Raw genomic sequence first — 506116 nt, 5'->3', positions numbered from 1 at the left:
TCACTTGTAGAAACTTTTGAATTTACAGAGAACTTCCAAGTTAATTGTCACATTTACATCAATACCCCTGTGAAGTAGGTATCATTCAAGATTTGGAGAAGTTACAAAATGTACCCAGGTTCAAATGACCGATGTGGCAGATGTGCAGTGGTGACTTTCTGCGGAGGGGTGGGTAGGGGGATCCTACAACACTGACTTTTAATTTGCCAATTTCTGTGGTGTTCACATTCCAATAACGACCAGTTTCAAGGCATCAACCTGACTCACTGAACATGGAGTCGGGAAGAGAGAGAGAGATATTGGCTCTCATGAGTCAGCTTCAGCACCTCACTGCATTGAACATGAATTCAAGTCTTCTGATTCCAATTTTTAAGTTCATCGTATTTTTTCTGTTTCAGATGTTTGGTGGGAAGAAATCCATTCTGAATTGTGCTCTCTGAACAATGGCAGCTGTGCCCCAGGGCCAGCGGTGCTACAGGCCTTCAAAGGAGATTTCCCCAGAGCACAGCTGCCATGGCCAACCCAGTTCAGACCTTGTGCTTCCCACCTCTGGGTCTTTCGCATTTGCTCTGCTCCCTACTTGAATGCGGCTACGTCTCTGCCCCTCCTTCCCCCTGCTCTGCTTCTGCTCATCCTGCAGCTGGTTTAGGTGCCTTATCCAGGCCCTCTGTGCTGCCTCCAGGACCCCCAGGTGGACTAGAGGCAGTAATATAGAAGGGTACTGTCTGTCTCCCTTTCCCCTGTGAGAAGCTGAAGCTTTGGGATGCTCTTTGTCCTGGAGTCCAACGAGTCTCAGTGACAGCAATGATCTATTTTATTCTCTGATGAGGGCTATTAGACCCAAGTCCCCACTGGGAAGGGGACACTTTCAAAGCCCGTTCACATTCATACTCACATTTGAAGCAATGGGCTGGCTTGTGTGGCAAATGCTTTGCTTCAGCAGAGCTTGGAGAGGAGTTGAGTCATGTGAAAACCCTGGTGGCAGCAACCTAATTTCCAGTCCTGGGGCTTAGGGGAAATTAGCCAGGATTTATAGGACTTGCTTTCCAAGCTCAAACCTACTGATGGTGAGCAAACGCCAGAGTAACGTTAATTGTCAAAAATCATGGAGCCATTGAAGCGCATGGTAAAAGTAATTTTGTATCTTGGACACCCAGAATATGTAAAAAGTGAGAATAAGAAGGTCTTCTAGTAACAGTACAACTCAAATATTTATAGACCACTTTTTAATTGGGGCATCTACTTTCTCCCTGTGATGTAGGGAGGAGGGGAGTAGTGATAACACCATGGTATTGACAATGGCTAATTCTACCATGGTGAGTCCTTAATTGTCCACGCTCAGAAGGATAACTTAAACTATCATTTAGGCTTCACTTTTGAATGGGATTTTATACTTCAAAATGGGCATGTCAGAACATCTGAGCATCCTCTTAGAACAACTTAATGAAGCAAGTTTATGAAGAACTGGGAGGCTGTCCTCTCTCTTCAGCCTGCTCTTCCGCAATGGCAATTCCTGGGAAAATAAAAGTCCTTTTCCAGAATAATTCAAAGGTTTGTGCCCCTCTAGCTTTTCCTGCAGAAGAAGTGGTGGTGACCATGCTTCACATTGCTTTTCCACGTGCAAAGGAAATAGAGTTGAAGTGGATCAACCAAAACATTTTTTTGTGTATCAGGATGAATGCTCAGGCAAGATGCATGCAGCACAAAGTCATAGTAAAGGCCATGATCCCAGTTCCATTTCAAAGTTGGTGATTTGGTTCAGGGGCTGACCTGAATAGCAGGAAGCAATCCATTACAGTTTACACTAAAAGTTAAGTTGGTATGAATGGCTAAGGCTGTAAAGGTTCAGAAGAACTGGGGACCAGATAGAACTGGAAAAGTCAGAAGAATTCAGAGAAAAGGGGGACTTAATCTGGGCCTTGGGAGCTTGACAAGGCAAGGAGGACATTCAGTTCACAGAACGAGAACATCATGGGACACAGAGGCATGAATGTCTGGGAAGGGGTGGGGGAGTGTCTATGCATGAGCACCATTAAGCAGCTAAGGTTTTCCCATAGAAAGTAGGTGACATGTTTACAACGCAAGCTTCTCAATAGAAGAGGTGTTAAAAGTGCATAAAGTTAAGAATGAGCAGGCCCTGCAATGAAAGATAATGTGGCAAATCCAGCCACCGTTAACTGGGAATCAACCATAGAAACATGTATCAGACTGTGGCTCAGAATTATCCTTCTTGGAATATCCAGCATCCATGCATATTCAGGTTGAAAAGTCCTTCTGATATGTTCAGCTGATGAGCAAATTGGATTATGCACACAACTTGTATGATTTTCTGTACAGTCAAAGTTGTCCTTAAGATGACCCCAAAAGAAACTAGACATCCAAAAATTCATGAATTATTTAAATATAGGCTCTATGTGGCAGGTATTTGGCCCAAATAACACAAAAGGAATGAAAATGAGGAGCATTACATATTCCTAGTGGCTTAAGTATCTGCATATTTCTTAAAGTTTGAGGTGACTCTGATAAATGAAGGACAATGACTAACATGGCAGAACCGCTATGGGATCTACATTTCCATCAAGCTAATCACCAGTCTTCCCTTGTCGGAGATGGAGTGACAAAAAGTTCTGGATCTTTCTATAGCACAATATATAAGTTTGACTATGTTTAAAGTTTAAAAAGGTTCAGCTTCTGATGGACCACTCCCGTTCACCCCAAATAGGCCTCTGGTATAGGGAACTGGGCCATAGGGAAGGAAACAACTCACCCAAGAATGGGTTAAGAGGAGCCCAGGGGCACGTATGAGAGAAGTCAAGTCAAAAAGTCAGATATTCTACCCAGAGCAACTAGAAAAAGAGGAGAAAACCCCAGTATGTGCAAATATCAGATAGTGGGGCCTCTTGGCAGATGAGTTCTGTCTACTATTTATGAGAAAATTGAGCAAGCCATTGGAGGAAGTTAGGGAATCTTCTCCCACAAATATTTAGGATTTTTAAATACAGTATTTATTTGAAGATAAGTAAATGGGTCTAATTAGCTCTTTCTGTTTGGTTTCTGTGAAAGTTCTGCTCTCAGAGATCTTTCTATGAGACAATAATTTTTAAATCTTACTGGGAAAATGGAAAAGCTCAAAGTAATCAAGTATAAACTTTGTAACTGAGTGAAAACAGGAAGAAAAGAAATGCTTTGACACATGTCGAGACTCTTGGCTGTAAACAACAAAGGCTCAGTCAAGTTTTCTTGGAAATCGGGAGGTTTACCAGGAGGATGCATGTGGACTGGAAGCAGGCGCGGAAACTTCTAGGAAGAGCAGCAGCTCTGGGTCCAGCTGTTCTCCCAGCTGTGTCTGTGGGCCATCCTGACTCATTCTCTTCTCTCTCCTGCCCAGTTTCTTGACTTCAGCATAGTTTCTGCTCCCTCAAACCTAGCTCGGCATTATGGTCTCTTAGGCTCCTCTCTAATCAAGATTCTTCAGTTTCAGCTTCCTCACACTAACTAGCGCATTCTAGCTGCACTTTAATTTCTCAGGAGTCTAAATCTGATTGGCTCAGATCACCTGTTGGTGCCAGGTCACATTACAGGCCATCATCTGGCCAGTGCAACGGTCAGATGCCTGCCACTGGTCAATGCCTTAGAGCAAATGAGGGGTGGGAGGAGAAAGGATGTGGTCAGGGTATTTCTCATCAGAAAGGGCTGAAGCATGGCCAGGCTCTGTTGTCTCTATTAAAATGTAATGATAACCAGCTGTTCTTCAGAACTAGCCAAAGTGTTCTTAAACTGTAGCTTGAGGACATGCCTTATTATTTTATTTATTCAATCATTTACTCATTCTGGCCTATATCACAAAATATTTGAGGTGTCTTACAAACTATATCCAATATACAAGGATCAAATAGTTGAAAAAAGCAGGCAAATCACCATGTAGTGTATAACACTCAACACTGGAAAACTGCTAACGGTGGGCCTTGAATTTGTTTCTAAATCTGAAACCTGTGCCAAACTTAATAGCAAGTGGCTAGATGCCAGGGGAAAATCGTGGCAGAAAATCTTACTAGCCAAGCATGTGGAAGCCCATACCTCCCAATAAACATATTATCTTCCTTTTTAAAAAATAATTTCAGGACCACCTTGTTCTCCCACCCCAGAGCTATGCTGGCCCTGTAAGTCTATAGCTAGCCATGGACATGGGTCTCTCTTCCATAGGATGGAGTTTGTTAAAGTTGTCAAGAATAAGGCCTACTTCAAGAGATACCAAGTAAAATGTAGAAAACAACGAGAGGGTAAAATTGATTATTATGCCCAGAAACGCATGGTAATCCAGGGTAAAAATTCATACAACACACCCAAATACAGGATGATAGTTTGTGTAAGCAACAAAAATAGCATTTGTCAGATTCCTTATGCCCGTATAGAAGGAGATAAGATAGTTTGTGTAGCTTATGCTCATGGACCCAAAGTATGGGGTGCAGGTTGGCCTGACAAGTTATGCTGCAGCACATTGTACTGGCCTGCTGCTGGCCCGCAGGCTTCTAAACAGATTTGGCATGGACAAGGTGAATGAAGGCCAAGTGGAGGTGACTGAAGATGAATACAATGTGGAAAGCACGGATAGTCAACCCGGTGCCTTTACCTGCTATTTGGTTGCAGGGTTTGCCAGAACTACTACTGGAAGTAAAGCTTTTGGGGTCCTGAAGGGAGCTGTGGACAGAGTCTTATCTACCCTTCACAGTACCAAACTATTCTCTAGTGCAGTGGTTTCCAAACTTATTGGGCCTACCGCCCCCTTTCCAGAAAAAATGTTACTCAGCCCCTGGAAATTAATTTTTTTTAAATTTTAATAGCAGTTACTCATCGCCCCCAAATGCACCTGTGGCCATCACCACCCCCCTGGATCGCTGCAGCGCCCACCGGGGGGCGGTAGCGCCGACTTTGGTAATCACTGCTCTAGTGATATTAAAAAACAAGGAATTCAAGGCAGAAGTACAGCGGGAGTACATCATGGGTCAGAACATTGCAGATCATGTGCATTACCTACTGGAACAAGATAACACTTACAAGACACAATTCTCTCAATACATAAAGAGCAATGTAACTCTAGACATGATGGAGGAGATGTACAAGAAAGCTCATGCTGCTATATGAGAAAATTTAGTCTATAAGAGGCCTAAGAAAGAAGTTAAAAAAAAAAGAGGTGGGACCATCCCAAAATATCTCTTTCCCAGAAAAAAGATCAGATAGCTCAGAAGAAGGCAAGCTTCCTCAGAGCTCAGAAATGGACTGCTAAGAGTTAATAAACCACGCCACAATTTTCTAGGAAGATTTTTTTCATATAAAGACAATTATAAACTTGACCAGTCAGCTAACAAAAATAATTGGTGTGTCACCTTGATGAGAAGGAGGCTCTAGATTATGTCTTAAGGTTTCTTCTGGTCCTGATTTCATAACAATGGTTGAGATTTCATTGATTAAGCAAGAGAAATAATTAAGAAGGCAAGATTTTATGTAGTTGCAACCAACCTCCAATACAACTTCATTCCTTTGAAGCCTTAGCCCCAGTCCCCTTAAAATTGGAGACATAGTTTGAAAGCTTAAAAAAAAAAGATCATGCATTTCTCTTTTTTTTTTTTATTGTGCGTAAGGCAAGAAATATATAGGAAGGCTGGCTCAGTGATTTTTCCACTCTCCAGTTTTTCTGCCTGTAGCAGTTCTAACAATCTCAGGTCTTCTAGGGCTCTTTATTTACTATTTTTTCTTCTTTTGATTAGAGAATAGCAAGCTTGGTGCTGGTGCATGACAATGGAAGAGCTCTACCCTAGAGTACTGGGCCTGCCATGCTAGAGGAGTTGCACTGTGGGAGCTCTGGAAGCGAAATCGGATGTTCTCTCTTAGACTGGAACTGGGAATCATTCTATGTAAAAGGACAGCTGTCATTTAATATTCATTGAGCAGCCACCATGTTCCAAGTGCCATATGAAGTATGCATGTGATGTGACATTTAAAAAAGAAGGGACTAGTTTTAGTAGGAATCAGTTACTGCCAGTATTTGATTTGATGACTATATAGAAAAGGGTAGAAGGGATTCTTAGTGCTGTTAACTTTGCTAAGTGAGGAAAATGCTAGGTGAATTGCCAAGATGGCTATCCTGAAAAACCATTTACAATATTCAATTAACAATAATTAAGGCACTCAGTGGGACGCTCCTCACTGACTTGCTAAATAGCAAAAAAAAATGGTACTTGGCATTCCCAGTGGATTAGAGAAAAGATAATAAGTACCCAAAATGTAAAGACAATCAAAATGAAACCAATTATGATCAAATTATATTGCTCAAACAGAAACACAAGTTGAATCAGGAATATTTAAGTCTTTGACAAGAAATATTTAAAAGAGACATAATAACATTTTAGCCATTAATTGATCATGTCATCTACTTTAGTTCTGGAAAGAGAGGTGGTTTATATGCCTTCAAGTTTTTCATATGTTGATAAGGGACCACAGTCTATTATAACAACCTCATGTTTTTAGAAGCTAGCAAAGGCTAATTTTCTGTTAATATAGTTAATAATGAACCATAATTGATTCTATTACCAATAGTCTTACAAAGACAGCTAGTCATTAAGTCCATTATTTCACAATCACATACTCACAAATATTAATACCAGTTTGATTTACTGTATTAAACTTAAGTAATTTAAAATTATTCTCCCTCAACTAATTTTCTATAGCTTTAAAACAAAGATTCTTTCTTTAAACTTCTTTATACAGTAGTCCCCCTTATCCTTTGGGGATACATCCCAAGACCCCAGTAGATGCCTGAAACCACAGATAGCACCAAACCTTAAATATATTATGTTTTTTTCCTGTACATGCATACATACCTATGATAAAGTTTAATTTACAAATTAGGCACATTAAGAGACTAACAACAATAACTAATGATAAAATAGAACAATTATAACAATATTCTGAAATAAAAGGCAAATGTGGTCTCAAAATCCGTGTATTATTGCACTGTACTCATCCTTCTTCTTCTTATGACAAGGTGACACTAGCGTTAGGCTAATTACTTGACCCAGTGTTAGGCCACTATTGACTTTCAGACAATAGGTAACAAGCACTTAACGGCTTCTCTTTGGCATATCCAAATTGCCCGCATCATTATTCCTAGGCTTTGGCGCTGTTATTAAGTAAAATAAGGTTTCTTGAACTCAAGCACCGAAACACCACAACAGTCAATCTGATAACCAAGGTGGCTTCTAAGTGACTAACAGGCAGGGAGTACATACAACATGGAAACATGATTCACGTCCCGGATGGGACTGAGCAGGACTCCCGAGATTTCATCATGCTACTCAGAATGGCAAGCAATTTAAAATGAATGAATTGTTTTTTTCTGGAATTTTCCATTTAATACTTTCAGACTGAGGTTGACTGCAAGTAACTGAAGCTGAGGAAAGGGAAACAGCAGATAAGGGGCACTCTGCAGTTTTTTTCTCACGTACTTACACATTACCCTTCACATCCCCATTCATTTTCCCTCATCCATATATTTGAAATCAGATGTGAAGGATAATAACAGTAGGTGAGAAAAAAACTAAAATAGTACCCCCCTTATCCATTTTGAAGATTGATAAGAATTTTGTCAATTTTTCAGACAGTTTATAAATGGCTGTGATTTTCAGTGTGGATTCTGGAATATAGACCCTCTCTTTGCAGTTCTTGCATTCATTGAGTGCCTCCATGTGAAAGCATGAAGCCAGCCATTGTGGGCTTCTAGGGTATTTACACTGACCCCTGTCCTCACATCTATGCAAAACAAACAAAGCAACAGCACACAGTTGAATGTGAGTGCCTGTAAGAGGATGGGATAGCAGCAGCTTTGGGGTTCAGAGTCTGCAAAAGTGGTTATCGAGTGGAACTTGTGGGAAGAGGTGCAGATGTTGATGAGCCTGCTGCCGGTTTCAGTGGCATGACTGCTTTAATTTGGGGATTAGCTGAATGTGCCACTTTCAGTTACATCCTGTGTCTCCTTCAGGATATTTATCTGTTATGATCCAGTAATGAACTCTCCTTTGGAGCAGAATACCGACGCGGTCCTATTAATTCGGGCCATCAAGATATTTTTTTCATTTAAATAAAAGCAATGACCTGATCTCACGTACTTTACTAGGGAGAACGTCTGCCGACCTCTAAGATTTCCATCAAAATCATAGTTTGCCAAGGTGTAAGCTGACCACATCCTTTATAGGCGTGCGGATCAGCCAGCTGGCAAGCCCTGGGCACCACTCTCCCCAGGCAATCAGCCAACAACCCAGCACTCCGAGCAAGATTCATTCCCACTGCAGCATTCATTTTTTTTTTTTTTTTTTGAGGTGTTAGCTGCATTCTGTTAATTGGGACCTTTTGCAAAGTCTTCCAGGCACTTTGCAGTGCCCGTCCTCCCATCAATTTCTGGTGAAAATTTATAGTCCTGTCACATGTGTCTTCAGCAGGAAATCTGTAAAAAGACTGAAGTCGATTTTTAATTTTATTTTACCTAACTCAATGTTGCAGAAACGAGGCAGAGGAACTGTCAGTCATTTCTAAGGATGACAATTTTCACTGCTTGACAAACTTAAATATAAAATTCCAGCTATTTGATGCTGTGCCTGTGTATGGCCCATCCCCCAGATCCGATGATAAGTGCTGAACAGCAGGTTTAGGGCCCCTTGCTTAGGCATGATAATTTAGGGAAATAGTTAGCTCATCAAAATTGGCTGGGCGCCCTGTTTTCATATTACCCAGACAGAAGTCACTGAACCACAACTTTGCTGCTTAGAAACAGGCACTTAAAAGGGAGGGAGAGAGGGAACTATGAATAGTTAGCCAGTTACCATATTCAATGTTGAAGTGTACTTTATACTCAAGGATAAACTGATACATGTTAAATTATGCCTGAGAAATGTCTGGAGGAGCCCTCAGGAGACCTGCTGGCTGTACTCTGGTCTTCCCCAGCCAGGTTACCTTACACACGACACTAAGACTCTCCTGAGCCCAACGTTCTTCACGTGGGAAAGAGAGTCTGAATTGATGGCCTCTGAATTCTAAAACTCCATGTTTTAGGGACTCGATTGAAGAGCAACATTAATCATTTATATGTTCAGGTATACCCCACTTTTAAAAAGTCGTTCTTTCAAACTATACATTTACCATTCATTAAGCAATTACTATCTTTTACTACAAATACTTGGTTTAGCAGAGTATACCCAGTCTCTTAAAAAGTTCACATGCTCAAAACAGGTGAATAAAGTCAAGGCACAAATACCCACCAGGTAAGCTAGTGCAGGCCCAGAGTACGGTGGGGTTTGGAAAACCAGATATGATCCTTTGCAGATCCTTTGTGCTAAGACTCTGACTCCGTATCTGGTTGGAGACTGCAAGCTGGGTTTCATGGAACAATTGGCATTTGATGAGAACTTTGAGTGAATGTAAGCTTTCCAAAGAGAGATGGAGTGGAGGAAATTCTAGGAAGAGAGAATAGAGTAAACATAGATGCAAATACATGACAGTTCACACAATATTTAAAGAATTCCTGGACCCAAACGCCTAGAGAAAACAAATCCAATTTGTTTGCAATCCAAATTAACGTATTAAAATACCTTTTCCACAAATACTTATTGAATACCCATTCTGTAGGACACACCATTCTTGGTGCTATAGGACATCTAAAGATGACTCTGGAAGTTCAAATATAGATTTAAACTAGCCTTTAAAAAATAACAAATATATATATATTTTGCATAAAATATGGCAGACAGAAGAAGACAAAGAGCTTAATTAAAAATCACCTACCTTATTTAAGTTTATAGACTTTGAAGGTAATGTCTCATCTAGCACACAGAATCAAAGACATAAATTTAGATAAATACAGAAGCAATCACTGATTAGCTCAAAGCAACATTTAAACCGATCTTTCCAGTGAAAAGCCATTAGAAAAAGCAATCTAAAGAACACCTGTTTCGAGGCACTAGAATCAACAAGTAGATTCTTTAGGGAAGGAGGAGTTTTCAGCTGCCTTCACTCCAATGAGAAGCAGTAGAGCTTAACATTTTTATTACTGTAATCAAGAACATTTAAGGGGGCCAGAGAAAAACATTCACACCCACTTTTTAATGTTGAAGAGGAGGCCAATCCCTTAAGCCACTCACTTAATTATCGTGGGCTGGGACTGGAGGAGGGATACTCTGTAGGATTCCCTCCTTGACACTACTCTTTAAGAAATCTGGGCTTTAGACTTTAGAGTGAAAAGAAGAAAAAAAATTCCATCTCAAAAATGTGACCCAAGAAGGCCCAGGCAGCGACTCTGATTGGCTCAGAGCTGGAAAAGGCAAGCTTGTGCTTCCGCAGGGCCTCTATTCCAGAGTGGCTGGTGCTGTTCCCACAGGGTCAGTTTGAAGCCAATAAAGCTGGCTCTGCACAACTCCAGGCGGTGTCATTCAGAGACCGTGATGGGAATGTCAAATAGGAAAGCTTAGCTTCACTGCCTCCCTAATTATAATAATAATAATAGCAACAGCTAACATCTATTGAGTGCTTATTATGTGCCAGATGCCATACATTTTATGTGCAAAATCCCATCGATTCCTTGCAACCATACCGTGAGCAGGTAATACTAATATCCTCATTTTGTAAAGAGAAGAGTGACCAGACTTGATTATCCCAACCGGGGCCCTTCTGAAAGAGAAAGAGGTGCTATTACTAATGACACTGGGACAACAGGTGTAAACCAGGAGTGACTCAGGCGAACCGGAGCCTGTGGTTTTACCCTGCAGATAAGGGTGCTCAGGTGCAGAGTGCTAGCTTGCACAAGATCAAGGACACCTTGCAGCGTCAGCCTCAGCATGTTTCCATTGCACAGCTTTCATCTTTGCACCAGGCCTGCCTGAACCTCAGTGTTTTTATCTGTAAAATAGGGGTAATGAAACCTACTTCATATAGTTAAGTAAGGATTTAATTCGGGCAAAGTACCTAAACGATGGGTAGGAGCTCAAAGTGCTAGTCAATCAGCCTCCGTTTTCTTCTCTACAGTCAGGCCTCTGTATGACCTTGGCAAGCCCCTTCACTTCTCTGGCCCTCAGTTGCCTCATTCATACAAGAATGGGATTAGATGAAGGATAAAACATCCCTTTGACATTCTTTCTGCTCTGGTTCTTTGGCAATTCATCTACATTCACTCAACTACAGCAAGAGGAATGGCCCTCTCTCCTCTGCCTACAGTTCAGAGGAAAGGCTCCTTTAGGTTTACTTTCATTTCCGAGTGCTTTCTCCAGGAGGTTGAACATGGTGGCTGTAGGAAGACTTTTCTCTACCCTATTCCCATCTTTCCATTGTCTTTTGCTTGTACTGGAGCATCTTATACAGTTCACTCGTCAGTAGGGGGCGTAAGTACCAGGGAAAAGCAGACACATTGCACAAGGAATCCCATTTGGTTCTGGCTGGAATGTTTCCCTTGCAACATCACACCTATCTTGGGACCACAAAATGTCTGTACAAGGAAAAATATGCCACAAGCCGCGTTCAGAGGTTACACTATAATACCAGTGTAAGAACCGTTTTCCCTAAGAATCAACACTGGAATTGAGTTGAGAATTTAACACCGTAATGAATCAAAGGCAGTGGGAGGTGGGAGAGCACACAAGGCTTGTGGTCTGAGATGGTCCTTGGTGATCACAGATACTTATGGAAGCATGTCCTCCAGAACAGGCAAGGATGCCCTGGCATACCTTTTTCTTTCTTTCCACCCTCCCTCTCTCCCTTCCTTCTTTCAAAGATATTGAGTATCAACCATGTTATATATCAGGAACTATACTAGGCTCTAAGGCAGTGGTTCTCAACCTTCTGGCCCTTTAAATACAGTTCCTCATGTTGTAACCCAACCATAAAATTATTTTCGTTGCTACTTCATAACTGTAATGTTGCTACTGTTATGAATCGTAATGTAAATATCTGATATGCAGGATGGTCTTAGGCGACCCCTGTGAAAGGGTCGTTCGACCGCCAAAGGGGTCGCAGCCCACAGGTTGAGAACCGCTGCTCTAAGGGGTGGAATAAATTAAAAAAACAGACATTGCCTCTGCCTTCATAGAGTTTCTCACTGCATGCAGCCATAGAGAGATGTTATTCTAATGACCACCGAGATTAGGACTCGGAGGAGCGCCGTGGAGGAGAATGCCTGGTGCCACAGAGAAGCCTGACCTAGTTAGGGAGGCTGGGCAAGGTCTCCCCGAGGAAATGACGAGGCTCAGGGCCCAGACGGAAAGGATGAGTCGGCGTTCCGGGCAGAGGAAGCAGCTTGTGTAAAAGCCCTGAGGTGAGAGGAAGCTCAGTGGGTTTGAAGAACTGAAAGAAGATCAGAATGTCTGGAGCCCTGAGAATAAAGGGGGGAAGGGTATAGGATGGGGGGTGGAGATGGAGGAGAGCCCAGACCAAGCCTGGCCCTACAGGCCTGTGTAAGCATTTAGGCTTCTCCTAAAAGCCACAGAGAACTTCAACAAGTATTTTCATGAGGAAGGGGAAGGCTCAGGGTTTAATGAAAATGACCATTCCAGAAAAATGGATTTAAAGGAGGCAAGAAAGGAAGGCAATAATAAGGAATAATGGTAGCTCACGTTTATGGAGTACATTACTGTGGACCAAATATTGTCCTATGACGTTCATCTCATTTGATCCTCACACAGCTCGAGGGGCCAAAACGCTATTGTCCCCCTCTTTGCACAGAAGAGGAGATTGAGACCCAGAATAGCTGGGCCAACCTTGGTTGGCTAGTAAGTGCTGGGACCAGGCTGTGAGCTGGACCATCCATCTCTCCAGAGCCCTCTGCCCACAGCACAGAGGCTTCTTCCTGCCCGTGGCCAGGCAGGACACGGGGTAGGGGCTTGCTCCTGCTAACGGCTGTGGACAGGACTGACAAGAAGTAAGAAGTGACAAGGCTTGGGCCAGCAGCTGGGGTGCAGGAGGGTGCCAGGTTTCTATGTGGGCAAGAAGCGGGGAGGGAGTGCAGCTCAGGATGCTAGAGGGCCAGGGAGGGACCAGGTTGTGGTGGAGAGCACAGTTTGGTTGTGGGTACTGCTTTACAGCACTGGATCTAAGGAACAGAAAACAGCTTTGATAATCCAGTGTGAGCACTCTTTTTTTTCTTCTTTTTTTTGCTTTCTTTCCTTCTTTCTGGGAATTCTATGAGATCTGCTAAGAACTAACCACTTTAGTTCTATACTTTTAAAAACTAAACCTGTGCTATTTCTTTTCTTGCTTTATTTATTTATACAACTTGATGTTTTATTCTTTTAGTTTCTTAAAGTCTTACTTTCACTCTGACTGCATTCCTAGAAATTCTGTCTGAAGGTTGCTTGGACTCAGATGCTCATTGATTCCCCCCCCCCCCCCCCCCCCCCGCCCCTTCTCAGTAATCTGAGCAAATAGCTTTCCAGCTTCCAAACACTTTGTCTTCTGCCAACAACTGACATTCTTAATTCTGACACTGGTCAGCTTTGAGCCTTGGAAAGTATATATCGCTTCATTTCAACAGTGCATTTTAGGTATCCACATGTTAAAATTTCTTATGCAATACAGACTGTACTTGTCTATAGCAGCCACTAAAATACATTTTTAAATACACAGTTACTACATTCTTGCCTTAAAATAGTTTTTGGAAAACTTGCTAAAGAGCAATCTTCTCACAAATTTCTAGTTCAAACCACTGAACTTCAAAGACCAATCTGGCAGAGCTGTTCTTTGACACACACACACACACACACACACACACACAGTTTTTAAAAGGAAGATGAAGGCATGTACTACTGCAAAATTTACTTAAATTCTGAAGTATATCACCTGAGGGACAGCTCTCATAAATTACTCAGAAGAAAGTGAACAGGATGGGTGTAGTGCAGGCATGAGTATAGGCTTGGCTTCAGGGATGAGTTCTGACTCTGTAGAGTACCTCGGCTAAGCTATTTCCCCCTAATGATCCCACTAAAGCAGCGAAGACTCCACGTATGCTTCTTTATCAAATGCGTTTTGAAATGGGGCTTGGCCATGCCTTCATCAAATTGTGCCATGATTATTTGGCCCTTACTTTGTGCCAGAGGCTGTGGCAGAGGGCACAGTGATGTTCTAGGAGGGCATAAGCTCCATCTTAACTATCAGTCTTGGGAAGGAATCAGAACTAGAAGTAGGTATATGACAGAGTTTCTGGAGCAAGAGAGCATAAAGCTGAAATGTGAAGGATGAGTAGAAGTTATCCGGGAGAAGAGAAGAAGAAAAGAGAGTTCCAGGCAGAGGGAGTAGCATCTTTAATGACTCAGACATGAGCAAGAACATAGGGAATTAAAAACTGCAAGTTTGGGAGAGCTGGATTTTAGAATGTAAGGGGTGGCTGGCGCATAGACAAGGTCAAGAAGGGTCTTGTTACCATGGTAAGGAATTTGGAATTTACCCTGAGGGTAGGGGGAAGCCATTGAAAGGGAGTATGGAGAATTGATTGAGAGAAGCTGATCTATCAACACAGAGAAATTTTGCCAACCTGATCGGCAAAAAATGAAATCTCTTGTTTACTGTGGATTTTTCAAATTGTGAGGAAGAGACTTATTTCATATATTTAAAAGCCAATTTAGTCTCTTTTCCTGTGAATTGCCTGTTCATGTCTGTGATGGTTCATTTTACAGGTCAACTTGACTGGCCACAGGTGTCCAGATTAAGTATTATTCTGGGTGTGTCTGTGAGGGTGTTTCTAGATGAGACTAGCATTTGAATAGGTGGACTCAGTAAAGTAGATGGCTTCCACCGTGCAGGTGGGATCGTTTCATTCACTGAGGGTTTGACTAGAACAAAAGGCAGAGGAAGGAGGAATTCGCCTTTTTCTTGCGTCACTGCTTGATCTGAGACACCTCACCTCATCTTCTGAGATTTACACCATGTTCTCAAGCCATCAGATTTGAACTGAATTACATCACCAGCTTCTCTAGATCTCCAGCGTGCGGATGACAGATCTAGTCACTTCCCAGTCTCCATAATCATGTGAGTCAATACCTCATAATGAATCTCTTTCTATGTGGCCATACACATCCTATTGGTTTGGTGTCTCTGGAGAACCACAACTGATACAGTGTCTTTGTCCATTTTTCCATGGGGTTGTTGGTCTTTTTCCTATTGATCTTTAGTGGAGAAGGTTTGAAGTGGGCTTCATGGAAAAGAGGAAAGGGCTGAAGAGGGCTGGTGGCAGGGAAGCTGCCAGGCTTTGTCTCTGCAGCAGGAGCGAGGAACACAGCTCTGTAGCATTCTTTGAATTAAATAGATTTTTTCTGAGTTGTCTGTTTGCAGCCCTGGCCTGTGATTTCTTTCTCCAAAAGGTTTATAATTCCCTGAGGCCACTGCTGACCATCAAGTCTGCAGTTAGAGAAGGAAGGAAGGAAGGCCCCATTCTTTGAGTTCCCATTGTGGCCTGCGAGTGGGTGTGGGAGAAGCTGCCTGAATCCCTGAGTCAGCCCCGGGGAAGGGACTCGGGGGCCTCCTTGCTGGGTCTTGGTGTTTACTCTGGGCGCCAGTTCCTGAACTTGAGCTACAGGGTGTGGTCTTTCAGACCTGGAGTGACCAACCCATGTCAGCCGTCCTGCCCACCCCCAGCCGGGTGCCTTCACACACAGCCTGTCACCACAGCTGCCAGCCGCCCTCCTGGTCCACACACACAGCCCTAGACCCGCGAGCCGGAGGGCAGGCGGCTGAGGAGGCTGAAGATTCAGCGTGGGGCTGGGGCTTCCTTGTCCTCAGCAGGTAGCTGGCTCCCTCCCGCCCATTTGCATTTCCTCGAGTCCCACAGTTGAGGTGCAGGGCCTGGACGGCGTGGGAGGCCACGTTATCCCCTAAACGCCTCAATGGGCAGCCAAGAAAGTACCTATCCCAGGGCAGAACTTGGAGCTGCCTGCTACCCATGAAACCTCAAAGTGGTGTGAGTTTTTTTGTAAACTGTCTTATCACAACATACAAATCACACAGTTTAAAATGACTTAAGTCGTAAAAATAATTGTTTTCAGCTCAAAAGAATCTGCGTGCCAGAGTGGCACATCTTGAGGCAGCCTGCCCTAAACTTCGTCACACATTTCAATCATTTTTTAGCACATGTGATGTGCCAGGCGCTTAGCAAAAGGCTTTCCATGCTTTGGCTCTTACAACAACCCTATATGGAAGCGACAAAAAGTGAGTCTTAGGGCACTTAAGTAATTTTCCCTAAAATCATAGGGCCAGTGTCAAGGCAGGCATTCAAACTTAGCGATGTGTAATGCGGACACTTATTGTAACACAGCATTAGACGGCTGCTTTGTGGCCCCCTGTGAGCCCTCCACCACCGTAGCTGTGGCCAGGGAGGCCCTTACTGATTTCTAAGTACTTCGGTTTCTCAATGCTCTTCAGATTCCTCTTTTCCTAAAGAAGAGGCCTGCCTACTTCTGCCCAGGATACGTAGGTTCATCACAGGTTGTTAAACAGACACTGTATTTGAGTGCAGCTGAGCCACAGTCCAGCGACTAGATGAAGGACTTATGCTGCATGGACTATTGCTTAAACTCCTGAACTATGTGTGAAAAGGGGCCTTCACATTACGACTCCTAATATGCAAATGCATTGGTCCGTCTAGCATTTTGCAGCTAAACTTTCATAACCATTTCTTTTAGATTCCACGCCTTTTACTAAAAACAGTTTCTTGTCCCCAAGCCCTTCGCCTGCCAGTAGAGTTTAGCTTGGAAGCCTGGCATCGTGGAGCTCTGACTTTGAGTTAACAGGTGCTGGGCGCAGACCCCCAACCAGAACCCACAGGGACCAGTTATTTTTTTTCAACTCTTTTGATGGCTGAAGGTGCTAAACATGTCACTCTGTAACAGCTGAAAAGGAAATTGAACACAAAGAAAAAAGTGACACACACCGTAACCCACTATTTAAAAGGACAGACATTCAAATCATGTGGACCGTGGAAGCCTTTTAAAAAAAACTTTCTATTTTATAAAAGTTATTAATGAGAGGTCTCACTGAAATAAAAAAAAAGTTTTAACTATATTGTTTAGGTCAATGCTGACCTGAAAGTACTACCTTTCTTTTTAACACACACTTGTACCAGGGGCATTGACAAGGAGAGAGCCACATGGAAATGAGGACATGCTTCTATGGGTAGAAATTACTACAGTCTGTTAAATCCTCCAAAAAATAAGCAATTGTTGGTAAATTGTTTCCAATATCGGTTTCCCTTTTGTCTCTAGAACCCAACATTTAGAGAATTTTTTTTTAAAAATTCTCAAACTACAAGTAGTGCATGGGTTCTGAAATGCAAAAAGTGCCAAAATAGTACTTTGATATTCAATGCTCTTTCTCTACAGTCAGTTCCTCAGTCGTTACCATGAAGGTCTTTGGGGTAGAGAGAAAGTGGCACCTTTTTTCACAGGCAGAGGAGGTGACCACAATTATAATGTTTAGTTCCTAATAAAGAAAAGTACAGCCAATAAAAATGGCCCCAAATAAATTAGTGTTGAAACCAGCTTTTTGAATTGGTATCATTGGACTCTGAAAGGGTGAGTCCAAATGGCGAGTCATAGAGGAAGTTAAAATAGGCTAGCCTTCCAGGTTGGCATTGAGGAGCACTGAGTGGCACCCCCTTGTTGGCCCCTCTTTGAGCAAAACATCAGTGACTGCCCATGAATGGTTCCTAAGTTTGAGGGATATACTTCCTAACGTCTTATTTATTTACTAGAGGCCCAGTGCACAAATTTTTGTGCACTCGGCGGGGCGGGAGGGGGGGGGCGTGTGTGGAGGGGGTCCCTCAGCCCGGCCTGTGCCCTCTCACAGTCTGGGACCCCTCGGGAGATAATGACCTGCTGGCTTAGGCCTGCTCCCGGGTGGCAGAGGGCAGGCCCAATCCCTAGGTGCAGCCCCTGGTCGGGCTCAGATCAGGGCCCATCAGGGGGGTTGGGGCTCCGTACCCTGTCACGCACAGAGCAGGGCCCATCGGGGGGTTGGGGAGCTCCCCCCTGTCACTCACAGAGTAGGGCCGATAGGGGAGTTGGGGCACCTCCCCCTGTCACACACAGAGCAGGGCAGATCAGGGGGTTGGGGCGCCGCCCTCTATCACCCACAGAGCAGGGCCAATCAGGGGGTGGGGTGCCGCCACTGTCACACTCAGGGCAGGGCCAATGAGGAGGTTATGGCTCTACCCCATCACACACAGAGCAGGGCCTGTGGTGGGGGGTTGGGGCGCCGCACCCTGTCACACACAGAGCAGGGCCGATCAGGGGGTTGGGGTGCCGCACCCTGTCACACACAGAACCACAGGGCGATCAGGGGATTGGGGAGCTCCCCCCTATCAGGCACAGAGCAGGGCTGATCAGGGGGTTGGGGCGCCTTCCCCTGTCACGAACAGAGCAGGGCGAATAGGTAGGTTGTGGCCCCACCCCCTGTCACACACAGAGCCACAGGGCGATCAGGGGGTTTGGTCGCTGCCCCCTGTCACGCTGATCCTGGTGCCGGGAGGCCTCGCGGCTCTACTGATCCCGGTGCTGGGAGGCATATTACCCTTTTACTATATAGGATAGAGGCCTGGTGCACGGGTGCGGGCTGGCTGGTTTGCCCTGAAGGGTGTCCTGGATCAGCGTGGGGGTTCCCACTGGGGTGCCTGGCCAGCCTGGATGACGGGATGATGGCTGTTTGCAACTGGTCACACCCCCTTCAGGGTGGGGGTCCCCACTGGGGTGCCTGGCCAGTCTGGGTGAGGGGCTGAGGGCTGTTTTCAGGCTGGCGGATGACTGAAGCTCCCAACCTGTCCTTTTTTTCTTTTTTTTAATTCTGGGCCAGCTTTAGCTCTGAGGCTTGGCTCAAGCTCTGAGGCCTCGGCTGCTGAAAGCAGGTATCTGGTTTGTTTGGGTTCTATAATTGTAACACTGTTGCGGTCCTGCTCACTCCAGCTCTGAGATCCCGGCTGGCTGAAAGCAGGGATCTGCGATTGTTCTATAATTGAAACAATGTTGCGGTCCTGCTGGCTGAAGCCCGGCGGCTGGCTGAAAGCAGGTTTCTGGGGTTTTGTTTAGCTTCTATATTTGTAACATTGTTTCTTAAACTGCAAGCTCAGAGGCCGGCAGTGGTAGGCGGGGAACATTGGCTTCCTCCGTCACTGAAGCAAGCAAGCCTCCTGTTCGCTTCAAGCTGCCTGACTGCCGGCCGCCATCTTCGCTGGCAGTTAATTTGCATATTGCCCTGATTAGCCAATGGGAAGGGTAGCGGAGGTATGGCTAATTACCATGTTTCTCTATTATTAGATAGGATTTATTTTTAAAATATATTTTATTGATTATTTACAGAGAGGAAGGAGAGGGATAGAGCTAGAAACATAGATGAGAGAGAAACATCGATCAGCTGCCTCCTGCACACCCCCTACTGGGGATGTGCCCACAACCAAGCTACATGCCCTTGACCGGAATCGAACCTGGGACCCTTTAATCTGCAGGCTGACGCTCTATCCACTGAGCCAAGCCGGTCAGGGCTTGTTGATTTATTTATTTATTTATTTATTTATTCATTCATTCATCCCTTAAATGGGGGTAGGTGTATAGGGGCAAACTAGGAAGAGGATGAGGAGGAAGGAAAATACATTTCCAAGTTAGAGAAACGTTCTGGTGTAATATCCCAGTGGCTATCAAGTGAGGTTCACTGGCAACTGCACCCACAGCCAGAGAGCTAAAGAAAGTCACTTCCAGAGGAAAATCCCAGTTTCTGGAGCGCCAGGATTAGAGACCAATGGCAACTCCCTTGAAGTTCTAAGAGGTACTCTTCGGTTCTCTTCCTCCCCTATCTCCTCCACCCCTAGCCTCCCTCTAAGGCTATATTCTAATGTGATATTAAGAAAACCATGTCTGAAGAACATGTCTTCCACAAGAAAGGCATTACACTGTCTGTTACAGAGGAACCAACATGGTCTTTGGAGACAGGCCCAGGTATGAATCCTGGCTCTCCCACTTACTAGCTGCATGATACAGTCACGTGATGCAACCTCCCCGAGCTTTAAGGGGATCATCTGTAAAATAAGGACGATGGAACCGACTGTGTATATTTTTGAGCAGGGGGGTGGGGAGAGGGGGGGGGGGAGACTGTAAAGAAGGACATAGATGCAAGCCTTTGGAGCCACACTGCCCAGATTCTCATTTTCCCCTGACCTCTTTCCAGCTGTGGAACCTCAGTAAATAACTAACTTTATGTGCCTTGTGCCCTCCTTATCCATGGTTTCACTTTCTGTGGTTTCATTTACCCACAGTCACCCGTGGTCTAAAAATATTAAAGGGAAAATTCCAGAAATAAACAATTCACAAGTTTTAAACGGCTAGTCATTCTGAGTAGCATGATGAATCTCGCCATGTCCCGCTCCATCCTGCCAGGGACGTGAATCATCTCCTTGCCCAGCATGTCCACGCTGTATATACCCCTGCCTGTTAGTCACTTAGTAGCTATCTCAGTGATCAGATGAACTGTGGTGGTATTGCAGTGCTTGTGTTCAAGCAACCCTTATTTCACCTAATAATGGCCCCAAAGTGCCGGAGTAGTGATGCTTGAAATTCAGATATGCCAAAGAGGAGCTGTGCTTCCTTTAAGTAAAAAGGTGAAGGTCCAGGCCTTAATCAGGAAAGAAAAAAGATTACGTTGGGGTTGCTAAGATTTACAGAAAGAGCAAACTTCTATATCTGTGAGATTGCATAATTTATAACTTAAACTTCATCATAGGTATGTATGCTGGGAACCCTGAGAAAGAAGATACTGACTAAAAAGGGCTCCTTGTGGCTAACTGGACTAAAATATAAAAAAATAAATAAAAAAAAAATAGAGCCTAGCAGCTATTTCTACACAGAGGCCTCTCACGCAAACTACACTTCACGGAGAATCCTGCACTGAACTGTCTGCCTGCACTGTTTCTGCCCTCTGAGCCAGCCCTTCTAAAGGAGATCCTGGAATCCTATTTCAACCAATGGGACTGAGGCTTTCCCCATCCAATGGGAACTGCACAGCTCAACCAACCAGAGCAGCTCTATTCTGACCAACCAGGACCGTGCCTTTAGGACTGATCAAACTGTGAGTCCTCATTTGCATGAGGACAGAACCAGGGGTGGGAACTCCTGTTCATACCAGCTTCCCTCTGATTTGGAGCACATTTTCTCTTTCCACTCAAGACTACATTTTCCGGTTGAGCTGAAACAGAGTGGAGCAGACCACACAGAGCAGAGCAGTCTAGCTGGAGAGGGGCCTGGCCCAAGGTCTGCCTCTCAGCCATGCTGTATCAGAGTTGAATAACATTTCCTTTTTCATTGCACATTAAATTGGGGATTCCTGTTGGCATTAAATTGGTGCTAAAGACTGCCAGTTGACAATGTGCAGGAAAAAAATGCTGTTTAGATATGGTTCAGTGCTATCTGAGGTTTCAGGCATCCACTAGGGGTCTTGGAACATAGCACCCACTGTGCTACGGATAAGGGGGGGGGGGCTACTGTATATGAGTTTCATCATTTTTGAAAACAATACCCACCTCTTATGGTTACGGATAATAATATCCACCTTATAAGGTCTTTTAAAAATTAGATGAGATAACTGGTACACCCCTTGCAAGTATCTGGCACACAGTAAATGCTTAATAAGTGCTAGTTATTATTATTTATCATTTATTATCTATATATATAAAAGGCTAATATGCAAAGTATCCCCTCGGGAGTTCAACTGGGCGACCGGGAGTTCGATCACTCACTTATGATGTGCACTGACCACCAGTGGGTGGCGCAGAATGAAGGAAGATCCTGGCTGGCAGCTGGAAGGCCCCGATCGGCCCTGATCACCGGCCAGGTCTAGGGACCCTACCTGTGCATGAATTTCGTGCACCGGGCCTCTAGTTATTAAATAACATGTGTAATATTCTAGGACTTAACTGAGAAGGTGGGTTCTATAAATGGTTACACTTACTAGTTCAAAAGCTGTAACTGGTTATATTTTGATAAACCTTCAATTATTCAAGCTAAATACACAGGCACATCTATCTGTAATTTTTAAGGGTTTTATTGAATTATACATACAGTAAAGTGCAGAGATCTTAAGTGTAAATTTAATTATATTTAACCTTGTTTTGAGATGACTCTAAAAGCTAGAAGCTTTTTCTGCTGAGTCTGTCAATTAGAAGAAAGAAGATTAATTTTTCTAATTAAAAGGTAGTTTTATTGAGAGAGAAGAAAGGAAATGTAACATCCAATATACGCAGTTTTAACCAAAAAGCAGCATATTTTTCCCATATAATTACCCACCACCTTAACTCATATTCTAAAGATTCCTCGGATTTGCTAGAGCACTGGCAGTTGTTGCCAAGCAGAGGTGACACTTTCATAAAAGTGCCTTTGAGTTTGACCTTTTTAGAACCCCTGATTTAGAATCTTAATTTTTAAAAAAATCTATTACATCTTGTGGGAAGTTCAACAGTTTCTCTTGAAAGAGTCTGACAGACAGATGTTTTGCATCTGAGTGAAGCATAAACACCAACAAATCTCCTGGCTTTGAAAATTCTTTATTCTGAAGGATTTACAAGCAAATGACAATTGCTCTTAGCAACTTCTCTATCTAGCAGTTGACATGTTTATTTTGGCAATAAGTAAAGCTCATTCTGATTTTCCAAAACATTCAAATGTGGAAAAGGAAGTGTCTTAGGATAGAGGAAACATTACGTTAAAACTTTGCAACATACATTTCATCAAAAGCAATATAGGTTATCTATGTGTGGGGAAAAAACGTATAGGACACTGTGATTATGACCCCTCTATTTGGCTTTATATTTTGGGAGCTAAATTGCAATAGGAGCCATAGATTTGAAATATCACTTCAAAACAATACTTTCAACAATAAAGATGTTTATTCAGGGGTGGGAAAAAGTAAGTTAGTAATAATAATAAATACAATAATAAATAAATAATAATTCAATAAACTCTGTTTCTTGTACTCACACTGTAAACCTACTTTTGCCCACACCTCTATCTATATTGTGTGTATACATACGTGTGTGTGTGTGTGTGTGTGTGTGTGTGTGTGTGTGGTGTATACACACCACAATTCATTAGGGAATCTCCTTTCATTGAAGTTGTATAAAACATAAAAACCTCCCTGATGTGGGATATTGGATAGAAGATCACACTGAATTAGTAAAAAGTATGATTTTTAAATTCATTTTGAATAAGATAGATTTTAGTTATAACTTATGAATTTCAAAATGCATTCCCACCCATTCTCTCATTTCATGTTCATAAAAACCCCTTGATTAGGCAGAGTTGGAATTATTGAACTAATTTCACAGGCAAGAAAAATAAGGGCTGAGCAAGTTCAGTGCCTTGCTATTTAGTGGTAAACCCACACCTCCCTACTCTGCAGGGTGACCTAACAAATTCTTTCTGATAATTATTGGATAAGAAAGATATGGATTCTTAAATTAATTATTCATATATAAGAGATTGCCTGAAGTGCTCAAAGATGTATTTCAACTGTTCCCCTTGTAATCCCATTTACATCATTCTTCTGCACTACTTAGCAAGAAGGAAATGAAGGAAAATTTCTGCCCAGATCCCAATCAAGTTATTATAAATTCCAAATTAATAGAGTCTAAATAAATAAGAGCTTATTATGGGGCTAAAAGCTTATAATGTTATTTTTTTTCTATCTTTTTTCATTCACTTCAGCCCCAGTTTGAGTATTTTATCTACTGCATTTCTTCCCCCCCCCCCTCCTCCCCCAATTTCCTCATTAGAAAAAGAGGGCAAGAGAGCCATACAAGGAAATAATTTCTGGTATATGAATGAAATTAATAACCTGACATTATAGAAGTGGCGGAGAGGCATCTTTTTGGTAATTTATCATAATGTGTAGTGACAGCAATTTGCAGTAATGAAATAACTAATCTTTACTTCTCCTGGGTTTGTGTTGTGTTTATCGGTTTGTGCTTTACTTACATTTTTTTATTACTCCATTTGTTAAATTATTTAAACTTACAAGGCAACCTCGAACTTATTAATAGTAAAGCAGCCTTCTGAAATGGGAGTCATGCAAATAATTATTTCACTTCTTTATCCATATTTTTAAGGAACCAGGATGTTTTTGTCATTTACCCGGGGATTACAGGGGCTAAAAAGCTCAAGATCAATTCTCCCCCGAGGACAGGTAACCCAGCTTGAACTCTACGGGCTATGAGAACTTATCTCTCTAAAGTAAACTTGATGTAAAAGTCATCTGGGTGGAAATGTGGTTTCCCTCATGCTGGGTTTCCTGACGCTTTTAAAAGAGTCCTAAGGGATTAAGATGAGTGAGAGACGGGCCCATAGCATGAAAGGCCCAGAGCTCTTAGAGGTATTTCTTCCATGATTAAAAAATAATGATTTTTTTGTTTGCCAGGTGCAAGGAATAAACACCCCTGGATTCCCTCTGTGCTGTCGCTTCCCTCTAATCTACAAACAGGACACAAAGGTTTCTCTGTTCCTTCCCTCAATGGCATTTCTCATTCGGACGTCCTTCCTGTTTGGGGTTCTATTTCTTACTTCCATTTGGTTCTTTCCTTTCCTGTAGGGGCCTCTAAGTTTGTTTGTTTTCAGGTTTCTCACGTTTTTCTATTTCTGAATTGTTTCTCTCTACGGGAAACAATCGTCATGTCTCACCCCTTTTTCATTTTGCTCCCCGTCTGTGTGTACCTCGTATTATTCATCATCTTTGTTTCTATTTATTTCTCTTCTCCCAGCTCTTATTTCTTTATCTCTGGCTCCCATTTCCTCTCCTTGATTCTCCAGTTTCCATCGCGATGCCCTTTGACCAGACATCCTCTCCCTACTCCCTATTCCCTACTCCTTACTTAGAGCAATTGTAGCACGTCCCGCACTAGCATGGAGCAAAAAGGAGAGAACAGAAAGGTGGCCGACTGAACCTGCGAGGGGCGTGGTTAGTCATGTTAATAACTTCCCATCCTCTGTTCCCCAGTCTCTTCCAGGCCTGCGTATGTCCAGCCTGAGAACAAGGCGAACACAAAGGGAAGGAAGCAGAGGGAAGTGAAGGTGAGGCCTTAGGGACAGCAACTGAAAAGCTGTTTTTAAATACAGTCAGGTCAGCATTGGTCTCAGAAATGACAAAACCGGATTGTGTTTAAAGCGCAGAGCCTCTCCGATCAGCAGCGTCTGGGCCCGCCAGAATCCATGCCCTCAGGAATCTGAGACTGAAGGTTTCAGGATGACCAGAATGTTTCCACTTGACCCTGAATTACTTTAAAACTACCTGTGGGAGGGTGCAAATGCTGACCTCCAGAATAAACAGCTCCCTTCTCAGGACTTGGCTGGGACCCAGCCCCACCCTTGGCATCTTTTATTTTAAAAATATTTCCAGATATGTTTATAAATAAATCACGCCTTTCAGAACCGTCTCGCCGCCACTCCATTGTAAAGGGGAGAAAAAATCCGTGACAGTTAACACTGTGGAAAGTTTGCTTCTCTCTCAGCCTTGGGGGGGGGGGGGGGGGGGGGGCGGAGAAAAGCTGCACAGTAAGTATTTAACAGCCAGAGGAAGGAGTAGCTCTCAGAAAAACAGCCCCACCAGCCCAGTAATAGTAAGACAACCAGATGTACAAACAACTTGACCTTTCTCCCTCCCCCCACCCTCACCCCTGGAGCATTGTGCGGGCAGGAGTGTGGGGACAGTGGGGACCAAGGAGAGCGCCCCCCTTCCCTGCGGACGCTGCCGCTGAGGCGGGGGTGATGACAGAGCTGACTCCATTTTTCCTTTTTCAGGCAGGTGTCAGTGTGTTGATCTTGAAACTGAGTCCCAGGGAAAACACCTTGCTGTTCAAATTCTTCAAAACAACAACAAGCTCTGCACTTTTCACATGCTTTTTATTTTGACAGAAGAACTCTTATTTATTTCTTTTTTAAAGGGAAAGGTAAATAGGGGATGATGCCCTAAATTTGTAACATTATTTGCTAGGACCCTCTGCCATGTCAGTCCTCTCTGTCCTCTCCCCCTGGCCTACTCTCCAGACAAAAGAGCTGGGTCTTCGGAGGAATGAGAGCAAAGGCTCAGGGCTGCACAGGTCTGACCCAGCACAGGCTGAGGGGAGGCCTGAGCAGAGGGAGTCCTTCTCGGTAAGGCAGCATCAGGCTGGAGGGCTCCCCACCCACGTGGGGAAAGAGGAGAAACTGCCTGCCCTCACGGGGGGACCTCTTGGTCCAGGGCCTTCTCTTTAATAACAACTGAGGATTTCTGTTTGTATCCCCTGGTTTCAAAAAGATAACAAATGCATGAGCTGAGAACTGAATCCATATAACAGAACCACACACACACACACACACACACACACACACAGAGGAATCAATTATATTCTCACAAACATACATATACAAATGATGTACTGGGGTTCCAATTTTAGTGCTATATTTTCCCCTCAAAGAAAGTTTTAAAATAAAAAGAAAACCAGAAACAAAAATGAAACAAGAACAAGGATTGGCCAGATAGGGGCCGGTTCCTGATGTTCTTGGAATTTTTTCGGTTCAGTTTTGTTGGTGAACCCTCCTGCCCCTGGTGCCTGTCCCCACGGTGGGCACAAGAAGAAGGGCCACTCCCTGGCCTCAGGGTATTTGTCCCCTTTGGGGAGTCCTATCACTGTCGTCGTCTTCATTTGGATGAAGGTTGGGCTTAAAGCAGCTGTGTACACAGCGTTGGCTCCTACATGGAGCCAAGCAGCGGTCTGAGTTAGGACGGTGTGCTAGGCTGGGCTCTGCACCTCACCTCTCTGTGCGGCCACGGAGGGAGGGCTCGCCTGGCTCTCTGCTTTCCACAGGAAGAGGATGACTCCAGGCTGAGTGTTGCCAGAAAAACCCACCACCACAATGGAAAAGCCATGAACTCCTGTTACGTTTTTCTCACACAAACATGCCACGCAGGAATAGGCTGAGGTTTCACCCTTCATTTTTCTGACCCTGGTTAAGGATATGTGACTTGAGCAGGTATATTTGTTTCTGCCATAGCAAAGCATCACAAACTGGGTGGATATCTATTTCATAAATAGAAACGTATTCTCTCACAGTTCTCGAGTCCAAAATCAAGGTGTGGGCAGGGCCAGGCTCCCTCAGCCGGCTCTGGGGGAGGGTCTGTCCCGGCCTCTCTCCTGGCCTCTGGTAGCCAAGGCTTGTGGATGCATCAGTCCAGCCTCACAGTGTTCTCCCTGTGTCTTCACATCTTTTTCTCTCTGTGTCGGTCTCTGTATCCAAATTTCCCCGTTTTATAAGGGCAACAGTTATATTAGATAAAGGTCCATTCTAATGTCCTTATTTTAACTTGATTAGATCAGCAAATACCCTATTTCCAAATAAGGCCAAATTCTGAGGTCTGGGGATTAGTACTTCAATTTACAAGAAAATATGGCCAGCACGTGTAATATTCTGTAATAACTAGATCCAAGCAAATGGCAAAGAGCTGCTCCATAGGTTAAACAATGGCCTTGGCTTTAGAAACCTTTGCTTGGCCACTTCCCCTTGTGTGGACACGCTCAACCTCCTCTTCCGGTTCCCTGAATGAAGTGGGATTCTGATTTGTACTTTTAGCTGAGGCTTCTCTTTTCTAAGCTCTCCTCCAGTGCTGGGACACATCGAAGTTGCCTTTCCTTTCTCTAATAGTGGCTCTTGCAAGTAATAAAAAACTTACTGATGTGGTGGTGGAGGGGTAGGGGGGTGGGGGACAGGGTATGAAGGGGTGCTGAAAATGTGTCAACACAAGGTGCTATTATTTGCCCAATAGCAGTTTGCACCATTAGTGTGCAGTCACATTATAAGACTGTGAACCCTGAGAAAAGAAAACACCAATAATAAGGGCATGTGGCTAACTGTGCTAAAAAACACACACCAAAAAAACCAAAACAAACCAGAGCCTAGCAGCCATTTCTGCATAGGGACCTCTCATGCAAACTACTTCACAGAGAAGCCTGCACCGAACTGCATGCCTACACTGTGTTTCTGCCATGTGAGCTAGCCAGCCCTTATAAAGGTTTCCTGCAATTCTGTTTCAACCAATAGGATTGAGGCTCTCCCCATCCAATCGGAGCTATGCAGCTCTGACCAATCAGAGTGGCTCTATTCTGACCAATCAGTACAGTGTCCTTTGGACCAACCAAACTGGGAGGATATGGCGTCCTCATTTGCATGAGGATGGACCAATCAGGGACCAGAGGCAAGGTCTCCTGTCCATATAAGCCAGCTTCCCTCTGGCTCAGGGAGTACACTTTTCCTTTCCATGGGAGAAGGGAGGCTGCCTCTCCCTGGCTGAGCTGAAACACTGACCATGTCTCACTAGAGCAGAGTGAAGCAGACCATTTCGAAGAACTGTCTAGCCAGAGAGGGGCCTGGTCCCATGGCTGCCTGTCCTCAGAGCTGTTCTAGAGCTGTGCTGTATCATAATTGTGCTGTTTTACACTGAATAAAGTTTCCTTCTTCATCACCCCCGATTGGAGATTCTGGTTGGTGTTGAATTGGCACCAAAGAATTGACACCTATGACAATCAGTTGGCAATACTGAAAGTGATATTTAAGAAAAGTATGTGAAAGAGCAATTGTTGAGACTGGGTTGTCATAGCATTTTCTCCATAAAGTCAGAGCATATTTGGATTAATGAACATCTTGGGTTCTTCTAATTTTCTTGGCAGGATTCACAAACAAACCTCAGGGCTTGCACATTGGTGTGGTTGATCACCTTTCATTTCCATAGCACTCCTGCTGCTCCACCAGGTTCTCGTATCAGCCTCCTACATTAGGACAATAGATACGATGAGTGGAAATCGTGGGGAGACCCTCCAGGTGGTCTCTGGGAGCACCAGGACCTGGGTCCCAGCCTCTGGCTCCCTTCCTTTCACCTGGCTGCCAGCTCCTTGCACAAACCAGTGGTTCGCTAAAACATGTTGATTTCCTTGACAGGTTGGGCTAGTTTTCAGTGTCTTGTTTGGACTTCTGCTTTTTATTTTGATTTTCCAGTTTTTCTAGTTGGGCAAGACTTGGGTAGATAAGTTGGATTAGAGGAGAGATTTCTCACCTATCCCACTCAGACTATAAAGCTGCCCTGGCAGGTGAAATTTAAAGGGGAAATAGGTGAGAGAAGCTTAGAAGAGCCAGGTTAGAGACCCAGACAAACCTTTGTTTTTGCATAAGGCAAACAGGAGTGATTCATGTAAAGGGGAGTGGGAGGAGTGGCTATCCTTTCCTTTCTGTTACATCTTCCCCCAGTTGGAAAAATTTATAGTTTTCTTTCTGATAATTCACGAGCACTGTACAAAATTAAGCAGTACAGAGAAAGTGAAGGTTTCTGCCATATCAACACTCCCCCACGTTGTTGAGGGTGGCCACACTGACCATAGTTCAGGGTATTTCCTTCCAGACTTTTAAATACAAACACTACATAGGTCTACACCTAGATCTCTATCTAAATAGAATCATTAACAGGGCCTTTTCATTCTGAGTATTTTGTACCTGCTCTTTCTCTTCTTACAGCGCAGATATTTTTCATATCAAACCATGAAAATGTAATCTATCTTTTTATTTGTTTTCTAAAATATTTTTATTGATTTCAGAGAGGAAGGGAGAGGGAGAGAGAGAGAGAAACATCAATGATGAGAGAGAATCATTGATTGGCGGCCTCCTGCACACCCCACACTGGGGATCCAGCCCACAACCCCGGCATGTGTCCTTGACCGGAATCGAACCCGGGACCCTTCGGTCCACAGTCTGACACTCTATCCACTGAGCCAAACTGGCTAGGGCTGTAATCTATCTTTTTAAAAAACAAGCACATTTTATGTTTAAAATATAGAAATTCTTACACAGATTCAAACTATACGGATGGTACAAAGTGAAAAGTAAAAGTCTTTCATCTTTACCTCTAGTCCTTTTCCCGGAATATAACCATTATAACTACACTGTTACCCATATATCCTTCCAGAAAGTACAATTACTAATATTTCCATATATCTATATATAGATAACTTTTATTCTGTTCTATAACTTGTTTGTTTGTGTAATACATCTTCAAATTTTAAAGAATCAATATATAAGATATACCTCATTCTTTTTAATAGATGCACAGTAATCCATGGCATGAATATACCATTATTTCATTAGTCTGTTTTCTATTAATGGACATTTAAGTTGTTTTAAGATTTTGGATACAGAGTAACATATTGGTGCTCATTTCTCCACACTCTCACCGGCCCTGGACACTTTGATTGGTTTATCTTTTTACAAAAATTTTTTCCAATTTGATTCGTGATATGTTGCTTTAACATTCATTCCTTTGTTTAGTAGGAATCCAATCCTATTTTATATAATTTATTGCCCTGAATTGCCTGTTCGTGACTTTTGCCTCAGTGTTATTGAAATGTTTATCTTTCTCTTAATGATTTGTAAGAGGAGAATTATATTTCAGATGAAAACATGCATATAGAACTCCAATAATGGATCGAGAAGATTTTAAAAAGCACATGTTCTTTACATATTCATAATTTTCTAAAAAACTCAACAGAGACCAGGCTAAAGTTTATATCTTTTAAAGCAAATTTTTTTCTTAAAGTGTATATCATGTTTAAAAAAATACAGGAGGAAAGAACAGCTTGTTTTCTAGTGTCTGTTGCCATTGGAGGAGCATTTTTAGGGAGACAATGAATGTGCTAAGGAAATCCTTATCTGTTTAACACACACTCCTCATAAGCAGCTGTTTGCTACCCTATCTTAAGATACACATTAGTAATAAAACAATTCTAAGCGACAGACTTTCCCTCAGTCCAAATTACTAAAGTTTTCTTATAATACTTAAAAACAGCCCATTTACAGAGCCAGTGACATCATCACGATCAGTACCGCATTCATTTTCAGTCCCTCACACATTTTCCTACTGGATGAGTGGTTTCCTTGTTTAAATATGGAATTCACTGATCATAAAATGGATCTCATCCAGATACAAAATATGAAAAAATGAACTCATGGGAAATGACCCTTGAAACGCACACCACCCTCAAGGCTTGAAGGGATTTTCTATTTCATCAACTTTAGATGAGCCACAATAATAAAACATAAAATATTATACAAAGACTAGAAAATCAGGAGTCACATACCTCATAGTTCCTCCCGAGTCTCATGTTCTTAGCCCAACGCATGCTCAGCATGTGCAGCCCATCCACCTGGCCTGGCCACCGGAATCACAGCCTTCGGCTGAGCTCAGGGTTCCTTCTCTGTGCTCCCAGAACACTCTGCATACTTCTCTCTTAGCACTTACTGCACAGTTTTGAAGTTACATGGAAAGCATCTTCTCCCCACCTTGATTGCCAGTTTCACAGGTCAAGGACCACGTGATGGTCATTTTTGTGTGCCCGCCCCCTCACAGCACCTGATACTTAATGGGTTCTCAGCAATTACTTGTTCCGTTATGTTGCTAGTCTTTGGAACTAGGTGGAGAATAGTTTGCTCCCATTTTTTTGCTCACCTGTGGCAAACAGCAGATTGCCCACTGAACAGCCATCACTGTCCCTGTCCCCTTGCTGGCAGAGCCTTGCTTTTGTTTGAGGATCCATTTTCCACGAAGCTATGTGCTCAGGAAATGAGTCCTCTTGCTGGGCTGTGTCCAGGCAACTTAGTCGTCCCATTCCCAAGGCCTGTGGCGCAATCCTAGCCAATGAGATCTGAGAGTAAGTCATCTGGGGAGCTTTGGAGGAAAGGCTTTTCTTTCTTTCTTCTTTTTAAAAAAAAATATATTTTATTGATTTTTTTTTATAGAGAGGAAGGGAGAGGGATAGAGAATTAGAAACATCAATGAGAGAGAAACATCGATCAGCTGCTTCCTGCATACCCTCTACCGGGGATGTGCCTTCAACCAAGGTACATGCCCTTGACGGGAATTGAACCTGGGACCCTTCAGTCCGCAGGCCGACGCTCTATCCACTGAGCCAAACCGGTTAGGGCAAGGCTTTTCTTAGTATAGAGACTCTCATGGGAGGAGACCCCGTCTTTTACTGGGCATTATTGCATTGCATGGGATATCTGGAATTGTTGCAGACATCTTGCAACATGAGGACACCCCAACCTGCTAACGAAGGCAGAGCCATCCTCCATGGTTTGGCCGCAGGGGCCCTGCCTGCAGATCTCACTGAATTATTAACCCCTGAATGTGCCCTAACTGCTCCTCAGCACACTTAATAAAAATGAGGAGAAGTCAAAGGGGCTTTAGGAGCCCTCTCCTGGGGGAAATAGAGTCAAAATCAAAAGTTAAAAGGAATCAGGTTTTATCTTATGGTAGAGAAGCCTGTGGATACACCTGGTTGCTGATTTCAAGTTCATAGAGGGTTTTATGGGTGAAATGTCAAACAGTCATTGCCCATGACTTCTGAAGACGTAACTGGAAGAGGAAACTGAATTAAAGCAGGAGAGACTGGCTGGATTTAAGTGAGAATTTGCCTGTAGGGATGATAAACCCGGTCAGGGGCCCCTGAGGATGAGAATCTGTCCTTTTGGAAAAAGACAGGAATGGAAGTCACAAGTCTCTGTGCAGTTTATTACCACCCACTTATGGCAATGAGAATAAACACAACCCTACTTGAAGTCTGTCATAATTTAGATCTAGAAGCTACTGAAACTTAAATAAATGAGGAATCAACGACAGACCTCCAAAAGTATTCATTTGGCTATAACAGCGATTTTCAACGTTTTTCATCTCATGGTACACACAAACTTATTACTAAAAAATACATATTATATTTTTTCCAGATCTGAAAAAAAAGGGCATAATTTTGATTCATTCACACCACATGGCTATTGTTGTGTTGGTGGTTGTCATTTTTTAATTTGACAATCTAAGGCAGCGGTTCTCAACCTGTGGGTCGCGACCCCTTTGGGGGTAGAATGACCCTTTCACAGGGGTTGCCTAAGACCATCGGAAAACACATATATAATTACATATTGTTTTTGTGATTAATCACTATGCTTTAATGATGTTCAATTTGTAACAATGAAGATACATCCTGCATATCAGATATTTACATTACAATTCATGACAGTGGCAAAATTACAGTTATGAAGTAGCAACGAAAATAATTTTATGGTTGGGGGTCACCACAACATGAGGAACTGTATTAAAGGGTCGCGGCATTAGGAAGGTTGAGAACCACTGATCTAAGGGAAAAGAGGTCAGTGCCCCTGACTAAATAGTCAGGTATTGCATGTTTTAAGAAGTCTGCAGCACACGGGGTGAAAATCCCAGGGCTCTAAGTCTGATCTGACAAAGCTGGAAACACCTGCTTTAGCACTATCAGGCCAAATGTCAGTCCAACATCCAGTTTTTAATTTACATTGAACACACACTACTTATCAGAGCTTTGCGATTAGTCACATGCCCACAACCAGGACATTCATGAGAACTGTAGCCTCGGGGAAAGTGGCTGATTATTTCCGGGGTGTTTATTACTAGGGCTGATCCCAATCTGAGTCCACTTTTCCATAAAAGAATGTAAAAATGCGTATTGGATTTGGTGAGTCTCTCTACCATGTCAACACACCAAAGTACACACAGTATTCAAGTCACCTGGCAGCCAGGTGCATGGCCCTCTGCTTAGGGCCACCCCCCACCCCACCCCCCCTTTCCTGATTCCAAGGCCTGGGCTAAAGGAACTACTCAAACAAATGGTAGTGCAAGTTCATTTACAAGCTGTGAAATTAGGGTGTGGATCCTAATGAACCTGGGACAATAAACTACCTCTCCTCTTACAATCAGTTTTCTATGAAAACTATTAGCAAGGCTCTCATGTTAACCTCAGGAGCTAATGTAAAAACAATAAAGGTCTATCAAAATCGGTGTTTAAAGGTTTGCTCTTATTGATTTGATCACATGCACAACACCACCTCCTTTTACTGAGACTGCTGATGAGGCATTTCTTTTCCTTCTAGACAAATCCGAAAATGCAGACTCTGTGTGCTGAAGCTCATTCTGACACCAAGCAACAAGGACTCATTGGGTCTTACCAGACCTGTTTCTACTGAGGCTTTGACTGCCAGAGTCTGAGCTGACACAGGCCTCGGCAGCGAATGCGGGTTCCCTTCCCAGCCCCCCTTCCCCTCTTCCTTTGCCCGGATTTTCCAATTTCTCTCCTCTCCTTTCATCTCGGTTTGTGAGACTCCCTTCACGCCCTGCTTACTTCTCCACCGCACTGGGGCACGCATGCCCTGCTGGCTCAGGCGCCCTGGAAACAGCCTGTGGGGCTGGAAAGTCCTTCAGGTGAGCTGCTGGGAGGAGCTGTGGAGCCCGGCTGCCCTATACCCCACCCTTCACCTCCTCTCTCCCTGGTGTTGGCAGTGCATGGAGGGAAGGCTGCAAATTTAGTTGGTGCCAACTAGACTTGCTGTTGGGTCCTCACTCTCTTGAGCTCAAAGTAGGGAAGGACCTCTTACACAGGACCCCGGCAGGGGCAGCTTGGCTTTGGAGAGTCACCCCCTACTCGGCCACCCCGGTTTCCTATAAAAAGAGGATAATACCTACTTCCAACAATGTAAGAATTAAGTAACAGACGTTTTTAAAACGTTTATTATTCAGTATCATCATAGAGAAGGAAATGCCCCCTTTTATAGCAAAAAGAGACTTCTAAATACCTGCGCTCAGAACACAGCAATCGGTATAGTATTGCCACTTGCACTTCAGTCATTTCCTTTACAGATAAATCCCACCTCAGGGCCCACAGCCCCAGCACAACAGCTGCAGAGCCGAAGGATCATGCCGGGGCCGGGGAGGACTATTTTCCTAAAGCAGCGGAGGCTGCAGCAACATTGCATGTAGCACACGCCTCGCTGGGACGCGGGAAGGTTAATGAGATAACATCTGGGTGGAAAGTGCTGAGTGCGCCGAATATTAGCATGTTGCAATTACCCTGATACTGGAGCAAGCGCTCCTTTGTCCAGATTACTCAAGAGCGTGCGGCTCTGAGAGCCGAGGTGCAGCGGGCGCCGTGTGAAGGAGGCCGGTCAAGCCCGCCCCGGCCAGGCACACTGTGCAGTGCTGTTGGGAGCCACCGGCAGGGAAAGGACTCTGGCCCCTGCGGTGCTGCAGCTCACCTGTTTCACTCTCTGGGTTTGCAAGGAGATCCTGCCACGTTTCTGCCCCGCTTCCTAGAGGTCGCTGACCGCACAGCCATGGCGGACCCCTCACCGCCCCGGGACCTGGGCGAGCCAGGCCACCTCTCTGAGCCTTGGTGTCCTTGCTTGGAAAACGGAGAGAATAATCCCCACCTATTCCACGGGGTTCTGGGGCTACAAAGCGAAAGTGCTTTGAAAATCATAACGTGATGCACACGAATGTGAACTCTCAGGTGCCACTTTCTATTCTCTCATCTCTTATCTGACCACGACCAGGGGTAAGAGGTAAAGGTCCCTGCCTTGACCTGCATGCGGCCAACCGCCTTACATCACCAAGTCTAGCCGAGTTTCCACAAGCTGCGTGAGGGATTAGGAGCTCTGAGAAGGGAAGGCAGACTGGTTGTTTTTAAAGGCCAGCTTATCCACGGCTCAGCGCCTGTAGTTTGTGGGTGCACTAAGCCATGCGGTTAGATAGGAATAGCATTATCTTTTATGGACTAGAATTTTTCAAAACCCTTTACTTGTTTTATCTCAGGGTGGCGTTTAGTGTCCTCTGTAGGCCCGTCTCTCCCAAATATTAGTCCATCTTTGGGGATATCTGCTTTTCTCTCACTGTTTTCTAGCGCTTTGCCCTGAAAGAGGCAGAAGCCCAGGGCTTCCGGGAGCCAGGGTGCGTGCGACCCCGGGAGTCCCAGTGGCTGCAGCCTGGGTGGCAGTGGTCACTGAGGAAATGAAGAGAGCTCCGAGCTGCCCAGCGGGTCTCATGGACCAGACACAGACAGCCCTGTTCACAGGGAGACAAGCACCCGCCGTGACCTGCGGTCACCACAGCGGCTTCAGGAAAGGCTTCCCGGTTCCCAGAGACTCGGCTGCTGCTGACGGACAAACCAGCCCCTCAAGAATCTTATTGTATGTTTTCAAAATAATTCCCTGTCATGCCCCAAGAATGTCTGAACTTCTGGGTGACCTCACGCATTTGCATATTTTTCAGCTTATGAGTGGGGACTCAGACAGACAAGGCCCATGACCTTGCCCTTCCATGAAGGGCAGGAAGGGCAGTCTCGCGTGCTGGTGAACTCATGGTGCCCTCCTGTCTCCTCCTGATTCTCCCTCACACCGACTCCAGCCTCCTCCTTCCCTCGCCCTCTCATACCAACGTTAAGGAAGAAATAGCTTTGCTTCGATGACAGCTCCCTCGTTAGAGAATGCCAGGGATTCTGGTTGTGCATTTTCATGAAGCACATGGTTCTGGAGAGAGAGAGAGAGAGAGAGAGAGAGAGAGAGAGAGAGAGAGAGAGAGAGAAGCTGGTGCCGCCTTGGACGGCCTGTTTACCCAGACCCCACGCTGCCAGGAAGGGAGCATTCAGCTTCTGATTTCAGGATGACTGCACACGACCCCAGTTCTAATATAGCTTGTCATTCATAAATCCCCGAGACGTCGCAGGCCCAGCCAGATGTGATGTGGCCTGGCCTAATCCTTCGGTGGAGATGCAAGGGAGAGGGGAAGTTAAGCCTTAATTAAAAATAAGATCTGATACTGGAAAATTAAGGTTTTAAAGATGTTTTGAATGGGCCTATTGAGAGTATATTCAAGTGTATGGAAACATTGATTTAGGAGATACTGTCTTATTTTGCTAGATGCAGCTAATTCTATGGGATCATAAAGAAGATAAATACCAAATTTCATAGCTGTAGGACAAAGTGCTTTCCCAATCCTCCACCTAGGCTTCAGCTACATGCAGCATGATATATTTTGATCCACATAAGGATTTCCAGTTATAGGTATTTGTCACATAAAAAATGACCTCCTCCCTGGCTGGTGTGGCTCAGCGGGTTGAGCGTTGTCTCACATACCTAAGCTTGCTGGATCTCTGGTAAGGGGGCATACAGGAGGCAGCCGATCGATGTTTCGCTTTCACATTGATGTTTCTCCCTCTCTCTTCCTCTCTCTCTAAAAAAAAAAACAAAACAACAAAACCCAAAACCTGACATCAGAGTTAGGGTCCTACACAGGGACAAGGGACTATACCAGTAAATAAATTTAAAAATTAATTTCCATTTTTTTGCTTAAGTCATCCATTCACTTATGTATTCATTTTTTTAAAAAGAAACCTTTATTCAAAATGACTGTGTACAGTACATTCTATGTGTGCTGTGAGAAAATGTAGAGAGTCATTCTGTGAGAAAATGTAGTCATTCTGTGAGAAAATGTAGAGAGTCATTCTGGCCATTCTGGTAAAACTCATGCTCAGGCAATGAGAAGTTTACCTCTAATTTAAACACCACTGCATTCAATGTTATTGCAAGTATATTATTCATCGCCAAGTGACTGCCATAGAAAATGAGGCCTGGGAACTGAGAAAGAAAGACTAGCGGCAGTAGTCAAGCACCAGAACTGAGCAGGGCCTTGAAGGATGGAGAGGGAAGACTTTTGGCCTTTTCCACTTTCCCTTCCTAACAAAAGTCAGAAGGAACTGTGCTCTTCTTTCATTACTCCTGACTATCTCTTGGAGGGAAAGCTAATGTGCAGTGAAACACCCAGAAGGTTGAGATTCAGAGGGAGAAACAGCAGGTTCGAGGATGCACAGAGCCAGTCTCATCACACCCCAAAAAGTTAGAACTGGCTTGAGCTTGGAGGGATGGGCCCTTCAAATTCTTAGGACCTGCTACAGAACAGGCTTCCAGTCATTATTAGTTGAATGAATGAATGAATGAATGACCAAGATGATCCTCAGAACTCCTTCAGTCCTAAATTTCATTCTCTTCCCAGGTGCTCTTGCCCCCTGCTGAAGTGAAAAAGGCAGAACTTGTCCCCAGGCTCCGTAAATGACTAGATTCTTGTTATGTGCTCCTTTCCTGCAGAATGGGGTTATGAAGGGATTTGAAGGAAAAAAAAGTCATAATTAGGCCGTTTCACACCTTGGCTAGTACAGGCAGTGTGATTATGAACATCCTTGTCTGGATTTTCTTGGGCACACGAATGAGAATGTATCTTGGGTCAGCACCTAGATACATCTTCAGCTTTCCTAGATATTGCCAAATGGCTTTCCAAAGTGGTTATGCCAATTTATACCCCACTAGCAATGCATACTAGTCCCTATTTGTTCATATCCTTTCCAGAACGTGGTATTATCAATTTTACCAAGATAAGACAGGTAAAATGACATCTCATTGTTGTTTCACTTTGCATTTCCCTGATTACTATTGGAGTCTTTTCTCTTATTAGAAATTCTTATTAGATTTTTGTAAGAGCTTATCTACTCTCTAAGTCTCTTAGCTACCTTTTCATACTTTTATCTCTTTCTGTTTTACATTATGAATAATATCTTTGTGCCCAATCTTCTGTTTAACCAGTTCATTTGGTCTGTTTTTGTTTAATATGTATTTTTATTGATTTCAGCGAGGAAGGGAAAGGGAGAGATAGAAACATAAACAATAAGAGGGAATCACTGATTAACTGCCTGCTGCATGCCTCCTACTGGGGATGGAGCCCGAAACCCAGGCATGTGCCCTGACTGGGAGTCCAACCGTGAACTCCTGGTTCATAGGTCAACGCTCAACCACTGAGCCATACTAGCAGAGCTCATTGGACTTTTAATCTCAATGATAATATTTTTTTATTTTTAGAAATTCTATTTCCTTTGCAAATTTTCAGGATCATTATTTTTGTTCTCTTTTTCCATATATATTTTAAATCCCCTTTATTTTTACTGTTTGCCAATTAAACATACACCCATTTTATGTATGATTGATAATTATATTATTCAGAATCATTTGTGGCCTGATTCTTCGATTATGTGTCTGGGATATTCCCTATGGTGTCTCGATTGCTTGTGTGTTTTGTGAGTTTTGACGGTCAGGCCAGATTCTCATGTTTCATCATAAGAATATTTGGAGGCCTGATTTAAGGGTGGGCTCCTCCAGAGAATATTGCTTTGTGCCCGGAAGCAACTAGAGCCTGAAAATGCTTTAAAATTAAATTTTAGCTTGAGTTGGGGTTTTTTGGTTCTCACAGATAATGGAAATTATGCATTCAAAAATATGCAGCGTACCACAAACCCTTGTGAGGGTTTGCTTTTTATGAATTTTCAAGGGAGATTTTTTTTCTCCTCCACCCAGTACAAAGCATAAATGAGTTTCCTTATTACCGTCAACTCTACAGCTAGTTCACTCACGTACTGCAGTTGTGGAGTCATAGCTTTATGAGAGGCTCTCCAATTAGACTTTGGGCCATGGCCTTGGTCTCCGCTTTCCCATGCCACCATCAAGACCCAAGTTTAATGCCAGCAGGGCTCTACAGATGCCTCTATAAAGAAAAAGAAATTCAAAGCATTCATAATATTCAGGATTCCTGCTTTTACTTTATTAGTCACTAAATATTTCTTTCTCTCCGACCAGCTCAGTGATGCATTTAAAAATAATTTTCAATTCTGGTTTTTTATTTAGCATTTTTAGGGGTGTATGTGTGTGTTTCACGTGCTTAAGAGGTGTATTTCAAAGTGGGAACAATTGTATTTTACAAAAGTCAGTGTGAATCTTCAACTGAATAAATAATCAGAAGTATAGCCCTGGAAGATGCAGAATTTTATGTCTTTAGTTCAACAGACCGTTTGCTTTCTGTCACTTGGCTTTCAGGAGAAGTGGTGAAAAGTGAAGGGATGTTCAGAGTAGCTAATTTGCTGTAAGAAGCACACAGGAGTTCTATTATATTATTTATTGTATTTTTCTGTGTGTTTGTAGTGTTTTGTATTTACAAGAATAAAAATTCTAAGAAAAATTCCTGGAAGAAAAAAATTTTAAAAAGTGTTAAGTTAGGATGGTGAGATTATTGAAGAGTATTCCCTATCCTTGTTTTCCTATACTATGCACACACCAAAAAGAAAGTTGGTAACCAAATGAAAGTCTTTAGGATAACATCTACATATATAAAAGCCTAAGCGACTGTTATGTCCGAGTGACTGGAATGACCGGAATGACCGATTGACCAGTCGCTATGATGCACACTGACCACCAGGGGGCAGATGCTCAACGCAGGAGCTTCCCCCTGGTGGTCAGTGTCCTCCCACAGCCAACCTTCTGTGACTCTTCCCCCTGGTCAACCCCCCAATTGGCCCTGGTGGTGGTGGTGCTGGGGCTGGCAGGTCAACCTTCCAGGGTCCCTCTTCCCCGGCCTGCTGGATTCCTGATAGGCTTTGATCACCGGCCAGGCTGAGGGACCCTACCTATGAATTCATGCATTGGGCCTCTAGTGCTAAATAACAGTTCATTTCCATAAATTGCTAAATAATTCTCAACTTATTCTAATCAAATAAGTATACCTCCCCCTGAAAAAGACCAAAGAAGTGGGTAACACTGAGTATTGGTAAATGTAGCAAAACCACTACCCAACTTTAATACATCAAATGATCTTCTCTAGAACTTGTTCTGAAAGCCAAATACATATTTTCCCTTTAAAAATAGTAAGTGAAAATATCTTAGAAAAATTAAACTTGAATATTTGCTCATTAAATAGTATAATTCTTTAAAATATTTTATGAATCTCTTAAATATATAAAAATAGCTCTCTAATTTTTTTTAAGTAAATAATTCAAGTTCATGTCACACTGATGATAGCATCTCAGTCTCCTGAGTATTTGTGGACCGATGGTACTCAAACTGCTCGACACTCCCAGTGAGGAAGTGTTTCAGGTACTTGTCATACCACTTCTGATCTCCTCCTTACCCCACACTCACCAACAGAAGGTTGACTCAAATTGTTGCCCACATGCTTGGTGAAAATGATATCTCATCGTGGTTCTTTTGCCCTTTTTGACAGCAACACAAATATCATTGCATGCTAATATAGTAATCTGTTTTTATTTCAATAACTTCTCCATTGATGGCATTTTAGGTTCCTTTCCTTTTTTTTTTTTTATTACAAACAATGCCACAGTCAACTTTTTTGGTCAATACATCTTTACACAATTGTTTTCTTATATCCAAAGGATAAATTCAATATTTTGCTACATGGTGCCAGACTGCTTTACTATGGGGTAGGCACATTCTTAATTTAGAAAGAAGTTTTAAATAAAAATCTAAATTCCTAGATTAAATTTCTAAAACTAAAAATAGTTTTATTTATATTTAAAATTTTTGTTTTATTACTTTAGAGTCTTACTGCCTGCCATTATCTATAGGTGTATCTTGCATTTAGAAAAAAAAGGTAAGGACAGTAGCCTAAACTTACAAAACAAATTAGTTAGGGAGTGACTTTTTTGCATTACAAAATTATTATTTGCTTTACAAAATGGGACCAATTTAAATTAAGAATATTTGAAATATGACCAAATTTGCAAAAATTCAATTTACACATAACTCTCCCAAACTATATCAAGCACACAAAGTGAGTTACTTTTATCTGAACATGATTTTATGAATCTGTGGTCGATTGAATCTGCTGCTGCTTTTTTGAGAGGCAAACAGTATACAGTATGAGGGATCCAGGAAGGATGAACAAAACTGTAATTATGTGATATTTTTTCTCTAAAACTCGTTTTGCTTTGCTTTCAAGCCTGTGTTTCAAAAGTAGAAAGAAAACGCATTTCCCTCCCCTGCCTTTCAGGCGTCCCACTGCACGCCGGCCACAGAGTGGCATATGGCACATAACATGCATAGTCAACCTCCCACCAGCTTATTTGCAGAACCAACAGTACATATTGAACTAAACCACACCTCATGTCAAAGACTTTTAATCATCCTTTACTCTTTGGGTCAGAGGATGGCGGTAGCTGGGGGTGGAGGAGGGAGATCTGGTGGTTGGCAAGATCCCTGAAGGGACTGGAAATGTATCATTACCGCGGGGTGGTGGCCTTCTTAGTCACTGGCTCTAATTCCCTCGCCAGACGAATGAAATCGCAATGCTGCAGGGCTTAGAAAAATTGGGGCAACTCTGGGGCAGTGGGCGGCTGAGAGCGTATTAATGACAGCCTGCCTGGGCCCGGAGCGGCAGATCACACACACAGATCCACACTCCTCGCATTTAAGCAGCTCCAGTCCTAACAGAGACTTTCCCGGTCTTTTGTCCCAACCACTCATCTTTTTGAGCTGGATTCAGAAAGATGCAACATACCACCGAAAACACTTTTGTTTTTGCAAGGAGGGTCTAACATAGAAGGGCCGGGGGTTGGCATTTTTCCAGCACATTCGGGAATCCCGCCTGCACTGACCATAATTAGCATGTGGCCTTCAGAACAGGCCTCGGAGGAAGGAGCAGGAAGGCGGGTAGGCCAGGCCCTCTCAGCACTTCCCACTCCAGCCCTGGCTTCCCATCAGGCCGTCCAGCCGTAGGCAACACGCACTGGTCACCCCTAGGAGGCCAATGAGATACTGCGCCCAGGGAACTCCAGTTTATGGCCTCCGAGCTAGAAAAGGAACGAGCCATTTTATTTTATGAGGTGGGTGAGAACTTAATTAGCGGGGAAGAGAACTAGGCTGCTTGTCAGTGACCCGGGTGTACTTCCAGCTGGGACACTCCTTAGCCACATGACCTTGGGCAAGAAACTCAATCCCATCCGACCCGTGTTTCCTCAGCTGAAAAACAAGGCCGGACTGGGCGATCTGGGGCTCAAACTCACTGAATGATGGACTCACTGAATCGATTTTGTGTATGTGGGCCGCTGTGCCTGTGCGGCTGGGTGTGTGCCTGTGTGCAGGGTGTGAAAAGATAAACCCAAAGGAAAACGGATGAAAGCGACCGCGTGTGAACGCTCAGAAGTGAAAGCGGGCAGCTGGAATGCGGAGGTGAGTCCAAGGAGACCGTGCCTGCCGTCGGCACGTGTAACAAATGACACTTTAACTTAGCGTTGTGCACCAAACACCAATTTATTAAAAAAAAAAAAGTCTAACGGTTTTGTGGGGTGTGACTTCAGGAAGGGCCTGGCTGCTTCGCTGTCACATGGGGTTTCTCACGAGGTTGCAGTGGATGCTGTTGGGGAAGGCGGCCACCTGGAGGCTCAGTGCTGGCCCATCTCCCAACTCCGCGGCGGGCAGCGGTGCCCGTTGCTGCTGGAGGCCCCGCCGGGCTGTCACCAGCCCCTTCCAGGTGGCTTCCTCGGGCAGGCGGACCCTCGGCACAGGCCTGCTGCCAGAGCAGGCATCCCGAGGAAGAGCAGAAGCGGCCGGGCCCTTCCCCACCTCGCCCGGGAGCCACACAGGGCATTTCTGCGCACTTCATTGGTCAAAGCGGTCACCAACCCGCCCGGGTTTAGGAAAAGGGAGGGACTGCTGTTTTTTTAAAATATATATTTTATTGATTTTTTACAGAGAGGAAGGGAGAGGGATAGAGAATTAGAAACATCAATGAGAGAGAAACATCGATCAGCTGCCTCCTGCACACCTCCCACTGGGGATGTGCCCGAAACCAAGGTACATGCCCTTGACCGGAATCGAACCTGGGACCTTTCAGTCCGCAGGCCAATGCTCTATCCACTGAGCCAAACCGTCGAGGGCTGGACTGCTGTTCTTGATGGCAGGATGTTAAGGAATCCTGGGGTGAAGCGCAGAAAGTGCTACAGGCCCATAAGAATGCTCTGCTATTTCGCAGGATCTTGGAAATAAACCTCTTGATAATTTACATCAGTTGATCAGCTTTTCTATGAGAGAAGAGGCTTCCTGAATAATCTGCTGAATGCGGCTGACGTGCATGTACTTAGTCTCTGGGCTTTTCAGGTAAAGGACATGGTTAGCCTCGGATCTGAGCTCCCCTCCGCACTGCCGCGGGAGTCAGGCTCGCTGCGTGACTCCTCTGCGGGGACCGGGCAGGGAGCCCTGAGCTCAGGTGACCAGGCTGGTTTCCAGACTGACCGAGGGTTCAGGCACAGGCTCTGCTCCTGGGAACCTGGCAGCTCCCCGCGGCCGGGGACAACAATGCCACACAGCGTGCGGGAGAGACACCGACCCGCCAGGCGTGCCCGGAGCGAGCTGTGACGGAGGGGAATTCTCCAGAATTCATCTCAGGCAATGAGGCAGAGTACCTGGATCTGAGCGGCTGGGACGCCAGCGGCTGAGAGCGAGCGTGCTTCCTCCTTGGGTCTAATTTCAGCGATTATTCCTTCCAACCGTGCGCCGCCGACATCCGACCGATTTCAGTTCCTGGGGATTAAACAGTTTCTGCAGGTTGTTATCACTCCCCTTCAGTGGAGCATATCTGCGAACACCTTCCTGGGTAATTACCGTGGCCCAGTGATTGGGCCGTCACCACAGAGTGATTTTAAACCACACACACACACACACACACACACACACACACACACACACACACACCCTCCAGTGTGTCCCTCCGTGTTCGTGTTGTCTTTCCATTTTCAAAGCCCAGTGGTTTGAGAGAGACAGAAGGACAAAATAAGAAGACCTATGGTAGCGCTTAATTTATTCCCTGAAAGGAAAAGTGTCCAATATGAAATTATTCAGTCTTTCTACTATTCTGGGATGGGGAGGGAGGCATTTCAACCAAGAAAATCATAGTATACCCACAATGCCCAGAGGAGAAGTGAATTATATTATCAACTTCCAAATACAGTCAGCAATATTTCACCAGAAAAGCTGCTTTGCAAAAATTAAACCTTTAATGTTTACACTGGGAAATACTTCCAGTCCTTCTCTGCCATCTTCTCCAGCCCCCTGCACACACATGTGTGTACATACTTACACACACACACACATTTTCTTTCCAGGATCCTCTTTGTTTTGTTCACCTCTATTATCCTAACATGTACACAGAGGTGCCCAAAATGTCTCCAAAAGGAAAAATTACACAAAGTCAAATTTTGTCTCTTGTTTTTCAAAATTTTCTAACCCATAGACTCAACAGATGTAAGCTATGGAAAATGGCAGCCACAGGAAATCATTGATACAATTTCGTGTGCTCTTTTTTCATCTAAATTGATAAGAAGTGGGGGTTGAGTTTTGGTTTCCTGTTATTTTCCTGTTATTTTTATGCAATTTCAACCCATTGGACCCAGTTTTAGGCATGTTATATAAAGCTTTTATGAAAAGACCAGAGGCCCAATGCACAAAATTCGTGCAAGGGGCTTGGCCCTCGCAGCCCCGGCTTTGTCCAGAAGGTCGTTCAGCTGTCTGGTCTAATTAGCATATTATGCTTTTATTATTATAAACTTTGAGTAATATTCTTTAATTTTAAATTTAAAAATCAGTGATACATCCACATGGTCCAATATGAAAACAATACAAGATGTGAGGTCCGATGCACGAATTTGTGCATGGGTGGAGTCTGGCCGGCCTGCCCCAATTGGGCCAATTGGGCTGGGCCGGCCTAAGGGAGGGCTGCAGGGAGTTGGCTGGCTGGCCCTGCCCCCTGGTTGAACTCCTGGTCAAACTCCTGATCCAGGGGACAATTTGCATGTTAGCCTTTTATTATATATGATGATATATATTGAGAGGACTGTCCCAATCTACTCCGGTCCCTCTCTCCTCTTCCCTCTTTCCTTATAGCTAAACATACTGTTAGTTCCTTGCATATATTCTCAGTGTTTATGCCAATTGACGCAAACACAAACATCCACATTTTCCTCCCTTTCCCACTGTTTTTGAGAAAGCATTTGAGAGAGAAGAAACTGGCCTTGTTTGTGCCAGTGGTGGCACCACATGAGTAGAGAAAGCATAGTGGAGTATCAGAAGCTTAGAAGAATGGTAATTAGTTATTTAGATTGCCGGAATCACATTATTTGACATTAGTTCTTTGGTTAAAGCTATTCTTTGGGCCTCTTAATTCTTTAAACACCCAAAATTCTTGTCTGCACAAGCAAAGTTTCAAATGATTCATATAGCTCATCTCTCTTGCTTAACAACAAAATATGCATCTGCCACATCCGTAAGAAAAGAACAGAAAAGTACAATATTGAGTGGAACACAGGATCCCCTTAAGAAGGGCTCACCCACCCAGAGGTCTGAACACGGACATCCAGTGGGATGGTGGCTATAGCCCAAGGAAAGAGCTTTTATTCCGACCCAGAAGCTTTTCTTCATCTTACCTGCACCCATACACAGAGCAAACAAGGACCTTAGAAACATCTTACACTGCTGGCACTTAGGCGTCTACAAAAGGATAATTTTGTAGACTTTAGAAACAACTACAGGAATGTGTATGTAACCATATAATTGATAGTGGGCATTGTCAGGGATTGTGTCAGACCCCAAGAACAATTAAATAATTTCAAACTCATATTTTGGAAATGAACAGGCAACAATGATAACAACCTGTATTTCAAACAAGTTGAAACATAATAATGATGCAATCTGTTGTATTATATGCCAGATGAGTAAAAGATAAATTCTGAATGACATAGAATTATCGCATAGGCGCACATTATAACCATTACTTTAATGGTTAATGGTTGATGTTTTCTAAAGTTATATGATAGGTAGTATGTAGAAATCCAATAAAATTTGATTAAATATTTAAAGAAATCCTTAAGAGAATTTATCTTGATTTTTAAAATTTTTTTAACTAGCTTTTTTTATTGAAAGCAAACTACGCGAACGTTGTAAGATATCTGAACAGTGCAAAAAGTGTCCAGTGAAACGAATCTCCTTCCCAGCTTGCCAGCCCAGTGCTGCAGACACAACCAGCATTCCACTTTCTCATGGTTCCTACAGAAAGAGCCTGCGTGTTGTAGTATGTAAATATCTCTAGTTAAAAACACAAACCAGAGCACGCTGTAAACCTGTCCTTGCCTTGGCCTCACTCAGTCTGCAGCTGTACAGGAGCACCCTGCTGCCGAATACCCCCCTGGAAGGAAGGACCTTGGGCCGCTCAGCGGGCCCTCACTGTGGATGACTCCCCTAGGCAGTGAGTGAGAGTCCTTTGTAGAGTAAAACAAAATCACCTCCTGGTAACCTCTTTTTATAACCATATTTTATAAACAACATCCCATGTGTTGCCCGACTCCCCCTTTCTGGCATCTAAAAATTCACTGGTCCCCTTCTCGGCGGTCACACCCTCTGCTGCCGAAGTCCATTCCTTCGTCAACCTGGCCCGTTTTCCAGTTGTTTCAGGCAGGAGGAGACCTCTGATCCCTGCTACCCCATCTGGGCCAGAAGCAGAAGTGTCATATTTTTTAAACACAGAAGTGCTTCCTGAACTTGGAGGTATACAGTCGTCTGAGCAGCTCATTAAAATAAAGATTCCTGGGCTCCCACCCAGAAACTCTGGCTCGGAGGGCTGCCTGGGAATCTGTATTTTAACCAGCACTTGGAACAATGTTGATGCAGCCTTACTATGGCCCTGGCTGCTTGGGAGCCGCAGGCTTCAAGGAATGTATTTATTTGTCAGCTGTCCTCAAGTGATGCCACCATGTGGATGTTTTGTTTTTCAGATGAACGAAATAAAATAAATGGTGAGATCGATTCCTTGCCAGACTTTGAATTATTGAGTTTGTGGAAACACAGGGCCACCTCTGAAGAGCATCAGAAGAGGCCAGAGTTCTGTTCTCAGAGACAGCTCTGCCCAGCATGTGACACAGCAGACCCAGGGAGCTGAAGGCTGGTGGGGCATCGAGTTGGAAGGGGCACATCTACTTGTCTGCACAGAGAGGGCGCAAATGCCAGCAGCTTCAGCTTGGTTCAACTCGTTTTGGAAAGTATTTCTGGCTTGTGTGGTTTTATGCTTTCAGAGTTCCATTTTTAAGCACAGGGCTTGTCCAAACCCACTGACGCTGAGCTGAAGCATCCAAGGGAGATGCTGAGTTTCACACCAATCTCTGCTGAGTCTGCAAAAATTTCTCAGACTTGCCCCAACTGCTTTGTTGAGAAACAAAAACAAAAACCACCAATCCCAGTGGGGTTTGTAGGATCCTGTGGTTTTCGTCCAAAACTATGGCAAAGCAGTGGGTCATGTGACTTACAAGCCTAAAGGTTTCATTATGAAACCTGAAAGAAACCACAGGCTTTGGTCTTAAAATATACTCCCATGAGACAAACGAAAAAAGAAACAGAAAATCTTCTCAGTTTGGGCCTGGAAGCATAGTGGAAGAAAATACGTCCAAACCAAATGTTGTCAGGACTCACTATGTTTTAAATCCAGAGCTGAACTTCACTCCGTTGAGGTCACACTGTTCATTAACACTGTCTGTGGCGCTGGATTGTCTAGAAAAGTTCAGGAGAGCTGGAGGCCCTCTCTTGTTTGTGCCAGAAACAGAACTGGCCTATTGTCCAAGAAACAAAATGAGTTCAACAATGTAAGTGATGAAATTTTATTTTACCGTATCTTCCTTCTCTTAGGATATGCAGACAAGGTAGAAAATGAGTTTATATGTTCTACTCTTTAATAAAAAACTTGACTCATTAAATGTCAGCTCCCTTTACAACACTGACTCAAATTCTAGGACACACAAGAATAACCTGGAGAATTTGTTACATCTGCATATTCTTGTTATCTGGATCACCAAACTTAGAGAGGCTTAAAGCAACACCATTTTATGATGTTGTGGATCAGGAATTCTGGCAGGGCACAGCTGGGTGGTTCTTCTGCTCCATGTGATTGAGGCCGCCCTCATGTGGTTTTCAGCTGGTACCTGGTCTCATGTGGAGAGTCCAAGTCGTGTCTGGAAAATTAGAGGGGAGACTATCAAGCTGGCTTGGCTGGGCTCTTCTCCCTCTCCATGTAGTTTTAGAGTCTCCCCACGAGGTCCAGGGTTCTGAGCCAAGGTTAGGCCTGGATCTGACAAAGTATCACTTCAATCTTCAGAGTCGCCATGGGCCAATTTCAAGGGTGAAAGAAGCAGACCCCACCTCTTGATGGGAGAAATGTCAGACAGCGTGGCCATGTTTCATCCACAGCAATGGAAACGCCAGCTGCACTCCCAGAAACTCTGGCTGATCATGTATGTGCTGTGGGGAGTAGAAAAGGAGCATCAAGAAAAGTTCCCAGCCCAGAAGGTGCTCATACTTGACTGGAGATAAGGGTGGAGGGGTTAAGTGTAGGGGTGGAGCCTGAAGGCTGGGATCCCCCCATAGGAGAGAGCAAGGTGGGGAGCAAGGGGCAGTACAATGTGGGCTCGAGTACCCAAGGTGATGGAGGAAAGCACCTGGAGCTGAGCTATAGACATTTATCAAAAGGTGTGTTGGAATGAGCAGGTAACCAGAATGAATTATGGGGGAAAGGGAGCAGGACTCTGCAGTTTCCACCCTGAAATGGGGCTGGGGCAGAGCAAGGGAGCAGGAGGCATGGGGGCTCCCAAGCAGTTTCCAGTGTGACCTTTTCTGCCTGGCTTTTGACAGGATCATTTCCCCTCATTTTTATTCCTCCCCAATCCTGCTTTCTTTCTGGCCCTATTTGCCTTGTTGTTCCTATTCCAGCAGGCTATGCAGCTCAACTACAGAATGGGCCAGTCTTCCCAGTAACAACGTGGACATTCAGTGCTGGCTTCTGACTCATCCTGCATATGGCTTCATAACCAAATCATCTCTGGGTTTCACCCCCAAGGCAGGGGCTCGCTCTCTCTCTCTCTCTGGTGTAAGGGGTGACTCTGGGGGGAGACATAGGGTTGGGAGGATCTCGGAGTTGGGTCCAGCTGTGAAGGATGTTACTGAGTCTGAGCACATTGCTAAAAACAATACTGAGAAAGAGCATCTGTAATCTGGAGATGCACGGATGAGACAACAGTGGTCTGAACTCTGTGGTTGCAGACCAAAATAGGGTAGGAGGGAGGGATGCTTGAACAAGAGGGTCCAAGAGGCCCTTGTAAAGAGAGGCATGTGTAGGACACTCCAGTGGTCAAATCTGGCTGCTCATAGATGTCTTATTGGTCTGGACTGACATATTCCAACCCCCGGGAAACAATCCCTTCTTGTCCCGACCAGGGGCTGCTTCAGTGCTAAGCCCTGAAGTTTTGAAATGAAAGCAGCATGCAGGGATGGCATCAGCAACCAGGAGGCGCCTGGGCATACATGGAAGTCCAGGGCCAAGCTGGGAGCCAGGCACCAACCAGGCAAGGAGCCAGAGGGCGAGTGAGAGGAGGCTGGGCAGCTGTGGCCCCCACGGCAGGGCGCTTCCGGGGCTGGAGGATGCTCTGCAGACAAGCAGAGGTCAGGGAGACAGAGAGCTCACAGGAGCAGGGCTAGGAAGACAGGGCAGGGTCACATTCTTGGTCTCATCGCCAGCAAGAGCTGGGACAGGAAGCAATCGCAAATCAGCCTAGGGCTTCTGGGTCTGACCTCGTGACAGGATGGGAAGAGAATACCAGGCCTCTGTGCCAGTCAGACAAAGGTGCCCCTCAGGCATGCAGTGGGTGTCTACCTGAGGAGAAAGGACCCCTCCTCCAGGCAGACTCAGGATTGAACCCCACCCCAGGTTTAGGGAACAGAGTGCAGCCTGGATTCAGCCTCCCGGGGCCCTCAGCAGAGCCCTTGTGCAAAGTTCGAAATACATAACCACATGAGGTGACCGGTGTGGAAGCAGCAATGAGGGCTTTTTGGCTGAAATGTTTCAATACACTGGCCAGATTTTGACATTTTTGACCATAAGTCAGGACAATTAGGGGTTTCTCTGTACCTCCTGAGACACAGGGGTGGCAAATTAGAAAACCAGGGGGCAAGTGGGTGGGCCCAGGTGCCTACGCATTGTGGTGCCAGCCGGCCTGTCCAGTAAGTGACTGGCTTGTGCAGGGGACAAGCTGAGAAAAGCTACTGAAAGGCACTGCTGCCAAGAATACTGTTCCAGTTGAATGGTAAGCCATGCTCCCCGCCCCGGCAACTGGAGGACAAAAGCTTCTGCTGTGCTCCTTTCAAGATCAGGAAAACACCACCTCACTGCGGAGCCACCTCAGAAGATTTCAGGACACTTGCACCAAAAAGCAACCGTGTTCTGAACGCCTTGCCACGCCCAGGGAGGCCGGAGCTCCTGACCAGTAAGCTTTTGTTTTGCTAGTCAAAGAAAGCCCTTAAAACACCTCCACTTCCTAACTTGTCACCCACCATTTCCTTATCCGTAGATGTCAGCATTCCCAGTGAGTGTGTTGGTTCTGGCAAGAGGCTCTTGACCTGATTTCTCTTTCAGTGCATTTGACCAGTTAGGTCTTACTTAGGCTGATCTTTTGTTCAATATTTTTGGAATACTTGAGATGTGCTCAGGGAATGCAGAGATGATTTTGACATGGTCCCTTCTCTCTAGGAGTTTGCAGCATGCAGGAGAGACAGATTAGTGCAGTGGTTCTCAACCTTCTGGCCCTTTAAATACAGTTCCTCATGTTGTGACCCCCAACCATAAAATTATTTACTTCATAACTCTAATTTTGCTACTGTTATGAATCATAATGTAAATATCTGATATGCAGGATGGTCTTAGGCGACCCCTGTGAAAGGGTCGTTCGACCCCCAAAGGGGTCGCGACCCATAGGTTGAGAACCGCTGGATTAGTGGGTAGCGGCTGCCCAGTCCCTTCTTCCTCCTCCTAGCAGAATCCCAAACCTGTTCCAAATCCTCCCTTCACCTCCCCTACACACTATACACACTACACACACACACACACACACACACACACACACACACACAGCGCTTGGAGGGTAGGGTGCAGGTAGTGTGAAAGCTGATATTATGAGGAAGGGAGAAGGGCCTGCACTGAAAGTCCATGATATCACTGCGAGGACTGGCCGTCCCACCCTGGAGCTGGGCTGCATGGCCTGCTGGGACAGGAGCAACACAGACCAAAGAGACCACAAAGAAAGCCAGTGTGTAGTTGTGGTTCAGTCATTCTCACTATTCTAAAATACTGTATTGTATAAATATACCACAATTTATTTATTCATACAGTAAATGGCCATTGGATGGTTTCTAGTCTCTTAATAGTGTGTTCCTTTGAGGGAAGTTGTTTAATTTTTGTTATTATAAACAATGCTGGTACAAACATTCCTAAACAGGTCTCCTGATGATATAGGCGAATGTTCACATATACAGGATAATACCGAATTGCTTTCCCCATTATGGTACCAATTGACATTCCCACAAGCAGTGTGCAAATGTTGCATCTGCTCCATATCCTCATGCACACTTGGTTTTACACTGTTTAATTTCAAAAAATCTAGTAATTTCCAATGCAAATTTGATTTTGAATTTTTCTGATTACTGATAAGACATTATCATGAATATTGGTCATTTATGTTTTTGCTTCTGTGAAAGCTTATTAAGCCTTTTGCCCATTTTCATTTTGAGATATTTGTATTTTTCTAGCTGATTTTTTTAGGAATTATTTATATATTCTGAATAATAATCATTTGTCAGTTATATTTGTTCCAAATACCCTCTTCCATTTTGTAATGCATATTTTCACTTATTTTATAGTGTCTATTAATAAACAAATTTTTCTCATTTTTATGTATGCAGATTTATCAATATTTTCTTCATGGACAGTACTTTTTTGGTCTTTTTAGTAAGTCCTTCTCTGCTTCACAGTCATAAAGATATGACCTTCTATCTTCTGCTAAAAATGCTAAAGTTTTACCATACACCTTTAAGTTTAATTCACCTGGGAGTAATTATGTGTATGGTATGAGATAGGGATTCCATTTCTTTTTCTATATAGATCACCAGGTGTCCCAGGACAATTTACTAAATTATGCTTCCTTTCTCCAATGACTGAAATGCTAACTCTGTCATATATTAAGTTTCCATATACACAGGTCTGCTGCTGGGTTTTCTATTTTATTCTATTATCAATTTGTTTAGTCCCGAGCCAATACCACCTTGTATTCATTACCATAACTTTATAAAGAAGTGTTGATATATGGAAGAGCTAATTCTCCCACCTTCTTTCTCTTTTAATAGTGCTATTCTTAGCCTGTGTTCATCAATATACATTTAGGATCGATTTGTCAAGGTCTTTGAAAACCTGTTAGGATTTTTATTGGAATTGCATTGAGTTTATAGATCAATTTGAGAAAAATTGACATCTTCATACTATTGACTTTTCTTATCTATCAAAATAGTGTGTCCTCATTTATTTAGGTCTCTTTTAATGTTTTCATTCACTCAGAATTCAACTGCTCTGTGCCAGATACTACTTCAAGGGGCAAAAACTCTTGTCCTAATAGAACATACATTCTGGTATAAGTAAGTAAAATAAGTAAAAAAATAAGTGAAAGAAAGGCCAGGAGGAAGCGAGAAAACTGACCACGTGCCTATCTGAAGGCAGAGGGATATCAAGTTTAGGCAGTTTCATCTAAGAGTCTGGGATGGCTGGAGTACAGACAGCAGAGGCAGGTGTTGTAGGAGATGAGATCGCAAAGGACACAGGACCCACTCACATAGGTCAGAGTGGGGCCCAGCTGGTAAGCAGAGGAGGCATGTGAACCGACTGTGCAACAGGACTCCCCGGGCTGCTGTGTTGAGAACCTGTGAAGCAGGACGTGGGAAGCGGGAGGCCATATATGAGGTTCCTACAATAATCGAGATGAGGTGTGATGGTGGCTTGGGCCAGACTAGTGTCGATGGGGTGGTGAGAAGTAGTGCCAAGAGGATTTGCTGATGGGCCAGATGTGAGGTAGGAGAGGATCAAGGGCTGATGAGTGCAAAGCTGTATGCCTGAGCAATGGGGAGGACGGCATTGCCATTTACCAAGGTGGGGAGAACAGAGTGGAGGGGAATGTCAGGAGCTCAACACCAGACGTGATAAGTTTGACATTTCTAGTGGACAGCTCAGAGGGGTGCTCTGCGGCCGGCTAGATACAGAAGGCTGGAGTCCAGAAGAGGGACCCTGAACGAAGTTAGACATGTGGAAGTCATCTACACTGCATCAGTTAGGATTCCAACAGAAAATAACGGCATAGCCAAGTTAGGAATATTTAAAAAGGGTTTCTTTACAAAGGGTCAATTTTTAGAGGTGGGCATGAAGGGAAACACAAAGAATAGCGGGATATCTTGGGTGTCCCAAACACCAAAGGAACAAGGGAGATAGCTGTTATAAGAACAAGGAAACTGAGAGCTGGATGCAGAAGGCAGTCTTGGGAGGAGTCTTCTTTGGTTAAGAGTCCTCACACAGAAGGAACTGAGGGAATAAATACTCCAAAGTCACTGTTCTCTCTCCCCTAATATCCTGCCACTGTTCACCATGTTCACAACCAACCATAAGGCACAGAGAGGCCTGCTGATAAATTACATATAAGCCACCTCCCGAGGCAGAGGCCAGGATGGAGAAAGACGGAGAACAGCTCTGGAGGGAAAGAGAAGATTCCCGGAGCAAGCAGATTAAGATGGCATTTAAAGCCACGAAACTGGTTGAGATGACTAGGGAAGGCCTGTAGACGGAAAAGAGGTTTAAGGACTGAACTCTGGAACATTCCAGTTCTGAAAAGCTGGGTAGATAAGGCGGACTCGGCAAAGGGGACCAGAAGGAACCACCAGAAAGGAACTCTAGGACAGCAGGGGTCTCAGAAGTCAAGTGAAGAAGCCGCTTCAAGGAGAGAGTGTCACATGCTGCCTGTAGGTCCAGTAAGATGAGGCTGAGAACTGATCACTGCACATGGCAGAGCAGAGGCTGGTGCTGGCCTTGACAAGAGCAATGGCAGTGGGAGGGAGACTACACTGAAGTGGGTCTAAAAGGAAACGGCAAGAGAGAAATCAAATAATAGAGAATAAATAACTCTTTCGAGGAATTTTGCTGTCAATTATAAAATTATACATAAAGGGGTTGAGGGAAATGGGTGGTTGCTGGAAGGGAAAGTGGATCAAGATAGGTTTTCTTGTTTGTTGTTGTTTAAGATGAGAGGAAATAATAGCCCATCTGTATACTAATAGGAATGATCCAGTGTAAAGGGGAAACAATGGATGAGGAAAGAGAGAGGTGAAGTGCTGAAACAATACCCTGGAATAGACAAAGGAATGGGGCCTAGGGCATACAGAGAGGACCTGGGTTTATTTAAAAGCTTGGGGAATTCATCTATGGGAGCGGGAAGGGTGGTATAATGTGTGAGTGCAGGTGCCAGCAGGTGTACAGATGTGGGGGGAAGTTTGTGGAGGATGTCTTCTGATTGCTTCAATTTGCTCAGTGCAGCAGAAATCAGGGTCATCAGCTGATAGAGAGAATCTGGGAGAAGCTGGCATTTTGCAAACAGAGGAAAAAATACAAGTAGTCAACTAACTTAGTAATCATCAAAATTTGTTTTGCTTGCATACTTCCTAAATAATTTTGAAAATATCTCTTCATACCTCTTAAGGGGACAACTAAAATTTTTTATCATAAATTTAAATTACTGTAAAGGATATAAATTCACTTGTATAACTAGTTGAGAAGAATTTTGTTAAAGCAAAATTATGGAATTTTTGAAACTTGTGAGCTATTTGTCAAAATCCCAAAGATTATTATAGAATTAATTCTTATAAATATTTTATATTATTAAAAATTATTTTTTAATGATCTATAGCTGACAACTCATTAGTCCTTGTTCAGTTAATTAAAAACAAAGAATTGGAAAATAACTGAGCTATAATAATAAGTATTAACCAATAATGGATCATTCATTTTCTCAACATGTACTAATATTTCAAATGATTTATTTATCTGGTTTCTTACCCAGTGGAGCCATGCATCATAGTGAGATTCATAATAACAGATGAAATGCATGATTAAAAATTTTTATTTTCATAAAGAAGAGAAGGGCAAGTGTGAAAGGGAACCCCGGAATCTCAGACATCCTCAGGCCAATTAGTTTTAGGAAAGAGTATGTCTGCAAAGTGACCTCCTTGCCTACATGTTTCTTAGGAAGTATTCATATGTCATTTTTAAATAAAAATTGTGGTAAAATATATATAACATAATATTTACCATTTTAACTACTTTAAGTGTACAATCAATGGCATTAAGTACATTTACATTATTGTACATCAGTCTCTGCTTTTGATTCTTTTGAGCAAATACCCAGAAGTGGAATTGCTGGATTACATGTTAATTCTATGTTCATCTTTTCATTTTGAAGACATTGATCTAGGAGAATGGGAGCAAGAATGGAGCAAATAAATCACATTTCAGGGCAGCAGTAGGCCCAGTTGGGTTTAGCAATCCTGAATTTAAAGTGAAATGAGCCAGCATGTTGTGTTATTTTATTCTAGCCACATTCACTTGCACAGATGCAGATATAGGGTAGATGGGGTGTTAGATATAACCAGGACTTTAGGTAGGCAGGGCCAGCAGGTGAAAGCAATGAATATTCACAATCTAAAGGAATAGGGTTTATTATACCCATTTTATAGATAAGAAAGTAATACTTAGAGGAAAATATAATATGCATAAGGTTTATACTTAGCAGGTAGAAGAATGGTCTGTATGATTTTAAACTTACGCTCTTTCCAGCAGCTTGTCTCCTTGTAGGCAGAAAGCAGGTGTTTCTTCTCAAATGCCCAGGGCAGTGAGTACCCACTCAGGAATTTGTGTTGAATAAATACTGAAAGGATGCTTTAGGACCCTATAGATTCTTTAAGGTTATTTAGCTAGAAAAAACACACACCACCTTTCCTATCTAATTAGTTCATCTTAACTACTGATCACAAAATGGCAGAAGGAAAGATCTGTAAAAGTGAACCTAACAGATAATCCTAATAGTTTTTATTATTGAAGTTCCACAAATTCTTCATCACATTGGAATAGATCAAAAAGGCCAAGAGAAGACAGAAAATAATGAAATGAAGAGGAAGTCTCTTAAAATGTATAGTATCCCTTGTCCAATGTATTTATTCAGGACCAAAGAAAAATCAAAACCATTGAGGCTCAAGTTTTTGTTAGAGCTTCTCCATTTCTTCCTGGGAAGAAATGTTATGGAGAAATTTGGAATAAGCTTTTCCAATTAGAAAAAGAGGAAGAACATGCAAAGGCATATCTGAGAATGGTGACAGGTAGAAAGGCCAGGTCACAAAGGCTCTGGGAGGAAATATCCCTCCATCCCACAAGATCCTAGGATGGCCTCTGCGGCACAAACAAGAGCAGGAGACTCTCTACACAAAACTTTTGCCAAGATAGGATGAAGGAGTCAATAGTTGTAGCCAAAATAATATTTCACTGCTTGTTGAAAACAGGTAGGAAAAACTACACTGTCACCTCTTCTGGGAAAAGCAAAAATAAAGTTGTATTTCAACCTTAATTTTCCACCTTGTGGGCAAAAATAAAAGGAAAATTACTTCTGGGCAATACTGCACATATTATAAAATAATGAGCCATCCTAGGCAGTTGAGTAAGAAGCAGAGCAACCAATGTTCTTTTCTTTAGAAAAGAATAATGCAGTAATTTCCTTTAAAGTAAACCTTCAAAAGAAATGCTATGTCGAAAAGAGATACAATGTGAGACATCATCAAGGGCCATCTAAGAATGCCATGCTTATCTCTACTGAAGAGACAGTGCAACGCTTGGGAACTTGGCATTTGGGAGGCTGATCTGATTCACACAGGGCTCCAGTGCTGCCCTGTGGCCCTCTCTGCTTGAAGTCATTTCACATCAGTTTCCTTCTTTTCTTTCCTACCTCCCCCTCTCCTTCTTATGTTTTAAATGACGATTCACTGAACAACAAATTTTTCTGTGAAGCCAGTTAAGATGATCTTAAATGCTACCAGCTCTAAGACTCACTTCTAATTGCAGATGTGGTCCCTGTGTGTCTGTGTCGGCAGAATTCTAAGATGGCCAACAAGAGTCCTGCCCTTGGTGTATAAATCCTGTGTAACACCCTCCCCTCGCGTGTGAGAGGAACTTGTATGTATAATGGGATATCACTTCCATAAGTATGTTATAAGACAGAGGGGTTAACAGATGTAATCAAAATTTCTAATTAGTTGACTTTAAATTAATGAAAGAGAGATGATCCTGCGCGGGCCTGACCTAATCAGAAGAGCTCATGTGAGAGAGCAGAGAGATCTGAAGTGAGATTCTCCTGCTGGCCTTGAAGAAGCAAACAACCATGTTGTGAACTGCTTGTAGAAGAGGCCATCTGGCAAGGATCTGAGGGTGACCAGAGTGTCCCTGACCAACAGCCAGCAAGAAGCTGGGACTTCAACAACTGCAAGGAAGAAAATTCTGCCAACAACCAGTGAGAGTGGAAGAAGAACCTAAGTCTCAGAGCCCTTGCTGACAGCTTGAATTCAGCCCGATGAGAGCCTCAGCAGAACACCCAGATTTCCGATCCATGGAAACTATGAGATAATAAATATATGTTGTTTTAAGCCACCAAGTTTGTGTAGCAATAGAAAACTAATAAATCTTTCCTTGAGCTTTCAAGTTCAATGACAGCATCCCTAATCTGAGGTTTTGAGGTGTGGTAAGGATTTATTAGGTAATGTGGGAGAAGAAACTAATGAGCTCCTTCATAAATGTCTCTATTGTTTTAGTTGAGGGCATGTGATAGTCATTCCTGCAGTTCACCAACTGTTTCCGTCTCTCCCTCACTCTAGACCCCTGACATATCTGTACTGTTTGTCCCCCTGGTGCAGTCCTTGTTGAATGGATCATGTGCATTATGTTGGTAATGTGTGTATTACTTCTGGGCCAGGGCTGTTGATCAATGCAAGACTCCCCAGAGCTCTCTTTCTCTCTGCTCTAGTGCCCAGGAATGCTCCTGGTAGCCTGGGTCCTAGAATGAGGTTATGTGAGGCAGAGCCTATCTTGCTGACCCATGATTTCACTATGAATCTTGTTATTTGAAGACACAATTTCACAGTTGCTTGTTACAGCAGTATAACTTAGCCTATGCTGACTTAAACAGGGAATTACTAAACTACATAGCCAAAGGAAACAACCAGACACACAGACATGAGAAGAAGGTAGGAGAATATATAACCTTTACATGTTTTCATATACCTAAATTATTTCCACTCCTCATTGTAAAAAAGGAAACAAATGAATGAAACAATAAAAGCCTTAAGTAAGTACAAGCAGAAGAGAAAAAACATGAGAACTTCAACCATCTGTGGTTGAAAAGCATGAGGATCGCAGAACCTGCTAATGCTCGAGAAGGCAGAACTAGTAAAGTGGCCGGTTCTTTACTCTCTGGGAGGAAAAGTGGGGGAAGCTCTTCTGTACAACTCTCCTGAGGACAAATGTCATCATCAGTCTTTGGAATTTCCATACTTCTTTAACTTAGAGAGCATAGACGGCAGTCCTCATATCCTGTTGAGCAAGATTGTCAAAGATAATTTAGAAGGAATGCATCTACCCAGAAGAAACAAACAACACAAACAAAAGGTCTGATTTAAAAAATGTACTATCATAGGAGGAAAAAAAAAAAGATAAGCATTAAAACCCTGCTTTTAAAAGGGAGAGAAACAACATCAAGTAAATAGGAAGTTGTTTTAAATGATCAGTTTTAAGGTCTTTTTGAAAACAGTTTGGATGGTTTCCATGGCAAACTCTAAACAGATCTTAAGGACAGAGGTTCTAATAAAATGCTCTTTAGGAAATGTATAGAAATTCCATTCTAAAATACTTGGATTTTGAAGATAAAAATACCACAAGTTCTGTGAATAGTGGGATACTTAAAGCAGACATGTATAAATTGAACTAACCTTATGTATAGCTTTTCAAAGTGTTATTCTGTTCAGACCACATAAAAAATGCATAGCCAAGGAAATGGACTGAGGTGGGAAAGAGATCTCTGGACCCTAGCACCCAGTGACTCTAGACCAGTTATTATAGAAGTGACTAGATTATATTTCTTGGAGAGTTAAAATGGATCAAAAAGATACATCAACAAGCACTAGAGCTGGACACCATTTCTTTGGAACATTTTCAATTTGAATATATTAGCTATGTCTATATAGTAAGAGGAAATGAAATACTGAGGCAATGATTTGGTAATTTAGGCCATAAGCTTATATTTACAATGAAAACATAAAGTAATTGTGACAAAAGAGGTTGTTAAATTGAATCACCGATGGTAATTGCTTCAATTGCCCCACTCCACCTTTTTTATAGATGTGTAGTCATAGCCTTTGGGAGCGATAAGAATTTTATGGGTGCCTGAATGCTGGACTTATGTGCTAAGGGACACATTTCTAGTGATAGTCCAAAAGCTATTCTGGGTATAAAATACTTGCCTGCTAGTCATATGCTCGTCTCACTCCAATGCTAGGTGATGTTACCAGCATATGCCTTCCATAGGCAAGCTGGTTGCTATATTTTTCAGGTTCTATCTATATTTCCCTGGACTTGTGCAATGAAGTCATCTGGATGATGGGAGCAAAATACAGCATACCTTAAAGGAATGTCATCTTGCTCTCACAACACAGAGAGTTAACAGTTTAGGGTACATTCGAATGCATGTAAGTGCATCAGGTTTAGCAAATGAATGATCTTAACACTGAAGAGATACTAACATAGGCCACTAGTGACCTTTCACTGTCCACCCTAAGTTGTAAAAAGGTGACACAAGAGGTAGCTGGGGTGTTTTGAAAGAATCACTTCCTTTCTAGACCAGTTATCCCCCTTGGTTTCTCAGCATTTCTTCTAAATAGCAAAGCTGACGCTTTATTAGTTAATCAATAAGACATGATACAGAGTATGGTTATCATAAAATAATCATACCCTGGAGCATTCTGAGGCATGAGCCACTTGCCTCTAATCAGATTGGGTTGAGATTACCTTTGGATAACCACACTCTTGGGAACTGTCTCATTTCTATTATGAGCACATTTTATAATAGGGAAAAATGTACATTTCTGCAGGAAGAAAATGAAGTTGGCAGCTTATACCTAGCAATCATTTCAGTTGAGCCCAGAAACATTCCTCTTCCGGAACAAAGTCAAAGTATGTTTCGTCTATTCAAGCAATGTCAGAGAAAAGAGGCAGCTCCCATGCGGTGTGGGTAAGGCAATACAATGGAAACTGTATTTTACTGTGGCATTGCAAGTTCAAATTATATGCAAACATTCAAAAAGGGCGTTTGAAACTTGGCATGCATGTTTATAAATGGCACATTTCGAATTTGGAGTGGGTTTAGGTGTCTAGGTTACAATAACAGATGATCTCCGATGTAAAAATGGAACAAAGCCTTTCTTAAACTTCCTACAGAGAAAGATGTTCATTTCTGTTTCAATTATAATCCCAGGCACACTGGTGATTCCGTTAAGAGCCATTTCCCTCTAGTATTTCTCCTTATCCTGACCAGCCAAATTTTTAATGTAATTATATATATTGAAAAGTTAAAGACAGAAAAGCTCAGTGAGCCACGAAATACACTTTACAACAATGTGCACAGCACTTACCCCATTGGTTTAAAATGATGGAGAAATCTACTTAAAATGTCAGATGAACATACCACAGGCTGCAGAGACGATTATAAACTTAGAGCTGTCCATTTTAATCCTATTTTTCTATGCAGGAATTTTAAACATGGGATAAATGATAAAGAAAAAATAGGTGGTGAAAATACTTATGCAAATTGCTTTGTGATGGAAGTGAATATTTGTAATAATGGAAATAAGATATAAGAAAGTTGGACAATATTATTGCTATATGGATAGAATCAGATGATACTTGTTGTGTTAACCTTTTTTAGCTATATAGGTCTCATAATAAGACAAAATTATTTCAATGATCTTTTGAATGAAAGGAGAGAAGGTGGGACACAATCCTGGGACATCATAAAGGGAAATAGTTTCATTTATGGATGTTACATTAGAATTAAACTTAGCTTCTATATGGCAACCCTGCATTTGATTAATGATACTCCTTTTCAATGCTGGTTATTTCAAGAGCCTCAAAATATCTGTTTTGGATCCAAAACTTGCATAATCCTTCCTACTATTTCATTTCCTTAGAATTCTACTTGGTTTCTGCAAAACAGCTAGGGCAGCTGGGCTCCTGTCTTCAAAGAAATGAGGCCTGGCCAAAAAGAAACCAAGCAAAGATTTTTACTCATCATTAAAAATTCAACTTCCCGAACTAATATGGAAGAGTTCACTTTTAATTATTCAGAGAGAAGAAAGGCTCCCTACCTCAGATTTCCCCCAGTTGGTAGATTACTCAAGTTTTCTGCTAAAAGTCTCATTTTGTCTTGTCCAGAAGAGTCCCAAAATAGCATGCAAACTGTGGTGCTACCTCACACATCCCAGAGGAAAAGTTAACTGAGGGCCATGTAAACACAACTAGACTGAAAAAGGCCTGGGAAAGCTCATTCTCATCTAGAAGCAGTGACTCAGGGCCCAGCCCTGCCCTTCCCTGACGTGGGATTGTCACAGGCCTGGACCGAATACCCCTCTTAACATCCCCTGCCCCATTCATTCTCTGAAACCTTGACTCTGACACATCACCACTTCACCACAAGTTTTCTCTAAGGTCACTGCATAGTCAAGTGAATGGCTTTACCAACATTTTCCTTAAGGATTGCTACATTCAACTCACCCAGTTCTTGAAATTCCTTCCTGCTTATGTGACATTTCGTCATTTGTTCCTCTCCTACATTCTGCTGGTCTTTCTCTACTTTGCTAGGTACTTTTACTTCCCTAAATAGTAAACATCTTCCCCAAACCAAGAGTCTTTGGTGCTTTGCTCTCCTCTCTGAGAGCATCAACTGTGTCAAACCTACAAGTCCAATTTTGACTCTCCACCCATCATTAGCTTCTAGTCTCCCACCAACACTCCAAACTGACAAGGACTAAGCTGTGGTTGGCAAATTCCAAGATGGCTCCCTGTGATTTTTGTCCCTGGTATCCTTTGTGCCATCTTCTCCCCTTCTGTGTGGGCAGAACCTGTGACTTGCTTCTAGTCAACAGAATATGGCAAAGGTGAAGGAACTGAGCAGATATTATTAAGGTCCCAAATTAGTTGACTGAGTTAACCAAAAGGGAAAACATCCTAGTTGGGCCTGACCTAATCAGGGGAGACCTTTAAAAGAGGGTACAGGCCTTACCTGAAAGAAAAGCCTCTAAGCAAAAAAGACACTCTCTTGTTACCTTCATGAAGCAAGTGATCCCACTGTGAACTGCTTAGGGAAAGGACAGCTGAGGCCTCAGTCCTGCAATCACAAAGAACTGAATCCGCCCACAATCTGGATGAACTTGGAAGGGGACTCAAGCTCCAGATGAGAACATCAGCCTAGTGACACCTTGACTGCAGCTGGTGGGGGCCTGAGCACAGGATCCAGCTAAGCTGTGCCCAGAAGCTTAACCCACAGAAATTGTGTATTGCTTTAATACAATATGTTGTGGTAATCTGTTTTGCAGTAATAGAAAACTAATACTCTAACCTCCCAACTTCCTTACTATTGTCCTCTCAGGTTTAAAGCTTTAAAGTTACCTGTGACTCCTTCCCTTCATCAGATAGCAAGACTCGTCTTTTTTCTTGACCACTATCAAATGAATTAGACTTTATTTTATTCAAACCTCTCCGGACAGTGTCCAGCTCTGGGTATGCAATGATGATGAAATACACGTGGTTCCTGCCTTATGCCTAGTGGATAAAATGTACATTGGACATGTAATTACAAGGTTCTTTGGGAGGGCTCTGCAGGGAAGAAGAGAGACAAACTGTTTTTAAGAAATCTAGTCCAGCTGGGGGAGGAGGCAGGGAAGGCCTTACTACTTCAAGCCTGAACTACAGTGCCAGCCTTTTAGTATCTCTCCCTGATTCTCACTCCTCTGGGCGGTATACATGGGGTTACTGGGGTTTACCTTTCTCAAAGAAATCTTAGAAATATTGGCCTCTGTTTGAGGCTTTCAATGGCTCCCTATTACCTCATAAATATAATAAGCAAAATAGTAATAAGGATGTAGCAAATATCAATTGTCCCTTATTTAACAAAAGCCCAGAGAGTTTTAAAGCTGAAGCCACAGAAGTGACAGAAACAGGGTTGAATTCCCTGTGAGCTAACTGAATCAAATGTTCTTTTTACACTATTGATGCTTATTTGATATTGTAAAAAAACTTTATCTAACCATGAGTATGAAGTTATAGTCCCCAGAGGAAAAGCACTTAATCCATTTTTGGCCTTCATCTCAAGAACATTTTGATTATTCTACATGCTTAAAGCTAATCTAAGTTCAATATTTGGTTAATACAGCTGGTGTCACAGCCTAATACAGTGAGGGTCCTATTTACATTTGTGCCTAAATTAGCTACCAAAGAGGAATACTGCATCAGTACCAGGTATTGATTTACCTGATGCTCTGCCCAGCTTCTTTTTACACTGGGCTCTGCTACTGTGCTTTGAGTTTTAATAAGGCACAGCTTCCCTTTTCTCCAAAGAATTGCCCTCAGGAACCTCTTTATTGGGAAGGCTGTTCCAACCCTCCACACTTCAGCTAAACTTCAGCCAATGAGTGTCTGAAACACAGACTCTAAAAACCAGTCCCTTGCCTCCAGGTGGGACCTGGACCAATTGTGAGGTGCGGTTCTCAACCTGTGGGTCGTGACCATCGGAAAACACATATAGCATATCAGATATTTACATTACGATTCATAACAGTAGCAAAATTACAGTTATGAACTAACAACGACAATAAATTTATGGTTGGGGGTCACCACAACATGAGGAACTGTATTAACCCTTTGCACTCCGCTGTCCCCTCTCAGGGGACATCGGAATTCTAGCATATCACTCGGATGTCCCCTCTCAGGGGACATTGCAGTTTATTAGTGATTACAGGGAATTGAGTTATTTCAACGCAACTTTTTGAGACATGCATGTTTCCCTGAAGTTTTATCTTGAAATGGCACAAGAAATTAAATCAAAATATCGTAAATTTACTAAGATATATACAAGAAATGTCAGCGGGTTTTGTGTCGGATTAAACAATAAACTACATATTCCCGATGTGGGACAAAGAAAACGGGACTGCATTGTGTGTTCTAACAGGAAAACACCTGGTGGCAGGTGTCAAACCACTTATCACTGTCAAACATGCACTAATCAGCCTGCAATGCATATTGGGGAGTGTTACAAAACTTATCATACTGTACAAAATTATAAACAATAAAATATTGTTTTTTTTGCAAATATACATTCCTCGATGTCACCCAATTCATATAAGTCCAATATCATTATAATACGTTACTTGGTTCCAAAATTATACTAAATAATACGAGGGTCTGTAAATGCACGTTTCCGCCGCAAAGTAGCGTGGAGTAGCTGGTAGCCAATGTCCAGAATGGTTCGGAGTGCAAAGGTTAAAGGGTTGCGGCATTAGGAAGGTTGAGAACCACTGTAAGAGCTTTTGTGTGAGGTTGGATTGAAGCCAAACGCCTGCTGAGAACTCATTCTTGGGTGGCTGTCTTCCCCTGCCCTATTTTGCTTCCTTCTTACCCCTCCCCTGAGAACAGTTCCACAAATCAATCACTTGAACAATTCCCACCTCAGGCTCTGCTTTTAGGGAACTTATTCCCAAACAATAAACTATGCAATGCATTTCTCATTTGGTTCTGTGAGTCAGCAAGGGGAGCCTCCATTGTCTGCTAGGAAATCAGCCAATGGAGTCTCCCATGGTGTCCACCACCTTCTCCTCTCCCAGTCAGAGGTCCTCACCACTGGCCAGGAAACTGGCTGAATGAACCCCACTGTTGAAGGCTCTCACTCTGAGTCAACAATGTCTATGCCAAGGATGATGCTTTTGGCTGTTCCTCAAACTGCTAGTCCTCAAGGTGCCATAGCTCCCCTGGCGTTCAGCTAAGTTGGTAGAATGGCCTCCACCTTCACTTTCTGGGCATTGGGACTTGCAGGCTGCACAGAAGCTCTGCTTGTGCTCAAAGATTCAGGAGCTCTGATTTCTGGCCTTTATTTTTCTAATCCTGAGAGATCAAGCTCATTTCTAAGGGCAGGTGGCAAAGCTGATTGGCAAAGCTGATTGGCAAAGCTGACATCATCCCTTTAAAATCTTGTAGCCCTATGCCCCTAACCAAATATAACCTTACTGTTCTGGCTAAAAGGCAAGGCCCCATGGTGTGCATGAGTGTGCAGGGAGGGAGTGCAGTTTACACTAGCATCTATGGCATCCGGTTCAAACATGTTTGTTTGTTTTTTTAATTTAGCTTTTATTTTAAGCCTGTATCAAGGAAACTTACTTCCTGAAACTATTTTGGATAGAGACCTTCTGTAAAGAAGTGATAGAAACTGTTTTTAAGAAATTCTTCTTTCAATGAAATCTTCCCATTCAGGAGAATATGGGTGAACCTAGAGGGTATTAGGCTAAGTGAAATAAGTTAGAGAAATACAAATACCATATGATTTCACTTATATGTGGAACCTAAAGAACAATATAAACAAAACAGAAACAGACTCATAGTTGCAGAGAACAGACTGAAGCCTGCCAGATGGGAGGAGGCTTGGGGGACTGGGTGAGAAAGGTGAAGGGATTAAGAAGTACAAATTGGTAGTTACAAAATAGTCATGGAGATGTAAAGTTCAGCACAGGGAATACAGTAAATAATATTGTAATAACTATGTATGGTGTCATTGGATATGAGAATTAATGGGGGTATCACTTTATAAATTATATAAATGTCAAACCACTATGTTGCACACCTGAAACGAATATAAAATAATATTGAATATAAAAATTATTTTATCAGGAAAGAAAGTAGAGATAAAGATACTCTTAGAAATTAAAAAACTTCTTTCAAAAAGGTTATTAAAATGTGCTTAAATACACATAGAAGAAAGACACTTTCAAAGTATAATTCTCCTCAGTTTTACAAAGTTTGTTCAGTTTTAACCGAGGAATTCTAGAATGAAATCCAAGGTGTCTTCCATTTCTCTTTCTTAGAGTTTATAATGTTATTTTCCCTAATATTTCATTATAAACATTTTCAAGCATACAGCAAAGTTGAAAGACATCTCTTTACCTATACTCTAGATTTTACAATGAACATTTTTCTATACTTGCTTCATCATTTATTTATACATTTATCTATTCCTCTGTCAATCCATCTTCAATCTATGATGGCATTGTAATTACTTTTAAAAGACATTTTATACTTTGATTTAGAACAAAAAAGTCTAAGTGAAAATAAACTCTACCACATATCATCTACTCAACAATAAAACTATTAGAAGCATAATCTGTTATGGTCTTAAGAAGCTGTACTTGACAGAGTGATCTGGCAAAGGAATCTTAAATTATCTTAAAAACCACAGGTTCTGGGTAAATATTGCTTTAAAGCCACGGGTAATTCAGTCATGAAATAAATTGCATGGAAAGTTGAGCAAAATGCCAGGCAAAGGTTTAAGTAATAACTCTCTAAAGCCCTGGTTTGTTCAATCATCAATGTGGAACGCTCTTTTTACTTAATCAGGAGGTAAATGTGCCTATTCATTTGAACTTGTGTATGAAGTCAGAAACTGAACTGCACTTACAATATTAATGCACTAAATGAAATCATATATTTTAACACAATGATTTACAAAGATATGAATCACTTCTCTAAGATTTTATGATCTAATCATCCAAAAAAGTGTTAAATTAGGAGCAATATACGCTGCTCTGTGATGTCATTTTTGATAGGGCTCCAAGAAAAGAGACCCAGAAGTTTGATTTACCAGAAAGCAGCCATACAAAAGTAAAATTTGATCATGTCAGTACACCCAAAGTAGTTTTATCATTTCTAATAAAATAACCAGATAGTTGACTCAAAGAGAGATTTGGCTGATTTATTGCCTAAAATTACTAGTTCCTTGAGAATGCTATGGGAGGATGGAATGGTGATGAAAATAAAATCCCTCCATAAAAACACAGCAAGTAGAGAGCAAAACCGCAAATCTGTGGACTACATTTATACCCAAACTTGGTGACAAGGTATCTCTATGGACCCCAAAATATAAATGGATGGGAACAAACCAACAACAACCATAAAATCTGCTCTGGGAAGCACAGAGAAGCTACAGGGTATCTGCCAGATGAGAATAGATCTCAAAACTGTCTACCAGAATTCACTGAATTCACGGCAGCTAAAACTGGCAGGGTTTTACCTAAGGAACCTACTCGGCACTTCCGCATGAGCGGGGACAGGGAAGACAACACTTGTGGGGCCCCACCCCTGAGCTGAGGGAGATGAGATCTGATGGATACAGCTACCCCTTTTATCCCCCAGACAGACAGTTCTGAGGCACATTTATAAGACTCTCCAGGGTCTTATAAACCAGTGTCTTGTGAATCAAGCATTGGTTCCACCAGTTGCCTATAGCCGTGGCCAATTCCATAACACAACCTGTGTTGGCTTTCTCTCCTTCTCTGTGATCTCTCACTTTTACCTCCCTGGAATCTTTCCCTACATAAAGCATCTACATACATGTCTTTGTCTCAGGCTCTGCTTTTGGGAGAATCAGTATTCAAAAAGCAGAAAGGATTCAATTGTGTTGAATGCTGCCAAGAGGTTAAGGGCCCACAGGTTTGTGGCAGATGGGATTCCTGGGGACCCTGACAAGAGCAGTTTCAGAAGAGTGATGGGGCAGAAGATGGATTGGGGAGGCAGGAGACAGTGAACTGTAGGTGCCTTCTCAAGGTTCCAAATCCTGTGGGCCTTGACCTCTCAGCCTCATCAACACAGGTGACTACTTTCTTCTTTTTGCCAGTGACTGGGGAGAAGAGGAACGGGCCAGTAGCTAGAGTGGTATGAAGAGTCAAGGAAAGGCTTTTTTAAAACAAGGCGGCAGTAGCCCATAGGATGATAAAAATGTCCAGCAGAGAAGGACAAACTCATGCAAGAGAGAGGAGAAAGTTGAGAATGAGAGGGGGCAGGTTCTCAAGCCCAAGCGTCAGGGTTGGCCTTTCATTTCTAGAAGCAGAAGGAAGGAAGAGTACAGACAGGAATGGAGGTGGGTAGGTTTGATGGTTTATAGAGGAGAAATAAGGCAATTCATATCTGGCTGTTTCATTTTCTCAGTGATTTATATTGTCAGGTCAAAAGCTGAGGAGAGCAGGTTTGAGAAAAGAAGAGTGAAATAATTTTGGAAACTAAGAACACAAACATATTAGACAAGTGATTGCTGAGTTGTACTGAGTGCCCATTCACTTATTTCACTGAAAAGATTGCTAACTCATTTCTATCCTATTTTCTGGGCAGATGGCTTTTTAAAGTCCAGGGTTATACCTGGCTACAGTTTATTTCTAAAAACTATTTTTTACCAACATGATGGAGTTGGAAAGAAGATTAAAAGGAAGAAGCGCAAGATAGAGATCTAGCCTCTGAAATCATAAGCAAGGGGGCAGGGAAGGCCAGTGGCAGTGAAGGCCGGCCGAAGGACGACTGCTCCATGGAGAGCATGTCCAAGGGGGAACATTTAATTCGGGTCACACAACTGGCTCAAGGTTGTCACTGTCCATCAAAAAACTACTACTGCAAATGCAGATGATTTTTCAGAAACACAATACTTTAGAATATACATTTTCCTCCAAATAATGCATTAAACAGAATGATACAGTTTCCTTGATTTTCCCCTTAAAAAAATAAAAGTTGTATGAATTTATTACAGAGGTGGAGGTGAGACTTATTAAATAGCTGTAGGCTTCCAAGACCATGAGCCTAAATTGAGAAGTTAATAAGTACCACGCTGAGCAGTGACATCATTGTTTCCCTAGTTACCCAATGTAGAGGCAGGAATGAATAAACTAGATATAAATGCAATATCTAATAGGGTGGGAGCGTTAGAACTTTTTATGGCCATGAGGTTGGTAAGCCTTGTAACTCAAAATGTGGTCACTCAAAACATGTAACCAAAAAATGTCATGGGGCCTGTCAACTCACTGCTTATGACATCGGCAAAGTATGTTCTATATTCACTTGGTGGATGCTAAATATAGCTGGTTCACTGGCTATACCTAAAATCCTAAATTAGGGCTTTGTGGATATGTCAACACAAAAACATACTCACATTTTGTATTTTACACAGAGTTAGCAGATAACAAGTATCTAGTAAATATCACAAGACTTAAAAGTATGTATGTGCTTATTTATATAATACACATGGTTCATTCCTTTTAGTTAAATGACACCTTCTTTTCAGACTCTACTCTAGAAAGCTGAAACAATCCTTTTCCTACTTTTTTTAAAAAAAATATATTTTATTGATTTTTTACAGAGAGGAAGGGAGAGGGATAGAGAGTTAGAAACATCAATGAGAGAGAAACATCGATCAGCTGCCTCCTGCACACTCCTCACTGGGATGTGCCCGCAACCAAGGTACATGCCCTTGACCGGAATCGAACCTGGGACCCTTGAGTTCCCAGGCCGACGCTCTATCTGCTGAGCCAAACCGGTTAGGGCCTTTTCCTACTTTGATATGAAACTCAACTTCACTTTTCCTTTGTGCTTATCATAATATGTAACAATCAAACAGTCCTTTTTTTTTTTTAGGTGATTGCCATTGACAGTCATCTTAATTGCTTTTTGGAGTAACTCTAATGAGTACCTTAGAATGATTATTTCCATTTTAGCATTAGCAAAACTAAAATACAGAATGATTAAAAGTTCTGTGCAAATTCAGCTTTTACTGTGGTTGTAAATACTTTTTGTTTCAGTGGCCAAAGAAGACAGCTTCTAAATGGTGCCTTATCCTCACATCTAGGATCTCTACAGTTGTATTTGAATGCCAAGTCTGAAATACAGTAACTAGAAGATAAAACACACTGTCTGTGGCTAACAGACACATTGCCAAAAATTCAGTCTAGATAACTACTAAACATGCCTGAACAAAAGTATAGTTTCCATCAGAAGTGTGGAACAGGATTTTTTTCTTTGCAGTTTTACAGTAATCCTTTTTTCAGTATTTAACAATGTCACACCATTTTAACAATAATTTTTCTAGTTTTCTGTTTATCAAATAATAAGTTTTCAATTATTTGTATGGAGCTTTTCGCTTTTAATCAGAACAATATCTTGGCTGTTTTTGTTTGTTTGTTTGTTTTTTAAGCTCATCATTCCCAAATAAAAGTCTAACCTCTTTCCAGAATTTTAGGGCTGATCACTATAGCCATCGATGTAATGAGAATCCATGCACATGAACAGCACATGCTTTTTTTTTAGCTTTCTAAAGAAAATGAAGCCCTAACCGGTTTGGCTCAGTGGATAGAGCATCGGCCTGCGAACTGAAGGGTCCCGGGTTCGATTCCGGTCAAGGGCATATACCTTGGTTGTGGGCACATCCCCAGTGGGGAGTGTGCAGGAGGCAGCTGATCGATGTTTCTCTCTCATTGATGTTTCTAACTCTCTATCCCTCTCCCTTCCTCTTTGTAAAAAAAAAAAAAAAAAAATCAATAAAATATGTTTTTTTTAAAAAAAAAAGAAAGAAAGAAAAGAAAATGAAAAGCAGGCACAGCATGTCTTTGCCATATGGAAATGGCAAAGAAATTGGCTGAAAATCAATTGATTGATATAACAGATCAACTTACAGGATAATTTTCCGGCAAAATATCTTTTAGGAATGAGTTTCCATTATTTTCTCTTATGCTTTTTTTTTTTTTCATTTTAATTAGCCCCGATAACTCCTTTTTATTTTTTTAAACTTCATTTTTTATCAGTTGCAAATTTTATCAACAGTTTAAAGAATCAAACAGCTTTAAAAACTTGTAACAAATATCAACCTAATTTGTCACTTCCAACACCATACTTCCAAGCAACGATTTTGAATTCTTGTAGCAGATTTTGTTTACTTTGTTAGTTCTAAGTAATATGATTATTTTATGACTTTTTAATAGTAGGTATTATCTATAAATTTCCCAGATTAGAAGAGGAGGGTTTAGTTATCTTTTACTTCCTGCTCCTCCACACCCTTTTCAGCCCCAAATTAAATGCTATCCTGTCTGTGCCACATAATATACATGATTATATTTCCTTTCCTCCCTAAATTATTTTCTTAAAATTGAACCTGAGGTACACAAATATGGATTAATTAGAATTCACGACAGATACTTATCACTGTCTGTGCATGGCCCTATTTTACTTAATTAATTAGCTGTTTTTAACAGTGCAGTTAGCACCCTTGAACTGACATTTGAAAGCTAGAGCCTTGAAAATAACCTACCTGTAACCATCTTCTCCTCACCCACAATCAATCCACCTTTCCGCTACCATTTACCTTATTTAACCATAGTCCTGAATCTTGTGTTTGTCATTCCTTTACTTTCATTTTTATATGACTTCATTGCATCTATATGTATTCCTACATATATAGATAAACAGAGCCAGTAGATAAAATGTAAATTTTGGGAATTCATTTTAATGACAAGCTTTGTAATTAGGACCAACCCTTTCACTAAGAACAAATTGAAATACTAGAAAAAGTAAATTTTATATAAGGTACATCATGCTGTCCTAGTATATATTTGAGATTTACTTTTCCCACTTATGATAAAATTACTAAAATTCATCCATACATTTTATCCATCTGTTACTTAGGTAAATCTAGTCTTCTGGATTGGTGTTCTAATTTTACATTTTTTTCTCCTACTTTCTTTATCTTCATCTTTTTATTTTATAAACTTTCTGGGATAATTCCTAAATCCAACCTTCTATATCTATCTTCTAATTCATCTAAACTCCCTTCATGTCTGTTATCATAATTTTCATTTCCAAAAATTTGTTTCTTTGCTTTCTGAATATTTTATTTTTAACATAGCACCATGCTCTTCTTTTATGAATATAAAAGCATCTCTTATTTTCTGAACATCTCAGCTGTACTGGCTGTTTGCTCAAACCACAAGTTGTCCACTGAAAGTTGATTAGAAACTGCACATGTACATGTGACTGTAGTCTTCATTGTAGGGCCATTTAGCTGGGCCTATCTATTCCTTGGGAGATTCCCAATGTCAAAATCTTCTCCCAGAGAAGAGTTCTATTTTTCTGCCAGGTGCATGTTTGTTGACAGACAACAGTCTGGGAGCTGAGAAAGGCAGGGGCTGTTGCTGTGCCAAGTGGGAAAGGAACAAAGAATAATGATTTCATTAACACACTGTTGGTGAAGCCTTAACCCCCATCTTCACCTTCACCTTCCAGAGATACCTGGGTCTTGGGAGGTTTTGCAATGTAAATTGAGTTTCCGCGAGTTCTCCTCACTGACAGTTGAGGATTGCTTTTCTCTAGTCTGTTAAGTCAGTTCCTATATGTTTTTCAGCCTCCAAAATTTTGAGACTATTGTCTTCCTTCTTCTTCTCCCTTTTGTTTTAGGTTTGTGCCTTTAACTGGAAATTTGACTTAAGCTTTTTAAAGGATTGCCAGATAAATTTAACAAGCATGTATTGAGCACCTATCATGTGCCAAGTTCACAGATCCATCCCAACATTAATGGAATGGTGAGCTTTGGGCTTTATTAAATGCTGAACTGGAATGATAGATGGTTCTCAAGTCTTTATTGTTCTCCTGGTAAGCACTGGGCGACTTTCTCCAGCTCTGAGGTTCCTTGTTTGTTCTTTTCTCTCTAGGGTACCATTAATTCTTTTCTTCATCTTCTATGGACTGAAAACATCTTTTCTCATCTTAAATTTCCTTTTAGATTTAAGTACATAACTTATTTCTGAGTCTGTGTATTCTTTCTACATAAAAATGTCTCTTTTACCAATGTGGAATAAATAAAGAGGATTTTAAACTCTGTCTAGTAAGAAAGACAACCTCCAATTAGCATTCTAGCTAAAAATGGCTCATCTTCCCCGCTATTGGGCAGTGCCAGACTCTTCCTGTGTCACAGACCTGGTAATAGTGACTCAGAGCTATTACAGTTAATCACTTAATACATTAAAAGGTTATTATGTACTACAGCTCACCACATACTAAGAATTTTCATATGTGTTGGTCAGTATTGCTTTCTGGCGTTATATCTGAATTTCAACTCCACCAGTTATTAGCTACATGACTTTGTATGAGTTACTTTTTTGTGCTTCATTTCCTCAACTGTAAAAAGAGCCAGATAATAGCACCTCCTTCAAATGACAGTTTTTTCTTCTGCAAAATGAATATAATAGTATCTCCCCCAAAAAACCATTTTAAAGATTAGATGACAATATATGTTGTCTTTAGCATAGCACTGGGTGCATAATAGGCATCATGTGCTATTTATTATCATTCTTATATTATAATTATTTCCATCGTCATTCTATTTAACAGATTAGGAAATAAAAGTTCAAAGAAATTCATTTAATTTGTCCATGGCTGCAGAATTAGTTAACAGCAGAGCTGGAATGTAAACGCTGGCAATTCTGATAATACTAACACCTTTTTGTAGAGTGTCAATATAGCATATGTCCACTTAAAAATTTGGTTCTTTTTAGTCTTATTACGTATTTATTAATTGCCAATTATGTCCAAGACAACATGGAGTTTAAGTGGAATAAAATGGACCCACTTGGCAGGAACAATTTCACAAACGGATGATAGGAGAAAGTGGGGAGGTGTCCAGGCAATGGAGTAGTCTGGCGCAGGTGTCAAAGCCTGGGTGGGTGAGGAGGGCATCCATGGAGGTTGGGCCTGGAAGACAAGGGGCAGCTGCAGTTCTGGGCAGGATGTCAGAGCCCAAGTGGGATAAAGAGGGCATTTGAATGTGGAACGGGGCAGCATGGCAAAGGGAGATTGGTTATTACATACAAGGGAATTAATCAAATAATCCCAAGATAATGGGAGAGAGATTTCTTATTGTCAGAGAAGGGAATTACAAATATGGAAAAGAATAGAACTAAAATTGACTTTGTGGTGTTGGGTTAGAATTGAGGTACAAACTATATATCTGTTCAAGAAATACTAGTAGTAGTTTATAACCTTCCCATAAGAAAAATCCTGAGCCCACATAGCTTCAGAGTAAAATTTTTCAAACATTTAATGAAGAAATAATGACAATTCTATTCAAACTCTTCCAAAAGATAGAGGAAATACTCCCCAACTCATTTTACGAGGCTAGCATTACAGCAATAACAAAAATCAGACCAAGATATTACAACAAGAGAAAATTATAAACTAATACCCTTCATGTACATAGATGTAAAAATTCTAAACAAAATTTTAGCAAATCAAACCAACAATATACTAAAAGGATAGTACATCATAACCAAGGGGGATTTATCCCAGAAATACAGGCAGGGAGAGTTGGCTTATATTAGAAAATCAATCAATGAAATTCATCATGTAAACAAACTAAAAAAGAAAAACATATGATCATCTCAACAGATGCAGAAAAGACATTTGACAAGATCCAATTGAGATTCTGCTACTACCTTGTCAAGGGGGGCCTCTGTTGAGAATCACAGTTTTAGAGGGAGCAACTTCTATTCTTGAAGACACACAAAAGTGGGACTCCAACGCCATTCTTGTTTCATGCTGCTAGCGTACATTCTCACTTTCAATTACCTCCTACCTAAATACATTATGTTATAGTTCAAGTTTAACTCAGTGTTTCACAAACTCTGTTCCTTAAAACACGAGCATCCTTCAAAATATAAGGCTCCTCTTGTATCCTCAAGATGACCATTAACATATTGACAGTTCTAACTCCAGGGGAAAAAATATATCCAAGATTTTATCTTCCATGTGAATTTCAATCATAGCTGCTCTATCAGGGTGAATTAATCTGTATTTGTTACTAAAGCATTTTATTTTGACCCACCCATCTATTATTGCTTACATATTGAATATTTATAGGGTTCAGAAAACAGCATGGGTAGAGCAGTCTGGGGCAACCTCATGGAAGGGTAGCTGTTCTTGACTCTGGCCTGCTGCTGGTAGGGTCTCCTTTAAACACCACTTTTATTATGACACTCCTTTGCTTGAATACCTTCCTACACATGCCAGCTCTCTACCACCAACATGGAAACTGGCACATTCTCTTAGCTACTATTCCACTTCTTTAATATCTGAATTTTAACTTCATAACAGAATCTAAAATGTTTCCCCACAAGATTTATAAAAACTGTAAGCTGTCAAGAAAATATTTCAAAATCTCAAAGATATCAGTTGAAAAGATATTTTCACTGGACTCACAGAAGCACTTTAAGGGGGCTTCTCTCTAAATACTAAGAGAATGCTGCAGGAAAAAGAAGTTTCTACTGGTGCTTGCTAACTGCTATGCTCTGAATGTTTGTGTATCTCCCCACCTCACCCACCCACCCCCCCCCAAAAATTAATAGTTTAAAATCTTTTTTTTTTTTGTAAATCCTCACCTGAGGCTATTTTTCCATTGATTTTTTTTTTTTTTTTTTTTTAAAGATAGTGGAAGAGAGAAATATCCACTTGAGAGAAACACATAGATTGGTTGCCTCCTGCACATGCCCCCAACCAGGGCCTGGGCTGGGGAGGAGCCTACAACCAAGGTATGTGCCCTTGACCCCTTGACTGGAATTGAACCTGGGACCCTTTGGTCCACAGGCCAAGGTTCTATCCACTGAGCCAAATCGGCTAAGGCCATAGTTTGAAATCTTAACCCCTAAGGTAATGTTATTAGGAGGTGAAGCTTTGGGGAGTAATTAGGTCAGGAGGGTGGAGCCTCAAGAATGGGATTACTGCCCATGTGAGAGAGACAGCTTTCCACCGCAGGAGATTATAGCAAAAAGAAAGCTTATCTATGAACCAGGAAGCACACCCTCACTAGACAGCGAATCTGCCAGAGCCTTGATCGTGGACTCTCAGTCTCCAGAACTGTAAGAAATAAATTCTGCTGTTTTGAACCACCCAGATTATGGCAATTTTTTATAGTAGCCCAAACAGACTAAGACACGAACATAGTGTTTCTTTCTATCAGCATGGAAAACACATGAAAGGGAACTATCTTGTGAGTGGTGAGTCTATAAAGAAGATGGCATCAAGTCATAAATCGACCACAGAAAAACAGTCGGAAACCCAGCAGAGCATTTCCCTCTAGTGTGTCCAGGGGATTCGTAACTTATTCTTTATACAAAGTACTGCACAAATTATTTATTTAAACTTGGTAAGCAAATAGTTTAAATAAGGTAGTAATATATTTAAGGGCATCTTTTGAAAGTTACAATCCCCAAGGAAGACAAACCATATGAATCTTTTCATTGCAAAAAAGATTCAAAGACATTTGTTATAGCAAAGGAGCAAAACCAATTGTGTATGGGTAGTGTGCTGAATTCACAAGAAGCTGCGTTCTCGGCCAGCCTGATTCTGGATAATTGTTCAATTAAAATGCCTTTTCCTCAGCACTTGAAATAGTTCTTGAGTGAGCTGTAAAGTGTTCTTGTTAACTGCATTAGGCCAATGGTCATTTTGTGTAAACAGGAACAAGACTTCAGATAACCCAGAATACTGTGACAAACATTTTGATTTGCTAAAGTTTCAGAATGAAGCTCATATAAACAGGAGGTTACTGAATCAATATACCATGATCTGGCCCTACCTGGTCCAGCCTTAAAATGCAGATGCTTTAAAGTACAAGCCACCAGAAGTGATAAACTTGCCTCTTAGTGTATTTTCTATTTTGTCTTCCATTTCAAAAGGCAAGCAAAGGGTCCAAATTATAACTTGAAAAGACCTCAGGAATACACAAATATTAGCTGTACGTAGGACATGTAAGAATATGGTAAAAAAAATTATGGGAAAGACAGCTTATTACATTGGCTCATCCAAGCTAGTATTTTTCCATCTGTCAGGAAAGAGGCTTTTAAAACAGAAAAACATTTAAGTTAAGCGAATCACTCCTGCCCCCTTTTAAGGACCTGCTCCTTTTTGCAGAAATAACTTCACTCCGGAGTATACTTATTGAGGGAATGCACGTGTAGTGGGGACTTAACGTCTTTCCAGCATTGCCATGGTCTTTGTGAAGAACGTAAAAGAAATGTAAGATACACTCTCTACCCTCTAAGGACATTTCATTCTGGTAATTTTAGAATTCTAGAAATCATGCCAGAGGTAGTTTAAAAACAAAAGTATTTTGTTTTCCTGATAAAAAATAACTGTAGACGTGAGTCTTAAGCAAAGTTACAATCCTGGACACTCTATTTTTTATTCACCTGGATGGAAATGGTCATCTCTATTTCTAGACAGCACCTACCACCTTAGAATAACCCACACAGTGGTTGCTTTCCTTCATTCGGTTCTGGCTCACTCAATGTACATGAAGGAAAAGATACTTTCATTGCCTGCTGTCATATCATGTGCATCCAAAGACAGCCTAAGAATAATCATAGCAACAGTACATGTAGTAGGTGCAAACTGTAAAAAACCCAGATGTCCAACACAGCAGCATGGATAAATAAACTGTGGTAGATTTATACAACAGAATACTACAGAGCTATGAAACTGAACAAACCACAGCTACATTCCACAATGTGGATAACAAATGGAAGAAGACGAAAGAAAAGGGCAATTATGATCCCATTTATATAGAGTTGCCAAACAGACAACCCTGAACTATATGGATGTTTCTGGTGCATATGGTACACGCTTAAGTGGTAAGATGAAAAGCAAGGAAACGAATACCTAAAGAGTGAGGCTAGAGCATACTCGAGGAAGGGGGACAAGTGGGGTGTATTTGGGAAGAGATCCACTAGGCTTCTGACACGCTGGTCAAAGTTGTCTTTTTTTTTTTTTTTTAACCTGGGTGGCAGTTACAAGGGTTGTATTTACTCTTACAATCATTTGTAAAATGTATGTTATGTTATCCCTTTTTAAATAAGCACATTATAAGTAACTAGAGGCCCAGTGCATGGATTCATGCACCAGTGGGGTCCCTCGGCCTGGCCTGTGGGGATCGGGCCAAAACCGGCTCTCTGACATCCCCCTAGGGGTCTTGGATTGCGAGAGGGCGGTTCTCGGGTGACATACCCCGGAATCGGGCTCCCTCTTCTCTGGTATACCTAATGTCCTGCCCCTAAGTTTCCTGCTCCCACCAGTAATGTTGATTCTAATCTTAGAAAAAATTGGCTTATTTGAAAAAACAAACAAAAAACACAACCCTAAACTAATCCAGCCGTGTCCGCCTATAATAGAAATTATCTGACTTGAGGTAAGCCTTCATCAGTCTATTTTTCTCCACGCTCCTAAATTGGGTATTAGGTTACTGTGTTACCCTTCCATCTGCTCTGGATGAAACCTACAACATCTAAAAACTGGTGATACAATATCCTCGGAGCCTCTTTCACAGCAATGATCCCAAAACAAACTTTGGTAACAGACTGACAATATAAAACTGATGCATCACACAATAAAGAAACTGGGTTTACCAACTGCCCACATCTACACTCCAGAATAGATTTACTAAAAGGAGCACAGAAAAATCTGTACAATGACTTTATTCTTCCCTCTGTGATTATCATTATTCTATAGCTCCTGGGTAGGTCAAAAGCAATTTCATATTTAAGAATACCTGAATCTGATCTGTGCTCTTAGAAGTTAAATTTCATTTTTCAAAATCAATACCACAAAGTAATGTTCTGGAGGGAAGAATGTAGAGGGCAATACAGTACACTCCTGGGTCTTTCAAAGATTTATCCACGGCACAGATTATTTAAAGCAAACCTTGATCTGAAGCTTGGTAAAATAACCACCAACACTGCTTAGGTCACATGTGGTCAACACTCTGTCTACTTCATCTAACATCCAGAATCAAGGCCTTAAAAGGCAACATTTTTATTTGCCCCTCTTTATCCTGGCAAAGATAAACACTGAAAGAAAATGGGGGTCTCATTTTAGGGTGGTGCTTTATTTCATCCCGAGTTAATACTTCCTCTATTGTTGCTTCTGAAAAAGGTGATTATGGATAAATTCTGCATGGAGGAAAGGAAAAAGACAGATACATAGAGCAATCTTATAATGAAGTTGCATTATTCTACCCAAGTAATATCCATGTTATATCCCATCATTTGACTCAAAAGATATTTCCTCAAATTCTATAACCACATACTCTTAAGAACATGAGATAATAGAATTACAGACTACAATTTTGTTCCCCAACAGTACTGTTATAAACGGGGTACAGTGAATCAGAATTTCCAAAATATCACTTTCATTCAAATACAAATTCTAAGACTATTTCAAAATCAAATCTTATTTCATTGGGATTAGTTACCATTTGGCTTATATATACCAGGGTTGCCTCACTTATAATGAAATAAAAGAGTGACATTCAGGACATAACTTTTTTGTTTTGTTTTTTTATGGAGAAGAAGCAAATGTGTTCTAGGACAAAATGTAAACTTCACATACTAAAAAAGCATTGCAGCCCTAGCCAGTTTGGCTCAGTGGATAGAGCGTCGGCCTGCGAACTGAAGGGTCCCAGGTTCGATTCTGGTCAAGGGCATGTACCTTGGTTGCAGGCACATCCCCAATAGGGAGTGTGCAGAAGGCAGCTGATCGATGTTTCTCTCTCATCGATGTTTCTAACTCTCTATCCCTCTCCCTTCCTCTCTGTAAAAAATCAATAAAAAATATATTTAAAAAAAATTAAAAAGCATTGTAACAGAGGAGGGATAAAAATAACACCACCTTACATCTGTGATGAACTCGAATTTAAACCCCAGGCCTTCCGATTGCATGGCTCCTGTGCTTTCAACACACCACAGCTGTCCTTGGTTTCCTTAAATTTTCATATAAAAAAAGAGTAATTTTAGTAAGAAACTGCAACATCTCATCTTTTGGCTTTATTAAGACAAACATACATTCTCATTTACTTCTACCACCCTGCCCAAACGATTATGTGTAGAATAAATTCTGAGTAAAATAAATACACACGTATTGCATTATTTTTTTCGTCTCCATTTATCCCCTTTGTATCTAACTCTTCCACCTCCACCCATCCCCATGGCCCCCGCAATCACCAGGCATTTTTTAAAAATTTATCTTTGTTGTTAAAAATTTTACAGATGTTCCCCTTCTCCCCCTCATTGACTCCTTCTAGCCTGTTCCCCCACCCCTTCTTCCCAGGCCTTTACCACACTATTATGTGTCCATGGTTTATGCTACAAATTCTTTGGTTAATCTCTTCCCACCCACCCACCCTTGTTATCCCTCTGAGATTCATCAGTCTGTTCCATGTTTCTATGTCTCTAGATCTATTTTGTTCATCAGTTAATTTTGTTCTTTAGATTCTACATGAATGAGATTGTGTGATACTTGTCTTCCTCTGACTGGCTTATTTCACTTAGCATAATACTCTCCAGGTCCCTCCATGCTGTCCCAAAGGGTAAGAGATCCTTCACTGTTACTGCTACATAGTATTCCATAGTGTAAATGTATCACAGCTTCTTTATCCACTCATCTACTGATGGGCACTTGAGCTGTTTGCAGATCTTAGCATTGTAAATTGTGCTGCTATGAACATAGGGGTGCATATATCCTTTCTGACTGGTGTTTCAGGTTTCTTAGGAAATATTCCTCCAAGTGGGATCACTGGGTCAAATGGCAGTTCCATATTTAATTACCACAGGCATTTTCTAAGTAAACTTTTTCCCTGAAGATTTTCCTCTAACAAATATGAGGAATTAGATTGCAGTCATATGCCTTCTTTTTCTACACTTCAGCAGCAGTCAGTGACCAGAGGGAGGTAACCAAAGCAAGATTAGGATCCAGAGCCTGAACAGAATAGTATAGATGGTTTTAAATGAACACTAAACCAGAAATTGAGTGTAAATGGTTTCTAAACCAAATAGGGTTTAAAATTAATTAAATACTTATAGCAAGAAGCTTACTTGTTAATTCTTTAAAGATATTCAGATAATTTCAACCATCCAGCAGCTTCACTTACAATTTTTTTTGTTAATCCTCACCCAGGGATATTTTTCCATTGATTTTTAGAGAGAGAGTAGAAGGGAGGGGGAGAAACAGAGAGAGAAAAATATGTATGTGAGAGATACATCGACTGGTTGCCTCCTGCACATGCCTCAACCAGGGCCAGGGATCGAGCCTGAAACTAAGGAACGAGGTAGTGCCCTTGACAGGAATCAAACACGCAACCTTTCAGGGCCGATTCTCTATCCACTAAGCCAGCAGTTCTCAACCTGTGGGTCGCGACCCCTTTGGCGGTCGAACGACCCTTTCACAGGGGTCACCTAAGACCATCCTGCATATCAGATACTTAAATTATGATTCATAACAGTAGCAACATTAGTTATGAAGTAGCAACGAAAATAATTTTATGGTTGGGTCACAACATGAGGAACTGTATTTAAAGGGCCAGAAGGTGGAGAACCACTGCACTAAGCCAAACCAGCCAGAGCTTCACTTGCAATTTTATTTCCTTTAACCCTTTGCGGCCCAATGTTATTTTTGGAATTCAAACAGTCTGGTCCAAATTAATTGACAGGATTGAATGTTGAACTTTTTAATGTTCTTATTGCTCAATGTTGGACCTGCTCCTAGCGCCTGGTCTGTCGAGTCAGCCTCGAGGTTGGACCGAAAAGGGTTAATGTTTCAAGATACACACACACACACACACACACACTCTCTCTGTCTCTCTCTCTCTCTCTCTCTCTCTCTGCCCGGTGCATGAAATTCATGAACTCGGGGTGGGGGGGAGGGATCCCTCAGGCCAACCTGCATTCTCTCACAGTCTGGGAGCCCTTAGCACTGGACATCAGTTGGACATCCTTAGCACTGCTGCAGAGGCAGGAGAGGCTCCCGCCACTGCTGCAGAGGCTCACCAGCCATGATCCAGCTTCTGGCTAAGCAGTGCGCCCCCTGTGGGAGCGCACTGAGCATCTGCCTCCTGGTGGTCAGTGTGCGTCATAGTGACCGGTTGTTCTGCTGTTCGGTTGATTTGCATATTACCCTTTTATTATATAGGATATAGCAAAATCATTGTTTTATTGGATTACACTATTAGCTTTAAAATTTTACAAGCCAGCATGGTGGTTATTTGTAAAAATGCTAATTATGATAAAAGGTATCAACTATGTATATTCGGTCCCTTTGAGTAAACAACTGTTACATCTAAAATCAAGCTTCCTTCAGTTTGTGGGCAGGCAATGATTGATTATATAAATAAGCAATGAGCTGTATATATAAGGAAAATACAATTTTAAATGCTTGTCTCTGTGTTTCTTTAAACAAGGCGAATGGACAATTCTCACTCTGAGTTAGGTATTTTAAAGATGACTAACTCAAAGAAGGAATTCTAAAACAATCACCCAAAGCATGACAAAAATGTTACCCTGGTGGAGCAGTGTGATAAAACTAACAGCCATAAGCTTCTAGTATTTGAGACTGAAATAGAAACAATCAAATCTGAGATGCAGTTTTTGTTGTCAGGAAAAATTACAAATAAAAATTACTTAAAAAATTTGCAAATCAACTACGTTATAACCACCTGTAGTTTTGATGCTTAACTGTTGTCTGTCTGTGATTAAATTCTCTTTCATTCTGTGCCCCTGCTTAGGCTCAAAGTTGGCAAAATTGGTGAATCCGGACAGCAGAGAACCTCCTGCCAAGGGCAGGCAGGAGTCCATGAGAAGCCAGAGCTATGCTCTCTTGCAGTCATGAAGTAGTTGTCTAAATCAGTGGTTCCCAAGCTTGTCTCCACATTGGAATCACCTGAGGAGTCAAAACACTCATGTCCCACCCCAAGAAAGTGTGATTTAATTGGTCTGGGGTGTGGTCTGGGCTATGGAATTTTAAAGAGATCTCCAGGTGTTTCTAGTGTAGAGAAATTTAGAAACAATTTTGCTGTTGTTGCTGTTAATCCTCACCTGAGGATATTTTTCCATTGATTTTTAGAGAGAGTATAAGGGAGGGGAGAGAGACAGAGAGAAACATCAATGCGATAGAGACACATCGATTGACTGCCTCCTACACGCACCTGGGCCCAGGGCCAGGGTTGGGGTTCGAGTCCACAATCGAGGTGCATGCCCTTGACTGCAATTGAACCCAGGACCCTTTAGTCTGAGGGCCGACGCTCTATCCACTGAGCCAAACCAGCTATGGCTATATTCTTTTATATTTTTATGTCCATTTTACTATACTTCCTATATCTTTCTCATGCCATTCGGGATTTGTTATAGCCCGTCATTGGAAGTACTACTTATTCTGGAATATTCCCACAACTGTAAATCCACAGAGGTAAGCCAAGATCTCAAAGCAAAAAGTACAATATATTTATCATTGTCAAAAGAATAAAAGTAGGAAGAATAAGGACATGAATAATTTGAATTTCATAAAATGCTTTTTCATGTCAAGATTACTAGTGTATGGATGGTTTTTCAAATCCACGCCCCAGAAACCTTATTATTTGCCATCCTAAAAGCAGATGGAAGAATTAGAGAATGCTGCCTACAATAATCTGGGTTTAAGCAATGCTCTGGATTTGTGTGACCTGCTCCAGCTTTCCACTTTATCAGATGGAGCAGGGCAGCTGCTGGAACGAGGCATAAGGAATGGAGTCTTACACACAAATAAGGCTGTGGAGGTACTAGGTTCATTAATGTTCTTGTTGGCAGGAATCAAAATGACTTAGAGGCAGCCAAGTAGAATTACAGGTTTGATTTACTTAAGAGATACATGTTATGCAGGCATCAGCATTTTTTTTTACACCAGCCTCAAGGTGGGCTTGATGATGAGACAGTGCAATCTTCCTTTCACAGTAAGAGTCAGTTGTGTATTTCCCTGTGGTGGGAAGCAAGAAAATAGTTTCAAAGGTTTAAAAGTGTCAGTTTATCAAAAGCAAATAATGGGGCCTGGCTGGTATGGTGCAGTGGTTGAGCGCTGACCTATGAACTAAGAGGTCACGAATGGATTCCCAGTCAGGGCACATGCCCAGGTTGCAGGCTGGATTCCCAGTATAGGGAGCGCAGGAAGCAGTTGATGAATGATTCTCTCTCATCATTGATGTTTCTATCTTCCTCTCACTCTCCATTCCTCTCTGAAATCAATAAAAATATATTTTATAAAAAGCTAACAGTGGGAATACATATCTTTGTTTCTTCCACTGAGCGAAACCGGTTTCGGCCATATCTTTGTTTCTTAAAATAAAAAAGCACCAACAATACATGGACAGGTTGAAACTGGAAAGCTCATGCCACAGTGTCAGGGATTCATAATAAGAATGTGTGACTTTGCTCTGATACACCAGTTAACATGCTTTAAATAGACTGAAGTACTGAGCTGAGTGTGTTGCTCCTTTGAAATTAAAACAATGACCAGATCATAAAGAGGATATGTGGATGTCATTATGTCCCAACTCATGACACAATGTAATCTGATGTCAGTTCAAAATTCTACCAATAGCTGGGCAAATCAAGGCATTACTCACCGAAATGGGAAGAGGGGCAAAGGTGTCTAAGGAGATGCACGTGATGAGGGGAAAAATAGTGAAAAGCAGCCCATGTGGTTCAGTTTTGAAGGTTTCTTTGGTTTAGTGAAATAGAATGCTTTATATAAGGCAATATAGCTAATTCTCAAGATCTCCCCTCTTCTTGAAAGCTGACTGCAAATCACCAAAACACATGGAGACAAAACACAATGCTCATGATTACTTCCAAATACACAAAATCACCCACAAAGACGTGCTCTCTTGGCAAGTGACATGTCAATTTGGTTTTCGTTTCTAGTACCAACAGCAACCAGTTGTTTCTTCTGAGGCTTTACATTTAGATCTGAAACCGAGCTGTTCATTTCCCTCTGTCTTCTGCTTTTGCTGCCCCCATGGTTGCTGCCAAAGTTACAGTCTAACACCCATACAATTGCCAAGCCTGAACCTGGCAGGCAACGTGGGCTCCTCCCTTTGCATTCCAGTGCTACCTCCCAGTCCTATGTGTCCTCCACAGCAAATGAATCCTCCCTCTCCTCTTCATCCCTTCCGCCACCACCACAGGGCATGTCCTCATCCAAACTGATCTCTGGACCCTCATTCTGTGTTCTCACAATACTCACCCTCTCCTTCCAGAGTTTATTCCTTCCCTATTACTCAAATATGGACATATATTTCCCTGATTATTCTCTAACACTTTGTACCTTTACTCTTTAATTCCTTTGCCTGTATGCTAACCCCTCCTCCCCGCATGTTCTAGCTGACTAGCTTTTACTTCGAGCTTCAGACTTGGCCTAACATCTCCTGTCAAACCTTTTCTTACTTTATCAGGCTGCATTAGGTGTTTCCTCTTCTGTGCTTCTTATATCATGTGTGTAACTCCCGAACATTTGCCACATTGTGATCAGTGTGTTGACTTGTCTTCTCTCCTGATCTGGGGATAAAGGGTGAGCTCTCTCTATCCGTGGCACACAGAAGGGGCTTAATAAATTTATGCTAAATCAGTAATTCTTCATCTACTTATGGGAACTGAAAAAATACTGAGGAACTTTGAAAAATTATGAGGCCTGGGCCTCACCCCAGACCAACTTAAACTGAATTTCTGGGGGCAAAGCTCAGGCACTTGTACTTCTTGAAAACTCTGTATTGATTTGAATATTGTTAGTGGTAGAAACCCACTGTGCTAAATCACTTATCTGGAAATGCTACCCTCTACTGTATCCTCCACTGCCGCCCCAGAGAAGTGTGAGGGTCTTTAATGACTTTTTTTTTTTTTTTTAGAAAGGACACTGTATTAGTTATCTATGGCTGAGTAACAAGTTACCCCTGAATTTAGCAGCTTAAAACAACCAACACTGATTATCTCACAGTCAATCTTGGTCAAGAATCTGGGCACAGCAGGGCTCAGGGTTTCTCACAAGCCTGTATTCATGGTGTCGGCAGAGGCTGCCTTCATCCCACGCTTAGACAGGGAAGAAGAGCTTGCAGCCACACTCACTCACATGGCTATGGAGGATTCTGTTCCTCACTGACTGTGGCCAGAGGCCCTCCCCAGCTCCCCTGCCTGTCTGTAGGGCAGCTTACGGCACGACAACTGGCTTCCACTCAAGTGTCAGAGAGGGTGAGCAAGATGGAAGCCAGACTCTTTCTATAACTTGATCTTGGAAGTGACATCCCATCACCTTTGCCATATTCTATTCATCAAAAGCATGCTAGCCCAAACTCAATGGGAGGAAATGATACAAGGGCATGGATCCGGGAAGAAGTATCATTGGGAGCCATTTTAGAAGCTGCCTCCCACAGACATTTAATGATACGTGGCTAAAAAATTAACCTACCCTAACGTTAAGAATCCCAACCAGACTGTCTTAGCATTGTAAAACTGATCCAACCTGCTTTAGCAGAGATGAACCAGAAGTAAACCGACAGGTGTACTTTCTAATAATAAATTTATATTTTGTATCTTCAGTTGTTTTATCTAACTATAGATGCATTCATTTAAGGCCATTTGGACAAGATAATATCAAAGCAGGTCAGCTTGCATAATTCTAGCCTTCACATGGCCTTATGAATTAGGTCAATGTGCTTTTCAGATTAAAAGTGCTCCTCTTTCTTTTCCCAAACATTTTCTCAATTATACAAGTTCACAGAAAACAGGCCAGTTTAAGGATTTAACATATAATTTATTTTTAGTGAAGGGCAGGTAAACATAAAGGTACAATATAAAAAAAAATAGGAAAGTTCATGTACTGACTTGATGCTGGTGAGAGTAAACAATTTTAAGTTTAGCTCTCATTTTGGAGGGAGAAGCCAATGTATTGAACAACACTGAATATTGATCTCACTAACCAGCATTTAAGCCTTCCTTAAAGGGCCTATCAATACAAAAGAATTCATTCATCTTTGGACAACTTATCACTTAATGCTAAGATGGCAAGTTGAAATTGCTTAAAAATATTTAGCAAACTACACAAAGTATTAAAAGCAAAAAGAAATCCTTGTTAAGGAACAAATGACTTGCATCCTTAAACAAGATGTTGACAGCATATTTACACAAAACCCTGAACTTTTCTACTCAAGCTACGAAATGCCATCTCTCCAAATCAATTAATTTTTGGTACAGAAAGAAAGTGCTAGCCTTCCGGATAGAATACTTTGATAGCATGTTTTTCCTGGAATCATTTTCCAAATATTTGTTCAAAAATACTAGTAGCTTGTAAAGCCTGATATGATTTTCAAAAGGATATGACCATAATGCAAGGTTATAAAAGATGTAACTGAGAAATTGTGCTTTAAGTACTTTATGCATGGGCATAAGTGACTTATGAACAATCTGTTATAATTTGCTTTTAAAATGATTAAACAGCATCTTTGAGGGGAAATCTGCCCTTTCCTTCAGCTGAGGTGGCAATTCTTAGTGACATGATTATACTAAGACCTGGAAGATAAAGCCATGATCAGCTGCTGTTACCCAACAAAAGCAATTCTGTGTCAGCCACGATGAGTTACTGCAAACATGAGAACTGAAGCTAGTGATCTGGACTGTTGAAGCTCTGCAGCCTTTTAAACATTCATTCTCTGAGCCACCCAGTTTTAATAGTCTAGACATGCTTATTTGGGGCTTAAGTTTGAATTTATTAAACTAGCTTAAAAGATAGCTCAGTTGGCTGCCAAATTGAGAGACAGGTTGAAAACAGACGGGACACCTAAAAAACTGGTAAGTTTTCCTTTCACAGTAATGAGTTAGCAATTTAAAACAACCTTTCATGTATTCCAGCTTGAGCAAATGAGTAAATACACTGAGGATAATGGCAATCAGGTTCCTTCTGTTGAGGAAATTACCAAGATGAAAAAGGAAAACTAGAAAGTAGTGACAGACTGAAATTGAAGTTACCAGTATAAACCTGTGGTTTTCAACAGGTATAGAAGTAAATATAGATATTTGTATATATATCTGCCTGCTGAGAGGGACTGCAAGCAATGACACATCAGTAGCAATGAGAAAACTTAGCACTCAGCTCTTGGTTCCTGAATTCGATTCTCCACAAAAAGAAAGCAGGGCTCCTTGAAAAAAAAATATGGCTGCTTCAAGGGCTGAGGCAGGGAAAATACAAGATAAATTTGGAACATGTGGCTGTACCACAAAGTAAGAAAGGACTCAAAGAATGATGAGGACATCATTTTTAGTGGCTCAGTTGGTTGGAGCGTCGTCCCGTAAACCAAAAGGTTGCAGGTCTAATCCCTGCTTGGGTCATGTACAGGAGGCAACTGATCCATGTTTCTCTCTCACATCGATGTTTCTCTCTCTCCCTCTCCCTTCCTCTAAAATCAATAAAAACATATTCTCAGGAGAGGATTAAAAAAAATGATGAGGACATGGCACAATGGGGCTCTTGACACATACAGGACACATTCTGGGGCTCTCATCGTCAAATCTGGGAGGAATAGAACATCTAATAAAAAATAATAGTAATGGATTTTAATGCTAGGAATCCATAAGTCCATCTGTTATTAATCAACCAACCAATCAGTCAATAAATAAATGTGGGAGAAGGGAAAACACTTTTATTAGAATGTCAACTAAAAAATATAGGTAGAGCGCAGCTAGTGTGGCTCAGGAGTTTGAGTGTCAACCCAGGAACCAAGAGGTCACGGTTTGATTCCTGGTTAGGGTACTTGCCTGGGTTGGGGGCTCAATCCCCAAGTGGGGGGGTGTACAGGAGGCAGCTGATCGATGATGTTTCTCTATCATCGATGTTTCTATCTCTCTATCCCTCTCCTTCCCCTTTCTCTAAAAATCAATAAAAACATATTAGAAAGAATTATAAAGATCAAGATAATATTAAAAAATATACATAGGTAGAATGATGGAGTTAGAAAATTGGCCACTCACTTGGATAGGGACAGGGAGGAGGGGAAGGTTTAAGCATCTTGTGGTGAAGCATTCAGTCCCTACAAGGCCCAGTTACATTCCAAGAGCTGTTTTTCAACGGGCGTACAATTATCTGCTGCAGATGCATGACCTTGCTCTAGAACCCCAGGGACCTGCATTGTGATTCTCCTCTGGACTTGCCATAATTCCCACCATTGACACTACAGTCTGCTGGATCAGATGGCCCAAGTGTCAATCAGGGATGTTTGCCCTAAAGCCTGAAACTGTTGCAGAGCCCTTTCCTGCTCTGGGCCCCATTCAAAACTGGCATCCTTCAAAGTCACTTGGTAGGTAAGTGAGAGCATTATTCCTAGTTATAGAATGTGTTGCCTCTAGAAGCAAAAGAGGCCTAACCTAAGAAAAATATGCTTAAAAAGAAATGTAAGCATACAGGTCAGGATGGATGCTAAACATGAATTTCAAATTTGGTTCTTGAGCTTCCTGACAGTAAATCAAAGAGAGGCAAGACTCTTATCAAAAAGTGACTTCCATACTTGAAACCATGAAAGTCCTAGAAGAAAACTCCCTGACATTACTCTTATTTTTTTGATAGATCTTCTTGGGCAATGAAAACAAAGGAAAAAAAATAAACAAATGGGACTACATCAAACTAAAAATTTTTGCACAGTATAAGAAACCATCAATATAATGAAAATACAATGTACTGAATGGAAGAAGATAAAATAGTTGCCAATAATACATCTGATAAGGGGTTAATAATTAAAATAAAAAACTCACACAACTTAACACCAAAAAAAATAACAACTTGATTAAACACTGGCAGAGGACCTGACTAGACAGTATCCAAAGACATACAGATGGCTAACAGACATATGAAAGGATGCTCAACACCACTAATCATCAGAGAAATGCAAAATTAAAACCTCAATGAGATATCACCTCCCACCTGTCAGAATGGCTATCATCAATAAGTCAACAAAAAACAAGTGTTGGCAAGGATGTGAAGAAAAGGGAACCCTCACATACTGTTTGGTAGGATTGCAAATATGTGCAGCCACTTTGGAAAACGGTATGAAAGTTACTAAAAAAATAAAAAATAGAACTACTACATAATACAGCAATCCCAATTCTGGGTATTTATATGAAGAAACCTAAAATACTAATTTGTAAATATAAATATATATGGACTTCTATGTTCGCTGCACCATTATTTAAAATATCCAAGCTATAGAGACAACCTAAGTGTGCATTAGTAGATGAGTGGATAAAAAAGCTGTGGTACATTTACACAGTGGAATATTATTTGGCCATAAAAGAGTGAAAACTTACCATTTGCAACAACATGGATGGACTCAGAGGGTATTATGCTGAGTAAAGTAAATCAAACAAAAAAAATGACAAATACTATATGATTTCACATAAACAATGAAAACAGAAACAAACGGGTAGATACAGAGAACAAATTGATGGTTGTCAGATGGAGGAAGGTTAGAGCAGTGGTTCTCAACCTTCTGGCCCTTTAAATACAGTTCCTCATGTTGTGACCCAACCATAAAATTATTTTCGTTGCTACTTCATAACTGTAATGTTGCTACTGTTATGAATCATAATGTAAATATCTGATATGCAGGATGGTCTTAGGTGACCCCTGTGAAAGGGTCATTAGACCGCCAAAGGGGTCGCGACCCACAGGTTGAGAACCGCTGGGGTAGAGGGATGGGTGAAAAATGTAAAAGGGATTAAGAAGTACAAACTGCCAGTTGTAAAAATAGTCATAGGGATATAAAGTACATAGGGAATATAGTCAATAATATAAAGAGCATAGGGAATGTAGTCAATAATACTGTAATAGCTATACAGGGTGTCAGATGAGTACTAGACTTGGGGTGATCACTTTGTAAGTTATATAAATGTCTAATCACTATATTGTACACCTGAAACTAAAATAATATTGTATGTCAATTCTAACTGAAATATACATTTACAAATTAAATGAAAACAATTTTAAGAGGCTTCCAGACTTTTTTAGAATAATACTCTAGCCTATCTTAAATGGGATTTTATATAAATGGCACTGTATGACACAAAGGACAATGTTTTTGAAAATACAGCGGATATGATTAACATGTTTTATATGGTTAATTCCAATAGTTTGCTTAGGTAAAGGTCAAAATTGTCATATTAAAATGCTACTTAGTGAAGGTGATATTGCTTGGGCTGTTTTTGCAATACATATTGCTTTTACACTAAAGAATTCTTATACCATATGGATTAGTTTTTCCAATTGGACAATAGTTCTTATTTAATGTTTAGGAGACCATAGAACAGAAATAACAGATGACTTGACATGGCTAGTATAATTACATTATTTAGAGGTAGGCCTAATCATTGAACCTCTATATTCAGCAGGAAAGCTTAATGTTTCTCAGAACTTTAATAGGATTGCAAACCAAAGCTTCAGATGTATTTGCTAAAAATTTTACCCCCTCAAAAGGGTACCCTTCTCTCTACAGGGAATTAGTTTGCTGCAAGTGCATATATAGTACATTCTGGAGATACAGAATCGTAAAGGTAAACAGTTTCAGTGTTAAAAAGCAGAAACACCCAATTTTCAGTATTAAGTGAAAACAATTCTGTAAACTAAAAGCAGTAACATATAAACCACCTGTACTGACTGTGCACAAACACATTGGAATGCTTCTAAAGTGTGTGGAAAAGGCCAGGGGCAGAAAGGAATAATCAACCAGAGCAGCATCTGCTATATTGCAGTATTTCTTCTGCAATCCACATTGGGAATCATAAAACTAGAAATATCTAGACAGGTCATCTAGCCTACATATACACTCACAGCCCATTTTCAAAGATGTCTGTTTAGATCTCCAGTATAGCTTGTTTGTATCTTATTTCTCAGCACCTACAGTCTAGGACAAATTACCTTTATCTTATCAATGAAGATGATGAATCACTACATTCCTAGTACACACTTTTACATTCTTGGAAATCTTCAAGCAACTAGCCTTCTTTCATTAACAAGATAATCACAATTCCTTTTACCTTTCCCCAAACATCTTATTTGCTAACCTTGAGACCTTTCTTACTGAGCATCCCTTATTACTTTCCAAACCTGTTGCAACAGTTTGGTACTTTAATATGAGCTTCACAACTCCCCAGGGTTTAGATTATTTCATGATTCCTTCAAACACTAACAGTTTCATTTTTAAGTAGCAATGCTATAACTTGGAATCAATTATTCCAAACAACATTCTTGGTTCTGGGTTAACCGATCTCATATAACTTACCATCTAGTAGGAAAAACAGACATTAAATCAGTAAACAAATAGATGTTAAAATGAGGTATTGTGAAAAAAATAAGAAATAGGAGTAGAGAGGGGTTTTGTGAGGAGGAAAGAAGGCAGTAGCCTTGCAAAAATATGAGACTAATGTTACAAGCAATTTTTGGCTAAAGTAGGTCTAACTGGTTATCCTGCTATATATGTATATGCATTCCTTCTGAATTAGATAACATTGCACTGCTCCCTGCTGAATCTTCTTGTTCTTACTTTGAAAACTAATTCTATCTTTTAAAAGTATTTCATTACCTCCTTAACTGGTATATCCCATAAGTTTTCAAGAATGCCTTCTATTTTAAACAAGTATTTCATAATATTAGCTAATTTTTAAAATTACTTTTAACAATGGATGAAAAATAACAACATTTGAAAAAAAGTTCTTTGTGTTACTGGATAGACCTAAATGACCTTTCTAGAAAATAATAACTTGGTGATGCTTTATAAGCAAAACAGGCTGAACGCAAATTGGCAGAGTATGACCCATTCAGAAGATAAGACTGAGGAGACGACGGAATCACTGATCAGTTGCTCTAATAGTGAAAGGCCCAATACAGAAGTTAGAGGTTGGTAGACAGGTCAAGTATGTGAGATGAAGCGGCAAATCAACTGTCAAGGTTGGAGAACCTTGTGCACCTCAACAGCTCTTTGAGACATGCTGCCACCACCTGGGCAGCAGGCAATTTTGAAGTATAGGAAGATTTTAGTTGTGATTAACAGTTAATTAACAATTATAGAGTCAAAACGCACACTTTTCATTTTATGAAATTATTGTATTTTTTTGCCAAGTCTTTGAACATTAAAAAAAAGGCAGAGATTTAGGCAGATGTGCTTAGAATCCTGCTGTACTTTTTTTTTAGAGAGAGAGGGGGAGAGGAATAGAGAGATGGAAACATCCATTAGAGAAAGAGATCGATCTGCTGCCTCTTGCACACCCCCTCCTGGTTCATGGGTCAACACTCAACCATTGAGCCACACCAGCTGGGCTCTGCTCTGGTTCCTTATCTGTAAAATGGGTATAAGAATACTATCACGGGGGTTGTTTAGTCTCAGGATTAGTGATAATAGATGTGAAGCATCTAGCTCAGTACCTGGTACATAGTAACAACTCATTAAATAGCTTTAAAAATTATTCTTCTTCAGTATATCTTCCAAATAGCACTAAAACTTGATTATTACTTTTTTTTAATCACAAAAATATGCCTATTAAAAAATGTATTACATTGTGTATCTATGGAAAAAAAAACTCACAATATAAAACTTAGGGAAGAAACCAGTTCCATCAAAATAAGTCAAATATGTTAAGTGTTGCTGCAGGGAAATAAGCACAAAATGTTGAACACGTAAGAAAGCTCTCAAAACGTTTAGTCAGGTCTAGATCATTACAAGTGAATCTTATTCAGGTTTTACTCATTCACAATTTGACATGCGTCAGGGTAAAATGTAACTTTGTACCATCCAAAGAAAATACTTATAAACAAACACATGACAATGACTAGGAATTAACTTTCTAAGAGAAGAAAAACCTGTTACAATTTTGTAAGATTCCATTTTCAAAATATAATTGCAATAGAGCAGCGATTTTCAACCTTTTTCATCGCATGGCACACTTTAACTAGAGGCCCAGTGCACGAATTAGTGCACAGGTGGGGTCCCTCAGGTTGGCTTGTGGAGATCAGGCACCAGCTTGCACCCCCAGCCTCGCAGCCCCACCTGGCACCTTGCCGTGGCCTGGCACCGCCCCCTCACCTGCACCACCATCCTGTCTCCAGGGCGAATGATTGAGGCCCCCCCTCCCCCCCCCAGTGCCTGGGAGCCGGGTGGTGGCCCCGCCCCCTGCCACTGGTGGCTGTCTGCAGGGCAATCGGGCCCCCGCTTGCACCTGCCTTGGCCTGGTGCCGCCCGCTCACCTGCTCCACCATCCTGCCATGGTCCCACTCTCGTAGGTGCCCATTGTAGCTGGCAGCGCCTCCACTGCCGCCCGCTGCCAGCGCCATGTATGCTGACACCCGCCATGTTCCGTGCTGCCCCCTGGTGGTCAGTGCACGTCATAGCGAGCAAACTCCCAGTTGAACTCTCCATCGAATGACGGCCTAAGGGGACAATTTGCATATTAGGCTTTTATTATATAGGATTCCTAAGTGGAACAACAACAAAAAAATGGCTTTCTCTCTCTCCCTTCCTCTCTCTCTCTCTCTCAAATCAATTCCTATGCAAAGACAAACCCTACTTAATTAAAAGTGTAAGGTTTAGTTAATTTGGTTATTTACATGGATACAGTTTTATTTCTTAAAAATAAATACAGGCAGACCTCATTTCCTTGTTATTCTAAGCTGGTATTATGAAAGGCATTTGAGAGAGAATTAAAACCCATTTAAGGACTTTTTCAAATAAAGAACAAGACCCTAACAAAACTGGCTATGATGTTTCCACTAAATTCCTTATTCTGCATTGCTTATGAAGCATAAGTCAGAAAAGTGGCCAAATCCAGTTCAACTGACAGAATTTGAAAGTGGAAAGAACACCAGCAATAACTAGTATACTTTCCACAAACAGAAGGGGAAAGAGGCTCAGAGTGACTTAGAGTATACATGATCAGCAGAGACAAGTGAATCTCAACTCACAAACTTGACTCTCACTACAGAAGGAACCAATCTTGACACCGCCTCTCATTCAGGCAATGCAGGTTGCAACAGGAGCTCAGCAGTGGCAACTCTATGCCATACCTGGGCTTGCAGCCTGCCCTGGACCTGGAAGCTAGCTCCGTAACACTAGACTGTGAAGGCATGGTCGAACACTAGAGCCAACGAGCTACAGAGGCTTTCTCATGCACTTTTCCCTCTGGCCCAGGACTCCTATGTGTTTAACAAGGGATTCAGCAAACTGTGGGGAGGCAGTAATGGGGGAAACTGTCTCTCCACCTTGGCCTCTGGAATGAAGGTTAAAATAAATTCTGACCCCCTCCTGGAATTACTACTTGGACAAGTTTTAAAAATTCACATAAAGTTACCTCCAGCAAGAAGTTTTCGGTAAACACAGTCCAGGGACTGACTCTGCTTTTTCTGGCTACGACAGGTACAGGCTAGGTCCAAGTAGCTTTGAAACCATCATCCAAGTTTTCAAACAAGGATAAGAAAACAACTGCTGCTAATAAAACATACAAACATTAACATATGCCCAACGTAACACTATTTTAGATCATTAGATTATTTGCCAAGAGCCCGTTCCCTGGTAAATAATAGTTACTGTTGTTCTACCTAAAGTAGTTATACCTGTTACAGCTTGCTCCTCAAAGAGTACATTCCATAGCCTTTCAAGAATAAAAACCTGCTTTATTTGTCAGACAACATTGAAGAGGTCTTGCAACATTTGCAGAAGTAGTCAAACAGCGCAGAGCAGTGCAAGCCATCACAAAGTTTGGTCGCCAACCAAACCAGAGCTAATCTCTCGGTTCCCGCAGATCAGAAGACAACATGAACTCACTCCTGCTGGTTGACTTTTGCATTCTTTATTTGTGTACTGAAAGAACAAGTGCCTCTGTGGGAACTCGATGCAGTTTAATTACTGATCGTTTACTTTGGGCAAATATCGATCATTCTTTTGCGAAATGAGTTCGGTTCTTCAACTAAAAACAAACAGCAAAAAGTCCTCACACAGCAGGGCTGCATTTCCCCTTAGTAATAAGATTCAGCGCACCCACCAGGGTCCCACTGTTTTTCCGTCTCCTCTACGCGAGGCTTTAACTGCAGTGAAAGGAGTCGCTGGGTGGCCCTCACCTTGACTTTGGGCGGTTTGTGGGGACCAACGCCTTGCTCGCCGCCGCTCTGGGGTCGGAGTTTCCAGGGGCCCCAGACCTCCCCCACCGGACCCTCCCCCACTGGCTCCCGCAGGGGCGGGGCCGGGCCCGGCCTCGGGGCAAAGGCAGAGGCGCTGAGGTCCGACCCGCTCCCGAGGGCCAGCCGCCCCCCGGGGGCCCCGGGCCCCGCCCCGCGCCCAGGAAGCCGAGGTCCCGGGCCGCACGCGGCGGCCGCGCAGCCGGAAACTGGCCGCTCGGCTTCCTCAGGCCGGATCCGGACCCGGCCGACCTGTGGGCGGGGCGGGGAAGCGGGGCTTCCGCCTTCCTGCTTCCGGCCTGGCGGTGAGTTGGGAGTTGGGGTCCGAGTCCAGGGTCCTGGGCGCGATGCGCGGGAGGCTGTGGGCTGCTCGGGCTGGTGCGGCCCTGGCGCCGGGCGGAGGCTGCCGCGGCCCGGGGGCGCGAGGTGTGGCGGGGCCTCCCCGTGCCCCCCCGGACGCCGCTCCGCGAGTCCCGCAGGGCCCGCGCTAGCCGGGCCGGAAGGGTCGGTGCCTGGGGCCCCAGGGGCCGGGTCGGGGGACGAGGGGAGAACGAGCGGGAGGGAGCCCCAAGGAAGAGGTGGAAGCGCGGAGGCGGTGAAGCGCCGTCCGCGCAGCGTCGGGCGCGGCTCTGGCCGGAGACCAGCCCGGTGAACCCCTAACGGAAGCAGAAAGAGAAACATTTATTCCTGAGAGTGTGGGACGCCCACGGGAGGTGCGTGGCCTGTGGACTGGAACCCCTGTCTGTGTGTTAATGGGAGAACTCTGCCATAAACCAGGCCCTTCACTCCTGCTTTATTCTTCATGGCAAAGTTCCTTTAGCTCCGCATTTTGCATGAGTTAATTCATTGCTGGGCTGGAGTTGAAACAGGCGGTTCTCTGTAGCCTCGGTCCGACTGTGGGGGTGGGGCGCTTGAATTTGGGGGTGGGAAGGTGAGCTAGGATATTGAACAAGTCTTAGGCACTTTAATGTGTGTCCAGCTCAAAACATGAAGAAATCGTAGGCTATAATTAAAACCAGTGATAATAGTTTTCTTGAGGTGATGGGATTGTGGGTGATTTTTGTTTTGGTTATCTTTTCTGATTCTTCTGTGGAGAATACGAATCGTGTAATGGGGAGAGAGAAAAAAAAAACTAAAGCGTAAGGTGAGGTGTTTGATTTTGTAATTATGTACCTAATCCTATAAGTAAATAGTCGATGACATATTTAGTATAAAAAGTTCAAGATGCCGAAACCGGTTTGGCTCAGTGGATAGAGCGTCGGCCTGCGGACTGAAAGGTCCCAGGTTCGATTCCGGCCAAGGGCATGTACCTGGGTTGCGGGCACATCCCCAGTGGGAGATGTGCAGGAGGCAGCTGATCGATGTTTCTAACTATCTATCTCTCTCCCTTCCTCTCTGTAAAAAATCAATAAAATATATTTAAAAAAAAGTTCAAGATCTAGGAATGGATATGCTATAACATCAGTGAGCTAACATCTTTTTATGTCACTGAATTATAAAATTCATAATTGTATTGTTGAAATAAGCTATTTAGTAAAATACATGCTCTCCAGTAATTAGGATTGTCTTATAGGGCATTTGCAGTTGTAGTAATTATTTCTTTCTAATTAGGAAGAAAGAAATCGATATTAGATGTCTATAACATGTCAGGCAATTTTAGGTGTCATTTATAGGTTGCATATCTAGTATTTAGAAATTTTTCATTTAAAATTGTATTATAATTATTCTGAAAGTTGTGATTTAAAGCTTGTTTTTTATTTTTTTCAACCCATCCAGCACATAGAATTTAAACCTCTCAGAAGTGTGTAGTAGAGCTAAGAAGAAGACAACCAACCAGGGGTCATCCTTCTGAAATTGTAATTGGCTCACTAATCCAGGACAAAGTTAGAGATCACAACTCAAGCATAAGGTAGATAATTTTTTAAATTCCAGCTGAAATTGTAAGTGACTGTATATATACCCATTCCTACCAAGGTATTCTAATTCTCCACTTTGAATAGAGGTTGACACAAATGTGAAAGGTAGAAAAGCCTCTAGGGCACAATAAAAAATGACACTCAAATCCACACTCTCCTCATTTGCCAGATGGCCCTCCCTTATCAACTCAAAAGGGAACAAAATCCATGGCACCTGTCATGGTTAATTTTCCCATTATTAAATATATTCTCATTGATTAAATTATGTCTTCAAGTAGGAGTCCTCAAAGCTGAAAGAGGGCATAAAATAGCATGTCACTTTTTGCTTATATCTTTTTGCATATGAATGGATAGTATTGCAGCTTCTTTTTATTCCTGGAAAGGGCCATCCATTACCTCTCCTACTCCAAGCATTTCTTGTACTCTGGCTTGTCTTTTTCAAACACCAAAGTTGATGATTTGTATTTTTGTTGATTAATACTTAATAGTACTAAGGCTATGTAAAAACACACAACAAAAACAAATGGGACTTAGCTGTTTCCTGGAGTGAGTATATAAAACTCAAGATTCTTATAAAAGTTTGCTGCTAAATAAAGTTTATCTTGAATATAGGCAGCACGTGAGAATGCATAGCCTTTATGACAGATTCCACATGGATTTTACTTCTATTTTCTATACCTTCACATCTTTTAAGTGTCAGTTTTCTGGTTGTCCTAGTTGAATTACTCTTTCTTAACTGGAGATATTAGTCTATTAAAATAGTACTAATTAGTACTTTTAAAAAACAACTAACTAATGAGTGATAATGGAATTCTGAGTTAACTGATTGTATAAATGTAACTTTTTCAAAATTTGATTAACTACATATTCTTTTCTCTTGTTCTCTTCTTCCAGTCCCCTTTTCCTAACACCATTACAAAGATGTTTGACATAAAAGCTTGGGCTGAGTATGTTGTGGAATGGGCTGCAAAGGATCCATATGGCTTCCTTACAACCGTTATTTTGGCCCTTACGCCATTGTTTCTAGCAAGTGCTGTACTGTCCTGGAAACTGGCCAAGATGATTGAGGCCAGGGAAAAGGAGCAAAAGAAAAAACAAAAACGCCAAGAAAATATTGCAAAAGCTAAACGACTGAAAAAGGATTGAAGGAATGAACAGGCTCTGCAGCCAGAGGAAACTCATTTGGGAAACTCTGCAGCTTTGGAAGGACCCTGTAAGGTTTCTTTTCTGGATTTATGATAGTATTTAATAAACGAAGCCTGAGCATATGGAAGAATCATGTTAGTTCTGACCGCTACTGCAGCAGCTTTTAGGCTTCTGTATAGAAGTCTATTGACAGTTATTTATTATGCCAAAAATGCTTTCTAACTGACTTAGTCATTTGCCATTTTGCAGCTTAATACATCCTGTGGAGAAAAAATGACTTTAGATTATGAACTCTACTCAAATACTGGCTCAAAAAGGGTCCTGTTCTGGACAAAGGAAACTAAGAATGTAAAAATGAGAACTGTCCTGAGGTGAAAAGTATGTTTTGGCTTAAAAAGAGATACAGCATATTAATTATATCTTTTGTCATTATTGCTTTTTATCTTAGAATCATTTCTGGCTTTCTCAAAGCAATTATTAATCAGTGAGTACTTCATTTTCTACATTTTCCTCATCCTAGCCTTCGAGAGACTGGTAATTATCAGACATTCTGCCCTTTTTAAAATCTAATTTTATAAAAAATTCATCTTGACTGTATAGAGTACCACCTACTAACAGTTTTTGTACTTATGAACACTGCCATTTACTTAGAGATGACTTGTTGAATAGAGTAACACTGTGATTTAAAGCTTGCAGTAAAAATGCTAACCCTTGTAGTACTTTGGAATCAGTTTATTCTTACTCGTGCTAAGAAATGTGAAGTATGTAGTTAAAATGTCTTATCTGATCATTTGCTGATTATATAGATACCTCTTTTAATTTTTATTCCATTTTTTGAACTCATGTAGTGATGTTCTATAATTTTTGATCAAACAAGTTCATGGTGAAAATTAAAATTTCAATTTTGTTTTCAAGAAACTCTGAAAGAGTAAGTCATATTTCATAAGTTAAATGCATGGTCCAATAATTTTACTTGCTATCACTATTTAATAGCTCATTAATATTTTCCTCATCCTGATAATTCTAAATTACAGAAATTATCCAGTAGCTTTAATTTAAAAATGAAAGTAGATATTGAAATAAAATGGATACATTTTTATAAGGGGCTTTCGGTTTTTTTGGGGGGGGGGGTAATTAAATAATTGAAGTTAGTTATGAAAGTTAGACTTTTCAAAGGGTTATGAATTTCATTTGTAGATAAGCATACTTGTAAAAGTTGAGGCTAATGTTTCTTAAATGAGAACCTAAGGATGTTTATGGACTGATAGGAACAATACTACCACTATTTTAGGTTGTTAGTTCTTACTTGATGCCATTGTAAACAACACGTTGCAACCCTAGGCACTGAAATAATCCAGTGTTTAGTTATGAGCTAGTAATTCAGGTGATCAAGATATGCTTTTTGTATTATTGAAATGAAAACAATACTTTAAAAAAATGCTTAGGTATAACTACTGACCCTCGTGTCTGCAGAAGCCAGTTTAAGAAAAAACTAGGTTAAGATATATCTAAAATGCTTTTGGGTTTCTGCCATCAAGTTGTTCACAAAAGGTATTTATATACATAGGTCTCACTTATGGCCACATTTTAGAGTAAAAGTACTACCACAAAAGAAATATTCCTCTTAATTCTCAGTTATCTATTAAAGCTGTGGTTTCATTGGTTCTGTTGTGATAATTTAAAGGTATTAATTTAACTGAAATATTTTTTTCTATAATTTTTTTTAAAGTCTTAAACATATGCCAATTTTATGTTTGTTTGGCATATGGCATTTGTTGTTTCTTTAGCTTTTCCCAACCCTTATGAAGCCTTTTTATACATGTAAGGTCAATAGATTTTACAATATTGTGTCTGTGTCTTAGTGTGTGTGTGTGTTTTTGGGGGGTGGGAATTCAAAATTGAGCCTACTGTGAGATTTGGGATTTTTTTAGAAAAATTAATCTTTTCTCATTGAAACAAATAGCACTGTAGTTAAAAGAATCACATTTACTATTATCCAGAATACTTCTTTTAAAAAAATTGCCTACTTAAATTGTTTGAAGTTCTGAGAAGTAATACAATAAATTACCTTTTTTTTTTTTTTTTTGGCTGGTTTTGGGGTAAAAAAGACAGGCTGCCTGTAGCAAACATTTAAAAACCCCTCCTCCTCTCTGCGAAGTTTGTGGGTCGAAATTTGATCCCTAGTGTCCATGTGATAAACTTCAGCATGGTATTATTACTGTATCAGATGTGCAAGGGCATTTCTAACTTTATTTCTTGAAATTATAGTAAACAAACTGGAAATAAGCTTAGGAAGCTATGAGCTGGAAATCCAATGTTGAAATCCTATATAATAAAAGCATAATATGCAAACTAACCAAACAGTGGAACAACCCGGGGGGCAGGGCCAGTGAACAGGCGGCGCCAGGACAACCAAGGCACGTGTCAGCAGGCAGAGGGAGGGGATGGCGATCAAGGGTGAGGGGGTGGGGGGGGTGGGGGTAGCGGCAACCAGCAGTAGCAGAGGGATGATGGGTGGGGGAGAGGGGTCAGGGCCGGCTGCTTGCTGGCCGGTGCCGTCCCGATGGCCCACCCAGTCGCCTCCCACAGAGGGAGGCCCCCTGAGGTCTCCCAGACTGCGAGAGGGCGTGCAGGGCTGAGGGACCCCGCCAGCCTGAGTGCACAAATTTTTGTGCATTGGGCCTCTAGTCCTATCTAATAAAGAGGGAATATGCAAATTGATGTGACAAAGATGGCGGTGGCCGGGCCAGGACGTTTGCATTGTTGCCATGGTGACTATGCAGGCGTTCCGCCCCGCCCCGCTCGCGGAGGGCCTCTCGGCAGGAGAAAGGTCTTCAGCTGAGCTGAGAGAAGAACATGAAGAAGGAAAATGGAGATACAAGAAAATTGTCTTTTGTAAGGAAAAGCTTCTTATAACAAAACTAGAAGATTGAGGCAGGGGAGAGTCTCTGGGCAGCAGGTGCAGAGTGGCTAGGCCCTGCAGAGAGCACAGAACCACAGAGAGTAGGCCTAAGCTATCAGGGCTCCCGGATTGGAGAGGGCTCCCAGATTGGACAGAGTGCATGAATCTTCCTTCATGCACCGGGCCTCTAGTAAATTATAATTAACAGCTCCTTACCCATTCCATCTTTCCTTATAGATGAAGTAAGGGAAAGTGGCAAGGGGCACTTTATACCTCATATGCTTTTCACTTAGAGAAAGTTTGGTTTCTATTTAGGAATGATTGCTTTTATGTTTGCAATTGGTTATAGTATCACTCTGGTTGATATCCTATCTGGACAAATTCTGTATCTCTCAAACATTAAAAGGGATTCCATGTTCAAATACCAAAAGTTTTAGAAACATAAGGTAAAACTTAGGATTCATTCCTTCATCTGTGTTGGAGTCTTTTAACTTAATTTGACTATTATAGACTCTCACCTCTAATTTTTTCTTTAAAGAACACAAACAAAAAGCTTTGGCTAAATAAATTCAGGTTTTATTTTAAATAGTGTGGGTAATGAGATGGCCTTAAGAAAATATAATGGTATTGGCTCAATGCTAATTAAGAAATAAAAATTAAAAAGAAAAATGATAGCTAGAAATCTGTTAGTAAAAGTAGGAATGGAAACAGGTAACAGATAATAGGGAAAAAATATTTCTTCTATTTTTTGTTGATTTTTAACTTTAAATATTCAAAGCATAGCTATTAAGCTAGATTTATAGGATTAAACCCAACAGCCAACACATTTTCTATACTGAAATAGTTTTTAAAATATAATAAGCCCAATATTGATTAAAATATACATTATATGCATGTATTGTAGAGGCATAAGAAATCAGGAAGGATTTACCTCTGAGAAAGTACTTAAATTTTTTAAAAACTACATAGTTTTGAAGTCTGTCTTGAAGAGGTGAAAAACATTTTCTTTAAAATAATTATAAATGTCCAAAATATAACAATTTAAAATATGAAATGTTGTAGACAAGCTAATATTTTATTTAATGCTTTAATTCTGCTTTGCATGTGCCTGGCCTAAAAGCCAAGTATAATGAAAAGACTGTTAATTAGGTCAAGATTACAGATCAATTTTTATGTAGGACATTTAACTCTTCTGATAACACCTAACAGTCAATCGGTCATCCTAAAAATGTTAGCCTTGAGGAAAGGAGTGTGAATGGGTTACTCCAAACTTCCTCACCTGTCAAAATGACTTTGAAAGTGCATATTCTAATGATGGTGGGCCGGTACCATCTTACTGTAACATAAGGTATTTTCCCACAAGAACTCGGCTGGAAATTTTTAAAAATACATTTTTTTTGCTGCTTCTGTAAAATATTTTAAATGAAAACTATAAAAATTAAAAGCAATATAAATTCTGTCATACCTTCAGATGTCTATAAACAGGCTATATATATGGCAAACATTTACTAGTACAAGAGATACATTAAGCTAATACGAATTTGGCAATAGAAATATTCTAGCATGTTAGGATATTTACAATTTTTCTTGTAATCTAGAATTCAAGAACATCTTAATCGTAATTTACAATCAATTATACTATAAATTTTACCTATTTTTATGTTGCCTAGTTCCTTTTTTGACTCTATGGTAAAATGTACTAATACTTTCTACAGTGGAACCTCGTTTCTCGAACTTAATTTGTTCCAGACGGCTGTTTAAAACCAAATCATTTTTTCCCACTAGAAATAATGTAAATTGAATTAATCCATTCCAGACATCCAAATGAATCCCTGTTTTAACCTTATATACAGCACATGTCTAATGTACTGTTTAATCTATAAACACTTTAAAAACAAAAAGGGAATGAAATGTAAATGAAAATTTAACAAAAAGGAAAGGAAATGTATAGTAAAAATGAAAATAATAAGCAGCAACAAAAGCAAACAAACAAACAAAAACACACCATGAAAATACAGCACAATATCCTGAGATTTTAACTGGTAAACTGACTCATATTCCCTTGTTGCCTAAGAGACTTGTGACTGATCATATAGCTATTAGCATGAAAGAGTTGTCAGGTTGAGAAGCCAATTGTTCAAGAAGGGAGACGTTTGAGAATTGAGGTTTGATTAATGATATCAAGAGATAGTAATAGGGCTGCTGGAATATTAGTATTATCATCTAGCAGCTTTGTCATTACATCAGTATTTACAGTGATTAGATTTGATTACTTGTTTTAGTATATTTTATAAAGTATTTTTCTGTAGTTTATTAAGCAATAAAAAATTTTACTATCTATTAAGTAAAAATCTTAACCTTTGTTTTAGGAGTTCATTGTTAACACCCAAGGATTTCCTTATATTATTCAAAGCATTAACATTTGGGTCATTTATTCAGTACATATTTATTGAGTGCCTATTAAAAGGCCAAACACTGTGAAAAGAACTCTGTATTAAAATTAGAAGACTAACTAGCAACAAAACTAGGTTGTACACTTCAGAAAAATGTGACCCTTCAAAAATACCTTTGTATAAAATCAGTGTTTTAATGTTGTCATCCATCTACATTTTTCTTCAATATACAAGTCACTGGAATCCCCACTATCAGTGGAATCACTCTCTTAGAACCCTCTCCTATTTTCCATTTTCTCAAAGTAATTTTTAATCTCATGGAATTCTAGTAATTGTACTATTTCTGTTTACTCTTCTCTCAGACTTTTGTGATGGATAGTCTGCTTCTAATGGCCCTAATTCTTGTTCTCAACTCCATCCTCAATCTATAAGCTAGATTTTGTCCCATCTACTCATCGAGGGCATACGGTTTTTCTGTTTTGTTTTTCCCCATTTATCAATCAAGTTTTCTTGGTCTAAAAATGTTTTATCCAATTTTATGTATGTTGTATTTTTTTAATATGTTTTTGCTGATTTCAGAGATGAAGGGGAGGAGAGAGAGCGAGAGTGAGATAGAAACATCAATGATGAGAGAGATTCATCATTTGGCTGCCTCCTGCATGCCCCCTACTGAGGATCGAGCCCGCAGCCCTGGCATGTGCTCTGACTGGGAATTGAACCATGACCTCTTGGTTCATGGGTCAACGTTCAACCACTGAGCACATTGGCTAGGCTTCAATTTTATATTCTTGATTAATCCTTAGAATCTTATAGAATGCCTCTCCAGAAATAGTAGTCTTCTCATTTTTTTCTTTTATATTTAATCATTTAGGAGAGGTCACTATCCTTATCATTTCTACCAAGATATATCTTGGAGGTCCTTAAATGATAAGGATCCAAAATCCTGAGCATTTCCAGCTATATTATACTTCTTATGGGAACAATCCAAGGAGGGAAAAACTAAGCACATTCCTCACATTTCTTGTGCATACTAAAAAAATGAATTCTTAAACTTAATGGAATAGAGAACTATTGTATAGTCATAAAGTCACAAAGTAATTTTTTACTTTTATTTGTTAAAATAGTCACATACATAGAAATGAAACAACTTTTTACCATAGGGCACTCATTGACTGCGCTTCTTCTTGCTGTCTTGTGGCATCCAGGATCCCGGTTGAAAGGTTTGACCAGTGCTGGTGGGATCCACTGATGGTTCATCTTTTCCAAAGTATGGGGCAGATGCATGCCCTTTAATCTGAGTTTCAATTGGTGGAGCCAAGAGTTCATTGCTTTCTTTACTAAGGAGTTTTTCTTTGTCATAAAATTCTTTGCTTTTTATTTTAATTTCTTCTCTATACTTTTCATTCTTTAGTATTTCCTGCATGAATATATAGATAGGAGAAACTTAAATTTCTATTTAGAAGAAAACCCAACCTACAGGTTGTATTAAAAAATAGCTAGTAAAAAATAAAGTATATACTTGCTTTGTATTCAAATAATACATAGATATGTACAAGATGTTTGAAAAAGCTATATTACATACCAGAGTTACTTGAATTAAATAGTTCTGTCCTTATGTACTATAATAAAAAGATGTGAAGAACCATAACATAGAAATATTTACTACTCAATAAGTGAAACAAACTACTTAACATGAAATATTACACAACAGCATAACAGTCACTCTATCAAAGATTTTCTAAGCTTAACAGCTATTTTCTGCCTGAAAGCTAATCATCAGTAATCATACTTTTTACTGGAGATGAACTGAAGGAAAGATGGCCCCAGAATGATGCCCCTACCAGTCTCCTCTGAGGGAGTTAAAGCATGGATGCTAAGGCCACCCTCTATCTTGCCAGAACCAAGCCCCATCTACTTTTTCTGCTCTGGAGTGGTATGGCAGTCAAGCAGAGGAATGGAACTAGAGAGTTGAGCATGCTCTACACATCAGTTCCAGGGAGCGCTTTGCAAATGGAAATGTTTCCTCAAACCAGTGAGAGCAGTTTGCAATGCAGCCTGTCTTTCAGATTTGCTATTCTATCTGTACACCCCAAATTACAAGGAATCTGTCACTGTCTTTTATTAAATACTAGAGGCCTGGTGCACAAATTCGTGGGGTCCCTCGGCCTGGCCTGTGGGATCAGGCTGAAACCAGCTCTCCGACATCCCCCAAGGGGTCCCGGATTGCGAGAGGGCACAGGCCAGGCGGAGGGACACAATTGGGGCCGGGGAGAGATGTGGGAGTTTGGTCAGCTGAGGAGGGAATGCGGGAGGGCTCCAGGGCGTGTCCAGCCCATCTTGCTCAGTCCCGATCAGCCAGACCCCAGCAGCAAGCTAACCTACTGGTTGGAGCATCTGTCCCCTAGTGGTCAGTGCACATCATAACAAGCAGTTAAGCAGCCTTAGCATATCATTAGCATATTATGCTTTGATTGGTTGAATGGCCAACCAGTCGACCGTACATTTAGCATATTAGACTTTTATTATATAGGACAAGGCCATCAAATTAAAAAGCACCATTGTTGTTTGCACCACTAGAAAGCAATTAATACTCCTTCACAGCTGGTTTCAGAGATGTTAAAATTTGAAAAGATGTGCATCTTAAAAACACGAAATTCAGTCATATTTTTTTGCTGATTACTTCTTTCTCTTCTGTCTTCATGATCAATTCTAAATGGGTGACCATTTTAATGTTCTTTTTGCTATGTTATTTTCTAATTTTTTAAAAACATATAACATAACAAAACTTGTTAATATAATGTATTGACAACACTGACAAAACCAAGTACTCCCAAGTGAATTGTTAATTTCAACACTTTAAAATGACACAAAATATATATGACACTTAACAGCAACATCTGGGAATCTAAATGTATGATGCAATCTTGGTTTCTCAAATGAATTTCAAGTAACAATAGTCCTTTAAAAACGTAAGCACCAATCCTATATAATAAAAGGCTAATATGCAAATTGTCCCCTTGACTGGGAGTTCAACCAGGAGTTCAACCAGGGGAGGAGCCGGCCAGCCAACTGCCCGTGGCCCCCCGCCCCCATGGCTGGTCCCACCCTTGATCAGCCTGATGGGGGCGGGCTGGCTGGATCCACCCATGCACGAATTGGTGCACTAGGCCTTTAGTATTTAAAATAATGGTTTGTACTTAAAGGGAAAAAAAGGTTTTGGGGGTTATAGTGTTACAGACTTTTAGACACAAAGGGCCCATCAAATGAAACTTCCCCCTCAAAGCAAACATATGAGGGAAAGAATATAAATATTCTTGTAATTTCCACAAAATAGACAATTCCCCACATATAGTTTAATAACCATAGTAACTATGAGTTGGGGACAGTTGCTGTGAGTGAGGGTGAGAGTAATCGTTGCCTCTCACACACTGTAAAATTCTCAGGTGATGTGACCACATATCATAAAGGATCTCCCTCAATAATATACTGGGAATAGCGGAAGTAGAAGAAAATACTTTTCCATGCTTCCATACTCTTCAAGATCCTCTATGAACCTTGTTTTCATGGAAGGTCTTTCTCTTGAGCAGAATGCAAGGTTCAGGACTGAGTTGAACTTGCACTAGTAACCCAACATGGGTAGCAAGAGCCTACTGAGATACTGGATTGCCTGGCTTTTGTATGAGGATCAGCCACATGGCCTGAAGCTGCCTGTACCTACTTATTTGCTTCAGTTCTACTGTTGCAGTCTTATAGCTGGTGCAAGCTTCTGCCTTCTGCATAAAAGGAAATGGACGGCAGAAAGCTGTTCTTTTTTCCTGCCTTCACATAGCTTCTCTTTACTTACCATTACTCTGACCACTCAGTTTCTTATAACAACTATTTAGGCAAATGGAGAGCCAATCAAAATATGTTAATTAATTTAACATATGAAGATGGGATAAAGATTTCAGAATTGAAAAACATGGAGACTAATTTTTCCTAAAAAAGAATTTTCCTTTTTGTCTTTTCAAACAAAACTAATTGTTATCAGACCCTTGCTAACAGCTTCCATTAAAGTTAAACAACATAAATCATTTATGAAAGGAAATCTAGTTTTGTAAATATTTGGAATAGATAAAATGAAAGTAGTTAAGTAGAAAAATAGGAATTTGTAGACTTACAGATAAATATGTCATTTTGTAAGAAAGCCTATTTTACAGTAGAAACTGCCATAAAGCATGAATTTTCCTTATATTCTCTTGGAACAATATCATCTTAAGTCTCAATATGTTTATCAGTAAAAAACAGTATGTTTCTTTCAATGTTTGTAGAGGGATAAACCGAGAGTAAGTGGGCCTTCCTTTACATGAATGTTCATATATTCAAAATAAGTATTTATCCTTTTATATACTACTAGAGGCCCGGTGCACAAAAATTTGTGCACTCGGGGGGAGAAGGGGGTCCCTCAGCCTGGCCTGTGCCCTCTCGCAGTCTGGGATCCCTCGGGAGATAACGACCTGCTGGCTTAGGCCTGCTCCTGGGTGTCAGAGGGCAGGCCCAATCCCTAGGTGCAGCGCCTGGTCGGGCTCAGAGCAGGGCCGATTGGGGAGTTGGGGCGCCGCCCCCTGTCATGCACAGAGCAGGGCGGATTGGGAGGTTGTGATGCCACCCTCAGTCATGCTCAGGGTAGGGCTGATTGGGGGGTTGGGGCACTGCCCCGTCACACTCAAGGCAGGGTCGATGGGGAGGTTGTGGCGCCACACCCTGCCACGCAAAGAGCAGGGCCGATCAGGGGGTTGGGGCGCTGCCCCCTGTCACACACAGAGCAGGGCCCATCAGGGGTTTGGGGAGCTCCCCCCTGTCACGCACAGAGCAGGGCCGATCAGGGGGTTGAGGAGCTCCCCCCTGTCACACACAGAGCAGGGCCCATCAGGGGTTTGGGGAGCTCCCCCCTGTCACACACAGAGCAGGGCCGATCAGGGGGTTGAGGAGCTCCCCCTGTCACACACAGAGCAGGGCCAATAGGGGAGTTGGGGCACCACCCCCTGTCACACACAGAGCAGGGTCCGTGGGCGGGGGGGGAGTTGGGGCGCCACACCCTGTCACACACAGAGCAGGGCCGATCAGGAGGTTGGGGCGCCGCCACTGTCACACTCAGGGCAGGGCCGATGGGGAGGTATGGCTCTACCCCGTCTCACATAGAGCAGGGCCCGTGAGAGGGGGTTGGGGCGCTGCCCCCTGTCACTCACAGAGCTGCAGAGCGATCAGGGGTTTGGGGTGCTGCCCCCTGTCACGCTGATCCCGGTGCCGGAGGCCTCGCGGCTCTGCTGATCCTGCCCGGCAGGGTCACAGATCCCGGTCCCAGACCGCAGACAGCCTTGCCTGCTGCCGCCCGCCTTCAGTATGCAAATTAGCCGCCATCTTGTTGCTTCAGGGTGGGGGTCCCCACTGGGGTGCCTGGCCAGTCTGGGTGAGGGGCTGAGGGCCGTTTTCAGGCTGGCGGGCGACTGGAGCTCCAAACCTCTCCTTTTTCTCTTTTCTTTTTATTCTGGCATTTATTTACCTTCTATGGCTGTCACTGGAGCTGAGAGCCGGCTTTCTCTCTGAGGCTCGGCTGAAAGCAGGTTTCTGGCCTTTGTTTTCTGTATTCGAAACAATGTTGCGACTCCAGCTCTGAGATCCCGGCTGACTGACAGGAGGTTTCTGGGCTTTTGTTTATCTTCTATAAATGTTACTATGTTTCCAACTGAAGCTCAGAGGCCGGCGGGGAACGTTGGAGTTCTCTGTCACTGACGGAAGCAAGCCTCCCTGTTCGCATCAGCTGCCTGGCTGCCGGCCGCCATCTTGGCTGACAGTTACTTTGTATATACTCACTGATTAGCCAATGGGAAGGGTAGCGGTCGTACGCCAATTACCATGTTTCTCTTTTATTAGTGTAGATTACTGCTTTACTCCCTGTCAATAAATATTCTTTAATATTTTAGAAAAAAAGATGGTTGTGTGGTATTTTATGACTTGCATTGTGCCATGATTTATTTAAGGAATACCTCATTGTTGTTTCTAGTATTTCACTTTTCATTTTAAAAAAAAAGCACTATGATGATCATCTACAGAGAGTACCTTGACAAAAATAGATATAGTTTCAATTCCAAATCTACCTCTGACTAGCGGTGACAGCAAGAAAGCCACTTAACTTTTTTCAGTCTCAGTTTCTTTCTTCTTTCTTTCTTTCTTTCTTTCTTTCTTTCTTTCTTCCTCTCTCTCTCTCTCTCTCTCTCTCTCTCTCTCTCTTTCTTTCTTTTTTAAATGTTTTTATTAATTTCAGAGAAGAAAGGAGAAGAAGAGAGAGAGATAGAAACATCAATGATGAGAGTGAATCATCGATCGGCTACTTCCTGCACGCCCCCTACTGGGGATTGAGCCTGCAACCCTGGGCACATGCCCCTGACCAGAATCGAACCTGGGACCCTTCAGTCTGCAGACTGACCTCTATCCACTGAGCTAAACCAGCCAGAGCTCAGTCTCAGTTTCTTTATCTGAAAATGAGAATAAAGTGACAGTGCATGTATAAATATTTACATCTTAAATACTCATGTGTATACTGTTCACATTGTTAGGTCTTCTGGAAGTTTGTTAATAGTGGTTAAGAACATGGGCTCTAAAGCAAGACTACCTGCATACAAATTCCAGTTTTGCCATTTTACGAGCTGGGTGACCCTGTCAATGTTGCTTAACCCTTCTGTGTCTGTTTCCCTTATGTAAAACTAGAGGCCCGGTGCACAAAAATTTGTGCGCTTGGCAGGGTTCCTCAGCTGGGCCTGTGCCCTCTCACACACAGTCCAGGACCCCTCAGGGGATGACTGACTAATGGCTTAGGCCTGCGCGCACCCCCTCCCCCCCCGGCCTAAGCCATTAGTCGGACATCCTTAGCGCTGCCACAGAGGCGGGAGAGGCTCCCACCACCACCGCTGTGCTGGCCAGCCATGAGCTGGCTTCTGGCTGAGTGGCACTCCCCCTGTGGAAGAGCACTGACCACCAGGGGGAAGCTCCTGCATTGAGCGTCTGCCCTATGGTGGTCAGTGCATGTCATAGCGGCCAGTCATTCCATGGTTAGGGTCAGTTTGCATATTACCTTTTTATTATATAGGATGGAGAAAACAATACTCTCTTTTGTGTTGTTGTTAATCCTCACTTGAGTATATATTTTCATCGATTTCTAGAGATAGTGAAAGGGAGGGAGGGATTCACAGAGAGAGAAACATCTATATGACTCTCACATCAATTGTTTGCCTCTTGGATGGGCCTCAACCAAGTAAATGCCCTTGACTGGAATCGAACCTGGGACCCTTCAGTCAAAGGGCTGATGATCTATCCACTGAGCCAAACTCGCTAGGGCAATACTGTCTTCTTCAATGGGCTAATGTAGGGGCTGGGAAAGAAATGACTAATGAACAGTACCAACAAAAATGGGTACAGGTGGATTTTAATGATTACTTATTCCATTCCATTAAAAAATAAACATACCAAAACTTATATCCAATCCTCTTTTTCATCTCAAGGTACAAAAATAGTCTCAATACTTATACTTTAGTACTTTAAGTACTAAAAAATTTTAACCCACTAGTTTGTGATGTACATTGAATAACTTTTTTTGTGAAAATTTTGTAAATATTCTTAATTTGCTGGGATGAAAAGTCTCCAATGTTTTAATGTGCTACAGCCTCCAACAAAGGCAGCAACCATTACCACTGGATTGAGATAAAAAGTGTTAATAAGGTATAATCCACAGATTTGAGAACAAGATGGAATAATTGGTGCCAGACTAGATCGCCTGCTATAAACAACTAGAAAACTGAACAAAAAATAGTAAACTTCTCAGATAGTAAACAACAGGCAGTGCAATACTGTGATCCTTGAGAGAAGGGATACAAATGAGATAAGCCCTGCATCACCTCAGCTTTCTGTGTAGCAGCATATCATGGGCTGCTGCTCAGGGTGGGGGAATCCAAGTAGAGGTTGGAGGTCTCATTGAGCTAAAGAGATAGTGATGATTGGGGAGACTGAGGAAGCTGAAATTTGTGGGGTAGAGTACCAGAATACACCGAAAGATTACTAGAAATGTGCATAAGGACCCACTTGAGTCTGAACATTAAGCTGTATGCAGTAGGGTGAGAGTCTAGGGGGCCAGGAAGGTCAATTCCTGGTTAAAGAATAATTAAACCAAACAACTGCTGGAGTTTGCATGAGACTAGGAGACATTCAAGTTCTAATTAGCTAGAGATTCCTCACTGAACAGGTAGGGCATTCATATAAAGACTTGCAAAAGATCCCTCCTTAGGAGTAAGGGATAAACTGGTATGCCAGTAGAGGTAACTCTAGACCGGCACTGTCTAATACAGTAGCTACTAGTAACACTGTTATTTAAATTAGTTACAATGATTTAGTCCTTCAATTGTACCAGACACAATAGCCAAATGTGTCTACTGGACACTATATTGGTAAGTGCAGATATAAAACATTTCCATCATTGCAAAAACTCCTATTGGACAGCATTGGCCTAGATCCACTCTAACAGAACTTAAAATAAGTCTCCAAAAGTTTGCACTGATTCACATATAATGTACTCCCAAACAAACCTCAACATTTTTTAAAGGAAGACAACAAAATCCAGACAATATAGTAAACAATATACTATTTCATTGTTCACCATTCAATCAAGAAGTGAAGAAGAAAAGATGATCTAAAACAATGAGAAAGTTATGCATGAGGTCAACCCCATTCTCAGAAGGTCATATCAGAGTCCCGGGAATAAAGTATTAAAGGATACGAATCTCAGGGAAGAGAAAGAAACCATAATGACAATAGAAAAAGTATGAGCTGTATTTAATCTTTTAATTCAAACCTTTCCAGTCAATAGAAACAAAACCAAATACGGCAGAAATGATGACATTAACAGACAAGGACTTTATCACAACTACTAGAAATATGTTCAATGTCCAAAAGGAAAATGAACATAAATGGAAAAGAAATAGAAATTATTAAAAAAAACAAACACAAATTGAATTTCTAGAGGTGAAAATACAATATGTAAAATGAAAACAAAATTAATGCATATGCTTAACAGCAGATTAGACACTACAGAGCCGTGGTCGGCAAACTACGGCTCGTGAGCCACATGCGGCTCTTTGGCCTCTTGAGTGTGGCTCTTCCACAAAATACCACGTGGGGGCATGCACGTACAGTGCGATTGAAACTTCGTGGCCCATGCGCAGAAGTCGGTATTTTGTGGAAGAGCCACACTCAAGGGGCCAAAGAGCCGCGGTTTGCCGAGCCGCAGTTTGCCGACCACTGCTACAGAGGAAAAATGGATCTAAAGGCAATGGAAATTATCCAAACTGAAGCAAGAGAGATAAAAAGTTTAAAAAAATGAACCAGCACCTCAGTGAGCTGTAGAACAATATTATGCAGCCCAACATACATGTAACTGGAGTCATAGAAAGAGAAAAAAAAGGAGGAGAGGAAATAATGACTGAAGATATTCCAAATAGATAAGTATATAAATCTACATAGCCAAAGTACTAAAAAACCCCCCACAAAACTCCAAGCAGGATAAGTACAAAACCAAAGCACATCAAAATCAATTGCTAAAAATTAATGATAAAGAGAAAATCTTAAAACCAGCTACAGCAAAAAGACACATCACTGCCTTAGCCAGTAGTTCAGCTGGTTGGAGCACTGTCCCATACACCAAAAGGTCACAGATTCAATTCCCGGTCAGGGCACTTGCCTAGGTTGCAGGTTGGGTGTGTACGGGAGGCAACCAACCGATCAATGTGTGTCTCTCTTTTTCTCTCTCTCTTCCCTCCTCTCTCATTTTCACTCCCCCCTTTTCCTTCCTCTCTCTCTAAAATCAATGGAAACATATCCTTGAGTGAGGATTTTAAAAAAGATAAATACTACAGTTCTCATCAGAAACAATGCAAGGTATAAAACATTAGAATTATTTTAATGTGCTGAAAGAAAAGAAAAGCTCTCAACTTAGAATCCTGTATCCAGTGAAAATATCCCTAAAAAATAAAGGTATCATGACATTTTCAGACAACTAGAGGCTGAATTTTTCACAAGCTAGCCTCTTCTACAAGAAACATTAAAGAAAGTACTTCAGACTGAAGGAAAATGAGATGAACAGAAATTCAAATTTACATAAAGGAACGAATAGCACCAGAAATGATCAGAATGAAGAACTTCATTGCAGAGGAAAATGCTAGATCTTTGGACATTCTGTCAGGTACTCAATGCCTTTAACTTTATATCCACCTCTTCCAAAATCCTTCAGCAAATGAGGAACATCATCATACTGTCCACTGAAACTACTGCTGTGGGTTTTGAGGCATATCATGACTGTATCCCCACCTAGAGGACTTTTCAAGCTTTGCAAAGACACCAGTTACCACTAAGTTGAGAAGTGCAGCCTGAAAGGCAAGAGGACTGTAGTGATCATATGCAGCCCTCAAATTAATAGCACCTATCTGGGAGGGAGGACAATGCCTCATTCCCTCCCTATTCCCATCTGACAAAGAGCCTCTGCCCACCAAGTCTTCCATGTCTTATACCATTGTCCTTGGCTTCCCTGGCCTGGGACTTAGAGGAGTATGTCAACAATGGAACTTCTCCATCTGAAGCTGAGTGCAGTGGAGTTAACAATTAGAAAGTCATGCATGAGGTCAACTCCATTCTCAGAAGGTCACATCAAAGAGTCCCTGGGAATGAAGTATTGAAGGATACCAATCTCAGGGAAGAAGAGAAAGAAACCATAATGACAATAGAAAAAGCAAGAGCTGTATCTAATCTGTTATTTCAAACCTCTCCTTAAATACATCTTCTATGAATGACTATTGTTCTGTGACAACTTTTCTCCTTTCAACAGACAGTAGGAATGTTCAGTTGGAGCAAATTTGCTTATGCTTGACATTGGGAAAACAGACATTCAGCTGTAAAGTATTAAGTATTTGAGTCTACATAGTTTCTTTATGTCACATTATAAATTACCATTGTTTGTGAAGGATTACACTGAAAAAAATATTTTAAAAAAAGAAAAAGCTCTGGATGTGTTTAACAAGCTCATCCCTGTTTTTGTAGAATAGTCACAGTAATGGTTATTTATTGCGTACTATTCATTAATTCAGTGATGTGAACTCAAGTATACAAAAGGTTGTAGCTTAAGTCCTTTCCAATGCCAAGTCTTTGCTAAGAGCCCTGCTTAAGAGCCCTAATACTAGCTGTACTATTGTTGTATTCAATGTTGTAAATTGCTAGGTATGGTAATGATAAAAAGCTTTTAAAGTTTTTTTATTTATTAATAAAATACAGACAAAAACAAAACTTGAAAATGCAATCTACTAACATGTTGACTTACAAGTCATGCATAGATCTTAGGCACAATATAATCCCACTCCAATCATACAGTCCCTTATGTGATATTCTAGTACATTCTTGGAATTTTCCAAGATGGTGAAAAAAATCAGCTCTAATATATAGTTATAGCTGTGGGAGATATTAGATAACAGAAATGGATACTAGAACTACAAAAAAGAGGTAAAACAAATGGCAGACTAGGACTAAGGTCTCTGTGATGATGCCTTGGGAGAGATAAAGGAAACTGAAGCATTGTAAAGCTGGACCTTGAACTGCACTCTAGTATCTGAGAAGAGAGAGAGAGCTGACCACAAGTGCTCTCTGTTGGAGTTATAGTAACTGGAAGAAAGTTTAGTTTACTTGATGAGTATCAGGAAAAGAGAAAGGTTGAGAAACATATCTGAGTGCGTTAAAAGGTTACCCAAAGATTCTTCTGTCTCTCTGCCATTCTGCATCTCAGGGGCCACACTGGGACCAGAGGTGTGGGAGTGAACAACTCTGAGTCTATACTATTAAGTGGAATCGAATATTTGGATGCAGTTCTACATATACATACAAAACATTTTAGAAATATTACCTAGTAAGTGACAGACAGTAACTATAAATAATTATTCATTATTACTCATTTAAGATATATAAAACGTTAGTAGTATTTTTTAATTTAGTGTGCTTATACATTTTTGCCATATGTATGTATAAATAATGGTTTTCATAATATAATTCAAGACCTCAATCTCCTAACCCTATATCTATCTCTCAAGTTTTAACCTTGAACATTTAAAAATTTAAATATGAGTACATTGACTTTGAGTCAATTTAAGAAAAAACATTTTTGAAGAATACAAAAAGATTTAGTAAGTAGATTGCAAGTGACTATTTGGCACAAAATATGTTCCAGGTCCCTAAACCATAGACGTCGGTTACTGTAGAAGGGTCTTATTCAGAAAATGGCCTCCTAAAATATATTATACACCCCTGCCCCACAATCAACATAACTACAATGGGAATTTGGGGAACAACTATTTCAAAATGTTGTAAGCTGAATATTTTTTTCCAGTGTCAATTTTATAACATACCATGAAAAAATTCAGGCCTAGCAAATGCAACAGAATGCCTAAGATTAAAAATACTGCCAAACTGTTTAATTAAACTACATTTTTAGTTCTACAAGTTGAACTGACAGAATATAATAATAAGTTATTAGAGCACCCTTTTTTAATATGTGAAAGAGATAAGAGAAAAACGGGAGAGGTACAAGGTCACCAAAAGGTACTTTGTGTTCAGACCAGAGGCAACACCTGCTAGATTAGTAATAAAAAATGAATTTAATCTTGCCTGGATGGGAGTAGAAACCAAAAGGGTAAATAAATGACAGTTAGGTTAGTATGATAGCACTGGGTTGCTAAGAAATCTACTAGAATGAAACAACAACCAAGCAAGTTCTGCTTTAGCAGAAGCTGCTCCTGCTATGTGTTTTTGCCAATTACTAGTGTGCCTCTGCCAAATCAATGTCACATTTAATTTATTAACATTCAAATATACTGCAAACAGACTTTGATCAGTTACAATAATGAACATTAGACTGAGTTTTGTTGTTTTGACATGCTTTCTTGAACTTTTCCCCTGCACTTTTTTCAAAACATTTCTAATTGCAAGAAGTTGATCTCAATTATTCTTGTTATTTGAGGAGACAATTGTAAAATTTGTTTATATTCCTTGCTGGCTAGGAATTTCTGGCATTGAGTTTTCTTTCTTTGAACTTGAGCCAGATTATTAAATCTCAAAATGTCATTAAAATGAACTAATCACAGAGCCTAAGTCATTAATAGTTTTGTAGGTGGTATTTCCTTTGATATAAATGAACTTCCATATACTAGTGTATGAAAAAAAGACTTTGAGCATAAAGATACAATTATTTAATTGAAAAAGAAATTTAGCCAATAAACATTAATAAAAAAATAAATAGACTTGTTTAACTTTAGTCTTACTTAATTGAATTGCCCTGGTGGGAGACAAAGGAAACCTTACTCCAGTGGTTCCCAAACTTATTTGGCCTACCGCCCCCTTTCCAGAAAAAAATATTACTCAGCGCTCCCTGGAAATTAATTTTTTTAAAATTTTAATAGCAATTAAACAGAAAGATATATGTATTAATGTTTCTACCTTTTTCGTAAAATATAGTAAAGAAAGGTGTAAATTAGAAACATTGAAGTTTGAAATTATGAAACTATTTATTGAACTCAGAATAGAAAGGTAATACAAAAAAAGTTAAAACAAATGCACCTGTGGCCATCACCACCCCCCTGGATCGCTGCAGCGCCCACCAGGGGGCGGTAGCACCCACTTTGGGAATCACTGCCTTACTCCCTTGTGTGAGAAGGGAAGACCACAATCCCTGGGAGAGAAAGCAATGTCAGGCCCCATGGCTTTCCAGGCCTGGGCTCCTGAACGGGGAAATAAGTGGCAGAGCACTGGAGCCCTGGAGGAAGAGGAGGTTCCATCTGCGAATGATTGCTAACATTTGTTGAGCTGTTATCCACCAGCTGCTGTAGGGAGAAAACAGTTACCTCCTAGGTCAGTGGTTGGTAAACTGCGGCCCCTTGTGTGTGGCTCTTCCACAAAATACCACGTGCAGGCGCATGTACAGTGCGATTGAAACTTCGTGGCCACACTCAAAGGGCCAAAGAGCCGCATGTGGCTTGCGAGCCGCAGTTTGCCGACCACGGTCCTAGGTTAAGGAAGGGAAGAGAGGAGTTGGGCAAGAAGAGGTGAGATATAGTTAGAGAAGTTGGGGCTCCAGCTTACAGTCTGCCCTAGAGAATAAAAAAATGTCCTGCTGAAGGCTGTCCTCCAAGATATACTCATTCATTCACGCACTATTCATTCTTTCTTCTACTAAACAAAGGTATCCTGAGCACCTACAATTCAAAGCCTGGGAGATACAGGAAACAAAACCTGGGTCATACTCTTATGGAGCTTCCTTGGGAGCCGAGAGGAGGATAGGCCAAGGAGGTGGCTTGCTGCAACACAGACTTATCCAGGAGTCAAGGTGGGAAGAACTGGGTAAGCACGAATGGCCAATTATGTGGCTAATGTGCATGGGTTCTTGCCTTCTGTCTCACCCACTCATTCATTGGTTCATTTATATATCGAGAGCCCACTATGTGCCAAGGATACAGAGTGAAAAGACACAATTTTTATCTTGTCCTTAAGGAATTCACAATCTAGAGAAGAGAGATAGGTAAAAATATTAATTAAATTACAATATGATTAATTTTGTGATATTAAGCAAATAATGATATGAGAAACAGAAGGAAAGCTTGTGTTCCTATTATGGTCTACATGATAGGGACTAGGGGGTTGGAAATGACTTCCTAGAGAAGGTGATGCCTGAGTCTTAAAATAACCAGAGAACTGAGAAGAGCAGGGGCATTCTGGGAAGATATAAAGTACATGTTTGCAGGAATGGAAGAGTAAAGCAGCACTGCAAACTCAGGACACTGTCAGTGGTTCATATGACATGCAATGTTAGGACACTGAGGTTTAATCCTGAAACCCATGAAACCCTGAAACATTTTTTGACTTTGAAGCAAGAGTAGGTTTCCAGATAAAAGAGTAGAATATTTAATTTGAATTTCAGATAAAAAACAGATCATTTTTTAGTATAAGTATGTCCTAAATATTGCATGGGACACACTTACATTTATTATTATTCATTGTTTGTTTAAAAGTTAAATTTAAGTAGGTTCCCTGTATTTTTATTTGAGAAATCTGGCAACCATAGCAGAAAGATTTAAATGTCTATACCACGTTTAAAAAAATGACTCTGGCAACTGTAGAGATTGGATTGGAGGCAGGCAAGATTGGAATAGAGAAATCAGATAGAATGCTACTGCAGACATGCAAGGGAGAAATCATTAGGGCAGAACCCAAGACTATGGGAGTGAGATGGAGAAGAAAAGACAGATTGTTAAGATATTCAAAAGGAAGTCTTGGTAACCAAGTATGTGGAAGTGAACAAGATCAGGACAATCCCCAAGTTTCTGATGAGTGATGACAGATAATGTCATTGACCATGCTGGGAAATAGAAGAAAAGTGGAGTTTCATTTTAGACTTATGGGATTTGAGATACCTGTAAAATATCCAAATATCTTATGTTAAACTTTTAGTTCCTTCTTCTCAGCCAAAGCTCTGAAGTGCTGCAGGACTCAATTAGAGGTCCTATTCTCTTTCTATACTTTCCCCCTAAGTAATTGTTTCCAATCTTATAACTTTACAGTCTATATATGGCGAAGAATCTCAAGTTTCAGACCAGACCACTCTCCAAGCTCCAGAATCATATATCCAACTATCTAACTGATGTGTCCACTTGGATGTCTCTTATACAACTGTGTACATTTACTAAAACTATTCCTATTTTCCTTACCTCCTACATCCACTTAGGACTAAATTTTGTCAATTCCTCCTCCAAAATGTATCTTGATTCATGCAGTTGTTTCCATCTCCATTGCCAACTATTTCCATTTCTTGCTAGCCTGCAATGACCTCCTAATAGGTTTCTTTGGACCTCTATGATCTAATGTTCACACTGACCTTTCATGCCACTTCTCATTTAAAATCCTTTAATGGGTCCTTAGAATAAAACCCAAACTGGCCATGGCAGACAAGGGGATACTCTGATCAGTTTCTCACTTGCTTCCCAGCTTCCAATGTGGTGAGCAGACAGCTTCCAATGACCAGCCATATCATGACTCATTAACAAATAAACATTTGGGTTGTTTCTTTCACTATGCCATATTTACTGTTTCTATTACAAAGAGCCCTGTGAATTACACCAGATGCGTATTTTCACCAGATACCTAGAACAATGCCTAGCACATAGCAGGTACTCAGTATCGTATATACATGTATGTATGTGTATGAACATGTGTGTGTATATATATATATGTATATGAAAATGTATAGGGGGAGGGGAGAGATTGATTGCTTTATTGGTTCACATAATTGTGGAGGCTGATAAGTCCAAATCTTCCTGGTAGGCTAACAGGCTGGAGACCCAGGGAAGAGGTGATGTTGCAGCTCAAGTCCAAAAGCAGTCTCCAGGCAAGCAGAATCCCCTCTTCCTCAGAGAATGTCAGTCTTTTTTCTCTTAGGTCTTCAACTGATTGAATGAGGTCTATCTACACTATGGAGGGTAATCTGGTTTACTCAAAATCTATTGAAAATGCTAATCTCATCTGAAAAAAACAACACACACCCAAATACACCTTCACAGCAAAATCAAGACTACTGTTTTTTCTACAAAATATATTTTATTGATTTTTTACAGAGAGGAAGGGAGAGAGATAGGGACTTAGAAACATCGATGAGAGAGAAACATCCATCAGCTGCCTCCTGCACACCTCCTACTGGGGATGTGCCTGCAACCAAGGTACATGCCCTTGATCAGAATCGAACCTGGGACCTTTCAGTCCGCAGGACGACGCTCTATCTACTGAGCCAAACCGGTTATGGCTAGACTACTGTTTTTTACCAAATACAGTGGGGCCTTGACTTACGAGTTTAATTCGTTCTGTGACGGAGCTCGTAACTCAAATTACTCGTATGTCAAATCTTAAAGTGAACGAGTGAGACATGTGATGCTGGGCTGATGTTGTGGCATTCACTGTGATGTTCGCTGCGCCAACTAGCTGTGGGGTATCTGAAGCTGGCTCATAACCCGAATTTTAGCTCAAAACTCAAAGTAAAAAATCGGCCGAGAGACAGCTCGTATCTCGAAAAACTTGTTAGTCGGGACACTCGTAAGTCAAGGCCCCACTGTACTTGAGAGTGTGGCCTAGCCAAGTTGACACATAACAATTAACCATCACAATAAGAAATACATTTTACACCACAACTTGGTACATGTATATATTTATAAGTGTGTATCTGAAACAGGAATTTCAGAAAATAATACTCTTAGTAAGGTTTTATATGCTGGTATTTTCTATCCCATATTTTTTCTACTTCATTAAAAAGAAAAAATACTTATAACCCACTAAATTGATTTCACAATCCACTAATGTATCCCATAAGCTGAAAAACCCTGCTCTGGATGACATATCCATTTACTCATGTTTTGGAATACTGGTAAAGAAATGCATCATAGTGACACCAGAATGTGATATTGGAGGAGGAAATTAAGTATATTTGAATGAAATGAACACATAAATATCTGAAAAAATATATAAAAATGCCTAATTCCTTATTACCATAGCAACATCATATAGTTAGCAAATGAGTACAGTGTTTTATCATGGTCATAATATGCATTTGAGAATAAAATCTGGCATGCCTACAGACATAATAAAATCAGAGGCAATCAACTGTGGCTTGGTGTCCTAGAGGGTACATCACCAAAGAAATCAATACCATTTTCTTAAACATCATTATCCCACTTTCCCATTTAAAGAAATCAAATTATATCTGATAAAAGTGGTCAGCAGCAATTTATTTATTTTTATTTTTAAATTATAAGGAAAAGCATTACTTCTCTAGCATAAAAAGAATAAGAAGAAAATCACAAGAAATTGTTTTGGTGAGATAACTGGAAAAAAAAAAGTGAATTAAAAAAAACAAAACAAAAAAACCCCTAACCTCATTTTAACTCCCTTAACCTTTTTCACTCCGGATGTAAGCCCAGTTCTAAAACTGAAATAAGGCTTGTCTTAGTAACTGATGATATATGACTCAGAAGGTTAACTACTCAGCACTAATTCTGTATACTTTTAAATATGCACCTAGTAAATTATAATGAAATCTCAGAAGAATTGAGTACAAGTATATCTAAAAATAATGAATAGGACTTTATTTATTACAACTAAAAAAACAACACCTTTTCTGTTCTGCTCCTTAAAAGTCAGATAAAGCTCAAAAGAGAAGAAAAAATGTGCTAAAAATAACCTAAGCTCAAACTCAGACCTCAGCTTTGCATAGACTATATAGGAAGCAATCCTTTTAGAGGGAGATGTGTGGATACTTGAAATTTGAGATACTACTTTTTAGTATCCTAAAATTGATGTTTTGAAAACCAAAAAAATTTATAACACAAACTGGCATAAAATTTTCTTGCATGATATATGAGTAAATACCTACAGTTAGAGAAGCACACTAGCTTTTGGTTAAAAGTGCATGAAGAGCTCAAAACACTCAAATGATATACTTTCATTTCTTTTTTTAAAATATTTTTTATTGAGGTTTTTTTTTTTTTTTTTTTTTTTTTTTTTACAGAGGGGAAGGGAGAGGGATAGAGAGTTAGAAACATCTATGAGAGAGAAACATCGATCAGCTGCCTCCTGAACACCCCCTACTGGGGATGTGCCCGCAACCAAGGTACATGCCCTTGACCAGAATCGAACCTAGGACCTTTCAGTCCGCAGGCCAATGCTCTCTCCACTGAGCCAAACCAGTTAGAGCTACTTTCATTTCTAACTACAGTTTTCTAAGCATGACAAATTTTATATTTTCGTTTTTACAAAGCTAGAGGTATCAAAGAAGGCACATAGAAAGGCATCTCTAAGTGTTACTTACTGTTTCAAGTGTTTGCTTTTATTCATTATGATAGTTAGGACTACAGAATCAATACAAAATAATAAGTATATCAAAATTACAGTTATGTACCAATGTATGCATGGGTAAACTCACTTGTTAATGTTAACAGTTATGTAGCCAGCCACAGGATTTGGGGTAATTCATTATTTCTATTTTTAAAAAAATATATTTTATTGATTTCTTACAGAGAGGAAGGGAGAGGGATAGAGAGCCAGAAACATCGATGAGTGAGAAACATCGATCAGCTGCCTCCTGCACACCCCCTACTGGGGATGTGCCCGCAACCAAGGTACATGCCCTTGACCGGAATCGAACCTGGGACCCTTTATGTTGGTTATTAAGTACATCAAGGCTTTAAAGAGGAACCTGGGACACTCTATCCACTGAACCAACCCGGCTAGGGCTCATTATTTCTATTTTATAAATTATTGTTATATTAATGTTTTAATAAAACAAAGGGAAAAAATCAAGTTAAGTTATGGTACAGGCCAAGCCAAAGAGTCACAAAAATGCCCCACAATTACACTGGCAGAGGTTTAAACTGCAGAGCCTCAGGCACTCCAAGTGGGGACGAGCCTGTTCCTATGCCTGGTCAAAGGCAGGCACAAATGGGTTAGGCATGAGAGAGGTCAAATGACTGGCATAAAAATCTGGCAATAAACCCATTCAACCACCTCTTTGTAAATATGTGAGTAGGTAAATAAAGAATGGGACTTTGATCAAGCTCAGGATATATCCTTTCTAGTCTTGGAAACCAGATTCTAGAGTGACTGTACCACTGAATGCTCCTGTGTGACCTTGCAATACGATCCAGTTTCTGAAGGCAATATGGGAATGTGTTTTCCTTGCTGCCTTAAAGAAACAAACTAATTCAGTTTCACAGAGGAAAAATTGATACCAAAAATAGAATCTAAACATAATTTAACAGTTATGATATCTAGGAGGGGTGGTATGTACAACAGCAGTCTACAAAGAAATTATGTTGGTTATTAAGCACATGCCAGGTGCTGAAGAATTAACCAAATAAATTTTAAAAAGCATCAAGGCTTTAAAGAGGAATGCCAAACACTGGGCCACCACAATGATTGTTTCTTATGCATATTACTATGATAATTCCTTAAATGACTTTGATATTTTAGAATTTTAAGTATTTCAGGCACATTTTTATACTTTCACTACATCTTTGTATATTCATAAACAATAGTAGCAGTTTTCTAAATTTTTTTGCACACTTATTTCCTAAAACTTTTGAAAACTATGTACTACCTTGCACATTTAAGTTGACATTTAAATAATGGCAAAGGATGTATTTTCCATTTTATTGCATATTGAATGCATGCTTTAAATATGTTTTGTCAAAGCCTTGAAGCCTCAGTTTAGCTTATTCAATTTATGGAAAATATAGCCATATAACTTAATTGGCAAGGCCTGTCCTCATTGTCAAACCCAATCAGCCAAATCTGACTTACTGTGTCAGAGAAAGTCTAACTTAACTTTTAAAATTCAAATAAATGTTTTATTATGTGTCCCCATGACAACCTTCTCACTTGTGAATTTTAATTTTAACATAGATAAATGGACAGCTAGCTAGCTAGCTAGAAAGAGAAACTATAAGGTATGGAGCCTTGTATGAGTTTGTTGCCTGGATGAAATAAAGTGTTGTCCTTTCAATAATTTTTATTGAAGTTTTCTCTGCTTTGCTCTCACGGGACTCTCCTGAGGGAGAGATTCACTCTCCAACAGTCTCTTCATTTTAGTGCCCTGGAGATTCTTAAACCCCAAGGCAATGCACTATCGTAAGATTTAATATGGACAGGAGTAAGGTTTTCTTTTTGAAAAGTGAGAGATGATTAAGAAATAAGTCATAACGGAAAACTGGCAGACAAGAAGAAGTTCTTATGCAGATCATTTATAGGGAAGACGACATATGGAAAGAGAGAATATGGAAATAAATTCTTTAAAGTCTATCCATACTTGTATACTGCATAGGAAGCCTTTATGTACCCAGGGGTACGGGTATCCCAATCTGAAAACCACTGAACAATAGCAGGGTCTAGCAAACTAGGATCTATCTGCCACCTGTTTTGTAAATAAAGTTCTATTGAATACTTGTTTCCATATTATCTATAACTGCTTTGACACTATAATGGCAGAGTTAAAAGAGTTGCAACCAAGACTGTCTCACAATGTCAGAAATATTTACTATTTAGCGCTTTTAAAAAAGTATATTTTTATTGATTTCAGAGAGGAAAGGAGAGGGAGAGAGAGATAGAAACATCAATGATAGAGAATCATTGACCGGCTACCTCCTGCATGCTCCCCACTGGGGATGGAGCCCACAACCTGGGCATATGCCCTGATCGGCAATCGAACTGTGACCTGGTTCCTAGCTTGACGCTCAACCACTGCACAACACCAGCCAGGCTATTTGGTGCTTTAAAGAAAAACTTTCCTACCCTTCATCTATAACAGTGTGTATGTGTTTTTAAAAACTATTTTTTTTTAAATCAAAGTTATATACTCACATAGTTTGTAGGACCAGGTCGTTCTAAAAGGCTTTTTATTAAAAATAACATTTCCCTCTCCCCAGAAAAAACTACTTTATATTCTTTTAGCTAATGTTTATGGTTATAGTACATATAAACCAGGGAGCCACAAATGTGTTTGATAGCTATAAAGCAGACTGACCCCTCCATTATATCTAAATAACATTCTGATATTATTAATTCTTTACCTTTCAGTTTTAAACATTGTACATTAACTTCTCATTATTAAAAATGAAGACTTTCCCCATCATTCTTGTGGCCTAATATTCTCAATATAGTTATAGATCAATATTCAATATTTATATTATGAGTAAACACTATGAACAAGGGAGTTATCTAGTATACTGGAATTACTTTTCTTTTGCTACTCAAATTCTGTTTTTCTTGGAGATAATAAATGAATTCTATTTATTTCCCATGTGCTTATTTATAATTCAACCTCACTTGATATGTTCAGTTTGTATGTGTTAATTTAATTCCTCTGTTTTCACTTTTCCATGAATAAAATTACAGTTTTCAACTGGGTAGAGAAGTTGCCTAGGTTTCCGACTTTTACAAAGGGAATATAACAGCATCCTTTTCTTTTTCTTCAGATTTAGCATTGATACAATGCTATTCTTAATATATGGTTCATGTTCAAACTTCACCAATTATCCCCATACTGTCCTTTGTAGTTGTTTTACCTGGTATAATTTTGACCACTTGGTTAAGGTGTTATACTCCAGATTTGCCCACCACAGATGTCTTTTTACCCATTGTAATTAATAAGTAATTTTCAGGGGGCTACCTTGATACCATGTAAACCTTCTGTTCTCCAATTTGACCCAATGGTTTTAATATCCAGTAATGATTTTCCCCTGAATTAATAACAGTTAATAAATGCTGGTTTTTCAACTCTATTATTTCTTCTACATTTATTTGTTAGTATCAAATTGCTTCCTAAACAGATTTTCAGCATAAGCCTCAAGTCCACTTTCAGAGTTTCCTGGCACTGCCAATTACTAAGCATTCTGGGGTTTTACAATTTAAATTGGGTTACCTCTGGGCTTTCTCCTCTGCCATAGGAGTTATTCTCAGTTTTGCTAAATCTGTTACCAGTTGTTCATCTGCTTTCCAGCTTCTGAAGCACTGTTGCTGTTTTGTGCCTCTTCAATTTAGGTTTATGCTTTTTAATATAAATTCCTTCACTGTTATTTTCATTAGGCTTGAAGAGAAAGTAAACTCATTTGTTTAACTCACTAACTTTACTTGATAGTCCATTATTTTTTCCCTGCTTTTAAACTTTATATACATGGCATCATATTGTATAAAATCTCATTCAACTTGCTCTTTTTGCTCAATACATATCATGTTTCTGAGATTTATCCATGTTGATACATGCAGCTCTACTTCATTCATAACCCAGTGTATGAACATGCCACAGTTTTCTTACCCATTTCCAATCTATTCCCCAAAGTGATAATGCGAGGTTGGGGTAGGGGTCTAGTTTTCCAAACACATATACACTCCACCTTTGCAATTTAAGTCCACAGAAAAGTAGAATTAAATATGCAAATTGTAAATTTTAAGACATTTCAATTCTGTAACTTATAAAATGAACATAATAATACTAGGTAGAGAGAACTCCTTTAAAGGTCAGTTATTTGAAGAAATAGTGAATTGATATTATTGAATGTTGGGTTTTACAGAAAGGACAACATTTCATGTCATCTGCATTATAATGAAATCCGTAACCGTGTCATATTAAATTTCTTCTTGTCATTTGGAGACAGTTACACTGTTTTGTTATAATGCATTTGGAAAAATATTACATCTTCTGAAGAGTCCATGGAAAGGACTGGCAAGGAAAAGCAGAAGATCTTAAAGCAGGTTAGTGTATTTTTCTCCCTATATGATCCCTCCAAAATTTGGCAATTCTTAATGAATGAATCATGGCAATGCATTTCTTTGCATAAATTTAATAAGACCGGTTTCCAATGGTGGTTTTATTGACTGAAAACTTTGACTGGAGTGCCATGTTTTAAAGAGTCCTGTGTGGACTCTGAAGACTTGAAGCCAATAAGAGTGCCATGGAGAAAGCCAGGTATCTTGCTTGAAAATGGATGGCGCCGGAGCGTCAGGCCCATACCCTGCCATCACTGGCGGTTGGTCAGAGTGGAAGGGGAGTAACGAGGGCGCCTCTGTGTCCCTGCAGAACCCCCACACACTCTAGGCCAGTGTTGGTGAACCTTTTGAACTCGGCGTGTCAACATTTTGAAAAACCCTAACTTAACTCTGGTGCCGTGTCACATATAGAAATTTTTTGATATTTGCAACCATAGTAAAACAAAGACTTACATTTGTGATATTTATTTTATATATTTAAATGCCATTTAACAAAAAAAAATCAACCAAAAAAATGAGTTCGCGTGTCACCTCTGACACGCGTGTCATAGGTTCGCCATCACTGCTCTAGGCCATCATAAGTAGGAGGGCTGCTGAGATGGGCCTTGAAGCCTAGGGTGCAGCCCAGGTGGAGCCGCTGCAGGTAAGAATTCACCTAACCCAACAGATATTGCAGGCAGGCCTGATGGTAGCTGGATGGCTTGGCTTCCCTGCCCTAAGGGGCACATTGAGACTCAATCATAAAATTCTGGCAAAGGCAGTCAGTCACCATTCTTGTGTTTATGCAAACAATCAGACCAAATTGAATGCAATAGATAAATAGGTCTTAATTTGGCTCTTTAATAAACATAAGGGTGATTTTAAGGAGAAAAAATCTATTTCAATAGGAAATTGTTAGAACTGAAATGTTTTCTTTCCCTTCCATCAGACCATTTATTGTAATTCTTGCTGTTCTAACTGCTCAATAATACTAAATTTTATAATTCAGTTTGTCGCCAGGTCACAAGCCCACCTCCTTCCATGCCCAGGCCTCATCGTCCCTCTGACAGAGATCAAGGATCTCTTGGCTCTGAAAGAAAATTTCGTCCCACCTTAGCATGGAAGTAGTCAGAGGAGCCCACTGATGTCCACTTTCCCTGAAAGAAGTCATAGGCAGGATCCTTGAGGGGATGTGTTAGGCAGTTAGACAGACATGAGCAGACCAAGGATGATGGGCCAACTGGAGAAGAAATAGGTGGGACCCTGAGACGTGCTTCTCACCACTCCAACCGCTTTGAAGCTGGAAATGAAGAAACCTGTATAGATTCCCTCTCCCTTCCTCTAAGAAAGCCAAGGGGTGTTAGAACAGCTAATAGAGATAGAATCAGTAAGCCCTGAAGCCCCAGATGTTACTCCAGACCTGATCTCTGGACTGCCATTACAATACTTTGAGTGATGAAGATGAAAAAGACTTGAGCTGCTGAACACCCTACTCTCTAGCTTTGAGTCTTCTATTGAATCCCCAAGGCTGAAAATCAGCTTTTAAGGATCAAGGCAGGGAGGGGGGGGGGGGGGGGGAAATGATGGGGAACATAAAAATACATTTTTTGGGGGGAGGGGGCTAGCAATCTGAATCTGTGCCAGTAACCTGCTTTTCAATGCACATTCTTGCTAGCTGATAATTAACTCACTGCCCCTTCCTTAATTATTTGGTCTTGCAAGACCTATTTACCTTAATACTCCCATTTTACAGAGGCCATAAACCATGAACAATACACAACCCCCGGAGGGAGTTATCAGCACTGGCACCAGGCCAGGCCTTTAGGTGTGATCTCACATCCCCCATCCCAACACACGGGGCTTTTTCCAAAGCCCGCGAAAGGTCTGGAAGTCTGATCCATATTTGGGGGACAAAGAAACCAAAGGGTATAAAGGGAAAGCTTGCTCCATATTCAGGGGCTCAGGATTTGGAAACAGGCTCCCCTGAGTCACTGGACTAGTACACGTGAAACATCTAAAAATAAATGGGTTTATCCTGAATCTCTGAGTACTCCTGTGCATTTTTCAGTTGCCTAGTAAATTAGGTAACAATTTTAAGACATTTCAATTCTGTAACTTATAAAATGAACATAATAATACTAGGTAGAGAGAATTCCTTTAAAGGCCAGTTATTTGAAGAAATAGTGAATAGGGCCTTAAGAATTCAGAAATATCATTGTTAAACTGCAAGATCAACACATTATAGGCCAGAGCAGAGTATGAAAAGAGTAAAACAAAAGAATGGCCGCAGCCGAACCGGCGTGGCTCAGTGGTTGAGCACTGATCTATGAACCAGGAGGCCACAGTTCAATTCCTGGTCAAGGCACATGCCCAGGGTTGTGGGCTTGATCCCCAGTAGGGGGCATGCAGGAGTCAGCCGATCAATGGTTCTCTCTCATCATTGATATTTCTATCTCTCTCTCCCTCTCCCTTCTTCTCTGTAATCAATAAAAATATATTAAAAAAAAAAAAGAATGGCTGCAGGGCTAGCAACACTGAACCATACCATAACTATTACAACAGCAAAATAAACTATGTGGTAGAGAAAGTTCTTAGGACAATATTTAAGGTGCAGGGTAATTTGCTAACAAAGAAATAGAAATTCCTGAAACACAATAGAAAGTGTCAGGAGGGAGGAATAGAGGTGTGTGTGTGTGTGTGTGTGTGTGTGTGTTGGGGAGGGTACAGAAGAGCTTCAAGAATGATGTGATTAATAGCACATTAGAAAAGAGGCAAGAGAGGGCTCCTTTTTAGATATTAAAGGTTGAAATTCTGGGATTACCTAAAATTCACAAGGGTGGTGCCTTAGGCCAGAGTATTGCAGTAGCCTCCATCTACTCACTTTTCATATCAATGTTTCCATAGAAGAAAGCTTTCAAAGTTCTGATGATAGAAGAAATGCCTTTGCTCTAAGAACAGTACCTCTTATGACCAAGAGAAGGTGAATCAAAGGGCTCCTGGATCCACCCTAGCAATGTAAACCACTGGTGATACTTCTAATCTTGGATCACATCGACTTTTTCCCCTTTTTCTTCCAAGCTTCACTGACATTAGAAAGAAGGGTCGACAAAGAGTAGAACAGGGCAAGGTGGGAGCAACATACAAAGCTAGAGATGAGCTTAGAGATGTGATCACTCAAACCTTGGCCAGACAAACATTGATGTGGTCAGTGTAGGAGAAATGGAGCAAGTAAAGATAGGTATTCCAACTTATGGTCATTATGAGTTCTTCCCTGGAATACCACACCTCCCAACAAGTGGGGGCTGAGTGTTGGAGCTGACTTATGTTGTCAAGGGTTTGTAGTAGTGAGGGAATAGAGGAAATAAAAGAGGAGGGAAGTCCTAAGTAGTAGGAGAAAAGGAATAGGAAGTATACTAGTGAATTTGGAAAATTTCCTTTTATGAAATACATTTCTTCAAAATATTTTATAACACTTTATGCTATTGTTTTAAAATAAAAATTATAGGAGAAACCAAGATGGTGGCATAGGTAAACACCTGAAATTGCTGCCTCACACAACCACTTCAAAAATACAACTAAAAGACAAAACGGACATCATCCAGAACCACAGGAAGGCTGGCTGAGTGGAAAGTCTACACCTAGAAGGGAAAGCACACTGAGACTCAGAGGAGGTGCGGAAGTAAAGTGCAGAGGTACGGAGGCGCACGCGGAAAGGGCTGGCAACTGAGGATGCGGTTGCCTTTTTCAATCGGGAAGGAGACACAAGCTCCCGATGGCCTTGAACTCCAGTTCCGGGCGAGTCTCTGGGGACCCAGACTAATACGGGGAGAAACTGGACTGTCTGGCAGTGGGCGGAACTCGAGGGCTGCTTTCTCTCAGAGGTGCTTGCAGTGATTACCGCGGGACACTGAGACCCGGGGCCTCCTAGGGCAGGGCTGAGGATCAGCCATAGCTGTTTGCTCCGCCCTGTTGATTCTCTGAGACCCCGCCCCACCCAAGCTGTGCACAGAGGCTTTTGAATATGAATGGCCTGGCCCTTTGCAATCTAAAATTACCTAACAAACTGCAGCTGGGTCAGAGAGACCCAGAACATCCAAAAGAAGGCCCAAGGCCCCACCGCAGCTTGCATTGCTTCACAGCTGGGCCTCATCTGGGCACCTCCAAATCCCAAACAAGGAAGAGGAATCTGTAGATCTCCTCGTAGCTCCTGCTGGGTAGCCTCAGGCAGAGGCTAAATTAGCACCTCCTTAGAGATCCAAGTGCCAGTGTACCCAGTGGTCAGAGTGAGACCATCCAGATTACAACTCCTCAGATCCATAAGGGATACACTCAAGGGGCAGACTCAGTGAGCACCAAAGCCCCACTGAAGCAAGTCTTGCCCCATAATGGTGTCTCCAGCACAGAGGTTCTCCCACCATAGACACAGCTGATTCTCACAGCCAATTGGCCTGGAGGTCAATTCGTCCCAGTGATACCTACAACAATCAAGGCTTAACTACAACAAGACTGTGCACACAACCCACAAAGGGGTGTACTAAGAGTGTCCACCTCAGGTAATTGGAGAGGCTGAGCCACTGGGCCCTATAGGACACCTAGCACAGAAAGCCACTCTATCAACACAGGGAAGCAGCCAAAATGCGGAGACAAAGAAACAGGTCACAAATGACAGAAATGGAGGAAAGCAAACTACTGAATATAGAGTTCAAAACCAGGGTTATAAGGTTTTTCAAGAATTTTCTAGAAACTGCCAATAAATTTAGTGAGACTCTCAATAAATCTAGTGAGACCCTCGAGGATATGAAAAGGACCAACTAGAAATTAAGTATACACTGACTGAAATAAAGACTATTATACAGAGATCCAACAGCAGACTAGAGGATCACAAGAATCAAGTCAAAGATTTGAAGTACAAGGAAGTAAAAAACACTCAACCGGAAAAGCAAAAAGCAAAAAGAATCGAAAAATATGAAGATAGTGTAAGGAGCCTCTGGGACAACTTCAAGTGCACCAACATCCGAATTATAGGGGTGCCAGAAGAAGAGAGAGAGCAAGATATTGAAAACCTATTTGAAGAAAAAATGACAGAAAACTTCCCATACCTGGTGAAAGAAATAGACTTACAAGTCCAAGAAGCGCAGAGAACCCCAAACAAAAGGAATCCAAAGAGGACCACACCAAGACACATCATAATTAAAATGCCAAGAGCAAAAGACAAAGAGAGAATCTTAAAAGCAGCAAGAAAAAAAACAGTTACCTACAAGGGAGTATTCATACGATTGTCAGCTGATTTCTCAACAGAAACTATGGAGGCCAGAAGGGAGTGGCAAGAAATATTCAAAGTTATGAATACCAAGAACCTACAACCAAGATTACTTTACCCAGCAAAGCTATCATTCAGAATTGAAGGTCAGATAAAGGGCTTCAAAGATAAGAAAAAGCTAAAGGAGTTCAGCACCACCAAACCAGTATTATATGAAATGCTGAAAGGTATTCTTTAAGAAGAGGAAGAAGAAGAAAAAGGTAAAGATAAAATTTATGAACAACAAATACATATCTATCAACAAGTGAATCTAAAAATCAAGTGAATAAAAAATCTGATGAACAGAATAAACTGGTGAATATAATAGAATCAGAGGCATAGAAAGGGAGTGGACTGACAATTCTCAGTGGGAAAGGGGTGTGAGGGGTGCGGGAAGAGACTGGAAAAAAATCGTACACCTATGGATGAGGACAGGGGGATGGGTAAGGGCAGAGGGTGGGGTGGGAAATGGGTGGAGGGGAGCTATGGGGGGAAAAGAGGAACAACTGTAATAATCTGAACAATAAAGATTTAAAAATAAAATAAAAATTACAAAATGAATATGTTTTACAAACACATGTGCCACAGCACTGCTATGCTTTTTATTCAGCATACTACCAAAACTATGTTTTTAAAGCAGTGGTAGCCAACCTTTCAGACCTCACGGACCACCTGTTGACGACCGTTGTTTTAAAGTCTTAAATAAAAAGACAACTCAACTAGTAATTACTAAGTGCTACATGTTATAATCTTATTGGATATTTAAAAGTTTCTTTGAATACTTGATAGAATTAAAGTTATATAAAATTATGAAATTTTAAGTTTTATATAAAATAAGGGCAAATAAGCAGAACACAATTTGGATAGGCCCAAGATATTTAGTGTTTCCCAAACTTTTCCCCCAAAGGATCTGTATCAGAACAGAGAACTCTCAGGGACCAGAGGAAATGTCCTGACGCAAGCTGCTGTAAGTCCAAAGTTTCTAAAAAATGTTTTCATTTTGTTTTAAATTTTATTATTTAATTTAAAATTTTCTACTAATTTTGTTATATTCCATAATTGTACATTTATTTTATTATAGAAATGTTTTAAATTATTTTCTATGGAGTAAAATGAACACTTTGGCAAGATGCATCATGGTTATTCTGAGGCTTCATGTATCCCTAGGAGTAAACATTCCCAATTGAGAAACACAGCATTATAAACACATGCCATTTGAATATTATCCTTATGTATTCTTACCTCCATTGTAGGTGGAGTTTTTCTTGTTTTTCTAATCCAAGCTAGAAAAAAAAAAATTAAATGTAAGTTTCCTGTACCTTGCACAAACATTTTATTCATTCATGCATAACACAAATATTTATTGAGAAACTGTTATATATTGTTTTAGGCACTGGAAATATAACAGGGAACCAAACATAAATTCCCTCTCTCCGTAGTATATATACTAGTGAAGGGAGTTCAGAAAAGAAACACACAAACATATTATATCAGAAGGTGATCTGTGTCATGAAAAAATGCAACAGTTGGGAGGGTAAACAGGGGACATTTTCATACCTACTAGTAACATCATACCTCATACAATCATCTGAATTCAAGTTAGTGTAAGTATGGCATACGTGCCCTTGACCAGAATTGAACCTGGGACCCTTTGGTCTGCAGACCAACGCTCTATACACTGAACCAAACCAGCTATGGTGAAAGAGTTGATATTTAATACAGCTGTTGAATGAATACTTCCACTAAAAAAATTGTCTTAATGGAATTTTAACCTGCATTAGGAAATCCAGGTTAGTAGCAGTAAGATTCCTCTGTGCAATCAAGAAAAGAAGTGGTTTATGAAATTTTTCAACTGCCTCTTTGAAGTCAAAATAAAACTGACTTAACTATACTTATAGGCATTTTTTTTCTATAAAAGAGGCTTCTTTTAAAATAATTCAACATGTGCCGCAAAACTCTTTTTAAGCAATAAATCTTCAATTTTAATCTAGATTAAAAACTTAATTCAGAAAAATCAACTGGTAGGGCAAGGGTTGGCAAACTATAGCTTGCAAGCCATATATAGCTAATGAAGAACAATATTTCATGACACATGAAAATTACATAGAACTCAAATTCAGTACCCATAAAAAAAGGTTTTGCCCTGTCAGCGTGGCTCAGTGGTTGAGTGGTCGACCTATGAAACAAGAGGTCACAGTTCCATTCCCAGTCAGGGCACATGCCCGGGTTATAGGCTCAATCCCCAGTGGGGGGCATGCAGGAGGTAGCCAATCAATGATTCTCTCTCATCATTGATGTTTATATCTCTTTCCCTCTCTGAAATGAATAAAAACTATATCTATTTTAAAAAAGGTATTATTGGAACACAGCCACACTTACTTGTTTATATATTTTCTATGGCTACTTTTGTGCTACAACAGCAAAGTTGAGTAGTTGTAACAAACCACATGGCCTACAAAGCCTAAAATAATTACTACCTGGCACTTAAATAATAACAATTGTCAACCCATGTGCTAGTGCTACCATCTACACTAATAAAAGAGAAACATGGTAATTGGCGTACGACCGCTACCCTTCCCATTGGCTAATCAGTGAGTATATGCAAATTAACTGTCAGCCAAGATGGCGGCCGGCAGCCAGGCAGCTGGAAGCTAACATGAGGCTTGCTTGCTTCAGTGACTACAGACTCCAACGTTCCCCGCCTCACTTTCTGGCCTCTCAGTTGCAACTCTAAGCAACTATATACTATGTTGCAAATAAGAAGATAAACAAAAGCCCAGAAACCGGCTTTCAGTCAGCCGGGCTTTAGCAACATTGTATTGATGTTTTCAGCAGCGAGGCCTCAGAGCTAAAGCTGGCCCAGAATAAAAGAAAAAAAAAGAAAACAAGGAGCGGTTGGAAGCTTCAGTCACTCGCTTCCGGAAAACAGCCCTCAGCCCCTCAGCCAGGCTGGCCAGGCACCCCAGTGGGGACCCCCACCCTGATCCAGGACACCCTTCAGGGCAAACCAGCCGGCCCCCACCCATGCACCAGGCCTCTATCCTATATAGTAAAAGGGTAATATGCCTCCCGGCACCGGGATCAGCGGAGCAGCGAGGCTCCCAGCACCGGGATCAGCGTGACAGGGTGCAGCGCCCAAAACCCCTGATCGCCCTGCGGCTCTGTGTGTGACAGGGGGTGGGGCCACAACCTCCCTATCCGCCCTGCTCTGTGCCTGATAGGGGGGAGCTCCCCAATCCCCTGATTGCCCTGCAGCTCTGTGTTTGACAGGGTGCAGCGCACCAACCCCCTGATCAGCCCTGCTCTGTGCTTGATAGGGGGGAGTTCCCCAATCCCCTGATCGGCCCTGCTCTGTGTGTGACAGGGTGCGGCACCCAACCCTCCCCCCCCATGGGTCCTGCTCTGTGTGTGACAGGGTAGAGCCATAACCTCTCCATCGGCCCTGCCTCGAGTGTGACAGTGGCGGCGCTGCAATCCCCTGATCGGCCCTGCTCTGTGGGTGATAGAGGGTGGCGCCCCAACCCCCCTCCACGGGCCTTGCTCTGTGTGTGACAGGGTAGAGCCATAACCTCCCCATTGGCCCTGCCCTGAGTGTGACAGGGTGCAGCGCCCCAACCCCCTGATCCGCCCTGCTCTGTGTGTGAGAGGGGGCGGTGCCCCAACTCCCCTATCGGCCCTACTCTGTGAATGACAGCGGGGAGCTCCTCAACCCCCTGATCAGCCCTGCTCTGTGTGTGACAGGGTACGGAGCCCCAACACCCCTGATGGGCCCTGCTCTGTGCGTGACAGGGAGCAGCACCCCAACCCCCTGATGGGCCCTGCTCTGTGAGTGACAGGGTACAGAGCCCCAACACCCCCTGATGGGCCCTGCTCTGTGAGTGACAGGGGGCAGCGCCCCAACCCCCTGATTGGCCCTGCTCTGTGCGTGACAGGGGGTGGCGCCACAACCTCCCCATCGACCCTGCCTTGAGTGTGACAGGGGGCGGTGCCCCAACCCCCCAATCGGCCCAACCCTGAGCGTGACTGAGGGTGGCATTGCAACCTCCCGATCCGCCCTGCTCTGTGCATGACAGGGGGCGGCGCCCCAACTCCCCAATCAGCCCTGCTCTGAGCCTGACCAGGGACTGCACTTAGGAATTGGGCCTGCCCTCTGCCATCCGGGAGCAGGCCTAAGCCAGCAGGTCGTTATCTCCCGAGGGGTCCCAGACTTCGAGAGGGCACAGGCCGGGCTGGGGGACTGCCCCCCCCCCCCCGCCCCGAGTGCACAAATTTTTGTGCACCGGGCCTCTAGTCCTATATAATATCCTATATAATAAAAGCCTAATATGCTAAGTGTCCGGTTGTGCGTTCAACCAATCAAAGCGTAATATGCTAATGATATGTTAAGGCTGCTCAACCATTCACTATGATGTGCACTGACCACCAGGAGGCAGACACTCCGATCAGGTTAACTTGCTGCTGGGGTCCAGCTGATTGGGACTGAGCACGATGGGCCAGACACACCTGGAGCCCTCCCATGGTCTCTCCCCGGCTGGCCAACCTCCTGCGTCCCTCCCTGGCCCTGATCATGTACTGGTGGGGTCCCTTGGCCTGGCTTGTGCCCTCTCACAATACGGAACTTTTCAGGGGATGTCAGAGAGCCAGTTTCGGCCTGATCCCACAGGCCAGGCCCAGGGACCCCACTGGTGCACAAATTCGTGCACCAGGCCTCTAGTTAATATAATTCTTTTAGCAACAACTGTATATGTTGATTCAAGACACTTTCATATTACTTGCTATTATACTTTTTACTAATGATTGTCATGTATTCTAGAGTCTGTGAACACACACTGTTGGCATTAGATCATGCTAAAAAGTATAATGGCACAATGCATGGTTACTATCACCATGAGAAAAACAACTAAAACAACAATTTGTCTTATTGATGAGTCTATAAATAACATTTTCAGTTTTTCTTAACAGTTAGAAAACAAAAATATTTCAATAAAATCCAAATATTTTTTTTAATTCCAAGGTACATTAATAGTTTGAGGAAAATCTGATATGTATTTTCTAAAGCTTACTGGTTTTGGATAAGTTTATAGAATTCATTCATAAATGTAAGAATACAATATAATTCAGATAATGCATTAAGTACCACCAAGACCAGTGGTCAGCAAACTGCGGCTTGTGAGCCACATGTGGCTCTTTGGCCCCTTGAGTGTGGCTCTTCCACAAAATACCACGTGCGGGCGCGGCGTACGCGATTGAAACTTCATGGCCCATGCGCAGAAGTTGGTATTTTGTGGAAGAGCCACACTCTAGGGGCCAAAGAGCTGCATGTGGCTCGAGAGCCACAGTTTGCCGACCACTGACCTAGACTATTCACTCTCATGGGACACTAATCTCCAAGAAAAGATATAAGGGCTTCCTTTGGCTTTATTTTAAATGGCTGAAGGGAAAAAAATCTTTAATCTACATAAAAGCAATTACTGAAATAAATTTATATATTTATAATTCTATAATAACCAGATACTTGCATTCTTTTTTTTTTTTTTTAAATATATTTTATTGATTTTCCACAGAGAGGAAGGGAGAGAGATAGAGAGCTAGAAACATCGATGAGAGAGAAACATCGATCAGCTGCCTTCTGCACATCTCCCACTGGGGATGTGCCCGCATCCCAGGTACATGCCCTTGACCGGAATCGAACCCGGGACCTTTCAGTCCGCAGGCCGACGCTCCATCCACTGAGCCAAACCGGTTTCGGCTATAATAACCAGATACTTGAAATGTCTCCTTGAGATGATGGTTGATGGCTATTCAAGAAAGGTTTACAACTGGAAATTTTCAATGTGACTCAATTATATAATCATCCCTAGTTTCCCATTCACTATGTACAAAAAAGGAAATGTCCTGCTGAAGGTTGATAAAATTTAGGAGGAGGAAGGAATAAGAATAAGCATTAATATCAAATCAGTACTTTTGTTTTTCTTTTTTACCTCAGAATAATCTGGAACTGAACCTGTATCCAATTATAAATTATATAATGATTTTACCATTGGTAATTATCTCTGTAAGGTGGGTTCTGTATCAGTCCTCATTAAAATGTAACCATTGTTTGAATAGAATTTAGCAAGACAACTGGACAGTTTATGCCTTAAGATCCTAGCATTCCTTCATCAATGTTCCTTTGCATTCTCATCAGTATGCATAAGATTTTCATTGAACTTTAATATTCTTATTGGAATATAACTCACTATAATGAGCATGAAAGTGAGCATGCGAATTAAAGCTCCCATTAATAACTAAAAGGGACTAGAAGCAGCAGACAGGAAAATACTTCATGAAGCATACATTCTACAAATCTCCACAGACCCTGAAAATAGCTAATATACTTTTAGAAGCATTGCCAACAGGGGTTAAGGTAAATGAGACATTCATCACCAGATTCAGTAGACCATTCAGAACTAAAATTATAGAAAGGTCACCAATAGTCTGCATATAAAAGATATTATAGAAATATGTGTTGTTTACTTTACTTAAGGGAAAGACACCATAATGAAGCTTCACCTTTTAAAAAATGATCTTTGCCAGTTCTTAGTGTTGACATATCACAAAGAACTATAAATATTAAGAAATCTACATTTTTAAATTGTGAAAATTCTTCAAATGAAATGAGTCATTTTCTGTTTGTTTTTTGTTAAACCTCACCCAAGAATATTTTCCCATTGATTTTTAGAGAGCATGAAAAGGGGGTGGGTGGAGGCGGGGGGAGAGAGAGAGAGAGAGAGAGAGAGAGAGAGAGAGAGAGAGAGAGAGAGAAACATCGATGTGAGAGAGACACATCGAATGGTTGCCTCCCACATGGTCCCAACCTGTGCCAGGGATAGAGCCTGCAACTGAGGTGTGTGCCTTTGACTGGAATTAAACCGGGACCCTTCAGTCTGCGGGCTGATGCTCTATCCACTGAGGCAAAGCGGGTAGGGCCAAATGAGTCATTTTCTAACTACTGACCCTTAAGCATATCTTAAGGATATTACTAGATTTAGTTGGCATATTTAAGTTACAAATTTTGTGATGCTCACAGCTATTACTGTTCTTTTTTAAATCAACTTTATTGAGATATAATTTATATACAATACAGTGAAACCATTTTAAATATGCAATTCCATTAATTTTGACAAATGTGTCGAACCTTGTAACCTGTACCATGATCAGTATATAGAACATTTCCATCATCTTCAAAAGTTCTCTAGTGTCTGACTATATGCAAACACCCTAATCCACCCACAACCCCCCGTGAATGACATACTTTCTGTCACCATTGATTAGTTTTGCCTTATCTACAATTTCTTATAGGTGGATTCTTACAGTATGTACTCTTTCATCTAGCTTATTTTACTCAACATGTTGTTCATAAGGTCATTCATGTTATTGTGTGTAAAGAACAGACTCTTAAGGTTGCCTCCACAACCCCTACCTCATAGTATTCATGCCTTTGTGTGATCTCTTCCCCTTGAACAAAGGCAGAACCTGCGACTTACTTCTAAGTATAAAAATATGGCATTGATTACTTGCATCAACAGTTCAGAATAATTAGACTTAGATTAAATGCTGCTCCAGTTCACCTGAAAATCTTAAAAACAAGCCCTGAAAGGATCAAACTGTTTCCCAGTAACTTAACTGTCATAGAATAAAGCTCAAGAACATATATAGGAGAACAAAAATATCCAGTATCCAACTAGGCAAAAATTCGAAATGTCTGATATCTAATCAGAAATTGCTGAGCAAACAAAGAAACAGAAAAATACTTCCCATATTGAGGAGAAAAGAATCAGCTAACCAAAACCAACTGAAAACAGACACAGGTGGTGGAATTAGCAGACAAGAATATTAAGTTATTATTGCACTCCATATGTTAAAAAAGCTGGAGAAAAGGTAAAACATATTAAGTAGAGACCTGGAAGATATAAAACAGACCCATATCAAAATTGTGGAGATGAAAAATGCAATCTCTAAAATAAAAAAAACTCCAGATGGATTAATAGGAATTTGACATGGTAAAAAAAAAAAAAAAAAAAAAAAATTAAATAGGGACTTGAAGATACAGCAAGAGAAATTATACAAAATGAATCCCAAAGAGGAAAAGTCTCCACAAATGAACAGCCCATCTGTGAGCTGTGAGAAAACTTAAAGCAGCTTAAAATTATAAATGGATCCCCAAAATAGAGGACAGAAAAGGACACAGAAAAAAAATTTGAAGAAATGATGGCAAATTTTTGTTTTCTAAATTTGATGGGAACTATAAATCCACAGGTCTAAGAAACTCAGTCCTCAGTCCTCATTTGACATAGTTGATCACTTCTTTCTCATTTGGCTTCTAGCACATGACACTTTTCTTTTTCTTCTCCTACTTTTCTGGCTGTTCCTTTTTTGCCTTGTCTCTAAACCTTGGGAGCAGCGGGGGAGGGGCGGGCAGTCTTTTAACTTCTCATTTTTTATTTACACTCATTCCCTTTGTGGTCTCATCCAGTCTCCTGGCTTTAATTATCATTTATTTGCTGTCAACTCCCAAATTTTATCTGCAACCCAAACTTTTCGACTAAATTCTTGGCTTATATATAACTCACTATCTCTACTTAGATGTATAATAGGCATATCAAAATTAACATTTCCAAAATTGATCCCATTTCCCCCCAAATTTGCTCCTCCCACAGTCTTGCCTCTCTCAGTCAACAACTCCATTTTCCCAGGTAAGGCCCAAAAGCTTGAGTCATCACTGACTTCTCTCTTTCTTTCACATTCCACATCCAATCTGTCAGCAAATCCCATAAGCTCTACTTTTACAACAGATACAGAATGCACCTACTTATTTCCATGCCCACTGTTACTCTGGTGCAAATCACAATTATTCCTTGCCCAAATTATTACAAGAGTCTCTGTTGCCATGTTTTGCCTATGACCCCTTAGTCTCTTTGCAATCCAGCAGCCAGAGTGATCCTGTTAAATACAACTCCGAGCATCTGACTACTCTTTTCAAACTGGCCTGTAACACCCTACATGATTGGGCATCCTGTTACTTTCTTAACCTTATCTATTACTTTCCCTCTGGCTCTATTCCAGTCACTCTGCTTCCTTGATGTTCCTTAAGCACCTGAGCATGCTCCTGCCTCAGGGCTTGTGCATTTGCTCTCCAGAAATGCTCCTCTGCTGTTTATCTGCATGGCCAACTCCCTTTTCTGCCTTTATTCAAGTCATCTTCTCAGCAAATCCTTTTCCTTATACTTCTTAAAATTGCAAAGCCTTCTCCAACACTCTCTATTCCTTTTCCCTGCTTTATTTTCTTTAACATACTATATAGATATTTGTCTGGTTTATTGTCTTCTCCCTCCCACTCTTCCACTCCAGAATGAAAAGTCCATGAATGCAGAGGCCCTCAATAGATATTTTTTAAATAAATGAAAAGGGTACACTGTCTAATACATTATTGTGGCAGTATATGCAGCTTGTAGGTACCTGTACTTTGCTACTAGTAATTGACAAATATTTATCTGGACCTAAAAGTACTTTAGATTCATTTGGTGTTGATACTATTTACTTTAAAATATATTTTTCTCTTTCCTTTCCTGTATATAGTGTTTTGTGCATTTACTTAGACTTCAATTTACTTTTTCATGGTATGAACTTCTTATTTTTTACATTTAATTGATATATAACACTATAGAAATAATTTTAGTTTCAGTGTGTGGGTGATACATTTGTTTTTAGGGTATGCCCTACGGGACAGTTATGTTGAATTACTAGATTAGGACAGAGCCATAAAAAGCATTAGAGCTTATTCTAATTCTCTGAAAGTTGCAAAGGCTAAAAAAATGTCATTACCTATTTGTTTATTTATAACTTAATTTATTTCTATACACATTTTAATTCTATACTATTATTGGGGAAAATGATAAAATAGGCTCATTATAAGAAGGCACAAGCATTATTTGAGAATTACAAATGTAGCTTACAACATTGGAAAGTCTGTTAAAATAAGAAAGCTCAATTTACTCCTCCTAGAAGTTGCCAGTTAATATGCAGTATTTCTTCAAAAAGTGTGTGGTATCTACCCATTTTAATGTTCTTTTTCATAGTTCTAGTATTTTCATAGCTAACAAGAAGAAATGGAAAAATATATTTCCAGGGAAATATTTACACTCACATGCTGGCATAAAAGTAACGTAATACCTATAACTACCATATATAAAGTATCATGGTACAGCCACCAGGAAGCAACCGGTCCACTACTTAGAGTGTGTAGCTGTAGAACCTAGGCAATTTATCTAATTATTCTTGATCTTAGGTTCCCTATTACATGAGTATAATTACAGTGTCTACCTCAGGATTGTTATGATGATTAAACTATATAACAATTTTAAAAAGCAATGGCATAATAACAGGTATATACGTAAACACTTGATAACTGTTAAGTGATATTTAAATTAGGTATTAGTATTTTAGAAAAAGTTCCTTTAGTTGTTAAATAAAAGCCAACTCAAGCTAGATTTCATATAGTCAATATATATTTACCGAGCACTTACTACGTGCCTCCCTATGTGCCAGGCACTAGGCTAAGAACTGGTAAGGAAAAAGGGAAAATTTATAACAAGGGTGGGGGGTGGTACTTAGAACTCAAAGATAGACTTGCAGCGGAACTTCATTCAGAAATAAATCAAACTGGGAACTGGAAAGCTGCTGGAAACCTAGGAAATAGTCTGTGTCTCGCAATATACTTCTCTTGGCAGGCTGGTTTCTATTTTCTTCTAAGTAGATGAGCTTTTTCCGCAACAAAGCTTAAGTAGTGGATTGAAGATAGCCACCCACAAGCTACCAGTTCAAATGTGACTGTTCCAGCCATCCTGAGAGACTGCTCCTACTCTTTTCTCTCTCTTTGGTCTTTTACCTTAATTCCAGTGTTTGATAGGGATCGAGTGTCCATCCTTATCTGAACAGGAGGTCAGCTAACATGGTCATGGTAAATTGAACAGATACTTCAAATGCTACCTACATCAAGTTATCCACAATTTATAAAGAGAAAGGTAAGGCTGAGAAGTTTGAGTTACTTTCCCAAGTTCATGTGGGTAGTGAGTGTCAGAAATAGGATTCAACCCCTGGGGTTGTGCAAATGTAGTGTCAGCACATGAAAGTTTCAATTTTTATCTTTGGAGCTTCATTGGCGCTAGTCCCAGCTCTGCTAATGTTTAACGGTTTTTTCATGATACATACATTCCCTTATTATTTCATATCGTGCTCCCTTACAAAAATGTGGCACCTCCACAATTTTCAAAGAAATGAAATGTTTAAAAAAAGTTTTATGGATTCAGATTGTAAGAGTTTTTGCAAAAAGAGAACATGTAATTATATGTTTTTATTGAATTTGTATGTAAACAATTTGCATTCCAGAAGATATCACTAAAAGCAGAAACTTACCTTCCCATTCTGTTGGGATATTCCCTACTTCATAGTCTACTTCTTTTTTATTTACTGCTTCTATAATTCTTTTCTCTCGAATAATTTGTCCTATAAGACAAAAGTGATTGTTACATTTTTAAATGAACTCATGATACAGTAGTTATAATAATATTGTCTCTTTGATATTGTATACCTTCTCATGTGGTAAAAGAATTAACAAGGAAAAAAAAATAGATTCCCCTTAAAATTAGGCAATTTCTATATGACTGCAAAAACTTTAATTTCCTACCATAAGATGTAAAATTAATTTTGGTGAAATATTTATAGATTCTGTGTGCAGAAAAAAAGCAACCAATTAATCTGTAGGGCACTAGTGGCCAATAAAGACATTTTAATAATTGACAGTGTTCCAATTCCTTCAATCTCTGCAAGAATAAATATATTAAAGGTGCTACTGCCCAAGGGAATTGATATTTAGGGCCCCTAGTAAGTCTTAACCAACCACAAGACTCTGCAGCCACTCTGTCCCCATAGTACATTGGCAAATGAAGGAATCGAGTGGTGGGTTGGACTCTGTGGCCCATCTGAGTAAATGTCTCTCAAGGTAATCTAAATGAAGAGGGACAAAAACTGGTGCATTTTGGGTATGGTGCTTCAGATGAGATCAGTATCAGGATAGTAGCAACGTAGAAAACACGAAAGCAGAGAGAGCAGTAAGAGAAAACTGGAGAGGGGTCAGGAATGGGACAAGAATGCCTGTTGCTTAAATTTCTCAATAGTAAACTGTTGATTAGTGTTTAAGTTCATAGGAAAGGCATAAAACTATTTAGTATTTTCTTCTGTTTTCAGAAAGTCTTAATTATATCCTTCAAAGTAGGTTTGTCAAAATGGTGGTTTCAAAATATGTTCCCTTTTCATTAAACTTTGAGCCTGGGGACACCAGGTATGCTTTCTACTTCCCAATAGTTAATAGTTGTGCCTGCCTACTCCAGGGCATGCAAGCTGAAACAGAGAAAACATCTATACTAATAAAAGGGTAATATGCTAATTAGACTGGATAGACCGGATATCTTCCGGACGTCCTTCCGGACAAAGCCACGGTGGCAGGGGCCGAGGCAGAGGTGGATAGGGGAGATCAGGCAGGCAGGCAGAGTGGTTAGGGGTGACCAGGCTGGCAAGGAAGAGCGATTAGGGGCGATCAGGCAGGCAGGAAGCAAGGCAGGCAGGCAGGTGAGCGGTTAGGAGCCAGTGGTCCCGGATTGCGAGAGGGATCCCAGATTGGAGAGGGTGCAGGCCGGGCTGAGGGACCTCCCCCCCCAACACACGTGCATGAATTTGGTGCACTAGGCCTCTAGTTGGTGAATAATGATGAGGGAGGAATTTGGCTTAGCAATGATCAGCCCAGTCAAAGAGAGAAATCTACAAACTACTGCTTTCTCTTCTCACTCCTGGGCCAAACTTATGCTAAATAGACTGGGTAACATACTTTTTAAAAATTGACCTTCTTGCCTGAAAATCTCTCTCACACACTAACTGAAATTCTACTAGCTAAAAATTCCTCAATTGCAGACTAGGAAACTCCTGAGAGTGACTATGCAGGAGAAAGGAAGCCACATAAGGGTAGCCTAAGAATACTGAGTGACTAGTTTTATTTTCTCTATTTAGAAATAGTTAAGTGAAAGGCTGGGATTTCATAGACAAACCATTAATGGCTGATAACTCTGAAGTACAGGGTCAGGAAATCTCTGCATTTCATTATGGACTCATTTAATCAGGATAATTTAATCCTAACACAGAGGTTTTCCAAGTTTTATAAAGAGGCGTTACCTTTTGCTTATTTTACCCAATAAATTTACAGTATGGCAAGGGATTAAGAGTAAAGTCCTTAGGTTGTAGGGACAAGGGTCAGGGTAAAAGGTCTATAAAAATGACAGCTGTACTATTCTCAGAGCAGAGGCTCAATATATGTACACATATTTTTACTAAAATGCTATTTATATCCACATACATAAACATATTGTAGTAACCGGAGTTACCATAAATTTAGCACATACTAAAATGTTTACGTGACAATTTTCAAAATGTTGAAAGAGCCAAAATACCGGTTTCTTCATATAGTTCTTATCTAAATACCAGGATGTATGTCATTTTAGCAACAGCAAGTGTAGAAAGAAAAACTGTTGTATAAAATACAAAATATTGACAAATAGGCTTCTGAAAGTGTGTTCTATAAGCTTTGGAATGTACATCAATAAAATTTAGCACATGGGGAGAAGGGTCTACCATTCCCAGTAGCACCACTAAATGCATATATGTTACAAATATATCTATGTAGACATTTAGATTAATACAAAAATTAACTTTTAATTCATGTCCATGGGTCTATACACTTCATTTAAGGTTTCCTAAGATTTTTGAAAATCAGAGGCCATACCTATTTGTGTGTATGTAGAAAGACAAGATTAATTCATGATTTTGTTTAATCAATTCCTTGATAATCGCTGAAGAAAACGTTTTTTTAACAAATAAATGACATCAAAGATGTTTTTAAAATGACGTACACATCTTTAAAAATATAAAATAAAGCCCTTAGTTTATTAAATAAACTCTTCATAATAAGATATATGATTGTTCCCCCCCAAAAAACAAATTATTTTAGAACTACTCCATTCTTTGGATCAATCCTACTTGTATAATTTTCATTAATTGGGAATGAAATTTATGCCTCCCACAGAGTAAGAAATTATGCACAAACTGTATATTTACTCATACTAACAGGCTTTCATACAATAGTTGTAAAGACAATTCTACTTATCACAGAAAAAAAATTCCGTCTAATAAACGGCAAATTTAAGTACCTGCTCAAGTGTCAAAATTTTAGGAACTAATTTACATTTAAAAATTAACTTAAGGCTTCAGGTCAAGATGGTGGTGGAGGTAAATGCATCTTCCCACAACCATATCAAAAATACAACTAACCTACAGAACAACCATTATTCAGAACCACTTAACTGGAAGTCCCACAACTAAGAATATAAAGAAGAAGTCATATATACTAGTAGAGACTGGTAGGAGAGGTGAAGATGGCAGAATGGGCTAGTTCTACACCCATGTGTGGTGGATAAAAATTGGGAGGGATATCTCAGGTGTGGAGGCCTCCTCTGAGGAGTCCCGCTCCACAGGGTCAACCCTTGCACAGCTGATACTCAGGGGTAAATCCCTTCCATTGACCTGCCAACAACAACTAAGGCTCAACTACAACAGAGGGTATATACAGGGGCACACCTAGAGTGTCCAACTCACTTGAAAGGGGAGGCTATGCCATTGGACCCTAAAGGACACCCACTACATTGAGGCCACATTACCAAGCTTGGGAGACATAGTAGCTCTACCAAATACACACAAACACAAGGAGGCCACCAAAATGAGGAGACAAACATGTCCCAAATGAAAGAACTGAACAAAACTCCAGAAAAAGAACTAAACAAAATGGAGATAAGCAATCTACTAGATGCAGAGTTCAAAACTCTGGTTATAAAAATTCTCAACAAACTTAGGGGAAGAGTAGATGAACTTAAGAGAACTTCAACAGCATAAAAATGACATGGAAAGCATAAAAAAGAACCAGTGAGAAATGAAGAATACATTAACTAAAATGAAGAACACATTACAGGGATACCACAGTAGAGAAGATGAAGCAGAGAATCAAAACAGTGATTTAGAATATAAGGAAGCAAAAACACCCTATCAGAACAGCAAAAAGAAAAAATTATTTTAAAAATGAGGACAGAGTAAAGAGCCTCTGGGAAAACTTCAAGTGTACTAATATTTGCATGATGGGGGTGCCAGAAGAAGAGAGAGAGCAAGATATTGAAAACCTATTTGAAGAAATAATGACAGAAAACTTCCCCCACCTGGGAAGTAAATAGACATACAAATACAGGAATCACAGAATCCCAAACAAGATGAACCCAAAGAGCCCACACCAAGACACATCATAATTAAAATGCCAGAAGTTAAAGACAAAGAGAGAATCTTAAAAGCAACAAGAGAAAAGCAGTTAGTTACCTACAAGGGAGCTCCCATAATATTGTCAGCTGATTTCTCAATAGGAACATTGCAGGTCTGAACGGATTGACATGAATTATTTAAAGTGATGAAAAGCAAGGACCTACAGCCAAAATTGCTCTACCTAGCAAAGCTATTACTTAGAATGGAAGGACAGATAAAAAGCTTCCCAGACAAGAAAAAGCTAAAGGAGTTCATCACCACCAAACTAGTATTATAAGAAATATTAAAGGGTCTTCTTTAAGAAGAAAAGAAAAGATGAAAAATTTGAATAAAATGGCAGTAAATACATATCTATCAGCAATTGAAGCTAAAAAATAAAATAAACAAATAAGCAGAACAGAAACAGACTCAAATATAAAGAAAACAGTTTGATGGTTGCCAGATGGGAGGGGATTGGAGGGTTGAGTGAAAAGGGTGAAGGGATTAAGAAGTACAAATTGGAAATAACAGAATAGTCACGGGGATGTAAAATATACCATAGGGAAGATAGTTAATAATATTCTAATAACTATGTAAGGTGTCAGATGGGTATGAGATTTATTGGGATAGTCACCTAGTAAATTATATAATGTCTAATCATTGGGGCGTACACCTGAAACTAATCTAATACTGTATGTCAACTGCAATTGAAAAATAAAGAAATGAGCCCGGCTGGCTTGGCTCAGTGGTTGAGTGTTGATCTATGAACCAGGAGTTCACAGTTCGATTCACGGCACATGCCAGGGTTGCTGGCTCGATCCCCAGATGGGCCATGCAGGAAGCAGTCAATCAGTGATTCTCTCTCATCATTAATGTTTCTCTCTCTCTCTCTCTCTCTCTCTCTCTCTCCCTTCCTCTCTGAAATCAATAAAAATATATTTAAAACAACAACAACAAAATGATTTTAGACCTGGCTGCTGTGGCTCGGCTGGTTGGAGCATTGTCCTGTACACCAACCCCTGGTTAGGGAGCATGTGGGAGGCAACGAATTGATCTCTCTCTCTCTCTCAGATCAGTTTAAAAAATGATTTTACAAAATTAATTTAGCCCTACCCAGGTGGCTCAGTTGGTTGGAGTGCCGTCTCTAAGCACCAGGGTTGTGGGTTCAATTCCTGGTCAGGGCACATACGAGAGTTAACCAATGAATGCATAAGTAAGTGAAACAACAAATTGAAACAACAAATCTCTCTCCTTTCCTCTCTCTCTTACATTGATGTTTTTCTCTCTCTCTCCCCTTCTTTCTCTCAAATCAATAAAAACACTTTTTAATATATTTTTATTGATTTAACAGAGGAAGGAAGAGGGAGAGAGAGATAGAAACATCAATGATGAGAGAGAATCATTGATTGGCTGCCTCCTGCACACCCCGCACTGGGGATCAAGCCCGCAACCAGGGCATGTGCCCTTGACCGGAATCGAACCCGGGACCCTTCAGTCCGCAGGCCATTGCTCTATCCTCTGAGCCAAACCAGCTAGGGCAAAAAACCCCACACATTTTTAAAGAAAAGAACAAACAACTGACACTGGTGAACTCAATAATATTAAGTAAAACAATATATAGTTGTTGAACTTAATATTAAACAATATTAGACTTACTTAAAACAGACAAAATAAAAGTTTGAATTCAGGTAGATTATAATGATCCGAGGTACATGGATTTAAAAATTATAATATAAGAAACAATATTATTTCCCAAATTTAAAAAATTTTAAAGCTAGCTGCCATTGAGCTAATTGCCCTAGGATAATAGAGTTCCTATTCCTTTGTTTAGAAAAATCTGGAACCCATCAGGAGTGATCCTGAGTATTGGGGACATGACAGGTTTAGGTAAAAGATTTCATCTGTTTGCTGAAGGCCTGGGGAGGGGTGGGAGTGGGACGGTGGGGGTCAATGAGGGGAAAAAGGGAACACCGGTAATAACTTTCAACAATAAAGATTTTTTAAAAAGATTTCATCTGTTTTATTGGGCTTCTGGGATAGAGTTTTGGAACCCTGGACACAGATATGGGAAAGAGGATCTAAAGTAGAGAGTTCTAAACTTCAGTCACTGAAGTACCAGCTTAGCAATTTTTTGTCACATTAGTTTAGCATTCTATCCTTAACATTTTTCTTTAATTTGGCTTGTTTTTTTCTTCAATAGTCACTCTTACCTTACCCTAAAAAATATCCATGAAATCACTTACTGAATATACTAGTTGTATTTTGTGTTAGACACACATAGAATAGGCATATCTTAAAGATTTAAGAGGTTGTCTTTGTAGCCCATGAAGTCATCATGCATACCGCACTTCAGAAACCACACTGGTCCTACAGAGACAGGCCCAGCCACATACATGATGATACAGAACATAGAAACCAAAACAGCAGTAAGAAATTCCTGTGGATGGGAAATGGCTGAATATACCCTTTGTAATCAGATATGAATATCAAAGTCTTGCTTGGGTTATGTTTACCCTTCATTTATATAAAATCCTGTGTTATGTACAACAATTTTATGTTAGGTTTGAAAGAAGAGGGCAGAGGTCCTATAATTCCAGGGTGACCAGAAAGGGGAATAAAGCTAAAATTTATGGCATGTTCACCATATACCAGATACTGGACTAAGTTTTAACTTTATATGGGTAATTTTATTTAAACTTGATAATTCTATGAGGTACTATTATTACTTCACTTTATAAATAAAGAGACTGAGACTTAAGAGAACTTGACATTTACTTCAAGTCACACATAAGACAACAGGAATCAGGATTTGAACACAGGCCTTCTATCTCCTGATCCTAGACACGTAGCCATTAATCTATGCTGCCAGACTTTAAGACATCTACAAATGCTACATCTGTAAACACCACATTTCAGTTAGTAAATAAAAGGGCCAAGCTAAAAGAAAAAGGAACTGCCATTTCCGATTAAAAATCAACTATTTCTTCCCCAGGGTCCCTGCTCCTTCCCTAATCCATCCATGCAGGAAAGCGCAGATATTTGGGCAGCCTTCAATCTTTAAAGTTTGCAGCTTCAGAACTCACAACACATCTATCACAGTGGAGGAGGGATTTTCTTCCACCAGCACCAAATCAAAGGTGGAGGCCTATATTGGTTATGACCCAAAAACCCTTGGTGAGGGTTTCAACCAGCTGTCTACTTCCAGACCAATATTTCCCACTTGTGGGGTACCATAAAGAAAGATGAATGAAATTGGAGGTGACTTTGGGTTGGAAAGACAGGTTGGGCCAAGTGAGGTGACACATCCCTGAGATAGCTATTCTCTTGTAAATAAGCAAGATTCTGGCCTTTGATGGCTGACAGGAGGAGCCCCTGGCTTAGAGGAAAGGTGAAGTGGGTAGTATGGTCAAGGTAAGACCATAAAGGGCTGACTGATGTCTGGCCCTTTATCCCAGTGGCAGCAATTAGTGCAACCAAGTGATAATTCTAAATCAGTTTGTCTGGTGATGTACAAAAGAAGGAATTTTGCATATAAAAGGAGGCTTAGAAGTGTCAATGCATAATATATGAAAGTGAGGGCTACTGAAAGCCAAGAACCACACTACATATAATAGATTTGGGGATTTCAAACCTTGTTATTCTGAAGCATGGTAAATTTAAAAGTCAATAAATTAAAAGTAAAAAATAAGAATTCTTACAATGAAAGCCATTTTCACATAAGACTTTTCACATAATTTGATTAAAGTTACTAAGATATAGCATCTATTTATCAAGTGCCTGCTATATATCAGATGATGTTTAGGTGCCTTCAATATATTATCTCTTATCTTTAAAACAATCTTCAACAAATGAGGAAAAAGAGGCATAGGATGATTACTAATTAAACTAGCCAGCATTTGAACCTAGTGTTTTTCTGACTCCCAACTGTAAGCATTTTTCATTTAAGATTTTAAAATTAGCATTAAAAAAGTTTACATACAGTATCATTAAACATATCCAATTAAAAACTAATATTTTATTCATAACTATCGCAAGCTATTATTTTCCCATAGTGATCAAATAAGGCATTTCTGCTTGAAAACATGATGATTCTATAATTTGACATATCCTACATATATTTATATGAGCATAGAAAACTATCTCAGCAGGTAATACTTTTTTCTTAAAGCAATTAAAGAGGCCTTCTGGATAAGCTTTCAGAATTTTTAAGACTGTCAAGCAGTTCAACGGATTACCTAAAATCTTATTAGCGTTCCCACCTTATAGGTTTCCCATATGGGATCTCAGCTTCTTCCAACTTAGAACATCCAAAATTATATCAAAATGCTTGGTCATTCTGAAATGCCTTACATGTCTTGCCTTTCAGGACTCGAAAGCTGCAAGGTCTTAAACTATACCCAGAAAGACAGCAGAAAAATTCCAAGTCTGTTTCCTATATTAGTGTAAATGTTTTGTGGCAAGTTTATAGCACATCAATTTCTTGTTTGTTTAAAACTGACTTCATTAATTTCTTAAGAGCCATAAATAAAACTTATAAAATTTAAGTCTGAAATTTACATAATATCACAATTTAAGAAAAAAAAAAGATGAACCTATTGCAAACTTGTGTCTGTGCTTTCTACATGCACAGTCAACTCTTATTTACTCTTTATATTTCAACTTCCATAGTAATATTATATATAAACAAAAATTTTAAGTTCTAAAAAATGTTATTCAACCATCAAATATATATTGAATAGTCTTTTGCATTAATGTAGGAAGATTTATAATCAAAAGTTAAATAGGTTTTCTGATTGTATGCCAAAATAAAACACATAATTCTTTGAAGTATCTAGTATTTTACTTTATTTACTTCCTCTCCATTGCTGTGTAAAGAAAGCATTGAAAATAGTTATATTTTGTAAAATAAAGAAAAGCACATTTGACTGTTATATTAAAAAATCATTTATTTTCCAAACTACTAGGAATTTTTCATCATTGGAATATATACACTTTCTCCCTTCCCCCAAAAGGGGGTAAACATTAAAAGGAAAAATTCAAATGATGAATTCATGATTTTTTAAATATATATTTTTATTGATTTCAGAGAGGAAGGGAGAGAGAGAGAGAGATAGAAACATCAATGATGAGAGAGAATCATTGATTGGCTGCCTCCTGTGCAACCCGGGCATGTGCCCCGACAGGAATCAAACCCTGAACCCTTCAGTCCACAGTCCGATGCTCTATCCACTGAGCTAAACTGGATGGGGCGATTTCATGACTATTTAGTCCATCTAATGTGTTCACTCTGACAAACTGAAAGAGAAGCAGCATTTCATGTTTTGATTGATATGTAGGAAATCAATATTTAAAAATACTTTATTCAAAAAAATATAAAAAAATAAAAATCCTTTATTCATCTAAATTATTCTACAAATTTTTCTTTAATAATAAAACACAGAATTTTGTCTGGCCAGTGTGGCTCAGTAGTTGAGCATAGACCTATGAAGTAGGAGGTCAAGGTTCGTTTTCCAGTCAGGGCCCATGCCTTAGTTGTGGGCTTGATCCCCAGTGTGGGGGTGTGCAGGAGGTAGCTGAACAATAATTCTCTCTCATCATTGATGTTTCTCTCTCCCTCTCTCTCCCTCTCTAAAATCAATGAAAATATATTTTTAAAAAAACAAAACATAAATAAAATATAAACACAGACTTTTAGTCCAATTTTAAAATCAGAAACATTCTACAATTCTTTATAAACTAAATTATCTCCAATGTATAAAGTACATCTAAAATAGAGAATTTGAGCATTTGACAAAATAACACAAGAAACTAACATTAAGTGATTCCAGTATGACTATGTCTAAATCATGACAGATGAGTTAAAATGTCTTAAATACGCATAAAAATGAAAAGACATAAAGGGGAGATAAAATCCTTTTTAGCCAAATCAAATATACCATATGGAAATTTCAGGTTTTAAAAAGACTGTTTTACAATGAGGGTATTTATGACTGATGGAAAAATCTTCATTTTATAGTCATAGTTGCTAACTAAAGCAAGTGAATTCCAATCTGGTATACCCTTAATATAAAAAGGAATCATATTTTCTCCTGTCAAAATTAGCACACACTCACAGACTGGTATAAGTCAATTAAGTATTTGATTTTCACTTTAAGATTTTAACTTGAACACTGGGGTTGTCAATAGAGAGGTAAAGAGAGAAACTGAAGAAATTAATTTAAAAAACAGTGGCAACTATTACTAGAATTTAGAGAATGGTAAAATTATGCTACCTGTAAAGCGTGGGCCTACCCCAAACCTTATTTTCAGACTTGAAATGTAGAAGATGTGGCTAATTATTTGACTGACTTCTAGATACAAATAGTCTCATAGAAATCAAGTTAATATTTGGTCATTTATCAAAGATCATAAAATAAAAGTCAAGGACTGCACTGTTAGTTACAGTTACTAATTCACAGAATATATAAGTTTTAAATATAATAATGAAAATAGAGTGCATTTTGTGGTGTATTAGTCTTAATTTTTAAAATATATATTATTTATTAAACCATAAAATTACTAATACCCTTTATTAATCTACCTAATTTAGTTACATCAGGCACTACTTATCATTAATGAACAGAAATCTATTCTGATATAGAGAGAGACCACATAATCATCTAATGAAATGTGATATTCATCAACTTAACAGCAACTTGTATTTGTGTACCAGATTCCTGAATATAAAACTTGGGCTCAGTTGGTAAGAAGTTGAGTCGTCAATAATTTTCTAGCTCTTTTCTTTCAAAATATCTTCAACAGAGGTTGAATTTATGAAAGTGTTTAAAGCAGAGATTCTCTGGTTGAGGCAGAGGGGTCCATAGTACCACTCACCTTTTCTGCCCTCCCCTTCCTTGGAGACAACCTCCTCACATCCTCGAGCTCTAAGGAGGCCTATGAAAATCATTAATTCAGACCAGGTACTGTACTTCTGAGGTGAAAAAAATTCATTCATGAACATATACTGTTTCTCAGAGAAAACTGAGATCTTGTGAATGGCATAAAGACCATCTTACCTTTTACTTCTTTCCCTACCTTACCTTTCCTGTAGTTAATCAAGTAATTGTCACAAACTTCTGAGTAATCAGGTGTAAAATAATATAGGATTTTTCCTGCAGTTCCATACCCCTAAGAGATATAAGTCCTATTTCAATTGTGGAGCTATGATTTAAGGCTGGAATCTGACTTAAGGCTTTGCTTATAGTGTTTAGACGGGATGAGTTCAGTTGGAAATCATTCTCTCTATGGAGCAAGAAGTCCATAGGAAGAGACAAAGAAGTCTGAATAGCAAAAAGGAAAAACTCTTCAGGTCTTCAAGGAAGCATGCCTTCACCAGACCTGAAGGCTCCCTAGAAGGGGAAGAGATTGAGGTAGCCTAAGGCCAACACAAACAGTGAAAGGAAAAGAAAAGAAAATTCCAGCAAGAGCTGTTTATTGATAGCATCCCATTATTTTAGTCATTAATTTAAACTTTCCTTATGACAAAATTTTACCTTGGCTAATAATAAAATTGGATGACATAAATTTTACTTTCATTCTCTATTCTAGTTCACTGGTAGAAAGACATGCTAATAAATTGTGAGTTCACCAAAAGGAAGGCTACAGGGGCATGAAAGGGAAAGGCTGTTCCCATTTTGCTTGTCAAGATTGCAATAAAGATCATTCTTCTTGCTAATTTTACATATTTATTCCTTATTTTCCATTAATGTTGAAAAAGGTAAAGACTACAGTCACAAATAGTAAAGATCTGTAACATGGTATTACTTTAAAATGGATGTCTCCAGAAATACCACACACGTACAAGTGAAGATGGCCTGTACTCAAGGGTGTACTGGTAATGCTTATCAGTATATCTCTATGTATAAAAGCCTAAGCGACCATTATGACCGAACGACCAGAACGACTGGTCAACCAGTCACTATGATGCGCACTGACCACCAGGGGGCAGACGCTCAATACAGGAGCTGTCCCTGGTGGTCAGTGCGCTCCCACAGCCAACCTCCTGCAGCCAGCCAACTTCCTGTGGTCCCTCCCTCCAGCTGGCCAACCTCCTGTGGTTCTCCCCGCCCCCGCCCCCCGTCCCTAGCCAACAGGCCCTGATTGGCCTGGCCCAGATTGGGACTTGGCGAGACGGCCCTGATCGCTGGCCAGGCCTAGGGACCCCACCCATGCACGAATTTGTGCACTGGGCCTCTGGTTTACCTATAAAAGAACCTAATGATTAAACTTAAAAATTCCTTATTCTTAGTAATAAATGATAAAGGTTAAGGGTCCAGAGATCATATCATTTAGTCTAATTTAGCAACATATCAATTATGTTAATATAGTTTATTAATCAATGTTATCTAATTTATTTTGAAGATGAGCAGAATCATATTTATTAAGCAACAATTATATGTATGGTACTTACTAGACACTTTCATTTTTATTTTCTTGTTTAATTCTCACAACAATGTTCATTTTTATAATTGAGTAAACTAAAGCTCAAAGAAAATGTTATAGATGTGAAAAGGTGTACTTTGAATTATATCTAATTTTCTTTTCTGAAAAAGCAGTTTATTAGGTCGTAAAAGTATTTTCTACACATCTGTGTGAGGTAGTTGTTACTTTCGCATAAGTATAACCAACAATTTTAATTACTTTTAAGCAAAGTAAATGGGTTTTTCTCCCTCAAAATAAGTTTTATTTTTATGTACTTATTTATTTTAAAATTGAATTTATTGTGGTGACATTGGTTAATAAAATTATACAGGATGTCGGTAGTATACAATTCTATAATACATCATCTGTATACTGTATTTTCACATAGAAATTTAAGAAAATGTTCTAGTACACTCACCTCCTATGCTACCAAACCTGATGTGCTAACATCATCCATATATAATCAGGTTTGCACAGACTCCCACACCTTTTTCTGCCTCTAACAACCCATTTTAAAACCACTTTGCATGTATTTCCCACATCCTCCCTTTGCTTAGCACCATTAAGCAACCTAACAATTGTGTGGCAATGGCACCACCTATTGGCTAGCAAAGGGATCCAAGTTATCCAAAATAGCACATACTTCCTTTCTGGTCAGGAAGACTAATACATCATTTGGACACTTCTTTTCTTCTGCCTTTTATTAAACCCACTTGAAAATATTTTCAGCTGAGTTAAATCCACTTCTTACAATGCACTAGAGAAAACTTAGTCATATAACCACACCTAATTTCAAAGGAAGCTGGTAAATATGGTCTAGCTATGGGTCCAGGAAGATTTTGGTGGAAAGCTACTGGTCTACAAATATATCACTGAATATATCCAAATCAACAAAAAACCTGAGTATAGGACCATATCACATTGCCCCCCACTCCCAGAAAAACTGTATTTACTGAATTAAAAATGTAGTGAAATACCATTATCCATATTTCATTATCCATATAGCACTTCTAACAGTGCTATTATAAGTAACTAGTGGCCTGGTGCACAGATTCGTGCACCTTGAAAGGAAATTAATTAGAAGAAATATTTTAATATTGCTATTCACCATTTCTCTATAATAGAAGTGTTAGAGATGAAAGAAAATTGGGAAAATGTATACGAAAATAATTTATAAATTAATAAATAAACAATAACAATATGATATAACAACAAAGACAGGATATAAAAACATGATATAAAAACAACATTGATAAAAACAATGACTGATAAATTGATTAAACTTATTCTAATATCTCTGTATACCACATTAAGAGTAAAAACACTTTTAGAGTGCTTGACTAATTCCCTTGTGATGAAGTATTTACCATTTTAACTTTAACGTCACATGCTTTTCGAACTCGAGAGAAAGCAACATATAACTGACCATGTCCAATAAACGGGTTCAGGTAGGAATATTCCTACTCTGTCTAGAGTTTGTCCTTGTGATTTATTAATAGTCATCGCAAATGCTGGCATCATGGGAAACTATCTTCGAATTAATTTAAATGGGAGGCCAGTGTCAGATGGGGACAAATCAATTCTTAGAATCAGAACAACTTCTCCTTCTGCAGATCCTGTTAATATTTCAGCTTTGATTATGTTAGGTCGCAATCTTTTGTGCCAATAGCTGGTCTTCAGACATATTCTGTCAATGCCGCCGCTTTCTTTCAGCTTCAAAATGTCAACAAAAACAACCAAATTCACGATTGACAATGACAGATTGAAAGACACGCATGCGATTGGTGCCAGCAAGAGCTTTATATGCATTGTGCATGCATGAGTCAACGTTTATTTTTAAACTAGAGGCCCGGTGCACAAAAATTTGTGCACTGATGGGGGGGGGGGGCCCAGCCCGGCCTGTGCCCTCTCACAGTCTGGGACCCCTCGGGAGATAACGACCTGCTGGCTTAGGCCTGCTCCTGGGTGGCAGAGGGCACGCCCAATCCCTAGGTGCAGCCCCTGGTCAGGCTCAGAGCAGGGCCGATTGGGGAGTTGGGGCGCTGCCCTGTCATGCACAGAGCAGGGCGGATCGGGAGGTTGCGATGCCACCCTCAGTCATGCTCAGGGTAGGGCCGATTGGGGGGTTGGGGCACCGCCCCCTGTCACACTCAAGGCAGGGTCGATGGGGAGGTTGCGGCGCCACCCCCTGTCACGCACAGAGCAGGACCGATCAGGGGGTTGGGGCGCTGCCACCTGTCACTCACAGAGCAGGGCCAATCAGGGGGCTGGGGCGCTGCCCCCTGTCACTCACAGAGCAGGGCCGATCAGGGGGTTGGGGCGCTGCCCCCTGTCACTCACAGAGCAGGGCCCATCAGGGGGGTTGGGGCTCTGTACTCTGTCACACACAGAGCAGGGTCGATCAGGGGGTTGGGGAGCTCCCCCCTGTCATGCACAGAGCAGGGCCGATCAGGGGGTTGAGGAGCTCCCCCCGTCACTCACAGAGTAGGGCCGATAGGGGAGCTGGGGCACAGCCCCCTGTCACAGCAGGGCGGATCAGGGGGTTGGGGCGCTGCACCCTGTCACACTCAGGGCAGGGCCAATGGGGAGGTTATGGCTCTACCCTGTCACACACAGAGCAAGGCCCGTGGAGGGGGGTTGCTGCGCCACCCTCTATCACCCATAGAACAGGGCCGATCAGGGGGTTGGGGCGCCGCCAATGTCACACTCAGGGCAGGGCCGATGGAGAGGTTATGGCTTTACCCTGTCAAACACAGAGCTGCAGGGCGATCAGGGGATTGGGGAGCTCCCTCCTATCAGGCACAGAGCAGGGCTGATCAGGGGGTTGGGGCGCCTTCCCCTGTCACGAACAGAGCAGGGCAGATAGGGAGGTTGTGGCCCCGCCCCCTGTCACACACAGAGCCACAGGGCGATCAGGGGGTTGGGGAGCTCCCCCCGGTCACACACAGAGCCGCAGGGCGATCAGGGGATTGGGGAGCTCCCCCCTATCAGGCACAGAGCAGGGCTGATCAGGGGATTGGGGCACCTTCCCCTGTCATGAACAGAGCAGGGTGGATAGGGAGGTTGTGGCCCCGCCCCCTGTCACACACAGAGCTGCAGTTCGATCAGGGGGTTTGGGCACTGCCCCCTGTCACGCTGATCCCGGTGCTGGGAGCCTCGCTGCTCCGCTGATCCTGGTGCCGGGAGGCATATTATCCTTTTACTATATAGAATAGAGGCCTGGTGCATGGCTGGGGGCCGGCTGGTTTGCCCTGAAGGGAGTCCTGGATCAGGGTGGGGGTCCCCACTGGGGTGCCTGCCCAGTCTGGCTGAGGGGCTGAGGGCCATTTTCAGGTTGGCTGGTGACTGAAGCTCCCAACTGCTCCTTTTTTTCTTTTCTTTTTTTCTATTCTATGCCGGCTTTAGCTCTGAGGCCTCGGCTCTGGCCTTTACCTTCTGTATTTGATACAATGTTTCGGTCCGGCTGGCTGAAGCCCGGCTGACTGGAAGCCGGTTTCTGGGGTTTTGTTTAGCTTCTATATTTGCAACATAGTACATAGTTGCTTAGAGTTGCAGCTGAGAGGCCGGCAACTCAGGCGGGGAACGTTGCAGTCCGCTGTCACTGGAGCGAGCAAGCCTCCCTGTTCGCTTCAGTGCATGGCTTCCGGCCGCCATCTTGGCTGACAGTTAATTTGCATAAGGATATGCTGATTAGCCAATGGGAAGGGTAGCGGTCGTACGCTAATTACCATGTTTCTCTTTTATTAGTGTAGATTGCCAGTGTGTGTCATATGTACCAGCCAGTCGGTTGGTCAGATGGTCGGATGGACAGACGATCAGTCAGTCACTTAGGCCCAGTGCATGAAATTTGTGAACTAGAGGCGAGGGGGTGGGGGGAGGGTCCCTCAGCCCGGCCTGCACCCTCTTGCAGTCCAGGAGCCTTTGGTGGACATCCCTCTTGCAGTTCGGGATCCCTCACTCCTTACTGCCTGCCTGCTCGCTGTTCCTTAGTGCTGCTGTGGAGGCAGAAGAGGCTCCCACCACCACCACTGCACTTGCCAGCTGTGAGCCCAGCTTCGGGCTGAGCGGCACTTCCCCTGTGGGAGTGCACTGACCACCAGGGGGAAGCTCCTGCATTGAGCATCTGCCCCCTGGTGGTCACTGCACATCATAGCGACTGGTCGTTATGGTTGTTCCGCCTTTACAGTCGCTTAGACTTTTATTATATAGATACTCCAGAAAAAAATTCATCAAATCTATGAAAAGATTTTGTCAAAGATACTTGTTTATTAGACTGTATAATGTCTGCTAATACAAACAGTGGGAGAAAGTCACATCAGATATCAGTACTAAGGGTAATAGAAAAATAGCAAATATCAATTTTCACACATAGGACTAGGAAAGATTAAACAACAATAACAGTGTTATTGAGGGTGCATGAAAATTAACAGGCTGTTACTAGTATATGTTGGGAATGTAAATTAGACAGTATAAATTATAAAACCATCTGTTTCTTTTTCTGGACTACCAAAAAACTTACGCAGTGTGGCCCACAAGTTATTTCTAGTCACTAGAGTCTCTAGTGGGTTAATTACATGAGGTTTTATATTTTCTTTATTGGTTGATTTTTGAAAAATAAAAACATCTGCCTTAAGAATAAAAACAAAATGAGGGTATTTTTATTTTTGTAAACAATTAGTCATATTCCTCCCAAAACAGTTGTTTAGATAATTGATCACATAGCCATTGTGAATTTCTGATAAGAAGTTGTCCTTTTTGAGCTGGATGCTATAATCTTGATTAGAGTTGCATTTGTGGCCCACTCTTAGAAAATGTGCAGGTAATTAGAGTTTATAATAGAGCCTCATATCTGGCTCCACTTATCCCTCACTTTGATTTACTTTCCCCTCCCACTGATATTGTATATCTCTATCTTTTAGTCCTCAATCTCATGTTTCTTCTGGAAGAGGGAAGAGGATAACCTTATAACATAGTTTTATTGTATCATAAACTCTATCACTCTTCCTATACAAACTTTAATATCCTACAAGGCAAATATTTTCCTTAAAGAGCAAAAATTCTTTACCTTAGTGTTTATTCACTTAAAAATATATGTAAATATAAATGTTAAACTGTCATATACAATACATTATTTATATAAATACACACACACACACACACACACACACACTCAGTGCCCTGGCTAAAAAAACCGTACTATATATGGGAGAATGAGAAAGAAGGCTCATGTTGCTCACAGTCTGGTTCAATGGTCCTAATATTTCAGTGCTATTATAAGTAATATTCTCTTTTTTTTCTTCTTCATCTCTCCTATAATAACCTGTAGAGTTATTGCATTTTCCAAGACTCTTAACTGCTGTGATCATGAGCTATAAAGACCATATGAACCTAGAACTGCTGGGGCCATCTATCCTACCTTGTGGAAAAAACCTGCTTATGAATGAAACCAATTTGGATGAAAGTGGAGTCATGCGATAGGAAGAAGATATCCTGATGATATTAAACACTTGAATCTAGTTCAATTTCTGTTCAGTTGTATTTTCTAAAATGTTGTATTAGTGTATGTAGACTAAGCTGTTGTAGTAAATAGACTAAAAATTAAGCAGCTTAAATGACAATATATTTCTTTCTTATGTAACAGTCCTGGATGAATGGATGCTCAGGAAGGCCAGCTCTTTCCACACAGTCATTTAAGGATCCAAGTTGATGGCTGTTCAGCCATCTTCAAACCTGCCAAGGTTCCCTTGAACACTGCTATTTCATTCAGCCAGGAAAAAGCAAAAGCACTGAAAACACATATGGAGATTTTTATTGGCTATGCCAGGAAGTGACTCAAATCACTTCCACTTACAATGCACTAGAGAAAACTTAGTCATATAACCACACCTAATTTAAAAGGAAGCTGGTAAATGTGGTCTAGCTAAGTGTCCAAGAAGATGAAGAACATGGATTTTGGTGGAAAGCTACTGTTCTATAAATATATTCTTGGATGAATCCAAATCAACAAAGAGCCTGAATACCAGACCATATCACATTGCTCACCCCCTACAAAAACTGTCTATTGAATTAAAAACCTAGTGAAATACCATTACCCATATTTCAGTGCTATTATAAGTAACTAGAGGCCTGGTGCACAAATATTTGTGCACTCGGGGAGGGGGGGTCCCTCAGCCCGGCCTGTGCCCTCTCGCAGTCTGGGACCCCTGGGGGGATGTTCACCTGCTAGCTGAGGCCCGCTCCCCAGGGGAACGGGCCTAAGCTGGCAGTCAGACATCCCTCTGGTAGCCTGGGAGCCCTCGGGGAATGTCCACTTACCAGCGGGGAGCAGGCCTAAGCTGCAGTCAGACATCCTTAGTGCTGCTGAGGAGGTGGGAGAGGATCCCGCCACCACCGCTGTGCTGGCAGCCATCAGCCTGGTTTGTGGCTGAGCAGAGCTCCCCCTGTGGGAGCGCACTGACCACCAGGGGGCAGCTCCTGCATTGAGCGTCTGCCCCCTGGTGGTCAGTGTGTGTCATAGTGACCAGTCATTCCCAGTCGTTCTGCTGTTAGGGTCAATTTGCATATTACCCTTTTACTATATAGGATACTCCAGAAAAAAAGACTGCATCAAATCTATCAAGCTGTCCTAAGCCTTACTCAATGACTGTCATTTGAGGTACTGAAATAGAAAAAGGTCAACTGGTACAGTATTCAAACTTAGACTTTTGCTATAACCTATATATATAAAAGCCTAAGCAACTGTCCGACCGGTGGGTATGACACACAATGACCACCAGGGGGCAGATGCTCTGACCAGTAGCTATGATGCGCACTGCCTAACAGGGGATAGATGCTCAACGCAGGAGCTGCCAAGCTGCGGTGACTTGGCAGCTGCGGTTCTCTGGTGACGCACCTGGAACCCAGAAAAGGGAGCCCGATTCTGGGATGCATCACCTGAGAACCACCCTCTCGCCATCCGGAACCCCTCAGGGGATGTTGGAGAGCTGGTTTCAGCCCAATCCCTGCAAGCCAGGCTGAGGGACCCCACTGGTGCACAAATCCGTGCACCAGGCTCCTAGTCTCTAAATGAGATTGTGCATTCCATCATAATTTTCTCTATTAAAATTTGATTTAAAATTTACTAGTATACCACATATTTACTAGGATAGCTACAATTGAACCCTCCTTCCCTCCCAAATAAGCAGAAAATAACAAGTATTGGCAAGGATATAAAGAAACTGTAACCCTTGTATACTGTTGGTGCGAATGTAAAATGGTAACACTGTGGTATGATGGTCCTCAAAAAATTAAAAAACAGAATTATCATAAGATACAGCAATTCCACTTCTGGACATATATATAATCAAAACAATTGAGAGCAGGGTCTTGAAGAGATATTTTACACCCATGTTCACAGTAGCATTACTCACTGCAATCAAAAAGTAGAAATAGCCCAACAGATTAATGGATAACAGAATATTATTCAAACTTAAAAAAAAAAAGGCAGTTCTGACACATGCTGCAACATGGAAGAATTCTGATGACAATTTAAGTAAAATAAGCCAATCATCAAAGAATAAATATTGTATGATTTCCACTTATATGATGTACCTACAGAAGTCAAATTCATAGAAATAGGAAACAGAATGGTGGTTGCCAGGGGCTGAGGGAGAGAAGGGAAATGGAGATTTGTTGCTTAATTAGAGTTTCAGTTTTCTAAGATGAAAAAAGTTTTGGACATTGCACAATAATGAGAATGTTCAAAATGGTTAAACTGGTAAATTTTTTGTGAAGTGTACTTTACCACACAAACACACACACACAAATATATATATATTTTACAGATTCAACTTTTGGTAATTAGCGAAAAGCCCCCTCAAAGAAAGTGAGTGGACATTTACTTTTTATTTTAAAAACTAGAGGCCTGGTGCACGGGATTCATGCACTGGTGGGGGCCTGGCCTGTGGTGATCAGTCCGCTGTGGGAGCGCTACTCATCCTGTCAGCTGAGCAGCACTCCCACTGTGGGAGTGCACTGACCACCAAGGGGCAGCGCCTGTGTTGAGCGTCTGCCCCCTGGTGGTAAGTGCATGGTCAACTGGTTGTTCTGGTCGTTCCACTGTTTGGTCCCTGGGCTTTTATTATATAGGATTACTTTATATTATATCTCTTATTTTTCTATCTGTAGTTTTTAAAAAATATATATTTTTATTGATATCAGAGAAGAAGGGAGAGAGAGAGAGAAACATCAATGATGAGAGAGAATCATTGATTGGCTGCCTCATGCATGTCCCCTACTGGGGATCGAGCCTGCAACCCGGACATGTATGCTGACGGGAAATGAACTGTGATTTCCTGGTTCATAGGTTCACACTCAGCCCCTGAGCCAACATTGCAGGGCATGGGTGGACATTTAAAATGTCCTGGGGCTTACCACAGAAAGTTAGAATAAGGGTGTTTTTCTGTATATTTTATCTATATCTTGTTCTCCAAGTGAATTACAAACTCTTTATACATAAATACAGTGTCTTCTGCTTGTTTTAGATAATACTCTATCCTGGACAAACGGAAAGCAATTAATGTTTGATGACATGAGAATATTTAGGTAGCACCATCCTATCTAATAATAGACAAACATGGTAATTAACCATGCCTCTGTTACGCTTCCCATTGGCTAATCAGCAGGATATGCAAATTAACTGCCAACCAAGATGGCGGTCGGCAGCCAGGCAGCTGAAGAGAACATGAGGCTTGCTTGCTCCAGTGATGGAGGAAGCCAAGGTTCCCCGCCTGCCGCAGCCCAGCTCTGAGCTCTGGAAGCAACAATGTTGCAATTATAGAAGCTTAACAAACCCCAGATTCCTGCTTTCAGCCAGCTGGCCTCGGAGCTGGAGCCGCAACAAAGTTTTAATTACAGAAGGTAAATAAATCCCAGAATAAAAAAAGAAAAAGAAAAAAAGGAGAGACTGGGAGCTTCAGTTGCAGGCTCGGCCTGCCTGAAAACAGCCCTCAGATCCTCATCCAGGCTGGCCAGGCCCCCAGTGGGGACCCCCACCCTGAAGGGGGTGCGGGCAGCCTGAAAACAGCCATCAGCCCCTCATCTAGGCTGGCCAGGCACCCCAGTGGGGACCCCCACCCTGAGGGGGTGCGGGCAGCCTGAAAACTGTCATCAGCCCCTCACCCAGGCTGGCCGGGCACCCAAGCGGGACCCACACCCTGATCCGGGACACCATTCAGGGCAAACCAGCCGGCCCCTACCCATGCACCAGGCCTCTATCTATCCTATATAGTAAAAGGGTAATATGCAAACTGACCCTAACAGCAGAACGACTGGGAATGACTGGTCACTATGACACACACTGACCACCAGGGGGTAGACGCTCAATGCAGGAGCTGCCCTCTGGTGGTCAGTGCACTCCCACATGGAGGAGCTCTGCTCAGCCACAAGCCAGGCTGACGGCTGCCAGCACAGTGGTGGTGGTGGGAACCTCTCCAGCCTACTCAGCAGCGCTAAGGATGTCCGACTGCAGCTTAGGTCTGCTCCCCCTGGCAACTGGACATCCCCCATTGGCTGCCGGGCTGCCAGAGGGATGCCTGATGGCCAGCTTAGGCCCAATCCCCTGGGGAGCAGGCCTCAGCTAGCAGATGGTCATCCCCCGAGGGGTCCCAGACTGTGAGAGAGCACAGGCCGGGCTGAGGGACCTTTCCCCCGCCCCCCGAGTGCACAAATTTTTGTGCACCGGGCCTCTAGTATCTAATAAAGAGGGAATATGCTAATTGACCCTCACACCATTGCAAAGATGGTGGTGCCCACAGCCAATAAGGAGGGAACATGCAAATTGACTGCCATGCCCTCAAAATGGTTGGCGCCCACAGTCAATAAGGAGGGAATATGCTAAATGACTGCCACGCCCTCAAAGATGGCAGCGCCCACAGCCACAAGATGGACGGCAGGGGAGGGCAGTTAGGGGCGACCAGGCCAGCAGGGGAGGGAAGTTGGGGGCAACCAGGCCTGCAAGGGAGGGCAGTTGGGGGTGACCGGGCTATCAGGGATGGACAGTTGGGGGAGACTGGGCCAGCAGGGGAGGGCAGTTGGGGGCAATCGGGCCGGCAGGGGAGCAATTAGGCATCGATCAGGCTGGCAGGGGAGTGGTTAGGGGGTGATCAGGCTGGCAGGCAGAAGCAGTTAGGGGCAATCAGGCAAGCAGGCAGGTGAGCAGTTGGGAGCCAGCAGTCCTGAATTGTGTGGGATCGAGCCTAAACCGGCAGTTGGACATCCCCGAAGGATCCCAGATTGGAGAGGGTGCAGGCTGGGCTGAAGGGCACCCACTCCCAGTGCATGAATTTCGTGCACCGGACCTCTAGTGTTACTATATTTCCACATTATCCCTATGTAACATTAAAATAAGAAAATCAGAACAGAAAGAAAACTTGGGAGATCATACTAGAATAGTTAGCCATCAAGCCATTTGTAAAGGCTCTTAAAAACCAATGGATAGAAACTCTATTCTTTATCACTCATTCAAAGAGACTATACATTAATTTAAAAAATATCCTCATAAAATGTTGTGGAAGTAGACTGAGGTGATGGTTCCACAATGATGTGAATGTACTAAATGCCACTGTATAGATATACCTCAAAGATAGTGCAGGTTCAGTTCCAGACAACTGCAATAAAGCAAATGTCACAATAAAGCTGGTTACATGAATTTTTTTGCTTCCCAGTGCATATAAAAGTTATGTTTATACTATACTGTACTCTATTGAGTATGCAATAGCATTATGTCTAAAAAGGAATGTATATACCTCAATTAAAAAATAGTTTTCTAAAAATGCTAACCAACATCTGAGCCTTCAGTAAGTCATACTCTTTTGGCTGATGAAGGGTCTTAACTTCAATTTGAAAAAAACATATCTGTAGCCCTAACCAGTTTGGCTCAGTGGATAGAGCGTCAGCCTGCCGACTGAAAGGTCCCAGGTTCAGTTCCGGTCAAGGGCATGTACCTTGGTTGTGGCCACATCCCCAGTGGGAGGTGTGCAGGAAGCAACTGATCGATGTTTCCTCTCATCGATGTTTCTCTCTATCCCTCTCCCTTCCTCTCTGTAAAAAATCAATAAAATATATTTTTTTAAAAAGAAGAAAAAAACATATCTGTGAAACACAAAAAAGGTAAGTGCAATAAAATAAGATATGCCCGTATTACATACTTTTAAATGGTTAATTTAATGTTACATGAATTTACTTCAATTTTTTAAAAATCCTCATATATACTTGACATTTAAAGATTTCCAAGGACAAGGGCTAAAGCATAAAAGAGTTGTGGATAGTTGTGGCACTAATACCTCATGTAATCCTGACAAGATAGGAAGGAATAAAATACTAAAGTAAGTAGTTTCTAAACTTGGTTCTGCATAAAAAGTATTTGATGGTGATATGAGATTGTGAGCTGACATACCTTACCACCAACACAGACAAAAAATTATATGTAGCCGAAACCGGTTTGGCTCAGTGGATAGAGCGTCGGCCTGTGGACTGAGGGGTCCCGGGTTCGATTCCAGTCAAGGGCATGTACCTAGGTTGCGATCAGGAGGTGGCTGATCGATGTTTCTCTCTCATCGATGTTTCTGACTCTCTGTCTCTCTCCCTTCCTCTCTGTAAAAAATCAATAAAATATATTTTTAAAAAAAATTATATGTAAAAGGCAACAAGCCTGTTATTTGGGGCTCCTCTCATTTGGCAAACTCACTTATCAGGCCTGTAATCAAAGAGGTCAAAGAGAGAGTGAAATCAGATCATGGAAAGCCCACGTATGCCAAGACAAGGTGCTTGGACTTTTTCCTTCAGACAACAGAGAATCTCTGGCAAGTTTAATAACACAGGAGAGTAACGGGTTTAAAGACGTGTTTTTAAAGAATCATTTGGGTTGTCTTTATCAGGTTTTGGTATTGATAACCCAAGTGATATCTCTCATAAACATAGATGCCAAAATCCTCAACAAAATTCTAGCAAATTGGATCCAGCATTACATCAGAAAGATCATACACCATGATCAAGTAGGATTTATCCTGGGGATGCAAGGATGGTACAATATCCGCAAATCAATAAACATGATACATCACATAAACAAATTGAAAGATAAAAATCACATAGTCATATCAGTTGATGCAGAAAAAGCATTTGACAAAATCCAACACCTTCTCTTGATAAAAACCTTCAGCAAAGTGGGAATAGAGGGATCATACCTCAACATAATAAAAGCCTTATATGACAAACCTACAGCCAACATCATACTCAATGGGCAAAAAACTAAAACCATTTCACCTAAGATCAGGAACAAGACAGGGATGCCCCCTCTCACCACTCCTGTTCGACACAGTACTGGAAGTGCTAGCCATAGCAATTAGACAAGAAGAAGAAATAAAAGGTATCCAAATTGGAAAAGAAATAAAACTGTCATTATTTGCAGATGACATGATACTGTACAAAGAAAACCCTAAAGACTCCATCAAAAAATTATTAGACTTAATAAATGAATTCGGCAAAGTAGCAGGATACAAAATTAATACCCAGAAATCTATGGCATTTTTATACACCATTAGTAAACTTACAGAAAGAGAGACTAAAAAGGCAATCCCATTTACCATCACACCAAAAAAATTAAGATACCTAGGAATAAACTTAACTAAAGAGGTAAAAGACCTCTACTCAGAAAACTACAGGATGTTGAAAAAAGAGATAGAGGAAGACATAAACAGATGGAAGATCATACCGTTTTCATGGATTGGTAGAATCAACATCATTAAAATGTCCATACTACCCAAAGCAATCTATAGGTTCAATGCACTCCCCATTAAAATACCAACGACATATTTCACAGACCTGGAATGAACTCTCCAAAAATTCATCTGGAATAAAAAAGACCCCAAATAGCTGCAGCCATCCTGAGAAAGAAGAACAAAGTAGGAGTGATCTCAATACCAGATAATCAAGCTATACTACAAAGCTACTGTTCTCAAAACTGCCTGGTACCAGCATAAGAACAGATACATAGACCAATGGAATAGGATAGAGAACTCAGAAATCGACCCAAACCACTATGCTCAATTAATATTTGACAAAGGAGGCAAGAGCATACAATGAAGTTAAGACAGTCTCTTCAATAAATGGTGTTAGAAAAATTGGACAGATACATACAAAAAAATGAAACTAGACCACCAACTTACACCATACACAAAAATAAACTCAAAATGGATAAAGGACTTAAACATAAGATGGAACACCATAAAAATCTTAGGGGAATCCACAGGCAGCAAAATCTCAAACATATGCCAAAGCAATATCTTCACAGATACAGATCCTAGGGCAATGGAAACTAAAGAGAAGATAAACAAGTGGGACTACATCAAAATAAAAAGCTTCTGTACAGCGAAATAAACCATCAACAGAACAACAAGAAAGCCCATTGCATGGGAGAACATACTTGCCAATGTTATCTCCGATAAGAGATAATCTCAAACACAGGGAACTCATACAATTTAACAAAAGGAAGATAAACAATCCAATCAAGAAATAGGCAATGGACCTAAATAGATACTTTTCAAAGGAGGATATACAGAAGGCCAAGAGACATATGAAAACATGCTCAAAGTCACTAATCGTCTAAGAGATGCAAATCAAAACGAAAATGAGGTATCATCTCACACCTATCAGAATGGCTATCATCAACAAATCAACAAATGACAAGTGCTGGCGAGGATGCAGAGAAAAAGGAACCCTTGTTCACTGCTGGTGGGAATGCAGACTGGTACAGCCACTGTGGAGAACAGGATGGAGTTTCCTCAAAAAACTAAAAATGGAACTCCCATTTGACCCACTGATCCCACTTCTAGGAATACATCCCAAGAAACTGGAAACACCAGTCAGAAAGGATATATGCACCCCTATGTTCATAGCAGCATAATTTACCATAGCTAAGTTTTGGAAACAGCCTAAGTGCCCATCAGCAAATGAGTATTAGAAAACTGTGATACAGCTACACAATGTAATACTACGCTGCAGTAAAAAGGAAGGAACGTCTACCATTTGCAACAGCATGGATGGAACTGGAAAGTATTATGCTAAGTGAAGTAAGTCAGTCAAGAGAAAGATAAATATCACATGATCTCACTCATTTGTGGACTATAATGAACAACATAAACTGATGAAAAAAAAAACAAATCCAGAGACAGAGAAACATTGATCAGACCGTCAAACCTCAGAGGGAATGCAGGGGAGGGTGGGGGAAAGGGGGAGAGATCAACCGAAGGACTTGTATGCATACATATAAGCCTAACCAATGGACACAGACACTAGGGGGGTGAGGGCTCAAGTGGGGGTGGGGGGTGAGGGGGATGGCGGGATAAGGACACATATGTAATACCTTAATCAATAAAGAAAGAAAAATAATCACTTGGGTGGCTACAATGAGGATATTTAGAAGAGACAGGATTAGAATACTAGACTACCACAATATTCAGAGAGAAGTTTATAAGGTGGAATAGGTTAAACATTGGGATCAATTGGTTATAGAGTTTAAAGAATAGTACTAGCTGCTTTTCTTAAGCTATTCCTTTTAATCTTCACTTTGCAACTTAATATTATTCCCATTTTATAGATGCAAATAAATTTGGGTCAAGATCATACAATTAGTTGCTAGAAAAAATGTGAATGTACACTTTCTTCTGTGGTATCAACCAAAATAGTTAAATTGCTTTATATAACAAAAATGTAAGTTTGGGTATACTGAATACTTTTGTCAACAGCACAGTTAGCCCTGAGGGAGGATAAAAATCCAGGTCTCATTCCTTAAATAACTTTTCAGCACTTGAGATCCTAAATTACATAAACTAAAAACAACTTTTAACTGAAAGTGATTTAAAAAAATCTTAATAAAGGATACTCTTTGCACCAATTAAGACTGAACTTATAAAAGTTACTATGTTCTCTTGTGATCTATTTATATCATTTTAAATAAAAGGTTACAGACTATACTAACTCAAATAGTATATCATTAGAGGCAGTAATCCAAAGGGATATATTTGATCTTTAAAACTGCCAAATTAAAACCCCTTCTATATGTTACAAAAAATACAAAACTCTGATATAAATCCAAAGTACTTAATTTTAGAGGTTAATATATATTGGGTTTTTTTAATATGCCGTGGCTCCCACAGAGAGATTATAAGGATGCATAGTTTTTACCTTGCATGTTGTGTAAAAGAAACTCAAGACACAACCACAAATCCTGGAAAGGTGAACCCAATTGTGAATGTTCTCCAGCCACCTCTCTTCTCTCAAATCACTCATTTTAATCCACTCTGGTCAGAACTTTGGTGTTCTTACTGTCTCAAAGATGATATTTTGAACTGCCTGATTGCTTCTAGAAAAAGGATGAGAAATATCCAAATAGCAAAGAAAAATGAAGAATGACATTCTTTACTATAATGTCATCAAGAAAAAACACACAAAGGTTATAGGAAGAATTCTTATTCAAGTGTTAGGATTAACATCAACTTTGCTGAGATTGGGAAATAAGATGACTAGCCCAGGTATACTGGCTTGAAGAGAGTTGCCTGGGAATTAGCTTTGGCCAACACTAACCTCTCAATGCCAATTATTAAACATTTCCATTACCCAATATCCTTAGGCAAATGTGCTATCCAACAAGAATCTTAATTTTATAACTCTAATGCCTAATTCTTCATTTCATATAAAAACAAAACTGTCCATGCCTTTGAAACAGTGCAAGGTAGACTATCTGATTAAAAAACCTCACATTTTAAACTCAATCTCCTTTTCAAAGAGTTTAACTGAGAAAGCACTAAGTTACAAAAATAATTTGACAACTGAGTTATTTGGCAAGAAATTATATAAATATTTATGTTTATTCTTGATTTAAAATGGATAAACAAGCAAACATAGCTCCTCAGTAAAAGACATCCAAACGTAATTTCAAAACTCTCCCAATTGTAAAGGGAAGAAACAACCAAGGAAATGAATTTTTAAACTTAGTTCCAGTACATATTAGAACTTTAAAAAATATTAGACACTGACTCTTATTCAGAGACACACTTACATTTATGATCTGAAAGAGAAATGAATTCATTTGTCAATAATAAACCAATTTTGAAGGGGAAAATATGAAAAGAAACAAGTCTATTTTGATTTTTTTTCACTTCATGTTTAATAAATTGCTTTGGAAGTAAACTTTCTTTGCTCTTTCATTCCATCTGCCATGAAATAAGGCCTGTAAAATCATTTTTAAAAGAAAGGCTTTCCTTTCACCATAGTGACAGTAGATACATGTACATAAATGCCATTTAAGCTAACTCTAGGCATCACCAAACACTCCACTTTACACCTTTTACTTTTCCTGACCTTAATATCTCAGTAGGAAACCTTACTAGGGTAAGATATTATTCTGGGAATAGTTGGGTTGATTCTTTTTTTAGGTAGTGGGCTCTGTGCCAGGTTATAATCCTACCTGACAAACATAAGATTCTCATCACAGTTTAAACAACATGAAAAATCAGAGAGAAGAGAAGAAAAGATTGTTACAACACTGAAGTCCACAGGCAGTGTATACCTAGTACAAACCAAGAGTTGGTTCAGAAATTTCTGAGGTCAAACTTCATCACAGTTATGGAAGTATTTACTTCACAGGTCCCTACAAATAACTAAGATTACCGTAGAATGTCTTGACACCAACTAAAATGAGAAAAAAAAAGCTGAATAAACTTAGATATTTTTTGCCCTAATGTGTAGGCAACTAGTTAAGAACACTGACTCTGGAGCCAGACCACCTGGTTCTAATATTTACCAGTTTATATTCTTTACTGTTATTTAACTTCCCTGTGCCCTAGTTTCCTTATCTATAAAATAGGAACAATAAGATAAAATATAATCATAGGAAAAAATTAGTTCTATATAAAGTGTAAGAATAATGCCTGGCACTAGAATATGTATTAGCTATTACTATAAATCATTCTGTTGGTTGATTAGAATTTAAAAGTCACACTACAAACTAAACAAAAGGTTTTTTTTAAAAAATATTGCATTTAAAGAAATAACAATAGGATATCACATAAGGCATGAAAACAAAAGCAACACAGACATTCGTAATAGTGCTCTCCCTGCAGTGCTGTGAGGCTGATGGGAGAAGGGCCATCATAAGTCAAGTTTTGACCATGGAGTGCTAGATGATGTTTAAACCAGCAGTTTTGCTGCTGAAGGGGAGGGGTGGGCAAGGGGAAGTTCTGATATTCTTCAAGTTCAGACTAGCTTGGCATCCTGTAGGACAGTCATACTTATGCCTGGAAAGCTCGATAGTGACTTGAGGATCAAAGAGCACCTCAGAAAAGTTGGTAGAAAGGTCAAAGGGGAAATAATTGTGGAAGAGGGGAGAGGTAAACAAATGCAATTGAGGGCTAAGCATCTTTGCCAGCATTATTATCTTCCCTAGCATGGGGAGTTTCTTCCTTATCTGCAGTACAATTACTGCTAAAATACAAAACAGAACAGAGAGGACCATCATGTTGCCTAACACACATACATAATTTCTCCCTTTTTGTTTTTCTACAAATGGCTTACTCTACAAACTTTTTTGCACTTTTCCTTTTTACTTAGCAATATATATTGGAATTTTTTTCCATATTAATACATAAAACATAACCTCATTATTTTTTGCAGCTGCATCTATTGTGTACATGAGCCATAATTTATGCAACTGGTCTTCTAATAATAAGCACTTGGGTTTAAGAGAAATTTAAATTACAATCATAGAATTATTTGTTTATAAAGAACCTACAAATTTAAAACAAAAGATAAAAAAAAATCCCCTATGGCTCAAATAGTGCTATCAAGGTTACTGGGCTCATCTGAGTATACAGAACAGTTCTAAGTCCAAAAATATTTCTAAAAATACTCCAATATATTAGTTACAAATATACTAGCTCATACTGGATTTTTAATTAGAGTTTGTTATGGATAATTTTACCCATATGATTCACTTATATGATATGCCAGGGAAATTGTCAGGCTTCAAGAAGCATATCTGGTTTGCCCATGGCTGCCACAGGGATTTTTATTTTGATTCATGGCATGTGAAAGCATCGTTGAAAAGCAGAAAGAAAATAATTACCAAGTGGCCCTAAAAAACCGTCACTTTCCTCTAGGAAACCTGGTGAACAAATGTCTGCACAGAATCTCCTCTACTAACTAAGAACAACGACTCTTTCCTCCTTATTAGAAGATAATTTGTGTTTGCCAATGGACATATAAAGATTTAACCATTACAAGTGATATTTATTCCCCTAGTTGGATAAACTAAGTTCTGCTTATAATTTATTAATTTATGTAACTAAAGGAAACATACACTTGAGTCTTTGCCAAGCTTTAAACTTGGCATTCTTTTATTCCAGTACTAGTCCTTTTCCTGCAATGAGTTAAGCAATATTTCTTAATTACAGTCTCTAAGAAGGGTGAGAATTTGATACACAAAGACTGAGAATCTTTATATATTAAGCTTCATTAAAAAATTGGGACTAGTGAAAGTAATCTACAACCACCTCAAGTAGTCATTAGTGCTGTACTGGCAATATTTCAACTCTTGGGTAAAAATATTCAAAGGGACAATTTAAAACTACTTCTAATTAAAGAGAGATAAAAATGAGACTAGTAAATGTAGAGTATGTCTAAATTGAGACATAATATTATTTAATAACCATTTTTCAAATCTTAGAAATTTAGGCTATAAGCCAATCCCTTAAGATTAAAAAATTTAAATATTTACATATCTACTTAGATGTTATTTTTAATATCAGCTCTCCATAAAATACCATGTTACTTTCAATTACATTTTTTAGTGTTTGTGTTTTTTTTTAACTAAAACGTTAATCTTTATGAATAAATGATCTGTGCTTTTGGTAGAATTTTGATAGTTAAGCAATTTTTTATTTTCAGTTGTGTTCTATTGTGTTAGAGCAAAACTGTAACAAAATGAATATTCTCTGGGGAATTTAGATTGAAAGCCCTTTAGAAATTTCACTTACTTTAGAAATCACTTCAAATCTTAACTTCCATATGAATGGGATATAAAAGTGCTAATAATAACTAGCATATCTTTGCTAACTATAGAAACCTAAGCCTGGTACTATCTACAACCATTTCCTTATAGTTATGTATATGCTAGTCTTCCCCAAATATGCAAATATAATAAAAATTAACATGTTTATTCATGAAGAATACATTTGGGAACTGTAAATAAAAAATTAGAGTGTACACATAGTTATCTATATAATAGCCTAAGCGACTGTTAAGGCAGAATGACCAGAATGACTGGTTGCTATGATGTGCACTGACCACCAGGGGGCAGACGCTCAACACAGGAGTGCTCCCACAGGGGGAGCGCTGCTCAGCCAGAAGCTGGGCTCACCATTGGTGAGAGCAGCGGTGGTGGCGGGAACCTCTCCCACCTCTGCGGCAGTGCTAAAGAGCAGCGAGCAGGCAAGCAGTAGGGAGTGAGGGGTCCCAGACTGCAAGAGGGCGCAGGCCAGGCTGAGGGAATCCCCTCCCCCTGTGCACAAATTTTGTGCACCAGGCCTCTAGTATAATAATATTTGGGGGAACTGAATTATATGTGTCTACTATGAATGAGTCCTCATTGTTTTGCCCTCAAGGATTTTATCATTTAGTAGGATAAAACAAATATGTAAAAACTAGAGGCCCAGTGCACAAAATCTGTGCACTGGGGGGGGGGGGGGGGGGGAGGGTCCCTCAGCCTGGCCGGTGCCCTCTCGCAGTCTGGGACCACTTGGGGATGTCCGCCTGCCGGCTTAGGCCTGATCCCCAGGGGAAGTCAGACATCCCTCTCGCAGTCTGGGGCTCTCTCAGTCCGGGACCCCTCGCTCCTTACCGCCCGCCTGCAGCGGAGACAAGAGAGGCACCCACCATTGCTGCTGTGCTCACCAGCCATGAGCCCAGCTTCTGGCTGAGCGGCGCTCCCCCTGTGGGAGCACACTGACCACCAGGGGGAAGCTCCTGCATTGAGCATCTGTCCCTTGGTGGTCAGTACACGTCACAGCGACCAGTCGTTCCACCAGTTGTTCCGCCATTTGGTCGATTTGCATATTAGGGTTTTATTATATAGGATAAGCAGTAAAATGCAGGCTTATAGGAGAATGCTTAAGAATAATGACTGCCTTGGTTTCCTGGGTTGCCATAACAAAGACCTCAAACTGGGTAGCTTTAAACAACATAAATTTATTATCTCACTGTATGCTAAAAATCTGAAATCAGGTGCAGGTAGGGCCATGGCTCCCTCTGAAAACTCTACAGGAGACTCTATCATTGCCTCTTCTCATGGTACTGGCATACCTTGCTTGTAGCTGCATCGCTCCACTCTCTGCCTCCATCTTTACCTGGTCTTCTTCCTTGTGTTTGTTTCTGTGTGTACATTCCTCTTACAAAGACATTAGTCACTGAATATAGGGTCCACTCTAGTCCAATGGGACCCCATCTTAACGACTTACATATGCAAAACCCTATTTCCAAAAGACCACATTCTGAGGTTTCAGGAAAACATAAACTTTTGGGGGACACTATTCAACTCACTACACTGACCACATATGAAGGAAAAAAGCAAAACAAACTTATCAGACTATGAAAACTTGAGGTTAAAACACACACACACACACACACACACACACACACACACAACAAAACAAAAAAAACCCTTAAGGTTAAAGTGTTCTATAATTTGTGTATCATGGTTAAAATCAGAGAAAGAGGAAAACTTAGCAACTTCTTAAAATATTCAGTTAGGGATTATACACATGTTCATTTCAACACTGGATCTGAGATGATTTAATAGAATATCCTCAAAGTCCAAAAGAGCTATTGTGTCTTGATGTATTTCAATGGCTCTTCAAAATTTCACCTATATACTCTTAAAAAGAACAAAATAAATGGCATTACTGTTCCATCCATTCCTGCTTACATAGCATATCTTATCAGAATTAAAGGTAAGGTTGGTTTTCTTTTTGATGAGACATCAGTAAAATGCTGTTTGATTTTTATTAAATATAGTTATTCATACTTGCCAGAAAGAACAGAAATACAGCCATAATCAATAAAACAAAAGATTGGCTAGCTATCCCATTAGCTGAGGGATTCTTAAAGACACCAGAGGTCCCCCAAATCACACTTTGACAATTAATGATCTAAATTAATTGGCAAAACAGGTTAAAAACACATCATATCTTTAATTACACTATTTACCAAATAGTATTCCTATGGTAGAAAATAATAAAATTATTCATTAACATTCGGTTTGAAATTTGCTCTTAATTACTATTTCCTAGGAGGTAAGTATGTTTGAGTTTTTGGATTTTAAAAAAAGATTTATGTCAAAGCATTTCATGGTTTCCAGTTCTTTTTTAGAAGAACTATTATCTAATGGCTTTGTGTGCTTTATAAAAATGTCTGATAGATGTTTTACCTTCTTCAAAAACATGATTCTTTAGAAAATAAATTCTATAAAATGCATGCTACAAATATAGTCTGTTCCCATCTCTTTTTTCAATAGTAGCTTAAATAATGCAAGTACAAATGCCACTTCTTTAAATATCTGATGGGTCCTCAGCACTCTGGCATGTGGTAGCTTTGTCCTCCAAGCCTTTTTTTTTTTTTTTTTTTTTAGCCTGTCAGCTGTGAGAAACAGTTTTCTACCAATTACTGTCACAATATGAATAAATTCAAAACTGAAAATATAAGCACTGAATATTTTCAGTAAATTTATCCCAAAACTACATTAAAATAGGAATTTAGCATATAAACAAGGAATTTAGCAAGTAATAAGAAACATCACATTGTACTTTGTCTTCTATAAATAAAAGCACAATATAAGAAGATAAAGAAAAAAGCATTCATGCACAGAAGAAATAGGCAAATGATAGCAGGCATATGAAATGAAAAGAAAAAAAAGTTACAGCTGCAAAGAGAGTATCAATTAAGAACTATGACTCCCAAAATTGATGTTACAGAGTTGTTGCTGGTTTTTCCCCTTTTTTGAATGATTACGACTTACTACCAAATAATTTTTGAAAGATCTATATAGTATTTCTCTCTTTGTCCAACACATTTCTTTCAGTATGTGGCTCTACAAATGTTAAGCCAGCAGCTGTTTCTAACAAGATTTTGGTTTGAAAGGTGTTAAGAAACATGCTATGAAAATTTGCAATGTTCTTAGGTTATTACTGTTAATAGAACCCCAAATAAACAAGCTATATTTGGCTCACATTTGGTTCTTACTCTAAACCGGTTCTGTGCCAAAATTGTTTTGGGGGGTATAACAAAAACCTTAAATGTACACGTCTGACTAATCAATAGACAGTTGAGTTGGCTATGTATCTATGCATATAAAAAGAGAAAATATGCAAATTAGGCCAGGAAGCCCTAACAGGTCAAGACCAGACAGGAGGAGGTTGCTGCTCAGGTGAGACCCGGAGCGGAGGAGACAGAGACAGAGACGGGGGCCGGTGAGCCACCATGCCCCAGCTCGGTGGTCCCCCGGAGCCGGAGTGGACACGGACAGGGACAGGGGGGCCAGCCCGCAGCCTCCGTGGCAGAGCACAGGCCCAGAGAGGAGACTGCAAGCCCGCCTCCCGCGGAAGCAGCGCGGCTCCCTCCCACTTCCCAAGGAATTGGCGCGGGTCCCTCCCGGCTCCCGTGGGCATTGGTGGCTTGCTCCCGCCTCCCGTGGAAAGCCGCACGGCTCCCGTGGAAGCAGCGGGGCTCTCGGTGGCGTGCCACGGTTCCCACTGGCTCCCATGGAAGCAGCGGGCGGCCTACTGTACGCGATATTGTGCGATGGGCTGCCAGTATATTATAATCCCCTTCCCTCTGAGATTCATCAATTTGTTCCATGTTTCCATGCCTGTGGTTTCCACTCCTGCTTTGAGCGTCTGCTCCCTGGTGGTCATTGCGCATCATAGCTGGCCGGTCGGCTGGTAACTTAGGCTTTTATATATAGATTTACCTAATATAGAGTCCTATTGCCCCCTACTTATAATAATTTAGCATTGCCAAACCGGTTTGGCTCAGTGGATGGAGCGTCGGCCTGTGGACTGAAGGGTCCCGGGTTCGATTCCGGTCGGGGGCATGTACCTTGGTTGCAGGCACATCCCCAGTGGGAGGTGTGCAGGAGGCAGCTGGTCGATGTTTCTCTCTCATCGATGTTTCTCACTCTGTCCCTCTCCCTTCCTCTCTGTAAAAAATCAATAAAATATATTTAAAAAATAAAATAAAATAAAATAAATAATTTAGCATTTAAAATAATACAACTAATTTAACTTCTATTTAGATATTATACTTTCTTATGGAAATTTTAATTTACAGTAAAGACTGATCATAAGCTCTAGATTATACAATGAATGAAAATATATGCCTTAATAATTATTATTGACAAATATATTCTTATTTGTTTAGCATTAAGTAAGCTTAAGAATAAGACAATTAAAGAATGAGGTGATGGGTGATGATCTGAGAATTTCTATCTTTAGACTGAGACCCCAAAAATAGGCCCATGTTGTGTTCCTCTTGGTGTAGCAGTGAAAGGAGGAAAGAAAGGACTGTTCTGTGGTTAAAAAAGGTATAAAGAATGGCGTTTCCAGAAGTTTGGACCATTTTTAGATTTGGTGGCCATTTTCTTTATGTCCCCCTCTTGCCTATGTTTGTTTTATATTTTCAGCTTAAAAGCATTTTTTTTCTCAAAAAGTAAGAGAGAGAGAGAGAGAGAGAAGGATAGAGTTGTCTTGTTAGCTCTCATCCATTAAAAATATACTATCTTCTCAGGCAGAGAATAAAGCTTTTGAAATTTTTATGCTCCAAATGTTTTTAGCCTTTCATAGATATTTTATACATTTTAGACTATGAAATGTTATCAAAGAAGAACATATTTGTAACCTACATATATTTAGCTCTCTAAGAATATTTTAAAATCATGTATAATATGAAATCTCTACAAGGTAAGCATTAAACAAAAGAAATAACTTTTTATCTATTTTGTTAAAAAATAACTTTAAAATAAGAATGAAATAAGGTCCTTGAAAAGACAACTTGTTATGCCTGTTATCTGTTGGCTGTCAATTCAACATTTTTTTAATATTTAAAATAAGTTGGTAGTCTCAAAAAGTGAATTGTAAGGGGCTGGGTGGGGCTGGCAGGGGGGAAGGGGGACATCTGTAATACTGTCAACAATAAAAATAAATTTAAAAAATTTTAAGTGAATTGTAGGTTACTTGCAAGAACATGAAATGATTTTTCAATCTCATAAAAAAACAAACTTGTACTGTGTACAATACTCATCTTCTCTATTGAAATGCTCTTAATAACCTATACAATAAAGCCTCCTATAACTTAAAGAACTACCTTATTTTTTCCTGTGTAAATAGTAAAGATGAATAAACTGATCTTTAGGTACATATTACCTTTCTACATATGACTAAACACATATTTAGATATCAAATGTAGACAAATTTAGTTAAAATCAATTAAACTGAGAAGTCCTTCCCTTCTGGCTGTCTATATTTTTCTTTAATCCTGGTCAGTGTAAACCCTTATTACCAGTAATTTGCCACTATAATGCTGAGGAAAAATGCTAGCCTCACAATTTTTGTCATTTCTCCCCCCTCTTCCCCTGCAGGCTGCTACTGTTGATGGCCTTTATGGAAATATAAATTCAATCAGCAGCTGCAAATTTCATGAGACGTCCATCTTCATGCTGAATTTCTAACTGAGTGTCAAAACAATCTGTGGATTTCTCCCTGATGAAACACACATTGAATTGTAAATTTCTGCAATTTTCTCATGTTTGAATTTCAGCTGCTAGCCTGATATACTGCCTATCAGGCTGAAACAAGTAATTTTCTCTTCTTATTCTTTCATGCCATTTAAAGAGTTAAATTCTTTTTAAGGCCATGAAACAAAATATTTCCCCCAAAAACTAAATAATGAAATTTTCATTACAATAAAAAAATGAGGATATAAAAACTATTAATATATTTGATATGTTTTAAAAAGAGATCCCCTCCCCAAGAGTCTTAGTTCTATATAGTTTGTCTGTCTGTCTATATTTATTTATTTTTTACTATATTTGGTGGTGAAAACTGCTATGAGCCTTGATAAAATTAATATTTCTGTATACAATGTCAGGATAAGTAGATAAATGAAATGTTGTCAGAAAGTAATTACTAGTAACTTTAATGATATATTTTAATTAAGTATTTTGAGTAAAAATATTAAAACGAAGAATTGTAACAGCTAGACCAGTCATTCTTCTTAACACACACTTACAACTGTGTTATTTTTTTCACTAAGGAATCATCTTCAACTAAATAGCTAAAAATATTTGATTTTTAATAATACTCTATTATGGGGCCTATGTTATTTTGCAACTAAATATGCAAAAATATTATGTTTTAAAAGGTATCTTGAGACACTCATGAGGTGACTTGCATTCCAAGATAACTTCTTGTTCTCACAAACATCTTTTCATTAATGTTACTAACAAAATAATTCATAGCCCTTTTTAAAATTCAAAATGACACTGCAATAAGAAAACCTTATGAATGATCTATAAAACAAGTAATGAAATGACAATCATTCATTCAATAAACATTTATGGAACATCTCCTATTTCCTGGTAATTTTTAGCAGGCCATGGGGACACAGAGATGTGCAAAACACAGTCCTTTACTTCAAGAAAGTAGTCTAGTTGAGAGAGAAGAAATGATTTATTGAAGCTCAGTGGAATAAGTGCTATAAACTGGTACATTCAGAGAGGACAAATTTAGGAGAGCACTGAGGAGACAGACAATATCTCATGAGCCGTTATGGAAGCTTTCAGAAAAAGTCATGGTTTCTAAGGACATGTGGGAGTCAGCCAAGAGAGAAGTAGAAGAGGACACATTCCGGCCAGAGGGCAGAATATAATAAAAAAGATGGAAGCATGAAGTATCATAGTGCCTTTGGAAAATTGTTAGTAATTGGAGATGAAGAACAAGACTACAGTGATGTGGTACAACAGATAGGCTAGAATAAGGTCATGAAGAGATAGGAGTGCCACGTTAAAATATTTATTTAAACATTATGCAGAAGGCAGTGGGGTCCTTTGAAAGAGGAGTAATATCTCTCAACGGAATATATAACTTAAAGTATAATGATTAAGAAGACAGACTCAGCTCAAATTCAGCTCTGCCATTTGTTAGCCATGTGATTTGTGGCAACTTACTTTCTCTGTCTCAATTACCTCATCGGTAAAACAGTAATAATACTATGTACTGCAGAATTAGTATGAGAATAAAGTACCTTCTAATTATTTGAAGCTACCATTATTATTATTACCATTATCATCATCATCATCATCATTTTATAGTTTGGTAGGTTCATTAGGTCTAACTTTAATATACAAGAATGCTAAAGCAGATAATCTAATTATAATCAGCTAGAACACTGTTTGGCACAAACTACACATTCAGCTTATTTTCACTTAGAAAACATTTACTGAATACTCATTATGCATAGGCACATGCAAAAAAAAAAAAAAGGTTTTAAAAAAACCCACTGGAGGAAATGGAAAAGTTAAAATAATCTCAAAATAGATGTTTTTAAAAACTACTAATGTAATCAATCAATGTTTTAAAAATATGGACATTAGCCCTAACCAGTGGATAGAGTGTCGGCCTGCGGACTGAAGGGTCTCAGGTTCGATTCCGGTCAAGGGCATGTACCTTGGTTGCGGGCACATCCCTAGTGGAGGGTGTGCAGGAGGCAGCTGATCGATGTTTCTCTCTCATCGATGTTTCTAACTCTCTATCCCTCTCCCTTCCTATCTGTAAAAAATCAATAAAATATATATTTTTAAAAATATGGACATTAAAATTCAATCAAATTCCATCACTATTAAAAAATACAGTCAATTCTTATAATATGTTAGTTTAACCTGATGAAAAGGAACATCCTACTACAAACATACAGAAATAAGAGATAAAATACTTTAAAAATAATATTTTTGCTAAAAAAAAATCCCTATAGCCCTAGCCAGTTTGGCTCAGTGGATAGAGCATTGGCCTGTGGACTAAAGGGTCCCAGGTTCTATTCCAGCCAAGGCACATGCCCAGGTTGTGGGCTCAATACCTCCCCCCCCCCCAGTAGGGGGCATGCAAGAGGCAGCCAATCAATGATTCTCTCTCATCATTGATGTTTCTATTTCTCTCTCTCCCTTCCTCTCTGAAATCATATATATATATGTATATATATATCCCTATACATGAAAGGTAATACCATCTTTTCTATTTTAAAGATGATCTAGTACAATCTCATTTTAACAGATGAAATGGATACCTTTAAAGAGAATGAGCATTATACATGCAAGGTAATAAAACAAAGGACAAGAAATCTTCAAACATTGTTTTGCGTGTACTGATACTTTATTTGGATAAAACTTTCTTAGCGATGAAATAAAAGGATCTTCACAGTATATTGCTCATGGCATTAAAATAGCACCAACATAATATATGCAATAGTTTCCTTAAACTCAATAGATGAACAGCATTGAGTTTGCTGAAGTTCCTTCTTTTTTATTTCACTTGTTCCAAGTAAAGGTCTTCAAATATTCAAAAAGGCACTGGAAATTATTATTGGAAGTACAGTGATTCCTAACCTGACTGATGATTGGTAGCAATAGGGTAGGTTTGTAAAATGTAGATTCTTAGGCAATCCATAAACTATAGGATCAGAATCTCTACAATACAAGTCATGTTTTTGCTGTTATTGTTTAAAGTTTCTGTTACTCAGACTAGTCAGTCACTTAGGAAACTTATAATACAGAGGCTATTGAGGATATTAAAATTTAAGAAAACTATAAGCTAGCTTTTAATTTAAAAACTAGTGACCCAGTGCACAAATTCATGTACATTGAAAGGAAATTAATTAGAAGAAATTTTTAATAATGCTATTTGCCATTTCTCTATAATAGAAAAGTCAGAGGTGAAAGAAAATTAGTAAAATATATATGAAAACAATATATAAATTGATTAATAAATAAACAATAACATGATATAACAACAACAAAGACAGGATATAAAAACAATAAAAACATGACATAAAAACAACAAAAATATGATATAAAAACAACACAGATAAAAACAATGACTGATAAATTCATTAAACTTATTCTAATATCTCTGTATACCACATTAAGAGTAAAAACACTTCCAGAGTGCTTGACTAACTTTAACATCATATGCTCTTCAAACTTGAGAGAAAGCAACATATAACTGACCATGTCCGAAAACAGGTTCAAGTAGGAATATTCCTACTCTGTCTAGAGTTTGTCCTTGTGATTTATTAATAGTCATTGCAAATGCTGGCATCATGGGAAACTGTCTTCAAATTAATTTAAATGGGAGGCCAGTGTCAGATGGGGACAAATCAATTCTTGGAATCAGAACCACCTCTCCTTCCACAGATCTTGTTAATACTTCAGTGCTTTATATGTATCGTGCATGCACGAGTCAGCGTTTACTTTTAAATTGCCAGTGCGTGTCATATGTATCAGCCAGTCGGTTGGTTGGATGAGTTGGATGGATGGTTGGTCACTTAGCCTTTTAAATATATACTAGAGGCCCAGTGCACAAAAATTTGTGCACTCGGGGGGGTCCCTCAGCCCGGTCTGTACCCTCTCGCAGTCTGGGACCCCTCGGGGGATGACCATCTGCTGGCTTAGGCCCGCTCCCCGGGGGATTGGGCCTAAGCTTGCAGTCAGACATCCCTCTAGCAGCCCGGGAGCCCTCGGGGGATGTCCACTTGCCAGCGGGGAGCAGGCCTAAGCTGCAGTCGGACAGCCTTAGCGCTGCTGAGGAGGCAGGAGAGGCTCCCACCACCACCACTGTGCTGGCAGCTGTCAGCCTGGCTTGTGGCTGAGCAGAGCTCCCACTGTGGGAGCGCACTGACCACCAGGGGGCAGCTCCTGCATTGAGCTTCTGGCCCCTGGTGGTCAGTGTGTGTCATAGTGACCAGTCATTCCCAGTTGTTCTGCTGTTAGGGTCAATTTGCATATTACCCCTTTATTATATAGGATATATAGATGCACAAATACATCTCATGTCCTGGGTAGTAATTGATATTGGATGAATAAAAATGTATTTTTTTTAACATTTGTGTAGTTTAAATTTAAAGTACTTATTTTAACCTAATTTATTAGTAAAAATTAATAAAGTTTAATAAATTTAAACCAGTGGTATGGTGCTAAATGCTCAAAAACTGGCTCTCTGAGTGTAATTACATGAGTATTGATTGGATTATAGTTTTAAAATATTCCCTTGATTTTTTGTGCTATTTGTAATATAATAAATGTAGATACAATATGTATTATAAACATTTCTCCATCACTTTAAGTGTAGACAATCAACACAACATATCAAGCCCCAATTTGTAGCACTTGTCAATTTGTGTAGTATGAATACTCCACTGATGGTCAAGTTCAAGCTACTAACGTGATGTCATGGAACATGGAGTTAGGAAGACACAGATGCACAGAAGCCCACCATTATATCTATTTCTAGGCAAACCTCAAGAGCCTAGATAAAAGTAAAATGTACTCAATTAATTAGGAAGTATTAAATTTTGAGTATTTATTATCTTTTTCATATTTTAAGTTTATATTATTTAATTTTTAATAATGTCTACATTGAATAACCAACACACAAAATTCCTGAAAACAATCAGCTTTCACAAGCCAGTACAAGTTGGCTCCAATCAGCTTTCACAAGGCAGTGCAAACTGGCTCCAAAAACCTATAAATACTATTGCTGTTTCTGAAATTGCACATAAAAACACAGCATTTTAGTCCAAAAAATTGTATAGTTATCTGATTTAGCAAAAGTCAATTCATAACAAATTTCCAGTATGCCCAAAGAAAACCCAAATCAATAATCTATTTGATTACATTTTAGTTCAAAGTTTCTACAAAGATTTTTAATTTAGATTATAAGTTTATATAGAAAGGACTCCCATACTTAAACATTCTGGGTTTGAGGTTTTTATTTTGCTCTAATACACTCTGTCAATATAACATTAATATAAATTTGTGCTATTCCAAAATAATTTTATTAGGATAGAATTAATTCTTATGAAAACTATTGTAAACTGTCTCATGCCTAACCCTACCTCATTAGAGTAGGAATAAAAAAGAAAGAGATAAAAATAGAGAAAAGAAGATACTTATAATCTGAGGCATTGAATCCCTAAATTACAAAAGAGGGACAGAGAAGAGAAAATAAGTACTTTCTTCATGGTAGTCCTGACTCTTACCAAGGTTGGCCAGGCACTCAAGGGCTAGACATCTCAGATACATCAGAGGTGTGGTGAGAGGTACAGGCTACTTATGCACAAGCAACTGACCACTCCTTTAAAATACATACAGCTTAGCGCTAATGTCACTCTTTAGCCTTTCAACATGGCATTGGACCTTGTACTCATATTCCCTTATTATAATCTAGACAAGTGGTTCTCAACCTGTGGGTCGCGACCCCTTTGGGGATCGAATGACCCTTTCACAGGGGTCACCTAAGACCATCGGAAAACACATATATAATTACATATTGTTTTTGTGATTAATCACTATGCTTTAATTATGTTCAATTTGTAACAATGAAATTGAGGGTCACCATAACATGAGGAACTGTATTAAAGGGTCGCGGCATTAGGAAGGTTGAGAACCACTGATCTAGACTCATAAGCCAGGTTCATATCGAAAACTCCAAGCATCAGCCACATTAGGCAACATTTAGATGATTATAAAATAAAGTAGCATTTATCTGGAATCCTCTGCTTTGGGGAGAGAATTGTCCCAGAAATTTCTACCATGATAGCAGGGGAAACCATGGTAACTGCTCCTGCACTTACCTCCACCTTCAGAAGTACACCACTTTAAGACAGAATATATTAGTGTGGTAGAATGCAAAATGAGTCAAAAAAGAACAAAGCTTCAAATTCCCTCCTGACAGTTAATACATAGTTTCCCCACCACATAGTTATTTGCTACCAGCTTTCATGCTACTTAGCTGCCACCTACCAGAAATGTTATTATTAAAATTTCAACATGCATGCAACCACAGCAATCATCAACAGGACTTTGTTAAAATTAATCCTATTTCCCCCAACATACAGTTATGCAATTTCAGCCTTTTGCTTCTCCAACTTACATAGCATCCCACTTCCAACCTCTGCTGCCTTTTGTCTTTTTCTACTTTAATATAAAAAGGGCTCTTTAGTGAATCCCAAAGATGAATCATTTTTACCTCTGTATAAATCATTTTAAAAAAATTGTTAGTAATGTATTTAATTAAAATATAATCCATAATTATTGTTGTTTAACCTCTTTCCTACAGATTTTAAATCATCCTTTAAATAGAAACTTGGAAATTTATAGCACTGACTGATTTCTGACATATAAAATGTTCTGTGTGATCAGGCCAGCGGGGCGGGGGGGACAGTTGGGGGCACGCAGGCCAGCAGTGGGGGTCAGTTGGGGCTGAGCAGGCTGGCAGTGGGGGCAGTTGGGGCAAACAGGCCGGCAGGGCGGGGGGGGGGGGGGGTCAGTTGGGGCTGAGCAGGCCAGCAGGCAGAGTGGTTAGGAGCCAGCAATCCTAGATTGCGAGAGGGATGTCTGATTGCCCTGTGGGATCGGGCCTAAACCGGCAGTTGGACATCCCCCAAGGGGTCCCATATTGGAGAGGGTGCAGGCTGGGCTGAGGGACACACCCCTCCAGTGCACAAATTTCATGCACCAAGCCTCTAGTATTAATAATAATGACCTACAATCAAAGTTAACAATTTCTGCCAGGAGCCAGTCCATCCTTGCTGCTTGACACAGTCGCTGCAGGGAAGAAACATCTGCACAGCATATGTTTCAAGGGACCTGGCGTATATAGCATACTGTTCTTAATATGTTTGCTCCCCTTAGCGCTATGTGTTTTAACCAAGGTCACCTCTCTGAGAAAGGTTGTTTCCCCAGGTAGGGATTTTTCCCTGAAGTTGGGGAGGGGATAAAACCCCTTAACTAAGTGCCAGGCGGGTAGTTAATCACTTTAACTACAAACAATCATGCTTAAGCTACATAATCTTTACTCCCTGGAATGAAGATAAGAAACGCCCTAACCTTTGCAATAGAAATTGACAGGATTAAAATCAACTGGTATAAATACAGATGTAACAAGACAACAAAACAGAGAACCTAGAAACAGAACCTAGAGACAGAACCTAGACACAGAACCAAGAGACCGGACTTGGCTGGAGATCCTAGACAGAACATGGCGGGAGATCCTGGATAGAACCTGGCGGCAGAACCTAAGTGGAGATCCGGGCTAGAACCTGGCTGGAGAAGCTGGATGGAGAACCTAGCAAGAGAACATGGCTACAGAACCTCGCTGGAGATCCTGACCAGAACTCGGCTGGAGTTCCTGGCTTGAGATCCTGGAGGGAGAACCTCGCTATGCTGATCAACTGAACACTGACCCCGTGCCATTCCTTCTTCGCCGACTCTGTCCACACCTTTGGGAATCCCTGGACCCGCTGGGGTTGGACCCCAGCAAATTTCCAATAGGAAATGTCCCAAGGTCAGTTGTATAAAGCAGTTAGAATACCTTTAAAAATGCTTTGTGCAACAGGGGGATGGGAGCATGAGTGTGCGCGGGGGCGGGGGGGGGGGGGGAGTTGGGGGTTAATGGGGGGGAATGAGGACACATTTGTAATACCTTAATAAAAAAAAATGCTTTGTGCATTGCATACATTATACATGACATAGCTTATACAAATGTCACAGAAACTTCTCAGTACATTTCAAATCTCTAGCTTTGTTTTCTCTAAACAATTCCTTTGAATGCTGAATTTACTCCCAGGAATCCTTAACTCTACAAAAAGAAGAGATAAACTTGGGAACAATCAAGACCAAAGATATCTTGCCTAGGCTCCAGCAATGCACAAGCAACAGTACACAGAATTTATGACTACTACATATAGACCATGTCATATGATTCACAGCAATGACTTTAAAAACTGGCTTTATTCAGAATCTTCAAACATTCAAGTACATGTCTAATAGAAAAGAATAACTAGTTGAAATAAATCCATTAGCTTTACTATAAGCCAAGTATATAAGGCATAAAGCATTATATCAATAGATCAACAAAGGGAACTCTAAAATACCTTATTTAAAGAGAGTTGAAAGAAATTATTATAAAGGGAAACATTTCTTTTTATGTACCGTTAAACAAAAGACATTAAACAAAATTAAAATCCAAAAGAAATTTTCATAAATTAAGAGTTTGAAAAAAATCTAATTAAACTTAAGGATTTCAAATGAACAAAATTGCAATAACATATTTTTATGCATCAGCTGTTTCCTGGGGGTGATTAAATAAATACTACCCTGAAAATTTCAATAATTTTCTCAATGTTTCCATTTGAATGTTTGTAATATTAACAACAAATTTTTATTTGTTTATGTGGTTTAATAAGTCCACAACATAGAGACTGTTGAAAACCAAACTATTAATGAGGTTTCTAACTGAAATTGTCCTGTCATACTATCTACATGATTGCTACTTAGAGAGTTCAGGCAAGCTATAAATTTAGTTAAAACAAATTATTGCTATAATTTTCAAAATACTTAAGTGAAAATTCCAAAGTGAATAAGATTATAGGTGAAATTTTTATGTAAGAAATAAATGTGACTTACTTTGACTATCTTTTCAATTACTATGTCCCATTTTCTTTGTTTTATATCATATTCTGAAAGCTAAGTTATTCATACTTTGAAAAAATTACAAATTCTATTAAACAACAATGGTAAAATAAAATTATTTAAAATGTAATTAAAATTATTTCTTAAAGTAAATAAATATAGATAAATGCCAATATGTTCTACAATTTAGGTCTGTTCAATATGAAATACTAATATATATTATTATTCATGTCTAATTCAATAGTAAAGTCCTGTTGCTACACAGAAGTTTGGAAATTATAAAGTCTTAATTGTACACTATTAGAAAAATAGAAAGTACTAAAGAAAGAAAAAATATCTGAGAGTAAATTTTAACTGAACTTACACATGCATATTAACAATTTTAGCTAATCTGCTGAGAATTAGATTAAGCAAATGACTTAGATAATAGCCATATCTACAATATCTGTCTGTTGGGGAGGGACAACAAAATTTGTTTTAAATTTTAGACATGTAGGACATACTGAGTTTGAGAGGTTTGTAGGATGTCCAGATCTCTGGAGATATTGAATAGGTAGTTGGATATAGTGGTTTGAAGCTCAAGAGAGAGGTCTGGGTGAAAGATAACATTTAGGAGTCATCATCATATATAGATCCTGATGTCATAGGAGTGGAAGAGCTGAATGAAGACTTCTGGGGAAACACTAAGACATAAGAGCTAGCAGATAATGAGGAATAGCCCCAGAACCTGAAAGAAAATAGTCAAAAAGGTAAAATGAGGACCAGGGAGAAATAGTGTAATCAAAGCTTTAAAGAAGTTAATCAAGTTAGAGTGAAAAGTATCCACTGGATTTGGAAAGTAGAATACCAAGCAGTGATCCCCCCAATATAAATTTTAATATAAATAATTACCAAGAGCACTTGCAGTAAATTAATGGAGCTAAAGTGAAATTGCTGGGGTACATAAGAAAGTTGAGATCAGTGGTATAATATATTCAATGGAATATTACTCAGCTATGAGAAAGAAGGAAATCCTGCCATTTGCAACAACATGAATGAACCATAAAGATATTATGTTAAGTGAAATAATCAGAGAAAGACAAATACTGAATGATCTCACATGTGGAATCTAAAAAAGCTGATCTTGCCCTAGCCGGTTTGGCTCAGTGGATACAGCATAACCAAGGGTCCCGCGTTCAATTCCGGTCAAGGGCACATACCTTGGTTGCAGGCTCCTCCCCTGCAGGAGGCAACCAATCGATGTGTTTCTCTCACATTGATGTTTCTCTCTGTCTTCCCCTCTCTCTTCCACTCTCCCTAAAAATCAATGGAAAAATATCTTAGGGTGAGGATTAAGAAAATAAATAAATAAATAAATAAATATAAAAAAGCTAAACTTATAGTAACAGAGTAGAATTGTGGTTGTCAGGGTGTGGGGGATGGAGGAAATGGGGAGATGTTGGTCAAAAGGTACAAATTTCCAGTTACAATATAAATAAGTTCTGGGGATATAATATACTGCATGGTGAGTATAGTTAACAATACTGTATTAAATAGTTGAAAACTGCTAAGAGAGTAGATCTCAATGTTCTCACCATGAAAAAATAAAATAATTATGTGAGGTGATGGAGGTGTTAACTAATCCTACTGTGGTAATCATTTCCCAACATAAATGTATCAAATCATTATTTGTACACATTAAACTTACACAATGTTATATTTCCATTAAATCTCAATAAAGCTGGGTAAAAATTAGAATGTCATGAGAACATGTACCTTTCATATCTTGTTTACTACAATATTTCAGCACTCAAAATACCTAACATAGTAGGTGCTCAATAAATACTTGTGAGTAAATCAAAGAATCACTGAGTGGTTAAGCTAGAATTTAAATCTAGGCCTGATTGGCTGCCTATTCTTAAGAGTTTGTCTATTATGTCATACAACTTGTGAAGGCAGAGTTGGCTCTGACTTATTGTTATATCCTCCATATCCCATAGTACATTGTTGTGTAGAAAATATGCTATCACTACATACTTACTGAATAAAGTAACATTTTAGATTTCAAACTATAAGTTCTTAGGTACTAGAATAACAAAATGTGTGTATCTGTAGGTGCAGAACCAATTACCACCATTCCTTTTACCTGGAATACTTCCCCAACCCCACTCCCCTCCTTTTCCCATTTAAATAACTGCTCTGCATTCAAGATCCACAGCTTGTTGTTTTTTCTATCCCCAGCACTGAAAGAAACAGTTACACATACAGCTTCTGACCTCTCATAGAAAAAATTTCTTACCCATATTATGTGACTAATTTTCCCCACAAGTTGTGAGCTAAAGCAGGGAGCTGACTCCAACTTTTTTTTTCATTCCTTCCTTCCTTTCATTTTTTTCTCTTTCTCTTTCTCTCTTTCCCTCCCTTTCCACTTCTTCCCTCCCTTCCTTTCTTTTCATTTTTAGGTGATTAAGGAGAGAGGTTTAAAATGCTTTTAAAATATAAACATCTATAGCCCTAGAATTGTAATAAACTAGAGGCCCAGTACATGAAAATTCATGCACTGGACGGGGAAGGGGTCCCTCAGCTTGACCTGCCCCCTTTCACAGTCTGGGAGCCCTCAGGCCGGCCTGGGCGGCTGGGGGGCTAAGGGGACTGGGCACCGCCATCTTGTGGCTGTCGGTGCCGCCATCTTTGAGGACATGGTAGTCAAGTAGCATATCCCCTCCTTATTGGCTGTGGGTACCGCCATCTTTGAGATGGCGTGAGGGTCAATTAGCATATTCCCTATTTATTATTAGGGAATTTATTAGATAGGACTAGAGGCCCAGTGCATGAAATCTGTGCACTCGGGGTGAGGGGGGCTCCCTCGGCCCAGCCTGCGCCCTCTTACAGTTCAGGAGCCCTCAGGGGATGTCCGACTGCTGCGGAGGCGGGAGACACTCGCACCACTGCCTCTGCACTTGCCAGCCGTGAGCCCGGCTTCTGGCCGAGCGCACTGACCACCAGGGGGAAGCTCCTGCATTGAGTGTCTTCCCCCTGGTGGTCAGTGCTCATCATCACAACTGGTCATTCTGCCGTTGGGCAGAAACCAGCCTCAGACATCCCCTGAAGGGTCCCGGATTGCAAGATGGAGCAGGGGAGGGGCGATTGGGACCGGGGAGGGACATGGGAGGTTGGCCAGCCAGGGAGGGACCGCGGGAGGGCTCCAGGGCATGTCCGGCCCGTCTTGCTCACTCCCGATCGGCTGGAACCCAGCAGCAAGCTAACCTACCAGAGTGTCTGGTGGTCAGGGCACGTCATAGCGACTGGTCGATCAGTCGACTGTCTGCCCCCTGGTGGTCAGCGCAAGTCATAGCGAGTGGTTGAGAGGCCTTAGCATATTATGCTTTGATTGGTTGAACGGCTGACTGGACAACCGTAAACTTAGCATATTAGGCTTTTTTATATAGGATTATAATCCCTTAAATGATGTGGCTATATCTTAAATGCTACCTAATTACATTTCCCCAAGGAATGGATAGACTGACAAATTAAAGCATTTCCAATGAAGTTAAGATACCAGTAACAGTTTAACAAGAGTATTTCTAGGATCATGAGATCCCAGAGCCCTCAAATACCAGATTGCAAAAATTAGTTATTTTAACCTGATTGTGCTGCTCCAATGACATAATCCTTCATTTGAAAGCCAGGACCTTGATTAATTCACTGCACTTAAAATTTTCACTTGGTCCATAAATAAAAAGAGGTTTTCTTGTTTGTTTGTTTGTTTTTTGTTAATTTATATTGGAATATCAATAGTAAAAATCTTTCTGCTATTTCAGCAACGAAACTTATTTGAGTCAATAGTCTTAGTTTTTTTAAGTAAAGAGTTAAAAACTTTAGAGATAGTATATTCCAAGGCCTCCTCAGCCAATTTTCTAAAGTACAGAATGATCAATAAAAATCAGCCTGTAACTGTACCTTCCAAAAGTCTATTGGAAAGAGTCTGAATCAAACGGAATGCCAAACAGTACTGGCAGACATTTACTATGTTTGCATTGTCCTGTTAATAGCATGCTAACAAGGAAGTTTCCTGTAGGGTCACTAATGGACAGAAAAAAAATACATAATGGAGTAGTAAATAGTGGACAAGCATTCATGCTCTATTGGTCTACAGTTACTAGAGAGAAGAAGAAAGAGTAAATCCTATAATCTTAGGCAGCTATACAAAAAAAAATACTCTCTTGTTAAAGCTCAAGAGAATCTGGAGAGGAAATAAAAAAGTCAGACAGATTATGCCGTCAATTTTAGTTGTCATAATGTGCTTTAGAGATAAAACATTCCTCTGAATGGCAATTGAACAGATGGAAATTTTCATTTTTGGTTAACTGATGGAAGAATTGGACCAGTACCTAAAATGACATTGAAATGAAGTACAAACCCCCTCCCACAAGAAGGAAACAGATGCATCACTCCAGATATAAAATAAATTATTGAAGAGTGCATATATTATATTGGTAGCATTGTATCCAACTGTACATCTGCACAGTGTTTTAGTCTCCTGGTGAGAGAACAGACATTTCTGAAAGAGAAAATAGGCAACTATTGAAGTGAGTCAGATAAGTATACCATTTAGGTAAGAAAAGCCAAACAACACTTGACTGAATTTGAAGTTATTCATGCTGAGAGGAAAAAAGAACCATAAATTATACTGATTCCAATGCCCTGGAACTTATACATTAATTTAAATGTGGTAGATTTTGAAATATAAAACCACATTTCAAGATTTTTATAATCTTAAATCAGAACAAATAAAAAATATGTAACTAACTTAAGACTAAAGGAGTTAGCGTTGAATACCCGCCTTAATCTGACAAAGAAGTGAGTGATATATCAAACTAAAACTACATTCCTTAAGCTATGATTAGACTGGACTCACAGAATAAGTAACTAAAGGAGACCTATTTGATAATTTAAAGTTAATAACTGACCCTATGAGTGAAACTTTTTAAGATGAACTCCTTTTATAAGTTCCAATTCCACTTTCTGACAACGCTGTCCTAGTTGGTACTTTGTCAGTTCTTGCTCATTCTAGAGCTGATTCAAGCAGGCAGCTTACACCATCCTACACTTCCACCTCAGTCTTCTTATCAATCCTTCCCAGTCTTTCCCAACTCATTAAAACTTTAGTCCAGCTACAGAGGAAATATGAGTATACCAGTTTTAGAGGGTAGGTAAGAATGCATTGATTAAGCGGGTTTTGTTATTTTGTTTTGTTTTTTAAGGTATAATCTTGATTGCCATTGGGCCAGCAACACTCCTGTGTTATAAGGGGATCGTATAAGAAAGTGTGATCAGGTAATGTAGATGATGATTGAGGATGCCAACAGAATCAATTCTGAGGTTAGTACCTAAAAGAGAAAGAGTAAAAAAAAAAAAAAAAGTCTCTAAATATAAAAAGATTTTATAATTAAAATATGGGAATTCTACCTTTTTATTTATTAAGGCAATCATCACAGTATAGTACGATTTTACTAAATATCTAAAGTGATAGAATATTTTATCAGACATGACTTCCAATCATACTGTGTTTAATAAGGATTCACTATCTTGAAGACCAAATGAATTATGTCTCCCAGGACTATTAAAAGAGTATGGGTGAAAAAATATGTTCAGTGCAACCCTATAAAATATTAGTGGAGAGCAGATATCATGGGCACAATAAATTATAAGTCTGTATTGGCGCATAGTCTTCCTAATGGTATTCCCTTTGGAAATAAAGTTGCACAGGGAAGTCATTCTTTGCATTCTCCCAATCATTTTTAAACACAGGCAAATGTGAAACAGAGCTCATTAAAAAGAAATAGAAAGACAAATATAACCTAAAAGTAAAACTATAAGGAGGTTGGGCCCATCTGGACTTATTATACGGAGAAAAGCCTTGAGGGGAATAGCTGGGAATACGGGATAGGAGAACTAGTTAGAAGGTAATTGGGAAAGGGGAACTCGAATTGGTTCCCTCCCTGGGGTATTTCTGCCAAGGAAAGAGAATAAGAATAAAACCTTTACGAGTAGTATCATGTGGTGGCTGGACACCCAAATAGAGTCTGTTGCTAGAAAAAGGACACGGTATAATATGGTAATGATTCACAGAATAAGATGTGAACCAGGAATTGTATTTTGTCCTTCTGACTCATTTTGATGCTCTCTTATTTAAACAGAAGTTGCTCTCTGGTTTCTAGCCACTCTACTACCCATTCTCTGTTAGCCATATATCTTACTGTCATTCTGTAATAATTCTTATATTAATACTAGAGGCCCAGTGCATGAATTCGTGCACGGGTGTGGTCCCTTGGCCTGGCCAGTGATTGGGGCTGTCTCGCCCAGTCCGGGAGGGAGGGACCATGGAAGGTTGGCTGGCCTCAAGAAGTTGGCTGTGGGAGTACACTGATCACCAGGGGGCAGCTCCTGTGTTGAGCATCTGCCCCCTGACGGTCAGTGTGCGTCACAGCGACCAGTCGACTGGTCATTTGGTCGACCGGTCGTAATGGTCGCTTAGGCATATATATATATATATATGTATATATATATATATATACACACACACACACACACACACACACACACATACACACACACTGACACACTGAGTGGCCAGATTATTATGACCACCTGATGTCTGTAGGCAAATTAGCCGTACACTGCATCATATGGGATATGGAAGCTGAAGGCCTGTTCGAACACCTTTGCTGTCTGCAGTTACCAAGATAAAACGTCTCCAATTCGCACAGGAACACAAGGATTGGACAGTCAAGTATTGGAAAAAAAGTCATGTGGTCTGATGAATCATGTTTCCAGTTGCATCATGCAGATGGCAGAGTGAGAATTTGGTGGAAACAGCATGAAAGCATGCACCCCACATGTATGAGTACAACCCTTCAAGCTGGTGGGGGCAGTGTTATGGTTTGGAGCATGTTTTCCTGGCATGATTTGGGCCCTTTAATTCGTGTGGAACAACATCTGACTGAATAGCACAACATACCTAAGTATCGTTGCTGATCAGGCGTATCCCAATGGAGATGGCTTCTTCCAACAAGACAATGCACCATGCCACAGTGCTCTTATTGTGCAGGAGTGGTTTCAAGAACATGAGGGAGGCTTTACCTTGCTTAGGTGGCCCCCACAATCACCAGATCTCAATCCAATTGAACATTTGTGGGACAAAGTTAAAAGAGCCATCAGGCAGCTGGTTCCACAACCATCAAATCTCACAGAACTGGGTAGTGCTACTCATCAGGCATGGTGTCAGATTCCTCGCATCATCTTTCAATATCTTGTGGAGTCAATGGCAAGAACAATCGCTGCAGTACTGAAGGCAAAAGGTGGCCCAACGAAGTACTGATGGGGTGGTCATAATAATCTGGCCACTCATCATCCCACGTTCAAAGGCTGTTAAATCACATTGTTTACCTATATCTTCAGAAAAAAATCACTTCTACTGTCGTGGTAAACAGCCTGCTTCTCTATTTATAATGGTCTGGCCCTCTAGCAACTTCAGCGCGAAATTATAGCTAATTTGCCTACAAACGTCAGGTGGTCATAATAATCTGGACACTCAGTGTGTGTATGTGTGTGTGTGTGTGTGTGTGTGTATGTATATATATTTGTATGTATAGACTAGAAGCCCATCCGTGCACTGGTGGGTTCCCTTGGCCTGGTGGCACCCTCTTGCAATCCAGGACACCCCCTCGGGGAATGTCAGACTGCCAGTTTAGGCCTGATCCCCACAGGGTAGGGAGAGGGAACTCACAGTTGCACGAATCCGTGCACCGGGCCTCTAGTATGCATATAAGATCTTTGGTTAATCTCTTCCTGCCTTCCCCTCTCCCTCTTCCCTCTGAGATTCATCATTCTGTTCCATGTTTCCATGCCTGTGCCTTGAGTGTCTGCCCCCTGGTGGTCAGTGTGCATCATAGCTACCGGTTGAACTGTTGCTTAGGCTTTTGTATACATAGACTAGGGGCCCAGTGCACTAATTTGAGCACAGGTGGGGTCCCTCTGTGTGGCCTGCAGGGATCAGGCCAAAAACTGCAGTTGAATGCTGCCTACAGCTCCTACCTGCCAATCCTGCTCATCCCAGCCCCACTGTGCCTGCTGCGGGCTCGCGCCCAATCAGTCCTGATTGGGAGAGGCTTGCACTGCCGCAGCAGCGCTCACCAGCCATGAGCTCTGTGTCTGGCACCCTCCCAAGGGGAGTAGCCTGCGGGATCGGGCTGAAACTGGCTCTCTGAAATCCCCATGGGTTCCAGATTGCAAGAGGGCACGGGCCAGGCTGAGGGACCCCACAGGTGCACGATCGGGCCAGGGAGGGGCTGTGGGAGGGCTCCAGGGCATGTCTGGCCCTTCTTGCTCAGTCCCAATCAGCCAGACCCCAGCAGCAAGCTAACCTACCAGTCGGAGCATCTATCCCCTGGTCATGTGTCAGTACTTCATTCCTTCTTAAAGCTGAGTTTACGTCACAGTGACTGGTCAACCAGTCATCTGTCTGCCCCCTGGTGGTCAGTGCACGTCATAGCGAGCGGTTGAGCAGCCTTAGCATATCATTAGCATATTACACTTTGATTGGTTGTTCGGTTATTCTGCCATTTGGTCTATTTGCATATTGCCCTTTTATTATATAGGACTAGAGGCCCGGTGCACAAAAATTTGTGCACTCAGGGGGGAAGGGGGGGGGGGGTCCCTCAGCCCGCCCTGTGCCCTCTCGCAGTCTGGGACCCCTCGAGAGATAACGACCTGCTGGCTTAGGCCTGCTCCCGGGTGGCAGAGGGCACGCCCAATCCCTAGGTGCAGCTCCTGGTCAGGCTCAGAGCAGGGCCGATTGGGGAGTTGGGGCGCCGCCCCCTGTCATGCACAGAGCAGGGCGGATTGGGAGGTTGCGATGCCACCCTCAGTCACGCTCAGGGTGGGGCTGATTGGGGGGTTGGGGCACCGGCCCCTGTCACACTCAAGGCAGGGTCGATGGGGAGGTTGCGGCGCCACCCCCTGTCACGCACAGAGCAGGGCCAATCAGGGGGTTGGGCGCTGCCCCCTGTCACTCACAGAGCAGGGCCGATAAGGGGGTTGGGGCGCTGCCCCCTGTCACTCACAGAGCAGGGCCCATCAGGGGGGTTGGGGCTCCGTACCCTGTCACGCACAGAGCAGGGCCAATCAGGGGGTTGGGCGCTGCCCCCTGTCATGCACAGCGCAGGGCCCATCAGGGGGTTGGGGAGCTCCCCCGTGTTATGCACAGAGCAGGGCCCATCAGGGGGTTGGGGAGCTCCCCCGTGTTATGCACAGAGCAGGGCCCATCAAGGGGTTGGGGAGCTCCCCCCTGTCATGCACAGAGCAGGGCCCATCAGGGGGTTGAGGAGCTCCCCCCTGTCACTCACAGAGTAGGGCCGATAGGGGAGTTAGGGCACTGCCCCCTGTCACACACAGAGCAGGGCGGATCAGGGGGTTGGGGCACCGCCACTGTCACACTCAGGGCAGGGCCAATGGGGAGGTTATGGCTCTACCCCATCACACACAGAGCAGGGCCCATCGGGGGGGGGGGGGGGTTGGGGCGCTGCCCTCTATCACCCACAGAGCAGGGCCGATCAGGGGGTTGGGGCGCCGCCACTGTCACACTCAGGGCAGGGCCAATGGGGAGGTTATGGCTCTACCCTGTCACACACAGAGCAGGGCCTGTGGGGGGGTGGGGGTGGGGGTTGGGGCACCACACCCTGTCACACACAGAGCAGGGCCGATCAGGGGGTTGGGATGCCGCACCCTGTCACACACAGAGCCGCAGGGCGATCAGGGGGTTTGGGCTCTTCCCCCTGTCACGCTGATCCGGTGCCAGGAGGCCTCGCTGCTCCGCTGATCCCGGTGCTGGGAGGCATATTACCCTTTTACTATATAGGATAGAGGCCTGGGGGCCGGCTGGTTTGCCCTTCAGGGTGTCCTGGATCAGGGTGGGGGTCCCCACTGGGGTGCCTGGCCAGCCTGGATGAGGGGATGATGGCTGTTTGCAGCTGGTCACATGCTCTTCAGGGTGGGGGTCCCCACTGGGGTGCCTGGACAGTCTGGGTGAGGGGCTGAGGGCTGCCTTAAGGCTGGCGATTGACTGAAGCTCCCAACCGCTCCTTTTTTTCTTTTTTTTTTATTTATTCTGGGCCAGCTTTAGCTCTGGCTCTAGCTCTGAGGCTTCCGCTGCTGGTTTGTTTGCATTCTATAATCGAAACAATGTATAACTCCAGCTCTGAGATCCCTGCGGTTTTGTTTAGCTTCTATATTTGTTACAAAGTTTCAAACTGCCAGCTCAGAGGCCGGCAGTGCAGGCGGGGAACGTTGGAGTCTGCAGTCCCTGGAGCAAGCAAGCCTCATGTTCGCTTCCAGCTGCCTGGCTGCCGGCCGCCATCTTGGCTGACAGTTAATTTGCATATACTCACTGATTAGCCAATGAAAAGGGTAGCGGTCGTACGCTAATTACCATGTTTCTCTTTTATTAGTGTAGATGAGCACAGGTTTAATTTAATAGGTAACCTAAAACAAAGATTTCACAAAACATTTAATGTAATCAGGTGTTTTATTTCTAGTGGTCAAGGGTCATGAGACTAACAGAAGAGGCTGATGGAACATAACCAAGGAACCAGGTGAAAATTTCTAATTCACAGGGCAAGACAGCAGATAGAGGCCTTCTTAAATGAGGGCAGAAAGAGAGCGAAAGGGCTAACCTGAAGGAAGTAGTATATTTTCACATCAGGTTAAGTCTATTTCTAATTGCATTACATTACCAAGTATCAATTGATATTTATGATTCTTATTTTGATTCTGTATGTTGTCTTAACAAACATAATTTCAGCATGTCATTTACTGACATTAAACATGAAATAAACTAATCTATATATATAAAAGGCTAATATGCAAAGTGTCCCCTCAGGAGTTCAACCAGGAGACCAGGAGTTCAATCGCTCGCTATGATGTGTGCTGACCACCAGGGGACGGCGTGGAATGAAGGAAGGCCCTGGCCGGCGGTTGGCGGCCGGCAGCCAGGGAAAGGAAGGGCCTGACCAGCAGCTAAAGGCCCTGATCGGCCCTGATCGCCGGCCAGGCCTAGGGACCCTACCTGTGTACAAATGTCATACACCGAGCCTCTAGTATATGAATAAAGCATTTCTAACTATGGTTTAGAAAGTGATGAAAGAAAACCTTTGAACAAACATTATAGACCAAAATTCTGGCAGGTCTGATGGGAGGCAGCATTTACTTCTCTAAGTGGAAAGCTTCAGATGGGGCAGAGAAAAGCTGGAGTGCTATTTATGAAACCATATGTGGCAAATGAACATTAAATCTACTCACCTCTCAATGAAAAGGAGCACTAGAGACAAGCTCTTTTAATCTCTTTATCTGTCTTTTTTTGGGGGGACAAATGATTAACATATTTTTAATACTGACAAGTTACATACTCTTAATTAAGCATTAGATCCTTCAATACTATGAAGATTTCATAATATTCTTTAGCAATCATTTATAACAATTTTAATTTTTTCTATCCTGTTGTCTTCTAACATTTTTTATTTTTCCTATCAAAAATCCAGCCAAAAAAGAAAAAAAAATCATGTATTTCATTTATGCTGAAAACATGAGTTGATACAGTGCACTCAAATATTCAAAATTTTAAAAAATATATTTTATTGATATTTTACAGAGAGGAAGGGAGAGGGATAGTTAGAAACATCGATCAGCTGCCTCCTGCACACCTCCTACTGGGGATGTGCCTGCAACCAAGGTACATGCCCTTGATCAGAATCGAACCTGGGACCTTTCAGTCTGCAGGCTGACGCTCTATCCACTGAGCCAAACCGGTTAGGGCAAATATTCAAAATTTTAAATCACAAATCTGACTACAATGGGTCTCCTATACTTAAAAATCCCATTTAACAATAATTTATCTAGCCAAAAAATTAAGTGGCTTATGAAGGTTTGGTAAGGAATTTTCCAGTTAGGTTATACTATGGGAAGGAACCCAGAGAAAGGTATCACCTACTGTGTGGAATACTAATAGGAGAGAAAAATTGGATTTTTGCAGAAAGAAAGTATGATCACATAGATTAGGGTTAAGTAACAATATCTTTCACTTTGGAGGGAGCACATGACTCAAACCTCTGTAACATTTTTATGGTTTACTCAATAGCCAAAGCCTTTGCAAAGTCTCTGATTCTAACATTCATGCTTACTCATAGGAAAAAAATATGTTTTCAGCATCTTGAGAGCAAATAAAATTTTATAAGTCTATTCCACATATTTATTAAACAAAGGGAACATTTTTTAAAGGTCAAGCTACTATAGTTCCAAAACAGCAATAATTTCTTATTGCTGAAACAATTTGGAGTTTTCACATCTTATTTCATAATTTTCAGAAATAGATATAAAAGAATTATCCTCCAAAATTATACATACTAGAAAGAAGAGAAAGTGATCATTGAATTTTTTTGTCCCTTCAGTATTAGTTTCTTAAAGGATATGGTAAATATTAACGATTATAATTGTCCTTAATAAAAGTAAAGCTTTAGATTTGTAGGTTTATTTATTCATTCATACAAAATTATAATTGCCCAAAATGTTCCTGAATTTGCTACCTTTTCAACGATTTAAGCATTAACTACAAATTTAATCTTGCTGGCTCCAAACTTGACCCAGACTCATTTCTGAGACTCCCAGATTTAAAATTTTGACTATTTTCTATTCCCCAAAAAGAAATATGTGGGTATCACTTATTGGCTAAGAATCACATTAAGTACTTGGTTGCCAATAATTTAGCAGGCCATTTCGCAGGTGGCCCATTAATAAGCTGGTCTCCAAGATGATAATACCCCATTTAGAGGCTCCTATTTTATTTATTTAAGAATTTTTGTTCTTGCTCAGTATTTAATTTAAAAATATAAAGAGGAGGGAATCCATGCACAATAAAAGTAAAAATAGAAAGGGAGATCCTGAAAAGATTTTATTTGCTATTGGATGTAAAATGGTAGACATTAAGATGATTCAAAAAGAAAAAGGAAATTTTATTAGTTGTAAATAATGTTTAATTCTTTAATTTTCTAATTACACTCTAATGTCACCGACAGTTTATCAAATTTATCTTCCAGTTTATAATTCAAAAGTAAGTCATCCAAATAGAGTTCAATTAAGTGTTTAACTCCAATGTTAGCAGTCTTTTCATCATACCTAATTTGAACTAGACAAATGGTTAAATAGCTGACTAAAATCTGACATTGGCTTTGACCCATTTACCTTTCTTATAATTTAACCAATTGTTTTTACAGTATTTCTGATTCAGTTATTTTCCTCATTTGGACATCCTGCTTAAATGAAAACATCTTAGTGAGGTCATACACAGTTATAAGAATATTGCACAACACGGTCAGACAGACTTTTATTTATGAGTTTCAAAAGAGACTCACCAAAACTTTGTGTTGATGAACATGTGTCACAGTTATAACACAGTATTGGGCTACTATTATAGGTATGTGTCAATACTTCCATTATGAACCTTGCTGCTTTCATAGTTTTGTGTACTAGCTATAAAGCTTGATTTGATTCTGACAAATAGAAGATTACTTTCAAAAGAAAAACAAGTACAAAATAAAGTAATACAGTACTAAAGAAAGTTCAATTGGTATAAAATAAGAGTAAGGTATTTATTGTGTAGTGCATACTAATAAAAAGTAGCATGCTAAAAAATCACTTTAAAGATCATTTTTGTTAAACTACACTGGGAAAGTATAGCTTGAGTTTTTAGGAGATTTGGGACAGTAATAATCTCAGTTGTCTCATCTATAGTTGAAAAAAATAATCATTCAAAGACCCTCTATTTATAATTCATATTTGGGAGGAAAATAACTTAAAGATACACATATGTACATACACAGAGACAAATGAGGTTAAAAATTTAAATGACTTAATGATTTCTTTATCTTCTTCAAGCTGGTCATGTTGTTTCTGATATAATAAAAAAAAATCAAAGTAAAAACATTTTAATTTTCTAGCAGAGTAACTTTAGTTTTAACAAAGAGGAAAAAATGTGGAATTATTTTAATTAGAAATACTTTTTAATATAAATTATGTTGCTCATTGGAAAACTACAAATGCAAAGTCAGTGCTCTCACATGGAAAACTTAAAGGTCAAGCAAGTAAATTTAAGATTCAGAGGGGGAAGATACCTTTATAAGAGTTATGAAGGAAAAAGATGGCTCTATTAAAAATGAATTTAGAGCCCTAATGAGTGTGGCTCAGTAGTAGAGCATTGACCCTCGGACCAAAGGGTCAAGGGTTCGATTCCCTGTCAAGGGCATGTACCTGGGTTGCAGGTTCAATCCCTGGCCCCCAGGCATGTGCAGGAGGCCACCAATTGATGTGTCTCTCTCACATTGATGTTCCTCTCTCTCTCTCTCTCTCTCTCTCTCTCTTCCTTCCCTCCCTCCCTCCCTCCCTCCCTCCCTTCTACTCTGTCTAAAAATCAATGAAAAAAATACCCTCAGGTGAGGATTAACAACAACAAAAAAATGAATTTAGAAATGAGGGTGCTGTCTTACCAGCAACCACTTTTCTTTGGTACAGATGGTTGAGTGGTCAAAAGAAGTCTTGCGGGCAGGAGTACTTTGGTATTCTTGTATTGAAGATCAAGTATTTTTGACCTTCAATTATAATATATATTAGTTTCCAATTTTTGAGGAAAAGTATTTTTCATTTTAAAACTAGAGACCCGGTGCATGAAATTCGTGCACGGGCGGGGGGGGGGGGGGGTCCCTCAGCCCGACCTGTACACTCTCCAATCAGGGAGCCCTCAGGGGATGTCCTACTGACGGCTTGGGCCCACTCCCCCTGGTTCTCTGCTCTCTGCGGGGCCTGCCTGCTCCACACCATGGCGATGGGCAAGCAGGCCCTGCTGGGTGTTGTTTGTGGGCGTGCTTGCCTGCTCGTTGGTCACTGCGGCAATGGCCAAACAGACCCTGCTGGGTGCTGCCTACAGGCTGAAGTGCCCGGGTCGCCGCGGCGACGGCCAAGCAGGCCCTGCTGGGTGCTGCCTGTGGGCCGTGCTTGCCTGCTGGGCTCACATTGCCGGATGACGCCGACAGTGTCCTGCCCTGGCTGCTATGGGTGCCGCCATCTTTGTCGTGGAGTGATGATTAATTTGCATATTATTCTTTTATTAAATAGGATGCTTATACTTAATTGTACTGTTAAGTGTATTTACTATAGCACTTAAAATATTTTATTACAAACTAGATCTTAGTATCTAAAGGAGAGTAATTTGTGGAAATGACATTTCTAAAAAATAATCTTAAATATACACACACACTTCTAGTGTGCCTGGCACATACATGATATTCAATAACTATTAAAGAGATGAGTGAAAATGGCAGAAGGTGGTCCTACTTTCGGTGAACTGTCTCCCTAGATAACACATAGGCATAAAACAATATATCTGATTTTTTAAAAAGGTACTAGTTGGACCAATGTAGGTTCAATTTCAAAGACTTCAGAAACAACATTTTAGAAAAAGAAAATCAAATTTTAGAGGTGAAATTACAAGGAAATCTTTTAGGTTTAATGTGAAACCACCTCAAGGGCTTTCATATTCTGCAGGGACTACTTTTTTTTGCTCTGCTGCTTAAGAGAGAGAAGCAGCAGAAGCACTGCAAGTAAGGAAATGAGGTAAGGTAAGCCAAAGTCTACCCCTGTGGAGTCTCTTTCTTTCAATTTAACAAACACTAACTAAATATCTAGTATATGGTAGGCACCAACTCCCATTTCATTCAGAGTAAATGCTCACTTGCATTGCTATTCCCTCTGACTGGGGGGCACTCTTGCTCCAGATATCCACTTGACTAACTTCCTCACTTCCTCTAGGTTTGTTCAAAATGTTACCATCTAAACCAAACTACCCTAACCATCCCATTAAAAATTTCACCCCAGCCCCTACTTCCAGTACTCCTGATTCCTTTACTCTGACTTAATTTTCTTTTTCCCTTAGAATTTACTATACTGTGACAATTATGTAAGTTTCTATTTATGTATATATATTTTTTATCATCTGACTCCCTTAGTTACAATGCAAACTCAAAAAGGGCATGGGTCTTTGCATATTCTATTTATTGGTATATGTCATGTCTGGAACTATACCTGACACACAGTGGGTACTCAACAACTATCAGTCAAATAGATAAACAAGCTTTCTTAAACACCTGCTACAATCCAGATAATGTCCAGGGTAACAGTCAGAGAAACAGCTACAAAAGCAATCACCTATAACACAATGGGGACATATTTTACAAATATAGCATTATTTGAACACAAAGTGAAATTGCAAATGCTGCAAAATATGCTTTCATGAAGTCTATGAAAGCAATATAAAATTATAAGAAAATAATTTCTAATTGAGGTAGCCAGCATAGACCAATAAGGATTAGAACATGAAAGAAGATTCAAAGGATAATGAATAGAATATTTGGCAAAGGTTAATAAAAATCCTTAGGAAATATGATTAAGCCCTCAATTTTGCAAAAAGAATACTTTTATTAATCCCATAGAAAGAAAGAAATATGAAATAAAGGGTGTCATATTGTGCTATAATTTTGTCAGAAAAACTATGTAAAGATCATTATTTAATTCTCAATTCTATTAATTAGCTTATAGTTGAAATTATACAGTAATTTTTTTTAAGATCTCAGGTTTCAGGTTTCAACATAAAGGGCTAATCAAACTCCTCCCTCTCATAAACACACACACACACACACACACACACACACACACTACTACCACTATCACCATCAAACTAGCTCTTTTTCTAGATACTTCATCTTTAAACAGGTCACTTTAAATGGTCTCTTTTGAGTACATTTTGTTCTCTGAGAATGAGCAGACAATGAAGAGGGAAAGAGAAAATAAATAGAAAAGACAGAAGATGATTTTCACAGAAAAGCCCTGCTGGAAAGACTAGATCAATGTTTGTTTAATAAGAGTTATGCTTTTTAGGCCTGGCTGGGTGGCTCAGTTGGTTGGAGCGCCGTCCTATATACCAAGAAGTGGAAGGTTTGATTCCTGGTCGGGCACATAGGTAGGTTGTGGGTTCGATTCCCAGTCAGGGTGAATACGGGAGGCAACCAATGGATGTTTTTCTTTCACTCTCTAAAAATTAATAAAAATATATCCTTGAGTGAAAATTTAAAAAAAAAGAGTTATGCTTTTTAATAAACAAACCAAAGAAAATAAATAACTTTATATGATATATTCAGCTGAGAAAGAAAAGCTTAATCAGAATCTCTGGCAAAGGGTGCAATTGGTCACTTAGACCACAAGATGGAGGCACCGCCCTGACCGGTTTGGTTCAGTGGGTAGAGTGTCGGCCTGCGGACTGAAGGGTCCCAGGTTCGATTCCAGTCAAGGGCATGTACCTTGGTTGCGGGCACATAGTGGGGGGTGTGCAGGAGGCAGCTGATCGATGTTTCTAACTCTCTATCCCTCTCCCTCTCTGTAAAAAAATCAATAAAATATATTTTTTTAAAAACTGATCAGTTGACTAATAAAATACTCTCAATCCTGCCTATGCAGTTTCATATTCAAATATAAGAAGAAGCTATTATTTATAAAAAAAAACAAAAAAAACAAAAACAAGATGGAGGCACCAGTGAACTTGAAGGCAATAAAGACAAAAGGTAAGAAAGAGCTTCTTCAGCGTTAAAATTACAAAACTAATTTTTTTTAAAAAAGTATACATTCCTAAATAATTTTATAAAAATGGAAATTTATTCTAACAATCAAACAGTAAAGTCTGCAATATGGTTCTGTAATAATTCTCTACCTAAGCACATTCAATTGTCAAATCTCAAAAGCAAACATGTCAACCCAATTTTGTAATTCTTGCAGAGTGACCAACACTTAAAGTCTTCAAATAGCAACAGAAATGAATTGAACTGAGCAGTACTTTGAAAAGTAAGAGGGCTAAGTAATAGTTTCACATGATTTACATTGTCACAGAGAAACTGGGTTCTATGCAAAGAAATACAAATAGGCAAACATAATACCAATGAAGTACATCACTAAACGACCTTGATAAATCAACACTAGATATATTATTTTTCTCATTAGTTATAATTCTTCCACCAATACAGTAAACATGACAAGTCTAAGGAACGGTGTGTAATTCACAGTATTTAATAATTATTATTATCACTAGAGGCCCAGTGCACAAAAATTTGTGCACTCGGGGGGGGTCCCTCAGCCCGGCCTGTGACCTCTTGCAGTCTGGGACCCCTTGGGGGATGTCCACCTGTTGGCTTAGGCCCGTTCCCCATGGGATCAGGCCTAAGCTGGCAGTCAGACATCCCTCTGGCAGCCCAGGAGCCCTAAGGGGAAGTCCACTTGCCAGCAGGGAGCAAGCCTAAGCTGCAGTCGGACATCCTTAGCGCTGAGGAGGCGGGAGAGGATCCTGCCACCACCACTGTGCTGGCAGCCATCAGCCTCGCTTGTGGCTGAGCAGAGCTGCCCCTCTGGGAGCGCACTGACCACCAGGGGGCAGCTCCTGCATTGAGCATCTGCCCCCTGGTGGTCAGTGTGTGTCATAGTGACCAGTCATTCCCAGTCATTCTGCTTGTTAGAGTCCATTTGCATATTACCCTTTTATTATATAGGACTAGAGGCCCGGTGCACAAAAATTTGTGCACTGGGCGGGGGGGGGCGGGGAAGGGGGGTCCTTTAGCCCGGCCTGTGCCCTCTCGCAGTCTGGGACCCCTCGAGAGATAACGACCTGCTGGCTTAGGCCTGCTCCCGGGTGGCAGAGGGCAGGCCCAATCCCTAGGTGCAGCCCCTGGTCAGGCTCAGAGCAGGGATGATTGGGGAGTTGGGGCGCCGCCCCCCGTCATGCACAGAGTAGGGCGGATCGGGAGGTTGCGATGCCACCCTCAGTCACACTCAGGGTAAGGCCGATTGGAGGTTGGGGCACCGCCCCCTGTCACACTCAGGCAGGGTCAATGGGGAGGTTGCGGCGCCACCCCCTGTCATGCACAGAGCAGGGCCGATCAGGGGGTTGGGGCTGTGCCCCCTGTCACTCACAGAGCAGAGCCCATCAGGGTGGTTGGGGCTCCGTACCCTGTCACGCACAGAGCAGGGTCGATCAGGGGGTTGGGGAGCTCCACCCTGTCACGCACAGAGCAGGGCCGATCAGGGGGTTGAGGAGCTCCCCCCTGTCACTCACACAGTAGGGCCGATAGGGGAGTTGGGGCACCGCCCCCTGTCACACTCAGGGCAGGGCCGATGGGGAGGTTATGGCTCTACCTCGTCACACACAGAGCAGGGCCGGTGGGGTGGGGGGTTGGGGCGCCACCCTCTATCACCCACAGAGCAGGGCCCGTAGTGGGGCATTGGGGCGCTGCCACTGTCACACTCAGGGCAGGGCCGATGGGGAGGTTATGGCTCTACCCCGTCACACACAGAGCAGGTCCCGTGGGGGGGGTTGGGGCGCCGCACCCTGTCACACACAGAGCCACAGGGCGATCAGGGGTTGGGGAGCTCCCCCCTATCAGGCACCGAGCAGGGCTGATCAGGGGGTTGGGGCGCCTTCCCCTGTCACGAACAGAGCAGGGAAGATAGGGAGGTTGTGGCCCCGCCCCCTGTCACACACAGAGCCGTGGGGCGATCAGGGGGTTTGGGCGCTGCCCCCTGTCACGCTTATCCCGGTGCCAGGAGGCCTCGCTGCTCCGCTGATTCCGGTGCTGGGAGGCATATTATCCTTTTACTATATAGGATAGAGGCCTGGTGCACGGGTGGGATCCAACTGGTTTGCCCTGAAGGGTGTCCTGGATCAGGGTGAGGGTCCCGCTTGGGTGCCTGGCCAGCCTGGGTGAGGGGATGATGGCTGTTTGCAGCTGGTCACACCCCCTTCAGGTTGGGGGTCCCCACTGGGGTTCCTGGCCAGTCTGGGTGAGGGGCTGAGGGCCGTTTTCAGGCTGGCGGGTGACTGAAGCTCCCAACCACTCCTTTTTTTCTTTTCTTTTTTTTTTCTTCTGGGCCAGCTTTAGCTCTGAGGCTTGGCTCCAGCTCTGAGACCTCGCCTGCTGAAAGCAGGTATCTGGTTTGTTTGGGTTCTATAATCGAAACATTGTTTCAACTCCAGCTCTGAGATCCTGGCTGGCTGAAAGCAGGTTTCTGGGGTTTTGTTTAGCTTCTATATTTGTAACAATGTTTCAAACTGCAAGCTCAGAGGCCGGCAGCGGCAGGCGGGGAACGTTGGCTTCCTCCGTCACTGAAGCAAGCAAGCCTCCTGTTCACTTCAAGCTGCCTGGCTGCGGGCCACCATCTTGGCTGGCATTTAATTTGCATATTGCCCTGATTAGCCAATGGGAAGGGTAGCGGAGGTACGGCTAATTACCATGTTTCTCTTTTATTAGATAGGATAGAGGCCTGGTGCATGGGTTGGGCCTGGATGGTTTGCCCTGAAGGGTGTTCCGGATCTGGGTGGGGGTCCCGCTGGGGTGCCTGGCCAACCTGGGTGAGGGGCTGAGGACCGTTTTCAGGCTGCCCATAGCCCCTTTCAGGGTGGGGGAGTCCTGCTGGGGTGCCTGGCCAGCCTGGTGAGGGGCTGATGGCCGTTTTCAGGCTGGCCATGCCTCCTGGCAACCCAAGCTCCCAGCATCTCCTTTTTTTTTTCTTCTTTTTTTCTGGGATTTATTTATCTTCTATAATTGAAACTTTGTAGACTTGAGCGGAGCCCAAGACCGGCCAGGGCAGGTGGGAAGCTTGGCTTCCTCCATCGCCGAGGGCAACCCAAGCCTCCTGCTCGCTCCAGCTCCGTGGCCATCTTAGTTGGGTTAATTTGCATACTCACTCCTGATTGGCTTGTGGGCATGGCTTGAGCATAGCAGAGGGACGGTAAATTTGCATGTTTCTCTTTTATTATATAGGATTCTTATTGTTATTAATATAACTATTCTCAATGTAAAGTAATTATGAAATCCTCAAAGCAAAAGAGGACAAGTACCAATTTTCTCTTACATGAAATATTTTCAGCCTCACTTAAAAATAGATATAACGTAGCTTAGTCACCCATTCATTAATAGTTCACATTTCTTCTCTAAAAGTCCAATATTTCCTTGGCAGGGAAAGGCAGAATTCAAGATTAAGATTCCTTAAATTCATTTTAAAGCTAGTATAAAGGACTGGCATGCTTGACTGTGAACACATTTCCTCCTTCTGTTTTTCTCTTGGATGAAGGTATGACACAGATGTGGTTCTACTAGTGTGAGATAGGAGTGCAATCAAAAACTTCAGGGATTTGTTGGTATTTATCCTTCACCAAAATACAATGTTGAAGTACATGCATGCATACACACAAATTAAGGGAATTTAATAAGCAACTGAAATAGTCTGAGAGGAAACACTATTAAGAAATGAAATTTTAAAATAAAGATCAGAAAAAAGTACAACCTTCTGATAATCCTGACACAACCTATTTAAAAAGTTTAACCCAGCCTGTGTGGTTCAGCGATTGAGCATCAACCTATGAACCAGGAGGTCACAGTTCAATTCTTGGTCAGGGCACATGCTGGGATTGTGGGCTCGATCCCCAGTGTGGGATGTATAAGAGGTAGCCATCGATGTTTCTATTTCATCATTAATATTTCTTTCTCTCTTTCCCTCTCCCTTCCTCTCTGAAATCAATACAAAAAATATTTTTTAAAAGTTTATAATTATTTTATATTCCAAAAAAATTTTAAAGAAAGTTCAACTTTTTTTAGATACCTCTGAATAGAAGGCATGTTTTAGCTAAAATAGTAAGATCTTTTAGGATAATCTATCAATTTGATGATGTCCATAGTGATGATTATATGTTCACTAAAAGCTCAAGACAGTATATTACTTACTGTTGGTAAAATTATATGCATGATTTTTAAATTTTTTGGTCAATTCTTTAAAATACAATTGCCACTTACATCATTGTGCATTACTGATTAGAAATAATTCATAGTGTCATTTTAAAATTCTTGTCTTAAAAGTTAGCAGGTAATAAAGCAATAAGGCAGGGTTTATTTGGAGAAAATATATATATAAATTCAATTATTTTAGAAAAAAGATTCCTCTCTGAAATCAGCTTGAAGAAAATATTTAATAATCTAACAACCTTCATTTTTTAAAACAATTCTGCCACCTGCTGGAAAAATCAAAAATGTCTTCATTATTTCCTAAATGTTAAGATTATCACATTCAATCGAGCTGCATCAGAATATTCCAATTACCCACTGAAACAAGACACACCTTCTTAATAATTTTGACCATTTAATTTGTCTAATTCTTAATAACTATGTCTTTTTTTGTTTTTGTTTTTTTTGCTTAACCTCACCCAAGGATATTTTCCCATTGATTTTTAGGGGGAGTGGAAGGGAGAGGGAGAGAAACATCGATGTGAGAGAGGCATATTGATTGGTTGCTTCTCACACACCCCTGGACCAGGGCCAGGGATCGAACCTGCAACTGAGGTATCTAACCAGGGACTCTTCAGTCTGCGGCCAGTGCTCTATCCACTGAACCATACCAGCTAGGGCCTTAATAACTATGTCTTAATTGAATATTAAATTATTAAAGTTTTTAGTATATTTAAATACTAAATACAAATAAGTTGAGGTGACATCATCAAAAACAGCTAAATAAGTACATATAACAGTGGATGATGCAAGTTTTGAATTATCAGATAATATGTTCATCCTAAAAGGAAAAAAAAAAAACTAGATTGGGTATCTTAACGGAAGTTTGATGCTAGCAATAAAACTAAACTTAGAAGGTCACTGACTAAGCTAAGTCCAAATAGGAATCACACTAGAGAAGTTATGAAAAAGACATGAGAGTCTTTTAGTCTCTGAAGAATAATTTGGCCTATTTATCATAAATAAAAATATACCTTGCCCTGGCCACGTGGCTCAACTGGTTGGAGTGTGGTCCTATACACCAAAAGGTTGTGGGTTCAATTCCTGGTCAGGACACATACCAAGGCTGTGTGTGCCATTCCTATTCCGGACACATACAGGAGGCAACCGATCGATGTTTCTTTCTCACATTGATGTTTCTCTCTCTCTCTCCCCTTCCTCTCTCTCTAAAAAGATCAATAAAATCATATCCTCAGGTGAGAATTTAAAATATTTATCTATTTATCTTAATCACCTGTTTTAAGATTTTCTAAAACAACTTTATCATTTCCTGTGGTTTTAAAAATATTTTTGTTTTTATTTTTATAATTCTGGGCCCATAAGTATCTCAATTCATTTAACAGCTATTTTTTGAGTACCTACTCTGTACCCAGGTATGTACACATGACTCTCATTTAAGTATTCAGAACGAAACAATCACCCATGTTTAAGATGAGGATAATAATACCTAGTTATATGGTTGTAGATACATGAAATAATCAGAGTTCACACTGAATGTATGCTATCTTTCATTAATGTAAGCATTACTAAAAAGATTGGAGGCTATGTTGAGAACAAAATGGAGAAGAAAATATATTTCTAATTTGTTTCAAATTAAATACGCAAATTTCAGTCTAAAATAGCCACTGATTCATGTTTACGTTATTTGGCTTCCCAAATCTTATTGAGTTTACTAAAGAATCTATCTATATATATAAAAGCCCAGCGACCAAATGGTGGAACGACCAGAATGACTGGTCGACCAGTTGCTATGATGCACACTGACCACGAGGGAGCAGACACTCAATGCAGGAGCTGCCCCCTGGTGGTCAGTGCACTCCCACAGTGGGAGCACCATGTGGCTGACCGGGATGGGCAGCGTTCCCACAGCAGGCCGATCCCCGCAGGCCACAGCCCCCACAGTGCATGAATCCATGTACCGGGCCTCTAGTACTATATGAGGGGGTATATAGCTAAACTGTGAAACAGATAACGGTACTAATAGGTCAGAAACTAAGGCCAATAAATCTAAGATACATGGAATGAATATATTTTGCATAAAGCAGTGCTGAATAAGTATCTGTCACATGAGAAAAACAATAAATGATACAGGATGAGATGGAAGGCAAACTCAGCAGTGCTGACTGGCCTGTGAATCAGCACAGACATACAGGCTATACTGGAAAGAATCTATATGGGTTTCTCAAAAAGAAGTACTGAGAAAATCCTATGCTTAGAGCAGCAGGACTGAGAGCAAGGGCAAATAAGTGGTAAGAGTCAAGTCAAAGGAATTTGGAAATGCCACCAGTGCCCCCACAGGGAGTTCTAGCTATCACTAATATGAACTGCTTGTAAGATGTCACAAAATAAGGTTAAAAGAAAAACAAAAGACTCTTAACAATAGCATGTGTTAAGTATCCCAGCGAGCTCCATCCCCCTTTCTCAAAGGCTACTACAACTCTGACTTGATACTGACACTTAAGATTCCCATTTGCAGAGGCTGAAAGTGAAGGCATCCTAAATATGGGTACAGTTCTCCCAGAGAAATTCTATCAGAGCCCTGTAGGAAGACACAGGCTGTAGCATTCACTCGGACCTAACTTGATAAAAATAGCCAATTTCAAATAAAATGGAGGCTGTGCCACAAAACACATCTAAGGAGGGTAGTCAAGAATAAGAGAACATAATTAACAAAAAACATAAAAATCAAGATTACTAAAGTAACACTAAGTTTACCACTTATTACAACAAATATGAATGGGTTAATGCCATTATTTTTTAAAAAAACAAGTAGCATCCTGTTCTGGTACCTCAGTTGGTTAGAGCATCATCCCTGATATACCAAGACTGTAGATCCCCAGTCAGGGCATATATAAGAATCAACCAATGAATGCATAAATAAGTGAAACATAAATCTGATGTTTCATTCTCTTCTTTCCTCTCTAAAATCAATCAATACAATTTTTTTTTAAAGAAATAGTTTTTGCCCTAGCCGGTTTGGCTCAGTGGATAGAGCATCAACCTGGGGACTAAGGGTCCCGAGTTTGATTCCGGACAAGGGCACATGCCTGGGTTGCTGGCTTGATCCCCAGTAGGGGGCGTGCAGGAGGCAGCCAATCCATGATTCTCTCTCATCTTTGATGTTTCTATCTCTCTCTCCCTCTCCCTTCCTCTCTGAAATCAATAAAAATATATTTACAATACCTTTTGAAAAAAGAAAGAAGTAGCTTTTTTCCAACATCCACTAATTAAAAAAGCAGAGGTTTGTGTGTTGGGCAGGGAGGGGGGAATCAACATAAAGAGAGAACCCATAAATTACAAGAGGCTTAAAAACATATCAGCAATCAAAATGTAAAGAAGCTCAATTTATACAAACTGCAAAAATAAGAAAACAAACCAATCAATAAATAAGACCATTATAGGACAACCAAGGAAACATGTTCTCAGGTGAGGATAAAAAATAAAATGTAAAATAAATAAACAGCAGGCATCACTGTTACCTTCTATCCACTGCTATCTCTGCCTTTCCAGCCAATCAATTTCATTTTGGGAACATCAGCTTTAGCTCAGTATTAGGAAAAGTAAGAGCAGAATTACTATTTAGCAATAAAAAGGAACTGACACAAGATGAAACTCAACTGCATTGTGCTATGTGAAATAAACTAGATTCAAAAGACTACACCCATATAATTCCATTTAAATGATATTCTAGAAAAGACAAAACCACAGGGACAAAACAGATCAATGGTTACCAAGGTCTGGGTGTGGGGTGAGGGAATGAAGCACTAAGGGGTAGGAGGGAATTTGCCGGGTGTGGTGCAGAGTGGAGGGTAGGTGGTGGGTGAAGGAACTGTTCTGTATTTTGATTGTGGAAATAGATAGTTACATGACTCTAAGTATTTTTCAAGAATCATAAAACTGTACAAAATCATAAAAAGTATAAAATTTACTGAATGTAAATTATACTTCAATTACAAGTCAATCTGATGTTTTGCGTATTTTTAAACGTTACTGATAACTTATAGAAAAGAAATATCGTTCTCTCTGCTTAAAATCTGCCATAGAATTCACTACGCAAGCTTCTCCGTGGACTTTTTTTTTTTTTAAAGAGCTATTCCTTTCGCTGAAAGAGTCTAGCAGCTCATCAGGGAAACATCTAAAATATTAAACTAAGTTACAGAAAAAGGCTAGGCAAAACATTTTGAGTGGCAAATCACAGAATGCGCTTTCTATGTGCTGTATGAGGAAGGAAAAAGCAATTCCCTTTGCCAAGAGTTATGAGAAATGAATGGAACACAATTTGGGGGAAGTCTTACTGCTTCTCAATATAATGGTCATTATTATCATCTCTAACTTTGAAGTGAAGAGGCTGAGACTCGTGGAGGACAAATACTCCACGATCCCTCAACTCTTGGATGCCAAAGCTGAAATTCTAATCTAAACCAAGCCTTTTTGACCCCAAAGCCTAAGATCTTTGGCATCGCGGTGTGGGAACCCCACAGAAGAGGTTATGACTACCGCTAGGTGATGGGATTTCAGCGCACAGGCACGCCCCTAATTCCTCACATTTCACTAAGTACTTCGCACGACTTCTATACAGAAACCTCACGATTTAGAGCCTCGTACTGCAAAGTGAGCTCTACTGTAAAGGGACCTTGGGGTGAAAACTGGCAGGAAAGGTAAGGTGGGGCCTTGCGGGACCTCTTTTCCACTCGGTCAGTGTGCACTGACATGGGTCTGCTGGGTTTGGGTTGTAAGGAAGGTGACGCATGGAGACAGTCCCAAGCTACTGAAAGGAAGGTCAACGCGCAGACAGACGCGAGCAGAGGCGCTTAAGATACTCCCCCTTCCATTACACCGCTCCGGCCGGTCCCAGCGGGGCACCGGAGGAGGAAAGGCCCCTTTTCTGCCGCTCGGAGCACCTTGGCTAAAGACCTCCGTGGACTTGCCCCGTCTACGTCGCCCAAAGGCAAGAACCAACACTGGGGCGTCAGACGCCCGCGTGGCGGCCGCGCGGGGAGAGACGGGGGTGCGCCGAGCTCGCGGGGGTCCGGCCGGACGCGCGGACCAAAGGCTGCGGCGCACGGACCAAGGGCTGTGGCGCACGGACCAAGGGCTGTGGCGCACGGACGGCGGGCACGAAAGCGATCAGTGAAAACCACCAAGGTGAACGGGTGGCGGGGCGAACGAACTCGGACTGTCCCCTCAGGTGACAACACAGTGTCGCACGTTGCATTAGTTTACGAGGCGCCCTTACTTTTCCCCCAGTTCCTGATCGCGCCGCCGTTGCCCTCGCTGTCATCTCACCTCTCCAGTTCTTGTACGCCGGGATATAGTAGTATTTGTTCCCGAACTGGTCTGTGCCCACTAGCTCCTTCACTTCCTTGGACAGCGCTCTCCACACGGTGCGGAACAAATCCTGAGACCAACCCATGTCGGCCCCCGGGACCTCAGCGTGAGCTGCAGCCGGATCCACCGCGACAGTAACAAGAACGCCCCGCCCACCAGCCCGAGAACTCCCACTTGCCGCACGCCCTCCCAGTAACGGCGCTCACCATTCGTTAGATGGCTTCTTGGCTCTACCAATGGGAGGCTCCGTTGTTAGAGCCCCGCCCCCGAGCCCTGTCATGGCCGCGTCCAGGGTTCCTACTTGCGCAGGAGACCGGGATGCTAGGGTTTTTGTCGGCGCGACAAGCCGGATTGGACGACCCTCTTCACCTACGAAGAGCGGAGTCCACGCGAAGGTATAGAAAACATTACTCTTTTTTCTAATAGGCCAGTTAAAAATTGGACCAATAGCTGTGTTACCCTTGCCTCACACTTTCTGGCGTTATCACTTACCAAACTCGGCTTTACTCTTCTTTTGGCGCCTGTTCCAAAATTCCGTGTATGTACACGCATGTAGCTAGAATGTATAAAAATGCCAGCCTCCCAGAAGGAAAGCAGGTATTCAACATAAAGCATATTGTTTGCTCCAAATAGTTTAGGCACAGCGAACCGTTCTTATCCAGTGAACCATTCCCATCCCAGAAACCAGGCAAGGGCCAATCTTGCAAGCAAGCCTTTCAAAGGATAGCAGTTTCAGACTTGCTATATTAACTCTTTTTTTTTTTCTTTTTGCACACCTTCCACACACACCTCACCACTGTTTCCCTATCTTATTACCCTCCCACTTTCCCTTCATTTTAACCTCTCATAGTTCCCAAACAATTCAGTCCTAAAGTCTTTAGGTTGGGCAGAGGTAGGCTTCCAAACAGGAATGAGGTTGGCCCAGAGTGATATTTCAGAGCCCGAGGAGGTGGTCTAAGCGTGGGAACTCACAAGCTCAAGGCGATACGGGTGTTCGGGGAGCAGAAATCAAAGCCCAAGCCTCCCGAGTAGCATCCTTGTTGGCGAAGGGGATGGTAGCTATGATGGGAGATTAGTTATATACGGGGGGACTGACCGGGTAAATAAACACATTAATGATAATGAAAGCCATGTTTCTCATTGTTAGAAGAGAACTCAAGGCAGGGATGATTGATTACCTTGGCACATGTTTGTTTGATATTTTACTTGTTACAAGAAACACATATTACTGTCATAATTTGAATAATCATCAAATGGAAAAATATTTTAAGAAGAAATGGAATTTCAACGGGAGCAACTATTTTCTGGTGGAAGTTCAGAAATGTCAGGACAGCATGGTGATCTGGAGGAAAAAAAAGTCAGAGTTCAGATGCAGTTCAGCTAATTATTAGATGAATGACCTTGGGCAAATTACTTATATCTTAGTTTAAAATTCAGGAAAAGCATTTAATAATGTAACCTATTATCCAGGAAATCTGCCAGTTAGGATTACCACTACACTTATTATTACCACTGATTACAGTGTCATTAAATAGCAGATTTTTAATATTAACTGTTATTGGGCAAGGTCAGAGAAGTAGCAAGTGAACCTAAGGCTAAACTGTCTTCCAGAAGACAAAGGGCCATGTATATCTTTAAATCAACTTGGTACTGCTAAAATGATATCCAAAATGCTTTAAATTATCAGAACTGCCATAAAAATATCAGTTTGAAACTTTTCTAGCACTGCATTGTTTTAAAAAAACTGATTAATTTGGTGGGGTAAACATTTCATATAAATTAGCATCATATTCATCAATAATGAATTTAGAAATCATTCTGGTTAAATTAATGTAAATTATTTTTAACATGCAAGAGATTGAGACAAATTTTAATAGTTAATATTCACTAGGCACTTACTATATCTAAGCATTGTAATGAGCACTTTTTATGTATTAACTCATTTAATCTTAATAACCTGACCAGAATAATGATAGTTTACAGTTATGGAATATCAGAAATTTCATTCATCTTAATTTATGAGAGTAATTATTAATTTTATTTATAAATATTTAATTGGCTTTATTTAAGTGTGCCTAATTGTTGAGTTAAACATACTCATATTTATACTTAAGGCATAAGAAATACTCATGGGAATTTATTTAACATACTGTAATTTAAGCTTTTGTCCACTAGGTGTCCTCAGCTGAATTCATCAATTTAAATTTTCATGAAAATATGTCTCTAAATATCTGAATAAAAATTTAATAAAATACACTCTTTAAATTAAGTTTAAAGGACTGGATAAAGAAGATGTGCCACATATACACAATGGACTACTACTCAGGCATAAGGAAGGATGAAATAGCACCATTTGTAACAACGTGGATAGACCTTGAGAACATTATGCTAAGGGAAATAAGTCAGTCAGAAAAAGCTAAGAACCATATGATTTCACTCATATGTGGGATATAAAACTGAAACTCATGAACACAAACAGGAGTGTGGTGGTTGCCAGAGGGAAGGGGTTAGGGGCTAAGGGTGTCCTAATATATGGTGACAGAAGATTTGACCTTGGGTAGTGAGCACATGGTATAATATACAGATCTTGTAACATAGAAACCTACATTTGAAACCTACATATATTAAGTTTAAGATAGTAATTTCAGGAAAAATTCTTTACATATAATTGTTAGTATTATAAAAATTTGTGTAAGGTCTTTAAAAATCCATAAAAATTTTTGGATGTCTGGTAGAAAGAGACTTAAGCATTACTTGCATTTTTTAAGTCTCCCCTACCCCCCAAGGATATGTCTTTATTGATTTTGGAGAAATAGGAAAGCAGGGAGAGAGAAAGAAATATGGATGTGAGAAACACTAGATTGAACCCACAACCTAGGTATGTGCCCTGATCAGAGTGAACCTGTAACCTTTTGGGCATGTGGGATGATGCTCCAACCAACTGAGCCACCTGGCCAGGGCCTACTTGTGATTTTTGTACTATATGTAATCTTAGTAAGATTAAGGACACTTTTTATGTTTGAATTATTTTCTTATTGTTTAATTTTATCTTTTCCCCCCCTTGTTTAATTTTTATATATTTTTTAAAGGGTTTTGGGACTGGAGTTAAACAAAGACAGAGATGTTGAAAGGATCCACAGCAATGGAGTTAACAGCCTGGACATTGAACCTGTTGAAGGGAGATAGTAAGTTTAAACATTTTTCTTTCTAAGTGAGAAACAGTGAAATCTTGCTTTCTGATTAATTATGTAAAGGTTCATAAATAATTAGTAAAAATTCTAAGTTTTAGAGTTTTAATCTGGTATTACTAATTTTAAATAAATACAGAGCTTCATACCTACAAAATTTTTCCAGGTAGACATTTCCAAACTACTTTAATATAAATATATTCATCTTTAATTCAGAAAGCGTTTAAAAAAAAAAAAAAGAAAGCGTTTAAGTGCTGGGATATGTAACTGTAGTTGCTACTCTCAAGGAGACTGATGGCGGGGGGGATATTAAAAAGTAAAAGTATATTTTAAAACATTAAGTTTTAAGCAAACCAGACTTTTATTTGGTTTTACCACTGATTAGCTGTGTGACCACTTATCAGCTGAGTGACCATGAGCAATTTATCTAACTTTTCTAATTCTTAGTAGCCTTAGCTATACAATGGGAACAATAATACCAACAAGTTTATCGTGAAGATTCATTGAGATTATATATATAACACTAGAAGCTCAGTGCACGAAATTCGTGCCCTCTAGGGGGTGGACCCTCAGTCCGGCCTGTGCCCTCTCACAGTCTGGGAGCCCTTGGAGGATGTCCAACATCCATAGCGCTGCTGTGGAGGCAGGAGAGGCTCCCGCCACCGCTGCTGCACTTGCCGACCGTGAGCTGAGCGGCGCTCCCTCTGTAGGAGCACACTGACCACCAGGGGGCAACTCCTGCATTGAGTGTCTGCTTTCTGGTGGTCAGTGCGCATCATAGCAACCGGTCATTCCACCGTTGGGCTGAAACCAGCCTCGACATCCCCCGAGGGGTCCTAGATTGCAAGAGGGTGCAGGCCAGGCCGAGGGACCCCACTGGTGCACGATCGGGCCCGGGGAGGGATGCAGGAGATTGGCCAGCCAGGAAGGGACTGTGGGAGGGCTCCCCGGCGTGTCCAGCCTGTCTCGCTCAGACCCGATCAGCCGGACCCCAGCAGCAAGCTAACCTATGAGTCAGAGAGTCTGCCCCCTGGTGGTCAGTGCATGTCATAGCGAGTTGTTGAGCGGCCTTAGCATATCATTAGCATATTACACTTTGGTTGAATGGCCAACCGGACACTTAGCACATTAGGCTTTTATTATATAGGGTGATTAGCATGGGACCTGGCATATTACTGGTTGCATTACTCCTACTAATCCAAAGCATTATCACCTATACTTTTACACCGTTTGGTCCATTTCCCACACAACAGCTGAAGTGTTTGGAAAAATGCAAATCAGAACATGTCATTACCCCACTTAAAATTCATCTTGACCCCCACATGACTTCAGGAAAGTTCAAAACCCTTCATGTAGTCTATCCTATATAATAAAAGCCTAATATGCTAAGTGTCCAGTCGTCCGTTCAACCAATGAAAGCGTAATATGCTAATGATATGCTAAGGCCGCTCAACCGCTCGCTATGACGTGCACTGACCACCAGGGGGCAGACAGTTGACCGGTCGACTAGTCACTATGATGTGCACTGACCACCAGGGGGCAGACGCTATGGTAGGTTAGCTTGCTGCTGGGGTCCAGCCGATTGGGACTGAGCGAGATGGGCTGGACACCACCTGAAGCCCTCCTGCGGTCCCTCCCCGGCTGGCCAACTTCCCGCGTCCCTCTCCGACCCTGATCATGCACCAGTGGGGTCCCTTGGCCTGGCCTGAGCCCTCTTGCCATCTGGGACCCCTCGGGGGATGTTAGAGAGCCAGTTTCAACCCGATCCCGCAGGCCAGGCTGAGAAACCCTACTGGTGCACGAACTCATGCACTAGGCCTCTAGTTAATTATAACAAGTGTAGAAGTAACTAAAGAAAAGTTTATCATGTCTTATGTGTAGCATATATATAATGAAGTATTATTACTATTATTAACATTAAAATAAGCCAAGGAAGGGTTGATAGAATTTTATTTTTCATTTACAGCTTCTGTCCTGGCCTCACATGGTAGTATATGAGAAGCATGAAGAGTAAACAAATCCTCACTTTAACACATGGTTAAATCTAAAAGATGACCAGTGATAACTTTTTTTTTCTGACCTTTTCAAGGCTTAACATAACACCTCCCATTCAAGGGAAGCTGTGGGGCATTTGCTTATAAAATAATGCAAATATGAACAGCTAATTTCTTTTGGTCCTGGATTCTGGTGGAAGAATATTTAGTACAGGTTCTCCAGCCAGCCATGTGGGATAATGATCCGTTGTTTCATCTGTGAAATACATGAAGCCAGTAGGCTACCAGTTGACAGATTCATTGAGAAATGTGGGAAATTCTAGATTATATGTGCATGAAATGTGTATGAGAAATATAAGCTGAGGAGTCTTTTTGCAGAGCATATAAAGAAAAGTCAGGATTCTCGCTGCAATGGTTTCCCCCTTCGTTGTGTGGTAAAAATCTACAACTATTTCATTGTTTGCTAAGACTTGTATTTTACATCAAACCCTTTTGGTAGCAAAGAGAGAAATAAAAAGCAAATTGTATATTAATGGAAAATTACATGCTGATATCCTTTTTCTTAAGAAAATCAATGTACATGAAACTTGCCCTAAATACTTGTTAATATTTACCAACCACCATGAGAGCTGTAGTGAATTCACTGAAAACTGGAATGAAAACCAGGATACACAAATCTGGTAAAGAAGTATTTATTTCCAAAGTTAGGAGTTATTTTAAGACATCAGCCTAAAAATAACATTTTAATAGGTGCAACTGCATAGAGTACATTTGCATATCATTCTGTAAATCTCGACTTTTCTTTTATACCTTCTCAATTCTTATAATTACTTTTATTCCTCTTTAATACCAGGTTACCTTTTCCATATAAAAACATAAAGCTGTATCTCTTACTGGGTTTACTCTATTACATAATAATAATCTTACTGTTAAATAATGTCCGTAACATCATGTAGTTCAAGTATAGTCAATTCCAATAATGGTTCAGTTTTTTCATCCAATTACTGGAATCAAGTTTTTGGAAGTCATTCTAGCAAAGATGAAACATTTGGCATTATTGTAAATACCATTTAAATTCAATTTAAGAATTCAACTTTAAAAACATTTGTTTTTGTTGTTATAATACATGTAGTGCTGTGATTTAAAAAAATGCATTTCACAAAGCTCAAATATAAAGCATAAAGGTTTTTGAAATTGGTTGTGGAACACGTGTAACTCACATCTGTTTCCAAATAAGCTGCAACACTTTATCAACCAAACTAAAAGTAGTAGATGTTAAACTTTATAAATATTTCGGTATAGACATAGAGTAAAAACTACAAATGTAATGAAGCTAACGAATAAAAAAAAAATCTATTGCCCACCATCAGTTGGACTTTAGAACTCTTTGATCAAAGAATTTTGAAGAACTGCTTTTAAATTAACCTAATTGTTCTACAAATTGGTATTGAATTTTTCTTAAAACAAGTCTGTAAATTGGTGCTACTTAAAACATGCTGCTATTTCATGAACCCTTTGTAACTGGTTCATCACAAGATAAGGAGCTTGTACCAGAATGTAAATCTACTATGTCACTAAGCACACAGATTAGATGAGCTGAGATTTTTTTTGTAGCAAGACTTTCTCAGTGAAGAAAGTGTGTTCATTTCTGGCACAAGCTGTTTATGGACAAGTACTTTAAATAGCAAAGAAGTATCCTCACAAACCAAGGTGTGAATGAGTGGGAGTAAACTGATACATGTAACTGCAAGATCTGTGTGGTATCAGCATGTATACCAGGGAAGGCAATTAAAAGCATTGGGGCATCAGATAGACCTGATAGCTCTAACATAACCAGCAGTCAGTTGAAAACTCAGCAAGCCAGTTTAACTACAGCAGCTGAAAGTGGGAGAGGATGGCATATTCTGATTGTTCAAGGGGTTCACAGTAAGACCTGTGGAGCTGGAGCGTCTCGGCCTTATATCTCTTTAGCTAATCAACTACAGATCCCCTGTAGGACAGAACCCTATACTGAGGAAAACTACTGGAATAGAATCCAAATTAAGTAATATAGGGACACTAGAACAAAGGAAAAAGATGGCCAAGATAAATGTGGGAGAGGTAACAAACCAGGAAATCTCAGAAAGTAAGCTGTCATATTTTGAGCATCTTACAAAAAAAGAAGAAAATGCTCTAGAAGTAGAAAATAGAAATATTCTAAACCAAGTCTTCCTTCTAAAAGTTTGAGAAAATATTATGTAAAAATGAGAAAAGAACAGATTAAAGTCAAATTACATACAAAATTATTATAAGAACAAAGAGAGTAAGTAAATGTTATGTACCAATAGACCACACAGTTGTGCCAGAAAGATATGCTAATAAAGTAATGAGAACTTTAACCTAATATTTCAAAACTAAAAGTCATTTTTAAAAGATACAATATATGAAAGAATAACATACGTTGTAATTAGAAAAACTCAGAAATGAGATGATTAGATTCAAGAAAAAATTAGGAATAAAAGAAAAATGTTTCAGAATTGAAGAGTAAAGCATAGGGAACACAAGCAAATAAATACAAGATATAATGCCTTAGGTGAAGTTGGAAAGAAGGAGAAATCCTATATAATAAAACCCAAATATGCAAATCGACTGAATGACGGAACAACTGGTCGCTATGATGCACACTAACCACCAGGGGGCAGACACTTAATGCAGGAGCTGCCCCCTGGTGGTCAGTGCGCTCCCACAGGGGGAGTGCCGCTCAGCCAGAATCCGGGCTCATGGCGGCGAACGCAGCGGAGGTGGCAGGAGCCTTTCCTGCCTCTGTGGCAGTGCTAAGGACCCCTCCCCTCCTCTAGTGCACGAATGTCGTGCACCAGGCCTCTAGTATTAAATAAAAAAGAAATGGAGGCCTAGGGTGGCAAGGTGTGGGATGGAGGGGGTTAATGGGAAAAAAGGAGGACATCTGTAATATTTTCAACAATAAAGATAAATTTAAGAAAGAAATGGAGAAAGGAAAAGGATTTGAGAGATAGAGACATATATAGATGACAGGCAAAGGAGTTCAACTACATATACAATAGGAGTTCCCGGAGAAGAGTCCCAAAGGAAAAGAACAGAATAAATATTAAAACTATAATCCAAGAAGACTTTCCTAGAAGAAATAAGATCTGAAATTACAAGTAAGGGAAAGAAAATTATGTTAGCAAATATTTACATATTTTGGGCTTTATCCAAAGAAATGAAGTTTCTTATCTAAGGTGTTCAAGGAAATAAAATGTGAATCAAAGATTTTATATCCAGTCAGATTTTCAAGGGCAGACAAATTGTCACTAACGTACAAGAATTCAGGGAATATGGTTCTTGGGAGTCTACCAGAGAATAAAATCAGAGAACCAGAATGAATAGTCAGCAACATGAGGATTGATGGTGAGCAATAATATTAGCAAATAGCAATACTTTATATAGATATATAAATTCATAGATCCGTATCTCTTCCCTACTTGATTTTAAACTCTGGGAATCCAGGAATCATGCCTATCTTGTTCACAGTTGTATTAGCAGAGTGCCTAGCATATTACAGGTCTCAAAGTTGAATGAATTGAGTAAAAATGTTCATAATGGATAGAATCTAACATTTATTGATAACCATTTTTTTGCCAGGCAATATAAAAGGCACTTTGCATATTACTTTTATATTTACTTCAACTTTATGATTTAGGTGAAACTGTCCCCCTTTTCTAAAATGTTTGAAGACTGAAACAGGTAAAGTAATTTGCCCAGGATCAGATAGCTAGCTGACATCAGTAATAATTAGCTAGTCTATCTGATTCCATTTCTATTTAGCACAATTATAATTAGGACATTTAAAATTACTTTATAATATTTTACTTTCTAGTAAGAAATATCTTTTGCTATAATGTTTCTACTGTCCCCTCTTTTTGGTATCATGAAGGTAAATTTTAAATGATCACAGCGAATCTTTTCATATTCATTCTGCAAATATTAGATTAAGAAAATTTAGTTTATTGAAGTCTAGATTAAGTTTTACTTGATACTTGTGGGCATAATATATGTGGATTTTTAAAGATCAGTAATTTTCAGAAATATGCAAACATAAATAATTGAACTACATAAAATGATAAATGTTAACTTTTTTATTATTAGCATGTTATCAGGTGGTTCAGATGGTGTGATTGTACTTTATGATCTTGAGAACTCCAGCAGACAACCTTGTTACACATGTAAAGCAGTGTGTTCTGTTGACAGGTGTGTATTAAAAATGTAATTCATTAATTTATAAAAAGTTGAGTGTTTTTTGCATCAAATGCAAACTATGAAAATAGCAGTCATATGAATGAATGTCTCAAGCAACTTGTTCACATGATGTATTTACTTGGGTATTCCTTGACATTTTCTTAAAAAATAATAACAAATTTAGGTGTAGTTGTTTTTAATGAGACTTTCCCAAAACATCATTTTTCAAAAGGATTTTATTTAAAAACTTTTGATTATGTGCTTTTAAAAAAATATATTTTTATTGATTTCAGAGAGGAAGGGAGAGTTAGAGAGAGAGAAACATCAATGATGAGAGAGAATCATTGATCGCTGCCTTCTGCAGGCTCCACACTGGGGATGGAACCCGCAACCTGGGCATGTGCCCTTGACCGGAATTGAACCTGAGACCCTTCAGTCCTCAGGCCAGTGCTCTGTGCACTGAGCCAAACCAGCTAGGGCTGATATGCTTTTTATTCTCTACTTACGTAGCACGCTTCAGTGAGTTATTAGCTTTTAGTACCACTTAGAGTAAGAGTCATTTATGAGTCTCTCAGCTAATTATAAACACAAATTAGATATTTCAGTTGATATTAATAGAAAAAAAATAATGGCTAGAAGCAATGAATATACTGGCAATCCCTCATCAAACAGAGATGCACATGCACACACAGCTCTCTTACCTCTCTACTTACTTAAAGCTTCCTAACTTAAAAACATACCTCTTTTTGTCTTGAGTTTTCTGACTATTCTTTACTGTCTTTCCAGGCTTGTGAGAATTATTTTTAAGGCTTTAATAGACTGTTTTGTGGTTGTTTTTTTTAATTTTTAAATATATTTTATTGATTTTTTACAGAGAGGAAGGGAAAAGGATAGAGAGTTAGAAACATCGATGAGAGAGAAACTTTGATCAGCTGCCTCCTGCACACCTCCTACTGGGGATGTGCCCACAACCAAGGTACATGCCTTGACCGGAATCAAACCTGGGATCTTTCAGTCCACAGGCTGACGCTCTATCCACTGAGCCAAACCGGTTAGGGCTGTTTTGTGGTTTTAATAAAATGTTTTATTTGTTCATAATGGTCACTTCTTGTCACCTGTATCTGATCTGATGTTGAAAAGACCTTTGAATTTACAGAAGGAATAGGTGTTGAGAAAATGCTTTTAAGAGGAAAAAGTCATGAACATTAATATAACAACCACTCTGTATTAAAGGTGTTCCCAAGGCGTTAGAAGAGGTGTGTGAGTCCATGAAATGTTTAAGAGATTTATGATTGTTTCTTGGCTCTGGTGCTTCATTTTGGAAATACTGACTTAGGAAATATTTCTCTGAGCCTCCGATTGTTCTTACAAGGTTTCTGTGAGAAATGAAATGTTATTTAAATGAAATACTATCTTTCAAAAAGCACACTGGAAACTTTAAAGCCACTGTGTGAATTTAAAGTAATGAAGTTATAGGGAAACTTAGTACAAAGCAAGCTACCATCTAAAATACTCTGAAAATGTGGTTTCTTATAAAAATTATACCATTTTATAGACTTCACTACTTCCAAAAAAAATCTAAATTTTTAAGTGTAGAAAAGTCATATTAATTAAATTCATTTTTATCTTGTTTTATCTGAGATAACATTTAGCAGTTTAATTTGTTATATAGCAAAATAGTATGTGTATGTGTGTGTATATGTATATGTATATGTGTGTGTGTATGTGTGTATATGTATATATATATATATATATATATACCCCATGCTATATAATGTTATTCCATGAAGACTATGATCTGCTTTTCTGGTGTGTAAAGTCAAGTAAATGCGTAGTGTATCAGCCTTTTGCTTTACTTTGGATTCACTCTGTCTTTTAAAGTATAACATAGGCTTATAGTAAGCATCTTTACAAAATGAGTTAAAGTAGCATATTTATATCCAAAGACTTTATAAACTAACTTTAAAAATTTCAGTAAAAAGTGTTGTTGAGTTAATGTGGCTTAGATGGTTTCCTGATATTTATTTTGGCTTTACTTAATGTATTTGTTCTTGAGCACCAAAAAGGCTTTTTTCCTCTACGAAAATTCTTATTAAATGTGAATGAGAATAACAGATCATACATAGTAAGGGAATAATATAGTATTTTGTCCTATTTAAAATTGAAAACATTTTCAATTTAAAATATAAATGAGCTTTTATTTGTGATCACCACATTAAAAATTTATTTTGTTTAAAACTGGAATATCTCTTTGTAGATCAAGATTCTTGGGAGTAAATAGAACTTAATTCTGCTTTTCTTAAGCAGAAATTTGTTGGAATATTGGTTAAAAAAGAAATTTATTGGAAAGATAATTAGTTTCTCACATAACTGGCAGGAATTTGGAAGAATTAAATGTAGAAAGTGAGCAAAAGCAAGAGAAACTACGATAGGGAACACCATCAAGGTTATTTATTCCACAGGAACAATTTATTTTCTGCTACATGTCACCAACACAGAGTCTAAACTCCACAGCTATGAATAATTGCTAACTATCCCTGGGATTTGTATTTATTACTGGCTAGAGTTTTAGAGTCCCAGGCAGGATTGATGAAGTTCAGGACACATGCCCATACCCTTACTGCCAAGGGGAAGGAAAAGAGAATGGAGTCCCTTGTTTTCTGTAATAAGAGGCAGGGTCCTGCCTTTCAATAAAACAAAGGGGATCTCCCCAAAACAGGTGGAGTTTGCATACTCATACTCAGCAGCCAAGAAAAGAGCACGTATCCATTACAATCCACCCATTTGGCTGTTTAACATCCGTATACACCTTTCTTCCCATGCTTACCCTTCCTTTTTTGGGGGGTGGGGGGGAGGGACAAAAAGTTCCAGCCTAACCTAATCACGTATTCACTATATGACCAAAATATATCATCCTCTTCCCCAAAGGGTGATGACCCTAAGTCTAGTTAGTTACCACGTTCAACTCTAGTTCAAGATAATGTCCATTTTCCCACTAGTTTTACATGATCTTGTATCAATAATATGCAACCTCTGGGCTCAATTAAATAGTTAACCTATATAAGTTAATGGAGTTAAGAGAGAGGAAAGAAGGGAAATTAAATTAATGCAGTATATATAAGTATATCTACATATGACATAGAAAGAAAATATGGATAGGCACTATATTCCTTTTATTTTTGTAACTATCTCAAGGCCAGAACTGGCACTTAAGACTTTCCTTTTTCATGTTCTCATTCTTCAGGTAGCACACAAATGTGCAAGGTCCTTAAGTTGGTATTGTGATCCAAACTTTCACCTTAAGGAATAGGAACTCATGCTGGTCCTATCTTCACCCAGTTGCAGTTGTCTTCTGTTAACTTTTATCTTATGGAAAATTTCTAACATATACAAAAGTAGAGTAATATAATGAGCTGCATACCCATCACCCAGCTTAACTACTATCAATTATAACTAATCTTGTTTCATCTCTACCCACACACTCTGAGAATTGTTTTGAAGCAAATCCAGAATCATATCATTTTATTCATAATTATTTATATCTCTAGAAGATAAAGACTTTATCATCATAACCACAGTATCATTATCTCACACAATACTTTTTTATATTAAATATTCAGTAGGTGTTCAAATGTCCTTCCATTACCTTATGTTTCTTAACAGCCAGCTTGTTTGAATTAAGATTCAGTACAGTGACACATATACTGTGTTGAGCACTTGCTCAGAGCTTATACTGCATCTTTTAGGACTACACTTCACCCTCACAGGTGTATTGTAGCTGATATCATAACTGCGTCATCACCTGACCATGCTTCTATGGGTGATGGGTTACATAAGAGTGGTTAATCCCATGGGCATCGCAGTTGCATTTTTTGCCATAGAGTAAGTTCCTTCATCAGAGATAATATCGTGTGGGGTATCCTGGAAGTATGTGAGGAATTCAACAATTCTAAGAATGACAGTGCTGATAAAATGATAGTGGGAAGAGCAAATCCAAAACTAGAATAGGTATCTCTTTCAGTAAGGAAAAATCACTGTCCCACCATGAACAGGTCCAGTGTAACTGACTGATCCCTCCAGGCTGCAGTACTGAAATAAGAGGCCTCTCATTTTAAGAGCTTTAGTAGAAAGCAGGCTCCCTATCACACTAGGGAAGCCTAAAACTAGAGATGCCTGTACATTCTCTTTCCCTGGACAGCTAGGACACAGTCATGTGACCTAGATTTGGCCATTCATATCATCCTTCCTGAGACTACTATTTGTTAATATAGTATCAGCTCAAACTCACATAAGTCAGTTATCTCTAAATTTTGGTTGCTGTTTTGTAGATATCATCCTGATGTTCACAAATATAGTGTGGAGACTGTACAGTGGTATCCTCATGACACTGGCATGTTCACATCAAGCTCATTTGATAAAACTCTGAAAGTATGGGATACAAACACATTACAAGTAAGTATATTAAAACCTTTCCAAATGGCTCTGTAGGATGATGAGGAATTTAATTCTAAATCTTTTTGGTGTGATTATTTGCTAAGAGGTCATGTAATAGATGTGAAAGCACTATAATGATTAAGGAAAGTTAGGTTATTTGAGGTCATACTTTGGGGACTAGATGTATAACATTGGGCAACCTATCTGTGTTGCAGTTTCCTCATATGTAAATGGGGGCAATGATTGTTCCTTATAGAATGGTCATTAAGATTAAATAGGTCAATATTATCAAGAAACTAGATCAGTGCCTAGCATATAGTAAGTGCTCAAAAGCCATTAGCTATTATCTTTATTATTTGAAACTACTATGGTCTTTGGTAAAAAGAAGGAAATTGGACTTATCTCCTATTGACCTAAAAACGGAAAGGAAAAGAAAGTTGTTAATATTATAGCTTAGTAAAGGTCAACAATAGATAATAGTTTTCACGATATTTGGTCAAATTTATATTTCTAGTGTTAATCTTTTCCCTGTGCTCTAGTCCCATATTTCTCTACCTCTCTACAGAACCGCTGCTCAAATTTAACGTGTTACAAATTGATCACTCCTCACTTCCATTTAGTCCTCAAATCTTAGCAGTCTTTCTTCTAATTCTCATATTTCTCTTTCACCATTATCGTATATCTAGACTACTACTAAAAACTGCTAAATGGTTTCCCTGCATTTTTCTTCCCACATTTCCATGGTAAGTTCTACCTCAGAATTAATCTATATATATAAAAAGCCAGACACCGTAACGCTGTCACGACCATAACGACCTAATGACTGGTCGCTATGACACCCACTGCGGCCAGCAAACCTGCCTGATCCGGGCCAGATTGCCCCCAACAACCCAGTCTGGGCAGCCAGGCTCCCATCAATCAATGGCAACGGCGACTGGCGAGCGGGTGGAAGGCAAACCTCTTGGTTCCTCCTCCTGGCTCTCAGGTTCCAATTGATCGGTGGTGGCGGGGTGGAACTGGGGGCTCACTAACGGCAGAACATGGCCCTGATCACAGGCTAGGCCTAGGGACCCTGACCGCACACAATTTCGTGCGCTGGGCCTCTAGTCTTATTATAAAACAGTCATCCTGTCTTCACCCAAACCCACTACTGTCTCCCATTGTTTAAATTCAGCCTGACATTCTAAGTTTTCAATAACCTCTCCCCTACTCTCTCAAACTTAGCTTCTACCTCTTTTCCCATAAATGATTTGCTGCCACTAAATTTGTTGGGGTCCAGCCCCAGCAGGTCCAGGGGTTCCCAAAGGTGTGGACAGAGTTGGTGAAGAATGAAGGACATGGCGACAGCTTTCAGAGGATCAGCATAGCCTGGTTCTCCAGCCAGCTTCTCTTTTTATTCTCCTGTTACATCTGTATTTATACCATTTGATTTTAATCCTATCCATTCTATTCCAAAGGTTAGGGCGTTTGTTATCTCCATTCCAAGGTCACTACTCTACTGCTCTATTAAGCTACAAGGAAGTAACTGAAGGAGATTATCCTAAGTAAAGATTATGTAACTTAAGCATGATTGTTCGTAGTTAAGGTGATTAACTACCCGCCTGGTACTTAGTTAAGGGGTTTTACTGATTTATTCCCTTCTTTAGTCCTGTTAATCCCTAACTCCAGGGGAAAATCCCCACCTGGGGAAACAACCTTTCTCGGGGAGGTGGTCCTGGTTAAAACACATAGAGCTAAGAGGGGGAGCAAACATATGCCATATACGCCAGGTCCCTTGAGACATATGCTGTGCAGATGTTTCTTCCCTGCAGCGACTGTGTCAAGCAACAAGGATGGACGGGCCTGCGGCATAAATTGTTCTCCTTTTGCCTTCTGATTATATCTTGACTATGTTGTACTCCTTGTCTCAAGTCCCCTACCCTAGGCAACTTTTTCCTTCTCGTGCTTGTCTTATAACTGGAAATTTATACCCTATGATCAACATCTTCCCATTTTTCCCACTTCCTAACCTCTGGTAACCACTGTTTTATTCTGTTTCTATTGGTTTGGCTTTCTTAGGTTCCACATATAAGAGAAATCAGCTGATATTTGTTTTACTCTGACTTATTTCACTTAGCATAACACCCTCAAGGTCCATCTATCTTGTCACAAATGTCAGGATTTCCTTCTTTATTGTGGCTGAATAATATTTCTATATGTCTATTAAATAAAGATGCAATGCACATGGGGTGCATATATCTTTTCAAATTAGTGTTTTTGTTTTCTTTGGATGAATATCCAGGAGTGGAATTGCCAGATCATATGGTAGATCTATTTTTAACTTTTTGAGGAATTTCCATACTGTTTTCCATAATGGCTGCACCAAGAGTGGACAAGGGTTCTCTTTTCTCCACATCCTTGCCAACATTGTTACTTCTTGTTTTTGATAATAGTTTATTTTATCTAAAAGGTATGAGGTGATACCTCATTGTGGTCTTGGTTTGCATTTCCCTGTTGCTTAGGGATATGCACATGAAAAGGTGTTCAACATCCCTAAGCAGCAGGGGATCTAGCCAAAACCTGGGCATGTGCCCTGACCAGGAATCGAACTGGCGACCTCTCGGTTCATGGGTCAATGCTTAACCACTGAGCAACACTGGCTGGGCTGAAATGTATGATTTTAAAGGAGGAGCAGTTCTAGGTGATAAGAGTGTCCTGAGTGTGGTGGCCACGGTTGCATGGAACTGAGAAGCAGAGTGCTGGTTAGATCATCTGTGTAGATGCTGAAGTCCCAGGATGGAAGAGAGAAAGATGATGAGCCAGGCTGTCTTTAATCTTAATCTCTGGGATTTGTTAGAGAAAAGCTGTTTCTCACAAAAGGGAAAAAAAGTGTTACAAATAACAGGATTTAAAAATATCAGGTTTTTGAGGGTATTAACATTACTATATTTAAGTCAAATAAATTACTAAGTCAGTTTAAAAATTGCTAGTAGTGTGAAAATCAGTAAATAAGGAATTTGTTGCTTTTGTGACTGTAATTAGAATACACTTTTAAAATGTCTTTTGATTATCAGACTGCAGATATATTTAATTTTGAAGAAACAGTTTATAGTCATCATATGTCTCCAGTTGCCACCCAGCACTGCTTGGTAGCAGGTTTGTACATTTACTCTTTTGTTTTGTAACATTTTGAAAACTGTCTCCGTTTTCATTTCTAGTTAGTTTTGACATAGACATTTTAACTCAGATGGAGATCACAATTCTTTAAAGAAAAAACAAAACAAAAAGGTGTATGCTACTCTTTATATTCAGCTTAACAGGTATTGTGCAAGTCAGGCACTGTGCTAGTGGTAGGATTCAAAGATTAATTAAGAAGACACCTTTCTGTTCCCAAAGAATCACTTTTATACCACTAAGTTTTAAAGATTTTACATGAACAAAATTTGGCAACTTTTTCAGTTCAACACAATAAAATAAGGAAATTATTTCCTTTTCTCTAATATTGTGTGATTCAAATTAAACATCCATTTTTATGGAAGTACCTGCAACAACAATTTCCATGTATGTGGAAGAAAAATTGTTTTTCTGTTATCAGGTCAGTTCTCTGTGATTTAATTATTCTCTGGCACTACATGAATTTCCGGACATCAGTTAGCTACTTCATCTAAGAGAAGAGATGGGCATCAAATTGTCTTTGAGGTCCACTCAATCTGTGTCCAGAGTTTCTGGAATCTATTACTAGCGATTGGAAATATTTCATTATCACAGAAAAACTGAGCTTTTAAAATAATTTGAGGTGATAAAATAGTATAGAATTATATACCACATTGTACCAATACAGATTTCCTGGATTTGATATTATACTCTAGTTACCTAAAATATAACCACTGGCGGAACCTGATTGAAGGGTACACAAGGGCCTCTCTGTACTATCTTTGCAACTTCCTGTGAATAAAAATAATTATTTCTATGTTAAATGTTAAATAATAATGCAATAATAAAATTGTCTTAGTACTAAAATGTAACTACCATTAAAATAAGTTTTCTAATTATAAACATTAAAAATTATTTGAAGTATATCTTTAACATTTTCATATTTCTGTATGGATGTAGTGAAAATGTCATAATTCATAATGGTAGTTTCTTACTTCCTTTTGATGATGATTTATAATAAAATTATCTTAAACCATTTCTGTTTTTGTTTTACAGTTGGTACTAGAGCGCCCAAAGTACAACTTTGTGACTTAAAGTCTGGATCCTGTTGCCACATTCTACAGGGTATTTTTTATTTGTAACAACTACTCTGAGTAAACCATTCAATAAAAAGAAACATTACTAACAATGTATTCTTTGTAAGTCACATGACTGATGTATTTTGTGCTAGTTGTTAAAAATCAACAGGGAAATAAAGATCCTTCTGTGCATTATTCTTATAAAACTGAACTATTGAAGAGACATTTATATGAACAATGGCCATAGGGGAGCTCAAAGATTATGGAAGGTCTAACTCAAAACCTTGTGCTGTTTCTACCTGTGGAAAAATAAACTACTTATGAAACTTACATGAGTACATTTCTCTCATGAACATAGTCTAATATTGTTCTGGCTGAGTAAAGGTTCTTAAAATTTAGGTGCTTTTTTTATTCCTCAGTAAAAATATGTTAGAAAAAGATATTGAAATAATACTTTGGTAAAGGTATATGAAATTATTTTTGCTACTTTTAAAAATCAGCATTAGATCATCTAATTCTAAACAATGAAAATATGGGGTGTAATTCAGAAATATACATCTTTATTCATCCCTGAGAAGCACATAATAAATATGTAAGAAAAACTTGGTGAAATAGATAACATTTGTTTTATATTATAAGTTTCTTTTTAATATAAGCGAGGTAGATTAAAATAACTGATTTGAATAGTTCAGTTAGGTTAAAATGCGGAAATCATTTATCCTATGAACTTATCATTTCTGCTTTCTGGAAAAAACTTTTATACAAATGTTTTTTTATAATCATGAAATAAAAATAATTTTTTCTGTCATAACTTTCTGAGAAGTTAGAAACATTTTTATTGTTTAGAATGTTTATTTTTGGTTTGTTTAGTGGCTCTTACTATAGAGATAAATAAGTGAGCTTGAGCTATATCACCAATGATAGATTGAGTTGTTAGGCCAACACCTGTATTTAAAAAGAAAGACTCACTTGCACTGCCTGTTCTTTCCAAAGCAAAATCAGGCCTTTTATAATAAAATACCATATGTAAGAAATGCCCCATAGACTTCATATTAATACAGGAGGTCCCCCCAAAAATGTCTATACACTGTAACAGCTTATAGCTCAATTTTGAAAATGAAATATATTTTAATAAATGCTGCCTTTATAATTACTCAAAGTGTATGTATATATATTTTGGAACACCCTATATTTAAATGATTATTATAAAAGTGAAAAAATGATTATATCAATTTATCTTTAATACTTAGTCTTCACTTTCTTCAGAATCAAAATTAATTGCACTGTATCTTTTGATTTTCAAATACTTTTCAAGACTTTTCATACATTTTGTATTTGCAGGTCACAGACAAGAAATTTTGGCAGTTTCCTGGTCACCACGTTATGATTATATCTTGGCAACTGCAAGGTAAATTGCAAATTATTTGGTTTTGAAGGTAATAATTAATAAGCATTTCTAGCAGACTATCTATGTAAGATGTGTGTTTGTTTAGTTATTAGGTCCTTAAAAGTAAAATCATAGAGTTACAGATATTAATTCATATCACCAAAAGAAATCTTCCTTTGCATAAAAGCTATCCTGTCTATCCGTTTTGAAGGTGTTCACCTTTAAAATAAGAGAACACAAGAGAATCAGTGTAGCAGTGCAAATCTAGTACTGCTGGAAAAATAGGAAAACAACTGTTGTGTCATTTTTGCATATAAAAGTATTAGCACTGTTAATTTAAAAATAGCATTTTTATTCATTTTTTTAATCCAGAGTTATTTTGAATCTGATTCAACACATCCATCCATTCATTTATTCAATTTACTAATATTTAAAGACTGTCCACCATGTGCCAAGCATTGTGCTAGGGACACAGAGTTAACTAAGGTATATTTCCTTCAAGAAGCTAACAGTCTAATGAGGGGTAGTCAGAAAAATAAGCAATTACACAACATCCTGAAAAATGTTTTCATAGAGGAATTGAACTGAGACCCTTCTGCCTGCAGGCAGATGCTCTAACCACTGAGCAAATGGGCTGGGGTAAATATTTTCTTTAGGAGTAGTATAGAAGCTGAAATTAATAAACCATGGTTTTGCCTTTCTTTTCTCTTTCTTGAAATAAAATGAAAATAAATATCTAATTTCTAGAAGACATTAAATTTAGTTCTTGTATATTGGGCAAAGATTAATTTGATACAGGAAACCAAATAAAAATATTTTGCTCTTATTATTCACTTTATTCTTATTTTTATCATATAAAATTAAAAGCCCAGCCCTAGCTGGTTTGGCTCAGTGGATAGAGCGCCGGCCTACAGACTGAAGGGTCCCAGGTTCAATTCTGGTCAAGGGCACATGCCTGGACTTCGAGCATGATCCCCTGTAGGGGGCGTTCAAGAGGCAGCTGATCAATGATTCTCTCTCATCATTGATGTTTCTATCTCCCTCTCCCTTCCTCTCTGAAATCAATAAAAATATATTTAAAATTAATTAATTAATTAATTAATTTAATTAAAAGCCCACCAAATTCATGCCAAATGAATTCTTAAGCAAAGTGAGATTAGTTAACTGCTTGATTATCTAGACAACATTTGAATAATAAACAATAGTAAGATTGTAGTGACAAACTTGCTTAAGCAACAAGCTCTAAGCCTTATCTAGTCCTTGAGAAGAAAGATGTTCCTGTTATTAGAAAAGAAGAAGAAATAAAGAAAATTTAAAAAATAAAATAAAATGAAAAGCAGCAGAATTCTGTCCTTGTGATCTAAAAAGGTTTATCTTTTTTCTCTTATTTTTTACTTCTTTGTGCTCCTATTGACTATTGAATGTTTGCTGATAAGGCAAAAGTATAATAACCCAAATGTACAAATATGCTAAGACCTCTATGTGCCATAATACTGGAAAGGTGAGTGAAGACTACAGTCACTATTCTAGTTATGTATGTCACTGTAACATTTATCTCTTCTCAGTGCTGACAGTAGAGTAAAATTATGGGATGTGAGGAAAGCATCAGGATGTTTGATTACTCTTGATCAGCATAATGGGGAAAAGTCACAAGCTGTTGAATCAGGTAATGAAGAATGCACTAATATGAAATATAACAATGATAGCATTCTTATATTGAAAACTTTGAATATAACCAATACTAAATGTATATTGACAAATGGAAAATTTGTGATTTTTTTAAAAAAGGCATTCATATTAAATCAATTTCTTAATTAAAGTAAATTATTGCTGTCTTTCTTCAAAATACAAGTTAGTATGGCATTTCATCCGTCCCTGAATTTTCAAGTGTAGAAACTTTTCTGGATTAATTTGTTACCTTTTTTTTCCCTTTCCAATTACACTAATACAAACTCAGTGCCACTTAGGAAGTTCTAATAAATTAAAGTAGTAGTAATAGTTAATGACCATTATGTCAAAACAAAATTTGCAAGTTGTGTTAAATGTGTCAGCTGCAATCCAGGTGATAAAGTACCTCAATTGCATTTTTACAATAGAATTTCATTTTTGTGTAGGTTAAAATTCTGATTCAGAATTAATTCTGAACCAGAAATAATTAGGATGAAATATATAAAATCTTTGTTTTAATAATCTGTTTACTTAAATTAATCAGGCTATTGAGAATTATGCTTTCTCAAAGTTTATTTTGAAAGTAATATAAATTTTTTTTTTAAACATATTTTATTGATTTTTTAAAGAGAGGAAGGGAGAGAGATAGAGAGTTAGAAACATCGATGAGAGAGAGAAACATCAATCAGCTGCCTCCTGCACATCTCCCACTGGGGATGTGCCCACAACCCAGGTACATGCCCTTGACTGGAATCGAACCTGGGACCTTTCAGTCCGCAGGCCGACGCTCTATCCACTGAGCCAAACCAGTTTTGGTGAAAGTAATATAAATTTTGATTGTGAGACTAGAACAGTTATCTTCTGTTAAAGTTTTTAAAATAGGAAATACTAGTATTAATGATTTTTAATAGTCCTTGGGATGATTTTTAGATTAAAAATGGAGCTGAACTTGTTTGGCTCAGTGGATAGAGCGTCGGCCTGCGGACACAAGGGGCCCAGGTTCGATTCCGGTCGAGGGCATGTGCCTTGGTTTCGGGCACACCCCCACTGGGGGGGCATGCAGGAGGCGGCTGATCGATCTCTCCCATCGATGTTTCTGGCTCTCTGTCCCTCTCCCTTCTTCTCTGTGAAAAAAATCAATAAAATATATATTTTTTTAAAAATGGAAATAGTATATAAGAATTTTGAAAGGTGTTTAATTTAAAATTTTTGTGTTAAATTATGTATTTGAGTTTTATAGGACAGCTTAAATACCTTTTATATGTATTTTTTAAATTAATTTCAGAGAGGCAGAGAAGGGGAGAGAGAGATAGAAACATCAATGATGAGAGATAATCATTGATCATCTGCCTCCTTCACGGCCCCTACTAGGGATTGAGCCTGGACCAAGAATCAAGCCGTGACCTCCTGGTTCATAGGTCGATACTCAACCATTGAGCCACGGCAGCTGGGCACACAGCTTACTCTTTGAAGACAAATATATTTGGCAAGATTTTTTTCCATTTGACTTTTTAGTTTTCCTCTATTTTTATGGTTCTAATTTATATTGCTTATCATATTCAAATAATCAGAGGGATGATAAATGTTAAATGTAATCAACTGATGTATTTTAAGTAATTCAGATAGTTGTCCTTTAATGTGCTTAAATAAGTAGGTCATCAGGCGTTAAATATGTGCTGAATACAAGAACAGATAAACTGAATTGTATTTTTCATTGCAGCCAACACTGCTCATAATGGGAAAGTTAATGGCTTATGTTTTACAAGTGATGGGCTTCACCTGCTGACTGTTGGTACTGATAATCGAATGAGGCTCTGGAATAGTTCCAATGGAGAAAACACACTAGTAAGAAATTTTAAAAACTTCCACCTTTTGAATATAAATTAAAGAAATGGATCTGTGTCATACACCACTTGATTTTTTTCCCCCTGTAGATTTAACTCTGTTTCTTGTCTAACTCTATTTCTTAACTCTGAATCACAGCTTCTTGTTTTTAGTTATTTATTGTTTAATGTATTACATAAGTCTCCTCCCCCCCCCCCCCATTGACCTCTCCCTGGCCACCCCCAACCCCCAGCACATGCCCTCACCCCCCCCCCCCCACCCTCCTGTCTGTTTCCATTGGTTATGCCCATGTGCATGCATACAAGTCCTTTAGTTGATCTCTTACCCCCTCACCCCCCACCTTCCTTCATAGATTGGACAGCCGGTTTGATGCTTCTGTGACTCTGGTTCTATTTTTGTTCATCAGTTTATGTTGTTCATTATATTCCACAAATGAGTGAGATCATGTGATATTTATCTTTCTCTGACTGGCTTATTTCACTTAGCATAATGCTCTCCAGTTCCATCCATGCTGCTGCAAATGGTAAGAATTCCTTCTATTTTATAGCAGCGTAGTATTCCATGGTGTAGATGTACCACAGTTTTCTAATCTACTCATCTGCTGATGGGCATTTAGGCTGTTTCCAAATCTTAGCTATTGTAAATTGTGCTACTATGAACATAGGGGTGCATATATCCTTGTTGTTTGTTCATTCATATTGTTCTTTAGATGAAATCACATGGTATTTGTCTTTCTCTAACTTATTTCACTTAGTATAATATCCTCTGGGTCCATCTATGCTGTGGCAAATCACATAGGGATCTTGTTAAAATAAAGATTCTAGTTCAGTAGGATTGGGATAGGGCCGAGAATTCTGCATTTCTATTTTCTGCATAATTTTCATAATTATCATTTTTAATTGCTATATAAACTATAGAATTAGTTTATATATAGAATTATATGTAACATTACTAGAAATTTACATATAATCTCAGTTATTTTGCCATTTGAATTAATGCTGCATTGAATTCCTCTTGGCATACAGCTTTCTGATGTTTAATTATTTCCCTAAGATAAATTCCTAGGAGTAGTTACTAGGTTAAGGAATAAGAATATCTTTGTTGTTTAATGGGTACAGAGTTTCAGTTTTGTAAGATGAAAAGACTTGTGAACACTGATGGTGGTGATGGTTGTACAGTTGTTAATGTGCTTAATGTCAATGAACTGCACACTTAAATATGATTAAGATTGCAAATTTTATGTTACATGTATTTTACCATAATTTAAAATGTTTTAAAATGAAAGGTTATTTCCCACCAAGTACAGTATCTTTGTATTTTTGTTGCATAATAAACCATTTGGCCTTTAGAAGGAATGCCCAAATTAAGTGCCTCCATGTTTACCTCCCTTATACCCATATTGAGTGTCTTATGGTTTCTTAAAATGTTTTGCTAAATTGTTGAGAACTCTTTTTCTTCTTCTTTTTTTTTAATCCTCACGCAAGGATATTTTTTTTCCATTGATTTTTAGAGAGAGTGGAAGGGAAAGGGAGAGACAGAGAGAAACACCAACATGAGAGAGACATATCGGTTGGTTGCCTCCCACATGCTCCCGACCAGGGCCGGGATCCTGCAACCAAGGTACATGTCCTTGACCGGAATCAAACCCAGGACCCTTCAGTCCACAGGCTTATGCTCTATCCACTGAGCAAAACCGGCTAGGGTGAGAATTATTCTTTAAGGATGCCTTAATTGTCTTTTTATTTCTATCAAGGTTGAAATTTGAACATTTTTTTTTGTGGGGTTTTATACTATTTGTATTTCCTTCTTTGAAATGTACATTTATGTCATTGGCCCTTTTTTATATTAGGGCATTGGTCATTTTCTTTAGATATGTAAGAACCCTTTTATAGTATATTCTAATATTTCAAGTAAATACTTCTAGTCTTTATCTTTTTGATTCAGATTTAAGAAGTAACTTTGTGATTTTACATCCCACAGGTGAATTACGGAAAAGTTTATAATGACAGTAGGAAAGGATTGAAATTCGCTGTCTCCTGTGGCTGCAGTTCAGAATTTGTTTTTGTACCATATGGTAGCACCATTGCTGTTTATACAATTTACTCAGGAGAACAGATAACTATGCTTAAGGGACATTATAAAAGTGTTGACTGCTGTGTATTTCAGTCTAATTTCCAGGTAAGAATGATACCAATGGGAATTTAAAATATTCAGGTAGTTAGTTTGCCAGACTCGTTGTATATAATATATATAATATATATATATATCAGAATAAATTATAATTTAATTATGAGGAATTATATTTTTAATTCACATTTGAGTTAGGGTTCATTAATAAAGGCTAATATAGAATATATTTTTAGATGGTATAGGATATATATATGAATCAATATATAATACTCAACTGCTTCATTGAGATAAATTCTTTCTTTTGCATATGGGCTCCATTTATTTAGAAAACCTTGGGCAAATTAAAATAAATTCTTGCAAACAATATTTTTGGGAAAATAGAATATATGTGTCTAATCTCAAAATACAGTTTGTGTATCTTGATTTATGTATGTATGAGTCTGTGTCAAATTTTGTTTATTTCTTCCTTATTTTCTGCCAATAGCTAATAAGTTTGCTTTTGAGTTAATGCAACTTACATAATTTCTTAAATACATATCTATAACTGTTAGTTTAACATCGTGACCTTTCTCTTTCATCTCACTCATGGAGTGGATTGATTTTTCAGAGAACATTTACAGAAATTACTTCATGTACTTCTTTAAATGAGTCTAATATAGCAAGAGTGTTGGTATTTACCCTGTTTTGTAGAAGAGGAAAATGAGTCTCATGAAAGTTAAATACTGATAGAATGAAAATTATGGAATATTAGAGCTAGGAGTGACTTAAGTGCCACCTAATGGAGCTCTTACTCATTTATTAGTACTGATTAATTTGTGCCTGACACTATGCTGTAAGATATATAGGGCTGATTTTTCAGCCAGCATGCATCAGTATGGCAATACCCATTATTAAAATATTCAAATACATGTCCTACTGTCTGTTAAATAGTTGTTGCACCAAGCTCCCTAAGTGACCTCTAGCTTCACCCTCTCCCTTGGGGTCTCCCAGACCTCACCTCAACCCAACAACTAAAAGGGACCTGCTTCTACCTTATGGCCAGTATCTCTTCTGATTAATCAGTGTCCTGGTGTACTAGTTGTTAAATATTTTTAGTGTTACTTCTGGGAGAAGAAAATTAAAGCCACCAGAGAGATGCCATGACATGTCTCAAACTTGCAAGTAGTTACTGACAGAGAATGATTATTCATTCAAATAAATTATTAGAATATTGCACCTCTTTTCTTGTCTAGAGACAGAGACACAGTCAAGATTTTAATCCAGGTATTCTGACTATAAATCATTGTTTCCAACACATCAGAGCTTCCTAGCAGTTGTGCCTAGAATGGATTGAAAGTGTGCCAAAATATTGATTCCCCTCCATCCCTGGAATAGTTGGGGTAAGCCTGGGACAGCCAGAAACCTGGGGCCAGTTGCCTCCTGACAAATACCATTTCTATATGCTATGTCCTCAGATTTGAATCATTGCACTATATCAGAAAGCTTCCAACTCTTACGCCATTTCATCAATTATGATTTCTGGGAAAAGAAGATAATTATAATCTCAAAAGTAAAAGAGAGTAGCACTTTTACATCCATTTAGCATTAGGAACCTTTTCCAAATTAAATGTTACACAAAACTCACTGTCTGAAAACAAAACTGATACTTATAGTAATCTACATGTGTAAAAGCCTATGCAACTGTACGACTGGTCACTATGATGCGCACTGACCACCAGGGGGCAGACGCTCAACGCAGGAGCTGCCCCTTGGTGGTCAGTGTGCTCCCACAGCCAACCTCCAGTGGTCCCTTCCCCTGGCTGGCCCCGATTGGCTCCAATCGCCAGCCAGGCCTAGGGACCCCACCCGTGCACGAATTTGTGCACCGGGCCTCTAGTTCTATCATAAATATAACAAGATACACCCAACATGAAAATAAATAAAGATAATAATGGTTTGTAACCCATTGATTAAATTAAGGATCCACAAATCCATTCTGGTATAAGTAAGTAAACTAATAAATTGAAAGTCTGATGAAGAATAGGATATTTACATATCTCAAAGTACCACACTACAAAGTATTAATTAAAAAGGCAAAATGGTACTTTTACCTTCAAAGAACCTGGCATACATTACCTTAATCAAATGATCAAAGTTAATATCCTAGTTATGGGACATCAATTCTGTGATATTCCTGGCAAAGATGCATCACCAAAATTCAGTTATAAGGAAATGTAAGACAAAATTTGAGAGACTTTCTACAAAATAACTGGTGTGTATCTTTAAAATTGTCATGGTCAGGAAAGCCAGAGACTGAAGAACTGTTCAGATTGAAGGAAAGTAAAGAGATATGACAACTAAGGGCAGCATGTGCTTTTTAAACTGGACCCTTTTGTTCTAAAGGTCATTTTTGGGACAATTGTTGCAACTTAAATGGGATCTAAGTATTAGCTGATAGTAATATATCAATGTGAATTTTCTGATTTTTTGCTGTTATTTATTTTTTTGCTGTAATTTTTCAATTATAGTTTATATTCAGTATTTATATTAATTTCAGGTGTACAGTGTAGTGGTTAGATAATCATATACTTTACAAAGTGGTCCTCCTAATACTTCCAGTACCCACCTGGCACTGTACACAGTTATTACAATATTATTGACTATACTCCCTATGCTGTACTTTACATCCTCATGATCAATTTGTACTTCTTAATTTATCCACCTTAATTTATCCACCTTTCCCCCCAATTCTCCAATTCACCTCCCCTCTGGCTACCATCAGTCTGGTTTTATATCTGAGTCTGTTTCCATTTTATTTATTTATTTTGTTATTTAGATTCCACATATAAGTGAAATCATATGGTATTTGTCTTTCTCTGACTTATTAGCCTAATACCCTCTAGATCTCTCTATACTGTCACAAATGGGAAGCTTTTTCATTTCATAGTATATATGTACCACCACTTTATCCACGTGTCTATTGATGGGCCTGAGGTTGATTCCATATCTTGGCTATAGTAAATAATGCTGCAATGAACACACAAATGCATATGTTTTTTTAAATTCATGTTTTGGGTTTCTTCGGGTATATACCCAGAAGTTTAATTGCTGGTTCATAAGGCAGTTCCATTTTTAATTTTTTGAGGACCCTCCATACGGTATGGACTGTACCAATTTGCATTCCCACCAGCAGTGCACGAGGATTCCCTTTTCTCCACATCCTCACCAATACTTGATTATTGATGGTAGCTATTCTGACAGGGGTGAGGTGACATTTTATTGTGGTTTTAATTTGCATTTTTTTATGATTACTGATGTCAATCATCTTTTCATATGTCTATTGGCCATCTGTATGTCCTCTTTGGAGAAGTGTCTATTCAGGTTCTTTGTCCATTTTTTAAATTGGATTGTTTGATTTTTTATTGGTGAGTTGTAGGAGTTCTTTATAAATTTTAGATATTAACCCCTTATTGGATGTATCATCGGCAAATATCTTCTCCCATTCAGTAAGTTGTCTTTTTATTTTGTTGATGGTTTCCTTTGCTGTGCAAAAGCTTTTTTTTGTTTGGTGTAGTCCCATTTGTTTATGTTTTCCTTTGTTTCTCTTGCCCAATGAGATATATCAGAAAAAGCATGACTACAAGAAATATTAGAGATTTAACTTCCTATGTTTTCTTCTAGGAATTTTATGGTTTTGAGTCTGACATTTAATTCTTTTTTAAAAATATGTTTTTATTTATTTCAGAGAGGAAGGGAGAGGGAGAGAGAGATAGAAATATCAATGATAAGAGAAAATCATTGATCGGCTGTTTCCTGTATGCCCTACCATGGGCATGTGCCCACAACCCGGGCATGTGCCCAACCAGGCATCGAACCTTGAACTCCTTGACTCAACCACTGAGCCAAGCTGGTATTTAATTCTTTAACCCATTTTGAGTTTACTTTTGTATATGATGTAAGAAGGCTGTCTAGTTTCTCTTTTTTTCCCCCTCATGTTAACTTTTATCAGCATCTTTTATTGAATGGACTGTCTTTACCCCATTGTATGTTCTTACATTCTTTATCACATATTAATTGACCATATAAGGATGAGTTTATTTCTGGGCTCTCTATTCTGTTCCATTGATCTATGTATATGTTTTTAGGCCAGTACCATGCTATTTTGATTAATATAGCCTTTTAGTAGAGTTTGATATCATGTAGCATGATACCTCGCCTTTGTTCTTCTTTCTCAAGATTTCTCAGGCTATTTGGGGTCTTTTGTTTTATATATACATTTTTGGATTATTTGTTCCAGTTCTGTGAAAATTACCATTGGCATTTTTATAGGAATTGCACTGAATCTTTAGATTGCTTTGGTTAGTATGAACATTTTAATGGTATTAATTCTTTCTATCCAAAAGCACTGTATATATCCCCATTTATTTATGTCTTTTTCAATTTCTCCAGTGTTTTAAAATTTTTCAAGTACACATCTTTTAACTCCTTGGTTAAATTTACTCCTAGGTATTTTATTTTTTGTATGCAATTATAAGTGGGATTGTTTTCATATCTTCCCTTTATGATAGTTCATTAATGGTATATAAAAATGCAAGCAATTTTTGGGTATTTATATTGTATCATACTCCTTTGCTGAATTTATCAGTTCCAGTATTTTTTGTGTGTGTGTGTGTGGAATCTTTAGGGTTCTCTACAGTATCATGTCATCTGCAAATAATGACAATTTTACTTCATCCTTTCCAAATTGGATACCTTTTATTTTTTCTTCTCATGTGATTGCTTGGCTAAGACTTCCAGTACTATATTGAATATGAGTGGTTAAAGTGTTTCAAATTAGTACCAGCTTTAAACTAACTCACAGTCACATCTTTGCTTTCTGTGTTACAGGAACTTTACAGTGGTAGCAGAGACTGCAATATCCTTGCTTGGGTACCATCCTTAAATGAACCAGTGCCTGATGATGAGGAGGTAAATATTATTTGTACAAATTTGTACAGTGACTTCTAAATCATTAAGAAAAGTTTATTAATTTACTTTATGTGGGAGAAACTTTTAAAGCATTTCTTTCTATTTTCTGATTTTAAAAATAATTTGCCTGTTATAAGACACTTGACAATTTCAGGAAAATATTAAAAGAGGAACAAATTTCTAAAAGTTGAATTAATTACTACTTACATTTTTATTTACTACTTCTTTTTTCTGTGCATATGTGTCTTTTTTAACACATTTAATATCATACTACTTGGACATACAACTTGGTATCCTACTTTTCTCACTTAATATTGTACAATAATCCTTTTTCATGTTGTTAATAACTATTGTTTTAATAATATAGCATTCTGTCATTTATGTACCACAGTTATAAATATTTACTCATTTATAGACATTTCTTTTCATCATTATTAACAAATCAAAGTAAATATCTGTTGATAAATTATTTATATTTCTGATTACTTCTTTGGATAGAATAGGTGACATTTCTAAGGCTCTTTTTTCACACTGTCAAATTTTACCAATTTACATAGCAAGAAGTCTGTTAGTTCCTATCTTAGAGCATAAATTGGTACAAATATGACAGTATGACTAAAATGCCTTAAAAATGTGATGTGTAAACAAAGATGAATTTCTAGTCTTAAGTAGTAAACTCTGTATTTTTTTTACTTTTTGCTGTTGTTGTTAATCCTCACCTGCGGATATTTTTTTTCATTGATTTTTTGAGAGAGTGAAAGGGAGGAAGAGGGAGAGGGAGAAAGGGAGAGTGAGGAAGAGAAAAAGTGAGAGAGAGAGACATCAATGTGTCTCATATTGACTGGTTGCTTCCCGCGTGTTGCAGCGACCTCCGGTGCCAGGGATTGAAACTGCAACCGAGGTTCATGCCCTTGACAGAGAATTGAATCCTGATGGAGAATTGAATCTGAGACCCTTTGGTCCATGGGTTGACACTCTAACCACTGAGCAACTGGCCATTTATGTCAAGCTATCTCTGGTGATATCTTTCATACCAAAGATACTATTTTACCAAGCACTGTTAATCCCCTTATTGCCTGTTAATTATTTTATTTTGGCCCTAATCTAAATGAAAGAGAAAAAAAAGACAATGACAAATCTTCAAGTGGCTGGCCAAATGCTGTATGAATACCTCCAGATTTCATCACACGTCTAATTGGTTTATTATGGCCCTGTTTAGTTTTAGTGCATAGCAGCTTTAAGTGACTGAATATTCTTCTGTAGAAAGCTTAATGTGGCCAAGTAATTTGATTCAGCCATTTATTTTACATTATTATTTAATTACTGTGTCTTGCTGTTTGGAAATCACTATATACTTTAAATCCAAGTTAAAACAGTATAGATCCAGTTAGGAAGTATAACAATTATTTACCAAATAAAAATAAAAGTTAATCTACTATGATGTATGTTTGGAAAAAGGACAATAGAAGAAAACTAAAATGCTTATTTTATAAAGATAGCATGTTATTATGATTATTTATTTCCCTATTATGTAGTCATAGTTTGAACTCCTCATCTAGAAAAATGTTTGTATATGAGAAGTTCACCTGAATAAAGAGAAAATCAAATAGAGATACACAAGTTAGCTTTATTTTTGTTTTAGAGCTATAAATCCTTATCTTTCAAAATATACTGTTTTACTTTAAGATAGCAATCATTCTCATATTAATATAAAATGGTATGTGCTAAGATTGTTTTCACAAAACTTTAGTTTGAAAGATTTCTGTGAATGTAGGTAGAACATGAATGTGATCATTTTACAGATACCCAGTGGAGAAGTCCGTCTATACAAGACTCTGTTCCTGACATGTATATTTACTGTTTAACTCATATTTAAATGTTTTTCATCTCAACTATAAAATAAATAACTCCTGCAGTTTCCCAGAGAGGCAACTACACATACACACACTCACTTAGTCTTTAGTTCCAGGTAAATTAAGTAATAATAAAACTGGTAGGTAACTGGATTTGAACCCCCATTTTGCCATTTATTAGTGGTCTGAGACAAGTTTATATCATTAAAGCAAAAATCGTTTTTAGGATCCCTTTCAGATTCACCCTTAGGTGAGATTTACTTCCCCATCAACCAAGATATAATCCATTATGGGTGTTTCTTCTGAAATCCTAGATAGGGGAGGAATTTAGTTCTGCATTAGAAACTTGATGGGTATTGGGTAATAGGAACAAATTTTATGGTTTTGAAGTATAAATCCTGTTATTTAATTGACAGGTTGTTTTATTATATCAGTAATCTGCCTTCTTTTGGCCTCCTCTTCCTAAAATAGTGTGGTCAAAGCAAGCCTATATAACTCTTAATCAATTTTTCCTTTCTGAGATCTATAGGTCAGCTACATTACAGTCTAAATCTGACCTCTCACCAAGAATCTTACTTCATTTTGGGTCACACAATACAGAACTGTTTTATTTATCATTTATGCAAGTGTATAATTACATGCTGACACTAACAACCCTATATTCTACCTATGAAGACTTTCTAGTAATGACCATTAAGAAATTTAGGATTTATCAAGAGGTATGTGTGGTAGATGCTTGTTTCTGTTCTTCTTTCCCAGTTTTTGGACCTGGATTAGATCCACTCTAAACTCATGCTTTCCGATCTCCATGACATTTGCAATTATCTGTCAATAGAACAGGCAACCTGGTAAGGTAGAGATGTTCAAGCATAGAAAGGATGTCCACCAGGAGGAGATGTTGTAGAGAAAACTGTTGGTAGTTACACTTGATCAGTGGGTCCCAAGCCAATAATATGTGTACCACATCCATACATATTTTTAGTGCAGCTTTTAACTATAAGTATGATGTTTTATTTGTGATTTTTAGCAATAAAATATACTTCCTATAATACATTACAGTATAAGAAGTAATGTTACTACTATATTGTTACTACTATAAACAGTAACATTTATATACAACTACATTTCAATTTTCACTTAATTATTTTTGTTTCTTTGCTCAAAAATAATATACAGTAAAATATAATTTTACTTGTCTGTTGAGTCTCCAAATGAAATTTAAATGTTTAATAGGTTACATAATGGTCTTCCATAATGGAATTTGGAGGCATGACCTTTATATGCTTTATCCAACTAGGGATGTTTTTGGTAGATGTGTAAGGCAGAGTTAAAGACTTCCAAAGATAGAGTAGGGATGAGGAATCACCTTGCCCTTAAGGACAATGCATCTTTGAATAAACTCTCACTAGATAACCTAGTAGTTAAGTTATAAACCCAGTAAACATTTGGATGAAAGAATAAATGAATACAGTTCAGTATGCTACTCTTGCAAACACATGGACTGCTGCAAGGAATAAGTGAATAGTTAGCTGAAATTTGGTAATAGTTTGGTATCTGGACATTTGAGGTACAATGGAATTTCGTTTGTATACCTAAGTGATGACAGTCAACATTAGGTTTAGTAATAGTGACAATAGCCAACATTAGGTTAGTGATAGACTCTGAGCTATAGGACAGCCATAAAGAATACCTAAATTAATATATTGTTCTACAACCATCCTGGCTGATACTTTGGGTATTTACTGGAATGTCTGCTTTTTCTACCATTATCATTGTTTGAACTATAAAATTATGTCATCCTGGTCATCAAAAAGGAAATGAACATTCTCAGACATATACTAGGGATTACCCTTATCATAAAATATTGCTGTATGTTGTAAAAAGCAATACATGTAGGATCATTTGAGTAGTCTTGCTGGTAATTTGGGGTCTTGTAGCAAATGTAAAAGCTGTAGAATAAGAAGTAAACCTGGCTCATAATGCCCAGACACTCAAAAAAAAGTAAAAAATGAGACCATCTTAAAGCCCTTCAGTCATTTGCCAGAGAATAAGAAGGTAACCATTTAAAATGTTTCCTAAAAAAGTGAGTTGATTTAAAAATACCACAAATAATTAAAATTCCTCTAGTTGCTGATTACCTTTATTAGGTATGACTCTAAAGTTGTAAGAATACTGTGATGTTTTATCGTTTTAAATAAACATCACCCAAATGCATGTTATCTTTCCAAGAAAACTCCCAGGAAAACCTAGTGCTAATGACAAACATGTTACCATTTCTGACACATTTTTGCATTGCTTCTGAACCCCTTTACCAATCATAAAAAAATAAATAAATAAACCTCACAGATTAGTAGCCCAAATTACTTTTTGAACCAAAAATGGTATTACTCAGGTTGATGAATACTTTTTTCTTCACTTTTGGATATTTGCTTATTTATAAAAGTCAGGTCCATCCAAACAATATAAAGTTGTCTAGTCAGACTGTAGACCTGATTTCAGTCTTAGCTATATGGATGGTAATTTGTTACTTTCTCCAGGTAATTCCAAAGAGTTGCAGAAATACATTAAGCAATAGCATCATGGTGTGTGTGTGTGTGTGTGTGTGTGTGTGTGTGTGTGTGGCGCACGAGTGCCCATGCACACACTCTCATGAGCTCACATGTTATGTATGTGTTGTGAGGTACCTGCTTTGAGGGAAATGTAGATAATTTGGATAAAGTCTGGTATGCCTATTTAAAATGAAATTACATTATCTTATACTAGAGGCCTGGTGCACAAAATTTGTGCACTGGTGGGGGGTTGTCCCTCAGCCCAGCCTGCACCCTCTCCAGTCTGGGACCCCTTGAGGAATGTCCAACTGCCCGTTTACACCCGATCCCACCAGGCAGTCGGACATCTTTCTCACAATCCAGGACTGCTGGCTCCCAACCGCTCACCTGCCTGCCTGCCTAATTGCCCCTAACCACTTCTGGCTGCCAGCCTGATACCCCCTAACCACTCCCCTGCCAGCCTGATCGACGCCTAACTGCTCCCCTGCCAGCCCGATTGCCCCCAACTGCCCTCCCATGCAGGCCTGGTTGCCCCCAACTTCCTTCCCCTGCAGGCCTGGTCACCCCTAACTGCCTTCCCCTGCAGGCCTGGTCACCCTCAACTGCCATCCTCTGCAGGCCTGGTCGCCCCTAACTGCCCTCCCCTGTAGGCCTGGTCACCCTCAACTGCCCTCCCCTGCAGGGCTGGTCCTTCCCAGCAGCCCTCCCCTGCTGGCCTGATCACCCACAACTGCCCTCCCCTGCTGGCCATCTTGTGGTGGCCATCTTTGACCACATGGGGGTGGCCATCTTGTGTATTGGAGTGATGGTCAATTTGCATATTACTCTTTATTATATAGGATAGTATGTGGGGTGTTTCTTACATTACCTTTGTTTTATAATTAACAATTGTTTCTTTCAAAATATCTAATTGTTTTTTATCTGATATATTTCATAACTATATTGTGAACCTAAAATCATGAGATAGATTAATCAAATCTTTCTTTCCCTCCTTTTTAGACCTCAACCAGATCACATTTAAATCCAGCATTTGAAGATGCCTGGAGCAGCAGTGATGAGGAAGGATGAATGTCAATCCTAAGTACCTTTGTATCTCTATTAATGAAAATTTTAAAATGGACTGTTATAGTTTTTTTTTTTTTTAACTGTTCAGTGATAGCTAAATTAGCTCTGAATTTGGATGATTTTTCTCCTCATATTTTAAAATGTGATTAGTATTGCCCTAGCTGGTGTGGCTCAGTGGATAGAGCATCAGCCCTCAGACTGAAGAATCATGGGTTTAATTCCAGTCAAGTGCATGTACCTTGGTTGCAGGCTAGATCCCCAGCCCTGGTCCAGATGTGGGCAGGAGGCCACCAATCGATGTGTCTCTCTCACATTGATGTTTCTCTCTGTGTCTCTGCCCCTATCTTCCACTCTCTCTAAAATTAAATGGAAAAATATCCTCAGGTGAGGATTAACAACAACCAAAATATGTGGTTAGTATTTTCATGAAATCCTAAAACAGACTTCTATATAGTATATGTAATCAAAACATATCTCTTGATCCCAATTGCTGTGACCTAGGGCAACCCCTATTGCTATAGTACAAGGAGATAAGTCACAGCACCCCATGTGGGGTCTTGAGCGGACTGTGTGATGCTTTCTCTGAGGATGAGCAACTGGTGGTTAACTGACTTTCTACTGGCTACACCATCAGTCTGTTAATTTTCACTTTCAAGGACAGTTTTACTGAGGATGACTGTATCAAAAATAATAGTTGAAAAGTTAGCATAAAAATGTTTTATTCTTTCTTATTCATGTATTTGGTTTTTGTAGTGATTTCATTTAGTTGACTGTTGTCTAGCTTTATGTTAAATGTTTTTGGATTCAGTTCTTCCCATAATCCAAAAAGTTCACCACAGGAATTTTTTTAACTTGGGGAAAATCCCATGTTGCCTTTATTTTAACACAGCAGATGGCAGCTTGTACTCACACTTGAACTTCCTTTCTCTGAATCTTGTTAAGATGTGACCAAGTTCTACTTCATTCATCAAGACAGAAAATTTCCTGACAGGGAACCAGGCTTAAACGTGAAATGTCATAAAATTTCTAGTTTACTGTCTACTCTTTTTTGTGTCAACCATAAGTTATTATCATAAAGCTAATCTTTTATTTCCTTTCTTCCTGGTTCTTATCAGCAAGAAACATGTAAAAGAAGTTTTTATGAGCTTGAATATCAAGTATACAGTTGTCGAGTTTTTGAGTGTGTAAGTGCTAGACCTCATATTAAACCTTTCTGGACAGATGTTTTATATACATTTACTTTATTGTTGATTTTCTTAAGCTATTACTCTCACTTCCCCGTTCCCCTTGGTGAGGATAGGAGGCTTATTACTTTTGAAAATGCTATTGAAATTGGAATTTTTTTTTTTACTTTTAAGAAAAAAATAAATCTTCCTTCAAACTGCAAATAACTGTATTGCTTCCTTTTTTTTAAACATAAATTAACCCATTTATTATAGGCTAGTAATGTTTCAAATTGTGCAGCTTCTACTGGCCTTTCCATTCCTTCAGTCTTCTGATGGCAGACTTCACTGTGCCAGCAGAAACAGTGTTGTAGGTCTAGGCACCACCAGCTACTGTTCTCATGCCAGGTCCCCACAGCTCACCTCTTCATCCTGGTTTTGCACAGAAGGAGCAAGTATACTTGGCGTGCTGGCTGATTTCAATTTTCTCCACCATTTTCCTGAGGGAGGCACCATAACGGGTCCCATATTTACCAACGACTCTGACCTTTTTGGTGCGTTTAGCAATGTCTCTGCAAACTAGGTCAGAACCCAAGAGAGTATATTGCTTCTTCCTAGTTATATAAATACAGTCCGTTCTCCACATCTCTGGGTTTCACATCAGTAGATTCAGCCAACTGTGAATCAAAAATATTCCCCAAAAAAGAAAGTTATTTTGTTACTAACATTGTTACTAATTAGGCCAATGATGGTTGTGTCTGTACTGAACACATACAGTTTTTTTCTTGTCATTATTCCCTAATAATACATTATAACAACCATTTACATTGTATTAGGTATTAGAAGTAATCTAGAGATGACTTAAAGTAATGGGAAGATGTGTGTACTATACCATTTTATATAAGGGACTTGAGCATCCTTAGATTTTGGTTTTCATGGGGGGTCCTGAAACCAATTCCCTACAAATACCAGGAGATGACGGTATACATGTTCATTGCAAAAAATTCATGCAACATAAAAAATTTTCCCAAAAAAATGTGTTGGTCATGCAGAATTATACTGAGATAACCACCACTGACGTTTTAGTGGCATTCTTCCAAGCATCTCTTTGTTACACATAACGGGATATTCAACATGCTGTCATTTCATGAAAACCCCTCTCCTCCCTCTACTCCCTTACTTCTTCTGCCACATGTGCATGGGTTCTCCTAAGAGCTGCTGCTTGTCAGTATGCAAAGGGTCTCATGCACAAATAGAGCTAATGCCACCATTGCTTTCCTAGTTCACCTAAGGTTGATTGGGACACTCTAGGGAAGGGGACATAGCTCACAGCAAAGGCCACTGGGCACCACCAGAAGCTTATCAGGTAAACATCCAAAGAAAAAAAGGTTTAGCTGCCTAGAAATACAAGCCATTGTAAAATACTTTGTTAAAAATAAAAAAGTGGGGTGCCCTGGCCTATCCCTGTGACTGGAGTGTTGGTTGGTTGGAGTGTCATCCCATGTACCCAGAGGTCACTGATTTGATTCCAGGTCAAGGGCCTATACTCAGTTGCGGGCTTGATCTCCAGTCAGGGCATGTGCAGGAAACAACCAACTGATGTTTCTCTCTCTTCCTCTCTCTCTCAAAAAAAGGCAGGGTTTGAGGAAGAGATGATTATTCTGTAGATAGGAGTCATGTCTTCCCAGTGAGAGGTTGCCTAAAGGTACCTGGCTCCTTTAGCCTCTCCCCTTTCCCTCTTATCAGCCAGACAAAAAAAGTAAAGATGTGCTGTACTTTCAGGAGCAAAAGCCTGAAAAAGGAAGAAAACAAAGGAAAAAAGATGGCTACTTTTGATGACTATAAGCCCAAAGGGAAAAACAGGAACTTTAAATCTTAGGCAATAGGCAAATGCCAGTTGAGCAAACATAGTTCTAATCCTAGATGACTTACTGATTTAAAAACAAACAAAATCAGACCCCTAGCTACAAGGGGAGAAAATAAAAGGCAATTAAGTAATAAATACATATATAATAACAAAATTTTATAATTTGATCCAATTAGAAGCCCAAAATGTTTATACTAAACTAGAGGCCCGATGCACGAAATTTGTGCAAGAGTAGGCCTTACTTCCCTCGGCTGTCGGCACTGGCTTCCCTCTGGCACCCAGGACCCGGGCTTCCCTCGCAGCCCTGGCTTCATCCAGAAGGATGTTGGTCTAATTAGCATACTATGTTTTTATTATTATAGATTAACATACAAATTAATTTATATGACAAAAAGATAAAAAGGACCCTTATGATGGATCACTATGATGTTGATATCCATTGTGGCCCTCATACCCAGTATCCAATATTATTAAAATTACTGACTCTGTTCAATCAACAGCTGGTACATATTTTGCTCTTGCAGATTTGGCTGACGTGTTCTGTTCAGTACTTATTTCAACAGCCTCTTAGCTGCAGTTTGTCTTCACCTCAAAGTGACACAATGCACCTTTTCCAGGCTACCCATTGGGTACTTTAACAGCTTTGCACACATTCTTTGCAGATAGGATCTCCACTGAATCCACCTTCTTCCAGAAACAGGTATGACATTACATGGATGATATCCTCCTCCAATGAGATTCATTTGATACAATCATTTAGGATCTACAGGTCCAATATCTTTTAGTACTTAAGGGGTTCTGATGACATTATTTACAATTTTTACTTTCAAATTAAAATCAACAGGCACTCCTGCTAGACCCCTCAAGAGACTGGCTACCTCTTGTTGCCTCCTGGAGTCTCTGGACCACTTAGGATGGCTATAAGTTACCCAAGGGCTTCTGATGTAAGAAACTGCCCTTGTTAGCCTCATTCTGTACTCTGTTAAAACAACAAATGAAGTACATGCTGGGTTCTCTGGAAAACAGAGGCTCTTGCTGTGACCTTCCATAACCAGCTGCCTATTAGTTATGGGTCATGGAAACTGCACATCAGAAAGGCAGCACAGCTCCTGAGGCCTCTTTAAGACAGGATGGAGCCAAACATGTGCTCTCTGGCATATTCCACCAGCAGGAGGATGTGGTTTTCCCTGTCCTCTGTTTCTTGCCAGATGCCATGGTACTAGAGGATGCCACCCCTAGTCCACATGGCTACCTGGGAAGCCACTTGGGATTCACTGAATGAATAGCAATGGGAGTACATAGACTATGCACACAGCACAGCTAACCATCATACATGATGGAGCTCAGTGGAATGCAGATTTTCATCTTAGCCAGGATGTCCTTAATAAAGGATGGGAACCAAGAAAAAACACACTTGGCAAACTTTAGGCAGTCATCTTAGTGCTGGATGTCCTGGCCAACAAGTAGCCCCTTTTTCATGTTTATTACAAACAATTGGGCCATTGCCTAAAATTGCCCCTTTCAGGAGAATAGAAAAAACCAACTGTGGGACCCTTGCCTCCCAGATATCCAAAATACAAATAAAATCACACATCTTCAATGTATTAAGGCCACAATACAAAGCCTTGCCAGGACACACTATTACTTTTGGGGTTACAGACATGACTGATAATTACCAAGACACATTTTACTTCTCAAAATACACAATGCTAGTCTCTCAGAAAAGGTATTCATAGAACTTCCATCTCCCTTAAAGGTCCCAAATAGCCAGTTTAATTGAGATACATCTGGTCTTCTCAAACAACTTCTTTTTAAATTTTAGTCAGGTAAGTAGACCTTTAAATGGGGTTCTATCTTGCTCTTAAGTCAAAGCTCCTTGTCCAATTTATACCTCACATCAACTTAAAAAACTTTCCCATTACCCTTTCTTATAGGTTGCACATTGCCTCACTGTACATAAAGACTTATATATGAGACCTTTATAGAATATCTTCACCTATCTTTATAATTTTTTTATCATTCCTACATCCCAGAAAGGCTGGAGGTCAGGTAAAGGACACATACTTTCCTGGGACCCATTATCCAAATTGTCCATGGACCAGACAGCTGCTCATCTTACGGTAATATGGGACCCAATTGAAACTAAACTTCCTATCAAGTCTATACTTTACAATTAATTAAAAAACTCAAATATAGGAAGTATAGTTCTTTACTTTCTACTTTTTTTAAGTAGACAATAGAAAAAACGAGAAAATAATAAACAACCCTGTTTCCACCTCTTAATTCTCTGTAGGAATCTACAAATGCCCTGTATCCTCCTGACTAACTACTCCTGTTTAAACTCATGCAGGTGCTCATAAACCTTTTCATGGGTTAATGTGGCTCTCCTAGGCTATGCTTTCTCGGGGCTTACAAAGAAATGAATGCTAGAATTCTAACCTGGGTTGTTATTTGTCACTAAAAATACAAGTGAGGCAGTGTTTAAGACCAAGCTCCTCTTAATGCCTTGACATTCTGCCAATGGTTATTTAATAGGGCTGTAACCTTAGGCCTGGCCAGTGGCTTTGTTTCCTTGGCATTGGTGGTCAACTCTTGAAGGCAAAAAATGACTGTCTCAAGTGGCTTCTCTTTTGTTCATGTCATTGTTTGTGGCTGGAATTAGCTACAGCACTAAATTAGGGCCTGATAACACCTTCCTGTTTAAACAGCAGGGGCAGGAGAGCTGCTACTTCCCAGTGGTTTGCACTCCCCAGCATCATCCATTGTTGTATGTCTCTATATAAATATACTGTTTTAAGTTATGCTAAAATGAGGAAATAATATTATCTTTTTTTTTAAGGAAATAATATTCTGGAATAAGTCTTTGAAAGTTCAGTTATCTATTTCAATTTCCTGTTTTAATGTTTTTATATATTTTTTATATGCAAAATTTTGTCAGTTTCAGTAAATACTATGGATAAAAGATTTAAAATAACTCAGTGGCAATCACTATGAACATTAAAGATGGTAACATTATGAAAAGTAATTGTAATGGCTTCACAAAGAAATAAATAATAAACAGTGGACTGGAAATCAGAAGACCTGAGCCTTAGTTTTACTACCAAGTCGACAAGTATTCAAAAAAAATATAAATTTGAATAATATATTTTTACTTTCTTTTACTCATTAGTTAAAAAAGGAAGGGGGCAGAAAACTGGAATAGAAAATTGTTAAGTTCATTTCGCTCCAGAATCACACATTGAAATATTTAGAAAGCATTTTTAAGTGGCATTCACTGTGTGAAATACATAGAGGCGTATAGTCAAGATTAATTGACATTCATTGAAGGCAAAGGTGAAGTGTCTTTATAAAAGTTTCATGAATTATACTGAATGACCATTCAAATTCTAATGGAAGGAGCAAGCTGTTTTGCCTAAACTAAAACTTTTAAAGTTTCCATCTAAGTTATTATGGAGCCACCACCATTTAAGCTGTTTTATTCAGCAAATTGCTTAGCCTCCCTGAGCTAATTTCCTTATTTGAAGAAAGGTAATAAAATACACTTTACAAAGTTGAAATAAAGTTCTGACATGTACGAATTGTTCAACTAATAGAACTCATTTAAAAATCTCAAGATTATTGAGGTCTGAGCTCTTACCAAAATTTTCTGAAATGTCACCTCTACGGGACATTGTCTGCATATTTATTTTGTCTTCCTCTTCTTTCTAGAATGTACACTCTTAGAGCAGGGGTTTTGTCTGTTTTGTTTATTGCTTATCTTCAGCACCTGGAACACTGCTTGGCAAATAGTAGATGCAAAAATATGTATTTATTTATTGAATTAATCAGTGAAACCACACCATTAACAAGCACTTAACTGCAAAGCAACTCCACTCACAATTTGCAAATAATAAAGTGCTTAATTGTGTTATTTTTATAATTTACTATGTATGAAATTTTAAGTGTATTAAATATTAATTAATAACTGGGTATTACTTTAATAATGTAGCCGTTTTCTTGCAAAATGGCAAGGGGTCCTATTTGCTACAAGCCTGTACACGAACATAGATCCTCCCTGAGTCCTTTAGAGGGCTGCAGTTATACTGGAGACTAGCTTTGTGATTCTCAATAGCTAAACAAAATTAGGGGAACTTTGAAACCTTGAGTTTAGATTTTTTTAAAAAATATATTTTATTGATTTTTCACAGAGAGGAAGAGAGAGAGAGTTAGAAACATCGATGAGCTGCCTCATGCACGCCCCCTACTGGGGATGTGCCCGCAACCAAGGTACATACCCTTGACTGTAATCGAACCTGGGACCCTTTAGCCTGCAGGCTGACGTTCTATCCACTGAGCCAAACCGGTCAGGGCTAGATTTCTTAATATGGTCTTCTCAAACTAGCCCATTCCTACCTGGTAATATGGTTGGACTGAATTTCCCCATTGCCTTAGGCTCTAAGGTTTCTGGGCTTTCTTCTCTAGTGTCTCTCTCCCTCCCCACCCCCAATCGTGGAAATATGACAGATAGTTCTGGAAATTTTACATATTTCAGGTCATTGATTAGCTTTGTACCCAGAAAGAATGTAGGGAAGGAAAGATAAGGGCTCATAATCTCAGATGCTTACAAAAGGCAGGAGGACATGGTAAATAAGTGAAGGGGTGGGGATAACAAGAACCAAATATAAGAATTATAGTCATACCCTTTATGACATTTTGATGTCAGCATATAACATAGTAAATACATAATTTTAGAGATTAGATTTTCTGATGTAAAATTCAAATACCCAATTAAAAGTACATATTTTGGTTATTATTTATTTATTTTTATCTTGAACTAGAGAAATGTGACATTTTTTCCTATGTTATTTTAGAGCAATATTCATTTTATTCAAGTGAATAATGTAACAGTTTTTCACAGATAGGGTTTTTCCAAAACATAGATTTCTCAGTAAATTTTTTATATATTTAACATATCTGAGCTGTTTATATAATTCAATTCATGGTTAGATTTCATACCTACACTTCAGCATGCTAACTTACATTAACTCTTTATTCACATTATCAATATTAACTGAGAAAAGGCAAGTTTGTTCCATTTTACAAATATTTATTTGAAATCAAATAACTTTTTTAGAATTCAGCTCTTAGCTCCACAAAGGGTAATCATCACTTAGATTTCTGGAAAATGATTTCTGCATGTGAAAATGGGCCAGCCCTGGCTAGATTGGCTAGACTGTCGGCCTACAGAGGGAAGAGTCATAGGTTTGATTCCTGGTCAAGGGCACGTACCTCAGTTGCAGATTCCCCAGCTCCAGTAGGGACAAGTGTGGGAGGCACCCAATTGAGGTGTCTCTGTCACGCTGATATTTCTCTCTCCCCCCTTCTCTCCCTTCCACTCTCTAGAAATCAATGGGAAAACATTTCCTCAGGTGAGAAAAAAAACAGGCCGTATTTTTCCTGGTTAAGTTAGTTTCATAAAGGCACAATTTGGTTAGATATGGAATGAATAAATGGATGATTTGTTTATGTAACTGGTTGTGAACACACTTATAGAGAAATGGAGTGTATAGAATGTCAACCAAAGTCCCAGTCTTTGACTAAATCTTCACTAATGGATCAGCTGACCCTTTCTTTAGAAAACACAAACCAATTTCTTATATCTATCCAAAAAAATCTCTTTGGTCTCGCACCACATTGATTTGACACGTCTCCTGTTGTGCAAACCATGGCAGTCTATTGTTTCATAGTATTAATTACTGCATTTGTGACATTCTCTTTTTCTAAATTAAATATGATTGTGAAATAAACATGTTGTGTGACTTGTGCAAACTGCCACCATGGATTTAAGTTTTGTAAAACAAGTCCAGTGTCAGTAGTGACTTGCTGGATCACCTCTTACAGTCCTGTTTGCCCACTTTACTCATTACACAAAAAGAATTTCCTGGTATACCCATTATTCGCACGATGTCCAAAAGTTAGACAAACAGTTAAAACCTTTGGACATCACAAATAACTATAGCTAATTGAGTGGTGTTTATATGTTTTATATCTGTACTCTCATTGGCTGGGGTAGGGGAGAATATGAACGATTTAACTATTTCATGCAATTTGTACTATAAGCCCCTTCCGCATGGCTTCAACATGCTAGGAAATGTTATACCTGTTTAAACTCAGATTTGCAAGTGTTAGTTTCTGTTCAGGAAGCAATACATGCTGCAATCAACCTTTTTGTAATCCCATCATTGGCAACAGGTTTTCACGCCAAGAAAAATTTTTCACTTAATACATTTTACACCATTATCACAACTGTGATTTTCAGTCCATTAAGTTTTTTATTAAGTTAATTTGTCATTACGTGTCTTTGCTATTCTGGTCATAATTCTTACTGTGGCTACTTTCATAACAGCTTCTTAAGTCAAGTACATTTAGTACGATGTGCACCAATAGTGGCTGTGCAGTATTAGTCATGTAGGAAGAGCCTCTTCTTCCACAGTGACATGCACTCTTCCACTTGCCATGAAACACATGGCTATGTCTGTCTTTCATTCATTCATTTTTGATGGAGAGAAAAATAGTGTGATGTGACAATACCTGGTAGCTCCCAGTCAGTACTAGGGAGACATTAGGTAGTGGTGGGAATTATGATAAACCTGAAAACAACTGCCCAAAGGCAGCAGTTTTTATAAATTAGGATTAGGTTTATCTGATAATCCATGATCACTTAAATAAAACATAAATGCATTTATTTTTTTTAAATGTGTTTTTATTGTTTCAGAGAGAGGAAGGGAGAGGGAGAGAGAGATAGAAACATCAGTGATGAGAGAATCATCGATCAGCTGCCTCCTGCACACCCTCTATTGGGGATCGGGATCGAGCTCACAACCCCAGCATGTACCCTCCTGGTTCATAGGCCAATGCTCAACCACTGAGCCACATCTGCCAGACTAAATGCATTTTTTAAAATAAAAGCCCAGGAAGGCAGTCCTAGGCTGGTGTGCTGGTTCAAGGACCATCAAGAAACTAGGCACTTTCTTATTACTCTCATACCCTCTATTAGCTTCCTACTTGTGATCCAACATGATTGCAAGATTCATTCATGTTAAATAATATTCCATTGTATGGATATACCACATTATATCTATTAGCTCATTAGTGGATGGTCATTTGGGTTACCACTTTTTGGTTATTATGAATAATGCTGATATGATTATTTGTATACAAGTTTTTATGTGCATACATGTTTCCATTTTCTTGGATGTCAACTATGTGCCAGTGAAGAAAACAGACCATTTTGCTATGCTCAAATATTTCCATTGAGAATAGATATTATTAGCATGACCTTAAAATTGAGACTGAATACAATAAAAAGATATGCATTTCTCAAATGTTTTTATTAAGTTAATTCATTCACTCAGAAAAAAATAAATAAAATTGAGACTGAATAAACGGAAATGGAATGAGAAGAATGCAGTTTTTAAAAGATGAGAAGATATGATCTTATACTGAAATGAAGGAAAAAAACTATGTTAAATATGAAAGTCAAATATGTTATTGAAAAGTGTGCAGGAGAAAAGAGAGAGAGAGAAAGGGAATGGTAAATGGGGGTATAAAACAGTATTAAATTTTAGATAGGGCAGCCAGGAAAATCCTCGCTGAAAAAGATGGAATTTTGAGTAATGAGCTGAAATGAGGGAGCTAGCTATGCAGACATCATAAAAGGAACATCAAGTGAAGCAGGAGCATAAATAGAATGTCCAAGGATCAGCAAGACAGGCAAATAGGGAAGAGTAATTAGGGGGATAATGGTAGGAGATGATGTGAGATTAAGAAGAGCCTTGTAGGTCCCTGGAGGGGATATGGGAAGCCATTGGAAGCTTTTGAGCAGGAGAGAGACATAATCTGACTTTGATTTTAATAGGATCACTCCTGTGTCAGTGTGGGGATTGGTTGAAAAGGAGCAATGTACAGAAGCAATGAAGAGTTAATAGTCTGTTATAATCCAAGCAAGGGATGATGGTAGCAGCCTCAGGATGTTGGAAGTATATTGGAAAGGCATAGATGGGAGGAAGTTAGGCTTCCCAGGTGGTTCAGAAGGCCAGTTTCTTCATCTGATAAACTCTGGAATCTACTTCAAATACATGCAGGATGTTGGCAATACCCTGCAGCCTCATGAACAGGCCCCCATAGAACATGTAGGCAGAGAAACATGTTGCTGCTTTCATCTCCCTCAATCTTGTATACTTCTCCATACTTTACACACTCAAATTGCTCAGCCCTGGAAGGTCTATCCTCTGTGGGGTTGTATTCACCATCATCCAGTGTACCATCTTCACACAAGGTACTGGCTATGACCAACCGGAACTTCTCACCCAAGTCTACAGGGTAAATCTGAATGTTTACATCTAAGATAAGGTCCATCATGAAAGATTCACTCTCACAATGTAGTCAAGACACTTGGTCCAACTTCTTGCCCTCTGGGTCAATGTCTTTCACCTCAAAAATATTGCCGCCATGGTGAAAGGACTAGCAGAGTAGCAGGCGCTGAGCGTGCAACCACAACTAGGGGTATACCACCTCTCATGGAGAAAAGCTCTCTTCCTTTTCATGGAAAACACCCTGAAGTCATTCTTGACTTATTTTTTCCTCTCTCACACCCCACATCAGATCCTTGGGAAATCCTGTTATATTACCTTCAGAATATATTTTAAAAACCTGATCACCTTTACAACTACTAGCCTGGTCAAGCCACTTTTATCTCTCATCCAGGTTTTGTAAGACCCTCCTAATCATCCCTGCTTCTGCCCTTTTACCTTCCTCTCCAAAAGTATTTTCAACAAAGCTGCCAGGATACTCCTTTTTAGAATTTCAGTCAGATGATGTCATTTCTCAAAATGCGTCTCTTACCTCTTTGACCTTACTTATTACTATCCTCAATCTCTCCAGTTCAACCACTCTGGCCTGCTTGCTGTTCTATCTCAGGCAATACTCCAGGGCTTTTAGCCTTGCTATTCCCCCTGACTGCAGTGCTGTAAACTGGATAGACAAATAGGCTTGCCACCTCACATCTTTAAAATTTTGGCTCAATGCCAACTTCCAATGAGGTCTTCCCTAATCACGTTAACACTGCAGCTCCCCACCTCCAAAGGCCCCAGCTCTTTCCCTTCTTTATTATCACAACAAAAACCCTGAATATTGTTTATTCACCTATGTTCTATTGTCCCCAGTAGAATGAATGTACACTCCACGAGAACAGGATTTTGTGTGTGTCTGTTTTATTGTCTGTTGAATCTTCAGGACCTGGAACATGGTAGCATTCAATAAATGTTTGTTAAGTGAATGACTCCATTTGACCTTTTGCATATTTGAAATTTCATAAATATATGTAGATTGGTTGATAGTGAAAGACTCAAAAGCAAATATCATTAAGCAATTGTCTCCAGTTCCCAAAAGATTTCCCAAATCTACTTAAACCACCTGTTTTTATTATGAAAGCAACATTTATCTTAAAGGAAGGAGAAATCCTTGACTTCAAGGTTCTCTTAAATTTGTTTACCTTTTTTTTTTTTGGTCTTCTTTTCAACAGCTACTGTGTAGGCTCTCAAAGCTTTATAAAAAACATTTAAAACCTCATGTTCGGTGCAGCAGGATTAGGTGACAGAAGCCAAAGCCCGTGAGAAAAATATGTTTCTGGCCCACTGAGTGTCCTCCCTACCCACACTCTCGGAAAATTTTGAACCATTTATCGTGATTCCGTGCTTAAAACGTGCAGCACAAACCCACAAGCCACGTTTTCGAGGTGCCTGGGTCAGGACTCCTCAGATTATTTTCAGGTTTCTGGATAATAACTCAATCCCAGTTCTTGGTTTTGCTTTTGAAATCAGTCACTTCTTTGGACCCCTATTTTGCCTTTCAGCTACTGATGTCATGATTCCAAAACGTAATAGCATTTAAGAAGACCATAACCAGAAACAAGGCCAGGTAAGTTAAAAAAATAACAGAGTACCCTGTACATACATATGTGTAATGTGCATCCTCACCCCACTCCCCAATCCAACAGTAGCAGTTCAGGAGAAAGTTTGCTAGACTTTGTTTCCTGCAGCAGTTGCAGTTAATAACCTGGAAAGTAGTTAGCTTATATACAATTGCTCTAAGAGCCCCCTTATTTGCAGGAATTCTCTTAATAAGCAGAGGATGAAGCTGACCCAAATTGGTCCTCTCGCCCTGGTTGGGTCTGGCCTCCATTTTAGATTAAGAATTAACCCTCCTTATAGCCTTTCCTGGAGCAGGGACGTCCTTATTTCTCCCTCTCCCCCGCCAGCCTCCCCCTTGGCCAGGTTTTCCTCATTTCAGATTTTCTTAGTGTCATTCCTGAATCATGCCTGAGGACAATCTTCACATTATTTCTGTTAAGTCTCGGGATGACCTCGGGTGCTGGCATTTGTGCCAGGAAAGAAATGTAATGAGTCCATCGGCCAGAACCGATACCCCAAAGCAGCCAGCGTGCCCAGTCCCGGGCCAAGCTCTGGGCGTGGGCTAGCGGAGCGGGGCGGGGCGGGGCCCCCCCCGGGCGCGCACCCCTCCCGGCCGCTCCCTCCCGGCCGCGGCGGCTCCGCCCCCCGCCCCTCGCCGGTACCTGGCAGGCGGGCAGGCGGGCGGGGGCGGCGCTGCGCGCGTCACGCAGCGGGTGGGAGAGTGGGCAGGTGCCACCGGCGGCCTCCTCCCCTTCTCGGTTCAGTCGGCAGCCAGGGCGCGAGGGCCGCTGTGAGGAGCTCCGCGCTCGCGCCGCCACCCCCTGCTCCCTCGCGCGCCGGGCGCTTCGGCTCCGCTTCCCGCAGGGTGAGTGGGGGCGCTGGGCCCGCCGGCTGGGGCCAAACTTTTACGGGGCGCAGAGAAGAGATGGGGGAAAGAGAGAGACCCCGAGGCGAGGGGTTGGGAGCAGCCTGATGGAGGAACTTGGGTGCTGCACGCGGGGATTGGGATCCGGGTGCCGGAGACTCGGGGAGCCTAGCAGGGCCCTCCCTGGGGTCGGGGTAGGCGGGCTGGTTGTTTCCGCACCACGGCTCGCGGTGCGGAGGGAAAAGGCCCCTCCCTGGGGAGGGCGGGACCGCCGCGCTCACCTGTGCGCTTCCCGGGAGCCCCTCGCCTCCCCCCGCCGCGTCCCAAAGGGACCCCGGTGACCGGCTCTCCCCGGGCTGCGCGCCTCCCCTAAGCGCTCCCACGCGGCGCGGGTCTTGCCGTTCCCGGCGGGAGGACAAAGGTGCTCGCTGGTGGGACTGGGAGAGGGAAGGATCTGCTCGACCTTGACCACCGAGGTCACTTCCCCAGCTCCGGGATCCGGCCGACTAGCCACACCCCAGAATCCCCGAGCCCCTTTCTTCCTGCTTCCTTCCCCGCTGGGGCGCTTTGGTGTCCTTGAGACCGGAATGAACTTGGGGCGCAGCTCTTGCAGCGGGGCGCTGCCTCTTTAGCTCCCGCAGCTGCATCCTGTCCCGGCGGCGGCTGCTGGCCCAGGAGCGGTGTGATGAATACAGAGCCGTGGAACAGGTCGTACCGGAGAGGGAAATGGGAAAGCCTGTTGTTTCGTCTCCCGAGGAGCATTCGTTAGGAAATGGGCCTCTCCCGCAATCAGTCAGCGCTGATTCAAACTTACCGGATGCGGGGACGGCGCTGTCTGGGGCTCCCTGGAGGGCCGGGACTGGAAGGGTCCGGTCTCTCCCCTTTCCAGCTCCCTGTGTGGGTGGGGAAACCAGCCCCACACTGACCGGAGAAGAGTTTTGGCGAGCCCCGCCTTTTCCTCCTCGCTGAGATACCCCCTCGGAAAGCATTTTCACTCAACCCTGTACTCTTTCATTTCTTATTGTTTAACCGGGTGACATTCATCGATGCTTTGTGGCTGCCTCCGCCTTCTTACCGCTCACTGGCTTATTAATTACCTTACTTTGTAATGTCTGCTCCTACTGCTGACCAGAAATTGTTCTCCCCAAGGTCACTGAGGACTGAAAAAAGTCTTTTATTCCAATGGCAGATAGTTAGCGAGTGCTGTATGTGCACGCACTGCTCTAAGAACTTGTGTTAACTCTTAATCCTCTCAAGGATCCTGTGAGGTGAATGATCAACAAGATCCTCATTTCACGGATGAAGAAACTGAGACAGTAACTCGCTCAAGGGTGCAGGAATATCAGGGGATTCTGGCTCGGGCTGTGGTACAGCCCTGGGGCTGTTCACCACTGCATACTGTCTCACCTACGGGTCCTTTCTGGGTCGCTGGTTTCCTGAAGTCCTGAGCTGTGTCAAGCATCATTCACCAGACTCTTTCTCAGGTGCCTCTTTTCCTTCTTGTGTCGTTTTGTACTAGTTTGGGTTCTTCTACTTTTTAAGATTTCATAAGGACCCCATGCTTGCGATGATAGTGTCCATTCCTGGAAGATAAGAGCCATGGCTGACATCTGTCTATATTTTAAATGCCTCTCCCAGAGCAAAACATATTGCCCCAACCCCAAGACACATAGGGACTCTAGCAATTTGGTCAGGAAATGTGAGAGCATTTCTTTCTCTGTTTCCACAACTGCAAAAGCCTCTAACTTAGTGTGATCTGGCAGAGTAACTGCATCCATTCTATAGACAGACTACTCAAAACACACATCTCACTGGTAGGGTCAGTGAGTGTAAAAAATCCGTTTGTCCTTGAATGAGAAAAAATGGTGTGTGTCTGACATCTGCGGAACCCATAAGCACATCCAGACCCCGTAAGCACCAAGAAAGGGACTCACACTCATTATCTGAATGTCTGCTACTTTAAATGTTCTTTGTTATTAATAATTAATAAGTTAAGAGAGTCCTAATTTTCTCTTGCTGTAAAAATTAACATATTTTCTCACTTTCTTACATTGCTACCTTTTTGATAATGTGTATATAATTACTGATCACTCCCTGGTTACACCAAACTCACTCTTTGTTAATCTGGCTGACTTTGCCTGAATGCTGTCAGATGCTGGTGAGATTAAAAAAACAAACAAAACTGTTATGATTGATGAGACAAAGCTTACATTTTGCCTTTCTCACCTCTTTTCTTCCTCTCCTCCCCATCTTAGAGTTGAGAGATAGTATTAGTTATTTTTTATTTGTTGGAACTGCTTTACCAGAATCCAAGGTATCTGCATTTAGCTCAAAGAACTTAATAAAACACCCAGATCCAAAAAATTTTTTTTTCATAGAACTTTGTCTCTTCTGTTGCACCTCCACTCATCCAGCTTAACACTCATCGATGTTTTCCATGTGTCTTACTCAGTATGAGTGTAGCATCTCTCACTCAGTGCCTATAATATTCCATTTGGACTTGCCCTGCTTTGTCCCAGAGAATTTCTAGTTGATATCATTTCTGTCAAGGGCCCCCTCCATTTTCCTAGTCAGCTAGGACCAAACTTAGTGGTCCTATCTCCGAACACCCCTCTCCTGGTCATGAAATCTATTCAACTTTTTCCTTGTTTCTTCCTTCTAGCCTTCAGCAATCTCACCACCTCCCCATCCTTTCTTCACCGGTCTCCCTCCCTCCCCTCCCTAAACACTCATTTATCACTTATCACATGTCATTTTCTATTGTTGGCTATCTTCTTTCATAAATGTTTGATGTCCACAAAAAGATTGTGAACAACTTAGGAAATTACATCTTCAGCCCTTATAACTACTAGTTGGTTGATAGGTGTTTGCAGAGTATGATCAATGAATTAAGGTAGCACAGATAGGTGGGTGTGCTGATGGAGGGAAACTTTGAAATTTTTTAAGCCAGGTTTTACAGGATGTTGAGGAATTTGCATTGGTAGCCATGCAGGCATTGGCAGGCATTGTAGAAGAAGAGAAAAGCCTCTGCCAACTCCAGTCTGTGGACAGAAACCCAGCTTTTCTGGCTAAACATTGCACTTAGAAGTGTAATGAAGTAGGACCATATTGGCAGAGAACAGGAACCCAGTTATCTCGGCTAATAAACGTTACACTCAGAGGTGTAATGGAGTAGGACCATATCCACAGAGAACCATGAATCCTAATCTTATTTTAGCAAAACAAGATATGAAACCACAGTAAGTTACCAAAAAACAAATCCGTTTTTATTGAAAAAAAAAAAAATAACATATACATAAAAGCACACACGACACAAATGAAGAGATTACCACCTCAGATATATTTGGCCGTAGAATGACTGTCCTATTCTGCCAGTAGACATGACAGTTGGATGAGTCTGCAGACAGGCCAAATAGGAATCTTTTCCCAAAACACCTCTATATAAGGCGACATGGGCCTGGATCAATCCCAAGAGGCATTGTCAGGAAAGAATTGCCTTTGCTTGGGGAGGTTTAAGGAGAAGAGAAAAGAAAACTGGAAGGAGGTACCAAAATTGTGAGATTAGGGAGCAAAGGAGAGAGTTCTGACCTACCAACTATACTTTAACCACAGTGAATTTTTTTGCCACTTTACCTTGGTCTCTCTCCTTTTTTTCTATATATGTTTTCCTAAATCACTCCCTATAGAATTTTAGTATTCAGTGTTTTCCATATAACAAATAGTAAGCATTTTTCATTTTACAGAATTTCCAAAAGTCCTGGTGTTTGCATTATAGTATTCCAGTAGTTACAACGAGATTTACTCAACTGATCCTCTATTTGTGGACAGATATATTAGCAGCAAATTATAAACAACCCAAGTTATAGTACTACTTATCTTTGCAGATATGTCATTGAACAAATTGGGATTTGTTTCCTTATGATAGTGTTCCAGGAGTGGAATTACTTTGTTGACAATTATGGCTGTTTTTATGCTTCTTAATACACGTTGTCAGATTTCTAAAAGAAAATTTAAAAACAGAATGGATCTGTTGTGCCTACTTTTCTCTCTCTGAAGTATCAGTAATTCAATTCAATGCGAACAGTGTTATTAAACCCCTTCTGCATGTTTTCTACTATGTCAGTTTCCTCGGACTGCTGTAACAAAGCACCACAAACTAGGCAGCTTAAAACAACAGAAATTTATTGTCGCAAAGCTCTGGAAGATAGACAGCTGAAATCAGGGTGTCAGTAGTGTTGGTTACTTCTGAGAGCTTTGAAGGAGAGTCTGTTCCATACCTCTCTCCTAGCTTCTTGGTGACGGTGGCAGTCATTGGCTTATAGATGTTATATTGCAATATCTGACTCGGTCTTCACATAGCATTCTCCCTGTGTGTCTGTCTTCACATGGCCATTGTCTTGTAAGGACACAGTTATATTGGATTAAGGTATGACCTCATCTTAACTAATTACATCTGCAAAGACCCAGTTTCCAAATTATGCCACATTCTGAGGTTCTTGAAGCTGGGATGTCAACATATCTTTCTGGGGATCACAATTCAACCCATAACAAAGACTATGGTAGACACTGTGATAAACATAAAGCAAGTCCTCTGTTCTTTTTTATTATTGTTGAATTTATTGGGGTGACATTGGTTAATAAAATTATATAGGTCTCATGTGTACAATTCTATAATACATCATCTGTGTATTGTTTTGTGTGTTTACCATTCCAAGTTAAGTCTCCTGCAATACCATTTATCCCCCTTTTTCCCTCCTCTACCTCTTCTCAACCCCCTTTCTCTCTGGTAATCACCATTCTGTTGTCTGTGTCTATGAGGTTTTTTTCCCCTTAATCCTTTTGCCTTTTTTACCAACTCCCCCAAATTCCCCTCCCCCACAGCTGTCCGTTTGTTCTATGTATTTATGAGTCTGTTTCTATTTTGTTTGTTAGTTTATTTTATTCATTAGATTCCGTATAAAAATGAAATCTATTTTTTATTTTTTGAAGTAACTTTATATTGTTTTACACAGTGGCTCTACCAGTCTGCATTCCCACCAACAGTGCATGAGGGTTCACTTTTTTCCACATCCTCGCCAACACTTGTTTGTTGATTTATTGATGATAGCCATTCTGTCAGGTGTGAAATGATACCTCATTGTGGTTTTAATTTGCATTGCTCTGATGATTAGTGACATGGAGCATCTTTTCATATGTCTCTTGGCCATCTGTATGTGGCCTGAATAAACACTTTGAAGAAGTGTTTATTCAGGTCCTTTGCCCATATTTTTAATTGGATTGTTTGTTTTTTTGGTGTTGAGTTTTAGAAGTTCTTTATAAATGTTGGATATTAACCCCTTATCATATGTATCATTGGGGGCAAATATGTTTTCCCATTCAGTGGGTTGTCTTTTCATTTGGTCGATGGTTTCCTTTGCTGTGCAAAACCTTTTTCGTTTGATGTCCCATTTGTTTATTTTTTCTTTTGTTTTCCTTGCCTGAGGTGATATATCAGATAAAATATTGCTATGAGAAATGTCCAAGATTTTACTGCCTATATTTTCTTCTAGTATTTTTATGGTTTCTAGTCTAACATTTAAGTCTTTAATTGATTTTGAGTTTATTCTCGTATATGGTGTAAGAAGATGATTTAGTTTCTTTTTTTTTTGCACATATCTGTCCAATTTTCCCAACACCGTTTATTGAATAGACTATTTTACTCCATTGTGTTTTTTGCCTCCTTTGTCAAATATTAATTGACCGTAAAGGCGTGGGTTTATTTCTGGACTCTCTATTCTGTTTCATTGGTCTATATGTCTGTTTTTATGCCTGTACCATGATATTTTGATGACTGTGGCCTTGTATGTTTTGGCATCAGGTAGCATGATTCCTCCAACGTTATTCTTCTTTCTCAAGATTGCTATGGCTATTCCGGGTCTTTTGTGGTTCCATATAAACTTTTGGAATATTTTTTCTAATTCTGTGAAATACACCATTGGCATCTTTGTATGAATTGTATTGAATCTATAGATTGCTTTGGGTGGTGTGGACATTATAATGATGTTAATTCTTCCAATCCATGAACATGGTATATGCTTCCACTTATTTGTGTTTTCTTCAGTTTCTTTCTTCATTGTCTTATCATTTTATGAGTATAGGTCTTTTACATCCTTGGTTAAATTTATTCTTAGGTATTTTATTTTTATGCAGTTGTAAATGGGATCTCTTTTTGATAGTTCATTATTGGTGTATAAAACTGTAACTGATTTCTGGATATTTACTTTGTATCCTGCTACTTTACTGAATATCAGTTCTAGTAGTTCTTTTGGTGGAATTTTTAGGGTTCTCTCTATACAGTATCATGTCATATGCAAATAATGATAGTTTTACTTCTTCCTTTCCAATTTAGATGCCTTTTATTTCTTGTCTGATTGCTGTGGCTAGAACTTCCAGTATTATATTGAATAAGACTGTTGAAAGCTGACATCCCTGTGTTGTGCCTGATCTTAAGGAAAATATTTTTAGTTTTTGCCCATTAAGTATGCTGCTGGCTGTGAGTTTGCCATATATGGTCTTTTTTACGTTGAAGTTCCCTCTAGTCTCAGTTTGCTGAGAGTTTTTATAAATGGGTGCTAGATTTTATCTAATGCTTTTTTTGCATCTATGATCATGTGGTTTTTATCCCTTATTTTGTTTATGTAGTATATCATGGTTATTTTTTTGCAGATGTTGTACCAACCTTGCATCCTCAGAATAAATCCCACATGATCATGGCATATGCTCTGTTTAATGTATTGAGGATCTGTTTACTGATATTTTGTTGAGGACTTTAGCATCTATGTTCATCAGATATTGGTCTGTAATTTTCTTTCTTTGTAGTGTCTTTGTCTGGTTTTAGAATTAGGATAATGCTGGCCTTGTAAAATGAGCTTGGGAGTCTTCCCTTCTCTTGAATTTTTGGAACGGTTTGATAAGGATAGGTGTTAGTTCTTCTTTGAACATTTAGTTAAATTCACGTGTGAAACTTCCAGTCTAAGATGTTGATCTGTTAGGAGTTTTTAAAAATTACTGCTTCAGTTTCATTAGCTGTAATCTGTCTATTCAGATTCTCTGATTCTTCTTGATTAAGTTTTAGAAGATTGTATGTTTTTAAGAATTTATCCATTTAATCCAGATTGTCCAATTTGTCATTTTTTCTTGATGAGTCTGGTTAAAGTTTTGTCAATCTTGTTAATCTTTAAAAGAACAAGCTCTTGGTTTCATTGATCTTTTATATTATACTAGTAGCCTGGTGCACGTATTTGTGCACATTGAAAAGAAATTAATTAGAAGAAATATTTTAATATTGCTATTTTCCCTTTATAATAGAAGTCTCAACCAAATTCATGATCGACAATGACAGATCGAAAGACACGTGTGCGATTGGCGCCAGTGAGAGCTTTATATGTATCGTGCATGTGCAAGTCAACTTAGCCTTATATATATGTAGAATAAACTTGCTTAATCAGACCTGCTTTCTGATTTAGCTAAACCTTTTCCAGCCCAGTGAAGCACCCCAACTCCTCTTTCAGGTAATTGTCAGCAACACAGCAGTAAATATCAACACAAAACAGATTATTATTGTAGATCATGCAGGGAGAACAAAGGGTAAAATATTTAACTGCAGCAGTGTTTGACTGTATTCTGTGCAGTGAGAAAACCTGAAGTTATTTTCAAGGTCCACCATTTCTTACTTCTTTTCAATTGGGTCAAGTTTCTAAACTTTCTAAATCTCCATTTTCCGGCTAATGAAAAGAAAATAGGATTCTACTGAGTCTCCTATCTACCTACTCCAGGACTTCTGTGTCCCATAGATTTGGGGTTATTGTGTTCTCATTTTCATGTGTTTCAAGGTATTGTTTATTTCTTCCTAGATCTTCTTGTTAATCATCCCTTATTTAGTAACTTATTATCCAGCCTCCATGTCTTTGTTTGTTTTTCAGTTACTTTCTTGTGATTAATTTCTAATTTCATATCATTATGGTCAGAGAAGATGCTTGTTATGATTTCAATCTTCTTAAATTTATTGATACTTGTTTTATGTCCTAACGTATGGTCTATCCTAGACAATGTACCATATACACTTGAGAAAAGAATGTATATTCTGCTGCTTTGGGGTAAAATGCTATGAAGATATCAATTAAGTCCATCTGACCTAGTGTGTCGTTTAGGGTTGCTGTTTCCTTGTTGATTTTCTGTCTGGAAGATCTATATTTTGATGTCAATGGAGTATTAAAATTCCCTACTGTGATTGTATTACTGTTAATCTCGCCCTTTATGTCCATCAAGATTTGGAAAGCCCTCTATTCTTAAATAATTACTAGTTGAAGTTAAAGAAATAAAATCTTTCCTAATTTGTTTAATTGTCTATTCTCCTTGGTGTGCTACATGTACAAACATCAGTTTTAGGATATGGAAGAATGCTATTTACCAAACGAATAATTTTGGAACATTTGTAAATATGGTAGCATATAAATTGGGAGATAACCTTGAATTTCAATAATACACATCATATAATATGGAAAGAAGTGTGCCATAAACATATTTTTAGAGAAATAAGTTACCATATAATTTATGACTGCCATGTTAAAGACAAGTCCTTATCCATCTGTATAACCAGCCACACAAGCCATGTACACCAGCAGCCCAACATCTTTGTCCCCTTAACTATAAGGCAATAAGGCCAAATTAGGGAGTTTCAGAAATGCATATTAAAAATCATTGAGTGTCAGCTTTTTGTAAGACTAGATGCTAAAGCCTGTTCTGGTCTGTGTGGATTCAAGGGAGGTTAGCAGTAACAGTACAGTGTGATAAACAGTGATTAACACAGATGGTCTTGAGAAAGCCAAGCAGAGTAAGGCAGACAAAGTTGTCCTCCTGAGGAAAAAGAAGGAAGATTAGAAGTTAGGGCAGCAGAGAAATGGGGTGAGGGCAGAAAATCAAATTCAGGCAGAGAGAATGCAGATGTGATCAGAGAATTGCAAGTACCGTAAAGTCACTGCAGAAGAGGGTGTGAGAGGAGGTTGCCTAGATAGGCACGGGCTGGGGTACAGAGAGCCTGGTTTCTAACTAACGTTTTTGGATTTTATTCAAAAGTTAATTGGGAGCCATTAGAGACCTATAAGAAGGGGAGGGACCTGTTAAGATTTGTATTTTAAAAGCACCCCTCTGGCATTTGCATCTTCACCTCTCTGAAACCTCTCCTCCTCCCAGAGGAGGCTCTAAGTTCTCTATCTGATCTGGAAAGACAGCTGCCTTCATTGTTTACATCCGATATCTTGATTATGCTCAGTTTGCACAACAATGTTGGAATAGAAAATAAACTGCATGGACGTCCTCCATGCCACATGTTTATAGACTACTCATGCCTGCATTTAAGATTTAAAACCTTTGTTGAAGTGAAAAGTTTTGGCACCTTTTAAAGATCAGTAATAGTTGCAGGAAGGCACTACAGGCATTTTCTCAGGAATCCTCTGAAGCCAGCAAGGTGTGCACCATAATCCTCATAATACACACGGGTGCAGAAAAGTGAATAAAGGTGCTCAGGTGACAAAAGCAGAAAGAGTGAGCAACTTTTTTTACTTTTCTGCACCCATGTATACTATGAACATTAGGGTTAGATGTATGCAGCCAGGATTGGAACCCGGGTATAATTAAAGTGTTTACGCTCTTCTCACTCTGCATACTAACTCTGTGGGTTGTTGTAGAAGGTATGAGACACTAGGGCTCAGATATCATTCAATAGTTTTGTGTGGGCATAAGGGCACAATTATAAACCCGACTTAGACATTTTAGCGTCAGTAAATGTGAGCACTTCTAAGGGTTTGATAGTAGTCTCTTATCTGAATACAGTCCCTCCTTATTCCATTCTGTCCCACATTTCTGGGTTTTGTCTTAATAGCACATTTGTGATTTATTTGTTTATTTATTAAATAGCACAACAAGGATAGAACAAAAATAAAAGGTGTTTGTATTTTGGGATAACGTATCCTAATTCTGTCCTGGGGCTTCTCTGCTCACTCCCCTTTGTACCGGTCTTTTTCCTGCCTTCTCTAAACAGGCAGTGCTATGTTGGATCCTGCAGGCCAAAAACATTTGTCTTAGAAGCAAACCAGTAAACAAACTAATGCTGACCTCACATTTTAATCCCTGTGCTGTTTATCATTCAGTTAGCTAGAAGGCACAGGCTTATGCCTTCAGCCTCTTTGAAATTCTAACAGGGTGTGACTTTAACGTGAAGAAAGGAAGGAGGTAGAAATAACATTCTTAGGAACCCAGAGTCCAATGACTGATTCTTCAGTAGCTTAAGGTGAGTTCCTGAGTAAATGTAGCATGGCATTTAAAAAATAAAAGATCACTATTCACTGTTCACAGGGAAAATATGGGTAGTAAATATAATATTTAACAATAGTTAATAAAAATATATCTTACGTTGAATATATGCACTTGTATGCACTTGTCATTTCTCCAGATAAAAGACAGTTGAATGTTGACAATTGCATATGGTTCATCCTAATACAAAGACAATCCTCTTGACATCTAATCAGTTGGCCTGTGAGCCTATGCGCTTCATTTCCCCATAAAGCAGACTGTGTGCTGCCCTGGCTGCTAGTGGCCTGATCCCTGTTCCAACAACAATAGTCTGTTGTACTTACTGCAACCTGTTGGTGCCAGTTACACTTGTCATTGTGATTAGATAATTTAAATCAGTGTGTAAATCTATGAAACATAAATGCAATGAGGAAGATTCCATAAAAGTTAGTGACTAAAAAAGTAGGCAGGAAAACAAAGATTGAAAGAAAATTATAAAACTTGGTAAGAAATATCCCAACCTTGCTTTACAAGTTTGTTTTGTTTTGTTTTTTAGTTCTTCATTCACTTAGAAAATTAAAACTAGAAATTATAGAAAATAAATTCTGAGTATGGCTTATATAAGAAAAATATTGGGGAGGTATTCCTCCTCAAGGAAAACTTGAAACTGCTTTTAGAAAATTGGGGACTTAATGCATATTTATATGTCTTAAGGTTAAGTCAGTGTTTATGGTTTGTACTCGTTTTTTGATTCTTTACTGTAAACAGTATTTTTGACTAACTGATCAGAACCAGTCAAAATTACTGCTGCTGTTCGTCTAACTATAATAGTTTATGCCATAGCATAGTAAGTAGACAGAAGCTTTGCAGTTATTCTAAGGACACACATTAATAGAGACAAAGTGAAATTTTTCATTGGGAATGTAAAAAGCAGAGCACATGGAGATTTATTTTTCTTTGCTAAGCATACTATGCTAATGAACTCATACTTACTGTTTAAATTAGGCTTTTAGCATCCACACAACACTTTTTTTTCTAGTTAAACAATGATTTTATTGCTCGAGCACATAGATATTTTATGCAACCAGTGCAGAGGCTGTGGATGACTCGTATTTCCAACTGGGGGGCAGGACTCATTTGGTCTTATAATATCGAGCCAATCGGTGAATATGGCTCTCAATCAGAATCAGACAGAATTTAGCATCCTTATCCTTTCTGTTCCTCTCAAGATGCTTTCGAACTACAACAGCTTTCTTAATTAAATGGTAGAGATCCTCAGGAAGGTCAGGAGCAAGCCCCTTAGACTTAAGAATTCTCAGGATCTTATTGCCCGTCACAAAACGTACTTGTGCAACGCCATGCGAGTCTCTCAGGATCACACCGATTTGTGAGGGAGTTGGGCCCTTCTTGGCCAGTTTGTAGATCTGCTCTTTCACGTTGTCAGACGTCAGTTTCAGCCAGGTGGGGACGCTGCAGCGGTAGGGGCAGAGCCGACTGGGACAGGCCCTTCCCGGGAGTGTGCGTGCGACCCATGATGGCGGTGGACTGGCAGTGGAAAAGAGCCACACAACATTTTATTTCAATAATATGAACCAATATGTAGAACCTAGAGCTGGTTCCTACCTCCCTTACATGACTTCCATAATAATTGAAAGCAAAAATACATAGTATAGCATTAGCTAGTCTATTAAACTTGATAATTTCTTAGTCATGTTAAGCTGACAGGTTGAATTGGGCAAGATAAAACTTATTCTAGATTCAAACTAATTACAGAGGTATAGTAGTTATTTTTAAAGCTTGACAAGTTAATGATAAAAGGCTGAACTGATTTAAAAAACAGAACTGATAAAATGAGAAAAATAAACGTACATTTTATTATAATAATAGCATTATTTTGCTATGTGCTAGTCATTTTGCTAATTTTTTACATATGCCTTATATCATTTATTCTTCACAGATATTGTTTCCACTTTATAAACCAAAAAATTGATGCATATAGAAGTAAGTAATTTTCCCAAAGTCATGTGATTAGTAGGTAACAGAACTGGGAACCAGACTCAGTTTAATCTGAATTCCAGTGCTAATATGCCCATGTTTTTACCACTTTATAATGCAGTAATTCAACCTGAATTTCTAATATTGGATTGTGGTTTTTTTGTAAGCCATTTATTTGAGAAGTGATCCTAGAGAGTGGCAGCAGAGAAAGGGAAGGGAGGCAGCTGGTACCAGATATATTAATGAAGATGCTACTGCTATCCCTGTGGATAACTGGGCTTCACTCCCACTGCAACATGTCTTGGAGTTCTCCCACCTAGGGGTGAAGAAGTGAAACCTTTTCTGGGCTATGAGTATGTAGAAAATGTTTTCTAAAGGTAGGTCTTACGTTTATTAATAACTAGAGGCCCAGTGCACGAATTCGCCCATGGGTGGGTTCCCTCGGGGTGGCCTGTGGAGATCAGGCCCCAGTTCACGCCCACAACCTTGCAGCCCCACAGCCCCGCCTGGCACCCCACCTTGGCCTGGTGCTGCCCCCTCACCTGCTCCACCATCCTGCCTGTGGGGCCATTGGTCAGAGCCAGGCCCCCTGCCTGGCTCCCTCAGTGCCTGTGAGCTAGGCAGCGGCCCCACCCCCCACTGCCACCCCTGGTCACTGTCTGCGGGTTATCGGACCCCTGCTTGCACCCGCCTTGACCTGGTGCCGCCCACTCACCTGCTCCACCATCCCACCGCAGTCCGGCTCTCGTCAGAGCCCATCGGGGCTGGCAGCGCCTCGTCATTGACACCTGCCATGTTCCACACCACCCCCTGGTGGTCAGTGCACGTCATAGCGAGCAGTCGAAATCCAGGTCAAAAGACTGCCGGAGGGGACAATTTGCATATTAGGCTTTTATTATATAGGATAACCAATACCTATTTAGTAGTTCACAATTTATAATTCCACGCATTATCTCTTTTAATTTCCTTCATTTCTCTCATAGTCTCTTTAAATTAAATTTATTGGGTGACATTGGTTAATAATATATGTTTCAAGTGTACCATTCTATAATACATCATCTGTATATTGCATTTTGTGTTCACCACTCCAAGTCTGGTCTACCTCCATAACCATATATTTGATCTCCTTTACCCTTTTCATCCTCCCCTCACACCCCTTCCCCTCTGGTGATCACCCTCTGCTGTCTGTGTCTATGAGTTTGTTTGTTTGTTTGTTTGTTAAATACATGTTAGAAGTGTTTGTAGCTGGAAAGGACCTTAGAGGTCATTTGTGCCCACCTTCTCTGTTACATTGTTGAAACTGAAACCCAGCAAGGCCAAGTCACTTGGCCAAGGTCACAAGCCTGTGGAGTATGCTGGGACCAGAAGCAAGTTCAGGTTAGAGGTCAAGAGCTTTTCTAACTTACTAATTACCTTCTCTTTGTTAGCCTTAACTCTGAATGTGCTTTACTACTGAATTTTTGCCCCATCCCCATCCTTGTCTATGCTAATTTTCCCATCCTCATCCTTGTCTATGCTAATTGTGTCCTTATAGCATGGATAAAGTCTACATAGTTGGTTCATGTCAACATTATCAGCCTAATTCCAACATTAATCTTAAAGGCTAATCCTTTTCATACATATAATAAATGTAACAACATTAATTACTCCTTACACTTTACTACAGATTTTGAATGGGGCAAGGATTATGCTCCCCCCTGTTACAGGTGAGAAAACCGAAGTCCAGAGCAATGCAATGATGTACCTAGTCCTGAGGCCCATGTGTTATAAAAGCTAACCCTGAACAACGACAGAGTGTAAAACAAGAATACATTATCTTAGCAAAGATGACTAAACCATCCAGCCAAGTCATGCTGTCTCATCTGACAACCTTTTCTATTCTCATTTTTCTGTTGTCAGCCAAAATTCATCCCCGTGGGGTGACCGCCTGATAATCTCTGGAAGTAGTGGGGCTAGGGAGGGGTCAAGTCAATGGAGAGTTAGTGCCCACTGCTTTGCTAGGCACCCCCTAAAAACCTGTCAGCCCCCAATTTGGTCTTCACATTTCATCAGTAGACAGAGCAGGGATGGATTGTTAGCTCTCTCCTTATTAACAGGCAAATATGTGCTGCTGCTACTGCTACTGTTTCTACACCTTGGCTTTCTTCGCTTTTATATGTCATGAAAAAATTTTGCATTCATCATCTCAGTTTTTGCAACCTTTGGTGATATGCGCTCTGAACTCAATTCTAAAGACCAAAACTCTGAGACCCCAAGAGATTTAAGTGATTTTTGCCAAGGTCGCCTGAGTGGTGAGTGGCAGACCTAGATCTGGAATATAGATATTCTGACTATATTCAACCTGCCACTTACTACATGTGGCCTCAGAGTCTGCTTCCTTATCTTGAAAAAATAAAAAAGCATGGTCTGGCTGGTGTGGCTCAGTGTTTGAGCATCGACCCATGAGCCAGGTGGTCACTGTTCTATTCCCAGTCAGGGCACATGCATAAGTTGCAGGCTCGACCCCCAGTGGGGGACATGCAGGAGGCAGCTGATCAATGATTCTTTCTCATCATTGATGTTTCTAACTTTCTCTCTCTCTCCCTTCCTCTCTTTGAAATCAATAAAAACATTAAAAAAATAAATAAATGAGCCCTAGCCGGTTTGGCTCAGTAGATAGAGCATCAGCCTTCAGACCAAAGGGACCCGGTTTCTATTCCAGTCAAGGGCACGTACCTCAGTTGCAGGCTTCTCTTCATCCCAGCTACTGGTTGGGGCACAGGCAGGAGGCAACCAATTGATGTGTTTCTCTCACATTGATATTTCTCTCTGTCTTTCCCTCTCTCTTTCATTCTCTCTAAAAGATCAGTGGAAAAATATCCTTGGGTGAGGATTAGCAAAACAAAACAAACAAACAAAAATTTTAAAAAAGCATGGAGGAGGGCAGATAATATGCTTATAAAATAGGACAACTGCAAAGTTTGCATATGATAGTACATCATTCACATTGCACTTTTTTTGAGAAATGCTCACAATAAACATATTAAGATCTAAGCATAGAAGGGGAAAATCTAGGTAAATGTAGTTGTGATAAATGAATCACTAAAATTTAATTATTAGCTGGGAGCTCATATTGAAAAAGTAAGAGAATGTTTCCATCACTCTTAATGGTTTGATTTTTAACCATCAGACATAAATTTGTAAGGTAGTACATTTTTCCCCTAGAAATGAATTTTACAAGGGATTTATCAAGTGGGTTCTTATTAAGAGGATCTTGAATTACTTCATGTGTAATATTTTGGATACCAGTTTTGCTAAAGATGCAAAGATACTTTAAAAATTAACATTGGTTCTTGATAACTCATTTATTATGGACATTAATGAAGGTAAACTCTTTGAAAGCATTTCTCCAAAGGTCCCAGGACTAGGCTAATAAAGTGTAGGTTCTCATAATGGTATACAATAACAACTCACATAAGGTGGAGCAGGGCTTCTTTAACCCAAGCTTGGTCTCTAGGTGGACTTTCTAAGGTTCATAAAACTCTCCAAAACATCAAATTTGCCTATAGCACCATAGTCTCAAAGGTTAAAAACTATTTATTTAGGAAATTCATGAAGTAATTTATGTGAAGTGCTTAATAAAATTTACTATATGCATAAAAAGGATTAGCCTTTAATGTTAAGTTGGGATTAGGCTGATAATGTTGACATGAACATTCTATGCTATAAGGATAGAATTAGCACAGATAGTTGGACCTTAGAAAAGAGACATCTGCCACATCTCTGGTAGTTTTCATGTCTGTTGTCCTCGTTTCTAGGAATAACAGTTTCTACTTTTTAAATGTTAGATAAATATTCACTTATTTATGAAATAAACATTGGCTGTCGACACTGGAGATGTAAAAATCTAGACGTCATCTCCTCTCCACATATCTTCCTCTACCGGCATATCATGCCCACATCCAAACTAGCAGCAGTCTTGTCAGCTACGTCCACAAAATGTATCAATAAACTCCCAATCCTACTGTCTCCCTGCAATCAATTCTCTATTGAGCCACCATATTAATTTTTAAAAACATAGGCTAGATTATGTCATTGCTTTACTTAAAAGCCTCTGATGAGAAGTTCAGTTTGCAAGATGTAAAGAGTCCTAGAGATGGACGGTGGTGATGATTGCACAACAGCATGACGGTGTTTAACACCACTTAAAACATGGTTAAGATGCTAACTTTCATACTATGTGTGTTTTACATAATTTAAAAAAGGAAAATCATCATACTAAAATAAAAAATAAAGACTCTGATGGCTTCCTGTTGCACCTAGAATAAAACCCTGGCTCTAATTTAAGCCTCAAGGCCCTGCCTGGGTCTATATCCCCCCCTCATCTAAAAGACACTTGGAGAAGTGGGTCTCCAGGTCATCTAGCATAACTGTCCTTCTTGTGCCCTGCTCCTCTGATGTACAGTTCGTTCCTGCCTCCAGGCTTGTGCCCTTCCTGTTATCTCCTCCAGGATCACTTAACGCCTCATATCTTCTTGAGTGTTCTAGATTTTTCCCACTGTTCTTCCGTTGCAGTCCTCTTTCCCTGGTGACCGGCACATCACTCTCACGTAGCACTTCTTCATACCTTTTGCCACTGTTTGTCTTAGTTATGTTTGTGTTTATCTTTGTTTGCTTGTGTGCCTTCCCATAAGAAAGTCAACTCCATGAGAACGGGGATCTTGCTGTATGTATCTCTAGTGGCTAGAAGGGCGCTTGGTGTATACCAGGTGGCCAGACATTTATTGAATAAATGAATGGAGATGTGGTCCCTTCCTCCAGGACTTCGCAGTTTCTGATACTGAGTCTCAGGAGCCCTGAGTTGTGATTGTGAGCAAGGTCTTTGAATGCCTCTCAGCTGAGTCTCACATAGAGAATAAAATGATGTGGGGGAGGAGGAGGAGAGAATTATGTTGGAGGCAAGAGTCAAAAACACATGAACTGTTTCCTCTCATTCAAGGGTGGAGAGAAACTTCTCTTCTATACCCCTCCTCATCTAAAGGAAATGTGAGAGAAAATAAAAATATAGCTACATATCAGCATCCAGGCATGAACCCTATCCAAGCCAAGCTTAAAATGAAAATTGTGTAAGATATCGTGTATCACATTCCCAGAAATGCTTGACTCCTCTAGACCATTTGCTCTTAGAGGGTTCATTATGAGCACTCAATTGTATTAGTCAATAGGACTGTCTTGCCAAAATGAGACCAAATCTTACCGATCTTTCTATCATTTCACAATTACCTTGTCTGGCATGAGTTTCCCAATGACAATCAAAACTCACCCTTTCCATCCTGTCAGACTACAGGTAGTTTTGTGGATAACTGGACTTCGATGTACATATTTTTCATTAATATTTTTCATAGTAAATATAGGGAAAGGTATAGCGATTTATGATATAGACAGATTTTCTGTACTTCACATGGGAAATCATACTTCCATATAATCAGAAAAATCTGATTATTTTCTGACTAAGGTAATAGTATATGCTGATTTTAGAAATATGGAAAACATAACAAGGAAACCCAAAACTTGTAACAAGTAAGAAAACAGACATCTCCCACTGTCGATATAAGAAATGTCCAAACTTATAGAAAAATTTTTATGAGTTTTTTGAGTCAAACTGATCTTAAATGTTCTGGAGAATAACAGTTTTTCAGCTTTGATGCATTTGAAATTAAAGAGAGGGCATAAGGAAGATTGGAGAAAGCAAGGTGGGTGTAACTTCTGGTATTTCAAAAATGTGTTAACCTAGCTGCCAGAGAACAATAGTCAGGGCTGGCTTAAAACCTTTCACTAAAGAAGGTATATGTATGGGGAGTGGCTACCTAACTACCCTACCCAGTTAGGATTTTATGATCAGATCACCCTGTGAGATTACTTTCCATAGAACCCTTTTTTGTCCTCACCACCACCCAGAAATTACCATTATAACACTTTGGTAAATTGCTTTGTAGGCTTTTTTTTTTTTAAAGGTTGTCAAAGTTTTACTTGGAAAAAGCTGGGAACTATTTAGATGAAGAAACAAAAACCATCTCCCAGTATACTTTAAAAACAAAACCAAAAACAAACAAACAAACAAAAAAACCCCACTCCAAACAAACATAAGCATTTTCAAAATGGAAGTTTTATTTCTATTTAAAAATTCATATTATGGAAATTTCCAAACATTTATAAAAGTAGAGAGAATATAATGAACTAGATGTACACATTACCCAGGCTCACGGCTAATCTTATTTTATCTGTAAATATTTCAGTATATCTCCAAAAGATCAGGACTTAACAAAAATTACCACAATTGCATTATTACATATAAAAAGTTAAAAGTAATTCGTTAGTGCCATCAAATATCCAATCAATAAGAAAATTGTAAAAAATAAATATAAATCAACTACTGACTAAAGGGTAGTAGTGTAGAGATTCTTGGCTAGTAAGATGATGTGCAGTCTATGTAACAAATTGTAGAACGAGTCATAAGAAAATATTAAAAACAATAGAAATTCACATAATGCTTACCTCATGTAGGTAAATAGTAATGTTATTAAGCAATCTGACAGTTTATATTTTAATAACTTTGCTATTTCTTTATTCCCAGTGTTCCCATAGGTCCCATATATGATATATTTAATACACTTTCCTATAACTATAAATACTTTAACTGAAGAGTAATAAAAATGAGATAATGGTAGACATATGCTCTGTTAAATTAATAAAGCAGGGCAAATTTATTTATTTTTAGGGTTTATTTCAGTAGTAGAAACAATTTTTATGCCCTAAAAGTACATGATAACTTTTAAAGGAAAACAAAAAAAAGCAAAATCCTGAAAGTCTGAAGAATGTATTCCTATTACAGTTCTTGTGAGGGTGTAACAGGGAGACTCCAGGAACAGCAAGAAAGTTTACTTGGCTGAGAGACTAGTTTATCAGGAATCAGAGTGAGTGAGGATGGTAGAATAAAAGGAGGCTAGTTAATGCAGTCTATGGTCAGGAACTCCAGCTTGGCTCTATTACAAATTTCTAAAAAGAGAAAGGACCTGGTCAGAGGTGCTTTGAACTGTCTGGTTCAGGTTGCTGGCTTGTCACACTGTCAAGTGAAAAGGAAACTAGGGTGTGAAATAGGAGAGGTCATATATGACTATATGGATGGAAAGGCATGAGAAGTGCAGAGAAAGTAAAGAGAAGGTGAAGAAGAGGAAGGTTTGGATAAGGAAGAAGGAGACCAAGGTTTTTAGCCCAGAAACATGGGTAGATTGTGCTGCCAAAGTTGGTCTTAGGAAAACCGGGTCAGGGGAATGTTTTGGTTGAGATTCTGAAAATTGCTTTATTTCTATTGTTGGTTAATCATTGCAAGGTAAGGGAATAAATTACATGCTCATTTGTAATGGGAAAGAACATTATGATCTGTACTAGAGGCCCGGTGCACAAAATTCATCCACTGGGGGGTAGGGGTCTCAGCCCAGCCTGCCCCCTCTTACAGTTCATGAACCCTTAGTGGATGTCCTACTGACGGCTTAGGCCCGCTCCCCGTGGCCTAAGCCACAGTCTGGCAGCAGAGTCTCAGAGCAGGCACCGTGTGTGTGTGTGTGTGTGTGTGTGTGTATGTGTGTGTGTGTCTGCTGGGGACCTGCCTCCAGCCACGTCAGATGCTCAGAGCAGTTGCCCCGTGTGTGTGTGTGTGTGTGTGTGTGTGTGTCCATTGGGGGCCTGCCCCCAGCCACACTGCGGTGGCTTGGAGCAGGCACCCCTCTGTGTTGATCTCTGCATGTTGTTCTCTCCCTTGAGTGGCAGCCAGGTGGGCTGGAAGCTTGGCTTCCTCCATCGCCAGGGGCAACCCAAGCCTCCGGCTCTGTTGCCACCACCACCTTTGTTGGGTTAATTTGCACACTCACCCTGATTGGCTGGTTGGTGTAGCGAAGTGACACCAATTTGCATATTTCTTTTTTATTAGTGTAGGTTCTCTCTAGGATTCATCAATCCACATGACCTACAAATTCACCTCTGGGTACCATCTCTCTCCACTGATGGGGCTTCATGCCCTATTCCTATTCCTGCCTCCATCCCACCTGTTACTACCAATTCTGGCTTGTTTTGGCAAGATTTTGAGGCCAATTGATTCTCACCCCTCCTCTCATTCTTGTAATTCTTTGTTACTGCCTAAAACAGAAACCCCTTACTAGGTATTATAGCCTTTCTATTGTTTCTTCCTACTGTTGTCCACATGTTGAGCTCTGTCCCTTATCCATTGTGTTCACTCTCTTATATCTTCAATCCCATCATCTTCCAAACATAACCTCCCACCCCATGCCCATACACTACTTTTGAGAAGGCTTAGCCATTCATCCAGAGGTAGTGGAATGTCTGCCATGTCCCAGGCACTGTCTCAGGTGTTAGAGAGGCAGCAATGCCAAAAACAGAAAAAAATCCCTACCCTGAGGAGCTAGTATTTCCAGTGAAATTGGGGAATAGGGGGTTCAGATAATACAAAAATATAGAATACTGCTGGAAAAAATATATATAATGATGAAAAGTGCTGTAGAGAAAAATAAAGCAATGAAGATAGGCAAGTTCATGTTAGTGGGGGTGGTGAAGGTGACATTTTATCAGACATCAGAAGGAAGTGAAGCAGTTGCTGTGGCAGATATCTGCAAGAACAGAATTCAGGTTGTGGGAACAGTGGTTTCAAATGCTTTGAGGCGAGAGCATTTTTGGTGTGTTCAGGGATGGGCAAGGAGCCCAGTGTGGCTGAAGCAAGGTAAGAGAAGTGAGGAGGAGGTAAGGTCAGAAAGGGAGGGCCCAGATCACGTAGAGCCTCAAAGCCTATAATAGAAACTGACTATTAAGTGAGTGAAATGGGAAGACATTGATTGACACATATTAAGCAGAGAAGTAACATGACTTGGGTGTTTTTGTTTTGTTTTGTTTTTAATGTGAAGAATCCATTGAAGAGGGACAAGGGTGAAATCAGGGAGACCAGTTGAGAGACTATTGCAGTGATTCAGGTAAGAGAGGACAGTGACTTGGACTACCATTAGAATGGAGAGTGGTTGGATTCTAGAAAATATCAAGATTTGTGATGGGTATGGTGTAATCCACACATGGGCCCTGGCCTCATTCCCCCTTATTAACTCACCTATGTCCTGCCCTCCTTCTCTTTTCCCCTCTTGAGGATGAGGTGCCACCTTGCCCCAGTGGAAGAAGAGCACCACTTGGGAGGCCTCTGTCTCCTTCCCCTCCTTCCCTCCTCCAGACTTTTCTTGGTTGTCCCTCCTGTTTCTCCCTATTGCGTCATCCTCTCACTACAAAAATATTAAGGTTTTACCAAAAATGATATAGCCTGATTTTGTACCTCCTTTCTCTTTTCTAGCCTTCACATGCAGACCTCTTGAGCGACCTGCTCAGTGTCTTTTGTTTCTCACTTGCCTTTATATTTTGGCTTGTGCCTGATCACTCTACTTAACTTTCCTAAAGTCACAGGGGCTTCCAGGTTCGTTTAAGTCAGTAGAGACCATTCAGCACTATCACACTGGACCTCTCTGTGCATTTGACTATGTTTATCACTGTGTCCTTCTTCAGAATTTCTCCCAATTTTGTTTGTTTCTGCATGAACTAAGTCTCGTGTCCTTTTGACTTTTCCTTTTTCATCTTCTTTGTAAGATTCCCTACCTCAGCCTACCCCTTAATCATAGTATTATTCAAGGGTTTGTCTTTAGAACACAATTTTTTTCATTCATCTATTACTGTGGTTTTAATCACCATCTAGATGTGAAAGCTTCCAAACTCTGTTTCTTTAGATACCTTAGCCTTCTTCCCAAGTGCCATCTTCACCTGAACATCCCATAGGCTTGTCACACTGGAAGTTGTGAACCTCCTGCCCCTTAAACCTGTCCCACTTTCTTGGTTCCTTATTTCATCTGGTGACACCACCATGCTCATAGTTACCAAAACCAATCTAGACATTTTTAAAAAATATATATTTTATTGATTTGTTTACAGAGAGGAAGGAGGAGGGATAGAGAGTTAGAAACATTGATGAGAGAGAAACATCGATCAGCTGCCTCCTGTACACCTCCTACTGGGGATGTGCCTGCAACCAAGGTACATGCCCTTGACCGGAATCGAACCTGGGACCCTTCAGTCCGCAGGTCGACGCTCTATCCACTGAGCCAAACCGGTTAGAGCCAATCTAGACATTTAGTTATGCTATCCCATCCCTTTATCCTGTCTAGTGAATCATCAAGCCCTTCCCATATTGCCTCATAAATATTTCTTGACTTTGCATTCACCAACACTGCACATCCTAAACTACCTCTGCCTGTGTCGAGCCCTTTAAACAATTCTCACTGGAATGATAGCAGTTAAAGCTTAGTTGGTCTCCCTTCCCACAGGCTCGCTGCCTCACATTCTTACTTATTTTATTTTTTTCAGAGAGTAAGGCAGAGGGAGAGAGAGATAGAAACATCAATGATGAGAGTGAATCATTGATTGGCTCCCTCTTGCACACCCCTACTGGGGATTGAGCTCAAAACCTAGGCATGTGCCCTTGACCGGAATGGAACCCGGGACTCTTCAGTCCAAAGGCTGACACTCTATCCACTGAGTCAAACCACTAGGGCCTCACATTCATCCTTCATTCAGCGAGGTCACTGTATTAAACCCTCTAGGGCAGTGATGGCGAACCTTTAGAGCTCGGCATGTCAGCATTTTGAAAAACCCTAACTTAACTCTGGTGCCATGTCACATATAGAAATTTTTTGATATTTGCAACCATAGTAAAACAAAGACTTATATTTTTGATATTTATTTTACATATTTAAATGCCATTTAACAAAGAAAAATCAACCAAAAAAATGAGTTCACGTGTCACCTCTGACACACGTGTCATAGGTTCGCCATCAGTGCTCTAGGGCAAGCATGTCAAACTCCGGGTTCGCTGGCTGCATGCCTCGTTTATTGGGCCTGTGTTAACCTTTGAGTCTGACATGCTTGCAGCGGTTCTCCACCTGTGGGTCGTGACCCCTTTGGCGGTTGAACGACCCTTTCACAGGGGTCACCTAAGACCATCGGAAAACACATATATAATTATACATTGTTTTTGTGATTAATCACTATGCTTTAATGATGTTCAATTTGTAATAATGAAAATACATCCTGCATATCAGATATTTACATTATGATTCATAACAGTAGCAAAATTACAGTTATGAAGTAGCAATGAAAATAATTTTATGGTTGGAGGTCACCACAACATGAGGAACTGTATTAAAGGGTCGCAGCGTTAGGAAGGTTGAGAACCACTGCTCTAGAGGCTCCCTCTGCTTATAGGGTAGGGCTTGCAGACTCTGCACAGAGCCGGTGCTTTGGAGTAAGCTTGCGGGGGGCGGGGGGGGGGGGGGTGGAGGGACGGTTGTCAGAGTGGTAGAACTCTGGCAGAACTGTCTGTTTGAACTCTTTTACGTAAATATATTTCTATGTAATATTTCACCTTTTGAAAGCTTCTCATTTAAATGTCTTTTCTCACTATTCCTCATTTGCACTCCTTCCTCAGTGCATTTGCCCATCCTGTTATCCCAAAGTGCTCAATTTCTACCAATCACTAAGAAGTAGCTCAGATCTCACATCTTTCAGGAAGTCTTTCTATCATTCATATCATTAAGGATTTAGTCACTGATATTTATTGGACATCTCTCAGGCAGCCAGCAACATCCTACAGGTGGACGATGAGGACATACCTGAGGGCATTAGAGCAGTGCTCCTTAGGACATCTGTGGTGGTGGACCAGTGGGGTTTTTGTTAGTTTGTTTTTGTTCTATCACGCACAACAAGTGGTCCTGATGCACATGAACAAAATGCAGTTTGCGCCACATGTGACTCACCACACCAATTCAGCAACACCCAAACTGGTCTATACCTTGTTTAACGAGTATCACATACTTGAATGCCACCGCAATATCAAATTGCCATACACATTTCTAAAATACTTTCATTTCATTTCTGGACTTGCCTTTTGCCAGACTGGTAATAAACCACTAGCATCAGTCCACAGGCCACCTTTGGACAACACCACACTAGCACGTTTGCTGTAGAGCAGTGGTTCTCAACCTTGGCTGCACATTAGAATCACCTGGGAATCTTTTTAAAATCCTGATTTCTGGGCCTCATCCTCTGGAAATTCTGGTTTTTTGTTATGGGGTGGGGCCACAGCATTAGTAACAAAGAAAACAGAATTTCCGGAAGATGAGGCCCAGAAATCAGGATTTTAAAAAGATTCCCAGGTGATTCTAAGGTGCAGCCAAGGTTGAGAACCACTGCTGTAGAGGCTATGGTAGGAGAGGGGACAGTTTACATCAGGGACCCAGAAGAGACCAGATACTTCTGAATGGTTGCTCTGTAAGGGGAGAAGAAACCCTACTAGAGGAAGGCATAATCTTTAAAAATGAGATCAATTTACAAGTGATATGAACAAGGCGTTTTAGCCTTGAGGAGAAATTGAAGCATAGAAAGAAAGGGCAGATGGAATAGCTTGGAACAGGTAAGACTAAGTAAGATAGAGAAAGGGGACTGCTGTAAAGTGAGAGATGAGGCTGGAGCATCAGGTGGGAAACACCAAGAATCAACTGTGTGACAGATCCTTCCTGGGCACTGGGATTAGAAGCCAAGCAGAGATAGCTTTTGCCCGTATTGGAACTTAGAAAAGTTACTAAGGGTAGCCAAGGAGTTAGACTTCTACTGTAGGCAGTCTTCAAAGGATTTTGAGCTAGATTATGGCATGATCAATTTAATCCTTGGAAAGATGTCTCTGGTAGACTGTGGAAAATGATGACTATTGGAAAGTTAATTGATAGGACATTACAGTAATCCAGGTGGGATGATTAGAGTCAAGAAGTAGGAGCTAGGGGTTTGGGGAAAAAGAATTAAGATTGAGGGAAAGAGAAAGGGACTTTTTAGGAGAAATATTATTAGGGTGATATAAGTCATAGGTCTTGAGGGGTCAATAATGTTTAGAATGGCTTGTAATTTCTGCTTTTGATAAGGTTGGTGGTCCAATTCATTGGTAGAAGGGGGAGGGATTAGAGATTTGAATATAAAGCATCTAAGGATGCCATACCAGTTAGGCATCTCCTCTTTGTATTCCTGTAGTGCAAGCATGTCAAACTCGTGGCCCACAGCCCATGGACCGCATGCCTTGTTTATTTGACCTGTGTTAGCCTTTGAGTTTGACATGCTTGCTATAGTGTGTTGTGCTAACCTCTATCATAGAATTGTTCAAGGGGTTTCTGTGCTCCTTGAGAACATGTACCCACTTGTCTACCCTAAAAATTTGCAGTGTCCAACATGTGGCACAGGCTCAATGAATGGTTCTTAGACTGAATGAAAGATTGTATATTAGATTTCTGTTGCTGTCATACAAATCATCACACAATTAGTTAATTAAAACAATACAGATTAATTATCTCACAGATCTATAGGTCAGAAACATAGGTTGTCAAGAGTGATGACTCTGCTCTGTGTTTCTCATGGTGCTGGCTGGATTCTTACCAGAAGGCTCTAGAAAGAATCTGTTGCCAATTTCATTCAGGTTGTTGGCAGAATCTAGTTTCTTGGGGTTGCAGGACTGAAATCTCTGTGTCCTTGCTGGATGTAATCCAGGGGCTTCCTTTAGCTACTGGGGGGCTTCTCTCCACTCCTTGAACCCATTTTAGAGCCAGCAACAGTGCATTGAATCCTCAAGTTTCAAATCTCTCTGCCTTCTTCTGCCACATCTCTTCTTCTTCCAGCTAGACAGTTCTCTGCTCATAAGGGCACATGTGATTACACAGGGCCTACCTGGATAATATAGGATAATTTCCATATTTTAATGTCTGTAACCTCAATTACATCTATAGAGTCCCTTTTGCCATATAACATGGTCACAGATTCCAAGGATTAAGGTATGGGCATTTTTGAGGGGGGGGGGGCATTATTTTGCCACATGTGATAGTAATTATCCACCAACTCATGTAGGGATTATGATCATGGTTCTTAAACACACATTCCAGCACCTCCCATTTGCACAGGGAACCACAAGGGCACTGAGGCTTGCCCAGTGTCAGAAGGCAATGGAAACAGAGGTAGATCAAGGCCTCTACTTACACTTTCTTTTAACAATCTATCCATTTATCCATCCCATCCATTTATCCATTCAATTAGTTACTCATTCACTCATAAACATTTGAGTATCTGCTTTGTTTTAAAAGTCTATGCTAGGTTGGGAAAAGAGGCAGAGAGTGAGCTACAAAGGTAAATAATACCTGATTTCTTCCAGCTCTTCTTCTGTATATTGAGGTCTAGATCAAATTTTCTTAATCCATGCCATCTACTGATGGGTTTGGCTTGTGTTGCTGCTGTTTTCTTCCCTGCTTAGTGAGTAATCTGTTTTCAGTATCCTGTAGTTTCAAAGCCTGTACCAAGGACTCAGTAAATGTGTGTAGTTACGATCATTACTACTTGGTTCACTGCCTTCTATGTGTGGTCATAAAATTTAGGAAACATTAATACATATTTTTCATTGTTGTTATAATTTTTAACCATTTCTTAATCTTCCCAGAGACATTCTGTGCATATACAAGCAAGTTTGTCTTGTACCTGGCATTAATGATATATTTTAGTGATTATTTAATAGCAGTATAGGTAAAGCTACTCTATTTTGTTTATAGCTACACAGTATTCCCTCACATTGGTGGACATTTGGAAAGTTTTTATTTCTTTTGCTATTAAAACAGTGTTATAAAAAATCTTGTACATGCATCTTTCACACAAGTGTTAAATAGACACATAGAACATTTTCATTGCAACAGATATTGCCAGATCACTCCCACAGAGGTTGTACCATTTCACATTCCTACCAGCATTGCATGAGAGTGCATGTTTCTTGGCACTTTGGCCAACGACATAGGTTATGAAACTTTGTGGTCTTTGCCAATCTGATAAGTAAAAATGATATTTCTTTCTAATTTAAATTTGTATTATCACATTGCTGAGTAAGGTCAGGTATCTTTGTATATACTTTAGATTTATTTCTGTTTCCTTTTCTATAACCTATTCTTGCCTTTTATCTATTTCTTTGTTGGGTTGTTGGCTTTTTTCTTGTTAATTTGTTGGCAGTCTGCATACTAAGGAAATTAGCCCTTTGGGATAGGAGAGGCATATAAGTTTCATTCTGTTTGATTTGTCTTTTGACTTTGTATACTGAAGCTTTTGCCATGCACAGATATTTAATTTTAGGTAGGCATATTTAATTAATCTTTAAATCTGTGACTTCTGGAACTTTGTGTCATAGTTGGAAAGGCCTTCTTCATTTTAGTATTATAAAATAATTATCTCAGATTTCACCAAGTATTTTTTAAGTTTTTAATCTTGAAATAATTATAAAGTCACAGGAAGTTGCAAAGTTAGTACAGAGTCATAATGTGTACCTTTCAATCAGTTTCATTTTTATAGTTCCATTTTTTTACATTTAAATTTTTAGATGCATCTGAAATTTATTTTGATTACGATGAGGTATGGATTCCAATTTCTTTTTTACCAATCTGTTACCCATTTGTCCTAACATTATTTATTGAATAATCTATATTTTTACAAGTAATTAAAAATGCAGTTGTATTATGTACTAAATTTTTTCATATAGTAGTTAATTTTTAAAAAATATTTAATGTATCACAACCTGATGAAAAACTGAGCTGTTACTGTATATATTTTTAAGAGCTACATGTTGATATGATCTTGCTGGCCTTGGTGTAATTTGGCCCATTTGTTTAGAACTGACTTTGTGGTGTTGTAGGTTGTGCTGGGCTGGGGTGCAGGTGAATAACATTCATTCCTTGGCCTTCCAAGAGTTCGTCTTCATTTATTGATTCCAATCTATTAAGGTAAAGCCTTTAGACTATGTACTGCTTAAGATTAACCATGCATTTAACCTTCACCAAACATTTCTGAGGGACATGCAGTGCTGAAAAACCCTGGTGCGTACTTCACCAACTATGTTTTTGAGACTGCCAGGGGACCTCTGTCTGGCAGTTGGAATTCATTTTTACATCACCATCCTTAATTTCAACAGAACTGTCACAACCTACTAAAATTTATTCACCATGTAAATTTTACATTGTTTCTTTTCATAAGAAGGGTGGAACCTAATTGTTACCAGTACGTTGGCTGTCTTTCATTCCAGGTCCATAGCTCTTCATGCAAAGACCTTCAGTTCTATATTAACCTCAATCTGTGAAGGTGGGTGGTTGACACTATAGATTTCATCCCTGAATTTGGAGATGTATCCCATTGGAGGACTTGAACATTCTACTTCTGAGTCTACCTTTACTCCTTTCTGAGACGTTTCTACATGATGGATCGGGGAGATTAGCAATAATGTGAACCACAAGCCAATTTAGGCTTAAAAGTCAGTAATCAAGAAGAGCTGGAATAAATTACATTAATTTTCTCTTATAAGGCATTCCCAGGTTATATTCTGCAGGGTACTATATCTTTTTCATTGGCCTAGCTCCTTTGAATGGTCTGCTCTGATACCACTTTCTCCAGGAAGACTTTCTTGATCTATGCTCATGACTCTAGTGCACTGGCTCTGGGCCCCCCGCTGAAGGTGCAAAGTCAGCCACTGCCTGTGCCTGGCCTGGGGCTACTCATCAGGAGTTACAGAGTGATCTGCAGATGGCTGCTACTTGTGTTGGGCTTAGAAGTACCTAGGGGAGGCCAAGCTTTGAAGCAAAGCAGGCTGTTGCTAGTGCCATGTCTGGGGCCTCTTATTAAGAGATATGGGGCATGCTGATGCCAGCTGCTGCTTGTTTGAGAGATTTTAGGAAAGTCTGAAACCTGAGCCAGGACAGGCCATTCATATGGAAAAGCCACTGCTAACAGCTTGGGTGGGGCTGCTAATTGGGAGGGGAATCACCAGGGTTGAGCAAACAGTGTGAACCATGTTTTTATGGTGTCTGACAGGCAGCTCTGTGATGGGGGAGGTCTCAACATAGGAACAATGGTCCTTTCTCTCTTGGAGAAAGCTGCCCCTGAGTTCTTTCTCTGATACCAGACAACTCAGTTCCTCCATGTATGTCCTTGAATCCCCCCAAACCACTGCCCTAGTGTTGAAGCTCAGAGGGAGCAAGTTCAAGTAAATCCATGTGCTGGCCCTTTAAGAAGAATTGCCTGGATCTCCAGCAGCCTCCTTGTCACTCAGTCACAATCCCCACTAATTTTTACAGCCCGAAGTTACAGGAGCTTCTCTTCACAGCACTGTAACCCTGGGCTGAGGGGTCTGATATGGGGCTGGGACCCCTTGTTCCTCATGGGAGGCCTGTGCAACCTAGATATCCCTCTCAATTAAAAAAACATCACACTTGGGTTTTGGACCAGCACATTCTGCTCCTCCACCCCTCCTATCATCCTCAACATGCTTTCTTCATTAATTCTCTAGTTGTAGGACTTCTACTCAGGTTCTAAATGATGGTTGTTCTGTATTTCAGTTGTAATTTTGATGTGGTTGTGGGAGATGGCAAGTACCTTGTTTACTTACGCTGCCATCTTGGTTCTCTCAGGATACTATTTTCAAGGTTCATCCATATTGTAGCATGAATCAGTACTTCATTATTTTTTTTTTTTTGCTCAATAATATTTTATTGTATGCATATACCACATTTTATTTATTGGTTCATTAATTGATGGACATTTGGGGTTTTTCTACTTTTTGGCTATTATAAATAATACAGCTATGGACATTTATGTGCAGATTTTTGTGTAGACACATGTTTTCAGTTCTCTTGCATATATATCTAGGAGTAGAATGGCTGAGTCATATGGTAACTCTATGTTTAATATTTTAAGGAACTGTCAAACTGTTTTCCTGCACCATTTTACAATCCTAAGAGCAATGTGTGTGTGTTCCAAATTCCCCACATTTTTGCCAAATTAGTTATTGTCTGCCTTTTTTATGATGGCTATCCTAGTAGGTGTGAAGGTGTTGGTCCACTTTTGAATCTTCAGCATAGCCTCTGCTATGGTATTAATACATGTTGGTTAATAAACTAAGTCTGTCCTGCCATCTTGCTTCTCTTAAAAACCCTTCATATTGGAAAACCTCTATGCTGTAGTGGGTAAACATAGACTAGAGTTCTGTTGAATTTTGAATACTTGCTCTGCAACATAATAACTGTGTGATCGGAAGCAAGTTAATTAACTTATCTGAGATTTAGTTTCCTTATCTGTGACATAAAGATAATGACACCTCTCTCTCTCTCTCTCTCTCTTTTTAGTAATTCTTTTTCTTTTATTGAATTTACTGGGGTGACATTGGTTAAAAACGTTATGTAGGTTTCAGGTGTACACTTCTATAATACTTCATCCGTATATTGTATTGTGTGTTCACCACCCCACGTCAAGTCTCCTTCCATCACTTTACCTCTCTACCTTCCCCCACCCACCTTTCCCTTTGGAAATCACCATACTGTTTTCTGAATCTATGATTTGGCAACCTCCTCCCCTCTGACAGCTGTCAGTCTGTTCTCCATCTATGAGTCTGTTTCCATTTTGTTTATTTAGTTTATTTTATTCATTAGATTCCACATATAAGTGAAATCATGTGGTATTGTCTTTCTCTGACTGGCTTATTCCACTTAGCATAATCTCCACATCCATCCAAGTGTCCATCAGTAGATAAGTGGATAAAGAGAATGATATCTCTTTCATGGGGTTGCTATGAGGATTAAATAGATAATGTGAATGAAATAACTAGCACAGTACCTGGCCCAGAGCCCTTGATAAGTGGGTGCTGTTGTTATGCTCTTGGATAACTTGGGTAGCTACTCCCTGGCCTCAGGAAATAGGCAACATTTGACTTCAGATGTACTTGTTGCGCTGCCCGTAGTGTGCTGAGTCAGCTTTCTTTCCTCCTTCATACAAACTGCCTGTAAATTTCCTCAGAGGATCTGTACACTTCTGCTTAGTTTGGGGCAATACCCATGACGACTGCTGAGGCCTTATCAAAAAACTGGTTGTCCATCTGTGGTTCTGCTTCTTCCTTATGTATGTCTACTTTAGCTTTAAGTGACCTATATCACAGATATGCTTGCTTCTATTAACTCATCATTAAAATGGTACTTTACAAACTTTAATCAAGACAGCTTTATTTATTTATTTCTTTATTTACTTGATTTAACTTTATTGTTAAAAGTATTACAGATGTCCCCTTTTTTTCCATTGACCCCCTGAAGGCCTTCACCACATTATTGCCTGAGTCCATGGGTTATGCATCTATGCATATATTAAGTTCTTTGGTTAATCTGTTCCTCGCCCCTCCCTTCCCCATTCCCTCTGAGATTCCTCAGTCTGTTCCCTGCTTCAGATTTTGTTCATCAGTTTATTTTGTGCATTAGATTCCTAATTGCAAAAATTCCCAACAATAAAAATTCTGGGTTGGCAGAGGTTGATTTGGGCAACTGAGAAAAGCTTTTCTGACCTTTGTCAGAGAAGTTTCTCAGTAGAGCTTGTTGTGCCTCGCTTTTGAACCTCTTGGTTAATTTATGAAAGCATAGGAACTGCTTTCATCTGAGGGCACAGTTCCCAGGCAGGAAGTATTGTTCTTCCGCATCTCATACATGGTGGTCACAAGGGAGACTTTGGGATTTTGTTTTATTTGCTTGTGCTTCATTATGATTTCATGATTGGTTCGGCATTTTTACCTGAGCGCTAAGTCTTTAAGACAAATAAATGAGACACACCGCCCTTAGGGAATCTTCATTATTCAGCCCCATCTACTTGTCCAGTTTTAGCTGCTGCTTCTTCTCTTTACAGATCCTTGCAACTGGACTAATGGTCTTGTAACAGACACCCACCGAAGTTACTACATCCTCATTTCTATTAGTAGAAACAATGTGATGGGAGCAAAACCCAAGAGTTGATGACTTTGAGGGAGAGAAGGGGACAGGTGGGAACTAGCTTATTGTGAAAATAAAAAGAGATTTTAACATTAGAGAGTAGTAGGGAGAGGTGGGAAGTGAACTTGAATTGGGAGAATAATTCAGATAATGGAGCTGAGAACTTGGGGCTTGATGTGGTTTATGATAGGGAATCATTGTAGATTCTCCAGAAGGGGAAAAGATGATGAAAGTGGTATTTTAGAATCCCCCCCCCCCCCCCCCCGTCCCTAATAATAAAATTTATCCTAAGCATGAATTGAAAGGAAATAAGAGTAGAGGTAGGAGTTGTCCAGGCCCAGTAGCAGTAATACAGGGAGAAGTGGGGTTCTTTTGGTTGTTAGCAGTGAGAATGGGGGATAAAGGTCTAAGTAAAGAAACAGCTTACAAGTTAGAGGTGGAAGAGCAGAGCCAAAGCGGATTCCATTGTTTCAGGTCAGAAAAGTCAAGCCATTAACATCAGTGGAGCTGTTGGATAAAGAAGCCAATTGGTGGGAGGTGGAACTTGGGCAAAATTAGTTCCTTTAGGGATTAGTTAGGTATCCTGTGACAGTGCAATATCCAAACTATAATGTTTGTTGGCAGTTGGAAATAGTGGCCTCTGGCATGGGTGAAAGGTTGAGGTTCAGAATGCAGATTTGGGGGTCATTCCTACAGAGTTTTAGGAGTAAGTAGATTAAAAAAAAAAAGTGCCAAGGATTGAGGAGAGAAAACCCCTGTACAGGAGTATGGAAAAAAAAGCACCAACAGTACAAAATGATTAAGGACTGAACAATGGAATGGCATGATGCCAGTTAGAAGCGTGGTATGTTCTGAAAGTCAAAGTCGGGGCTTCAGGAAGGAAGAAGAGGTCAGCAAAATGGGATTGCAGGGAAATAGGGTAGATAAGAACTCAGGAAAAAACCTTCGGGTTTTAGCGAGAGGGAGGTTCCCAACCTTTGTGTAGAGCTCCCATGAGAGACGGCACCTGTAACCACGTGCAATGGTTATCTGAAGACAGTCACAGTATGTCGGATCTACTCAAGAACAACCCTCTCCCTTATTTCATTATCAGATGCCTAGTTCTCATTTTTTCCAATGAGGTTTAGCAGCTTGTCTGCTCCAGCCGGCGAAGGGCTTTTCACTGTTGCTATTGATCCACCAACGCAGGTTGCAACTGGTTCAACTTTGTTCTATCACAACACATGTTTTATGATGAAAATGAAATAAATATCAAACAATAAGTTTTGTTCTCTATTGTCGGACTTATCGGCAAGGATCCCTTCGTTACTTTGTGCTCTTCTGCTTTCCCTCAAGATAAGTTTTTATTGTTTTTATCTCTCATTTTTGCTTTTTTCTAGGACTTGTCATGAATTAAGATTGAGATTAGGTGAAGAGAGAAGCATTCTCAGTAGAGAATAGAAAAGGAGAGCTGGGGTCATAAAAAGGGTAGGATGACAGTGGTCGCTTGTGGAAGGGGGTTTACAGAGTGAATGAGAAGACATCACATTGTTACTATCCTTAGAGCCATTGGCTAGCCTTTTAAGAACTCCACAAATGATGGTTGAGTGAGAGGTATAAGATCAACATACTTAATAAAAACATGGTTCAAGGTTATATTCCTAAGTTCTATCTAAAGGAATCACAAACTCCATAGCTCAGACAACAGATTGGAAGAAATTCAGTACATATTGCATCTGTCTTAGGAAAAAAAGTAAAAGGAGTAAAATCCTTTGTAGTTTAAATGGTGTGATTTAGTGGTAGGGGTGCATTTTTATATAATCAGTGGTCATCTGAGATATTAAACTCTATCAAAAAGAAGTTTCAGATGACAAAAAAGGTGGTGCAGTAGCTGTGTGGATATCACTTTGGAATTTGTAGGTGATAAATATCTCTGTAGGAAGCTATTCTGAAAAGTTGTTATATGGCCTTAATTCCTCTGAAGATTTTATAACATTTATGCCAAAATTTTTCAGATATTTTATTTCACTTAAAAAATTATATATATACTTCTATATATATATTGAATTTATGTTTGGTCAAATTAGTACTATAGTGGAAATGTTAAACATTTTTATGTGCGTTTGACTAATTATTGGACTTCGCAATACTATATCTTTCTATTTACTGTCCAAAAGGGAAACACATCAAATTTCCAAGGACTTTTTATATTAGAGATAGCAACAAGTGTGCTTCTGGTTAATCCCACCTGTAGCAGTGCTGAATTTTGGTACTTTTTGTACTGGGGCAAATAAACCTCAAAGTTGAAGCTAGACTGGAAAGTAAAGCTTATATGAAAACAAAGGTTGCCTTTGTGTAACTTATCCAGGCCCCAGTTGCTCAGTTTCTGATCTATATTGTTGGCATTTCATTATTTGCCTTTCTAACAAAGTTTAATAGGAAAGAGAGAAAACTCAAATTAGTTCTGCTAGTTACCAGAACCAAGTTAATAGAACTAAAAAACATTTAGGCCAGTAAAGAGAAACTTACTTAGAATGTTTAATTTAGCTATACTATCTGCTATACTATCCATAATATTAAACATATACACTTTAATTAAGCATATATTATTTATATATAGAGAAAGAATATAAATTTATATATATATATATCTCCTAATATAAATGTATTATGTCTTCCTTTAAGCTATGAAGATTTGGTTAAGTGGTAATAATTCAAATTAATAAAATGCAAATAATCTTAGTCCTAGAGTTTAAAAAAAGTACAACTGGCCTTAATGAAAACACATTCTTCAAGTTTTTCAGAACCAAATCTCATTAAAGAAAATTTTTTGAGAAAATCAAGCATAGCCTCTCAGTAAAAGTCAAGAGCACAAACAGAATACAGTTAAATAACAAAAATTTGAGAAGTTGACCTTGTCATGTGCGTTATTTAAAAATAAAAGTGTCTTTTTTGCTTATACCTCTAACTTAAATTTAAAGCTGAGAAATTTGGGTCTTTATGCCAGCAGTGCAGCAAAATGTGATCATCAGCTCTGATAATTTCCTTTATTTTTTTATTTTTTTTTTTAAGTTTTTTTTTTTTTAAATATATTTTATTGATTTTTACAGAGAGGAAGGGAGAGAGAGATAGAGAGTTAGAAACATCGATGAGAGAGAAACATCAACCAGCTGCCTCCTGCACATCTCCCACTGGGGATGTGCCCGCAACCCAGGCACATGCCCTTGACCGGAATCGAACCCGGGACCTTTCAGTCCGCAGGCCGACGCTCTATCCACTGAGCCAAACCGGTCTTGGCGATAATTTCCTTTATTAATTGATTGTTGGTACCATGACACTTATTTCTTGCCTAACCTGTCCCGGGGTTACTTCTGTATAAGATATAAATTTGCATATGACAATCTTCCCACCCTACCTCACAAGAACTTACAGAATTTAGGTGATGCAAGAGATGTCTACAATTAAACTAAAATGTAGTATGGTGACTATCAAATATAGAAGTACAAACTAGAGTGGGCACCAAAATTATTAACAACCAGTGTGGCATGGTTGCCCTACCAATCAGAATGGATGACAGCCATGAAATATTGACTTGGCTATCCCAATGCACAAGAGGGGAATGTCTGTACTGGTGACCTACTGTGCTGTAGGAGTGCATACAATTTGTATAATTTGGTAATTGATTCAGCTGAATAATAATAAATGGTAATGGACTAAGCTATCATCAGTTTTGGTCAGAACAATATTTCTACATCATTAATTCTTCATTAAATCTCTTTTTTCCTAATCTTTATTATTGAAAGTATTACATATGTCTCCCCTTCCACCCGCCCCCCCATTGACCTCCATTAAATCTCTTTAAGCAGAAATTTAGGTAAGCAGTAGACAATAGCTAAGCAGTAGGCTTGGAAAAACCCTTATGTATAAAAAGCCTGGCATAAATGAATGAACTCAACTTCTCCCTTACCCTTCAGTATGTAATTCTACTGTCAGTATTTTCACCCACAGATGTGAAATGAAGATGTGTGTTAAGTATTAATACACAATCAGGAGAGGATCTTAGGGGCGCTGCCCCAGGCTGGGCCAAAGGGCTTCTGTAGTTCTCCTGCCATAAAATGTTTTTCCTCTATACTGTGAGAAATGCTTTATTTTGTTTGTGTAAGTACCTAACACATCCCTTTAAAAATTCATTTGTGTTAACATGCATTATCCTATCTAATAAAAAAGGAATGTGCAAATTGACTGTCACTCCACCACAAAGATGGTGGCACCCATAGCCACAAGATGGCAGTGCCCAGTCCCCTCAGTCCCACCGGAGTCCCCCAGTCCTCTCAGCCCCTCCGGGGAGGTGGCAGGAATGCAGTGCGGCCAGACCTGCCCTCAGCCCCTCAGCTTCCCAGGACTGGCCCGAGGCACAGGCAAGCCTCGGATGTCGGCTGCCCAGCCTCATAGGGCCGGCCCAAGGCACAGGCAAGCCTCAGATGTTGGCTACCCAGCTGCCCAGGGCCACCCAAAGCTCAGGTAACCAGGGTCAGCCGAGTCTTGTGCTGCTGGCAGTGGCAGCAGCAGAGGTGTGATGGGGGCTTTGCCTTCCCCTGATCACCGGGATGCCTCCCACCCCTGAGGGCTCCCGGACTGTGAGAGGGGGCAGGTCTGGCTGAGGGACTCCCCCCGCTCCAGTGCATGAATTTTCATGCACCGGGCCTCTAGTCTTAAATAAAAACAGAAAATCATAGCTCAGTGTTTTCCCTAAGTGTGGTTGAAGAACCACCTTACAGAATGACGTTGCCTGTGGGGGAGGCCCTGGAATATGGCTTCTAAACAAGTATCTCAAGAATGTATAATGCACATTAAAATTTAAGAATTACTCTCTTTTTTTAGACTAGAGGCCTGGTGCGCAAAATTCATGCACAGGTAGGGTCCCTAGGCCTGGCTGGCGATCAGGGCTGATCAGGGTCTTCCGGCTGCCGGCCAGGGCCTCCCTTCCCTGGCTGCCAGCCACCGCCTTCCTTTGTTCTGTGGCACTGGTGGTCAGCACATGTCATAGTGAGTGATCGGTCTCCCAATCAAACTCCTGCGGGGACAATTTGCATATTAGGCTTTTATAGATATATATAGACAACGATTAAATTGTTTTCTTTCCAGCATCTAGCCACATGAGTTGAAATTGAATAATTTGACTATTTTTTTTTCTTTTTTCTTTGTGATGTTTGAGGGATTAAATAATTGTGTACTTGGAACATTTTGGGTGGAGTTAGGCCTTGGTAGATAGTTGTATTCGGGCATTTAAACCAGAATGAGATCTCTGGGTATAAAATACACCCCCATGAGGTTTGTCTTAAGGTCCTGGGAAAGGTGTTCTCTTTCCTTCTGCTGTGCTGAACATCCCTCTATTTCTTAGAGCCAGAACTCTAGTTAAAACTGTGTTTACTCACATTGTGGGCTAAGTCAGTGTTTGTGGCCTGTCTAAAAATAAATGCCTCTTATATTTTGTTTCAATGAATACTTTGAATTTTCAAACAACTGAAATATAATTGCACTTTAGAACCCCAGCTGCTTATAGGTTGAGTTATAGGTATTGAAATAAGGACTTTCTCATGCCTGCCTTCCTTGCAGTGGTGGCCAGGGATCTTCACTTGACTATGGTCTCATTATTTTCCTCCGTTCTCTGGCTTCCTGTCAAGTCAGAGTTCTTCCCTTAGGCATATGCACACATACACAATTTCAATCTCTCCTTCACCACCAATTTTTCCTGGTCCTATACATGTATTCAGGATGTTTTCATCTTTTTTTAAAAGTATAATTTCCATTTTATTTTTTCCCCAGAAAATTTTTTGTCAGTCCTTAAGGACCTAGCTCCTTACATGGGCTTTGGTGGAGGTTGTGGGGCAGCACCTGCAGGTCTAAATTGGGGTGGATGTGTTTGGTCCTTCAGGCTTCATGAGAACCATTCCTGACCACCCTGTTGTGAGTGGCACCACTCACAGCGTAGTGTAGTTTCACATACAGCTAAGGAAGCATATAGGAGATGAAGACACTCACTTCGGAAATGTCCCTAATGGCTCCGACCTCTGTGTTTCAAATGAGGGTTTCCCAAGGTTCAGGTGCAGTTGGAATTCCCAGGGTTTTTTTTGTTTTTGTTTTTTTGTTTTTTTGCATCAAGAGTACAGCTGGGGCCCTGGCCGGCTTGGCTCAGTGGATAGAGCGTTGGCCTGCAGACCGAAGGGTCCCAGGTTTGATTCCGGCCAAGGGCACATGCCTGCGTTGCAGGCTCGATCCCCAGTGGGGGGCGTGCAGGAGGCAGCCGATCAATGTTTCTCTCTCATCATTGATGTTCTATCTCTTTCTCCTCCCTTCCTCTCTGAAATCAATAAAGAAATATATTTTTTAAAAAAAGAGTACAGCTGGGGAAGAGACCACGTTGCATTAGGAGCTTTGCCACCTATGGTTGCCACTCTGCTCCAGAGCCTTCCCAGGGCCACACAACTTTTTGAGATTTTGAACATCTGTCTGTGGCCCTTCCTTATGTGGTTGCTTCTGTGAAAATTTGTGGACAGCTTTTTTGACCACTTACTTTACTTTTTTCAGTATTTGAAGATAGATTCTACCAGGCAGCTTTATTCTGCAGCTTTCTGCTGCGTCTTTATCTTTGTCCCTGGCTTCTCTTTCTATTTCCTAAACATGGGTGTTCCCTGAGATGCTGCCCTTTGCCGTATTTCCTCCTCTATTACTTATCACAGCAATTTATGCTGCTCCCATGTCATCACCTCTTGTTATTTATAGTTAATGATGACCTTAATCCTGAGCTCTAATTCTGGATGTTTCTGCAAGTTAGATGAACATTTTCATATCAGTTTGCTAGTGAGGCTGTAGCACAGTATTACAAACCGGGTGGTTTAAATAACAGGAATTCATCATCTCATAGTTCTGTAGGCTAGAAATTCAGAAGCAAGGGGTTGGCAGGATTGGGCCCTTCTGATGGCTGTGAGAGAAGGATCTGTTCCAGGCCTTTCTCCTTGGTTTGTAGCTGGTCATCTCCATGCTCTTACTGCGTTCTTCTTATATGCATGCCTGTCTCCAAATGTTTCCTTTTAAAAAAGCTCACCAATCACATTGGGTTAGGGCCCACTCTAGTGATACCATTTTAACTTGATTACCTCTGTAAAGACCCTGGCTCCAAATAAGAGCATGTTCTAAGGTACTGGGGGTTAGGACTTCAACATATTAATTTTGAGGGGACAGAATTTAACCCATAACACTGGATTATTCACTCAGATCACAGATATTTTATACTGCATGCCAGACACTGGTCTAGGCATTGGGAACACAAAGATAATGAGGGTCAGCTCTTCCTTCATATGAGTGGAAAGATAAGAATGAATAAACAGGCATTTGCAATGCTATGCAATAAGTGCTAGCATAGATGAGACAAATGGTTATGAGAATACCTTAGTGGGACACCAGTCCTGACCTGATTGAATCAGGGATGGCATCTCAAAGGAAATGATGCTTATGTTGGATCCTTCCCAGTAGATGCAATAGCTGCGTAATTATTCTCCCTGCTTCCAAACCGCACCCTCAGTCATCCAGCCCTAGACTCTACCACCCAGTTAATCTTTCCAAACACCACTTTGATTAAGACAGTCCCTCGTTGAGAAACCTGTAATGACACCTCACTGTCAACAGAACGAAATCCAAAAAATTCTTCAGCCTGGCCTTTGGTTCCTTCACAATCTGTGGAATCTACCTTTCTTGTTGTTCCCTTCCTCCATTCTGTATATTACCAACACAGACTAACGAACTCTCTGGAAACTCACCGGGAGGTTTTCTATAACTTCATGAAGGCAGGATTTTGTTTTGTTTTCTACTATTTCACTGAAACTTCCACCTAGATATTGCACCTAAAACAGTGGTTGGCACATAACAGATACACAGGAATATTCATTGAATAAACAAATGATTCGCGCCTCTCTTCTTTCCAGGTGCACATATTTTTGCCTATTGAAATCTTTTTCTCAAGGCTCCGCTCATGGATCCTCTCCTCCATATGCCTTTCTTCCGGGTCACAAGCCAGATGTGACTCTCCATTTCTAGAGGCTGTAGGAGTCTACGGGAACTGTTTGTGTGACTTTACATTCTGCTTTGCATTTTAGACATCTGTATAGGTATTTATTTTTTCCTGCCAAATTGGAAGTTGTTTGAATTCAGGGACCATATTTTAAAAGTAATATTGTGTCCTGCTCAGCACTTCCTTGCACAATAACAGATGCTAAAGAAAGACTTTTTGTTTGAAGAGAAAATGAACACAGGAGTATTGCATTCATTTGAAAAAGAAAAAAAAGTGGAGAAGGAGGCCTAAGGGGTGGAGTGTTTGTTCTTACCCTGCCTTGTTTTACATTTTAAAATTCATTCAGCAGATTTTTATTGCTGCCTATTTTACTTAGGGCATTGTACTAGGACTCAGATTGCAAACAGGGATTAAGCTGCCCTTGAGGTACTCTAGCACTACTGAAAGAGAAACAAGTCCCATTGGTTCCAGCTGTCACTGCAGTCTGTTAGTCTGGTGGGTCATACATATATAATTTTATATTTCCTAGAGACATCTAATCCGGACAGGTTTTCAGATGCTTTTCTCCTCTCAGACTTCCTCATCCTACTTTCTAGAATCTTTCCACATGCAGAGGCTGCCTGAGGGCAAGGTCCCATCCTCCTGTCCTTTGGAAAGCAGACAAAAGGTACCAACCTTCGAGAACAGATGGGGCTAGCCACAGATGCCGCTCAGGGACACATACTAGTAAATTGAAATGAGCTGCAGGAAGGTACCAGCATAGGGATGGAGGTCTGCGCTGGAACTGGGGAAACTTTCTGTTGAAAAGCCAACTCTGGCCTTATATTTGGGTGGTGGTTTGAAACTTTATCCCTGTTCAAAATAAGGGAGGAGAAGGAGACAGGGCAAATCAAGCTATTACACAAAAATGATAATTGGTCATCGGAGAACTGATAAGGGAAACACACTTTCAAATGAGGATGGTTTGGCAAGGAAGGAGGGAAAGGCCAGCTCAGAGAGCACAAGGAAAAGGTGGCGCACCCTGACTCACTAGAAAGGGACAGGGCAGCTCAGAGTGCGTCAGAACAGGTGATAGAACTCAGCCTGTGGGGTGGTGACAGGGCTTCCCAGGTGAGTATCACAGATGGCCTCTCTCGGGGTTATGACTCTAGAAAACCAGAGTTCAGATGGAGTCTCCGCTCCTGCTGTCATGGGGGAGAAAAACCCTGAGATAAGAAATACATTTCTCTGTAAGATCTCAAAGATTGCTAGGGAAGCTTCCACCTAGATATCAATCGGCTGTTTTCTCACTGGAACCAACTGCCCCTGTCACCCACACCCTCTGTAGTGAAGTAGTGGGAGCCAAAAAGAGTTTGTGAGCTTGAGTGCTGCAAAGATTTGGGTACTTGAGTTGTTGGGTCCCTATGATTTAGTAAGACTGAGGCTGGGGGAAGGGGGTCAGAAACTTTCAAGTATATTAAAATGTGAAAAATGACTATAAAGTAATAATTTGGTTGTTTAAAGCAGGGGTTTTCAACCTCAGCTGTATTGACATTTTGGACAGTTCATAGTTGTGAACTGTCCAAAAAAAAAAAAAAAAATCCTAAGCATTGTAGAATGTTTAGCACCAACTTTGGTCTCTACCCACTAGATGCCAGGAATACCCCCTCCCTAGTTGACACAACCAAAAAGGTTTCCAGAAATGGACAAATGTCCCCTGGGGGGGGGTGGGCCAAAGTCATTCCCAGTTGAGAACCACTGGTTTAAAGTAAACTACCAGCATTGACTCATCCAAATAAGAGTCGTTTTCTTCACAGCAATCACTTTGGCAATTACAGTAGTGCTCCCCTTATCCATGGGGGATATGTTCTAAGACCCTCTAAGATGCCTGATACCACAGATAGCACCAAACTCTATATATTCTATGTTTTTTCCTACACATACACACCTATGACAAAGCTTAATTTAGAAATGAGGCACAGTAAGAGCTCAACAACAATAACTAATAGTAAAGTAGAACACATAACAATGTGCTGTAATAAAAGTTATGTGAATGTGGGCTCTCTCTAAACATATCTTATTGCAGTGTACTCACGTTTCTACTTGTGATGATGTGACATGTTACATGCAATGCCTATGTGATGAGATGAAGTGAGGTGGATATGCTGGACAAAGGGATTTACATCCTGAGTGGGAGAGAGTGAGACAGAGTGAGATTTCATAATGCTACTGAGAACAATGTGCAATTTAAAATTTATGAATTGTACCCTGGCCGGTGTTGCTTAATGGGTTGGGCCATTGTCCTGTGCACCAAAAAGCTGTGGGTTGGATCCCTGGTCAGACACATACCTGGATTGTGGGTTCAATCCTCCATAGGGCCATGTGTGGGAGGCAACCAATCTATGTTTCTCTCACATCAATGTTTCTATCTCTCTCTCCCCCTTCTTTCTCAAAAAAATCAGTAAGTCATACCCTTGGGTGAAGATTTAAAAAAAAAAACAACAACAATAAAAAAACCACCGCCAGTGAATCTAGAATGTGAAATAGACTCAGTGAAAATTTATTTCAAATGACAGATTTTTAATTTTGCTAATCATTGTGTGTTGTGTGTGAATATGTGTGCGTGCACACACAGCGTGAAGCAAAAATGCATGTTTGTTATACCTACCATACAGGATTTTGTGTGTTATTTTAATGTTTTATATACAGTGGGGCCTTTACTTATGAGTGTCCCGACTAACGAGTTTTTCGAGATATGAGCCGTCTCTTGGCCGATTTTTTGCTTTGAGTTGCGAGCTAAAATTCGGGTTACGAGCCAGCTTCAGATACCCCACCGCTAGTTGGCGCAGCGAACGTCACAGTGAACACCACAACATCAGCCCAGCATCACGTGTCTCACTCGTTCACTTTAAGATTTGACGTACGAGTAATTTGAGTTACGAGCTCCATCACGGAACGAATTAAACTAGTAAGTCAAGGCCCCACTGTACTATGTTCCTCCTTGGCATTTCCTTTTTAAGCTCCTCTCGTACCCCCCCCCCCCCCCCACTTGCCATTTCTATTTAATGGCGAGGTTGTGCAAATGGTCTTGGGAATGAAACAGACAGCAAAAGGCAGAGAAACAGAAAGTATTATCCTAGCTTTTGAATTACAAAAGCTCAGGCACTTACCCATACAGAAGAACTCAAGGGCATAGACGAGAGGTTTGGGAGGAAACCCTCTGAGGTTTCCGTGTCTCTTAGCACAGAAGAGCATGCTTTGGGCTTGAGGGAGGGGGAATCAGAGGGAAGGCAATTAGTGCAAACCTCAGAGAGGAGGGCAACAGCCCTGGTCAGGTGCCCAGCAGGGTTATGGGAACAGAGAGCAGAAGGGGTCAGGCTCTGTTGCTTGGGTAGAGCTGGAATAGGTGGCTATGGGGCCTTAGGCAGCCAGAGAATTTCTTTTGCTCCCATGTGACACAAGAGCAGAGATAGACTTCTGAGTACCCTCCACAGAGAAGGAATTACTGCAGAAGAGCTGCAGAAAATGAAGTCGTGGAGCTAGCAACAACATAGACCTGCATGGACAACTGGCCAAAGACCTGATGGAACGCTGCATTCTTGGAGGATGGCAATGTTAACAGAAAACATAGAGGATTAAAAGGACTCCTCCTCCCAACTGATTTTTTTCTAACTTGCTGAGAGGGGTGGTCATATTTAGAGTCCACTGAAATAAGTTCCTACCACCCCCAAAGAATAAAGAAAGATGTATTAAATATTAAGCAATAAGGAAATAAATTTTGTTCTTACATAATTGACTTTGCCAGATGAGATTTGAAACCATTTACCTTAGGTGTGGAATCAGATCACTACAGTTTTTCTCTCTTCTGTGTCCTTATATCAGTGATTGCCAGACCTGGTTGATAATCAGAATTACCTGGAGAGAGATTTGGATATAGGTAATATGTTTGGGGAGAGTCTGGTGATGAGCCAGGTTTGGAAACCTCTTCTTAATGCTGCATTAAGCATTCTCAGACATGACAACTCACATAGTATAAGGAATAAATACAAAAATCGTGACAAAGGATTCAGTTAATGAATGTCACCTGGATTGATAAGGCATCTGGGTCAAGAAGGGCAGGGACAGGAATAGGAGGTGCAGTCAGTATTGGAAAAGATTTATCAGGTAATTCAAAACAACTCACAAGAGATGTGATATCTGGGAACAGGTCTTTGAGTCAGCACATACACCCAGGATGTAAGGAAAGAAACTTCCGATTTCAAGGGTGAAATACGCTTGATATTCTCAACCCTCTGTAAAAGAGAAAATCATTGTTACATCTTAGGTCGTAGTAAATTACAGAAAATTAGAATGTAATCCTTGTGTTCTGGACAAACAAAATTATCAACACAAATATCATCAAATAAGGATACTAAACAGCTAACTTTCTTTTTTTCAAATATGTTATCATATCAGGAAGGTGCTTTCCTCTGTAAGTAACAGAACACTCAACTCAAAATGGCCTCAGCAGTAAGGGAGGCGTTATCACAGGAAATGCAGTCCAAAGACAGGGAACTGTCTTCTAAATGGGTTTACTTTCTGTTTTGATATAAAATGGTGGCAATCATTCCAAATGTCACATTCTCATGCACCTTCATCCAGAGCACTGAGAGGGTCTTGTGTCTTTTTTAGGAGCTTCAAAACACCCCAGTGCTTCCCAGCAGTCCCTCAAATTCCCTTTCCCAGAGCTGTGTCACATGCCAATATCCACACCAAGCACCGAGAAAGAATTAGGACGGCAGCAGCTTCTTTAGGGTAATCGGTACTGTATTTCCTATCTGTACCCCTCAGTCACATGGGGAAGCACAAGGCTTCAGGGGGAAGGAAGAGCCTGGAATAAGGGGAAAGAGTGGTTACCCCACAAGGAAGAAAGGCAGTGATCTTTGAGAAACAGTGCCTGCTGTAACTGTGACCTGAAGAGATTACTCTGCAGGGATATTTCACATTTGAAATGAAGCAGTGAGTCCATCCGTATAAGTGCACTCTGCTTGTCCTGGTGATATGGGCACAGAATAAACTAATCTTAATGCTTTTAAAAACAAAATGTGATTAAGAAGTTAAGCACGCTGTGCAGCAGCACAGAAGACTTTCTAGTGACTTTTACATATCTGCTCTTTAGAATTATCGTGTACCACAGTCTCTGATGGTACAGATAATATACTGTAAACCCATAAACACAGACAGCAGAAGGTTGAACTCACACTTCTAATTGTTGTTATACCACTTCCACAAACTTACGTTGTTCTGACTGTAATACGGCATCTCTCTATATATAAAAGCCTAAGCAACCGTTCAACCAGTAGCTATGATGCACACCGACCACTCAGTGCACAGGCATGGAAACATGGAACAGACTGATGAATCTCAGAGGGAAGTGGGGAGGAGGAAGGGCAGGAAGAGATTAACCAAAGATCTAGAGGCCCAGTGCACGGATTTGTGCACTGGTGAGGTCCCTTGGCCTGGCCTTTGGGCCCAAGGGGTCCTGGATTGCAAGAGGGCGCAGGCCAGGCCGAGGGACCCCACCGGTGCACGAATCCATGCCCTGGGCCTCTAGTGTTTAAATTAATTGGATGTTTCCCACCCCCAGTAACGGTGACATCATAGTGCATATGAACCCTCTCTCTAAGAATAGAGTCAGGTTTGCCCTTCAATCAGGCTTAAGAGTTGTAATTTCCATGTCAAGCAGGACCTCAAAACAAATATCTTTACCATCCCCTCCATTCCTTAGTATTCTCTTATTTCATCTTGATTTTCACTTCTTCACTTTCCCTTAATAGAGGGACCTACTAAAGTCAGATGCTTCTGGAAAATATAACACTCTATGTACATGACCCTCCAGACTAATGCCGATTGCATTTCTATCTGGTTCGAGCTCTGCAGCACAGTTATGACTCATGAATTTGGGCCAAGAGACAAACCTTATATTAGATACTCACTTAACAATCTCAACATGTTAATATGACAACTTGTTACAAATGGAATCCTGGAAACCAATTATATTAGGCACAGGCCCCACTAGAAAATACAATTCATGTGGAACCTTTAGTGAAATGCTATCTATGCTATTTATTGCCCTTATTATTACTCTTATAACAGAGAGCCTCCCAGGCTAAGCAGAGCAATCAGTACTCTTGCTGAGGATCTGGTCCCAATGCATTATTCTATAATTAGAGAGACAGGGCAAACCGAGAGAAGAGTCAGAGGACTTTTAGGGCAAATAAAGGACCTTCTGAAATCACCAGCAGATATAAAACAGTTCCAAAACAGAGACCAATGGAGGGAGCCCAGAACCTCTCAACCTCCCAAACATCAAACGAGAAAGGGAAAAGAATATGACCCTATTTCTGGCCCATAGACATGCCCTAGGAAAGCCATATGCTGACTCTACCACTCCTTTCCTTCAATAGGGTGTCCCCAACATGTTTTGCAGGATTTGGATAAATCTATGTTTGAGGGTCCACCTGGAAGTAGTTGGCCCTGGGTTTAGATTTCTGAACTCTTGTGAGGTACTTCCTACCATAAACAACTCCAAGGTCCCATCCCCATCTGAGTGAATTCCAGCAAGAGGTTCTCCCAGATGAGTTCTGCCTGTGATGACTTTTAAAATAAGTTACTGTTGCCCTGACCGGTTTGGCTCAGTGGATAGAGCGTCGGTCTGCAGACTAAAAGGTCTCAGGTTCGATTCCGGTCAAGGGCATGTACCTTGGTTGCGGGCACATCCCCAGTAGGGGGTGTGCAAGAGGCAGCTGATTGATGTTTCTCTCTCATTGATGTTTCTAACTCTCTATCCCTTTCCCTTCCTCTCTGTAAAAAATCAATAAAAATATATTTAAAAAGTAAATAAAAAAAATAAATAAAATAAAATAAGTTACTGTTAAGGTACCTTAAGCATATTCTCTATGTCCTGGTGCTGACATAAGCAGCTTGTGGCTTTGAATAGTCCCCAGGTAAGCTGCCCCGTGGAAAGAGCCTTCTCCTGTAGGCAGCAAGCACATTTCTCACATTTGAATTTGACATCTTTAATGTAGACTTAAAGAAGCTAGTCTGGAAAGATTAAGCACCTTCTTTACTGAATGACCCAGTCACTATGTGTTACTGTCAAAAATCAGGAGCATCATTCATGGGTCAGATGCAGGGGCTGGGCAATGGCTTACCAGCACCAGACCCCCATCAACAAGCTCCTGTTCACTCAAAGCCTGCCACATGTTTTAGAGGCAGACCAGCTCTGACAGGGAGCTGTGTTCTCTTCCCCTGTAGCACCTCCCTTGTCTCTTCCACCCTTAATGGAAGTGTGTCATCTACTGTTTTTAAGCTTTAAGTTTCTGCTTCACATACATGAGAGCCCTGAACTATTATGACATTAAGTATTTTAAATTCGTTGTCAAGGTCCTAGTTCTGCTGTCATCTAGAAGATAGCTCTATACCTTGAGCAAATAGAATAAGTTTCTTCCCATCTCTATGTACCATTGTCTAGCTGTGAAAGGCCACGGCTAGCGTGGCTTTCGGGTTAAAAGACTTGGAGAAAGAACTGATGCACAAATTGACACACAAGACAAGAAATATTAATTTTGAAATTATGGGGGGAAGCCAGGGGAAAACTCGACTGTAGTAGTCAAGTTCCACTGAGTCTCTGTGCCAGTCTGCTTTTATTTACTAGAATACACAATTGCCTTTTAGGAATGCAAACAGACATATCAATGGTAATGTTTAGTAAACAGTAAGATTACCAGGTTTTGGAGGCGTTTGCTTTAGGCCATTGAGTCAGCAGTAGGTAATAAAATGCAAATTCACTCTGTGAATATCAAAGCCCAAACTCAGCCTTCTGGTGGACTTCTCACATTTATATTAATTACTGTTGATCTTGGTTTCCAGCATCTAGCAACCAAGTGTCCATGTTTAATCATGGTAGAGGATCTGGGCAGAGGCGGTATGCCTGGCTCTTCTCCAGGGGTAGCACTATTGCAGGACAACCCAGGTTGCCCCATATTCAGTCATTAATTTTTTAATCCAGTTCCTACAATGTAGTATTGGCATTCAGTCCATCACTGTCCAAGCTGATAAGGAAATTCTCAGCAGTTTGAGTTCAGTTTCAACAGGTAAATGGATCAGGTTTTTTTGTTGTTTTTTTCATGCCCCATCCCTACACAACTATGGACATTCCTTTTCTGGTGGGCCCACAGTGTTAAGGACTGTTAGATGGCAGGTTATTACAAGCAAAGGATCAATGAGAGAGTCTCTATTCCAGAAAACTTGGGCTAATGGACCCCTTCCCTACCTCTCTAGTCCTCATCTCTCTCTGGCTTGGAGGATGTCTGTTTCTGCCACTTCGTCCCATCCAGTGTGAGTTGCTTCTCTGACTACCATCTCTCTTCCTCCATCTCAACCTGTGTAGTCTTCAGGATCAGAGAAACCACGGTTTATAGCCTGTGAATATTTCTTACCTGCATTAGACTGTAGTTTCTTTGAGTATGGGCTGAGAGGAAAATGGTGGAATGAATGGGGGCGGGGGTGGGGGAAGGTGGAAATTGCACAGAAAATAGAATAATAATTTGAAATGTAACCCCACCACATGCCATATAGAATTGGAATCTTTTGGTCTGATTTTAAAGAATTTAAACAGCATTATTTTGGCAGTTTAATTATGAAAATGGCTTGAGGTCTGTTACCTCAGTGGTTAAGATGAAGGGGAACACTCACATAGAGACAATTGGAAAACATCAAGGGAAGAATCATATATAATCTGTGACATACAGGCTTTAAAACTAAAGTAGTAGAGTTTTCTCTAGATTTGTTCCATATACTGCCATTCAACTGTACAAGATAATGAGTTTGGCCAGATGTTTCCCAATTAAATTGGTACAATTGTCTCTACAGATGATAATGTCTGAGTGTTTATTCTTTTTTTAAAATATGTTTATATTGTTTTCAGAGAGGAAGGGAGAGGGAGGGATAGATAGAAACATCAATGGTGAGAGAGAGTTACTGATTGACTGTTTCCTGCATGTCTCCCACTGGGGATCAGGTCTGCAACCCGGGCATGTGCCCTGACTGGGAATCAAACCATGATCTCTTGGTTCATAGGTTGACGCTCAACCACTGAGCCATGCTGGCCAGGCAAGTGTTCATTCTTTATCAGATTCTGTGCTTTAAACTTTACAAATACATATTATCTCCTATGGTCTTCAAAACAACTCTATGAGTTAGTTTATTTTATCTTGGTAGGTATAGAATTCCTGTTTTACAGAATAGGAAATTGAGCTTTAATTTTTGCCGAGGTTCACACAGCTATTAAGTGGTGGGATTCAAACCAAAGTCGCAGTTACCCCACAGCCCCTGCTCCTAACCCCATATCACACCTTCACTATAGAAACATTCGTAGGAAAACCAGAGTCTAAGCTGACCCTGGCAAGACCCTGGCATCACCACATCTTGAATGTGAACTCAGCTTGAGGGCACAGGATGTGCCGAAGCAGGGGCCTGCTGAGACACCTTCCTGGACTGGAGAGAGGTTCTGGAGCTGACGGGCCCTTGAGGAATTAAGATAACAGCCCCTCTTTTGTGTACATGTACATTTATGTGTGAGTATTTAAGTAGGAATTGTCCCAACAAAGAGACAACTGATTTTATTCTTTTATTTTTTCCTTTAAAATATTTTAATTCTTAGTCACATAAATAAATAAAAAAACAATATAGATCTTCCTTCCACCCCTTTCAGCCCAGTTTGTCCCCCATCCCCTTTCTCATGGATATCTTTTCAGAGTTCCTTTTATGCTAAAATAAATAAATATAAATTTATAATCTTTCTTCTTTTGTCTTTTTCTATATAAAAGGTAGTCATTTAAAAATTCTGTACCTTCCTTTGCTTTTTTCACATAGAGATTTATCTTGGATACTTTCCCACATCAGCATCCAGGGGACTTCCTCATTCTTTTTTACAACAGTTTACTGTTTCATGGCGTTAGATGTATTATCATTAACCAGTCCCCTTGTAATAGGGCTTTTGCTTTCACTAACTGGTGCATTTGTCATTTGGTGTTTTTTTCTTCTTGATTTTTATATGGTTCAATTTTTTAGTCTCTTATGTCTAATGGCGCTTAAGTCAAAGTTAGAAAGGTCCCTTGCCAAGGTTATAAAAGTGTTCTCCCAAGCTGTCATTCAGTACTTCATGGCTCTAGTTGTCTTATTTAAAATTTTATCTACTTGGTGTTTATCTTGGTTTACAGTATAATGTTTGGATCCACCTTTTTTTTTTTTTGCAGATGGCTATCCAGTTGTATCACACTATTTATTAAATAACTGCTGATAATCTAGTGCCCACTCATTTGAGATGCCACCTTTAGAAATACTATATATATGGTTTTATTTTAGAATACTAAAAGAAAGACTCTCAGTTTGTTTATGTGGTGTATCATGTTTATTGATTTGCGGATATTGTACCATCCTTGCATCCCCGGAATAAATCCCACTTGGTCATGGTGTATGATCTTTCTAATGTAATGCTGGATTCAATTTGCTAGTATTCTGTTGAGAATTTTGCCGTCTATGTTCAGGAGGGATATTGGCCTGTAATTCTCTTTCTTTGTATTGTCTTTATCTGGTTTTGGGATTAGGGTAATGCTGGCTTCGTAAAAAGAGCTTGGGAGGTTGGAATAGAAGGATCATGCCTGAACATAATAAAAGCCATATATGACAAACCCACAGCCAACATCATACTCAATGGACAAAAACTAAAACCATTTCCCCTAAGAACAGGAACAAGACAGGGATGCCTACTCTCACCACTCCTGTTCAACATAGTACTGGAAGTACTAGCCATTGCAATCAGACAAAAAGAAGAAGTAAAAGGCATCCAAATTGGAAAAAAAGAAGTAAAACTGTCCTTATTCGCAGATGACATGATATTGTACATAGAAACCCCAAAGACTCCATCAAAAAATTACTAGACTAATAAATAAATTCAGCAGTGTAGCAGGATACAAAATTAACACCCAGAAGTCTATGGCTTTTCTATACACCAATAATAAACTCACAGAAAGAGAAACTAAAAAAACAATCCCATTTACCATTGCAACAAAAAAATTAAGATACCTAGGAATAAATTTTAACCAAAGAGATAAAGGACCTATACTCAGAAAATTTCAGGATGCTGAAAAAAGAGATAGAGGAATACATGAACAAATGGAAGAACAAATGGAAGAATATACCATGTTCATGGATTGGTAGAATCAACATCATTAAAATGACCATACTACCCAAAGCAATCTATAGATTCAATGTAATCCCCATTAAAATACCAATGGCATACTTCAAAGACCTAGAACAAACTCTCCAAAAATTCATCTGGAATTTTTTAAAAAAGGCCCTGAATAACTGCAGCAATCTTGAGAAAGAAGAACAATGTTGGAGGGATCACAATACCAGATATCAAACTATACTACAAAGCCACTGTTCTCAAAACTGCATGGTACTGGCACAAGAACAGACATATAGACCAGTGGAACAGAACAGAGAACCCAGAAATTGACACAAGCCATTATGCTCAATTAATATCTGACAAAGGAGGCAAGAGCATATAATGGAGTCAAGACAGTCTCTTCAATAAATAGTGTTGGGAAAATTGGACAGACACTTGCAAAAAAAATGAAACTAGACCACCAACTTACACCATACACAAAAATAACCTCAAAATGGATAAAGGACTTAAACATAAGATGGGAAACCATAAAAATCTTAGAAGAAGCCATAGGCACCAAAATAGCAGACATTTGTCGTAGCAGTATCTTTACCAATACAGCTCCTAGGGCAATGGAAACTAAGGAGAAAATAAACAAATGGGACTTCATCAAAATAAAAAGCTTCTGCACAGCAAAGGAAACCATCAACAAAACAATAAGAAAGCCCACTGCATGGGAAAACATATTTGCCAATGCTATCTCTGATAAGGGTTTAATCCCCAAAATTTACAGGGAACTCATACAACTTAACAAAAGGAAGATAAACAATCCAATAAAAAAAATGGCCAAAGGAAATTTTAGGAATTAAGGGGTCCATGGAAAAAGCGCAGGGCTACTGAGCTGCAGAGGTTACATTACCATAAGACAAGGGAGCTGTAGAACTTCTTCATCTTCCCACTGTATGAATTGGAATCAAATAACTATTCATTTTATGCTGATTTTAGAGATGTTAAAATGTGGGAAAGTATACATCTTAGAATATATTAAATACCGTCCTAAATTCCCCAATGTGCATTTCTGGACATTCTGTTGTATTTCATTAGTTTGCCTCTTCACACTGTTTTAATTATTGAAGATTTAGAACATATTTTAATATATAGTACCAATAGTTTTTCCTCACTGGTCTTTTTTTATTGTTTAAAGTATTATAAATAGTAGTACATATATCTCCTTTCTTTTCCCCATTGACCTCCCCCAGGCCTCACCTACCCCCCGGCACATGCCTTAACCCCCCCACCCTAGTGTCTTGCGTCCATTGGTTATGCTTATATGCACGCATACAAGTCCTTTGGTTAGGCTCTTACCACCCCCCTACCCTCCCCTGCCTTCCCACTGTAGTTTGACAGTCTGTTTGATGCTTCTTTGCGTCTGTATCTATTTTTGTTCATCAGTTTATAATGTTCTTTATATTCCACAAATGAGTGAGATCATGTGGTATTTATTTTCCACTGACTTGCTTATTTCACTTAGCATAATGCTCTGAGTTCCATCCATGCTTTTGCAAATGGTAAGAATTCCTTCTTTTTTACAGCAGCGTAGTATTCCATTGTGTAGATGTACCACAGTTTTCTAATCCACTCATCTGCTGATGGGCATTTAGGCAGTTTCCAAATCTTAGCTATTATAAATTGTGCTGCTATGAACATAGGGGTGCATATATCCTTTCTGATTGGTGTTTCTGTTTTCTTGGGATATCCTATATAATAAAAGGGTAATATGCAAATTGAACCTAACAACAGAACGATCAGAATGACCACTGAACCAGTCACTATGAGGTGCACTGACCACCTCTTGGTCCCTTTCCCAGGCCGGCAGACTTCGATCACCTGATGGCCACCCGTGGCAGGGGCGGGGCTGGTGAGCAGGTGGGAACAGCCGATTTTTCGGTCCCTTCCCCTGGCCATCAGGCACCAATCACCAGATGGTGAACGGGGAACTGGGGGTGGGTGGTGGCGGGGGGCGGGGCTGGCTGCAGGCAGCTGGGGAAGATGGCCCTGATTGTAGGCCAGGCCTAGGGACCATACCCATGCACGAATTTCATGTGCCAGGCGTCTAGTATTCCTATCAGTGGTATTACAGGGTCAAATGGCAGTTCCATTTTTAATTTTTGGAGGAAACACCATACTGGTCTTTTTCCAACTATTCTTGTCTATCTGTTCAGATAAGCTAGGCAGCCTCTCCTTGGCTCTTGTGAATCTTCTTTCCCTCCCTCTTTCTACCTCAGTTCCATTTACATCGTAAAAAGTTACATATAGAAGACCTCTCTCATATGCCTGATGATCAGCTATAAATCTGGATCAGAATAGCTCCTCTGAGAGTTTGTGTGTCTTTTCCACTTTCTTCTCCTGGGTTTTTAGCTCAGCATGGCCATGGGAGGTGCAGTCTATTCCTGATCTGATTGTCGCATAAAGGAGAGATGTTCCCACGAAAGTTCTTAGATTCAGTTATACCTTTTGTATCTTGTACATAGAATGTCAGCTTTATTCAGCAACATAAGCATTGTTATTACTATGATGAAAAATCTTAAATGTTTGCAACTGCATCAGGGTTTTAATGTGGTTCACTAATGCATTTGCCCTCAGTAAAAGTTTGTTGGTTTGCCAGTTAATCCTATTAAATTTTTAGCATTTTATATTGTATTACTAGAAACTTGGCTTTATTTGCATTCATAGGTCATAATGCATTTCTTTTTTTGTTTTACTGAAGAACCCACTCTAAGAGCCAGTAAATCCTGTGGAAAATGGCCTTCAGTGATCTTACATCGAGGACTGTGCGTCTTTATGATAATTGGATCAAGGATGCTGGTAAGTAACCATATTTCCTAATTGAGGCTCATCCTTCCTTTTTATGTCAGATTCCCACATTTAATAGGATTTCACTGAAACAGAATGAGAGACTTTGCAGGTTAACACTCTCTCAAGGACACCCAGAGTACTTTTTTTCAAAATATTATTTTTATTACTAATTAGTAAAGAAGTGTCAAGGGTTTCATTACAGATATGTACAAAGATAGAGCTACATAGATGTTCATGAAGATGCTTATAATAGTGAAAACAGTTTTAATATCCAGTGAGAGAATTGGTTAGTAAATGATGGTACATTCCCACTAAGTAGCCATTAAAAGTGATTTGAAGAAAAGTGCTCTTAGGCTTGATTCTGCCCTAATGCTCCTGAGGGAGATAACAGTTATTGCCAACAATGGCTCTATTCAGGGTGCTTCTTGAATGGGAGAGGTACTTTGCTACCTGAACACTTATGATTTGAACTTGGGAACCAAGTAGATTTGGGTACTTTTTTTTTAAAATAGACCTGTTTGGAAGAACAGATCCCTTGCTATTCACTATTCCAAATGCAGGAACCCTAGAGATTCAGATAATCAATATGCTAACTCAAGGGCCAAATCTATTTAAATGATGATGACTATCTATATAGTGCTAGTAGTATAAAATATTTAAAAAGGAACTACTTCTGAATTCCACTTCTACTTTTATTCATGGATCAACTCTTTACTTTTTATGAGGAATTTAAAAGCTGGATAATATTAGGTCAGAAGAAGGAGTGACCCAGGGCTGGGTGGTTATGGAGAGACAAGGAGAGTCCTGGAGACAGTGTTGCAAACAGTGCAAGAAGAATGAGAGGAAGAGTCAGGTAGTGCTACGTACCTGAAGTTGGGCTAATTTGAAGTCTTAAGAGAGGAGGAAGATAGGGGATATTTAATGCAAAGACCCAAATGTTAGTCCTGACATTACTGTGTACTAGCTAGGTGATCTGGAACTAATGATTTCTTGTCTGTGAGTCTCAGTTTCTTTGTTAGAATGATAGCTACCAGCCAGCAGATAATATACATGGAAGTGCTTCAGTCATTTGGGAAGGTTCACAAAGCAAGTGGGGGGGCGGTAGTTACAGATGCTTGATAGAGCATTTTCATCTTAAAATGCTTTTAATATAGCATATCATGTTTGTAAAGGTTCCTTCACATTTTTTTCCTGTTGGACGCTAGAAGGGTTAAAAAGTTTGTGTAGAGATTTACATCTTCATAAGAACACTTTCAGGTAAAAGAGGAGAAGGTTTTGCTTCTGGGTAGTGTGGTATTGATCTCTGAAAGCCATTAGGAATCCTTTCTGGCCATCTTAGTTCAGTTGTACTTTGCTTACCCTGGGAAGTTCTGAGCACCTGATCAAGGGCCAAGAATTTCAAGTGTATTCTTGGCTTTGGCCCTAATCCTAAGTCGCCTCCAAGAAACTTGGTATTCTTTGGGTTTCTTATTGCTAGAGAAGTTGTGATCATGCATAGTTATTTCAGGTGGAAAATTCCACAGCTACAGGATTTTAAAATGGTTTAATTACTACTTAAGCTATAAGAGGATTTATTATGACTCTAGATATGAAGTGTCAGATTTTGAAATAATACTATAATGTTTTCAATTGTTTAAAAAGCAACTTTCCTTGTATTTGGGTGGTACTAATAACTTCTCAGATTTAGTTGTGACCTTTTTGCAAAGACGATGGGGTCTGAGTAAGAGTGGTGCCATTCTGAATCTTTAATACTTCACAAAGTACTGAGGTACATGATTGCTTTTCCTCCCAGCTTCTTCATCTCATTGGTGCTTGGGATTTTAAAGGGAGAACTCGTTGAGCTAGTACCTGCTACTTGAGAAGAGAACACGGCCTTACAAGCAGTTGATGGACAAGTTCATTAATATTCTATGTATGTGGCACTTGTAGTTTCCCTGTTTTTTTCTCTCTCTCTCTCTGGAACACACTTAGAAAAGAACAATTAGACTAGTAATAAGTCAGAACTTTGGTAATCACTGGGATACAGACTCAGACAGCCTGCCTTCGCATCCTCTGCTTTCATCTTGGCTCTACTTATGCACTTAAACCCAACTCTGATGCCAAATAGAAGAGGCATCATCAGCCTTTTCTCTCTGGGGGAAACAGAACTGACCTCGCCCCTGACCTTTTGCAGTTTGTGAAATCATAAACTGATTCCGGATTAACTTTAAATATCATCTAACACCCCCCTCCCCCCATCAAAGTCACCATCCACACCTGACTTGTACACTTTTCATCATGGGGAGCCCGCTACCTCACATGGAAAATAAACAGTTTTCAGAGTCATGAGCACCATATTAAAGACTTTTAATTTTATCTGCTCAGTAGAGAGAGCTAATTCATGCAGAGGAATAATCTGAGTACAATTATACTTTTAGGAATTTGGCAGTTGTATGGAAGACCAGATGTTGCTGATTGGATCAGGAGGCAGGGAAACCACAGAAATGACTCCTGCAGGGCAATGGTGAGGGACTCTTAGGCTCTAAATATAAGAGAAAGAAGTTGACCCAAAGTAGCTTTTTCTCAAAATATGAGTGCCTGGGACCCATAGGGATCCTCGGATTCTGATTCAGTTGGATCAGGGTCATGTTTTGGCTACTTGACCTGTAAACATTCCAGAGGTGACTGCTCTGCCGAATTGAGACCTGCTGTCATAGCTTCTACTAAGCACTTAGGCTGTCCTGGGCTCTTTGAATACAGTAACTCATTAAATCCTCTATGAGATACAAGCTATTTTATTTTTCAATTATACTTTACATTCAATATTATTTTGTATTAGTTTTAGGTGTACAGTATAGTGGTCATACAATCATATACTTTACAGTGTTACCTCTAATATTTCCAGTACCCACCTTGCACCATACATAATTATTACAATGTTATTGACTACATTCCCTATATTGGACTTTACATCCTGGTGACTATTCTCTTACTACTAATTTGTACTTCTTAATTCCTTCACCTCTTTCACCCAGTCCCCCAAAATCCCTTCCCCTCGATACATGCTGCTTTATGCCCAGTTCTTAGATGAGGAAACTAAGCAAAGAGACTTTAAGTCAGTGGCCCCAAGTCAGGAGGAATGCCAGGATCAAAACTCCAGAGCTTGCTGAAATAGGATTAAAAAGCAGTGTTTTGTTTTATTATTTGCTTTCAAATAACAATAAATCTAATTAACCAGCTTTTCCCTAGTGATATGATTTTTTTAAAATCTGTAGCACGTTAAAGTCACTCACAGGGTTTTCAAAAAGGTGTGTTCTTAAAATGTTAAATTATAAGAAAAGATTATTTATTTTAAAATTATTTTCTTCTACTTCCTGAGCCAGCCCAGTATGCTTTTTCCTGACTTGTTTTGTTTGTACTGTTGCCAGCAGAATAACAGAAAGATGATGATGTCATTTGACTTTCCCCCCTGCTGAGTCAATGAAAGAATAAAATAAAATAAACCTCCAATTCAGGAATTCCTTTATTGACACTTAAAAAACCACACCTAGTTTTCAATCATACATGTGATGTGTGTTACTAACAGAAACATTTAGAAAAAAATAATCATTTGTTTTGTCACCATCCAAAAGTGATAACGTTAATTAACATCCTTGCAGGGGTTCTTTGGTTTTGGTTTTAAGTCCTTATTTCATTGGGGATGAAAACTAGACATACTAATGTGGCTGATGATATTTGTGTACTTTTCGTATATAAAAGAATGTCTGGATGGAGGAACTCTAAAATGTTACTAGTGGTTATGGTTGGGGGTAGGACCTTTCTGGGTATCTTCTGTCCTCCAGATCCACTCCTGCATGCTGTGCTGGGGCCTGGAGAACGACCAGGATGGACTATATCCATGGGCTTGATCTCCTGCCCTCTGGTTTCTGGTTGGGTTCAGCCAATAGAGAACCTGAGGAAGCTGGGGAGAGGGAGGAGGGTGGTGTTGGGGTATCAGTTCCCCTGACCCCTTACTTGAAGAATTGCCTTGTGATGGCCGAATCCCTCAACTGAAGGTCACAGCTCTTCTGCAGGGGGCTTCTCCATATGACTCTCTCCTGGGTTGTGGTAACTACCTTCCTTTGCCCTTTGAAGCCTCACTGTTTCTAACCCCATCACTATCCCTGATAATTTCCCTTTACCCTGAAGATGGTAGTGATCATTGCCCATGTAGTCTGCTGTCAACATTAGGGTCTAGGTCAGGGGTGCCAAACATGGCACGCCAGTAACTTTTGCGGGCACGCGAAACCCTCTCTTATAATCTTCCATTTACAATTTTTTTCTTAATATCGACTTTTTTATTTTTCAGATAAATTCAGTGTAGGTGCATCTTAGATAAATAAATAATTTTACATAACAAGTTATCTTAAAGACCATAGACATGGATTGACAAGAGAGGGGAAGAGCAATTTCTATGCCTCTGCCTTAACTCTCCCTGCCTTCCTCGATCTGACCAGTGTTTTGGTTTCATCCACATACGCTTGTGAATCTTTGTTCTCAGTGATGAATTTTGTTAAGTCTCGTAATAGGAGTAGCCTGACGGATGAAAGTAGTAGCTCGTGCATATCTCTGAAAGTCACAAAATATAAACCTGATGTAAAATCTCTGTCATCAGTGATGCAGCAGCAAAAGTCCCACTGATAATATCAAACGGAGTCATAAAGTTTTCTGTCGGACTATCAGTGTACATGTATACATTAAAAAATAAATGTATTTTTCATCATCATATACTGTGTTTTTGTCGTTCGAATGAATTTTATTATTTCTTCAAGGTTCTTCACATATGTACACCTTAAGAGATATCAAGTAGGCGTAACATGTTCTCAAAAAATTAGGGTTGGCACGCAGAAGAATTTTGAGTCAGAGATTTTGCTGGTTTTGGCACGCACTCACAAAAAGGTTGCCCACCCCTGGTCCAGGTGCTCACTTAAAGAAATGCTGGTTGCTGTTAGTTATCTCTTGTTTAAGTGGATGTGCACTTACATCTTGTTTTTCTCTTAGATCCAAGAGTTGAAGACTGGTTCTTAATGTCATCACCTCTGCCACAAACCATCATCTTGGGACTCTATGTCTATTTTGTCACTTCTCTGGGACCAAAGCTCATGGAAAATCGAAAGCCCTTTGAACTCAAGAAAGCGATGATAACGTACAATTTTCTCATAGTACTCTTTTCTGTGTATATGTGTTATGAGGCAAGTGTCTTAAGTATTCCTAATGGGAGAATTTTGCCTGAGTCTTTCTGTTTATCTATCATTATGTTTCTTGTTATGACTGTAAAACTCTTCGAGATTTAAGGAATTTTAGAATCTTAGCTCACTAGAGCAGGGATTTCCCCCCAACTTGTTACGTATAGACCAGGTATTAAACTCAATAGAGGATCTAAGTATAATTTACTCATAGGTAATGAGAAATATTAACAATGAGTCCAGGGTCTGGCACATAGTTAACCTTAATAGATAATTGTATGAATCCATAAATGTTAGTTTTAAGGCAACATACTTGGAGAAATTAAGTAACTTACTCAAGATAGCATAGCTAGTAAGTGCAGGACTGATATTTGAATCCAGGTCTAACAGCAGAGCTCATTCTGACTAATGAATTGTCATCCTCATGGTAGGAATATTTAGTTTCTCCACGCTCTCATGAGTTATGATGGTGGATTGTTTGGGTTTGGTTTAGCTGAGCTTTGGGGGAATAGAGAACTTAGACTCACACAAAGCAGTAGGTAGGAGAGCCTGACCCTTAATTGTCAGTAAGAGAGGTGGGGATGTTTCAGAACCTAAAAGCAGACTCAGGGATTCACTTTCTCTCCCTCTGCTATTAACATGCCTCAGCTACCCTCACTGCTTTTCTGAGATTCCTTGCTTCCCCCTCTCCCCAATACTGGCTGGCTTCCTCATACTAGGACTCACAAGAGTCCAGCATGGCCCCTCTGGCCTCTCCTGATTCCCACCATGAATCCACCTGGTCGGGTCGCCCTCACTTTGTTCTGACTTCATCCTCATAGGCCCTTCAGAAATCTGGACTTACTTTGCTGTCTTCCATTTCTTCTACTTTATTTCCAAAATTAACTCACAGGCCACCTTACTGTCCTTTCTGGAGCATGAGTAACTGAAAGGGAAGAACAGAGAAAATACAATATTATCAGAAATAGGATATAGCCTACTGTAGGACCGTGTTGAGAACTGACCTGGGAGCCAGGAGACCAGGGGCCTGTTAGTCCCAGTTATGCTACTAATTAGCTACCTGATTTTGAGCAAGTCGCTTAACTTTGAGCCTCAGGTCTCCCACTGTATAAAGTCAGCATTGAACCAATTGTCTCTCAGGTTCCTTTATGCTATGTCTGACTGTGTCACTGAATATACTACCCTTAAATATATTTCTTAGGAAATAATTCAGTTATAACCAGTTAGTTTTGATTTCTATTTTGGCAATTACAACATAAAAGAAGGTTTGAAAATATCTGAATTTGAAAGTCTTATCTCCCATTAACCACTAATACTAGAGTTACTTATATGTCCATTTTGGTGTTTATTAACGGCTAAATATAAACTACTACTTTTTCTTCTTGACAGCCTGAAATATAGACACATATGTCAAAAGCTCCAGAGACTTTTAGAATGTTCTTAAACTTAATATCAGGAAAGCATTAAGTTTGACTCTTTGTTTAAACACAGACTTTTGCGGCTGAGCAGCCTGTCATCTCCGGAACACATCCAAATTCATGGTTTATTGGGTGGGGCATGATTGCATTTGGTCTACAGTAAACACCTCTAGCAGGGTGTTAGGGCAAATATGAGCAAGGTGAAAGGGATGTAGATCAGACTAAAGGAACCCCCGTGCCTTATTTTTTAGTGATGGTTTGAATGTGTTAGTTGGCACCAGTCAGACACTAATAAAGAGAGACCAGCCAGGCCATTGTGCTCAGTGGTTGAGTGTCGACCCATGAACCAGGAGGTCACGGGTTTGATTCCTGGTCAGGGCACAGGCCAGGTTGTGGGCTCGATCCCTAGTAGGAGGTGTGAAGGAGGAAGCCTATTGATGATTCTCTCTCATAATTGATGTTTCTATCTCTCTCTCTCTCGTCCTCTCTCTGAAATCAATAAAAACATATTTTTAAAAAGAGAGAGAGACCAATGAAGACCCTACAAAAGGCCAAGTCACACAGCTTCTTCTGTTCAGCACAGTGCTTGTTTGGGGCAGGGAAAGGGGAGCATCAGTCATGCTAGTTTAAGTAAATGGATTTAGCGTGGTCCTTACATCAGTCAGAAGTTAAGTCTGAGCTCAGGAGAATATGAGGATGCTCACTGACAGATTTCGTAAAGCAGAATGAGTCATTTCTGTACCACATTCCCTGTTCCTTAGAGAAAATTTATTGACTGGTTTTTGTAAGATATTTTTTTCTCACCTGTGAAATATGTCTTATACTTTTCTGAATCTTAATTTTCAAGATTTCATAACCTAGCAAGTTAACATTGTGATGAAATTATCTCATGGCATAAGCTAGGAGCTAGTTTTAGAAAAATATGGTGTATTTTTAAATACCACAGTCGAAATAGTTGTTCTTTCTCCTTTGTTTCTTTTCACCATTGAAATGTCATTCTGATAATGCCTCATAAACCTTTGCTTTTTTAGAAGTTAATTTATTGTAAAGTTGTCATTTTAGCTATTAAAAATAGAAATTTAAAGTGTACTTCAATGGCATAAAATGATATAACCATTATACTGAGAAAGAAGACATTCTTGGGAAGATATTAGCATTTATGAGAACAGGGTATCAAAAAAGAGAAGTGGTCATATTTTCAGAGCTCTAAATTAATATAGGTATTAATTTAAAATTACAGTCCTTAGTTTTTCATTTTCAGATACTGTTTTAAAAGAAGACCTTCCCACCATCAGACTGAAAGAATGTCAATGTAATCTTTGAATTGCGGTTCAGACTTATCAACAGTAAGCTTTTTCTTCTCACCACTAGTAGAAGGTCACTTTGTGGGTGTGCTGGAATTAAGGCTTGCTAGTTCGCATTTTTAAGCTTGAGATTTTCCTTTCTTACTTGTCATGTGGATCCAAAGCCAAACTAATAACTAAGTCTTGTATTTGGTCAACCTTAATTTTAAGAGCCATGGATTACCACTTCACATCACACCGACTCGCTAAGGTCAGGAAAAAAGCAATGTAGCTCATGAGTACATTGAGGAATTTTGGTTTGCTCATTTATTTTTTGACTATTTGGGATGTTTAGAAATCAGCAGAAAAGACTGAATTCAGGCCCATTTATTCCCTTTAGAATACAGAAACATATGCACAGGCATATATAGATATACCTAATATGTGCATATACTTCCAGTACTTGATGTTTAAGCAAAAACACTCCCAGTGTTTTGTTCTCCACTATATATTAGAATAATTATCTCAAGAAATGGACATTTTAGTCCAAACCCAGTTTATCTAAGTAAGATATGAGTTTATGGTTTTGAAAATTCTTACTGCTTTTATATCCAGTGAGTTCCTAGTTTGTAATTGTTCTTGCCCATCTTTCCCTCCACACTGGCTGCTGACTCAGCTGAGAATTTAACGAAGAAACAGTCAAAACTGCCTTTGTTATAGCTGTTGAGCACACATTTCCTTCTTTAAAATGCATGTGCTCTCTTGCAGTTTGTGATGTCTGGCTGGGGTACAGGTTATTCATTTCGATGTGAAATTGTTGACTATTCACGGTCGCCTACAGCGTTGAGGGTAAGTTTCTCTTTGGAAAAACTTGTAACTCAAAATTAATGTTAAAACTTTTTGGACTCCATCTGTAACAATGTGAATTCAGAATGAGTAAGTGACTCAATTATTAGGGTATGTATATTGAAAGAAAAGCTAAAATTTACCAGCTAGAAAGAATCAAAGTCAGGTATGTTATTTTCTGTAAAATTTAAAAGTAAATTCATATCTGGTTCCTCAAACAATTTTAAAAAGAATTATAATATGATCCAACAATTCCACTTCTGTGTATACATCTAAAAGAACTAAAGCATGAACTAAAAAAGGTATTTGTACACCTATATTCATAGCAGCATTATTTACAGTAGCCAAAAAGTGGAGGCAACCCAAGTGTCTATTGGCAGATGAAAGGTTCAACAAAATGTGGTGTATGCATACAATGGAATATCATTCAGCCTTAACAAGGAAGGAAGTTCTGACACATGCTCCAACATTCACAAACCATAAGAACATTATGCTAAGTGAAATAATCTAGGCCCAAAAGGACAAATACTGTATGATTCTCTTATATGAGGTACCTAGAGTGATATTCAGAGACAGAAAGTAAAATGGCCTTTGTCAGGGGCTGTGGGGGAGAGGAGATGGGGAGTTGTTTAATAGGTACATGGATGGGTACATCTATGCATGGATGGTGGTGATGGTTGCACAACAATGGGAATGTACTTAATGCTACTGAACTATACAGTTAAAAATAGTTAAGATGGTAAATTTTATATTATATGTATCTTGCCAAAATTAAAAAAAACTAAATTTTCCCCATGTAAAAATAAAACAAAATAAATTCATATTTATGTGTGTTTTTGCAGATGGCACGCACCTGCTGGCTTTATTACTTCTCCAAATTTATCGAGCTGTTAGATACTGTGAGTATGTAGTCATTTCATTTGGTAAATGTTTGATCTTTTGATGAAAGCAATAAACTAGAGTTCTGTTATCCGATAACTTTGGTTATCTCTCTTCTTCAGGCAGACCTGCCTTTTCTTATCAGTAATATTAGAGAATGGATAGGATAAACTTATGTTTCAGTCATTTGCAAATTCCAAAAGGTGTTCTTATGTATCTACCACCTGTTTAAGATAAGCGTGTAACTGTCACATACACGACAAAACTGCATCTATGTGTAGATGGATGACAGTTGTGATGGGAAGCAAGTTTAGGAATCAAAGAGCAGAGAACACTTTACCTTTGGTCCTTCTTACAAAAACCTTGTGTCATCCATACTCTGTTAAGAGGATAAATGCTTCAAAATTTATAAACTTACACAGTAATATTGTTGCCCTGGCATAGCAGTAATTTTGGAAATATCAAAACTACCTTCAGCTGCCCTCTGAGTCCTCTCTCTGCCTGGGAATAAGCTGAATTTGGGTGACTGGACCCTGGGAGAAGCAAGTGCCATAGACTAGGGTCCATAAGGAGAGGAGGAAGTCCTATGCCTTTGTTTCCAGAGTAGGAAAGCTGTGTAATTATTATGTCTTTGTGGCATGTGGGTCTTGGTTATCTGGAAACAGTCTTGGGCCTAAGTGTGTTCTCTCTTCAGAATATATAACAAATCTCAACATGCTTTTACCTTCTCAGGTGACTACAAATCTTCTATAATAATAAAAGCGTAATATGCTAATTAGACTAGACGTCCAGAAGCCGAGGCTGTGAGAGAAGCCCAGGTCCTGGGTGCTGGCAGCCGGGGGAAGGAAGGCCTACTCTTGCACGAATTTTGTGCATCGGGCCTCTAGTAATGTTATAACTGGAAAGGATTTTTGTGAGCATAGAATCACTCCTATTGTTCTCAAAAATTAGCATGCATTAGCATCACCTGGAGGATTTGTTAAACACACACAAGCCCCGTAGCCTGATCCTTAGAGTTTCTGATTCAATAGGTTTTGGGTGGAGCTCAAGAATTTGCATTTCTAGCAACTTCTCAGGTGATGTTATTACTGTTGGTCCAAGGTCCACACTTTGAGAACCCTTGCTTACGCCAGTGATTGTCAACTCTCATGGTGTAGTCAACTTAATTGCATTAAAAAGCCAAAAGCCTGGGCCCAACCTCAGAGACTTGGAGCTAGGTGGTCTACAGTAGATACCAGGCATGGCTATTTTAAAAAAGCTTCTTGGACGTTGTAACATGCAGCCAGGGTTGAGAACTATTGATATATTGAAATGCAAAGCTCTCAGTCTGAAAATACTGAGGTTCAATGACTTACCCAAAGGAATGCTGCCACTGATTGGGCTAGGATCTCAGATTGTTGTCTTATGGCTTTTTCTGCACTATGCTGCCTTCTCTCATGTGCATAAGCAAATGCATTTGGCTTCATTGTTTCTGCTTTGCATGTTCTCAGGTCTAGCTTCATAAGGAAATGATGGCTGCCTCTGTGTCCATCCTTAAACCACACTTTTTGAGATACTCCTAATAGTGCTTTTGTTTCTGCTACTCTCTTTAGTCATATATTTCAAAGTCTAAATCATTGTTGCTCTCCTGAATTTTGAGTATCTTTTTGGACATTTAATTCTGCTTTTGAATATTTTTTGAAAAAAAAATTTCCCTTCAAATTCTTCCTATTCGATGCGTTTGTTTGTAGAGTTTCTGCAAACCATTTGGGTACATTCAGTCTGGATGGTGCCTTTATTGCCCTTCTCATTTTTCCAAGGCAGCTTTGCTTTCTTTTCTGTCCTATTTCCCCAATTAACTCTTCAAGTGTTTCCTCTTCATTTTTCTTTAATAATAACTTGCTAACTTTTGATTTATTGCAAGTCTTCTTCATTTGCTTAATCCATTACCTAAATTGGGAAAATATGTTAGCAAGCAATGTAGAATAATGTCAGTCCTAAGGATTAAGATTCCATGCCATACATGTGGATTTTTTTTGCGAATAACATTTCCCCCCCATAATTTTTGGGCCATAGTCTTCATTTTATATCTTTGATTTTTCAAATCTGCATGCAATTTATTTTTACCTTTTTATCGATTCTCCCATGACAAGGCATCATACCCAAGTTCCTTCATACTAATTGGCTTTTGAACTTGAAGAATCAGCTGCTTCCATGAGCATTCTATAACTTGGTCCTTTCAAAGCAAATTGTGATGTGAAATAGTTTCACTTTGTCAATATTTTTATAACTCTAGATAAATTATTGCATGATTTTAAATGAACTTGATTTTCTTTAAATTATTTCAGATCTTTTTTGTTCTGCGTAAGAAAAATAGCCAAGTGACTTTTCTGCATGTCTTCCATCATACCATCATGCCATGGACCTGGTGGTTTGGAGTCAAATTTGCTGCAGGTAGCCAAGGGAGAGTTGGGATAATTTCTTATAAATAATAACATTTTTCTATGGTATAAACACAAAATCTATCCTTAAGTGTGATTTAAGAGAAACTCAAAACGTCAAAGAATCACTTAGATCAAACTTCTAACTTTCATTATTGCTTGAAACCTAAATGTAGGACTCTTACCCAGATTCTTCTCCAACTCTCCATTCTTTAGAAATGCATTGACTTTTGGGTACAGTCTCTACATGTATTTTAGTTGTTTTGTTTGGATTTTATTATTTTCCCATGGAGTTCTATTAAATATCTTTTAAAAATAAAAAATAAACAAAATGGTTTTATAGAAATGTAATTTGGTATCTATTTCCTTATATGTATCCAGAGAGTTAGAATGTTTATCTCAAGTTCCATGTCTTCTTTGCCTTCAAATTTCTAATAACTGATACACACTGTAAACCCTAACCGCTATGTAAAGATGTGTGATATTGCAGTTGTCCCAACTTCTTTAAGCATCCTGCCATATTAAACAATGTTTTGTTACTGTTTTTCAAGTCAAGAATAGTTTAAATCGAAAGCTTGGCTACAGGCTCTTTTGTTTGGTTTGGGTTTTATGCTTCTGAACACCTAGAATTGAAAAAAAACAGAAGGTTAAATAATTTTACCTTATCAGAAAATTTTAAATAAGTGATATTCCCAATGACATATTCTTATCTTATTAGCAAACATTGTTTTATTTATGCTAGTTTCTTAAATTTAAGACGTCTTTAAATAGGCCTGTAGCTCATGGTAAACTATATTTTACCATTTCTGTGAAAGGCTCACCTCTATTAGGCATTCTGATTCTGCAAGACTTAAAAAAAAAAAGCAGAACCGCAACTGAGGAACTTTTGTTTGCATTTTAGATTCTCTAGGCTTGGGGAGTCTAATCTAGGTCTTATGTCTCAGAGCATGAGAAAGAAGACGTTGATCAGTGGCACAAAAGAGGTGCTAGAACCTAGAGGAGCCAAGAGGGCATTAGATTTTTCAGTACGTAAAGTATCTCCTTGCCCAAAATTGGCATTTATCTGTAGAGCATTTTTAAAAAGTAAATGTAGCTGTTCTTATACTGTATGTTAATGTAAAAATTTAACTTGCACTACAAGAGAGTCTCATCTGTGTCCATTTCACAATAAAAGGTTAGCTGTATTAGTATTATTTAATCTCCTTTAGCTTACTTTCTTTTTTTTCTTGCACATGCATATGGTGCCTCTCAGTTCTTTCTATAGTGATATCATTGACATCTTTTTTGTCTTGGTGAAATATTGAAAAAGACCCAAATATCCACTAATTGAATGGTTATTTCTTATATGTATATAATTGTGAAATGCAAATAATATTGAGAGGCATCTTTTAAGCAGCTTGACGCCTAAATTATCAGAAATAGGTGACTATTCTGTTCTTAAAGTGTGCTAGAAAAGGTTCTTTTACACCCTTATAATTTATTTATTCAGATTTCTTTCAGGAGACCAGAATATTAAAACAACACTGAAAAATATATAAAAATAGAAAAAAGATTGGAAAGCAATACCCCCAAATATAATTATTTAGAGATATTGACACAAAAAGTGGTTTCTCTCTTCTTCTGTATCCTTCTCTGTATTTTATAATTTTTTTATATTGTATATCTGTTCATTCCATAATGGGAAAAATAAATTTTATTTGAAGAATGGAGTTGAGCACTTTTCTAATTTCTATCTTTGAATCCATTTTAAACAAACAGTGCTTTCAATAATGAAAATTCAAACACATGATATACCTCAGTTTTTCATTGTTACCATGTTTATGGACCTCAAGCACTTTGTAGTGGGTTCATTTTCCATTCCTTAACCCCCCTTCTGCTTTACGAAATGTAAATATTAGGAAATAATGTTTTTTCCCCTCTCATGTACCATGGATTGGCATTTCTGTTCAGATCTTCATGTGAACTCTAGTATACACATGTACACCTGATATCTATTCAGTAACAAGCATAGAATACGAGCTGAGGTCTTTCCAGAGATATGGTTTGACATTGGCTTCCATCCCTCAAATGAAACTGCCCATTTCAAACTGTTCTTCCAAAATCTTGAGCATAATTGATCTCTATCTAGTGTTTAATTTCCTGTTGGCCTATTGTTCAACTCTGGGATAATAGCAATCCAGCTTTTCTTTTGAATGTGATGAAAATATTTTCGTGACATGTTTCTATATTAATTATGCACAAATTCCCTTCTAGATAAATGGAGAATTATAATAATTAGCCAGGTGATTATTTTTCCCAAACCAAAGGAATAAAAGGTGATAGCACTAATTGTAATTCATCTTGAGATGTTTGCTTTTCAAAATTGTTATCACAAAGAAGAAATCAAGCTTAGAAAATACTTCTTAGAGAAGCCTTCCAAAGAAGATAGGAAAAACATTACTACTTAACATGTGTTTATTCTGTGAACAAACTCATTAAAATAACTTATTAGAAAGTAATCATAAACTAGAGAAAATAAGCAAGTTTATTTTGATCAGTAATCCTTACTAAACACTCTCAGCTACACCAGTACTTTGTTAAATTCCTGTCCATGGGATCCTTGTTTTAGGACATTTAAATGATGAAAGCATCTGAATGGGAACATGGACATGCTTATACCGAAAAATGGGAGTAGTGTCTTAATGAGACTGGCTTTGATGCAGTTGGTTATCAAGGGTACAGTAGATTTCTTGTGTGTTTATAATCGTGAGACACAAATAGAATTGAGAGGTATTTGGCTTATCCCTGTTAAGCAGCTTAACTCCCAAACTATCAGAAATAGACACCTATTCTATTTTTAAAATACCCCTAGAAAAGGTGTTTCCACACCACTATATTTAGTTAAGTTTCTTTTGGGAAAGAAGACTAATCCAAATGTGTATAATAAAAGTTGGGAGGCTGTTAATAAGCTCTATTAATTCAGTTTCTTCTGATTTGAAATGTGAGATAATTAAAGGATTAGCTAAAATTTTATTCAGGAAGGGAACATTTATGAAGGGACAGTATATCATAAATGAGGCATTGGAGGAATATTTAAGCTACTTAAAAATAATTATTTAAAATAGGTTATTTTAAGGGAGTACTTTAGCAGTAGTATATCTAGAATTGCTGCAATTATGAATGATTATTAAAAAGTAATTCGTTTCTACTATGCAACAATTTTTATTTTGCTTTAAACTTTCTGTAATTCCTAGTGTCTATGAATTTGGTCCTTCTTCTAACACAATCAGTCCAGATTTGTGAGGTTTTGTTTTATTTCTGGAAGTAAAGAATACTGCAATAAAGGAAATAGAATATCTTGGAGAAAAAATTAAATTTCAGGCCAACATTATTAGGCTGAATTAGGCTCTACATAAAGAATGCAGATTCTTCTAGAATGTGCCACTTTGGAAAGAGATGCTAGGGAAGAGTTTTGTTTTTTTTCTCCCACTACCAACTATTCACCTGTTACCCCTCCCCCTGTACTACTGGTCCAGCCAAAGGCCATTGAAATGATCTTTGCTTACATTCCCCCAGCATTCGTTGCTTCTATTCTAAATTAAATGTGATGAGTAGGAGCTGTGGGAAATTAGAAGATGAAAACCAAGATAAGATGGCACCATTCATAAAAATCAAATGAAAGCAGTAAACATAGGTGGTTTAACAATAAACGTTTATTTGTATTTTGGAAAAACAATAATTGATTAAAGCAAACTTAGCATAGCTTACTCGTAAAAGCCAAAGTTTTGTGGTACTAAAAATATTTAATGAAAATTGATTGTGGAAAAAGTGAATTTGATTTCATACAATGACACTTGCAAAAGTATTCTTAGTGGTTTTTTTCATAATAACCCAAAATGGAAATAATCCAAATATCCTTTAGTAAGAGAATGGATACATTATTATGTATTCATGTAGTGTAATACTACATAGCAATAAAAAGGCAAACTACTAATATACACACCAACATGGATGAATATTAAAAACATGTTGATAATTCTATCTATATGAAGTTTAAAAGCAGGCAAAACTAATGGTTGATTATAGAAATCAGAATAAAGGTTCATTCTTTGAAAGGGGATATGGGAGCCTTACCTGGTGTCACAAATGTTTTATATCTTGAATTTGGTAATGTTTACTTGGGTCTATGCATATGTACACTTAAGATTCATATACTTTGTGTTAACCCTCGCTAAAAATGAGCTTGATTACTATTATTTAGTAATATATCATGTTAACTTCAATTGTTAAAACAAAACCAAATCATAAGCCCATCTTAAGTCAAGATATAACAGAATAAGGGCACGCTAGTTTGTTTTCTAAGATTTGTATATTATATTTTACTAAATAAATGTATTACCCAGCTCCCTCTAATTTGGTATCTGTTTAATAATAAGATTGATGTTTCACATAATGTGTGTTTTTCTTCCCACTAAAATTAAAGAAATAAATGTAGTAAAATCTCAGTTCAGACAAAAATGTGTCTTATTTGAGGAAGAGTGCCCCCATTTGACAATAATTTTATTTTCCAGGTGGTTTGGGAACATTCCATGCCTTTCTAAATACAGCTGTCCATATAGTCATGTATTCCTACTACGGACTCTGTGCACTGGGACCAGCCTACCAGAAGTATTTGTGGTGGAAAAAATATCTAACATCATTACAGCTTGTGAGTAATTAATTATCTTTAAAACAATATATGAAACTAAACTAGAGTCATTTGTTTTCCCTGTGAATTAGGATATTAACTAAACAAAGAACAAAGTTTACAAAACAATAGGGATATGAAGTGTTTGGCCTCTATATGGCATCACATGATTATCCTTTCTAGCTTATTTAAACTGTTGTCAGGAACGTTATTGAAAACAAAGCATATTTGGTAATCAAGAGGCTTAGACAATTAAATCAAAATGTGTATCCATATACCATCTTTATACTATTTTGTGTATTTATATAAAATACATATTTATTATCACAATAATCTCAAAGTTATGTGAACCTCAGTAGGCATAATATTAAATTAGAAATTTCATATTCTAGATCTAAATGATCTTGAGGGGGTATACCTTTGAGGGAATCATGAGCCTTCCTGTGTGCCGGCCTATCTAGTCCTCATGTTTCTAAGTCTATTCTCCTCCAACTAGGAAAAGTACTGTGAGGATTAAAGGTCTACAGTGGTGCTATAATACACACACACACACACACACACACACACACACACACACACAATTGACAGCACCCTAAATAACCAAACATAGGAAATGGTGAAATAAATTATTTTCATTTCTACATTGGAATATTACAAAGTCATGAAAATTATTTACAATTTCTTTCTCTTTAAGTGTTCCCCTTCCCCCATAACATACATTAGAGCACTGTCCTCAAGTAAGCAATGTTCAGAATTGCAGAGGTACTCAATTTAGAGCTAATAAGGCTTTCCAAACATTAATCCTAAAAATATATGGCATACAATTTTTTTGAAGAGTGACCATAGGTTGAGATGCTGATTGTTTTACATTTTATCTTCTGTTAAAAGAAAAATTCCATGATCCTCATGTTTCCAGATTTATAGTCTATAATAATGTAGTGTTATATTCTGCCAATAACGCTAAAGAGAAAGTGTGAATTTAGGTGTAGATAGCCTGTTGAAATTCAGTTTCTATTAAAATCCTACAACTTGTTAAATGAAATTTGGCATATTTATATAATGTGTTCTCCCAGGCGAGAGACTGATATTTTAGTCTGTAAGGATATTAAATCAATATCAGAGTATATCCTTGCAGAATTGTTTATTGTATTTTAAATTGGCAACACCCTAAATAACCAATCCTAAAAAAATAGTGCAATACATTATTTTAACTCCTACTTTGGAGTATTATGAAGTCATAAAAATTATTCACAATTACTTTTTTTAAGTATACTTTCTGATTTTAAAATAACATATGCTCATTGCAGAGAAGTAAGAACATCAAGGTAAGCAAAGAGAAAAAATATGTATAATTTCACCACTCAGGGAAAATCGGAGCTGATATTTTATTTTATTCTCATCTAGCTTTTCTCCTCTATGCTTATATGTTTATACCTTTTGCATGATTTGTATTATACTGCATGTAATATTTTGTATTAGGCTTTTTTCACTTAACATACTCTTAAATGTTATAAAGACTTTTTAGCAATGTGGTAAAATACTTACATAGAAAGAAGAATAGATTTTTGTTCATTATTATTCCATATGTATCAGTTATACACAATCGCATCTGCATAGAATGTGGAGGATATTGCTTAGGCTTCCTAAGGTTTCGTTTCTTTCTCTGCAAAACGAGAGGAATAACTCTAGCTACTGCACAGGAAAGTCATAGAAATTTCTTAACATAATGCAAGGAAAGTTGATGATGATTATAAAAGAAACTATGTGAAAATCTTAACTGCAGTGATAACTGGATGAATTGTTATTTATTTTTATTTATAGATTTTCACTTTTCTAAAATTTCCACACAACGTATGTTGCCTTTTAGTAAGGGGAAAAAATATATCCAAAAAATCTGGATATATTAAGGGTCCTTCTTAAGACTATGTAGAATGCTCTGGAACACAGAGTCTTTGGGCATCACTTAAGAAGGTCCCTAAAACTGTCTCACTCCTCTCAGAGTCTCTGGCAAACAGTATATATTTTTATCTCTAACAGTAGAGGACAAATGGCAGATATGAGGAATCAGACATGCCTTGGCACCTACAAAATTTGTGGGGCTCTAATTAGAATGTTTTTATTTCCCCAGAATTGAAATACCTAGTCTAACAACAAATTATTTGAAATTGAAACTATCTGAAATATTAGGCCATAAGGTAGTGGTCCCATGTGCATTTTATCAATCAAAGACTCACGTCAAAGACTTGCAGAACACTTGCCCTCTTGGTTCTCTGAGTAGGAAAGGGCTGCTGCTTTGCCCAGCAACAGGCACATTTGCATAGGTCCTCTGGAGTTGTGCAGTTTGGTGGGACTGAATAGTGGTTCCAATTCCCATCTGGATTTTAACACTGTTCCACCCACTATCACTCCCCATGGAGGCTAGATTGAAAGATAAAATTCCCTATCCAACAGTAGCTTGGAGGTGGTTGGAGAGTGTTTAAACAAAGTAGCAAAGAATGCATTAAATAATTGCTCCATTATGAGTCTGCATATCTGAACAATATTTTTCATTCTTTCATCTGTTAGGTCCAGTTCATTATTGTCACCATCCACATAGGCCAATTCTTTTTCATGGAGGATTGCAAGTACCAGTTTCCAGTCTTTCTGTACATCATTATGAGTTATGGGTGCATCTTTCTGCTGCTCTTTCTCCATTTTTGGTACCGTGCTTACACCAAAGGTCAGAGGCTGCCCAAAACTGTGAAAAATGGAATCTGCAAAAACAAAGATCACTGAAATTCAAGTACAACATGAATCTATGAATGAGACTGATATCTTGTCTTCCTTGACAATCAAGAGATATTTCCATGTGCAGTGCATTTTGTATATTTTTCAAAAGCAAGAGCTTGTATTTTTATGATAAGTTATTGGGGTTTCTGATATTTGAGAGCCTATACTCCCAGATAACAGAGTCTTCTGATAATTAGAGCCTAAAGCAGCCCGTTTTTCAGCTGCTTTTAAACCTCATCTAAAGGTTTTAGTTAATACATTTTGTTACACTAAAAGGATCATGTGAAACAGTACAGTACTTTTCAAAGGAGTTCAGTGTAAATGAGAAATATCACTAGATATTTTGAGTACAGACAGAGATCCATGCTGTACAGTGGATTCCTTCTGCCAGGTCTGAAAACCTCTAACTGTGGGCTTTGGCGTTGTAGCTTGGTGACTATACTCAGAAGACATTATGTTTATTCTAGAGTTAAATTCCCATTCTAAAGAACTAACAAAATGAACATTAAGTGAATGTTGGGTAAGTTGTCATTTAAAATCACTAACAATAATTTTTAATGGATCTCCTGAGTAGCTGCCACCAGTTTTGCTGATAAGACTTTATCACAACCTTTTGTCATATGAAGTGTTTAGAAGTAACACTCCTTTCAAAGAACACATTGAGGCACTTAATACTAAGGTTAAGTTAATATTTTGAAAACAGGTGATTTTTTCTGATGGCTTAATGAACACTCTGCTATAACTGTCTTTCAATTGTCTTTGTATGTTTCTGGAAAGAGGTGAATTTGTCAATGGAAAAAGTACTGTATAGCCCTAGCCAGTTTTGCTCAGTGGATAGAGCATCAGCGGGTCCCAGGTTTAATTCCGGTCAAGGGTGTGTACCTTGGTTGCAGGGTCCTCCCCTGCCTGGGCCCCAGTCAGGGCTCCTGCAGGAGGCAACCAATCCATGTGTTTCTTTCACATCAATGTTTCTCTCTGTCTTTCCTCTCTCTTCCATTCTAAAAATCAATGGAAAAATATCCTCTGCTGAGGTTTAACAAAAACAAACAAAAAAATAAATAAAGGTGATTAAATGTTAAAAAAGAAAAGAAAAAGTACTGTATAGTTTACTGGGAAAAATCTGTTGTCTGTTGTATCATAATGTCACTTTCTTATATGGTCATCATTTAAAAGATTATCTTCGTTAAATATATATTGATCAGATGTGGAAATGTTCATGTCATTAATATATTGCAGGTACCCTTTTAGACTACCCATTACAGTTTCCAGAGATGTGTTAGAATGGCTTATGAAGCAATTGGAGGCAAATGGTGATACAGAGATTATCCAGGGAAGATTTAGTTATATGAGTGTTTCTCTCAATAGAGAGAGACTACATAATAGGTATTGTTATGGATATACTGCATGAAAAAATATTTTCTAGATTTATTAACAGCCTGCATTTTTTAACTTATAAATTATATAATGAAGGACTAAAATTCATTTTGCAATGTTTCATTTCTTTAAACTTGCTACTTTCTAAAATTCTCTTATTCTTGAACAGTAGATTTTTGCCCAAGAAACACAAATATTTGGATATTTAAAATTTTTCCTTATAGATTATTTGTTCCCATTATATTTATACTCAATTTTTGAAGGACAGCTTATGCTTTTATTACTTTAAGCCAGCGGTTGCCAACTGGTAGTCCGCGGACCACTGGTGGTCCATGAGGTCTGAAAGGTTGGCGACCGCTGGTTTAAGGAAACCATTGGAGCAGTGGTTGCAAACCGGTGGTCCATGGACCACTGTGGTCTGTGAGGTCCGAAAGGTTGGCAACACTACAAACAACTAGTACTTAAGGGCCTCAGTTATTGTATAACACACAGTGATACTTACTGTACAGCAAAGTCTGAGTGTTTACTCACTGTAGGCTCCTATAGTTCTGTGTCTTCCCCCAGTCTGTTAATCTATACCATGGCCTTTTCACACTTACCCGGTACATAAGGTTATGTGCCTTTAGTGACCTTTAATGACTTCACTTGCTCACAATGTGAGAAGATGAGGGTTGAAAATGGGGGGAAATTAATATTTTTAAAAATAAAGAATAAAAACAGGAGAGCAGAGCTAAAAGAAATAACAGATTTAATTTACTTCTCTCAGAGTCTCAGGATTCTTTAAGTATTTTCTTGTTTTGGCTCTTCAAATCCAACTTGTGCTAAATAAGAAGGCATGGTAGGTGCTGTTATATATATATATATACACACAATTGCCAAAGACCCCAGTAGGGTAAAGACCAAACGCAAGCAAAAATAAAAGAAGATAAGACAGGAGAGTTTGATTTCTTTCCCTGCATCCTTTCTGACCTGTATTGTATGACCGCTCTTAATCACCCTGTAGTTTTTGAAATGTTTGAGGTGCCTACCAGCTCACAGTAACATGTGATGGAAACACATTCTAAATTAGACAAATCAAAGGAATTATGTTACATGAAAAGAAATCACAGCTGGCAGAAACATCCTCCGTGTAAACACCGGCAGATAAAAATGCATCCACTGGATGCAGAATTTGCACAGTCAGTGTTTTGTATTAAAGGGCTTTGTGGGTTACAGAGAGTTTCTATTGGGGTTTCATCCCACTTTTCAGTATTTTATTGCCTTTGGATTTGCTTACCTAACAAATAAAGAGCCCAGTTACATAATCTGGTTTATGACATAAGGGGCTCTATGAATCCTTGAGAATATTGTAAATAAATAGAAATTTAAAAATATTAAATATATAAGGGACATTGCAATTTTCCATTCTTAATTTAATAGAATTCTTAATTGACTAGACTACATTGTTACCGAAATTATAAGGTTATGAGTTATATTTCTTCATATTAACCCTTATTTTTTCATGTTTTTAAAGACTGGAAAACTGGCTATTGTCAAAGTTTTGATTGTGTGTGTGTGTGTGTGTGTGTGTGTGCATATGTATGTATGTATGTATGTATGTATTATAAATTTGTGATGTTACATGTATGTGTATGTGTGTACATTATATTTGTTGTATTAAGTGTGTGTGTGTGTGTATCTTTCATTTGGATTCTAACTGCATATGTTTGCATGAGTCGGTGCTTTTTAACCTGAATATTCATCTAACCAAAGCATTTTACACATTTGTTGTATATGTGCTATGTTCAGACATTAGTGATATAGATACCTGTGACATAATTAGGGCCTCCTGGAGCTTAGAGGATGACTGGTAGAAGAAATTATGTTACAGGCCAGTATGTGATAGTTACCATCTGAGTGAAAATCCTATCACTTGGCAAGCAGGGAAGGCTCTATGAAGGAATTTGACTTTGAGTTCTATGTTTAAGGTGTACAGCATTTCAAAATGGGTGGTGGGTTAATGGGCGAGGTGTGTGAAGTAAAAGGAAATAACAAAGCGTGGGCCAGGGGAAGGAAAGTATTAGAAAACTTGAGGGAATTGCCAATGAACCAAATCAAAGTGAGGTTTCCTGGAGGTGCTACAGAGAAATGAGGCCAGAAAGGGAGGCGGGCTCTGACCTCTGGTACCTGTAGCTGTAGCAACTGGGTTGATTCTCCAGGCAGTGGGAGTATTCAGTGGTTTGTGAGAGAAGAGGGGTGATTGAAGTGGTACCTTAAGAGGAGTCCTCTGGTGGGGTGGGATGGGATTTTGGGGCAGCATGAGACACTAAAGGCAAAGGTAAATAAGTTTATTTTAAGGCTCCATGTTAAATGTAAACAAAATCTGACTACTGGGCCCTGCTTATATCATGCCTCGATTTCTGGATTAGTTTCCTATCCAACTCACTGCTTCTGCCCTCACCTTCTTACAATGTATAGTCTAGGTCACATTCAAATGTAAATTAAATCATGTCAGTCTTACTCAGAAGCCTTCAGTAGCATCTGATTTCAGCCAGACAAATAAGAAAGAGCCAGAGTTTCTACAGTGGTCTACTAGGCTGGCTCCCACCTGCCATAGCACCTGTGTCCCCCTGTGACTCCACCCTTGGCTCCCTCTGCTCCACTCACACTGGCCTCCTAGTGTCCACTGGACCATGCTAAGCATTTTCTTATCTTAGGGCCCTTGGTTTAGCTTTTGCCTCTGCTTAAGGAACTCCTTCCCAAGTAACTGCTGGGCTACACCCCTCACTTCCTTCAATGATGCCATGTTTACTATCACAACCTGTATCTTGATCTCTCTTTACCTTGCTATTTCTTTCTTCCCTTCAGCACTTCCTACCTTGTAACATGCTATACGACGGATTTAATTGTTATTTATATTGTATATTGACAGTCTTCCTTATTAGAAAGCAAGGTACGCGGGAGGTACCTGTGCCTTTACCTTCTCCCTCTTCTTCCCCCACAGGCCTGCATCTCCTAAACTCTAAGGGACACCATGAGACTCGCAACCAGGGAAGCAATGGGTCGCAGCAGCTTGTCCTGGGCTAACCCCCTGAGCCTGTCCCCAAAGGCCCCCTTTTTTCTGACTTTTCAGTGAGCTGACAGCAGCCCCACTGTGGCTCACTTCTTTCCCATAATGTTTCTAGAGAGCCAAAGCAACCCCTCCTAGTCTCTCTCCTGTTGCTTCTTCTATCCTAAGCCCTTCCTTGTTCCACCTTCCCCAGCTTTAATAAATGTACTCTCAAAATTAAAAAGAAAAAAAGAAAGGAAGGTACCCTTGTTCTCAAGCGTAGACATTGTGGGTTGTTGTGTTCACTGCCAGTATGTAGAAGAACAATGGCTGGCATATTACAGAAGTGGAATGTCTCTCAACTGGAATTTCTTATGCTTAGACTAGAGGCCCGGTGCATGAAATTTTTCAATGGGGGTGTGGGGGGTGGGGGTCCCTCAGCTCAGTCTGCACCCTTTCGCAATCCAGGACCACTGGCTCCTAACCACTTGCCTGCCTGATCACCCCTAACCACTCTCCTGCCTGCCTCATCACCCCTAACCGCTTGCCTGCCTGCCTGCCTGATTGCCCCCAACCGCCTCTGCCTTGGCCCCCACCACCGCGGCTTCGTCCAGAAGGACGTCTGGAAGGTCGTTCAGCTGTCCGGTCTAATTAACATATTATGTTTTTATTATTATAGATTAGTTTTAGGAGGGAGACAATAGAGGTAAAGTATTCTCATCAAGAGTGTCATATCAAAGTTACATGCTATCAATATGACTTTGCACTGTTGATGTTAACCTTGCTCACCTGGTTGAGGTAATGTTACTCTTTTCCCCCCTCCTTTATTCTTTGGGAAGGAAGAACTGTGTATAGATACACTTAAGGATACCCCCTGAGGGCAAAGTATCTGCATAAATTATTTAGAATTCTTCTGCATAGGTAAGTTGCCTATTCTAGTATTTAATCACATATATTATTTATATTGGTATGGACTCATGAATACCTATTTTATACTTTGGGTTATAATCCAATACAGCTTTACTTATTTCATTGCTCACATTTGTCTATCTCCATTAGGAGGTCTTCCTGTGTCACTTTGACATATCCCCACTTACTTTCTGGCACTACAAGATGTTTCCTGCTCATCTTACATATTTTCTGCCCTAATCCTAGAATCAGTCAAATCGCCTAGGGGCCCTGGCTCCTTTGGTTGGAGAATGGTATTGGAAACCAAGAGCTGGAACTAGGTGTGCTAATTTCTACTGGAGTTTCATTGCTCTGGGCCCTCTCAGCTGACAGCTGGGAAGATGTGTGTATAATAACCAGAGTATAAACACATATCTAAACCTATATATATAAAAGCCTAAGCGACCGTTACAACTGGGCAACTGGTAGCTATGATGTGCACTGACCACTAGGGAACAGACACTCAACACAGGAGCTGCCCCCTGGCAGTTAGTGTGCTCCCACAGCCAACCTCCTGTGGCAGGCCAACCTCCCACAGTCCCTCTCCCTGGCCGGCCAACTTCCTGTGGCAGGCCAGCCTCCCACAGTCCCTCCTCCCGGCCAGCCAGCCCCGATTGGCCCTGATTGGGACTGGGGGAGATGGCCCCTATTGCCGGAGGGGCGGGGGGGACCCCACCCATGCACGAATTCGTGCACCAGGCCTCTAGTATTTCTATATGTAACTATATCTTATTAAGATAAACGAGTTCATATTGTTATCTCCAAAGGTAATCCATTACCTCATGGATTGTTCTAGCCTTTGCTTCTTGCTTGTCTGTAACTCCAACATTGAGAAACCTGGCTCCCAACATCTGCTATCTATTTACTTAATAGTTCAAGTCTAGTGTGCATGTATAGTGGTTTCAGACTTGTTAGCCCATACCTCACTTTGTCAACTACAGTTCCTTTTGTCTTCCATATACAGACTTCTCTTACTTCCAGAATTACTTAAGTTAGTGCCTTTCTCCCTCATCTTCTTCAATGACGTTGTTTCATACACAGTATTTGTAACACAGTTAGATTCTTTTGTCACATTCTACATTTCATCCTGGACCCTCTCACCTGCTAAATGATTTAAAATGTTTGGCCTCCTTTAAGGTTTACTCTCTGTGCTGTAAAGCTCTTTGAGTTTTGACAAATGCATGGTGTCATATATCCACCAGTATTATATGGAACAGTTTCAATGCCCTAAAAATTCTCTGTGCTTCACAGGTACAAACCTTCCCTTGCCTGAACTCCTGGCATCCACTGTTCTGTTTGCCATCTCTATAGATTTGCCTTTTCCAGAATGTCATATAAATGTAATCATATAGTATGTAGCCTTTTTATATTAGATAGGTCCACTTATAAATATGTATTTAAAATTCCTCCATGTCTTTGTATGGCTTGATAGCTTATTTTTATTGCTCAATCATATTTAATTTTTCTTTATCCATTTGCCTATTGAAGGACATCTTGGTTCCTTCCAGTTTGGGGGTGATTATGAGTAAAGCTGCTATAAACATCCACATGCTGGTTTTTGTGTGGATATAAGTTTAAAGTCAGGTGGGTAAATATGTAGGAACACAATTGCTGGGTTGTATAGTAAGACATGTTTAACTTCATAAGAAAAATGCCAAAATGTCTTCCAAAGTGGCTGTACCATTTTGCAGTCCCACCAGCAATGAATGAGAGTTCCAATTGCTCCACATTCTCACCACAATTTGATATTTTTAGTTTTTTGGATTTTAGACATTCTAAGAGGTATATAGTATTATCTCATTATTGTTTTAATTTGTGTTTTTCTCATGAAAAATGATGTTTAATATTGATTTTTTCTTATTCCTCACATAGGATGCCTTTTATTTTCTGATCTTTACATATTTCCATACACTCTCCAGACTTTGTTCAGTGTTTTCTCTTCCATGAAATCTTTACAGATCTTATTATCCCTTAGCAGTGTCTTCCTCTTTTGAATTTCTATTGCACTACAGTGGAGTTACATCATATCCTATCTAACTGATTCAGATTCAATTGTAGACCCACCATCTTTCCATGTGATTACAAAATCCAAAAGGCCCTAGAACCCAACGTTTGTAAGTTTCCAGCACACTTATTTGATAGCCAAACCTGACTTGGGCACCGAGAGGCTATTTGTCTTTTTATTCATCCTGATTTACTGTAGAAATATGAATGTGTTTGATTATGGGGTGCTGCCCAAACCTCTTCTGTGATAGTAAATAATATATGTGTACAAATATTCCCCTCAGAAAGATCGTGGATTACATTTACTCTCAGGGGAGTGGATAGATTTTAATTTTCTAGGGACTGGTAAGAATGGATCTCAAGAGACTGAGAGATACCTTTGGGTTCCTGAGAGCAGGGGACTTTCACCTTCTCTCTGATAGTTTCTCTGGAGACACTATCTGGTCAGACAGGGCCAGAGAGAGCCAGGTAGAGATTTCTGGGCCTTGCCCTACCTGGTTTGGCTCAGTGGATAGAGCATCAGCCTACGGACTGAAGGGTCCCAGGTTCGATTCCAGTCAAGGGCACATGCCGGGGTTGCAGGCTTGATCCCCAGTAGGGGGCATGCAGAAGGCAGCCGATCAATGATTCTCATCATTGATGTTTCTATCTCTCTCTTCCTCTCTGAAATCAATAAAAATATATATTTTAAAAATAGCAAACAAGTAAGAATACATGTCAAGGTTAGAAATTAAGTTGGATTGTTAAAAAATGGAAGAAGTTCTATTTCTTGGAGTTATGAGTTTGTGAACTAAGAATTCTACCTGACATATAGAGATAAAATTACACCCTCAAAGAGCTGTGTCTCCTCTTTCCATTGTAGTGAAATAAACTTTCCGGGGTCTCACATCTTGGAGGCCTTTGAATCAGCATGCAACCCGAGGACTGCTGCAGAGCTCTTTGCAGTGTCGTTCTGGTTTCTGTTCCTTGATAGCCCTATGGTGTCATATGGACTGATTGTTTACATTATGGTATTTTTTATCCATATATTTTCCCCACGTGTGTACTGTTTAACTTTCAAGTTTTCTTCCTTGTACCATTTTGCAAAGTGAATCAAGATAAATGGTTTTCACAATTCCCCTACCCACTGAAGTGTAATCACAGTTGCCAAGAGAGAAAATTTAAACCTGTGATTTTAAGAATATGTACCAGTTTTATACCTACAGGCAAAGCAGCCTGTCATGCAATTCCTCATTTAAAACACATTCCCTTTGTCATTATTTACTTCTGCCACTGGAGAGCACTTTTGCATAAAACTGCAATATATTTTGTCCTAGTCAAATCAAAGCCCTACCTTAAAGGAGTAGCATCTAATTTCTTGTCCCTGACTACAGGAGGGAAGGGAGCATTTGTTGCTGCTGGATGGTGATGGTGGTGGTGGTAGTGATATGTGTGATTGTCTTTCATATCCAGTGGACTCCTTCCCTACTTCGATAACTGTGCCAATTTCTTCCTTCTGGGCTACTTCTGACTTCCTTGGACTGATTATGCAGGCTCTTCTTGGTCTTCAACCTGAGGGTGGGACATAAATCTCCCAACTACATATAACTACCACTTTTGTCATCTGTGATTCACAATCATATTGTCATTTTTATACAGGAGTCTTTGTTGTCATTTCTTAATAGGCTCCAACATTTCAGGGTGTGGACCTGTTACACAATTAACTTTATATTTGCCTAATTCATTGTTGTATGCTTACATATTTTTTCTTCTTTTTTTAGCTTTATTAAGGTATAATTAACAAATAGACACTGTATATATTTTAAGTGTGCAACTTGATGTTTTATACACATTGTGAAATTATCACCAAAATTAATTTAATTAACATAGCTATACAATAAAGTATTGTTAACTATAGTCACCATGCTGTACATTAGATCTCCAGAATGTGTTCATCTTGTATAACTGAAATTGTGTACCCTTTGACCAGTATCTCCACATTTTTCCCTCCTCTCCCCCAACCCCATTTCTGGCAACCACTGATACCTCTGCTTCTATGAGTTTGATATTCTATATTCCACATATAAGTGAGCTCATACAGTATTTGTTTTTCTGAGCCTGGCTTATTTCACTTACAATAATGTCCTCCAGGTTTATTTAGGTTGTCACTAATGACAGGATTTCCTTCTTTTTTTTAAGGCTGAATAGTATCTCATTTAATATATACACACACCATATTTTCTTTTTTAAATTAAATTTACTTTTTCCATCACCATTTATCCTCTCTGTGCCCTCTTCCACCTCCACACACTCCCTCTCACTTCCCGCAATCACCACACTGTTTTCCGTGCCCAGGAGTTCTCTCTCTTTTTTCTTTTCTCCTTTTTGCTCAAACCCTTTTCTTTATCCATTCATCCATCAACGGACACTTGGGTTGTTTCTATATCTTGGCTACTGTGAATAGTGCTACAATGAACATGGGAGGGCAGACTCTTGGAGATACTGATTTTGTTTCCTTTGAATATATATCCAGAAGTAGGATTGCTAGTTTATATGGCAATTCTATTTTTTTAGTTTTTTGAGGAGTCTCCATACTGTTTTCCATAATGGCTGTACTAATTTCCATTTCTACCAACAATGTACAAGGGTTCCCTTTTCTCCACATCCTTGTCAACATTTATCTTTTGTCTTGTTGAGAATAGTCATCCTAACAGGTGTGAGATTGTATCTCATTGTGGTTTTGGCTTAGATAAATTTTACCTTCTCTTTTTAAAATGAGAAAATAAAAGGAAAAAGATCATTTTTGTTAGTAAATACAGTATTTTCCCCTTTTGAGAATTTATACATCCAGAAGCAAAGATTTTTAAATTGCTAGAAATAATTTTTTAAATGTATCTTATTGATTTTTTACAGAGAGGAAGGGAGAGGGATAAAGAGTTAGAAACATCAATCAGCTGCCTCCTGCACACCTCCTACTGGAGATGTGCCTGCAACCAAGGTACGTGCCCTTGACCGGAATCGAACCTGGGACCTTTCAGTCTGCAGGCTGATGCTCTATCCACTGAGCCAAACCAGTTAGGGCTAGAAATAATTTTTATGTAAAGCATATTATTCTTTAAACCGTTAGTGTCTTTAATCCAACTTACCAAGTTCTATTTTTTGAAAACTAATTTTTGGAAGGAAGCTGATTCCCTTTAAAATCATATAATAATAGTCTACCTAATGTGTTGTTCTGCCCCCTCCCATCCCCCCCGCCCCCCCCCCCCCCCGTCTTTGTCTTCAGCAGGGTGAAATAAACAATAAACAGCATTCATTTTTCTCCCACACAAAAGGAAAAAGAAACTTTAGATATTGTTATTGAATAAACAATATAGATAGATTAAGTACTTCTAGTTACTTGGCTCTGAACTTTTAATAAAAAGTCCTGTCTCAAACTCACAAGGATTGTAAAATTGAAGAATGAAAGCTGCTAGTCTAAAACATATCTGTAACGTCAGACTATAGAATGTTCTTTGATATATTAATTTTTTTCAGATGTGTCCTTGTAGGGGATATGTTTTTATGGCTGTATATACCCAGTTGGCAAACATAAGACAATCTGGGCTAATATGGAAAATGATATGGACTTCAGATTTAAATAACTTTTACCCTGATGCATGAAGCAAGAAAAAGGGCAGAGCATTACCTGGACTTACATGTAGACAAATGGTGGAATTCTTCAATATTGTGAGAGCAATGTTTCAATTCTTTCCCTCTAATTAGTTAGTAATTGAATAGCATATTGAACGCTCATAGTTTCCCCTTTACTTATTTTTATAATGATTTTAAAGAAAAAAAAGTTTGTTAGAATAAGGCAGACATGTGTGGTTTGTGCTTTTAGAGGCAGTGGACAAAGGGAGGGTCTTCCCTCTGCCTAATTAGGGAAGCTAGCAAGGAGAAGAGCTCTGAGACAGGCAGGTGTAGATTTTGTTGTTAAGATGTCCTCCTTCTTTTTACAAAGTTTACCATGTAAAACTCCCGGTGCTTGATTGATTGTAGCCATGCATGCACTGTGGAAAATAAACAATTTCATTCAAATCCTATACAATAAAAGCCTAATATGCTGTTTCCAGTTGTCCAGTTGTCCCTTCAACCAATCAAAGCGTAATATGCTAATGATATGCTGAAGCCACTCAACCGCTCGCTATGATGTTCACTGACCACCAGGGGGCAGACACTTCAACTGGTAGGTTAGCTTGCTGCTGGGGTACAGCTGATCGGGACTGAGCAAGACAGGCCGGACATGCCCTGGGGCCCTCCCACAGTCCCTCCCTGGCTGGCCAACCTCCCGCATCCTTCCCCGGCCCCAATCATGCACCGATGGGGTCCCTTGGCCCGGCCTTCGCCCTCTTGCAATCCAGGACCCCTCGGGGGATGTTGGAGAGCCAGTTTCGACCCTATCCAGCAGGCCAGGCCAAGGGACCCCACTGGTGCACGAATTCGTGCACCGGGCCTCTAGTTTAAATATAAAATTAGGAAGAAGAAACTTAATTATTTACAGTTTTTCCCCTCCTAATTATTTCCCACCCAATTTAAAAAATAACACAAGCTGGAAGTAGAAAATGTGTAAAACACTAAAAGTACAAATGGAAAATGAAATCTACCATATTTTCTTCATCCAAAGAGATCTATTAGTATTTGTTGTAAGTTTCAGGTAACTGTTGAAAAATAATGCTATCTAATAGTCAACCTCAAAATTTCAGTAGTTTACAACAACAGTTTTATGGGTTGGTGGGTTGGTTGAGCTGATTTTAGTTGGACTCAGGGCTGTTGCCATTTCTTGGTTAGTGTAAATAATGTTTCAATGACCATAGTGGTACATATATCTTTACAAATTAGTGATTTTATATTCTTCAGGAAAATAAGAGGAATTGCTAGATCATATACTTGTTCTGTTCTTAAGGTTTTAAGAAACCTCTGTACTATTTTCCATGGTGGCTGCACCAATTTACAATCCCACCAACAGTGTCTGAGGGTTCCCCTTTCTCCACACTTTCGCCAACATTTGTTATTTCTTATTTTTGATAGTAGCCATTCTAACAGGTATGAGGTGATATCTCATTGTGATTTTCATTTGCATTTTCCTAATAACTAGTCATGTTGAACATCTTTTTCTATGTCTGTGGGCCATCTGTATGTCCTCCTTGAAAAATACCTATTCAGAGCCTCTACCCATTTTTAAATCAGATTGTTGGGTTTTTGTTTAGTTGCATGATTTCTGTATATATTTTGGATATTAAACTTGTATTGGAAGTGTCATTTGAAAATATCTTCTCCTGTTCGGTTGGTTGCCTTTTTGTTTTGTTGATGCTTTCTTTTGCTGTACAGAAGCCTTTTAGTTTGATGTAGTCCCATTCATCTATTTTTGCTTTTGATCTTTCTGCCTTTAGAGTCCAATTTGCAAAAATATCTCTGAGACAAATGTCCAGAAGTTTAGTGACTATATTTTCTTCCATGTGTTTCATTGTTTTAGTCTTAGATTCAAGTCTTTATCCATTCTGAGTTAATATTGTGATTGTGTAAGATAATGATCTAGTTCCATTCTTTTGCATGTGCCTGTCCAGTTTTCCCAACACAATTTATTGAAGAAACTTTTATTTCTCCATTGTGTTTACTTTTTCCTTTCATTTATTTTTATTTTTTCTATATCTTTAATTCCCACAATAAACATATGTATTTTATAGTGTAAAAAAATTAAACACACACCCATTAGGATGGCTACTGTTTGAAATAAAAAAGCAAACACAATAACAAGGGTTGGAGAAATTGTTATTTGGAGAAATTGAAACCCTTGTGCAGCTTCTATGAAGAAAAGTATGGTTTTCTCAAAAAACTAAAAATAAAATTACAATATAATCCAGCAATTCCGCCTTTGGGTAAATACACAAAAGAATAGAAAGCAGGGACTTAAAGAGATATTTGTACACCTACGTTCATAGAAGTCTTCACATGAGCCAGAGGTGGAAGCTGGCCAAATAGCCACCAGTGGATGAATGGATAAACAATGTGGTATTTACACATATTGGAATCCTATTTAGCCTTGAAAAGGAAGGAAATTCTGACACATGGGTCAACATGGATGACACTTGAGGACATTATGGTAAATAAAATAGGATAAAAAGACAAATCCTATATGATTTCATTTATATGAGGTACTTGGAATAGTAAAATTCATAGAAACAGAAAGTAGAAGGGTGGTTGCCAGGGGCTGGGGGAAGGGAGGAGTGAGGAGGTATTATTTAACAAGTACAGAGTTTCTGTTTTGCAAGATGAAAAGAGTTTTGAGTATTAGTTGCACAAGGATGTGAATGTACTGAACACTGATGAACTGAACACTCGAAAATGGTTAGGATGGTAACTCTCATGTTACTCTTTTCCCTTATGTTTCCTAAATTTGTAACCTGACACCAGGTCTATTAGATTTGGTGTCAGAGTTATGCCAGCATTGTAAAGGAGTTAGAAAGCTTTAAAAAATCTGTTAGACACTTCCACATAGCATACGGATTGTACATAGTTATAAGGAATCTTTCAGATTACTCGGCACTTACTTCCAGATATAACCGCTAAATTCTCCATGTTACTCACACTTTACCTGCCCCTCCTGAGTACAGACCTCTGGCCTTCCTGCTCTGCATTCACCATTGCCACTGCTCTGTTTCAACCATTTCCAGGGCTGGGGCAGGTCAGGTTTTTAGTGAGGCCACAGTGTATGGTGGCAAAAGGGCAAATCTGTGGAGTAAGCAAGGGTGAAGGCAAGCCCTGCGCTCAGACACGGGTCCCCCTTAACCTCTCACCCATCCTTTCCTCCTCACCACAAAAGACCTGACCAAATTTCCAGCTCCTTTGCCATTTCTTTCCCTTTCTCCAGAGACTCACACCTTCCTTTTGAAGGCTTTTGAAATATGTTTATTGACTGCGTGTGTGCCTTTGTGTTCTTAAGCTCCTATTATGAACTCCATTCTCATTTTTGTATTTCCCTACCGGGTAGAAAAGAAAAAAGGGTATAAAAGGAAAAAGGAAACAGAGAGCATGGGTGCTGCTAGGGAGAGCTAAGTTAGGGTGGAGGCCATTCATTAGATTCCCCATTGTCTAGAGAAATATTCAGAGAACCACAAAATGGGTGTGTGCTTGCTTTGGTGACAGGAAGTGACAGTGATGTTTCACAGCCACTGCCCTAGAACACTGCGTGCACTGCAGTAAAGAGCCTTCTTCCACCTGGAATGCTAACATGCACCCTTGCTGCAGCCAATCTTTTCTGCATTGGTCAATATGAATTTTAAAATACAGATCCAATGATGCCTCTTTCCTGTTTAAGCCTTTTAATAGCTTTCCGTTATGTGGATGATAAAAACTAAAAACCTTAACTTGCTCTCAAGGCCCCATGGAGTCAGTATCTGCCTAGCCTTCCAGCTACCCTAATAGCCCTTCTCCCTAGCTTTTGGCTGAATAAAGGCCTCAACATTCTTTTTGGTTTCTCTAATATTCCAGGTTCCTCTCTTTACTTCTGTCTGGAACCTGTTCAACTGACAATGTCCCTAGCCCTCTGCCACCACCACCACTGCCCCCAACATACACACAAACCCCTTATCCTTGAACTGATAACTCCTATCCATGTCTCAGATCTTAGGGACGCCTTCACAACTACCCAGAGTATATCAGATTCTCTGTTGTATGCCTAGAACTCAGTGTGCCTGTTTTTAGAGCACATACAGTATTTCCAGTTAAGTATTTGTATGATCATCTAGTTCATATTTGTTCTCCCCACTAGACTATAAGCTCCATGAAGGCCACGACTGTGCTTGTGTTGCTTCAGATTTTATCTAGGGTGCTTAGTATAACCCTGTGTAGAATAAGCACTCACTCAAAAAATATTTGTTGAATCAATATAGAAATTGGTCAATATAAAAGATAAGGTGTATGTTCTGTAACACACTGGGTCAGGTGTTGGGGTGTAGGAGGGTTAATTCATAACATCTTATTTTTCCCCTGCCTGAGTTTGGAAAAATCTTGGAGATAGATGCAGGAGCCAGAAACGTAAAAATAAAAACTAGAACTGAAGAAAAATGGTATGAGAAATACCATTTCCAATGAAAAGGAATGGAGACTCCTTGGAGAAATGGTTGACTTCAGATCTGGAGAAAGAACTAAACAAGATGAGCTTGAAACCTCTTATGGTAGAAATAAAGACACTACTTAAAGACTAATGGGATACACTGAAAGGACACAAGAGCTGGTTTCATAAAGACAAATAATAGTAATGGATCATAATTCACTAAATAAACAAAAAATTCCTAAGTCCATAATGACACTAAAAACAAACAAACAAAAAAACAGAGCAAGTGGAGTGAAGGTGAGGGAAGCTCTTCTTTACATAGAATGCCAGTTAAAAATGTAGAAGGGCTCTAGCCAGCTTGGGTCAGTGGGTAGAGCATCAGCCTGTGGACTGCAAGGTTCCGGGTTTGATTCTGATCAAGGGCACATACCTCCGTTGCAGGCTTGATCCCCAACCCTGGTTGGGGCACGTGCGGGAAGCAACCAATCCATGTGTGTCTCTCACATCAATGTTTCTCCCTCCTTCCCTCTCTGTCTCTCCCCCTCCCTTCCACTCTTTAAAAATAAATGGAAAAATATTCTCAGATGAGGATTAACAACAAAAAATAAATGTAGAATGAATGGTAGGATTAAAACATCCCTATTTGCAATCACAATTATAATAACAGATTATAATGGATGCAAAAACTATTGGGTATGAGTCTGGTGGGAAATGGGATATTCATATGTTTTCATAGTATCACATCATTTATTAAGTATAAAAGAAAAAGATACACTTAAAATGAAGAAATCTGGTGGGTACCACCTTAACCAACTGATTAAACTCAACATCAGAGATAATGGGACAAACAAGTTCTTTGCAACGTGATGTGATTGGAAGCACACAAGATCATCAACGTAGTATTCTTGCTAAATATTTAATATGAGTCCACCAGAAGCATCATTACAGCATATTCAATGACACTATCAGTCTGGCCTTTTCAAATTTGTCAGTGTCTCATGAAAAGGAGGGAGATTATTCTGGATTATGGAGACTAAAGAGACAAGACAACTATGCAGTGTGCAGTTATTAAAATAGGTATAAAGGAAGTTTTGTGGTAAATTGGAGAAATTTAAATATGAATCATATATTGCCCTGGCTGGTTTGGCTCAGTGGATAGAGCGTCAGCCTGTGGACTAAAGGGTCCCAGGTTTGATTCTGGTCAAGAACACATACCTGGGTTGTGGGCTTGATCCCCAGTAGGGGGCATGCAGAAGGCAGCCGATCAATGATTCTCATCATTGATGTTTCCATCTCTCTCTCCCTCTCCCTTCCCCTCTGAAATCAATAAAAATGTATCTTAAAAAAATAAATAAATATGGATCATACATTAAATAATGTAGATTTGTTACACTTCCTGGGAATAAAGTGGTATCATGGTTAAGTAGAAAACTGCTCTTGTTCTTAGGAGATGCTTATTGAACCATAGAGGTTCAGGCTCCACTCAGCCCCCCAAAAGAGAGAGCGTAAGACAGAGAGATGGCAATGGAGCACAATGGAAACCATTGATGAATGTATTTGGAGGGCATATAGGTGTATTTGGCCTATTCTTTCAACTTTTCTGTAGGTTAGAAATTTTTCCAAATACAAATTGAAATGATAAGTAATTAGGAGATGGCTTGAGGCCTGTTGAATAAGTGGCTAAGTGGGCTTGTTGATTCTTGTAAGTGCCCTGACTGGGGATCAAACCTGCAACCCTGGCCTATCAGGACAACGCTCTAACCAACTGAGCCATCTGGCCAGGGCCACTGATACTTCCTTATACCTAAATCAAATAGACTTAACTTGCTGAAGTCACTTCTGGACAACCACAGGCTTCTCCCACCTCCTGTTCCCTCTGCCCCTTGCCACAGGGCCTGTTATTATAAAATTTATGGCTCAGAGTAGTAAAACAAACTTGGTAAACTTTGTAGGCAGTCAAATCACACACACAGACACACACAAAAAAAAGCCTTAGGGCCTGAGCCCAGTTTCACTTCTGAAACTCACTGTTCAGAGAAGTTACAAGGCAAGATACATTACTCTAAGGTAGTGGTTCTCAAACTAGAACCTCTTTGGAATCACTGGGATCCTCTGCCCAGGCCATAACCCAGAACAATTACATCACAATCTGTGGAAGTGGAACCCAGGCAGCAGTAGTTTTTCAAGTTCCCCAAGTGACAGTCAAGTTTGAAAATAGTTGCTTAAGGTAAGTCTTCCCATGTGGAAATATGATTAACCGAGGAATAAGTATTCAGTGCCAACATCAGTCAGGGAAGAAAAGCAACCCACCTGGGGCCTCCAGGTTGTGATAGGATGCAGGCTCAGAAGGCGAAAAGCTCTTCAGGGCTGTAGAGAATAAAGACAAAGAGTGTTCTTGCCCAGTCGTCCAGCCTCTACCCTGCTCAGTCCCTCTCTGTGGCCACAGTATTGTAAAACTTTCCATCAGTTCTAGTAGCTATTTTGTAGACCTCATAAGATTTTCTACATAGATGACAGTTGACTGCAAATAAAGGTAGCTTAACTTATTCTTTCCAATCTGGATGCTTTTTTATTCCCTCTTCCTGCCTCATTGCAGTAGCTAAAACCTCCAGTACAATGTTAAATAGAAATGGTGAGAGCAGACATCCTTGCCTTGTTGCTGATCTTGGGGAGAAAGTTTTCAATCTTTGCCATCACATCTGATGTTAGCTGTAGGATTTTCATAGATTCTTATTAGTATGAGGTTGAAGAAGTTCTATTCCCATTTGTTGAGATTTTTATTTTACTTATTTATTTTTTAAAAAATATATTTTTATTGATTTCAGAGAGGAAGGAAGAGGGAGAGAGAGATAGAAACATCAATGATGAGAGAGAATCATTGATCAGCTGCCTTCTGCAAGCCCCGCACTGGGGATCGAGCCCGCAACCCAGACATGTGCCCCTGACCGGAATCGAACCCAGGACCCTTCAGCCCGCTGGCCAGTGCTCTATCCACTAAACCAAACCGGCCAGGGCTTATTTTATTTTTTTAGTCAGGAATGGATGTTGGATATTGTCAAATGATTTTTCTAGTATTTCCTTTTCCTTATCCTAAAATATTTCTAAAATAGAAATTTCTAACATTACAAAAATAGAATAGTAATATGGACCTTCATGTACCCAGCATCTAGGTTGTTAGAAATGGAAAATCTCAGTTCCCAATAAAATCTTGAAGAATTAGGAACTCTGGGGGCAGAGCCCAGAAATCTGTGTTTCAAGAAATCTTCCAGGTGATCCTGATGCATGCTGAAGTTCTGAAACCACTGCTCTAAAACATTAAGGAGTTTTTAAAAATATAACTGAAATACAATTATCACACCTAAAATTTGAAACTGTAATTTCTGTTTACCTTCAAATATCTATTTAGTATTCTAACTTCAATTGTCTAATTGCTTTTAGTTTTTGTTATTTTTATAGTTGGTTGAATTATGTTCCAAATAATGTCCACACACTGTGATTAGTTGATTTGTCTCTTAAATCTCTTACTGGTTCTCCCTCCATCCTCCATCCCCGCCCCCTCCCTTCCTTGCAGTTGTGCACACCTGGTCATTCACAGAACTTCCCACATCCCAGATTTTGCTGGTTGCATCCCCTTATATTCTCCTATTCTCTTCATTTCTTATCAATTGTTAAAACAACACCGAGGTCAGGTTTAGGCTGCATTTTGGGGGCAAGAATTCTTAATAGAAGGTGTTGTGGTTCCTGTCTCTTTGAAAACTTCTGCCCAAACTTGGTTCTAGCTATTTGTGCTATAGCTCTGAGATTACTTCAAGCTCTGCCTCAGCCTCTTAGCTCATCGTACCTTCCTTTTCCCATCTTCTTGGGTTCTATATTTCTCCTGGACTAACCAGGTGAAATTTGTAGATCTGACTTGACTCTCCTCATGGCCCTTTATCTAACGTTCATTTAATATGCTACTTCTGATAGCTTCAGCTGCAAGCACAGAACAGGCAAGAGGCACTCTCTTCTAAGATGCTGCCTCGGTCCTCAGGACGCTTCCTGGCAGGGCCCACAGAACCCCTCCTTCAGCCCACAGCTTGCTGTGGGAGGGGATCTGATAATAATGGCATTTCTGTGATCACTCCTCTGATGTCCCCTCTCCCCAAAGGGACTACTGTCAGGAGACCTGGAATCAGCCTTGCATCTATGTTTTGTTAAGAGTCTCCAGAGTTCTGGTGTGTAGACAGGCTGAGGACCACTCTGAAGAGCCACTGTCCCTCCTCAACCCTTCTTGGAGCTGGAATCAAAGTGCTGCCCTATTGTTAATTCCAGGAGCGACAAAGAAAGCGAGTTAAGAAAATGCAGTCAAACAGGTTTAAATGTCTAGAAAGTCTCTCTGAAATGAAAGGAAAATCCACAAATGACATATCCAGTCAAGCTTGAAACCAAATGCTGTGTTTTTTGGTCCTCTAAAGAAAATCCTTTCATCCCTTCACTTTTCATAGTTGGTTTTTGGGTTACACTGTAGGTGGACTAAATTTCTGGTAATTTGTGAGTTGGCTCCTGTTCCCTCTTTGGTCTGGGGTAAACTCTTGTTTCTTTTTTCTTTACAAGTAAAGGGTCTGCTTCAGTTAATCTTGGGGGAGTGGGGGGGTGGGGTGGGGGGGTGGAGACTGGAGGAGGCATGAGGAGGTCTGCTCAGGTGCTGGTCATGTTTTGTTTCTTGGTCTGAATGTTGGTTACAAGGATGTGTTCAGTTTTTGAAAATTTCCAAGCCCTATACTGACAATCCGTGTGCTTTTCTCTGTATATGTTATAATCCAATAAAAAGCTGAAAGAAAGCTGATCTGTGTCAGAAATAAACAAAAGAAAATGATAAAATATAACATAATCATCATCAATAAGGACAAATGCTTAAAATGATTTTTGTTTTTCATAGCCAAGCCAGTTTCAGTTACCGGCTCTGAAAGAAGATAAGAATGGCAGTGTAGTAGGCGAACACAATAACCATTGTTGCCTTTGTTAGTCCTGTAAGACAGCCCAACACGGACAGGCACCCTGCCCAAGCCTGGCTCACAGGTCCGCCTTGTTCCCCAGCTGCTTTTGCCTCACAATCGCATTTTCATCCTGCTCTGACTTAGCCCTAGTTGGGGCCCTCCGGGCTCCTGTGTTTGTTTGTGGCCCATGGGCCTTGGCTGCCAGGACTCTTTGCTGCTGCCTCCAAGAGAAGGACATTCCCTATGACATATCTTTCCCCACAGGAAGCGACCCCTGCCCTGGCACCTTACTACTTACAAGTGCCTGGCTGTGAGAGAGCGTTTTCCAGAAGTTCTGCACATTCTCCCCTCCCTTCACTTTTGTTTTGTAGATTGAATTCTTTGGTGCTGTAGTAAATACATTTTTATTTTAGGAACCTTTTGTGATGAGTGTTTGAAAAGTGCAGATAATTTTATCCTATTCTTCAGATTTTCCTTAAAACTCAATTTAGGTGTTATAGGCCAGACAACTGATCTTCTAATCCTGGAGTGTATAGTTTGACTGTTTGTCAGCTACCTGAAAGTTCAGTAACACGTACTGATTTGTAATCTGCAGCTAAGGCAAAAACTTGAATCTTGTGCCTCTGAGAGTAAAATAGAAGAGAAGGTCTTTGATCGATGGCTGGAGTTTAAACCTCTAGGAAGGGAACCAAGAGTGGGACAAATTGCTAATCTAGCTGTCACTGGCCTGGGGCAGGCTGAGGAATGCAGTAGGCGAATTGCCAGGCGTGGGCAGAGAAGCCTCGGCTCAGCTGTGGAGCAGAGAGCAAGTCCTCTCTTCTTCTCTCTATATATTCTTCCTTCCTCAAAGTCCTCATTTATCTTCAGGGGTCAACTTCCAAAATTCCATCCTGCCCTCTTGATCTAATATTTTCAACTATGGTCATCTCTATTTGGATGTTTCACTGTTAATCAAATGCTGCATGTCCAAATCTCAACTTCCTTTGGCCTTTGGCATTTATGAGGAACAGGGCTAATGAGTTGGGTGAATTCTCAGATCCTAGTATGATATATTTTTCCCCTAACATGCACAGGCAAGAAGAGGAGTTAATATCAAAGTCATATGGAGCAGGGGATCCTAGGTGGATAGCTAGACTCACTTTCAAGCTGATGACATTCTCTTGCATACCAACCTCCAAGGTGGGAATTTCAAGGTTTCACCTCATGAAATTTATTTATTTATTTATTTATTTTTTATTTTATTATTATTATTTTTTATTTTTTTATTTTTTATTTTTCGCTTAAAGTATGACAAAGGGTATTACATAAGTGTCCTTTTTTCCCCCCCGCCCTTGACAAGCCCCTGCCCTCCCTTACCCCCCAGTGTCTTATGTCCATTAGTTATGGTTATATGGGTGCATACAAGTCCTTTGGTTGATCTCTTACTCCCCTCCCTCCTGTCCCCCAACCCTCCCTGGCCTTCCCACTGCAGTCCGACAATCAGTTTGATCACCTCATGAAATTTAGAAAACTGTATGTGTCATGGATATTTACAGTTCCTTGTAAAGAGTCGAACCGTAAATCATGTATGGAATCTAAGTATCTCTAGGTACCTCTGTTGGTAGAATACATAACTTGAATTTTATGAATAGTCAAGTCCCTTCTCTGAGCCCCTTCTTGTTTATCCAGACAAAGATTTCATTGTGGTACAATCTTTCTGCCAGTCTCCCAGATGATATTTAGAGCCATCCATGGCTTTTTCTTCCTCATTTCTTTTTTAAATTTATCTTTATTGTTGAAAGTAATACAGGTGTACCCTCCCTCCCCCGTCCCCCCATTGAGTCCTTCTAGCCCACCCCCTCACCAAGCCTTCACCATACTATTGTCTGTGTCCACGTGCTATGCATATATGCATGTAAGTTCTTTGGTTAGCCAATATTCACTAAATATTGACATTTCTTCTATCCCTTCTATAGCCATGTAGGAGCTAAACATTTATCGAGAGTTTGTTTATACAAGTTTTATCAGTTTTCTTTTGTTACATAAGAAATTACTATAAATTTAGTGATTAAGAACAATACCCATTTACTTGTTCATGCTTCAGTGGGTCAGAAGTCTGGCATGGTGTGACGTGGTCACTGCTCAGAATGTCAGGTATCAGAAGGCTGAAATCAAGACATCAACCAGACTGAGTTCCCCTCTGGAAGTCCTGGGGGAAAGGCTGCTTCCATGCTCATTCAGGGTGGCAGAATTCAGTTCCCCTTCAAGTCTCTGACTTTTGCAAGCAGCCAGAGAAAACTCGTTCCTCCTAAAGGGCTCATGTGATTAAGTTAGGCCCACGTACTAGTAAATAATCTCCCGGTTGTAAGGTCAACTGAGTTGGGACCTTAATTACACGTGCAAAAGCCATTTACAGCAGTAGCTGGATTAGCATTTGACTGAATATGTGGAAGAGTGTGTGTACATCGGGAATCTTGGAGACCATCTTAGAATTCTGCCTACCATACAAGGGAAGCAGAATGCTAAGAAATTTGAATGTATATTCTCACTTAAGTCTTTCAATGACCCTGTGAAGCAGATACCACTATTATTTCCATTTTATTGGTTAGGAAACTGAGACACAAGAGATGAGTCTAAGCAGCTATTTTCACAACTCCCCATTGCTCTTGGAATTCCCTGTCTGTATTCATTTAAATACATTCTGAATGGCTTTCCTACCTCCAAGATCTTCCTCCTCTATTTTATCCTATATCCCTTGGCCAGACCAATGTTAGTTAAAAAAACATTTTCCCCCACCAGGTCACTTTCCTAGATATGGAGAGTATTGCTAGAGCAACAAAGAGGCATGAGTATAATGTACTAGAAACTGGACTTATGGCCAAATATGAGAATCTATTTAGCTGTATCCTTGGTAAAGATTTTATGATACTAACATAGAATTGTAAGGTGTGAGTGTTAAGGCGGCAGGAGGGAGGTGTGTGTGTGAGTGATTATAACACAAGGTATAGAGTGTGGATTGTATCTTTCCAGATCAGAAGGAAGAAGCAAGTATAAATAATACTGAACAATAAGACACAACAGAGCATTAGGTTCAGAAGCAAATTTTATAGGTTAAATTGAAAGTATAAGAAGTTTATTATATTGTAGAGTACATATATATAAGAAATATACTTACACACAGAATAAATCTCATTTATTTTTAAGAGATGAGTAACTTTAGAAGCTTGGTTTCACTTGCTTATTCATTAATTTGTTCAGCAAATATTTATCGATTGTCACTTTGTATCAAGCACTGTACCAACTAAGTTAACTATTTTTTTCCCCACTGGAGTATTGCAACAGCTTCCTCACTGGTTTTCCTGCTCTCACTCTCACCTTGTACTCCTCTGCCCATCCCAGTCTATTAGCCACAAAGCAGCCAAAGTGATGCTTAAAAAATCCTATTTAAGGCCTGGACACTCTGTTGCTTAAAACTTTCTAATACATTTTTAACTAATTCAGAGTAAAATGCAAATTCCAGGGCCCGCTATGTAGCCTAATAAGCCCTTCTCTACTCTGTATCCAGCCCCATCTCCTCCACTCTCCTTTTCACTCACTCCACTTCAGTAAACACTGTCCTCTTTCCCATGTCCCCGGACATGGCGGGCATGTGTCCACCTCCGGCTTTCACATGGGCTGGTATTCACACGTCAACTTAGACTGTTTCCCCCCAGAAGCTACTCCTTTATTTCATGCAGATTGTTTACTCAAATGTGATCAAAGGGACCCTTCTTTGCCACCTGAAACAAAATATCATGCCCCTCCTCTCTCCTTTTTCTTTTTCTATTTTTCTTTCCAGCACTCAATTGCCACCTGGTGCATATGCTTAAAAAAAAAGTATAGTTGACTTGTTGTCCCCTCCCTACTGGGATGTCAGTTCCTGAAAAGAAGGGCTTTTGTTTTCTCTACTATATTCTAGTGACTGGAACAGTGTCTGACACATAGGAGGTACTCATACATGTTGAATAAATTAAATGAATGTAAATTCACTCATTTCTTTGTGGCATTTATTTTCTTAAATACTGAAATAAAAATATTATTAAACCATTTCAATGAAATAGTATGGTTTTATATTTTCCACATGTTTTTATGACTTCTTATTTACCCACATCCCAAAGAACATGATCTCTATTAGTGAATAGTATTGATACAAAACGTTGGGGGGGGGGGGGCGAGCCGGGGGAGGGGGGCGAGGTAGGCGGGGCTGTCCCAGAATGGTGCTGGGACAGACCAATAGCAGTGGAAATCAAGTCATGGGATTTGCAACTTTTAAGAACCTCAGCAAATAGACTGTCTTGATGGCTTAAATGCCAACAAACACAACTGAATGTGGTTGCAGAACAATCAGGTTTCAGCAGAGTCCTTTCAAAATGACACATCCAACCGGCTGGGAGAGCTTTCAGACAGCAGGACTGAGTGTGGCAGCCAGGAATCCTCCCAGAGTGGAGGCATGGCTTCCAGCCACTCCCTACTCAGTGTGATTGAGAAATGCAGCTTCCAACCCCACAATGTACTTGATGTCTATGTTGTTTTCCCCCCACAGCTTGAAATTTCCTGATGTTAGTGATAAGTCGGCTGGAGATAAGTCAGTTAGTGATAAGTCAACTGCCAGTTCTCAGTGTACTAACACTCACTCTATAAAGAAGTTCTGAGGCTGAATGAAAGCTACTTTAAGGATCTTGAAAGTCTCACTCCTAATATACCAGATAAGAGTATGTACAGTAATTTTTTAAAATTGCTACACTCGGAATGTGGGAACGAAGTTTAATAATTGCTACACTCAGGATGTAGTAATACATTTTAATAATTTGAAATATAACTGAGAATTCAATTGTGTTGGGGGTGTAGTCATCTGATTAAATTTATACTTCATATGCAGTCAATCCCAGTTCACACAAAAGTCACAAGCCAAACCATAGTTGAAAAGAATTCAAATGTGTGATGTTTATGAGACTCACTCCTGGGAAGGAACATTTGGATAGATTTATAAAAGGTTTCTATCTTTTTCCCCCCTTCTCCTGAAATGTGTGTGTGCACAAATATAAATGCAAAATTTGACTTTATATTTGAAAATTATCCTTTTTGATTTCTGAAGGAATTGGTAAAAACCAATCAAACAACCAAGCCAAACCAAACTCCCCAGGTTTTCACTGAAGAAGGTCTAGGTCAGTGGTTCTTAACCTTGGCTGCACATTAGAATCACCTGGGAATCTTTTTAAAATCCTGATTTCTGGGCCTCATCCTCCGGAAATTCTGTTTCTTTGTTACTAATGTTGTGGCCTCACCCCATAACAAAGAAACAGAATTTCCAGAGGATGAGGCCCAGAAATCAGGATTTTAAAAAGATTCCCAGGTGATTCTAATGTGCAGCTAAGGTTGAGAACCACTGGTCTAGGTTCAAATGCAAGTTTTGTTAATGGGACACTTAATGTCTCTGGGTAAGTCACTTATCCTCCCTGAAGCTTAGCTTCCTGAACAATAATGGGTTATTCATGATTTACATCTCCAAATAGTTCTCAGAATCAAATAAGATAATGTGAAAAAGCTTTGAAAGCTGCTTTACAAAAGTAAGGATTGTACTTTATTTCTTTTTAAAAAATCTTTATTGTTGAAAGTATTATATATGTCCTTTTTTCCCCCCATTGACCTCTCCCAGCCCACCCCCGCCCCCTAGACCAGGCCTTCACCCCCCTATTGCCTGTATGTGTCCATTGGTTATGCTTATATGCATACAAGTTCTTTGGTTGGTCTCTATCTTCTCTCTCCCCCCACTTCCCTCTGTCCCCGCCTACCCTCCCCTTCCTTCCCTCTGAGGTTTGATGGTCTGTTTGATGCTTCTATGTCTCTGGATCTATTTTTGTTCATCAGTTTATGTTGTTCATTATATTCCACAGATGAGTGAGATTATGTGATCTTTATCTTTGGCTTAGATTGCTTAGCATAATGCTCTCCAGGTCCATCCATGCTGTTGCAAATGGTAAGCATTCCTTCTTTCTTTTTTTTTTTACAGCAGCATAGTATTCCATTGTGTAGATGTAGCACAGGTTTTTAATCCACTCATCTGCTGATGGGCACTTAGGCTGTTTCCAAATCTTAGCTATTGTAAATTGTGCTGTTATGAACATGGGGGTGCATATATCCTTTCTGATTGGTGTTTCTAGTTTCTTGGGATATATTCCGAGAAGTGGGATCATTGGGTCAAATGGGAGTTCCTTTTTTAGTTTTTTTGAGGCAACTTCGTACTGTTTCCAGAGGCTGCACCAATTTGCATTCCCACCAGCAGTGTATGAGGGTTCCCTTTTCTCCACATCCTTCCGGCACTCTGAGGTGATCAGACTTGAACTTTGAACTTTAAGTCATAGGCAAAGAGTTGGGACCTCATTTGTCCTTTTGAAAAATTGAACATCAGACCACCAATTCCCTGGTGGGGAAAATCCTGAGCAGTAAAAAAAAAGAACTCACAGCCCTGTGGCAAGGGACTGAAAATTCAGTCTGATACAAAATATAGAACTCAAATTCAAGGGAAAACCTGCTCTACCAAAAGAACAGATAGAAAGCTAAATCGGGACTCTTTCCCACCTTTGTTGTTCCTACACGCTAGAGACACTCCTCGTGGCTAAGTGCTCTTAGCCAGTTTTTAAATGTCCCCCCACTTGTGGACGCTGTCCGCTCGCTTCCTTTCACCACCTACTTTCCCCGATCTTGGCAGCACCTCCCGGTTCACGGTGCACTTGGAAGGGCGGACGGGGGTTTGTCTATCCAGCCCCGCTGGGTTTCGGTCACTGAGAGTTACTTTCATGGACGTGTTTGCAGAAAAAGATTGTGTACAAGGGTGGCCGGGCGGTGGGGTGTCTGCGGGTCGGTGGCTCCAGCCACTTTCGCCTCAGAGCGCGGCGGAGACACCCTGCACGGTCAGTCGACAGACGCCCGCACAACGTGCGCAAGGTGGGCGAGGGTCGGTACCCACTTAGCTGTTGTAAATTGGGCTGGGAGTGCGTCCACAGCTCCCTCCCAGGACTCCAAGGAAACAGTGGCCGCGCCCCCTTCCGCGTGGGTCCCGGTGGCCCCGCCCAGCAGTTCCTGTCACGTGCTGCAGCGCCGCCCAATCAGCGCCCGCTGCGCGCAGGCTCGCGATTCAAACAGCGGCTCGGAGGGTTCTCGCCTACCTGCAGCGCCGCCGCCGCCGCCGCCGCCGTGTGCGGGCCATGGAGCACCGCATTGTGGGGCCCGGGCCGTACCGGGCCACCAGGCTGGTGAGTGAGCATGAGGGGCCTCCGGCCCCCGATCCCCCGGCCTTCCCGCTGACGGGTCAGTCTTCGCTTCTGGAGCGCAGGCCGGGCCAGGGTTTGGGGGCCGGGCCGGGGCTTGGAGGCCGGGCCGGGCCGGGGTTTGGGGGCGGGACGGGTTTGGGCCGGCGTGGCCGTTTTCTGGACGTTGCTCAAAGAACGGATAACGGGTCCCGGAGCCCAGGCCGTCGGGGGCGCATCTTCGTTCCCGAGATCTTGGAGGTGTTCTGGGCCATCAATGGCACCTCCCACTTTGAAGAGCCGGGAGGACCAGGTGACCCCCTCTCCCAGCCTGTTTGTCCCGAGTAATCCTACGCCTGCTGCCAGGAGCGGGGAAACCCATTTCTAACCGTAGGGACCCTCCTGCAGCCCGGGCAGGGTGTGTCTCCGTCCTGAGAGTCACTGGTGGTGACAACTTGAGGTTCTTTCTAACGGTGCCCAGAGCAGAGGTGGATCGCCCTGACCACATTTCCGGTTCCTGGTGTTTCTGTTTTTTGGGTTTTTTTCTTTTCTTCATCATTGACATAAATGAGAGGCTGGGCTGGTTGGTCTGAAAGAGCCTTTGCAGACCCTGATGGCCCAGGGTGCTGCCTTTTCTCCTGGGAGAAGAGCTTCGGTATTGGGAGTTCTCAGGGGTTCTTATTTTGATTTCTTTTATGACCTGGAGCAAGTGATTATAGTGATTTCTGTTTCAGAGGATTATCATAAAGGAATGAGTGATGACAATTTGGTATGTTCATGGCAGGGTTTTAGGGAGCTTTCTGTGAAAGCGTACTGGTAATTTGGGAGGAAGGGACCTTCCTCTTGGGTCTGGCACCACTTCTGGGGAATTAGTCTCCTTGTTCCGTGCACCCTAATGGATATCCAGGAAAAGATGGGGATTAAGTTCAACCTCTAATGCAGCTAGTTACTAGGCTTGCATATGTGGAAGAGATGAGGACAGTGGGGCAGGGGGAGGTATAATTAGGGTTTCCTTTTCTTTCGGGAACCAGTGTCACAATGGCCGGTGGGGTCAAGCCAGAGCTAAGAAAGCCAGCTTCTAAGAGAAATCGTGGTTGGGCAGATGGTTGTTTAATTTTTTATTTGGCTCATAGACCACTTTGAGAATCTCCTTTTTATAGAATAGTGCTCATGCCACATACTCATGAAATTATACATATGATTTCTGAAGACTTGGGGAGTCCATGGCATTGTTTCATTTGGCTTAACCACTTACTTGCCCACAATTTTGTGAGTCAGCAATCTGGCCTGGGCTTATGTCAGTGGCTTTATTGTTGGGGCCACTCACGTGCCACGATCATCTAGTGACTTGACTAGGACAGAACCCTTGACGTGGTTCTGGCTGTTGGCTGGGCCAAGTATCTTCACATAGTGGTTCAACATAACCAAAAGAAGGTTTCTGCCTGTAACTTTTTGTTTAGACTTCATTGGTCAGAGCAAGTCAAACAGCTAATTCCAGATTGTAGAAATTCAGCTCCACTTTTATTTTTGTTAAATTAAATTTTTTTTAAAATTTACAGTTGACATTTAATATTTCAGGTATACAACATAGTGGGTAGACATTTATATAACTTATGAGGTGATCCCCTTCCTGGAAGTCTAGTACCCATCTGACACTATACATAGTTAATACATTACTAGAAGCCCGGTGCACAAAAAGTTGTGCACTTGAGGGGGGGGTCCCTCAGCCCAGTGTGTGCCCTCTCGCAGTCTGGGACCCCTCAGGGAATGACCACCTGCTGGCTTAGGCCTGCTCCTCGGTGGATTGGGCCTAAGTTGGCAGTCAGACATCCCTCTAGCAGCCCGGGAGCCCTCGGGGGATGTCCACTTGCCAGCGGGGAACAGGCATAAGCTGCAGTCTGACATCATTAGCGCTGCTGAGGAGGCGGGAGAGGCTCCCACTACCTCCGCTGTACTGGCAGCCATCAGCCTGGCTTGTGGCTGAGCAGAGCTCCCCCTGTGGGAGTGCACTGACCACCAGGGGGCAGCTCCTGCATTGAGCGTCTGCTCCCTGGTAGTCAGTGTGTGTCATAGTGACCAGTCATTCCCAGTCTTTCTGCTGTTAGGGTCAGTTTGCATATTACCCTTTTATTATATAGGATAGAGGCCTTGTGCACGGGTGGGGGTCGGCTGGTTTGCTCTGAAGGGTGTCCCGGATCAGGGTGGGGGTCCCGCTGGGGTGCCTGGCCAGCTTGGGTGAGGGGCTGATGGCTGTTTGCAGCTGGTCACACCCCCTTCAGGGTGGGGGTCCCCACTGGGGTGCCTGGCCAGCTTGGGTGAGGGGCTGATGGCTGTTTGCAGCTGGTCACACCCCCTTCAGGGTGGGGGTACCCACTGGGGTGCCTGGCCAGCCTGGGTGAGGGGCTGATGGCTGTTTGCAGGCTGGTCAAGCCCCCCCAAGTGGGGACCTTCACCCCATGGAGGTTTGGCCAGCCTTGGTGAGGGGCTGATGGCTGTTGTCAGGCTGGCCACACCCCCTTTAGGGTGGGGGGTCCCCACTGGGGTGCCTGGCCAGTCTGGGTGAGGGATTGCGGGCCGTTTTCAGGCTGGCCAAGCCCCCCCAGCGACGGAAGCTCCCATCCTCTCCTTTTTTTCGTTTTTCTTTTTTCCGGGATTTATTTACCTTCTATAATTGAAACTTTGTAGCTTTGAGAGGAACTCAGAGCTGGCCAGGGCAGGCGGGAGGGAAGCTTGGCTTCCTCCATCACCAGGGGCAACCAAGCTTACTGCTCGCTCCAGCTCTGTGGCCACGGCTGGCTGAAAGCAGGTATCTGGGGTTTATTTACCTTCTATAATTGAAACTTTGTTGCTTTGAGTGGAGCTCAGAGCCAGCTGCCACAGGCGGGAAGCTTGGCTTCCTCCTCCATCATTGGGGCAACCAAGCCTCCTGCTTGCTCCAGCTCCATGGCTCCCGGCCGCCATCTTGGTTGGGTTAATTTGCATACAGTCACTCTGATTGGCTGATGGGCGTGGCTTAAGGCATAGTGAAGGTATGGTCAATTTGCATGTTTGTCTTTTATTAGTGTAGATGTAGATTATTGACTATCTTCCCTATTCAATTCCATTTCTACTTCTTTTTTTTAATCTTTACCGAGGATATTTGTCCATTGCTTTTCAGAGAGAATGGAAGGGAGGGAGGAAGGGAGGGAGAGAGAGAAATATCGATGTGAGAGAGATACATCAACTAGTTGCCTCCTGTACGTGCCCTTACTGGGGGTGGGGAGCGATCCCGAAAGCCAGTGCATACCCTTGATCTGGAATTGAACCCGAGACCCCTTGGTTTGAGGAATGATACTCTAACCACTGAGCACACTGGCCAGGGTAGTTCTTCTTTATGGACAGATTTGCAGTTACATTACAGAGGTACCTATGAACAGGATGGGAGGAATGTTTGCATTCATCTTTGCAAACAGTCTACTACAGACATCAGAATGATTCATTAAAAAAGGCAACCAACAAATACAAATTTAAGTTTTTCTTTCTGCTAGCCTCTGAGAGATGTGGATGGTGGTGGTAGGGAACAAATAAGGTGTTTTAAAAATAATGTTTTCATATCTGCTTCCACGTCACAGTTGTTTTTACCATTTGAAACCATCTGGTAGGTCCCATGTCAGGGCTGAATTACAGGTTGTGCTTTATCAGGGTCTTTCAAAAACTTTACTCTTTTTTGTGGAAGGAAAATAACACATCCTCCCTCCTGTCTCCCCCAACATATTCACATCATTTATGCAAGAAAAACAGAGAGAAGCTCTGGATATTGGCACTTTTCCTTTCTGCTTTAGACTAAAAAAAATAAATTACATCATAATTGGAACTGTTTTTTAAATCTCATATTCACAGAAAGGTATGAAGTACCACTTTTCATAGATGCAGAGTGCCTATGTATTAGTAATTGATTCTGAGTCACATTAAAATATTGTAAAGGAGGCTACTCTCTGTGGAGCATGCCCTAGCCTTTCCCCGCCTCTTTCTTTCCTCAGCACATGCTGCCTCTCTTCTTCCTGGAGCCTGCCCGTCTCTCAAGGCATGTATCTCTTTCCCTTTCCCCTAAGCTTCAAGGGCCCTTCTACTACCTCTGTAACTTTCTAAATAAACTTTCCCTTATAAAAAATGTATACTATCAAAAGAGTTTATAAAGAAAAGTGTCTTCTACTCTTCAGAAGTCTTCAGTTCCCAAGAAGTGATATCCAAGCCTAGTTTAGCCAAAACTGATAAAGCTAAGCAGAAAATTAAATTATGTGAATAATTAATGAAAACACCCCAGTTTCACCAGAATTTCCAGATAGTCAATCCAGTTCTAAACTTTATTCTATTTGAGAAACTTGATCTTAAACTAAGATTTTGAAAACACAGCAACAATAGCCAATTTCTTTTTAAGTGAGAATTCCTAATTTGTCAGTGATAGTACTTTCATTACAGGTGCTTTCCCCCCATTGTGAAATATATAAATGTTTCCCTGAGCAAAATTCAATTGTGCCTTAAAGCTTTTACCCAGTAAATCATAAAGCTTGTGGTAGTTTTCTCTTTACTTTCCTTCTCCCACTCCCAGCTTACCATTTCCCCCTTCTCCCTCAACCTAATCTTCAGGAAAAGCTTTGGAAAATCTATTAGCATACAAAGAGCAGGCCTTTACTTGCTCCTTTTATGGCACATTATACTTTCTCAAACCACTACAGCTCCATTTTCCAAAGTACCAACAAGTCTTATCTGAAAATATCGTTTTATAGACTAGGTAAATTTTTTTGCCAAATATAAAATGACAGACTTATAAATCAATTCATGATGAATATGGGAGCTAATTAGCAACTTATTCATCACAACTAAAATAGCTTTCATTTTTGTAACTCATATATAAATAGTTATTTTAAGAGAAATAATGAGGAGAAAGAAAATTGTTTTTACTGAAAATTGCTTTTATTGATCCTTTCTTTGAACTTAATTCTGAGTTATTTGTATCATCTGATGCAACTGTTGAACTTGAAAAGACTTAAAGCTGTCATTGACTCTGAGCGCTAGAATGCACTCTAAAGATTGCCTGGTTCCATTCCCTCATTTGACTGAGGCCTAAAGGGTTGAACGGACTTGATCAAGTTCATACTACTAGTAATGGCAAGTATAACTAGATCTAGAATTTTGTTCTTTCCGAGTTCCTGCCCATGTGCCATACTATTATAGTAGTACTATAATAATATTTTTGGTACTAAGAAGGAAGGAAATGGGATAAATATTCTGGAAGAAAACAGGAAGCACATTTCAACCCTCAGTGTTATATTTTGTAGTTTAGCTCATGATGTTAAGCAAAAACAGTTGTGCTGTATGACTCTATTTCTTAAATTAGGGGACTGAAATAAATAAAACAAATAGTTTTTTAATCATAAAACAACTCTGTCCTCTTTCTATAAAGATTATCTCTTCAAATATACTAGTAATATGTTATGGAAGAAGATCATATTCTCAAGCTCTATCTTGTTCTTTGTTGGCATAGGACATTTTCTTCCTAAATGTAAGTTAGGTCCTAGCCAGTTGCTCAGTGGATAGAGCATTGACCTGCGGACTAAAGGGTCCCGGGTTCGATTCCAGTCAAGGGCATGTACCTCGGTTCCTATCTCCTCCCTGGCCCCAGGCCCCCAATCAATGTGTTTCTCTCACATCAATGCTCTGTCTTTCCTTTTCTCTTCTACTCTTTCTAAAAATCAATGGAAAAATATCCTTGGGTGAGGATTAAAAAAAATGTGTGAATAGTGATTTAAAGATAATTATTTTTCTCTATTGGCAGAGTAGCCAAATAACCATCCTATCTAATAATAGACAAACATGGTAATTAGCCATACCTCTGACACACTTCCCATTGGCTAATCAGCAGGATATGCAAATTAACTGCCAGCCAAGATGGCGACCGGCAGCCAGGCAGCTGAAGCGAACAGGAGGCTTGCTTGCTCCAGTGAAGGAGGAAGCCAAGGTTCCCCGCCTGCCGCTGCTGGGCTCTGAGCTTGCAGTCTAAGAAACAATGTTGCAGTTATAGAAGTTAAACAAATCCCATGCTTTCAGCCAGCTGGCAGAGCTGGAGTTGCAACAGAGTTTTGATTATAGAGCCCAAACAAACCCAGATACCTGCTTTCAGCAGCTGAGGCCTCAGAACAGGAGCTGGCCTCAGAGCTAAAGCCGGCTCTCAGCTCCAGTGACAGCCATAGAAGGTAAATAAATCCCAGAATTAAAAAATAAAAAGAAAAAAATGAGAGGTTGGGAGCTTCAGTCACCCGCCAGCCTGAAAATGGCCCTCAGCCCCTCACCCAGACTGGCCAGGCACCCCAGTGGGGACCCTCACCCTGAGGGGGGGTGTGACCAGCTGCAAACAGCCATCATCCCCTCATCCAGGCTGGCCAGGCACCCAAGCGGGACCCTCACCCTGATACAGGACACTATTCAGGGCAAACCAGCCGGCCCCCACCCGTGCACCAGGCCTCTATCCTATATAGTAAAAGGGTAATATGCCTCCCAGCACTGGGATCAGCGGAGGTACGAGGCCTACTGAACCCAGGATCAGCGGAGCCGCGAGGCCTCACGTCCCAGGATCAGCGGAGCCGCGAGGCCTCCTGGCACTGGGATCAGCGGAGCAGCGAGGCCTCCCAGCACCGGGATCAGTGGAGCAGCGAGGCCTCCCAGCACCGGAATCAGCGGAGCGGCGAGGCCTCACTGCCCTGGTGTCAAGCAGAGCAGCGAGGCCTCCCAGCACTGGGATCAGCAGAGCTGCGAGGCGTCCCAGCACTGGGATCAGCGGAGCCACGAGGCCTCCTGGCCCCTGGAGCAGTGTAAAAGGGGGCAGCACCCAAACCCCTTGATCGCCCTGCGGCTCTGTGTGTGACAGGGGGCGGGGCCACAACCTCCCTATCCGCTCTGCTCTGTTCGTGACAGGGGAAGGCGCCCCAACCCCCTGATCAGCCCTGCTCTGTGCCTGATAGGGGGGAGCTCCCCAACCCCCTGATCGGCCCTGCTCTGTGTGTGACAGGGTGTGGTGCCCCAACCCCCGCCATGGGCCCTGCTCTGTGTTTGATGGGGTAGAGCTCCAACCTCCCCATCGGCCCTGCCCTGAGTGTGACAGGGTGGAGTGCCCCAACCCCCTGATTGGCCCTGCTCTGTGGGTGACAGGGGGCGGTGCCCCAACTTCCCTATTGGCCCTACTCTGTGCATGACAGGGGGGAGCTCCCCAACCCCCTGATCGGCCCTGCTCTGTGCGTGACAGGGTACGGAGCCCCAACCCCCCTGAGGGACCCTGCTCTGTGCGTGACAGGGGGCGATGCCCCAACTCCCCAGTCGGCCCTGCTCTGAGCCTGACCAGGGGCTGCACCTAGGGATTGGGCCTGCCCTCTGCCACCCGGGAGCGGGCCTAAGCCAGCAGGTCGTTATCTCCCGAGGGGTCCCAGACTGTGAGAGGGCACAAGTGGGGCTGAGGGACACACACCCTGCCCCCGCCAGTGCACAAATTTTTGTGCACCGGGCCTCTAGTCCTATATAATAAAAAGCTAATATTCTAATTAGACTGGAAGGTGGAACAACCTTCCAGAACAATCATCTGGAATGACCAGTGGGCGGGACTGTGGGGCCAGCAGGCAGCTGGGGCCCCGAGGGCCGAGCCCCTTGCACGAATTTCGTGCATTGGGCCTCTAGTTTAATTATATTTGGAAATAAGTGGATACAGAAACCATGGTCCTCACTAGGTTTTGAAAATTCTAGGTGAAACACTGGGTTGAGTAAATATAAACCATAATAAGTGCCATTCAAAATCAAAATAAATAAATTCTAAATTCTTTTTAAAAAAAGATACAAACCTTTGATAAGGCTATCTTATAAAATTTGTAGTGTGAAATGAAAAGCAGCTATCAGAGAACACATAAAACCCAATCAGAAGTCCAACAGATTTTTTTTTATGAGCGGGACTGCATTGAGTTGAAAGCTCATACACAAGAGTAAAAGTGGGAGCATTCAAAACAATTTTTAAAGACTATAAGCACCTTGACCTATCAGAGATTTAAACTTAATATTAATTAACTGTAATTACAAGGTTATAGTATTGCAGAGGAATGACATATATCGGTGAGACAGAAAAGAGAGTTTAGAATCAAGAAAGGTAACATGTAAGGTAACTTAACATTTCAATTCAGTGAGAAAATGATGGCATGATTGGCTCTCCATTTGGAAGAGAATAAACTTAGAGCTCTCCTACCTCCCACCATAAAAAATTTCAGTTGAAGTTTCAAATATTAAAATAAAATCCCTCTATATGATATTAAAAGAAAAATTTAAGAAATATTTTTAATACCTCGGGCTGGGGAAGCTTTCTGAGTAAACCCTGTAACCATAAAGAAAAAAAAATTATATTTGTTTCCTTAAAACAACAACATCATTAACAACAAAACCTTCCCAAAGCTAGAGACCACATAAGCAAATTGAAAAGCCAGAAGAAAACACTTTTAAAATATTTAACTCCTTGAGTGCCAACCAATATCCTAGGAACTATGCTAAAATTGCCAAGGCATATTTGCTGATTTTACAGCAGTTTAGGAAAAAAATTATGAATCTCAAGTAAATGAAGTTACATATTCAAAAACTTAAGGAAACCTTTACTACATTGACATATTTAGCAATATCATCAGCACTAATAAAAGCAGACTTAGAACTGGACGCCATTTCGAAGCTTTGATAGCGCTCCTGGCACTTTTGGCGAAAGACAGGAGGAGCATGATTGCTCTCCCCGGCACTCTAGGGGTTAAAGAAGGTTTGTCATATATGGCCTTTATTATTTTGATATATGATCCCCTATTCCCATTTGCTGAGAGTTTTTATAAAAAACTAGAGGCTCGGTGCATGAAAATACTGCACTCGGGAAGGGGTCCCTCAGCCCATCCTGCGCCTTCTCGCAGTCTGGGAGCCCTTGGGGGATATCTGACTGCTGGCTTAGGCTCACTCCCTGCCTAAGCTGGCAGTCGGACATCCTTAGTGATGCTGCAGAGGCGGGAGCACTTGTCAGGCCTGAGCCTGGCTTCTGGTTAAGCGGTGCTCCCCCTGTGGGAATGCACTGACCACCAGGGGCAGCACCTGTGTTGAGCATCTGCCCCCTGGTGGTCAGTGCACATCATAGCGACCAGTCATTTGGCCTTTCGGTCCATTTGCATATTAGCCTTTTATAATATAGGATGGTGCTGGCACACACAAAAAAAGGTGCTGGATTTTGTCAAATGCCTTTTCTGTATTTATTGATATTATCATGTGATTTTTATTCTTCATTTAGTTAATGTGATATATCACATTTATTGGTTTGAGAATCAGCCTTGTGGACCTGGAGAGTAAGTATTATGCTAAGCAAAATAAGCCAGTCAGAGAAAGACAAGTATCACATGATCTCACTTATATGTGGAATTTAATGAACAAAATAAACTGACGAGCAAAATAGGCCCAGAGGCATGGAAACATGGAACAGACTGATGGCTCTCAGAGGGAAGAGGAGTGCGGTGGTGAGAAGAGATTAAACAAAGAATTTATATGCATATATGCATAATCCATGGACACAGTGTAGTGAAGGCCTGTGGTGGGGTGGGAACCTGGTGGAGGAAGGGAATGGGAAGGAAATGGTGGGCATCTGTAATACCCTCAAGAATAAAGATAAATAAATGTAAAAATTAAAATATTTAAGGAAAGATTAAAAGCACATTTCTTCATTCTATTTTCTATTTATTGAACACACGTACTATCTGTCAGACATTATCCTTTTTTAAGTTAAATTTATCGGGGTGACATTCGTTAGTAAGATTATGTAGGTTTCAAGTGTATATTTCTGTGGTACATGATCTGTATTTTGCATTGTGTGCCCATCACCCAAAGTCAAATCATATTCTGTCACTATGTCTTTGGGCACCTTTATTCTTTACTACTCCCTAGATTTGTTTTTAAATAGGAAAGTATTCTGTAGAATTTTAAAACATATTTTGATATCAGGAGCTATACCTCTTATCCTCTCTCCATATAATGCCTTTTATGGAATAAACAGTAAATAATTGCTGAGTGATGTAAAGTCATATTAAACATAGGATTCCAAGAAGTGAATTAAGCATATTGATCTCACGTTTACTATTATTTTCAATCGTATGTTTCTTATTAATGTAAAAATGTATTAAATTCACATTATAGGACAATTTGACGGCAATATTTCCAGTAAATATTTATTGAATAAATTCATTTTAAAAATTTACTTTTTCTTAAGAGTGTGAAGCTTGTAAATACATAAATTTCAAGGCTCCGTCTGTTACTTAGACAGCCTTTTAAATGGAAAAATTGCATTTGTTGTCTGAAATATTTTGGATGCAATAACCTGGAAAAAAAATCAGTTGATTACTAAATGCCTTTCCTTTTTCTCCTAGTGGAACGAAACTGTTGAGCTTTTTCGCTCTAGAATGCCATTACGGAAACATCGTTGTCGTTTCAAAAGTTACGAACATTGCTTCACAGCGGCTGAAGCTGTGGACTGGCTACATGACCTGCTGAGGTACAATCAGAACTTTGGCCCTGAAGTGACCCGCAAACAAACGGTGCAGCTGCTAAAAAAATTCCTGAAGAATCATGTTATCGAAGATATCAAGGGCAAATGGGGTCAGGAAGATTTTGAAGACAACGGTCACTTGTACAGGTAACAGCAACCAGTAAACTCTGAAGGGGAGGAGTATGGGGAGGATGAACGGATCTGTCCGAGTCAGAAACTTCCTTATGTGAAAGAATTTACTTTGTCCCTTGGAGGGATGCTTCTCCTGTGGTTTGTTGAGTGGAGAACTCAATGTGTTGTTACAATAAAACTGATTGCAATATTTCTTGACTCCATAGAGCACCCCATAGCAGTCTTGTGTTGCAGTGACTTTTCAGTAAGGAATCTTTTCATGCCTTTTGCACACCTGCGAGGATGGCTACCATAGCTTAGTATTTGTCCTAGGGGATCTGAAAAGGTTAAACAGTAGCTCTGGGTTAGCCTTTGTGAACAATGAGAAGGTGCATATTCAAGGGAGCTAGTGGCAGAGTGGGTCTGATCATTAAGCAGAACTCAGGGCTTATGTGAAGAATTATACTAGAATTCCCTGATGTCTCAGATTAACCCTGGCAGTGCATGTCTGCTTTTCCTCAAACATTTTTCCTTGTTTCAGTGCTTTTTTTTTTTTTTTAAATATGTTTTTATTGATTTCAGAGAGGAAGGAGGGAGGGAGGGAGGGAGGGAGAGAGAGAGAGAAAGAGAAAGAGAAAGAGAGAAACATCAATGATGAGAGAGAATCATTGATCCCCTGCCTCCTGCATGCCCCCTACTGAGGATCAAGCCCGCAATCCGGGCATGTGCCCTTAACCGGAATCGAACCTGGGACCCTTCAGTCCACAGGCTGATGCTCTATCCACTGAGCCAAAATGGCTAGGGCTTTCAGTGCTTTCTTATGATTGGACATGCTACCAGATAATCTCTCTGCTTGTACTTCCATGCCCCCTACTTACTAGGCTGTTATTGCTGGGTGTGGAAGGGCCCTACCTAAGATTCAGGGAAAGGGAGAAGACTAAAGAGGGAATGAAGTCACACTAGTTCAGAAAAGAAGAATTGTTGAGTTATCTACAGAGAGGCTTACCAAAGTGCTAAGAAACTGAGGGATTTAAAAAAATGGAGAATATGGATTCTTAATTGCTTTATTTTACAACATCAAAATAAGGAATTGATTCTCCATCTATTTGCAAATCTAATCTTCCTCTAGCTCCTAATCTCCCTTGTCTGCTTTCATTATAATTTGGCTGTAGTGCTGTTCAACTGCAAGCAGCACTGGAAATGGAGCAGGTAGGGCAGCCTGCCCCAGAAAACTAAGGAATCCTCTTACAATACATTTATTGAGGACACTTGGAGGCCACTGGGACACCTGGCTTGAGTAGAGAAAACCTGATTTTTTCAAACCTCAACAATTTCTTTGGCCTTTTCAAGACTAGCTACTGAGAAAGGCTGACGAGCAAGGAGAGGGTGCCAAGGCCAAGACCAGAAGTTGCTGTTTGTTTAGAATCTAATTTCCTCACAGAGTTTCATCAGCAATCTTCAGCTTCTAGATATCGAGTTGTCATCTGGGCAATTAGTTGTTTCTCCATTTGGCAGTTATTTCTGACTTGCTGATCCAACTTTTAATTAGGATTGTGCGTGGTGATAGCCTGTTCTGCGATCATAGTGCTTATTAGCAACAACTCTAGCCCTGGTTCCACATGCTGCACTTCATTGGGGATTCTTCAGTGATTATTTTTCTTGGGAAACTCTAATTGCTTGTACCCCATCAATATTTAGCCAGCACACTGCTACAAGCTTCTCTGGATGAGCAACTCCCAATCTGTTCTATTGTCACCCTACATTGGGCACCTCTCATTCAGTTCCATGAGGCACCGAGAGTCATCAGAACTGTAAAATAGGATCATGCTCTAGGAGCTGGCCACCCAGCACTGACTGTGAGGGCATGTTCCCTTCAATATGAAGACTTCCCCATGTTTACCCTTTAAAAAACAGTGCGCATGGATTAAATTTGTTCATGAAATAATGATCCAGTTTTTCTTATAGAATATTTGAGTCATAAGGGAGCAGTATTTTCTTTCATTATTTACCACTTGAATACTCACAATCTTCCCTTTTCCTGAGTGGAAGTTCTATAAGTGAAGCCCTGATGTTTGATGTTCTCAGGTTAATCTGGGATGAAATCTATGTAGACATGTACTAGTAAATCACTTGTTAAGGAGCACATGCCTTGACTGGAGAGTAAGCTAATGAGTGTGGAGGCAGCTGTTGCATATATACAACTTCTGGGACTAGTGCTCAGGATCATTACCATTACATGTCAGTGCTCCAGGGAAGAGTAGGGCAGACTGCCCTACCTGCCCCATTTCCAGTGCTGCTGGTGGTTGAATAGCACTACAGCCAAATTATAATGAAAGCAGACAAGGGAGATTAGGAGCTAGAGGAAGATTATTAGATTTGAGAATAGATGGGTAGTCAATAAGGTGAAGAAATTCCAGAACATGATTCTAAATATCAGGCTTTATGGAAGAGGGGCCTTTATAAGTTGTATGAAAAGGCTGGCATGTGCAGCTGAGAGTTCTTGCTGGGAAAAAAGGAATGAGAATTATAGAGCACCGATGTCAGACTTGCTGCATAATTGTTATAATAATCAGAAGAGATGTTGCAGAGAAGTGCCCAGAGTTATTTCCTGTTACGAATACTGGAGACTAGAAAGGTTCTGGATTTGCTTCTAGTGAGGACAATTTTAAATTTCACCAAAGGGTCCTCAGAGTTGAGTCAGATGCTGTCATCGGTGTCTTAACAAAACTTCATGGCCCTAGGCTTCTGCTGAGGAGAGCCAGTTACACTATCTTGAATTTTTATAAGAAATTTTAACTTTTGAAGCAGTTTCCCTTCCGTGATCTCATTTGATCTTCATGACATCCCTGTAAGGTGGACAAGGTGGGTATTTCATCCTCAAAAAACCAGACAATTTTCTCTTTGAATTATCTAAATAAAATACCAGGAATGTTCTAGTTAAAGAAATTTCATACTGATCATGGAATCTCCTCCTATTTGTATGTGAACAGACTATTATGTTGGACTAGATGCCCAGTGCACAAAATTCGTGAACGGGTACAGTCCCTAGGCCTGGCCGGTGATTGAAGCGTGAGCATCTGGCGTGGAAGGGCAGGTCTCAGCTGACCTCCGGGCCCTGGGCAGCACATGGGCCCTCGCCCCCCCACGCACCCTCCTCTGCCTGAGTCATGGTGCCCGAGTCCCCATGTGGAGATGCGGTGAGCACAGCTGGATGCCGTGTGCTGGGGTGCAGAGTGGGCCTCTCGGCTGCTCAGCAGTGCCATACGGAAGCTGGGTGGGCAGCGCGCTCACTCCCAGCCAGCTTTGCAGACCAGCTCCTGCGCAAACCCACAGAAGCATGGGGGCTTCCCTGGTGCACGAGCCCTGGCGTCGGGAGAGGGTGGCGGGGGAGTGAGAGCAAGCTTGGTGGTTTCTCACCGCACATCAGTCTCCGTCTCCATCTCTGTCTCTGTCATCCCTGCCTCCTGGTAGCTGGTGAGAGGTCATGGCCCCCTGCCAACCTGGGCGCCGCAATAGGTTGGTTGCCGCCACCCACCCCCCAGTTCCCCGTCCCGGCCCGGGGATTGGCCCCATTGGGCAATCAGGGCCTGCCGGCCGCTGGTCGCAGTTCCAGGGCAATCAATTGGGGCTGCCCATCCCCTCCCCTGCCCAGCTCCCTCAGTGCCTGGGAGCTGGGTGGCAGCCCTGCCCCCTGCCGCTGCCACCGGTCACCATCAGCGGGGCTATCGTTCCCCTGCTCGCACCTCCCTTAGCCTGGCGCCGCCCACTCACCTCCACCATCCCGCCACGGTCCTGCTCTCATTGGGGCCCATCGGGGCCAGCAGTGCCTCCACTGTTGCTCGCTGCCAACGTCGCATTGCTGACGCCCACTATGTTCCGCTCTGCCCCCTGGTGGTCAGCACACATCATAGCGAGTGGTTGAACTCCCGGTTGAGGGAACAATTTGCACATTAGGCTTTTATTATATAGGCTTATTTAAACTTAATATAATGGGTTATAGAAAAATAGAAGTATGTAATATGATAGTTGATTATTGTTTTGGGCCATTTAATAAGGAAAGTGTTTGGACTAGTGTAGATCTTTAGCAGGATGGGGTACAGGGTCTGGAGCCTATACCTGGCCTTTGACCTGCTCTCACTACCAATGCTGGCTTCATGAGTACTGAGAACCCAGAAGGTGTTCATGGTTTACAGAGGGCATTCACTTGCTCAACTGTAGTGGTTTGGGGCTAATGTGTAGGGAGCCATTTTCTTTTTATTCTCCTACCTCTCTCTGTTCCTCTTTTTCTCTTCCCATCTCTTCATGTGTTACTCTCATCCTCCTTTCTTTTTCCTTTTCATTTTTTCTTACTTCATTTTTTCTCCTTCTTTCTGTTCCTTTCCCTCATATTTGCATTTTTTTCTGGCCTATTTCCAAAATACTAATTCTAATTTGAAACTAAAAATTTTTATGTAGATGCTGTCAACTTTGTTGAATACTGTTACTTTCACAGTTCTTAATTAAAAAACAATAACAAAGGAATCATGCATGCTACCCAGTTTTAAGACCTACTGTACATAAAGCCACAGAAATGAGGACTGCGGTATTGTGAAGAGGTAGACATAGGTTAGTGGAACAGAAGAGTCCAGAGACACACACAAATATGGCCAAGTGATTTTTGACAAAGGTGTAAAAATAATTTAAATGAAAAAGAGTAGTCTTTTCAGTAACTGGTGTTGGAGCACTTGGATATCTAGCCTCTATATGCAAGAAAATGAGCCTCAACCTAAATCTCAGACTTTACACAAAAAATTCAAAATGAATCATAGATTTACATTTTTTACATTTTTTTTACATGGTTTTTTCCCATTATTATATCTTTTTTTTTTAATCTTTATTGTTCAGATTACATTTGTTCCTCTTCCCCCCAGCCCCGCCATAACTCCCCTCCTCCCAGTTCCCGCCCCACCCTCCGCCCTCAATCCCCACCCACTGTCCTCATCCATAGGTGCACGATTTTTGTCCAGTCTCTTCCCGCATCTCCCATTCCCCTTTCTCCCCCAAGAATAGTCTGTCCATTCCCTTTCTATGTCCCTGATTCATTATAATCACCAGTTCATTCTGTACATCAGATTATTTATTCACTTGATTCATAGATTCACTTGTTGATAGATGCATGTTTGTTGTTCACAATTTGTATCTTTACCTTTTTCTTCTTCCTCTTCTTAAAGGATACCTTTCAGCATTTCGTATAATACTGGTTTAGTGGTGATGAACTCCTTTAGCTTTTCCTTATCTGTGAAGCTCTTTATCTGACCTTCAATTCTGAATGATAGCTTTGCTGGATAAAGTGCTCTTGGTTGTAGGTTCTTGGTATTCAGCACTTTGAATATTTCTTGCCATTCCCTTCTGGCCTGCAAAGTTTCTGTTGAGAAATCAGCCGACAGTCGTATGGGTATTCCCTTGTAGGTAATTGAGTCTCTTTCTCTTGCTGCTTTTAAGATTCTCTCTTTGTCTTTTGCTCTTGGCATTTTAATGATGATGTGTCTTGGTGTGGTCCTCTTTGGATTCCTTTTGTTTGGGGTTCTCTGCGCTTCTTGGACCTGTAAGTCCATTTCTTTCACCAGGTGGGGGAAGTTTTCTGCCATTATTTCTTCAAATAGGTTTTCAATATCTTGCTGTCTCTCATCTTCTGGCACCCCAATAATTCTGATATTAGTGCGCTTGAAGCTGTCCCAGAGGCTCCTTACACTATCTTCGTATTTTCGGATTCTTTTTTCATTTTGCTTTTCTCGTTGGGTGTTTTTTGCTTCTTCGAATTTCAAATCTTTGGCTTGATTCTTGCGCTCCTCTGGTCTGCTATTGGGTATAATATTCTTTATTTCAGTCCGTGTATGCTTAATTTCTAGTTTCTTTATCGTAGCATCGAGGGTCTCATTAGTTTTTGTGAGGCTCTCCACAAGTTTATTGCAAGCCCTCAAAATTGCGTTTTTTAGCTCCATATCCTCCATTTCTGTCATGTTTTTTTGTCTCCGCATTTTTTATGCTTTCTTGGTGCACCCCCTTGTGGTCTTTGTGTGCAGTCGTGTTCTAGTTAAGCCTTGATTTTTTTAGTTAATATTGAGGGATTTGACCACCAGGCTGACTGGCTGTGAGAATCAGCTGTGTGGAAAACTTCTGTCCTCTGGGGAGGTGCTAATCTAGCCTTTGCCTGAGGGGATCCGGCAAATGGCTCTGCGCAGGGCTTGGGCGGTGCGGGATCAACAGGGAGCAGTTATGCCTGCTCTCAGTCCCGTTCCCAGAGGCTCTGCTTCTCAGAACCCCGGCAGCCGCTGCAAACCTTTGTATTTTCTACACTGCGCTGCCTCTGAGCCTCGGTTTGCTGTTCTTTTTCCTTCTAGTTGAAGAGTCTCTCCTCAGCCAGCATTCCTGTGGTTCTGGGTGATGTCTGTTCCGTCTTTTAGTTGTATTTTTGAAGTGGTTGTTTGCGGCAGCAGTCTCCGGTGTTTACCTATGCCGCCATTTTGGTTCTCCCTCGAATCATAGATTTAAATGTAAAACTACAAAAGTTTTAATTAAACAGGAGAAGATCTTTATGCCCTTTATGTTCTTGAACATGATATCAAAAGTGTGATTTATAAAAGAGAACATGATAAATTGGACTTCATCAAAATTAAAATCTTTTGCTCTATGAAAGATACCAATAAGGATCAGAAGACAAGCTACAGATGGGGAGAAAATATTCGCAAGCTACAAAAATAACAATGGACTGGTATCCTATACTAATAAAAGACAAACATGCAAATTGACCGTACTTTTGCTATGCCTTAAGCCATGCCCACCAGCCAATCAGAGCGACTATATGCAAATTAACCGAACCAAGATGGCGGCCGGCAGCCACGGAGCTGGAGCGAGCAGGAGGCTTGCTTGCTCCAGTGATGGAGGAAGCCAAGCTTCCCTGCCTGCCGCGGCCTGGCTCTGAGCTCCACTGAAAGCAACAAAGTTTCAATTATAGAAGGTAAATAAACCCCACATACCTGCTTTCAGCCAGCCGTGGCCACGGAGCTGGAGCGAGCAGGAGCCAGCTCTGAGCTCCACTCAAAGCAACAACATTTCAATTATAGAAGGTAAACAAACCCCAGATACCTGCTTTCAGCAGGTCGTGGCCACTGGAGCAGGAGCGAGCAGGAGTGGGTTGCCCCTGGCGATGGAGGAAGCCAAGCTTTCCGCAGGCCTCCGCTAAAGGCAACAAAGTTTCAATTATAGAAGGTAAATAAATCCCAGAATAAAAAATAAAAAAAAAGAGAGGCTGGGAGCTTACATCACTAGGGTGGTTGGCCAGCCTGAAAATGGCCCTCAGCCCGTCACCCAGACTGGCCAGGCACCCCAGTGGGGACCCCCCATCCTAAAGAGGGTGTGGCCAGCCTGCAAACAGCCATCAGCCCCTCACCGAGGCTGGCCAAACCTCCATGGGGTGAGGGTCTCCACTGGGGTGGACATCCTCCGAGGGGTCCCACACTGCAAGAGGGCATAGGCTGGGCCGAGGGACCCCCCGAGTGCACAAATTTTTGTGCATCGGGCCTCTAGTGAAAATATAAAGAACTAGCCCTGGCTGTTATTGCACAGTTGGTTGAGTGTCATCCCATGCACCCAGAGGTCACTGGTTTGATTCTAGGTCAGGGCACATGCCCAGGTTGCAGATTGATCCCCAATAGGGGGCATGCAGGAGGCAGCCAATCCATGGTTTCCCTTCAGTGATGTTCCTCTATCCCCCTCTTCCTCACTCTTTCTCAAATTTATATAAAACTCAACAATAAGAAAACAAACAATCCAATTAAAAAATGAACAAAACACTTTACTTGATCAGCTACTTTACCAAAGATAACCAGATAGCAGGTAAATACTTGAGAAAATGTTTAACATAGTTAGCATTAGGGAAATGCAAATTAAAACCATGACAAGATACCACTACATATCTGCTAGAATTGCTAAAATAAAAATACTGACAATCTCAAGAGCTAGTGAGGATGCTAGGCCGTTGGAAATCTCCTTCATTGCTGGTGGAAGCCTACATTGGTAGTCACTTTATAAAACAGTTTGGCAGGTTTTTTTAAAAAAAAGTTAAATTGGGCTATGCTATGACTCAGTATTCCTGCTCTTGGGCATTTACTCTAGAAAAAGGAAAACATGTTCACACAAAAACTTGTACATTAATATTTATAGCAGCTCTATTAATAATCACCACTAGCTGAAAACAACCCATAATGTGTTTCAGTGGATGAATGGCTAAACATTGTCTATTTATACAATGGAATGTTGTTGTCTGTTGGGGGTCGGAAGTGGGAGTGTTCAGCAGGAGGCTGTTGTCACTATAAAGTCAGAGCATGAGGGAGTTTTTTTGTGGTGGGGACAGGGATAATGGAACTGTTCTGTTTCCTGATTGAGGTGATTATACAAATGTTCTAAAATTGATAGAAATGTACACACATAAAAATCTGTTTTACTATATGCTAATAACATTTATTTTTAATGCTGGGGATTTGAAAAGCCTCTATTTTCACCTCTAGTGAAAAGAAATCTAAATTTACATTGTTTTAGGTATTTGGCCCTTTAGTCATTTTCAGTGGTCTGGGAAAAGTTCTTTATAACTACCCTATAGATCAGTGGTTCTCAACCTTCCTAATGCAGTGACCCTTTAATACAGTTCCTCATGTTGTGGTGACCCCCAACCATAAAATTATTTTCGTTGCTACTTTATAACTGTAATTTTGCTACTGTTACGAATCGTAATGTAAATATCTGATATGCAGGATGTATTTTCATTCTTACAAATTGAACATAATTAAAGCATAGCGATTAATCATAAAAACAATATGTAATTATGTATGTGTTTTCTGATGGTCTTAGGCGACCCCTGTGAAAGGGTCGTTCGACCCCCCCCCCCCCCAAAGGGGTCGCGACCCACAGGTTGAGAATCTCTGCTATAGATCTTTTGAAGGGAACTGTTTTAGGAACTTTACCTTCAAGTTATGCACTATTGGCTCCCTCTAGTGGACATCCTTTGTTTTAAGAGTGCTGTTCGAATGTGTGCCTGTGATTTTTTTTTTTTTAAATCCTCACCTTGGAGAAAGAGAAAGAAAGAAAGAAAGAAACATTGATGTGAGAAAGAAACATTGATTGCTTGCCTCCTATATGAGCCCTGACCAGGGGCCTGCAACTTTTTGGTGTGTGGGATGACACTCCATCCACTGAGCCACTGGTCAGGGCTCTGAGTTTGTTTTTATTCATTTCATCAAGTCCTAGGTTCTTGTCCTTTAATAGTTAGATAAGTTCCTTAGGCTTGCTAGGCATCAGGTTTTCCATCTATAAAATGACAGGGATGAACTAGACCTTTAAGGCATTTTTAAATTCCAAACTTTAATAATTTTAAATATTGAGTACATAATCACGTTCTTTTTTAATAATTCTTTATTGTTGAAAGTATTACATATGCCCCCTAATGGTTTCTTAAATACCATTCACCACCTCCAGCCTGCCCCCGCCCCTTCACTTCACTGCCCCATTGTCTGTGTCCATGGGCCATGCATATATGCATACCAGGTCCTTGGTTGATTACCTCCCACCCACCCACTCTCCTCCACCTTCCCTCTGAGATTCCGAACTCTGTTCCATAATCACATGTTTTTTTAATCCAAGGCATTGACGGTGATAAAAAAAATATATAACATGATTCTTTTCCTCCCTAACTTTGCAGTCTCTTGTGATAGAGAATACATATGTGAAAAAGATAAGTAGCAGAACTAAGGCTATTTAATTAATCTGTAACAAACAACAAATTAGAGGTGCTACACTGCGGTCCTTGGGATGGCACATGTATTTTGTTTGACTGGTGTAATGTTTTGGTCATTAAAATTTTGTCTATATGATTTTTATTTTGACCTGTGAACCTTGACCTATGAACCAGGAGGTCACAGTTAGATTCTCAGTCAGGGCACATGCCCGGGTTATGGGGCATGTGTGGGGCATGCAGGAGGCAGCCGATAAATGATTTTCTCTCATCATTGATGTTTCTATCTCTCCCTATCCCTTCCTCTCTGAAATCAATAAAAATACATTTTTTTTAAAAAGCCTACCTTCCAGCTCTCTTCCCCAGCCATCCAATTTCCTCCCCTAGAGGCACTTAGTGCTATTAGCTTCCAACCCTTTGTTTTAAAAAATTATGAACCTGAAAGTTTTTAGGTGGGGCAAACCCATTTCCATTGCCACACTTCCCACCATTTCTCTACATTTTACCATGATTATGTTTGTCTGGCCAGTGCAGGGATTGTGCCTGTGACCAACTTGGTATGTACTGAGACCTCATGGAGGAGGAAGTGAAAAACTTCAACCTGGGTCCTGAGAATGGGGTAGGACCTGAATAATAAGGGACAGGAAGAGAGATGATATTTCAGGTGACAAGACTGAGGTTCTCAGAAATGCATGTTAGCTTTTCTGGGAGAAGAAGGAGGAGACTTGCCTGGCTGCAGAAGAGGTTTTAGGTCAGGGCGTCATAGGGATGCATTTGATAGAGTTTCTTAAATACCTGGCTGGGGAGTAGACTTTTATTTTAAAAAGCTAAGGTAGTCATGGTTAGTGTTTTGAGTAGGAATAAAGTCTGTGTTCTAGAATAAGAGTTAAGGGAATAGTAATAATAGGATAGACATTTGACTTTTTTTTTTTAATTGCTGAGTATTCTAAACATTTCTGTTTATTTTGTGGGATTCCTGTTTGTATGAACCATGGTGGGGTCCTGTTTCCACCAGTGGAAGCCTCAGTAGGTAAGATAGTCCCTCTTCCTGAGGCACAGGAGCACAGTCCACCAGAGTAAGTAGTAGGCTGGTTATACTTGGCCCCTGAGTTGAAAGTTCTGTATTGGATTGTTAAGTCCAGCCAACTCTGAGGTTACATTACCACTGCCTTTGGATGTAAAAGATGTCAGTACAAGTAGGTGTGTTAAATAATGCATTGACACAGACTGTCCTTACTAAGAAAAAGCAGTTTCTGGTTACTGATAAACTTTTGTTTTGTAATTTTTAAAGGCTTTTAAAATAATTTGTAAAAATTTCAAATCTATGATTTATCTTTTTTTTTAAAAAAAATATGTTTTATTGATTTTTTTCTTTTAGAGAGACAGAAAGGGAGAGGGAGAGAGAGAGAGAGAGACATCAATGATGGAAGAGAATCATTGATTGGCTGCCTCCTGCACACACCCCAGTGGGGATTGAACCCACAACCCGGGCATGTGCCCTTGACCGGAATCGAACCTGGGACCCTTCAGTCCGCAGGCTGACGTTCTATCCACAGAGCCAAACCAGCTAGGGCCATGATTTATCTTTCTATCCTAGCCCTTCATTTGTGGTCTTAGTTTCTGTGTTTCATGCTCTCTGTCAGGTGTCTATATCCCTCCCCTTTATATTCGTTTTATCCACTTGGTCTTCACCAACTTGCCCTTGAAAAGTCCTTTTTTCTTTAATCCTTTCCTAGGTTCCTTTCCTGTGAATTCATGATGCCTGGTTATTATCATTAATAGGGAATGGAGCAATGGAAGTCAGAAAAATCAAAGGAGCATGGCTCACTGAATGCTTCCATTTTAGGTGAAGAGAAGGTGGATTGAACAGGAGTACTTCTCAGATACTCTTAACCTTGAAGCAAAATAATAAAGATCATGTAGGTTTCAATCAGTTTTCTTTCCTTAGTTAACCCTAAACCTTAACTTTCTGAGAGGAGTGGGAATTTGCCTTGAGGTACAGATTATAAGACCAGATTTATAAAAGACCTTTAAAGGTGAGGGTATACGACTCTGGATTTGAGGAGTTTATAGCTTGCAGAGTAGAAGTGGGAGAGGGCAGACAAATGTTTTATATGAGTATCAGAAAGCATAGTCTATTTAAGCATTTTTATGCAATTGATGTCCAATCAGCATTTCACCAGTTGCTTGAATGATATTTATGTTATGGCCTTTTCTTATAGCTTTCAGGGGTTTTTGGGTCAATGTTAATTAGATTCTCATATCTGCTGCTTCTCCACATCCTCCTCCCTTCCTGCCTCTTTTTCCTTTCTCAAGTATTATGGAGTGCCTAATTATGCCAGCCACAACACTAAACACTTGGATGCATGATCCTATCTTCAGAGTTAAAGTTTAGATAAGAGGACAGATAAATAAAAATTCATTGTCACAAATGCCATTATAAGGAGGTGCATTCAATGCCATTCGAGGACTGGGGAATCAACTCTGCTTGAGTAAGTCAGAATATTTTGCTTCAGAGGTGACACTTGAGTTGAGTATTGATGCATTAATAGGTGTTTGCCAGGCAAGGAAAGGAGAGAGGTTGATCAAGGTAAGGGGACTTGCTTATAAAGTCTGTCATCATGAGTGAGGTTACAGTATGTAAGAACATGTTACCTGTTATTATGCAGGGAGTGTTAGGTAAGGTTGTGGAAGAATTTGTTTTTATCTGGGTCCCCCACACCCAGCACAATGCCTTGTATTTACTGAGAAAGAAGTTCAAAGGTTAGTAAGTGAGGAGTTTCCTTTATACTGGGAAGGAATTAAGCAATAATCACACCACCTCTATTCCTGAGTAAAAGTGACTCAGTCATTTCCCACATCAGGTGAGCTATGGTTAAGTGTAACACAAGCTCAGTAATAGAAGGGCTATAACAAGTACAGGGTTTGGAGTGAGGCAGGCCTGGGTTCGAATCCCAGTTCTGGAGTTACTGCTACCCATGTGATCTTAGGCAAATTGCTTACACTCTGAACCTCTGTGTCCTCATCTACAGAGTATGGATGTTAACATTTCGGTCTTGATGGTATCGCTGGTCTCACTAGACCAGGGCACAGAAAACTTGTTCTGTAAAGGGCCAGATTGTAAATGTTTGTGGGTCAGACAACCTCAGTACAACTGCCTGACTGCTGTTGTAGGGTGACAGCAGCCACAGCACATGTAAAGGATTGAGCATGACTGTGTTCCAGTAAAACTTATTAAAGCAAGTAGTGGGATTTGCCTGCATGTCATGGTTTCTTACTCCTGTACTAGACTGTTTCTTGAGGGCAGGAACTGGTATAAATTCTTTTTTTTTAAAGATATTCTTATTGATTTCAGAGAGGAGAGGGAGAGAGAGATAGAAAATCAGTAATGAGAGAGAATCATTGATCGGCTGCCTCCTGCATGTCCCACACTGGGGATCAACCCAGGCATGTGCCCTGACCGGGCATCGAACTGTGACATCCTGGTTCATAGTTCGATACTCAACCACTGAGCTACGCCGGCAGGGCTGGTATTAATTCTTGTATCTTGGTTACCTAGTGGTATCTGATATGATTACTTTGTTTGAAGTGAAGTCATCACACATAGATGAGTACAAATTACTAGATGATTCTGTTAGTTCAGGCTCTCTGAGAACAGAAGAAGATGCCAAAATGGACCTAGGTGATGCAAGTGATTTAATGCTTGGGTTCTGGGCCACCTGGAAAGGATAAAGGGAAAAGGAGCAGGAATTGTGGTGAGCCTTCAGCTTGTGATGCAGGCCTGAGCTCTGTGAAATAGAGAGGGAAAGAATTGGGTAGGAAGGGCCTCAGACCACAGGGTGCAGTTCTAAGAAAGTCAGGCCAGGTTGATGGGGAGTCCTTGGGCAGAGGTTGCCTGCTAGAGGAGTTCTGTGTCTTCTGTTAGGATTGGTCCGGCTCCAGAACCCCCACTGTGCTCACTTGTGTGCTGGAAGCTTCCTGGGAAAAGCCTGACAGATATAGCCAGCACAGTCCATTTCTTGTGCTGCCCAGAGCTGCTTCTCCACACATGTTCATGGGGCTCTTTCTGAGGCGAAGTCTAGGAAATGGAGAATACTAGGAAGAATACAGTCCCTAATGCTGCAGCTGGTTTCCTGGGTACAGCTGGTACTCATCTTCTCCTCCACTCTCCATTGTACATTTCCCCAACCTCACCTATCACCTTAGCAGGCTTGGGCTGGCTTACTGGTAGTGTGACCCAAAAGTTCATTTCTGAGAGTAGGAACCCTTGATAACCATGCACTTCTTAGGCTGGTGTTTTTCACATGCCCATTCAAGAGCTGCCACAGGTGCTCCTGTGTTGATGGGTCGGAGAAGCTGCCCTCTTTCTGCTGGTCAGAATCAGTTACTGCTGCTGGGTTAGTGATTCCTCCTCTTGCCTGCTACTCCCTGCCATAAAGAGCCCAAAGTGCTATGTTATGTTTCCTGACCTGAGTACTCTATAGGGGACAGGACCTCTAGTTGTGGGAATGGGTCACTGGGATGGATGGTGAGTAAGGCTATTCCTGCTTCTGCCCCATGGTTTTTGGCCATTTATTCATATATATACATATATATATATATATATATATATATATATATATATATATACACTAGAGGCCCAGTGCACAAAAATTTGTGCGCACGGGGGCGGGGGTGGAGGGTCCCTCAGCCTGGCCTGTGCCCTCTCGCAGTCTGGGACCCCTCGGGAGATAACGACCTGCTGGCTTAGGCCTGCTCCCGGGTGGCAGAGGGCAGGCCCAATCCCTAGGTGCAGCCCCTGGTCAGGCTCAGAGCAGGGCCGATTGGGGAGTTGGGGCGCCACCCCCTGTCATGCACAGAGCAGAGCGGATCGGGAGGTTGCGATGCCACCCCTAGTCATGCTCAGGGTAGAGCCGATTGGGGGTGGGGGCACCGCCCCTGTCACACTCAAGGCAGGGTCGATGGGGAGGTTGCAGCGCCACCCCCTGTCATGCACAGAGCAGGGCCGATCAGGGGGTTGAGGCTGTGCCCCCTGTCACTCACAGAGCAGGGCCCATCAGGAGTTTGGGGCTCCGTACCCTGTCACGCACAAAGCAGGGCCCATCAGGGGGTTGGGGAGCTCCCCCCTGTCACGCACAGAGCAGGGCTGATCAGGGGGTTGAGGAGCTCCCCCCTGTCACGCACACAGTAGGGCCAATAGGGGAGTTGGGGCACCGCCCCCTGTCACACTCAGGGCAGGGCCGATGGGGAGGTTATGGCTCTACCCCGTCACACAGAGCAGGGCCCGTGGGGGAGGGGGGGTGCCACACCCTGTCACACACAGAGCAGGGCTGATCGGGGATTAGGGCGCTGCATCCTGTCACACACAGAGCCGCAGGGCGATCAGGGGGTTGGGGAGCTCCCCCCATCAGGCACAGAACAGGGCTGATCAGGGGGTTGGGGCGCCTTCCCCTGTCACGAACAGAGCAGGGTGGATAGGGAGGTTGTGGCCCCGCCCCCTGTCACACACAGAGCCGCAGGGCGATCAGGGGGTTTGGGCGCTGCCCCCTGTCACGCTGATCCTGGTGTTGGGAGGCCTTGCAGCTCCGCTGATTCCGGTGCTGGGAGGCATATTACCCTTTTACTATATAGGATAGAGGCCTGGTGCACGGGTGGGGGCTAGCTGGTTTGCCCTGAAGGGTGTCCTGGATCAGGGTGGGGGTCCCCACTGGGGTGCCTGGCCAGCCTGGATGAAGGGATGATGGCTGTTTGCATCTGGTCACACCCCCTTCAGGGTGGGGGTCACCATTGGGGTGCCTGGCCAGTCTGGGTGAGGGGCTGAGGGCCGTTTTCAGGCTGGCGGGTGACTGAAGCTCCCAGCCTGTCCTTTTTTTTTTTTTTAATTCTGGGCCAGCTTTAGCTCTGAGGCTTGGCTCCAGCTCTGAGGCCTCCGTTGCTGAAAGCAGGTATCTGGTTAGTCTGGGTTCTATAATTGAAACACTGTTTCAACTCCAGCTCTGAGATCCTGGCTGGCTGAAAGCAGGTTTCTGGGGTTTTGTTTAGCTTCTATATTTGTAACAGTGTTTCAAACTGCAAACTCAGAGGCCGGCAGCAGCAGGCGGGGAACGTTGGCTTCCTCTGTCACTGAAGCAAGCAAGCCTCCTGTTAGCTTCAAGCTGCCTGGCTACCGGCCGCCATCTTGGCTGGCAGTTAATTTGCATATCGCCCTGATTAGCCAATGGGAAGGGTAGCGGAGGTATGGCTAATTACCATGTTTCTCTTTTATTAGATAGGATAGGATGACACAGCATCATATAGAGTCCTATATTCCAGCTTGTCTCCAGTACAACTGTGTTGATTACAGTGGGTTTATAATAAATCTTGAACTCTGGTAGTGTGTCCCCCAACTTTGTTCTTTTTCAAAATTGTTTTGGCTGTTCTTGTTCTTTTGCCTTTTTATATAAATTTTAGAATCAACTTGCTTATTTCTACAAAAATTTCTGTTGAGATTTTGAGTGAAATTGTGTGGAATATGTAAATCAGTATGCAGAGATTTGACAAATTAACAAAATTGAGTCTTCCAAATTACGAACATGGTATATCTCTCAGTTTAGTTAGGTTTTAAATTTCTCAGCAATGTTTTGTAGCTTTAAGTACACAGACTCTACACAAGTTTTGTTAGATTTAGATTTAAGTAGTTCATGGTTTTTGATGCTATTGTAATTGCTATTTCCCTGTAGATCATATTTCTCCCCTCCTTAAAAATACTCATTTGATCCTTTACTTGTAATGGAATCTTTATTCACTTGGAATAAGGAATAAGGAGTGATTTCTGAGCTGGGAGCTCAAAGGTTTCCTTAATTTGACAACTAATTATTTCTCACCTCTCATTCTTCTTCGTCTTCTTTTTTGTTGTTGTTGTTAATCTTCACCCAAGGATATTTTTTCAACTGATTTTCTTTTAAAGAGAATGAAAAGGAGGGTGAGAGACAGAGAGAGAGAGAGAAACATTAAGAAAAAGACATATTGACTGATTGCCTCCCTCATGTGCCCCAGTTGGGTACCTGCAACCGAGGTACGTGCCCTTGACCAAATCGAACCTGAGACCCTTCAGTCCACAGGCCGACGCTCTAACCACTAAGCAAAATCAGCCAGGGCATCTCTCATTCTGCCCTCAAATACTTTATGTTCCTGATATACCTTTAAACAAAACTGTGAAATGTAATCATTAGCAGTTTTCAGCTTTTAAATGGCATAGTATTATATAGCACTACTGGGCTAGAAGAATATGTTGAATGGGTACAGAGTACATTTGAAATCCAGAAAATTGCTATGGGTTTGCTGAACCCATGGGTGTCTGGGAAATGTCAGTCTCAGAGTAGTCAACTCCTATAATAATCACTGCCCGGCTGGCTTTTTTATACTAAGGGCTTAGGTTACTTCTGAAGGCAAAGAGGCAGGCTTAGGCTGACAAAAGCTGTAGATGCTGCAAATTTCTGCTGATGCTAATGGAATAATTTCAGTATATTATGGTAAAGAGTTTAAGTCATTGTGTCCTCTGTTAATTAAAGGTCAAATTTATTAAAATATAAACTGTATTTTTTTGTGTGGTTTAGATGCCCTCGTTGACTAGGTAATGAATTCTAATTTGTGTCAAATAAATTCATCAAAGGAAACTAATTCTAGTATAGATTATTTTCTGATTATTATTATTACTAGAGGCTCAGTGCACCGGTGGGGTCCCTTGGGGTGGCCTGTGGGGATTGGGCCCCAGCTCTTGCCCCCAGGCTCGCAGCCCTGCAGCCCCGCCTGGCACCCCCCTGTGGCCTGGTGTCGCCCCCTCACCTGCTCCACCATCCTGCCTGCGGGGTGATTGATCGGGGCTGGCTCCCCGCTGCTGCTGGCCACCCTCTGCAGGGCGATCACAGGGCAGTCGAGCCCCCGCTCGCTCCTGTCTTGGCCTGGTGCTGCCTGCTCACCTGCTCCACCATCCTGCCACAGTCCTGCTCTTGTCGGGGGCCCGTTGGGGCCGGCAGTGCCTCCACTGCCGCCCTCTGCCAGCGCTGCATCGCCAATGCCTGCCATGTTCCACGCCACCTCGTGGTGGTCAGCACACGTCATAGAGAGTGGTCAAATTCCTGGTCGAACAATTGGCATATTAGCCTTTCATTATATAGGATTATTTTTTGCAATCAATATTTGGCAGTGGAGGTGGAAGTAGGAAACTTGGGTTTTTGTTGGATGATAACTGTGGTCAGTACCTTTTCTAGCCTCAGTGTACAAATGTGGAGTCTGTACTAGATCATTTCTAAGGAACTTGAAATTCTGGAGTCCATGGTCATGTTATTATTAAATTTATAATTTATAAAGCAGAAACAAATGTAGCCCACTAGAGGGAGCACTGTTCTTTTATAATGTTCTCAATTTTATTGAAAAATAGATCTTTCATATAAGAATGTATAACTTGTAGCTGAACAATTTGTATAATAATGATAAAATGAACACCTGTTTATCCACAATTTGCATCTTTTCCTCAGAGGTCATCAGTAACTTGATTTCTGTCTTAATCATGCCCTTACTTCTCTTTAGCGTTTTAACATTTAACACTTATATCCATAAACAGTATATTGATTTATTTCTGAAATGTTTTTCTGTTTTTAACTTTATATAAGAGATATTAAAGAGTGTGTGTCTTTTCAGATTTTTTCTTATATTTCTCATGATTTTTGAGATTCATCCATGTTGATATATTTAATTATAGTTCCTGAGATTTTCTCATTTATATTCTATTTTGTTATATCAATATATCTGTTTTTCTCTTAGTGGTGATTTGGGTTGCTTTCAGTTTTTTTGCTTTATAAACAATGCTCCCACGAACATTTATGAACCTGTTTCCTTTTGCACATGTGGACGTTTCTTTAGGATACCCAGAATTACCTTGGAGTGGAATTATATTAGAGGATATATCAGTATTCATGTTCAACTTTACTAGGTAATGCCAAACTTTCCCATACTGAGTATGCTAATTTTTATTCCAGTAGAAAATATTTGATATTGACTGACTTAAATTTTTCCAGTCTGGTAAGTGAAATGCTGTCTCCTTGTGGTGTTATTTTGATGGCTTAAGTGTTTTATTATTTTTTAAATATATTTTATTGATTTTTTATAGAGAGGAAGGGAGAGGGATAGAGAGTTAGAAACATCGATGAGAGAGAAACATCAATCAGCTGCCTACTGGGGATGTGCCCCCAACCAAGATACATGCCCTTGACCGGAATCGAACCTGGGACCCTTCAGTCCGCAGGCCGATGCTCTGTCCACTGAGCCAAACTGGTTAGGGCCTAAAGTGTTTTATTTGACTCATTTTTATTTTTTATTTTTTTGGTCAAAAATTCAGACTAGGTTCATTTGGCAGTTTGCCCTTTACCCATAAGCCATCAGCTGTGCTAGAAAATTCACTTCATAAATGGCTTCTTTCTCTGCTTACAAACATGGTGCCTTTGTGCTTTTTGGCCTCTCCTTTCTATATGAGGTTTCATCCTCAGGGCATCTCTACATGGGTTTGGTTTTTGTGGCAGGATGGTCTTGGGGTAGTTGCTGCCCTTACACTGTTGCTGGAATTATATGCAGGATTGTGTGTGAATGTGAAGAGTGTATGTGTGTGAGTGTGTATGTATGCCTACATGCTATACTTTGGCTGGAAATAGGACTTGGTTGTGATTGTTGGCATCTACAAAAAGACATAGGACTGGATTTCTATAAGCCATGCTCTACTTATAAGTTAGGGCCGTGGTCGGCAAACTGCGGCTCGCGAGCCACATGCGGCTCTTTGGCCCCTTGAGTGTGGCTCTTCCACAAAATACCACGTGCGGGTGCACGGACAGTGCGATTGAAACTTCGTGGCCCATGCGCAGAAGTCGGTTTTCGGCCTGGGCGAGTCTATTTTGAAGAAGTACTGTTGATATTTGGCTCTGTTGACTAATGAGTTTGCTGACCACTGAGCTAGGGTAACTTTTACTGGCTTTAGAGTTCAATTTGATTTGTATTTTGGAATCATTTGGAGATATCTGCCTTGGTAACTTAATACCAAAAATTTAAGCTATCTTTCAGTTTATTTATTTTTAACTTGATTTAATGATTTGCAGACCTCATTTTTTTTCTTACTTACTTAAAATTGACCTTTCAAATAAAGTGCAGTTATTGGATGTTGTTTTCAGAGAAGATGAAACTCAGCTTCTCTCGGTCAGTCATCTTTTTCCAACTCTATTGTGACTGCTTTTGAATTGTTTCTCCATAGTACTCTTTATTTGTGATTCTTCTGATTCATCTCCATAGATGTTTTCTTGTAAAGTGTAGACATTTAAAAATTATTTATTTCTGCATTTGTCTTAGGAATAAGATCTCTATAATTTATTTGAATGATTTTTCCTATGGGTATCATAGACAAAATTTTAAGCCTTAATTTTGGCTTAAGTAAGTAAAAAGTCAAACTAAAAGTTAATTGCCACCTGACTGGAGTGGCTCAGTTGATTGAATGTTGTCCTGTATACCAAAAGGTTGCCGGTTTGATTCCCGGTCAGGGCACATATCAGGGTTGTGGGTTTGGTTCCTGGAACAGAAGGCAGCCAATCAATATTTCTCTTTCATATAAATGTATGTGTTTTTCACCCCCCCCCCCCTCCCTTCCTCTCTCTAAGCATGTCCTCGGGTGAGGATTAAAATAAACAAAAAGTTAATTGCCTACTGACTTCTATGTCAACATCAGGAACTAGAGTTCTTGCATTGGTTCATCAATGCAATGCAATGCATACAATGCAATGCAGTGTGTTGTTTTCTAACAAGCTAACAGAAAAAGAGCCTTTAAGTAAATTATGTATTAATTACATTTCTGTTGTTCTTTATCAGGTATGGTCTAGACTAGTTTAAAGAGAGTTAGATTATATCTAGGCTTCTATGTGTTAGTTCAGGAGTAATGCTGTTGAAACCTAGGAGGGATGGGAACAGTGGATTATTGAAAGTCAGAATAATGACATTGCACAGCTTTTACCTCCTTGGAGCTGAATTTCTAGACCAAAGCTTCAATCTCAGTGTGAAGTATTGGATATTTTAGGGAAGGAGGATTAATCTTTATTAGAAGTAGTTATAAAAATGAATGTTAGATCATATGATTTTTGTTATAATATATGCTTCCTTAGCAAGTATTATGCTTTCTTTGCAAGTATTACTGAGGACTTACCTATCTATTTCTATTTGCATGCTTATCATCTATAAATTTTGGCTGGAGTTATGAGGCAGTAAAGATTTTGAGCTAGGTGAAAGGAATGGCTTATTTGGGCATCCCATTAAGAACATATTTAATCATGAAAGTCAAATAGTAAGAGAATAAATTCTTTTTATTTAAAAATGTGTCATATGCTTGATTCCTGTTTTTCTTCACAAATGTTATTGGATGGGCGTGATGAATTTTTTTTTTAATTAGTTTTTATTATTTTAGAGAGGAAACATCAATGTGAGAAACATCAATTAACTGCCTCCCACACACACCCTAACTGTGGATTGAGCGTGCAACTTGAGGATGTGCCCTGACTGGGAATCGATCCTGTGACCTTTTGGTGTGTGGGATGATGTTCAACCAACTGAGCTACACTGGCCAGGGCTGAATGAATATATTTTTTAAAATATATTTTTATTGATTTCAGAGAGGAATGGAGAGATAGAAACATCAATGATGAGAGAGAATCATTGATTGGCTGCCTCCTGCACACCCCACACTAGGGACCTAGCCCCGCAACCTGGGCATATGCCCTGACCAGGCCTCAAATTGTGACCTCCTGGGTTATAGGTCGTTGCTCAACCATTGAGCCACACCGGCTGGCCTGAATGAATATTTTTTAAAAATCATATTGTTGGGTATAGTTAGCTATGTATAATGATTTGATTAAGTATGAACTCACTTAGTATATGACGTTTGCTTTTATATAAATTCTCAAGGATACAAGAAATGATTATTGTTAAAATATTTGTGTTGTCTTTCACTGACTATAATAATAATAGCTTTCTTCTTGGTTTTTAGATTTCCTCCTTCCTCACCCTTGAAACCATATCCGAAGAGGCCCCCATACCAAAAGGATGCTATTAAATTTCCAGAATGGAATGACCCCCCACCAGGCATGTCACAAGAGAACATCCCAGTAAGGCCACTTGTGATGGTAAGTGCCATTACTAAAAGACTGATGGCTAGCAGCATGGAGAATAAGAAGTAGTCTGTGAACCACCAGGCTTAGTCCAGTTCTCTCTGTCAGTTCCTTATGAACTATGGTCTGAAAGTACTTTAAAATACTTTATGTGTCAATAGCTGAGAAATCAATAATAAAGAAAGACTAAGTTTTGCATTTTATCACTCTTGCCCATTGAGATTTTGACTGAATATATGGTAGCTGTTTACATATGTTCAAACTAAAAAGTTTTCTGTTTAAACTCCTTTATTCTTTTCCTTTCAGTCCTATAATTTGTTCTTTTCCCTCTTTGTCTCCTCCTCCTGAACTTTATCACCAGTTGAGAGTGAGAAGGTTGGGGCATGGAGTATTGTAGAATGAGCCCTACACAAAATGTGAACAAAGGTAGAATCTTATATGCTGATTATGCAATGAACTTTTTTGGGGACCTACTTTTTCTTTAAAATATCCCCATTAAAGACTACCAAAATTAAAATAATGCTTAAAAAATAAAACGTAGAGACAAATTTTGTATGGCAGTTTTTAAAAATTATAGTAACACCAATGTGTTAAATTAATTTAGTCTGATATGATGTCCAATTCATGCTTTTGTTTGCAAAGATTTGATGTAAACATTTTTCGGCAATGTAATGAAAAGAAAAAAATATCTGAAGAAGTTGTATTATTTCAGTTTGGAGAATATAGTTAAGCAGCTTAGGCTTTATCAAAGATAATTCAAGAAAAAGTGACAATGGTGACAGAAATGGGGACTCTATAGGGCTTACAGATATGTCAGGGACAGTGATGAATTTGGTTTTAAATATGTTTGATGATAAAGTTGGGTTGTATTAAATGAAGTGTCTAATAGGCAGTTGGGTTGTATTAAATGAAGTGTCTGATAGGCAGTTGGAGATAATGGTGCTGGAACTTAGGGGAGCGGTCCTATTTGGAAGTCATTAAGTTATTCACTCAACAAAGATTTATTGAGTGTCTACTGTGTGCCTTGCATTGTGCTAGACTCTACAGATAGAGTAATATGTGGTACAGTTTTGTTCTAAAAGCATTCAAAGTCTAGTGAAGCATAACAATACAAACATAGATTAATAGAAAACATAGTGGAACTATTCTGAAAGAGTGAGCACAAAGGGTATTTGAGGACTATTTAATTCCTAATAAGGAACACTTAATTAAGGTCTGCTTGCTAGTCCCTATCCTAGAGAAAATTAAAATATAAGCTCTATGAGATAAGGTATATTGTTTTTTGCACATTCACATTTAAACAACTAATATGACCCAATCTGTAGAATTGTTATTCAACAAAAGAGATAGAATCCCATATTAAATTAATGTGTGTTTATGTCATCAATAATAACTTTCCTTTTCTGTTCTATTTGGTTCTTCAAAGTCGTAATATTCCTGGTATTACCTCTAGGAAAACCAACTGCTCTTTAGCATACTTTAATGCACCAATGACAGTGACTTCTATCTTCTGTTCAGTTTCAAATCTTTCAGGATCCCTGAAGTGGTATACCAGTGTCTCGATTCATCCACCTCCCTGCCCCCAGTGTATCATTTTCCTGGTCATCTGAATCTACATTTGTTTTGATAACTGTTGTCTTGCCTTTTCTCATACTTCCCCCTTAAATGGAGTGGTAGAAGTTTGAAAGCTCCCTGCTTATTAGAATTCCACTAACGCCTAGACTGCTACTTCTTGAGAATTGTCCAAAGAAGGAATGGCAGAGCAGGATCTGTTTCCCTGATTATAGGTGTTAGAATGATGGCGTTAATAATAGATCTTGAAGAACTTGAGCTTATTATTCATTTTTTATTTCTTACTTTCTCCACTTTGCTTGTTGGTTTTTGTTTTGTACTATCTTCTCTCTTGCCTAGCCATTATCCTTTGTAATAAAGCGGCAGTATGCAAATTAACCCTCACGCCCTCACAAGATGGCTGCCTACGACCAGGCCAGCAGGGGGGTTAGTGAGGGACAACCAAACGACTGAACAAGCAGGCTGCATGGGGCGACCAGGCCGGCAGGGGGGTTAGTGAGGGATGGCCAAAAGACTGAACAGCAGGTTGTGTGGAGTGACCAGGCCGGCAAGGGGGTCTGTGAGGGGCGACCAAACGACTGAACAGCAGGCTGTGTGGGGCGACCAGGCTGGCAAGGGGGGGCCATGACGGGTGACCAGGCTGGTAGTGGGGGCAGTTGGGAGCGACCAGGCCAGTAGGAGGGGCAGTTGGGGGCGACTAGGCCGGCTGGGGGGGGGGGAGTTAGGGGCGACCAGGTTGGCAAAGGGGGGCTGGTGGGGGTGATTACGTTAGCAGGGGGGGCAGTGAGGGGTGACTAGGCCAGCAGGGGGGGCAGTAAGGGGTGACCAGGCCGGCTGGGGTGGCAGTTAGAAGCGACAAGGCTGTCACGGAGGGGGCAGTTGGGGGCGACCTGGCTGGCAGCTAGGGGTAGTTAGGGCCGATCAGGCCAGCACGCAGAGGCAATGAGGGGCTATCAGGCCGGCAGGCAGGTCAGCAATTAGGAGCCAGCGGTCCAGGATTGTAAGAGGGACATCCCCCGAGGGGTCCCAGATTGGAGAGGGTGCAGGCTGGGCTGAGGGAACCCCTCTCCTCCCGTGCACGAATTTTGTGCACTGGGACTCTAGTATCAAATAAAACAAAATACATAAATTTATTTTTTGTGTTTGCTGAGGGTGGCAGTATAATGTGGAAAGTAAGAGTGTGGGCTCTTGAATCTTGACTCCTCCATTTTCTACTTATTTGAGCTCGTGTCTATTTCGTTCATTGTGTTTCTGTCTCAGTGTTCTTTTGGGTGGAACTGGGATGATAATACCCCTCTGGGGTAGGATTGTTTCGAGAATCAAGTGAGTTCACACAGGTACTCAGTAATGTATTTAAAAGAATTGTTTACAGGCAGTGACAAAAGAAAAAATACCCATAATATCATCCAGATATTAATTAATTAGTCATTTTTGTTGTGTATTAGTTTTCCTCCTTGCCATCTCCAGCTGTTCTCTGTGGAGATTTATTTTACCTGCCTTTTGCACATGCCTATGGTCTGGGGGCTGGCTGCTATTCAACATTGTACTTATTTGATCTTTGCTTACAAAAATGAGAGAACTCTTGAATATCATATAATTTTAATTTTAAATAATCATTCAGTTTGGACAGTGTATGAACTTGGATAAGTATTCTACTTAATTTATAAATAATAAAATTTTATTTCATTGCTACTTCTCGTGATTATTTGGAACTCCCACAGGAAATGTCATGCTTATCATCAATAGTTCTTTTGTAATTCCTGAATATTAATTTATAATATGACCTGATCTTTAGTAGCCAAACTATATTTCTCTGCACTGCATGCAAAGAAAGTTACTTTATTTCTTTTTATTTAAATCAAATTACAAATAACAAAATTAAAGAATTTCTTACAAACATTACCACTGTCAATTGAAATATTCTTTCTTTCTACTCCCCTCCCTGCTATCAGAATTCTGAGATGTGGTACAAGCGTCATAGTATTGCTATTGGAGAGGTGCCGGCTTGCCGCCTTGTCTACCGCAGACAGCTGACAGAGGCCAATGTAGAAGAGATATGGAAGTCTATGACATTATCACAGTATGTGCATTTGATATTAATGAGACTTTTTAGTGTTTTTTTCTAATTTCTTTATTATTCTTTGCATATTTTTCTGAAATTACATATAAAAATGTCAGCTTTGCATTATTTGCAGCTGTGCTACTTATCAAACATAATTTAACTGGATTCTGGTTTATTTTCTGTGTAATTTATATAATAGTTAAGAGTAGAAATTTGAAAGTTCTTTAACTTTCTAGTAATACTGAATTCTTAATGAAATACAATGAGAAATATGGTCTTTTAAATATTTTATGTACTATGTAATTAAAGTGAATAGCAGGTTTTTTTCTCACAAAGATGTACTAGTAGCTGTTTCTCATCATTGGATAAGCTAATTCTTGTTTTTATAATATCTAATGAAATTTTCTTGGCATTTAAGGTGTTACGTCATTATATTACTAAAGCAATATGTTAATGGCAAAAGGATATTTTTCAGTGTGTTCTATCATAATCATTTTCTAGCCTTTTGCTCCACAAGAATTGGATGAAATGCAAGAAAACAACACAGTACAGTTTAAAGATTGATATTTTATAGTGCTAGGATTTGGGGTAAATAATGACTTTAAAAAAATTAAACTAAATAATGTAATTATCATCTTTCTTTTTAGTTTACAGAAAATACTTGGCCTAGACTCCTTAGAAGAAGTTTTAGACATTAAACTTGTCAAGTCCAAGTTCATCATACATAATGTATATAGTGTGAGCAAGCAGGGAGTTGTTATCCTTGATGACAAATCAAGTAAGTGCATAGAAACCATTTTGTTTCTGGCTGATCCATATGTTGGCTGCTTGATCTATCACCTTCTATTTGACGCTTCTCTAAATCCTAAATAAATTTATACTCCCTCATCTCACATCCTGATACCTTTTAACTAATTGTTTGGGTTAAAGAAATTTCATAGAATGATGAATACTCAGGGGTGAAAACGTCAGCAAAATCCATCCAGAGGCCAGTTCAATTAGCCACAATGGGCATTAAAAGGTTCTGTATTACCCTCAGAAAATCCCTAAAAAGTGAGTAGGTTTAAGACCTACCTTAGAGCTTGAGTCAGTTTTGAGGGGGATCCTGAGGTCTGATTGATTTTAGGTTCTCATTGACCTTTTTGTTTGATATTTCCATGTCAGTGTTTCTGGGATACTTTTGGTTTATGTCCTTTTTTTCTTTCTATAAATGTAGCTTTTTAGATGTTGAAGGTGTTACTATTTTTTATACTTTTTTTTTCTCAAGCCAGTTTACAAATCAGGAAAAAAACAAACATTTAGCAGCAATCTATCCTGTTTTGTTTTAAATATATTTTTACTGATTTCAGAGAGGAATGGAGAGGGATAGAGAGATAGAAACATCAATGATGAGAGAGAATCATTGATCAGCTGCCTCCTGGATGACCCCTACTGGGGATGGAGCCTGCATATGCCCTTTGACAAGAATTGAACTTGGGGCCCTTCAGTCCGCAGGCTGATGCTCTATTCACTGAGGCAAACTGGGTAGAGTCCTGATTTTTGAAAAATACTCTCAGAGTACATGTAGTGGACCACAATCTCCAAACTGATTTTATAACTTCCTTCCCCTGGATAAGGAATGGGCTAGAATTGAACAGTCTCTTTGATTGGGTCTTCCTTTACTTCAAACACTTAATCCTGGGATTTAACTGGAACTAGAATGACCTTTGGATGTGGGAAGGTGGTACAGTACTTTTGGGTTTGATGAGAGTTTAGGCTGGAGGCTTCTGGCAGCAGGCAGAGCTGTACCAGAAGGAGACCGAGCAGTGGTGAGAGGGAAGAGGTTGCTCAAGGCCAAGTTTCCTGACAGGAACAGAATGTGTCTTTGAAACTTGAAATACTTCCCCTTTTCAGCCCCTGTATCAGGAATGAAGGACATCAGGAAACAGAAATACATTTGTGAATTCATGAGTTGTCTGGTTAATACCAACATGTAAAATTAAGTTACATAGAATGAGGGGGGTGTTGCCTTTGAAGTAGATCTAAAATACTTTCACATTCCTGAGTATAGCAAACGTTAATACTTTTAGCTACCAGTTGGATGACCAGTCATTTTTTTTTTTTTGTCTTATTAAATAAGTTCTTCAGCAAGGAGGACAATCACAAGTCTCAGGTTCATTAGGTCTAACAATTCAACTAGTGTCTTTTCAATTTTACCGAGAGTAGAGAAGAGGAAGAAGTGGAAGCGTGAGTGCCAGCCCATCTCATCAGATGCCTGTGACAGGGCCAGGAAGGAGGAAAACACTCTATTAAATGGCTCACCTAGGATTTTTTGTAGGAGTGTTAACCATTATTATTTTAAGGCTGTTCTAATATGAATAGCCTACACTAATATGTCAGTAGAACTTGGTTTGCTTAAAACATTGTGAAAATTGAACATGTGAAGTGATACCTATATATTAGACCTTGGACATACAGAATTCACCTTTTTTTTTTTTTAATTTTTTGGTGAACTGGTTTCACAAATGCATTTCGTGACTAATCTTTTTGCTTTTCCTCTTTTTTTCATTGCCGGATATAATTCTTAGGGTAATTGATTTGTTTGTTAGTTTATTTCCCTGGAACAAATGATCAAATTTCTTCTTGTCATTAAAGCTTTAAAAAGTTCATCTTGTCCTTAGAGAATTTTGCAGGCATGATTTATACAAGGAATTGTACCACTGCTGCTAAGGAAAAATTTTCATCGTTTAAAGTTCTACATCATAAATAGGTGATTCTGATTAGCAGATATATTTTATACTACTTAGGCAAGTACTACATTCTTATGATACCAATTATGTATGTAATTTCTAGAGTTATATGAAATTGAATAAAATATCTTTTTATTTTTGTGCAGAAGAACTTCCTCATTGGGTACTGTCAGCAATGAAGTGTTTGGCAAATTGTAAGTACTTATTGTCTGCCAATTTTATGAAATTAACAGAAATTAGTGCCCTGAATTAGAATATATTTTTGCTCAATGGCCTGAACCTGTGTGACTGGCAGTTAATCATTTTGAGATTACTATACTTTTACTGATAAATGTGTGACTTGGTGAAAGGGCTGATTATAGAATGAGTTTAAAGGAATTTGTGCTTTCATTTTCTGTTGTCTGATTTTTATTCCTAAAACATGTGTTCCTAAGTATGTCCTATATTTACATGATCAGTTTGCTTAGCAGATCCTGTCTACTATTGACTTTTTACAAGGCAGTAGTTTAAGTGGGAGAGAAATGTTTTAGAAGACTAATCTGATTGGTATGCAAGATAGTTTGGAAGGAGAAGAATGCAGAGAAGCAAGAAAGACTTTCAGTAATTTGGATGTACAATGAAGGCACCTGTATCAGGGTGGTCCCTTTGAGGTTTTTCATAGGCATACAAAATCCATTTCATAGGCAGTTGATACCTACTTTATTCAATTATCCTAAGAATTATATCACTTTATCAGATTATATCACTTGATTGGATATCACAGGCACTGTGAAACAACAAATAATTGTAGTATCTCATTTAACATTACTGTTTTGGGGGGATTTTCAGAAGGCTTGACCCAAAGAAGGGATTTTAATGGTTAATGGCTTAACTCAAACCAATGGTTTTAACAAGAAGAATTTTAGTTATTTGGCTGACGGATAGCGATGATATTCTCTGGGTCTTTTGAAGCATCACAGATCACTGCAGAGAGGTAGTTTCTTTCTTCCCTTTTGGGTGAGACTAGTATGAGCAGAGATAGGTGTATAAATTCTTGAATTAGTAGATTCTATATTACTTAACTGAAGTTTGTTTTGTTTGATTATAGAATGAAATTAAAATAACTATTCAGATGATAGTGGGTGATCTCAGTGTTGATATATAAAAAATGATTATATATTATCATTCTGAGTGTGAATAGCAACATTAGTTTATGTGAAGCCCAAAGATTTCCATGTATAATTAACTATTAAAAATATTGGCCAGTTTTGGTTAATATTTTGGAACCTCTGAGATGTAGAGTTCTATGGTTTTACCTTGGGAGAGTGATTTTTATTCTTGCTCAATCATTTGAAATCACTTAAGTTTAAATTATATATTTAGCCAGAGTCGGCAGTGACAAGATAGAAGGTGTAAATGGGAGGTTAAATGGCCCATTTCTGATTTCCTGGCAAACTTAGGACTTGGAGGTTGAGGAAGCCAGAATAACAAATCTAGACTATAATATGTTGTAAAGTGTATATTAAGGTGTGGCTATAATTTTGAATTTTCAGTGATGATCAAAACTTAATGAAGAGTATAGTTTTCCCTCAAGGAAGATGTATACATAAAGCCACCAAACTTCTGCAGAAAAGGTTAGAATAACTGGAATTGCTCATCAATGGAGGGGAAATATGTGAGGAGCGACTCAGTAATGTTCTCCATGTGTGTCAGGTGGTGTAATATTAGGTGGAAATTCTTGGGACAGGAACATGTCTCATATGTAGCAAGTGCAGTGGATGGTTGGCATATTCATAAAGATGCTATTTTATGTGTCAAAGAAAACAAGGTGGTCAAAGAGCAAAGTCAGCCTTTTGATTAGTTTTATAAAATAACTAGAAGCCCGTTGCACCAAGATTCACACAACAGACCTTCCTTTCCCTGACTGCCGGCACTGGGTTTCCTCTGGCACCTGGGACCCAGGCCTTTGGTCCAGCCGCAGTGGAGAAGCCAAGCCTCCTCAGTCTTCAGTCTTCAGTCTTCACTCCGGCGGGAGCCTTCAGTCTTCGCTCTGCGCCTGCATGTGCAAGTTAACCACCATCTTTGTTGGGTTAATTTGCATAGTGGCTCTGATTGGCTGGTGGGCGTAGTGGAGTGACACCAATTTGCATGTTTCTCTTTTATTAGTATAGATTAATTTTTCCAAATTCTCACTGGTCTCCAAAATTTATTTTGAATCTGTTAAAGTTATGAACTATTTCTTACACTTTTTATTTTTAATGAGTCCAGATTCCCGTTGTGGTCATCTAATAGGGAGCAGAAAGGATAGACTGACTATATAATATTTTGAAGGCGTAGGGCCTTCTTTGTTATAAATCTGCTGCTTCCTTCTTCAAGCCTGTTTGCATTTAGTGTAGACCATGCACACATAGGCCTGGGTACTTTCATTGTTGGCTAGCCTTGTGGTTGACCACAGAATGAAGAACTAATGCCAGATAAATACAAAATCAGCTTAATTGTGATTTTTTTTCTTCTTTGTGCATGTAGATTGCAAGCATTCAATCAGAAATGGATACAAACAACTCTTCCAAATCTGTCAGGAATAGCATTTATAAAAAACTAGTTTTAAAAAATATTCTGAAGCTCAAGATAATTAAGAAATGAAAGATCTTAGAAATATGGCCTCTTCTCATAGAGCTCACTATACAGTAGTATTTTTAGGAACCACCCCCCTTTTTTTTGCATATTTTTAACAAGAATGATGGAATGTTCACAAAAGGGTACAATTGTTTAGAATGAACTGCATATTTATCCTGGGAGGGAGTAAGTCAAGGCAATATGTTTGCTTGCTGAGACATATCAAACTAACGATAGCATTTCACTTGACTTAGACTGTAATATTTTAGAGGAGGAAACAAGCAAAAAATGGTGGTTGTTTGCTGCTAGGTTAATGTGGTACCACACATAAAAATCTTTCAAAATTTTTATTATTTTAGCCAAATTATTTTAGAAGTGTACAGAATATTGAGGTAAGAAGCATTTTTTAGAGAGACCAACAAAAAGCCATATTCACTATGTTCAGTTTCCTTGAAATGTGAAGGCCCAGAATGCTTGTCTTTTTCAGTTTGATCCTTTCTAGTCATAGCAGTTCTGTAGTTAGAATTTCCTTTCAGTTTTTATTGGCTTCATCTTTCATTCTCCTGAGGGAAGAGATCTCTTTGGGTACAGTTGTTGAGTCTTGTGTTCTGCTGGCCGAGAACTGGCCAGTGCAGTTAAACTTCTTTCTTCCATGTGGTGATGGAAATAGAGAAGGCTGGCCAAACTGTTCCTCATGGGATTGCTTGCCATTTCCCTGAAGACATGGGCAGCTCTAGTTTATCTCTCCACTTAACAATGTAAATCTGTGGTCTCTGTAGGTATTGTTCCGGGCATTTGCTGCCAACTCTGAAGAGAGCTAAGCATTTCTTGTTCCTCTTTGGTCCCAAATACAAGTGGATCTTTGCCTTGTTGCTGGCATAGGGTAGGGCTAGAACGAGGTTGTTCCAGGCTTCTTATAGTTACTCCAACTTTGCAATATCTGCTTGATAAACTATCTTTTGATGGTTGGTTGGGGGTTGAGTAGGGAGTTTTATAATCAGAATGAAAGACAATGTAAAATCCCCTTTTCAAAATATCTATAAGAAAGAATGTATAAATTCTTAATCAGTCTGAAATAATTTAGAGACAGAACTTGATAATTTCACTCAACTCTGACTCTAGAATACTATAATTTAGCAATGATAAAATAATGAAAAGCTTTAAGATTGTTTTGTAATTTATCTATTACACGTGTGAGCTAATTGTTATCATGAGCTAATTGTTATGGTTAACTGTCAAGACTAGGAAAATATTGAATATTTCAAAGAATATTATTATTGTTTTCATTTAATAAAAATGCCTTTCAGAAGGACATAAAAGAAAGAGTGGGTTTCTTTTAAAATGGAAGTAAGCCAGTGATTTTTCTCATTGTGTTATAATAGATTTCAATGTAGACATAAATCATATTTGTGTAAGCAAAATGTATAATGTCAATTTATTTAATGTCAATTTTCCCCATGAAAACTTTTCTGTCATATTTGTGTAAGCAAAATGTATAATGTCAATTTATTTGATGTAAGTTTTACCCATGAAAACTTTTCTGATCTTGAATATCTGTACAGAACACACATATGCACAGAGGTTAGTACTTAATGGGTGCCCTGTTAATGTTTCTCTTTCTATCTCATTCTCTTTTTTCAATAGGGCCTATTTGTTCAGATTTGGAGCAGCCTATGTACTTAGGATTTGAGAAAGATGTCTTTAAGACCATAGCAGACTACTACGGTCACTTGAAAGAACCTCTGCTTACATTTCATCTTTTTGATGCCTTTGTCAGTGTTTTAGGTAAGTTGGAATATAATGAGCATTTATCTGCATTGAATATTGAATCATTTCATTTTCATTATCATGAGACCCCATAGCCAAACTTCCATAGTGTTTTTGAAATAAAAATTAAAAGGTACTTGCCTAGTTGGTGTCCTGCCCTTAAAGGGGGAAATGAAAATGGTTAAGCTCTATTATGAAACTCAAAGCAAGGACTACTAATTATTTCTTAAGAAAGAATAATATGTTGTATGTCATTTTTGTACAAAAAGGTATGAGTTAGTTGAGAGAGAAGAATGTAAATTTGACATTTACTGTTCATGAGTAAATCTTTTACTCTGGTTGTGATGTCATAAAAAGGTTTGAAAGGTGTATTTTCATTTAGAAATGTAATTTTTATGGAAGGAACAGATTTTTATAGAGCTATTTGTTATTTGTGACATGCAAAATATAGTAACTTGATCATTTGTAAAACTTGTTGCTATTCCTTACGTAGATTTGTTCTTCAGAATTTACACTGTCAAGAAAACATGGTGAGCCCTAGCCGGTTTGGCTCAGTGGATAGATCATCGGCCTGTGGACTGAAGTGTCCCAGTTTAATTCTGGTCAAGGGCACAGGCCAGGGTTGCAGGCTTGATCCCTAGTAGGGGGCGTGCAGAAGGCAGCCAATCAGTGATTCTTTCTCATCATTGATGTCTCTGTCTCTCTCTCCCTCTATCATCTTCTCTGAAATCAATAAAAATATATTAAAAAAATAAAAAGAAAACACGTTGAAAAGGAAAAAAAAATCAACATTTGCTGTGGGTCTTTCTGAAACTGTTTCTTTTTCTAGGAAACCAGATTTTCCTCTTGATGTTATGATTGTTCAAAAATACTACTGTTTTCTTGTCGAAAGGTTTGCTTTAATAACCAGACCATTGTGTGGGTATCATCCTCTATTATGTAAATTTTTGCAAATTAGAATACTCTTGCATTTGAGTATTGTGGGGTTAGCAATCTTCCCATTTTCTTTTCTCCCCTTTCTCCTCCTTTTAGTCTTACTTCATTCTTGGAAAGTATGGATGTTGCCATAGTATCCTAGAAAAATAAAGTATTAACAATATGTGAATAATTTACCTGGTCTCATAGCACAGTACTTTAAATTGTAAGATTTTGTAGGTTTCCTGATAATAAACAAAAACAACAATTATAAATCATGTACATAAGGGTGAATCTATTTTCAGAGAAACATTATTGATTTCAGAGTGGAAGGGAGACTGAGAGAGATATAGTAGAAACATCAATGATGAGAAAATTATTGATTGGCTGCCTTCTGCATACCCCACACCAGGGTGGGGGAATCAAGCCTCAACCCGGGCATATGCCCTGACCAGGAATATACCATGACCTCCTGGTTCATAAGTCAACGCTCAACCATTGGGCCCCACTAGCAGGGCTAATGCAGTCCTTCTTAAGTGAATATGTTTGAGACACCCTGCATTAAAAACCACATCCTTGTGTAGTAAAAGAAGAAAGTCTTCTAGATTATGATAGGCTATAATTTGTTTATATGATTAACAAAGATTATTTAATATAGAAATCCTGTTAGAGCCTGTGGAAAAAGATACCTAGAAACTGTGTATCTACAAACTAGATGTGTAGGTTGAATCTCAGGAGGGTTAACTCATTCCTTAAATGTTTTGACTTACATTGATTGGAATAAGATGCCATTAGATAAACATATTTTAAAGTAGGTAATCAATTTTGTATAGAAGCTAAAAATCCTACAACATTTTCAATGGAGATGATTTTCAGTTTTGTTAATGAATTTCTTTTGAGGTCTTTTGTTTGACCTCTAGCATGAAATAATGCTAGCCAATGCCAAAGCTGTGACACTGAGAGCAGTTAACCATTTTTGATATATGAAACAAGACATCTAAGGGTTCTTAAAAGAAAAAAAAAAGGACTTTTCAGAGATGTAAGACTTATTCTTTACTTATAATTTTAAAAAAATGATTTAATTTGGCTCAGTGGTCTGACCTAACATAATTGTCCATAATAATTAATTTTTATTTCCAAAATGACAGTTCCTTGTATTAAGATCAGAGTTCATCTGACCCTTGAATTGGGTGCATGAGGCAGGATAGCATCCTTTATTCACACTCCACACATACCCTAGATTCTGTGAAGCTTGCAATAATTTGGCATATTGAGGAAAGGGGCAGCAGATAAGAAGGAAGCACATAGGGCATGGGAGCAGGGTAGAGTACTTGTGAAAATTGGGTGCCCTATGGGTTGCATGTGGAATCTGAGATTCCACAGTAGTGTTCTGTGGGCCAATCTGGCTCATACATACATGTGGCCTGTATGTTTTGAAAAGAAATTTAATTAGTTGCCAAACTCTAAGAAACAAATTCATGTAAGAATTTATAATTTTGGATTCTTTAGAAAAATGGGAGGATCTGGCAATTCTGGGCTTGAATTTTGAGTGGCACAAACTGCTGCAGCTGTGTAGTGTCTCCACTAGAAGGAGCAAGTGTTTCAGGTACATGAATTCCAGTTTGCCAAGTCTCCAATGCTCCCCATTGCTTTTCAGACTCTAAAGCCCAGTTCACTTAATCCCCTTTGCTCCTTTATTCTATTTATCTGTTTTTGTAGGCAGTTGAGCCCAAGACTCCTGGTTTATTTGCTAGTAGGCTGTAAGACTGAGATAGTAGCTCTTTGCTGTTCCCTTCTTTCTAAATGTTAAGTTTATAAAATGCCATTGAAATTCAATAGACTGATTATATATTGGATCATCTTACTCAATAGGTTGAGATCTCCTCCTATGTTTTTAACCTAGAATTATCTATAAGGATAGTTTTCTATTCTTTGGTTCTTCTTCTTTCCTCTTATTTCTTTCTTCTTCTTTCTTCTTCTTTTCAGAGAGTGCCTAGGTAGTGTGCTTGATCAGACGGAGGGCTTTTGTCCATTTTAGTCCAAAGTTCTTACTGGTGATGCTCTCTGCTCTCAGGGCCTTGGTCTTGCTTATGACTGGAGCTTTTAAAGATGCAGCTGGGCCAAGGTAGGGATATTGAATCACCTCCAAATGTAAGGACTACAGTTATGTCACGATTGTTGGCAAAAGTGGCATTAGGTACTCCTTAAAGGTGGAAATTTAGAGAAATGCCTAGGTATTCCCGGGTTATAACTAAACACATAAGATATTTATAAGCATACTGTTAGTCACTAGGATGATTGAAAAAACTTTTGGAAAAAAATTTAATACTTTTCTCCTACCATTCAGCAGGATAAATTCCAGCTGTGTTAGAGAATTAAATGTAAAAAATTCAAATTCTAAAATATAGTTGATATTTAACTGATTTTGGGGTAGATGAAGGACTTTCTAAGCATAAAGGCAAAAAAAGTCATAAATATGCTAAAGCATTGAGACTCTTCCTGTAGGAAAGGGCATCATCTTGTGCGTGGGTGAATCTATATCCACTTTTAAGCAATTCACAAAGGCGTCTTGTTTGCCTTTCTTTAAAAGCCTCTAGAGAAATAGTCTCTCTTGCTGTGTCTTTCTTTAGGCAGGGTATTCTTTCAAATTGATGTGTAGTCTGAATTCTTTAGGCTTAGTATAAACCTTTTCCTTTTTATATCTCTTTTCAGTGAAAATGAAACTTGACATGTTTTTTTATTCCTTTGGTTGTTCAAAACTTCAACAAACCGTTTTTGAATCTCTTGTTTCCTGGCTGAACAGACATGGGCCCAGTGGCCTTTCTGGGAACTCCAGGCTCTCTAAAAGTCTTCATATTTCACTTCTTTTTTGAGGCTCCCATAAGGAATAGCTTATTGTTAACATTACACATGTTAGTGGAATGATTGGGTCTATTTTAAAAAAATGAAAATTTGTTTTCCTAATTATTTGAAAATAAAAATCTGATATAACCATTGGGGAATGATAGGGAGGACAACAAGGGAAGGTCATCATGGCCAAAGTGTCACCTAACCTCTAATGATAATAGAATATTATAAATTTTCATTGATTTTGATTTCATTTATTTCTGTCTTAAGGGACAGTTGGGTTTCTTTGAGTATTGAATTATTTACATTTATTATTCCTCAATACAGCTAAATATTAAAATGTTTTCATGACTAAAAAAACTCAGATGATTTGGTGGATTTTTAATTATCTTTTTATTATTTTATTCTTATTTCATCATTGAAAACATTTCCAAACTCAGGTAACGTGGTTTGTTGACCTAGTTGTATTGACTTTGGGCCCCAGTTTTCTCATTGATAAATGGCAGTAATGCCTGACATACTAATAGATATAAAACTTAGTGCAATGGGCAACACTTATTTTCCTACTAAAGTATCTTTTTAAAAAATATATATTTTTTATTGATTTCAGAAAGGAAGGGAGAGGGAGAGAGAGATAGAAACATCAGTGATGAAGGAGAATCATTGATCTGCTGTCTCCTGCCTGTCCCCGACTGGGGATTGAGCCTGCAACGTGGGTATGTGTCCTGACTGGGAATTGAACCGTGACCTCCTAGTTCATAGGTCAACACTCTACCCCTGAGCCACACCGGCCAGGCCCCAAAATAAATACCTTTTATTTTTGTTTTGAAAACTACAAAAATTAGAACAATGCATAAACTAAGATAGGATAATCATATGTTGCTATCTAGTCATTTCTTCTTTCAAATGATAGGAAGATTTTTATGTAAAATTATTTGTGATGGATTTTTACAATCTATGATTGAAATAAACACTATTATATCATTCTGAAAAGGAAACAAGTTACCTATGGGGCTACAGAAGGCCTATGTCATTTTCTCGAGAGAAAGAAGATTCAGTATTTTTATGATGACATTGAGATTGTAGAAATGGTGAAAGATGAGAAAGTTACTCTTTTAGCTTCCATTTTAGGAAAATGAAATGAATCAAAATGATAAAATAGTTATAACATTAAAACTCTTTGTCTGAAAATGAGAATAGAATGCTAATGTTCTTCAGAAGTTCTTAAAACTGAACCTAAAAAACCAAGACACTCCTTAATATCAGTAATACTTTATGATCTTGAAGAACCCGAAAATACTTGCTGAAGATGTCTCTTGAGTTCAACTGTGTTTATAGCTGCGTTCTCTTACGATCTTTTTTTTTTTTTTTTTTTTAATCCTGTAGTGTGCTTTTGTTAGTAAGCTTTTATTGAAAGGGGGAAAAAAGATTAGGGTAATGGTCAGCAATGAGAAAGAAATTAGGGAACAAAAATAGAGAGCACAAATTAAATTATTTTTGAGAATCTAAGTATTCCTACATGTATTTGAACTGAGGAAAGCAATACATAGCACTCCAAGATTCAAAGGCAGAACTAAAAGTGAGTCCTGCTTTGGCATTTGAACAGACTGAAGAATAACATCCTTGGGACTGGATGCCAGGAAGGACTTATGTTATTACAGATATATCAAACCTCAGCCCTTTTATCTTCTCTTTGCTACATCCATACCACTTCATGAATTACCCATGTGCTGAGTATTTTCAGTTCTTATCCTCATCTCAGATCTATCTCCTAAAATCAAGACCAGAGTATATGTCTGATTTCTGGCTGTGTATTCCTAGATGTTTGTTATACAAGAGTCTCAGTTCAAACTCAGTAGTTCCCTAAGCCATTATTTCAGAAACTGGGTGTTGGATGTGAAATCTATGTGATAGAATGGCATTAAGAAATAAAAAATGACATCCTATATAATAAAAGCCTAATATGCTAAGTGTCCGGTTGACCAGTCAGCTGTTCAACCAATCAAAGTGTAATATGCTAATGATATGCTAAGGCCGCTCAACCACTCACTATGATGTGCACTGACCACCAGGGGGCAGATAGTCGACTGGTCAACCAGTTGCTATGATGTGCACTGACCACCAGGGGGCAGACGCTCCGACCGAAAGGTTAGCTTGCTGCTGGGGTCCAGCTGAGCGAAACAGGCTGGACATACCCTGGAGACCTCCCACAGTCCCTCCTTGGCTGGCCAACCTTCAGTGTCTCTCCGGCCCCGATCATGCACCAGTGGGGTCCCTCGGCTTGGCCTGTGCCCTCTCACAATCTGGGACCCCTCAGGTGGTGTTGGAGAGCTGGTTTCGGCCTGATCCCGCAGGCCAGGCCGAGGGACTCCACTGGTACACAAATTCGTGCACCGAGCCTCTAGTAGAATAATAATAAAATATCAGAGTGTATAAAATGTAGTAAGAATAGGTATTTTTATGAATATTATTGTTTTATACACCTATGAATATGCATATGTATTGTTATGATGTAAAATATATTTCTTAATTTTAGTTGTAAACTACTTAAAAAAACGCACACACCTCTAACTTTTATCTCTACCTACCTATATAGTAAGGTGATTGTGAGGATTTAATGAATGTGAAAGCTTCTCAGAAAGTATAATATTGCTCAAGTATTACTAGTATTAATAGTTCATTATGACAGATGCTTATATTATGCATGGTTTGTCCTTTATGCTTAGCTAAAACAACACATGGTTTGTTCTTTACACTTAGATTAAAAATGCCTTTTAACTGTGGCTCATATTGAGTTATAGAGTTATATTCAGTTTTTCATTTCTATTGTGAAATTAGCATTTTAAAGTGGTGTGAGTTTCTTCAGGCATAAACTACATTCTATTTTTTACTTAATGAGAGGAAACTAGCAGTAGTTATCACCTGGCTTTCATTTTGAACTCTCAAGGAAATTGTTTTGAAGTGTCCTCCTTGGTATAAAAGAGCCAGTTTCAGTTTTAGCTGTGTTCAGAAATTCTTTGTGCTTTTTATTGTCTCTAATCTTTGCCCCCAAATTGAAGAATGTAGAATGGTATTTTCTTTGACTATCTGCTTATTAAATGTTTGTGTTACTCTTTGAACCAGCATTTCTACTTCTAGGCACTTATCCTTAGGAAATAATTGACCACATGGAAAAAGTGGCACAGTATTTAGGAGTCCATTCCCTAAACTATATGGGCTCAGAACCACTAACTAGCTGTGCATTTGGGAAAATGACCTAATCTCTCTCTTCTTTTTAAAAAATCTTTATTGTTGAGAGTATTGGGAATGTAAAATGACTCAGCCATTTTGTAAACTTTTGGTGGTTCCTTAAAAAGTTAAATATGGAGTTACCATTTGATTCGGCAATTCCACTTTTAGTTTTATACCCCAAATAATTGAAAACATATGCCTACACAACTTGTACATGAATGTTCATAGCAGCATTACTCAGAATAGCCAAAAAGTAGAAACAACTGAAATGTCCATCAAATGATGAATAAATAAAATGTAGCATATCCACACAAAGGAATATTATTCAGCCATAAAAAGGAGTAAAATACTGTTACATGCTATAACATGGATGAATCGTGAAGACATTATTCTAAGTGAAAGAAGCCAGACTCAAAATTACATATTGTATGATTTCATTATATGAAATGTTCAGAACAGATAGATCTATAGAGACAGAAATGATTGGTTTCCAGGGGCAGGGGAGAAGATTATGGGAAGTAACTGCTAATAGGAATGGGGATTTCTCTTTGGAATGACAGACATGTTTTTTGAATGAAATAGTGGTTAGGTGCATAGCTTCATGTATATAATAAAAACCCCCACACAAACCCACAAAGAGAACAAACCCACTGAATTGTACACTTAAAAAAAGATAGTCTCATAAAAAAAAAAAGAAATAAGAAATAACCAAATTGAACTTTAGGAGTTAAAAAAAAATACAGTATTGCAAAGGAAAATCTCATTGGATGGGATTAGGAACAGATTAGACAATGCAAAAAAATCAAGGAACTTAAGTATTAACATAGCCATAAAAGCTAGCCTGAACAAAGTATGGAGAGAAAAAAAGACCTGTGAGTGGGGACTAAACTGAACAGCCTCAGTGACATGTAGGACAGTAAATATCAAGCAGTCTGTTACACATAAAATCCCTGAAGGAGGCTCCTCAAACTGGCTCACATCCTTTTGCCACATCCCCATCATTCTTACAGCACTGGCACTGCAGGCTCATGTTGTACTTCTTTTCCAATCCGTGGAACCAGCCATTTCTTCAAGGATTCTTGGTTCCTTTTAGTAAAGTGATATTTAGAAGCTAAGACCTAGTGCTAGATGTGTTCATTATTATTGGAGGTATTGCTCATAAAAAGAAAATGTTCTTAAATAGCACTTAAAAAAGGAACCCTGCAATTTGATTTCCACCAAAATACTATTTGAGAGATGGTGGTGGTGTTAAATTGGCAGAACAGAGACTAATATAAAACGCATCCATGTGCCCATCCTCCCCAATTTAACAATAGATTTTGCATATGTTCTATATGTAGAAGCAAAATATTTAGCAAATTGCTTTCCAGAGCGGTTCCAGCAATTTACAAACCCATTAGCATTATACTTCTATTTGACCATTTCCTTACTGATACTTGGTTTCATCAAGTTTTTTAATTTTTCTAATCTGGAAAGGAATCTTATTGCTATTTATTGGTAATGTGGGTTTCTTCTTGGGTGAAAGATTTTTTCTATCCTTTACCTATTTTTTTCTTTCTCTCTCTCTCTCTTTTTGTCATTCTAAAATATATATTCTGAATGCTAGTAGTCTTTTTTTACCTTCAGTCTGACAGATACCATTTCATAGTCTGTGACTTGTCTTTGATTTTAATCACAAGATAAAGAGCTTTTGTGTTTTACTTTGTCAAATTAATTTGTGTGTCTCATGAAGTCTTTCTATCTTGCTTTCATAAGGAGCTTCTATAATTCTAAGATTTTTAAAAATATGTTTTTATTGATTTTTTTAGAGAGAGGAAGGGAGAGGGACAGAGCTTGAACCCCAATGGAGGGCATGCAGGAGGCAGCCAATCAATGATTCTCTCTCATCATTGATGTTTCTATCTCTTTTACCCTTTCCCTTCCACTCTGAAATAAAAAAAATATTTATTAAAAGTAATAAATATAAAGCCAAATTTTTTAATTTTGATGAAATGCATTTTATAATTTTCTTTTATGGTTCATACTTTTTGTGTCTAAAGAAATCTTTGCCTACCTTTAAATATTATATTATTTCACATATAATGTTACTACGTTGCAATAATATTTTTTCATTTTTTCCCTTTGTACTATTTCCTACATATGTTTTTTAATAACACTTTATAAATCCTACTACACATTGTTATTTCTTCTTTAAACAGATATTTTTCCTTCAAAGAAATCAAGAAACATAAAGCAAGTTTTATCTACCCACATATTAATCTCTTTTGGTATTCTTCATTTCTTTGTGTAGATCCAGGTTTTCATCTGATAACATTTTCCTTTTGCTTGAAAAGTGTCCTTAACATTTTTTATAGTATAGGTCTATTGGGAAACAAATTCTGTGCTTTTTTGGAGGGGGGACAGAGAGCTCTGAAAAGTATTTGTTTTGACTTATTTCTGAAAGATATTTTCAATGGATATAAAATCCTGTGTTAAAAGTTTTTGTTCTTTCAGCACTTTAAAGTTGTCTATGGTAATTCCTTATTTTTGTTCCTCTGGGCATAATGTGTCCTTTTTTCCTCTGACCACTTTTGAGGTTTACTCTATCTTGAGTTCTATGATTTTTAAGAATTTAATTATAATATGCCTTTATGTGATTTTCTTTGTGTTTATTATGCTTTGATTCATTGAAGTTTTTTTTATCTATTCATTTAGAGATTTCATCAAATTTGGAAACTTTGGGGCCATTATTTCTTCAAATAATTTTTCTACACCTCCTTCCCCTTTTCTAATTATACATGTGTTAGATCATTTGATATTTTTACAGATGTTGCTGCAGCTTTGTTCATTGCCCCCTTTCCCCCCACACACTTTTTTCTCTCTCTGTTTCTATTTTGGCTAAAGTTTATATTACTGTGTGTCTAACTTTTTTGATTTTTTTCCACAGTATGTAATCTGTAATGGTTTTTATCTAGTGAATGTTTGAGGCTTGGTATTTTTCATCTCTAGAATATCCATTTGGTTCTCTTTTATATTTTCCACTAGAGGCCCAGTGTACAAAAATCTGTGCACTCGGGGGTGGGGAGGGGAGTCCCTCAGCCTGGCCTGTGCCCATTTGCAGTCCAGGACCCCTTGGGGGATGTGCACCTGTCGACTTAGGCCCACTCCCCGGGGGATCAGGCCTAAGCTTGCAGTCAGACATCCTTCTGCAGCCAGGGAGCCTTCAGGGGATGTCTGACTAAAGGCTCAGGCCCCCAAGGCAGCTGTGATGAGGAAGCTGGGGTGACAGAGGAGCCATGCTGTCCCGCCCCGCCACCCTGCATTGGGTTGCACACGGAACGCCTGGGCGGGCAGGTTGATCGCTGCTGCCCTGCCCGGCCGCCCCGGGTTGGGTCGTACACGGGACACCCGGGCGGGCCGGCTGATCGCTGCTGCCCCGCCTGGCCACCCAGAGTCGGGTCGCACATGGGACGCCTGCCACCCCGGGTCACAGATAGCAGGCCCGAATGGCGACAGAGCAGGCGGGATGGCGCTGTCCCGCCACACCACCCTGGGTGTCAAATAGGCCTGCATGGCGACAGGGCAGGCAGGATGGCACTGACCCGCCATACCACCCTGGGTGTCAAATAGGCCTGCATGGCGACAGGGCAGGCGGGATGGCGCTGTCCCGCCACACCACCCTGGGTGTCAAATAGGCCTGCATGGCGACAGGGCAGGCGGGATGGCGCTGTCCCGCCACACCACCCCGGGTGTCAAATAGGCCTGCATGGCGACAGGGCAGGCGGGATGGCGCTGTCCCGCCACACCACCCCGGGTGTCAAATAGGCCTGCATGGCGACAGGGCAGGCGGGATGGCGCTGTCCCGCCACACCACCCCGGGTGTCAAATAGGCCTGCATGGCGACAGGGCAGGCGGGATGGCGCTGTCCCGCCACACCACCCCGGGTGTCAAATAGGCCTGCATGGCGACAGGGCAGGCGGGATGGCGCTGACCTGCCACACCACCTCGGGTGTCAAATAGGCCTGCATGGCGACAGGGCAGGCGGGATGGCACTGACCCGCCCTGCCTGCAGTGTGCAAATTGCCGCCATCTTTGTTGGCGGTTAATTTGCATATCGTGCTGATTAGCCAATTGGAGGCGTAGTGAAGGTACTGTCAATTACCATGTTTGTCTATTATTAGATAGGATTTCTCTCCTCACTGTGTTTATATTTCTTTTAAATATATGAACATAGAATACCTATGAATATATATCATATTTTTTTGCTACTTCCTTTATCTGTCATTCCTGAATTACTTTTTACTCTGGCAGCTGTAGATTGTGAGTAACAAGGAGGAAGTTCAGATAAAGTAGCAGTTGGAACTGGTAAGAGTTAATTAAATTCTAGATCTCTTTCTCCACAAAGCCTTCCACTTTTTCCATGAAGCCTTCTATCACATTAGTCCACAAATCCCTGTGTTTTTTTTTCAATTATAGAGAGTCAAATTTCACCTTATCTTATGTTTCTGAAAAGTATTTGTACATACAGGGTGGGGCAAAAGTAGGTTTACAGTTATTTCTATGTAAAATAATACAGTAATCTATAATAATAAAAGGGTAATATGCTAATTAGACTGAACGTCTTCCGGACGTCCTTCCTGATGAAGCCGGGGCTGGTGGGAAGCTAGCTGGGGTCCCTGTTGCCTGTGGGTGGTCCGGGGCAAGCCAGCCAGGGTCCCAGTTGCTTGCAGGCAGCCCAGGAGAAGCCAGCCGGGGTTCTGGGTGCCTGCAGTCGGCCCGGGGGAAGCCAGCCCAGGTCAGGCCAGCCCGGGTTCCAGGTGTCTGCTGGTGGCCGGAGGAGGGAAGCCAGTGCTGGCAGCTGGGGGAAGGAAGGCCTACTCTTGCACGAATTTTTGTGCATCGGGCCTCTAGTCCTATATAATCCTATATAATAAAAGGCTAATGTGCAAATTGTCCCCTCGACTAGGAGTTTGACCAGTGGCTGGGGCCGGCCTGCCAACCGCCTGAGGCCCCTCCCCTAGGTGGACCAGCTGGACCCCATCTGTGTACGACTTTGTGCAGTGGGCCTCTAGGATAATACAAGGATAAACTGTTTCATGTACTCAAAACTGTAAACCTACTTTTTGCCCCACCTTTACATTATCTATAATTCTCCAGTGGCTTCTCAGATCACTTACAATAAAACCCGAAGTCATTAATGATAGTCTACAAGGTTCTGTGTATCTCTTGGCTTCCTCTCTAACCTCATTTCTGATTTGAATATTTATTACACACTACTCTCTCATCACACTGGCCTCATTGCTGTTCCTCAAGTAATTAAAGCATACTCACACATTAAAATCTTTATTGATATTTCCTCAGCCTTAAAAATTTGTCTCTTTGATATTTCCCTGGCTTACTATTATTCCTTCAGATGACTGCTCAAATGTCACCTCCTTTGAAAGAGACCTTTCTCAAAACACTAGTAGTGTTTTCCCATCACTCCACAGCTTCTTTTCTTCTTAATTTTCCTTCATGGCATTTTTCCACCTCACATCATATTTATATATGTCTGTGCTCATTATCTGTTGGGAAGGGAGTTCCATGAGGTCAGACAGGATTTTATTTTATTCCCGGCTGTATCCTTTCTAAAACAGTTCCTGGAATATATGCAGGGCTTAAATAAATATTTATTAGATACATGAAAGAATAAATTAAAATGTGGTCATAAACCTTTTTTTCTTTTCATGGATTTGATTATGTAGAATTGAAAGCAGATCTATACAAATGATAATGATAATCAGCAGCAGTATTTCTGGTGAACATTTAGGATCTGAACTTGTATATAAAAGCTCCTTCCTCCTTCCTCCTTTCTCTCCAGGCTTGTCCAGTGCCCTTGGGATAAAACCCAAGCTCTTTAATCTGGTATTCAGGGTTTCTAAGATCTCGTCTCTGCAGTATTTTTAGCTTCACTTCTACACTAAGCCCTTACCCTCAAAGCCTACACTGCATTCATACTGAGTGACTTAGCATTCCTCTGATATGCCTCTTGCAAATGTCTCTTGAAGCCCATCTCTTACATTTATATTTTGTCACTTATTTTTTGTTGGTCTCTTCTTTTTACAGGAAAGGGACCTGGCATATTTTTTTTAAATTCCAGGACCTAGCATAGTTTCTGACATATCATAAATGGTCAGAAAATATTTATGGAATATGAAAGATGATTTTGCCTTCAAGTCAGAGGCTAGAAACTTGAAGAGGTTGGATATGGGTTAGTAAATTGGTGAAAGCAGTTTAATCTCTGTAGTGAGCTTGCAATGCCTGTGTCCAGGGACAAACAGGGATAAAGAGCCCACAATATTATAATTTTTAGCAAAATCATACTGGGTGCAGAGGAATGGCATGTAGCATAATTGAATCACCCCCTTAACCAGAAAAAATGCTTAAGAGGGAGGAAGGGTTATTGGACAGGTGTTACTTAGAAGCAGAGCTATTTGGCAATGGATTAACCATAGGAGCATTAGTTCTATTATTTAGTCTGAGAATCGTGTAAGATGGTGATCTGCTTGTCATGAGGAAATAATGAAGGGGGAGAATTCAGGGAAGTGATGGCACATTCATGTTCTTGCTCATGGGGGTCAGGTGTTAGGCTAGGCTCAATCTGACTGCTCTTGGTTCAGTGGGAAAGAATGCTATGAAAATTCAGTTATATCTGTCAGTGGTGTGAAGGGGAAAATGGCTGTATTTGTTCAATACTAGTTGATGGTTTGTATTTTTTGTGCTAATTTGTGAATGACCATGGATCTATAATCAATTGGCTCAGTAGTTGAATATGTAAACATGTTCTACATAATTTTAGTAATGTATATTATATAAAAATGTGAACTTTATAGAGTCAAGTAAGCTATAGATTTTTAAGATTAAAAACTTTTTTTTCTAAATCAGGTTTGTTACAGGAGGAGAAAATGGCCATTGAAGCATTTCAGATTTGCTGCCTCCTCCTGCCACCTGAAAATAGGAGAAAGTTACAGCTGTTGATGAAGATGATGACAAGGATCTGCTCAAATAAGGAGATGCCACCACTTTGTGATGGCCTTGGCACCCGAACACTGGTAGGTTGAGTTCTAACATCTAACATGACTTGAGTTTTTGGAATAAAATTCACCTGAGTAAAGTGTACTAGCTTGGCAAGCAGAGGAAGATACTAGTACATGGCAGACTTGCTTACGGAGCCATGGCTTGGAATCCACCCAGACTGGTATTGTGCTTTTGGTGTTAGTGTCTTAAAGAACACAATAAAAGAAAAAGTTAGTAGGGGCAGACTCTGAGTGTAGAGATACCTGCTGTATCCTGTCTACTGTCAACACAAAGAGAAGGAAGGGTGGACAGAAAGGATAAGTGATCTCTCAAGAAAACAACACTCTCCTCCAGGTCAAAAGGGTTGCAGAGTCATTGTTACTATAACCAGTAGGAGAGATGCAGCATATAAAGGGATTAACGAGTGAAGAAGCAAAATGTGGAATTGGACCAGACAACTGGGAAGGAGAAGGAGAACTTGTATCTCCTAGGGTATGACCTAAGGGTCCATGAATGAGGGTTTTTCTTAAAATATGCTCAATTTTGCTTAAAATTGAGTAATTTTAAATTCTACTTTGTAATGTCAGCATGTGTTTTAAAATAGAGTTTATGTTTGGAATCGCTAATTAGCTAAATTTCTAAGTTATCTAAAAAAACAGTCTTAGAGTGAAATTAATGCTTCATTGGTATGTATATGTTATTCCCATATCCTGGTGAACCCTGTGTACCCCTGGGGTCCACTGGCCCAGTTTTAGAAGTGTGGAGTAAGATAAGAGGAGTACTCAGTGCCCAGGGGAGTGATTCCTGTCCTTTTGGGGGAAGGAGTTGGTAGGGAGGCTAGTGGACTTTTCTGAAAAGCTGAAGAAAAGTTTGTACATATTCTCCAGAAGAACACGTGTATAAAATTTTACATACAATTTCAAGGCATTCATGAGTACCCTCGGGTCCGTAGTCTCCCAGTACAGAGTCTCTGTGCACATAAATGTGAATGAAGATCAAGTGTCATCTGCAATATTGATAAAGTGATGTCTTATTAGACAGAATTACATGTTTATAGGTTTTGAAATACTATCATCAGCAATAAAATTACTAAGAAAATCCATCCAAAGGATAGCATTAAAAATGGAGTAGTTAATATGAATTCTGTGGGAGTAGCTGCTATAATATTTTTTATATTTCTGCTTACCATAAAGGGTCTCATCACTTAATACACTTCTTGTAAAGTCTCATGGTTTTCTTCAAGGTCACTGTCAAATATACATTCAAAATCCTAGAGAAAATAAGTTAACTAGGAAAATATATAGTGTTTGAGACCCATAAAACTGTGCAAGTAGATTGAAAAAAAAAAATGATTAAAAAAAAAATCAAGCCGAAACCGGTTTAGCTCAGTGGATAGAGCGTCGGCCTGCGGACTGGAAGGTCCCTGGTTCGATTCCAGTCAAGGGCATGTACCTGGGTTGCGGGCACATCCCCAGTAGGAGATGTGCAGGAGGCAGCTGGTCGATGTTTCTCTCTCATCGATGTTTCTAACTCTCTATCTCTCTCCCTTCCTCTCTGTAAAAAATCAATAAAATATATTAAAAAAAAAAATCAATGATGTGATTACGATATTATCAGACTAAATGGCTATAAAGTACACCGAACTTAAAAGTGCTACATGATCAAGGTCATGATGGTAATGATAATTTTCTGAATTTGTTTAAATATACATATTTAAAACCATCTGTGAAAGGAGTTTAAAAGCCTTCAGACAAGCATCTCTGCTAAGTCTCTGTGAGATGCGATGCACATTCTGCTCAAGCTGATTAATGAGAAAATCAATACATCTGAGATGACCAGGTGTGGCTAAGTGCCAGGTAGGATGTTCACCCTGTGCTGTGGGCCATTTCTCACTGACTAGTCACATTTGCTTTTTGCAAATTAAGATCGTACTCAATTCAGAGTAGGGAAAAAATTCATTGGTATTTATTTAAAACTCTCCCCCACCTTTTTTTTTCTTCTTTTAGATGATTCAGACATTTTCCCGTTGCATCTTGTGCTCCAAGGATGAAGTGGACTTGGATGAGTTATTAGCTGCTAGGTTGGTAACATTTCTGATGGACAATTACCAAGATATTCTGAAAGTCCCTTTGGCCTTGCAGACCTCCATAGAGGAGCGTGTGGCTCACCTACGAAGAGTGCAGGTAAAGGAAGGGATATTCTCAAATCCTATGAAATTGTCAGCTAGGCTTCTTGGGAGTTTATGTTATGAGGACTAAGTGAATTAATATGTATAAGGTGCTTACAACAAGGCTTGGCACATAGTAAGCGTACAAGTTTGTTATCACTGAAAATTTGTGGTTGCCTACTTGGTTTTGTTATGTCAATCAAAACCACATACTTTTGATTGCAAACTCCTTAAGTGAATTTGTTCAGAGTCTACATATACTTCCTGATGGAAGAAATACATGTCTTCATTCTTAATAGCCCTGCATCCTACATACTGTTATTATATTTTTTGGATGAGAAAGCTTTGGCGGAGAACTTAAGCAACTAGTCCAAGGTCACAGTGCCAGGATTCAAACTGATGAGATCAGTCTCCAGAATCAGTGCCCCTAACTCCCATACATACTGCCTCACTTCAGAACATGGTGTGGTAGGTGAACAAGAGCCATAAAGACCTGGGTCAAACTCCTGGCTCCCCTCTTCCCTTGTTGTGTGGCTCTGGGCAGATCCCTTAACCTCTCTCGATTTTAGTTTCTTCAATTATTAAAATGGGCCACGCATGCTGTATAAAGTGGTTGTGAAGTATTACACAGTATAATACTGAATTATGGATTACTCTAAACCCCTTGCACAACTGTCTGACATGGTAGGTACCTCTTTGAAAGGGAGTGCTATCATCGTTGTTGTTGCTATATTATGTGGACCCTAAAATGGGGTTTGTATGTCAGCCTGTAGGAGCAGAAACTTTTGGTAAAAAGTCTTGGCAGAAATTCTGCTTGGTTCCTTCAGAATGGTTCGACTTCTTCACTAAAGTGCTTTTTTAGGTTCCTCAATTTTGGGGCAGTTTGAGGCTGACCTGGGATAGATCAGTTGTGAGGCAGGCATTGTTTTTACACCAGCCTTCTATCAACCTTATTTGCAACCCTCTTCTCCCTGTTGTGCCCTTTAATGATAGATATCTGGTGTTTTTCTCCTTTTACCTAGGACTCACCCTTTATTCCAGCCCTTTCCTGGTTTTCCTGGCCAGAATAAAGGGTGAGTCCTAGGTAAATAAAAAGGAAGTATCCTGTCTTTCCCTTCTGGTTCTGGTCTGTCTCTTAGGTTGTCTCTAACTGATTTGGTAAACTGATGTTGAGGCATGGACTGTACTTAATGTACTACTCTTCTTGGCAACACTTATTTTTAACTGTGACTTCTGGAAAACTATCTTAAGCCAAAGAAGTGAATAGTTGCAATTTTATTCACTGCAGAAGAACAATAGATGCTCTATTTTTGAGAAGATGACCCTCTTGGACTCTGAAGTTAAGTATTTTTCATGGATGCTCACTTATTCACAGGTTTTGGTATCATCTTTCCTCTTACTTCTCTCCCTTTGCCCTGTACAGTGTCTGCACACTTGTTGTTTTCACCTGATTTTCATTATTCACATGTTTGACGATGGTTGTAGGACTTCCCTCTCCATGACAGCTGGGCTAAAGTGTGCAAGGAAGGGAACACTAGACTCTTCAGATGGGGAAGGAACCTGATAATTCACTGTGTGTCCAACATTGTTTTTTGTTTTGAATCATTTTAGAGTCAACTTCTTTAGTTTATGTTTCAATTTCAGACATTATTAATTAAGAGTTTTCCCCAGTTAAAATTGAGGAATGACACGTGCTGTAAATTGTGTTTAATCTAAACAAATTTTTGTAATTTATTTGAAAATACACTTTTTTCTCTCTACTAATCCTTTTGCTTCAGATAAAATACCCGGGAGCCGACATGGATATCACTTTATCTGCTCCATCATTTTGTCGTCAAATTAGTCCAGAGGAATTTGAATACCAAAGAGCATACGGCTCTCAGGAACCTCTGGCAGCTTTGTTGGAGGAGGTCATAACAGATGCCAAGCTCTCCAGAAAAGAGAAGAAGAAAAAATTGAAGCAGGTAAAAGGGATATTCTTTTTATTTTTCTCTTTATTGATTAAGGTATGTGTCCTTATCCCCCTTTGCCCCCTCACCACCCCCACTCATGCCCTCATACCCTCCCACCCCCCACGGGTGTCTGTGTCCATTGGTTAGGCTTATATGCATGCATACAAGTCCTTTGGTTGATCTCTCCCCCTTACCCCCACCCTCTCCTACCTTCCCTCTGAGGTTTGGCGGTCTGATCAATGCTTCTCTGTCTCTGGATCTGTTTTTGTTCATCAGTTTATATTGTTCTTTATATTCCACAAATGAGTGAGATTATGTGATATTTATCTTTCTCTGACTGGCTTATTTTACTTAGCATAATGCTCTCCAGTTGCATACATGCTGTTGTAAATGGTAAGAATTCCTTCATTTTTACCGCAGCGTAGTTTTCCATTGTGTAGATGTACTACAGTTTTCTAATCCACTCATCTGCTGATGGACACTTAGGCTGTTTCCAAATCTTAGCTATTGTAAATTGTGCTGCTATGAACATAGGAGTGCATATATCCTTTCTGATTGGTGTTTCTGGTTTCTTGGGATAAATCCCCAGAAGTGGGATCATGGGGTCAAATGGGAGTTCCATTTTTAGTGTTTTTGAGGAAACACCATACTGTTCTCCACAGTGGCTGCACCAGTCCGTATTTCCACTAGCAGTGCACGTGGGTTCCTTTTTCTCCGCATCCTCGCCAGCACTTGTCTCTTGTTGATTTGTTGATGATAGCCATTCTGACAGGTTTGAGATGGTACCGCATTGTCGTTTTGATTTGCATCTTTTGGATGATTAGTGACTTTGAGCATGTTTTCATATGTCTCTGGCCTTTCTTCTGTCCTCTTCCGAAAAGTGTCTATTTAGGTTCGTTGCCCATTTTTTGATTGGGTTGTTTATCTTCCTTTTGTTTAGTTGTATGAGTTCCCTGTAAATGTTGGAGATTAAAACCTTATCAGTGATAACATTGGCAAATATGTTCTCCCATGCAGTGGGCTTTCTTGTTGTTTTGTTGATGGTTTTTTTTTGCTATACAGAAGCTTTTTATTTTGATGTAGTCCCATTTGTTTATTTTCTCTTTAGTTTCCATTGCCCTAGGAGCTGTATCAGTGAAGATATTGCTTTGGCATATGTCTGACATTTTGCTGCCTGTGGATTCCTCTAATATTTTTATGGTGTCCCATCTTATGTTTAAGTCCTTTATTCATTTTGAGTTTATTTTTGTGTATGGTGTATGTAAGTTGGTGGTCTAGTTTCATTTTTTGCATGTATCTGCCCAATTTTCCCAACACCATTTATTGAAGAGAATGTCTTGACTCCATTGTATGTTCTTGCCTCCTTTGTGAAATATTAATTGAGCATAGTGGTTTGGGTCGATTTCTGGGTTCTCTATTCTATTCCATTGATCTATATGACTGTTCTTGTGCCAGTACCAGGTAGTTTTGAGAACAGTGGCTTTGTAATACAGCTTGATATCTGGTATTGAGATCCCTCCTACTTTGTTCTTCTTTCTCGGGATTGCGGCAGCTATTCCGGGTCTTTTTTTTATTCCAGATGAATTTTTGGAGAGTTCATTCTAGGTCTGTGAAATATGCCATTGGTTTTTAATGGGGAGTGTGTTGAATCTATAGATTGCTTTGGGTAGTATGGACATTTTAATGATGTTGATTCTACCAATCCATGAACACGGTATGTTCTTCCATCTGTTTATGTCTTCCTCTATCCCTTTTTTTAGTGTCCTATAGTTTTCTGAGTAGAAAGTGATATTCTTTATTAGTAATTTATTCTTTCTATAGTTCTTATGTTTTTTTAAAATTCTCTATTTTAAAGGGTTTTGTGCGAACCTCATCTTCTGAGATAGCAGTTTTGAAAGTATATTTTTTAGTTCATGTATTCCAGAAGTCTCAGTGATTTACACGTGTAGGTTGTGGTCAATTTCCCACATCTTTATTCTCCAAAGTACATCTTTTACCATTTATTCTCTAATATTTGTCTTATTTTGATATGTGGCATATGATATGAGTTAGTAGAGAAATTACTTTAAACCTAGAGAAGCTATTAAATGAGGACAGATTTCTTTGAAATCACACTGAATTTACAAATATAAAATGTCTAGAAATTAAAAGCCTTTGGTTTTAGATAGCCAGTGTCAAATTGGTTTCTTGCCTCAGGCATCACGAAGTCTCTTATTAAACAACATGGCTTAGGGTTTCAGACAATAGTTTTCAACTCAAAATATGTTTACTATGATCATTCTTAAAGTATTGATCCAAGGTTAAATGAATGGTTTTTATTTTTAAAGACTGAATCCTGTATAGCTTGATTCCTGATCACACCATACGTATAGGATTATATGCAGAGCACTGGAGTTCTGGATCCCCAATCATATTTTTCTCAGTCATTTTGGAGAAGAGTTCAGTGGTGAGGAGCAGAGGAAAAACTTATTGCCTCTCTTTAAGCTTTTCATAATATAATATATACTACATTGTTTTCAATTTGGGCAGAAGCAGGTGGGCTAAGAAATGGTGGAAGGAGTTTGACCAAAATTTTAATTATTTAGAACATGTTATTTTCACGTCAGAGTTAATTATTATTTTTAAAGTAAGGTTGATTTACAGTTGGCAGTGGGGGAAATATAAGACGTGACTTAAATGAGAAGTTTATTTGAAGATTGGATCAAATTAAAGGTGAATTAGATTTATAGAAAGTGGAATCAAGTGATTCAACATAAAAAATGGATTTGTGTTCAAGTAAATTTGACTGTGATCTGTTTTCTTCTTTTTTTTTGGATGGAAAACAACATTAAAACAAAACAAGAACAGGAAAATATGGGGTCAGAAACTCATTATAAAATTAGATTGCCCAATTTTATTGACTCTTACCTGTTTTCTGGGTTCATTGTAGATCTCTCTCTCTCTTTTTTCAGTTTCAAAAATCCTACCCTGAAGTCTACCAAGAACGGTTTCCCACACCAGAAAGTGAAGCACTTCTGTTTCCTGAAAAACCAAAACCAAAACCACAGATGCTAATGTGGGCACTAAAAAACCCTTTCCAACCATTTCAAAGAACTAGAAGTTTTCGGATGTAATACTTTCACAGCCAGGGGAGGTCTCAGACGTTGTTTTGAATAAATGGGTGGTTAAAGAGGATGGTGGTGGAAGAAAGGAGCAGAAAATACAGACTACTGAAATATAAATATGATCTGACTTCAAAACATGTTGAGTTGCCCAGCTGGCATGGCTCAGTGGTTGAGCGTCGACCTATGAACCAGGAGGTCATGGTTCAATCCCCGGTCAGGGCATATGCTTGGCTTGCCAGCTTAGTCCCCAGTGTGGGGGCGTGTAGGAGGCAGCCGATCAATGATTCTCTCTCATCATTAGTGTTTCTATCTCTCTCTCCCTCTCCATTCCTCCCTGAAATCAATAAAAAGACATTAAAAAGACACACACAAAAAACCATGTTGAGCCATTATCAGTATTTTTCTAAAACTCATTGCTAGATTTAAAGTATACAAATCAGTTAAACATTATGAAATATATAGTAATGTTAACATATTTGTAATCATTAGAAAATTCAAGGCTATTTTTTGTTGTTGTTTTTCATGGTGTATGTGAAATAATTGTGTGTATATCCTATTTACTAATGTCTTTGTTATAACCAAGTCTTAGAAATGGTGTATACTTGAATAAGAAGACACTGGGTACCATTACTGTGATGCTATTGACTTAATAGCCAATTATGATATCTCCTGTGTAAATTCTGATTTTCACTGTTAACAAAGAGTCTTAAATGTCCTGTGTTATGATATCTGTATCTTTTATTGAAGGTTTATTGGCTGCTATGACAGATTTTACTAAAGCTGGTTCTTTTATAACATATATATTAGTTGGTGTTTACTTAGAAGTGGAGTAGATTTTCATCTGACTGCAGTGGTATAATTTCAGTCATGGCTAGAGATGGAAAACTGAACAGGATAAATGCTTTCATTCCCTTTAGACGTGATTGTAAGTCAAATCTTTGTTGTTTCATGAAAAACACAAATGGATTAAGTAAAATGAAACTACCTTCTTTATAAATATGTTTCCCCTAGCTTCCTCATTCTTTTGAAAGTAAATAGAATGTAAATAAATACTGTTTGGTTTTTTAAAAATACTGTACATGGTGTTTCATGGGTTTTTTTGGCATTTATTTAAGTATTTTTCAAATGGTTGACATATTGCCTTGGCCACTATTCTCATATTAGTCATTTATTTCTATGATAGAATAAGAAGTGAGATTTTGGCTTTTGTACTAGCCTTTAGGAGGGTGCTTTGTCCTTTATTTATTTATTTATTTATTGCTTACTTTATGCTTTTGCAAATAGTGGTACACTTGGATTATGGACTATCTGGAAGGCTTCTGAGAACAACTACCCCAAAAGTTCAAGTAACACTCATTAATGGGCATGCTCTGCTCTTTGTTCTGATTTTCCCCTGCACTTGAGATCTGCCCCAGTTCTTTTGTAGCAGAATGGCTCCAACAATCGACTCAGATTTTGCTTACTTAAAATGGATAAAAGTATTTGTACTAGCTTGGGTATCATCTTACTTTGCAAATATGTAAAGTAATGGGAGTTTTTAGTGTTTCAGGATTTATTCACAAACCTTGAAATTCTGTGTAGAGCAAAGAATGTCTACTTTTTACTCAATTTGCTCTCCAAAGTAGAGTTTACTTTCCAGAGTCTCCTATCCTATTGCTTATCTTTGGAAATATATGTTAATTTTCCCATTTTCCTCTTACTGTTACTTTTAAGTATTGAGAGATCATAAAACATCCCTATCACCTAAGTGTAAAATTGATGAATGGATAATGCCAGTTTTTCAAAGTGGTTGTAACAATTCACACTCTCATCAGCAGTGTATGAGTTCATTTTGCTCAACATCCTCACCAAAACTTGCTGTTGTCAAGAGTTTGAAATGTAAATGTGGTGGGCATATGATGGTATCTCATGATTTTACTTTGCATTAATATGGTTAAAGACTATTTCCAAATATATGTATATTTTTGAACAGAGAGGAAGGGAGAGGGAGAGAGAAAAATAAATTATTTGAGAGCTGCCTCCTGCACACCCCCCACATGGGGATCGAGCCTGAAACCTTGTCATGTGCCCTGAACAGAAATCGAACCAGCAGGATGACGCCCAACCAACTGAGCCACACCGACCAGGGCTCCAAATATTATTTTTAATCCTCAAGAGAAGATATTTTTTTCTATTGATCTTTAGAGAATGGAAGGAAGGGAGGGAGAAACCCTTCAGTCTGCGGGCCAATGCGCTATCCACTGAGCAACACTGGCTAGGGCCATTTTAATAATTTTTAAGTGTAAAGAATGTTCTCATTCTTTAAAGATATTTCTGCTGTGTATAGAATTCTGGGTCAATGGCTATTTTATTTCAGTACATTGTAGTTACCATTCTTTTGTTAGTTGACCTCCATTGTTACTATTGAGAAATCAGCTAGCACTCTGTCACTTAATTTATAGGCGAGAGGCCCGCTGCACGAATTTGTGCACGAGTGGGGTCTGGCTGGCCTGCCCTGATCAGGGCCGATTGGGCTGGCCGGGGTGAGGGGCTGTGGGCGGTTGGCTGGCTGGCCCCACCCCCTGGTCAAACTCCTGGTTGAACTCCCTGTCTAGGGGACAATTGCATATTAGCCTTTTATTATATAGGATAATATGTCTTTTTTTATTTTTCCCCCTGACTGCTTTTTAGGATTTCCTGTGTCTGGTTGTCTTCACTTTATGTGATATGATTTTTAAACAATTATTCTTGGAATTTGTGGGGCTTTTTAAATAAGAGGATTGAAGTCTTTCATCACTTTAAATATTGTCATTGTAACAGTCTCTGCCTTTGAATAAACATTTTTCACTCTATGATCTCTTATTCTCTGAAGCAGCTGTTTTTCTGTGCTGCATTTCTTCCATTTCATCACTTCTTTCTTCAGGTAAGTCTAGTCTCTTGTTAAATTCTTATATTCACTATTATGGAAGTTGTATCCACTCTACAGCTCAGGAAACTGAGACTTGGTGAGGTTGGGTAACTTCCCTAAGGTTACCAGCTTGTGCGTAACAGTAGGCAGTAACAGTCAGCTCTGACTGACTGCAGAGCCCAGGCTCCTGACTGACATGTCTTATTGTCTCCCAGTGAACAATAATCTATGGTTTTTCTGAATACTTTTTAGATAGTTACATACAACCTCACATGTTATTTTTTCAGCCTATACTTTCTAAAACTTGAGATCTCAGATTTCTTTTTGATTTGCAGTGTTTTCATTGTTCTAGCCTTGCTTTGCCAAATTCATTTCCAGTTTCTTTTGGTCACTTTGTACAAATACCTGCTGACAATTTTTCACTGAGTTTCCCACAAATTCCCATTTAAAAAAATACTGCAACAGTGATTAAAACAAAGGTTCATTTGGAGCTCTGTGAATGCAATCATGTATTTGTTTTATTTGTAGGTATGCTTTTTAAAGTATTTTTATCTTTATGTATAATTGCTTTTATTTTTAGGTATGATAAGTAGAAAATGACATAGAGATTATCATTGATCTCAGAAACTATAATAAAGAATTTATCAAATGAGTATTCTGTATGGAAAATTTGAGAGTGCTGCAGCACGTTTTTGAGGTTGAAATAGCTCCTGCGTGAGCAGGATGATGGAATTCAGCCATTCATCATTCTGACTTCTCACACATCTCCTGGATCTGCCTTCAGGGAATCCTGTCTGGGGTCTAGCAAATGTAATAGACATATGGGCCATGACTCAGCGTTTGTGTTATCCAGGAGCTTGATTCTGATTCTTACATCTAGAAGAGAGTTTCTATACATTTTTATAGGAAATGTAACTTTTTTAAAAAGCCAGTATTTGTGAACTGCTTATGTACCAGAGGAGGAAACTAAATAGTCCTATGTTTGAAATGTCATAAACATTTTTTATCATGATTAAGAGAAGAATCAGTTAAAATGGCTCTTTACTATATGGGTGTGGTTTATTACTAGAGGCCTGGTGCACAAAATGCGTGCAGGGATGCAGTCCCTAGGCTAGGCCGGCATCTGGCGTGGAAGGGCAGGTCCCAGCTGACCTCTGGGCCCTGAGAAGCACCTAGGCCTCAGCCCAGCTCCCTTAGTGCCTGGTAGCCCCCTGCCGCCACTGCTGGTTGCAGTCTGCAGGGCGATTGGCAGGGCGATCGGATCTTGCTCGCACCTGCCTTGGCCTGGCACCGCCCTCTCAGCTGCTCCACCATCACTCAGCCGTCCCGCTCTCGTAGGGGCCCATCAGGGCCGGCAGCGCCTCCACTGCCGCCCGCAGTCAGCGCCACATCACTGACGCCCGCCATGTTCCCCACTGCCCCCTGGTTGTCAGCACCCATCATAGCGAGCCGTCGAACTCCTGCTCGAGCTCCCGGTGGAGGGGACAATTTGCATATTAGGCTTTTATGTATAGGATATCTTTACTTTCATCCCCAAGAACAAAACCCCTCAAACTTTAAAGGACTGGAGTAAAGTAAGACTTACCTACTAAAAGCCATATCAAGAGGCGATTCAACTATTTCTGTGCATCATAGTAGTTGCCTAAATTTGAAGTACTCACTTCAAAATGAGACATTAGAAATTCTAATCTTAGGGCATTGGAATCATTCTAGGATTTCCTTGCTTAACACATTAAGCACCATGTCAGTCACCGGTGATTGACACTATACTTTCCGGCCGGACCAGTCAGTCACTGATGCCGCCAGCATATCGGTGAAATCGGATATCGCTGGCTAAATGGAAAGGAAGTCAAAACAGGCTTGGCGCTTAACATGTTAAGACAAAAAAAGTATAATATCTTGACATCATTGCATATTGGGTCTCACAGGCAAACAAATTAATACATAAACTATGATTATTGGGCCTTTAAGAAATTATTTGCTCCTGGGTACTCAAGTGATTTGAAAGTTGGGATCTGGACCACATTAGTAAACAGAGAATTTGCTTATTTGTATTAACTTGGAAATTCATTTATTATTTAATTTTGTAGAACAAATATACACCCTGGGATAAGTGGAGGATATATTCTCTAACAGTATAATGAGTAACTTATGATAACCTTAATATTCAAGCTTTCAATTTGAGGAAATAGAATGTGAACAATAATGGGAAAATAGGGTACTAGCCCAATTTTTAAAAATATCATTTTCAGTTGTTTTGTGCATATCTGTTGCTATGTAAGCTTTAGAATTTCCTAATGAATGTAAGATTTAATTAAAAATTTACAGTTTCTGCAAATTCCACCTTGGAGAATTGTTAAGTGAATTGCTTGCTTCATTTGGGGATCTAGAATAAATTATGTTTTCCATAAAACATGCCTATTTCAAAACAACAAAACAATATATGTTTTTGGCTAGTTCTGCTCACTCTGTAAAATCTCCTTTGGGGGCTCTTCTGTCAAAACTGAGAACACTTATAGTATCCAAAGCCTCTTCTATGAGAATATAGCAAAAGTTATTCTCCCTTCTTCTGACTCCCACAAATTTTACACATTGCTGTCAGCATCTCTCTAATAGTAAAAGCAAGGTAGTCTTCTTGAGTATTCTAGTGAAACAAATGCAGCTTTATTTAATTAAAAACAAAACAACATACCAGAGGACTAAAGAGTTTTATTTTTGTGAAAAATAAGTAAACTATGATTGCTATTTAAAATTGAAGTACTTTTGTTTTGATTAGTTGTAGGCTAATCCAGCATGGGAATGAAAGAGGCCTTTTGCTCACTGTTTCCACTAAGAACTTGTGACCTTTTGACGAGTCCTGGCAACAAACATTTCAGTGATAATTTACCAAGATAGCAAGCAGGTTTGCTGCTAAAGATAGTTATGACAGGATAAAATGCAATTTCTGATTTTCTGAGAGCCCATGATTCCAGTTTATCGAGTTACTGGTATTTATTCTGATACTTTAAAATCAGGTGTGTTTTAGAGTTCCCTTTTTAAAAAAGCAGTCAAATGGGAAGCCTGTTTTGAAGGTTGGAATCAATGTGGCTGAAATCAACTGCACACAAGACCTTAAATCAGACCATACTATGAGTCACAGAGGAAAATAACTGAATTCAGTCATATGCCTCGTAGGCTCTGTATAATTTGTTTTTTGTTTTTTTTTTTTTTAATAAACCTGAATTTTGTCCATATGCAAGTGTGTCCTAAAGATTCCAGTCTTAAAAAGCTTTTTAGCCCTAGCCGGTTTGGCTCAGTGGATAGAGCGTCGGCCTGCGGACTGAAGGGTCCCAGGTTCGATTCCGGTCAGGGGCATGTGCCTTGGTTGCGGGCACATCCCCAGTGGTGGTTGTGCAGGAGGCAGCTGATGGATGTTTCTCTCTCATCCATGTTTCTGACTATCTATCCCCTTCTCTTCCTCTCTGTAAAAAATCAATAAAATATATTTTTTTTTAAAAAGCTTTTTAATATGTATGTACAGGGTAGCCACATCTGATTCGGTAATACTGCTTCAGTGTTCTCTTAACTCTCCGAAGCAATAATTATAATTTAAAACCTACAGTGACATCATTCATAAATTTATTTTTCTACTTATCAAAATACCAAGTATAATTAGACACAATTACTGCTTAAAGATGATGAAGGCTTTGATTTCAGAAAGTTCCTTTTACCTTTGCACAGAGAATTAAATGATCTGTTAAGGCTATAGGAGGCGTCCGGTTTAGGCTATTTGACTTTTCACACATCATATCCATCTAACAAGGACAAATGCTCCCAGTAGGGGTTAGTCTTGTATCGGTAATTATTGTACCATCAAGGAAAGACTAGGGCTTTTATTTTAAAGTCATTAATTGTGGAAGAATAAACTTAAAAATTATTGTAACAAAACTAACTGGGTAATTTTTTGGCTCCTCTGTGATGTTTCCCCTCCAAACCTCAGAAGGCTAAATTGCTTGCTAAATACTCTCCAAAAGTGGACTATAACTGGTAAAATGAGCAATTATCTAAGTTCAGTTGCATATGGTTTGGGAAAAATGTCATATTATTAGGTTTTAAAATGAAAAACATTGCCTGCAAAATTCAGTTTGAGGTAAGATAATTTTGTGCGAACCAGCCCCTTGCCTAACTGTGTTCTGCATTGTGGGGATAACTGCCTGCTCTCTTGACTTAAAATAAGTTTTACTTTCATTCCTCAGACTGAGCTAATCTTTCGTTCTCTAAGCCAAGTACTTTGTAATAAATGCAGACATGGAAGTAAGGTAAAACAGGAATTTACAAACAATACCTTTGACCTTATTGACGTACAGTTGTCAACCTACTATAGCAGTCAAACAAGCATAGCCTGGAAGACATTGCCCTCCTTTTGGAGGTGCAAGGGGCCCTGGAAAGAGCAGTGTGTGAGCAACAGCAGAGAAGCCACTGGGTCGCGTGGGGAGCTCTCGTCTCCCACACCTTAAACAAACGATTAAGTAAACGCTATGTAATTGCTACTCAAATGCAACCTCAAGGCAAGACTCTCAGACCCTTCTTCCCAACTAAATTGCTATCCAAGGATCCTTCCTATTAGAATTTTTAGCACCAGTTTTGGTTAGAAATCAGACTATTTGGATTTTAAGTTGTAGCACAACCTGCCAGGGAAGAGTTGGACAAGTGGCCTTGACCAAGTCACAATCTGTCTGGGCTTTGGTGTCCTCCTCAGTAAAGTGAAGGGGTTGGATTTTGGAGGTCACAAAGTCCACCCAGTAGCGATAGGAAGAGAGAAGCTGCTGTGCATAGTGGGGCCTACAGCAAAGCATTTAATCCAAAAATATGTCCAAGGCCCCATGTTGGCCGAACAAATCCTATGTGTAGAGATGACGATCTTTGGATTAGAATTAGATGATTTGTTAGGTCACTTCCAGGGCTAATGTTTCATAATTTGTTTTTAACCATTTTGCACGTTTGGCCCCTTATTGCCTGGGCTTATTTTCCTATCTGCATTTTTCTCCTCTGCTTCTGAGGGAAATACTAGTATCAGCAAGTTTAATTCTGTATCAGATAGAAGAAAGCTGATCAGGGTGAGTTTAAAGTCAATGCTACACACTGTGAAATGCTTTGTTTTCTGAAAGAAATTTTATCCTCATCCTTTGGCTTGTCATAATGTGCCTAACTTAACTTGAATTAGCATTTGTGTCTGTTTATATTATTATGCCAGTTGGTTTAATCCACAATAGCTAGCAAAAGTTTTCCTTCATTAATATCAAGACTTGTGTGTTATATGTCTGTACCTGTTTCATCAAAGCTGTTGATAAAATACTCAAGAATTTTTGGTAGTCATTGTGCCAACCTGTCACTATAGCCAACCTTTAATCCCCTTACATATGATATGTTTATTTTCATTAACAGGTGGCTTTTTAACTTCATTGTCTTGGTTAGACCAAAACAAATAATACCTTTCATTCCTAGGGGACTTTGTACAGTGATTCCAGGAATATTTTCTCTGATTTAATCCTTTTAAATCTTAGTAGGCAAACAGAGTAAGAGGAGGAAACAGATTCAGAGAGGTACCCAGTTACAAATGCAGAACTTCCTTTCTGGTCTTTTCCCTGATCTCACTTCATTCACCCCTCACTTCACCCCACCAAATCCACACTCATGGGGTGAATGTGGGCTCGAGCCAAGCAGATCTCTGTAGAGAGGCTTAATTTTGTTTCCCTGTATCCTCCATCGGTGCCCTTTCTTTCTTATGGGGGTCTTTTTCTCTTCACCTGCACCTCCTCAGCTCTGCTCACGTGATCATTGTTTTGTATGAGACACCTTTGAGGAACTGGCAAGACAGCCTGTGCCTTCATGCTTCAGGACCACCACTCTGATGCTGACTCTTGTCCTCAGCATAATTCATCCAGGCTGCACTATGTTTCTTCAGGAAGATCAGTTCTCTATCCAAATGGTAGAGAGCCCTTTCACTCATTCATTTTATTTTTAGAGCCTACAACGTCAGCCTCTAGGCTGGGCAATGGTGAAGAAAGACAGCTCTAACTCCCAAGGGACCTTAGGCACTGAGGAAAACGAACATGTCTCCATGTAACTATGGATGATGACCACGGTGTCACAGAACCCTTTAGAGTGCAGGGGACACAGAGGAGAGAAAGGAAATTTTCCCAGGGTGGGCGAAGGGATATGGAAGGTGTCATTGAGGAACTGATATTTAAGCTGAGCCCTGGAGAATGTGTCTACCAGTGAGGGAGGCCGGGCAAAAGGCATTTCCTCAGCAGGACCAGGATGAAATAAGGCTTGAGTAGTGGCGGCTGTAAATTATTTCATTCTATATTGTCCAGAAACCCAAATAATACTTTAAAGGAGTGAGTAATAAGGGGATTTCATGAACCGTGGCAGGGAATTATTTTAACTAGAGAGTTTTGGAGCATCTCTTGAACAACATCTCCAAGGTGGCTTTCTTTTATTCCAGCTCAGTGGGTCCAGATCCAAGTGCTTTGGGAATTAACTTTTGGATCCTTTTCAGGTTGCTGCCCCATCATGGTTTCTATTTCCAAGTTCTCACAGGGCATGCCAGTGTTCATTTGTACCAATACATTTACAAAGCTTGCAAAAATTTGTTGGTGTTGATGAACCTTCCTTGTTCTTTATTTAAAAGAGTGACCCGTTTATTTGCCTGCTTCTATTTTTCCATCAACAGCGTGCTATTCTATGCCTCTGGGCCTATACTGTCTCATTTTGTGACATTTAATGAATGTTAGAACTGGCTCTGCAAGTGCAATGCCTTAATCTTGTTGCCTGCAGTGAGATGCTTTTAATATTTTCTTCACATGTGAACTCAGTGTTTTCCTGTAGCTTTTCTTTAATTTCCATGTGGTTAATCCCCTTCTCCTGCAGGGAGCCTCAATATTTATAGATTTTTCCCCTTCCACTCTATCTTCAATAATTTTCTTTTTACATTCCGTGAACACATCCATCACAATAAATGATCTTTTCCCTATTAGTATTGATGTGCATTTATATAATCCAGGCTCCCTTTTTATATATTGCTGTTAATGTTCATGGTAATTTTCAGTAGCTTGGGAAGCTGGGTATTAGAGTTGGCACAGAGTTTCAAGTTTATTACTAAGTCAAAACCAAGATTATCTGTTTTTTTTTCTTTGTTAATTGACCCATTATAAAATGAAAGTATTAAATAAGAATCTCTAAATTATTCCTCATTTCATTAAAATATTCTTAACTTGATAGCCCTTTAACTCACCAAAAGATGCAAAATATTCCCATTACCAGTGCTGAATATTTTCATATTTAAAAGCTCAATTTTATAAATTTTTATAGCCCCTATAGATTTAAGTAGGGGATTGAGTTATAAGCAGTTAGCATTGGTCAAACTTAGATGCTATCTCAACTTATTTTAACAGAGTCTATAATGACATAGTTTTAAAAATTCTTATATCCTTTCTATACTTCATTTATGTTCTTTTTCTACAAGGTAATCTTTTTTCTATCACTATGCATGTCACCAGATGTAGGAAAGGATATAATTGGCAGGACTTGTACTGCCGTTTTTTTTATTGCTTTTATAGCTTGTGCGGTTTTCTCAGAAAACATCTTTCAAAGTAGCACTGTGTGCTTCTGAGAACCTCCTGAACCCGTCATTTTTGCTGAAAGACAGAGTCCCTGTGCCAACCATTGTGATTGTTCAGCAAGCTTGGCAGATATCAATGGCATCTCCATGATTCCAGTAGTATATGCTTTTTCATTTCATATCTGAACCCCGTGAAGTGGGAGGTTTTGATAGCATTTAATATTTGTTTCAAAACCTTACATCTTTGTTACTTCTTTCTGTAGTAAATTCTGTATGTTGAAAATGTTTTTTTATTATTCCAGAAATTCTTGTGTCTATGACTTTTGTAGCTTTTTTTTTTGGTAACTCCAATATAATTTTAAATAATCAGTTAATTTTAGTTTTTTAGGATTCAATCATTTTTACGTATTTTATTAAATTATGGGTCTGTAAGCCTAATTTTTTCTTATCAATTATGAAGTTTTCCTAGGGCCTCTGAGACTCCTGTTACGCCCCTGGGTAGGCAGTAATGAAACAGATTTTAATTTGAATTGATTCAAATTAATTCCATCCTTTTAAAGAGTGAGATTAAGAAATGTTAAAATCCACTCATGGTAATTAGCAATGTTTCCATTGTTTAAGACATTTTTGGCAGCTTTGTCTTTGTCTTTGTTGGGCAGGAAAATGTCAGAACTTGGTAATCATCCCTCATTTGTGTTGTGTCAGGGTGTGTGTCCCTATACAGTGATGACTAGTTTCACCACTTGTTTCCAAATGCCTTTGGCTGTTTCACAATTGAAATCTACCCTCAAAGGAAAAAAATTCATCACTACTGAGAATATTCAAAAGAATGGGCTGAATGGGTCCTCTCAGAAGTGGTTGGAAGATTGAAATTGAAGAACTAGTCTTGGGAATTTGGAAGGACCCTGGGAGTACAGGAGACAAACACCGTGGGGGTCACACCACAAAGCAATGTGGTTTAGGCTGTCCCATTAGACTTACCGCACTGGTACCAATTGGCCATGGAGTCTTGTATCACTTCCTTTAGACGCAATCGTCCCAGATGTGAGTGTTGGTGCAAATTGAGCTGGTGTGCCTTGCACCCTGAGTGAGGATGTGTGAATCCTTTAGGAAGCAGAACAGTTTCCCACCCACATTTACACAAGGTTTCCCCACAGCTGTCCATTACAAGTTTGTTTACATCAAACATTGATATTTATAGGTGCAACGTTGAAGTATTTTAATTCGTTAAAATGAGCATGAATTACTTTTGTACTTTAAAAAGTAGACTACGGAATCATTATAAAGAAGAGAGAGCTGTTTTTCTTTCAAGTTCCAGGCACAGAGTTATGCTGCACCCTGCTCACTGCTCCTCCCTCTCCCAGCAGGGGACTTGGTGCGGTAACTTGTACACGGTGTGAGTTGGTGGGGGAAATCAGGTAAGAAGGAGAAAGAAATTGCAGTGAAATGTGCACACCTTCCTTTCCCCCCTCTAATCATCAGGAGAGCTCCACTCAGATCTTCAGGTCAGCTCATGTCTGGTTCCGAAAGGAGCAAGTGCGCTAAACATAACCAAACAAAACAACAGCAACGAAAAACAAAGCTGGAAAGGCAACTGCTCTGCTATGTTAAAAGAAACTCTGGGGGAGCCTCTGGGTGTGCCCAGTGTTAGCTGGAAAGTGTGAGCTTAGGGAAACGAGGAGGAAACATTTTTCCTCATTTTCTTCTCAACATAAAGGGAGGAACAAGGCCAGGGGGAATATAGATGAGTAAGTATAGTCATTGTTTCCTTAGGATAATTGGTGATAAAGTGCTGATGCAACTTTTTTATGCTATCTAATTGGCTGTTCTTGAAATAGTGTTCACATCCCCCCTCCCATTTATTCATTCACTTCTATTTTCCTGTTAATGTTCTTTTTAGGGAGGGTCAACTCTACCTGGTGAATGATCAAATGTTCAGGCTAGCTTATCTTGATGTTGTAGGCTCATTAAATTTCTTGTATTTTCTTGCAGGAAGTGGGGAAATGCTGTTTACACCCATTTTTGCAATGAGAACCTGTCTTCTGTGAAAGCCGAGGAAGCTCCTCTTTGATAATGAGTCTCCTGTCTTACTCAGAGCCCTTGGCAATTGCATTAACTGTCCACCCTGGTGGGTGTGCAGAGCCCTGGGAGCCCCCCGTGGCTGTGGCTGCAGGTGACATTTTGAGATGCCTCTGGAAGTGCTTCTCACCTTACCTTCGAGCAGTTCAGCTGTATTACAATCAGCTGGAAGGCTTGTTAAACAACAGCTTTTTCTGGGCTGCACTTGGAGAGGGCAATTCAGTGTGAGATGTGCAGGAGGCAGCCTGAGAATTTGCATATCCAGCAAGTTCGCGGGTGCTGTTGCTGATGCTGCTGGTCCCGCAAACACACTTCCAGAGCCACTGGGATTTTTCGCTGCAACAGGTATATAGACACCCTAAGTAAAATATAGAAACGGTGCAGTTTAATTCATTTATTGAATTAATGTTTGTTAAATATCACAGGGCGCGGAGTATTTTGAGGTGTTTGGGAACTACTTCAGGGAAGTGTATACAATTCCTGCTACCTATGTTCTTTTTTTTTTTTAAAATATATTTTATTAATTTTTTACAGAGAGGAAGGGAGAGAGAGATAGAGAGTTAGAAACATTGATGAGAGAGAAACATCGGTCAGCTGCCTCCTGCACATCTCCTACTGGGGATGTGCCCGCAACCCAGGTACATGCCCTTGACCGGAATCGAACCCGGGACCTTTCAGTCCGCAGGCCAACGCTCTATCCACTGAGCCAAACCGGTTTCGGCAACCTATGTTCTTAATATTAACTATAGGCAGTGTTTTGGTTTTCCAAGTAATTGCAAAAATCCCTTAGAGAATGTTATTTAACAAAATTCTTTCCCCTTTTGTTTAAAACAGTAGCTTTTAAGACCATGGCCTGAGTTTTGTCTAGGGAACCAAATAGCTGGGTTATCTCAGCTCTGTCATTTGGGCAAATTATTTATCCTCTGTGACGAACCAATCTTCAGCTTGTTGACCTGTCTCCTGTATATATGTTTTCTGTGTCTTTACCTCATGTTCTTTATTTTCTTCACTCTATTTCTTTGACTTTAATTTGCTAATTTTCTTTGAACTTTGTGTGAGATAAAAGCTTAGATTATTGATTATCAGCAGTTTGTCTTTTCTAATATATGTATATAAGTCTATAAATGTTCCTCTAAGCACAGCCTTAGTAGCCTCCAATGAGTTTTGATGTGTATTATTTTTATTATAAGTTTCAAGTATATTCTATTTCTATAGTGATTTCTTGATTTTATGAGTTATATAGAAGTATACCACTTAATTTGTAAACACATGGGGGTTATTTAATGTCTTTGAGACTAAGGTTCTTTATCTTTAAAATATAATAAGTTTCTGGGAGGAATAAATTAGCTAATGTTACCAACATGCTTAGTACAGTGTCTGGCAAAGTTAATTTTCAACAAATGGTATGATAGCTATTACTATTTTTTGTGTGATCCAGGGGTCCAAGGTAGAAAACTTACCATCTTATACAATGCTTTGGGTTAGAAAAAATACCTAATTTCTATCCACACTGTATCTGAAGCACCCCCAATGTTTGTATTTTACAGATTTACCCTATGGAAAGTTTCTGACTGATGGATTTAGCTATTCTTTTCCAGGGCTCACTTTCCTGCTGATGCTATTGTATAGGAAAAGCCATTAAAAGTCTGATTCTAGTTTTTATTTAAGGTACTTTATACCCCAGAATCTATGATTATACATGTTTACTTTGAAAAATTTAGATGCATTTAAATTCTATCTGTATATTTAATATAGTATTATTTTAACAAAACATTGAGCAATTAATGTTGTATCTTAACATTTGTTACTGTCTTGTAATTGAGGGACTATAAATACAGGTTTTGTTGTGGTTGGTTTTGATCTAACAAATTGATTTTATGATTCACAAGTGGATCATTTTCCATAGCTTTGGAAAATGCTGACTTACATGTATCATAGTTATTTCCTGGGTCTGGCTGGTGCTATATAGGGTTCTGTGAGCCAGGAAGGTGGACAAATGGTTATTAGGAATGTATTTAACTAGAGTCACAATGTTTGAAATGGCTTGTCTTTGGCCTCTTTGCTTTCCTTCTGGTAAATCTCTCTGACCACCTGCTTCTATTCTATGCCTCCTGCTACAATAAGATCCCCAATATGGATAACATTTGGTAGTTACAGTTTTAATTCAAAGGTTTAAGACACACTTTCATGGGTGAGCCATTCAAGTGGTTCAGAGTAGTTACAAACACTTTTCTTCAGGACTGTCTCATGTACAGTCTTCCCAAAGCCAGAGGAGATTCAGTAAAACCTCGGTATAATGAACTAATTAGGGCAAGGGGTGTTCATTAAAGCCAAAAGTCCATTATATAATAAAATAGGTTTTCCAAATGGGTATGTTAAAAAATTGACAAATCACTTTACCTGTTTTTACTTATGTAGACACATTTGTGTAATTAAAATTAAGTATGTATGAAAAGTTTAGTTTCTCAGAAAAGTTTCCTGTATGTATTACCATAATTTTAAATTTATACTGAAGAGGTCTAGTAAGTGCGTGCATTCACCAGTCACTGCGAGTAAATGAATGCACATGGCTGGGGTGTGGCTTAGCGCACGTGGGACTATAAGTCTGCAGGTGTAACTGCTGCAGAAAATCATGCCACCACAGGATAACAGAACCAATTACTGCTCTCAATGAGGTGTGATCACGTGCTAATCATTTGCAGAACATTGTTTACTTGTGGTGACTCCTGGATTTAAATATGCAGACTATAGTGTAGACATGTAACATTTATGCCGATGAAATTACTACGTTTTTTTCCCCAACATATGGCCTATTTGCTAAAGTTTGTTAAAAATAACAGTGAATTAATAACAAAATAATCTGTTAATTTAAATATTAGACAATCTTGGTTAATTTTCACATTTGACATATAGACCGGAAATTTTGTCCATTAAATCTGAAGTCCATTAAATCAAGGTCTGCAAAATTGAGGGTTTGCTGTATTACACATAGGCCAATGCAGGAACCGGTCCCAAAGCAAGGGCTTTGTCTGGTTGGTGTAACTCACTCAAACATTTTGGGAGAGATGTTTGGTATAATAATCTGTTTCCCAAGTTTTTTTTTTTTTTTAAATTAAGTTTTCCCAAAATGTTTAATTACTATTTGAAAAAAAAATTACCGAGCTGATTCTTAAGTGCAGCCAGAGTTGAGAGCCACTTGAGAAATTTCATTTTCCTTTCTTGGCAGCTTCTCCCCAGAAATGACTCTACCCTACATGACCATGTTAAGAGACGTTGCTTTTTATTTTAATGTGAAAAGCTGACATAAGTGGAGCCATTTTAAAGTAGCGCTAGGGCTGCCATTTCAGAGCAACTCCTTGCTCGTCTTATTCCTGAAACCTTTGGAATGTTTGAGCAGGCAAAATAACCTTTGGACTGGGCCAAACCAACATTGTATTTCAAACAATTATGTGCAAAGCTAACAGGAAAGCAGACATTCCGACTACCGAGCTGAAAATAAAAGACATTCTTTAGAATTGGCACTGCATATGTAGCTAAAGAATAACTTGGTTTATTTGCACCTACAGAAATTCCCCCCTTTTAATTCATGTAAATATTTCCTTTCCCTTTTTCATAAAACCCCCTTGCCTTCACTCCCTAATTTAAACACTACAGGGGTTTCTACTTGAATCAGTGCTTCTTGAATAGTTATTTAAAAAAAAAATCTCAAATAAACACTTGTTGCCTCTCACTTCGGTCTTTTATTTTTAGGTTAATACCACTCTCAGGGACAAGGCTTAAATTGCAATGCCCCCTCACACCCCCCTTCCCCCTTGTATGTTATAATATAGTTATCATATGCTACTAACTATATGTAACATATAGTTATCATATGAACCAGCAATTCTACTCCTAGCTGTATACCCAAATAAATTGAAAATAGGTGTTAAACAAACACTTGCACATGAATGTAATATTGTGATTTATAACAAGAAAAGTATATTTGGTCTTCATCTCTGTTTGCGGTACAGAGCTAAAACCTTTGCAATTTCCTAAGTGAGGAGAGCAATAAAAGTGTCTTGTTATGTTAATTAGGTGGCTATTGGAAAGCACCTAAGTATGGGTGCTGGTTATACCCATTGGCCTCCTAGGACAGTGATGGCGAACCTATGACACGCATGTCAGAGGTGACACGCGAACTCATTTTTTTGGTTGATTTTTCTTTGTTAAATGGCATTTAAATATATAAAATAAATATCAAAAATATAAGTCTTTGTTTTACTATGGTTGCAAATATCAAAAAATTTCTATATGTGACACGGCACCAGAGTTAAGTTAGGGTTTTTCAAAATGCTAACACGCTGAGCTCAAAAGGTTCGCCATCACTGTCCTAGGAGGAGAGCAGGGCTAAAGATACAATCAATCAACAGCCAGTGATTTAATCAATCATACCTATGTATTGAAGCCTCCATTAAAAACCCAAAAGGAGAAGGCTGGGAGAGCCTTCAGGTGGGTGAACACGTAGAGATTTGGGGAGAGTGGCATGCTGGGAGAGGGCATGGAAGCTCCTGCGCTTTCCCCATACCTTCTCCTATGTATGCGTCCCATCCATCTGGCTATTCCTCAGTTATATTCTTTCATAATACACTGGTGATTTGCTAAGTAAAATGTTTCTCTGAGTTCTGTGAGCTGCTCTGGCAATTTAATCCAACCCAAGGAGAGGATCTTTGGAACCTCTACTCTGTAATCAATTGGTCAGAAGCACAGGTGATATCCTGAACTTTTGATTTTTGTCTGAAGTGTGTGTGTGGGGAGGGGGGCAGCGTTCTAAGACTGAATCCTTAACTTGTGGAATATTACACTATCCCTGGATAGAGAGTGTCAGGATTGAGTTGAATTGTAGATCACCCAGCTAGTGTTAGAGAACTGGTTGGTGGTGTGAGGGAAAGAGCTCCACATGTTAGAATTGGGTGCCGAGCCCTTACAAATATCCATAAGAACAGTAGCCAAAAGGCAGAAACAACTCGAATGACTGATAAATGGGTAAACAACATGTGCTATGTCCATACAATGGAACATTATTCTGCCATAAAAAAGAATGCAGCGCTGATACCTGCAACATGGATGGACCTTGAAAACACGCTAAGTGAAAAACACAAAAGGCTGCATATTTTATGATTGTGTGAATTTGACCTCAGTTTTAAAAAAATGAAACAACCAAAGGAAATAGTGCTGAAATCTGCACAGAGATGCCTTTGACCACAAATTTAGTCTTTCCTATTTACTACCAAGAAAACAGAAATAAAACACCCTGGGAGAGGGAAGTAATGGGTGAGAGCGGATTTACCCAAAACTAGTGAAATCTATAAAACCTAATAGAGTTTAAGGATTAATTGAGTTAATATAAGAAAGTCCTGGATTTTGTAAAATTTACAAAAATAACATATTTCAAATTCAATTCATTAGGACTGCTCATTCCACTCTGACTTCTATGTTACGGTGGTGAAGTGTGGCCACCATTTTTGGAACCCAGCTGATGGTAGGGTGAATGGGACACACATTTAGTTTGGGTTAGGTGTGAGACATGTGTGCTATATTTATAACTTAGGTACTGTGATAGGCTGTCTAGTGGTCCCCAGTGATATCCAGGACCTAATCCCTGGAACCTGTGGATGTCAACTTATGAGGCAATGGAGACTGCAGATATGATTAATTTAAGAATCTTAAGATGGGGAAATTATCCTGGATTTTCTGGGTAGGCCTTAAATGAATCAGAATTATCTTTGTAAGGAGGAGACAGAGAGAGATTTGACTTAAAAAAAAAAAAAGAGGGCAAAGTGACCATGGAAGCTAGATGTTACATAGCTGGCCTCAGAGAGGAGGAAAGGTGCCAAAAGCCAAAGCATGCTGGCACAGGTAAGGAAAAGGTTTCTCCTCTGTCGCCTCCAGAGGGAGTGTGGCCCTGCTGACACCTCAACTTCAGCCCAGTGAAACTGACTTCACATTTTTGATCTCCAGAACTGGAAGAGAATACATGTGTTGCTTTAAGCCACCACGTGTGTGGTAATTATCAGAGCAGCCCCAGGAAACAAATACAGAAAGATAGCAGGGTTATTGCTGGCTATGCTACTGTTGGAATGGCTTCCAGGAATATTCCCACTGCTCACTGTGTCAGTCCACCCAGCAGTATGGAAACATGAAAGGACAGAACCAGAGTTTTGTCAAGATCTGAATGTGTCACGTAGTCAGCCTAGCAACAGAAGCATGGATGTCGTGTAGCAAGGTTTGAAGTGTAGAGAACCAGAAGTTCATCTGGGAAAACTACTTAATTTCCAGACTTGTAAAATTATTTTCATTGATTTCTAGTCAGAATGGAAATTCTCTCCTCTCAGCAATATATTCAATGACAAATACACCTTATGCGTTTTTTTCTCTTTTAATGCTATATGTGCAAAATAGAATATATCAAAATTTCCATGTAAGACCCAAAACTGTTGCCATACTACAAGCAGTGTGTGTGTGTGTGTGTGTGTGTGTGTGTGTGTGTGTGTGTGTGAAGTCATTTTTTAAAATGTTTCCCCATAGAATGGATTGTTTCAGCATTTCAGATGCACCTTGTCCTGCTAAAATCCTGTGTTTCCAGATGAAATAGCACACAATGCAGTAGAACAGCCAGAAGAAGGAAGTGTTCAAATTGCTGAACTCATAACATTCACTAATAAATCAATGTATGCAGTGTAAAAGTTGTTATAAGAGTAAGTATGATGAGTAATTGTGTAGCTTAATACACTCAAGCAGCACTTTGAAGAAAGGATTTGAATTGCTCTTGAGCAGGGCTTGGCAAACCATGGTCTGGGGACTCAATCCAGCTAGCTGCCTTATTTGTAAATAAGATATACTGGAATGCAGTCATGCCCATTTATTTACATATTGTCCATAGCTGTTTTAGTGCTATAAAAGCAGAATTCTATATTTGAGACATACTGTAAGGCCCCAAATACCAAAAGTATTTACTATCTGATCCTTTACCAAAGAATTTACTAGCTTCTACACTAGTACATGCCTCAATTTCAGATGAATTATGTTCTACTTGAGGCCCGGTGCACGAAATTTGTGCATGGGAGGGTGGGATCCCTCAGCCCGGCCTACACCCTCTCCAATCCAGGACCCTTTGGGGGACAACCCTCTTGCAACCCAGGACTGCTGGCTCCCAACCGCTTGCGGGCCTGCCTGCATGCTTGATCGCCCCTAACTGCCTCTGCCTGCTGGCCTGATGGCCCCTAACTGCCCTCCCCTGATGGCCTGATGGCCCCAAACTGCCCTCCCCTGCTAACCTGATGTCCCCTAACTGCCCTCCCCTGCCGGCCTAATGTCCCCTAACAGCCTCTGCCTCAGCCCCACTCCCGTGGCTTTTTCTGGAGGAACGTCTGGAAAATGTCTGGTCTAATTAGCATATTACCCTTTTATTAGTATAGATAAGTTATATGACATGTTGCATGTTAATTATATATTGTGTAAACTATTGAATAACTGCTCACTACACAAAAATATAGATATGAAAGAAGTATCCCTAGGGAAGCCAAAAATAAGATTGAAAGAAAGAAGGCTAGCAGAAGCTTCAAAATAGCAAAAACTCTCTTATTGTATCACAATATAAACAGAAACTCTAATGCTCAAAATGATGAAGATATGAGAAAGAATCAAGATAACCAAGAATTATAGTTAATAAAACTGAAGACAGAAGACAGAAAGATGTTTATGAGGGCCAAGACCTTCTCCAGCAGGAAGTGAAAAAGCAGAAGGAAGATGAAAATGACAGCAAAGGAAAACTCAATTTGTGCAGTCATCAGAAGGGCACAAAGGCCAGGAATGGCTGCCGGATGACTAGGCCACTGATTTAGATAAATAGCCATCTTTTGTTATCACTTATGACTTGAGCAATAGTTCAACAATATTTAATGACTTTTTCAGAATCATGATTTCATAATATTTATAGAGAAGCAAACAGAACATACAATGGACAAAAGAGATGTTTCTTAATTAGATATTTTGTAACACACACACACACACACACACACACACACACACCAACAACAACATTGTCATATGACAAGGCAACCAAAAAGTATTCAACTGACATTGTAGGGATAAAAGTATTCTAGAAATGTGTTAGGCAACTAATTAAAATTTTTTCCCCTCAATTTTGTAACATTTATGATCTTTATCACCTTTTAAAAGTTTATAATTTGTTGTAATTTTTTCATTTTAAATAAATATGATTTGTATCTACTACTAGATATCTGATGCTAATAGTATATAGTATTCTGTATCAAATATTTTATATATAATTTATAGTCATTTTATATTTTTATAAGAACATAATTTTATTTTATAAATTTGTTCATTTTATATTAATTTATATTTTATATTACTTAGTAAAGGCTAAATCTGTAGTTTCCTTTGTATTTTGTGGGTAGAAGATTCTCAGTCACTAACCATTTTACACACCTAGTAAATTAAGTGAGGTAAAATTTGAGGAAATAAAATTTTAAAAATCCTTGAGCAACATCTAGCTTATAATTCATTGAAGTAAACAGAAATTGCTTACACAGTTTCCAAAGACTTGATAAATGTCATCAACATGATTTAAATGTGAGATTAGCTAATGTAAGTAGCAATTAGAATTAGATTTAACTTGTACATTTGGAGTTACGATGGAAAGCTCTTATGGGCCTCTTTTATTGCACATATAATGAAATAGGAGGAAAAGAAAGGAATTGCATTTTCCTGTATTTTTCCTGAGGTGTGTTGTTTGTAAGATCCTCAGGGAGCAAGAGAATAGATGAGTAATGTGAAAGGAAACTAGATAGAGGATTTAATTATTTCAAAATTGCCCCGTTTTATTTTTCAATCAGAAATAACTACAGGGGCCTTTATTAAGAAAAAATGATTACTTTTCCTAGGGAAAATGGCAAAAAATATAGTAAATAACTGTAATAACTTTTTAACCTCAGTCAAAGGTCCTCATTGTGAAGAGTCAGGTTATGTTTTGATTCCCATCTAGCCTCTGATTTGCTGTTTTGTTTCCTAAAGAACAGTAACATGGTGACTTTGGAGAGACTGTATTTCTAGGCAAATTTTATGGTCATGGGGGCCATCACACTTCAGCATTTACTTCCAGGTGCAAAATTTGCTTAGATCTCACCCACACTTACCTTTGCCTTCTATCATCGATAGAAGAATATGAAATCTCAGAGCAGAATCTCAGACCCACAGAAATGAGACACAAGATCCTCAGAGTCCATCTCTCTTCAATACCCTCCTTTTACAGATTATAAGAGAGGCCCAGAGAGGTGAAAGCTTCTTCCAAAGCCCTGGCTTCTGTTTGTAGAGGTGAAACTAGAAGGACACCCGCTGGTGTTTCCCATCGCACTTTCCTGCTTATTATCTCTTATGAGCTATTCTTTAACATCGATTTAGAATCCTGGCACTTTAAATCACACCCACAAAGCATACCCTTCAGGCAGTCTGATGAAATAGCCTATTATAAAACATCTGAGAAAAATCATCCGCTATCCTCTCAGACGTTTCTCAAAACAACATTTATTGAAAGCAAATAAAATGAAACAGCAAGAAATAGCCAGATCAACTTTTTAAAGTAAAGATTTTGTGATTTACTGGGTTTAATTCTTGGTTTTATTGTAACCGCACTTTGATACATATCATGAACTACAGTGGCAGAACTGAAGCCACTTTTAAAAGGCAAATTTCAAAACAGCTTTATTAAGATACTAGAGGCCCAGTGCATGAATTCGTGCATGCGTGGGGTCCAGCTGGCCGACTGGGGGGAGGGGTCATGGGTGGTTGGCCAGCCGGCCCTACCCCCTGGTTGAACTCTTGGTGGAGGGGATAATTTGCATATTAGCCTTTTATTATATAGGATAATTCACATGTATTTAAATTTATCTATTTAAAGTGTATAGTTCACTGTTTTTATTATATTCACACAGCTGTGAAAACATCACCACAATCTAATTTTAAAACATTTTCATCAACCCCCAAAAGAAATCCCATTTCCATTAGCAGTCATTCTCTATTTCTGCCCATAACCCTCCTCCCAGCCCTAGGCAACCACTAATGATCTTTGTGTCTGTATAGATTTGTCTGTTCTAGACATTTCATACAAATGGAATCATACCATATGTGGTCTTTTATGACTGGCCCTGGTTTCTTTCACTTAGTAAAACACTTTCAAGGTTCATCTAGGTTATAGCATATATAAATACATCATTCCCTTTTATGGCTATATATTCTATTGTGTATATATATATATATATATATATATATATATATATATAACATTTTATTTATCCATTTATCAGTTGATGAATATTTGGATGGTTTCCAGTATTTGGCTATTAAGAATAATGCTGCTATGAACATTCATGAACAAGTTTTTGTGTGGCATATGTTTTCATTTCTCTTGGGTATATGCCTAGAAGTGGAATTGCTAGATCATAAAGTAACTGTATGTTTACCATTTTGAGGAGCTGACCGCCATACTGTTTTCCAAAGTGGCTGCACTATATCCACATCCTTATCTAATCATCCACCAACCATGTCTTGGCTTTTATTAATAATGCTGCAATGAACATAAGGGTACGTGTAACTTTACAAATAGGTGTTTTCCTATTTTTTGAGTAAATATCCAGAAGAAGGACTGCTGGGTCATCTGGTAGTTCTATTTTTTAAAAAAATATATTTTTTTATTGATTTTTTACAGAGAGGAAGGGAGAGAGATAGAGAGTCAGAAACATCGATGAGAGAGAAACATCGACCAGCCGCCTCCTGCACATCTCCCACTGGGGATGTGCCCACAACCCAGGTACATACCCTTGACTGGAATTGAACCCGGGACCCTTCAGTCTGCAGGCCGACGCTTTATCCACTGAGCCAAACCGGTTTCGGCTGGTAGTTCTATTTTTAATCTTTTGAGAAACCTCCATAGTTTTCCATTAACATTTACTATCGGTGCCTACAGAGAATCCCCTGCATTCCAGACACAGTCCTCCTTGCCTCCATTGGGTAGCAGCACTCTACTCTCCCCTTGGTTACCAGAATCAATCACTCCAGCCAATAGAGTCACTCTTTTTTTCAGTCTGTTGGTTCAGTGGCATAAGGAGTGCAAAAGGACCTGGTGGCATTCTCATCCTACAATTCAATGGAACCATTTCTAAAAATCCTCACCCAAGGATATGCTTTTATTGACATTTTTAGAGGGAGAGGAAGGGAGGGAGGGAGAGAGAGAAGAGAGAGAGAGAGAGATCGGTTGCCTCCCATACCCGCCTGCAACCTAGGTGTGTGCCATGACTGGGAATTGAACCTGCAACCTTTTGGTGCACAGGGCGATGATCCAACCAACTGAGCCACCAGGCCAGGGCTCAATGGAACCGTTCTTATGTCCCTTGGTGGAAGCTTTGCCTCTTGATAACATAGACCTCTAAATCAGCAGAGGTCAAAGTTGCTGGGAAGGGAAGCAAAAATTTTGTAAATGGATTATTATTATTTATACAGGGTTTGGCAAAGTAGGTTTACAATTGTTCTTATGGAAAATAATTCAATAATTGTAACTAATGATACAAGAATAAACTGTATTTCATGTATTCACCCTGTATAGTGAGAAGAACCACTTTTATCTCCATCCTTTGATTCCCAGCTCCACGTTCTCTAGCTACGGTGAAGACAGCACCATATAAAATTCTGATTTAAGACATATACTTTATCCTATAAAACAGAACCCCATTCTCTCAGAGAATTGTCTCCCCAATGGTGCTGTAACTGACTTTCCAGTCAGTCATTCAACATTTTAATGAGCCCAGTCGCTTCTGGGTGATGATTCATGTGATAAAATTAGTTAATTAGTTGGGCATAAGCTCATTGCTATACTTCATTTGCTGTGAAATCAATTCCTCCATCAGAAGCAGTGCTGTGTGAAATACCATGATGATCTCACTCACATGTGGAATCTAATGAACAAAATATACTGATGAACAGAATAGATCGAGACATAGGAATATGGAACAGACTGAGGATTCTCAGAGGGAAGGCAGGGGAGGCTGGGGGGTGGGAAGAGATCAACCAAAGATCTTGTATGCATCTATGCATAACTCATGGACACAGGCAATAGGGTGGTAAAGGCTTGGGGTAGGGGGTGGGCTAGAAGAGGTCGATTCCGGGGGGGGGGGGGGCGGGGGAGGGGGAGGACATATTCAATACTTTCAACAATGAAGATTTATTTAAAAAAAAATTAAAAAATAACTGGAACTTGAAAAAAAAAATCCGAAAGCATGAGTTAAATGTGTCTATCTGAATTAAATAAATCTTGATTTCAGTGGGGGGGCGCGGGTGGAGGGGGATATTAAAGAGCCTCTTCTGTAGTGGATGCCCTTTGGTAAGCATTCACATGTGACACAAATATCTTTATACTATGCTCATTCTAGGAATTCTATCCAAATACCTCTTCCCATTCTTTGTTGCAACTCAAACAAGGCATTTGGCCACCAGACCTAGAGTTTTCTTTCCTATTAAACCCCATTTTCATATCATGATTGCATCCTTGGTGCCCTTCACGGCAAATGTGTCCATCTGGTGGCCTTTGGTGGTAAATTGCTGCCTCATGGCTTCTGTCCCCCTGGAATCCCATCATCTCTTTGAAATCAGAGGTCACATTTCCATGGAAGCTCCTTTCATGGTCATACTTGGCCTACAAAGTGAGCAATCACACAGCTTTTCAAGGATACAGCTGCTCCACCCAGTTATGTATGTATCAATGCCACAATGAAGGGAGTATATTCTGGGCCTTCAAGGCGAATATAATTGGGAGGTGGGTGTGCAGGTCATACATAATAAATACTCCCGATACTCCCATTTCCTGAAGTATTTGTATTTCCTGACATTTTAACCTTCTTAAATGTAGACCACTGTTGAGACTAAGTTTCAGTCAACAATCCACATAAATTGTTAGAGCCACTTCTTGCTGCATAGTCTAACACATTAAATCCAGAATGTCTAGTAAGTATACCCATATCAATGAATTTGGCCCAGTCAAATTTTATATTTCATCCTTATTCTATCACCCTTATAATCTACTTTCACATATATTCCCCAGGTTTATGCCAATGCATTTAGCAAAATCTTAGCATTCTTTTTGAGATTAGCTATTTCCTCCTATGTTATAGTGAGTGCCTGATTCTCTGAGTATGCCCTAGTTATGGGTCAGGGGCCCCTAGAATTAGTTGTAGTTGTGGTGGGTCTTGAGAATGATCCTCCCCTTTCCAGTCAACTTCCCTGGTTTGTTTTTTAAACAAAGGAAGGCTAGTGTCCTCAGACAAAAGAGGGCAAGCGACTTCCCTAGGTAAGAAAATCTTGGGGGTTTCAAATTGTCAACCTCATTTCAATATAACCAGAGGTCCTCATTCCACATGTTAGGCTCCATTCTTTCCAAATCAGTCCCCTCACTTTTATCTGAGAGACTTAGTGAGATTGTGAATTCAACTGATGTTGAATATTCAACAACCTGCACTATTAAAATTTATGTTTGAATTTTAGCAATATCAGCCCTGGGGCTACAATACTAAGCAAATGTCTCTGGGCTTTCTGATGCTGTATGGTTAAATAATACTTATTTTGGCCATTATGACCTCTTCTCAACATATGATGTCTTACTAACATTATGATGTAGTGGTTAGAATGCTTTCTGAGGACTACAGGACCCATTAAAAAAATGAAACAAAAATACACAGTTCATCGCTAACCTGCTCTGTTTTGATTTTTTTTCATTATTTAAAGTATTACAAATAGTAGTACATATGCCTCCTTTTTCCCCCATTGTCTGTTTCGATTTTTATGTCTTAGTGTTTCGTCTTCAATGTAATAAACTTTTCCTCCTGACTTCCAAGTAGAGGGCACTGTGGTTGCAGAAATGTTTGTAGATTTTAAGCTTCCTCACAATGCACTGGTTTCATAATGCAATAAAAGCAGGTAAGCTCAGTCTCTCTGGTATGGCTCAGTGGTTGAGCATTGACCTATGAACCAGGAGATCACAGTTTGATTCCTGGTCAGGACGCATGCTGGGGTTGCAGGCTGGATCCCCAGTGTGGAGTGTGCAGGAGTCAACTGATCAGTGATGTTTCTCTCATCATTGATGTTTCTCTCTCTCCCTCTCCCTTCTTCTCTGAAATAAATAAAAATATATTTCAGACAAACAAATAAAGAAAAACAGATAAATTCAATGAAAGAAAGACCAGACATGTCTCTGCTTAGTTGAAAAGCTTACTATAGAAGATTAAACATTACCCTCATAGTGAGTATGAATCTCAGTCCACAATTATTGATGTTTTTCCTACAAAACATAATTCCTATTCTTAATTCCCATTCTGCTAGTGTAGTGCAAATAATCTTGGTCAATTTCTCATTTCATACTTGGAATCCAGGTTTTAGCTGCTGATGTTGAAGATGACTCATCCAGGTCCATACAGCTGTTTGTGACTGTGTTCCTACCTGATGCTGGGCCCTTGGGCCTCATGGTTTGCGGCCAAGTCATTCCTGGTGCCTGTCTGCACCCCATGCTCACTTCCGATGGCTCATCCCACTCGTTCATGTTCTGCTTCGTGGCGCTGTGTCATCACAGCTTCCAGCTTCTCTGAAGCATTGGGGGATCCAGAATCCCTGCACAGGTGCGGCCCCTCTCTTTCTGGAGACTTGTTAGCTACAGACCTTCTTTGTAGGACACCCCTTCCTCCAGTCTCTGCTTTCCTCTCGTCCAGGGAAACTTTTTCTTCTCAGCTGGCGGAAGGGTGAGGTGGGAGATTATTTTCCTTCCTTGTTTGTCTCAGACACTTTGTAGTTTATTTTCTTAGCCTTAAGTTTAGTTCTCACACCCCTCCTCAGAAATTCCATACGCCTTATCTGCCTTCTGCATTAGTTTACCCCTTCCCTAAAACAAGAACAAAGCGCTGACATTCTGCTTGGAAAGGGGGAGTGTAGTAAAAATGAACAAAATATAATCTTACAACTCTTTTTTTTTCTTGTCTTTTTTGTTGTTGTTAATCCTCACCTGAGAATAATTTTTTTTTCCATTGATTTTTAAAGAGAGTGGAAGAGAGGGAGGGAGAGACAGAGAAACATTGATGTGAGAGACTCATTGGTTGCTGCCTCCTGCATGTGCCCTGACTAGGGCCGGGTTGGGGACTGAACTTGCAACCCAGGTACATGCCCTTGACAGGGAATAAAACCCATAACTCTTCAGTGTGAGGGCCAGAGCTCTAACCACTGAGCAACAGGCTGGGGCACAACTCTTTTTCCACCTTTTAATAAATATTTATTAAAATAGCTGCCTAGTTGAAAGTTCGCCAAATAATTAAAGTCTAGCAATTATAAATTGCATGTTTATATATAATATGCTTCATATATTATAAATGTCTTTATCTGTGGCATAAATATACATTGTAATCACTTCCTTTCAAGCCTTTTCTCTTGAACTTTCAACATTTGAATTGGAGTCAGAGCAGAGAATAAGCACAACTCTTAAAATTGTCAGACTTGCCAGATTTCCTTCTCGGCTCCCATGGAAAAAGTAAACACAACATAGAACACCCATCACATTTTAGACGTTAAGAATGTGCTTTATGTAACTTATGCTAAAAAAATTCCGGAGTTATATAAACTTGTACACTATAAATGAGTTATTGTCTTTGGGAGACGGCAACAGAGCAATTGGCAGATTAAAGAATTTATACACAAAGGTGAAAGGATTCTTGAACCAACCAGTTTTCTCCTTTAAGTTCAAACTCCCTGAATAATACATCTGAAAATTCTTTAAATATCATGCAGGGAGACTTTCAGAATATGCAAAGTTATTCAAATTTCCCCAATCAATCTGGTTTGATTATGTTGAACTGAAATAACAAGAATATAACAAATGCAGACACAGGAGGAAATGAAGTGAGCTTATTGTGAACAAGGCCTTTTCCCACTTAAAAAAGATGAGAGTTCATTATTTTGATTATTGTAGAGTGGGAGAAGCAGATAAGCCTTTCATGTCTCTGAAATAGAATTTTCCTGGCCCATATCTCCCTCATTACTTGCCCCCAATTCTTTAAAAAGAAAAAAAAAACCCTTCCTACCTTTTCTTCTGGAATAATTGTAATAATTGTAATAATAACTGTAATAATAATGTAATGTGATAAACAGTGCAAGTAACTTATTCTGTGGTGGAGTGAAATGATTGATAAAATAGCAGTCTTTTCTAATTCTTTTTTCCCAACCTCATCCTCTTAGTTGAGGGTAGCTAGAAGGTTGTGTGTGGAAGTCTGAGTTTCTCTTCCTCCGGGAGAGAGTAAAGCTTGGAGGTGTTGCATTGATGCTGAGGCCAGACTAGAAAGTTCAGGGAAGAGGCTGAACCACAGAGGATGTGGAATGCTGAGGCCCCTGGTGGTAGTGCCTGCTGACTGAGTAAGAGACCGTGTGGCTTTCAGAGGCAGCAGTGGGATGGACCCTGCGAATCACAGAGTCACCCACCATGGAATGAGCCACTTGGGTTGGGTAATATACTTCAAGATTCTGTGACCAAGATAAATAGAAGACCAGACCAGACACCCTTCCCCAAATGAATTACAAAGGCCCCTGCATTGTTATATGCTGGTGGTGGTGGTGGTGGAGGTGGTGGGGGTGGTGGTGTTGGGGGGGATGGTATATGGTGACTTGAAAATGACTGATATTGGATTTTTTCTCCATCCCAGTAGCAGAGCGCTTATCTAGTTAGAATTAGATTTAGAAAGGCAAACAAACATGGCATTTTGTAGACCTGGGGGTTGTGGAACCAATCCATACCCATTACATTTGTTTCAAAAGCATAAATAGTAGATCCTGCCTTCTCCCTTTATCTACTTTATACACATAGCCAAGGCAAGACCAATTTAGGTTCCCTCTTAGGCCAGAAGATTAAGTTCTAAAAAGAGAGTTGAAAAAAGCCAATAATTTAACATAGGAAATACTAACTATTCTGTTAGTAATGTAGGTACTACCTAGATTAGGAACTTTGAGTATGAGGGGGGAAATGTGATATCTGCCCTTGAGAAAGCAGGAACAATCCAAAGAACTCATAAATTAAATCTATAATGTATTAAAGACATCATTAAAACATTTGTATGATGGATGTGACCAGGGCTGGGAAGTTCACCTTAAAAAGAAGTGCCAAAGAACTAGTCTTTAGTCATGTTTCATGGAGGAGAAAAGGACATGTTTGTGCCCAAAGAATTCGAAGGGAATGGATAGAAGTCTTATATCTGTTCATCTGCAATGTAGTTGCCCCTTTCTAAAACACAGTCATGTAAAAAGCAGTTTAGTAGGCAAGGAATCAGCAAGATTATTTATTATGAAGATTGGAGACTTAGGTACAGATGAGGCTGATATTCTGAAGCTCACAGAATTTGCTAACCTATTACTCTGGAAAAAAAACCACACCCAGATCATAACTTGAAGAAGAAAATGTAAATTACCTTTGGAAGAAAGTGAAATCAGGAATCTTGAGAACTACTTTGAGGGAAGTCAGATCTGTAGTTCATTCCTGGAGTCAACTGATATTGGTTGAGAACATTAATATGCTCTAATCTAGAGAAACAAATGAATGTCCATCTTTCCTAGGAAGGTGGAAGGAATAATTCTCTGATTATTTTCAAATGGAAACAATAAATGTAACAACCCATACTACTCTTCAACCACCATGTCAAACCTTACGCCACCTTTCGATTTAATTATACACTTCAAAAAATCCCAGAGACATTTTTTTCCTGAAAGTTTTGCTAATGAATGGACTGTTTTTGATAGAAGTCTAGGCAGGAGCACAGATAATCAGAGAGATGTAAAACAGAGACTACAGTATTTAAGAATTATCTGAAAATGTCAACCCAACACCAAGAGACCAAGAGCAGAATAGCAGGGTGCTCTGTGCAATGCAGTCCCCAGCAGAAGAGAGAACTCTGTAAAGCCCAGGCAAGTAGCCTGTAGGAGGGGACAAATGTAGGAAAGAGCCCTATCCCACTGACCGGAGAGCCTGGTCTGGTCCTGCACTGACCACTGTGAGCCCCTGGGCAAATCATGTACCTCTCTGAGCCTTCATTCTCTCATCAAAACTCAGGACATTGGCTAGGCCCTTCTTCAAGTCCTAAGATATTTAAAACTCAAGAGCAGACACATAGTAATATGGTACCAAGTAGCCTTTGTCCTACACTGAATTGTAGGTGTAATTTATGTATATTTGTGTCCATTCCAGAGGTTTTCATATCCACTAAAGAAGAATCAGTTAAGGGCCAAAAAGGGGGATGTGAGGGATTCAGCTCTATGGAATCTGTTCTTTGTTATGTGATAACTCTTAGCTAGATGATGGAGAAACTTATCTAAAAACTCTGCCATCAGGTGTTCATGTGGTGTTGGTGCTTTAGGGCACTGGATAATGGAGGATGTCCCAGGGGACCAGGTGAGGGGGTTGCTGTGATATCTGAACCTACTAAAGAGCCTTTCAAGGCATAAATGATGACTTCTTTCTTCATGGGGCCATAATTTTCTCTTGTTCTTCAAAAACCATGAATTAGACCATTTTTTTTTTCTCCGTGAAAAAAGAAAATTCAGTGGAAATGCTTTACAGAATATCTTACAGCAACAAACATCTCAGAACTAATTAATATTTTTAGAAAATAGAGGGAAAGGAGACCTCGCCTATACAAATGATTGAAGATACACATGTCATTTTGGGAGAAAAGAGGTTGTTATTCTGTCATGTCCACGTACACAGTTTTGCTGCAAAGATAACTGAAATTTCAAGCCTTTCAACAATAGAATGCATGGGCACTGGAGATGAGGACACACACAAGTGGAATCTGAATTTCTGTTCCAGCTCAGATGTCCCTACTGAGGTTCTAGGAGAACCAAGAGGGAATGGTGGGCTGAAAGCCAAAGGAATGACATGTGGACTTTGAAGAAGGGAGTGGTCGATCATGTCACATGCTGCTCATGTGACTGGGGATTGACCACTGGATTGAGCAACATGAGGGACATCGTGACCTCAATGCAAACTTTTTCTGTGGTTGGAGTAGAGCTAAAAGAAAATAGGTTTATAAGAGGAGACCAAGTGAATTCAGCTCTTCCAAGGAGATTTGTTGATTATTTATTACACCAGGTAAATTATGAAGGAGAATTTTATGACCAGGGAACAGCCTTCTTTGAGGTCTGAGTGTAATTATTTTTGAGGCCATTGAGAGTCAAGGTCATTTTTTAAAATTTTATTTAATCATTCAGGAAAGCAGCTTCCTAGAAAGTTTACACTATCTTCATAGGAAATCTCTCATCTAAATGTCTCTCCTTTTCTAACAAAATGCATGTTGGACTATAATGCAAAGCAACCTAATGAAAATTCTCTCCCCTATGAGCTTGAGTTTTGCATATATCGAATAGACACTGCAAGTGCTTGTTGGCTTGACTTGGTGCTGGGCAGGATCCCACAAAGTCTCCTCCCTTGACTCTGTACCATCAGTTTCCTGAGAGTTTCATAGAATGTCTGGTGACAACCCTGGCTTCCCCCCTGCCTGTGGTGACCCTCGTCTTGGAACAAACTGGCTCACTGGGTCGGGGATGGCGGGCAGGAGGGATGAAATCATTGTTTTGCTTCAGTGTCTGCATTTCCCAAGAGGACTTGAGCAGCAAGCGAGTCTACATTTTTAGAATTAGCATGTTCTGTTTCAATGTTGTGAACATTCATTTAAACCTACTATATTTAGTGAAGGTTTAATTATCCAAGCAGGGGAAACTAGCTTCAAGCTGTCACCTTTCATTCCTTGCTCATCATAGCAGCCCCCGCAGCTGAGAATGGCAATTTCAGCTGCACCTGGTGAGGGCAATGGCCGAGGAACAATTCCATTGCTGGAGTTCCTGTGAGCCCGGCAGCAGGGGAAGCTGGCTCAGCAGCCTCCCACTCCTGTCCGCTGGGGCCTCAGGGCTGCACACACCCTGTGGGCGGGGTGGTGGGACTGTGCGTCCGCTCCAATGGGTGGGGACTGGATTTCCTTCCCACACAGAGATGGTGGTCAGATTTTCCAAAATAACACTCAGGTAGCAGGATCTCTTTGTAGCATTTACAAGTATGTAAGAGGTTGGGAAAATGTGCTCTGGGTACTGGGACTTCTTGGATTTTTTTCAGGGAGGCCATTCATTCCTGGATTTCCTCACTCACTTCTTCTGGCAGAGCCTTCTCCAAAGCCACGCCTGGGGACTAAACTGGGCCAGTCAGAGGGTTGGCTGGAGGAGGTCCAGGCTGATGCAGGTGTGGATGAGTTCGATGCAGGGAGGCCGCTGGTGGGAGAATGGGCAGGCACCAGCCGGCTGGCACTAAAAATGCTGAGACACAAATATAATATTGTGTATGTTCATTTACTCCATCAGCAAACATTTATTGATTGGTTGTTGGCGAGTCATGGAGTCTGGCATTAGTTTAGTTGGGGAGATCCAGGTGAATAGAAGAAACTGTCCTAATGTGTAATTACAGAGTGAGCGCTCAAAAGAAAAGGGACCTTTTATGAGTGTTTACAGAGAAGCCTGAGGTGACGGTTAGTGAGGGGAAACGGTGTGTGAGCTGAGATCTACAGCAGATCCTTTCATAATGCTGTTTTCTTATACTGTTGATGAGAGGTAAAAAATCAATTCTCAGCCCAGGCCACTATCGGTGTGGAGTTTTCACGTTTTTTCCATGTCTGTGTGGGTTTTCTCCAGGAACTCTGGTTTCCTCCTACATCCCCAAGATGCGCACATGGAATGAATTAGTGTGTCTACATTGTCCCAGCCCGAGTGAGTGTGGATGGGTGTGAGCGCACCCTGCAATGGAAGGGACCTGCTCAGGGTGGGTGCCCATCTTGTGCCCTGAGCTGCCGGGATAGGCTCCAGCCACCCATGACCCTGAACTGGAATAAGCAGGTTGGAAACAAATTCTCTTAGTGGTTTTTATTCATTTTCTTAAATGTATATATATAGCTCACATGTCTCTTAATGTCTAATATTAGAAGTGTTTTGGGTCTTTATTTAGAAATTTGGTGATGTTTTTGTGACCAGAAATACGCTGTAGGGACTTAATTCATGCTTATATTATTAGCCTGTGGGAAAATTGGTTTCGATATATGTCATTTTGCTTAAGGTCACAGTTTTCAAGAACCTATTGACGATGCTAAGTGAAGAACTACTGTACGGTGGTGCTTCCCAAGCCTGCGTATGGGGATCTTGTTAAATACAGATTCCTATTCTGGTCCGGAGGAGCCTGAGATTCTGCATCCATGACCAGCTCTGTGTGGTCCTCATGCTTCAGGTCCATTTGGAGTACCAGGATGTCTAAAGGGAGAGGATAAGGCAGAACAGTGCGTCTGGGGGGAAATACGTTTCATGAGAAGGGACCAGAATACATGTGGTCTACACATTTGTCTTCTGACCCCCACTGCGGCCCTGAGGCCCTGAGGCCATGCAGCACTGGGAATGTCAGGGTTCCCCTCCCTTCCATGCTCAGTTTTCAAGACACGTGTTCCCCTGCTGGGACCTTTTCCCCTTTAAGGCTGCTCTTTAAGTTTACTATAAACTTTATTTTACCTTTTGTAAATACCGGGGCTTCCTTTGAAAAGAGCAGATTAAAGAAATATTTTCCATTCTTCTCCTCAGAATTTGGCAGAAATATGAATTCCACCTTTCATAAAACTTGAAGACTAACCTCCAAAAGATAATATGTAGGGAGGGATGCCAATGTTGTAAAGATCAACTAAGGGTGCAGAAAGAGTGCCTGTGGGGGTGTTTCAGGATACAGACCTCAGACAAAGCTGGCAGGAAATCTTTTTAAAAAAAATTTTATTGTTGAAAGTATTACATATGTCCCCCTTCCCCCCCCATTGACTCCCTCCAGCCTGCCCTGCCCACCACCCCAGGCCCTCACTGCCCATTATCTGTGTCCATGGGTTATGCATATATGCATACAAGGTCTTTGGTTGGTTACCTCCAACATACCCACCCTCCCCTCCCTTCCCTCCGCAATTCTGCACTCTGTTCCATGCTTCCATGACTCTGGATCCACTCCGTTCATCAGTTTATTTTGTTAATTAGATTCCATATATGAGTATGATCATGTGATACTTGTCTTTCTCTGACTGGCTTATTTCACTTAGCATGATACTCTCCAGGTCCCTCCATGCTGTCTCAAAAGCTAAGAGATCCTTCGTTTTCATAGATGAGTAGTATTCCATGGTATAAATGGACATTTGGGCTGTTTCCAGATCTTAGCTATTGTAAATTGTGCTGCTGTGAACATAGGGGTGCATACATTCTTTCTGATTGGTGTTTTGGGTTTCTTACAATATATTCTTAGAAGTGGATCACTGGGTCAAATGGCATTTTCAGATTTAGTTTTTTGAGGAAACTTCATACTATTTTCCATAATGGCTGCATCAGTGTGCATTCCCACCAGCAGTGTACTAGGGTTCCCTTTTCTCCACATCCTTGCCATTTGTTGATTTGTTGATGGTTGCCATTCTGACAGGTGCGAGGTGATGCCTCATTGTCAAGGAAACCATTATTTTTAAGTAGAGGACACTCTGAGGGACAAAATCAATGATCCTTTTTTTTGAATCACAGAAATAGTATCTGCATGTGTGTGAGTGTATGTGTGTGTGTGAGGGAGGGAGTTGCTGGAGCAACCCCGGAACCTATTTGACCCCACAGAAAAGTGGAGAAAGTAGAGCTGAATTAAAAAAAAATACATGTAGCAAGGCCACGTTTGTTCTGACCCTGGTGAGGCAGATGGAGGATAGAGGTTGAACTGTGCCCTGTGCCAGTATCTCTTGGCTGGAGAGCGGTAAAAGCTAAAATGAGGCACACACACACAGCCTTGTCACAAGGAGCTTCTCCTGAGACTAGGAGCATTCCTGCTGCTGGCCCTGCTCACCCTCCCCAACGTGAACCACCTCCAAAGTCCAGGAAGAGTGAACTCCATCTATATATATAAAACTCTAATATGCAAATAGACTGAAGGGCGGAACAACCGAACAATCGGTCACTGTGACATGCGCTGACCACCAGGGGGCACATGTGGAACATGGCAGTGTTGGTAGCAGGCAGCAGAGTGCGGAACATGGTGGGTGTCGGCCATGGCTGCTGGTAGAGCAGGTGAGTGGAGGCACCAGACCAAGGCAGGGCATCGGTCACTGTCATTGGGGTGAGCCTCTGGTGGTTACTGCAAATTCTTTGCTCCTGTGTGCAGCAGGTGCTCTCACCTGCTTCTGGCACTGGAGTCGCCACTTGCACCCACTGCCAGAGCCCGGCACTGCTTGCACGTGTTGATGGCACTGCCCCGCTTGCATCTGCTTTTGGAACCGGTCCCAATTGCTCTGCGCTGTCAGTGGGTGTGAGTGGGGCTGGTGCTGTCAGCTCATGGGAGTGGTAGCGGCAGTGGGAGCGGGGCTGCCGGCAGACAGGGGACCCAGGGCCATGGCAGAAGGGGCCATACAGGGGCATGGAGGATGGGCCAAGACCTGCCCCTGGGCCCACCGCAGCCTTGTTACCCACAGTTCCCTTCAAGGTGCACAAATTCGTGCACAGGGCCCCTAGTTTACAGATAAGAATAATAGGGCACCCAGCACAGGCTCTATGCAAAGCTAGTACATGACAAATGGAGGGAGGGGACAGAGTATATGTGTGGTAGAAGGAAATGCTCACAATAAACAAGTGCCAGCAAGATACTGAAAATGATGAGCAAATAAATGGTAATGGACAAACAGAACATAGTGAATCAATAAAGAGGCCCAGGGAACGATTGAGAGCTCAGGGAAAATAATGGGAATGCCACAGAAGATCAAGCAAGAACTTCTAGAGCTCAGGAAGGAAGCAGAAGGGAAAATTAAGTCACCACGGAAATGCAGGCACATTGGAATAATCACCACGGAGGATAGACACTGACATCAGTGAAAAATAGGACGACAGGAATGAGAGAAGCGAGCAAAATAAATAAGAAATAAATGAAGTTAGAATGGATGAAAAAGAATATGAAAGATTTGAAAGACAAAAGAATTGCAACATATACATTATTTATATCCTTTAAGAAGAAGCCTGGAGATATTATTCAGTAAAATACTTTAGAAAGCAAAATAACACTGAATTTACAAATGGACAGGACATGCTGTGGCCCAGGAAAGCCTAATACAGAATGATCAACACTGACATGTATCCAAGTAAATTTACTGGTCCTCAAAGACAAAGGAAAATTCTTCTATCATCCAAATAAAAATCAAACTATTACAAGTAAAAAATAAAAAATCAAGCTGGCATCATAACAAAACAGAATACACAGTGGAATATCGAAAGCAAGAGAAGGGAACCATAATATAAAATGTGAGAACCAATTCTTGACCAAACATATATAACAATACATTTAAATAGTCTACCTCACCTATGAAAAGAGACTCTCAAGTTTACAAAGAGAGTGAAGCCCAGTCATGTGTCATATATGAGGTGCATCTGAAACAATGAAGCCCAGAACGGCTGAATATGGAGTTGGGCTAAGATGTTACTATAGGTGGAATTGTGCACCCCTCATATCTTGAAGCCCAAACCCGCCATGTGATTCTACACAGGAGATAGGTTCTTAAGGAGCTGATTAAAGGTAAATGCAATCATAAGGGTGGGGCCCTGATTTGATAGAACTGGTGTCCTTACAAAAAGAGGAAGAGACACTAGAGCCTTCACTTTGCCATGTGAGGACAGAACGAGAAGGTGGCCTTCTGCAAGCCAGAGAGCTCTCATGAGAACCTGACCATGCCGGCACCTGGGAATGTTCTAGCCTCCAGAAGTGTGAGAAATTAAATTTTTGTTGTATAAGCCACACCCAGTTTATGGTATTTTGTTAGGGCAGCCCAAGCTGAGTGACACAGACTGAAGAGAGAGAGAGAGAGAGAGAGAGAGAGAGAGGACTAATGCTCCCTCCCTCCTATTTGTTCTGGTTGTAATCAGAACAAAAAGCATTGCCCTAACCGGTTTGGCTCAGTGGATAGAACGTTGGCCTGTGGACTGAGGGGTCCTGGGTTCAATTCCAGCCAGGGGCATGTGCCTTGGTTGTGGGCACATCCCCAGTGGGAAGTGTGCAGGAGGCAGCTGATCGATGTTCCTCTCTCATCGATGTTTCTAACTCTCTATCCCTCTCCCTTCCTCTCTGTGAACAATCAATAAAATATATTTTTTTAAAAAAAGCATTAAATTAGATGAAAAGGGCACTTGATAATGGTAAAGGATGTAACTGAGGGTAATTTAATGTGGTGAATAAATTCTCATGGAAAACATGGTGCCAAAGTTACAGGAAACTTAGGAATAGACAAAAATCCTATATAATAAAGAGGTAATATGCAATTTGACCATCACTCCAGCACACAAGATGGCCGCCCGCATGTGGACACAAGATGGCCGGCAGGGGAGGGCAGTTGTGAGCAATCAGGCCAGCAGGAGAGGGCAGTTAGGGGCGACCAGGTCAACAGGGGAGGGCAGTTAGGGGCAATCGGGCCGGCAGAGGAGCAGTTAGGCATCGATCAGGTTGGCAGGGGAGTGGTTAGGGGGTGATCAGGCTGGCAGGCAGAAGTGGTTAGGGGCAATTAGGCAGGCAGGCAGGCGAGTGGTTGGGAGCCAACAGTCCTGGATTGTGAGAGGGATGTCCGACTGCCTGTTTAGGCCCGATCCCATTGGCAGTCGGACATCTCTTGAAGGGTCCCAGATTGGAGAGGGTGCAGGTTGGGCTGAGAGACCCCCCCCCCCTTCCCCCCTGCCATGCACGAATTTCATGCTCCAGGCCTCTAGTGCTTTAATAATAGAAAAATTTAATTCTTATCTCTCAACTATGACACACAAACTTTAAAAAAGACAAGGAAGGATACGTACTGTCTACATGACATAATCAGTATGATAGCTCAAATAGATATTCATCAAGCTTTAGACTCTGAAAACATTGTGCTTTCCTTTAAAGTAACAGTAGAGCAGTCACACAAATTAACTACATATGAAACCACAAAGAAAACGGCAATAAATTCTCCCAAGTAAAAATAGACAGTATACTCTGATGACAATGCAATACAATCGGACATTAAAAATAAAGATAGAAAAAAGAAAAAGCCTGACCTCCTGGAAATTATACTCTTTAAATAATTCTTGAAACTGAAATTGCAGAATATTTAGAAAACAGAAGTTGGCACCAAAATACAAAGTAAAAAGGGACCATGTATGCCTAGAGAAGCTGAATCTAAAGTTTATATGGAAAAATAAAAGAGCAAGAATTGCCAGAAAAGTTTCCTGAATCAGAACAGCAATGAGAAGTACAAATGCTCTGCGGAACAAGTATTATAAAGCTAAAGTGATTAAAGCGCTCGGGTACTGGGCACAGATATATATATATATATATATATATATATATATATATACACACACACACACATATATATATATGCAATATATAAATTTCCATAGAAATACATGTATGTATATATACTTGAATATGTGTAGAACAGCTTTGGAACTATATTCAAGAGACTGGAACAGTTGTTGAGTAGCTGAGAGATACAGGTGGGCAGGGATGTCCTATTTCACAGTATTTTCTTGTATAACTTTTGAGTTTTGTACCATTTATGGTATTATGTCTTCGAAAATAATTCATTTGTTGTCAAACCCAACACAGGAAGTGAATCAGGTAAAACGTGCTGACGATGGGTATGGAAGGACTTGCTGGTTTCACTCCGATGAAGGGTTCTGAACTACTTACCTGCCTGGGCCGGGAGGCTTCCCAGGACCTAAATAGCTAGAGAGACGTCAGAGACTCCTACCAGAGTGACACACCGATGGTCGCTTTTCATCATTTTCTAAGGTTTTCCCCACTCTGGCCTTTCACCTCTTCATCCACTCTCCAGGGAGAGGCCAAGGGATGTCTTGGATGTAGGGGCTTACTCATCAGCTCCGTCAGCTAGAGCTCCTTTCCTGATAAAACCAGAGCTGTCCAATGAACTTGCAGTGTGCATAATGGCAGGGTGCTGCAGATACAGCGTTAAGCAAAGTCCTCTAGGTTCCTCTTCTCGGTAGCTTCCTGCCCTAATCCCTGCCTATTCCTCACATTGCCAGGAGCAAAGGGACATCCTCCTTTCTTCTGAGAAAACACTGCAGTTTATTGGGCAGCACGTGGAAGGCTGCAAGTGTATTTGACTTTGGTTTCAGATGGCAACTCAAACATGGGCGTGTTTATGCTGCTCTTTACGAGTATTCCCACCAGCAAAGCCTTTGATAACTGGTAGGGGCAGTGGCTAAGTAGAATAAATTGCAATCTTAAAGTTCTCGTTTCATTCTTTCCCCTTTGAGAAAAGGCTATGAAAGCTAAGGGTGGTGGCTGAGTCTTGAAGGCCAAGGTCATTAAATATTTGCTGAAAACCTACCAACAACACAGGTCTGTACTTGGTCAATATGCACATAGTTGTCCTGGGAAGGAAAGGAGGATTCAAACCATGAGGACTCCCTTGGGAAAATAGCTGCCTCCAGGGCCCTGGATTGAAAATCGGAGCTGAGGGGAACTCCGCATCTTCAGGTTGCCAGAGCAAAAGGACATCTCTAAAGGAGGCGGGACTTGGGGAACACCCCAAAAAAGTCTGAGCTCCTGTGTGCTTAGTTTGTAAATTTCTGTCTTAAAAAAAAAAAAGCAGAAAACAGAATTTTCTTTTAGCTGCCTAGCCTTTAAGTTTTTTATAACCAACTGAGAGAAAAAATACACCACATTTTAACTTCATTTCTAAAGTGGGTTAAGCATGGATTTTAAATAGAAAACATCCTCAAGTGAAAAGAATTACAACTGGATTTTCCCTTTAAATATATCTTGTTGATTTTTCATTCTAGGTTCCGTGGAGATAAGGAATCTGACATGGTTAATTTATTGTGCTTTGTATACAGCAGCAAGAATGCTTTTCCTAAAAAATCATCTTGCTTACGTCGCTTTCTTGCTCAAATCTACGTAAGCTGCCCACATTATTTGATTTTCCACAGCATGTTGTTCTAAGCCCTCACTGTCTTTTCTGTTTCCTCCTCCGAACTTCCTCCCCATCAGCAGGACTCCTGTTTCTCTCCTTTGTCAACTAGTGTGTCTAAGAGCAGTCACTTGAATCTGATGGTCCCTTTGTCCTGGCCCCATCTTGGGGGTGTCAGAGTCAGGGTGACAGGGTCCTAGGACATCTGAAAACAAAGCAGCAGATAAGTTTGACATTGGGAGTAACCTGCTTCGGCTCTGCTTTCCCCGTTACTTAGAAGTGAAAAGCTGGTGGTGAGCAAGCAGATTCTGTGCTCACATTGTTGCCGCATGATCGAAGGAGAAATATGTATCTTTCAAGATCAAAAATAATTTTTTTTCAAAAATACCATTGCATCCACGTATTCCCCCCCCATACTGAAATTATTTCAATATTTCAAATAACACTAGAGGAAGGCATATAATTTTTGTGGCTATCCAAAATGCCACAAATACCATTTTTGTGGATTTGATTTTTTTTTCCCTAACTTAAGGATTTCTAAGGCACTTTCCAGCTCTGAAAATCATATGACCTGTGAACATGTGCCCTCCCTCAGCTCAGGAAGCCTTTTAAAGCAAACTGACTTATCTGCTTTATCTAGGCTAGGCTGCCTTCCTTCCACAGCTATCTCCTCCATCTGAAATATTCTTTTTTGACATTCTGACAAACCATGAGCCTCTTAACTTCCCTGCCTGAGAGGAACGATTCCATCTGCACTGGATCCCTTCCTGCAGCCCGGGAGCCTCCTTATCTTTAAGGTATGGGCAACATAGAGATGAGAGTAGCCATGGTGGTAGGGGAAGTAGTAATAGTAGTAAAAGTAAAATATAATTTTCAGATAACAGTAGCAGCTCACTTGTTGAATTTTTGTGTGCTAAGCATTCTATGTTCATTATGTTACTAACTCTTCACAACAACCTAAGATGTGGGAATTATTAACTCAGTTTTCAGAAGGGGAAACTGAGGCTTAGAGAGGGTTATAAAGCTTGCTAAAGATGGTGACTAGTGGAGGCAGGGTTCAAACGTTGGTCATTCGACTTCCACGACCCATGGTTTTACCACCATTCATAAATATTTACCTGTGGGTATTCATATTGTTTTTATCTGTCTGTCCCATCTTTCTTATGAGATTCTTTTTTTTAAAAAAAAAATATATTTTATTGATTTTTTTACAGAGAGGAAGGGAGAGGGATAGAGAGTTAGAAACATCGATGAGAGAGAAACATCGATCAGCTGCCTCCTGCATACCCCCTACTGGGGATGTGCCTGCAACCAAGGTGCATGCCCTTGACCAGAATCGAGCCCAGGACCCTTCAGTCCGAAGGCCGATGCTCTATCCACGGAGCCAAACCGGTTAGGGCTCTTATGAGATTCTTGAAGGCAGGTCATGTCTCCTTTCATTCTTTTATTCCATGTGAGAGTGCTGTAACCATAAACGAGCAAATAACATTATTGACATTACCTCTTAGGGGAAAAGAATTCCCACACAGGCAGTAACTCAGCTGGATATCTGAATCGGAATGAATTTTCTCCAATAGCAGGGTACATTCCACAGGCCATCCGGGTGGGGTCAAAGGTTTTGAAGATTTTGTTCAAGTTGTTCCTCTTTGTCATTTCTTGGCCATACTTCTGAGTGCTTGAATTGGCTGATGGGGATACTGAGTAGGAGAGATACAGACAGCTTGCTTAGAAGTTAGGTTAATGGCTAATAAGGATTTTAGAGTCATTTTCAAAATGATAAGATCAGTACCCTAGGACTGAGTTATTTTGCTACATTAATTTCAACTTATTTTAATGGCCTTTGGATTCCTGCTTAATGCCAATTGAGGCAACAGATTAATTCCTTGTAAGTAGTGGCTTGTCATGTCTTGTTGCTTAATTCTGGGTTTTATGAGGTACCAAGATAGATATTTATAGATTGAGCAGATTATTGTACTGTGTCCTCTAAAGCCTCGAGGGTTAGTGTCTTACTCGAGCATCTCCAAAACTTTGTATGCAATCAATCAAGTGATCAATAAACATTTCTGTGATGATTCTGGGGTTTTAATATTAGATGTTTTAAGAATTACAGTCTCAAAGGACTTGAATGCATGCATATTAGCATAACCAATGGACACAGACACTGGGGCCGTGGGAGCTTGCCCTCTGGGATGGGAGTAGTGGAGGGAGGGGTCAATTGGGAAAAAAGGAGACATGTAATACTTTAAACAATAAAAACAAACAACAAAACACACACACACACACACACACACACACACAAAAGAATTACAGTCTCAAGAGTAGTTCAGTTATTAAGTGATTTTGGGATTGTATTATGTCAGAGGGAAATAAACAGGAAGGAAGATTTTTAATAGTATAAATTTCTGAGATGTTAAAGATAACAGGATGCTACCGGGTGTTCACTCCTCTCTTCGAATTGAGATGCAGGTGGTACTTCATTTCTTTCTCTCTGTCTTGGTCAAGAAGTTGTAATTCCTATTTATTCTTCACTTCTCTTCTCATTCAGAAAAATTTGACAATTTCTAGCTTTTGTTCTCTCTTTCGATCTTCTACCATTTTTGGAATATGATTTTCTGTCTGTCATCTTAGAATAAAGTGCCCACAGGGAGGAAAGACAAGAGTGGGAGTTACCCGAGATTACTTCCTCTCCGTTTCCACGGGCACTGGCCTACCGCTGGTTTCTTTTTCTACTGTCCCGACTTTCTGTTCCACAGGTCTGGTGGATAGTGAGTAAGTATATGAGTTCTGGGATCACACCATTTAGGTTTGAATTCTTTGTGTGACATTGGGCAAAATTTTCAATAAATTGGGACAATAGCACCTATTTTAGAAGGTTGACATAGAATTCATGTAAATCACCTTGGACCGTAGTGCCTAACTCCCAGTGAGCAGTCTCTACATGTTACTTATGATCGTTTTCTTTCCCAGGTTCTGGTTTCCTAGCTTACTATTTTTACCCTTCATGTTCTATATAAGGTGGTCAGAGTCATCTATATACAATCCTGTTTTGATCTTATTATTAGCTGGTGAAGAAAAAAGAAAACTTCCAGTGGTTTCCCATGGCTATGCAATCAAATTTGAATTTTTCATTATGGTATTCAAGGTATTCTATAATCGCATCTGAACCTGTGGCTTTGACTGATGCCTGATTCTTCTACTTCTTTTTTTCTTTTTTAAAAAATTCTTTATTGTTGAAAGTATTACTTATGTCCCCCTTCCCCCCATGACCTCTCCCAACCTGCCTCCAGCCCAGGCCTTCACTCCTCTATTGTCTGTGTCCATTGGTTATGCTTATATGCATACAGTTCTTTGGTTGATCTTTCTTTTTTAAAATTCTTTATTGTTGAATATTGTTGAAAGTATTACATATGTCTCCTTCCCCCCGCCCCCCATTGACCTCTCCCAGCCCGCTCCCACCCCCCAGCACAGGCCCTCACCCCTCCTACTGTCTGTGTCCATTGGTTATGCTTATATGCATGCATACAAGTCCTTTGGTTGATCTCTTACCTCCCCTCCACCCCCCCCCGTCCCCCCCCCCCCCCACCCGCCTTCTCTCTGAGATTTGACGGTCTGTTCGATACTACTATGTCTCTGGATCTATTTTTGTTTGTCAGTTTATGTTGTTCATTATATTCCACAAATGAGTGAGATCATGTGATACTTATCTTTGTCTGACTGGCTTATTCTGCTTAGCATAATGCTTTGAGTTGTAGCCAGTAGGTTGACAAGCCCCCTGGTGATTCTAATAAAGTCTGTCTAGAGGACATTTTGGAAAATGCTGCTTTAGTGTTATCCAGCATTGTATACCTACTGTATGCATGGCATGTTTTCCGTATAAATTTTATTTCTTTAAATTTAATTGTGTCAAGGGTAAGAAGTTGGTCTTTTTTCAGGAAAGAGTTAACATAGCAGGCCTGAGGCTACCACCCTTAGCAAGTCCTGTTATCAAGGTTGGTCCTTGGCTGACATCTAGGAATGTGGTTCTCAGAGTGCTCTCAGTCAACAGGTAACTGATAGGTGTGGTTCATGGTACCTAGAGTTTTGTGCAAGCATTGGAGTTTATGTTGGACATTTGCATAAACTCTGGGAGTTTAACATTTTTTTATGTTCTAGGCAGAGAGTACCTGACTACATGACCAACTCCCAATAAAATCCTCGAGCACTGGGTTGTCTAAGGAGCTTCGGTAGGTGATTCATTATGAGCATGTGATCTCTCAGGAGGGAGAGAGAGAGCATCAGGATGTCTCCATATGAAATCCTCTAGACTTCTCCCTTATGATCCGTTTACGTGTCCTTTTTACATTGCTGTAAGACATCTTAGCTGTAAGTACAACTAGAAGCTGAGTCATTCTAGTAAATATCCAAATGTAAGGGTGGATTTGGGTACCCTGATACAGTATCCTTTCCAAAACAATTCTTGTAGTAGGCGCTCAATTAATATATTATGATTGTCTCAAGTATCTTTTTTTAAAAATATTTTTTTATTTTTTCAATTAGAGCTGACATATAACATAGTGATTAGACATTTATATAACTTATGAAGTGATACTCCGAAAATACTAGTACACATCTGACACCATACATAGTTATGACAATATAATTGACTACACTCCTATGCTGTAATTAACATCCCTGTGACTGTTTTTAATAACTGGCAATTTGTACTTCTTAATCCCTTCCCATTTTCACCCATGACCCCAAGCCCTTTCCCATTTGGCAACCATCAGTTTGTTCTTTGTATCTATGCCTTGTTTTTGTTTTGTCTGTTATTTTGTTTTTTAGATTTTACATATTAGCAAAATCATATGGTATTTGTCTTTCTCTGTCTGACTTATTTCACTTAGCGTAATAACCTTTAGGTCCACCCAAGTTGTTGCAAATGAGAAGATTCCATTCTTTTTTATGGCTGAGTAATATTCCATTGTATGTATATACTACATCTTATTTATCCATTTGTCTCTCTCTCTTTTTTTACTCAATAAAATTTTAATGATCAATTAACACATATAAATTAAATATCCATTTGTCTCTTGATGGACACTTAGATTGCTTCCATATCTTGGCTATTATAAATAAATAATGCTGCAACTAACATAGGGGTGCATATGTCTTTTCGAATTAGTGTTTTGGGTTTCTTCAGAATGGAATTGCTGGGTCATATGGTAGTTCTAGTTTTAATCTTTGGGGACCTCCATACTGTTTTCCATAGTGGCTGCACCAATTTACAATTCTATCAACAATGTGTGAGGGTTCCCTTTTCTCCACATCCTTACCAACGCTTATTTGTTGATTTGTTGATGATAGCCATTCTGACAGGTGTGAGGTGATATCTCATTGTGATTTTAATTTGCATTTACCTAATGATTAGTGATGTTAAGCAGATTTTCATATGTCTATTGGCCATGTGTATGTACTTCTTGAAGAAATGTCTATTCAGGTTCTCTGCCCATTTTTATCAGATTGTTTGTTTTTTTTTTTGTTTTAAATTACATGAGTTCCTTATAATATTTTGGATGTTAACTCCTTATCAGATATATCATTGGCAAATATCTTCTCCCATTCAATAGGCTGTCTTTTCACTTTGTTAATGGTTTCCTTCACTGTACAAAAACTCTTTAGTTTGATGTTATCCTACCTATTTTTTCTTTTGCTTCCCTTGTTTGAGGAGACATGTCCCCAGAAATATTACTAAGAGTGATGTCAAAGAGTTTATTATGCCTATGTTATGTTCTAAGAGTTTTATGGTTTTGGGTCTTACATTAATTCATTTTGAGTTTACTCTTGTATATAGCGTAAGAAAGTGATACAGTTTTATTCTTTTGCTTGTGTTTGTCTAATTTTCCCAACATCATTTATTGAACACCTTTATCCCATTGTATATTCTTGCCTCCTTTATCACAGATGAATTGACCATAAAGGTGTAGTTTTATTTCTGGGTTATCTACACCATTGATGTATGTGTTTGTTTTTATGCCAGTATCATGCTGTTCTGATTACTATAGCATTGTAGTATATTTTAATATTAGGTAGCAGAATGTCTTTCATGAGTCTCTTAAACATTGTGGATGCTTAAAATTTTTAAACTCTTTCTTTTCTTTGTATCATTTCCTAGTTAATTTGGCATCTTTAAATTATATCTATATATGAACAGGCCATTATTTACAATGTATGATAATTTTGAGGCATGCTTTTTTTACTGGCTACAAATAATGGTTATGGTTCCACTTATTCATTTTTTTTTCTATCTCCAAATTTTCTGCATGGTTTAATATTGCCAGACCAGTTCTGTTGGGCTCTTGTGATGCGACTAAAGGGAAAAGGAGGACTAGGACTGAGATTTGAGGACTAGGTCTGTAAGAGGTACTTTGGTGGGAGATTCTAAAGGAGAGAGGTAACTCAAAAAACTAAAAATGGAACTCCCATTTGACCCAGTGATTCCACTTCTATGAATATATCCCAAGAAACTAGAAACACCAATCAGAAAGGATATATGCACCCCCATGTTCATAGCAGCACAATTTACCATAGCTAAGATTTGGAAACAGCCTAAGTGCCCATCAGTAGATGAGTGGATTAAAAAACGGTGGTACATCTACATAATGGATACTATGCTGTGGTAAAAAAGAAGGGATTCTTACCATTTGCAACAGCATGGATGGATCTGGAGAGCATTATGCTAAGTGAAATAAGCCAGTCAGAGAAAGATAAATATCACATGATCTCACTCATTTGTGGAATATAATGAACAACATAAACTGATGAACAAAAACTGATCCAGAGACAGAGAAGCATCGATAGACCACCAAACCTCAGAGGGAAGGTAGGGGAGGGTGGGGGTAAGGGGGAGAGATCAACCAAAGGACTTGTATGCATGTATATAAGCCTAACCAATGGACACAAACACCAGGGGAGTGAGGGCATGAGTGGGGGGTCAATGGGGGATAAGGACACATATGTAATACCTTAATCAATAAAGAAAAATAATAAAAAAATAAAGGAGAGAGTTAACATGGAAAGAGTTTGAGTGAAGTAACCATATGAAAAGAAGAGGGCTTTATGAATTGTTGCTGGGACTGATTCCCTTTGACAATCTTTGAGAAGTGGAAAAATAATTTTGTTTTGAAATCACTTCTTGGTTGCTTAGTTATTTTTCTTTGATAAATGACCTATACCTAAGACCAAGTCATAGTTCACAGTTGAGACCTTAAATTTTTTGTCTATTTTACTTGAGAAAGGAACCATACCATTTGTAGTTCTATATTTAGCATGTTAAATCCTCAATAAGTCAAGGAGAAAGCAACTTAGTTCTTGCCTAATTTAAGTACCAACTAGAAGAGTTTGAAGAAAGGGTACATGGCATGTGTAATGGGCAAGTAAGTCTCTAAGACAAGGGAATCCACTCTTTCTGGAGGTACCTTTACAGCATAATTTTCCAAGTTCCAAGGTTTAGGCCTCAGCCTTTCAAGCCCAGAGACTTGATTTTGTGGGCCTACTGAGAGGGCATCTGCTTCTCAGAAGAGGTCTCATATTCACAGCTAATGAGACTGATGTGTTGATGAGAATGACATATTAACTTGTGATTATAAAGACTACTATCCCAGAAATCAAAATGCTCATCAGCTTGACCATCAGATTGTATTCCAACAGACAAACCTTAAAGCAAACCAATCAATAACCAGGCTTGAGGAGCACAGAATTGGAGCTAGAGGAGAGTCCACCCAATGACCTGTATGCCATGTTGGGGCAAAGTAGGACACTCACCTCTACCATGGGAATAGCCATGGCCCAGAAATGTCAAACTCAAAATCTGCTGGCTAAGATTCCTTTTCACCAGGAGAGAGCTTGGGTCAGCACTGCCTACGTTTGCCTCTGTGGTCTCACTTTCCTGATTATGTGAATGGTAACCACTCTTTATATTGAGTCTTTTTTTCCCCATAAATATGGGTTTATTTCAGAAACACAGTTTAACAGTAGAAAAATCACTGTAAATCACAGCATTAGAGGTTTAGAGGAGAAAAACCATATAAATTTTTTGAAAGACACTAAAAAAACCCCCAAAACTTCACCTAAAATTCAGCCTCTATTTATGTTAAAAATTCAATAAGGATAGATAAAAGGAACTTCCTTAATCTGATAAAGAGTGTTTGCAAAATGCTATAACAAAGTGTGGACGAAAAGGGGCCACTTGCTAACCAGACAAGCTCAGGGAAGGCCTATCCTGCTGCAGGGCAAGCACCCCATATACTAGTACAGTTAAAAGTGGTGATTATGGCCAGGCAGCCTGGCTCCCTGATTTTACAAACTATGTATTGTCAATGGAAGAAACAGTCAGACCTCTGAAGAATTTTTGTGAGTTTATTTGAGCCAAACTGTTGACAACTGCCTGGAAGCAAAATCTCAAGGCATTGGGAAAATGTTTCAGAGAATGGCAGTGTTTCACCTTACTTTATACATTACAATCAAAACAGAAGACACAAGTGGGTCACAAGAAATCCATTGGTGATAGATTAGGGAGGCTGGAGAAAGCAAAGTGGGGAAAACTCTGGGATTGGATGAGAAGTAAAATGATAAGACACATCTTTTACCTAGGTGGGTATAGGATAGTTAACAGTGAACAATGAACATGATAACAATAACAATGGGAGGATTTATGGTCTCTTCCCTGGTGCATCGGTTGTGCCCTGAGGGGTTTGGAAAAAAAGGGGCTTTACACTAACATTCCAAAGGTTTGTTATAGCCAATGCCAAAGACCATAGACAGGCTTAGTTAAGGTAAAGATTGACTTTTGTCAGGGAAGATTCTAGCCTGGGACATAACTACTTGTCATAAACTGCTTTTAGTTAAAAAGTTTTAATTTGAGTTTTTTTAAAAAAATAATTCTTTATTATTGAAAGTATTACACATGTCCCTTCTTTTCCCTTATGGACTCCCTCCAGCCTGCCCCACCCCTGCCACACACCCTATTGGCTGTGTCCATGGGTTATGCATATATGCATACAAGATCTTTGGTTGATTGCTCATCAGCTTGACCATCAGATTGTATTCCAACAGACAAACCTTAAAGCAAACCAATCAATAACCAGGCTTGAGGAGCACAGAATTGGAGCATTTTGATTTCTCCACGCATCCACCTCCCCCACCTTCCCTCTGAGATGCCCCACTCTGTTCCATGCTTCCATGTCTCTGGATCCACTCCATTCATCAGTTTATTTTGTTACTTAGATGCCACATATGAGTGAGATCATGTGATACTTATCTTTCTCTGACTGACTTATTTCACTTAGCTTGATACTCTCCAGGTCCCTCCATGATGTCTCAAAGGGTAAGAGATTCTTCTTTTAACTGCTGCACAGTATTCCATGGTATTAATGTACCACAGCTTTTTTATCCACTCATCTACCGATGGGCACTTGGGCTGCTTCCAGATCTTAGCTATTGTAAATTGTGCTGCTATGAACATAGGGATGCATACATTCTTTCTTATTGGTGTTTCGGGTTTCTTAAGAGATATTCCTAGAAGTGGGATCACTGGGTCAAATGGCATTTTCAGATTTAATTTTTTGAGGAAACTTCATACTATTTTTCATAATGGCTGCACCAGTCTGCATTCCCACCAGCAGTGTACTAGGGTTCTCTTTTTTCCATATCCTCATCAGCATTTGTTCTTTGTTGATTTTTTGATGGTAGCCATTCTGACAGGTGTGAGGTGATACCTCATTGTCATTTTACTTTGTATCTCTCTGATGATCAGTGACTTTGAGCATTTTTTCATATGTCTCTTTGGCCATCTGTATGTCCTCTTTGGAGAAGTGTCTATTTAGGTCCTTTGCCCATTTTTAAATTGGATTGTTTGTCTTCCTTTTGTTAAGTTGTATGAATTCCTTATATATTTTAGATATTATTGAGTCTTTTTAAAATGAGATGTAAGTGTTTTCAATCCTATATAATAAAAGCCTAATATGCAAATCGACCAAACGGCAGAAGGACCAGTGGAACGACTGGTCTCTATGACATGCACTGACCACCAGGGGGTAGATGCTCAACGTAGGTGCTGCCCCCAGCCTGCAGGCTCCAGGCCAGCCAACGCAGGTGACAGTGGGGGGGGAGGGTGGTGCCTAATTGCCCCGCCAGTCGCCTCTTGCCAAGGGAGGCGACTGGCAGTGGTGGCGGGGGGTGGGGTCAGCGGCTAGGTGGTGCCAGGCTGGCCAAGGCCAGTGCCAGCGGGGGTCCCCGATCACCCCGCTGGTCACTTCACAGATCGGCCCTGATCGCCGGCCAGGCCTAGGGACCTACCTGTGCCCGAATGTTGTGCACTGGGCCTCTAGTTGTATTATAAAGCAACTCTCTTTAAGGTGACAAAACATATGGCTGTTGTGATTATTAATTTTTTTTATTTATTTTGCTGTAAAAAGCTTTGTAGTTTCATTTGGTCCAGAGGGCTCCAGGGTGGTTAAAAGAATGGCTAGTAGTTTTGGGGATAGGCTCAGGGAAAAGACAGACACCAGGGGATGCAGAGGTTCCCCGCAAAGGCCTCTGGGCTCCAAAGGCTCCTAGCAGTGCTTGAGGGTGAGCCTTTTGAAGAGATACCCTCCCAGCCTAGCCTGGGGGCTGGCCAGCCTGTGGATAGTCAGGTGTTGCCCATCTTCTTGATGAGTTTAAACCTCTTCACCCAGGAAGTGGTTCTCCAGGAAGTCACAGAGCTGAGGGTCTGTGTGGGTAGAACTCAGGGCCTGCAGCTCCAAAAGGGCCTGGTTCAGGTTCCTCTTCAAGGCCAGAGATGGCTTCAGCACGTCCTGGAAGAGAATGCGGCTACCATGCTTGTTTTGCAACTTTAGAGATGCTTCTTCCAACTCGTGGAAGAAGTGGCCCATGCCCTCGAAAGCCACATCATCCAGGTAGAAATAGAAGCCTAGAAAGAGGTAGGTGTGGGCAGCCGGCAGATGCAGGTTGGCCAGGAGGTTGACTGCAGCCGCCACCTGGGTGGAATAATTCTGATGAATTTGTGAGCTCATGGTTGTTCGGCAGCAAGAAGTTAAGGTAGAAAAAAACACACCCATGTGTTGGCTGGTCCCGGAAGTGGTTCTGAAGATGTGACTGGATAAGACGCAGGTGAGTGGCTGGAGGCTGGAAGAAGGGGTGTCCCTGGATCTGCTCCATCCAAACACTGTTGAAGCAAGAGACAGATCCGGGACTGCTGAGGGCACTCATGATTATTAATTTTTGATCGTTTGAATCATGAACCTTGGAGGGTGATCTAATTTCCATTTTGGGCACGTGGTGGAGGAGCGGCATCTCCCAGTATCTTCATGCCTGTGCTGGTGGAGAAGCCCAGATACACATACCCTGCATTTCATGGCGTTGGGGAATTTCTCGTCTTTGCTTTGTCATTAATGAGCTGTGTATCTTTGTGCATCACTTAACATCTCTCAGACTCACTTTTCAACTGAAATTGTCACTCATCAAGCCCCAGCCATTTCCGCTGGACCCTAACCCGGCTGTGTCCATCAGTTTGCTGCTGTAGATCACATTCCAGCCAGGAGGACACCAAAATGCTGACCAAGCACATAAGGGTATTTCGCAGACTTGTCCCCTGACTACAAACAGCAGACTGGCAGCCAATGAAAAAAAATCAGCTAGTGGTGCCAGTGAAACACATATAACTGATTTTTCTCATTGTCTAATTACCAATTTCAGTTGCTGGTTTTTATCTTTCTTTAGTTGTTTATACTTAATTTCTCTAGAACTAATTAATATAATAATTTTTGCAGATATATTGGCACTTACTAATATGGAAGGGCCATCCATTAGCAGAACAGGCCATCCAGTGGTTAGAATAATAAATTCATACACTGCCTATGAATTTTAATTTTATAATTTTACCTCACAGAATAAGTAATTTGCCCAAGGACACACAACTACTTGGTGGCAGAACTGTCATAATTTTGCAATTTATATTGTCTTGCATGTATCCTATACTTTATTTGTACTATGTGCCAATCTCCCTGATAATGTACTTTTATTTAGGGCAGGCTTTTGTGTCTTTATTTTTTGTACCTTTATTGCCTACCATCTTACCTAGGGGTGAAAAATCAGATGATGATAATAAAAAAAGAAAACAATTTGAGTTCCTCCTTGCATACCCATGAGATTTTTCTCCCACTATATCACATGCAAAAAGTCAAGAGCATATTTATTATTTATTCAGCACATTATGCTTGAGGCATAACAGGTGCTGTATTGAACAAAGATCATAAAGACAAAGTTCTGTCCTAAAGACACAGAGGCCATAAGAGAAAACATACAAATGTTTAAGGAGCTGCAATTGCATGACTAAAGCAAATCAGAGAAGGGAACAATCTATCACACATTGTGGGAGAATGAGAGAAGGCTTCCTGGAGGAGGTGACTTGATCTGAATTTCAGGGATAATAATGAGCTAAAAGAGTGGGCGGCAAAGGACACAATAGGAATAGAAGGTGAATCACTTTTGGAGAACTGTAAGAGTTTTCTCTTGGGTGTGGTATATGAGGTGAAGCATACCTATGTGGAGGGAAATGGAGCAAAGCAAGGATAAAAAGTCAGGTTTGTTCACAGGCAGCCTTGTCCGTTCAGGCTCAGGACCTTGCACTTGGTTCATCAACCTCTATGGTTTTCAAATATCAGAGTGACAACATAGGTTTCTCTGCAGCGGGAGGTGGGCTGGTTTTGAGGGGCCGGAGAATGAGGCAGGCAGTGAGATAAGTCCGGAGGTGACTGCACAAGTTCAGGAACAAGGTGGGGAGCAAGTCTACCACAGGGTGGCAGCAGAGATGAAAAGGAAGGGGCACTGTGACAGCCTCCGTGAATGACAAGGTGGGAAATGCCATGGTGAGAAGAGCCAAAGTGGGGATGCCATTCGCAGCATGTATTCTTGTGCTGACCACAACTCATTAGAACTTTCTACATAAACACGGTCTCCTCATTAGACTGTGAGCTCCTGGAGGTCAGGGCCCGTGTCATCTTCACCTAGTGAATGGAACATGGCAGATACTGGGTAAGTGCTTGCTGGGGAAGTGACTGGAAGTTAGGGGATCTGGCTTGGTCATGGCAGCTGGGCTGTTGGTGTAAATAACATGTTGCTTTCGGGACACCCTGGAATTTGGAGATGTGGTCTATTTTCTGATGCAGTTTCTGGGAATAGATTACAGAAAGAACTGGAGAACAATTACAAGCGGATGTATGAGTGAAGGCAAAACAAAGAGGAGAGAGATGGTATACTTGCGTACAGGGGAAATGCAATGACTGCTTTTAAGACGTCTGGTGAGGTTGGAGAGGAAGTGCAGTGTGGCACCCATCAGGGCAGGCTGGACTGTGGAGCGAAGCCGGGATGGATGCAGAGGACGGAGTGGATATGTGGGCAGTGTTAGCTGGTGGAAGCTGGAGGGAGGGGAAGTAGCGAGGAGTTGAGTATGCAGACTCTGGAACCACACTGCTTGAGTTCAAACACTGTTTCTTCTACTGAGTCATTATGTGGTTTCAGTGATTTCACTTTCTCTTGCCTCAATTTCCTCTTCTGTCAGAGGAGGATAGTAGTTATACCTGCGGAAACACGTGTACGTGCACAGCACTCAGAACAGAGCCTGGATTGCAGTGAGCACTCCATAAACATTAATTACTCTTTTTCTTATTGGAACCCACCGTGACCACTTTGTAAGCGTTATCCCACTTAATCCTTAATCACTGTGTAGGTGGGTGTTATTATCTTCTTTCCACGAATGAGGAAACAGTGCAAGAGGTTTCATAACTTGCTCAGATCCACACAGCCCCTGAGTGCTAACGCTTCCTTAGGCTGGGTTCTCCCCCAAGGCATCTGGCACCCAGCTGAGGCACTTCCCACTGTAACAAGCTGCCGAGGCGCTAGGTAGCTATGGCCAGACCACTGTGAACAATTTAGATTTGATTACTATTCGGGAGCTGCGGCAGACCTTGAAACAGGGGGATGATGTGAGCAATCAGTCTGCTGAGGAGGCTCATCTGGCAGTCTCGTGCAAGAGGCCAGGCGGGAAGACAGGGGTGCTAGGTATCCAGACCAGAGACAGCGGAGGGAATGACGAGGCGTGGCAAACCGGAGTTGAGCTGTGATAGGAAAATGAGCTGACTTTGTGCCTGATGCAAATGTGATGCACCTGACGGTATAAGGCTGGACACTAACTGAACAGGCAGGAACGGGGATGAAGCCTGGCACTTCAACTTGAAAGTTTCCAACACGGGGCTCTAAGGGAATACTGATACCGTGAACAGTAATGAGGAAGTTGGGAGGGGAGTCACGTTAGTCCTCGCCCTTTAAGGAAAGTGCCTGTACGGAGCCAGCTCAGAGGTTGGTGTCTGCATCAAAGTGGGGCACTTGGTTACTTTTAGTGGCAGCTTGGTTCTGATGGGAACACCCCGGGTATCCCTTCACTGTCAATGCAACTGCTTTCCTTCTTCATTTAGGAAGGAAGCTGCTAGGTTGTTCCTGTCTTCAGGGAGTAGGCCGTTTTCTGCACACAATTGGCAAATGGATGTGTTACCTCCTTTCAGAGAGGGGGTTAGCACCTTACCATGATAGTCCTCATCCATCAAGGTGCAGTGATTTGCTTTGGGGGAGTTGGGAAAATCAGTTCAGCTAACTTCCTGTTTTCTATTTTGGGCCTCTGAGCAGAACTTCCCATTTGAGGGGGACCAAGCAGAAAACACAAAGCTGGAATTTTCTGCTGAAGGTGATCTACCAAGGGAATAAAGTAAGTTCACGGTCTGAGGTGTTTGTCTCACCCACTCTCGATGTTTGTCCTTCAGCTGCCCTTGTCTGTATCCTCCTGGGACTGACACGAGAAAAGCCTTTTGGTCTTTTGCTGCAGGTCAGTCCCAGCGCTTTGGTGCAGAGCCCCAGGCTCTCAGGGCTCCCCACACGCTGCGCAGGCTGAGCTTTTAAGCAGGTTGGAGAGTGTAGTGGCTTCCCCTTGGAAAGTGCCTAAGAATATTGTACTTTGAATTACCTTCTTTAGGATTCCTGTCTGAACACTTTATTTTATCTGCTAGTGTAAAACGGTGAGGGAGGCAGATATTTTTAGTTTTCCCCCCCCCTCCCCTTTTCCCTGTTTCTCTGTTTATAATTCAACTAGAGGCCCGATGCACAGAGATTTGGTGCCTTCCTTCCTCTGGCCGCTGGCACCGCCTTCGCTCTGGCTGGACCCGCCTTTCTGCCTTCGCTCCAGCCCGGAGCCACCTTTTGGCCATTGTTCCGGCCCGGAGCCACCTTTCCTCCTTCCCACGCTGCCCAGAGGCCCAGAGCAGCTGGGGTCGGTGAGGAATGCAAGCGTCCCACCCTGCCCCTGGACGCTCCGCACCTGCATATGCAAATTAACCCACCATCTTTGTTGGGTTAAATTGCATACTCTCTCCTGATTGGATGGTGGGCGTCGTGAAGGTACGGTCAATTTGTATCTTTCTCTTTTATTAATGTAGACATTATGTTCACTCTCATGATCTCATTTGTTTCCTTCATAGCACCCTGTGAGGTGACTGTTGCAATCCCCATTTTACAGAAGCTGAAACTGAGGTTTTAGTGAATTGGTGACCCGGCCAGTTTCTCAGTTAGTCCTCAGTCTTCTGTCTTTGGGTCTACTGTGATTTCTTTTTCCCAGGACCACACTGCATTTCTGGTGGAGGTTGTCCTGTGCAGGATGCTGACAGAAAGGACAGACAGTCCTAGCTGGTCTGGGAAACCTGAACAGAGCTCATCCACCATAGAACTGTGTACCCTGCTTAATAAAATAGAGAATGTTAACCAATTGCATTGCCATGCAATTCTTCAAGCATATAGGGCTTTGGGTCTTTTTTGTATATGTCACAAACTTTAGGATGATGTGACTAAGGGAGTCATTCACTGTGTGAAAGAGGCATAACTAAAAAAGTCATGTGTGGGCCTCGTTGTAGTTCATACCCTGTTTTCTGGTGATGTGAGTTTTTCTATTGGCAGTTGAGCTGAGGATGGTAGCAGAAGATATTTTCATGTCCCCTGTTTCATGTCCCAAATCTTGGCAAGGCATATGGGGGTTGGGAAATCAGTTGTGAGTTGGGATCAATGATGAGAATCTGGACTTTAACATTGACTTAGGCCGGAGGCAGAAAAATGGGATTGGAATTAGTGGCTGCCTAGAAGACACTACTGGTGAGGGGACTTTGCTTCTTGGGGATGAGTGAGAGTTAGGGCAGGGGAAGGGGGCGAGGCCCATGGGAGCCTGGGCTGCCTGTCTTGCCTGCTGCATCTGTAGAATGACCCCACTGTGCCAGAGCCCCTGGAGGGTCCCTTTGATTTCAAAGGAGTCCTCAGAACCATACAAGTAACCAAGATGTCCTGTTAGACAGTGAACCCCAAGGGGCCCTCAGGCTGGCAGATGCTTTCCTGCCAGTCAGTGGGTGAGCAGTCCCCAAGCCAGGAGATCCTCTCTGTTCCTGAATCAAGCCCCTCCCTCCTTGGTCCCAAAGCAGAAGTGGCTGGGAGGGTGGTGATCTGGGCCCTGGCCGTGAGACCTGACTATTCTTTTTCTGGACTCAAATGACACGGAGCAAATGAAGGGAAGTTAAATATTGTGGCAAGGAGGGGCTGGCAAACATGGTACGGCCAGCAGAAGTCTCTCACTGGATGGAGCAGGATGCAGAGAGAGAGGATTCTGAGATTTGGGAAGGAATCTCAGAAGTCTCAGTCCACAGGCAAAGGGTTACACAAAGAAAAAGCACACGCAGGCAAGAATCTGGTCTAGGTGTGGGCTTAGGATTCCAAGTAACTGGTTGACAGAAATGGGTTGCGGTGAGTCACAGGGGGGCCTGGAAATAGAGAACTAAGGAAGTGATAAAGAACACAGTCTTGCAATTGACCAGAGGTTGTCTGTCTGTCTGTCTGTCTGGCTGGCTGGCATGGTCCTGCAGAGAGGGCTTCTATCTCTGCAGATGGCACCGAAAGAGCCAAGCGATATGTTCTTAAGAAGCCTGAGATAGAATTTGAAAATGGAATTGTTTTGAAGACATGCGAGAATATCACCACATATAGAAGACTCATAGCTTTTGAGAAGCAAAGACTCATTTTAGGAAGTAGACACTCATGGGTTGGGGTTGAATCTCTGGATTTTAATACATTTGCTCAGAGTAGGATTCAGCCTTTCGCCCTTTCAGTGCAAGGGGAACATTCTCCTCTTACATAGATGGCATGCAAAGTTCTTCACTGAGCGTAGTAATTAATGATTTCCCAGCCATATTTACTTTTGACGTACTAAAGGTGGGGGAAAACCGTTTCACAGAACCGAATTTAAACAACGTGAAAAAGTTATTTCCTTTAAGGAACTGTGCTTTCTCAAGAAAGTACCTTCCGCAGCAGCACTTTTGGAGACAGTTAACCAAAGGACAAACCCGTCAACAGACTCCAAGTCTGGCTTTTGAAAAACGAACATTTATTCTTTTTTCTAAACAGGACCCTGTGAGCTCCGTCATGTACACTATGAAAATAATTGGTGTGTGTTAGGACGCCGTGTGCCAGATTCCATGCTTGTTGAAAGGTGATTGGATCCAAACCAGCATAGTTAAAGGTCAACTGGTTGTTCTTAAACAGTGCAGGATTTTAACTCTTGCATTATCATGGCTCTGAGCCAAATGGCCATTTTAGGAAGGAGCAGAGCTGCACACTGCGTTCTTACTTTCTGACCTTTTGTCCTTCAAATTTTTAAAAATTCTTAGGGCTTTCTTGTGGATGAAAAGGATCTGAGAAATGAGTTCTCAGCTGGCTTTTGGTAATGGGAGGGAGCAGAGACTTAGTTCTTTTTAAACGATGAAATTTAGGTCAGGGCTCTGATGGGACAGTGCACCTCACACCAGTGAGATCTAAATGTCAGGAGAAACTGTCTCTTTTTAATAAGGACTTCAGATTTGCTAGTAAGAGCTGGTAATAGCCCTCCGCTTCCTTCGTTTCTTTTTACCTTTTAGTGATTGTTTTTTTGTTTTTGTTTTTAGTTCTTTGAAAAGCAGTATAGAACCATCAATATTTTGCCCAGCTGTTTGATTTTGTTTCTGAAGTGGATACTTCACTGACTTTGGGATTTGGTGACTTCCCCCCGCCCACCACCCCCAGTGATTTTGAATGCATGTGTTAAGTGGCTTATTTTGTTGACCTTCATGATACCTTTTGTCCACTAGCCTTTTTGCTGTGTTTCCCAAAGTAAGGTAGGGGACTGACGTGTCTCAAATAAGTAGGATGAATTTTAGCCATCAAATACTAAGGCTTCTTGCTTTTTTGGTTTAGTGTCCTGGTGAGTCCCTAGGAACTTTTCAACATTTTATGATGAGGAATCCAGTCTTTAAGTTATAAAAACAGTATCTTCCGTAAGGAAAAACTGCTCTAAGATTGACATTGGCAATCTCCACAAATGCCACAGTGAAGTGGACAGGTTGGAATGCAAGCACCTACCCACATTGAGTATGTGTGAACTCTTGTGGTTCTAACTAAAGGCAAACCAAAGTTATCCTGAAGGGTCGTGGACTCCTGATTTATCAAGCAGATAATTCTATATTCTCTTCTTTTTGGATGACTTCATAGTTTGCTTTTAGTTCTTTCCTTTCTATATTCTCCACAACTTTTTAGCTGTGAAACTGTTTGCTAGTTTAAAAACTCTGTGCTTCATTTGCCTGATCTGCAAAATGGGGAGAACCCCATTACTTCAGTGTTACCGTGAAAATGAAATGAGTTGAATCATGTAAAATGCTTGGAACAATGCCTGGCACAAATTCTTTGTTTTAAATTTTAGTTTTTTTTTTTCCTGATATGAATATTGCTGCCATTTATATTTGCATGGAATATATTTTTCCACCTTCACTTCCAGTCTGTATGTATCTTTCTATTTGAAAAATAGAAAGTGAGTCCCTTGTAAGCAGCATATAGATGAATCTTATTTTTCAGTTCATTCCTGTCATTTTATAAGAGCATTTAATCCATTTCCACTTAGTAAGCACCAGGTGATATAATATGCAATGGCAACTAGAATCCTGTTGAAAAATAGTTTCCAGAGCATAGTTTTTTTCAAATATTTTTTACTGCAATCAACAATAGAGAGAAGATAGTCTCTGTATACACGGACATATATTTGTGTGTGGATATGTATGTGTATAGCTGAAGCTAATTCTATTTTTATGTAACACGAAGTTTACAAATGTTTAGTATAAAATTTTTTAAAAATCTGCACATTAAGTGCAGATACTCAAAGGAATCAAGTATTTGATTACTTAACATAAGTATCTTTGTTTAATATGAAGACTAAAGGACAGTGTGGATTATTGAAACATATTCTAGATAGTATTTTTATAACCCTCAAAAAGAGAGAGGGAGAATAAAACATATGTAAGCCTAGGTTAAAGGAAATAATGTAAAAGTATGCAAAGATAATGCAAAAAGCACATATGCATGTACCTTGCTTGAACTTGACTTTCACAGTCTCAGAGTACAGTTTATTTTCTAAGAAACACATATAATAATATTCCATATCCATTTCATTTATGAAGTTAGTCCAAAAGAGTCTGCCTTCTACTGTATTAGATTTCCTGATCATTTACAGTTTTATTTTTACAAAGTTGTTGGTTAGCTGTGTTTCATTGAATTGTTTTGCTTTTGGATATCAGTTTGTGGAGAAATAAATGTGACACTTTCCTACTGAGGCTATGGGTCTATGACTATGCTATCTGATTTAATACTATTTTTTTTCACCTAGAAAAGTATTTTGGCTGCAATATTAAATTCTTTAGCATTAATATAGTGCTTGAAATATGAACTGAACTCTTTAAGATTCCTTTTCCTATATTAAAATCCACCACATTATAATCTAACAGTTAAAAATATGGGTTTTAGAGCAAAACAAACCTGGGCTCAAATAGTAACTCTATTACTAGCTGTGTATCTTTGTAAAAATAACTCCAACTCTTCAAGCCTCAGTCTTATTATCTGTATTTGAGGTAAATTTGTACCTTTCAATTCTGTCTTAAGAATAAATTAAATGGAAAATGAGTTAGTATTATGATATATATGGTAGCCATGATAAATATAATTAATTGTAAAATTCCTACAGTGTAGTATTGCCTGCTAAGTTCATCCATAGAATAGTTTATTTGGAAGATGATATCTGGTAGGAGAATGATTCCTTATGAAATAAATCATTTAAAATAACAGCACTTTTTTTTTTCTTTGAAGTTTATGACGGTATATATATGGTGAACATGTGAGCTAATGGTAAATAATAAATTCTGTATTCTTATTTTAACAAGTGTGGAGGTTAATTTTATGTGTCAATTTTACTGGATCACAGGATGTCCAGATACTTGGCTAAACATTATTTCTGGATGTGTCTATAAGGTTGTTTCCAGTTAAGATTAACATTGGAATTTGTAGGCTGAATAAAGAAGATCCCCGCTCCCCCCGCCCCAAACTCCCAGTGAGGGTGGGCATCATTCAGTATGCTGAGGGTCTGAATAGAACAAAAAGGTGGAAGAAGGGAGAATTAACCATCTCTGCCTTACTGCTGAGCTGAAACATCAGTTTTCTGCCCTTGACTGGCACTTACACTAGGGGCCCTCCAATACTCAGAATTATACCACCAGCTTTCCTGTGCCTCCAGCTGTGTGTGTACCTGCCGATATCTACTATATAAATATTTTCTATTGATTCTATTTCCCTGGAGAATCCTGACTAGTACAATAAGCATTTATTGAGTCTCTTACAAAGCAGTGTTCTGCCTTCTTGTTTCAGCTCTCATACTGTAAACAAGTATCCTTTTCTTGGTATATGTAGTGCTGCACTTTTTGTATTTCCGTGTTTTTGGATGGTGAGTTTGCTGTGTAAAATGGCCCCCAAGTATAGTGCTAAAGTGTTGCCTCTAGTGTTCCTAAGCACAAGAAGGCAGTATTTTCTCCTTAGAAAATACATGTTTTAGATAAGCCTCGTTCAGGCATGAGTTACAGGGCTGTTGGCCATGAATTCAATGTTAACGAATTGATAATATGTATTAAACTAGTGGCCCGGTGCATAAAATTCATGCATGGGGCGAGTGTCCCTCAGCCCAGCCTGCACCCTCTCCAATCTCGACTCCTCCGGGGATGTCCCTCTCACAATCCAGGACTGCTGGCTCCTAACCACTCACCTGCCTGCCTGCCTAATCACCCCTAACCACTCTGCCTGCTGGCCTGATTGCTCCCAACTGCCTCCCAACCAGCCTGCTCACCACTTGCTGTCCTGCTTGCCCCCAACTGCCCCCCCTGCTGGCCTGCTCGCTCCCAACTGCCCCCCACTGTCAGCCTGCTCGCCCCCAACTGCCCTTCCCTCCTGCCCTGATCGCCCCTAACTGCCTCTGCCTCAGCCCCACCACCATGGTTTTGTCCGGGAGGATGTCTGGAAGGTCTCCCGGTCTAATTAGCATATTCCCTTTTAATAGTAGAGATAAGGTATCTTTAAACAGAAACACAGAGGTCCACAAGAACCTAACCCTGTGTTTCCCCAGGAGCAATGAATTCACTAATTCATTGTGCTTAGTGACTTAGTAGAACATAAGTACTATGAATACTAAAAATTAACCATAGAACCATTTTGTTTAAGCTGAAAAGTTGGCTAATGACTATGCATATTTAGATATTTTGTAGGATTATTGTCAACCCAAACCAAACAAAACTAGTTTTATTTAATTTTGGAAGATACTCTTGTTTGTTTGTTTGTTTGTTTAGATTGATTTGCTTTAGCAGACATTTATTGGTGAGTATGTCAAGTAATTCAGCCACAGTTGAGTTAGACACAATTTTTGCCTTGAAGGAGCTCCTAATCTGCCATGGAACACAATGAGATCTGTGTAATCAACAGTATTGACATTAATTCGTATTCTGGAACAGATGTCAAATAGAGTTGAAAAAGTCCTGGCTGTTCCTGAATGCGTCAAAGAACCCAGCCTAGGTACAAGAAATAACCACGGAATGCCCTTTGTTGAAGTTATCTACAACATGTCAGTAAAGGCTGACATTATTGTAGGTCTCCAGGGTTTTACAACTGCAAGAGATTCTGGAGGCCAGCATGTTAAAGTCCTAAGTATGTTAAATGTGGAGCTAGAATCAGAAACCAAGTCCCGTGCCTCAAGTGGAGTCCTTTCCCACTAAATCATGTATGCTCTATGCACGCAAAGTAGTTATTGGGCTCTAGTCTTGAAAATTCCACCTAGGTCTGATGTTTAGAGGTCGGTCTGAGTTGTCTAAGGATGCGTGCCAAGAGCCTCATTGATTTCATCTGATTCTCAAAGGAGCTCATGATTCTAAAAAGTATAAGTATTCTGTGCATCTTCAGAAGTTGACTTTGTAACAAATACTAAATAGTAAACTGGATTAGGGTTAATAATGCCTTTGACATTGTATTTTACACCTCTCTCAACTTAGTAGAGGATTTAAAAAAATGCTCATTATTGGCTAGGGTGTGGTGAAAGAAACCTATCTATACTGTCAGTGGCAGTATAAGTTAGTACAAAATTTCTAAAAAAGACATTTAGCGCCTTTTGAACCAAGTACCACATTTGCCTTTCAACATTCTATTCTAATGAAATAATTAGAAACTAGGATAAAGATTATGTATGAATATACAGTATTTATAGCATTATTCTTCAGATTATAAAAACTAAGAATCAAAATGAATGTCTAAAAGCTGTCTTAAAAATGACTTAATAGATTGGAAAACTGACTATGATAAGACACGATGTGAAGAAAATCACCACATGTATACTGTAATCATGAGTTGTATATGTGTGACCAGAAGAATATATGTTAACGGAGGTTAACTTTTGGTAATGGGACTATAGATGTTTTCTTTTTCTTTCTTTTGTTTTGTATTTTTCATATTTAAATGTGGAAATTTTTTACTTTATAATTAGAAAAAAATGTTAAATAACATTTTGTCCCACTTAAACTATGATTTACTAAAGGGCAGTCTTAGTTTCTACATTTTAAAATGTCTCATCACTTGTTTTGGCTGAAAGGTAAAATGCAAAATTTGACACTTGTTCAGTTACTGGCCCCTTTCCTTCCTATGATGTCATTTCAGCTTAAACCTGTGTACTCAGCCCCCTTGCCAACCGTGGCCTCTCTCCTCTCCTTTGTCCTTTGTCCTTTCACTGATCTTTTAATTATTTTTAAATTAAATCCTGCCTGCTTTTCTTTGGCACCATTAGCCTTTTTCTCCTCTAGCTGTTAGGGATAGGATGTGCACTATTCATTTTCAGAGAGTCACCCCCTCTCCTTCATTCTTCCTTGTCTCTTTACTCTGGTTTGCTACTTTGGAAGACAGAAGAAGCATTTATGGAACAGCCTCTTCCAAACCTCAGAGCCTTGGTAGTACTTTTGTGTGAATTTAAATTTTTTTATTTGGGGGGGGCGGTTCACAACAATTTCCTCACTATATCAGGGGCAAGTGTGTACGTGTATGTACACAGGTGTGCATGAGTGTATGTGCACATATGTATGTGTATGTGCATGTGTGTGAATGCATGTTCTGTTCTTCCAGGTGAGAAGCAGTGGTATTTCCTTGAGTAATGCTGGCCTATCTCCACTTAGAGACCTTTCAGAGCTTGACACCTGGGCTCAGACTGTATGCGGAGGAGGGGATGCCCTGATCCACTTTGCTACCAGCAGCCTGGCGTCCATATTTGAAAGCTCTGATGAAGATGGTGCAAACTGGATTGGCTCTGTGGGCTCTCCAGCTGCTGCCAGGCTGTTTCAGAGCCAGGCGGGGCGACTTTCAACTTCTTCCGAAGCCTGACAACTAGCAAAGAGATACACATATTAGACAGGATGGTGGAACTCGGTGGATGTATGTGTGAATGCAGGACTGAATTAAAATGACTTCTCAAGGAAGGAGCAAAAGACCAAATAGGAAGACTTTACAATCGAGTCAAAAATCAAGGCTAGGATTTATAGGATGAACATTTCTACATGTAAATTGGAATTCAAAGTAGATATTTGTCACTGAAGTGCTATGCTTATTTTATTTCTATAATCTAAGGTCTGGCTTTGAAGTTTGCTCCAGGGTAGATCCATTAGCATTGAGCCTTGAACATTTGCCTGATAAATCAAGCCTATGATGAAAAGAGCCAGGGAAATGTGCCACTGGCTGGCAGCGTGCAAACACCCGTGGCTGTATCACAGCGTGCTCAGTTCAGGGTCTCCTAGTGGAGGGAAATGTACCTTGATGCGCCTCCTGGGGCTGAGAGCTCTCCATTCTCCATCCAAAGACCGAGCTGGGTAGAGAAATGGAGAGCCAGTGAGACGGATGCTTTACCCAATGTCATTTATTAAAAAATCCAGAGTCACAAGATGTCCCCTCAAGTTTCTCATTGTGTGGCTTGTCACTCTGACTGGCTCTAAGCTTAGATTTTATTAAATTACTTGATTGGAAACAACATGCGTGTTGCACAAGATTCCTGTTGAGAGTGGAGGGTGATGAATAATGCTAATGCCATAAGTGGTCCTCGCTATGCATGATTGTTTTCCCTGCTGCCTCCGTCTCCCGTCTTACAGCACTTTCTCCCATGTTTCTCCTCCCAGTTATCAATACCCCTTTACAAGAAGGGCTAGGTGCAGGGATGATCCATCAAGCACACTCTTGTGCCAATGTAAAATTTATATTCCATTCAGACAGTTGAATTTGACATTACATCCTTTATTTTGGAATAAATTGCACGTTTCCTACAAGTAGACAGGTGATGCCTTTCATGCTTTTGTTGGGGAGGGCTGGGGTAGGGGAGCTCTCCTGTTGGCAGCCCATGTTTCAAACCCTGTATCAAGAACACAGTTAGGGCCCTAGCCAGTTTGGCTCAGTGGATAAAGTGTCAGCCCTTGGACGAAGGGTTGTAGGTTTGAACTCGGTTGAGGCACGAGTGGGGGGCAACCAATTGATGTGTCTCTCTCACATTGACGTTTCTCTCTCCCTCCCTTTCTTCCCTCTCTCTAAAAATCAATGGAAAAATATCCCTGGGTGAGGATTAACAAACAAACAAACAAACAAAAAGAACACAGTTAGGTACAAGCTCTTGTAGTATGGGAAATCTGCCTTCTCATTTAAAAGCATTCCCTCCTACCCTTTTTTATTTTCTTACCAGGATGAATTTTAGTTTTCAAGTAAAAGTCACTGCATCAACTTTAACGTCCAATAAATTTGAAAAATAAGGTGCAGCCTGTTGGAAAAGATGGTGGAAACAGTTTCATTCCAGGCTTGGAGTGCACCGATCAGCTGTCTAACAGACTCAGGCTGGACTGAGATCATTAGGTGTGGCGTCCCCATTTCAGTGTGGAGGAGGCTGTTCTGTAACTTGATCTTTTTTGCAGAGAGAACAAAACTAAGGGGCAATCTAGAGCCTTGGTGAGGGCTGGCAAAATGTCTCCAGGCTGCTGGGCTACACCTCAGACCTAAAACAGCAGATGCCATGGACTGCTTTTAAAAAAATGTTGGCTTTTACATGTCATGCTAAAAATAAATACCGAAAAATACCTGAAAAACTTGAAAGAACTAGGGAAGCAGGCTGTGGTTATTCAAAAGCAATATGCAAGATAATGGAAGTAAACACACACACACACACACACACACACACACACACACCAGAACAAGAAACTGTATAAAGTAACACATATTAGAACTTTCCTAAGTTCTAAAGCAGCTTTTGATAAGTATTCAGAACAGAAACAGGAAAAGCCTCAGAAAACTGGATATCCCTAGGAGACTGCAAAAGGCTATAGAAATGTATTTAATAACATTGCTGGGTCAGTCAAAATACCCTTTACCCCCTAGGTTTCTCATCCCTTTCTTTTCCCTTTTGACATCCACCTTCACAAAACCTTACATGGTTGCCTTTACCTGGCTAACTCAAACTTGCTCCTCTGTTTGAACTCAGGTTATCCATACATCTTATAGATGCCCCCTCAAGTTTCTCATTGTGTGGCTTGTCACTCTGACTGGTTCTAAGCTTGCGAAGGTCAAGTAACATGTCTTTCTTATCTTTGGAATTTCCTCTAGAGTTATGGTATAATGATTGTGTCTGCAGACTGTGTCTAACGAATGTTGCCTAACTCACTGGATGCTTCTAGATGAAGAAAAAAATAGTTACTAGAAAGATATTCAACTTTGCTCCTATTATTATTATTTTTTTTTAAAAAATATATTTTTTATTGATGTCAGAGAGGAAGGGAGAGGGAAAGAGAGATAGAAACATCAATAATGAGAGAATCATTGATTGACTGCCTCCTGCATGCCCCCCACTGGGGATCGAGCCTGCAACCTGGGCATATGCCCTGACCAGGAATCGAACCAGCAACCTCTTGATTTCTGGGTCGACGCTCAACCGCTGAGCTACACCCAGCTGGGCTTTGCTCCTATTATTAATGTTTATGTGCCATATTCTGAAAATCTGTAAAGACCAGACAAGATAAAAACTAGAGGAACAAGATATAGATACAGTGGTGAGAACGCAAATGACATTTAATGTCTTGACATAACTAATAAAGATGATAAGAGTAATTATGATAAAACAACTTTTCATTTCTTTAGCACTTGATTCTTCTGAAAGTACTTTCATATAATAAAGAACAGAGGGACAAAGGAAGGAATAGAAATAAGTGCAAGAAATACTAAAGCAATGTAGAGAAAAGGAAAGCAAAAGTATAAAAGAAAGGCAAATAAAATAAAGCCAAGAATAAAGAAATAGAAGGAGGATTTGCTAACAATTTGGAATAGTTGTCGGCTGAATTATACACTGTGCAGTGTTAAATATATATTTACAACATCGGTGTTCTTTTAACAAGTAGAGTACGCTGTCTATAGAGCACGGCCTGTGTTCGCTTGTTTTCTACCAGCTAGTGGGGGAGGGAGTGTCCTGGGTTTTCTAACTTTTTCTCCCTGTTTTCATTCTCTAGGGTTTATGTTGATACTAGTGTGGCTATTGGTACAGACATTCTATCTACATCATCAAAAAGATATGGAGTTGTGAGCGATAATGAATGTTAGTAGCTTATTTCAGTGATTTTTACAGAAGCTCATTTAGGCTTGCTGCAGAAAGCACCATTGATTTTTGCTCTTATTGTAAGGTTCTGAAAATTTCTGAACCTGAGGTGGCAGGGCTCAAGTTATTATCATTAAAGCTGAATGTAGTAACTTATATTATAAAGAAGTTCCAAGAAGAAGACATCCCAACTACGTTCTAGAACTGAAAAAGTGCAGGTAAGAAAGTTCTGCTTGTCACATGTCTGAGGCCCCACCAGGTCCTAAAGGGACCCTTATTCCTGCTTTGGAGGGATAAGCTGTATATTGTAAATGACATTTAAACAAGGTGACCTCCAGCAGTATTCGTGAGGTGGCAAACTTCTCTCACTTTTGGGTCGGTTTTGTTCAGAAATTATATTCATTAGTTGAAGGGCAGGTGACCCATATCAAAATGTCAGGATTAATGAAAAAATTTTTTTGAATGAGCAATCAAAATAGTCATATTTATTCAGGTTTGAAACTAAATTTCTCCTCTCTGAATATGGAGGCATAGATGGAATAAAAAAGGTTATTATGTCCAACATCCTGTGCCTACAGATGTGCAACCATCTACAACAGTGATGGCGAACCTTTTGAGCTCGGCGTGTCAGCATTTTGAAAAACCCTAACTTAACTCTGGTGTTGTGTCACATATAGAAATTTTTTGATATTTGCAACCATAGTAAAACAAAGACTTATATTTTTGATATTTATTTTATATATTTAAATGCCATTTAACAAAGAAAAATCAACCAAAAAAATGAGTTCGCGTGTCACCTCTGACACACGTGTCATAGGCTCGCCATCACTGATCTACAACATGATCTCATGTCATCATCAGTTTACCTTCTGCATCAGTAGTGTCTTGAGAAATGTGAAGGGCTTCAAGCATCTCAGCCAGACTCATTTGAGGTGCTCCTTCATCGTCTGTAATGGTTGAATCTTTGTAAATGTTTACAATTTTTTTCTAATTGCTTCATCTTCTTCAAGATCTTCAAGGAAATCTTGGTATTGCCTTTCATCATCTGTATCCATGATTTCTGTATCTCTTGCAAGCTCTTTCAGTTTCCAGTTTCTACGATGCTAACATTTGTTATGGTCATAGCTCTTCTTGATTAATACCACTTCTGGGACTCTATTTGAGTTCATTTTGTGGACATACCAATCATTTAAGTTATAGTTTTCTAAATCAAACCCCAACATCTGGACTCTAGGATTCAGAAGATGTCCCAAATGAGTATGACAAAAATATTGTTTGTCTGTAGTCATTTCAGGTATTTCCTTTAACCAGAATTTCCCCAGGGTATGCTTTTATTTGATATCATTCCAGCACCTGCTTTGCACTTTAGATCTCAGACTCTGCTGCATTCCATTATAATATACTTCTGTAGCTATTTGGGAGGGGATTAGTGAATTTTTGAAAGCAGGTTGGAAGAAAGACGCAAGTGATGGTAAAGATGAAACTCATCAGGAACGTTTTGCCTGTATTGAAATGAGAAGTGAGATTACCCTGAATTAAATCTGCTTCCAAGAGTCAGAATTTTATTTTAACTGCCTTATTTGCTACAGAAAGCATGGGCCAACTATTTTCAAGATTCAAAGATCAGCACCCCTGTTTTGGCAATATTTCTGCTTTTCACCCTTCTAGTTTTGAAATAGAGCAGAGAACACTTTCCTTTGGCAGGTTGGAAACCTGGGTTCTGCTCCTAGCTCTGGCACTTAGCAGCTGTAGTAATGGGTCAGATCATTAGATCTCTTTCAGCCTTAGTTGCTTCAACTGTAAGAGGGGATAATTCAATCTGTCCTGCTTTATAATAAAAATAATTTCCATTTCTAAATGCCTGACATGTGTCAGATACTCTACTGTGCCTGTGGCATATGTTATCTTTAAATCTCTCATCATCTCTTCAAGGAAGAATAGTTATCATTCAGGTTTTACAATTGAGAAAGCTAAGGCTCAGGTCTTGTCAATAACCTGCCCAAGGCCACACATTTAACAAGTGGCAATACTGGGATGCAAACCTTCATATGTATGTTCGCCAAGTCCCTTCTCAATCCTCCATGAGATCTTGAGGTTCATTTAAAATGATGTTTTAGTGAAAGTATTAAAAAAATAACAAAGTTCCTTGTAAATGCACTTTATTATTACTGTTATTATCCTGATGAATATAAATTAATTAACATGCATTTATTGAGTTCCTTGTAGGTGCTTAGTACCAAGTCAGATATCATTTTGGATGACCTGTAGAATTGGGTATCTTTCTGAACCTTGTATTTTGTAAGCTGTATTATAAGTAAATCTTAAATATTCCCAAATGGTGTCACTTCCATTTTGGTATTATGTATTTTTTTTTGTCCTTTTTGGAGAAAAAGGAATAGAAACAAATTTGTTCATCTAAACTGAGTGAGTGTTTCAGAAACAAAATCTGATTGCATGTAGTTCAACCTTCAGAGCCAGCAAATGAAGACCCCAGGAACCGTGTGAGTTGATAAGACACTTGAAAGGAGATGAGAGAAACATACCACAGGGATCAGCAAAACTCTGCTGAAAAATTCATGTCTTCACAAGTGTTCTGGACCAACATAAGTTCCCCCATCTGTTTTTTTATGGATGACTCTTTAATGACTCCAAGGTTGCCAACATTGACTTGAGTCTCTCCTCCATTCAGGAGTATCAGACTTCCTGTGCGAAGGTGACTGGGAATCCACACAACTCTCCGAAAACAAGCAATACATTTTGGAAAGAATTGTTTGTTTGTTTGTTTATTCATGGGAAACATCCTATTCCCAAAGAGAGCCAACAGCATGAAATCACTTATTTTTTTTCCTGGCTGGAAGCTGAGGGGAGCCAGTTGGCCCAGCTGCCAGGAATGAACCTTCAAGACAGCTTAGCATTTGAGACAGCCTCCTCCATTCTTTTGGAAGAGCTGCTCACAGTCGCAATGAAAGTTCATGAAATTCTGTAGTAGTACCAGTTGGGTCCAGAAATGAGCTGTTCCTTACTGTTTCCTTATATAACAAGTGTAGATTAAAACCCCCCACCTTGGAACATTGTTGTGGGGATTAAATAGTATAATGTGCATCTCCTGGCACAAATCAGTCATCACTATTGAATCCTAGGTCATTTTCCCAAATCTGTTTATCCAGTTGTACTTTAAGTCTCAATGTGAACTATTTATTTTGTTAGACCACATGATGTCTGAAGAGTCAAGAAAAATGCGTTGAATTGAGGAAAGTTGGAGGAGACTGCCTTTCTAGGCCTTACCGAAGATCTATCTGGGGTGGAATACTATAGTCTTTATTTAGGCTTGGTAAGACCAGCGTGAGCACTACAGAGAAGATGCTAATGTCACTGGATAGCTGGCTGGCTGCTTGTCTTTGGTCACCTCCGTGGAATGAATGTGAGGCCACTGGCCCATGCACTTTTCTGCAGGTGAGATGGGATAGGGCGGTCCTTGTCCAGTTTGCCTGTCAGACATTTTGGCCACATTTGGGGCTTTGTTGGGATAAGGCCAAAGTCCTTCAGGGAGCACAGGACCACCACCTGGCCAGGCTTGGTTTACTTTGCTTCAGAGACTGGATTTGACTGAAACTGAACAGATAGGAGTGAACCAACTAAGCTAACACATGATTTTCATAAGAAAAAAAAAAAAAGCTGGCTACCACAGAGGCTGGACAACAGCCCTGTTTTGCTGTTTATTTTGTCATATTCTTTCTTGAGTGCAGAAGCAAGAGGGAAGCCTAACATCATCCCCTTTGCCCCCTGGCCACAGCCAGTCAGAATGCTGCCCAACCCTAGCAGCCAAGACGCTGGCCAAGCATGTGGTCCAGGCTGCCTCTGCACATGTGCCTGGGCTAGGCACGATGGTACTCTTGTCATAATACCTTTTAACATGATCTGGGAACTGTGGGAGGCAGAATTAGTGTTTTAAGCTCTGGGGA

At 40.0% G+C, this 506116-nt stretch overlaps 4 protein-coding genes and 5 pseudogenes across 12 annotated transcripts; 4 read left to right on the top strand and 5 right to left on the bottom strand.

Annotated features, from left to right (window-relative positions):
* The first annotated feature begins 4195 nt into the window (after window positions 1-4195).
* Window positions 4196-5291, top strand: LOC139008056 (large ribosomal subunit protein uL18-like; annotated as a pseudogene).
* Window positions 5292-97068: 91777 nt separating this feature from the next.
* On the top strand, window positions 97069-100078 carry SMIM15 (small integral membrane protein 15). Of its 4 annotated transcripts, none has more exons than XM_070412030.1 (3): window positions 97069-97199; window positions 98671-98803; window positions 99705-100078. In XM_070412030.1, the coding sequence occupies exon 3, from the start codon at window positions 99732-99734 to the stop codon at window positions 99954-99956; it is 225 nt and encodes a 74-aa protein (XP_070268131.1). In that variant the 5' UTR covers window positions 97069-97199; window positions 98671-98803; window positions 99705-99731; the 3' UTR covers window positions 99957-100078. The 4 variants fall into 4 exon arrangements, with proteins under 4 accessions (XP_070268131.1, XP_070268133.1, XP_070268130.1 ...); XM_070412032.1 differs by lacking the exon at window positions 97069-97199 and adding an exon at window positions 97378-97398; XM_070412029.1 differs by lacking the exon at window positions 97069-97199 and adding an exon at window positions 97408-97607.
* A 6260-nt stretch (window positions 100079-106338) lies between these two features.
* Window positions 106339-219070, bottom strand: NDUFAF2 (NADH:ubiquinone oxidoreductase complex assembly factor 2). Its single transcript, XM_070412027.1, has 4 exons — window positions 218893-219070; window positions 145399-145488; window positions 135187-135227; window positions 106339-106668 (listed from the first exon to the last, which is right to left on the bottom strand). Exons 1-4 carry the CDS (start codon window positions 219017-219019, stop codon window positions 106417-106419), a joined length of 510 nt encoding a protein of 169 aa, XP_070268128.1. The 5' UTR covers window positions 219020-219070; the 3' UTR covers window positions 106339-106416.
* A 140-nt stretch (window positions 219071-219210) lies between these two features.
* ERCC8 (ERCC excision repair 8, CSA ubiquitin ligase complex subunit) lies at window positions 219211-255826 on the top strand. Of its 3 annotated transcripts, XM_070412024.1 has the most exons (13): window positions 219211-219329; window positions 222024-222119; window positions 224089-224109; window positions 228263-228364; window positions 232681-232804; window positions 235840-235921; window positions 236975-237043; window positions 238339-238405; window positions 239950-240050; window positions 241773-241897; window positions 243878-244075; window positions 248894-248974; window positions 254376-255826. In XM_070412024.1, the coding sequence occupies exons 1-13, from the start codon at window positions 219253-219255 to the stop codon at window positions 254442-254444; spliced, it is 1212 nt and encodes a 403-aa protein (XP_070268125.1). In that variant the 5' UTR covers window positions 219211-219252; the 3' UTR covers window positions 254445-255826. The 3 variants fall into 3 exon arrangements, with proteins under 3 accessions (XP_070268125.1, XP_070268126.1, XP_070268127.1); XM_070412025.1 differs by lacking the exon at window positions 224089-224109; XM_070412026.1 differs by lacking the exons at window positions 219211-219329; window positions 222024-222119; window positions 224089-224109; window positions 228263-228364; window positions 235840-235921 and having other exon boundaries at window positions 232687-232804.
* An 82-nt stretch (window positions 255827-255908) lies between these two features.
* On the bottom strand, window positions 255909-256250 carry LOC139008439 (large ribosomal subunit protein eL43-like; annotated as a pseudogene).
* Window positions 256251-265537: 9287 nt separating this feature from the next.
* Window positions 265538-265868, bottom strand: LOC139008055 (DNA-directed RNA polymerases I, II, and III subunit RPABC3-like; annotated as a pseudogene).
* A 1473-nt stretch (window positions 265869-267341) lies between these two features.
* Window positions 267342-435437, top strand: LOC139008605 (very long chain fatty acid elongase 7). Of its 4 annotated transcripts, none has more exons than XM_070412020.1 (17): window positions 267342-267428; window positions 322550-322647; window positions 327658-327848; window positions 331312-331392; window positions 332232-332288; window positions 334596-334701; window positions 339239-339375; window positions 380241-380506; window positions 402289-402424; window positions 405934-406061; window positions 406691-406821; window positions 408919-408966; window positions 413012-413152; window positions 427031-427197; window positions 429169-429345; window positions 431108-431293; window positions 434233-435437. In XM_070412020.1, exons 2-17 carry the CDS (start codon window positions 322584-322586, stop codon window positions 434392-434394), a joined length of 2178 nt encoding a protein of 725 aa, XP_070268121.1. In that variant the 5' UTR covers window positions 267342-267428; window positions 322550-322583; the 3' UTR covers window positions 434395-435437. The 4 variants fall into 4 exon arrangements, with proteins under 4 accessions (XP_070268121.1, XP_070268120.1, XP_070268124.1 ...); XM_070412019.1 differs by lacking the exon at window positions 267342-267428 and adding an exon at window positions 268091-268286; XM_070412022.1 differs by lacking the exons at window positions 267342-267428; window positions 322550-322647; window positions 327658-327848 and adding an exon at window positions 330324-330606.
* Window positions 279643-280148, bottom strand: LOC139008054 (small ribosomal subunit protein uS15-like; annotated as a pseudogene).
* A 50305-nt stretch (window positions 435438-485742) lies between the features above and the next one.
* LOC139008438 (ferritin light chain pseudogene) lies at window positions 485743-486099 on the bottom strand (annotated as a pseudogene).
* Window positions 486100-506116: the final 20017 nt, after the last annotated feature.

This window comes from Myotis yumanensis, unplaced genomic scaffold (genome assembly GCF_028538775.1).
Source record: "Myotis yumanensis isolate MYYU_CA2020_CCGP unplaced genomic scaffold, mMyoYum1.0.hap1 SCAF_4, whole genome shotgun sequence".
Classification (NCBI taxonomy): Eukaryota; Metazoa; Chordata; class Mammalia; order Chiroptera; family Vespertilionidae; genus Myotis; species Myotis yumanensis.
The sequence above is the reverse complement of the archived record's forward strand: the minus strand, read 5'-3'. Positions and strand labels throughout refer to the sequence as shown.

Coding starts and splice junctions, on each gene's coding strand:
- SMIM15 (XM_070412030.1), top strand. CDS start 99,732: ATGTTTGACATAAAAGCTTGGGCTGAGTATGTTGTGGAATGGGCTGCA.
- ERCC8 (XM_070412024.1), top strand. CDS start 219,253: ATGCTAGGGTTTTTGTCGGCGCGACAAGCCGGATTGGACGACCCTCTT. Junction 235,922..236,974: donor CCAGCACTGCTTGGTAGCAG/GTTTGTACATTT, acceptor TTTGTTTTACAG/TTGGTACTAGAGCGCCCAAA. Junction 241,898..243,877: donor CCAATGGAGAAAACACACTA/GTAAGAAATTTT, acceptor TACATCCCACAG/GTGAATTACGGAAAAGTTTA.
- NDUFAF2 (XM_070412027.1), bottom strand. CDS start 219,019: ATGGGTTGGTCTCAGGATTTGTTCCGCACCGTGTGGAGAGCGCTGTCC. Junction 145,489..218,892: donor GGCGTACAAGAACTGGAGAG/GTGAGATGACAG, acceptor TTTGTCTTATAG/GACAAATTATTCGAGAGAAA. Junction 135,228..145,398: donor TATCCCAACAGAATGGGAAG/GTAAGTTTCTGC, acceptor TTTTTTTTCTAG/CTTGGATTAGAAAAACAAGA.
- LOC139008605 (XM_070412020.1), top strand. CDS start 322,584: ATGGCCTTCAGTGATCTTACATCGAGGACTGTGCGTCTTTATGATAAT. Junction 402,425..405,933: donor CAGTAAGGCCACTTGTGATG/GTAAGTGCCATT, acceptor CCCTGCTATCAG/AATTCTGAGATGTGGTACAA. Junction 427,198..429,168: donor GCCTTGGCACCCGAACACTG/GTAGGTTGAGTT, acceptor TTCTTCTTTTAG/ATGATTCAGACATTTTCCCG.